General features: G+C 43.4%; 7 protein-coding genes across 12 annotated transcripts; 2 read left to right on the top strand and 5 right to left on the bottom strand.

Moving 5' to 3' along the window:
• Window positions 1-731: 731 nt before the first annotated feature.
• Window positions 732-27,732, bottom strand: FAM83F (family with sequence similarity 83 member F). Its single transcript, XM_033161960.1, is given in 6 exon segments — window positions 732-7,526; window positions 12,971-13,633; window positions 13,636-13,676; window positions 14,233-14,354; window positions 16,764-16,931; window positions 27,080-27,732. Coding segments are annotated over 6 exon segments (1,605 nt in total). The 5' UTR covers window positions 27,626-27,732; the 3' UTR covers window positions 732-7,461.
• A 22,678-nt stretch (window positions 27,733-50,410) lies between these two features.
• Window positions 50,411-79,436, bottom strand: GRAP2 (GRB2 related adaptor protein 2). Of its 2 annotated transcripts, XM_033163026.1 has the most exons (8): window positions 79,361-79,436; window positions 68,025-68,110; window positions 63,567-63,658; window positions 62,094-62,213; window positions 57,910-58,081; window positions 53,920-54,051; window positions 51,245-51,361; window positions 50,411-50,656 (listed from the first exon to the last, which is right to left on the bottom strand). In XM_033163026.1, the coding sequence occupies exons 2-8, from the start codon at window positions 68,100-68,102 to the stop codon at window positions 50,477-50,479; spliced, it is 891 nt and encodes a 296-aa protein (XP_033018917.1). In that variant the 5' UTR covers window positions 68,103-68,110; window positions 79,361-79,436; the 3' UTR covers window positions 50,411-50,476. The 2 variants fall into 2 exon arrangements, with proteins under 2 accessions (XP_033018917.1, XP_033018916.1); XM_033163025.1 differs by lacking the exon at window positions 79,361-79,436 and having other exon boundaries at window positions 68,025-68,178.
• A 21,913-nt stretch (window positions 79,437-101,349) lies between these two features.
• On the top strand, window positions 101,350-134,599 carry ENTHD1 (ENTH domain containing 1). Of its 2 annotated transcripts, none has more exons than XM_033162967.1 (8): window positions 101,350-101,431; window positions 104,973-105,057; window positions 106,561-107,020; window positions 109,520-109,729; window positions 112,237-112,338; window positions 125,730-125,858; window positions 130,240-130,680; window positions 133,784-134,599. In XM_033162967.1, the coding sequence occupies exons 3-8, from the start codon at window positions 106,672-106,674 to the stop codon at window positions 134,374-134,376; spliced, it is 1,824 nt and encodes a 607-aa protein (XP_033018858.1). In that variant the 5' UTR covers window positions 101,350-101,431; window positions 104,973-105,057; window positions 106,561-106,671; the 3' UTR covers window positions 134,377-134,599. The 2 variants fall into 2 exon arrangements, with proteins under 2 accessions (XP_033018858.1, XP_033018857.1); XM_033162966.1 differs by having other exon boundaries at window positions 112,237-112,352; window positions 125,732-125,858.
• Window positions 134,600-166,677: 32,078 nt separating this feature from the next.
• Window positions 166,678-429,118, bottom strand: CACNA1I (calcium voltage-gated channel subunit alpha1 I). 4 transcript variants are annotated; one of them, XM_033162213.1, is made up of 36 exons: window positions 428,812-429,118; window positions 309,369-309,480; window positions 308,668-308,801; window positions 280,093-280,190; window positions 253,063-253,222; window positions 249,809-250,124; window positions 247,850-247,942; window positions 241,366-241,672; window positions 237,713-238,119; window positions 226,006-226,157; window positions 224,364-224,549; window positions 222,717-222,834; window positions 222,100-222,255; window positions 221,164-221,272; window positions 218,777-218,949; window positions 217,438-217,857; window positions 215,623-215,723; window positions 214,101-214,224; window positions 211,126-211,194; window positions 209,692-209,876; window positions 208,993-209,119; window positions 206,821-206,946; window positions 203,399-203,488; window positions 197,187-197,379; window positions 195,996-196,147; window positions 191,356-191,465; window positions 190,340-190,473; window positions 188,038-188,108; window positions 182,273-182,351; window positions 181,038-181,159; window positions 179,092-179,412; window positions 178,377-178,523; window positions 172,983-173,102; window positions 172,018-172,183; window positions 170,312-170,508; window positions 166,678-167,532 (listed from the first exon to the last, which is right to left on the bottom strand). In XM_033162213.1, the coding sequence occupies exons 1-36, from the start codon at window positions 429,099-429,101 to the stop codon at window positions 166,822-166,824; spliced, it is 6,576 nt and encodes a 2,191-aa protein (XP_033018104.1). In that variant the 5' UTR covers window positions 429,102-429,118; the 3' UTR covers window positions 166,678-166,821. The 4 variants fall into 4 exon arrangements, with proteins under 4 accessions (XP_033018104.1, XP_033018105.1, XP_033018107.1 ...); XM_033162214.1 differs by having other exon boundaries at window positions 221,164-221,245; XM_033162216.1 differs by lacking the exon at window positions 428,812-429,118 and adding an exon at window positions 387,394-387,471 and having other exon boundaries at window positions 309,369-309,477.
• Window positions 429,119-538,698: 109,580 nt separating this feature from the next.
• Window positions 538,699-542,303, top strand: RPS19BP1 (ribosomal protein S19 binding protein 1). The gene is made up of 4 exons (XM_033163023.1): window positions 538,699-538,808; window positions 538,900-539,040; window positions 540,692-540,789; window positions 541,707-542,303. The coding sequence occupies exons 1-4, from the start codon at window positions 538,757-538,759 to the stop codon at window positions 541,845-541,847; spliced, it is 432 nt and encodes a 143-aa protein (XP_033018914.1). The 5' UTR covers window positions 538,699-538,756; the 3' UTR covers window positions 541,848-542,303.
• Window positions 542,304-544,787: 2,484 nt separating this feature from the next.
• ATF4 (activating transcription factor 4) lies at window positions 544,788-547,826 on the bottom strand. Its single transcript, XM_033161810.1, has 3 exons — window positions 547,666-547,826; window positions 545,972-546,286; window positions 544,788-545,728 (listed from the first exon to the last, which is right to left on the bottom strand). Exons 2-3 carry the CDS (start codon window positions 546,186-546,188, stop codon window positions 544,878-544,880), a joined length of 1,068 nt encoding a protein of 355 aa, XP_033017701.1. The 5' UTR covers window positions 546,189-546,286; window positions 547,666-547,826; the 3' UTR covers window positions 544,788-544,877.
• An 11,264-nt stretch (window positions 547,827-559,090) lies between these two features.
• Window positions 559,091-565,781, bottom strand: MIEF1 (mitochondrial elongation factor 1). Its single transcript, XM_033161571.1, has 5 exons — window positions 565,629-565,781; window positions 564,755-564,903; window positions 563,921-564,101; window positions 562,955-563,217; window positions 559,091-561,618 (listed from the first exon to the last, which is right to left on the bottom strand). Exons 2-5 carry the CDS (start codon window positions 564,896-564,898, stop codon window positions 560,809-560,811), a joined length of 1,398 nt encoding a protein of 465 aa, XP_033017462.1. The 5' UTR covers window positions 564,899-564,903; window positions 565,629-565,781; the 3' UTR covers window positions 559,091-560,808.
• Window positions 565,782-567,186: the final 1,405 nt, after the last annotated feature.

The raw sequence follows: 567,186 nt of genomic DNA, 5'->3' as shown, positions 1-567,186 counted from the left end.
AATATTTTTTGAAGACTGGGCAATTTTCTTGTCAAACATAGTATATATTCCCTCCATGAAGATAAAAATCTCTTATTCATGTAGAAAGCCTCAAATAAGTCCTGTCCCCCCAAAAAAGCTTGCCTATCCTTTTTGATGGTAGCCCTAGGGCAATTTCAGGCAGGTCTCCGTGCTATAAAAATTGTTGTATTTTGCCTGGAGATCTTTGGGTAAGAAGTAAATAGGTCTAAATACTAATACTAATAATGAATGCCTTTGGGCGTGTGCAGATTACTTCCCTAGAGAGGGTGGTGGTCTTCAATGGCCATTTCTTTTATTTTAAATAACCTCTATGTTGCACTCTCGTTTTACATCTTCTCTGAAAAGCAGAAAGATAAAACAGCGCTAAAAATTATCCTGCCAATTAAGGCAGGCTAAACAAATAGTAAGGGCACCTTACTTCCTTAGTACAGTAATTTGAAATCCCCTTTATTAGCTCCCCCTGTATCTTAGATAGTTTGTTTTCCTTGTGATTAAAGGTTGATTGTAAAAAATAAAAGTCAATGCAGAGCACCTTACTGTTCTCCACAATGGCAGTCATATGGGGTGTGGTGCATGAGGGCCCACAATCTTGAGGCCACTTCCCAAACTCAAAAATCAAGTTATAATATACAATAATTCTGACATATGTGGTAGTTATATAATTATTTGGTTTTGGTTTTTTTTTATAGAAACGTGCCGTGTCAATTAGTATTATGTACAATGAAGTATGGATACTTAGCTTTAGTCAGTTTAATCAGTTGCTAATCCCTGGCCACTGCCTGGCCTCTCTAGAGCTTCTCTCGAGGGCTGATGCCCTTCCTTGATTTCTTTGTAAGCAGAGCTGTGTATTGCTCACCAAAATACCTATCTTTCAGGAGGTGCCAAACATGTTCGGCCGTAATCCATTACAAAATTAGAAAGAGAGAATTGGTCACATTCAGTCAGATGACCCATGCCAATAAACACAAGGCTACTTAAAATAGTTTTGAATTTATTTGTTATAAAAATGCATTTGTTATGACAGTAAGGCACATGTACACACCAAACAAGTATGTTTATGCGCAACAATATGGCATATTGTCAAAAGGCTGCCCACCAAACCCGGGTCTGCTGTTGCCAGCAACAGCCAGTGTAGACTATTCTAGTCTGTATATCTACAAGGCATGATCAACTCGGGCACTGTGAGCCCAATAAAGGGAAAGAGGTTAAAGAACTACAGATCCCTTCCTTAGCCCATGGAAAGTCAACAACATTGCTGCTTTGCAATGTGCTCAGTCTATTCCACCAAGGAAGGAGATAAGAAGATGGAGAGGGGGGATTGTTATCCAATGGCACTTCAAATAAAGTTTCCCTGAGCAAAAGCCACAACTCAAGGAATTAATGCTGGGAATGCAACATGCTGCATCATGGTGGGCTTCTTTTGAGGAGTTATGTACATCAGACCTTCACATATATCAAAGTTTCAAGCCTGGAATGTTCCTCTACCACCACATACACACTTATTTGCACTGCAGAAAAGTGCTTCCAGAGCCAGCAGAGGATGTGAAGTTGTCACGATCTGACCTATGGTGCAGGCTGAGGGCTTGCCTGTGCCATACCATGCTTGTTTTTCATGCCTCCAACCTGGTGCTACAGTCCCACAGCAAGAAGTGTCGCAAGTGTTCTGTGCAGATCTGATGTACCCTGAGGCTTACGTTTTCCTTTCGCGTACTTTGCTAGCAAGGGAGATGCCCCATACATCCATTGCCACATTATTTCTCAAGTGCTAACGCATGATAAATGGCACTGGCCAAGATAAATCATAATTATTTCCATCACCGCCACCGTTGCCCATCCCTGGTCTCACGGAAGCTGCCAGCACCATTTTAATGTGTCAATAAATTTCTACACGCTCCAAAGACCTGAACTTTACACTAGAAAGTCAAAGGTAAATCCAAGCTTTCAACACGAGCAAAAAAAGTTTCAGCTGATACTGTCAAAGCAGAAAATTGGTATTAAAGACTACTAGAGCATAAGAAAGCAAGTGTCGTGAAAGTTAAACAAAATCCATAAAGTGTAGAAAGGAATGTTAAAAAGCTAAACACTGTGTAATAAGATCTGAGATTAAATGCAGTAGCTTAGGCACAGAGAAACCAATTTCAAGATCCACTAAAGAGCCATTCTAGGAAGAAGTTAAAGATTAAGGCACTCAAGAGCAGATTTTTGAAGTCGGGGGAGAGGACTAGGTAAAGCATATTTTCATGTTAAATCTGCACAGTTGGAATTGCTCTAGTGTACAGTCCTCTTTCCACAAGACATTTTTCCTTCATGTAGATAATCTCAGTGTAAGAAAAAGGTAAACCTAGACTGCAACACAACTATTTTACTGAGGCTTGTAACCAATGTGTGCTTGATTGTGCATTCATAACAGACCACACTGCATCTCAGAAATTAACCTACAATCTGCTTTATACCATCAAACTATTGATCTGCCTATGTCTATATCCAATTAATTAGAAGTGTCCCTCCATAGGTATTGGGCTGCACTAGTATCCCCCCCTCCCTATAGAAAGGCAGCTGATAATCCATATTTTTTTTCATGTTGTATATGAAGTGGACCAAGAGGTTTTATAATCAGGGAAGCACTCAGTTATTTTATATGTGAGCACAGGGTTAAATTAAATAGCTGAAAGTCAGCTGAAAGATTTCCTTTTAAGCCTAGCCTTAATGGGAAATATGCAGCAAATAATTTCTGGATAACTAGGAAGTATTGAAGACCTTTAAAAAATATTGATGAAAATTACTCAGAAGATGGGTATACAATAAGTCGGCAGGCTATGATATGAATCTTCTAATAAACTCCTGAGATCAGTTTTTAATCAAAATCTGTTCATCATGGAGAAACAGAAAGTTTCAAGGGACTGAAGGGAAGTGGTGAATTTTCAAAGACATTATTTTAGAATTATGACCAGATCCACTTATCTTCAATCCTGTGCAATGTAATGAAATAAATTCCAAATACACACAACACTTTTAGCATAAGCTACAGAAGTAGTATATTGCACAAATAAAATCACTAAACATCATTTACATAACATTCACATGGGTGAGTTAGGACAGTTCAATTCCACTATGCTACCAGATTTCAAGGAGAGACTAGAACAAATGGTTCCTAAAATGTTTATAAGATGATCATCAATTAATTGCAAACTCAGACTGAAATCTTGATCGCTTTTATGCCCTCTTAAATCACACCAGCTTAAATGGAATTAGGTGTGTATTATTACGTGTAGATTTATAACCTGCATATATCAAAGCCTCAGCAATGACAAGGTCTGCTTGCTAGCATAATATAGATCAGCTTCAGACGTCATTAAAAACTTCAGTAAGTAGATGCTCTGTGCTCTCTCCAAGTCAGCCAGACCCTCCTTTCCTCTCTCTCACACAGAGGAAATTGCTGCCTGAAGTCACACTATTTGTTCCTCTAGCCATGTACTATCCACTCTGACAGCACATCCACAATTTCTCAGGCAGAGGTCTATCTCATCACTTGCTACCGAAGATCCTTTTAACTGGTGATGCCAGGGAATGAAACTGAGACCTTCTGGGTGCAAAGCCCAACACCATGCCACAATCCCTTCCTAAAAGTTCATGGTGGGTGTTATGACTCGGGCAGAGTGACCCAACTAAACCACCCTAGAATAGAATACCTGATGACAGGCTACTTTGTTCACCCCAGGCATAGTTTAGTTGACTTAGTGTTAAAAAGAACTTTGCTACACATCTCTAGTAGAATGTGTTCTGAAATGGTTATCTGCACAGATCCCAAAGAGCAATTTGTGTAGCACTGGTTTTTTTGTGTGCAATATGTGCTTGTACATCTTCCTCATGGAAGTTCTGTTCCCAATACCGCTGTCAGTGTGCAAACCCCTTGTGTAGATCTGATTGTTGGAGAATTTAATTGCAGCTGAAGCTGCCCATAAAGAAGGGTGTGCACATATGAACATAATTTGAGTGGTAAACCCATCATCAAAACACACTCATGTTTTTATTAAAATATACTAACTTATCTTCTGGATCAAGTTCAGGGGAAACCATTAGCATTTGCCGCAAAAGCACAGTACTAACTGGCCCTAAACAGGTGTCATCACTAACTCGGCTCCCCCCCCCCGAAACAATTTGTCAATGTTTACATACACATTGCTCATGGGGTGAATGAATGTACACATGCTTATGTACATGCAGCAATTTCAAAGTTTAATAATGTACATTTCAAAATGGTGCACATGGGAACCAAGATCTGACTATTGAAGCGGTAGCTATACCATCCAGATGGTTTATTCGATTTATATACCACCCTTCATCATAGGATCTCAGGGCGGTTCACAGTTGATGTTGGATTCCAACTCCCACCAGCTCCAGCCAACATGTCTAATCATCAGTGATGCTGGGAGGGGAATCCAACATTTGAAGGACACTGGGTTGACTAACACTGGACTATTAGACCAGAAATTGATTTGCTGACTGATACATCTATCAAATAGGGGGAACTGGGCTTCAACAGTCAAATAGAAACAATTCAGGCCTTGTATGCATGCACATCTGTATGCACCTAAGCATATTTTGAATTGCACTGCAATGCAATGGGTATTACCATCATTCTAAAGTACAATTCCAGTACCACATCAATTCTAATTTCATCTGGGTGTTAAAACATTCAGACACATCAATCAGTCCCTTGAAATTATCTGTGCCTGTAGAAAAACATGATGTTCAAGATTTAGTTTCATTTCATTTTGTGGTTTCTGCATTTCAACAACAACAAAAGTATCATCACATTTAAAAATACATATCCACAATCATGAAACACTTTTGAAATCAAGTGGCTTTTTAAGATCATGAACAAATACAAGAGCCACAAAAAGTATCTGGGGATAGATGGGAACAATTCATGGGGACCCTCCCCCCCTTGCTACTTGTTCTAAAAACAAAAGCAAAACCTAATTGGATTTATAGTTTTTGGAATGCATGATTGAGTCCTGTAAAAACTTGCAAGTGCACATGGAATTAAAATATAGAATTAGTTTTTAAAAATAAATTACCTTTTAAATATAAATTTGTCCGGATTTTTTAATATGTACATATTTTTCAATTGGAGCTACTCCAAATCAAAATAGACTACCTTTTTCAAGGGATTCAAGGCAGTTTTGACACAAGTGAACAGCTTGTGTTCAGCAGAGTGAAGACAGAGGCTGTGACTATTACAACAATGGTCGCATGGATATATTTTTGAAGTACAATCATCCCACTTGGAAGTTAAGTGTAGTGCATATACCACGTCTGGTTGAAAGTTGGCCATCTGAATATAGATGGAGAAGTGGGTGAATACCATTGCGGTTTTAATACACCGTTCATCTCCATGGAATCCAGTTTAACTAGCCATGTGTACAGAGGAAGGGAAATCGCTGTAATGAACAGCTTCCAGGCAGAGTACAGCATGTGCCCCGCATACCATTAAATCAATGTTAAATAGCACTAATAAATAGATGGTTGGCTAGGCACGGGCTCCCCCACCCGCAACCCCTCAGCCATCCAAACATAATCCAATTTCTAGAAGACCCCTTGCTATAGAAGCTGACACAGCAGGCAATTCGAAAGCACAGTGTGTGTGACATTTTCTCTTGGACGTATTTCTTACTGAACATTCTCAAACAGAGCTAGCATATGTGTTAAACAAGGCAAACTCTGCACCCCACTCTCTGCTGATTAGTATTCTGTAACAGACAGGCTGGATACAAAAAGGCAGACAGCCTCTGGTAGGCCTTGAAAGCTACTGTTTAAGGCAGCATAAAGTCATAGACTGACTATAGGACAGCTGTCTGGAAAACAAATGTCCTTATATTGAATTAATCCACTGGAGTGTGACCCTGCACTGACAACCTTGACTTTTTAAGTGCTGGAATAAGGAACTAAATTAGGCACTTTTAATCATTTGTCATTATAAATCTGGACAAAATTAACGAGACGCAAGGGAAGATTAAATGATTTCATTTATACCAATCTTGCATTGTTTTGCCACCTGCTATTCTTATTAGTGCAGCTTTCAAGTTGTGTTTTTTTTAATAGAGACTATGTAGAATCTCACCTGCACACCTTCATAAGCATCACCTGGCATTATGACCCATGCTTTCATCCAAATAACCATTATAGGGCATAAAATTTGCTTAAATGCCAAGCTCTATATGGAATGAAGAGGAATTGGATATCAATTTCACTGACTCTTTCTTCATTGCCTAGAGCAATCTTAATAGATTTCTGAAGAGGAGCAACGAACACGTACAGAAATCCTTAGGTCATTCCGCCCCCAAATGGAAATCAGGAGTCATCAGGGGAAGTGGGGGTGGGCAGCACATATAATTTAGTGCATTTTTATAAGTGGGCAAGTCCCATTCGATTAGTGATGGGCAGGGGGCCACGTTACCTTCTGGGCAACTTTCCAGAGGCCACATGTCACTGGTGGGCTCAGCAACAAATGTTAATTTTATGTTTGTTACAGTGGGCTTCAAGGACACATCATTCCAACCAGACAAAAACACTCAAGGAGGGTGCAAGGGGTGTGGCTGGTGAAGGGGTCTGGCCCAGATGGAGAGGCCTGAAGGGCTGCATATGGCCCATGAACCTGAGGTTCTGAACTAGTGCCACTGTACAATATACATGCAACTCCCGTGTCCTTAGCATAACTGTTGTAGTCCAGGTAGGGAGTTGTGCAGCTCAGCAGAAGGAAGCAGGAGCATAGGCCCAACTCTGTGACATAGCCGGGAACATGAGCCCACCAGACCTTCTCTAGCAATTCCACAGCCCCTTCTTGTCTTTGTCACTGCCAGCACCCGTGCCACATGTTGGCTATCCATACATTAGGATTACAGAAAAGGTTATGGGAGGTGCAGAAGATCTAGTAAATGTTAAAGGTGTGTAATGACTGGAGATGTTAGGATGTTTGAGAAATGCTGCCTCAGACATACAAAATCTCCAGCTTTGACCATCTTCTCTGGATTCTACCTTTTAACTGATTTGTGTTTCTGGCTCAAAATCAACAGCAGTACGGTACAATTATCAACAATATAACCGTGTTCTTCTTAAGTCTGTAACCAAATTTAAGAAGCAACACATAGAAATAGAAAGCCCTACATGTATGTCAGCACAGATTTAAACTCCAAACTCCACTTATCACTGTTAATTCATGCTGCTACCTCTCCACATAGGAATCTTCCATGTCATGTGTTTTATTCTGCATGTGCACTTTAGCTGGATGTACCAGCTCCGTCCTTGACAGTAGAGTGTTGATACAGACCATTGTGAAGTACTTGGGACTGTAGGTTTGAAATCAGCCCACAGCTGTATATTCCACAGCCACACTTGTCTCTTTGGGTTCGCAGATTTCCCGCAGCTGTTTTCCTCAGATCATGACACCACACAGTTGGACTGTTTGGATCTGTCCCCTGAAGGGGAGCTTGGTCTCATTCTTTCTGTATCAGAAAAATAAAATGAACCAAATGTTTCTAATTAAAATATTCCAAGCGTGCTTTTTAAAAAGAAAATTAACACATTCAGACATACCTTCTCACTTTTCCCTTTTCCTTCTGCAACTCATGATCCCCACCCACAACCACAGGAAACATATTCCAGAAATGTTTCCATAGTGAAAGCGCTTTTCAAACTATTTCAATTGTTTATTCCCAATTAATTTACAAATTTCGTTATGGCACAAAATATGGCCTCTTCAGCTTATTAGCAGAGGTGCAGATACCATCAAGGCACCATGTTTAATTACTAATACTTTTATAGACCTGTGTGCATTTGAACAGTTCTTGTAAATAAAGCAGAACTTCAGTATTTAAGCATCATATTATATACAGTTATCAAATGAAGGCCATTGAGGAGGCCAATTCCTTTTTTCAGGATTATTAGAGCAACATTAACAACATTTTTTAAATGCATCTCTTTCAAAGTAAAATTATTTAGATAATTGCAAACTACATTAAGGGTAGTTAAGAAGAATGAGGTAATCACCTCAGGCAGCAGATGCTAAGGGTGTAAGTAGCTTCTCTTGGCTTTCCCACCTAGCTTCCCCCTGCCGTTTCATCCTCTTTAGCTGGTGCCCTGGAAAAGCAGTCCCCAGTCCCCCCCTCTCCCTCTGTGTGCCACAGACAACACCAGTGAGAATCCCCTAACTGGGTGAGTAGGCAGAAAGGCAACCAGTCCAGGAAGTGCTCTCCACCAGGCATTGCATGCGCACACATGCACCACTTTGTTCATGTGACATATTTAGACATTATTTACTTGAATAGTCCACTGTAAAATTACTAGTTGATAGGTACCAGGACACTGGTCCACGTTCAAAACTTAAGCTTTAGATTCTGCCCTGGTCCTTCATACACACTATATCAACCTGCCCATTTGGCACCTGAGTTGAGCTGTTTTTTTGTGTGTGCTAATTGCTAGAGTCTAAAACTTTTTTCACTGCATACACAGAATGAAAGTTTTCAACATACAAAATTCTTTAATAACCTTCACTTTGGATTATATATCTATACGGGCCTCTTGTTATTTTCTAGTTTTATCACTAGGGGTTGCTGCATGCCCTCTGGTCAACTTTAATAAAATGTTACAAATGAAAATGATTTCCCCCCTCTGCTGTGAATTAAAACGCAATGTTTGAATCTGTGCGTGTCTTGTGTTATGCAGATTTCAACGCGAAAGAAACAGACTGCCCATCTCCAAGAAGGGTCTCAAAATGTATAAGCTGAAATGTAAATAAACTTTCAGTGTTACAATTCATACTCCAGTTTAAAAAGGGGGGGGGGAGGTGTTCTGACCATCGCTTCCATGCTAAAGTGGCAGAAACCTCAAGTATCCAACCAGAGTTTCCTCATCTTCCTATTTCCTTTCTTCAACAGCGGGAACCTCCCCATGTATATTCCAATAGGGGAAACACTAGTTACATGATGTGTTGTGAGTGATAACCATTCAATGTTAAAAAACAGTACCTGTATACCTAGAAATATTAGCACAGCTTATGCCCTGTTACCCAATTTCCCATCTTCTCAAATACCACCCAGGTCTGGTGGCCAGCTTAATGTTTTATACATGACATGTGGCTGGCTTCTCACTATAGCTTGCTATATGCCATAGGTCTCTCAGGCTGCCATACATTACTTCATTGGCAGTGAAGCACAAAGTGCTTTCTTGCACTGGCTGCAAGTAAAAACATTTATGCAAAGGCAAGTGGAGCAAATTCTGAACTGTAGTGATTAGTAGTTTCGACAGCCTTAGGTGGGTTCCTTCCTACTGAAGTATCTGAAATTGTTCGGCTTAGTGTATATTGTATTTTGAGACAACTTCAGATACTGTATCACTTCTGGGATTCCAATTATTGAATTGTATTGCTCTGATGAATTTGTTGTTTGCTTTATTTATATACTGCTGTGTTAGTGATTGAAATACTTGTTTTTTAAATGCTACTGTGATTATTGTGAGCTGCTTTGAGATCAATATTTGTTGTTGGAAAAGCAGAATACAAATATTAAACCAAAGTCTCTAATCCAGGGTAGGAAAGCTCAGACCTGGAGGGCAAGTGTGGCTGCAATGGGTACTTGAACTGTGACTGTGCCTCTTGTTTGCCTGAAAAGATTGTGAGATGTATGAGCATGTGGAGGGGGGGTGTATAGAAACTTCTGAATATTGCACAGCTCTCCCCTCTCCCACAGTTTGTGCTGGTTCTGCAGCTCCTTCTATTTCATCCTACACGGTCACTGTTAGAGGATAGGCTAGACAGTGAACAGATTTAACTTCAGAGCAGGGGTAGCTAATCTTTTTCGGACTGAGGGCCACACTGACCCATGGTCAACCCTAAGGGTCAAAACAGGCATGGCAAGAAGTGCCTTCCCAAGCACTTTACCATCAGCCATTCCACATTATTTGAAATCATTTCATCACCATTCATTGTTTTATATTAAATTCGGTTAAAAAAATTTTTACTCGACAAAGCAGCACCCATGAGACTATATGGAAGCAGGCAGTAAATCTTTTATTTAATTTTAAAAGACTATTATTTAATTTTAATGGAAATTTCAGGGGGATAAGGTGGCCCCACAAAAAAAAAAAACCTTCTGTCATCATGCCATCACAGCAGGAGACCCCCTGGAGTCAACAATAAATTTTAACTTGTTTTTTAAAAAAAACAATGACTCATTGGAAGTGTCATGATTAAAATGCATCTTGAAACATGGTTTTAGTAACTTGGCAAACCCTAACAAGCAGAAGCACTAGGGCCAACTTGTGTAATTGGTAACCTAGGAAGTTAATGCTGGCTAGAGACATTTATGCTCATGATATATTCGTTCTTTATTACATATAATGCTTTTTTAAAATGTGCAAAACCTCTCAAATTCTATGCTATCCTTTCATTATTAGCAAGCTGTGTTTGTAACCTAGTTTGAAGCTTAGCTTTTGTAAGATATTCAGCCTTGAAGCTGTAGTTACTTCTCAAGAACAATAGAAAAGCTTCAGTAGTTGCTTGGAAACCACAGGCATGCATGGTTTGTGTGTGAATGGGTTTTGCTAACAGGAAGCATGAAGACCATCAAGTAGGGCCTGTGATGCAAGGTGGCAAAGCAGACTTTTGCTATTTTACTATGATAAATTTTTGTACCTACGCAAATGGAGGATGTTCCCATGCATGTGGAGAGAACATTACTGAGACAATTCATACCTGAATCTTCACAAGCCAATCAAATTTCTGGATTCTATGGGACAGAACTTTTGCTTCTCGAGATATAAGACTACGGAACAGCTCACTTTTAGGGCTTTATCCACACTTACTTTTCCTATGCACTTTCCAAGCATGGTGCGCATTTTAAAGCTCCATGTCTCAGCACTCTTTTTTATTGCTCCAGAGTCTTCCCTGCAAAAAATAATTCTTCAAAGCTAAATTGGAGCAAAAGGCAATCTGCAGAAAACCCAAATTGTGGGGACGGCTCCAGGGTGGGGAAAAAGGGGGGTCCTGGGACACAGAACTTTAAAGTGCAGACATGTGCCTGGAAAGAGCAGGGCAAAAGGTAAGTGTGGATAAGGCCCCAATGCCAAGGCAGAGATTAACCAATTCACAAAAGGATTACAAACTGGGAAAGTATTGTATAGCAGAGATTTCAAAAGACAACATGTGATGGTGGCATTTTGTTCTCCTACCTTTCCTGGTGTTTTTCCTATTTTTGAGGCTCCCTAGCCAGGATCTTCTTTTTGTGTATGTATTTTTCTCCTCCTTTGTGTATTAAAGTAGGGTAATTCATTCACTTCAGTCTCTAGTCCTCCACTTCCCAGACATTTTCTTCACAGGGGAAGAAATGTCCCAAGCTGCGAAATACTGATTTTAGGCAATAAAAGCTTTTTTGGGGGGGAGGAATTGTCTGCTTATTCGTTTTTATATTCCCTTGCAATATGTGTTCAACTGGGTATCCTTGCATTCCTTGTGCAAAAAAATTCCCAAACTGAGTGTCTCAGGTCAGGCCTGATCAACTTGACACACACAGCAAGGCTGTTGTTTAAACTTCACTAACCAGTTCCACCCCCAAACTGGTATGTGATGGGGAAGGGGGCAGTTGAAGACTCACAAAAACGTTTTGAGGGACAGATGCTGCCCATGGATTAGCCATGTCTGCTTTAGAGAAAGTAGTTAATAGCTACAGAACTTCGGTCATTAAAAGCTACAAAACTGACCATCAGTCAAATTGTTGCACTGCAACTTCCACCATCCCTGACCATTGGGGCCTTATTGGTTGGAGCGGATGGAAACTGGAGTCCATCAACATCTGAAGGGCCACAGGTTAGTTCCCTCCCCCCAAAGTTAAGAAGACTAAACAACTGCAAGCCATACTGTAGCCAGTAATTACAAACAAGAAAGGGAATTCCAAAAGGCCTCATATAAAGATTCCACAAATGCTGGCTTAGCTTATTACAAGAGACCCTTTTAATGGTTGCTGGTAGCATTTCCCCCTCTAGAATGCACAGCGGGCTTAGGGGACAGGCAGGATACTGCCTCGTATATGCTAAGTAAGTTATGAAAAATGGAGAAAAAAACACCACCTGGAGTCTCTTTTTAACACTTGTTTCCTTCTCCAAACCACACCGCAAATGAGAGCTCCAGGGAAGGGAAGTATGTTCTGCTGGGCTTCTGTTCATCAGAGGAGAGGGGCACATGTGTATGTATGTACACACACACACACACACACACACACACACGGTAGATGCTGAGTGGATCTGTCTGCTCTGACATGTCTCATTCCTAACCCCATAATAAAATATTTTGCTATTAACAAAACAAAGACGTCAGAATTTCACCTTTCACCCTTGCAGAGTGCAAGAAAGCAGATTAAATGCATCAAGGTGTCTTATGAAAGAGTCAAACAACATAAGAGGAGTCTATTTAAGCCTCAGCTGGTGCACCCAGGGATACATTTTGAATACAAATACTTTCCATGATTGTCACAGCAACTCTCTTCCAAGTCATATAAAGGTAAGTGGCATGAGGCATCTCAGTTTTGCTAATAAACCTACATTACACTCACGCAACACAGAATGACAATCTGCTTCCTTCTTGGAATCAAAATACCTGATTCCTGAACCTAATTTATGAAAGAGAGAAATGTGAATTTGTCCCATTAGTCCCCTAAATTAAACTCATCTAGAAACAAAGCTATCAGATGAGGTTAGTGTCAGACTTCAGGATTATACTAAACTTGATATAGCCCTCCTTTCACTCTTTCCATACATTGACTGGTCTATCACCCAGTATGGAAGTTTGGGGATCTGAAAGCAGAATAGAGAAGGGCAAGCTTTTCTGAAAAGAAATCCTGAAAGAGTAACTATTTTGTTGGTAAAAAAAAAAAATAGAGTCTTCCCCAGGATTATTTACCTGAATTAGTCCCACTACTACGGACGCTGACAGGGCGAGGGTTAGCCTGGCTTTCCTTTCCTGTCTTCACAATCACAAAGTCTTCAGCAATATCACTGGCAATGGAACTGGCATCGGCATTGAAGGGTGGTGGCCGCTTGGCCCGTCTGAAAAATCCACTGCCAAACCTCTTGACTGGTTTGGAACCAGCTTCCCCATTGGCAACATCATCCTTCCTGAGGTCACGGATGGACTCCCTGGATTTGGATTTGGATTTTAATAGGGAAAGTAGTTTCTGAGGACTCCGGTTTCCTCTGTTCAGGTCCTCAAGTGGAGGCTCAATATCGGGCAGCACTTGCTCCACCGTGATAAGGTCATTCAGAAAAGATTGTAGTCGCCTATTGGACTCACTTTCTTCTTCCTGTCCTTCTTGAGTCCCTTGTGACTCATGCCTCTGGCGGGAGGCCCAGCGCATCATTTCTCCTGGGGGAACCGCCACTACCAGTCCATACTTTGGGCTGATGGCCTTCCGGGCCACTGTAGAGGAGGAAAATCCCATTCTCCCAACACCTTGGCGGAAAGGGCATGGAAGGTTCAGCTCCTTGTAGAGGTTGACCTCCTCCGAAATAGCATAGAGTTCACGAAATTCGATATCAAACATCTCCACATGCTGCCCGGTCAATACAATACCATGTTTCTGTCTATATGGGATGAGGTCCATGTGAAACTATTAAACAAGAGATATTGTTGTTAAAGCACTGCAATCGGAAACAGTTACCCTCTCACATCTAAGCTCATACCATCTAGGAAAACATGCCGTAGTAATCAGGAAGCATATTTATTATCCAAGTACATTTGTTAATTTGTAGACACACATAGCAGAGAAATTATTGTGAAGATAGACAGTTGACAGTCAAACATTTTTGTCATTTCTGTGTATAACTTTTCTCTTATATCCCTTCTTCCCCTCTTAATCCTGCTTCATATTGCTCACATACTTCTCTTCCTTTCTGCCTTTGTTCTGTGTTTCTTACTCCTTCTACATCCCCCTTTGCCCTCATTCTTCCTAATCTTGTGCATTTTTACTTAGAAGCATAGGCAACGTGAGAACAATTCTGGGCTAGATGGACCAAAGGTCTGACTTCACATGTGAAACTAGGAACAAATGATTAAGCTAAGTTGCGAAAGGATCAGGACATGTTTCGTGTTCCAGTTAGCAGAGGGAAAGTTACATGTGTAGCTATATATGTAAAAGGAACGCCCACCCTGAGTTGGCAACTGACCTGTACGATCCAGTAAGAACTTTTTCACCATCCACCATCAGGAAGCGTGTAGCCAAGTTGCCTTGGATCTTCCCTGATGGCATGTAGAACCCAACTCCAGTCACACAACGCACACGGATATTCTGACAGAAAGAAAAAGCACAGTATTTTTTATTATTATTATTTAGTGCCCTTCATCTGAAGATCACAGAGCAGTTCACAACATACAAATACAAAATGAGAACCCAAAATACATAAAAAATTAAATACATAATAAAATTAAAATAAACCCACAAACACATGTAAAAGGTCATAGAATGTTAATCAGCCAAAGGCCTGGTTACGGATAAATATTTTTGCCTGGAGCCTAAAGATGTGTTATGAAGGCACATTCCAGTGAGAGCCAGTGTGGTGTAGTGGTTAAGAGTGGTGGACTTGTAATCTGGGGAACTGGGTTCATGTCTCCGCTCCTCCACATGCAGCTGCTGGGTGACCTTGGGCTAGTCACACTTCTCTGAAGTCTCTCAGCCCCACTCAACTCACAGAGTGTTTGTTGTGGGGGAGGAAAGGAAAGGAGAATGTTAGCCGCTTTGAGACTCCTTTGGGTAGTGATAAAGCGGGATATCAAATCCAAACAAGGGAGCCACTGCAGAAAAAGCCTGTTCATGTGTTGCCACTCTCTGGACCCTTTGTGGAGGAGCCACACAAAGAAGGGCTTCAGATGATGATTTCAGGTCTGGGTAGGTTCATAATGCGAAGAGTTGGCCCTTGGAGTGTTTTGGTCCTGAGCCCTTTAAGGTTTTATAGATCAAAACCAGCACTTTGAATTGGGCCCAGAAACTAATTGGCAGCCAATGCAATTGGGCCGGATCAGTATAATACGCTCAAACCATCTTGCCAACAGTGAACAACCTGGCTGCCAAATTCTGCACCAGCTGAAGTTTCTGAACCATCTTCAGAAAGAAAGAAAGAAAGAAAGAAAGAAAGAAAGAAAGAAAGAAAGAAAGGCGAACTTGTTTGAGCCTGGAAAAGTAGTTGTCTGGTGAAGAATGAGAACCTTCGTGATTAGGAACACCCTAATTTAGGGAAGGTTCTTTGTACATGAAAAAAGTGGTGGTACAATAATAATTTCCATAGTATGCTGAATATAAAAAGTGCTTGACAGTTCTTACTTATTCCTCTGAACAGCTCTGCAAAAGTAGACAATGGACATTCAAATGTAACAGTTGGGGGGAACAGAGGATCAGAGACCATGCATTGCAAAAGGCTGACCAGATCTATAAAGGTGAAAGTCAGTGAACAAAGATGCTATTCAGTCTTAGAAGAAAGCAAGAGCACCTCTTCATGCAATAAAACGTGTGGGAATCTACAGAGAATGTTTAAACTGATGAAAGAAAGAATCTGCACACCTTTTTTTGCAGAGAGAATGAAGCAAATACCAGAGCATTACAGAGCACTGCAGCTAAGGCTGCAATGCTGAGGACAATTATTCAGCAGCAAGGGCCACTGAAACCAGTGATAATAAATCCTGATGCATATATGGACCTCCATCTTTCTTTTCATACAAAATTGCTGGAAACCACACTCTGCCATCATCTAGCAATGTTCCCAGTGCCATTGTAAAACAATTTTAGAAGCAACTGGCAGCTGCTGTTGAGAATAGAAGCTTGCCTTTCTTTCATGTTGAAAAGGAAAGGAAAAGATGGAAAGGCTGCCTCATAAAGTGGTAGGGGAATTTTTTTTCCTTCCAGTAGCACCTTAGAGACCAACTAAGTTTGTTCTTGGTATGAGCTATCATAAAGTGTTACTCCACTATCTGAAAATGTTGCAACCTTTGCTCGAGTCCCATTAAGATTCTAGCAATTCTCCCTGCGTCTTCACTGGAGGACAAAGGTTCCAGCGAAGGTGGAGAAGTGACTTGTGCTCAACCCTGCTTACAATATAAGTCATGTAACAATTCTGTGATAATTTTCATGGGTCTGTGACCATACAATAAATCACTGACTGATTCCATAATAAATAAATAATAATTCATGAACAACAAGATGTGCATAAAGTTATGAAATGTGAAATAACCACACAAAAAGACTGCTCATTAATAGTTCCTCATCATCCTGGAAAAGTGACAAGTGGGGAAGTGCAGGCTTCTGTCCTGGGCCCGTTGTTATTGGGCCCGTTGTTATTGATGAGGGAATTGAAGGGATGCTCATCCAATTTGCCAATGACACCAAAGTAGGAGGGATGGCTAATGCCACAGAAGGCAGAACTGGGATTCAATATGACAGTAACAGATTGGAGAACTGGCCAAAACTAATAATGAATCACAATAGGGACAATGCAAGGTTTTACACTTAGACAGTAAGAACCAACTGCACAACAGAAGATGGAGGGGGACACCTGCTAGGTGATCAGTGGCAATAGAAGGTGAAGAAAGAATCAAGTCCTCTATCAAGACAATAATTCTTCAATCTACTCAAAATTTATATTAAAATGGTGCTTTGATACCTCTCAGCTATGATTCTCATTAATCACAGTGCACATCATCAGCTCACCCGGATATAGAAATCACTCAGCTCCATGCCTTTGCACATTTCCAGGAAAAATTTAGAGCCTTCTTCATCCAAGATGATATAAACGGGGATTCGACGCTTGTATGATGCATCTACAATATCCCGGAAGATGTCCCTGTCAGTGAACTGGTCCATGACTACTGCAATGATCTGGCCATGAACAGAAAGAGAACAGTATTTATTTTAAAAAGCAATACTGTAATAAGGCAGAAATTTCTGTCCTTATGCCATCAGGGCTTATCACATACACCCATGATACGCTACACACCTATGAATAGCATATGCTTCAACATATTCAGGGAGTACATTATTTGACAGCGTGGTTTTTACTGCTTGAACAGACAAGAAAGCTTGTTAGTTCTTGTTCAGAGCCACCCTAGGGTTTTCATTGAGTGTTCCATGTTGAGTAGTGTCTGAAAAACACTGTATTTGCTCTCATCTAAACTGCACGACCTGACTTCTCACAATGATTTGACCCGTTTTCTGGACCCACCCACTCCCAACAACCCAATCTAGTATTCATCCACCTAATAGGAATCATAGTCAACACCTACTGCAGGATTAATCAAAATATCCCCCCTTTTAACAGTCCTCACCCTCTCAATGAGGTGGAATGTTACAATCGACCATTTAGCAGTTAATAGTAATAATGAGCTCCACCAATGCAGATGTCCATACTGAGTGGTACAGCACATACTTGGCATGTAGAAGATCGCAGGTTCAATTCCTAGCGAAAGGATTAGGTAGCATGTAATGCAAAAGAACTTGGACTGAGAGCCACTATTTATCAATGCAAACAATATTGGCTAGATGGACAGATAGTCTGAACTGAAGTGACTTCCTGTGGAGGCCTAAAAAATGAATACAGCTGTTTCCATACTGCAGTGGAATGAGATTTTAAAGTATGCCCCCCAAAAAAGTGTTTTTAAATTGCTTCTTTCCTATCTTGGGTAGTGATACGTAACATTAAGAGGATTTTTTATAGAAGTTCTATATACATGTGCGCATAGGTCCCGTGGAATTCAATGTGACTTATACCCAAGTGTAGTGCACACGAGCTCACTTGTTTTTCAGATAAACCACACTATTTTTGGATTAGTAATAATGATTTGAATGAACATCTATTTTGCTGTGTTGGCCCATCCTTAATACTTAAAATACATTGTACGAGTTTGTGTTACAAAAACTGTTTGAACTCAAATACTAGCAACACAACTTATTAGTCCTGCTTTGGGGCAGATTGCCATTAGCTGTGTTCTCCTTCTAAATTAGAGGAATTTTCTTTGGATGTCTTGCCTGTGTCAAGTCTTGCAGGGCTGCCAATCCTGATGGAGGTCAACTGGGTTTCAGAAAGGTTGGAACTTGTTAAATACTCCTCTTAATGAAGACAGGAACATACAAGCAGAATAGAGGGCTAGCAAGAACAAGTGAGAAACGGAGTTGCTCTACAGACCTAGAGGCCAATCTGGACTGCTACATACATTACCTATTGAGGAAATGCATTACCTTGGAACTTGGAAGCGCCATAGAGTCCAGACACTGCTTATTAAATAGGATCCCTCTTTCTTTGCTCTGGGGAGTTTGATGTACCCTGCATCACTGGATTCTTGCAACAAAGGCAATAATCTCTTTTTATGTATTTGGGCATAGGACTGAGAAACAATGTACTATTCTGTAAGGTATCCCTAGCTAAATTACTTAGCCTTTCTAGACTATGTACAACTCTAACGAGAGCTTGGCGGTGGAACAGCACACATTTTGTAACGGTGATACCTCTCATAAGAGGTATAATAGAATCAGAATGTTTGACAGGATGGCAGAGTAATAATTCATCTGGAAAATAAATCAGCAAAAGCAAATGGAGGAAGACAAATTTCAAATGAAAATAATTCAGCACTCCCTCTCTCAGCTTCCTCTTCACTGCAGAACTGTACTCTTCTGCAGCATGTTAGCATTATATCAGAGGGAGAGGAATCCCAATTCTCAAAAACATTACTTTGAAGATTATCTGAATGGAAGTCTCTGTCTCACCTGCCTGTTTGTGGTGAGTTTATGGCAGCAGGTAAAAACAAGGCTCTCCTTTAGGATATTCAGATGTTATGGTATTCCATAACATACCCCAATTCCCAAAAATAGCTCAGATTAAAAATTATTTGCATATGTCTATATGTGTAGAAAACACAAAACGACCAAGTTATTTTATCTCCACAAACTCTGTGATGTAACATTTGTACTTAAGATAATCATAGGATTGTTTTCCAACAATGCAAAACAGATTACTGTCCTATCCTCTCCAACCCCTCCCTGCTTCCTCAAAATCAGCTCAGGAAAGTTGATGGACTCTCTAGAGCAGATTGGGGGAGAGGCATGGGAGGAGATGAAACGGAAGTCACATTGCATGAGTAAAACTCCATATGCTCTTGCACAGAACTGGCTACAACCCATTGAGGTAGAAGAGATTCACAAGTTATCTAGCATAACCTCCTGCCAATGAAGGAATTCAATGCTACATCTTCTGCTTAAAATTCCCTAATGAGGGACAGTACACCTCTCTCTATGGCAATCTGTTCCACTAAAGGGCAGCTCAAACTGTTAAGGAAGTTCTTCCTAATGTTGAGTTAAAATTCCCTTGTAATATGAACCTGCTGGCTCCTAACCCTCTGGAGCAACAGAAAATGAATTTGAAGAAGGCTACCATATCACCTCTTAATCATCTCTTCTCCGGCTAAACACACCCAACTCCTCCAAACTTTCCCTCACAGGACTCGCATTTTAACACAGATAATGGCAGCGAACATCTCAACACTTCTATAGGAGTAAAGAAGAGCCTTAGGATGTGGTAACATGAGCAGTTATTACAAAACCTGATTGCTCTCTTAAACGCTGGGAGGAGCACAGAAAGAAGAAATGTCATAGTACTCCTGCATCAGCACAACTGGACGCCTTCATCTGCCCCAGCTGTAACAAAACACGTCTCTTCTGTATTAGTCTCTACAGCCAGAGCAAGTGCTATAACTCTCCAACAGCTTGACTTCACTTCCGAAGGCACACTCTTCCATTGTCTTATGAGTCAGACAGATGCCAACCTATTAAGAAAGCTGATTACTCTCTTAAATGCAACCACCTTCAGACTCTGCTGGGTGGAGAATTTCCAATTTTTAAAAAACAAAATAAAGAATAACAAATTCCTTCCAGTAGCACCTTAGAGACCAACTAAGTTTGTTCTTCGTATGAGCTTTCGTATGCATGCACACTTCTTCAGATACACTGAAACAGAAGTATCTGAAGAAGTGTGCATGCACACGAAAGCTCATACCAAGAACAAACTTAGTCGGTCTCTAAGGTGCTACTGGGAGGAATTTTTTATTTTTTATTTTGTTTTGACTACGGCAGACCAACACGGCTACCTACCATTTTTTAAAGTCAGCGAAATATTGAAATTATTAAATTGAACGCACTGTAAACCAGTGTATCAGTGGCTGAAATATACAGTCTTGCAAAGCATTGCTATGGCTCAAGCAAGAATGATTACTCCAGTGGTAGATATTATATAGCACTGGGAGAGCAGGGGGCAGGAAGAGACAAAAACAATATGGGGATGGAAAGAGGGCTTGGTTTTCAAATTACAGGGTATGTTCAGAGGAAAATATTAAGCCCCATTTCCAACAGAAGGCAAACTGAGAAGAGTTGGAAAAATTATAGAGTTGAAGGAAGGATGCAAATGGGTGAAGGCATTGCAACCTTTCCTGGTATCCAAGTTGACTCTAGGCAATTTCCCAATGCTTTGCAAGTACGGTACTTCACTAAGACTGTAATCTACAAACCATCCATTCTTAAAGCCATGAAAAATTTAGCTGCATCTGACATTCATGTAACATGAAATCCTCTATACTTTTTGCCACTGGTCTGCTTCCCAGGAGACTTGTGTAGCTAAAAGGTCATGCATCAGATGAGCAGACCTGAGAATGAAAAATCTGAAGAGGAAACCTTTTGAGTATACTGAGTGTTAATGTGTTCCAATTTAAAATTCCATAGCATCTTTATAAAAATTCTTACTAAAGCTAAAAATAAAACAGCATTCACAGAAGGTGGAAATAGATACCAGTGATCGCAGGTGGGGATTACTTATGATAACATATGAGTCTTTAAGGCCTCCCCAAAAGCCTGAAGTATAGCTGCCCACGGCAGCTCTACTGAAAGGGAGTCCCAAAGGCATGCAGCCAGTGCAGAAAAGGCAGAGCCAGCTCAAGACATTTTGGCACCTGAAGCAAATCACAAAATGGTGCCTCCTCCCAGTCAGGGAAGAAGGCGTGAGTGAAGATGTACACCAGGAACAAGGATGGAAGGAGACCAGCAGCACCTCCTATTGACCAACAGGCCACTGCAGAGGCAGCATGGGAGGGGGGGCTGCTGAACAGATGACAAATCCAACCTCCAAGAAGCATGGTGCAGCTGTTGCTGCCACAGCAACAGCAGCAGCAGCAGGAGGAATGGGCAATGCACTCCTTGGAGGCTGGACCTGCTGCCCCTGTGGATGCAGCTGCCTGAGGTGGTCACCTCATATTGCCTCATGGGTGGGCCAGCCCTGAAAAAAAGGCCATCTCTCTTGTGAATGTGCACCTCACAGACCTAGAAAGCAGACACACCAAGAAATCCTCTGATTAAGATCTCAATGTGCAGGTAGGAACCTATGTACTGTATATATGTATCTATGGGTACGAAGCAGATTTTTAAGATTCAATGGCACAGTTCAATGAAGGGAAATATTGGTAAAGTACATGATTTGCATGTATGATGTCCCACCTTCAACTCCTGGCACCTCTGGTTGGGGAGGGAAAGTTTCTGGTCTCAAACTCTGGAAAGCTACTACCAATCAGTGCAGGGGAAACTGAGCCAGATAGACCACTTACGTGACATGGTAAGGCATATTCCTCTATTCCTCCTATCAATACAATGCTCTGCCCAGGATGTAAATGCATACTCGAGTTTATTTTGATTACTAATGAAGTGGCAAGAGGTACACAGAGGCTTCACTGAGCACCAGTTTAATAACACTAAACTTCATCAGTGCAGAGTTAATGGAAAAGAACTCATTCCATGAACTTTACTTTGCATTTACTGGCTTCTTAAAATTTCTGAGGCATGCTGTTTATTTTGCATTAGCTGCAATAAATGAATTTTCATTCAGAGCGGAACTCTAGCCTCCTGTCTCAATTATAAGATCAGAGAAGGCCCCTGCAGCATGCAGTGTCCTAGGGAAAGGCAAAGTAACTCCACTCTCCTGGCCAACACAAGCATGAGAAACCAAAGTATGTCTGCCACAGCCTACACTGACCCCAGTCCAATGTACAGTATAGACCCAGCAAAGACAAGCAAGAGTTAAAGCACCTCACTTGTCTAAACAAGTATGAAACAATATTCTCAGGTCCTAACAATGAAAGCTCTCTGGAAATGCCTCCAACGACACTTGAGAAGGAAGCCAGGAAATCTTAACAAGGATCAAAATAATCAGGAGGCAGAGAGAAAGGTACTGAGAATTCCCAGCCCTGCTCTCCTTGTCATGTTCCAAGAGTGAGGAGGGGGCAGGGCTAAGCCAGCTTTGGGTTTGTTGGATCCTGAGACTGTCTTACTGCTGCCACACAATGGCATCAAGCCTCATCACACACCAGCCAGGAGCTGGTGCAGCAATTGGGCCCTGACCCCACCCTCTGCCATGGCCACAATGAGTAGCATGGCTGCAGATGCAATGGTGGTCCCACCACTTTGCCTTAGTTAATTAGTTAATAACACACTGTAGTCATGAGATGGTTGGACAGTGTTCTCAAAGCTACTAACATGAGTTTGGCCAAACTGCGAGAGGCAGTGAAGGATAGGCGTGCCTGGCTGGTTTGGATTAAATGGGCAATAGTATTAATTAGCACCAGGCTTGTCCTTGCTTAAACCACTACAGTATCACCCAGTCTTTAGGAACAAAGGGGTATCTTAGGATATTGTGTCATGGAAATCCTGTGAACTATGTTGCTTAATGAGTTATTATACAGAAACAGTTGCCTTTCTATAGCTGATATGAAACCATAGAGGTGATAAAACCTTTCCCTGGCTACTGGGCTGTCAACTGAGGTCCTTTCAGTCCCACTACAAAAAGAGATGACACTAGGTAATGAACTCCTTTTGAACTATAAGTTAAAGACATGACACAGGCAATGGTCTCTATATTGTACTTATAAAATTCCTTATTAATGTCTCTTTTGGGGCCCAGAGTCAAATGTTATGGTGGGAATCCAGTTGGGAAATACAGAAGTTTGTAATCTCAAACTCAATAGCTCTCTTTCAAGTTGTTACATGGTTGGTACCTTACAGCTCTCCTTTGTGCACCCAGGTACATATTCACTGTGTTGTGTTGGAGGGGCTGCCGTACAGTTGGCACTTATAAGCACATGTGGGCTGGCTGATTTTTGGAATAAGGTGTTTGCTGAGATCTCTTTGATAACTAAACAAATTATTGCTCCATCTTTCCACCTGGAACTTTTGAACCTGTGTATGGAAACAACAGGATTTGAAAAGCAAACAACTTACCTCGTAAGCCTGGGGCTACACTGCCAAATACTGTAAGATCTCCAGTCTTAACCATTTGGATTGCTGGTACTCTAGGGTTTGGCAAATTGCCCCTCCTGACATCAGCTAAAAGTATCTAAAGGCTGGAGGTCGAATGACTGCAAAAGTATAGCTCATCTAAGACTTTATAAAACCTTTACTCTCAATAATGATGGAGCTCACAGGTGAATAATACTTTCATTTGAACATATTTGTAAAGGGAATCTTTTCTCCTATTTGAAGATGGGAACAAACTTTGCCTGCCTCCAGTCTGCAGGGACCTTACCAATTCTCCAAGAATTCTCAAAGACAGAAGCTCTGAGATTACATCTGCAAGCTCCTTTAGTACCTTTGGGTGCAGGCCCTGGAGATTTGAATTCCTTTAAAGTACCGTACTTCCCTTACCACCTCTTTTCCCATCTTGGGCTGTAACTCTCTCCTTGCATTGCTTATTCTGTTACGGACTTAATCAATGGAATGAAATTAGATTAAATTGAGTCCATTAATTTCAGTGGGTCTACTCTGAATATGGCTTGGCTGCCAACCAATTAAAACAAGATTACACATCCAAGGGTGGATACAATAGTAATTTTCAGGTGCTGTACATACAATTGCGTATTGGATCACACCTTTAAATTCATATGAATTAATTAATCTAGAACTCTATACTAACAATTGTGTAATTAGAATACTTACTATACAATCCTGACAGTCTCCAGGAAAAGGATGTCTGAGGTGTTATTACTCTGTCTTATGTGAAGCCGAGTAAGCAGTGCATGCTCAGTATTTAGGCCTAAGACTGCTTTCCACAAAACACATACACCAGAGTACTCATACTTTTATGGAATACAATTTAATTTTAACTATATGAGTAGCACAAACTACTGTAGTGGTTAGAATATTGGGTTAGCTCAGTGGTAGACCTCTGCCTGGCATACAAAAGATTCCAGGTTCAATCTCTGCCATCTCCAGGTAGGGTTGGGAGGACTTCTGCCTGAAACCTTGGCAGAGGAGCTGCCAGTGAGTGTAGACAATACAGGTTTGAAGCCCCAATGGTTCTGACTTGGTACAGTGGTGCCTCGCAAGACGAAATTAATTCGTTCCGCAAGTCTTTTCGTCTTGCGAAGCAAGGTTTCCCATAGGAATGCATTGAAATTTAATTAATGCGTTCCTATGGGGGGGAAAACCAGTCGGGGCCTGTTGCCGGCAGCAGCAGGGGGGGGGGATTGGGCCTGGCTGGGCCAGGGGTGTCGGAGTGCGATCGGGTGAGGGCGGAGGGCAAGCGGGAGGAAGCTGGGGGTGTCGGAGCGTGATCGGGAGAGGGCGGAGGGCAGGACGGGAGGAAGCCGTGTGTCAGAGCGCAATCGGGGAGAGGGGGGAGGGCAAGACGGGAGGAAGCCAGGCATGGGGAGTGCGAGCGGGGAGAGCGGTTAGTGAGCGGCGAGCGGCGAGGGCGAGCGGCGAGCTGGGAGGGCGAGTGGGGAGGGTTCTTCTTACAGTGGTACCACGCAAGACGAATGCCTCGTCTTGCGAAGCACGGCCATTGAGAAATTCGTCTTGCGGGCCAACTAAAAAATCGCAAACCCCTTTCGTCTTGCGAGTTTTTCGTTGTGTGAGGCATTCGTCCTGCGGGGTACAACTGTATAAGGCAGCTTCGTATGTTCCTGGTATGAAGGTGGTCAGGATTTGAATGCCTGCTCAGACCCATGAATGTCAATGGGTGATCCTAGGCCAGTGCAATCACTCTGTGTTTAGAATAATAGAATTTTAATAAATAGAAGCGACCTTGGAGATCAGAAAGTTCAATTCCCTGCTTAATGAAGTATCTCTGACAGAATGCAGTTGTCTCTACTCAGGTGTCTCTAGGGAAGGAAGTACAGCGGTACCTCTGGTTACGTACTTAATTCGTTCCGGAGGTCTGTTCTTAACCTGAAACTATTCTTAACCTGAAGCACCACTTTAGCTAATGAGACCTCCTGCTGCCGCTACACCGCCAGAGCACAATTTCTGTTCTTATCCTGAAGCAAAGTTCTTAATCTGAAGCGTTATTTCTGGGTTAGTGGAGTATGTAACCTGAAGTGTCTGTAACCCAAAGTACCACTGTATGCGTTACTGTATTCAACAGCATCTACTGAAGTGTGCACAGGTTGCAGACTTATTCTCTCAGTCTAGTGGAGTTCATGGGATTCTTGTGAGAGTATGAAAGGTGGTGGGGAGAACCACATATGACACTTTGAACTGAGGAAAGAGCACGCTACAAATGTAGTAGAAATAATAAGTTCATTTGTAGTATTTTAATGCCATACAAGTCAACACAGAATCTAGAGCCTTAAAATGAGGTCATAATGATTAAAAGTGGCTCCTCTAGATACCAGTTATTATAATTTTAGGAAGTTCTTAAACACACTATAAGCAAATTGTCTAGGAATATTTACTTCCCAGTAATTTGCAGGGTGCCCTTAAAGTTGTGAGTTGCCCTCTATCAAAGGGGGCATTCCAGCAAGTTTTCCTGTCTAGAACCTATTTTTATATTCACACTTCCTCAGACTGTGTTTTACTTCAGTGCTCTGCAAAACTTCCAGGATTTCCCCCACAAAAAAGGCTTTCATGACCAATGTCTTATGACTTAGCCTGCTCATGGCTAAGCATATTTACACGAAAATAAAGTCCACTAAACTCAGTGTATTTAAGTGTGTCTAAGACTGTGGCCCAATAGAAGACTAACAAATAAGGATACACCACAATCCTAAAACACAGAGAAAGCAGTGGAGATGTGTGTGAGTAACTGCTGGATTTTATATATTTTTTCACCCAATATTTGTTTCTTTATCCCAGCAGTCCTTGGTGTATCAGCTGGAGAGTGTTTTTAATATAAGGTGAGGATGGGAGGACCGAGGAGACCTAATATTAAGTCTCTATGCAGTCAGGTTCACTAAATAATCTTCAGCCACTCGCCACTTCTAGGCCCATCCTAACTGTGAGGTATTAAGGAAATGGGGAAAACCCATTAGAGGAAGTAAGGGATAAAAGTACCATAAAACAAAGTGAGCAGGAAGGGCACAACAATGACTGGTTAGTACTTGTACACCTGAAATACATTTCAATGTGACCTGAAGAGGAGAGCACAACAGATTGTAGATTTATGGTTATATCAAGGGCCCTTCCTCTGAAGAGGGCATGTGATTGCAGCATATATTCTGCGGGAGAAATCCAAGTGGCATAATGAAGGAACTTCTTGGATGAAAAACTCAAAATACAGGACACTACAAAAATCATGTTGGGACTTGTCCTGTGGAGTTGGGTTGTTCCATAAAATAAGGCATATCTATGAGGTCCCTTGGGCTGCGTTGCCTTGCAGGGGGTTGGACCAGAAGACCCACAGGGTTCCTTCCAACTCTAAGATTCTATGAGAAAGGCAACCCTTTAAAATAGGCTAAAAAGTTGCCTGTTAGCAGAAGAAAGGCGCAAGTGTTTGTTTATTGCGGAAGAATTGGCCTTTGGTCCTGAGTGGCTGAAAATGAAGGTTGCCCTAAGTAAGAAGTTTCCTCTTGATGCCTCAGTCCCCTTTCACCTAAAAACACTCAGAAGTGACGCGGCCCCCTTAATCCGCGCTTCTAAGGCACGAAGCAGGCGGCTGTCGAGGCCTCCGAAGAGGCGCGCCTTCCCCTCGCGGCCTCCGAGGGTCTCCCAGGCGAGATACCCACCTTCTGCGCCTGCTGGATCATTTCGCGCGCCACTTGCTTGACGTGAGGCGCGTTGTCTTCCTTGCGCGGGTGCGTATACAGCCCGAGGCGGCTGACTCCCCGGTAGAAAGTGTTGGTCCAGCCCATGTCCAGCGGTGGGATCTCGGTGTCGGATCTCTCGGGCCAGTAAGCCAAGGACAGGGGCTTCCCCGAAGGGCCGGCGACCGGCTTGCCCCCCTCGAGGTGGGCATCGTAAGCGCGCCAACCGCCCCGCAAGGCCTGCAGCTCCCGGCTGGAGAGGAAGTCTCGTAGCTGGTCCTTCTTCAGGCGCTCCTTGTACGCCTTCTCCCCCTTGGCCAGCAGGACTTCCAGCGCCCTCCGCTGCTCCTCGCTGTAGTAGTAGCGCGGGTGGTGCTCGCTGACCCTCTCGTTCACGTGAGCGTCGTCCAGGCACAGCAGCTGAGAGTCCGCCATTCTCCCGCCCCGCCGCCGCCACGGCTCCTTCAACTGCCGAGCGGGAGCTGCCAACGACACCTGGGGCCCGGCGAGGAGGGGAGGAGCCGGCATGTCCCGCCTTGCCTCACCTGGGCCGGCGCTCGCCTCGAGCAACGCGCTGCGCGGGAGCTGCGAAGTCAGCAAAGGGCCGCGGGTTGAGGCGCGCGTCTCCTTCTCCGCGTGGGAAGACCGAAAAAGGGAAGGAGAAGCCAAGCGCCCCCCGCTGCGCTCCAGGGCTTTTTTTAGCCTGACTTCGGCCCTTCTGACTTCTTATTTTGGCCAAGGCTAGAGGGACGCTGACATCCACACACCACCGGTTGAAAATTTAATTCATATATATAAATTATTATATGGCCTGTTACTTTTACTGCTCTCTTAAAGGATTTTCTTGTGATGTGAAGTTGTACTTTATATTTGTACGTGTTCTGTGTTAAGGCAACTTAGGAGAGCTCTGTCCTAAGAGGTGGGGGGTGTATGTGTGTTGTGCATGAAAGCAGTTCATATTTTATTATTTACTTGTCGACCTGAGAGTGTTTTTAACCTGCTTTCCAGCCAAAAAGGCACCCAGAGCAACTTGCATAAAGGTAAAGGGACCCCCTGACCATTAGGTCCAGTCGTGTCCGACTCTGGGGTTGCAGTGCTCATCTCGCTTTACTGGCCGAGGGAGCCGGCGTACAGCTTCCGGGTCATGTGGCCAGCATGACAAAGCCGCTTCCAGCGAACCAGAGCAGCGCACGGAAACGCTGTTTACCTTCCCGCCGGAGTGGTACCTATTTATCTACTTGCACTTTTGACGTGCTTTTGAACTGCTAGGTTGGCAGGAGCTGGGACTGAGCAATGGGAGCTCACCCCATCACAGGGATTCGAACCGCCAACCTTCTGATCAGCAAGCCCTAGTGCCACCCGCGTTAAATCCATTAAAACAAAGACAGTCCTTGCCTGCAGGCTTAGTGCAGTCAAAAGGACACAGTGCCAAAGGAAAAAAGGATGTGGGAGGGAGAAAAGCAAATCCAGGGGTCAAGTTAAATCCACAACTTAAAATCAACCCAAGTTAAATTCTTTTTGCCGGTTATATTCTGATGTTTGCTTTAGTCTGCAATCCTGCACCCACCTACCCAAGAGTAAGTCCCAGTCATTTGGAGTAACTTGTGAGTAGACGTGTAGAAGTGTTATCTTTATTTTATTTTATTTATTTATTTATTTATTTATTTATTACATTTCTATACAGTACTGCCCTTCATCCGAAGATCACAGGATGGTTTACAATATAAAAAAAATAAAAATACATACCATAACAACAAACAAAAACGATAATGCCTCCTAAATAATTACTATTTCTTACATTTTTCTTGTTTATGTTTCCATCCTTTCATGAATTCTTTAAAGAAATGCATAACAGCAGAAACTACTATTAAAAGTACTCCAGTCCAATGGATCAATGTCTGCCGTTATTTTTATAGGATTCTCTATGTAAGACTCAGTGCAGTTACAAGGGAACAATCTGGTCACTTATGTCAATAGTACCGCCTGGTACAGCAGTGCCATGCATGAATTGCTGTGTGGGAGAGCTCAGTTCCTGATAGATTGCACTCTATCCCCCCTAAGTGCTCTGTGATTTTTAATGGCACTACAGTTCCTAGAAGCGGGAGGCATTGCCTTCTATGGGTGGATAAAAGGTATTCCATCTTTATCTTACAGTGTAAAATGCTCTGATGGGGTAGTATCATGTCAAACTGGAGTCTGAGCTGAACTGCTCATTGCATGTGTTGGACAAGTAATATTTCTTGGGAGAAGATGATGAAAAATTGAGAGAGGAAAATAGCAAACATTTTGGCTTGCAGGATTTACTTGTTTTATTTTTAACAACCTAGATGGCTGGGCTGTCTGACAGGCTGCTCAGTAGAGAGGGAAAATCGAGAGGTAGATGAATTACATGGCAAAGGTTGGTAAGGCGTCAAATGTGCTGGATAAATCAATTTATAGTGCAGATTTGTACTTTGTCAAATATGTTTGCTATGGCACTGGTGCATCAGTGTGTGCTTATTTGCAGTGTGCATTCATTGTACACTTAGGGCCTCTCATAACAGTCCACTTTCATGGCAAGATCGCTAGAGAGCATCACTTTGCATATGCGCCTTTCAGAAAGAAAATAGATGTGACTGTACCAATGCAAAAGGGAAATTCCAAATTTAACCATGCTGGATTGGACCTACAGGATTGGGGGGGGGCATGCATTTAAACAGCTTTTGCTTCTACTAAAGCCAGTGAGATCAATACCTTGATCCTTACTTTTGTGCCCCAGGCCTTTAAAACTGCTGCTTTTAACTGTTCTTATGGTTCTATTTTCTTTTATACTGTCCAATAAACAAACAAACATTTGTGTTGTCATCTGCTTGAAATATAATGTATTGTGATGTTGTATGGGGTGTTAGGGGAGGGGTGGTACCTCTGGTGGGTGACACACTGTGCTCCTGGGGTAGTTTGTCCACCTTTGTCCATCCTACACTGACTCAGCTCTCACCTGTGGCTCCTAGAAGCTGTCCAAATGTGACAGTGGCTACACCCCAGGAAACAGCTTTGACTTTCCAGCTAAACCAAGCGAGGGTAGCCAATGGGTCTTCAAACCCTCAGTGACTTAGGGGATTCCATACAGCAGAAATCTAATCTTTCCAGTAATTAACCCAAGGCAGACTCATCGTTTAACTCATTGTTAAAACGCATTTCCCCCTTTCTCATTTGTGATGGAAATATATTTTGTTTGGATTGTGAATACATTGTGGAATGTAGTTGCACAAGTATCAGGTCACTGGTTGGCTGATGCCTGCTCTGTCACTAGTGATGAACTATGCAACTCTTCCTGTCTCCAAGTCTAATGGCATTTTGTGAGTTATATAGCCTATTTCCTATGTTTTCCTGTTAAATTTTAGAGGATGACTGCTGTACCATTGCCTAAACCAGAGAAGCCGCACTTCAGTACACCATGATTTCCCCGTGCTTTGTTTCATAGGCCTTTTCCTCCTCCCCTTTTCTAGCATTTCAACACTGTGCTTCTTGCTTCCTACATTGCACCTCACCCTGTAATATAGGTTTCCTGGACTGTCTATAAAGGCTAAGATGCCACAGAAGTATGTTTCAAATGAGTCATCTGTTTAAGCCGTAATAATTTAAAACAAAAATAAATGGAGATGAACCAAAATGGCACCCTTCTGATTGAGTAATAATACTAATTTAAATTTTTTTTGTTTGAAGTTCACAGAAACCTTGGGCTTCCGTCTTCCATACAGGTGTGCTTCACCTTCTGCACGTAATTAGACCCAGTGACTTAAGAGGGATTGTTCACATAAATTAATTGTATGCAAATAATGAGACAGATGGCCAAAACCTGACCTGTTCCCACTTCTTGTAAAAGTAGTCCCATTAAGCTTCAGATGTGTGACAGCTTGAACATAGACAGCAGTACTGAACAAGACAGAAGTACTTGAACAAGAAGTACTTGAACAAGACAGAAGTACTGTTTTTGGGGGACAGGGGGCAGGTGGGTGTTGGAGACTCCCTGGTCCTGAATGGGGTAACTGCCCCTGAAGGACCAGGTGCGCAGCCTGGGAGTCATTTTGGACTCACAGCTGTCCATGGAGGCGCAGGTTAATTCTGTGTCCAGGGCAACTGTCTACCAGCTCCATCTGGTACACTGGCTGAGACCCTACCTGCCTGCAGACTGTCTCGCCAGAGTGGTGCATGCTCTAGTTATCTCCTGCTTGGACTACTACAATGCGCTCTATGTGGGGCTACCTTTGAAGGTGACCCGGAAACTGCAATTCAGAATGCAGCAGCTAGACTGGTGACTGGGAGTGGCCACCAGGGCCACATAACACCGGTCCTGAGAGATCTACATTGGCTTCCAGTACGTTTCCGAGCACAATTCAAAGTGTTGGTGCTGACCTTTAAAGCCCTAAATGGCCTCGGTCCTGTATACCTGAAGGAGCGTCTCCACCCCCATCATTCAGCCCGGATACTGAGATCCAGCGCCGAGGGCATTCCAGCGGTTCCCTCACTGCGAGAAGCAAAGCTACAGGGAACCAGGTAGAGGGCCTTCTCAGTAGTGGCGCCCGCTCTGTGGAATGCCCTCCCATCAGAGGTCAAGGAAATAAACAACTACCTGACATTCAGAAAACACCTGAAGGCAGCCCTGTTTAGGGAAGTTTTAAATCTGTAATATTTTAATGTATTTTAATATTTGTTGGAAGCTGCCCAGAGTGGGGTACAAATATATTATTATTATTATTATTATTATTATTATTATTATTATTATTATTATTATTAAGCTGCATTGTACTGAGTCAAGCCCTTGGTCTGTGTAGTCCAGTATTATCTTGTCTGGTTTGAGACAGGTGTTTTTCCCTGCCTTGGTACTCCAACTAGAGTTGCCCGGGATTGAAATGGAAACCACTGGCATGTGCAGCATGTGCTTCCCTACTGAGCCTGCCTCCAATCCCCAATTTCCCCATGAGCCACATTGTATAGGACTACAGTCTCAAAGAGGCTTACAAGGGAAAAAAAATATAGGGCACACAAAATTTGCAACGTCGCTCAAAACATCAGAAAATAAAAATATTAAACCAACATTCATAGTGCCAAAGCCTCTTGAAATAAAACTGTTTTAACCAGGCACGCAAAACCACAGCGCCTGCCTGATTTCTAATGGGAGACAGTCCCATAGAGTTGGACCCACTATAATCAAGGCATGATTCCTCATTGACATGAGTTGTGCTTCTGGTCCGTGGGAGAACCACTAATAGTGAGCCCCTATATGGTCTCAGTAATCAGTCTGGGACTTATGGGGTAAGGCAGCTTCTTTCATGAATGAAACTTGCCAAGTCCCACCAAACAACCCTGTGGCAAGAAGAAGAATGGGAAGAGCACAATCTACCAAGGAATGTCTTTTTACGCAGGAGACTTCAACATTTTTTTGCCTAAATCAGTTTGTAATCTGAATGTAAATCATACATGAAAAATAATGCACATGTAAGTTATAAATGTCTCTTCTGCTCTCCATTCCACGTTAACATAAATAAAAGCTGCACATAAGTAGTGAGAGAGAGGCTCCAAAGTGGCCATTTAAGTCTTATGGGCAAAAATGCTTCTAATTCTGCTTTACCCTCCGTTCAGTGGAAGGCTCTACCCATCTGTTCTGAGTTATCTAATACAGTACAGCGATGGAGATAAACCTTATTTTTTCAGCAGGCAATAAACCTGAAGATGCGAAAAGTGCAAAATAATGTATTCTGTTCCCTCCTGCTACATTTTTAATTGGATCCATTTCTTTACATGCCATCTACTTTTTATCACATTGGGTTTAACAGGAATGGGATCAGGAGATGTATGGAGTAAATAATAGAAAAGAAGGCCTATTCCATGCCTTTATATATGCTGGTTTTCTCTCAGGCAAATCTTATTGGCTGTATGCTTATGTTCCTGGCCTGGTTCCAGATAATTCCCAAAGCTACTAAAATGTCCTTTCAAGAAATATGGCCTCTCATTGAAATCTTCTCATTACTTAGCTTTGAACCTTCCTCTGCCAAATGCCTCCCACGTATATTCTGGTTACTTGGCCCTAATTACTTCACTTTACAGCGGCTTGCAGGTTGTGTACTACTAGATAAAAGATGTGACACCTTATATTTAACATTTAATTGTAGCTGTGTTTGTCTTTAGCGTATGTGTCCCTTGCCAGTCTCTCCTGTGTAATTTTAGTCCCTAAATAGCCTGCCTCATGATATACTGTATTCTTAGTTAAATTCCCTAGTGGTGCTTTTCTTTTCCTCCTTGTAGCAATTTCCGTCACAAACTCTTGCTATAAAACTTTTGATACCCAGTTCTTCAAATGCAAAATCCTCATTTGCTGCCTTTTCACTTTAACAGCTAGCTCCCAGCTCCACTTCAAATGCACCAATAAACAGTTTCCATGCTAAAAACAACTAGTGCAATATGCCAAATAAAAGCGAGCTTTGAGAAGGAAAGTGAATAGAGACTATTAGGATGAGATACAAATCTCTGGCAGACCTTGAAGAACAGTGAGGTTCATACTTTTGGTCTCATGCTTAACCCATAAGTTTATGGTCAGATGTTTGGTTGTGGTTAAGAACATAAGAGCCCTGCTTTTTGTGAGTATCACAGTATTGCCCTTGAGGTCTTGTGATATCATCTCTTTGAAGCTGGAGAATTACTAAGAATTCCAAATAGTGGCATATTTCACCAGAGGCATTTGAACATTGTTATCATCATTTATATATATATAAAATAATGGTTTGCTGTGTGGTTGAGAACAAACACTTTTAAAAAACTGTTATTACCCTCCAGTACCAATAATTATTATTCTTCCCACAGACTGTGAATGCAATCAACAACCTCAGTGTGTAGCTCCTTTTTCTTTGTATGTTTAATTGTCATTTCATTTCATTTCAAAAATGTTATTTTAAAAAATATTTATTTTCTTTATTCCCTTTTAATTTTGGAAGAAAAGCATGTGTATATGATAAATATATAGAGAGTGACCCAAACAATTGTCACAATAAGTATTTCGAATACATCTGATAACAACAGGGGTATCCACTGAGCTAACAGAGGCAAGGATAAGAAGGACGGGCAAAAGTGGCCAGATAAACTCATACTTTGATGGAATGAAAATCCAAAATGGTTGTTTGTTCATATGTGAAATAAACTTACACCAAATTGTTGCAAAATCCTCTGGGGGTGCCTGGCCTCTGAGAGTCTTTAAATGATGGGCTAGCTTCTCCAAAATGGCAATAACCATGCCTTTGAATTCCCTCTATTCAAAGTAACTTATGAGGAATCTTTCCAGCTCTGTGAAATGACCAATTGAGCTGCAACAGTTAAATTACTAGCTCTTTCTCCACAATATACATTCTTCCCATCAAACATTATTTGGGGATCAATATCAACTTTCCCCCGATTTCTTTCCCAAAGGGTCTAGACAAGTCCACCAGAGTTGCCAATAAGTCCCTGTCTCATTTAAGCTCTATCAACGCACATCATTGCTTGACCCCTACAAGCAACAACAGAGTATTGTTACCTGCCATCCCCAGTCTCCAAGTGGTTTGAGATTCCAGGGAGTTCATGGTGCGCCTTACCCATCAGGGTCTGCTTCCTTTGGAAAATGAGGCACAGCGAAGACTGTGGTGTCTTTATGATATATGGTTTATTCACACATATAAACAACCTGAGCCTATAATTGTGGGGTCCACAGCATTCATACCCCAAGAGGTTCCGCCTTCTCCCATAACCACAGCATCCTTGAACCTAAACAGACCCCACACACTGCCCTCAAACATTAATCTCACCTCCTGCAAGTGAGACAGACTCACAAGTAAGACAGACCACTTTGTGCATTATGACATTCAAAGTGCACTTGTCAGGCACTTAAAAATGATGGATAAAAGGGGAGAGAGATGACAGGAGAAAGAGAGGGTGTTATAGTTTACTAGTACATTAACCCCATTAAATTAACAGGCGCTAGAACATATGTGGTCAAACTGTTGGCCTAGCAACGTCGAGGACATGCGCAGAGCTGACTGAGCGGCTCTCGCTTATCTCGTTTTTTTTCCTAACAACGCGAGAGCCGCATGACGTAGCCAGCTCTGCCTATTAGCGTCCCTGTTGCCCTAGCAACATCGGGAACACATGCAGAGCATCTCTGCGCTCCAAGTCCCAACGGCTGTCCGTGGGGCATATGCGCAGTAGTGCAATCCCACGGACACAGGGACTGGACGCAGAGACACTTACACTTTATTATAGGTGATTGTGCCAAACTGGGAACAACAAAGGAAAGGGTTTGTCATTTTCTTCCATGTTCTCTGGGTGGATGGGAGGAAATAGGCCATGAAGGAGCTATTAGTTGATTCACTGCTGCCAACCCTATACAAGTTTTAATTTGACCTTGAGAGACCATAAAAAGAATCTGCCCTGCTTGAAAGGCATCAACATGTAGTTGTAAAAAGAGGGACACCCATCCCACAGACTGAGATTTAGTGTCAAGAAGTTATTGTGATTACCGGTATTTGGGGGAAGCCTGTATAATATTGCATCATGTTTCCCCACAACTGCCAACCACAAGAACCAGCTCCCCAAAATCAGATGTCAGAATGTTCAGTTTAGGCACCAAAGAATTGCAGAAAGCCTGGGGAGTTTTTGGCAGTTTAGCTCCCTTTCATTTTGCATGTTGATTAAAGAATGCATGTCAGCACACTAGTGCAATTTTGTACATTTTGTTTATACTAATTAAGAGGGGTGGGAAATTGATAGCTCACTCTGCAATGTGGGAGCTGCCAGTATAATGGCAAAGCTTAAACCTATGTTATACAGACTAATTATGTTAATATACAACCAACCCTATGTCAGGAATGTAAAATACACATAGCTATTATATTGCTTTGCTTCTATGTTCCCTTGTTCTAGTATACGGATAGATTTAAAAATGTGTGTCTTGGGAACCAAAGGTACCAGTATTTTCCTCATGATACTCACTTTTCTCCCGTTCCCTACATTTTCAATTTAATTGCACAAGCTGAAAACTAAGAGCATCGGATGTCTGTTGCCTGGTTGGTCCTAGGAAAACTCCATTTTATTACTGTCTGGCAGGTGTTTGCGGGTCTAATTTTTGGATCAGGCATGCAATTACCAATAAGTGGAGACATTACTGTGTCTTAGTTGGTATTCCTATTACAGCATGAAGCCTTTGATCTGCTAAATGGTCAACAGAGACTGAAGTGCTTAGCTATGTCCAAAAGTAAAAAGATGCTTATATATTAAACTGGTTGTATGGCAGCTGCCTCTTAAGAAGATTTTCCATATGCAAGAGCTGAACAGTCAGCACATTTACAGCAGTATTTAGTGAAGTTTCACAGCTGTTTACACAATAGCCTGCAGTGTTTTAAAAGCAAATCCCTCAATGAAACGAGAGAACTTGTATATAATCATCAATAGATGAAATTGTCCTTTAACATCCCATTCCAAATGTGTCTTCGGCTATGTCCAAAGCAAGAGGGAGAACCAGCAAGGGGTAGGTGGAGAAGTCGGGGAAATGCTATTGGGTGACACAGAGAAGGTGCAACTACTCAACACCTACTTTGCCTTCACCCAAAAGGAAAGTGATGCCCAACCTGGTAATAACAGAATAAATGATGTAAGGAGGGAGCTGCAACCCAAGACAGGAAAAGAGGCACACCTAGCTACTTTAAATGAATTTAAATCTCCAGGGCCTGATGAGCTGCATCCGAGGGTACTAAAGGAGCTTGCGGATGTAATCTCAGAGCCCTTGTCTATTATCTTTGAGAATTATTAAAGAACAAGTGATGTCCCTGCAGACTGGAGGTGGGCAAAGGTAGTCCCCATCTTCAAAAAGGGCTGTGTGTGCCATAATCAGTAACAATGTTAAAAAAAGAAAAAACAGCTGTGAAATGCTGGTCCCATCTGGCATAATTTGTATAGTGAAGGAAAAGTGCTACTCTGCCGCCAGCATCCCCAAGATGTTCTGCCCCAAAGTCACACTCTCTTGTGTGCAATGCTCCAAGGGGCACATGCCAGTGGTGAGCAGGGCATGAGGCATCAACTGGCAGGGACCAGAGATGGAAAATGGGTGGAGCAAGGGATGTGACTTTCCTTTGTACAACCACCCATGCAAAAGTTGGAGGCTTCTACACAAATACACATAGTCTTCTATCCTTCATCCAGTCAAGTAAGAGGCATAAAAACATCCCAGCCAGACAATAGCCCTCCAGGAGGATGTGCAGGAGGTGTGGCCCAGGGAGGGGGCATGGCTAGGAGAGTCCCTAAGGCAGATAGAGTGGTTTGGAGGGCCATATTCAGTCCTCACAAAGCCTGAGGTTCCACCACACCAGCTTTGGGTCTAATCTAAACAAAAAGGGGAGGGGATATAGTTATGTGGCAAGATAGCTAGAGGCTGACAGGTTCTTAACTGAAGGAAGAAAAAGTGTCAGATGTTTTTCTACCTGTCTTGCTGCTCAGCCTCTGGCAGAAAAAAGCAAACTGCTGATTTGGAAAATTGCTCTAGTTGAGTCACACTGTATTCACATGACCTCTCTCTTTCGGTCTGTGACCCAGGAGAACCAGGCTTTTCATCCATTTCTTCACCTTCTGTTCCTGTGCAAAGGGGTGAGTTGTGGATCTGACTGGGAAGTCCTCTAATGGGAACAAGAAAGAACAAAAAAGGCTTTCAAGCCAAATTTTTCTTGGAGGTTCTTAAATTGGAGATAGCGCCCACAGGGAATAAGTCTGAATGTATTTGGTCTTTTGCTTGTTCTTCACTTCTAGCGCTTTCAGTGTAGGTAATTAAGGTAAGAACTTTTTTCCCCTAGGCATCAGTTACTTTATGACACTAACAAATAAATTCACATTTGTTTTTCATTTATTTCCCAGAGTCTTCATTATTTCCCTCATGGCTGTGTTTCAGTTGTTGTTAAACTGTGATATATATCAGCTGTTGGCATTTGGGAATGTTTCCTAACATGCCTGTAGTGCCTTGGGCTAATTGGATTTGTAATCCAAAACATCAGGAGGGCACCTGGTTGGAGAAGGGCACTATACAGTTTAGAAATGCTGGCAGGGACCCCATGTGTGCTATACATTTAGAGCAGTATCACACAACTTTAAATAATAATGGCTTCCTCCAAAGAATCCTGGGAACTGTAGTTTGTTAAGAGGGCTGAAAATTGTTAGGAGACCTCTATTGCCCTCCCAGATTTACAACTCCCCTAGCGGTTTAACAGTCAATCTCTCTGAGAATTGTTGCTCCATGAGCTGAAGAGGAGTTTCCTAATAACTCTTGGAACTCTTAAACTACAGTTCCAAGAATTATTTGAGGGACGCCGTGACTCTTTAAAGTGGTATGATACTGCTTTAAATGTATAGTACAGATGGTGCCATTGTCCCTTAGGGGCAAAGCAGTTATTTTACTTTTGTAGATTATAGCTGCTAGTTATGTCTCAACCCTGTAGGTCTTGTTGTTGATGGAATTATTATAGTAGAGATATCTGATTTCCTCCTCCTCCTCCTCCTCCCCAATCTCCATAGCAATTAAAGTTCAGTATCTTATACCTGGAAAATCCAATTCTTCACCCATATAATGCATTCATGGCCATTTTAATTGCTGTAATCAATTAAATTTAAATTAATTTGCCCCAATTTATCAGAAACCTCAATATGGGTACTTTTCTACGATACTGAATGAAGAATGAGGTTGATTTACAATTTTGTAAGGGAAAGCTACCACTCACTGACAGAGGAAACGCACATTAATTAATATTTCCTTTCTTGTTTTCTATTGCTCTAACTTCCCACAACCAAAATAACATAAACTCTCAGCAACACTGATTAAAGTCTGCTCCTCTAATCAGCTGGATACAGCATATCTTTAACTGTACAATCCCAACACAGTACATATTCTACATCAGGAACAAGGTGGTGGTGGTGGTGGTGGTGGTGGGGGAATAAAGATAAACACTGGGATCACCTTGCCCCCTGGGTGGCCTGGCCCTGCTGGACCAGGGTTTCATGCAGGGTTCAACTTCAGGAAGTCATGTGGCATGCCTTGCCCTCTTCTCCTAAGCTCTTTATTTGTTGGGGAACTAAATAGGCCACATGGCTTTTATTTGACCTCAATCGGAATTGCTTACATAGCAAATTACATTTGTGCAACAGGCAAATTGAAACAAATAGCACCAGTACCTGAATGAGTCAGCATTTTTATTAAGGAATAAACCACAGAACAAATATAGCATGATGATTAAACTAGGAATGTGTCACACATAGTAGTACACAGTGGTGTTTTTCTTTCTTTCATAATTAGTGGATGCTATTTCAGCGATCCAGAGCATAAGGCTTTTGCTTGTTTTGTTTAAACATGCTAGCCGCATTGTATGCATGTGGAAGGAGGAGCATTTATAGGATTGAAATGTGCTATTGAAGCCCTCCAGTAGAAAACAACACCAACATGTTTTAATCTGGTTTTTAGTTTATTGTGGATTTAAATTATGTTTTGAATACTTTATTGTTTTTAAACTTTCTGTTGATAATTTTATTGTTTAGTGGTTTTCATTGTAAGCAACTTTGAGATTTCATTGCCATCAACTGGTACATAAATTTTGTGAAATAAATAAATGTCAGCTAGCCTCCCTGCAAACAAATCACAATGAATGCTCAATAAACAAGTTGTCTGGCAGCTTCCATGAAAAGCACTTACACCCATTCAAATTTGCAGACTCCACCCAAAAGGTACACACAACCTCCTCTTGCACACAGCACCTATTTGCACTCGTTGCCTGCAGAGGGAAATTCCACCACTGTCATCTACATTCCTTTCACTTTTAGTTTGTAGGAGGAAAAAGCCTCACCCTAAAAACAGGCCATTGTCAACTAAAAGCTAAGGAAAAATACCACCTGCCACTCCACCAGCTTGTCAGTCATTCTGAGAACAACTCTCTCTGTTGCATGTGTGTGCCTGGAATGGAAACACCATTCCTGCCTCATACTCTCCATAGGGTTTCCTTCCACTCCTGTGTCTCTCTTCAGCCTCCACAAGTTAGTTTTGCTAGCAGACCTGTTTTGGCGTTGCAGTTGGTACCTGCATCTTGATTCACTGCTCCATTGCTTGAGCTAAGCTAGTGACTAAACAACTTTTTTTATTTATTTCGGACGAAGCCTATAAGTTTGCACCATGCATCAAGTAGCAATCAACCTCTGCAGCCTGGCCATGTGCCAGATATTTAACTGAAAAAAAAATGCATACCTTACATTTGCCCTCTTTCCCCAATTTATGCTGCAGTCTCCCTTTTTTCTTTTTCAACTTATTGGCAGCCTAAGGTCATCCTGTGGAACAACCCTTCTCCATCTGAAAAGCTGCCTTGTTAGCTGTTTAATTGCTGTTTCGTTGTATTTTTCTCAATAAAAGACAATTTTTTTCTAGGAAAGACCTGATCTCATATACTTCCCATCTGTTATTTGTTCCTGCCTGGTCTGCCAAGGCATAGGCTTCCTCTATGATTTTGACTCATTCATTGTCAGTCTAGCTTCAAATGTGTTTTGTTTACATATTCATATAATAAACCATGTATTTGAGGACTCTATATTCCGATTTGTTGACCTAGTTTACACAAGATACTGAGCCAAATGGTGGAAATACAAAGGCTTCTGGAAAAGATCCACTTTGATCTTCCCTGATGTTTTGTGCTACACTGCACTGGACTAACCCAGTATTTTGATTAGCATGTTGTCTAGGGCTGTCATACATTGTCGGTATTTCAAAGGCGGAACTGGTGTCTGGGGGGGATTTTCAGAAGGCAGCAGTTTGTCCTGGATCATATCATTTTTCGTAAAAAAAGCTCAACAATTTTGGGGTGTCCTGATTTTTACTTTTTGAAATATGGCAACCCCAAGTCTGAACAATAACTTTAAAAAAATAATTTTAATTAATTTCCCACAAACAAATAGGTACATATATTTGTGTGTGTGTGTGTAGAGAAAGAGGGGAAAACACAAAAGAACAATCAATGACTACCCTGTCTGGAAAACAATATGCATTTGTGGTTATGCTCTCTCCTTACTAACCATGAGCTGTAACCAAACCAAAAGCTTAGACTTGGCATGCCATCCAAACTCTAGGCGACTTTCCTGTTGTTAATCCTTCCCCCAGGAAATACCACTTCTTACTGTGGCGTACCATGACCTAAACTAACAATGCAAATGGTGCTGCTTAGGTGTACATGTGGAACAACTGGGTATTTATTTTCTGAATCACTTCCCATGAAACATCCCAAAGCAAATTACAGTGGTACCTCGGGTTAAGAACTTAATTCGTTCTCGAGGTCTGTTCTTAACCTGAAACAGTTCTTAACCTGAGGTACCACTTTAGCTAATGGGGCCTCCCGCTGCCACCGCACTGCCACTGCACAATTTCTGTTCTCATCCTGAAGCAAAGTTCTTAACCCGAGGTACTATTTCTGGGTTAGCGGAGTCTGTAACCTGAAGCATCTGTAACCCGAGGTACCACTGTATCAACAAAAGCATCAGCAACAGAACATACAGTATAGGTTGCCACAGGCCCCATACACTAAACTTTCTTTAAAAAATAAAAATAAACAAATCCTCTAGCCCACCTAGAAAAAAGTTATTAAGCAAAATGTGCACGTACCCTTCTTAGCAATGTTTGTGAAATGAGGCAGTCACAATGCACCCCTGTGTGACCACTGCACTCCAAATGGTTTTAAAACACACGAGTGCTCATTTTAGGTGTTCGGGATTGGTCTGCATGTGGTTTGGTGCATGTGGTTGATGGCATAACCATAACAGGTTCTTGTCAGTTGACACATCTGAAGTGTTTGACCCATATTGAGATTATGGCTCATCACCTGCAGTAGTGTGGCATCTTTTGTCCTTTGTCTACATGTCCTTTGGAACACCCTCTCACTGCATATCAGATGGGTGCAATCTCTATTATCTTCTCAGCACCTGTTGGAGAACTTACTCTTCCAACAAGCAGATATTCCCTCGCCCTCGGTCTTTGTCTCTCTCAAGAGTCACTAGCCCTTTTGGACAAGTGGCTACATTTCAAATGTTGAGAGAGTGAAATCAAGACAACTTTCCCACCACAATATTTACACAGTATTATACAGAATCTTCTTCATCTGCAAATCATTAATTTGCCCGCGTAACATCCCTGCAAGGAAGGTAATTTAGTATCATAATCCCACTTTTTTTAAACAGATGTGGAATGTACAAGGCACAACTGAATAATTCTTTGAACACACCCACTTCCCTATTTGCACTCACAATTAAATTAATACTATATAATCAACAATAGAAATGCAAGAACATAAATAAAATCAGTTTATGCTACAAAATGCTTTTGCACAATGCTCAAGTGCCTACTTCCTAGACCAGCAGTTACTTGGTTTCATCAAATTAATTCCCTCCGCCTCTTTTTTTCTAGTTCAAGTACAAAGTGTTTACTTCTTGTCCCATAAGAGCCAATGAAGCCTTCTATCTTGTGAATTCAATGGTTTATCTAAACAGAAAGCAGCCATTGCTGACAACTTGTTTTTTGTGGCCTCATATCAGAAGTGATAGTGAAACGTTCATAGTCAGCATTAGAACATTGTTGTAACAATGCTTTTAGAATAATGAAAACTATGCAGATTCCAGATGATAGGCTCAGGCTATAATTCTGCTCATGCTATGTTCAAGACTTTGATGTGTAAGCATTGGAAGGTTTAACCGACTGATCAGCAGGAGAGATAGCTGCTGCACCCAACCCAAAAGGGTATCAACAACAAGTCTTTCTGGTTGAACTAGTTTGGAGCACAATCAGAAAATCTTAATGAGCATTTGTTAATTCCCTCTCCCACCCCCAAACAAGCAACCTTTTGGGCAGACTGAATTTGGAGGGTATGGAGATGCAGAAGCTATACATTTTAGATTCCAAGTGCAATCATATTTTATGTAATGAAAGGACTTCCATTGATTTTCTGTTTTAAATAGGGTGCAAGCTTTAACTGGGTTGATCCAGGGGTCCAGCCCTGTAATAAGCTTTCTTTGTTATGTGGGGCAGCCACATTTCTAGGTGGGGCATTTTGCAGGTGGAGGGGAGGCCCATAGCACCGACCAATCCCGCTCCCCTGTTCACTGGTGGAGAGAATGTGTAGGCCAGGGGAAGGGGAAGGCAGGGATCTTCCTCCTCCATGCAGAGAGTGTGTTACCTTACATAATGGGCTATGTAAAGGTCAAGTTAACAGAAAAATAATATGAACACGTTAAGGGTAAAGGTAAAGGGACGCCTGACCATTAGGTCCAGTCGCGGACGACTCTGGGGTTGTGGCGCTCATCTCGCTTTACTGGCTTTACTGGCCGAGGGAGCCGGCGTACAGCTTCCAGGTCATGTGGCCAGCATGACTAAGCCACTTCTGGGGAACCAGAGCAGCGCACGGAAATGTTGCTTACCTTCCCGCCGGAGTGGTACCTATTTATCTACTTGCACTTTGACGTGCTTTCGAACTGCTAGGTTGGCAGGAGCAGGGACCGAGCAATGGGAGGTCACCCCATCGCCAAATAATTATAGAGCTGCAATTCCCAGCACCTTTAACAAACTACAGTTCACAGGATTCTTTGGGAGATGTCATGTGCTTTTGAAGTATGGTGTGAGTGAAGCTTGCAGCGCCACCAGAAGGGCCTCTGCTGCTGAATGCAGTGCTTGGACAGTTGGGAGAGAGGCACTCTTGCAGGTAGGACTAGACCTCTTCTGGTCAGACCAGGACAAGACCTCACCCCATAGGACAAACATGACACTGGAATCAAGGGTGTGTGTTTTTTAGTGCCATTAGTGCCACCTCATTTTAAACCAACACCACAGAAGCTAATTGTGTTAAATTGTTCTCACTTAACTCTTCCTTTGTCTTTCCCCACTTTTTGTGCCGCCTCCTCTTCATGCAAGGTTCCTTCCACCTCCTTTTCTTACTAAAAATAATTGATGACATTTCCTGCTAAAAATAATTAATGATATTCTAATTTTGTGCTACTTTTGCTACTGCTTAGTTAAATGCTATAATTGTTACATGAGATATGTGATACATGGATAAATGTCTTTGTAAACAACTGTGCGAAAGACGCCTCCCTACAATATGAAAGAAAGGCCACAGGTTCAGTTGACATTCTAGCAGAACCCCAACCCACCTAGTGCTAATGCCCCCCAAACATTATCCCCATAACACCCAGGGCTGTAGCTAGGGGGTGGTGATGTGGGACCCCGCCAGGGGTGCAGGAAATGCCCCCCTGCAAATCAGCTAAAAATGTGTCCATAAATATAAATTATCAATCATTGCCTCATTAGAAATGGTTTTTAATGGTGAATTGAATGGGGGGTGGGGGTGGAGGAGAGGTGGAAAGAAGAGCTAATTTGTCCATGGCTAGGGGGTGCAATCTGCCATGGGCGCAAGATCACCTAGCTATGGCTCTGATAACATCTCTCCCACACAGGGCTGTCTTAAGTATATGAGGCGCCCTGGCACAGCTGGCGGACTAGCGCTCCTGCGCTCCGCCGGGCAGCTGGAGGGCGCAGTGCGGCCGGCCAGCTTGCGCTCCCCCAGGCAGCCAGAGGGCGTAGCCGGCCAACTTGCGCTCCCGCGCTCCGCCGGGCATCCGGGGAGCGCGGCATGGCCGGCCAACTCGCGCTCCGCCGGGCAGCCGGAGGGTGCTGCCAGCGGGTGCTGCCGGCGGGGCTGGAGGGCGAAGGCGCCCTCCAGGCTATTGCACCCTGGCGCCTTGCCCCAGTAGGCTCAATGGTTAAGACGGCCCTGCTCCCACACCACCATACACCTTCATTTCCTGATGGTTCCTTCTAAATTCTGCTAACTGCATGATCATGGGATTAGTCCAAACTAATTCCAGCTTGTCAGCATCCAATCATCATCGCTGACATTCAGTTTATTATCTTTACTGCAACAGTAAGCGCAATATTTCACACAGATTTGTCAGAACAATGGCTTCACACATGTATGCACACAGAGCATAGCAATTGTCAAACTGTGGAGCAGCACCCTCCTACTTTGTGGCATGCATGCAGGGCACGTGAAGGTTGGGGGGGAGTTTAAGGGAAGGGTAAGATCCTCAGACAGATGGTGTCAACCTTCCTCCAACAACTAGGCCTTAAACACTGGATTTGTAGTACCCCAATCCACAAATCCTTGCATATGGCACGGCAGGTCTTTCTGTGTACAGTGGCTCATGAGAATCTTCTCAAAATCATCCGTTGGTCTTGGGTTGGAAGGAAGCAACAGGTAGAACAAATTCAGAAGAGTCTGCTCAGTGTTTAAAAAACACTGGTATATCTGGATCAGAGCGCCTATTCCTTTCACTTCTTTTGTCTCATACTGGCAAAATTCCACCTTTCTTTTAGATGGGCACCATAGAAGGTTTACTAGGCAGAGAGTTGTCATGACTTGTCTTCTGAAATACTTTGTGCGTCTTTTCTAGTACATTCTTTGTCAGGTTTGTGGCTTTGATTTCTCACTAATACATACAATGTGCTTTGAACATTTCCTTTGCAATCACGAGTTATTGCTTCAGTTGTCTATTTCCCACAGACTAGTAGCTGACAGCTACATATACAGCCCTTTCCGGTTGTCAGTTCTATTTCTGTAAATGGCATCTTTCATGTTTCATGCAAATTAACCCACTTCACAAAAATGTCACATTAAAGACTCCTCTGAAAGCGAAAGTAGCTGGCAGTGCTCTGCCACTCTGACAAATAATGTATAACATGGTGATACCCTGCCTGTTTCCTTTTGCAAAAATCTGGAGGGCCACAGGTGAAACACACAACATCTGTGCAAAATGAATTATAGGCCTCACAACAGGTGGAAGGATTCAGGCAATACAGAGCAAACGCACTGTTTCTGGCACAACAAATGTGTATTTGTAATAAATAATCAAGCATGCTATTGTGTGCTGGTTCCAAGTTGGATGGGGGAGGGGCCTTGGTTAAGATGGTCACCACCTGCTCTGAGTGAGATATCCTCACCAACACTGTTGCCATTGCCATTTCACTTAATTCTTCCTCTGGGGCACCAACTTCCAGACAGATAGGACAAGTTATGTTATAGTTACTGCTCCTGTAAATTTATCTCATGGTTTAGTTACTCAGAGCAAGTAAGCAAGCAGCGGCGGCACTGAGGGGGAACGGGAAGGACCCAGAGGTTCTTTCACAGAGGTGTGGGGAGAACTGCTGGCCTATAGGACAGATGAGGCCCATGGAGGGATTCCCACGTGGCACACAAGATCCTCTCACTAGCCCAGATGTTCCTCCTTAGCCTCATCCCCAAGTGAGCCGGTGTGTGTGTGAGGGGGGTGGGGTAGCAGAACAAGAAAGAGTGGGGCTGTATGAGAAAGATGTGAAACCATCCATGTTTAGCTCCAACCCTGCCCACCATAATCTCTGCCCCCCTGAGGTAATGACGTCCTTCACATTGAAAAAGCTCCCAGAATGAAGAGACAACTGGCATACCCTAGGCCCCATCTGTACTACACATTTAAAGCAGCACTACCCCATTCTAAACAGTCATGGCTTCTTCCCCCAAAGAATCTTGGGAACTCTAGTTTGTTAAGGGTGCTCAGAGTTGTTAGGGGACCCCTATTTCCCCTCACAGAGTTTCCATTCTCAGAGTTCTTTACAACCAATCCCTCTCCCCAGGGAACTGTAGCTCCATAAGGGGTTATGGGGGCCTTCTAATAACCCTCAGCACCAGGATTCTTTGGGAGAAGCCATACCTATTTAAAGTGGCATGATACTGCTTTAAATATATAGTGCACACAGGGCCCACATTTGTGGCATGGGAGACAACTCCTAGGGCTGAGGTCCCCTCACCGCCCCCATAAAGTATTTGAGGGGGCCTGCTGCCCCTCCCCCAAAGTTGATGGTAATTACTATTCAACTGGTGTATGTGTGCACTGTGTCTTGTAATTGTTTATACAGGACAGGACATACCTACCTCCAGTGCTTTTTTCTGGGGGGTACGCATACCCCTAAACATTTTGTGAATCTTTGTACTTTTGTCCATTTACTGTATTTATTTCCCCCTATTTGAATTATAGAATGGTGATTTTCTTGAGTCAAAATGAGAGTACCTCTAAACATTTTTAAAGAAAAAAAGCACTGCCTACCCCTCCCCCAATATTTTATATTTAAGTTGGCATTCCTGCATTGTGGCTCTGTAGCAGCGCAAGCAAGCTGCAGAAGGACTCCATTTCCCCCCTGTGCCCGACTGTGAGAGAAGTATTACTCTACTGGCAGCACACAATAGCGTTGGAGTCTCCTTTAACATTAAAGCTTTCATTTAATTCCTTTTTATTAACCACAGGGACCCTGTAAATGAAAGTATGGATTTCTGTCATTCCAAGGGCAAAAAGGTAGTCTCAAGAACAACCCAGCTGAGAGCAATACTTAACAACCTGTGCTTTAACCAAACCTTCACTTACTATTAAAAGAATTAGCACTTTCTTACTAGCTTTTGTCATCTCGTTCCTGTGAGGAAAATTCCCTTTCATTCCCATGTACTCCCTCAGCTCTTATATGTTGTGTGTCACTGGTCTTCAACTGGTGGGTTGTAACTCACTATTGAGTCTGGCTTGAGCCAAGGTGGGTTGCAACCATGTAAATACAGTGCTAGTACCTCAGCTTACAGAAGCTTCAGGTTACAGTTGCTTCAGGTTACAGACTCCGCTAACCCAGTAATAATGCTTCAGGTTAAGAACTTTGCTTCAGGATAAGAACAGAAATCGTGCTCTGGCGGCACAGCAGCGGTGGGTGGTCCCATTGGCTAAAGTGGTGCTTCAGGTGAAGAACAGTTTCAGGTTAAGAATGGACCTGCAGAACGAATTAAGTTCTTAACCTGAGGTACCACTGTATATAGTAAAAGATGGAGAAATATGTCTCAAAATGAATGTTTAGGTTTAAATTGGGTCTTGGGTCCCGTGGATGATGAGTTTGAAGATATCTACTTTATATTACTCACATATGTCATTGCTGTTGGAGGAAAGTTCTCTAAACCAAACATTTCTTTCATGTTTGCTGCTGAAGGGTATGCAACATTACAAATCTGATCACAGCAGTATGCATATAAGCTTTAGTTGTGAGTGCTGGGAGTGGGGCGGGAATCACCTGATTTTACTTCTGTTTGCTTAGACTGACAATGGGTATGCCAATTTCATTAGGAACTAGCATGGTTTTGCTAGCTGATTTTTTTAATTTCAAATGAAATAATAGCTTAACACTTGATTATTACTTCCTGAATTGCTGAATGATATGATTGGGTGAACACAATTAGCTAAATTTCAGCTAAGATGCACAATTACTGCACTTCATGTTTTAGGATTTTTAAACTTCTTTTTTTTGTACTTATGACAACCCCAGTTGCCCTTTGGTTGTATATTTGCCGCTTTGTTTCAATACTGCTAAATAACCATCTTGATTCAAAGTAATAGAAACTCAATATATATTTTTAATGAGTATAACTTCATACATTCTCAGGATTACGGAGTAGCCCCTTCTGGGGCACTCCAACAGATAGAAATAATATAGCACTAAAATCTTTTTTGACAGCAAGTACATAGTTTGTCTTCACACAAAAAAGTCAGGGCTATGGATGCTGGGATGTAGTTGGATTATTGTCACCTAAGTAGGGTTGCCATGTGTCCTGTTTTTCCAGGACACACCCTCTTTTTCAGGGGTAAAATTCAAGATAAGTTGCATTCATTTGCTTTGAATGGCTGTCATAGCGTCCTCTTTTTTGCTCCTCAAAATACGGCAACCCTACCTATCAGGCAACAGGTAAAGACAACGGCCTTGCTTGTATATCATGCTAAGACAAACAGCCATGGGCATGAGTCCTCCCAGAAAAGAAAAACCTTTGTCAGAACTCATGATTAGTCTGGAGAGAACTAAACTACAAACATGGGTTTGGACAACATGCAAAACCAAGCTGTGGTTTAGCTCAGCATAGCAGTAGAACGACTGGGGAAGAGCAAAGCAACCACAATATCATGTCCCATAGCCCTTATGCTTGCATTAAACCATGGTTTGGCTTAGCATGACAAATGAACCAAGAGAAGCCCTAATGGATCAAGCCACCACCAACTGGTAGGAAAGCAATACATGTTTGCTGTATTGATTGGCCCTGTGTCTTTATGTGGATCCACATGGTTATTGAGACTAGATACACACAACAGTGATGGCACATCAAATGGCCCTAAACCAAATGGCAGCAATGCAAATTGCTCTACAGAAATGGGGCTCCTGCTGCTGACTACTGCAGAAGAGCTCTGTGAAGAAGAGCTTTTTTTTGTTCTCTAGCAAGTACTAGGGAAGCCCAAGCCCAATCCAAATTAAACACAAAACAGCAACAGCAGATCACAAGTCCAGTCCAAGACAACAGAATTGCAATGTTCTCAGATGATGAATTGCTGAACAAAGTAAGCATGCACATACACCTTTGCAACAGTCTTGAAAGGGCAACCAAACTAGAGAACAACAATGCAAAAATTTCTTACTTGGGGATTCTATAATCTTACAATAAAAGGGAATCAGGGTATGTAAATACATACCCAGAACAAAACAAAAACAGGAGTTGCACTGCATTTCCCCCCACTGGGAGTACTTTTCCCCGAGTTTGAAATGCAAATGACAGGTGTACTGATCTGTGAACTGAACACCGATTCAGTCTTTTGCCTGGCCTCTCCCTGTGTTTCAGGTGAGCAGTCTGAAGTTTAAAAATTAAATAAAATTCAAGAGCTGTATGTACACTTATAAAGTTAAACATACCTTCATCCACTTTTTAAAAATTAAAAGCAAACAATAAATTATAAAATAATTGAAAAGCTGTTCGAAGGAGGATACAATCAGAGTTGTACATTGAAACACAGGACTGACTGGTCTCTGAACTCAAGATGGTGACATAAAAAGCTCAAATTATGTACATCTGTATGCATTCTTAGAAGACGGAACTGCACCCAATTGACATGAAGTTTCATAGTTCACCTGTAGCAGTCAAACAGCTATGAAGCTGGGATGGCGCAGAGGGTACTTAAGGTGAAACCAAAACTTCCTCTGAAGAATTGCCTAAGAAATAGCCACTGAAAGCAAGATGCATGTTAACTTAGATCTGTGAAATGAGACACAGTGCATAGGAAGTTAAGTGAACTCTTTTAGACAACCTAAGGCTTTTGCTACCATTAAGAGCAAAAAATTAAATTTATTAAATTTAATTTAATATTGAGTGATGAATAGCTGGTGCTATGATTGCCCATGAAAGCTATTGATAAGATGGCGCAGTCACAAACCATGTAGATTTACCAGGACATTGGCCCTACATAGTTGGCAGGAAAGAGACCCAATTTTCCATGTAAAGAGCCTTTCCACCAGAATGCATCAGAGTTGTCCAGGACTTCAATGACGTCTCCAGCGTAGAAACCTAGCTCATCATGCTCCACTGCCTCAAAGTCATACAAGGCACGGACCCATCGTGTTCGCTAATAACAGAGGAAGACAAAGGAAAGTGTCAGCTGTAAGATAACATGCCCCCACCAAATCACGGATGGCCTTTCTAACTAGCTATATTTGCACAATAAGTACAGGAGTGGTTGAGTCTCGTTTGTTGAACAGAGTGCACTTCCTCCTTCAAGGCTGCACGTCTGTTGCATAGACATACCCAACAAATGAAATATTTTGTTTTGGGGAAAATAAGATGCTTGTCCTAGATAGCCATCAGTTCCCCAATACCTTTGTATTCTTTATGGTTTCCCCCTTTTTTCTTGGTTGACCATGGACTCAGGCTGTCTTTTTACAAAAAATATATATGTAAGGAGCTTTGTATATTGTAAACTATTTAAAATGTCACAGCTTTATCTAAAAAATAAAGTGATGTTACTACTCCTTTCCCACAATGGATCTAACAAGAGAACCAAGTTCCTAAACTTGGATAAAAGTTTAGCATAACTTTTATTTTGAAGTGGCATATGCAAAATAATACATGTAGTGTTGCTCTTTGAATAGGAATGTGCCTCACATTCACCTAGACCTAGATTCTGCCTCTCAAGAAAGACAGGTACCTGCCATACCTGTGGTTGCTGTGCTGGATCGGTGTGTCTCCGGAACATAGATGGTCCACTCCCTTCTCCATGGTGTCTTTGGCTCTGAGATGTATCTTGAATGTCCAGACTCCTGCCACGTCGGTCCTAGAATGCGAAGAGAATAAGATAATGATGAATCTGTTCTATTGGGGATCTGATACTTTCTTTTTCTTAAATAATTTTTATTAAATTTTACATCCATTCTTTTATACATCCATTCTTATTCATCTCTTATACATATTTTTGACTTCCCTCAACCGCTTCTCAGGATTTTCAAATTTTCTAATTTCTTACTGTATTTCCAACTTCACTATTATTTTTTGTCACAACAGTTAATTACTACCACCCAAAATTATTTCCATAATATTTCCTAAATTTAACCTTACAAAACTTCTTGTAGGCCTATTAGCGTGATTTGTTGTTTACAATTGTCTTTCAAATATTTCTCAAACTTAGTCCAATCCTTCAGGAATTCCTGTTCCCTCCGGTTTCGAACTCTTCCTGTCATCTTATCTAAGTCTGCATGGTCCATTAATTTTGTCTGCCATTCTTCCATTGTCGGTAATTCTTCTTGCTTCCAGGGGATCTGATACTTTCATAGTTACCTGCTGTACAGGAAAGACTTCGGCTATGTACACACTGGTGGCTTAAAACACAGTGAGATTGTTTCCTCCTGCTGTTTTTCAAGTCTTATTAGCACTTTTCTGCACACATCAGAGAGAGGAAAAGGAAGTCCTCAGCCAATGTGCATTACCTGTTTGGTTCCCCTGCATCTGCAACTCCCTGCCTCCGCCATGTACTCCTTTTGTGAAGCTTTCATCTGCACATGTGCCATGGCTGTATCAAATGTACACACCTCAGCTTAATTTCAAAGTGAATGTGTCTTATGTTTTCAAATTGGATGGAAGCAGGAGAATTTCTCAAGAAACTGTAGTGTACGTATGAATTGTGGCCAATGTCATGTGTACTCAGCTTCTAACACCAGCAGTGGGACTGGGCACTGGAGCCAGAGTAACCAGTGATGTGTACACAGCATTTATTACAATTTCTGTCACACAATGGAACATTTATGTAGTGAATGGCATTGAGTTTTTGTGCCTGGTTATTTATTTATGTTTTAAACTGGACAACCCGGAAATCCCGTTCCCATTTTTCTTTGAGGCTGCAAACACTTCCATCTCTGTGCAAAATGCTTGTCTACACTGCAGGGGTCACTGCAGTTTGCTTTTGCTTTAGGCAGAAAAATGTCCTGGGCCAGCACTGAGCAGTGTCTTACATCAGCTTTATCAAATGCCACTTATTAGATGCCTGTACTATTGCACTGTGTGGGAAGCAATCAGAGGTGTGGCACATTCCATCACTGTGTCAAATATATTGCCCAATTTGGAGTAAAGCTTTTGTCAGGAAGGTTTGTTGTTTACACCTATCCACTGAAACAGCTTTTACCAACCCAGCACCTTCCAGATGTTTTTGACTGTAACTCCCATCAGCCCCAGCCAGCACAACTATGCTGGGCTGTGGCTGATGGGAGTTGAAGCCCAGACTGGGGGGCGCCAGGCTGATGAAAGATGTACTGAAGGCAGGCAGGCTCTATTGTCCATAAAATAACTACTGCCCTTTAGAACTGCTAAGATTATTGTTTGTAGCACTGGAAGTATTTTCCAATTTCCTCTCAGTAAATGTAACATTTCAAACTGCCCCTGAAGGTGTCTTACCTGCCTTTCAGCCAGCACAAAAGGTCAATGCGACTCAGTGCAGATATGTATGTCAATTGTTCCTCACTAGAGATGTTAAGAGTGAGTCAAAATCAGTTTGACTTTAAACCAGGTGTGCGTGTAGTTCACGTTTCTGCTTGATGTCAGACATATGACTCATACATAGTTAGCATGGTTGTTTTTGATGAGATATAGCCTCCATCCTTTAATAGAGGCCAATCTTGAATTGTGTACACATAGCGTAGTTTAGGGCATGTTTACTCTATTATAAGAACACCCTTTCCTTGGTGGAACATTCTAAGTTGCAGTATTTCCAGCTTTAGGTGGGAGCCGCCAGCTCTTTCTCCAGTATGTGACTCCCCCCCTCCCCCCCGATCAGATAGGATTCTCAGATATTTCTTTTACATGCATCCTTCTGATTGCTGCTGCCACATGGACAACCTGGAGAAGAGCCAGGGGGGAAACACACTATTTAATATATTTTGTATGTTCTGAGCTGCACAGTTATGCCTAAAAGATTGGCAAGAAATTTATTTTGAGGCTAGGTGTATCAATTCCCACCACAGCTCAGCATGACCGAGTGTAATCTCAAGATCATTCAGGAAGACATGCAATAAAAAAAGAAGAACCTGTTGGGTCAGACCAAAGGTCTAGCTTAGTCTAGCATCTTGTTTTCAGGCTATGTAAACACTATAGCTTTAAAGGACTTAAGAAGTGCATTTCCCCTCCAAAAAAAGAATAATGGGAGCTGTCATTTGTTAAACGGTGCTGGGAGTTGTAGTTCTGTGGTGGGTAAACTGCAGTTCCCAGGTTAGTTTGTGAAGTAGGGATATGTTTTGAATGTTCTTTAAAGTTACGGTGCATATGCAGCCTTGGAGTGCCTAGCCAGATGTCTATGGGAAGTCTGCAAGCAGGACAGAGCAACTCAGGTCCAGCTCTTTCTGTTACCTGCTTATGCTGCCAAGATGCTGATTGATCCACATCTTTGTTATGCCCTGATGCTCCTGCTTCTTTCCCATGTCCTCCATTCAGGTGAAGCACTTCCTGTGTCCTTTTAGCCAGGTTCCATACAGCGGCTTCCTGGAAAGAAAGAGGTTTATCCTGTTATGTTTTGTTCTTCCTTCTAGGTATTCTTTCCCAGAGTGCTTCCAGATAAGGGCTTCATATCACAAAGGGATAACTCAGAACCATTCCCACCTCCCACCCCCTTTGTGCATGATTGGCACCTTAGCTTCCACACATTCCATTTTCTTAAGGCATGGATATTCATCGCTATTCTGACAGTTACTATTGACACCACTGGGCAGAACTCAATGGAATTTATTCAATCTGCTGTTGTTGTTTTTGTCCCTCACCTCATTTATTGTCATGTCTAAAGCATGAGATAGTGTCCAAAAACATTCGTAGCTGCAGCTTATCTGAGACCTTGTGCTGAGAAATCTGACATGTTCAGACCCTTTACTGCCCCCTTGATACTAGAAACAATAGGTAATACAGTACTGCTTTACTAAAGCTAAGGAGGTGCAGACCTGATCAGCAACTTGGATGGAGAACCCCAGTAATCTACACACATACAATGAACGTGTGTGTGTGTGTGTGTGTGTGTGTGTATAAACTTAATATTTTACATGATAGGCAGTTTATGTAATAAACATGTGCGAAGGAGACTCATTTCTTTAAAGACATGGCACAGATTCACCACAAAGCCATGGTCAATTGTTAGATTTAATTTTTTAATAATAGTTTTTGCGCTCAACTTTTTTTTTGCAAGTTGTGGCATATTTAACTCTTTGGAAAACTCCGGCATTTTTCATAGGGTTTAATCACAAAGAGACAGCTTCAGAAATGTCTAATCTTAATCATTAGTGATTTGAACTGTGTTTCAAAATTAAGCTTTTTAGGCTTAATTTGTCTTTGCAACTGGATCTGCCAATATTTCTACAGATCCTGCAATCCTAACAAGCATATACAACAGTGGAGTCAGAAAGAAAGTCCTTTAATTTATGTATATGTTGGTTGTGTCAGCTGTCAGCTTTGCTTCCTGGTGTTTTCACACTTGAGGTTTAAATCACCTTTGAGCCTCTCTTGTTCTGCTTATGCTAGCCAGGGATCCTTGCCAATGCAGCAGAAGAGATAGCGGATAAAGATGCTTTTGTAATGCAAATTGGCAGTTCAGATTCACATAGGCTTTTTATTTGCAATACAAAATGAAGGAAGCAAAAATGGTTTAAGGCAAATACAGAGAGGGGTTGCCAGGTACTAAAAGGAATTGAGGCACAGAGATCCTCTGTTCTAATGTGGATAGTAAGCTTCCTGTGTTGTCCATATGACATTCTCTCCCAAATCACTGTCTTCCTACAATTTTCCCTCCCTCAGTCAAGATTTTTTTCATATCCTTTCCTTTTTAGAATATTCTTGGTATGAAAAAATCCTTCAGCCCCAACACTGTCTCTTACTGGCTATACAGTATGTAGAGCTGGGTAAGCAAGGGCCACATTCCTTTCTGGCTAATCTGAGGGCCACATGCCAGTGCTGAGAAGAGCAATGGATGTTTGTTTTATACACTATTTATTTATAAGCTGTCCATTTGGCTGGGTTCCCCCAGCCATTCTGTGCAGCTCCCAACAGAATATTAAAAACACAATAAAACATCAAACATTAAAAACTTCTTTAAACAGGGTTGCCTTCAGATGTCTTCTAAATGTCAGATAATTGTTTATTTCCTTGACATCTGGTGGGAGGGCATTCCACAGGGCAGGCACCACTACCGAGAAGGCCTTCTGCCTGGTTCCCTGTAACCTCACTTCTCGAAGTGAGGGAACCACCAGAAGGCCCTCAGAGCTGGACCTCAGTGTCTGTGCCGAATGATGGGGGTGGAGACGCTCCTTCAGGTATACTGAGCTGAGGCTGTTTAGGGCTTTAAAGGTCAGCACCAACACTTTGAATTGTGCTCGGAAACGTCCTGGGAGCCAATGTAGGTCTTTCAGAATTGGTGTTATATGGTCTCGGCGGCCATATACCCAGTCACCAGTCTAGCAACCGCATTCTGAATTAATTGTAGTTTCCTGGTCACCTTCAAAGGTAGCCCCATGTAGAGCATGTTGCAGTAGTCCAAGCAGGAGATAACCAGAGCATGCACCACTCTGGCAAGACAGTCTGCTGGCAGGTAGGGTCTCAGCCTGCGTACCAGATGGAGCTGGTAGACAGTTGTCCTGGACAAAGAATTGACCTGCGCCTCCATGGACAGCTGTGAGTCCAAAATGACTCCCAGGCTGTGCACCTGGTCCTTCAGGGGCACAGTTACCCCATTCAGGAACATGGAGTCCTCCACATCTGCCTGCCCCCTATCCCGCAAAAACAGGACTTCTGCCTTGTCAGGATTCAACCTCACTCTGTTCGCCGCCATCCATCCTCCAACTGCCTCCAGACACTCATACAGGACTTTCACCGCCTTCACTGGTTCTTATTTAAAAGAGAGGTAGAGCTAGGATTGTACACCAGGATTTTTTCCACTCACACACCCCTTGCTGTCCTCCTGGCAAATAAGAAGCATTCTCAAAGTTCAACGATTCTAGGCAAGCAAAGACACTTGAGGAGACTGCAAAGCAGGGCAGGTGCCGGGTGTGGTTTGGGGTGAGTCCTGACACTCGAACTCAGGATGCAAGGGAGAAACATGCTAAAAGGAAGGCACGCTTTGCAAATCCACACCGTGATCAACTCCCGCCTGGAAACCAATGTCCCCACTGTGGAAGGATGTGTGGATTCAGAATTGACTTATGGACTCATTGTTAAAACCGTGTTTATGGAAGACAATCTGACGAGTGATCGCCAAAGAAGATCCTTGACTTAAGACAGTCAGATGCTTTCATGCTTCTTTTCTAATTGAATAATCCCTGATGCAAATACTTGATGCTATTTACCCGTCTTTTCACACAAATGTACTTCTTTACTTTCTAAGAAAGTGTTTTTAAAAAATGGATATAACTGGCTGGAAAGAGGTCAGCGACATGATCCTCTCTGCCAGGTGTGTCATTGCTTCTCTTTGAAGCAGATAAGGAAGTGCTCGTCCTCCCTGCACAATGTGGGTTACAAAACTTCCTTGCTATTGTGGGCACAATCTATTTTCTGCTTTGCCTCAGCATTCACATCCTGGTAATTTAATATCAGAGTCCACATCCTGGTTAAGCAGGGCTCTCTGGTTACTGTAGTTACCGTACCTCCTCCTTCTCAGTACTGCGCTGTGAGTAATGGTTTACAACCTGCGGTCTGTTGTTTCTTTGTTCTTCTGGCACAGACTGAAACAAGCTGCCAGCAACGTGGGATCTTCCTACATCCCAGGGTTACCTTTTGTGCTCTGGTCACACCCACACACCATACATTTTAAGCACACTTAGCAAACTGAGGTTTCTAGGATTCTCCTTGATTATTAAGGTGGTATAAGAGTGATTCAATGTGCGGTGTGGATGTGACATTTCTCTCCTCTTTTCAGTGCTCCATTCATTCTGGGTTGTTTTTTTAATCACTATGCTTAAACCATGCCTCTTGTCTCCGACCTCAATGCCTCCTTTGCATTTTGTGTTGATTGCTGCTGTAAGGAGTAAAATAAATCAAAACAGAAGATGACAGTGAAATGAGATTTTCAGCTTCAACAAAAAGCGTATCCTTTCAATGAACCAGCATGAATGCTCTTCCCATAGTTCCACCACAGTCCCCACCTTCTATTCCATTGAAGACCTTTATTTTTAGGCAAGCCTTCCGGGGGGGGGGGGGGCAATTCCCAGGCATGCACATTGTCAAATTTCATGAATTTTACTACATTGCTTGGTCTGGAAAGGCCACTTCCTGGTTCACTTATAAATGTCTTCATAAACATCAATTGATTCATATGTACTACTCATTCACCCTGGTTCTGTAAAAACAGAGCTGCTTGAGATTTACCTGCTGTTCTTTCTGGGTCTCATCCCGCAGGAAGATCTGTGCGTGTCTGGAGATGGAAGAAGTCTTGTAGAATTCCACAAGTTTATTTAGTGACGGGAACTTTTCGCTCCACAAAAAGTAGTTGCCCTTTGGGTCCCTCATCACTTTAAAGTGCTGCACGTTCTCTTCATGCCTGGGTACCAAAGGGAGAAAACAAAACATTTGACAACAGTCCGGGATTCCCACTCATTTAATTTGTAAATGGTTTTGTTTTGCTTTGTATCCTACGTTAATGACATTCAGAAAGGAAACATTTTGGATGAAAAGCTGTTTTTGGAGCAGTTGTGAAAATGCTTCCAGCGCTGGCAGAAACCAGCATGGGATATAAGAGCACTAAAGCTATGCTTAAAATCCTTAGCATTTAGAGGCCTTTGAAAGGCCTTTATGAAGAGCAATGGTGCTGTATTAATGAAAATGGTCAGTCAGGCCCTCTTACTAAATATTTAATCACACAAATCATCAAGGCAATTTTGAATTAACATCCATCACCAGAGGAGACATGACAGGGCAGTAACTTCCTAGGCATCTGTTGTTCTAATAAAGCTAAACCAATGTAATACAAGTCTATTTAAACCAATGGCCAATATGAAGCCCACTAACACAAGCATCAGTGCTCCCATGAATAGCATGTATTGTGGCCTTGAGGCGGGAGGAGCTTCCCTGCCCCTGTTATAAAAGGTAGGGCAGAAGGAAACTATCTTCATGGTTTCTGCATTGCCAAATACAGGAAGGAAAGTCCTTGCTCTTACATTGGTTAGGTCATATTTGAGAATAAGCTGGGTCACTTGGAGGAACCATAGATCAGTGGCAGAGCACATGCAGGTTAGGCCAAACCCAGCTTGAAAGTGCCTGGGGCAGGACCATCCATTGGCTACCCATACTTTGCTGTTAGTGGGACGCCATTCTGGCCTCCTCCGTGTTTTAAGCTTCTCTCAATGCCTTCTCTCAATGCAAATAGAAGGGGAAGAAATTGAGGCAGTGAGAGATTTTACTTTCTTGGGTTCCATGATCACAGCAGACGGTGACAGCAGTCACGAAATTAGAAGACACCTGCTTCTTGGGAGAAAAGCAATAACAAACCTAGACAGCATCTTCAAAAGAAGAGACATCACCTTGCCGACAAAGGTCCGTATAGTTAAAGCTATGGTTTTCCCAGTAGTGATGTATGGAAGCGAGAGCTGGACCATAAAGAAGGCTGATCGCTGAAGAATTAATGCTTTTGAATTATGGTGCTGGAGGAGACTCTTGAGAGTCCCATGGACTGCAAGAAGATCAAACCTATCCATTCTTAAGGAAATCAGCCCTGAGTGCTCATTGGAAGGACAGATCCTGAAGCTGAGGCTCCAATACTTTGGCCACCTCATGAGAAGAGAAGACTCCCTGTAAAAGACCCTGATGTTGGGAAAGATGGAGGGCACAAGGAGAAGGGGGCGACAGAGGATGAGATGGTTAGACAGTGTTCTTGAAGCTACCAACATGAGTTTGACCAAACTGTGGGAGGCAGTGGAAGACAGGAGTGCCTGGCGTGCTCTGGTCCATGGGGTCACGAAGAGTCGGACACGACTAAACGACTAAACAACAACAACAACAACTTTGCTGTTAGTGGGACACCACTCTGGGCTCCTCCCTGTTTTAAGCTTCTCTCAATGCCTGTTGCTAAAGCAGCTGAAGGAGTAGCCTAAGAGCGAGTGGAGCAACTGAACTGCTCCCTATCATTTGAATTGCTGCCAGTTTTGTCTTGTGCTTGTTTACCTGCCTTCAGCAACTCAGCAGGCAAAGTCAGGTTCCCACCCACATCAGTTTCTTCCTGTTTTAAGTTGCTGCCTGACAGTGTCTGAGCCTGTATGGTTAAGAGTGCTAGACTAGGATCTCAGAGGCCAGGGTTTAAAACTCCTCTAAGCCATGAAGCTTTGTGGATGACCTTGGGTCAGTCACTATCTCTCAACCTAATCACAGAAATATCATAGATGGGATCCTGAGGACCATCTAGTCCAACCCCCTGCAATGCAGGAATATGCAGCTGTCCCATCCAGGGATCAAACCTGCAACCTTTGGCGTTATCAGCACCATGCTCTAACAAACTGAGCTATCCAGGCTCTACTTCATACAGGCTGCTGTGAAGATCATATGGAGGAGTATGATGCCTCAAGCTCCTTGAACAAATGAATAAATGTAGTAAATCAATAACTAAAATAATTTGTCCAAAGGCAACGGCTATGGGAGTCTTCTTGTTCAGGGTGATCATTTGATACAGTGAACAGTATTTCTCAAAATCTACAGGTGGCTTGGGGCTAGTGTCACATGCCTCAGCTTCAAACACTGGCAGTGGGAGCACAGTGGAGCCAAAATAAATGGTAATGTGTACATACCCCAACAATGTCCGGAGGGACTCAAGGTTCCCACCTCTGATTTAATGGGGTGGTTCTGCTCCATGTCTCAGCTTATTATATATTTGTATGTTGTACAGGCTGAAATAACATTACGTTTATTTCAGCCTGTATGTCGTTAGCTTGATTGATTGGCTGTTATTTCAAAGAGGGCTTCGTGCTGCTACTGTAGAGATGGTTGCTATTTACCTGTTATTGTTTTATGTTTCATTTCGCTTTGGTTTTATTGTTGGAAGTCATGTTGTGTGCTTTGGCAAAGAGGCAACTCATAAACATTTGAAAAGATGGAATAATGGTCTACCTGGGAAAGAGGAAGCATCACACAGCCACTTTTGAGAGATGCTGTGCTCTGTTTTCAATTACAAAAGGATGGCTGTGGTGGAGTGGGGAGGGAGGGAGGCTGAGAGGGGGAAAAAAACCCATTTCAGCATGCAAGACAGGACTATAAGGTCCATACTGGGCAAGAAGGCTGCTGATCTTTTTTGATTTATCATTTATTTATATATTGCTTTGTAGGCGAATCTTGCAAAGCAGTTTATGTAGAACAGGTAAAACAGTAAGCATCACTCAAAGCTATATAAACAGCCAAGGCAAGGTTTCTTGGGGAGCTGCGGTGGGGTGGGGGGCTTTTTAGAAAAAAAACAAAATCTCTCTCTCTCCCAGGGCAAGATGGTTCCTTGGGCAGCTTTGCGGTGATGCCTGTGAGAGGGAGAGGCCACCTCAGGTAAACTACTGAGAGCTAGATGGTGGAGAGCTCTCTAGGCTGTTGTAGCTTCTCTCCCTCTCAGGGCAAGATGGCCTTGCATTGGGGGTTCTTTGTTTTTTGTTTTATTATGTATTCTGTGCTCTCGTTTTGTGTTTTTATGCTGCGAACTGCCCTATGATCTTCAGGTGAAGGGTGGTATACAAGTTTACTAAATAACAGTAAAAATAAGGATAAATTTCCCCCGGCTGAGCTGCAATTCCCACCATCCTTAGCAAACTACAGATGACCTGCAGCCAGCATGAGAGCCTCCTTCTCCAACTAAGTTCTCTCAGAAATATAGGATACTTCCCCATCAAGTCATAATATTGCAAATAGTTAATTTCTGCAAACATTAGCAGCAGGACTTTTAATTTACTGGATTTCCCCTTCAAAGCACAAATCTGTATTAATGGGGGTGGGGAATACAGGCTGCTGTTTTGATATTGATGACATTGTGTGAACATAAAAGTAAGAACAGCTACAATAATAGGAGGGGAAATAAGGTGTGGGTCTGGTATAGGTTGAGCTCTGCTCGAACACTAGAGCTACAGTGGGCAGCTGCATGTCAGGGTTCAGTCCTCAGGTCTGGAAACAGGGCTACCTTGGAAGAAGAGGAGGAAGAGGAGAAGCAGGACCCCCCAACAGAAGACCATACTGCCAGTGACCCCGATTCACCTTTGGACCAAGACATTTCAGTCACAGGACTGGAGGTCTCCGTCCAGACCAGTCGCCTGGGTCCCCGGTTGGCTCTCTGAATATGTAATACATACTAAAGTATAGGATTGCACTGTTTATATGTTTTTATTGGCTGATGTTTTTATATTGTAAGCTATTCTGTCAGGCCTCGTTGGAAGCAGATAGCAGGATAACAGATTAGTAATTAAACAGATCTTCTTCATATAGAGAAACTGAAAGCAGGCCTGTTTAAAGATGTCAGCTGGAGGGAGACCTTCTCAGTCCCAAACATCAGTCTTTCCTAAAAGGTAGGTAAGAAGGCTACAAAGCACAAGTACCTGACAGAGATGGAGAAGTCGCCTGGACGGTTCTGAGTAGCTCGGACGATGAAGGAGCCCACTTTGTTCCCCTTGAGCATATTCTCTGCCTTGTGGCGGGATACTTCTTCATGGAACCAGCTGAAAAGTGCAACAGATTGCATTCATGGAGATGAATGTAGGTGGTGAAGAGAGAGAGAGAGAGAGATTTTTTTTTTTTTTACAGTGAGCCAGGTAAAGAAAGGAGGGTACAATGGCAGAAAATGCCACATGACCCATTCTGAAATAGAACAACCCAGCTATTTGCTAAAGGAAAAACTGAGTAAAAATAAGTAAATGCACCCCTCTTTTGGAAACCCCAAACTCCAGCATGTGCTGCTTTCACAAAAATCAAGAAAGCCTCTTTCAAGTGGCGATGATACCAGGGCAGGACATGGGGGCAGAAGTCCAGGGCCCCACTCACCAGAATGAGCAGGTGGGCCCCTGCATGTTGTGGGGCTGGCATATGCTATACACAGGGCCATCCAAAAGAGGGGGGGGGAAGGGGGAGGCCATTAATTCAAGGGTTTCAACATTCACAGTGTTTTAAAGCTCAGAAAATGGAAGTATGCCATTCCTATTGTTAAATGTCATGACTATATGTAGTATGTCCCTGTATATCATCCTTAGATCCATGTGTAGAGACTCACAGTTCAGAAGGCTCATAAAACTGAGCTTATATCACCCTAACATACAACCCAAGGCACAGGTAATTGCAAGAGAAAAATGGATGAATCTTGTTTAAAAATGAAATGAAATATAGGCCTGCATTTTGTTTTTTGAGTTCTCACCCTTCAGCTGCCAGCAGATGAAACGGCTCTATACAAAAAGGTCCTTTTGGTTCCATCCAGCAGGGGCCAGTGGTGCAACACATACAAGCCAACGGCAATCCCCCAGATCCTACAAACATTGTACCTAGCACACCTGCTCCAGGTTAATAATATGCCAATAATTATTTAGAAGTCTGCACTGCCACGCATGTAGTCTACTGAAGTCAAGCCACCAGGTTTACTCTCTGCTACAACACAGTACTTTTTACATAAAAAGGATGCAAAGTAGTTTGATTGTCGCTGTTGTCTTTAATAAACTTGCATATGGTATACCACAGCATATGAGCACAAGAGGCTGAGAAGTTTATGCCTGGGCACTGTGAACCTGGTTTAATTAGCAGCTTTGGTGCAAACCATAATTTACTTAAGGACTGCTAAAGTAGGATCCTGCACTTAACAAATGACTGAGGTGTCCCTCTCTGCCTCATGCACACAATAAATCCTCTTTTTACAATGGAGCAGATGCACAGGGCTGAAGATCAAAATAAGCATCACTTTAATTGCGTTTCTAGCAGGAGATTTCAAAATGTTAATTCTAGGAACACCCTTACCCCTGACTTTCACCAGGACCGCAGTGTACAAGGAAACATTCAAGTTAAACAGCTAGAAGAGTTGACATACTTACCTGGGACTGTGAAAATCTATGAAATTCTTTGGGACATATCCTTCATAACTATTCAGCTCAGCCTTGTACCACTCTTCCTTAGAGCTTAAAATCTGTGCACCAAAAGGAGAGTCAGTATTAGTTTAAAAGACATATAGGTCTTATGCTACCCAGGTTTTAAATGTCCCATGTCCCCCTCCTGGCACACTCCCCACTGTTAGGCATTTGTCAACTTGTCTGCAGGGTTCTGAACCAAGCTTCAGCAGTTCTCTGGGAAAAAACCTCAATTCTCTCTCCTTAGAGCAAGTGTAGGAAAACTGGCCCTCCAGGTGCCGCTGAACTACAACTCCCACCATCCATGGCTATGCTTGCTGGGGCTAATGGAAGTTGTAGTTCAGCAGCACCCAAAAGGCCGAAGGTTCCCCATACCTGCTTTGTAGAAATGGAATGGCACAGCCACTGTGCCTGAGAGCCCATTTCATGCAGTTTGCATGTGAAGGGTGCTCTACCCAGTCAAGGGACAGTGGAGATGCGCTATTGTCCCTGTTGCAGAGGATGCATGACATCTTCCCATCCCCAGTGTTTACACATTCGGTGTGAATGTCTGCAGGTGAAAAGCCCATGCACTTAGATCTCTACATGCCTGGGCTTCCCTAGTAGAACCCTGACTGCACAGGATTCCGGCTCCTGTGGGAACCTACCCATGTAGAGGTATAAATGCTCAGGCTCTCCTCCTGCAGATGTTCATGCCTAATGTGTGGATGGTGGCGCTGGCAATGGTGTAACCCTGCTGCCCCTTTTATAACGCAATAAAATGTATGAAGGGTGCTGAAGTGTTCACAAGATACAAGGAAGCAACTCCAGTAATAGAAGCAAGGTTCCCAAAATAAAGGCAGAGTGGGGGTGTTGAGGACATGTCCTCAAAACATGTCCTAACTGGAACCTATCCAGATTAGGAAACAGGCTTCGAAACATTTCCCAGACACTGATTGGTTAACTGCTGAAAAAATGGTTCAAGGGGCGATAACCCCTCTCCTTAAAGTGGTATGTATAGGGCAGGGGTCAGCAAATTTTTTCAGCAGGGGGCCGGTCCACTGTCCCTCAGACCTTGTGGGGAGCCAGACTATATTTTGGAAAGAAAAAAAAGTGAACGAATTCCTATGCCCCACAAATAACCCAGAGATGCATTTTAAATGAAAGCACACATTCTACTCATGTAAAAACACTAGGCAGGCCCCACAAATAACCCAGAGACGCATTTTAAATAAAAGGACACATTCTACTCATGTAAAAACATGCTGATTCCCGGACCGTCCGCCGGCTGGACTTTCAGTTTATGCTTCATTTGATGCCTTAACAATGCTTTGCCTTGACAGAATATAGACATCTTCAGGAGTCAAACACACAAACATATACAGACACTTGGCCAGTGTGGAAGACTTCTGCAAGACTCATCAGCTGCACTGGACTTTGCTGAGTGGCAGTGTATAGACTATCTCAGTAAATTGGTTTCCTTGTTTAACAGTTGCTGCTGTTTGTTAGTGACTAATTACAGTGCTACTTCAGTCCTGCCGGATAACGCAGCTTTTTCAGCCTGCACACAGATATGGTCACTCAGCCACAGAGACAACAGACCCCCTCCTCTGTCCTGAAGTGGTAATCTCACATTACAGTACAACAGACATTATTTTCTGATCCGCAAGTGGTGCAGGCCCAGGGATTTTAAGGCTGCCACGGGGGGCAGGGGGGGACAACTACTCCCTAGTCGCTGCCTGCTGTCTGCAGGGAAGCATAATGACCGCTCACCACATCAAATGGGGGGGGTGTGACTTTTACGTGGTCGCACGCAGCTCCCTTAGGTCCCATTGCTGCTCCTGGTAGTTCGGACTGGCCTCTTCCTCCCCAGGCTGGATACCTGGAGGTCTCCGCCTACCTCCGCCAATTGCCCTAACCCCTCCTGGGGAGGCGTTGCCAGGGGGCTGGCAACCCTGCCCACACTACAGAAGGTGAATCTTACCTGCGAAGCGGCAGTCGGCTCCAGAGCTTCTCCCACCCTCCACTCCCTCAATTAAGTCTTTTTGGCAGGTTAACCTCTTCTCCACAGGTACGCAGGCGCTGCTATGTCAAGGCCACTGTTGAAGGGTCGGAAAGGAATTTTCCTGCATTGGCAGGTTTCGCCTTTCCTGTAGCAATACGTCACAACTTTGGCGGTTTCAGGCCTTGGGCGGAATCCTTTAGTCTATCTTCATAAATGGGGGGGGGGGGCATGAGGCGGTGACCCACGCCCCCCTTTGCAGCGGTGATACCAGGGTTCCCCGTTAAAGGGGTCTTGGGGGGAGGCATTGACCATACGCCGAGAGGTTGTCATTGCCATCCCCCTCCAGTGGCCGCGAACGGGGGGGGGGGGCTCTCTGCTTGAACATATGTTCTCCAGAGCCAGCCCAATCCCCACACATTCTGGATAACCCTGAAGTCTCCCAGATCCCCGGCTGGGGACTGGGAAGGATAAACGCCCAATGCCTGAGCTAAGGTCTCCCTACACCTGAATCTTAATAAAGTTGTGGCCAATTTTAATCCCACAGCACGTTGTCTTGTGTCATTATTCCGCTCAGGGGTCGCATGGGGTTTGGGGGACTCCGCCTGTCCACGCAAAAAAGAGAGAGGGGGAGCAGCATAGGTTCATTTCCCACACTGCAAAACCACTTTGCAAAGGTGCCCACTTGGCAAGTAGTATCCTGCTCTGCAATGTAGTTAGCATAATAATTAATCCATCCCTGTAGCAAATGAACCAGACTTCAAAGGTAGGCAATGCAGTCACAAGAAAAAAGGAAACAAAGCAAGTAATTTGAAAGGACAATCATAGACCGTATAGGTATCAAGCGCTCTTGCAGAAAAGCAGCCACTGTGGGAGCAAAACATGCATTCTGAAGAAGTAAAACTACGAGGAGGACACAGAGGTATTAGAGGAAATGCTCGTTAGTTTTGCCCAAATTCCTGCAGACTTGTTCGGATGGTGGAGGGATCTGGATGTGTCTGTGATGAAAGATTTCTGCTTTGAAGCTCTTACAGGGGGCTTAAGGAACTGTGAGAGAGTTTTTTTAATGGGCTGCTTTGCTTTTAGTGGTCTGCACCAGGAAAATACAAACCCTTACATTTAAATAACAGGGTGGATAACAGCCAAAAAAAGCCCCCCTGATTCATAGAGCAATGCCTGCATTAGATCCTATAGATCAGGCATGTCCAACAGGCAGATCATGATCTACCGGTAGATCACTGGACATCTGCAGTAGATCACTGGTAGATCATTGGCTCCCCCCAAAGAAGCTGAACAACTGTGGCTCCCCTAAAAAAAAAGCTCAACATTTTACCTCCTCCCTGAAAAACTCAACAACTTTGACCCGAACCCCCCCCCCAAATAGGCCTTCCTCCTTACTAAAAAAAACGCTCAGCAACTTTGACCTGAACCCCCCAAAAGGGGGTAGATCACTGCCAGTTTTTAACTCTGTAAATGAATACGGTATATTCATCATAGAAATTCTCACTTTATTTTTTCTCTTCACAGAAATAACTGCAACGTAATCATCTGGTGAACCTTAGCGATGGCACCTCATGCCAAACTACCAAAAATATGTGTGGCTAGGAACCAGCCAGATTAGCTATGCCAGTGGCTGAACTAAATATCACTTAAAATAAATGCAGCTGTTTGTCTTCCCATGGGCCAATGCTCAAATGGTAAAAATACTAAAGGCGACCTCTGTCTAATGCTTACTTTCCTGGAAAGAGGTATCTGGAGCAATCAATTTCTCTGGTGCATGGCTTCTGATCATTTTTCTAAAGAAGGGGTTGCAGTGTGAGGAGATAGGTTTCCTCCTGTCAGTGGGCCTCACACTTCCTGCCTCTTTCATCTTCTCCACATCAGGGCTGTGACCCATTATCACTTTTCAAAAACAGCCTGATACTTGGTATGTACATTTTGTGTGAAATAGAGATATTTCACAGTTAGGTTACTGTTCCAGAGGACAGCCTTCCCACAACCTGGTTGGATTATATATCCCATTAGCCCCAGCCAACATTGCCAAGGGTCAGAGGGGATGGGAGTTGTAGTACAAAACATTTGGAGGGCATCAGGTTGGGGGAGGCAGTCATAGGATTTGAAGAACATTGGTAAACAAGACCCCCCCCCACCCATATTGTCCCAAATGATCTTCCATTGTTTGTGACTGCTTAATGTCCTTGTAGGTGCTACTTTGAGTCTTTGTTCTTCTTCATCATCTTTGAAATGCAGATTTAAATTTTGGACTAAGGAGGATTTTCTTTTTACTATGCAACCTGGGAATTATCAGTGAACCACTAATCTACCAGTGCCAGTTGTGGGTTTGCTGATTTATGGGATGGATGGTTAATACAAGCACATAAGCATTGAGCAGAACTTACAGTGTTGAGAGAAAACATTTGGGTGAAACCTTGGTTTGCACTTACCTTCAGAACATCCCCAGCCCGGAAACTCAGTTCATCCTCTCCTGTTGCATTGAAGTCAAATTTTGCAGTAGCTTCCATATTGTCTCCTGTGAAGGGATCGATGGTAAAGCTTAGTATAGTATTAATATCTGTTTTGTGGAACTGTACTGAACACAGGAAAGCTTGTTACGGCCCCTTTCCTCAGGGGATCTTTGGATGAGCTTGCTCTATAAGTATTTCCCCACTTGGACAGGTTTCCCTAGACCAGGGGTCGGCAAACTTACCCGGCCTTGGGCTGGTTCCTCTGGCGCTGATAACGCGGTGGGGCGGGGCAGCGCGCACCCATACGCACGTGCACTTGCTTTTTCTGGCACACTTCTGGGTCGGCACAGCACGCACAAGCTATTTCCAGTGCTCCGCCGACCCAGAAGTGCACCGGAAATAGCTTGTGCTCATGCACACGGGCCTCCGCAGACCCGGAAGTGCACCAGAAATTATGCTTGCGCATGCGCAAAAGCTATTTCCGGTGCCGCGCCGACCCGGAGATGGGCAGCCGCACTGCGCCACACTGGTAAGAGTGGGCGTCGTGCATTGTTGCGGGCCGCATAATTGGTTCACACGGGCTGCATACAGCCCACGGACCTTAGTTTGGGGACCTCTGCCCTAGACAAAGACACATGAGAACAGAAGCAGCAAAGCAGGCTGGGAAGTGCTGGGACTGCACAATCATTCGGGCCTACTAAAGTTATTCAGGCCTAACTGCTAACTGCTGAGTCACTCTGACGTGTGACTCATTCTCCTTAAAAGTAGTAACCATTTTCACTCTGTGTCAGTAAGTTCTCAGTAAGATTTCTGTTAAATAGTGGGGAAGATGGATGAAGACACAGCTCTTAAAATTACCAGCTCTTTATTTCAGCTCTGAGTCCTGGACTGAACAACAGCTTAGCCGACTTGCTTATATTTTACTAAGTAATTTGCAACAGTAACAAACTCCCTCTAGCTACCCAATCCGTGAGCGGCACTCTCAATCCTTCATTTGCATGTTGTACAGCAGAGTGAGAACTGCAGCCACGGTGGCCAGAATGAGTACTGCAGTCAAACTTAATACATAACAATTTCAGTCAGAGTCTGTCTGCCTCAGTTGTGAGCAGAGTCACTATGTAATCTCAGTCAAACTGTTTGGAACCATGTTGCTTATGAACTTTAGTTTAACTCAGTAAAGCTTTTATTCTTTCACTGAAAAACTCTGCGTTATTAATTTACGCTGCGCGACATGTTATGCCACTATGGACACCAGCATAATCGAGTCACAATCCTAAACTCAACTCAACCTGTAACAGGGTCAATAGTGCAATTAGCCAAAGTCAGAAAAGCTAAGCATCGTCACACTGAAATACATTCCCACAGCCTTCCCCATCATCAAATCAATCATTATCTTGGGCAGCAGCAGTATCCCTGCAGGAAAGGCACTATCAGTCAACATGCACCAGATGATTCCATTTATGTCTTCCAGCCTAATATACAAATACACACACCCTCTGCAAAATGCACAAACAAGTGGCCAGAAAGAGACACCAGTGCTTCCTTATGTACATAGTGTTGCATATGGAGAAACCATATGCTTCTCAAAAGGCCTGTACATGCTTAAAACACTTGTCTCCAAGAGAAGGATCAGCTGGGGTTTCAGCTGAACCAGAAAGAGGCAGCCCAGACCACAGTGTGAAAATGGCTTTGATATCCTCTGAGATTAAAAACAATTGTTGAGAAATATAAAGACAAGGGGCAGGTTATCAATTCTCAAAAATGTCAGAATCAGAGATGGAAAAGCCTGTGACCCTGCAGATGATGTTGTACTACAACTCCCACCCTCCACAGCCAGCATGGCCAATGGTCAGGAATGATAATTCAGCGACTTCTGGAGAATCACAGGTTTCCCATCCCTGCTGCAATGATGTCAAAATACCTGCAGGTGCACATGAGTTCTACAAGAACTCCATTTTGGCATCAAATAGATATATTTACATAGTGGAGCAGTGCTGAACCTGTGGACCTCCAGATGTTGCTGGACTCCAGCTCCCATCAGCTCTGATCATTGACCATGCTGGTTGGGAAAAATGGAAGTTGGAGTCTAACAATATTTGGCTGGTCAGAGGTCCCCCAGTTTCCACTGTGGAAGACGACACCAATATGAATACTGTACAGTGGTACCTTGGTTCTCAAACTTAATCCGTTCCGTAAGTCTGTTCCAAAACCAAAGCATTCCAAAACCAAGGCATGCTCTCCCATAGAAAGTAATGCAAAATGGATTAATCCATTCCAGACGTTTAAAAACAACACCTAAATCAGCAACCTGGCATGAATTTTACTACCTAACAAGACCATTGATTCATAAAATGAAAGCAATAAACAATGTACCGCAGTTACACAATCAATCCATCAGTAGCTGAACTGGGTTCCACACAGTCACAAAAACAAAAAGAGCCTCAAAAACAAAAATGCTAAATAAAGTGCAAAAACAGACAGACCTCAGCGTAAAACAGAAGCGTGGCACTCAAATCATCAGCTTAACACTCAAAATGGAGCACGTTCAGCTTCCAAAAAAAGTTTGCAAACCGGAACACTTCCGGGTTTGCAGTGTTTGGGTTCCAAGTTGCTTGAATACCAAGGCACTTGAGAACCAATGTACCACTGTACACTATTGTGTATCTGCATTCAGATGGATCAAATATACAGAACTTGAACATACCTCAGCTGAATGCACTAGGGTCTGATTGTGCTGCAGACAAAAAGGCTTGTTTTTACATTTGCAACTGATGATGCTAGGATAAAGGACAGGAAAGCTCCCCTTACCATTTCCTGCTAGCAGGGTTGTGATATGATCTGAAAAGACTATCGATGTGACAGTCCCTTTACCTCAATCTGCTGCTCTTCCCTGCTCAAGCTGCCAAGAGCAAGGCAGGAAGTGGCTCACTTTATAGTGCATGTGAGAGGCTGTACCATGAACAAAAACTGAGAAATAGATAACATGGCCCTTGCAAAAATCTACAGAATGTGCTTCATTACCCATAATTCTTTGTTATCACATTGTGCTCATACTTTTTCTTTTTTTAAAATAGAACTTCATGAAACAAACACATAAAAACTAAACCAAACGAAACCAAACCAAGGTTGGCGTGGTATGTTACATTCACAAGAAGAAATAATAATGCTGGGTTTCCAGATATTTTTTATGATGATACAGATACGCAAGTAGAGAGTACTGTCAGAAGAAATGAGAGAACACATGACTGGCGTATTGTGTTCATTCTCCAAATGTTGTTGGATTACAACTCTGAACAGCCCAAGTCAGAATGGCCAATGTTTGGGGGTAATATATATTTTCCAAAAACCATATTCCAAAAACACAATATAATCGGAGTCTGGAAATCATTCATGGATTCATTTGTTCATTTTCTGCCATCTGACTCCTCTATGCAACCCCCATGTGTAGGTTCTAAACATGATAGAGCATGGGAAATTTACATACAGATGAACCAACTTGCCTTGGGATACATGACTCATACCTAAATATGGGAACACTAGAAGGGGTCAACAGCCATTTATAATGTGCTGTAAATTATAAGAACCAACATGCGGGAGACAAAACACCATAGCAGGCTTGTGAGGTGAGGTGAGGTGCATGTGTAATGAGGCATGACAATTTTGAAGAAGTTTGGTGCTCATTTTTGTGATTTATAATGGAAGAATGGAAAATACTGGGCCTTCAAGACATCCATTCTGGAGAGATTTACTAAAATTAAAACAGAACACTCGCCTAGGATGAGAGCACCATACAGGAACCTCTCTCTTTGTTCTGTTGTGGGTTGATGAATATTTATTATGCAATTTACTGGAAACTTCAATAAAATGACATTTGCAAAAACAAAAGAAAAACACCTTTAAGGCTGCAGTCCTATATATGCTTACCTGGAGTGAGTCCCATTGAACTCAGTGAATCTTACTTCTGAGTACACATGGAGAGAACTGCATTAGTATTAGCTGCTTTTTTTTTCTTTCTTTCTTCGGGTTACATTGTTTTTATCTTTCTGCTCTGCTCCCATCTTGCTGGTTGTTGCTTAAAATTTGCTTTTTACTTATTTCACCGTTTTTACCAGTGTAAGCTGCCTTGAGGTTTCGTTTTTACAGTAAAGAAACCTCAAGGAGCGCCCCCCCCCTCCAACTGCTGCTAAATTACATGAACACCATAAACCCAACTCACGAGATCTATCTGCTGAGAAGAAAGGGTGTTGGTGGGTGGGACTCGTCTATGTAGACGTCAAAGCATATTAAAGTTGCTTTGTGTGAATTTGTGTGTGTGTGCACTGACACATACCCATGCATGAGTCAGAGGCTTACTCCTGTGCTCTACCACATGTAGAAGCTACATGTCAAGGCCATTTATGAACCAGCCCAAAGTCCCCTAGCAAGGAGCAAGGGCATAGCTGGGGGGGGGGCAGCTGCACCCCCTAAGTAAATAAATAAAGAGACTTAACTAAAAGTAGAAATAATCAGAATATTTGAAACTGAAATGCTCGCTTGGGTGATGTTGTGGTGCATTCTAGCGACGCAACCTGATTGAGCGATAGGCATGGCTTCCGCAAACTGACCTATCACGTCGCAGGTTCTGGAACAGGACAGGTAGGTGTCCTGCCTCCCGCCCACCACTAAAATAAATCCTGGCTACTCCCATGGCAACACGTTCCATCACTGCCTCTCACAGCCGAAGTAAAATATGCTAGTGAGGAAGGCACAAGCGTTATGTGAAGGGGAGGGGGGGGGAGGAACCTCATCACTTTTAAAGTAATGGTCCACTGGAGACACATCACTGAGAGTTATCACCTGTCATTCCTAAACAGAAAAAGGATCTTCTTCACACACTTCCTCCTGGGTGTCTTTTGGCACTTTCTGTTTCCTTGTTGCTTATTTTAGATGAATTTGAATTCATGTGACTGAACACGAGACAGGCAGAATGGAGGCCAGGTGTCTGGCAGCCAACACCCAGATTAGCTGGCACAATGTGACCTTGTTGTCCAGCATTCTGTTTAGGCTGCAGTTCCTGGGACGTACATGCCGTGTTGCTGTACAGCCTTATAGCTTGATCTGCCTGAGTGGCAGTAGCTCCTGCAGCCTCTTAAGAATTTGCCAGTAAGGCAGATCCAGAGGGTTGGGGAGGTCATTTAGCTCAATCCAGTGCTTCATCTGTCACTGTCGGTTTCCTCGCTCCCTCCCCGATTAGCCCATGAAATCCAACGCTGCCAACAAAGAGTGCAGACTGGAGAGAGCCTTCGAAAGCTAAGAGCTATGTAGAATAAAGAAGTTACAGATGTTGATTTACGATCAGTCAAATAAAAGTAGTACTGTACACAGAAGTGGCAACAAGCTTGGAGGGGTGGGAGTTTTAAAACTTTATATCCGCAAAATGGAGATTTATTAAATTCTGTCAATGATTAGAATCATACCATGCATAGGACTTGTTTTTATATCATTCTGGAAACTTTTATATCATGGATACAAGTACACTTACTCATTTTGTACAGAAAATGTAAACATAGCTTACAATTGGCAATGATGTATCTTACCACAATCCACTATTAAGAGTTTTCTCCATTAAATAACGATTTCCAGAAGAGTAGCTGTGTTAATCTGGTGTAGCAAATATGGCTTGCAGCACCATGAAAACAGTAATATATAGCTGCATAGTTGAACTTCCTGATAAATTATAATCCCTCAATTTCATGTTGGACACTACAGTATTAACGGAGCAATTCAACCCTGCTTTTGCATCCTTCACCCAGCCCCTCCTAGTCTCCCTAAAACCCTGCTGGTCCCCACCTGCAGAGGGATGCAGCTTCACTCCATTGGCACAGAATTCCCTTCTGCCCACCACACGTGCAGGTAGGTGCAGGTCTGAGCTGGCCTGGGACACACTGGATCCCAAGCTGACCCTGATGTGATCACATGACCGCATCAGGAACAATCCAAGCTCAATCACTGTGCCAGCTCCAGTTTGGCATCAATTTGCCAGCAGGCCCACAGATATGGTGGTGGCACTGCCTGCTCTATAAAGACCCATTGGGCTATGGGGGATTGGATGGCTCCCTAAACAGCTAACTGCCCTTATGTTACATCTGTAATAGGTATGGACTATCCTGGTTTCTGATAGCCCCAAAATCCTGGTCTTAAATTCCCTGCTGGGTTGAATAAATAAAATGCTAGGGAATCTTCACATAAGCGCGTAACATTCCTAATGAGAGAGAAAGCATATTGGAAATTTACAGCTTTATGAGAAATCTTTTTGCATGGATGTATCTTAAATGAAACGAATAATGTATGAATATAAATCTACATTTCCCGCCTGCTTCTTGCTGCAACTGCACTTTTTGTGTACCAATACTAATTTTCTGTGCCTAATTACAAACCAGTAGCTCATGCACATGTGCTTGTATATATGGTTATGTTATTGGTCCCTGCAAACTGCACTGCAGAGAAGTTTATCCCTGCACGGTTACAGCCTCTGTCCACCTATCTGCATACCCTCCAACATTTCTCAGATGAAAATAGGGACATCCTAAGGAAAAGTGGGACATTCCGGGATCAAATCAGAAACCGGGATGGCTTGTCTAAATCAGGGATGTCCCTGGAAAATAGGGACACTTGGAGGCTCTGTATTTGCACCGCAGGTACAGGAGATGGTAGGGGCATGTATGGGTCACAGACCGATATGCTTGAAGCAACAACCTTGTCTGGCATTCCCATGTCACACCATTCATTATCCATCAAGAAGCTTGTATACCAAGATAGCCTTCCCTATCCTGGGGGCCTCTGATTGCATTGGACTGCAACACCTGGTGGGAGTTATAGTCCAAATCATCTGGAGGGCCCTGGTTAAGGAAAGTTGTGCTAAGGCATCAAAACAAGCACATGGGAAACTCACATGAAGATATGTGTCAGTAATAATTCTCTGGTCATTTATCCTTCCTCTTCATCTCTTGCCTGTAAAACGGCGCAAAGGCTTATAGTTTAAGACAATTACGCAGTCAGAAAGAAAGGATTTTTATTACATCTTGAGGAGCTGGCTATACTGTATATTCAAAAACTCTTCGCAGGCTAAAAGAGCTATCATAAACTTGTTGAAAAGGCTGTTCTCAGGATAGGAGTGCATTGGCTTGCTGGCTGATGAATGAGTCAAGAACACCATTGTCTAGTGATTTCTTTGATCACTACTGGCTCTTCGGGTGCACTGGGACACTCGGTATGCGTGCGTGTATGTGAGTGTATGAAATCATGTGCAGCGTTCTCCGAGTGATCAAGGGGAAGATGAGGAGCATGGATGAGTTGTTTGCTTTAAAGGTGGCCATTGTGGCAGAGACAGTAACATTGCAAAAGTACTGATGACTGGCTTTAACTAAAACTATGAATGCATCAACATTCCTTCCCGTTCCAGTGTGTGCTCCCACTAAGCTGGTTGAAGCCCTGCTAATATGATATTAGCCAATGGATCTTTCTTCAAAGCAATTTCCATTTGATCTGAAAACATACGCCGCTGTTAAGCTGAGGTGTGTACATTTGAGATAGCCATTGCACATGCACAGATTACAGCTTCATGAATACAGGTTTGTGGGACAGGGGGAGGGGGTTTAGAGGTGCAGAGAAACTGAACAGATAATGTGCATTAGGTGAAGGCTTCCCCACCCACTCTCTGGTGTGTACAACAACTGCAGATGGGACTTGAAACACAGTGGGGAAGAGCGGTGGCCCTCCTGCATTTTAAGCCATTACATGCAACATTAGCCACAATCCCCATCTTTCCTGTAATTTCTTACGAATTAATGTGTTTTTATGTGCTTTCCTCCAAACCAGCTTAAACTGGTACTGAGAACAAGAATGACCTAGCTGTCATTAATGTGAACAGCGTGAGACTCTCAATCTCAGGGTCACGGGTTCCAGCCCCACTTTGGGTGAAAGATTCCTGTGTTGCAGGGGGTTGGACTAGATGACCCTTGTTTGTCCCTTCCAACTCTACAATTCTACGAAAACACAGCCTTAGCATAAGTAGAATCTTTTATTTGAGGAGCCTAGTGGCAGTATAACTAACCTTTCTTGAATAAAAATAAGTTTGAAAAATAACTCCCTGTAGGGATTACAGGTTTTAAAGATGCATTTTGGAAAGAAAGGGGAGTGAGAGATGGTGAGAGAGAGAGAGAGAGAGAGAGATCTTGTGGAGGGCGGGATACAAATAAAAGTTGTTTATTATTATTATTATTTCAACCTCCAAAAAGATATGATAGTTGAGGTGGGATCCCTTAAAAGGAGCAGCATTTAGGAAGCGTAAAAGGACGACTCTTGCTTGTTTTCATTTTCACCGATTCCAACTTCAGTGAGAGACTGAGACAGAGCCCTCCTGAAACAACCGAACAGATGGATTAAATGTGGTTGCTGTTATTTTTTATTGCCATGGGCTGGATTTACAAGTGGCTGAAATATCATTTATGCTATTCAGCTTGGCCTGAAATATTGTGCTAATACCAGCACCTAAAGCTCTTCTTCAGCTTACTTCACTGCTCCTGACTAGTAATTTTGCCCCCTAAATATTTCCTTGTGGATCTCAAAGAGCAGTACTGGATTCTTCTTGATTGCCCCCCCCCCAATGGTTTGTTCTTCTCTATGCATATGCAACAGAGTTCCACCCTGACATTTGTGAGGTTTCCTTTCCTCTTGCTTTCGTCTTTACTTACGTTCCTCAAGGACCTTTTATCCACCCAAGATTATATCAAAGGCCCTTTCACACTGTGAATGAAATCCTGCCTTTTCCTATGCTGAGTCTCACATACATTTCTGCAACCTATCAAAGTTAACTGTTTGATTCTATGCAACATATAGCTCTGTAAAGGAAGCTTCTGTTGTTGTTATTATACACACCCAGCCATCATTTACAATAGTCAATTACCTATCTCCCCGCTGAGTCCTGTGGGGAAAGCCTTTGCCTGTGCAGTTCTCAACAGATTACAGTCACTTGCTGACAGTGTATCCCGAGTCACAATGAGGCTTTAGAGCTCAGAGATCAACAGTTGACATGATTTTCCTCACTGCGTCAGCTGCAGGAGAAATGCTGATATGCCCCTTGTACATTCCCTTCACAGACCTGACAAAGGCCTTTGACCTTGTCAGCCAAAAAGGATTATTCTCAATAAAATAGGATGCCCACCTCAGCTCTACAATATAGTGTCCTTCCATGAGAACATGCCTAGCGCTGTCCAGTATGACAGGTCATCCTTGGATGGCTTCCCTATAAAGAGTGGTGTGAAACAGGGCTATGTTCACACCCCAATTCCCCTTGGCATATTCTCCTCCCTGTTGCTCTCCTATGCCTTCAGCTCAACTGAAGAGTGTCTTCCAAGGAGTGATCGGGTTCTGTTCAATCTAGCCATCTCCATGCCTGTACAAAAGTGTGGTGGGTCCTTATCTGAGAGATGTTTGCAGATGATGCAGCCTTGACACCACACTCCAAGGAGTTGGTTCTTACCATCAACCTGATGAAGACCAACATCCTTGGTCAGGACATCACCAGTACTCCGTGCATCAGCATTGGTGACCACACGCCTGAGGTACTAGGCAATTTGTCTACCTGGGCTCTACCAAAACCAGCAAACTTCTCCATCAAGACTGAGCTGAACAAGCGTATTGGCAAGGAGCATAAAGGTATGGGAGAATGTGATACTAATGACCAATATCAAGATAAAGGTCTACTGATGAAGCAATTGTTGCTCCCCTCCCACAAAGCAGTAGCTTTACACCAGCTGAGGGAGCAACCATGTTTTGCATGGCTGAGTCCAACCTTTCCCAAAATTCTAGATGTTGCAACCAAACAAATTCCAAGTTTCATTAAAAGGAGAAGAGTCTTAAAGGTCAATTGAGAGACAGCACCGCCAAATACTGTACTTGCATATCTGGTTAATTGAGGTCCATGCCAGCCAGTCTATTGCACAGAGCAAAAGGCCATGTCAGGGGTTGTTCTATGCATCATTAAAAGCATCAGCGTTTTGCCAGGTCAGTTTGATACATGTTCTCAATGTATTATCAGTCTGAAGCTACATTAATTTTCATGACCTGGGAATTACCTGGAATAGAGCACCTCCTACCAGACCCAAACGAGCTCTTTTCTGTTTGGTACCAGTGATTGGATCTATTGCCTATTGAGCATCCCAATGAGAGTTACTGTGAACTGCTCATTAGCCCAGCCACCTGGCAATGTAATAAGCTGGATAATTTCCTATACAGCTGCAAACACCATCTCATGACAAAGCCCCCTTTATTCAATCCATGAAGCAAAATTGATTTCTGTTTCATATATACAAAGGAAAACAACCAGTAATGCATTGTGGGCAAACACCCACTATTTTTTTAATTGATTATTTTTAAGTTCACCTTTCATATAGTTTTGTGCAGTTGTACAAAACTGGTTTTATACCACACCTGCAACTATATTACAGGCTCGCTACACTTTATGGTGGCACAATGTGTCAGTATCTAGGTTGTGTTGAAATTCTATAACCTAAGGGTGGGAGGGTTTGAAAGCAAATATGCAACAGGCAGGAGCTGCTTTCCATACCAGTACTTTCCCTCCCAAACTACCTCCCCCCAAGTCTACTTTCTCTTAGATTACTAGTCTCAAAAACCCACTGGGGAAAAAAAAAACCTGTGGAGGAGAGATTTCAAAGAGAAAGTGAGGGCAGAGAAAGAATTCTGTGCCCTCTTTCTTCCAGCATTAAGTATTAACACCCTTCCGATTTTATAGAAATTCACCAGCAACCTGCCTCCTAATACAGGATATGCCACCATCACATCCAGTTAGTGCCTGAGCTACTTTCGTTTAACAATGGGAGCAAATTTACACTTATGCGATTGAGAACAAGGGATAGCCATACACTTTTGAATTTAAGAGTGGATTACTTATAAGATTAACTTCAACAAACAAGATCGAACAATTAAACCAGTAGATGTAAATGAGTATTTACAAGGCCTTTCATTTTGTGATAATACTTTAAAAAACAAACCGACCCAAAGATGTTTGGAGATGAGATCCAGACCTTTATCAGAGGACTTACACAGATGATTGTTACCAATACAGCAACGCTGGCTCAGATCCCCAGAAATCAGAACTTCAACACACACACACCATCCTGTGGTACCTGGCAGCAAGACCCACTGGAGTGCACAGTTCTATAGCAGATGGTAGCACACAGTCCGGCAGACCAACAGGCCCAAAGCCCCAGCAGGCCAAGTTCCCACCTCTGCAACTGATCCAAAGATCAGGGTACCTGGAGGTCAGTCCTGCACACACACAGCCCCAAACAGCTCTCTGGAACATCCAAGCCATGATCCAATCAACCTGGGCAGTTGAGCAAGCACAGCCCCTCAGTTCAGCTTCCCTTTTGTACTTTGCCTGCTGATTGCAGCATCTGGACTTGACGATGCAGGGGACCCTCACCTGTTCTGAGCCTACTTCAGATGAAGAATCACATACCTCCACCCAAAGCTAATAAGCCCCACCTGGCTAGCTAGGGAACTGGGGTCGAGGCCCTTGCCTGCCTCAGCTTCCTAGAACACCCCTCCCGCTGCTCCCTATGCCTCAGAACCCACCATGTTTGTGGAGACATGGGCCCCTTTGGCTCTGGGTCCTGCTGCTCTGGTTCCTGTGCATTGACCCCCATCCCCTCACCACCCTCTGTCACCCTATGAGCACTTCCTACACCAACCTCTCCTCCCCCATCCTCAGCTTGCCCCAGTATGTCCCAGTCCCAGCTACACCCTTTAGTAGGATTTCTCTTCCTCCTCCCTGCCATCCTGTCAGTTCATCACACACGTCATTTTGAAATGGTTGAGACTCCTGTTACACAACTGAGTTTCTTTCTTTTTTTAAAGAATATTTTATATACAAAACAGGAATAGAAATATCTCACAAAGGCAGCACTTTCTGAGTAACGATTCTACCGTCTTTGATTTCTTGACAAATTCTTTGTGTCAGGAAGGAAAGTCATTTGTGTGTTTGTGTATCTTTTTAACCCTTTTGGTTTTCTGTCTTGAAATGTAAAATAGCTATTAAAAAAATTAAAGTGAATTTTGAGAGGAACAAGAGTGTAAGTTTCCCCCAGCTCAGGTTGCTTTAGTTAACATTTGAGGTTAATTGGAATTTGGCCCTCAAGCTCTCTTTTTAACATCTAAACTGGTCCATTCCCTTCTTAATTAGTTTGGCTCAGGAAAGTAATACTGTCAAGAAGTGAGGAGGCAAAGCCTAAGAAGGTGCGATCTTGGAACTGGGAGGATTTTCAGTTGTCATGTTTTGTAGTGAGAAACAATTCATCAGCCAATGGATAAAAGAGTGTCGGACTGCAAATTCACAACTAGTGGAGGGTTATGAATGGGAGCTGTCCAGCTTTTCTTCATCTTCCATCTATTCCTGTCCTACACTCAGATATGTCCCACATACAGCAATTCATCCTCTTCCTTGTAGCATCTCTGACTAAAGACAGCTGGTTTAGGATGTGTGTAATGGCAAGTCATTAATGGGCAGTTATTGCTTCAGAGAAGGATCAAGTACACAGGGCAGGCATGTGTGTCTGTGCAGAGCGTTGCCAATATATCTTTGTCAAGGCCGGCTACAATGCCTGCTTTCTGGATTCTGCCCTCAAATCTCAGAATGTGATGATTCGGCTGCCCTACTCACATCTGGTCTAATGGATTCATTTGTGCCAGTCACTTCATTGCAAACCTGTAAGCACATTCTACCACGGGCTGCTTCTTATTAACCCTAGCCCACCCCACTCCAAATACAGACTGCTAATTTAATTGCTGGCTCATGCACTTCAATTTCTCCTCTGTAAAATTCAAAGAATAATGACCTTAACCCCATAGAAATATTGGAATCATTTAGGGAGGTGGTGGGGAAGTCCTCCCGTATATAAATAATGGAATTATTATTACAGGTAGGTAGCCGTGTTGGTCTGCCATAGTTGAAACAAAATAAAAAAAATTCCTTGCAGTAGCACCTGAAAGGAATTATCATCATCATCATCATCATCCCTGTATAAGGAAGTTTTTAATGTTTGATGTTTTGTTGTGTTTTTATATTTTGCTGGAAGCTGCCCAGAGTGGCTGAGGAAACCTAGTCAGATGGGCAGCATGTTGTTGTTGTTCAGTCGTTCAGTCGTGTCCGACTCTTCGTGACCCCATGGACCAGAGCACACCAGGCACCCCTATCCTCCACTGCATCCCGGAGTTTGGCCAAACTCATGCCAGTTCCAGTTGCTTCGAGAACACTGTCCAACCATCTCATCCTCTGTCGTCCCCTTCTCCTTGTGCCCTCCATCTTTCCCCTGGGCAGCATATAAATAATAAAATTGTTGTTGTTGTTGCTGCTACAGATCATAGGTGATTGTTACTCAGGAGGAACACGTAGCTTTCTCTGAGTGACTGTATATTAAAATCATTAAATGGGATTAAAGGTAAAGGTAAAGGGACCCCTGACCATTAGGCCCAGTCGTGGACGACTCTGGGGTTGCAGTGCTCATCTCGCTTTACTGGCTGAGGGAGATGGCATACAGCTTCCGGATCATGTGGCCAGCATGACTAAGCCACTTCCGGCGAACCAGAGCAGCGCATGGAAATGCCATTTACCTTCCCGCCGGAGCAGTACCTATTTATCTACTTGCACTGCATGCTTTATGGGTTGATAATATTACTATGGTTATTATGGGGTTTAGAAAGTCATCAATCCAAGTCTTTATTAAGGGTTTATTTAGAACTATGGCCTGTATGCTGGTTTTCATGTACTTCAGGGAAGCCCACAAGCTGGGCATGAAGACAAAGACCTTTTCTTCCATTTGCCCACCCCTGCACCCCAGCAACTTCTGGATCAAGCCAGTAGCCCCTTTAGTATAGCATCCTGTTTCCCATGTGGGAAACCCTCAAGCAGAACCTGAGCACAAGAATATTCTCTCCTCCTGTAGTTTCCAGCAATTGGTATTCTGAAGCACTACTGCCTCCCGCTGTGGAGCCAAAGCACAGCCATCATGGCTAGTAGCCATTTCCATGAATTCGTCTCATCCAAGTTGGTGGCCATCACTAGTGGTAATCACCGAGTTATATTGCCTTGAGCATGGAGGCATCATTTAACTATTGTGGCTTATAGCTGCTGACAGACTGATCTTTCATGAATTTATATATGGATTGTACGATGGCTTTAGTAAGGATTGCACATAAAATTCCAAATTCCAGTAGTGGATGGATGGTAGAGAAGGACTGTAACACAACTGGCCACCCGTCAGTCACGCAACACTGTCTTTGCAGGACAGAGTGGAGGAAAATGTTCACAAACAGGAAAATCTTAGATTCAGCTGCAAGGTGAGGAGGAAATCAATGCTTGCAGATGATAATAATCATGACATTCCTATCACTGGCAGGTCCATAGACCTGAGCAACAATGATAATGGTTGATCCTGCCTTCTCAGTATTCCCTGATAACAGTTTGAGCTGTTGTTAAACTGAGCAGGGGTAGAATAGCCACCAGAACAAAATTAAAATGTGCTGCATGGGTGGCTGATTTTCTTTTCTGTTAGTCGGCAGGAGAGAGAGGGAGAGAGAGAGACTTTTCTCTACTGCTCTGCAATTCTAGCCTGATTCACTCAACCAAACATTCATTTCCAGAAGGTAAATTATCCCTCTGATGAGTGGTCTGTGACTGTGGTGTCTGCTAAGCCTTCATCTTTGTACCAGAAAAGGATGATATTCCTTTTCCCTCCCCACCTGCTGATCTCTGTCTCTCATGTGGCTTTAATCATGATAAATCTATTCTAATGTTCTTCATAAGACAAACAATACACCACTAATCTACCATGATCTGGGTTCTGGCATCGCTGACATTAACCTTTTATCTATTATGTGGAGTGCAAAGTTAATATGCTCCCTCCCATTAACTATTTGTTATGTAGTGGACCCCACTCTGCTTCTCACTTGCTACTTAAAAGCTAGCAACGGGAAAATGCAACATTTGAAATAGGAAATGTGCTTTAAATGTCTTTCTTTTCTTCCTCTAAACTCAGCTGACATCTTTATTGCATACCCCTCAACTGCTCTGATTCTGCCAAGACAGTCCCCGAACTGATAAAGCCACCACAGTTTCTGATCTGAAAGTGGGGAGTTCCGATTTCGAGGTTTTGTCCACCCCCCAGCGCCACCTTGGCTGTGGATCCTGCCTCTCTGCTCTGTGTGACATGGTGGCCAGCTCCAAACTTGGTGGCACAGCTTGATGATGTCATTTGCCAGGGCACTGCTGGGAGCATAGGCATAAAAGGGCAGTGGTGCAGCTGGCAGTGGCAGTGGGTGAGCCTTGAGTGGCTAGCAGGATGGAGGAGTGGGAGAGGGGAAAGGGAAGTAGGGCTGGTGCTCAGCGCTAGGGTCCCGCCCAGTAATGTGTGAGGTGTACAGGTTGTATTTTTCCTCAGAATTCTATTGAATGATTCAGTTACCACAGAAAGCCTACAATTTGACCCTCTTTGGGGACTTCTTCTTTACCTGAATGAACTCTAGTGCCAAAACAAATTAAACTAGCTTAGTAAAAGTAGCTGCTGGGCAGAGGAGATTTAATATCTCCCAACTAAGCAATTTTATCAATATTAAATTGTTTCTGGAGCAGAAGTACTGTAATGGTTTCTGGGCCTTAAATCTAGATGAGCAAAGCAGGGAAGTAAGTATAGGAACTGCAAAAGCTATCCAGTGATACAGGACGAAAACAGGCTTTGCAGGAGTTTAGCTCCATTGTTTGGTTTCATCTCATGAAATCTTATTGCTATGCACTTCGATTCCAACTGACTCTGTTCAGAAATACATCCAGTCATCTGGTTAGCTACTTCTGTTTCTTATGCCTGTCATTGAGAGTATCTTCTTTCCTTTTCCTTTAACTGCACCACAGCTTTTAATCTATAGCTAGGTAATGGACCAGCCGTACGAACAGTGGTGGGCTTCTCTCCAGGTCACCCACTATTAGGGTTGCCTTGTTTCAAAAAGTAAAAATGAGGACACCCTGAAAATTGTTGAGCTTTTCTAAAAGAAGACCCCAACAACGCCAAAAAACACATGATTTTTTGCTGAAAACGTCTCATGTAACTGCTGCCTAAAAGCCTGTAATTCTGTATGATTATTCCAGTTAGGTTTTGCAGAGTGGCTGCTCCATGTACGTGTGGACGTAGCGCTGCTTATCTCAGCACGGTTGACAGTGAAGCACAATGCATCCTGGTGGGAACCCTCAAGGAACAGAGGGCACCATTTTCAATTGAAGGGAGTTAGGCAGTAAGGGGGACCAGGCGCGCCCACCGCCCCACCACCGGGGAACAAGCGCGGGCTTGTTTTCTGTTCTGGCCAAGTTCTTCCATCCTCAGAGATCTCTTCAGGGCGAGGTTGGAATTGGTTTCTAGTTGCAGAAAGGTGAATGAGACCAAAAGTGCAGTGTGATTTTTTTTTGTTTACTTGCCAAAGATCCAGGACAAACCGCTGCCTTCCAGAAATTCCCCCTTCTGCCTTTGAAATCCCGGTAATGTCCGGGAAATCCGGACGTATGGCAGCCCTACCCACTAGCTTATGACATGTTGTGGCCATAGCCACAAAATCAACGAATTATCCAGTTTCTTGTTAGCCAAGAAGATAAGCATAGATGCCCTTTTCTTAGTATTCATGGCATGTTTTTCATTCCCATGACAACTGTGAAGACAATGATGTTGCAGCCTGTTCACTAGCTTAGGTTAGCTGCAGCCTCACTGTGCAGCCGAGGCACATGTTGCAAAAGTAATCAGCAATCTACCACTTCTCTGAGATCTTATCTGACGAGGATCTGCAGCAGGGAACCACAAGGTCTTCAAGCCTCTTTGTTAGAATGTGTGTGGCAAAAATTGGAACTTTGTGCAAAGTGCATGATGAGTCATCTGACATTTTCAGCTTGACTGAAGACAGCGGTTACCTTTCATTCTAATCTCAATACAATATCCACACTTATACTTTCAGCTGGTAGGAAGAAATTATTCTGCATGCTGCATAGATGCAAAAATTCAAGGAGATGCTAGTTAAAGCATGATGCTATGCACATATGGGAGCAAGTGCTTGCAAGCATAGAGGACAAGCTCTAGACCTTGAACTGGACTGGGTGAGGATTTGTCTCTACATATCTTCCCTTCCTCCCCTGTGACTGTGCCTTTTTTATAATTTTATTTATTTACTGTTAGTTTATATTACAAGGTAAGTTTTGTACATTTATGCAATTCTTCATAATATATCACATTTACACAATTTTCCATATACTACATAACCTTATACATATACTCTGTGCCCTTCCTATTGTCTCACCATCCCACCTTGGACCAGCCACTGCCATTACTGCTGTCACTTCAGCCCCGGGACCAAAGAAGGGGAGGGTTAAGTAACAACCCTCCCCTTGAAATGTTACTAGTTACATAGATGTTAGGAGAAGTTGTAGTAGTAGTAGTAGCAGCAGCAGCAGCAGCACAAAGGTATAAGAAGCAGAATTTTACGCAGCTAGCTTTCAAGTGCTACTGCAGAGTTATAATAGATTGCTAAGAAGCATGTGAAGGACAACCAAAAGTGCCCCCTCCATGGCTGATACCAAGGACAGATGCTCAGTTTGTTCAATGTGTGGGCCAGCCCTGCATGCATGTATTTTGAGTGAGGGTGTCAAAATTAACCAGGTCATGTGTCTGCAGCAGTAAGAATGAGCATACAGATGCTTGGTCCTTTTCATTCATTCATTTATTTGCTTTTACATCCCACTTTTCCTCCAAGGAACTCAAGGTAGTGCCCATGGCTGTCCTGCTCTCCCTGTTATCCACACAACAACAACCCTGTGACGTATGTTAGGCTGAGAGACAGTGACTTAGCTTCTTGGCTGAGCAGGGATTTAAACCCTGGAGTAAGATTTGACTCCAACACCCTAACCACTATGCCACACTGGCTTCATGTTGCCTATGACAACCTTTGCCAACCTGGAACCTTCCAGATGTTTTGGACTACAACTCCCATAAACCCCAGCCAGCATAGCTGTGCTGCTGGGAATGCTGGGAGATGTAACCCAAAGCTTATGAGGGCACCAGGTTGCAAACATAGTGTATGAACCTAGCTATATACCAGTTAATTGCCTGCCATTTTTGTAATTTGTGGGAGTGTACACAGGTGCAGTACAGGGTAGGTGTGCCTAAAGCATTCACAATGGTTACCAGGCATATTCACAATGCAAACCTATCCACGTCTACTTAGTTCAACAGGGCTTACTCTCAGATAAGTGTGCATAGCATGGCAGTGTCAGTTTGCACAAGGATGTCCTTGCGCTTCTGCACCCCACATAGAATGGCCGAAAATCTTAGATGGCCCTAATTGTTTTGGCTGAGAATGGACAGATCCTTCTTTTACAGATTTCATATGGAACACCTGACACCTGCCCTTGCTGAACTTGCTAGAACATATAAGAGACTAACTACCGTGTATTGGCTGGATTATTAGGGGTGTGCACATGAGAAGCCAGGCTTCAGATTCTGTCACAGCTATGAAGGCCACTAGGTGTCTATGGTCAGATTACTGTCTCTCAGTCTGCCTTAATATGGTGTTTGGGATGTCCTTGGAGAAAGAGAAGTAAAATAAGATCATGAATGGTGTAATGAAAGTGAACACACACCAGGGAACCATTCTGACATATAAAAAGCTAAGAACAAGGCTTTACACACACTATGGATGACACTGGACATTGTCCCCAAATTAAACTATTCATGTGGAAATATGAATGGCAAAATCCTATTTTAAAATGCTGAATTCTGAATTGTATTACAAATATGTGTACATGGTGGATGGATGCATTAGCACTGTGATTTATTTTTATTTTTTTGGTAATCTTTTCCAGCCAACTTTGTAGTACTCCCTAATACCGTTCATTCCCTGCTCTTATTTCATTAATGTCGTTGTGCACTGAGCTGACATTTTCAGTGAACAATTTATAATGAGGCCTACAGTTTCTTGCTTGATGGTAACAGCAAACTGAGGACTCAGCATTTTATATGTATGGTTACTTTTTTTCTAATGTAAATTACTTTACACTCATCAACACTGAATTTCATCATTTTATTGCCCGCTCACCTAGTTTTGCAAAACCCTCTAGTAATTCATGATACTCTGCTTCTGGCTTGACTATTTGATTAATTTTGCAAACCCTACAAGTGTTACTGGCTTGCAGTCCACCTTCCTGCTCACATTGCTCATCAATGCATTAAATAATGGCAGTCCCCATACAGAATCTTGGAACACACACTCCCTACACCCACCCACACCCACCCCTACACACACCTAGTTACATTTTCTGCTTTGCTACATACCTAGTACTAATTAGAAAGGACCCGGCTGCGTGGCGTACCATGAAAATTACTTTTATTAATGCAATAGGAAATGCTTTGGAATAATAGGTAAAAGTTTAACTACTGTACATCAACATCATTTTAAAACAGATGACCACTTACTATTTTCAGATGCAGCATAATGTAAAACAGCTTCTTGATCAGCAGTAATAAGATATGAAAGCAGGACTCTTTAAGGAAATGGTGGTGGGTGGATGTGCATGATTTGTCCCTGTATTTGCACCAGGGGGGCTGGTGAAACAACTGAGATCAGTAAAAAGTAAGTACCCTTTGCCTTCAGTGCTTCTTATGTCTGCTCCCAGGAGCCAGGAGCTGCAGCCCACTGAAGGACTAACAGAGTCATTGGCAACCTGGCACCTTCCAGATGTTTTGGTCTTCAACTCCCATCAGCCCCAGTCAGCACAATTGTCTAAAATATCTGGAGGGAGCCAAGCTGGCAAAGGCTGGGCTAACGTCTGACTGGTCTGGCAGCCATTTCCAGGCTGAAATAATTTATTGTGAGACCAACTGTGGCCCATGTTCAGCAGCAGCAGAGGGGCAATTATTTTTTTAAACCACAAGGACAGTATCTTACAACAGGTAGGTACAACATCCTACAAACACTTTCTGTCCAGGAAAGTCTCATTAGCACCTTGCCAGTCGACACTGTAAGGCTAGTGCTGCGACTGCACGTCATCTAGATTTTCTGCTAAAACTGAGGGGGGCAGAAGGAATACCAGTTCCAGAATAAACTGCTGGAGTTTTCCACCAGCACTTTTCATTCTTTGCCTGGAAGATGACAATTTCCTTTCTGCATGTTGGCATTCCCAGTCATTGGGTGAATGGAATCAAGGGTGATCTGATTTTCTGAAAGGGTCCGATACATGGTGGATTTCATAACCCCCGTGCACTGAATGAAGAAGCTAGATTTTCGCATAGGTGTGTGCAATAAAAGCTTATGAGGAATGTGCTGCCTTATACAATACAAAAGGCTGTAATGTCAGCCCAGGCTTCTATTCTGCAGAATAATTATGCTTCCTGGAAAAGCATAGTCCTTAATAGGACACAGAGAGAATAATGATACAGAAGATTAGGCACTGAACTTGGACAAGGTTCATATTCAGTTTCCATCTGATGGCATCTCTTTCTTCAGGCTTTTCATATCAGAAAATGGAAAATTGGGGAGACTTCTGCTCTCCTTCCTTTTGGCTGACTTGGAAGTCCAATATCTAAAATGCAAGTCATTTTCCACATCCAATTATGGAGAGACTTGCCCTCTCAGGAACTAATGACCTGGATGAACTTTGCCTTCTCTTCAACATTCTGAAAAATTTTATATTATTACCTACAAGCTTCATCTAATAAGGTGTAGCTGCTTCATTGGTCTCCTAGCTATTCTCAACCCACTGTCATTTTTTCGAGCCTTTATCATTCTGTTTCTCTTGTACTTTGGGGGAAAGATGAATCCCTTCTGACTTTCTTTGTCAGCTGAGATATTTTTGGGAAGGCAGGCCTTTTATGATACAAAAGTGGGCCAAGCTTTCAAAAGGACCACCACACCTGACACACACACACACACACACACACACACACACACACTCACACCACAGTAACTTTCTATGTTGTAATCAAAACAAGCACTAATTTCTAAGATAATTTATGCATTAGCCATATTTGACAGAGGAATGTGAAAGCTGCAGGTGCTGCTGCAAAACATTAAGCAATGTGCTCTTCATCCGGGCCAATAAATTAATGAATCCATAAAATTACTTGATGTAATGATGTCAACAATATATAAAACCTCCATGCTCACATAATGCTCACACATAATAAGGTACAGAAATTGCCTGGGTACTGAATTCATTTTTTAAAGGTGTGTGTGTGTGGAAATAGTAGAAAAATCTCACAAGGGTATATAACTATACTAAAGAAAAGACAGAAAAACTTAAAATGAAACTGGACAACATTGCAAAATAAAGCAAAATAAACATATTGTAAGTATCCAATCAACCCTTCATGCCAAGCAGCAGTATAATAAACAGCAGAACAATTGCAACCTCAGATCAATGCTGTCGCTGGCAGCTAGGATGTGGTGGCAGTCTCCTTCTGGCATGCTTGGCCACGCTCTGCAGAAATCCCTACTCTGCCTGCTGAAAGTGCAGTGGGGGGGCACACTACTGGTGCTAATGAACAATTATAAGACCCCAAAATGGGGTTAATGATGCAGACTTTGAATCCAAAGCTGGCTCCTTTCTCAGAAAGGGGCCCAATGTGAGCCCCTGAACTGCACGAGCCTGAAAAATGCAGAGAATATTGGTGGGAATACTGTTCTCTCACCTTCTGCCCTGAACTTCAGCAGCTGGCAGGGCTGCAGCTGTGGGGGAGAACCCACCACTCCCCCCCCCCGGTGCCCTACTCTGCTATTCAGTCTTGGGGGAAAGTTAAACAACTACAATGCTCAAAGTTTTGCATGGGCAGCATATTGAATCCTCTGAAAGATGAACACATTCAATAGTGCTTAAAATGGCGCTTTGCAATGCCCTACTGTTAGAGTGCTAGGTACCCTCCACCACACAGTGGCATTCAGCAGGGGATGATGGCAACCCTCCAGAGAACTGCCTCAGAGAATAAGTCATAGAGGAGGATTGTGGGGATTCTTTGCTGACGCCTCCCGTGTGCAAGACGGAGTTGGCCTCACACGGGGCGCCAGTTACGGGGATAGGCAGCATGCGGACGGGACAGCCGGTAATTCCGGAGCCTGCTCACACCGCGCCGTGGACGAAGAGAACCGCTGGCTGCAATCTGAAGGTTTCGAGTTCTGTGAGTTCGTAAGGATTGCCTCGTAGATGGTTGCAAGCATCTGTCTGGTCCAAAAACTCCGAAAAGGAAAATAAGGCTAAAGGTGGCCAAAACTGAACGGCCAAATAAAAGACTTTAAAAACAAAAATGAAAATAAAACTACGAAGACTGCAGTCTGGAGGGAAACGGCTTTAGCTGCCCTGCGTGGATGGTTTCACTTTCACTTTGCCTAGGCTTGCCACGCAACGTTCTTCTCACTGGGCTTTTCCGCGCGTTCTCCACACCACAAGCAGGGAGCGGCAGCTTTTTATTGAATGAACAACCAACGTCACAAAGGATACATAAACCAATCACAACTCTGTTGCTGCCCTAAATTGGGTGGGAAGCAGATTAACTGACCGTTGACTACTTTAAAGTTTGGAGCCACTAAAACCCCGTGGAGGGATCCCAGCAGTAAATCGCCTGCCGGATCCTGTTATTACCTTACCTTCCAGGTGGAAGGATACAGTAAAATCAAGCATAATTAAACACAAATAAACACAAATAACCACAGGTGCGAGCGCACCTGAAAGGTATATTCCCACAGAGGATAAAGCAAGATACAGCGGTACCTCTGGTTATGTACTTAATTCGTTCTGGAGGTCCGTTCTTAACCTGAAACTGTTCTAAACCTGAAGCATCACTTTAGCTAATGGGGCCTCCCGCTGCCGCTGCGCCGCCAGAGCACGATTTCTGTTCTTATCCTGAAGCAAAGTTCTTAACCTGAAGCGTTATTTCTGGGTTAGCGGAGTATGTAACCTGAAGCGTATGTAACCCGAGGTACCACTGTACCTTGCCACACCCTTCCCTAACTTGGCACATGATTCCTCCACAGTACGGTCAGCACACAGTGTAAAGTTTAAGCTAAGCAGAACTTTAGGCTCAAGCTCTTAAAAATACATGGCTGGATGTGGATTTGAGTAAAGACCAACCTGGTGGCCTTCCTCCTCCATTGCTAAGTACTTGTGGCTTACCTGGTAACATTGACAGGAAGTGCTAGGAAGGAAATGTAGCCTTCTGAGCAGTGCAAATCTGCCAAGTCTAGCCACCAGGGCATTTAGGGAAATCAAAATAGTGGGTGGGAGCTGGACATGCTGTTTTAAAGGTGATCTCAGGGAAAGTATTAGTGCTAGACTGTGCCATAGACCTGGGCCTGGCAGCTGTGCTAGAATGCCAAGTGCTCATGCTGGCCTTAATAAAAATGCAACAAATCACACCACCAGAGCAGCAGCACCAAAGTATGAGGGAAACCCAAAACACAGAAGTTCAAGCGCAAAGGACACATTTGTTAATATCAAGGGTAGTTACCACAGTACGAGTAATTAGCACAGTGGCACTTTTGTGGCAAGTCATTTAAGATACTACTACCAACACTACTACTACCGTGTTTCTCCTAAAATAAGACACCGTCTTATATTTTTTTTCGCTCAACAAAACACAGTATGGCTTATTTTCAGGGAATGTCTTATTTTAACCGCATCGCATCGGTACGCTGCATAGCCACGCCTCTCCAGGCTGTTTTAATGGGAGGTACCACGTCACTATGGCTTATTTTCGGGGTATGGCTTATTTTTGGGGAACGGCTTATATTTCGCAAATGCATAGAAATCCTGCTATGGCTTATTTTATGGCTATGTCTTATTTTAGGAGAAACAGGGTACTAATAGTAATAATAATAATAATAATAATAATATACTGCTTAATACCAAGATAGACACCTAAGCTGTTTGCAGATATAATTTTGAATAGCTAGAGGGTATTTGTGAGTTTTGTTTCGACATTTAGCTTTTCTTTTCTTTTCTTTTCTTGAAGCCTAATACCAGTTGATAGTTCCACAGGAAAACAATTGCATACTGATTTTTCTGGAAATCTCTCTCTGTTTAGTATATTCATCACGGTGGTCCGGAGGAAATATAGATGAGTAAAAATCATGAAGATGGCCTCAGTTTGAAGGATTGAGTTTAAGAAAAAAAGTGTTTACAAGTACAGTATAAAACCATTGGATTCCCCTGATGAAGAGCGATTTGCTCAAAGTATGTTAGGATTTATACAGGCAGCATTAACAAATTTGTCTCCTGCTGCACCTGTTAAACTTCTGCTTTTTCTGTTTGAAAATTACGGGAAGAACACTTTGCTACAATGGTATATTTGAAAACAAAGACAAGTTGCTTGTGTGTCTTATTTTAAATGAAGCTGTGGCGGTAAATACATTTAGACAACTGTGAAACAAGAGCAGGAAAGGCGGGAAAATAGGTGGCATCCAGCTATTAGTCTTACTATTAGGTGTTAGCATTTCTGCAATGTTAAAAGTTATTTGCAAATAATGTGTGCTTGTCGCCAAGAGAATAAATGATGTTTCCCTGTTCAACCCCCCAATGTTAGCTTTGGAATTGAGGCAGGCTGCTAACGTTCTCTCTCTTTTCTTATTTCTGCATAGCTGACCTGTGATCTCAGAGGCATAATAATGTATATTTCTCAACAAGCCTCTGAAGTTAAATCTCTTCTGCTGTTATATTTAAATGGCTCTGAAAAGGCCTGCCTAATCTGATGATAACAATTACATTTTCAAAGAGGGCTCAAATGCAAAGGCAATTGCTTCCTTAGAGATTTGACTTTTTTTTTTTTGCAGGAGAACAGTATTCCACTGACTCTAGCTTTGATGATAATGATCATTTTCCCATGACAAGGACAAAACCATGGCTGCTTTAATTAGCAGGCTCCATGTAGCTCATCTAGCCAGAAGTCAGTGCTGGAAGCATTTGAATAAGACCACACAGTCACTATAACATCCTTCCTATACTGCAGGGATAATATCCTGAAGGCTGAAAGCAATTAACCACTATTATTATTATTATTATTATTATTATTATTATTATTATTATTATTAATACCCCGCCCATCTGGCTGGGTTTCCCCAGCCACTCTGGGTGGCTTCCAACAAAATATTAAAATACAATGGTCTGTTAAACATTAAAAGCTTCCCTAAACAGGCCTTCCTTCAGATGTCTTCTATAAGTCTGATAGTTGTTTATCTCTCTGACCCCTGATGGGAGGGCTTTCCACAGGGCGGATGCCACTACTGAGAAGGCCCTCTGCCTGGTTCCCTGTAGCTTTGCTTCTCGCAGTGAGGGAACTGCCAGAAGGCCCTCGGCGCTGGACCTCAGTGTCCGGGCAGAACGATGGGGGTGGAGACGCTCCTTCAGGTATACTGGATCGAGGCCGTTTAGGGCTTTAAAGGTCAGCACCAACACTTTAAATTGTGCTTGGAAACATACTAGGAGCCAATGTAGATCTTTCAAGACTGCTGTTATGTGGTCTCGGTGGCCGCTCCCAGTAACCAGTCTAACTGACTCATTCTGGATTAGTTGTAGTTTCCAGGACACCTTCAAAGATAGCCATAGGGTGCATTGCAGTAATCCAAGCAAGAGATAACTGGAGCATGCACCACTGTGGCGAGACAGTCCACAAGCAGATAGGGTCTCAGCCTGCATACCAGATGGAGCTGGAAAACAGCTGCCCTGGACACAGTATTGACCTGTGCCTGCATGGACAGCTTTGAGTCCAAAATGACTCTCAGGCTGTGCACCTGATCCTTCAGGGGCACAGTTACCCCATTCAGGATCAGGGAGTCCTCCATACCAGCCCGCCCCGGTCCCCCAAGAACAGTACTTCTGTCTTGTCAAGATTCAACCTCAATCTGTTAGCCGCCATCCATCCTCCAACCACCTCCAGACACTCAGACAGAACCTTCACCACCTGATGGGTGTGGTGGGGCAAAAGAGAAAGGGCAAAGGAGAAGGACGCCTCCTTGTTATCAGAGGAACCAGTCATGGCTAGGGTGTGGAAGATGGGAGAGCAGATTAAAAGGGCAGGGCATGCAAAGTGAGAGCAGGATCCCAGGGTGAAGAAGCCACCCAAGCAAGGCTGGGAGCAGTCTCCTGGTCAGCACCACTCCCCCAATGACCTGATTCAAGAGGCCAAAGTTTCCAAGTTGGCTGGCTCCCCTCCCCATCCCTTGTCAAGCCAGAAGGTCATATAATATCAGATTGGTTTTGAAAGATGCCAACATGTGTAGCACATGTATAAACAGCAACAGCAGCACTATCTGGCAATTTGAAATCGATTGGAATTTATGCTCAAGGCTTTTTGCTGAACGACGGTGTTTCTCAAAGGGTGTGGCAGGAGAGGATGACAAGTGTGACAGGAAGATTTAAGGACAACCAAAGAAATATTTAAACATTTCACTGTTGTGTTGTATAGTATAGTATAGTATAGTATAGTATAGTATAGTATAGTATAGTATAGTATAGTATAGTATAGTATAGTATGGAACGATATCTGATCTTCATCAACCAATGACCACAACAGCTAGAAGTCAATTGCAGCCCAGTTTAAGCATGTAGTGACTATACTCATTTTGGATATACAACCAGAAACAGTATCCATGCCTCTCTTCAAGAGTACTGGCTGCTTCTACAGTTCTTAATGACATATTGTTGTGAACAGGGATTTTCAAGACCAGAAAAGAGAAAGGCTTCTTTGTGTTATTGAGGAGATGAATTTTTCTCAGATCAGACCTGATATAAAGGAAATTACCCGGCAAAGGAAGCTCACACCTCTCATTCAGTTTGTATAACACTTAAAGTACATATAGTATGTAAAAGGCTTGTTTATAATTATATTTTGGAAATGATTCATGTTCTTATGTAGCTGCATTGTTTTATACTTTCTGGATGTCCCCTGATCATATTATAAAGTAGTTGTGTTCTATGTTATAAATCAAGCATTGCCAGGAGTTGTTTCTTTTTGTTTTCCAATGTATTTATCAATAAAAAAATTAGGTGTTGAGCAAGCAAATTTTTATTTTGGAAGTGTGGCTCAAAGAAAAACATTTGGAAACCATTGCTGTACGACTCTGTCATATCACTTCTTAATAATGCCTCAACATGCACACCTGAAGAATAAGAACATTCAGCTTATTTATTCAGTCTAATCCACCCAGGCTAATGGATCATGATAATGAGAATGCAAGTTTACAGGACTCATGGGCAATTAAAGCAGAAGTAATAAAGCCTCCCTTCTTCCCCTCACTGGAATTACATGAACTATTACTAGGGAAGAGAAGACCAAGCCAAGGAACTCTTGAAAAATACACCAAATCACAAGGAATGATTTAAAAATTGTTTCTTTATTGTTTTGATTTTGTATCATATTTTTTTTAGTAATTTAAATTCTATATGGCTTTGGGAAAATGCTAAATGAAAATGCTAAATAAAGGTATGTGTGTGTGTGTTGGTGAGTGACTGGAAGAGGCAGGTTTATTTATTTATTTATTTTTATTAAAGATGTGGCATCTGTGTCCATTATATATTTTGTGGTTTTATATTTTGATTTTGTTCTGTGAACCTCCAAGTAAATTCAAACAACAACAACAACAACAACAACAGTGCCCTTAGGCACCCCCCTTAGCACCTGCCCATCCCATTTTTAAAATTAAATAGGGTTGTTGTTTTATATTTGATGGGTGTGCCTATTTTGGGGGATGTTGTCTGCTTTTGTCTGTGTTTTATTTGTTGGAGCCAATAGCTGTTTTGTCTGTTTCTTTGGTGGGTGTGCGTGTATTCTGAATATTGCTTGATTTTCTTCTGCAAAACAGGTATTTCACCATTCCCTCAACCAATTTCCAAATGTCCCTGGCAGGCCCCAAAAGGTTGGGGACTCCTGATTTAAAGCCATCTGTGAGCTCATTTGTTGGCATCTTGTCAGGTGAATTGAGAAACATTGACCTGCATTGAGAATCAAAGTTGGGTTACGACAAGGGGGGTGGCATTTTAAACTCCAAGAGAGCCCAGAAGGAGGAAGGTGAGAAGTAGCAATAATCACAACAGGTGTAACAACTTGGTACCCTGCAGATTTGATGGGAGCTAATAATAGTGAGCAGCCAAAGCTCTTGGCATTATCAAGGCCATCTTTCCGCAATTACCTACACCGGAGATTGCATTTTTGAAGGCAGTAAGAGAAAATTAATGCCTGAATGGGAATCTCATGCAGTTGACACTGCGTCAGACCTTTTTATTCCAGGTGGATCATGGGGCTTTGGCTACAGCTTCCTGTGTTTGATGGTACTCTGCTGCCTCTTAAGTCAGCAAGCTAATTTCTGGGATGGCCCCATTGCCACAAGGAGAAAATGGTCTGAATGGGAGAGGATTAAATTTACTCTGTCAAAAAAAATAGCAACAACAGAACTGTAAATTAAACCAATTGAAGATAATGGAGATCAGGAAAAAAAAAAGATGGAACACAAGTAACAAAGTGATCCACCGGGTGATTCAAAAAGTTACATTAGAAGAGCAGCAAAAATAAAAATACATAGGAAAATAAAATCACACTCCCCCCAATATTTTTTTCTTTTTAAAAAAATAAAGAGTGGAAAAAATAAAGAGTGGAGAGAATGTAGGCAGGAAGGTGGGCCATTTGAAGGAGCTCTAAATCCACCACAAACTGTTATTTCCACTCCAATAATGCATAATATTGGGAATATCACACAAGTGTAAAAATGACATTGTGTGTGTGTGTGGCATCTTTCATCTCAGTTAGAATCATAGAACAGTAAAGGTGGAAGGCACCCCAAGGGGAATCTAGTCCAACTCCATGCAATGCAGGAATCATTCCAGCCAATTCAACAAGTTGAAAAAAGCCGTTCAAAGTACAACAACAAGCAGGGATGAACTATAAACAGCTGAAAACCTTTCCAGGGCTAAAGGTTACTTTGCGCTGGTTTGAAGCTGGATTCTCTTCTACATTGCCTAACTTTGTTCTGTGTATTTTCCTGCCCATGGCTTGAAATAATTCTGCCTATACTCTAAGGGTTGAACCAGTAGCTTGCCCTTGTGCTGCTGTCTTGCTTTATTTTATTTTATTTAACAAAACAACAGAACAAGGACAAGCTGCTGGTTTAGCTTTTAGGTTCAGCTGGCAGTAGTGGTGGGTGTCAGATTGAGACTGTGCGGGGAGTGGGGTTTTAACCCTTGCACCACCATAGTCTCGGTCTGAATCAGGAGCCTTTGCACCTGTCATATGCAACAAGTGGAAGCTGTCATTTGCAGCATAGCAGCTGCTGGGGGGTGGGGAGAGAATTCTAATTAGGACTGTGGTAGTGGCAAAGTTACACCCCCCCCCATCTCTCAACTCATTGTCCTGATCTGGGTCATGGTATACACACACACACACACACACACACAACCCTCACCCTGCCCTAACACCAGCTATTTGTTAAATAAAAGCTAACTTTGCATCGGTAAGCTATGTGACAAGTATCACATCTGCTTCGACCCCAACAGTGCGCTCAGATGTGGAATTATGAGAGGAATGTAGCCAAAATGAACACAATAGGCAGCTATCAACATGCAAACCCCAAGGTTTGCAGAAGTGGGGGCAGGAATTGTTTGGAAATGTAAACCCAGGGGGACTCCCCTCTCCCCCCAAAAAAACATCCCAGTGAGGAGAGAGCATGTTCAACACCCAGAGAATGCGGGGGGGGGGGAGAAAGAAATAGAAAACTTTAGTGGGAGGGGCAGAATGGAATGGAATGTCCTGAAATAAAACATGGCTGGCTAGTAGAGATGGACAAATATGTCAATTTCTATATCTATAAGATTGTCCAGTCTTAAATTCAATTCTCCACATTTCCACATCAGTTTGTAATTTTTTTTAAAAAGACCTCATGAAAATGCACAAGCATTTTAACATGAATGTAGCCTAAGTTCCACATTTGTATGCAATTTTGCATTACATACACATTTTTGCATGGCAATTCTCTGTATTATATTGCATTTTTGTATGTTATTTTCACCAATATATTCCTTTTTTATGCACACTTTACCCTAGTATATGCATTTTGTACATGTTGCTTGACAGGAGAACTGCAGTGCAAAATTCAGAAAAGTGTAAATTTTGAAGGATGTTTTGGTCCACATATTATTTTGGAAAGTGTGGACTTTGTAGGTTATGCTAACTATTTCGAATCTCTCCCCCATTCCCACTGGCTAGAGCACTCGGCAGGATCACTATGTATTGCAGCCCTTTATTGTAGGTCTTACCCATTCTGCCTAATGTTCATTAATCATAAGCAAACATTAACCACATACCTCTGATAGCAGATTGGGCTGGACAAGATAGGTGACTTGCTCCTCTTTACTAGATCTTGTCCTTGCAGAATTTACGAAGTAAAACTATGATGGAGTTCCATGACACATGACCAGCCCCACTCTCTCCTTCAGACTAGACTCTTGCAAAGTATAGAATTCAAAGCCATTCACTGTCACACTAGGCTTTCACCACTTACGACACCCCCCTCCTTTACCCACTCTCAAGGAGGTTCAGCCAATCACACAATTAAGAAGGAAACCACAATCACAAGCCATGGAGGAACTCAGATGTGACAACTCGGAAAGCTGGGTGTTGGCTAAGAGCTAGCTAACTGCTGTGGTTCTCATTATTTTTTCTCACTGTCAAGTGATGTATGGCTTTACAGTTCCGTGAAGCTGAGAAATTTCCCTCTGCATGGGATTGCCACATCTCTGGTATATTTGGATTTCCTCTTATTTTATAACGTCACAGAGCATGGGAAATAATCAGTGGCATAATGAGGAAATTTGGGCAGGGGTGTGGAAACAGAGGGGCAAAGTATCTTTCTAGATGGGTGAAGAAGAACAGCATATATTCATGACAAGAGTTCAGAAATTTGGGGGGGGGGAGTGGTGGGTGAGCTCCTTGCTTGGAGGGAACCCTAATATTAAGAAACACATTGCCTTTGAAAACAGAAGTTCCATTTAGCTATCATGGCTAAAAGCTCTTGAAAAATCTATCCGACGTGAATATATATGATCTCTGTCTAAGCCAGGGACCCACCAGCTGCTGTCACATCACAATTCCCATTAGCCCCAGCCAGCATGCCAACGGTCAGGGTCATGGGAACAGTAGTCCAATACCATTTGGAAGGCCATTTGTTCCAAATCGAAGCCACTGGTTGTTACTGCTGGCAATCACCAGTGCTGGGAAACTATTTGTGCATCTCCTGTGTAATACCTAGTTTGTTCTATAGGGACTGAAGAATGCTATTTGCTACATTGAACTGGCAATAGCATTGCATTTCCCTCCTATGAATATAGCCACTTCAGTGGAAAGGATGGGATGAGGGATGATTTTCATTGGGATTTAAACATGTGAGGAAAGGGTTAGGCCTCCCAAAGGGTCAAAACCTAGAAACATTAATTGCATTAATGCAATATAGTGTCTTGTTTAATTTGGCAACCCACACATAAATGATAGAATTTGCTACTATGAGTTTTAGTAATGACCACCAACCTTGTTTAGGAACGTAAGTGAGGAGAGTTCTGTAGCGCTCACACCCTGCTTGTGGGCTTCCTATGGGCCACTGTGCACAGAATATTATACTAGATGGACCATCAGTTTGATCCACCAGGGATCTTCTTATGTTCTTAATAATAATAATAATAATAATAATAATAATAATAATAATTTTATTAATTATTCTCCACCCAACTGGCTGGGTTTCCCCAGCCACTCTGGGCAGCTTACAACATATCTAAAAGCGTGAAATCAAAGTGTTTGTGAACCCAAATTTCTGCTGAATTGTGGCTTCAAGATTTATTTTCTGAGCTATATACTGGATGCTTAAAATTAAGGCTGCATCCACACACACTGGTAATTTGACAGATTTTATTATTATAGGCTTGCCTATACATTTGGGATAACATTGCCTTAAAAATCACCATAGATTTCATACTTTTGAAAGAATATCTCTGTTTACATGTTTGTCAATGTGATACGTGTTTCATAGCAAACAATCCCACCTTCTGGTGGGAGCATGGCAAGAAAGTCAACCTACATGTGGAAAAGCAGATAGTATGAGGTGGAGCTGTCAGAATCCCGAAGGAATGTCTCTCTAGGTTGTGATTTGACGTTCTGATTAATAAATCACAGTACTGCTGGGAAAGTTGTGTACACATATTTATCAGTGCAAACAATGGACAATGTCAAGGCAGATGCATGATTGTATCTGGTTGCTAGTTATGCAGCTTCTCAGCTACTCCTATTTCTTTATTTTAAATCTGTCTTTCAACTAAGATTGAAGTTATATATATTATATAACAACACACTAAAATTATTTAAAAAACACTCTACAAAGGCTAATCAGCAGCAGCATTAATCCTAGTAGAGTCAATCATATCAGCATAATCTTTGTAGCATCAATATTAATCATTTCAGAAGCAACAAGGTGAAGCTAATCAGGAGATTTCCATCACAGGGCTGACTTTGCCTAGTATCTAAAAGCATATAAGGAATCCTAGATAGGGTGTTTCACATACTAGATATGCATGTTCTCATGTTTCTAGTAACTGACATGTGGTTAGATTCATATTTGTTATGTCATGTACAGATCTAACACCTGGCCCAAACTTGGCCAGCTGTGACCATCCAGGTGAATAAAGGCAAACAGCATTACAGTTTCAATTCCCAAATGACAGAATCAAAACCAAATCTTTATCCAGTACTGCATAAATCAATTTCCCATCCTAAAAATTTAGATGCAGTTTAATCTTTGTTAGTAGGAGATACTCATGCAAATACATTTGTCAGTTCACACCAAATCTCAAACCAGAGGAGTGAACTAGACACCTAGTTCTGGCTTAGGTCTTTCAAACAATCTTTCATTTTAAAAATCAGCACAGTACACTTGTTATAAAGGCTAGCCAGTGATTATCAGGCTGCACAACTGTGCACACAAGGTGTTCCTTATTTTCTGCTTGGGAAGGAAACTGCTCAGTACATGCCAAACTGGGTGACTGTTTGCTGCTGGAAATGCTAGCTGTCAGCCATTGGGAATTGTAGAAGGTAGGGCCTAGGACAAGTGACAGAAGCTGTGGACCAACCAATCTCTAAATGGCAAACAAGGAAATGGGAGGGACTTTAGAATCAACGTTCTGATTGGAAGGTGGGTAGGAGTGGGTGGGCTCTGCAAATGACTGATGGCAGTTTCAAATACATGGGGAAAATGTCTTAACTGTCACAGCTGAGTTGTTCTGCCAGGTAGGACAAAATTTGTGGAGGAAAAATACTCTGTATGGGGCTGTGATTGGTAGTTTGGAGAAAGCTCAGTGGAGGGTGGAATATTTTCCTTTGGGAACCCAATTTGTACTCTCTCTCTCTTTTTTTGGTGTGTCCCTATATATTTTGTCTGTGTGGCCTACTAAAAACGAACTGTCTTATTTATGTTGGATTTATAGCATTTTTACTCCACCCAGCTGAAACAAAAATCAGTAATAAGACTAATATAATATCTAATATAAGTAGCATAAGATAATCCATGTGATAATATAACAAATATGTTTTTATATACTGAGGATTGAAACTATAAAACCATTCTGTGTGTACTAGGTTTTATCTTTTGTCATGTGAAAAAATGTACCCAGGAGTGTGGGATGTTGAAAGGGTTGCCATCTCCTGTTTTCTAATATGTTGACACCTTGAGTAGTGTGCCTCAGAGCATGCGTAGAGGGCCTTTCTACAAAGTGAACCAGTTTATGAAGCTTTGTTTCTAGAGAGGTTGAGCTCAGTTAAGACTATAAATGTGCTGGCAAGTATTTGGGGGAAAGGTAAAATTTCCCCCAGATAATTTCTTGTGGAATTGCAACTGCTATTTATACTTCTTTTTATTTTTAACTGATTTTATTGTTGTGTATTGGTTGAATTTTGCTGCCTCCTGGAATGCTGCTGCCAAACAACTGTGTTACAATATTATGCTATATATTGACTTACGTTTGTTGGTCAGGAGAGCACTGTAAAAACAAATTATAGAAGTAGTCTCATAAAAAAATCAAAACAGGCTGGGATTGACTCACAAAAGGGTCAACTGTTCCTTTGTAGCAAGTTATGATTCCAACAGAGTTATCTTTAGCTTGTGAAAAAACAGATCAATATTTGCTGCTGGATAACCAATGTCACAGTGCATCTCTGCCTGAAAGGATAGAGTGGCACATACAAACCAAAGAACAAATCCTTTGATTGAAATTTTTAATAGATTCATTGAAACACATTATAAAATGAAAATTTTCTCTGCATGAGCAATACAGATAAAATCGGCTGCATTTGAAGTGCAAACAAGGAAAAATGGCAAGTGGTACAATGTATAGGTAAAGGTAAAGGGACCCCTGACCATTAGGTCCAGTCGTGTCCGACTCTGGGGTTGCGGCGCTCATCTCGCTTTACTGGCCGAGGGAGCCGGCATACAGCTTCCGGGTCATGTGGCCAGCATGACTAAGCCGCTTCTGGCGAATCAGAGCAGCGCATGGAAACCCGTTTACCTTCCCGCCGGAGCGGTACTTATTTATCTACTTGCACTTTGACGTGCTTTCGAACTGCTAGGTGGGCAGGAGCTAGGATCGAGCAATGGGAGCTCACCCCGTTGCGGGGATTTGAACCGCCGACCTTCTGATCAGCAAGCCCTAGGCTATGGTTTAACCCACGTCACCACCTGCGTCCCTGGTAGAATGTATAGTACCCATCTAATAAAGATTCCTTTCTCTCCTGTGTCTTAGCATCTTTGTTTTTTGTTTCCAACAAATCTTAATTAAAACACTACATTTTCCATCTAACTTACTTGAGGTTGTGTATACTTCAAATTCCTACTTAGCCTTGGATTTAAAACACACTTCATTGAAACTTATACTGTAATAGTGGTCAGAAAGGACAACACTGTTAGGATACACTAGTATGTGAGATGAAAAACAAACAACACATTTGTATTGAATTTTAATATTTTGCCATTTGCGCATGTAAAATGTGATTATAGATTGTATCTCTGGCTGAGGCTGGGCACATGTCAGAGCATGAAATCAATTTGATACATGTTTGTGACAATATTTTCTGGTGACTCAGTCAGGAATTGCACAGAGACCTACCCACCCTGATGTCAACTAATGAAAAGAAGGGAAGGGAGATGGAGGAACATTTCATAAAAGCTGTGAATTAGCAATTCACAAGGATTTATACTCTTTGGAGGCTGCATACTCTTTTTATGCCATCACTGCAGCTACTTAAATGCACTCCTAGTTGCTAGTGCCAGCTGTGAAACCCAACAGAGTCAAGCTAATCAGTACACAGAAACACTGTTCCAGTTTAGCAAAGGCAATGGGCTTTGGCTTTCCTTTTTTCATTTCCTCTTAATTTTAGAGCCACTCAGGATGTTAGATGACAATAAATGCTTAGTTCATACATCTGCAGATGCAAAAAAGGTCCTACATTTCTGCTTTGGTGATGTGAGATCAGGATCAACAGAACGCCTAGCAGGCATGGCCAAACTTGACCCTCCAGATGTTTTGGGATTACAATTCCCATCATCCCTGATCATCACTGGTCCTGTTAGCCAATGTTGATGGTAGTTGTAGTCCCAAAACATCTGGAGGGCCAAGTTTGGCCATGCCCTAGATCTTAAATGTGTTCTCTCTCTCTCTCTCTCTCTCTCTCTCTCTCTCTCTCTCTCTCTCTCTTGCTTACATGAAGCCAGAGCAGCCCCCATGAATTATTCTGATGCAGCAGAACCTACTGTGCAGATTAATAATTTGCCTAACATAGAGCAGAGTTGTTTGCACTGTCTTGTTTTATTTCTGACATGATTATTCTGATCTGCCAAACCATTGAGAATGTGCTGCAAAGTTGCATGCTCCCTCCTCCCACGAAACAAAACACCTTAACTGTCAAAGTCCAGGGTAAAGAGATCTGTCTTTAGTATATGATGAAAGCTGCACAATGAATATGCTTGATGTACCTTTCCTGTTTTCTTTGGTGTCAGAATCCTCATCTGTGGGTGAGCGTTAATCATGAATTGTCTCCAAAACCATGATTTGAAATAGGTTTGCAAACCAGTATTTGGAGCCGATCCTGCCTAGTGCTAACCTATATTTTGGTCATTGTGGCAAAGTGTGGTTGCACAAACTGGGAAAAGGAGGAGCACGTCTATGAGAAAGAGGGGAGGAAGGAGCATGTCCACAATCCCGTGGTTTGTAGGATCAGGAAAACAAAGTTTTAATGGAGCCTTTCTGTTTTGGGTGCTCTCTTATCCAAACTAAATAATACAAGCTGCAATAATATTTTAAATTTGCACAACTTTAGTTCACACAGTTCTTTGCTCAGAAGGTAAGCATTTATTATTAACATACAGGTGGGGACAATAAACAACATAAAGGTTTTGTTCTGATAGACCAAGATTATTAAATTAATGTTAAGGAATCCTAGTTGGAACTAGAATTAGCATCATCCCAGCCAGATGGGTGGGGTATGTATGTATGTATGTATAAATAAATAAATAAATAAATAATTACAGATTACTAAAGATATTCATTATTGTTTTCCTCAAGTTTTCAAATATAATCACAGTATTGGTGATTTCTGATTACTGAGAAATGATATAATTACTTTGTATTATCTATTCTATCAACCTCATCTACAGTAAGTAGCCTAGTCTGTATTAGCACTTTTTTCTTGAGAGATGCTATTTGTCTTTTACTGCTGCACAGTAGACAAAATAATCCACAGGCTGCTTTCTCCACCTATATTTCTGTCTGTCTTTCAGGTCCAAGGGTTAGCCCTACTGTAAGGGAGGCTGAAGCAGCTGCCTCGGATAGCTGATTTAGAATGTCACAAAAGAGCAAAAAATGGTTAGCTATTTACTTTACTGTTGTTGTATTTTTACTGTTAGGGTGGGGGAAAGGCACTTGTGGAATTTTCTGCCTTGGGTGGCAGCATAAGCTGACCAGCTTTCAATATTATGCACCACAACTGGGAGCACAGCCTGAGTGTCATTTGCTGCTACACCTCAATCCAGATAAGACTGAGGCACTGTTAGTGGGTGGTTCCCTAGACTGGATGGGTGGGAGATCGCCTGCTGTAGGTGGGGTTACCCTTCCTCTGAAGGAGCAGGTTCACAGTTTGGGGGTTCTCTTGGATCCTTTGCTCTTGCTCGAGGCTGAAGTGGCCTCAGTGGCCCTGAGTGCCTTCCATCAGCTTCGGCTGGTGGTCCAACTACATCCTTATCTGGATGGGGATAGCCAAACTACTGTTGTCTATGCTCTGGTAACCTCAAGGTTAGATTACTGAAATGCGTTATACATAGGGCTGCCTCTGAAGACAGTTCGGAAACTTCAGCTAGTGCAGAATTTGGTGGCAAGGCTGCTCACCGGAGCAAGACGGTTTGAGCATATTACACTGATCCTGGTCCGACTGCACTAGTTATCAGTTAGTTTGTGGGCCCTATTCAAAATGCTGGTTTTGACCTATAAAGCCTTAAACGGCTCAGGACTGCAATACCTCAAGGACCGCCTCTTTCCATATGAACCTACCTGGACCCTGAGATCATCTTCTGGGCAGCGGCAGAGCTTGCCACTTGGGCACCTGGAGTGGTACACATGCTGTGCACCCGGGGGGGGGGGGTGATCTGCCCAGGGGGGGCGATCGGTGTGGCGGCGATCCGCCTGGGGAGATTTTGTCACCCCCCTCTTGGATGACACCCGAGACGGACTGCCCCCACCACCCCCTTCCTACGTCCCTGCTTCTGGGGCCCTTTTTCATGTGCCTCCTCCTGGAGTGGCCCGCAGGGTGGCAACATGAGAATGGGCCTTCTCTGCTGTGGCTCCCTGTCTGTGGAATGGTCTCCCCAGGGAAGTTCGCCTGATGCCTTCATTATACACCTTTAGGCCATAGCTGTCAACTTTTTCCTTTTTTTAAAGGGAAATTCCCTTATTCCGAATAGGATTCCTCACAAGAAAAGGGAAAAGTTGACAGCTATGCTTTAGACACCAGGCAAAAATGTTCCTTTTTAACCAGGCCTTTGGTTGATTTGATTGACATCCTATGCCCTTTTAAAATGTTTTTTTGTTGTTGTTTGGGGGGGGGGTTATTGGGTTGTTTTTATTTTGATTATGTATTTTGTAGTTTTATATTTTGATTTTATTCTGTGAACCACCCTGAGACTTCTGGGTATAGGGTGGTATATAAATAACAACAACAACAACAACAACAATCAGCAGCAAAATATTCTGGGTCAGCTATGGGAGAGTGTCTCTTTAAGGAATTGGCAGCTCTGAGTTCTTTGTACCTACTCCTTTTCTCTCAAAACACTTGCATGTTCTCATACAATCTCCTTCCTGTTCTTCTGTTTTCAGAATCATAGTAGTTTACTGCATAGGAGAATGGAGAAAGAGAGTGACATCACAGGAAAAAACTCCCAGCATTTCTCATCCTTTTTTTAAACCAAGGAACCATTTGTCGCATTCATGGCACTCAGGAGGCATGTAAAGAACTTTGTGAAGAATTATTCTGAAGCCGAGGTAAAAGTCAGAGAAGCAACATCTAATGACCCCTGGGGCCCCTCCAGTTCTCTGATGTTAGAGATAAGTGACTTGACTTTTAATGCAGTCTCTCTTTCTGAGATTATGAGCATGATATGGCATAGGTTGAACGACCATGGAAAGAACTGGAGACATGTGTATAAGTCTCTCACACTTTTGGATTATCTCCTCAAGAATGGATCAAAGAAAGTCATTCAGAATTGTCAAGAGGCCTTCTTTAATATCCAGGTGTTGAAGGACTTCCATCATTTAGATGAAGCAGGAAAGGATCAAGGTAAAACTACCCAAGTACTTTCAGAACTCCCTTAAAATAAAGTTGTGGTCTGTGTGTATGTGTGTGTGTTGGCGGTTGGGAACATAGAAGGTACTATTATGTTTTATTATGACCTTATGTGTCACCTTGTATTTGAAGGTCTCCAAGTGATTTACATATTCATCAAATTGCTATGACGCTTTAGACATGGGCAGAGGCCATAGCTCAGTACCAGCACACATTGCTGATTCAGATTCACTCATCTCCATTTGAAGCACAGGGTAATAAGAGATCGGAAATGCCACTGCATATTACGCAGTAAAATCTGCTTGAACATTACCAAAAATTGCAATAGGAGATCAAAACAGATTTACGGAGGAGCAAGTGGCTGATAATCCCATACACTGGAAAGAGCTGAGATCCTAGATGATATGAGTCAAATAAGGATTATGAGGCCCTTTGTACAAAATGTGATATAAAGATAAATATTATTGAAGCATCTATTGCTTGAAAAAGAATAGAGATGCTAACATATTTTTTTTGCCAGGCATCATGCAGGATGGATTAAATAGGTGACATGTTACATTAAAAGAAAATTATGTAAATTCATATATGAATCCAGTAATGCTAGAAAAACTGTTAGTGCCATGAATAATTAAAGTATTGCACTAGTAAATGTATTAAATTATTAACAGCACTTGCTGAGAATATCAGCAGCTGGCAGATGAAGCAAACAGTCCATCAACTCTGAGTCTTTCTATGAATATCTGCTGTCAAATGAATTACAACCCTATATGATGCATGTAAACAAATTCCAACTGTGACAAACCTAATTTGTGCTTTAATGATTTAGATGTGCCAATTATTTTTATTTATGTGTTCTCCAGGATGAGAAAATCGTATATTGAAGGAGAATTGCAGCGTGGCTTTTGAAATACTGAAGCAAAGTTATTGTATTGTTTCATCACCTATTTACATGAGTGACAGAGCAACTTGATAATAAATAATTTCATTATTTTGCAAGACACAATGGCTGTTTGGCTTCAGCTTGATAACACTTGGAACTGATACATAAATCACGATGTCAGTGATACCTAGCAAATAGCTATTTCAACTGAAAAACAATCTTTCTTTGCAGCAGAGTTTAAATTATATAAATCTATGCAGTAGGTCAAGTCACAAACTATGGTAAAGTTTATCCACAAATTGGCTAAAATATAATTTGCAATATTGGGACAGCTGTACAATAGATGCAATATATAGGCTATCATGTGTCAAGTTTGCATCCCCTCTGGACTGCAAGCACCATGCCAAGTCAGCAGAAGCAGGTCTGCTTGAGCTGTAATGGCATCTGTCGTGAGCCCTGCAGCAGTCAAGATTTGGCTTGGATTGCCAGACACAGACTCAGGAAGAGGAATTAAGGGTGGGTGGGGGGCTGAATATTGGGAAGCTGGGTTCAAGGAGGGGGAATTTCCCCTCTCCACTCTGACTTCTGCATTGGATGGCGGAGCTGGGATGCAGAGGGCTTGGAGGTGGAATTAGAGGCAGCGCTTACTGAACAGGAAGGTTCAGTCTTGTTGTCTAGAACCAGGCACTACCTTTGCAAACGGGAGCACACCCAACCTGAAGGAGCATGCATTTACAATCCAGAAGTTACTGCAAGAAGAGCAAGTCTTATGAACAAGCATGTTACACCTCATCTTTAAAAGCTTGGGCAGGGCGTGAAAACTTGTTGGCAACTATTTGTTGCTTCCATCTAATTCTGAACTTTTTGCCCTGTTCTTGAACTCCTGAACAATGACTTCTGAGTCTTATGTTTGCTGATGAGCCTTTACCGTTATTTGCCTGAATAAATAACTCTTTCTTACAAGTAATGTCCTCCGCTTGCATGTTTTCGGATGGGAGCCAGGATAGCATCAAACTTTTTCTCCCACATGGGGCACTGAAGATGAAAACATAGGGCAGTATTCAACTAAATTTTACTCAGAATAGACAGTCGTGCTCATTCATTTCAATGGACCTACTCTGAGGAAAACTTAGTTAGATACCACCCCTATATCTACTTGCATGGGACTAAATTCCATTCAACGAAATGGGACGTCCTTATGATTAGATGTACCCAGGGTTGTACTGTAAAGTGACTTTGCATTTGTGTTTTGGTATTTATTTCCACATGCATGGTCAATTAAAAATAATAGATGGTTAAAAATAAATAAACAGATATTAAAACATTTGTTTCATTGAAAATATATTTATATTTTTTTCTGAATGAGGACAAGGGCTCTGATATGATTATGAATAATGTCTTAGTTTAAACAATACTTACAATATATAGACATATGTACCAATGTATACCAACTGTTGAATATTTGTCCAGCTCATTATCCTAGGTATCAAGAGCTTCATGCCACCATTACACATTTCAGCATCTTCTGTATCGATAGAGTTCTACAACAGAGCTAGTCAGTATTACACTAAACTGTACATTAAAAAAATCATTTATTTAATCTTTTTCAACAGGTTATCATGTGAGGGAGAAGGCTAAGCAAGTCCTTGTTTTATTAAAAGATGATCAACTGTTGTGCAATGAACGTGAAATCGCACGTCGGACTAGGCGGCGCACTTCCTATGCGATGCTTTCCCCCACAACGGCTACTGAAAAATCTTACTTTCCATCAATGCCTATCTCAGATCCTGTGTCAGAATTCCCTCCTTCAGAGAACATCCAACGTAAGCAGCACTACTTTAAATTGCAAAGCAAGTATTTGCATTTCAGAGCTTTAGTGACTGAAATTCCAGCATGACCTCAGAGCCACTTGGTATTCTTGGTTAAATCCCTGTCTCCTAGCCTCAGTTAGCATCTTTCACAAACCAACCAACCAACAACTGGGTGATTTAGCAAGGAGGCATCTGCTTGGCATGGGAAACAGAATGCTGAGGTAGCTGGATATTTGGTTTGAACCCACAGGGCTCTTTTATATTATTACCGTAATTTATTGTGTCTTATTATTATTATTATTATTATTATTATTATTATTATTATTACTACTACTACTACTACCACATTCAATAAAATGCTGTACAAAGCCAATAATAGCCCTTTCCATGCTAGAGCCCTTTATCACTGCAGAAACATTGCTCTTCTACAGTCAGCTGGTAATGTAATTATAATTATGATTCTACACGGCACTTAATATTCCCCTATATGCTCATTAACATCCCACAGTACCTGTCCCTATACCATGGTAATGGTAACCTAAGATTGTAGTCTCACTGCAGAGATGCTGTGACCAGAGATGCCTCAATTATTCTGAACAAAGATGTGCAGAAGCACTTGCTGGATGAGGTAACGATTGCCACAGATCAAGAGCAAGGGGAGTTCCTGTGGTGCCCAAATGATGGGAGGCTTCTTGCTGCTTCCATCAAATTCCAGTCATTTTTGTGGCTTATCAAGCACAGGCAGGCACAGTCCAGAGGAACCTTAGAGCAGATGTGTAGCTGGTTTGGAAGCCAAGGGCACTGCAGTGGGAACCTACTAAGCGATTGCTAAGCCACCAGCACATAGCTCCCCGCCTTCACTGTGAGCTCCCTGATTCCTATAAACTCGTTCACCATCAAAGCTGACATTACCTCTGTCCTTGCAACTCAGCCCATCAAACCTGACCTCTCTGACCTGCCAGAGTCTCTTTCTGCCCTCTTTGCAGCCAGAGCAGTTGCACATTATTTGTAATTCGTAGGGTTTCCCCCCAACCACAATTGCAGAACTAAAATTGTGCTAATAAAAAATAAAATAAAAATAAAAATAAAAAGAATGAGCAGTTTCTGGTTCAAAGTGGAAAGTGGGAATTAAACCCCCTAGCAAAGAACCAGGGGCTGTCTAATGATGGATGAGTTCAGGTATGTCTTGACCCATGAGGAAACAGAAAGCAATTAATTAAAGAAAAACCACCAGACAGTTTTAATTAAAGGGGCAATATTTCTTTAAAAGCTTTAGTGGTGTTTTGCTAGTTCACACTAGATAGGAAATGTAATTACACTATGGCCAAGAATTAAAAATCACCACAAACCAGGTCTAAAAAAAAATAAGGGAATACAACCCAGAAAATACTGAAATGCAGCAATATGGCAACATCATCAGGATTCTGTGTAAAAATGGATTGAACAAGAAATGGCAACTCTGCCTAAAACACATGGCTTGGAAGGAGCTGACTCTTTACTGTGTGAGTCAATGCTGTTTGCATATTGTCGTTAATGAACGTACAGATGAAGTCAGTCAGCCAAACAAACACCATAACTGATCCTGAGAAGTGAGCTTCTCTATGTTGCTGAGCCAGGTTTGAAGACATCTTTTTACTTACTGCTGCTTCACATTACTTTCTAACAATGTGCACAGGCGTATGAGTCACATCTTTGTACAAAGATGGAAGCAAAACAGAGCAATGCAAGAACAACAGTAGATAAAAACAACAGTAGATATATCTCTGAGGGAGATGTGAGCTGAGCTGTAACATGCAAATGGCCTTCTGTAGTACAGTAATTTCTAGGGACCTGCAGCATTAGGCAAGCAGATAAATGTATCATATTAAACAATTCTTTGTTAACCATTAAAAGATGTAGAGTACAAGAGAACTCTTAAATGTGAAACAGCAGTTAATGCAGAAACTGCAGCATCAATTCATTTATTGCTATGTATTTTCATTTGTTTCCACATAAAATATCCCTGCTGTAGGATTGCAGCCTTTAAACTTTTCCATTATCTTTCAAATGGTCTCTAAATTCCTTTCTAGCTGCTCATAATGTGAAACACGTGCTTGCCATACTGCAGTAATAATGCTCCTTTTAAATACTAATTGGAATATTTGGTGGGAGAGAGGGATGATACTGCCCCTAATTTTCTAGTTTCTTCCATATAATTTTCACATAAACAACCAGAACAGTTTGTTCTTTATGTTAATTTGTCCCTCTTGAAGAAAACGAGACTTGTTTCACGCACTGAGGATCTAAACAGAGTTAGCAGGTAAACAGGATTCTGTCTGGGTTTGTTGCTTATCACAGAAAATTATGAAAGCTTTTAGCATTCCGATCCAACCACTGGCAGGCAGCGTTGTAGCTAATGGACTGAACAAGACTTGAGAGGCTTTTTTTTTTTTTGCCCAATTAACTCTGGGAAATTTAACATCTGCCTATTTTTTTCTTTTTACCAAAATATGTTTTAAAACAGTACTTTTCTTTGACAGATGTTCCCCCTAAGGCATCTGCAGGAGCACTATGCCAGGCAGTTCAGGCATCAGGCAAAGCAGAGATAGTCCAGGATACAACAGCACTTAATGCTGTTGCCAAGAAATCGTCAGAGGTAAATCATGCAGTGCATTTGAAGGGAAGGCATAGTTGAATATGGCATTTAATCAAATGTGCCTATGATGCATTTCACTCCTGTTGCAATTCACAGAGCAATCCTATGCATGTTAACTAAGAGCCAAGTCCAATTGCAACATTCAGTTGGGCTTACTCCTATGTGTATAGAATTGCTACATTAGGTGGTAATTCTATATAATGTAACTTGGGAGGGAAGTCAGCAACCCCAAGGTTGTCCATTTTTGCAGGCACTTATCCGTATAGACTAAGTTCCTATATCAACCCCCCTCCCTCCACTGTTCTGTGCAGTCCCAGGTCAATTAATACTTGCAACCAGCCACTTGTGAACTTCTAACAAACATTACTGTTTAAATATAAGATTTATGAGTTGTGGCCCTGTTAAAAAAGAACATATTGTAGTGACATATTAACATTACAAACATATAATCTAAAACAACAGTTTGTTGTTGTTGGCATCCATCTGTCTTGGGAGACAATGCAGGAGTGTGCCTTTGGGGATAAAGTCAAACTGTTGGAAGGTTTCAGCGCATGCTGTGGCTGTAGAGACAGACTGACATGGGAGAGACATGTTTTGTAGCAGCTGGGGCAGATGAAGATGTCCGGTTGTGCTGCTGCAGATGCACCATGAAGTTTTTTCTCTCTGCGTTCCTCCCGGTAGTCCTCTGATCACTGCTATGGGTACGTGACCCGACTCTCGGTCTCCACGCACTGTGGTCATCTGCAAGGGGTTCCCACATGGCGGAGTTGATGTTGGCAGCCTTCATGTCATGTTTGCAGACATCTTTGTAATGCAGAGTTGATCTGCCAATTGCCCTAAAGCCAATAGGGCTTACTGCCAGGTAAATGGGGTTCAGATTGAAGTCAAAAGCAGTCATTTAACTGAAAATGCATTACCTGCTGCTGGTGGTAATGTTGACTCTGGCCACAATTGTGAGACGTATAGTATATTGCTCAGGAATTTGTGCCTGTGTGTCAGGTCTGCATAAAGAAAAAACGGGATTGGGGAGTGCTGGGGCATCTTTCCATGGTAGATTTTCATAGACACAAGTTACTACTTGTGAATTTAGATAACGTGCACTGGCATTGAGCAGTTCTAAATTTACAGATATAATTTAGAAATCATAGCACAATCTAGATCAACATGTGGCCTTGTACTACTGAATTGGGAGTCAATCAAACCAGTGTAAGAAATGAATATTAAAGCTTTGGGTAGCGTGAAGTTAATAGTTCAGTCATATTTGAACAGACTAGAATGGGCAGCTAAGCCATTCAGTTTCGATTCAGAAACAGGACAGGATAGGCAAATGTGAAGTCCTTAATTACAGATGGATGATGAAGTGGCTATGGACTTTCCCTCATATGCAAAACTATTTCAGCCCAGTACGGAACCATTCTTTAGTCTAGTAAAGGTAAAGGTAAAGGGACCCCTGACCATCAGGTCCAGTCGTGTTCGACTCTGGGGTTGTGGCGCTCATCTTGCTCTATAGGCCGAGGGAGCCGGCGTTTGTCCGCAGACAGCTTCCGGGTCATGTGGCCAGCATGACAAAGCCACTTCTGGCGAACCAGAGCAGCGCACGGAAACACCGATTACCTTCCCGCTGGAGCGGCCCCTATTGATCTACTTGCACTTTGACATGCTTTCGAACTGCTAGGTGGGCAGGAGCTGGGACCAAGCAACGGGAGCTCACCCCGTGGCAGGGATTCAAACCGCCGACCTTCTGATCAGCAAGCCCTAGACTCTGTGGTTTAACCCACAGCGCCACCTGGGTCCCTATTCTTTAGTCTACTATGGCTCAAAATCCTAATAAGAAAGTCCAATAAATATTTAATTCTTAACACCTGTGTATAGTACACAGGTAATCTGTGGATTTGCACCTGTGTGAAAAAGTCTGGTGTTTTCATAAGCATAGATAGTTGTAGCCTAACTGAAACAGCAAGAGTTTTGTTTAATAATATTATTCCTTCATTAATTTTATTACAAAATAAGTTTAGAGAATGCAAATTACAATATCACAAGTTCCAGCATTTTGGGATCCTGATTGTAGTTGGTAATTGCCAAGCTCCTTAGTAATTATTCCAGAATCTAATTACCTTTGCCTGTTTCTTATTTAAATTATTAATATCTACAGCTCAGTCTCTTGAATGGCTAATATTTAGTTAGTTAGTTGGCTGATTGATTGAAATTATAGACTGCCTCATAACTGAAGCTCTTGAAGTGACTACTATAATAGTATTTATTATTTCTTCCGTGCTTAAAAACACCTGCAAAGCTCCGTACCATATAAAAGTAATTAAAAGGCAACAAATCCCTGAGTGCAGCCTTACAGTCTGTGAATGATAACTTAATGTAGGGGTGGGGAACCTGTGGCCCTCCAGATTCTGTTGGACTCCAACCCCCATCAGCCTCAGTCAGAATGGCTAATGGTTAGAGGTGATAGAGTCAAACAGCATCTGGAGGACCCGGGGCAGAGCGAGCCAATCTGCCACCCGGGGTGGCAAACATCAAGGCACCCCTCCCCGCGTGTGTGTCATGACGTCGTGACGCATGCACAGCCTCCTGGGTGGACTGTCCACCCAAGATGGCGGGCGCGATCGGCCGGCGCCCCTTCCGACTGGCACCGCGCCGTGCCGCGTTTTAAGGCTGCAGCGAGCGAACAGCAGCGCTGCTGTTCACCCGCTGCAGCCTTAAAACGCGGTGCCGGTCGGAAGGCGTGCCGACCAATCGCGGCCGCCATCTTGGGTGGACTGCACATGTCCACCCAAGATGGCGGGCACGATCGGCCGGCACCCCTTCCGTGCGGTGCGGCAACCTTTAAGGCTGCAGCGCGTGAACAGCAGCACAGACGCTGTGCTGCTTTTCGCGCGTTGCAGCCTTTTAAAAGTTGCTGCGCCGTCGATCGCAGGGGTGGGGCCTGCCCCCAGAGTGTCACCCTCCCCAGGGCGGTACCCGGGGTGGACCGCCCCTTGCTCCGCCCCTGGGAGGACCACAGGTCAATGGGTTGATTTACTGGATTCTATGAAACAACCTGTGGCTCTTTTCTTAATATAGACCCACAGCAAGTTTTTATTACAGTTTAAAACATTGTGATTGCTTTGAAGAGAGTGAGGAGTCCGTCCCGTCCCCCGTCCCCCCAATGTCATAATGCAACAACTCAGGATCAGCCAATAAAATTGCAAATAATTCAGAACAGTCTAAAGGTAGTACTTGTTCACACAGAGAAAAATTAACATGAAATTTGCTGCCACGGGATGTTTGGAAGGCCAGCAGCACAGATGGCTTTAAATGAGGGGTTAGGAAATGTTGTGGAGGGATAGGTTTGTTAGTGGCAGTTAGCCATGGTAGCTAACTTCAGTTGATGCAGAATTTGGTGGCAAGTCTGCTCACCAGGGCAAGACTGTTTCAGCGTATTACACTGATCCAATTAGTTTCCAGGCCCAATTCAAAGTGCTGGCTTTGACCTATAAAGCCTTAAACAGCTCAGGACTGTAACACCTCAAAGACTGCCTCTACCCATATGAACCAACCTGAACAATGCAACTTCCCCATCTCTCTTCTGCAACTGCCTACACACCCTCAAAATCTGCTCCTGAGAGTTGGGGAACTTTCTAGAGCAGAGAAGATTTTGGGAGCACACAGGGAAAGGAATGGTGCATGTGTTGTGTTGCATGCAACTCTGTCTTCCAACCACCAAATTTGTTTATTTGAATTAATAATTAATATACTACTGAAAGTTGGAATGTATGAGGTGTTAGAGAAGGGGTGGTACCTCTGGTGGTGGACATGCCATGACATGCCATGCCATGCTCCTTCAGGGGTAGTTTGTCCACCTCTGGTCTCCACCCTGCATTCAGCTCTTCCCTGTGGCTCCTAGAAGCTGTCACTATATGACAGCAGCCAAACCCCAGAAAATGGCTTCAACTGGCTGGCTAAACCAATGAGTCTCAAACCCATGGTGGGTTAGGGACTTGCCCTGCATGCAAAGGCAAGCTCTGGTGGATTGAGCAGAGGAAACGGTTAATAAGGCAGGTCCTGCATGCGCTTTAGAGGGAAATGAGGGGCAGATGGGGCTCTTCAACTTGTGAAGGTAGCCCATCTAAGATCAGGAAACTCTGATTCTAAATCTCCGTTGCCTTGTGGGACATCTTCAGGAGAATAAACGGCTAAGGAGTAAACCCTACACAAATTTGGAGTGGAGTCCCTACGACGCTTGGATGGCACCTGGTACACTTCACTCCAGGGAGGTCACAGTGGTTTGATTTCACCCCCAGAGGTGCACTCCATTGTATCTTGAGACAGACAGATGCCAACACCCCAATGTCAAGATAGGCTTTTAAGTAGTTTACAAAGTATAAAAAACAGTTACACAAATATTAAAATATAAAACATCCATAATGAAACAATCCCATTAAAGCACTAGTACACATGGCTGCTGTATAATACTTTCTCATCTTACACTTTTTATTGTAAATGGTGACTGCTTTGGAAAGAGACTTGGATATGTAACAATAGGTTCCTTTGAAAAGCATCCTATTATACTAGCTTTGCCCCTTTCCACTGTGCAGCTTTTCCTTTTTATTAATATCAGTAGTACTTGCCACAGTCTGTTCAGAAGGAGCTCCATATGATACGACTTAATGCTACCATGCATACTGCCTTGGTCTGGTGTGAGATCTTCAGCAAAGAAAATAATAGCACCCCAGTGGGGAGTTGAAAAGATATCATCTCTATGTTGCAAAAATTGGCATAGGCAAAGCCTGCCAAAATTATAATTTGAAAAACTAGAGATAAACAAATTGAATTCATTTTGTTTTCCATGCACATAATAGAGATTTCATTTCTGAGCAGTATGCTCTTTCCTCCCTTTTCAATGTTCATAATTAATCATACTTCTTACTTGTATGAAGTGCCTCACAGTTTCAAGTCACTGCTGCTGACTAATTAAGGATCACTTCAATCACCATTTATGTCAATATTGACCCAGATATTATACTGTGTCATGATGCTTGAGAAAATGCATTTATTTCCTGTTTGAAAAATAAGGAATTAAGACAGTGGTCTGGTCTGGACGTAATAAAAAAATGGGTTACTGCTACATGCACAAGTCTTGGACTACTGTACTGCTTTAACTGTCCTCCTCCTCTTGTGTGGTTTTAATGAGGGTGAAAGAGGAGAGCGCAAAATATGGTCTGAAGCTCAACATAAAAAAACTAAGATCATGGCCACTGGTCCCATCACCTCCTGGCAAATAGAAGGGGAAGAAATGGAGGCAGGGAGAGATTTCACTTTCTTGGGTTCCATGATCACTGCAGATGGTGACAGCAGCCACGAAATTAGAAGACGCCTGCTTCTTGGGAGAAAAGCAATGACAAACCTAGACAGCATCTTAAAAAGCAAAGACATCACCTTGCCGCCAAAGGTCCGTATAGTTAAAGCTATGGTTTTCCCAGTAGTAATGTACGGAAGTGAGAGCTGGACCATCAAGAAGGCTGACCGCCGAAGAATTGATGCTTTTGAATTATGGTGATGGAGGAGACTCCTGAGAGTCCCATGGACTGCAAGAAGATCAAACCTATCCATTCTCAAAGAAATCAGCCCTGAGTGCTCACTAGAAGGACAGATCCTGAAGTTGAGGCTCCAGTACTTTGGCCACCTCATGAGAAGAGAAGACTCCCTAGAAAAGACCCTGATGTTGGGAAAGATGGAGGGCACAAGGAGAAGGGGACGACAGAGGATGAGATGGTTGGACAGTGTTCTCAAAGCTACTAACATGAGTTTGGCCAAACTGCGAGAGGCAGTGAAGGATAGGCGTGCCTGGCGTGCTCTGGTCCATGGGGTCACGAAGTGTCGGACACGACTGAACGACTGAACAACAACAATGTTGCATCCAAAATTTTGGTTAATCTTAACTACATAAGTAGAAACAAGCACTGGAAAATCTACCGAACATTCTTACATCAGTCTTATCCAGCTTTACTCATCATCCCTGGTGGCAGAGAGAACAAAGACCCAATTTGGATTTTAAAAAGGAGAACTGGGACTCTCTATCTGCCTAACTGCACGCACTTGCTTCGTAGATGTCTTCCTTGGTGTGCTGCAGCGTAAAAATGGTCACGAACAGTTTTCATTGAGTAGAAATTTCCCCCTTGATAAAGAGCCTCCTCAAAACATGTTGGTAACCAAATCCAGTTGGGTAGCTAGCTACCTTTTCTGTCTTTGATTCCTCCCCCCATGGCTGTAATTAATTCTCTTTGTTTTGTGGGAACAGTTCAAACCCTAATAGAAGCTTCAGTGAGAAAATTAGGAAATCATATATCGTGAAGGAATTTATCCTTCTATTAAAGGTCATTGGCAGCGCAATCCTGCACATGTCTACTCAAAACTAAGTCCCATTGAGTTCAGTTGGGCCTGTTCTCAGGTAAAGTGGATGTAGTATTGCAGCCTTAATTTCTTACCTATATGCAAAAGTATATTTTATTGAGGAATTATTCAGTAATAGGTTTTAGGAATAATTTCTGGCATCATGATGCATAAATAACATAGTCATGCTGGTAGGAAGAAAATTGCTTTTCTTATTCCATCTGCTGTGAAATACCAAACATACTTCTCTCAGTCTAGTGAATCTATCACTGTTAATCCTTGTTTTCCCTTAAATCTAATAAGATGGTCCTCCAAAAACTCTAGCCCTCTAAGTCAAATTTCACAGTGTTGATCTTCCAATCTCCATACTAATACCTAGAAACTTTAATATTCTGTCAAAAAATGAATTTCCCCTTGTAAATATATTCCTGCTACTTCTAACCTAATGAGAAAGTAACTATACTTATTATTCTCAAATTTTATTGTATTTTGTTCAAGTGTGAAATGTGTTATTGCTAGAGTTAACTGTGATTCGTTTCTTAACCTTTCTTTCCAATCACTACTAATCTAGGACTACTTGCATTTTAAAGGTGCTGTTCAAATGTAATGGGAAATCTTAGTTTTACACCCTGTGACTGAGCCCTAGCAAGCATTGGGATCATATGTGCTCCCTCCTCTCTCTTTCTCTTTTGTGCTTGCATGGAGGCAAACCAAGGCTTTCCTTTCCAAATTTAAACAAACCATAGTTTCCTGTGATTTCTGAACTTGGGGAACTGTGGTTGGTTTGTTCAAAAGGTGATTTCACAACAAAGCAGGCTTTGTTACCATCTTTTGACCCTGACTTGCTCTCACTAACCATAGTTTAAACCATGGATTGGCAGTGTGGCACCCGTGGGCATACAGGCACTTTCAGAAGGCTTCATGAGCACTTACAGGGCCGGGATGGCTCATCCTGTGTTGCCAACTAAGGCAAAAGGGGAATGTGTCCCCCACCCCCACTTTCTCCAAACTTGGCGAGGGGAGGAGTGTTCCCCAAGGCAGCAAAAGTGGAGGGGCTTCCACCACCTGAGGCGGGTGCTTCACCCCACCTTATAAGCTGTTTTCAAGCTTAACTGCGGTGTGGGGTTATGGAGTGGGTTTACAAACTGGGAGGAAATAATCAACCTCCCTTTACTCAACTGTGATTCCCTCCTGTGATACAATTAGGCTTCCAAGAATCCCTCTAATGGCTATAATAGGTTTCTTTCCAGCCCAATTTTTTGGGGGGTGGGGGAGTGATTTTGGGGGAGGATTACTCCTTTCTTCCCCAGCTGTGGCCTCCTTCCCAAATATGCTGCAGTTGGGCTTCAGGAGAAGTCTTATTTCAAACCTTTCTTTGAGGGAGTGGGGCTTCCTGGAGACTGCAGATGGGAAAGGAAGGTTAACAGTTGCCTCCCCAGCTGCACTCAGTCTTCAGGAAGATTCCCTCCTATCCCAAAATAATTAGGTTTGTGTGTGTGTGTGCATGTGGTTGCGATGTTTGTGAGGCTGTGGTTGTCATACCCATATGTGTGCATGGTTGCATTGTGCATATGCTGCCCCAAACAGTTTTTCCGCTTTGCAATTGCATTCACAGACCCCAAAGGCTCTGTGACCTAAGCAAGCCATGCTTCTCCAAGTTCAGACAGTATGGAAAACTCTGTTAGTTTAAAAGTGGAACAAGAAGTTTCCAATCTTCTCCCCTCTGGTAACTGAATAGAGAAGTGGAGTGGAGAAGGGGAAGCCTAAGACTCTGAGGCTCACCAGGGCTCATTTATGTATCAGGAAACCCTGGTTTCCCATCATTTTGAATGGGGACACAAACTTTTTGTGTAGAGACTGATAGACTTGATTCACAGAAGTGAAGAGTGACTTGTAAGCTTGGGGTTCACAAACATATAACAGGGAAGATATATAATTGTTCCAAATCTCTGTATCTATATTTTCTTCATGCTAGAAGAAGATGATAAAAACTCCAAAAGATAAGGAAGAGGGTCAAAGCAGGAGACTAATGTAGTGGTATAAAACAGAAAGGAATACATCTTGTACAATAACAACTCAGCACTACTCTCTATTACAACACTTACTACTGTTCCCTAGTCATTTCACAAGGCTTCCACAGAACTGTTGAAAAGAAAGCTGATATCACTGTAAGATGCATTTTATAAACTTTAGTCTCCTTTTTATTGCTCATTATACTGTATTTCCTGTCAATATTATACCTACTCTGCTGCAGTATTAACATTTGATAAAAGAAGCTATTGAAGTTATGGTTGCATTAAAATTTAATGCTGCATGAATCTAAGCAAGGCTCCATGGAATAGAATTCCAGAACATGCAGTACAAATGTAACTTAGAACTATATAATTATGCAAGCAAGACTTCTTGGCAAGTGAGGCCCCAATTCAATTGCTGTTCAAAGGAAACTTAATTTATCAGCTCATTTCGAAATGGTTAGTTTCCTTATTGATGACACCATAATATAATTTACCTTCCATGTTTTTTAAACCTAGGCATCATCACATTGGCTAATTAATTTTTCTTAGGCTGGTTTGAGCCAATTCTGCTGAAAAGTTTTAACAAATACTTGCCCTAACCCTCTGTGGGCAGCGAGGAGGTTCAGGCAGGGGGAAGCCAGGATTTATGAGGCAAAAATCCTGGCAATGTTCCCCGTGGTGTCTGGGGAGCTCACTACATCCCGCTGTGCTGCTCAAGCCCGTGTCTGCCAAGTTGAAAGGCGGAGCAGGTGCGACTTGGGAGTGTGTCCCTGCCATGGGTCTCCGTCTCTAGCATGAGTCTCCATCTCTGGCATGATTTGTCCTTGGTTCCTCCATAATTTGGACAATTGGTATTAATCAAGAGGTGCCCCTGGACTGACATATGCTAAAGGGCTGCATCAGGCAGCTGCTGAAAGGACTGGGCTTGGCTCTTTGAAGGTACCTGAATGGTTTTTTTGAAGCTTGAGAATCCTTACAACAGCCGGGGAAGGAAGGGGGAAGACAAGGTGCATTGTGCTTTCATATAGTTTTCAAATGGTCTCCTTCTTGTCCTCCCCTGCAAAATGAAAGAGATGTGGGTAGCCACTGTTGTTATTCTGTTTATTACCTTGGAAAAGAGGGGGGAGGCTTTTGGTTTACGCTCAACAAGAAATTTATCAAGGTTTTACTATGCCCTCCCACCTCGACCGATGTTGAATGGACTTTCTTTAAAATTATTCCTGGACTGGACTAGGAGTGCTGTTGGTGTGCAGTGATAAAAGAATGAACGGCTGCTGAACAGATCTGGCAAAGAGGCTGAAATTGAGAAAATATCTTGTTTTCAACTGTGTGCCAAGGAAGGATTCCAGAGTGGAATTTTAGAGATGGAGACTAGGTATGCACTCTGCGAGTTAGCTCGTATGCTAGTTGGTAAACAGCGGAAGGAATGGATTGTGACCTTTTACCATCCAGATAAACACTGCAAAGAACTGAACAATGGAAGATAATAATTAACTCTCCCAGCACACCAAGTCTGGAATAGCAATGTATATGAAGGACTACACACGTGAAACAGATTACTTATTTATAAGATGTAACGGAGGTGCTGGAAGAATGTTTGATGGCAAGTGAAGAATGTCAACTGCGGCAATGTTGTGGGAATACACTTCGTGGATCCGTTAAGATCCGCGGTTATTTGTTTATATTAATGGTTATTATGCACTACTTTTCGTATCCTTCCGTTTGGAGTGGGGATGTAAGAAAGAGTCAGTGGGCACTTTGCCACTGACTCTTGCTTTTACTTTCACTTTTAAGCAGAGGCACTTTGCCACTGGGATTACTCCGCCTAAAATTGTAGTTCCAGAGGTTTTCAAAGTTATCAATGGTCGTTTAATCTGCTTCCCGCCTTTTTGGAGGGCAGCAACAGCGTTCCTATTGGTAAATATATTGGTTATGATGTCACACTTGGTTATCAATAAAAGGCTGAGGCTCCCCGCTTAGGCATCTCAGTTCGATCTCAGTTCGTTCTTTTGCTTTTGGGTTTAGTTCAGTCAAGTTTAGTTTAAGGGTTTTTTGGGCTGAGGGTTGGCTGGGTTGGACGGGTTGGAAGCGCGTGCAGGTGGTAGTCAGGGCATAGATCGCGGAAGACTTGGCGGTAAAGGTTAGATAGCCTTTAGACTTAGCATAGGTTTAGATCGCGGAAGATTTGGCGGTGTAGTTTTATTTAGCCTAGCATTGCAGAAGATTTGGCGGTGTAGGGACTGAAAGTTTAGGGAAAGCTTAGCATAGGGCTAGGAACAGCAAAGTGTAAGAGCCTATGCGGGTCAGCCAAAGCCATAAAAGAAACATCGGTGTCTGTCTTTATTGGGGAAAAGGTTTTTATTTAATTTTGAAAAACGTCAGGGTTTTCTCTTAATGCTTTAACTTTGCCCTTGGTTTAATTTCCTTTATTTAAGTAATAGTGCAGGAGGTCACAAGTGGTTTCAAGTTCAGTTTCGAGGCATCCATTCATTTTCGAGGCATCCATTCATTTTCGAGGCATCCATTTACTCACGCACCTTCAGAATCATTTCCGACTTACTCACGAACCTTCAGATATTGAGGCTTGGCCAGCGCCCGTGCCAATACGCACGTGGAACACTGGCCGCTTTTCCCCGGCAACTGGTATCCCATGTGTGGGTGGCCTAGACTCACACATGGGAAGCTCCAGCACCGAATCCCCGCACAATGTGAGGCAATGATGATGATCATATGTTCAGAACAGGAGCGGAAACCTGATTTTAAGAAATTGTATTAATTTTATTTAATTTGGCTTGATTTGTAATAATTTAGAAAATTAATAAAAATAATTTGAAAAAATAACGAAACACGTTCTGTCACAATCATAGCAGAGTTGCATGGTCTGATATAAAATATTGGATGTACCTTTTGGTAAAGGTTGGAACTTAATACATATGTGAAGGAGACTTATGTGAATGCTGTACGATGGGTATAATAAAATATGTCAGCATGTCCTAAGAAGAGTTTTGAAATGTTCCTCTAAGAGGAGTTAGTTACACATGTTTTTGGTTTCTATGGCTTTCAGCTCTTAACTTCCATTCGCTTTCTCTTGTGAAATGCCGTCCTACTTCCTTGTGTCCAAATTAATCACCTTCAAACACGCCCTGGAAGATAATATACTTGTATTTCATTTTGACTCAATAGCGACATCAGTATGTCAAATCAAAATTATACCTGCATCAAAAGTGATGCCAATCTCCTGTGCATTATTTTACACAACAAAAGTAGCAGGGCTACTTTAAAAATGCAAGCTTCAATTTAAGTGACAATACTTGAATTAAATACCTTTAAAAAAAAAACAAAAAAATCACCATTGGCAACAGGTTACTGTAATTTAACTGCAAGCAAAAACAAAAATAGGCAATGCTTAGGATTGCTTCAAAAGCTGTGGTTTAAACAGTGCTGAATAGAGTTAGCTACACCTGTGGTTACAGTGTTTTCTGTACCAGTTTTAGCACTTCACTTGACACCTGCTTAGTTGTTTTTCTATTGTAGAAAAGGTTGAGTTCGCTTCCAGCATTATATTCATTAATCTTCCGTGGTTTTAAAGCTTTCCTACCAATATTAGAAAGTATCTCAGATAAGGCCAACCCCAAATAAAAAGATAATCATCTCTAAATTTTAGCACTTGTGTGTGAGAGACCTCATCAGAAACACAGCAAATATTGTAATACGACACAGTTTAGGACTAAGAGACAGGGCTTTTTAAACCCAGAATTTTAATTCAACCATGTGATTACCAATGCATAGACAGCTGTATTCAAGCTGTCCTGATCCAGGAATGGCCATATCTGTCTTACCAACCAAAGCTGGTATGGATGAGCCTATGGTCATAATGTAATTGGGCACGTATACCTTCAAGTAATGTAAATAAATGAAATTATTGACAGCCTTGGGATGTATAGTCTCCTCACATTTACTGGTACTTCCAGCAGCCAAACTGCTGAGAGAATTAGAGGCAGCAAAATAAAGATCAAACTAGATGCAGATGGTATAATGATTAGCTGTCAAAACCCTGTGAAATCATTGAGGGAACTGTCTGAGGTTATTCAGCAATTTGGTGCAGTATCTGGATATAAAATTAATAGAAACAAATTAGAATTAATTGGTCTGCACTTTGGTGGAATAGCCAAGCTGGATTTTTTTTTTAAAAAAAGCTAAACATAGGTTAAAATGTTCCGAAAAGCAGTTAAGTGTCTCATAATATATTTATCAGAGGACCTGAAGTTATTGTTTGTGAATTATTATGAACTGGTTATAAAGAATACATAAAGGAGGCTACAGATAATTGGAAACTATTCAAATGATCATGGTTTGGCATGATTGTCTCAATTAAAGTGAACCTAATTCCATAATGGTTATTTTTATTTAAAATAATTCTATTTTTTAATGTAATCTGTTTTTCAGTAGCTGATATATATTTATAAATGTTTTTATTTCAGAGGAGAGAAAATTAAAACAAAAACATAAATGTCAATAATATATAAAACCATAAAAATCAAATCCTATATAATTACAAAAACTCACTGAAACCCCCCCCCCCCCCAAGTTAAATGACTGGTGTATAAATTGAGAAGCCCAGACCACATGAGTTATGTAAAAGGCCTGGGTGATCAGAAAACCTCACTGAAGCTGGGGGAGGGACGCAGTAGCAGAGCTTCATGCTCCAGCACAGGGGGCCAGAGAGCAGGTAGGGCGGGGCTGGCCTGGGGGTGTGGCATCCAGCGTGGGCGGGGGGCAGCTGCGATGGCACCCACTAGGATCGTACTGCCGGGGGCGGTGCGCTCCCCCCACAGTCCTCTTCCTCCGCCAGTGGAGGGACGATGGTGGATTGATCGCCTGTCATTGGCTGCCTGCGATGTTAAATGCCACATAATATTTTCTTAATGTAGCTTATAATTAACTGTTTCTGCTTGATTGCTTTGTGTTTTTCTTGTGTATCAGGACTTGATAATCTTTAGTGACGATGAGTCCTCAACTACTGATGTGCAACCAACATTTCCAACTAAGGTCCCTGTAGAGGAATTGGCAACAGATACAAAGATAACAGCCGGGAACTCCTGGAATGCGAGTAAGTAGAAAACAATAAGTAGAAGGCAGTTAGTTTAAAAGCAAAGGCAGAATTTGCATTCAATTGCACCTTCAGACATAAGTAGCAACTGGGAGGAAAGGCAGCTTTCATCAGGAAGATGGTGTAGGAGTGGAAAGGGATTAAAAAAACCACACACCCTCCAATCCAGATTGGGGGCTCCTGCAGTTGCTTCTTCTAAAGAAAGAGATGTGACCAGTTTAAAATGTGTTAGTTTAAAAATAGTCTTAATTCTAGTCACAAAAATTCTTAAACTATTGTAGACTTCTTTCCAGGGCTGGCCCAATACATTCTGGCACCTGAGACAAACCACAAAATGGTGTCTCCACCCTCTCCCACAAGGGAAGAAGGAGTGAGAGAAGATCTACATTAGGAACAAAGGGGGGGGGAATCAAATCAACCTTACCCAATGGTTGAAGTGGGAATCAAAGGCTGGTGGGGGGGGAGGCCCCTTATCTGATCATAGCTGTCAACCCTCCTTGCTGTTTCCGAATGCTATAATAAGGGAATTTCCCCCAAAAAGGGAAAGGTTGACAGCTATGTATCTGATTCATGCTAGATGGATGCAGAGCCCAGGAGATCCCAGAGGGTGGCCCTCACTATTTCCTCCCTGGGGTAGAAGACCAGCAGCACCTCCTATTCACCAAAAGCCACTGTAGGGGTGGCATGTGGGAGGGCTACCAAGCAGGTGGCAGATTTGGGCTCCAAGCATGGGTGTAGCCAAGGGGCAGGGGCAGCTGCCCCACCCGATCACGTAAAACAATAGAAATACTTAACTAACCAATCACGTCGGTTCTTCCCCCCTAACAAAAGTCCTCCCCCCTAACAAAAATCCTGGCTACACCCATGACTGCAAGGAGCACATTGCTACAACTATGGCAGCAGCAATTGCATTCTTGGGAGGTGAGATCTGCTGCCCCTGTGAATCCTGCTTCCTGAGGCTGTCACATCCCTTTGCCTCACAGCCCAGTACTAGAACTTCAGATGAACTAAGTACATGGGTTGGCAGCTGGTTCATGATTGGCAAAATAAAGTATTTTACAGAACACAAATTAACAATAGAATTTACTGCCATGACATGTTGTGACTAAGTAACACGGTTTAGCACATTCTCTATAACCTCACAAACCGTTGCCATAGAGACAAACAATGACATACAAGAACACAGAAAGGGTCTCAGGTGCTAGATATTATTGATAGAAAAGTAAGCAGTAGGAGCTTGTGGACTCAAGAAACCAGGATTCTATTTTCATGCTGGGCCTTGTCTCCTTGGTGGGGTGCGGACTTTGCTATGGAAGATCTCACAGATTAGAAGCTGAAATTATTTTCATTATTGTGTTCCATAACATTCCTATTTCTGCTTTTAAAATTATGTAGGTGGGGGAATGCACACGCCCCCCCACAGTGTCAAAGTATCCTACAGTAACAATGAATAAATGAAGTGTTTTAAGTGTTTCTTTTTCTGTATTTTGCCAGAAAATAATAATCCCTTGCCATTTTGCAGTCTGAAATAAAGTTGGGATATTTGGAGGAATAGAGCCACTCAAAATTAAGTTAATTTCAATTTAAGAATTAATTCTTTAAAAAATAATAATAGTGAAATATTCCATTTTCACCAAAGCTAATTTAGGAGTAGGGATTCACTTTGAAGAATAGACTCCCTAAAGACAAATGTCAGCGTAACCCCTAATGATAACAAATTGAACCTGGGTTACATCCAAATCTGTCAAATCTCAATTAATTTGTTTTGCAGAGAACGTACTCTTGCCTTCTCTTAATGCTAGTGGTACAGCTTTATATTCTTAAAATATCTTGGATTTAATCTAAAGTACTTCCCTGGCTTTTCATTCCTTGCGTGGCTTCTTTCCACAAAGAATGTGCACAAGTCAGATAATACTCATAGTTTATGATCTATGACATTTGAGTTTTCCAAAGAGGGTCATCAGCTTTCTCTCTAGAGACTTTCAGATTCATTATGTTTCAAACTGTGAAAACATCCTTGATTCTGTCAGCAGGAATATCTTTTTGAAAGGTTAAGTAGACGGACAAAGATAGTAGAACAGAGGAATAAAGAGTATCAAGTGCAGATTGTAGTAAACACAAACCACAATCCATCTGCTGATTTTTTTAAACAATGAAATGAACAACATTTTATTCTCATGCCAGTCTGAAGCCCTTGCAACTAGTAATTTCCATGAAGTTGCGTATTTATTGCAAGAGTACAAATAGGGTGGGGGTGGGTGGGAATTGTAGTCTAACAACATCTGGGGAGTTAAGTTTGAGTTTTATTTTTAGAAAGAAAAGACCCAGACTGCATGGCTTACGCAAGCCATCTTTGTGTTTCTATACAAATAATTTAGAAACATTTACTACTCTGGAACACTGTCTGTGTGTTCTTACTGCTGTATGGAAAAGCACATGAATTTTACCTTTGAAGAATTTGTAAGTAAAACATGTGGTTTACCTTTGAAGAATTTGTAAGTAAAACATGTGGTTTCTCTTTTTATGCTAAGGGAAGAGGAAAACTTTGGAAGCAATTTAGAAGGGAATGCTAAAGCCTATATTTCCACATTTTACTTTGCTGCATATTTTGTGATTTTAAATCTTTGCTAGGGTTCTCTCACCAAAGAGTACTTGCCACATAGGGAAATAGGGATGCCCATAATTCTATAAACTAAGGAGTGACTCAACAGCTAATCTGTGCAGTTAAGGGGGGTGGATTAGGACAGCAGAGAATTCCAGCAAGTTACACAGACACAATAATTCTTGACTCTTTCTCCTTTCCTCCCCCACTCAAAAAATTAGCTTTTCATTTTGCACACATAAAATTAGCATAGTGTCTTTACTTTCACCTGGGAGTCTTCAGGAAAGTCAGAGGAGCTGATGAGTGTAGATTTCAGTACTGAACACAGAGAAAGGGGAAAGCTTTACAAGCTCTGCAAACTCTCCACTGCTTGTCATGTTGAGGCAGAATGCCTCAGTGAAGACTGAATATGAGTTTTCACTGAAAGGTATAGAAGCCAACTCCTAGCCCCCCCCCCCCATAAAATATATGAGGGGGCCAGGCTCCCCCCAAAGTTGATGGGCATTGCTATTCAAATGGTGTACATGCATTTTTCTCCTTACCTCGAGTCATGAATCTGGTGGGGAATGACCAAGTTTCCTTTTGACCCAAGTCTTTTCCTGGCTGCCTTGTTTCCCCCTAAATGAAATGCTTGGCTTGAAGCATTCTCCTGAACTTGATGTTCAGGTGGGAGGTCAGGTTTATGGATCTTTAATGTCAGACACTTCCAGCGCTTGGTCCTCCCCTCCCTGCTGTGCTTGCATATAGCCTAGTTCCTTATCACTCTTGATCATTCATTTGCCTTACTGAAATTTGTACAGTATAATAGGCAGTTGAATAAAACTGGTATGGCGATTCCTAGGAAGAAAACCACTTCTAGATGATTAGCATTTAAATAGGACACATAGTCACTAAATCAGCATTCAGCTTGAACAAGACAAATTTGAATACAATATTATTATAGCTCATAATTACAGATATTTAAGTGCAGTAACATAGATTAGATACATGAAACCAGGCTTGAAAGAACAAGATTTTATCAGGTCATATTCAAGTCATAGTATAGTTTTATGGCCGATATTTGAAATAGGGATGGACATTTCCTTATTTGAAATAGGGATGAACATTTGAAATAGGGATGGACATTTCCAGAGGGTGATGCTTGGGGAGTGTTTTTTGGCCCCATGGAGCCTTCAATGTGGGGTTCCTTAGGGTTCAGTTGTATCCCCTATGCTGTTTAACATCTACATGAACCCACTGAGTCAGATTATCCAGAGGTTTGGAGTATGTTGTCAGCAATATGCTGATGACACACAGCTCTACTTCTTTACATGGCAGTGGATGTGCTGTTATGTATTTTGTGGGGCTTTTTAATTTTTTTTTTTTTGATATTTTAATGTTGCGAACTGTCCTGAGATCTATGGATGGAGGGTGGTATACAAATTTAATAAAGAATAATAAAGAAAAATAGCACACTATCTAGGCATTATACTCCCCCCCTTACATTCCCTCTATATATTTAATGTACTTGCCCTATTAGGAGTTTTAACAGTACTGGATACCCTGCTGTTTTATTGATGTTTTATCTGGATTTGATCTGCTGGTCTTACTGCTTTTATCTGCTGTTTATATGATCTTTTATACTGTAGTTTTCTGTTGTTATATTTCTGCTTTTTAGCTGTGTTCACCTTGAGACCACTTGGCAATAATGTAATATATAATATACTAATGAAACTACTGTATATACTTCCATTCAAAAAAATAATGTTTTTTTGTGACATAACTTTTGTTACCTTGCAGGTACTTATTTGAATCCCTCAGAAAGAAATCCTTTAACTTTTCCAAAATGGGATGCAGGCAGGAAATCAAAGAGTTCTATTATTTCCAAAGCTATGCTTAAATCTCCTCCGAAGACACAATCCAGTGTATACAGCCACAAAGTTGCAGAAACTTTGCTTGATCTTTGGTCATTGGGCCCAGAAGAGTTTATCACTACCAACAGGCATAACACCAAACCAGATTTTGTTTCCTGTCAGACTGAAGCCTCTGTTGAAACCCTCTACCAATCTCCAACTTTTCAAACATTTGATTCTTTGGGAAACAGCATAACGAAAACTACAACTCCAGCTTCTTCTCAGCAACTATTTGAGCCTAGTGAATCTAGCCTGAAAAAATTCTGCTTCTTGATGCCAAGTACAGTACAGCCAGCCAGCTTAGGCAGTCAACCAACCCCAAGGCCAGGTGAGCTTGTGCCTCCATGTCCATCATAGAAACATGCCTATTGCTTCACCATCCAAATTCTTTCTCTATAGCTTTTGCAAAACTGTAATACTTTTGTGAATAATACCCAGGAGTTTGGGTTCCATTGATTCTAGATGTTAAGACAATGTTAGTGACAGTCTATGATGCTAGTAATTGCTTTTATAGCATTCTCTTTACACAGCAGATAAAACTCTTATTACATTTAAAAGGGACATCAAGTGGACATTATTTTGAAGTGGTCATTACTGCATACATATTACTGTCTAATCCAGGTCCAGTGCACTACCATGAAGGCCAGCCCAATACATTTTGGCACCTGAGGTGCACCACAAAATTGCACTCTCTGCCCCCCGCCGGGAAGAAGGGATGAGTGAAGATTTACATCGAGAACAACAGGGGGATAAATACCTACATTGGGAGCAAGAGGAGGTGGGGAATCAAACCAACCTTACCTGATGGTTGAAGTGTGAATCAAAGGATGTCACAATAGAAGGGGGAAGGGGCCCACTGTGAATCAAGCCAGGTGGGTGCAGAGCTCGAGAAACCCCAGAGGGCAGACCCTACCAATTTCTCCCTAGGGCTGGGAGGAGACCAGCAAGTCCTCCTGTTTGCTAAGAGGCCACTGTAGAGGTGAGTGCTCTGGTCTCCTCTACATGATTTCTCCAAGGATTACACCGCAGGATTCCACTTCTTGGAGGCCAGATCTGCTGCCCCTGTGGATCCTGCCTCACTTTGCCTTGTGGGTGAGCCAACCCTGACTACCACCAGTGGTGTCTGAAGCTGAATACACATGCCATTAGCCACAATCTATATGTAGCCTTTAGTTTCTTGAGAAATTCGGCTGTTTGATGCCTTTGTTGAGTACAACAGCACCCCCTCTTTGCTGTGTACAGCATTGTAAAAATGAGACTTGAAACGTAGTGGAGAAAACGACCTTGCTGCATTTCAAGCTGCTAATGTGTACAAAGCCTTAGTGCCACCTTTCTGAAGTTTTATAGTAAATATTAAATAACAGAAGCCAAGGTAAAACTTAATGAGTTTAGTGCTGTTGTAAGAACTTGTATAACTAGTCCATTCCTGCATACTGAATTCAAACAGTTCAAGGATAGCTTGCTTGCAAGATGATGGACAAATTTTGGGCCAAGCCAGACAATACATGAAATGTGCATATTCATTTAACATGTCTTGTTTTTTTTACTTTGAAAACAGCAGGGGCAGGGTACCCTGTCAAGAATGAGGATGCAGCAAAGGGGGAACAGGACAACATTTTCTACTTGCACTGCAATTTGGGTGAAAATCACCCCCTAAAGCTACCATATTGTCTGATCTGGCCCAACAACTTTCACAGTGATCATGATAAGGGGAGAGGCTTTAACACCCCTCCCTCGCTATGTGGTCTTGATTTCTCCCTTCCATTATTTTTATATAAAAACAAGGCATGTTAACTGCATGCACAATCATGCCGAAACTATTATTTATTTGAAACTAGTGGTCATCTTTTGCAATACCCATATCAATTTTCCCAGTCTTTTAACATTCTGACTTTTATACCATACAATTTTAAAAATTGTGACACATGAGCAGATTATATCCATTTATTTTCTTTGCACATGAGTAAAATTCTATACAGAAAATGCTACATGTCAATAATAGTCTGTTCAGATATGTGAGAGTTACTGAATATCCCAAAATGAAGAGTCAGAACTAAGGAATTAAAGTTTTCCAGCATTCCCCTGCCACCCTCACTCACTGAAACATTTGGGAGTTCCAGGTGTCAAGCCATGAAAAAAGCTGAATTGTTATGCACAAAGCATTTTGTGTTCATGGGCAGAGCTGGCACTACCATTGGGAAGACTGGGGTGGTCGCCTTAGGTGGCAATTTTGGGGGTGGGTGAGTAGCAGAGGCAAGGTATTGGATGACAGAATTGTGTGTGTCACATGACCTGCTCTGTTGCCCTCAGATACAGTGGAGTACACTGTCCCATCATCACCAGTGGCTGCGTACACACCATACATTTCAAGTACTCCCCATGAATCCTGGGAATTGTAGTTCACCTCTCACAGAGCTACAATTCCTGACATTCTTACAAAGTACAGTTTTCAGTGTTCTTGGGGTGGGTGGAGGGAATGTGCTTTTAAAGTACAGTGTGTATGCAGTCAAGTTTCACCTGCTATCCCTCTTAGCTTCTTTATATGGAACAGGAAGGGGAGGCATCTTGTCCTTCACCTCAGGCAGCAATTTGTATTGGACCAGCCCTGTTCATGAGTCTTGAAAATAAAACATAAAATTGACTTCTTTAGTGTGAGGAAAAGGAGATTAAAGGGTATGAGGAAGAAAGGAATGCTGAGGTTATGGGGAGAAATGAGAAGGGATTGGGGCGGGGGGAGAGAGAGGCAGGGGAACAAAGGAGGCGGCCAGAGCATACCCAATGCTGTCTCAACAGACCTCTCTACAAACTTCACTGCATTACTGAATCCAGTCTTTCTTTTGCAAATGATCTGGCTTCCCACATCAGTCACATGGAACACCTCTTGTGTCAGTTGCCATAAGTTCCACACTATTGAGCCGGCCCTCGCACTGGACACAGTGCAAATGCAGTCTGGCTGTGTGGAGTGTTGCCATTCAGGAGCAGCTTTGGGTGGCTGTAATATTGCCTGAGGCGAAGGAATAAATGCCCTTCTCTCATTCCATATATTGATTAGACAGGGATACAAGGCCTGATCACTTTAAGGCATATCCATTGCCAGCATTCTGCTGTTTCAGGGGAAGTTCCTAAGACCTGTTCCTTGAACTTGCATATCCAATAATGTAAATGGACAAGCCCCATCTGGATGAACAGCTGATCCAGGTAATTAACAAATGAATCTCACTATCTTAAGCTCCAGATTCCATTGTGTATTGAATGCCATGTTTTGCTTTCAATTTGTTTGTTGTTTCTTTAAACATGGCACATTGTAAGTTAAGATACTTCCATTTATTTTCACTAAGATTCTAGCACGGTCCAGGGGGTCTTAAAAATGAATATCTACTTTTGGCAAATAATGTATAACATGACGTACTTTTCTTTCATGTACGTTTCAGACTCTGCCGGCTCAATGGGAACAACATCCTCCTTTTCCACTTTCTCAATGTCATCCCCTGAGTCAGCCGTTCCAAACAACACCCCACAGCCTCATTGTTTTCCTTCCCGTGGACCTTCTTATTTGCTCACACCACCACGTGGACTGCCTTCTCTTTTCTTTAATGATCTCAAAGAAAGGATTGCAAATTCCTTTTCTCCCTGCCAAGTGCCTGATGTATTTGACAATGCTAACATCTTAAGTCTTCTTCCAGATAATTCAAAATGTCTGGTCAAAAACATTGATAGTTGTAGGCGTAGAACTTGCCGAGCTTATGCCGAGAGTTGGGAAGACAATGTGGTGCATGATACACCTCCTGTGGCCACCCCAATTGAGTCTCCTGCTGCTGATCTGCCCGGTACGCACTTCCTTTGTACGAACACTGAACAAAAAGCCATGACCCTTTTGGAAGAGATTAAAAACGCCGTTTGTGGACTTAGAGGGGACTTCTGCAGTATGGCACAGGAGCTGCATACTATCGGTAGTGAGTTGACAAATATGGTGGCTTCCATGCAAAATATGAGCAAAATCTTGGCAGCTCCCCCAGACTGCTGAAGACGACCCTGGCACTCACAATGGCAACTTAATTAAGGAACATTGGATCTGTTATGTATCTTGCCTTACTCATCAGCTTTACATAATTCGCTAGATCTTATAGTTTAGAGCTGAAGTAATGTTTTAATTTAAAGAGATGTTTTTATATATGTGCACACACAAATGTGTATCTGTTATTCTTGTTATGAAAAATAAATTGCTGTTTACATCTTTGTATTTTAAATGTGGTTCATATTTTCATTATTTAAAATTGCAGCTTGATTTATTGAATATTTGAAACTAATGCATCTGAGTTAAGCACTAAAAACAAAGCATTAGCCCTAGAAATAAAGAGCAGTTAGGTAACTATCAGAAAATGCTGACCATATTTCCTTTTATTCCTCAGTGCCTCTGCAGACCTAAAATTCCATGCCACCCATGAAACAACATGAAAATGGAGGTCACCAGTATTTGCAATAAGTACTCAATAGATCAGTGCACACAGGACCCCTTTGGGCCAAACACAAGTTCATTAAAACTACCTGGTGGCTCTTAAGTGCCACAGGAAGAAAATACACAAAATGTAATCCATGTTCATTGATTTGAAAGTTCCTGCAACGGGAAACAGCAATGGAAATGCCAATAAGAAAGCCAAACCACCTGATTACAATGAATAGTGTATATGCCATCTGATAAATACCTTATGGGACAATAAGAGACAAGTGACATTTTCCCAGAAGAGATCATGTGGTGTCATAAAGTGAGCATGATACTGTTGTGAAGGGTTTGGGGTGGGGTGGTGGGGTGGGGTGGTAGGCACTAATGTCTGAGTCCCTTCCAATTCCTGGATCCAGAAGTGATTCACATTGCTGGAACAGCCAGGCAAGTTTCTTGATAATGGCCTCTGAAGTATGGACCATTAAGGTAACAAAGGAAGTGGCTCTGTGCTTGTTAGTTAGAAAGACAAAGGCCAGAGTTAGAAGTTGTATATGTGCGTGATCTAGGAATGAGAAGCTCAAGAGCAACAGATGGAGCAGCTTGAGCAAATGATCCAGCAGCAACTCCATCAAAAGAAGCAGGCAGCAACTGGCTGATTTCTGCTGGGGTCCAAGGCTGTGGCTATGTGAGAAGCAAGACACACTTGAGGTGTTAATGCTGTGAGCACCTCCATCATAGGCTCAGGTTGTTCTTGTTGTTTAGTCTTTTAGTCGTGTCTGACTCTTCATAACGCCATGGATCAGAACACGCCAGGCACTCCTGTCTTCCACTGCCTCCCGCAGTTTGGTCAGACTCATGTTGGTAGCTTCAAGAACACTGATCGACCATCTTGTCCTCTGTCATCCCCTTCTTGTGCCCTCAATCTTTCCCAACAACAGGGTCTTTTCCAGGGAGTCTTCTCTTCTCATGAAGTGGCCAAAGTATTGGAGCCTCAGCTTCAGGATCTGGCCTTCCAGTGATCACTCAGGCCAGATTCCCTTAAGAATGGATAGGTTTGATCTTCTTGCAGTCCATGGGACTCTCAAGAGTCTCCTCCAGCACCATAATTCAAAAGCATTAATTCTTCGGCGATCAGCCTTCTTTATGGTCCAGCTCTCACTTCCATACATCACTACTGGGAAAACCAAAGCTTTAACTATATGGACCTTTGTTGGCAAGGTGATGTCTCTGCTTTTTAAGATGCTGTCTAAGTTTGTCATTGCTTTTCTCCCAAGAAGCGTGCGTCTTTTAATTTCGTGACTGCTGTCACCATCTGCAGTGATCACGGAACCCAAGAAAGTAAAATCTCTCACTGCCTCCATTTCTTCCCCTTCTATTTGCCAGGAGGTGATGGGACCAGTGGCCATGATCTTAGTTTTTTTTATGTTGAGCTTCAGACCATATTTTGCGCTCTCCTCTTTCATCCTCATTAAAAGGTTCTTTAATTCCTCCTCACTTTCTGCCATCAAGGTTGTGTCATCAGCATATCTGAGGTTGTTGATATTTCTTCCGGCAATCTTAATTCCGGTTTGGGATTCATCCAGTCCAGCCTTTGATGGATTATATGCATGATGAATTCTGCATATAAGTTAAATAAGCAGGGAGACATTATACAGCCTTGTCGTACTCCTTTCCCAATTTTGAACCAATCAGTTGTTCCATATCCAGTTCTAACTGTAGCTTCTTGTCCCACATACAGATTTCTCAGGAGACAGATGAGGTGATCAGGCACTCCCATTTCTTTAAGAACTTGTCATAGTTTGCTGTGGTCGACACAGTCAAATGCTTTTGCGTAGTCAATGAAGCAGAAGTAGATGTTTATATATGTGTAAATAAACCATGTATCCTAAAGACACCACTCAGAGATTGGGATGGTGTGCAACAGTGCCTTTGACCCTTCAGATGTTACTGAACTACAACTCCCATCAGCCCCAGAAAACATGACCAATAACAAGGAATGATTGGAGTTGTAGTTCAGCAACATCTGGCGGGCCAAGGTTCTCCATGCCTGCCCTACTAGAAAACACAGTCAGGGCTAATCACAACCTATCCACTGGAGAGAGGTTGGAGAGAAGACCAGGAACAGGGTGTTACTGCAATTTGAATTACACTCCACCCCACCCACCCCCATATGTGTTATTCCCTCTGTTGGCCTTCCAGTTGACATTTCCTTGATTTTTATTGTGCTGCGTTTTAATAGTTATTTCAACTGCTGCTTCTATTTTTAATGTTGCTTTATTAGTTTACTGTTATTTTAATCACTTGATTTTTTAAAGCATATTTATTATGTTGTAAATTATTGGAGTGGGCAGATCCCCTGAAAGGTAGGTAACCCCTCCCCCTATTCAATTATTTTGCCTAGCGCCATTCAAAAACTTCTGCTGAGAATCTGAAACCCTGCCAGAGCACAGCATTTAAAAACTTTTCATTTAGCATTTTTCTGATGGCAACGCTATTGCTATTATTATTTACGACAATGTTAGAACTGTTCTGTCTCCTATTAAACTTCAAGATGCTAGTCTGAGCTCCCAGCTCTTGGATTTATATTCTATAGTACAGATTTAAAATTGCAGAAGCACCAAAACGTGTTTTTACAAGAAAGCTGCTCCAACATTAAACATGGTATAAAAGCATGCCATTTTTCATTGAGACTTAAAAGCCCAACTCCATTGACAAAATGCTCTCCAAGAAGCAATGCCACATCAGACCCCACCCCACCTGATCATCAATGGAGGATGGTGCTGCCCCGCCAAGCCTGGTCTGAGAGGCGCCTTACAACCAGACCAATGGCTCTCTTGTTTTCTCTTTCCTCATCTCCATGTTGCCCTTATAGAACAACTCAGCAGAACTATAGGTTTTTCCCGTGTGGAATCATAAAGACCAATGCATTGATTGTGATGTATGCTTTTGCAGGCAAGAGCCAACTTGATAAGATGAAAGAAATAACTTTCATCATTAAGTTGAAATAAATTGTGTATCTGTGCGTCTGTTTCTCCCAAGAGCTTAAGAAAACAGGTCAGGACTACAATAATTGACTATGGCAGACCAACACGGCTACCCACCTGTAACAATAATTCTTGAGCACTTGTAGATATACTGCATATGGGGACAAATTATGCACTTATTGTACTAAAAAAAAAATGCCTGCAAAGTTTTGAATGTAACTTTAGGTTTGAAAAAGGATATCCTAAGAAAGAGAACTCCTGAGACAGCAGATCTGCCTCCAGCGTGTACAACATGGCTTCTCATTAATGTTTTAGAGGCAGTACAAAGTGTGTGATGAATTGTACTAGTAATTGGAAGATGTTTGACAATTGCTTGCATGTGTGGCTAATTTACTGACAGAAAGTGAGAAAAGCCCAAGCTACCCTCTCCCCACATGCTCTAAAAGTGTTTATTCGGTGATCTACTTTTGGACTAAGGAGAACAGAAAGCACACAAAGTGGAGCTTTTCCTGGTGCCACAGGGATAATAGAATCCTAGAGTTGGAAGAGACCCCAAGGGTCATCTAGTTCAACCCTCTGCAATGCAGGAATCTCAGCTAAAGCATCCATGACAGATGGCCATCCAACCTCTGTTTAAAAGCAGAGCTCCTTTAGTACCCTTGGATGCAGCTCATCAGACCCTGGAGATTTGAATTAATTTAAAGTATTAAAATAAAGAATTCATTCCCTTGCGACCTCTTTTCCTATCTTGGGCTGTAGCTCCCTCCTTACATCATTTATTCTGTTATCACCAGGTTGGGCATCGCTTTTCTTTTGGGTGAAGGCAGAGGCAAAGTAGGTGTTGAGTAGTTCTGCCTTTTCTCTGTCACCCAATAGCATTTCTCCATGTTCCCCACGCAGAGGACCTACCACTTGATTGTTCTTCCTTTTACTTCGGACATGAAAAGGAGAAGATTATTTGTGTGTGTGTGTGTGTGTGTGTGTGTGTGTGTAATATATATATTGAACTCACTTGAGCATGCATGTCAAACAACTACCACTTATGACTTGAGGCAAACAGCTAGACTAACTGAGCTTTGAAAACAGCTTCCTAATGGTGGTTGTCAGAAGCGACCCTGGAAGTGGAGAGAATCCATCGAGAATGCTCAGCAGTTTCCCTGTAAAGGTAAAGCCATTACAGTATAGAAGGGGACATGTGCAGACTGTGTTATGAAGCAGAATTGTTTGCTCTACTCAATGCAGAGAAAGTAGGCTAAAGGGACAAGAGAGACTACATCCATTTCTACTTCAAAATGGCATCAGTAAACATCTCATTTTTCTAGAAGCAGGTTGCAGGAATTACCGGTATCTCTCTGTATTTATTTCAGTTATTCCTTAAATACAGAATGGCTGATAAATTCTCAAGTTGAATAAATAAAAATTGTCAAGGTTATTAGCATTCAGTGCTCACATCCGCAGACTTGTTTTGCATTGCATAATATAGTGCAAGATTTGGCTTCTTGGGAACCTGATCTTAACTTCATCCACACTGCAAGCTGGTAGACACCCAAAGGTCTAAGGAAATGTTCCAAAAGATGTTCAGGATTAATTTATATTATCACAGTGCAATGGCCATGTGTGTTGCTGGGGAAGTAGCTGTATGTCACATGTAAAGTGGTAATTTGATTGTTCCACCACACACCCTGATTGCTACTCCTCACATTGCTGCACATCTCCCAAAACCACATGGCTGCTTGGTGCATCATCATCTTGTCATTGGATTAAGATGGGGCAGTTAAACTACCAATTCATGAAGAACCAACACTCAACACTAGCCCACTTGTTCCCAGCCAGAAAATAAGTTCACTTCCATTTAGTGAACTGAACCAAAGCAAGTATGGATTCTTCTTGCCATGGGTCTGGTTGGTCACCGGCAGACTCAAATATTTAATCAGCATTGCTTGCCTATATTAGAATCAGCCAGGCAACACTGTTTGATTCTGACCCCAAAATGATGACAAGGGCCTTGGACACATCTAGTGATCAACCTTCCTTCACTGCTTTGTTGAACGCCTTGAAGATACAGTTTTGACAGTGAATGATTTATTCCTCCACAACCACAACTTACTCTTTTTAAAAATTTGATAAATATGCCAAACAGCTGGCTTTGGCATGGGCTGGGTTGTGAGTCACTTCTGCTTCAAAACCTTTCCCCTCATGTTTCATCCTTAGACTGTGGAGATAAAATGGCAGTCAGAAGCACCCAGGTTGATGACCAAAGGCAACTTGTAATCTTATAACTGATCTGGTCTTTGACAGAGTATATTCTCATGGTTTTGAAATGCAATTTGTGAGTATCTGGCAGCAGATGATCAAAAAGAATGGCAAAACATTGTGCTGCCCAGACATGGCCCAAGCACAACACAGCCATCCTCAGAGAGGGAAATATGAGGAATCCTATGGCCCTTGGGGCACTCTCTTAAGAAGCATAGAATTGCAGCCTTAACTACCTTTTTTTTGGAACCTCTAAATTTAAAAAAGTGAAAAATCATCCCCATGAAGCCATCAAGTATGTTTCTGATTCTGAGTCTGAGTCTCTGAAGTGCTGTGAAGTATATTCAAAATGTTTCTTTGCAAATGAAAAAAATTCTTCACTTTTAAATCACACAAACATGCACCTACAAACCCCTTGAGTCATGTCAACAGTAAAGTGTGCGATGGAACGTGGCCAAATGTTTTGTTGGGTTTTTGTTGAGTTACAAATTCAGTTCTTTGACCTTTAGCTTAATATGTTTCCTTGCCTCTGGCATCTGAGATGTGCAACATTCCAAAAGGGAGAAATAAAATATAAAATGCAATTAACACAGAAAAGCCAAACTGTTTGAATCTGTGTTCTAAATGCCTGATTCAAGCAGGTGTTGAGACATAAATAAAGTCACCAGGCTGCTGTTAAATAGCATTTGAAAATGATCAAGAATTCAGTGAGGGGGAGACAATACTTTCTGCGACAACTGCCCTATGTTTCTAGAGGACATTTAATCCATGACATGTGAAAACAGACAACTGAAATAATTACTCATATGCTAGAGAAGCTTGCTCGAAGATAACCTCTTTTCAAAATAATCTTAAAGCTGTGCACTTTTTGATGAAATTTATGTACCATGTGGGCATAATTTTGAATGTCACTGCTCCCTAACCACTCACACAATAATGAGTCCTGGTTGAAATGACACACCTTTCCTCCTGCTATTTTTAGTAGCCTTTTTTCCACTGCCTTTTTTACACACACACACACACACACACACACACACACACAAACCGGTATATGGCATCTTATAAAGCTATAAAATACATTATACACCCACACCCTTACTGCTACTCACACACATTATTTCTCATTTTGTGTTTTTGCACCAGGTTTTTGCTTTCTTTCTTTCTTTCTTTCTTAAATATAGTCCAGTATTTCCACATTTGCTATGATTTAACCCAGAGCAGATAATGTTGGCTTGAATTCACTTTTACAGAATAAATAAGGAAAGTTTAAAGCTGTTAGAATCAAAGCAACTGGGATCAAAGACTACAAATCCCCAGTCATTGCTTTGCGGAGCTGATCTAGAGATAATAGGTCCTTGCCAATTAAAGGAAGGGAAAGGGTATTAAGCAGGCCCTTTCTATCTCAAATGATCTGAACAAAAGGCTTTGCTTTTTTACAAAGAAAAAAAGAAAAGAAAAAGAAAAATGGTGGAGTCACTGCAGCCTGTTTACCAAGGTTTAGTTTAGTCTCTCCTGCTGCTGAAAAATCAGAGGACGACACAGCTGGAGGATGCATCACAGATCACAACTAGACTGACCCTTGTACTTCTGACTCGGTCCTGTAAAGCAAACAGGCAAGCTCACATTGCTATGAGGACTGTACAGGTTATATGGATTTGTAAAGAGTTCCACACACAGTATGGGAATGGCTACCAAAAAGAGGAAACGCACCACCGAAAGAGAACACAGATTTGCATAAAATGTGCACATGCAAATTTGGAAACAATCACTATAATTTGAATGGAAATACATCCCACCATATTGAGAAAGACTGGGAGCAGGTGACCTGATGAAGAACCTGTAGCTCACAAGATTTCCGCATTTTGAATGACTGGTGTATAGTTTCATACATGTTATGCTTCCCCTATAAACCAAACTTGATCCAGCGGGCCTAGAGATGCACAAGCAATTAATGGATCTTTCTCTGTTGTTTTTTGGGAATGCTGTGGAGCATACTAGTAGCTTGCACCATTGCACTTAGGATTCTCGGAGGAAGCACCCAAACACTAGCGGTTAGCAAGCCCTGCTGCCTCAGAGATTAAAAAACAACAACAACAACAACCCCACCCCACCCCCACGGCCTCTACCCCCTGCTGTTTTCTATGTTTCCAGTACTCAGAACAGGGGGGCAGACAAATGAGCAAGCAGGAGTTCCCAGTTTGAACATGACAGGCCCTGTTTATCCTGTCAGCAGCTTATTCTTCTGGAACAGGAAAGTCTTAAATTGTGCCATGGATCAATCGACCTTCCGTTTCACTTAATCTTCCCATGGATGTGACTGACAATGTTAGATAGGAAAGGAGGAAAACAGCAAGGAGCATGTAAACAGCAAGATTTGGCTTTGAATTTGGAAAACAAAGCCGAGGGAAGAGGTCATGTGAGGTATCAGCTGAGCATTCCACACTCTTTGGCTGAAGCTGCGATTCTACAGGGTTTGATCATCAGGCCGTCAGAACGTTAGTTTCCACTACACGTGCCTTAGAGCAGTGGGTCCTTCCATCCCATAGTACCATGGAATTAAAGGTGTGGATTACTTGATTTCAGAATATGCTGTGGCTGGTAAAGGGAACTGGTTGCAAATGTGCTGCAATGTACCATTAAAGGGTTGGGCTAGGCCATGGGAGACTGCGATTCAAATCCCTACGCAACCATGATGGTGACTAGGTGACCTAGGGCTATTCATGATCTCTTAGCCTAATTTCATCAAACAGGGAGGAAGAAAAGCATGTAAGCTATCTTGGAGGAAAGACAGGATATAAATATATGAAATAAAAAGAAAATGCTGGCAGAGTCTGTCTTGTATAATTCCAGGAGGCTTTGCTACAGAAATCCCTCTGTAGCATTTGTTTCCAGATTATATACCACGTGTGGAAATGTGTGGAAACACATTTGTTTCCAGATTATGCCATGCCCACCTTCATAGGCACTCTCCCTCCAGCAAAGTCTGAGGGTATTAACAGAGGCAGTAGCACATAGCAAATAAAAATAACAACATGCAATTTAAGGGACTGTTCTTTCACTGCTCTAGCTCCACGTCCTACAACCTTCCTCATCTCTCCTTCTCCCTTATAGTGATTTCCAGGGCTGGCTGAGAGCATGCTGGCTTGTGCCTCTTGCCTTGCACACCATCATAGATCCATAGAGATGGAAGGGGAGCAGTAGGATATCTGTTCTTGTCTTAGTTTCGTCAGACAATAAGACCTCAAGGCCCCAGGAAAGATGTCTGTCCTTTTTCTTGTTCGCAACCTGCAAGGCAGATGATTCCGTGACTCCTGTCGGCGTACAGCCAAATGAGGGTCAAAGAAGAGATGCATTCAAAGTAAATAGCAGCCCCCGCTGCAATCTGGATGACGACTTGCTCTTGACTAAACCATGCAGAGTATTTCTAAACATCTTTTTTTTTTTTTTTTTGAAATTCATGATTAAAAAGAGCAGTGCTATATACTTATGTGCCTGTAGCTATGCTACTGTAAATGCATTAACCTGCTGTTAAAATGAGGCAAGTCCACATGCAGCTCCTTGGAGGAAAGGCAGGATACAAACGAGATGATAGACAGCAAGGGCAAACATCCCTTTCCAAAATATGGGCAAACATCACATACATACAATAGCACTTTTGCTGCTGCATAGCTTTCGCCGTATGCTGAACACAAGATTATTGACCCTGGCCGTGGACAGCAAAGGTATTTGTGTGGGAGTCAGCTACTTCAGTGTTGTTTAACCTACAGTATACTGTGCTGCATTTGTCTGGAATTGCTTTACTTGTTTCTAGCATTGAATTAATATATTGTTGCAACCTGCCCTGGGACCTTATGGTGGGTAAGAAGTGTAACAAATATAATCCATGATTCCCATTGCTTACTATTAAACATTATAACATTCTCTGGACTCTGAGCATGGAGAGGACCCAACTGCAGGGTCCACCGCTAAGAAAATGGGAAACTGGTGGTGGGTTGGGAAAATGCCCTCCTGTTTGGAAGAGAGAAGGGCCCTGGAGAAATAGGGCTGATTCCGCTGTAGCTTGTGGGGTTGCTATACATTTGATCTGACAGTACAACAATGGCATTAGCCATTAGCCCTCCCTGCCACTGAGCATTATTATGTCTTATTTAGACTGAGTTGTAAGCTCCTTCCCGTGCATGCTCCAGTTTCCATAAGACAATGGGATGGAATGTGATTTAAGATTGTCCCCAGCTCTGAATTAACCAACCAGCCAGGTGTACCTGAGGGCACACATGCATTCAAATGATCTGTTAATGTCAAACATAGGCTGATAAGGCTTAGCTTGTCCCCCCCCCCCCCCCACATCACAAAATCTAATTGGCAGCAGAGTCAGTGTAGGCATATTCCCACTGCAGACTTGCCTTGCTGTTTTAAGTTGCCCATTAGGGGTCACTAGAACCCAATCACAGAAGAAGCAAAACTTTTCCTGGAAATGGATCATAATTTCCTTTCTTCCTTTTGCAGCGAGAGATTTTATTTAGAAGAGAAAACTTTCTCCCAAACGTTTAAACATGAGTAGAGGTTATTCTTTATCCTGACCCTGCTTTCAAGTGTGAAAAAGAGGGTATGAAAGGCACAGAACACTTGGCAAAAAACATTAGTTCCTCACGTTGTTGACAATATTTGGTGTGAGCACACTGAGCATTCTGGGGAAAGAAGGTGTGTGTGCGCGCGCACACACACACACACACACAGAGTTTGATAAGCAGTATTTCATATAGCCAAGCAATGTTTCATATAGCCAAGCAATGTTCAATCAGAAAATCCTCATCAGCTGAATACATTGTAAATCTCAAATGCCAGTTCAACTGGCTGCTAGTCACTATTTAGAAATTAAATGAAAGCAGCACACAGAAAGGCCAGTCATGGTGCAGTAGGCTACATCCTCTTTGCTTTTCATTAGCATTGCAACTGGGGCTTGCCGCTTCCATTAGTGCAGCATCACCCACAGACCTAAAGATCTGAGGCACATTGTGATCCAGTCATAAACTGACTCTGGATAATGCCTATGAGCAAGTGACAATCCCTACGTATGCACTCCTTCAAAGGCCACTCTCAATTTTGGGAGCTGGGGCAGGGGTGGACTTTGGTAATAGAGCACCCTGGCCGATGACAAAATGTGGTGTCCCCCCAAATATTTATTATTTTCACAATAATTCCTTTTGGTACAGTTGCACTTTTATGGATCTTATCAGTAGGTATCCTTACAAATATAGGTTGGTGGTGATGACGTTATTTTGTGCCCCCTCAGCACAGCACCCTGTGTGGTGGAACTGCCCTAAATCCAGTGCTGTGTAATGAACATGCAGGACAACAGGAAGAAAAGGATCCCAGCGAGGGGTGTGGCCAGGACTGAGACACATCGGGGCAAGCAGGGGATGGGGAAGGAAGTACTCACAGGCTGACGGAGGATGGCAAGAGGATTGAGGTCAGTTCACAGGAACCACCAGAGCAGCAGGAACCATCACCAGAGAAGCCCCTCTCTTCATGAACACGGAGGGCTCTGAGGTGTAGGGAGCAGCAGGCTGGGCACTCCAGGAGGCTGAGGCAAGCAAGTGCCCACAGCCCATCTCCCTAGCTGGCCAGGTGCATCTTGCTAGCTCTGGGAAGAGGTGTGTGATTCCTCAGCTGGAGGAGGCTTGGAGCAGGTGAGGGTCACCTGCCTCGTCAAGCCCAGATGCTGCAATCAGCAGGCAAAGTACAAAAGGGAAGCAGAGCTGAGGGGCTGTGTTGGCTGAACTGCTCATGTTGGTGGACTGTGGCTTGGGTGTTCTTCTACCTCTAAGGGACTGTGCTGCTTTGGGTTTGACTCTGGAATGGGTTTCCTGGACTTTGGATGTGTGGATTGACTCCTGGTCTTTGAACTTTGGACCTGACACCCTGACTTGTGGCAAGGTAGGCCAGGGGTTCAGAACATGCTGGCTGGGTCACTGTATGTCATCCAATACTCCAGGCTTCCTCAGACTCAGCCCTCCAGATGTTTTTGGCCTACAACTCCCATGATCCCTAGCTAGCAGGACCAGTGGTCAGGGATGATGGGAATTGTTGTCTCAAAACATCTGGAGGGCCGAGGTCGAGGAAGCCTGCAATACTCCCTAGCCCTGGTGTGTGGGGTGTCCCAGAACATGCTTAGGCCTATTATCTATTGATGTAACTTGAGACTAATGCAAATGTCACACCATGCAAGACTGGCCGTAAGGGGGTAGGGAGGGTGGATGGCAATACCTGCAGGACCCCTAAAAAAGGGGGGGGGACAACATGCCTTCTATAATTGTTATTAGCATTATTCATTTCATTTCTATGCTGCTTTATATTCTTAAGAAAAATTCTCAAAGCAGTTTACAGCATATTAAAACATAAAATAAAACAATCCAGAATAAAACATTGCTGTAGAAAGTCAAGTACATATTCAAAACAACAGAATTAACAGGAAACTAAAATATTATCTTAAAATTTTTGTAATGAAACATTACAAATGAAGTCAACAGAATGCACATTTAATGCAGCAAATTTAATAATATAATAATAATAATTCATAAGCAAACAACAATAACATTTTTAATTTATACCCTGCCCATCTGGCTGGGTTGCAAAAAAACTTAAACATTTCAAATGAAAATGTTACTAAAGGCAGTCAAATATAAAAGGCACATTTAGAGCAGGATGATTAACAAGAGAACAAACTATTATCATAATGTCAACTTTTTCACTTGGTGTGCGTTGGATTTGTAGGTAGTAGTGGAGTATATCCTGGAATCAGGGCTGGCTGAATATCTTGTACTGTCAGCTGGGTTATTTTGTTAAAAGGTTGGGTAGGAATGCTAGAAAGAAACAAAACCAAAGAAGCCAAACATGCAAGCATGAATTCCTGTGGCACTGTGTGGCATCAGTAGGATTGCACACTATTGTATTATTGATGTCCCTAATAATATTGGTCTTTCAGCTAACCTCTTACATTCTCTGTTCAATTGGACCAGCTCTGCCTCACACTATTTGGCTTGTAGAATAACAACTTTCTTGCCTTGGTACCAGATCTAGCAAGTTTTGTAGGACTTTGAAGGCTGAGTAAACTAGCATTGTACATTTAAATTTTCTTTGGTACTAAAAAATATACAGCTTTGTCCAATCAAGTTGTGGTACAGAAATGTGCTTCTTCAGAATTTAAGACGGGGACAACATGATTTATTATTAGTATTCCATAATTAAGTCCGAGTCATTGAGATTATAGGAAACATGGACTCATACTTTCTTTTTTATATTGTTCTTGAAGAGGAAATGTTGTTCTTCAGCGTGTGTGTTTTTAAATTGGTTAGCTACATTTGTGCAGTGTTTATTTTCCACTTCATGCAGAGCGTATGTATACTTTGAGTTGCTGTAAACCTCTTTGTTCACATAAGATCATTACACTTCTAGCCACTTAAGGAAAACGTTTTATTTTTTAAAAAATAGAGCCCCCCCCCCCAGTTCAATAAAATTGTAAGTTTCAGCCACCAGAAGAGACTGCTTTATCTGACAAATTTCAAAGGACCTGTATTTGTCTCTGTCTGGCATTTTTTCAATGCACTACGCCAGTCTTTGTCAACCCAGTGTTCTCCAGCTCTTTTGGGTTTCAACTCCCCTTAGCCTCAGTCAGCAGAGCTGGAGGGCGCCAGGTTGGTGATGGCAGTCTTATGCCTTTACACAGCTCCCTGGTTCATTTTCAATTACGATCACAGTTACGCATCCCTGCGGTGCTGCTCCAATGCGCCTGTGCTCACCCAGCACTATTTAAAGAGCGGCTCATCTAGCTCTGGTTCAAATGGCAGCAAAACCGCATACAACGGGTTTCAAGAAAGGTTCTCTCTCCCAGCCTTACCTAGAGTCTTTGGGGATTGAACACAGGGCCTTCTGCATGCATAGCAGATTCTTTCCTGCTGAAATACAAGCCTTCCCCAAAAGATATCACACTGGTGCTGGATTAGTTAGGGCACATTTCTGTACTGCTAAGGACTGAATCAGATCAAATATATGGAAAGACCTTTGGGATTAATGTTAGCATGAGCATGCCAAGCTGATAGCAGAAGGAAGAGCGGTATAATTGCACATACAAAACACAAATGAAAATGACAGACCTGAATTAATAGTCTGGGCACCAGCATGACCTTCTGCTTAGTTGCTTCTAGTGCAAACAAACAAACAAAAAAATCAAATCCAGATACCATGTTACTTTCTCAGTGCATATTTCTTGTTGATGATGCCCCCCGTGGCAACTTGTATCCTTTCATTGTGAAGGGAAGGAACAAATTGGGTTTCCAAAACAAATTGCCCTTTCCTTGGCCGTTTGTCTCCAGAGCTGCAATTGGGAGGGCCGAAGAAAGCACAGTTCACTTGGGAAACCTGAACTCTCGCTATTGCTCCTGTGATAAAGGATGAGCACAGCCAAGGGCATGTTTTCCTCACAATCCAGCAAGAAATCTTCTGCAAGAAGATGTCAATTGTGATGATAACACAATTTTCAGACTCCCTCCTTCCCGAGACAGGGCCAAACAAGGCAGGATAGGAGGAGCAGCACTGGTGGCTCAAGTTGATATATAGTGTGGGCGGTGAGGGGATTAATTTTACAGCAAAAGTTACCTATCGACAAGGGTAAAGGAATCCTCCTGTCTCCAAAGGTGCCAACTCGAATAAAATATTGGGGGGAGGGGGCAGGCAGAGGTCAGGGCAGCCCTGCGGACAAAGAAAAGGGGGAGTAGAGTGGAGCGCAAGGAATATTTATTTATTTAATTTTAATTTGTTGTTGTTTTTTGTTTATAAAACGGTTTGTGCACCTGCGTCCAATCTTGCCCCATTTTAAAATTTATTAATTGGCGTGGTGTGTTCTTCTTTTTGTAAATCTACCAAAGAATAAAATGAAATAAAATCAGGATTAAGGGGTTTCCTCAGGACAGTGGAGGCCATGTATGCTGTGTCCCATTGGTGTGGTAGTGGTGACACTCACCTTTCTTCTGATAGGAATTGCTCTGAGGGGGGGGACACCAAAAATGGGGGGGTTGAGGAGGGTCAGTTTTGAGGGGAGTGAGCAATGTCTCTATTTTAATCTGAAGAATGTTGAAGGGTATGAGTTGGATGAGCCAGAATGGCTGGAGATGTTCTTCTTGTGTCAGTGGTGGCAGCTAAATTGCTCTCTTTCCTCAGTAAGGAACAGGAGATGGGGAGGCATTCAGTAAGGCTGAGAGCAGCAAACAGCCTGCGGCCTACCTCTGTTATGGATCCTTTGGGATAGAGTCCAGACAGTAATGATCCAGATGATATTCTTGCCTAGTGTTTCTCTCTCTCTCTCTCTCTCTCTCTCTCTCTCTCTCTCTCTCTCTCTCTCTCTCCCTTATAAAAAACAGGGTTAAGCAATTGTCAAATATTCATTCTTCACCTGAGCCAAAAGGATTTAAACCTTTGTGGCAGTGTGTGGAAAAAAACCACACCTCCTGAAATAAAAAACACTGTTTAGAAATCTAAACAAACAAATGAAAAACCTCAAGAGGAAGCATCCTTTTGGGTGTAATGGGCATGAAGGAGGTGTGGGCAAAATTAATCAAAGAGAAAATGTGGCTGGAGATAGATCAGGAAGCATTTGCTAATGTGACAGAATAGTCCTCAAGGGGAATTAGGGCAATCCACAAAGCTCAGACTCCGTAGGCTGTTCAAAGTTCTGGAGAATATAATTGGGGAAAGGGCTCTGCAGGAACCGGAGGGCTGGGGGTGGATGGGAGGATCAAACTGGGCTGCTTTCTGTCTCACCCTTCTATTATATTCATAATCTATAAAGGAAAGACGGAATAGTTAGTGGATGAGCAGGTGAGGCAGGCAGTTTGATAGCCAGGCACGAGCTTCTGCCCTTAACAGGGAATTATCTCCCAGGATTTGCTTTCTTCAATTACCGGTAGCTGGTGGCAGCGATTCTGTAAGTGCCATTCCAGAAAGCATATAGCCTTTTTGTGTAATCCATCTGCTCTGCCATTTTAATGCAATTTCATAACTGGCTTTAACCCCCAGCCCAGCCCATTACGCTACTATACCAACCACCAGTTTGTTAATTCTTCTCTTGGATCAAAAACCATGTAGAGAGCATCCATCTATGACTCATAGAACTGTCCCATTTTGAGGGTCAATTTTTCATTTATGGGTGGTTTTCTCAGAAAGAAATGCCAATAGAACTGCAGGAAGCTGGCATTTAACTTGGCCAGCTCAGTCCTTTGTTCTTGTTCTCTCTCTCTCTCTCTCTCTCTCTCTCTCTCTCTCTCTCTCTCTCTCTCTATTTCCTGACCAGTTTTATCTGAATAGTTTCTCTGTTCATGTGGTGCATGATGAAGACAAACAAATCCCAGAGAATTGCATATAGGCCTACAGGACAGCAGGGAGATGATAGAAACAATCACACTCGCACACATAGGTGCCGACTCATAGGCTGCAGGCTCCAAGGGGGGAGTCCAGCATGGAAAATGTTTGGAGTCTTCAAATGCTCCTCCCACAAGTTGGTTTTGGCTCCTGTGAGGAGAAAGACAAATAATTTGTTCTGTGAATAAATCAAAGTTACGTTCCCATACAGAAGCAGGTTGTGAGTGTGGATTCTTTCAGTCCTGGAAAGTGGAGGTTGGTATTGTTTGCTAATAGGCAGAGGAGAGAGAACTGCACCAGGGAATCATGATAGGCAGCCAACACCTACCCACTCCCTTTGATCCACATGCATGCTCATACTTACCTTTAGCTTCTTCCTCCTTAACAGTCCTATTGCCATAGCAACAGAAATCTTAGGTCATGAGTCGTTATATATATATATATATATATATATATATATATATATATATATATATATAAAACCCCACAACAAATATGCCATCACTGATTATAGCAAGGGCAATGGAATCTAATTTTTGTCAGAGACATAACAGTGGCTTTGCATAATTGTATATTAATACTCAACATGACAATATTTGGTTAAAATTCATGAATTCTGTTCTAAAAGGAGGGATAACGACCGGAGGCTTATTTCTTCTCCTTTTAAAAACATGTTTAAGGCTTGAATTCATATTTGAGCAGACTCCTTTTAATAATATTAATGAGAAGAGGGTGCAAAACACACACGCAATGTGAGGTTTCTAACTCCACAAAAAGAAAGAAAGGCTAGATCATATTTATTAAGTGTAAGCAACAGTAAAGTACAAATTACTCGAGCTGAGTAGGTAGAAATGTCCTGATTTTCGTCAAGAGTAAAGTTGGAGGGTGTGGAAGCTGAATTTTGAAAGACAGAAGGAAGCAGGCCTCTGTATACCAGATGCTGAGGAGCACAAGGGGGGGGGAGGAAGCTGTTGCACTCAGTTATGGCTTGTAGGCTTCCCATAAGCATCTGGTGGGCTGCTGAGAGGACAGGATGCTGGACTAGATGGGCCCGATGCTTATGCTCTTCTTTACAAAGTGCATAGGTAGTTAGTAAAGCTATAGAATACACTACTACAAGGTGTGATGATTGCCACCAACGTAGATGGCCTTAAGAGAGGGATGGAAGAACAGGCTACCAGTGGCCAGGTCTGATGACTATATGCTACCTCCAGCTTCTGGAGTACAACAGCAGGAGCAGGGACAGACTTTGGTAATATGAGAAAATGGAGGTGGGGGTCAAATTTTCTCAAATATTTCTTATTTTCAAAATAATTGCTTTGGGTATGGTTGATTTTGTGTATGTGTGTGCACGCACCATCATCAGCAGGAGCAATCCTGCTGACTCTGCCGCCTCCTCCTCCTCTTAGTCCCCTCCCTCTGTCAGGCGAAGCTGGCCAGGTGGGGAAGCGAAGCCTCGCCTCTCTGACCGCAGCAAAGCTTCTTCCCCGCCCCCTGGCTCCACAGCGCCCCTCGCATCCCGCTGTCCCCTGCCGCTGCCAGGAGCAGCCCTAGACGTGTCTTCTTTGGTGCTGTATGAGCTGAGGGGATGTGCCAGGCACTGTGGCACAAAGGCGACTAGAAATGGTGTTCCAGCACCCCACAAACCAGGTTCCAGGCGCTACGTAGTGCCTTGCTTTTCTTTTCCCGGTTTCCAGACACTGGCTGGCGGGAGATGACTACTGTGCTCGTGTTCTTCCTGTTTGTGGGCTTCCCAGAGGCATCTGGTTGGCCATTGCGGAGAACAGGATAGTGGACTGAATAGGCCTCTGGCCTGAACTGGAGGGGCTCTTCTTATGTTTTTCTTTGCCTGGTGTCTTGTTACCCTCATTTTCACATGCTGTGCCTGATGGTTTATCTTCCAGATGATGAGAACGAGACCTAGAAGGTCTTGCATACTCGTACAATGTGTAGGAGGATTCCAGGGCTATGCAAGGTTAATTTATTTAGGCAGGAGTTTTAGGGTGCTTCAATTTAGATATCCTGCTCTTGATTACTGTTTGCTGGAGCTGTTTGGGGTGTCTTGTGGGTTGTGCTTCTAGTCGTGCTCTAGCTAGTTCATTGTTAACTGACTTTAAGTCAGAAAGAAAGGTGGGGTAACTCCCACTTTTATAAATGATGCTGTTGTAGATGGATGGGTCAGACATAGATATAACTACGCTAGGCTCGGCTACTGATGTGAGAGAGTAATGGACACTAATAGGCATTTAAAGGCTGTCCCTGTTTCTGCACCCTTGGCATTCATCTAAATTATTTTTTACCCCTCTGCAGCCCCCAAAGGCTCCCAGATTAGTGTACAATATCAGTAACTTGATATAATAATAATTAATAACTGAGGTGCTCAGTATGTACACTTGTAAATAAACATTGTTATATAGGCACAAAGCCTCAAAACCATGGGAAGATGGGGAGGAAATTAACCCTTTCCCTGCCCACTTCCCACCAAAAATGCCTTCTCTTAAGCTTCCATTTGCATTTCATGGAAAGCCTCCATTTTGTGGGAGCGAATTCCAGAGTTCAACTACATAATTATTGGCATCTCCTTTCTGGGATTTCAGACAGGGTCTCTTCCCAGACCTACCTGGAGATGCCAGAGTTTGAACCTGGGACCTTCTGCATGCAAAGCCACAGCCCTTCCAAATTCAGTGAAATCTCCCTCACCTGCACCAATTTCTCTGCCTACAAACAGAGTGTAGAATTTGGAGATGCCATTTGTGCGCATCTCTGATTATTGGTGTTTAAAAAGGCTGTGTGACCATATAAAGCTGTGACTATGCTCATCAGTTCTGAAAGGCTCAGAAAGAAGAGGATATCCCAAGAAGATGGTGTTTAATAACCACACAAATGCAAGGCAAAGTTAAGCCTGAAATAATAATTTTTAGAAATGCATTTGACAAGCACCTTGATTCCGTGAGATAAAAGGACAGAGAGGGCCTACTAGAGAGAAGTTAAAAACAAATCGCAGTGTAGAGTAATGGATGAATCAGGTGAATCCATTGCCTTTGGTTCCTAAACTGTTGTGAACAACAACAACAAAAAACCCCTGTCTCAACACCCATTGTGTGTCAAGTGTGTCTCCTGCTTCTGGCCCTTAAGTTCTGCAACAGGAGGGGGAGGGAGAAGGGAAGGAAGGGCTATTGCTCCTCCCTCTATATCCCCTTTGTGCCGCATCACTTTTTGCTTCAGGGAGACATGTTTGATGAGTCTTGGCTGCCACTGCAGTGGAGCATCATTGTCAGCCCTGGAGTCCCTTAAGGGAGTGCGTGACAGGCAGGGAGAGTTATAACTGTTGGGAGCGAGAGAAGAGAATGCTCCAAGCAGGCTCTTCCATGCAAATTGAGGCCTTAAGTTGCACAGAGATAAATCACAGCAGTGAGGATTTGAGTGACTCCCATTTAGGAGGGGCATTTAAGCCTGCTGGATATTCACAAGGGATCAGGCACTGTATCATGCAGAGCAAGCAGGTGTGCCATTTAGGAATCAGACGTATAACTGGCTTTGGTCATGCATAGGATTGGACTGTATCCTGAGCCCTCCCACATAGATAATCCTAGCACATCGGACTTGTTGTTCAGTCGTTCAGTCGTGTCCGACTCTTCGTGACCCCATGGACCAGAGCACGCCAGGCACGCCTATCCTTCACTGCCTCCTGCAGTTTGGCCAAACTCATGTTAGTAGCTTCGAGAACACTGTCCAACCATCTCATCCTCTGTCGTCCCCTTCTTCTTGTGCCCTCCATCTTTCCCAACGTCAGGGTCTTTTCCAGGGAGTCTTCTCATGAGGTGGCCAAAGTACTGGAGCCTCAACTTCAGGATCTGTCCTTCTAGTGAGCACTCAGGGCCGATTTCCTTGAGAATGGATACGTTTGATCTTCTTGCAGTCCATGGGACTCTCAAGAGTCTCCTCCAGCACCATAATTCAAAGCACATCGGACTACTACTGCATATAGGCCCATAGAAGTAGATATCCACCCTTCTTAATCAACATCAGAGAGACAGGGGTGTAAGTGTGCCCCTACATTGTAGTGGTTAAGAGTGGTAGACCCGTAATCTGGGGAACCGGGTTTGCGTCTCCACTCCCCCACGTGCAGCTGCTGGGTGACCTTGGGCTAGTCACACTTCTCTGAAGTCTCTCAGCCCCACTCACCTCACAGAGTGTCTGTTGTGGGGGAGGAAGGGAAAGGAGAATGTTAGCCGCTTTGAGACTCCTTCGGGTAGTGAAAAGCGAGATATCAAATCCAAACTCCTCCTCCTCTTCTTCTTCTTCTTCTTCTTCTTCTTCTTCTTCTACCAGACCCCCTATGAGTCTCTCCCACCACCCATGTAGTTACTATCATCTTGGTAAATGGTTACTGCCTGCCCAGTGTATGTTTAAGGGCAGCCCTTTAAAAGTGGTGGTCAAATTGGTCTGGTGGCAGATCATGAGATTCTGCACAGGAATAAAGTACAGGTGGGCATCCCAGTTTACTGCTTTCCTTGTGAAGAATGTCTGTATATTTCTTAATATGTCCTCCGGTGCCTGCGTTTATTTTCACATAAGCATTGCCCATCACTGCTGAGACTGATTTGCGAACCCACATTTCGCACACACAAAGGCTGATACATGTCACAGATGCACGTGCTCTGATGCAGGCCCTTTAATGCCAAAGACTAGTCCTTTAACTGCTGAGATGAGTGTTATAAATGCAAGAGACTCTGAAGTCAGCAAACCATAAAATTAGCATTAGTGTGAAAATGACACCATTGCATCATGTTGAATGCAAAACACACACAAAGCAAGAGGCAGCCGCATCCAGTTCCCTCCTCCTCCCTGCCTGTGCCCTCTCAAATATGTGAGCTGTAATGATTTATAACAGCCCGCAAGGTACAGCAAGAATTTGCAATAATCCCCAAATCCACACTGCTTCCAGTTTAGCAGTATTCTTCCATTGGTGTGTTTAGGAATCCTGTGATGGATTGGACATAAGGAGCCCATCAAATGCTAATGGAAAATCCATTTCATAAAATGTTCAGGAAAGGTCTGTTAGCAGCAGCCTGCAGAAATGTCACACCCTGTACATAGATTTTGTTTTCCTCTTCCTTGCAAAATGCAACATAATTTTCTATCCTGACATAACATAATCCAGGTGTGATTCTGTACTTCAAACTTTCCAATGCTGCTTAACATTTAAAAATGAGAAGCAACAGGGTTCGGAATTGGAGAGGCAGGGAATCTGAAATGGAAGCTCTGCACAAGACATGTTGGCATGAGGGATGAAAGTACTCTCCGTTTCTCATTTTTTCCAGTCTTCAATTCAGTTCTCCACATTTCACAGGAAATATATATATATACCTAATGAAAATTCATCAGCATTAGAGTGTGAATTTCTCCCAGTTAAGCGCATTGTTATATGCAGTTTTGGCTTATGTTTTTGAAAGCAATTTTCCCTAATATAATGCGTCTTGTGTGTTATTTCCCCCAATATATTCATTTTGTGTATACTTTGCCCTAATTCATTTGTAGTTTTGTAAACATCATTTGGTTGGTGAACTGAATAGCAAAATTCAGCTGAGTGCAAATTTCAAGTGATAGCTGTGTTTCAGTGCACATATTGTTTCAGAAAGTGCAAATTTGATAGATCTGGCTTCAAATGAGCCCTGAATCGAATTTCTCTCCCATCTCTAGTGGGGTCTGACTGTGATGACTTCAGGGAAGGAAGGGCATTTATTTTTTTATTTATTTTGCATCACTCCCCCCTCCAATCACCCCACAAGAATAATGGAAAAGCTTTCAGCTAATGACAGTATGGGAGGTATATGCTCTAACACTGGTTACCTTTCTTTCTTTCTTTCTACACCTGGACCAACTATAACAGCAGATACAAATACTGGTGACATAAAGCTTCCTCAAGTACTACAAATTGAGCATTTAAGTGGAGGTCCATTGTTAAAAATGTGTCTGTGCTCATGAATGTGTGCTGTTGGGTCAATGTGTGGTGAGAGAAATTGATTTTTTTTCTCCAGACAGTGGTCCAGGAATTGCACATGCATTTTGCTATACAACCTAGAAAATTCTTCTATTTTGTTTCGACTATGGCAGACCAACACGGCTACCCACCTGTAACTGAAGCTATACAACCTGATATTCTTGTGAGTGGTCAGACTCTGCAATAAGACAGCACCACCATAGTTAAAAAGCCTCTGTGCTTCAGCGTGGCTATCAAATTGCAGACAAAGCTGAACAAATCTCATTGCTTCCATACTACTTTTGCAAACAAATTTTGCTTTCTCCAGTGCAAAACGACAGGTAAAATATTTAAATAATATAATAAACATCCGTTTGAATTAGATCAACGCTTCTGTATTCAGTTCTCACAGTGGCCAACCAGATGCCTATGGGAAGCCTGCAAGCAGGACCTGAAGACAATGGCCTTCAACCGCCTTACCACTGGAGGCCAAATAAAAATGGGTTCCGAGTTTCAATTTGGCTCTGCTGTAACAAATGTGATCAGAATGACCACGTGCTTGAGAAGTTCTGCTTGGCCCAGTGATATCTGGGGGATAGAAACTGCTGTCTCCCTAGAGATATTAGCTGCTTTCCCATATTTTCCGTAGCCGGAAGATTCTTGTTGTGGGAAATCCAAGATCCCGAAGTATATGCAGTTCAAATTCTGGCTTCTGGCAGAATCAGGCAGAGTCTTATGTTCCACTCCCTCTAAAGTACTTTCACAATGGCAAACAGAGTTTCATAATCCTCATCAGAATCCAATTTTTAACACCCACCCCACCTCATTGAGGGAGGAAACAAAGCTGTCTGTCAGATTGGAAGTGAAGTGAAGCAAATGGGACAAGCTTACTGCATCTGGCAACTGGGCTTAAAACAGGCAGTTGATTGACTCTAAAATGACACCTGCTTATTCCACCAGTCTGCTTTCTGGGTGTAATGAGATGAAGCTGCTGACTTTGGAGATATATATATATATATATCCAATCTCCAATTATATAAAAGGGACCTGGGTGGTGCTGTGGGTTAAACCACAGAACCTAGGGCTTGCTGATCAGAAGGTCGGTGGTTTGAATCCCCACGACAGGGTGAGCTCCCGTTGCTCGGTCCCAGCTCCTGCCAACCTAGCAGTTCGAAAGCACGTCAAAGTGCAAGTAGATAAATAGGTACCACTCCGGCGGGAAGGTAAACGGCATTTCCGTGCGCTGCTCGGGTTTGCCAGAAGCGGCTTAGTCATGCTGGCCACATGACCCAGAAGCTGTATGCCGGCTCCCTCGGCCAGTAAAGCGAGATGAGCGCCACAACCCCAGAGTCGTCCGCAACTGGACCTAACAGTCAGGGGTCCCTTTACCTTTATATATTTAGAATAATAATATAATGACGGATTTGCATTCCTCACATCATGGCCCTCAACCAGCTTTTAAAAGTAGCAGGAATCTGCTGTACAAGGCCTGGTGAAAGTTTTAAATGAATTTGTATCATATGAGGGATAAACACCATAGTATTCCTGCATCAGCACAGCTGGGCGCCTTTATCTGCCCCAGCCACACAAAACATGTCTCTCCCATATTGGTTTCTACAGCCACAGCAGGTGCTGTGGCTCTCCAACAGCTTGACTTCACTTCCAAAGGCTCGCTCTTCTATTATTGTGTCATTTATCGCCATGTTCCATGAATGAATCCTCCAGGAACTGAGGCAGAGCAAGATTTAAGTAAACAGGTCTGACATTGCTATGTTTAGCTTTGCCCCTACAATAGAATCCTTTGCATATTTACTCAGAAGAAAGTTCCACTTTGTTTAATACTCCATATTACGTATGTTTCAGATTACCGATTTTAAGGCTGGTCTTTCCCTTCTTCTGGATCCCTTTCTACTATCCTACTGAGGCTGTCCAGATTCCTGAGGTGAGTCTCAATAGGATTATAAGAAATAATTGTTGGGGAGTAACTTCCATATCTTCTTGCTGACCTTGTAAGGAAGTATTTCCATAGTAGAACCACACATGGTATTCCAGTATGGAAATAAAGCCACATCCTTGGCTTAATCAGCAAATGCTTAAAATGCCTGCTGCATTTCAAACTGCATTAGCATGTTGTTGCAAACACCAGAGAGGAGGTGGGGAATGTCTTCACCTGAAATGCATTGCCTGTTGGTTTCCCCACACCTGCTTTACCCTGAATTCCTATTAAGGAAGCTCTTATCTGCACATGCATTATTATCAAATGTGCACACCAAGAAAATACTGGATACATATTAATTTTGGCTAACATAATTGGCAGGAGTGCATATTAATTTTGGCTAACATCATTGGTGGGAGTGCACTGGAGCCAGAAGTGGCATTCTGTGCTTATTTTACATAAGTGCAACAGACCAATAGGGAATGCCTTTCATTCCCCAGAAAGAGATCCATACTGGTTCAGAGAAATACTCTCAAGGCAGCATAAGGCATGTGTGCTGAGCTTTCCCATCTTATGCTGATGGTTGGAGCACAAAAGATAGGTGGATCGTTCTATTTCTGGTCCATGTAAATTGCACATGTGCTTATTCTTAATACCGTTTTGTCCTGTTTTCACATTCATTGCCATTTTACACACACACAAACGTTTAAATGTAATTTTACATATGTATTGTATTACAAAACATGGATTTAAATATTTTATCCCATTGTATGCATTTATATGTATATTCTCTTTCAAAATACACATTTTAACTTGTGTTGCTAATAAGTTTTTTTTTTAGCTAAGAAGTTAATTGCAAATTTTGAAAAATGCAAAATCTGAAGGATAATTACATTTCAGTCTATGGGAAATGTGAATTAGGTTAGTTTGCTTAAAAATGCAGACCAAATAAATTTTTCCATTCCTTCACAAATGTGGTTCATGCAAGCACTAGTGTGTTTGCAAAATGAAATATTTAGTTTGAGTAACACTTAAAAGTTCCCAATTTGAAGGCATTGATGTGAACTTGTGCCTAAAAGCCTTTTCATGGGTGAGAACTGAAGATATCTGCGCAAGGTGCTAAGTATTTCTTCCCACTGTGCAGAACATCTTCAGTACTCATTGACCTGAACGGAATGTAAGGAGATATAGCACCGCAAAACTATAGAGAACAGTTTGAATATTCAAGCTGCTAGTTTATGCAGGGTCCCAATAAAACTGCCTGTCCCCAATTTCTGAGTATGTGCACTTCTGTTCCCCCATGATTCAAAATGCAGCCCACAATTTTGTGACATTTTCTGGTGGGAAAACCATGAAAAACGCAACACTCAGCCATACTTCTGTTTGGTGCATATTTTATTCTGCTTGTCCCGTGTTTTCAAGGCACATATTTGAGAGGTTTGTTTTTTTTCTGCTGCTTTCCCTGGGAAAACCTGCTGTTTACCGCTGAATTGGAACAAATGTAAATCTACAGAAAAGTCGATTGAAGTTTGTTATGATTCAGAGGCAAACAGTGGGTTTTCCTGGCGAAAGTGGCAGGGCAAACGAAAAACCTCTTGGACATGTGCCTAGAAATCATTGGAGAAGCTGCAGTGTGGACAAGCCCTTGCAATGTAAAACTCCCACAATATTTCTGGATTCCCCCCCCCCCCCGGAGACATTTAACACAGAAACGAGCATTAAGCTTCTGCTAGATTCCACAAGATTTCCATAAGTGGATTTTACGTTGTCTAAAAGATCACATAAAATGCAGAAACCGGCAGGTAATAAAACATTGGGAAGGTGGAATAATGTGGGTGCAGCCTATGGAACTTTTATAATCAGTTCCTAGTCTTGATAATCAGCTGCAAAGAGTGGGCAACCGCCTCCTTTCACTCCACTTGGCATTGAAGTGGAGCAGTTGTTTTAAAAACATTTATTCTTGCTACCACACTGCAGAAACAACCTTTTGTGGGGAGAGCAGGAGAAATAACACCACACCACAGTCATTCTTGTCAAAAGGCAATACTTTAATGTTCAAAACTTTCTACACAAAGTGCATTTGTCTCCTGTCTTTTGTTTTGTTTCCTTCACTGGGGAGACTTTCCAATGAGACTTCCTTTCCTCCCTGTGCAGTTTCTGAGATTGACAAAATTCCTGCAGGCACAAGGGACCTGTGTCTTCCTGTGACTCCCCACTAAAGGGACTGGACAAGAGAGCCCCAGTGGAAAAGAGACCAACCAGGTATAAACAGACCTTCTCACATATAGAGCAGAACCTTCACTCTAAGCCAGCATACAGAAGTAACCTATTTTGTTGCATTTTATAACAACCCACTCTCTGGGAAGAATAGATGTGTCTTCTTCTTTTTCAAAACCATTAGTAAATAATTAAAAGGGAGAGGCAAAATATTCTCTAAAGATAAACTAGTCCTTGGTTGCCATGGTAACACATTTCCTAGGCCAAAAGCCTTTTCCTTTACTTGTAGAGAGAAATGAAAAGGCGAGCGAGGAATCTGTTTTTGGGAAGGAAGGATGGGATTTTGTTGATAAGGTGTAGATGTCTGTGCTGTTATAAATTCAAGTTAAACACCAGAGCGTTACATAACAAAAGCTGGCTGGGATTTCTATAGACACAAATTGGTGGCAGTACCTTCAAATAACTGAGGCATTGAATATTTCATAAAATGAAGGCCAACCGAGATTGTGGATTCATAGCTGGGCTAACAGATTATAGTTTTTCCAACAGCATAGATTTCGTCTATATCCAAATAATTCATCCAAATTAGTTGCCAGGTACACATACTAAATGGCTGAGTCTGTGCATACTTTAGGGTGACTGTGTCATTTGAAGGGATATCGGAGAACACTGCTCTATTTGTCCTCTGTTTGAAGGACTGTGTAGTCAAGGTCTACTTTAAAGATAAAGAACTATGAGAAAGAGCAGGGCTTTTGAAGTTACCCATCAATAGTTAAAGCCGGAAGAGCAGACCGAAGAGGCACACACGTCACCTGGTCACAGTCTGCCTCTAGATTTGTATCTAAACATATAAATTGCCATATGCAAATTTCATGCAACTTTTTTTGGTGATGCATTAGGGGCCACCTGAGGACATTTATTTAGGAGGAAGGGACAACTGCTTTTATCCTCAAATTAAACCTCCTAGGAAGGTGGGTCACCTTAGAAGGTTTGGGAAAGCACCTTCTCTGGTTCATTGACTTCCCTCAGAATTTCCAGGCTAAGCCAGAAGCCCCCCAACAAAGACTCTCCTATTGTAAGGTTATGAAAAATGTGCAAACAAAAATCAAGCCCCTGAAATGTAAGGGCTCACAAGACAGAAACGGTTATCAAAATAACTGAAATGTATGAAGCAGAAAACACACACATAGAGGACAGAAATCCATTCTCAGGATTCACTCAAGCTACATTAGCCTATAGCTCAGAAAACAAACTACACATGTCAGGAATGATATATGATGACTGAAGCCTTATTGATGTTGGGTGGATGGACTGCCCTATCCTGATGCTCCTGGGGAAAGGGTCCCCGCACCCCAATATTGTGGCCCAGAATGCTCAGGTAACACCACCCTGATATACCAGCATGCCCGATTCCTTTAGGTCCACATGAACCTCTGGCAAGATCTGATTGATTTGACCCCTGAACTTCCCTCACTTTTCCACTGACAGGAATACTCTGCTTTCTTTCGTGTTGATGATCAGATGCTTCAGGATGAGAACTTTCTTGTTTAATTTACAAGAAAACTATGGATTTGGAGGCAATGGATTGTAGCCTTTAATAGACGTTTCCAGACATGGAAACACTACTGCCCCTTAAAGGCAACAAGGCGGCTATTTGAACTACCAGAACCTTTGTGAATATTCATGGGACAGATGAGATGCTAAATTACAGGCCCAATGCAGGATAGGTGAAGCGGAGGAACTTCCTGTGAGAGGTGTAGTGGTTAGAATATCGGACTAGGACCTCTGAGACCAGGGTTCATATCCCCACTTGGCCATCAAGCTAACTGACCTTCGGTCAGTCATTTTTGAGCCAGGGGGGTAAATGAGGAAAGAGGAGACACTGAGCTTCTTAAAGAAAAGGGTGGTATATAAATGCCATAATTAAATGAATAAGTGAATGTATGTATGAATGTAGAGAGTTGTATGGAGAGGAACATGAAAAGTCAAATGAAATTAGGAAGTCATTGCCTCTAAAAAAGCAAAAACAGAAACAAAACAACCCACTTCTCAAGTAGGTGAATACTCAGCCCAGACCCACTCTGGGGTTATAACCTAACTCATGCCTCCCAGACTAATATGCAGATCAGACTACAATTATCCTTCAGATCTCAGAAATTTGTGGTACATTCCTCAGCTCAAAAATGTACTAAAAAGCATTATAATTTAGTATTTTAGGATGAAAGGTATTTAGAGATGTTTAATTGAGTTAAACGCATATTTTATCACAAAATAATAATTTATGTCCTTACTGAAGTCCCTTGCCCCAGAAAAAATTGCCAAGGTGTGCAAATTGCTGGGTCCTGAACCGAATCTGCATGGTGATTAAGGCCAGTCTGGGAACACAAGGAGGCACCACCACTTGATATCTGTAAAGGCAAACCTGCTTGTGAACAGGAGATGGTGCTTTCTCAAACATGACAACCAGAGACCCAGCCTAGCACCACTGGAGAGTGCGAATTACTTCTAATTAAACATGCATAGAATCAGGCTCTAATCAATGCTACTCTACTCTTTGATGGCAACCATTCTCAGGGCAGAACAACACTTTACAGTACAAACACAAGCAGGCCCAACAGCAACACAGAGACAAACGGGTGGGCAAAGGAAGGGTTTTAAGCACCCCTTCTGAATTCCTCAGACTTTGCAGCCACTCTGAATACAAGGAAATTAAATTCCCAGCTGCTTTTCATGCGCACCTCTCCACTATTTAAGGCTACATTTGAAATAACTGCAGACAACATTATACACTGCATATTTTGTCTTTGTGTGTAAGTGGGCTTTGTCTCTCTCTCTCTCTCTCTCTCTCTCTCTCTCTCTCTCTCTCTCTCTCTCTCTCCACTTTTCAAGCATATCTAGGTACAATTTCATATATTCAGTTCACACCATGACGTTTTGGAATGATATTGTGAGTGTGCAGATGTGCATTGGGCTCCCCATTGAGTTTTGCAAGGATTTTCATAGGCAACATCCAATAGGATGTTGGTAAAATCCCTATCTACTATTTTGGCAGGCAGTGTGAGGTCTACTGTGCCTCTGTTGGTGTTTGGTACGGGAGCTGATGTCATCTGAGAGCTGTCCAAAAGCAAAAATGGCTGGAGATTCCCTGATGAACAGAGTGAACTGCGCCCTGCACGATTTCAGCATGGGGTGGGGATCATGAAGTTGATCCATTTCAGTCTCATTAAAATGTTTTGGTAGGGACTGCTTCCTTGTCCCTTGCAGGGGAGTGTGTGTGATTTAAAGAGTGGACTGCCTTTTCTCTCCCCATGACAGTTTTATGCTTGAAAAAGAAAATAGGTGGGAAACATGCCACAAAATTCAGCACAAAATAAACATTTAAAATCAACACTGCTGTTATTGCTTTATTAACGCAGACCAGTGGCTTATCTGAAGAGGTGGGGATTTCTGATTTCTTAGGGAATCCCAGAGCATTAGACACACTGCTCAGTTCAGCTAAGGAACATGTATTACTTTCAGAGATGTGATGTCATTGTAATTCCATCTCCTGTCCATCAACACATTTGGTATTTACTGTCTCATCAAATATAAAGAACAAAACAGCTGTTTTGACATACAGACCAGCAGTGCCCTTGCTTCTTAGTTACAGGGGGCTACAATCATGGCTCTTTAAAGGGCCTTGACCCTTGGCGCAAGCCCCAAAATTGCAGAAGGGGTCCACAGAGGTAGGTGTGGTCCACTCTATGCAACTCTCCCCCTCCACCCTGATGGCATGTGCCTTTCAGCAAAGAGAAACATGTTAGCAGGAAAGGGGATCGTTTCCTACTGTTGTTTTTCCAAAGCCCTTTAAGTTGGCTGCCAACTTTTCTACCAGTACCTGTAGATGTGCCATGAAACAGTGCTTCGATCTGCAGCAATAAGCAAGAGAGAGATTTCATCTCCCTGATGGGAAAAGCTTCACCTGCTGATTTCTGTGGATCATGTTTCTGCCAAAACCCAAGGAGCCTGCCAGGTTGCTCCCACCCCTGGGTCAGTTGGCAACACTAAGTTGCATCACTGAATGTCCTACCCCTGCCCTAAAACTGAAAATAAATAATATATGCTTTCCAGAAATCAGCCTTCCTAGCAGAGGGCTTGGCTAGTGGTAGAAAAAGCAAGACTGGATACAAAGGCACCCTGAAAGGGGGATTGAATCACTGGGAATGAGTTACATGATAAAGAAACGGACCTCTGCTCAGTCATAGGGATTGTTCTTAAAAAAACAGATTTCGTCTAACCAGCCACTATATCTAACCAGCAACGGGCCACCACCCTGGTGATCAATCCACCCTGTTTGCAAAGCACAGAAAAGGCGAGCAACAATCCTTTCAAACATTCACTGGTGAATAAATAACCCACTGTATTGCATATACACATACATTTACACACATGTACACACACACACACTCACTCAAGGCCAAACTACATGTGACATTATACATGCAGTTTGGTGTTGTGTGTAACTTTTAAAGACCATAAATAGCTGATGTGGGGCCAAATCACGATGGCTGACACTGTAGCATCTGGGGAAGCAGTTTAACTCTTTCCTCCTACACCCCTCAAGTTGCTATTTGGCACCAGAGGGAAGTGCTCATTGGAGCCAGTGGGGGGGGGGGTTTCCTTCCTGTGTCAAAAAGCAGCTTGAGGGGGGCTGTCAGGATTGTGAAACAAGGGGAAAGGGTTAAAGGTGCCCTGCATGCATCATGGTCCCAATCCATCCTGCTTCCTGCCTTTCAGCAGCAGCAGCTATTTAAAGTTTTAAAAAGATACATGCAATGCCAACCACAGCTGCAGTTTGGCCCTCTCCATCAACTTCTGCTGCCGGGGCCCAAAAAAGTGCAGACTGTTTTGAATTCTTATATCATCTGACACAATCCAAGAGCCACCACACTGAATTAGCATAGAAGGCCATAAAAAAGCATTAGGGAGGAACAAGTCTCACCCATCTTCCCTAGGATTATTCAGCAATAAATTCCCGTGTGTCAAAGTTATGAGCCCCAAACTGGAGACAGAGAGCTAATGGCGCTTTACACTTGAGGTTCGGCCTGCTACTCTTTCTCATTCTCTCGCGTTTCATTTTTATGCTTTCAATATATTTGTAAAAAATAACATACCTTTCTCTAGAGATGGTTTTTGCACCTTTGGGCTTCTAAAATAGACTCTTCAAAAGTACTGAATGATAAAGAAAATAAACTCTACACCCCAAACCCCTTAACAGTACAGAGTAGTTCCCCCCAAGCAGCTTTCTTTCTTAGATTTTTTTTTTTTGCAAAAAGAAAAAAATAGATCAATGAGAATTGGAGCATCCAGTAGTTGCCCTGTGACTTCTCGTTGTCTAACACACACCCCTTTAAAAAAAAGCAAACCTGAATAGCCTCCAGTGCTCCATGGCCCAACAGTCAGAGCTGCAAGACCCTCAGAGTTCACATTTAAGAAATGGAGCCTTCATTGTCCTTGCCTGAGGAGCTCAGCTACACTGAGAGGGCACAACCCCAGCTGAAGATTTAATGGTTAAGTATCTCCATGGAGCATTTTCACGTAGTGAGCTGTCCTTTGCTGCCCTCCCCGCCCCATACAGCTGGACAATAGCTTTTGCGCTATTACTATTTCCCAAATAGAAACATAGAGCAATATGATTTTCCTCAAAAGAGATTCCCAAACCTTTAAAACACAGCTTGGTTGCTGATTTCAGTCTGAAATAACACCCCCCCCCAAAGACCCTGCCCTTTTCACGCTTAGCACTTTTCTGGAAGTCCTAAGCTCTCTGTAAAAAAAATAAATAAATCATTCTATATATCTGTACATATATATTTGTCTATGTAGAGGAGTAAACGGCTGCCCCCCAGGCTACTCCTCGGGCCAGAGGCTCTTCAGCCTCATCACCCAGAATTCTCTGGATTCCTATGCCCCACTGTCATCTTTGCAGAGGTGGTGGTCCCGTGCATGGGTGGGTGGGTGGGTGGGGGGTCCACATATTGCTTTCGCTCTCTCGTGTCTCTGAGGTATGATACAAAAGTCTTTGTTTTCCACACATACGCACGCGCACGCACGCACACACACACGCACACACACATATTTATATTTTGCGTGTCTGCTTGTTTCCTTCTCCACAGCTCCTGCATTTGGAACTGTTTCAGAAATGACAGCCAGCACACGCTCCCTTGTTCACACGATGCTCTTCCTCCCTGTCTTAGGGAGCTGCCTCATCTATTCCTCTTGCTGACTCCACTCCCCAGCTGCAACTCGGAAGGAATCGGGGAGCTGTGGCCTGCAGTCTCAATTCTGTCTGAGCCCTCTGGTACGTTGCCCTCCCGCGGAGAGGGGCTGTTCTTGCAGAAGTCCGTCACCCACGAGGGCATGGATAAAAAACCCCTGGGGTCAACAGAGTAGAACTGCTTGCCTTCGGTTGCTGCAGAGCCCCGGGAGGAAGGGTTGGCATGGAGACTGCTGGTGCTGTTGCACTTCTTCACAAGCGCCAGACCTTGGGGCGGAGGGGGCGGCGAGAAGAGGGACGTCAGAGAGAGACTGCTGAGGGTCTCTGACTGCTCGCTGTTGTTGCCTCCGCCTCTCAGGCTGCTCCCTGCGCCCTCCTCGTCTGAAGGGTCCATGGAGTCATGGTAAGTGCAGCCGGGGCTCGTGCTCCCCCCGCTGCTGTGGCTCCGCTGGTGCCGGCTGATGTTCCGGAGAGTGAAGATCCCACGGCCCCTCAAGCTCTGCCTCCGGGAGGCAGGGGAAAGAGGTGCCACCAAGGCTTTTTTGGTGGCTGTGGCTGGCACTGGGCACAGTGCAACTGGGAGGTCCAGGGTGCACTGGGGCGAGTCACTGAGGTTTAAGCTGTCCTCCAGTGTAGTCTGCAAGCTGCCTTCCGAACTGTTGCTCCTGCAGTCTTCCAGGGAGGTGTCGCTCTCTGTGGTCTGCAGGGTCAATAATCAACAACAGAAACAAAGTGGTTGATTAGCAGTGATTCCTGCATTGCAGGGGGTTGGACTGGTTAACCCTCTGGGTTCCTTCCAACTCTACTGTCCTATGATTTCTCCGTTGTCATGATATTGGGTGAGGGAGGGACTGGGGCATCAGCTGCAACTGGGGAATCAGTGGGAAGGTTAACATTAAAGCAGTTCAATGCTGCCTGCCCCCAATTCACCTCTCACCACCCTGCAGAAGGCACAGTGGACACTGTTCCAGTTCTTAACTGCCAATCAGCAGTATCTCCTGAAAACAGCAATGTGCAGCACCATCACAAGGACCACTGTTGGCCAAACATTACTTTGCCATTATATGTATGTATGTGTGTGTGTATATATATATATATATATATATATATATATATATATATATATATGTATGTATATATATCAATGATGGATCAGACCAAATGCCATTAATGTCAGCACCCTAATTAAGCTATGTTTAATTAGAGCAGACCCACTGAAATTAATGAACGTGACCAAGTTAGATCCATTAATTGCAATGGGTCTCCTCTGAGTAGAATGTAGTTGAGTGGCACCCACTGTCTCTAGCAGTAGACAACTACACGACAGGTGTTTTCTTGCTTGTTTCCAGAACCTGAGAGAGGGACACTACTTCTGAACACGGATGTCTTTGTCTTTTCAGTCCTACCTAGAAGACATTTGATGAATCTTTCTCCAGTAAATTAGCCTTTCATTTGGAAAAAGCTATCAGAGATGGTGGCCAGCATCACAAGTTGTGGTAATGAATGGCATTAATTCTGTGCTTTGTGAAGACATATTTCATTTTGACTCTCCTTATCTAGTGTCAATCAATATCATTAGACGCCCTGCAGTTCTATTATTATGTAAGAGAGAGAAAATTTTATTTCCATGCTCTCTCTCAATTCTCCCCACAGTGCTTTTAATTTTACATATCTCTTTCAGGCCACCCCCTTTTAATTATTGTTGTTTAGCTGGTCTGCCAACATGTCAATGCTATGTAAAAAGGGACTCTGGAGTGCTCTTGGCACATGCGTCCTTCATGTGCTCAAGACCAAAATTGTACATCCTTCAGCAATCGATTTCCATCTTAGAATGTGGGCTGCAACCAAGCAGCTGTAAAATAGCAGGACCTGGAAGAGAGGAGCCATGTCTGGGAGCAGGTCTCTCTTCCCCGCTTCACACAACCCTTCATTCCAAAGCATATGAAGTGACTCCAATGTACATTAATTGTCCACAGCATTAGAATCAGGACAACAACAAGGCAGCTATGGGTTTAGTAGCAAAGTAATGGAAGTACACTTAATCTTGGGGAATTATTTATGTCACTCAAGCACCTAGATAACTGGGGTCCATGCCAGGCATAGAAGTGATGCCGAGTGGGCACATCAATGTGCCCAATCACTGCTGATCAAGAAAGACTCTTCCCGGCTAAAAAGAAAGGTACCCTGCCTCTCCCCAGGCCTCTTGCGCATAGGGAATTTATACTCTTTGTGGGAGTAGCTTACATCTGAGAGCCTGGAGGGGAATAGGCCCCTGGTTAAAACTATGTGAGATGTAGAAATGTCCTCCCTTGATTGGTAATGGACACATATCCTGTTCCCCAACAGTACCTATAGTAAAGAAGGAGGAGGACTCAGAAGATACAGTATGTGAGGTGTGCATGTGAGGTGGTTGGATCTTGGCATAAATATAGGGGGAAATGGGGAAGAGCATAGATGCTGCTGGATCCAGCCTAGTTCTCGCAGTGGCCAACCATATGCTCATGGGAAGCTCACAAGCAGAACCTGAGTGCAAGGCCACTCTCCCCACCTGTGACTTCCAGCAACTTGCACTCAGGGCCTCTGATAGTGGTGGCTGAAAATTGCTATCATGGCTAGTAGCTCTTATAGTAGCCTTATCCTCCACAAAACTGCAAAATGGAAATTTTCCCTGATTGGGACAGGAGAGAACTATTATCCAATCTGGGGCTGCAAAGTAAGTTTGAAATTCCACATTCCACACAAATTCTGTGTCTTCAAAGTCAGGGCCAAGAGTCCAGTCCAGTTTGCAGCATTAAAGCTTTGGGCCTTGAGAACAGCCTGGAAAGTCACAATCTTGGTCAAAAGGCAAGGTATAAATTAAGTAAACAAAAAATCTTTTTTCCTTATCCACCTGCAGCTTTCCTCTGCTCATCTTTCCCCCCAGACTTGTTGTTCTTTCACAGGTGTGTGCCAAAGGAAGTTAGAGAGAAAAACACCTGAAACAAGGTGTGGCTAAGCTAGGGAAAAGCACTTATACTAGGTTTATCTAATATTCAACCCCAATAATGTATATCTAGTTCTGAGGATCTCATACCTGCGTGGATACCTAGTTTTATTAACCCCCCCCCCCAAGGTAAAGACAATTCACAATACGGTGTGCAATTGTGACTATACCAACAAAGCACAGTCCTTGCGTCTGTGATGGAGCTGACACTAACTTCAAACATGAGCTCATTTTCCTTGAAGCTTTGCTGTATGTCACTGATGAGATGCTAAAACAAGCAAATGGAAGAAGCCCGTCTTCCAGCAAATTCCTACAGAACAAAGTTGTTTGTGCGGAACATACCCCCCCCCCAACCTCCAGGTCAGAGTGCAAAATTTAAATGTGGCAGTCACCTCTTTTCCCACGCAACATGTAATCCTCTCTACCCTAAGTCTATCAGAGGCTAAAATGTCTGGCAATGGACAGATGGAGGAATGGTGGTTGTAGGAGTCCTTACCTGGTGGATAAGTGAGCAGTGGACACCTGGAGACTGCAGAGACGCCCAGGAAGCTTGCAAAGAGATTTTTGGGAGGCTCTCTGGGCAGGAAGCTTTCTCCTGACTTGGTGGATTGGCAGAAAGAGCTGGGATGAAAAACTCTGATCGCAATGGTAACAGGGGATTGGATGCATCTGGAGAGAAGGGGGTGGGAGGACCTGACAGAGTCAAGGAGGAAAAAATCAGCACCGTTCAAATCCATTTCTACCCATGTCAGAAATCTGCAGGGTACATCCACATGTCACTACTTTAATGAGGAAACACAGGCAATCAAATTTGATTTTTTTCTTGTAATGCTTCCTTCCACCTTGCCATCTATTCTCTCTTTCTTGCTGGGTAGCCAATACTGGAAGTACTCACCCTGCACTTCACCCTCAGCCAGTACTTCCAGCAAGGACAGTAGCTAGCAGCCCTTACGGATGGGTGAATATGTCACTTTCATTTTGTCTCATTTTTCCAGTCTTTTCCAAAGTTCAGTTCTCCACATTTCTACATCAATTTGAGATTTTCTTTTAAAAAGTCCTCATGAAAATTCATGAGCTTCTTGTGTAAACTTCTCCTAATACACACGCTTTTATATACAATCTTGCCAAATACACACACTTTTGCAAGGCAATTCCCCCTAATATACTGCATTTTTCTATTTTTTTTAATAAAACTAATATATGCATTTATATGAACACTTTATCCTAGTGTATACATTTTTGCACACATTACTTGGTTGGAGGACTGTACTGCAGAATCTGGAGGAGCACAAATTTTGAAGGCTTGAGTTTCAGCTCATGTATGGTTTCTGAAAATTGTGAATTAGATATGTTCGCTTTTAAATGCAAACTGAATTGAATTTATTCTCTACTTCTAGCGGTACCTCTATTCCAGCCATGTTTCTTCTCCGACTGCCCAATCTTCCCTGAGTAATCCATCAAGGGCAGATCAGGCAACACCAAGAAAGAACAGAGTTGGTGATGTGAACAAGGCCTAATTCAGTACCCACTGGTGTGTCAGCATGAGAAACTGTGGCAATGGTCCAGGACTGATCTTTACTTACAGCTTGGCTTTACTTTGAAATCTTTTTGGCTTTAAAGGAGCGAGAAAGCCAGAGGCAATTCTAGGATGACTAATCTCTGCTTTGCTATAAAGCTCACTGAGTGACCTTGTAGGAGTCACTCTCTCTCACCCTAAACTATTGCATAGATCTGTTGGGAAATACATACTACGTATGGTGCCCTGAGGTCATTGGAGGAAGAGTGGAACATAGAAATGAAATAATGAATTAAAAAACAAATAGTATTGCCAAGGCCAGGAGGCTGAATTTGCAAACTGAAGTTAAAAGATGTGCAGCTCACAGATGATGTAGGGAAGAAACAGTTTATACGCTTAGATTTATGCAGCCAATCTTGTGATATATTTTGTCCTTGACAACTGATGAAGTGGATTACATTGGCATTTCCCCCCTTGGAAATGGATGGAATGGGAGAAAGGATGGGGAAAATCAGTTAATTTATTCCCAAGTATGCAATTTGGAATTGATGAAACTGTGCATGTATTTGTAGTCAGCTTTCTGTAACCGAGTACAATATGTATCTTAAAAAGTGGCCCTCAGAAGAACAAGGTATCTCTGCCTGGCACCATGGGATTGTCCAAAGGAGCACTAGGGTATTGCCCACCTGGGTTGCTCTCGTTCTTCAGCCAAGACTGGACTGGACTGAAAGAGATTTTCTCCACTTCACACAAGTAGCTTTCTGGAGTTGGAGAAGCTTCCATATTTGTTAAAGGGAAGAGACATTCCTCCAAACCCACAATCCCTGTGGAGTTAGGACTGTCTTCACCATCCTAGACAAAAGAAAGACATTTGCCTTATAAAATTTCAAATTTATCCAAAAAAGAGAAGAAGAATAAAACCATGGTCAAATCCATTATTTGATTAATAAGAACATTTACAGCTATATTCAGTTACCTGCAGAATATGCCTGGGACACTAGAGCCCAGTTGCAAGAGGCATTTGCCACTGAGTTTGTGGGTAGCAAAAGGGATAATAATTATTTCCTATTCTAATCAAACAATTCATCTCCTTATGTTACCTTGCCCTTGGGAATTTGCCTCCCCTTAACATCTCTAGTGGATTGACACTTATCCTACAATGATCACTAACTGGTAACAATCAATCAATCACATCCATATCCCATTATGATATGCATCATCTGCATCCGGATAAGTTATAGCTAGCAGAAAAAGAAATGTATGAACATTGGCAATATCCTCTCTATACCTATTTCCTCTTAGAAACCCACACCACTTGCCCTAGTCACACAAACACAGCTTACTAGCTTGATTTTCTGTCACACATATGCCATTCCCTTCTATTGCTCTAGGAGCTCATATGCCAGACCCCAGGAAGACACTTCAGTTTAAGGAAGGGTTGTATAAGTCCCTGTAGACCTTAGTTACTATGAGAAGGTGGAGGGAGTGGAGGTCTCCCATCCAACTAAGTTTGTTGGCCATCACAGCCTCCTGCAAGTTTCCTAGTTTAATTACGTGTTGTATGAAGAAGTACTTTCTCTTATCTGGCCTGAAGCCCAGTGATTGTTTCAAAGGGGGATATATATCCACACAAACTCTTGGAAAGCTTTACCTTGGCCTCCTCCTCCTTAGGGCTTGGCTGATCGACACTGTTGTTGTCTCCATCGTCCCCAAGCAGGATGGAAGACTTATCAGAGTTGAGTGATAAGGCTTCCATTTCGGCCAGCTGAACCTGCAGTCAGAGGGGGTGGGGGAAAGCTATCACACATCACAGATAGATTCTATGGCTCAACCAGTCACATTGCTTTAAGAAATGGTTTGATGACAAGGAGGAAGACCACACATGAGGTTTATGGAGTCCTAACCCAATTCTGCATACAATGAAATAAATTGTTTCTGGAGAGAAAAGAACAGAAAAAGAGAGAACAAAGCAGTCACTGGCATTTCTCATGGACCATTTCAGCTGCAGTACATCCACTATCAACATCTTCTTGGGTTGGAATGCAGAGCGAAGGTGTTTTGTTCAGCCCTAATGATTTTGGCTCCATGATTCTGGATGCAACTGATTCCATACCAGTGGAGGAAAGACAGGGGGATTCTCCAGACAGAGCCTATCCCAGAGACCAGTTGAGGAAAGGACACCCTTGTTTGAGAATAGAAGAACCTGTCCCAGTCAAACAGGATGATAATAGGGACACCTTCATTCCAGCAACAGTAACCATGTTTCATGCAATCCATATCAATATCATGCAGTTGAGCAACTCCTCTAGCTATTTCCTTCTGGATTCCCTGCTTATTTTTCTTCTTTTCATTTTTCTAATTCCAGCATACTAAGATGGAACTAAAAATAATAATCCTACACTCTGCTCTCATTCTACTTCCCTCTCCTGTTTTCCCACTTGTTGCTTTTATTTAACTTTATAAGGGAATCTTCCTTGTTTTCAAGTCTTTGCTCCTATGTCTTTATCTCTTGTTTCTTTCCACCACAACTTTACACCTTGACATCTTCTCCCCATCTTCTCCCATTTCATTCATTGGATTAGTTTTTCCTCGTTATTTTCCCTCTGATTCAGCCAACGTAGCTATCTTCACTTTCAAAAGGCAGCACTGGCCTCTAGAGAACTTCTACTAATCTAGTATGGCATTTGATCTTTTCTGGTTGTGTATCATCTCTGTGATCTTGACCTAGTTTGCAGGGCTCCTCGGGCAAGGTCTTTGCTTTCCTGTGTTTGTGTAGAACTGTGTGTGCATGTTCTGTTTGTAAATAGTGACGAAAGATGATATGGAGAGCTGATGGCTTTGGACAGGAAGTATAGCAGAATCAGTGGCAGTGCCATGTTAGGACTCCTTCAGACCAATACCTCATTGGGAATGAATGGAAGATATGCCTGAAGTAGATTTCCAAAAAGGTAATCCACCATCATGATGTAATCCAGCAAAAGGACACAATGACAACAATCTTTGTAGCACTAATACAACGGTACTTCCATGGAAGCTATCTACTGAACTACTCAGGTTAGAGCATTGTGGGCACAATCCAGTGCATCATCTTGCGTGCTTAAATCCTGCAGTGTCAATGGGATTTATGCATTGCGTGCTGGATTGTGCCCAATGCTATGCAAAATGTAAATTTTTACCAAGTATAACCACCACCAATGATCCAAACATTGAGAAAAGAAAAGAAAGGAAAGGAAAACCACAATTACACCACGTCAACACACAACACAACTATCTACACACAATATCTACACACAAAAAGGAAACATAGCCTTTGTTTGAACTGTTCATCTAATGAGTTTCATCAACTATCACACACATAACTGAAGTTCATATCAAAACACCCTCAACTCTGCACCTCTGGGAACATTGATATATTATATCTGCAAAAGACTCTAAAAGTAACCCTTCCTGATTTGTGACTTTCAAAAATACCCTGGGATTACGAATGCTAGAACAGTTAATATTTGCTGTACTGCTGCTTTGCAAGAAGTGACAATCTTTTCCATTGAAATCCATCACAAAAAGAAGCACCTAACAAATTCATAAAGAGAAAAAACATTCTGCTCAGAGCTTCAATTCTCCATTATGTGTTGACAGATCATGTGATGCCAATTAAATACTCAATGAGTCTATGATTCTATGAGCCACCAGTACAAATTGCTAGATATATGCAAACCTCATAAAGACAGATAATGAAATTAGACTAATGTCATGAAAGGAGCAATGATGTTAGTATGGTGAGAAAATGTCTTACATTTTAAAATTCTAGCCTAGACTACAGAATACTTACATATTATTTTAAAAAGAAAAGAGTTACTGCAATATCCCCATATGTTTTTCTATCTTTTTTTTTTAATGGTGTGGGAATAAAAATATTGTTTCTATTTATTTACAATGCGAGTTTCTGAAATACATAATTTCAATACTGCAATTTATACACATTACAGTTGTTGGGAGAAATGTATTTAAAACTAGAATTAGGATTTTCATGCTATACTCTCAAATGTTTATATGTTTTGACAATAAAAATTACTTAGTGCTTTGAGAATTAAAGTATCAGTTTGATTTGAAGGTGGAGAAATCCTGCAACAATTTCTGTTATTTCTCTCTCTATATATTATCTTTTATCATCTTAAAAACGTATTGGACTAAAGCAACATAATTTGAGTATGATTCTATGAAAAGGAAACATCATAATTGAAATATGCTATTGTAAACAGGGCTTCTTAAAATAAACTAGGGTTTCATGCATCAGTCCTACAAGATGCCCAGTCTTTTGACCACAGCAAATGAAAAATGCAGTGGCCACCATCATCCATGTACCTCATTTAGCTGGCAAAGTCTAGTGGCTTATGGAACATAAAGGGGAGATTTGGGCACAATCCATTCAGCCAGTAACTCTGAAACAAATGGAAGTGACACAAGAGCGCTACTTTGCTCTTATGGAATTCTGAGTCATTTCAAATTTGTGTCTTGCCCAGGAGAGCTTCCCAGTCTATTTTGCCCTTGATCAGGATCCCATCCAACTTTGCTTAGAGCCATTCCTGACATCACACTTGTATAATGTTTTGAAAATGCTTGCAGGGGAATGGCTGGAGCAATATGCATCTCTAATATGGAAGTGCTCAGATGCAGGTTTAAAATGTATGAATAGCCAAGCAGGTCCCAGGAATATTGCCAGGTATATCTCAGATTTACATCTAACTATTTCCAGAGCATAAAACGTCACTTTCCTGGTAATTTTCATGCCGTTTTCCTCTATGCATAGTTAAAATACATGTAAGGAATGGGTTGTGCATTTGTGGAAGCAATCCACAGACTTCCCTAGTTCAGTTACTTGTTTTCAGATGGTGCCCCAGAGCAACAGAAAATCTAATCCACGGTTTCTGGGACTATGTCAAGCTCCTTACTAGGGTCAAATAACCTAATGGATGTGGTTCATTAATTGTAAGCTTCTGGGTCATTCTGAAGCATCCACTGGACTAAACATTGTAGCTGAGAGTTAAAGGGATACTTATGAACTTTGCTAGGTCGGCATCACTACTTATAGCACAATCCTAAACACGTCTAGGTCAAGACATGCCTTACAAATCCTATTAAAATTCAATTTGGCTTACAGATACCTGGATGTTTTAGGAGGTTTTTGGGTTCTCACATGGTTCACCATTTAAAAAATATTACTACCCGAGGCAACTGCTGGTTTGTTTGTGCAACTCAGGCCAGCACTTGATTTCAGATATTTATGACTGGAAATATATGGGAATAAGCCAGGTAATGTTAGGCATAGTTAAGGGGTGCCCCTTATGCTTCACTTTTCTTACATGAAGATGATCTCCATGGAGGAAATATGGGTCTGAAATGTGGTGCACATTATCATTACTATTGGCCACAAGTACACACACACTTCCCTTCATAGAGATTAGCAGGAAACAAATAATGTAAAAAAAAGAAAAAGACACTGAGTTATACAGAATTCAAACTAAATGCACAGTTAAACATTTTATTACTACGGGAGTTGAGAGTGCAGAGTTTTCTCTGGCTTGCGTGCTATTCTGTAATTATTATCAATGTCTTGAATAGGCACATTAAAGTTTGTATGTATGTATATGATTTCCCCTTTCCCCTTTTTACTCCAGCACCAGTGCACTAACAAATAGTGCACCACCCTTCTGAGTAATACCCCTCCCCACTCCCCCACTATATTTAAGGATCTGGTGACTTCTGTTTCAGTGTATCTGAAGAAGTGTGCATGCACACGAAAGCTCATACCAGGAACAAACTCAGTTGGTCTCTAAGGTGCTACTAGAAAGAATTTTCGATTTTGTTTTAACAAATAGAAGGTGATGAATCACTGGAGCTAAAATTAAAGGATGCGTATTTTTTGTTTGCAGTCTCAGGGGCTCACTGAATCCAGATCTATGATACTGAGTTCTATAATTCTCTGTAAACTTGATTATTTACTTTATGGTGTTTTTACAACTTTTGAAACTCCTTTCGTAATGTACTTTTTAATATAAAACAAAAGTTTCAGCTGCTAATGATCAAGAAGATACAAGTGTAGTGTGTTGTTAATATATGTATAAAATCTAGTACTCTCACATGGAGCCAATCTGACTTCTTAGATATGATAGTAAACTACTACTGATAATCTTTGTTCACAGGTCAAAGACTTCTTAAACTCTTTGAAATCAATGCAACTAAGACATTTAAATTAAATGGAGAGAAATGACAGTGAATGGTTATGTTACCTGTAAGAATGACATGAGTTTCTTGACATTTCCCTGACCATTTCTGTAGCAGCTACCTACAACAGTTGCTAACACCTAGAGCCAAAATCTGATTTCTCCCATTGTAGCCTCTTTCTATGTCTTCCAGTAGCAATTTTAATCATACACCAAAGGGTCCACAATAAGCCATTTGCCAACAAGATGAACAGACAAAGTGAGGATTAACCAATATCTTTAAACTCATGTTTTAAAAATGGATTTTACTTACGAACTACACTTTCATTAGAAATTTTGCTCTGCAGATAGCTGCAAATATTTAATACTGAACAACATGCCTAAGTCTCATCAGCTGAAATGGAAAACTGAAGAGAAGAACTGGGCTTAAAACTGATCAGGCAATGCCTTGTTGAACTGATAGCTGAACCTTGAAAACAGTGAGACAATACAACGTCTTTCTCCCACAAACCTATTTTCTCCTAGTGAAAAATTGAACTCTGCCTCCATGATTTCTCCTTGCTCTGTCTATCTACCTATTCTTTTCTGCCAGCCTCGTTGGTCCAGCTGTCTGTTCATTCAGCCTTCTGCTGATACAAATATGCATTTCCTCCTGACAAGGACTTCACTTCAAGAACACACCAGTAACAAAACTCAAAGCTTCAAGTCTAAGTCACCTATCACCAGGAGACCATCCCAGGGAGATCTCAAAGGCCTCAGAGTGTGCGGGTGTGTTCTCGCACATGTGGGGGGGTCCCCCTCCCATATCCTCGCACGCAGGTTACCTCTTGCTTGTCATGGTTACACTTCTCGCACATGGCCGGCGAGGAGTAATGATGGAAGACGGAGCCCGATAGGTTATCGATGATCATTAACTCCCCGTCGAAGGAGTCCTTAATAATTAAAGAGACACTGTCCAGCCATAAGTTCTCCTAGGGGACAAGAAAGGGGGAGGATGGGAGAAATAATTTTAAGAATTCCAAGTTTTTGTTTGTTTCAGTGTTCTTCTGCGTGAATTTATCCAGAAGGCTAAAAGAGGTTGTATGGTCTTACAAAAAGCAAGTAAAGTAGGCAGAATGTGGCCCTGCTTGATGATGTGAAAGAGAGGGACTAATTTGACTAACTGACCATGTGTAGAGAGGCACCACAGAAGCTTCCTGTCCAATGTTGCAAGTGTTCCTCAACCTTGCCCTGCAGTAGCCCCTGTGCTTTGCTAACACACTTCCACTCACTCACTTAAATCCCTTCTCATTCCACAAAGAACTCTGGTCTCAGTTCTATAGAACACCCTTTGCTGTTCCAAGTTCTGGCTCCATGTGACTGCCAATTCGTCCAAACACCCATCCAAGAACTGAATGCCAGCCGGCCATATGGTTATAGACGCACCTTTTTTCCACCATCAGGTTCTGCAACCACCTAAGCTGCCCTTCTCCTACCCACATCAATGTGCCAAAGTCTTGCAATTAAGCAACACAACAACCACCAAACACCGCCACCTACCTGTGCAGGAGAGTAGCATGCCATGCACAGCTGTCCTCCAGGATCCAATCTCCCACCTCCTCCATCGTGTCCAGCACTCGGTGAACCACAGTTACGGGGACAGAGCCCATGGGCCATCTCCAGCTCTATCTCAGCATCCATTTCTGCATCCTCTTGTGCTTCCTTGTTGCTGTCGTCCAGGTGTTTCATAAGCACAGCTACTACTACATTGATGAGGACAAACTGGGCGGTGAGCACGAAGCTGACAAAGTAGAGTGGCGAGATGAACTGCAGGTTGCTGAGACAGCTCCGGTCGTCATGAGTGCATTCACGCAGTGTGTCCTTGAGGAACACGTTAGGCCACAAATGAGGAAGAAAACACCCTCAAAGAAAACCAAACAGAAACCCCACAACACATATACATAGAGAGAAAGAAGAGAGAAAAGGCCGAAGTAATGAATGCAAATGTGGTTTCTCTCTCAGACAAAGTATACAGACAAAGATGCAAGATGGCACCTTTAAGAGGTAAAGCTTCTGGACACAGAACTCTCCTCTCTTCTCTAATTCCAAAGTTTCCTGGAATCACAGGAAATTGGTCGAGTTGGCTGGCCTTTTCCAGCATGCCAATGGAATGTCAGTTCCAGTTTACTCCTAATGGGCTCTCCGTCTGTCTATCTACTTACATGATTTCTATGCCACCCAATGACACAGTTTTCTAGACTGCTTATGATAAAACATTAAATGGCAATGACATCCATCAGTCATCAATAAAACAACAACTAAAGTCAATGGCAGCAAGTAAAACACCAGAAGGTGTAAAGCATCACTAAAAGCAGATCTAAGATTCAGTGGATTAAAAGTACAAAGATATAAAAAAACCAGGAAGATAAGGATGTCTTCACCTGGCACTGAAAAGAATATAAGCAAGGCACCAGGCGAACATCTCTGGAGTGGCAATTTCATAACCAGGGTTCCACCACTGAAAAGGCCCTTTCCACAGTAGTCAACAACTGCAGCTCAATTGGGAGGGGGGGCAGCTGGGAAAGGGCTTATTTATTTCAGTACATATAAACAGGAACACTGCTGTCAGGCCTATGCAGAGGGTTGGGGGCAGCCAGGTACACTTGCCCCGGGAGGCCCTGCCAGGGACCAGCTGCCTTTTTGTTTGAGTTTATAACTTTATTCCAACAAGACTCTCGCCCCAGGCATCAGGCAAGCTCTGCACAAGTCTAACTGGTGTTAATATGTTTGCTCTTGCAAAATAAAATTCATAGAGTTAGGGATTTGGCATCAAATGGTATTTGTTTAATTGACTAGAAACTATGTGCAGGGTTACAAAGGTAAGGGGGATTCTTGCCCTGCTTGCTCTGGAGAGTTCACTCGTGGGCCTTACTGCCGCAGTTCTGGTTTACCAGTATCTTTGTCAAGGCAGAAGGATATGGGTCAAAACTAGGGCAGGCATATGGTGGAGTATCTTTCATAGGGCCTTATCTGATTTCATATTTATACATTACTCTAAAACCAGCTTTTTACATTTTTTAGCTTTTACATCTTAATGAAACAACCCCATTCCACGTGAGAAGAGGTTGCATTGCTACAGACAATTTTTTTTATAAAATACTAGAGAATGACAATTTGTGTAATATGGTGAGAAGGACTTGTGCCAATTTCTCAGTTCTCTTTCCTTTCAACTCAGATTCTACACAAGCTCTGATAATACTATGAAAATTCACCACCTGCCCTGAGATGAACTCTATGTGCCAAGTTAGGATCTCTTCAGGTTCCTCCCTCCCATGAAGCACCAACACTTCTATACCCAGCCACAGATTAGATGTCTGCAACATTATTCAATCTTACTCTTTTCTCTACCCTCACACACACAACTTCTAATAAGTGCTGGTCTGTTTCCATTTCAGGATGTAATTCATTGGGAACAAAGACATATTTCCAACAATGGCCCAAGTTACCTTCATGATTCCATTCCAGTTATCACCAGTGGAGACCTGGAAAAGTGTGAGGAAGGCCATCCCAAAGTTCTCAAAGGTGGCATGACGGCTCATACCCTCACAGGGGTTCTCATCGTTGCAAACTGGAAAGAAGTGATTTATAGGAGAAAAAGTGAACCATTGGCTATATTCCAGTGAAAGGCAAGAGATGAAAAAGCAGTTCTTTGTAATATTAATTGTAGCTTTATATCCAAGTCCACATAAATATAGCTTTTGCATACTGTTACTGGCCAACAAGCTGGAATGGCCAAAATGACAAAAATCTGATGAGTTCCCATATTTATCAGGGCGCACATATGCATACACACACAAATCTTGTTCTTGCAATATTTTATGTCAAGCTACTTTCCAAATGTCTGTCTTCCATTATTGCATTTGGAAGATCCAAACTATATTCCTACATTACTTCTGGATGCTACTGTGCAAAAATGCTGTGTTTGCATTGCTCATTAAAACTGATGGCCTATTAGGATGTATAAGCTTCAGTCAGCAAATGTATCGGAGCCAGATGTTAGAGCCAGTGAGAGTGACAAAGTAAATGACTGAATTTCTAATTCACTTAGTGATAACAGCTACAACTTCATCTAATGATTGTTCAAGTGTTACATCCTCAAGACCTTAAATTTTGAGGAACTCCATGCTTCAGCCCAATAATTCCAAAAGGATTGGTCACAGTATATGGCAAGTGCATAAATATATAAATAATAATTATCAATCCATCATTTTGGGATCAGAAGTCATGTCTCCTAGATTTCCTGTGTGTACAGGAATCATCTATAATTTCTTCTTAAATAATATAATAACGTATACAAGCTCATTTTCTGTACATGAAAGTAGGGCTGTGCCCTGGATTCAGCCAAAGCCCAAATCCTAAAACAGATTGGGTCAATTTGGGCACAGCTAGGCTTCAGTCGAGTTGGGCTGAGATAGTCCTTGATTGCCCCAAGTGGGCGTACCCAGAGGTACTATTTTTAAAAACAATTCACTGGGGTAACTACGGAAAGCAAAGGCCACCCATCCTTGAAATAGACTAACTGTGGGCAACAAACCATGCAAGAGGTATTCCCTGTCATGATAGATTCTTGGAGATACTCAGAAATTCTGTTAATTGCTAGTTAATGTGGAAAAAATGACCCTAATCCATGATGGGAATCTTCCATGCATCTTGTTACCCACCTCTGTGCTAGAAAACTTACTGAGTTTCCCAAAGAGCTCCACTCCTAAAGCAGCATAGATGAAAAAAAGGAGCATGAAGAGCAGTCCAAGATTCCCCACCTAAGAACAAATCAAACATATAAACCAAAGTCAAGCCAAACTAATGCGTATGATACGTCACCAAGCTGAGACCTATGGGAATACAGAGTTGCTTGACAGTTCAGTAAGTGCAAACGTTGCAATTTTGGGTGATCACCACTCAATCCCCATTAGAGTAGCATGGGAGAAATCATACACATATACACACCTCTGCCATTTGTGCTTCTTACAAATGATTCAGATAATCTATTCTGTTTATTGGAGGGATGATGGCAGCCCCATGTAGAGTGTGTTACAGTAGTCCAACTGGGATGTAACTAAGGCATGTATTATTACGGCCAGATCTGATATCTAATAGTAGAACCCCAAGGTGGCTTAACAAATACACAGCAACAAATTAGGGAGTCTGAAAAATGCTACCAGATTCAACATAAGGGGGCAGTTTGATTGTGGAGTATACTAAAAATACTTTGGAAATGAGCAGTCTGAACCAGAAGTGGACAGTCTGAACTGGAAGTTGAAATGTCAACAGAGAGCATCAAGAAAGCACACCCATCTTCTACTTGTTCTCCCCAAACTGAACTTGACTCAGAAGGTGTGACTGAAGGCAGGATTCCTGGGTGCCTCCAAACAAGGTATGATGCAGGGAGCAGAGAGCACCACAGTTGCATACCCAGGCGCATGATGCCAGTGGCCTAGAGAGGGGCCAACCATCAAAATAACAAACAGGACATTGATATTGGGTTGAAATAGGTTGCAACTTTTATTGATTACTGATGCAAGTATGCTTATGCCAAGGCATTGGGTATGTATCTGGTATCAAGCAGCTGGTCTGGTGGTTGTTAATTGTGGTGGACCCTAACTAGGGAGTCATCCCCTGATATGCACCAGGTGTTACAATCCTGCCATGGCCACTACTAGGAAGGGTGTTATTCTCCATTAACCCCCATGTGGACTCTTGGACAAAAACATCCCTTCCCGGACCCCTTTAATGGAGTACCTGAACAGCTAAGGATGCAACCTGGTGAGGTGCTGAGCATTTCCCCATGTCCACACGGGGAGGGGGGGGGATGAGATCACATCTTGGCCAGGCTGGGCAGCAAATGCCCAATCAGTGGAGACTCCCTATCTGCCCACCCCTTCCTCAGCCAAAATCAGGCACTTCAATTCCACACTTCTGTAGTACACCTGGCTCACAGCATGGAAGGCTGACTACTACATTGTTTGCTAAGATTGTGTCTGAAAAACAAGAGGAGGAAAAAGGAAAGACATAAGACATAAAGCAAAAGGTTATCAGGATGGAAAGGGTTTAATTTTGAAGTACTTGTTCTGCCAGAGTTCATAGATCTTTGAGAATAATAATGTTATGGATAATTTGGTTGTCCCCTGAAGTCAGTGTGCAAAATATGGAAACTCAACCCAATCACTTACCGGTAAGTGCTGAAAATTTTATTACTGCCTTGAGTGAAACCCCCCATGCACTATGGCTTAAACTATGGCTTAATCTTTGCAGCCTCCATCATGCAACATTATTAAATGAAGCTGCCTTCTAAAGAAAGAATAAAGTATTGTGCTTTCTAGGCTTTGCCGGTGCTTGAAGAACAATGCAGCACAAATTCTACAGATAGGGAAACATGCCTTCAGATGTGGATAACCTGAAGACACTGTTTTGCAATGAAGGCAGGTGCAGAGGGTCGCCTTGGGTTGGTGCTACTCCCTGGGCCTGGAATGCTGTAAGGTGCCACCTTGTCCCCAATGCTTTTAAACATCTATATGCAGCCACAGGCAGAGAACATTCATCATTCTGGAGTGCAGTGTCACTAATGTGCTGATGGCCCCTGGCTAACACCAAACCTAATGCCAGCAGTTAAGAGTCCTAACTTGGATGCTGTTGTTATCTGGATGCAGATTAACAAACTGAAGTTAAATCCTGAAAAGAAAGGACGATGATGGTAGGCAGTGCAAGGGACCCACACCCAGGGAGTATGTGTGCCTGTTCTGGATAGTGTTGCACTCACCTGGAAAAAGTAAATGTACTGCCTGGTGATGCTCATGGATGCCCAAGTGGTGGCAGTGGTTAGGAATGCCTTTAACTGATTAACTGATTAAGCTGGTTGCATCCCCTCCTTGATGACAGAGACTTGGTCATCTATGTCCTAATAATTTCAATGATAAATGTTATATATAGTAAAAAATAAATATATCTGATTTTGAACCCCCCACCTCGTGATGTGGTATTTTTGGTATTTTTATGAAGAGCAATAGTTTCACACAAGTGGGGTTTAAAACACCACTGATGAGCCCTTTCCTCCTGATGGCTGTACTCTTTGGGGTGGGGGAGAATCTGTCAGCAGCTGCATGCAAGAAGTGGGTGGAGTCCAGAGCCACACCCCTTCTATCTCTCTCACTCAAACACTTCTCCTTCTTCTAAGCAATTGAAGCATTTTCCCACCCCAGGAACAATGTGACGCTGCCCTCTGAACATCTAAAATGTGGGACTCATAGCCTCTGTACCATAGCTCCCTCTTTTGTAAATGATAAAAAGTGGGGATATGTTCTCAGTGTAAGAAAACAAGGGATTCTGGTTTGCACAGACAGAGCAGCAAACAGAAGGCAAGGATTCCACAGAATTGTAGAGTTGTAATCCAGAGTACAATTAAAAGTGTTACAAGTTGCATCAGATAGCAGTGCACTGGAGGCAAGAATGTGATATCACGCACATGTCTCATGTGTAACAATTCGAGATAAAGTTTCAGGCTCACCTCATTCACACAAAGAGATAATCAAATAACCAACCAACAGAAAAACACATGTTCATTTTTTTTTAAATAGACAAGATAGAAGATAACTGCTTCGGTAAGACCTCTTGGATGCCATTATTCATTCTTTAGCAATTATCTCCTAAGAACCAAAGTGTATGTGTAATCCCCATTTCCCAAGCCACTCGTCCATCAAGTGGAATTCTGTCACTTTGCTCCTGGCTTGATACCCATGGGAATTGAGTTGTGGGCAGTGGGAACATCAATGCTGAGTATTTCTCATGAGCAGCTGCCTTTTGCAAGTCATGCAAATCCCCCTATCCAGCTGCTGCCTTTCAGGTGACATTTCACTACATGCAAAGATGGAGCAGGCATTATTTCTCATGGGGCAGGAGTCTTGATAAATGAACAGGCATTCGACAGGAGAATGGAAAATGGAGAAGGAAGATAGAGAGACAGAGTTAGTCAGGCCCATTTTTAGTCTTTCTTTTTCTTTTCTTTTAAAAAAAAACCAAGCACATTATTTTTATTTGGTGCTCCCACTTTACAGTTACATGAAAATAATTAAAAGAGAAATGAGAAAGGAACAATTTACATTATTATTATTTTTTAAAAATGGAACGGCTGCTCATAGTGTTTAAACATTCTTAACATCCTCTGGCACTTGAGTTCAAAGAGGAGGGGAGGTTTTGTGCTTTTTGTAAATTAAGAACATGAGAATGTAAGAAGAGCCTGCTGGATCAGGCCCATGGCCCATCTAGTCCAACATCCTGTTCTTGCAGTGGCCAACCAGATGCCTGTGGAAAACCCATAAGCAGGACCTGAGCACAACAGCACTTGGCCTTCCTGTGGTTTCTTGCAACTGGTATATTCAGAAACATTGCTGCCTCTAACCATGGAGGCAGAGTATAGCCATCATGGCTAGTAGCCATCAACAACCTTCTCTCTCTCTCTCTCATGCATTTAAGTTGGTGGCAGATGCTGCCTCCTATAGGAGCAAGGTCTATAGTCTAGCCATGTGAGACGCATAGTTGGCAATCTGGGGAACCATTCTAGCTCCCCAGCAGATTCCTAGCTGGCCTTCAAAACAGTCACAGATCCCATCCACACTTGATGACTATTTATTTATTACATGTTATATATTGCCTTTTCCCATCATGAAACTCAAGGCAGGGTGCATGAGGTTCGAAAGTGGCCTCCCATACAGGGACCACTGAGCAGACTTAGACCTTCTCACTCCATACATGAGCTAAAGCAAATGGAAGTAAAGAACTGAAGTGTCCCTTGCCCCCAATCTGAGAGTGTGTTGTACCACACTTAAACTCCCATGGCAGGGATGAGAAGGAAGCAGCCTGAAGCATCTTTCTGAGGTAGGAAAAGGGCTAAGACCTCCTTGCCTTGCCAGTTCTTTCAATCTTGTTTGCCTCTCTGAATATTGGACATGGCCTTCCCTATTTCAAATGGGTCGTCCAGGTGATATAACATGAAGGGTCTGTTTTGGCCCCAAAAACCTCATTTTTCAAAAGCTGGTTTTCAGCCCTTATGGTTAGAGGAATATGTCTGACAATGTAGTGGTAGATATTGCCAAAGGTCCTGAAAACAAAAATGGTCATATGCAGTGTCTTTTGACACACCAGTCACTGCCAAAATATTTCCAGTTCTGAGAACAGTGAAATCAGAATGAATGATGCCAAATTAAATACGATTCTGCATTTTTGCATTATTTACTTTGAGCACCAAAAGCATGCATTGTTAGTATAGAGTACATCCAGCCAAGGGCATAGTGAGATAAACAAAAAAAGAAAGAAAAGAAAGAAAGAAAGAAAGAAAGAAAGAAAGAAAGAAAGAAAGAAAGAAAGGAGTAAGATCATTTAACACTGTGTAAAAGCACTGTGTTCAATGAGGCTAAAAGGGATAAAAGTATCTAAGGGGATAAAGAGCTAATTACCTGAATATTGTTTCTTTTCCTGAAGTGTGAAATGAAAGTGAGTGGAGCTAATGGACGGAAGCATAGCTGAGGAATTGTAGTGTTTTGGCAAGTGGCAAGCCTACTGAATCAGTGTGATTGAAACTTACAATCTACACAGTGCTGAAGCAGATCGCTGCTGATCCAAGTGTTCTCTGCTGTCATTGGTATTTGGAGTTACCATCATTATTTTTACACAATTGTTGCTGTCTCCTTCCTGCCTCCTGTAGTGATTTAGTGAGAGTATCTGGACTAATGGTAATGACCACAGCTGACCAATGGGTGTGAGAGTTGCAGACATGTCCGTCTCCCACAAAAGCACTATGATTTGCCAGAGAAAGCTGACAGGTGGAAGTGTACATAAGATACAAAATGGAGAATATGATATCAGACCCCATTTGAGCTCTAGGAAAGTTTGCAAACGTACTGTTTTAGAATCTTTTGAATCTTAAGTCTTATTATTTTTGGTTAGTAAACTTACAAACTTCCATATTCATATATACCAACCAAGTTGGCCAGTAGAAAATATCACTTCATCAGTCTTGGAGTTCTAACCTTCCTTTTTAAAATAAGTATGGGATATCTCGTTTGTAGAAAAGAATGTGGGAGTGGCGATACCAACCCCCCATCCAAAAGGCAGAAGATAAAATAACTGTGCTTTCAATATTTCAGAATTTGTAACATGTACAATGCAGTTGTGCCCAGTGGAGCTTACTCCTCAGTAAGTATCTTTGAGAGTTCAGCCTTGGGCTGTACAATTCTACACTCCCATACTTGAGAGCAAGTCCTCTTGAATGCAATGGAATTTATTTCTGAATAAATAAGCCTAGGGCTGGAATGTTAGGGCTGTTGGCAGCTGAGGCCTACTTTCATTTCCCCTCAGGAATGGCAGCCTCAGCCCATCTCATAATTAAACATTTTGCACTCTTAAATGAAAAAAACTAGTGCAAAATCCTCTGTAAAAAGAAATGGCTTCATTTACCTGTGGCAGTGCTTGCACAACTGTGTCCAGTAATGCTCGCATCCCAGTCGCCATCTTCAGGAGCTTCAAAACTGTCATGGGGGGAAAAAAAGCAAAGTTGGGTGGCTTTTCACACAGGATCAGCACACCAAGCAATGGTCCTGTTGCTGGTTTTTCTCCCTAATGTGTCTGATTAGAGAACACTCCTGCCAACATCTCATATTTTTCTCCCTACCACCCAGTCTTTTTTCTTCAGCCACCCGCCTAACCCCTTCTGTTTCCTCTGTGCCTGACATCTTCCACATCTCTCACTTGACTTCCTTTACAAGTAGCTCTTTCTCTGTGCCCACAATGCTCTAGTAATCTACCCTGCTGCTATTTTCCACCTTCCCCTGGGAAATAATAGTTCTCAGTAATTATGGTGCCCCCGCCACTATACAGATGAGCATGCTCTCTTGGGTATCAGAATTCAGAGGATTCTTACCAAGGACCAAAATTGTAACACCAGTGCCCTTGGCATTCTAATTATTAATTATTATTATTATTATTATTATTATTATTATTATTATTATTATTATTATTATTTATACCCTGCCCATCTGGGTGGCTTCCAACAAAATATTAAAATACAGTAGTCCATCAAACATTAAAAGTTTCCCTAAACAGGGCTGTCTTCAGATGTCTTCTACAAGTCTGGTAGTTGTTGTTCTTTTTGACATCCGGTGGGAGAGCGTTCCACAGGGCAGGTGCCACTACTGAGAAGGCCCTCTGCTTGGTTCCCTGTAACTTGGCTTCTCGCAGTAAGGGAACCACCAGAAGGCCCTCGGCATTGGACCTCAGTGTCCGGGTAGAATGATGGGGTTGGAGATGCTCCTTCAGGTATACTGGACCGAGGCCATTTAGGGCTTCAAAGGTCAGCACCAACACTTTGAATTGTGCTTGGAAACGTACTAGAGTGCATTGCAGTAGTCCAAGCGAGAGATAACCAGAGCATGCACCACTCTGGCGAGACAGTTCGTGGGCAGATAGGGTCTCAGCCTGCGTACAAGATGGAGCTGGTAAACAGCTGCCCTGGACACAGAATTGACCTGCGCTTCCATGGACAGCTGCGAGTCCAAAATGACTCCAAGGCTGCACACCTGGTCCTTCAGAGGCACAGTTACCCCATTCAGGACCAGGGAATCCTCCACACCTGCCGACCTCCTGTCCCCCAAAAACAGGACTTCTGTCTTGTCAGGGTTCAACCTCACTGCCTTCACTGGTTCTGATTTGAAAGAGAGATAGAGCTGGGTATCATCCACATATTGATGAACACCCAGCCCAACCCCCCTGATCATCTCTCCCAGCGGCTGCATGTAGATGTTGAAAAGCATGGGGGAAGAGGACAGAACCCTGAGGCACCCCACAAGTGAGAGCCCAGGGGTCTGAACACTCATCCTCCCCACCACTTTCTGAACACAGCCCAGGAGGAAGGAGCGGAACCACTGTATAACAGTGCCCCCAGCTCCCAACCCCTCTAGATGATCCAGGAGGATGTTATGGTTGATGGTGTCAAAAGCAGCCGTACTTCTCACTAATTTGAGTGTCACCAGGTAAATGTCAGGGGGAATAGGCCCCCACACTAATTACTATAGGGGCCTGGGTTCTGGAGATGTTTGGCTCAAGTCGTATTTAGCTCATACATGGCTAACTGGAGAAGTTCATGCTCTAAACATTCCCAGTTCTGAACTCTGGTGGCATCACTTGCACAGATACATGTGAATGTCTGGCAGTATGTCTGGCAAAGTCCCAGTTAGTTGGGTGTTACTCAGTTGTCATCACGTGAGAAAGCAGCTCTGCTCAAGTTCATAGTTCTGTGGAAAATTCAGAACACTGGAAACCTTCACGGTGCTAAGAAGAGCCCTGCTACACATGCTGAAGAATCACATTGGATAAGTATGGTAGGAGAAAGATGCCAGAATGGCTGCATCTGTGTGGCTCTTGCACGCACACAGAAGATGACAAATTTCACAAGCATCAGGGGCATGTGAGGCCCAAAATGTGATTTAGCACAGAGACTCCAAGTTGCTTAGTCTTCCCCAGTCTATTCTCCTACATTAGGAACATAGGAATATAGGAAGACCATTGGTACATCTAGCTCAATACTGTCTACTGACTGGACAGGGTTTCAGGCAAGGAGTCCTTCTCGACCTTGTTGGGGTGTGTGCCAAGGATAGAAACTGGGGCCTTCGGCATGCAAAGCATATGCTCTACCACTGAGACACAGACCTTCCTCGTCCTTCTCGAAACATGCCTATTGGTCAGTCTATGCTCTGTAGCTCACCTCGGGCAATACGCAGCACTCTCATGATACGGATGATGGTGGGGTTGATGGGAAGGGCAGCATTTATTTCAATCTCCTCAAGTGTGATGCCCATGACTGAGAGCAGAACAATGGCCAGGTCCAGTTGGTTCCACCTTTAAGAGATTGGAATCAATTTATTCCTTTGACAATTTTCATAAATGACACACTTTCAAACTAGGCACAATTTATCAACAAGTTATTTGTAATGCTGTACTTATCAAAGGTTCAGTTTTTTTTAAAAAAATGGAACAAAACATACAAATCTGTGTTTGCTAATTAAATAAATGAGCATGCCAATTAAGTAAACGGACATCCTTTAATTTGGCTGTTCTGTTTGCTTGGATGAGAATTTATTTTTGCATGCTATTTGATTATTATTTGGCGTGTGGGGAGGCACATTTTTAAAATATGATACATCAAAATGCTTTATACTGATTCAATATTGTTCACTTTGATTGGCAGCAGCATTCCCCGCCCCCAAATCTTAGATTCTTTAACTGGACTGAATTTGGGACATTGTAGTGTGTCACTGACAAATGGTGACTAGGGAAGGAGCTAAGAGATAAATAGAAGACAAATACTTTATAAAGGCAAAGTGGTGGCCAAGGTGATGGGAAATGACTGGAGAGTTCCACTGAGTGAAGGAATGCCTTGATATCCATGTCATCTGTATTTCCTTCTAAGGAAAGAGGCTTCCTTCTAAGCCAACCTACTCCAACCTGGCACCCTCCAGCTGCTCCCATCAGCCCCAACCAACATGACCAATGGTCAAGGATGATGGGAGGTAGAAACTAAAACTCCCAGAGGGTACCAGGTGAGGAAGGGTGCCCTAAGCATTACTTTGTAAAAATGTCCATGGTCAGAGTCCCCTCTCCCCAAATTCATGCTAATTCAAATAAAGTAGTTCAGGTAGTGAATGGTATTCCAAACACAGAATGTGTCACCTCTGATCTTCTGTGTGTCACAGGGTATGACTCACATTCTTTCCGGCTCACCTGTCTTTGAAGAAGCGTCTCAGCCCAAAGGCTACAAGCTTCAAAACCGCTTCCAGGACAAACACAGTGGTGAACATGTAGTTGCAGTACTTGAGGGCAGTCTCCAGAGACTAGTAATTGAAAGAAAAGGGAACATTAATGTCATCAAGTTCCCTGACTGGTCTGTGAGAATCAAAAGGAGGAAGGTGTGGAAGCACACTTACTGATTTTGAGCACATGCACAATCTCCTCTCCTAGACTGAGTTCAGGAAAGCTGTTTGCAGCAAACCCATCAGTTTGTAGCAAATGCTAATGCATCCAAGCACTGATTGACTGACTAGTCCTTGTGTCAGTGATAACTCCCCTTTCCTCAGAGCAATTTTTCAAAAGTAACCTCTCCCACTTTAAAACACAAAACGCTGAACAAATGACTATCCCAAGATACAATGGAAATCACATTTGGGGTAGAAAACTACTCCATAAAAAGGGCTCAACAGACACCATTTGCCCTCTGAGAAAGAAAAAGAGAGTGATGGAGGCAGGCAAAGACAACATCTGGCTGGGAAACCACCACCACCACCACCACAACAACATCAGGGCTTGCTGAGTCTGACTGTCTCCTCCACTGCAGTGCTGACTTTACATTTATATAATTTGTTTGCTTTAATATTTTAAAATTGTAAACCATTTTGTGTGCCTTGGCAGAAAGGTGGTATATAAATGCAACAAATAAACAAATAGTAAGCATCCAATAACATAACATGCATTTAAAACGTGTTCCCCATCCCAAAGATTCCTGAGAACTGAAGTTTGTTAAGGATGCTGAGAATCATAGCTCTGTGGGGGCTAAACTACAATTTCCAGGATTCCAGTGGGGGGGGGAGTCATGTGTTTTAAGTGCATTTTGTGTGTGCAGCCAAAGTGGACATCCCACCTGGTTCATGGGGTGACAAGGAAGACCCAGCCAGAATTTAGTTTGGGAGCTGAACATATGTGAGGTCTAGTGAAGGCAGGAGAAAGCAGTGCTCCTTGTAGGAGAAAAACCCACCTCTGCTCCTCTTTACAAATATATCTGCATATTTCTAGGATCCTTGAATACTGAGCTATCAAAAGACTATGTCTGCAGTGGTATACCTCAAGTATCTTAACATTTAGTTCCTTTCTGTATTGTTCCTTGCTGAGAAGATTTGCATGTTTCAACCTTGTTTCCAGTTCATACACGATTCATTCTTCCATGATGACTGGCGAGTCTTTATTGTTTCTGTAGCAGCCTTCCATGGCTTAAAAAACCCCAAACAACAAATGCCAAATTTGTGCATAGCGATGTAAATGCCTCTTACCTACATTGCTGCTAAGTGAAAAAACCCTTTTTTTGTAAGTGAGAGAGGAATCTTTGAGGACATGTCTTTTGAAGGGGCTGCAAAACAAATGGTCTGTACAATATCTCCCCATATCTGAAGAGGAAGCCCTAGCAACTACCATGGCTCCTGATGTGGTGACCTAGGAAAGGATCTGTGGTGGCCTTCTTGGTTATAAAGTTCCCTCCCTGTGGAAATGATGTGATCCTCTTAATGGATGACTTTTTGCCAACACCTCTCTTTAGGCAGGTTGTCAGGGAACTGTCCCTGGCGCAGCGCAAGGTGGTGGAAGGGCTCTCGGGATGTTACAGAGAGCCCCGGCCCCACCTGACCAGCAGCACCTCCTCTGGCAGCGGAGGGAGCAGCGAGGCTTCCAGCAGGGAGGGGCATGGGTCTCAGGGGACGGATGGTCAAGGCTCTGAGGATGCCGGAGAGACCCTGCACTCCCCTAGCCCAAGGAGCGATGAAGGAGGCACGCAAGTTCCGTCGCCCGAAAGGCGTCGAGGGGTGAAACGAAAGGATGGAAGGCGGGGTTTCCGTATACCGAAACTCTTTTGTTGGGGTCAGAACTGGAAGGGGCCATTCCCAGATTCTGCCAACGCGTGATACAGACATGAACTTATCAGCTCTGCACTGTACATAGTTTGCACAATAAAACTATTAGAGGAAAACTCGGAGTTTTGCCTGCTTACTCATGAGCAACTAACCGAGGACCTTACACAGGCATTCAGGAGAAGAGTGTTAAAGCTCACTTAATGCACCTGGCTTTCCCCAAAGAATCCTGGGGAAACTAATTCACACCTCGCCATGCTACATTTCCTAGCACACTTAACAAACTACAGTTCCCTGGATTTTCTGATGGAAGCTATGGGCTTTTAATGTATGGTGTGGATGAACTGTTAAGAGAGTTGATTTGCTATACATGTACTTGGTTTAATGCTTTTGCTTATTGGCTCGATGTATCTGTGATGTGTTTATTTCATTGTTGTCTACTGCTCTGTGATCTTGCAGGGTGAAAGCTGGGTTAGAAGTATTAGTGATGGTGATGATGATGATTATTTCAGGGGGGAAACAGCAGTACTGAAAACAACACTGGAGATGGGGGCTCAGAGGCACTGGAGAGAAGAAATAGGTTGGCCGGGGCAGTGGCCGTAGCTCTAAGGGCTTGCTCTAAGGGATGCTGTGGCAAGACTGCACCCTTGTTTCTGAAGTATTTATCTCATCACAAATATGTTGTAGTAGAGTTTAAACCAGGACAGGCCTTGGTATTAGATGCAGGCTTATGAGTCATACTGCATTCCATGGAAATGAGTCACGTTGCATTCTGTGCCACAGGGCTATCAAGCTATGCTTCTGCTCTGAACAATCTCTGTTCATCTGAATGATTGTATCGTTGGAAGGTGGGTGGTATGAAAGGGATCCAAACATTATTACACGTCACTCCTGGCATCAGTGCAGTGGGACAGCTTTCACAAATTAACTGATCAGTAAATAAATGAGGGGTCTCCAAAGAGAACAATCTATGGGCAACAGCTCTTGCATCTTTTTTTGAGGAAGCGGGAAACTAAGTTTTCTGAAGAAGTTAGCAGACTTTTTCAAAACTGTATGAAGCTCCTGCAACTCACTAGAAAGGGTTCGGATAATTATGTCTGGCATATCTGGAGTTCCATATGCTTGAGCCACCGTAAAGCATTTTATAGGCCATCCATTATGCCAGCATAATTAACAGGTTGGGAAAGTGACATACAAGGAGGCGAAAAGAGATGTCTCCTACTTGAAGATTTGACGGGTGTAATAAGGAGGGAGGGAGGGGATAGGATAATGAGCTTAGAAGCAAAACCCAAAAGAAACTGGGATGCAGGAGGAGATACAAGGTATAAACCATAGGAATCCTGACGAAAATTGTTCTTGAAGTCTAACAGAAAGAGAAGGTGAGTTAATGACTGCAGTTCTGGCCACTTCAGATCTTAGAAATTAAAGACCCTGCCTCTTGAAAACAGCAGGCTCTGGAGGCAGAGGTTTCCTGGCATGCGTGAATACAGAACTGAGCAGGATGTACTTACCCAGAGGGGAAAGACCTTTTAATCTTATATCATATATATTTGATTCTGAGAGCCAAGAATTCATTTCTTCAACTAAGCCACACTAATATTGTGTGGGTTTTGGTAACAGCATCATTCTGGTTTAGGGGAAATAGACAGGAAGGATTCCCTCTCCAGGATCATGCCATCCCCCACCCCACCAGATGACAAACTCCTTTGGACATGAAGCGAAATGGGAAACAAGGAGTAGCAAACAGGCTGGATTAAGAAATATATAACTCATGCAGCAAACTGCACTTTGAAAGAGGGGAAAAAATAAGGGTTGCATGCCACCCCAATCTCCATGTGTAGTGCAAAAGTCCTGGGGCTGCAGACGTGCTTAACAGGGTCTGTGTTCCCTTTTGAGACACAACAGAGACTGTGGTGCCCACTAGCACCCAGAAAAGAAGGGGCCCCACTCCCTTGCCAAAGCTACTAACATGAGTTTGGCCAAACTGCGGGAGGCAGTGAAGGATAGGCGTGCTCCGGTTCATGGGGTCACGAAGAGTCGGACACGACTGAACGACTGAACAACAACAACAACAACACTTCTTTGCCTGGCAGTCTTGCCCTCTGATGATTTCCTGGATGGGCCATTACTGGCCTTTGACCTCTGCTAATGGCCCATCCAGCTAGCTCTGCAAAGCTGGCTTGGCTCGTTAACATAATTAAATTTGGGGTTTTTCCATGTTTGGCAAAGTTTAATCGAACATTGATTAATTCTAACTTTTACTGAATCCAGAAATTATGGGGCGTATCTGGCATGCAAGAATTTAGGGGAATCTGCCCCCCCCCCCACCTATAACATCAGACATGAGCTCCCCCCCCCCATTAGTTTGTACCTATTTGCTGTAATTATCCTGTTAGTTCTGGCTCAATTTATGGACAATTTTGCACAGTGATATTCATCATAGAACTTTTCAACTGGCAAGGCGGACGATCATATGGCACATGGCTCTAGTGAAACTATATAGTGACCAGACACATGCCCTAGTAAAGCAAGTTTTGTAATAAAGGGGACCTGCTGTTCTTTGCTTTGTGAGTGGTTCTCTCTGTAGCCTGTTCCCAACTCATCTTCTATGGCCTGCCATGTTTTATTCCTAATTGCTAGACATCTATTTTGTACTTTATGTAAAAAGCAGCTCTTTTGTGAAAAGGGGAGGAGAACAAGGAAGGAGGAGGAAGGCATAAAGGTGGGATTTAGTCCCTTGAACTCACTCACCATTGGCTGGTTGTAGTGCTCCAGGGACATAGTGACAACGTTGAGGCAAATTATGAAAGTGATGAAGATGTCCAAGTAGTGGCTGGTGCAGACCGAATGGATGAGGAGGCGGACAGAGCAGTAGGTGGCATAATACGGCAAGCGCTGTGCTTCTGCCATGGGAGTGGCAAGGGGAGCAATCCAGGGAGGGAGGGAGGGAGGAGGAAGAACAGAGAAGAGGCAAGTAAAGGAAAGGAAAGAATGGAAACAGAGGAAGGGGAGCAAGGTGAAAGGAAAGGGGGAAAAATATAATAAAAGGGAACCAGAAGAAGGGGAAGAAAACAGAAATGCAAGTGAGTAAGTGAAGGGGAAGAGGGGAGGAGAGGGGAGAGGAGAGGGACAGAAAGAATCTGTTAGTCCTGTGTTTGTAGAAATGATACTAAACCAGCATTTCATGCTCCAACAAATTGAGTTTTCAAATGAGCAGAGGAAGCAAGCATCTCCAGAAAAGGAAAATCTGAAGTAAGGAGAAGTTACAGGGACTTCCATGGTTTTGGGACAGAGGTGCATTCAAAGGGGCTTAAGGAGGGGAGAGGAAAGGCTGGACTAATTCACATCCAGGTGCATTTGGGGTATGTGTTTTTTTTCTTCATTAAATCAAATACACACAAAACTACACACACAAATTAGAGGCACATTGAAACGGGATTCTCTTGGTTCCAAGGCTGTCTTAGAATAAGATGACTGAAACAATGATAGATATAGATAGATAGATATAGATGATATAGATATAGCCATGGGCCCCATCCACCCAAAGAACAGGTGATGTTAACAGGGTTTTGGGGGGGAATGATGCTCAATGACATTTGACCAAGCAGCAAATAGCTCTCACAGTTTTGCCACCCACATACACATTAAGAACATAAGCGTCTGCTGGGTCAGGCCAATGGCCCATCTAGTCCGGCACCCTGTTCTCACAGTGGCCTGTGAGAAGCCCAAGAGCAGGCCCTGGGTGCAACAGCTCTCTCTTTTTTCCCATGGTTTCCAGCAACTGGTATTCAGAAGCATTATTGCCTCTGACTGTGAAGGAAAAATGCAGTCACCTGGGTTAGCGATGTTGTATTCGTTGTTGTTTTTTAAAATTAAAATAAGTACGTTTTTCTCAGAAAACTTCAGCCTACGAACCAACAAAACACTTAGGTTGTTCCTTACTCCTACGCTTCTTCTCCAGGCGCCTCAGGCGCTTCTCTTCCCGCCGCCGGGCCTCTTCTGCCTCTTGGTGTTGCCGACATTTGTGGAAGTTCTCCACCACCACCCCTACAAACATGTTGAGGACGAAGAAGCTGACGATGAGCAAGAAAGAAATGAAGTAAAGGAGCATCCAAGGGTTGTTGTTGGTCACTGGCTGAAATTAAAAAGACAGACAAACAAACAAACAAACATACACAGAGAGGCTGTGGTTAGCATGTTATGAGAGGAAAGACCAATCTCTGAAGGAAATCAGAGATTTCTGGAAAGCAAGGAAGACGGCAAGAATTTATGATTTATATAACTAATGGGAGACCCAAACTTCATGGAAATGTGGTGCAGGGCACATCCTCCCTCCCCTCAAGCACTGGAGAGTTTACAGGCAATCCTTCCTTGACTGCCTGTTCTTTTCTTTCCTGCTACTGGGAAAGGCATGGTGCACATATATGTATGAACAAAAGTACTGTCATTGCAGTGACATTCATCCATTCTGTCCGTCATGAGGATGGTTTTAATTAATAGGGCAGCAATAAAAAAACTAGAGCAGTGTCATGTTGAAGAGAATGAATATTGTGCTCGGAAGTTCCTGCTTCACTGAGTGGTCAGGTCAAGCCACTGTATTTCATCCTCAGTCCTACCCTTGTAATCTACAATAAAGGGATAATAATAGTGGCATATCTTGCAGGTTTGTTGCATGGAATATCCATAATTTATATGAAGCACAGAGGAAAAGCAAAACAATAAGTCCAACTAATTTTTAACCTCTCCCACTCAATTAAAAAGTGCTTTAAATTATTTTTTAAAAGCTCTCAGATTTATTGGGCATATGATGATCTTGATCAAATTCCAAAACAGTATCATTTTTTCCTGCACTCTAAACTTTTTTTTGGGGGGGGGGGAACAAACCAGGAGTTCAGTGTTAAGAGCTTATTGAAACAGTGTCCCAAAAGGATTTGACATGCGTGTCTTTGTGTGTGGGGGTGGCATTAGTATTTAGATTAATAATATTGGTAGCTGGAATTCAAGAATAATAATTACAGTATCAGAGAAGAAGACTAGGATAATTACAATAATTCTCTGAAGAACTCGTTTAGCAATGTATACACAAATTATAAATGTTCGATCACTATTATCAAGCCATTAAATATCAGAAATTAGTACAGGCACAACAGCATTTTTCAGAGAAGTAATTTTGCAGCCTTGTGTGTATATTTGCTGCCTGAGATGCCAAAGAGAATTTCCAGATGGGTAATGAAGCTAATCTAGAGAAATGGAACTGCCAAATCATATGCATGTCTACTCTGAATAAGTAAGTCCCATTAAATTCAGTGGGGCTAAGTTTCAGGTAAGTGGGTCGAGGTTCACAGTCTAAGGATTTCCCCGATTATTTTAAAAACAAATCCCTGATTTTTTTAAAAAAGTGTTTTACTCATTTTAGAACAAATCCAGCATGAAATTTAATTTTATGTACTGGAAAGGGGGAGAAACCTTGTTTGTTGTGGGAGTCATTCTGTATATGTAACAGGAGAGTGAAGAACTCTCACAAGAATTAACAAGGAGAAGACGGTGTCACTGATAAGTAATTTATGTCACAGACACTGTCCAATAGGCAAAATCCACACTAAAATGCTGATGAAATTTTATATGGATCCTTAATAGAAAACTGATGAATTGCTGCACAGGTGTGGAGAACTGAAATTCAGTTTGGAAAAATGCAAAACAGAGAGAAGAAAAGTTGACAGATTTGTCTGTCCTTATTCCCATGAAGGTAAAAACAGTTTTGTACGCATATTTTGGCTGCCCTAGAACTGTTGTGAGGTTGTGCTAGAAATGGTTCTCTCCAAACAAGACCAGCTGAAAACCATTCTGCTATACTGAGAAATCAAGTTGCATTCACAGTGTGGGTGTAATATATCATCGTCACTGTTTAGGTCCTGTGCAACTGCCATCTGCATTAGGGAAGTGATCTTGCATTATTAAAGTGAACAGGAACAGCAGCAGATTTTAGCTGCCAGCCGTGAAAAGCCCTGCCTAGGGTGGGAATTGCCGCAAGTTATCAGCAATCCGAAGAGTCTGCCATCATGCCCCGAAGGACACATGATACTACTGCAAAGCCATTAAGAGACAAAGAAGAAGACAGTGATTGGCAGAGGTTTATGCAAAAAGAATAAACGTGGGAGCATTAAAACAATTTTCTTCATGCTAGTTACCTGAAAGATATGCCATGTCTGCACACACAAAATACAAGAGCTACACCCACTACAAATTAGATGAGGACAAAATGCAGTAAAAATGGAATGGCCCAGCATAAAAATAGTACCAATCAATCTGACAAATCTCTGAGGGAAGCAACGTGCTTTCAAGGCAAGGTGTATATACAACCCTAGTACAGTTAAATAAGGAACTTACACTCTAAGGGCGCCTCCAGACTGTGGCAATTTGTGGAAGGGATTCGAGCATATACTTGAATTGTTACTTTGTGCAATCAAAGTGGATTAAAGCACTCTGTTGCCCTAGAGCGGGGGTTGGGAACCCGCGGCTCCGGAGCCGCATGCGGCTCCCCGGGACCTCTGCTGCGGCTCCCCGCGGTCGCAAAATGGTGACTCCCCGGCGAGGCTGAGAAAGGAGGGGATGGAGCCAGGAGGCGGCGACGCGGGAGGGCGATGGGCTTTGACCTGCCTCCGGCCAGGATGGGACAAAGGACAGAGGCCGGGGGCGGGGTCAAGGCCCAGGTAAAAGCGGCAGAGCCGCCAGATTTTCCCCCTTTTCGTTTCTCTCCCGCAGGTTCAGGAACGTCCAGGATCCAGGAGCTCCACATTGCAGGTATGTAGTCCTGGATCGGGCCTGATGGCACAGGGAGAGCCCCGGGATCAGGCTGCTTGGCGGCCGAAGCGTCGCTGGCGGCACGGGAGGGCACAGGGCACTGCTCCCCTCCCCCGCCGCTTGCCTTGGGGGGGCCTCCCGCTGATCGGGCCGTTATGGTTGTGCTTAGGGGGCTGCCTGCTGTGCCTAGAGCGCTGAGGGAGCCCCCGGGTTCGGGCCGCGTGGCGGCCAATTGTTTGCCGTCGGCGCGGGAGGGCGATGGGCCCTGCCGCCGCTGACACTTTCGTTGGGGGCTTCCCGCTGGGCCTGGCTGCCGGCGGGAACCCCCCGGGGATCGGGCCGCGTGGCGGCCGAAGGGATGGCGGCGGGCGCGATGTGCTGCCGCCGCTGCTGCTGCTGGGGGGCTTCCCGCTGGGCCTGGTTGCCGGCGGGAGCCCCCGCGGATCGGGCCGCATGGCGGCCGAAAGGAGGGCGGCGGGCGCGATGCGCAGCCACCGCTGCTGTTGCTGGGGGGCTTCCCGCTGGGCCTGGCTGCCGGCGGGAGCCCCCGCGGATCGGGCCGCATGGCGGCCGAAAGGAGGGCGGCGGGCGCGATGCGCAGCCGCCGCTGCTGTTGCTGGGGGGCTTCCCGCTGGGCCTGGCTGCCGGCGGGAGCCCCTGGGGATCGGGCCTCATGGCGGCCGAAGGGAGGGCGGCGGGCGCGATGCGCTGCCGCCGCTGCTGGGGGGCTTCCCGCTGGGCCTGGCAGGCTGCGGGAGCCCCCGGGGATCGGGCCGCTTGGTGGCCGAAGGGATGGCGGCGGGGCGCCACCCCCGTGGAAAGGGAGACCCCGACCCCCCCTACTTTATTTCTTTTCTTTTTTTAAAAAAACTATTTTTAAAATATTTTTTATTACTAATTCCCCCCCAATATCTTTTCTTTTTTTCCTTCCCCCCCAAACCTGTTTTTTGCTTTGTGGCTTTTTGCCTTGCTCTCCCACATCCCCCCCTCTCTTTTTCTTCCTCCCCTCCTTTTTTAATCCAAGGGGGGAAATCCCATTTTTGAAACAAACAAACAAACAAACGAAAAACAAACAAATACCCCCCACAGCTGCTGCAGCCACTCTATTTGAATTTTTATTATTACCCTTTTCTCCCTCTATCCCCCCTTTTTCTTTTCTCTTCCCCTTTTGTTTTTGTTTTCAAAAAAAGGAAAAAGAAGAAAAAGATTTCCCCCCTTTATTTTTATTTTTTAAACTACTACATATTTTTAATAGATATTCTCCCCACTCCACCCCCAATTTATATTTTTTCCACCCCACTTTTCCATTCTCACCCCCATCTGTTTTCTACCCCGTCTCTTCCTTTCTCTCTTTCCCTTTGTGTCCCTCCCTCTCCCTTTCTAAACCAAATTCCCCCCCTTTTTCTTTCTTTCTTAGTTCGCTTGTCAACCTATCTTAGAGGGGGAAGCCCTCTCTCCCACCCCACCCCCCAAAACAACTTTGAGTTGAACCCAAAAAAACGGGGGTAGATCACTGCTGAAAGTAGATCACAGTTTCTTGGGAGTTGGCCACCCCTGGTATAAGACATGTAACTAGAATAAAAATTTTAAAAAACCAAGCAAATAATTGTAATAAAGCACTGCTATAATTATATATAATTTCCCTAAAATTTTGGTTTCATTCGCCTTTCCGTGCTGAAATGTCACAACCTGAACGACCATGGCTTGCGCCCCCCCCCCAGTTTTGATCCTGGGTACGCCCCTGAGTCAATGCAAAAAAGTAAGAACTTATTCTTGTTGTTTTTACTGATTATACTTTGCATTGGCTCCTATACGTTATTTATTATTATTGCATTAAGGTAAGAAACAATATATGCAGCGTTATATTTGTTTTAAATGTCGCAATGGTTTTGCGGCTCCCAGTTGTTGTTTTTTCCTTTGGAAACGGGTCCAAGTGGCTCTTTTCGTCTCAAAGGTTGCAGACCCCTGCCCTAGAGCAACAAATTTGCTTTTAAAAATGCAAATGAATGATTAACAGAAAGATGCACAAACATCTCACAAGCAACTCAGGATGAATCCTCGGTGTATAACTGTTGCATTAAAAAGTCAGAATAAATGCTCAATGAAGACTGGAATTAGTCTAACCCGTGTAAGCTCTGTGCAAGCAAATCAATATGCATTCTCAACGAAGAGTTTGTTTGGAGGGGGCCAAAAACAGGAGAGAAACAGCAGTGAGAGGGAGTGATAGAGAACAGAAGGAGAGAGGACTGTGGGCAAATGTCTTGACGTGCATTTAAAGCCTATTTACACTTGGGAATGAAGATGAAGAGTATAGACTAAAGGCCATGGGGGAAATGCAAGTTTTGAGGAGAGAATAGAGAACTGGAGAAAGAGAGAGATTTGGCATTGCACATGTATTAAGAAAGGCAGTTCAATGCATATAGCAAGAGGACATATTAGAAGGGTCACTTGAGAAATCTATTATTCCCAAATGCTGCTACAAACTGACCTGATCTGTAATACTAAAATGCAGGTCAGAAACTGGTAATCTTTTGGAATTTGCACTTCTAATTTTGCAATGCAGCTCCTGTACTAAAAAAAAAGTACTAAAATGCATCTAGAAATGCAAATTTTCATGATGACATACTGTATATACTTCAGTATGAGTCAACTTTTTCAGCACATTTTTTTATGCTGAAAAAGCCACCCTTGGCTTATAATCGAGTGAGGAGGGCGGCGGAGGGACGAGCGGCCCAAAATGGCTTCTTTCAGGCTGCTCGTTCCTCCTTCTCCGCCTTTGCCACTGTTGGCGGAGGAGGAACGAGCAGCCTGAAAGCAGCCCTTTTGGGCTGCTCCTTCCTCCTCCGCTGGTTTGTGGTGTGGTGAACTGGCTTATACTCATGTCAATAAGTTTTCCCAGTTTTTTGCTCACAAAATTAAGTGTCTCGGCTTATATTCGGGTCGGTTTATACTTGAGTATATGCGGTAAATTTAGAAAAATGCACTTTGCGAGAAAATACCATTAGGAAAGTATGTTCAAACATACCTCTTTTAAATTGCAAGGTCTTTTTTTAAATGCAGAAACAGGGAGGATTTGCTTTATTAATGAACACATGCAAAATAGACATTGACCAGAAAAAGAGTGATCTGTCTATATGCTCACTCAGTGTCTTTTGTCAATAGAGAAATCATGAAAAATGGCTTGCAGCACTATGTTATCCAGAAGAAACTTAACCACTCCCCCTATAACTTCCTAGTACTTGGGGAGGAACATAGCAAAACAATTAGGAGTCATCAAAGATGGATCATCCAGCCTATTTAACAACCCAGCTGAAAGCAACATGAATGATCATTTTGTAAAGCAAGTTCCATACCTGCTGATCAACAGCCACAGCATCCAGTCCATTGTACATAATGTTGACCCAGCCATCTTTGGAAGCCAGCACAAAGAGTGACATCAAAGCCTGCAACGCATGAAAGTGAGTCAGCTTTTGACTGGTACAGGGGTTGACTATTTGATGCACACAAATGAATAGCAAAAAAACACAACAGAGGTTCTTTCCTTCCTTCTTCCTCCACCACCTTGCCAAAGTTCTCCAGGAAGAGGGAAAAGAATTTGCCTGTGAAAAGGGGGAAGAGAGAGAAGAAAGTGCTGCCAGACAGCTGTCCTCTGAGAAATTCGTCCCTAGAGAAACACCAGATCAGCTCAGTCACACTGTTGGTTTAGAAAACAACTCATCACGATACACTCCATTCCTTGCTAAAATGTCACAAATCTATCAAATCCAAGGGGTTGCAAAAAAGGGAAACATGAAAAGTATCAGGAAGGACTGTGACATGCATCTGATTTTTTTTTTTAAAGAACCCACTTATCTCCCTTTATAACTGGCTCTGAACTTTTCCCTGCCACGTCACACTCCCCCATGGAAAATTTGCACTCCATTCAAAAGTTAACCCTTCAAAAAAGATTCCAAGACACTTTAGGAGGCCTCCCTCCGATTATGGGAGGAGTATGGAGCATCCATTAAGAAAACATACAGATTAGACAGTGAATTTCAACTGGATGCAAACAGGGAAATAATCTAGAATATTTTAATCAGAAATGTAAAGCATCCTCCATAAACACTCGCTCTGTTTCCTCCCTTAAGAGCCTCCAGAGGCTGAGACTCGACAGTTTCCCTAGGCAACCATTTTCATTTCCCCAACAGTTCTTTTTGCAAGGAGATCTTTTCTAATGTCTGGTCTGAATATGTTTTACTGCAACCTAAACACACTATATTTGTAGTCCTTCTTTCTTTGTCCCTGGTAAACACTTGCCCTCCCCGGTTTGGTTTGATTTCTTTGCATTTAAAACTTGCCACCAGGTCTCTTAAGGTAGCATACAACGTAAAACCATGAAAATGATATCCCTGTTCATGCAACTAAACAGAGCATACGCTGCTGCAAGGCAGGATTGTGGTGGCAGGCCCCATCTCCACCCTCCATACAGTCATTGGCTCTTCTGCGCAGGGTCCCTAGACCAGTGTTTTTCAACCTTTTTTGGGCAAAGGCACACTTGTTCCATGAAAAAAATCACGAGGCACACCACCATTAGAAAATGTTAAAAAATTTAACTCTGTGCCTATATTGACTATATATAAAGTAATTTTTCAATTTTTCCCACGGCATACCAGGCAACATCTCGTGGCACACTAGTGTGCCGCGGAACAGTGGTTGAAAAACACTGCCCTAGACACTGTTCGGAAGAGTTGATGAATGCACAGAGTCAAAAGTAGGATCCTGCTTTCCTGCCCTACATGCCCAGTAAATCTTGATTAGCACCACCAACAGCGTTGGAATTAAGAGTTAAAATTCTGACTTTTGAAAATATATTTGAAAATATTTTCAATTAATTATTACAATTTAATCCCTCATAATGCATAGCTCTTTATCCTTTCCACACAAATCATGTGCACATGTCATATAGTGGGAAGGGCCACAGCTCAATAGTGGGGTGTCTGCTTTGCATCTAGAAGGCTCAGTTCCTGTCTGGAGAGCCACTTCTAAGTGCAGGCAATGCTGAGCTAGATGAACTGATGGTCTTGTGTTACCATCAAACTTCTGACACAGTGTGTTGTCTTCAGCTGTTTATCTAGAAACTTACTATAAGCCAAGTTAATGAACTTTATTATTGTTACATAAAGTAGTAACAAACTTCTTCAGTCAGGCCACTTCTCTGAGTCAGCTCTGCAGCAGCTGGCCTCCTGGGCTATGCCTGTTTCTCTTAAAGGGGCCATGTGCCAGTTACTTAACTCACAATTCATACATTACAGGTGTGACTTGATAGAAGGCAGCTTTCTATGTTCCTACATGTTCCAGAACCTCAACATGCAATTTCTGGTTCTTTTTTCTTTTAGGTCTCAGAGGTCTTCAGCTTTCTCTGACCTCTGAGACCACTTGAAAGATTCCTGGATACTGTAATTGAGATATGCTGCTTTTATTGATTTTTTTTAAAGCAGCTCCTGAATTGCTGCTTTGCATTAATCATTTATTGTACAGTACGCCAACTTGATATTATTCCAATGAGATGAGGTATATCAGTATTTTCAACCAACCAAACCAAACCAAACCTAACCTTGAGGCATTATCTGAACCAAAGTTAAGCACTTTGTATCCCACTGAAATTAGTAATGGAGTAAAGGCTACAGATTTATGTCCATTTATCCTTTGGCGTAGGGTTTGGCCTGTTTGTCCAATATAGAGAGCTGAAGGGCACTGTTGGCATTTTATTGCATACACAATGTTGGAAGATGAGCAATTAAATAGTCCTGAGATGGTATGTTTGATGTTGTTGGGGCCAGTAATGGTGTTGTCCGGGTTTATGTGGCAGCAAAGTTGGCATCTGGGTTTATTGCAGGCCACATGCCAACTTTGCTGCCACAACAGTGCTCTTCAGCTCTCTATATTGGACAAACAGGCCAAACCCTACGCCAAAGGATAAATGGACATAAATCTGATATCAGGAATCACAAGACAGAGAAACCAGTAGGAGAACACTTCAATCTCCCAGGACAGTCTATAAAAGATCTCAAAGTAGCTGTCTTAATACAAAGAAATTTCAGAAATAGACTGGAAAGAGAAGTGGCTGAATTGCAACTAATCACCAAACTTGAAACCATGGAGAAACCTGGTCTGAACAAAGACATTGGATTCTTATCTCATTATACATGACAAAGCTATCTTTAGCCATCTCACCCCTTGCCTTTCCCTGCAAGACTAATTGCAGCCGTTAAGAGTCGTCAACAGGTTTTCCACACCTATCAGTCAATCACCCATTCCCACCACCCTTCTGTGTAATACCCCTCCCCACTCCCTCACTATATTTAAGGATCTGGTGACTTCTGTTTCAGTGTATCTGAAGAAGTGTGCATGCACACAAAAGCTCATACCAAGAACAAACTTAGTTGGTCTCTAAGGTGCTACTGGAAAGAAATTTATATTTTGTTATTAAAATGTGGTTGGTTTAGTTTAGTTTCATTGTACTGATTTTATTGCTGAAACCAAGGAGACTTAGAAGCACTTAATGTTGAATGGACTGTGCCATTTGCAATTCTGATTCTTAATGTATATCTATCTTATAATTTGGTAATGAAAAACTGGATACGCTTCTGAAGATGAAGGCTCTCAACAGCAGTACTACAACCTCCCATCCTTCAATGTGAGGATCTATGTCTGAAGTCACAGTCCTTCCTTTTGGGTTGAAGACACCAGGGAGACTAAAGTGAGTCTAAGGAAACTTGGAGGGTTCCACATTTACCTGGCCCAGATTGTCGAAGTTGTATTTGTGATGGACCCACTTGTAATTGGCAGCCATGCAGTCAGACCTATTGGTGATGTTTCGGGTGTCCACGCCCAGGCAGTGGTAGAACTTCCCCTTGAACAGCTGCAAGAAGAAACCACTTTGTCAGAGACTTTGCTGTTAGGAATGGAGGGTGGTGGTCCTGGGTTTAGTTACGAGACAAGGCAACTTGCTCCTCTCAGTCACTGACTGCCACCTGGTTTAAGACCCGTTGTGAACTGAGAGTCATTAACCCCCTGACATCCATTTGGAAGTAAGTAAATGAGAAAGTAGCTGAATGGGAACTAGCAGAAGCAAAATGCCCCCAATTCTATTCCCCAGGCCAGTCTAGAGTTATTCTGTTCCAAATTGTTACTGGGTTTGCTGAATGTGAGCATATTGCTCCCATGAATTAAATACTCAGAAAATATCCCCTACTTCTCAGACACATCAACATAAATTTACTTGGTGGTGACTTAAAAAAAAATCTGTTGCCCCAGTTCCCTTTCCCATATGGCAGGGATTGGATTGTGCATTTGGAAAATCTCAGGGTGACTTCACACGTTACAGGAAGCTCATCTGCTTTCTAGCACTTCCCGTACATTATGAAACTGCCATCCCTACATACAGATTAAGTATAGCACATTCTTCCAAATGATAGAAGCACTACCCACTCCAGCAGACCTCTGCAATAGGAGCCTAAAATAAAAGAAAACGTCACTGCTTTCTTTTTCAAATAATCGTGGGTGGATGATGGATCCAGTGCTTGGAATGTGGGGGAAAGTCAGGAATTAATGGAAATCACTTCTTTGTAATAAAACAGCAAGCATCTCAGTTTGGACCAGCAGCCAACATGCCAATTCAGCATTGGGTCCTGAGGTCCAGCTGAATCTTACTGTAGCCGTGAACACCAGCCTTGCACTCTTATTATTTTGAAATGCATCCCTTCCAGCTACCACATTAGAACTGGACCAAAGAGGGACTGTGAAACAGTGAATATGACCCCTCCTCTATTTTTTTTATTAAATCTCCAAAAATATTCCAAAATATTTATAGTCATAAACAGAATTTTTTCCCCTAACATAAATACCTTCTTGACTTCCCACCCCTCCTTTCCTGATGTATCTTTTTTTTTACTTCTTTTTATTGGTGAATATGACATCTCAAGCTCATCCAAATAGGTTCTTGCTTTCTCTGTGCCTGCATTCTCAGGGATGAGCTGGAAGCCTGCATAACATTCCTCTTCTTCCAGACCTTTGGCTAATTAAACAATCTATGGCCTTTTAAACTGTGTGGGATATTATTTGTTTGTTTGTTATTATGGTATGCATTTTTGTGTTTTTATATTGTAAACTGCCCTGTGATCTTTCAGATGAAGGGCGGTATAGGAATTTAAGAGGTAAGAATTAGAATCGATGCATTCCTAGGCAAATGCTATGGGGACAGCACTTTGTATGCCATCATTTCTGAAGCCTGCTTGCAAGTGGTTTGCATTCAGACTGCTTGCAAATGGACTTTGAAGTGATGCCTCTCAGCGTCCACCAGCTGATCAGTGCTGAGAACCACCCCCTTGGAAACCCAAGCGGTTTGAATACAATATCAGGTGACTGACAAATAGGCGGTTCCACCTGCTTGTCAAAGTTGGCCTGCAGTGAGGGGTGGGGGAGGGAAGGGAGGATCCAGCCCACCAACCAGATCCAGTGCCCCACCCTGCCTCATCAGGAGACAAAAAGCCACACATCTCTCGACAAATTTCCTATCCACCTCTTTACCATGGTCTATAGTATAATGGGAAAGCAGGCCTGGCTTTAAGTAAACAGAAGTAAATTCTCAACTGCTTTCATGTTAGGACAAAAAGATGCAGCAGATGGGACGTGGTGTAGTGGTTGCAGTGTTGGACTAGGTCCTAGGACCTAGGTGACCAGGGTTAAAATCCCCATTTAGCTGTAAAACTCAATTGGGTGACCTTGGGCCAGTTACAGTCTCTCAGCCTGGCCTACCTCACAGGGTTGCTGTGAGGGTAAAATGGGGAGGAAGAGAACCACGTACACCACCACGAGCTCCTTAGAGGAAAGGTGGGCTATAAATGCAATAAAATTAAAAATAATTAAAAATAATACGTTTTCTCATAGACGTTATTAACAGCAGTACCTGCACCCCAAGAATGCCGAAGATGATGAAGAAAGCACAGCAAATGAGGACGATGTTTCCAATGGGCTTGAGTGATGAAATGAGTGTCTCGACCACAAGCTTCAGGCCCGGTGCACGACTTATAACCCTGAAAAAGAAGCACTGTGAGGAGCAACAATAAGGAAGACATAGCACAGAGATGCTTTTCTCAATGTTTTACGAAGGGCTGCTCTAAAAAGAATCACGACACAGCTGCTTGCCCCGTAAAGCAACATGGCAAATTTCCAGCAAGGGCATCATTTCATCCCCATATATGTATTTTTGCACACATTACATAGCTGGACAATTGCATTACATAATTAAGAGCAATGCAAATTTTGAAGAACAGCTGTGCTTTGGTTTGCATATTGCTTTTGAAAGTGCAAATTAGGTACCTAAATGCAAACTCAGTCTAAATTCTCCCCCATCGCTACTGTAAAAACCGACTTTGGATACATACACCTCCCCTCCCTGCCTCTATGCTTGTTCTTTCCTATTTCGATTGGCCTTGTCATCACATACTGTATCTAAGTGCCCTGAGCTCTTGACCCTTCTTATTGCCCTTTCCAAAGCCTTTATCATGGCAAAACATCTGGGAGTCCACACAAGCTTTCTCTGGGTGTTCAGAAGCAGGGTCCTTACAAAAGAGAGGAGGAGGGAGACTAGCCTTTTGGATCTCACCTAAGGGGGCGTAAAGTACGCAGCAGCCGGAGGACTCGCAGCACCCCCAGAATTTTGGCTCCACCAGCAGAGGCTACCGACACCACAATATCAATGATGGATACGAACACCAAGAAGCCATCCAGGATATTCCAGCTACTGCGGAGATAGGCCTGCTCCCCAAAATATAGGCCAAGGGAGACTACCTAGGGGAGATGAGAGAATGCATGAGTGTGGAGAATGTGACAGTCAAGCAGTAGTGCTGAGCTACACTGAGCTACACTCCTAGAACTACTACACAGTGCAGATACTTGAGGGTTTCACCTGGGCACAGAATTATTGATGGGAACAGGCAAGGGGTCAATGGAAAGCTGATCACTGACACTGATATGATGCTTTTCTCTCTTCTCAACCCCCCCCCCCCCCACCAACTCTCGGGAATAAAAGATGGACAGGAGGGCCTGATTTCACCTCTAACAAATATCTTTTTTTTTAAAGCTGCTAATAGCCACCAAGGCCCTGATGATCTCCTTGCTGCTGCTGCTTATACTATATACAAATCCCTTCATCGCCACAGAGATAATTTCAAGTTTTGGAGTTCTGAGATTTGGAAATGAAAGGGTTTTAATCAGTGCTTTTTCTGGGGGGGGGAATGGGACTCAGGGGTACGCATACCCCTAAACATTTTGTGAATCTTTGTACTGTCCGTTTACTGTATTCATTTCCCCCCCGATTTGAACTATAAAATGGTGATTTTCTTGAATCAAAATGAGAGTACCCCTAAACATATTTTATTTTATTAGAAAAAAGCACTGGTTTTAATTCTCAGTACTCCCTATCATGCCAGCCTGTGGGAAGCAACTGTACAAATATAACCAGCAAGAAATACAGCCACACTGAATATTTACCCCTTTTGGGGGGAGGGGTGTTGAATGTACTGGGTCCTTTCTTTGGAGGAGGGAAGAAATGTTTATTTGAAGGGGGGGAAAACCCACAACCCCTGAAATCACTTTCAAAGTGCTGCCATTATTTGCCCCACCGTCTGTTTCTTGGGTGCTGTTCTCATTGCTCCCCACCCTGGGTTTTCTCTCTTTTCTAAAGTTATCCTAGCCAGCCAGGGGTCATGCAGTGACCTTGATGCTGAAACGCTTCCCAGCTCATCAGATTCAGCTAAGTGCTGATATCATCATGAGCAAACAAAACCTATTTGGGAGGTGCTCTGAATAGACAAAGAATTGCTGCCCTATTTGCAGCAATATATGTACATTCACCAAAAGGGCGTCTCCCCTCTTTCAACTCTGATGAATATATTTGTGAAAATGGCACCCCTTTGTACCTTGCCTGTCACCCCCCCCTCCCAAAAAATGGTATGTCTGCCTCCCTGACAGACTTGGAAGGGGCTAGTTGGGCCAGTGAAATGGGGACGTCTTGCTTAGCTGTCAATGGGCGACTTACTTTCAGTGTCATCTCAGCAACGAAGATCGCTGTGAAGATGTAATTGGATACCGTAAGGAAGATTCTCTCCTGGAATAATCAAAGGCAGCCTCAGAACATACCTAGCAAGAGCTCTGCAGTTTGAGTCATTGCAATGAGCTTGGCAAACCCTACTTGGTTGCTAAGAGCCGGGTGGATCTAAAAGTCTAGGGTACTTTAAGGCCAGCTGCCAAAAGCAGCACCCTACCCAACATTATAATATGCTGTCGTCCTTCCAAGTCTACCGTTGTGGCCCAATCAGTTCCTAGTGGATGTGGTAGAAATAAAAAAATGAATGTGAACAGGCCAGCGACTGAGGTTTTCTTTTCATTTACCTAAAAAAAGATACAAGCACAACTAAGGGCATGGTCACATTGCCAGTTACTCTGCATCCAGTGCACTCTCACTGCTAGTTTTAGAAGTCACATTCCCATGACACGAGCCACAATCCATGCTGACCCTGTACTTTGTTGACAAATACTGCTATTTGATGCGTTCCCCCCTCAAATCAGCTTCAGTTTGACTAGAAAACTAGATGCAGAGTTAGCAGTCATGTGACCATGTCCCAATAGCCATTGTGCATGCACAGATGACAGCTTCATAAATGGGAGTTCTGGGGGGAGGGGGGTTTGCAGGGGTGAGGAAACAAAACAGGTAATGTGCATCGGGTGAAGTAATCGCCATCCCGTCTCTGATGTGAACTGTGCAAATGCAGCTTAAAACGCAGTAGGGGGGAAATGAACTTGCTGCATTTTGAGCCACAGCTGTGAACATGCCCCCTATTTGTGAACTGTTACACCATTGAATAGAATCCTCAGGTAGATGGTGCTCAATCAAGTCAAGTATGTGGCTCTTCTGTGGTTGAGGCAAACTATTCACAGAACATAGGAAACTGTCTTATAACAGCAACATATATAGATGTTCATTTGGCCCAGCAGCAGCTTTCCCAGGTCTCAAGCAGAGGACCTTCTCATCACTTGCCAGGTGGGCCTTTTAACTAGAGATGTCAGGGACTGAATTTGGGGCCTTCTGCATTCAAAGTGTGTCCTCTGTCACTAAGCTATGGTTCCCCCCCACTACCGGGCACAACACTGGACTGTTATCTTGTCACTGCAAACCCACCTAAACCCACATGTGCAGAAGGGAGGCTTGTTCACACAGTTTGCCATGAGCTGGAAAGTGCTGCCTGCTATGTGCCCAAGGTTCATATGTGGAATTTCGCAAGCCTCATCTCAGGAATGTGAAAACACTCTTCAGTGTGGTATGTTCTCCTGATTATGCATTTAAAAGCTAATCCCCAAAGCACACAGGTAAACCATCTTATCTAACTTTCATCTTCAGTGTTGTCGTGTACACAATGAGTTTCCCTCTAATTGGCAGGTGTATAGATTTCCAATACATGAGAAAGATATGTGTTTTGCTCATTTTTCACTATCATTGGCTGCTGTTGTAGTAATGTAAGGGAGTACCATTCTGAAGTTTTAGATAGGAAGCGTTTTCTTCACATAGAATATATTGTCAAGGATTTCATCTGAATGGCTAAAGTATTTTACAAGCATATGCTCTTTTATGTCACACACATTTATCTAAAATAAATATTCTGACAATTACCGGTACTAACACAGATAATAAATATCATCACTCTAACTCAGTACAGGGGGCCCTTTTCAGGCAGAGTGCCAAATTACCTTGGTAAAAAGGTGTTTAGGGCTGCATACTAGTAGTGGTAGGCCCAAGCTCACACACAGAGACTCACACAGAGACACATACATGCAATCACACATATACAAAGCTGCTTCCAATGGAAACAGAGACGTACATTTAATTCTGAGTAAAAACTACTCAAGTTTCACTTTCCATTTTCTCCATAGACTTGTTTTACCAAGTTTGTAAAAAAAGAAAGAAAAGCTCTCCAACATCCTTTCTATGTCCTAATTGTGCAAAAGGTAAAAAGAACTCTGCAATCCCACAAGAATGCAAATAAAGTCAACGCAGAGCTGAACTGCCAGCCCTGCCTTAACAGCTGTTCAAAGCTTCAAACTTGCTGCACCCTGAAAGTTGTATGCATGCAATTGCAAAATGCATGAATGACTTTTTGCACATTTGCAAGGAACACCAGTCTACCTCTCTGCTGATACTCTTTCTCCTCTGCTTTGAGCTTCTTCCAAAGGAAAGAGCTGCAAACGCACATTTTGCACGCCATCAGATCTCTTTTTCCTTTTTGGCTCCTCCTCACTGAATGGAAGGCAGGTGGAACTCCAAGGGCCAGGTGGAATTTGGCTGCTGCGCACCTGGCTTATGGACCAAGGGTTCCCCACACCTGCTCTAAACCATAGGTGTGTTCTCAAGATACTTTGCAGAAGGTCTGCTAGTTAATCTGCAACTACTGTAATACTATATGCACTCTTGTCAAACAAGCCATGTGCTGTATAAGCAAAGAGAGTTGATACCCCCAAGTCTTTCAAATCCATATTTTGTCTTAAGGGTGGACTTTGGGTCTTTCAAATTTCAGTAGTGCCCTGTGTGAGGTCAAAATTCAGTGCCTCCACTGCCTCTCACTTTCCGCTCTGTGTGCACACTATGTCATAGTGGTGACATCCTGCGGCGCCCCCTCGGCTTGGTGTCCAGTGCAGGGGAACCAGGCATGATGCCCTAAATCTGCCTCTATTTATATGCAGATTCTCACAACTGTACATGAACACAAATGAAAACAATCCTCTGCCCCTTAAACGCTGCTTTTGAAAAATGGAAAGTCCACAATTTTTACCAACATAAAAAATGCTTTTGGAAGTTTCCATTCACAGTAAATACGATCATTTTAGTGAAAGACTTAAAGAAAGACAATCAGCTTTTCTTCACACCTGCATCAAGATTCACTGTTGAATGCATTTGTATAGCTGCCCCAAAAAAGCTCCCCAAAGATTCTATGGTCCATCTGAACAGGTTAGAGTACTCACTGTGCTTCTCTGTTCAATCTGTGGTCTCTCCAGGGCAATAGTGATGCAGTTCAGGAAAATGAAGGCCAGGACAATGTAATCAAACAGCTTATGGGCGATGATGGTTTGACAGAGGATACGAAATCTGAAAGACAGTTCATTTGTTTGTGAAGTGCATATGTTTCTAAGGGATGATAGGGGTAGTGAGAAGGTTTGGGGGAAGTGGAAGATGATAAAATTACTCCCTGAAACTTTAGCTGTTAAACCTCCCGTTCAAAATTCTTTGGGTTCCACTTGAAGACTGTGCAACTGATTTAATTAGTATTGGCTCATGGCAAACTTTTAGAAACTCCCATTTTATTAATAATAAATAGTAGTAAATTTGAGAGCTGGAATAATTTCCTCTGCTGCTATAAGCTTTGCAAAATAACGCAGAATGTATTGTGAAAAGAAGATACAGAAGTGCAACATTGCTATAAAAAAATACATCATGGTGTATGTCTGATAATGTAATTCAGGGGTCAGCAAACTTTTTCAGACCTTGTGGGGGGCCGGACTATATTTTTTTTTTGGGGGGGGGATGAACAAATTCCTATGTTGTTGTTGTTGTTGTTCAGTCGTTCAGTCGTGTCCGACTCTTCGTGACCCCATGGACCAGAGCACGCCAGGCACGCCTATCCTTCACTGCCTCTCGCAGTTTGGCCAAACTCATGTTAGTAGCTTCGAGAACACTGTCCAACCACCTCATCCTCTGTCGTCCCCTTCTCCTTGTGCCCTCCATCTTTCCCAACATCAGGGTCTTTTCTAGGGAGTCTTCTCTTCTCATGAGGGGGCCAAAGTACTGGAGCCTCAACTTCAGGATCTGTCCTTCTAGTGAGCACTCAGGGCTGATTTCTTTGAGAATGGATAGGTTTGATCTTCTTGCAGTCCATGGGACTCTCAAGAGTCTCCTCCAGCACCATAATTCAAAAGCATCAATTCTTCGGCGATCAGCCTTCTTGATGGTCCAGCTCTCACTTCCGTACATTACTACTGGGAAAACCATAGCTTTAACTATACGGACCTTTGTCGGCAAGGTGATGTCTTTGCTTTTTAAGATGCTGTCTAGGTTTGTCATTGCTTTTCTCCCAAGAAGCAGGCGTCTTCTAATTTCGTGACTGCTGTCACCATCTGCAGTGATCATGGAACCCAAGAAAGTGAAATCTCTCACTGCCTCCATTTCTTCCCCTTCTATTTGCCAGGAGGTGATGGACAATAAACCCAGAGATGCATTTTAAATAAAAGCACACATTCTACTCATGTAAAAACACGCTGATTCCCGGACTGTCCACGGGCCGGATTCAGAAGGCGATTGGGCAACATCCGGACCCCGGGCCTTAATTTGCCTACCCATGATGTAATGCATAAACCAACCATGTGCTCTAAAAGGTGTGCAGGTGTGATTGAAGATAAATACAAAACAAATTCAAGGCAGCATGGTAGCATCCCACCCCAACTTGCCCACCCCCCCCCACAAACATAAGCAAAAGTAAAGGACACATACCTGTTTTGTGGTGAGAAAAGGTAGATGGACCAGTCTTCACGCAACTCACACCAGTCTGGCTTGTACGCCTCTATCATCTTTTTGATACGGAAACACAGGCTCTGTGAAAAGCGAGGCAGAACATCAGAAGTTGCCGCCTTCTTCACTTTCCCCACATCAGCAAGACTCGTTTAACACCTTGCATACCAAAAACTGAGAAACCTCCCAATTACAGGTTCTTCATCTATATGGATCATTCACTACCCACCATGCCCCATGCAGGGTAAGAAAATGACTTGAAATCACAGCTGTGGGAGACGATGATGGCATGGAAAGAGCGTTCAAAAGTTTCTCTCTGATCTGACATAAAACTGAAGGGCTGAAAAGAGAACTTCAAGGTCATCAGAGCCAACTGCAAGCAGGATTAATGAACTAATTTGCCTCCTAGAAAGTAGAGAATCAGCACTGTCATTCTGACTTAGACTGAAAGCTTTGCTGATTGGGCAACACTTAAAATTACTAATAAACCAGAGAGCCTAGGGCTTGCTGATCAGAAGGTCAGCGGTTCGAATCCTCGCGGCAGGGTGAGCTCCCATTGCTCAGTCCCAGCTCCTGCCCACCTAGCAGTTCAAAAGCACATCAAAAAGTGCAAGTAGATAAATAGGTACCTCTCCGGCGGGAAGGTAAATGGTGTTTCCGTGCGCTGCTCTGGTTCGCCAGAAGCGGCTTAGTCATGCTGGCCACATGACCCGGAAGCTGAACGCCGGCTCCCTCAGCCAGTAACGCGAGATGAGCACCACAACCCCCAAGTCATCCATGATTGGACCTAATGGTCAGGGGTCCCTTTACCTTTATGGGCTACTGAAACAGCTCAGAACATTGCCCTCTACCAAGAAAACCCCCAAATGTCCCTTATTGATACTGACATTTAACACCTGGTGAAATCCAACAATTCCCTCAGAGAGAGAATTTTATGTAGCTGAGACTGAATCCTGAGCACCCTTACTTGGGTGTTGGGAATAAGTCTCAGGGAATCAGACTTAATTTGAAGTACGGTAGCCTAACATTGCACAAAGTTCACAGTAATTTTTCAAACATTGGCTACATCAGAGGTTTGTGCATTCTTGCTAATATTGACTATTCCATAAGTAATAGAGAGACACAGTTAGAGGCATGCAGGTATCCATGGGGATGTTCCTCATGTCAAAAATATAAAGGAGAGTCTGAGATGCAGTATAAGAGGAAATATTCTACTAACACATCTGGAATTTCAGACAAGACTCAGGCTAAGGACAGGGCTTCAGAGAGATACACGTAAAGCCTAATCACTGCTGATCTTTAAAAGACAAGAAAACCTATGAAGTTTGATAGGATTCTGCTGTACTTGTGGGTGGGATTTTTAGCTGTTCGTTGTGTATGAGAAAGATTGAATTTTCATGTCTTGTAAGCTGCCTTGCGTGGGCAGTGTGCCCTGAAAGGTGGTAGAAGCACTCTGAAACTAATTAAATAATGCCCGAGTCTATGGCTTGGGAAATCTGGGGAACCATAGAGTTCTATAGAGTTCTTCAAAAGCTGATCACTCTTCAATGAGAAGATCAGAATGGGCAAATCTTCCTGGAAGATACAGTAGCTCACTCACCACTAGGGAAAGGCAAATGTCCCAATTTTTGAAGAAGTTTTGGAAAGGGTCCTGTTAGAGCTTCACTGTGATCTCTCTTTGCACAGTACAGCCAGGAAGTTCTGGGCTGACCCAGCTCACCCTCTTATCTGCTATGATGGTTCTCCTCAACTTTACAAAGTCCTAATGCCCCTTTAGCGGAGGAAGCAACTACTTACATAGTCTATCTCCTCCTCGTCTTCTCCATGGCCTTTGCGGTTGTTCATTTCTGGGAACATATCCTTAGCAATGTTGGGCATTTTGCCATTGCAGTTCTGGTGCTCACTGGGCCCTGTGGTCACACCCATTTTCCGCAAAGGCCTGTGATTGGATAGGACCGTGGGTGCCAACTCCACCAGTTCAGAGGAGCCTTTGGTGTCCAAGGAGAGGGTTCGCCGATGGTGGTGAACTCTTACTAGCCCTTCCTGTTCACCCTCTGGTGCCCTGTGTCGTTCCCCGGATAAGAGGGACTCATGCTCAGCTGAAGGAGGCTTGTGCTTGAGGCTGTGTCCCCGGGCGAGGCTGTTCCAGCTGGAGCGGCGGCTCCCCCAGCCCCCAGTCCGGCTCCAGGCACCGTAATGAGAACTACGAGAGCTAGACTGTAATAAATCCAAGAGAGGGTTCAGCACCCCTACCCAAATAGGAAAGTGGCACAAGTCAACATCCTCAGCCTTTTATTTATATGGAATTTTTAAAGACCATCTTTCATTAGGAAAATCACATGAGGCAGTTCAGAATCAACACAGATCATTAAAATCACAAGGGAACAATAACTTACTTCAAACTAGTTGCTTTTACTTCAAGCTCTTTTAACTGCAAATTAGAGGTATGTGGTTTTGGCTTGGTCATCATAATAACTAAATCACAGCATACATTGGCTATCACCCCCCAGGAGCGCTGCTTTCCTTCATCAACACCCAACCACCCAGCACAACTCTTTACCATTTCCATAGTACTGGAAGGGAAATGGATCTTGCACATTCTAACAGTGGGGACAACGAGTTCTGGAAAACCATGGGGGATGTGGAGCAGAAATTCATGGAAGATACAGCTTTCAATGGCTACTAGTCAGGATGGCTATAGATTATCTACAGGACCAGATGCAACATGTCTCTGGATGCCAGTCACTAGGGAACAGCAGGAGAATAGGGCTATCACTCCCTCAATCTGCTTATGGGCTTCTCATAGACATCTGACTGGCCTCTGAGGGTAACAGGATGCTTTTGGTCTGATCCACCAGTGCTCTTCTTACATTTGAATTGAAGCTGGAGTTTGGATTAAGGGAGATGTTGCTTAAGCTATAGTACATATGAGTTGAGGAGTGTTGGAAGATGTAGCCAATGGCAAGTTTGAGAGGAAGCAATAGCTCAGTACCAGAGCACATGCTCTGAATGTAGAATAACTTATTCTCTGGTACCATAAAGTAAAGCATCTTATTCTCAGCTGTTAGGGCTGGAAATCATTGTGGTATGTTGGCTTCAGGCAACATGTGCCACACCTAGATTTAAATTCACCCACCAGAGACATCACACTGCTTTTCCTGGATTCGAGGGCCATGAGGACTTGGTCTGGCTGCAGAGTATTTCGGGAAGGGTTGGGAATTCCAGCAGCTGCTCCAGGCTGGTTGAGACACGGAAGGTTGGGGTCAAGATGTCCATTTGGGGTCATGTGAATTGCACAAAGCTTTGGATCTGAGCAGAAAAACGCAAAGGAAAGAGAGCAAAGGACATTCCTTTTTCCACCCAGAGACCCCTTCGATAAATGCATTCATGTGCTTTCAGATATATAGTGAACTCGAAGGAACTGTGCTCATACATAAATTCCACATATATGGATTCAGACTTTGGCATCATCTCCATAGTAATGCCTCTAGGAAATAGGGAGAACAATATGGGAGAACTAAAAGTATCCTTCTCCTCCATCACCCAATAGCTTCTGCTTTGACAGTGCTTCATACTTCTCCCATTAAAGCCTGGAAACGTTCTCCTTGGGAGAAAGTAAAGCTTATTCTTTATTGCCCAAATGCTTAGCAAAGAAGATTCTTGCACTAGGCACTCACTACAGCAGCAGGAGAACTGATGCAGTAGCAATAGCTATCCTTAGTGTGAGCAGCTTAATATTCACATACATGGAAAGAAGCAAAACTGCAGCGACTGATGATACCCCCCTCCCCGCTTTCAAATCGAAGGCAGCTGTGGCTTTGTTCCTGCAGCACGCACACATTACAAAAGGAGAATATTGTAAAAATGAGAGAACCAATCCATGACAAGCTGTTTTGTATCCTATGTTTCAGAGCCACCTCTGTGTCCCCAGACCAACACCAACAAGTCTCTTTTCATTTGTATCTGGGAATCTATCTACTACCAGACATGTCCTGACCTCCCTGGAAGCAGAGCGCCTATTGAGCCATTTGGCCTTGGAAACCCATCAGCAATATTAGGGGCTTTGAGGTTCTGAAGCAAGCAGACAACCAGTGAAGTTCCCTCCAGGTTGGGCACCCTACAAACCAGCAGCGAATAAAAACTTAAGTCCAGAAGGAGAGGCAGAGATGTATATTTAGAATAGTACACACTAATGGGTGCTGGCAAAGATCATTGCTCACAACACAAAGGTAAAATGCAATTTCTGACTCAAAGGGAAACTCGATCTATGCTTTATGTTCTCTCTTCAAGTACCACTCCAGTGTAGTAAGGGTGCCTGATTGGGGTGCCTTTCCACGGTAAGTTGCCCCCCATCACTTTCTTTAAACCCCAAACTCCCAGCAAACTTTCCTCTCTTCATTGTGGTCCTTAATAAGAATATACAGGCTTGTAACTGGCATTTACAGCTGTTTGTGTTAAGGGGCAATTTGCAGTATTCTCAAAGAAGTGCAGAGGGTATTGCTTTGGCTACCACACAAACAAAATTCTGCCATCCTGTCTTTTGGCTGATTTTACTGATGTTTGAATCCAACCTTTTGTCAAGTCAAATCAGTAGCCACAGGGTATTTTACACAGATTTTTTTTAAATTTCTGTCTGATGTGCTTTGTGTGATTTGAACACTAGGGGTTTGATTGAAACTCAGTGTGGGAGCCCTGTTCCATCAGCAGCTTGAACATCTTCATCATTGTTATCCTAGTTCCTATGAGGTCGAGTAGAAAAGCCAAGTATCCTGATTTTTCCAAGCCTGTCTAGGACATCACTGTTGCCTTTCAAAGAGAAGTGACAGGATCTGGGCCACAGTGTGTCCCAAAGGCACCAAAATCCTTTAGTAAAACATTGCAATAGCTTTGCCTTTTACAATTAGAAATGCAAATGCATTCGAAGTGTCCATTGCTGTGGACTCAGAGCACATTTGGGGAAGAGGAAGAGGAAAAGGGAAAGCTGTAGCTCAGTGGTAGAGAAACTGCTTTGCATGCAGAAGGTCCCAGTTTGATCCCCAGTGAATCCAGATACGGCTAAGACAGGTTTCCTGCCTGCAACTCTGGAGAGCCACTGTCAATCAGTGTAGACATTACTGAACTAAATGGACCAATGGTCTCACTCAGTATAAGGCAGCTTCCTAAGGAGGGAACTTCCCAAGATGTTATGTTTTCACATATAAAAGCAGAGACCAACACAACTGTAAGTAGGATCCAAGATTATTCTGCTCTTACAAGGCAATCAAAAGTAAGACCTACTGAGATCAATGGGGATTACTCCTAGGTAAGTCACTACAATTGCAGCCTAATTCAAAGTTGCAAGGTAGTTATGCTAATAAGCCAGAACTGCAGCCAATCTTGAGAAATAGGGGAAATGGGCAATATTAAGTAATAGACTTTATTTCGCTACTCTCATGAAAACCGATATATTCACAAATTAGATTTCATGCAGCGGTTCTCACTGCAGTTATAGTCATGCAGAATTCCTATACCACCTTCTCTTACCCGAGCCATCTTGGAATTTGTCAAACTCCTCATTGTTTGATGAACTCTGATCGTCATCTGAATATGACCGGTTAGCATCACCCTGCATTGGGAAAATAAATGCAAAGACCTGGGAATTGTGAGCATCCTGAGAGCAAAGGAGGTGCTTCCCTGTGATTCCAGCATTTTGTGGCTTCAGCTCGTGTCAGGGAACTGTCCCCGGCTCAGCGCAGGGTGGTGGAAGGGCTCTCGGGATGTTACAGAGAGCTCCGGCCCCACCTAACCAGCAGCACATCCTCTTCCAGCAGAGGAAACAGTGAGGTGTCCAGTGGGGAGGGGCAGGCAGCTCCAGGTCTTGAGAGCAGAGGCTCTGGGGATGTTGGAGAGACCCTGCACTCCCCTCGCTCAGCGGGCGATGAGGGAGACACGCCATTTCCATCGCCCCAAGTACGCAGAGGGGTGAAACGCAAGGAGGGGAGGCGGAGATTTGGGATGCCGAAGCTCTTATGTTGGGGTCACAGCCGGAAGGGGCCACTCCCGGATTCTGCGAGTGACTGATACAGACATGAACTTGTAGCTCTGCACTGTAAATAGCACGCACAATAAACCTCTTAAAAGACGGTTTGGAATCTTGCCTGGTTACTCATGAGCAACCACCCTACGGACCTTACAGCTCGGTAGGGAATTTCCAAGGCGAGGCAAACTACTTTATGGAAATCATTAGCTGACATGCCACTGTACAAAAGAGACGATACCTTAGTGTCCAGGCCATGTAATGTCACATGTCCTTGCTTTTCTTGCAGTTGCTTTGAAAACCACCCTCCACAAACACGATCCTGGGAAGATCACTGGACATAGGATGCCTTGCCACCCTTTCTAAGCCCTTCAGGCTATATCCCCAACCAGCTATAGGTGTGTGGCGTACCCTCCCTGGAAGCAGCTACTGTAGCAACTCACCTCGGCCTGGAATCCCTCCACCAAGATGGCCACCAGCAGATTGAACAGAACATAATTGCCAAATGTCATGAGAGCCACAAAGTAAAGAGATGCCCATGGTGAAGTTGAGGCCATGCCATTGTAGAGCACAACATTCCAGTCCTCCTGAGTCAAGATCTGTAACACAGAACCCAAGCTTGCAAAGTCAAATCAAGAACAAAGAAGGCAGGCTGAAAAAATATGTTAACTGGCAGGTAAAAAGTATCTAATTAGTTTTATCTTTTTCAGCCCGCTCATATGCATGAACTTTTTTCTTTTTGGGTCATGATATTCCCCCCCCAGGAGACGCATTGGCTGCATTGTGCTGTTCCGATGCCACAAGCACTCTCTGAAATGCAGTGGGTTGTCATTCACAGTTCACTGTAGAGCAGCAGAAACAATGTGTCTCTCTTACCAGTGGGCTGAGCTGAGCTCACGATCATTAGTGCGTTGCAACTGATGGCATGGTATTAAGCATAGCAGCATGCCCACAAGCCTGATGGTTCAAATCCTATCCTTTCCTTTAATCACTCCTTGTTTCTGGGAAGACATGCCTCCTTCTCATCCCCTTATTCCCCTTTCCTATTTCTTGGTCTCACCTGGAACACTGTGACAATAGCCCAAAGTAAGGAGTCAAAATTCTTCCGGTCAGGGACTGTGTCTCCTGTGTCAGTCCTGAGGCTGAATTTACACCCAAAGATGTGCATTCCCAGGATGCTGTTGGAAAGAACAGTTTTTTATTTTTAAATCAACACATTTCTGTTGTAATTTTCATCATTGAAATGTTCGTATTTATTTACCACATATGTACCCTATCCTTCTACCAAAGAAACTGGGGCAATTCATATATGGCTTGTCACAGGACCCAGAGGTCTGCCTCCTCATCCCCAGAAGAAGTGGTCGCGGATATAGGGAACACCTTGGACTCAGAGGAGGACTTTCCCTCAGAACCAGCCTTTGGTGTTCCTACCTCATTGGGAATTCTAGCACCAGGAGAACCTGTCATGCCAGTGCCTCTCTGGCTGGAAGAGGCTGCCTTGCCTTCCTCAGACTCCAGTTTGGAGGCTGCAGCAGAACCCCAGACTCCACCATATTGCTGGGTCATGGGTCACTCATTTGGGACTTAGATTACTAGTCCTAATCCCATTTATCCCAGGCTCGTTCACCATGAATTTGTTTTCCTTATTATTCAGGAAAAAAATGCTCTGTCTGTTGTTAACCCTGGGTAACTGTCAGCAAAACCCATACTTAAAGGGTTTGAACGTCTGTTCCTCTACCTGCACATTTATTCCAAAGGATAAATGGACATAAATCTGATATCAGGAAACACAAAACAGAGAAACCAGTAGGAGAACACGTCAGTCTCCCAGGACATTCTATACAAGATCTCAAAGTAGCTGTCTTACTACAAAGGAATTTCAGAAATAGACTGGAAAGAGAAGTTGCTGAATTGCAACTCATTACCAAACTTAGTAATACCCCTCCCCACTCTCTCACTATATATAAGGGTCTGGTGACTTCTGTTTCAGTGTATCTGAAGAAGTGTGCATGCACACGAAAGCTCATACCAAGAACAAACTTGGTTGGTCTCTACGGTGCTACTGGAAGGAATTTTTTTATTTTTTATTTTGACTATGGCAGACCAACACGGCTACCTACCTGTAACTGCACATTTCTGTTAGCACAGCAGTTCAGGGTTTCCTGACTAGTTACTTTGCATTTATCTTGATTTTGTGAACTGTCGTTTTAATTGGTGATTTCCTGAATTGTTCAGATCCTGGCATTATTGCACATTGCTTCCCATTAAGGGCACAGAAACAGTGTTTAATTGCACATGAGTCCGGAATGGAAGGCACAGAGAGCAGAGAGCTACTGAACCCACTAAATTGCTCACAACAATTTTGTCCCTTTAAATATAGCCTCGACTTGGTGCTTTTGGTTGTGATGTTGGTTGCCAAGGGCGCCTTTTATCAATTTAGGTTAGTTTGGCAGCTGTGGCCCTAGCTAGAGAAAGCTGACCTAGCCACAGCAATGCATGGCTTTCTTACAACCAGGTTATATTACTGTAATGAACTGTGTGGGGCTGCCCTTGAAGACTGTTTGGAAAATGCTGCTGGAACAGAATGTGGCTGCTAAGACATCCAGATCCTATTACACCTATGCTGCATCAGTCACATCGGCTATTTTTTCATTTCCAGGCCCAATTCAAGGTGTTTGTTCCTGCACCCTGGAATCCCTCTTCTCACCTGAATATAAAGATAAACAGCATGAGGAGCATGCAAAAGGTAGCCACATTATCCATGGTCTTCATGAGCACCACCAGCTGACGCCGCAAGGCAGGCATGAACCTCACCAGCTTCAACACCCTCAGTAGCCGGAATGTCCTCAACACGGACAGGCCACCATCAGCCTGGCCTATGATCTCCCAGATGCTACAAAACAGGGACAAGAGACAAGGGAGGGGGAGGGAGGGCCAGAGTGAGACCTTGAGAAAGGTAATAGAAAGGAATCCCAAAGGATAATGAATGGCAGTGTGAAGATTACAAATAGAAGCAACTTTTATTCGAGTTATCTTTAACTGAGATCCAGGTAGGCTGTGTTTGCCAGAGAGCAGGAAGGAGGGAGATAATTTCTGTTGTCAATTGCACTGGTGTGTATAAACCAAGTACTGTATCCCTATGTGTAAGAAACACAAAGTTTGTCTGAATTAATTTTGCGTGAACAAAATACACTTGCTTATAACTCCCCCCCCTCACACACACACACCTTCTGGCTACCAGTACCAAGCTCCCCTTGTGGTGCACTGCACCCTGGCAAGTAGGAAGTGGGGAGGTCCTGGTGGCCAATCTCTTTCCCTGCTGCCAAAAGCTCTTGCAGAACTAGCAGCTTTTAGAGTGCTAAGAATGAAGTAGGAAGTTGCAGCTGCCCACCTGCATGATCAGGGCCTGTTATGACCCCAGAGTCCAGCAGTGAGGGAGCCAGAGCAGATTCCTGGGTCTGAGTCTGAAGCTGGTGATCAGGGGACCACCAAACTGGAAACTGGCAGGGAGGAGCCGACTGAAGCAGATGCCACAGCACCAGGGTTCTTAAAACTAGAGCCAGGAACTTCCTGAATAATTTCCTCTAGATGTGAGGAAGCAAATCCTTGCGCCCCTGGAGAGTTGCCATAAGTCAGAGTAGATTCATCTGAGCTAAATGAAGCCATGGTCTGACCTGATAGAAGGCAGCTTCCTCTGTTCCTGTATAAACGGTACTCTAAACACGGTGGGTGTTAAGAAACTGATGGACAGTTGCAGTGAATGGCAAATCTAGGCATAAGGTTCTCCTACAGTTATAAGGACGCATGTGGAGCTATATGATTGGACAGTGGGTGGTATTCAACACCAGTCCTACTCAGGGAATGTCCATTGAAGTTAATGGACCTGAATAACTTTGGTTCATTAGTTTCAGTGGGTCTCTTCTGAGTAGGACACAGCTGAATATTAACCTCCCCCCATGTTTAACAGATTTATGCAGGCAGAACCATGATACTCTTGGTCTTATATATAACAAAATGGATCACAGTTGCAAAGTTAATAGGAATTGTCCTGAATCCAAAGGAAAGCTGGTGGAAAGGCTGAGAATAGAATCCAGAATGGCAGGTTCCTTGGTCCTGTGCACTACCATTTTGAGTGGCTCTTACATTTTATTGATTAAAATGTTTAATATAAAGCAGTGGTGTCACCAAAGTCTAGAATGGCTTGAGATGTGCTGTCCCAACACAACATTTCTCAGAACACTGCTTGGAATGAGTTTCATTTATTTCTTGGGTAGCCCCAAAACTGACCCTCACCCATCTTTCTTACACTACTTCTCATACATTGGTGCATGGGCTTTGATTATCATTACCTGATGATGACGATGATGCTGTCATAGATGTTGTAAGGATTGCGAAGATAATCAAAGAGGCCAAAGGCAGCAAGTTTCAAGATCATCTCTAGGGCAAACATGCTGGTAAACACAACATTGCAGATCTCCAAAATATTAGTCAGCTCTTCTGGCTGCAGGAGAAAGAAATAAAATAAAATAAAATAAAATCAGAAGCCATTTAGGAAACTTTCTATCACATAATGTTCTGCCCAGTGTGCAAGAGAAGAGACTCTTGCAACTTTTCCATTTTATTTTTTATTTTTTAAATTGCATGATAAATGTAAAACCACCATCTCCCAGTGATGTTCCAATATTTCATGACGTTTCACTTGTTATCCCCAAGTTTTTACCTTAACTCCTTTACGTTCTGTTTTGGTTCTATCTCCAGGACTGCAGGTTGTTGTTGTTTTTTTTAAAAAAAATTGTAGCTGTTTTAGGGTGAAGAACAGCTTCACCCTATGAAATGAAGAAATGAGGTTGCAGGAAGCTTAATGTGCCAATTTGGTGTTCCAAAGAAGATTGAGGATTACTGTGATGCTCCACAGAAATTTACAATATACCATGTATATTGTACTGAATGCTGGTTCCTTATGAATAAGGATACGTGAGACAGATTATGGAGCAGCATACCAATTGGGAACTTGAAATTGTTTTGAAGAACTTCAGGGCATTTGCACTGAGGCCGTTATATGCATGTTGAAAAACCTTATCTGTAAAATTTGCATCTCAGTACAGAGAAAGATGGAAGTTATTTCTGCAAGTTTCATGTTCTCATTTGAATGCATGTATATCTGGGACTTAATAGTACTAGTGCCCTCCTCTGCCTCCTATAGAATTACACTACTATGTTACTAATGTTGATCGTAGACTATAAAAATTTAAACTGGATTCACTGCTGGATTGCCAAACATAGCTCTATTTTGGACTTGGTTGTATTCAAACAACAAATTCATTTTGTGGCCTTTCACTGACTATTTCTATTGCCAGAGCCGCTAATTCTGCTCAACGTCTCTCAGATTCCCACCACCCGCCGCACCTCCGCCGGCGGCTCCGCGGTCATTCTTCTGTTTCACGCTGGCTTCTGTACTCATTGCAGCACCCTTTTATTCCTGCTCATGAGCACCGCAGTGACTCCCGGATTGCTGTAAGGTTCGCGTGAGGGTGCCACATGAGTAATGGAGCAGGAGCCCAAACAGTTTTTTGCAGTTTTATTGTGCAAACTATTTACAGTGCAGAGCTACAAAAAGCATGTATGTCTCAGTCGCTGGCAGAATCCGGGAGTGGCCCCTTCTGACTTCTCCCCCAGCATAAGAACTTCGGCACCCCAAGTCTCCTCCTACCCTCCTTGCGTTTCATCCCTCTGCGCAACTGGGGTGCTGGAAATGGCATGCCTCCCTCCTGACCAGACGGGCGAGGTGAGTCTCAGCAACATCCCCAAGCCCTCTCCCCGCCAGGCTCCCTGTTTGTGGCTCCTGGCTAGAAGAGGCGCTGGGGCTCTCAGTGGCATCCCTAAGCCCTCTCGCCGCCAGGATGGTTCCTTCCCTCTCCTCCCCACTGGAGGTGTGGCGGCTTTCCCTGCTGGAAGAGTTGCTGCTGCTCAATTGGCGTTGGGGCTCTCTGTATGCTAACGGACCCTCCGTTCCCCTCAGTGGGCCAGGTGGCAGTCCCCTGGCAATGATAATTGGATATATATATTTTCTCCTGCTTAATTGGCACAAACTATTTCAATCCCTTGCTTTTCTTTTTTCTTATTGTTTTTTAAAACCATCAACAAGGTATGCTTATCACTTCCACCATCCATGGCACGTGTTGTAGCACTAGCACCAGACTATGATAATATACTAGAGCTGTTTTCTAAAATGAATTAGCACATTTCTTTTAAAAATTGCATTGTATTAAACCTTCACGTTTCCCTTAATGCAAAAGTCAATCAATCAATCAATCAATCAATTTTTGAAACGAAAAATAACACCCACCCAGTTATTTTGAGACTTTCTCTCCGTTTGCAATAATGCAGATTTTTGGACAAAACTTTCTCTATCCTTCCTTCCTTCCTTCCTTCCTTCCTTCCTTCCTTCCTTCCTTCCTTCTTTTCTCATGTTCTCAGCTTCCCACCCCAGTCCCTTTTTATACCCCTATTCATCTCGTAGCAGCTTGCTAGGCCTTGTTCTGCTAATCTTCTCTCATAACTCTCTTTCTCTCTTGGCTGCTGTCTCATTAATTACCCAATGGAATATGTATATATCTTGGAATGTATTTTATCGAAGAGAAGCTTGTTGTGCTTTGCGCTCAAGCACACACTTGGGCTATAACACAATTTCATAAATAGAGTATGCAGCTAATCATGTCACTTCTATCTTGTATATGTTGCATACAGAACAAGCGTGTCAAGAAAACTGGTGGCATGATGCTATTACCCCCTGGGATGTTTGTGGTGAGAAAAAGGCTTGAATCAAATAATTCAGCCTTGGATGTAAGCGGTATCAGGGTTTCACTCAGGTCCTTTGTGGTCTTCTTGGAACTTGCAAATAATATCCACTCACTAAGCCAGAAAAATACAGTTCTGCTTAGTTCGTCTGTGTGTGTGTGTGTGTGTGTGTGTACCACAAATAAGTGATTGAATGAATAGACTTCAAACACCTGCCCTCAGATGCTTTCTCCTGAGTTCCCATTCCAGTTCCTGAGCGCTTTGTCCCACATAATCATCTGTTAACTTGCACCAAGTGGTTTTGACAACTGCTGTCCCAAAAAATCCCCTCCCTCCTGTATTCTGAAAAAGCAAAACCCTTCTCTCTCCACAGCCTACTAATTCATCCCCACACTTTCTCGGGATCAGTGACTTCACGCTAATTTCAACACAATGAGAAGGGGGAAACAACAACAACAACAACTGCACACCTTTCCCATGCCAGATGATTCTTTATTAAAGCTGCCAGTTTCCCTAAGTGAAAAAGTAAAGACAGAATGGGAGAAACAAGGGCTCAATTTCCACCCATAATTATGTTTGACTAATAATGCAAGTGCTAAAAGGCAAAAGATGGAATGTAAAAACTAACAAGAGTGACCTTGTGCATCTTCACACAGAAGGAAGAGTAAGTGTTTGTAGGATAAGACTATGCACACTGGAGTAAGCCCCAGGGAAGCAGAATTTACTTTGGAGTCAATCTGCATAGGATTAACTTCTAAGGGTGTTCCCTCATAACTAAAAAACCTGTATTGTAGGGTGAAGAAAAGACAAGACGGTAATTTCAGAAGGGAGTGGAAATCCCTCCCCTTATTTATCTCTACTTTTCATTTCCTGAGCTGAAGAATTGGGCAGAACAAGAACATTTTGGATCATTCATGCAAGCTGGTATGGAGGATAGCGGCTTTTTCCAATATGTGTCCTGAGGGGAGTTGAAAATAGGATGCTGTCCTAAAATTTGTACGTTTATCTTGGACATGGAAGAACGCCAATTGTAATTTCAGCCTATCACTCTCCAAGGCAGATATCACATTAGAATATACAGGTATTTTGCATTTTACTACCACTACCCACTTCTGAAAATGTTGAGTTGTGTGTGGGGGGGGGGGGAGAGACGCTAGAAGAAAATACGAGTGAGGACTGAGCAGGTCAGAAACTTGTTTTGTAAAAATAGACATAACCTGCCTCACTGTGAACTCTTTAATTTCTAAATCACATTGTGGTGTGTTTTACATTTTCCCTTGCCTTTCTGAGAAGAGGTGCATGGGGGTTGCATTTTCCTTCCCCCTTCATCTAAAACAGATAAGAGATGTGAATACCTGAGGCACAGAATTGTGCCCTGAATATGACTAGCACATTTCATTCTGATCTCAATGTTCAAATGGAGCATCTCACAAACAAACAGAATGCTGAGTGAGTGGGAGAGTGAAACTAAAGACCTCACCTTATTTCACAAAAAGTAGTGGTTTTTGACATGGCAGGGCAGTGGTGGGGAGAGGTGGGGACTAGCTTTCCTAATATCCACCCACTTCATTCCTACACATGCTACTAGAGTTGCGCATGGTGGAATTCCTGCATACAGTCACTCAATAAACACACCCCAGTGTTCACACAATGACACTAATCATGTCAAAGATATCACACAGAACCATTCCGACAAGTCTCCCAAATAGCAATCACATTGGAGGTGCTGTATAGGGAACTTATTGCAAGCACAAAATATCGCACACAGACAAAGTGTGGGAAATGCAGTCTCCACCCCACAGAAGGGGTATCGAGGGGAGAAGTGTGGCTTGCATAAGACAAATACCGATATGTAACATTAACAAGCGCATATTTACTTTGCTGAAAATGTATTCCGCAGAAAGGTTATAGGGGGAAACTTCTATTTGTGGTCTAATGCTCATTTCCATGAAGCTCCCCACCACAGAGATGAGCACACATCCAAGTGGATTAAAGATACGCCTATTTTTGGCAAGGCATTTTGAGATACCACGCCTGTCCTATTTAGATGTGTGCTTGTCTGTATGGGGGCAAGCACAACCGTGATGAAAATAAGCTCAGAGCTGCACAAGCAAATCTGCACGAAGAGTCTTTGGCAGAAACTAGAAAAAGCAAATATACCAATTCCATCCCAAACTGAACAGATTATGTCAGTGATAATGAGAAATGTAATGTAGCATCGTGATATAATGGTGAATTGCCTTCCTTGCTCCTGCTGATGTGTCCTCTCTCTCGCTCCTGTGCCTTCGTGAGGAACTGATGTTTTAAAAGTCATCCTTGTCTGTCTCTTACCGAAAAGGTCACCTGTTCCTGCTCACTCTCCTTTCCTCCTTGACATCTGTTTCACTAGTCAAGTGCACATCTGCTAATCTTTTTCTAATGGGCCATCACTCACCCCAGGGAATGGTTCTACCTAGGGAGTTGGGTAAGAAAAGAAGAGCGTAGGAGAGGGAGACAGGAGAGGAAGGGCTGGGGAAAGGCAAAACTTCTAACAATTCCACATTCCTGAGCGGAAGGGGAAAAAACAAAACAGAACACAGAGAGCCAGAGACACAATGAAAAAGCAATGCAAAGAGGAAGCCAGAAGCAAATTATTAGGATGGGAAAATAATGAGGGGAGGGGAGGCTGCAGACATGCAATACAACTAAAGCACATGACTTCCCTCAAAGAACCCTGGCATACAAAACAAACAACAATGAGGGTGATATATGAAGCCCAAACTAGATGCCTGGTTGGGGATGTTTAACAAAGTTGCCGGAGTGGGAGGAATAATGGTCAGCACACACTTGGCTGTGTCACACCTGCTGTTGGACCAACCTATCTCACAAGGTTTCTATGAGGGAAGGGAATGGGGTGGTGGTGAGGAAGGTTCAGTTTTCCCGCTCAACCACGGACCACACTTACAGTGCAATCAGGGGCTAGCTCAACTGAGTTCAGTAGAATTGACTCCCTTTGGATCTTGAGCCAGCTGTCAGCCTAACCAATCCCACAAGGTTGCTGTGAGATTAGAAACGGACAAGGGGCGAACCATGTACAATGGAACCATGTACAATGGCATAACATGTAAGCAATATTCAGAGGCATACTTAGCTGTTATGAAGTTAATTCATTGATAGACCTATGCTCCATAAATTTGTCCTAAAGAAAGTGGCCATCACTATTCCCGTTGACAAGGAGGTTGACAAACCTATTATGTATTGGATAAAGAAGTACTTTCTTTTGGCTATTGTGATGGGGCAGGCTGATCTAAGACAGGAGTGGGGAACCTGCGGTTCTGAAGAAGTTGTTAGATTCTGACTCCCATCAACCACAGTAAGCATGACCAATGGTCAGGGATGATGGGAGTTGGAGTCCAACAACATATGGAAGGCCACAAGTTCCTCACATCTGACCTAAAAAGAGAGTAAAGTCATATCTACATTACACTAGCTCATCTTTATTATTACTTCATACTTTCTAAGGCTGAGTCACGGCACTGATTTTAAAAACGTTCTGAGGTTAAGCTGTGGCAATACTGGCTCAAATTAAACCCTTCCCAGAGGTCTTAGCACATACTGTTGTTATGTTCTGATAGTTATTCTATAAATAGTCCTAAACAGTACATTAACTTATGCAAAATTTAAATGAAGTAACTCACGCCTAAATCTCCCTTTAGCTACATGGCTCTTGGATAACCTCTCCATCACGTAAGTCATGTGTTTATAACATTTGAATACTAGTAGATGATTATACTGATTGTTCTTTGCCCTTAGTCGTTGCCAATCAAAGTGATAACTACTCAGCTTCTTTAATTTTTCTTTTATGTCAGATCTTTCTTTTTAAAAAATGATTTATGTTTTTATACAGGCCTCCTCTGAGCTGGGCATCATTATTTTTAAGAATGAGGTGGCTACATTAGTGCTTATTATACAAAGCAGAGGTTCTAATCAACCAGGGCCCTCTTAAAAGGCTATGCCCACACTGTCTGATTCACAGCCAATTCTGTGCTATGAATATTCCATAAACAGAAAGCAAGACTGTGGGCAGGTTAGTCAGCAAATGTGGGTTATCATCATACATATTGCAAAGAAAGGGGGGTGGCATTTTCCACACTCAACTGCTATCCTGTCAAGCTTTCACAGAAAAACAATGAAGCTAAGGATGGTTTGGATTGCCCTTTGATGCTTGTTGTGTATAGTTTTGTTTTGTATTTGTTTTGTTTTTAAAACTAATACAGCATTTTTTAAAAGAAAAAAAGAAACTAAGGATGAAAGATAAATTTGATTCACATTGCATTTAAAAGTCAAACTACCTAATTCGCAAATTCTGAAACATTTTGTGAACCAAAACACAACCATCCTTTGAAAATTGCATTCCTCTGAATTTTGCAATGCAGTTCTCCAGCCAAGTAATTTGTACAAAAATGCATATACTAGGATAAAGTGTGCATAACATAACACAGTGAAAATAATACACCAAAAATTCATTACCAAAAACTTCTTTGCAAAACTGTGTATCTGTGTATTCAAACATTTGTATATAGCCCACTTACACAGGGGTTATGTGTATGCATAACTGGAACCACATAAACTGGGGAGCACCATCTAAAAGGCCTCCAAACACCCATTTTTTTCTGCTCTCCAGCTCTCTCTCCCACTCTCTCCCCAATCCAGACCAAAATATCTGTAGTTGAAGCTATGGGCCTGCCTGAAGAATGTGCAAGAAAGTTGCTGCTGCTGCGCTACCCTGCATGTCAGCTGTTAGGTGGGAAGGCTGAGCAGCCAAAACAAAGCCTCACTGCACCTCAGATCTCTTTGGGTCTTCCTCCGCCCTCACTGATGTCCTCTTTGGGCTTTGGGAGGGTCTCCCTGCGAGCTACAAGGACTCTCCAGCGGTCTCCCACCATTTCCGGATTTGAAAAAAAATACTTATTTATTTTCCTGGAGTCACACATATATGCATAGCTGTCAACTTTCCCTTTTTTGCGGGAAATTCCCTTATTCCAGCGCTGTTTCCCACTGCAAAAAAAGGGAAGGTTGACAGCTATGGCCGTTTCCCAATGCAAGAAAAAGGAAGGTTGACAGCTATGCATATATGCGGTTGCACACGAGTCAATCATGTGTAAGTGGGAGGGTGCCTGTATTTGGAGAAATGTCCTGATAAATTCTCAGAAGGACTGTCTTGGCAGGGGGGAGGGGGCAGAATCTGCAAACTGATGCAGAAATGTGAGACCTGAATTTAAGATCGGAAAAATGAGAAACTGAGAGAAACCAATATTGACAGATTCATCTATTGTTAAGAAGAAGCTAGGGGGCTATTTTTTTTAACTGTATGGATGTACAGAAAGATGTTGTATGCACGACCTGGTAACAGTCTTTGTTATCCTGGATTTAACTTGGCCTCCACTAAGCAGTAGGTGCCAAGTTCCCCGACAGGCCTTGGTAAGAGGAAACAGACCCCGTCAGGTTTGTTTCCCGCTGCTCACATCAGGTTGCCTCACTTGTCAAACATGGAGATGGCAACTTCCTCCTGTCCTTTGACCTCACCCTCATTTTACACCCACCCAGGCAGTACTCCATCTGCCCACATGTACTGCCTTCTGCTCTCTCTTTCACTGTCCACAGAACTGCTCACAGCAAAGCTCCAGCTTCACTGAGGCAGATCACAGAATCTCAACAGTACCATCAGTCTGCAATTACATTGCCAGTTCCTTCCTCTTCTGACTACACTGAAACACATATTTCACAAGCACTTTACATCAACCAACATTCCAGAGGTATGTTACATGGCAATCCTAACTACATCTACTCAGAAGTCCCATTGAATTCAGTGGGGTTTACTTTCAGGTAAATGGGGCTAGGATTCTCACCTATGTTAGGAATGCTGAGCAAGGGCTGGTCACCTCTCACTATCTTGATACAATGTGCTGTCCACAAAGCACACCAACATGTACCAACAAATACAGATCACCCGAGTTTGGTGAAAAACTGTTTTTATGCGGAAGAGGCTGCGTTGTGTGAAGGCGACCATGCCTTCTGATGAGCAACTGGACATTCATAATGCAGATTCTCTGCATCAGGAAACGCAGTTCCAAACACAGAAATATAATTATTTTCCACAAAGCTATAATGTATCATGTTCATTTAAAATGCCACATTATTAACTTTCTACAGACATCAGGGTGCGGCTACTGAGGGAATATTTCATGCGGAGGAACAAAACTAATTTGCATGAATTAATTGCCTGTAATTAACATAAGTTGCAAATTGTTTTCATGAACTTAGCTGAGGCCAAAACTACAATGTGTTCTCTATGTGATGTGAAAACGTGGCATCAGCCCTTGGGGAAAAATGGAAGAAAAATCCTGAGAGATTAAAAATAACAACAATAGATTAGGAAATCATTTTACTGGCTTCACAGTTCAGAGTGTAAGCTTGTGGGTAGCATTTGTTCTTTTAATTCAATTGTTGTGCTGCACCGAGTGCCGAAGCACTTTCCAAATAAGAACAGCTACAGCAATCACTACCCTAATAATTCCTGTACTTTGCAAGCCCTCTTTGAAAACCCCTTAGGTTTTCAATTTTTGAAACAAAATCTTTACAACATCAAGGCCTGAAAATGTCCTGTTACAAACAGAATGACCCCTGGAATTGTCACGATTCTAAAACAAATATCTGAGTTTCCTTGTATGTGCCTTGAAAGCTGGATCCTCTGCCATTCCTACTGTATACATCAGTAGCAGCAGGTGGGAGGGGGTGCCATTGTACACCTGGCCTCCCACCAGCTGCTTACTGGAAGGGACAAGGTTGGATTGGCTCTGGTGATGCAACTGACCTCCTCGCTGCCTCACCCTCCTTCCCCAAACCTTACAACAGAAGCAGTTCCACTGAAAGAAAGCTGGTGTTGCACCTCCACCCAACAGGGTGAACCACTTTGGCTATACAAGATGCTATACAAAAGACCATCAAGAAGGCTGATCGCCGAAGAATTGATGCTTTTGAATTATGGTGCTGGAGGAGACTCTTGAGAGTCCCATGGACTGCAAGAAGATCAAACCTATCCATTCTCAAAGAAATCAGCCCTGAGTGCTCACTAGAAGGACAGATCCTGAAGTTGAGGCTCCAGTACTTTGGCCACCTCATGAGAAGAGAAGACTCCCTAGAAAAGACCCTGATGTTGGGAAAGATGGAGGGCACAAGGAGAAGGGGACGACAGAGGATGAGATGGTTGGACAGTGTTCTCGAAGCTACTAACATGAGTTTGGCCAAACTGCGAGAGGCAGTGAAGGATAGGCGTGCCTGGCGTGCTCTGGTCCATGGGGTCACGAAGAGTCGGACACGACTGAACGACTGAACAACAACAATACAAAAGACAAGACTGCCACATGACAGCAGTGGTACATGCAGGCTTTGAGCTGCAGGTTGTCGGTACAAACATCTAAGGTCTGGCACAGCTGCCTTTTAGGTTATAACCCTGCTCAATATTATGTGTAGCTGATTCCTCTATGACAGTTCAGAGAGCCTCATTTGTGCCCAGACAGTTGCCTTTTCTATTTTGATCTATTCTTTAGCACAGTTTCAGATTAAAAGGAGAGTTCCTGCCCCTGCTGCCCCTTGAGAGAGTTCCTTGAGCTCCATCCGTACAGGGCTCACCGGATTCCCTTGTACCTCTGTATAAACGGGCTGTGCTTGTGTGTCTCTTAATTAAGCTGGAAAGACTGGCAAACGGATGGATTTGATTTGAGCGGTGGGTGAAGTGCCTGCGCTGTCCCCAGAGGCTGTATTAAACTAAACCAAATAGACTAAGGATTCAGTTAGCTAATGAGGGGAGAAATGAGACTGAAAGAGAAGAAGATGGTGGGAGGGGAAGGTTGGCAAAAACAGGAACACACACACACACAGAGAGAGAGAGAGAGAGAGAGAGAGAGAGAGAGAGAGGTCAGCTGAATGGAGCATAAATGGAGGAGGACAAGGAAAGGGACAAAAATAGAAGGGAGAAAAAGGTAGGAAGCTGTGTTGGTTCATCTAGATCAGTATTGTTACTAGCAGCGCTTCTCCACATTTTCAGATAGGGAATCTCTCCCAGCCCTACAAGGAGATGCCAGGAATTGAACTTGGAACTTTCCGCATGCAAAGTAGTTGCTCTACCACTAAGCTACACCCCTTCCCCAAAAGAGAGAGCAGGAACTGAAAGGGAGATATAGAACAAGGAAATGACTGTGTGTGGAAGCAGGAAGAGATGGAATGCACTTCAGATTGTTACTTCACCTATTAAACCCCCTCCCCATTCTTTCATTTAGTGAACACAGACACTTGTTGCCTGGTGGGCTTACCAGCTATTTCTGCCCCCAAACCACAGTGAGGTAACACCTTTATTAGGAACCAACCCAAATGTCACAGAGTTGTTTCCAGGACTGAGAACGAATTGATTAATTGCTTTATTTCATTTTTGTTTAAATGGGGCTATATCTATTATTTCTTCTTGATCCCAGCAGTTCTTGGTACAACCTGTAATCTGCAAAACACTTACCAGAGGCTAATACGCAATTACTCCATCTTAAAAGACTGTTGCAAACTGCAGAATCTGGGGATTTAGCATCATGAACTATTTTTTTCTACACTCACCCAACAAATAATTTTCTAAACATCCAGTCTGAAGATGTCTGGAGGAACTCAAAAGCTTGCTCATGTCTTTGTGACATCTTGGTTTGGCCTAACAAATGTAGCATTCTAGTATGGCTTTAGCATCTCCACTGCCCTGCAACTAGCCAACAGGGCTACTTATGTTTTTTATAGGCTACATCTTCCTCAGTCAACCTAGAGCAAATGTCTCCCATTCCATTTGAATAGGTACCAGATTTGTTTGGTCTTCAGACCCTGGCCTCCGTTCACAGGACCACTATTGCTACTGCAAAGCCTTGAATTGTGTTTTCCTTCCGTACTTTCTTGTGGGGTGGGGAAGATGTGCAAGCTAGTATAGAGTTGTGCACAAGATATAATCATAGAAGCTCTAAAGGAACATGACAAATACAGGTGCCTTGTCCAGGTGCTGCTTGATTATATACATAGGTCCTTAAATGCATGAACTACCTACCAGCTCCTAGCCCCCCCCCCAAATCCCCTCAGAAAGAGTAAATCCATTTGAACATTGTTGTGTTGATGCCCCAACAACAACATTCTAGATAACAGCCATACTTTTCAAGGTACACAGTATCACCTCAGACTGCTAAGTCTAGCTACCTGTTCATGGTGCTCAATGCCCATGCTGATGGTGTTCACAAGAATGGCGATCATGATCCCACGGTTGAAGTATTTGCTCTCCACAATTCCCCTCAGTTTAACCCTGACTTCTTGCCACATGTCACTCCAGAGAGCCAGCTGTCCACCTTCTTCTCCATCCTCCTCCTCTTTCTCCAGGTCTGTAGTCCCGGTGCTATCTTTTCTTCCATCTCCCTCCTCTTCACTGGCTCCTCTTCCCTCTTCCTGATCTGAATCAGCGCTCTCAAGCACGGAGAGTCTCCGGGCTGCTTCCCGCTGGGCCTTGTGACATCTTGGGCAGTTGCTGGGATCAGACGTCAAAGTCATGGCAACTGGCTGGCCAAGGCCTTGTGGCACGTAATCGACACAGTTGTGCTTTCGGCAACGTCCTGGGGAATAATAAATACAGGGATCGAATTTAAGGGGAAAGCAGTCATTTTTCAGGACAGTGATACATTTCCGCATCTCAGTTAAGCAAAACAGGTCCTAAACTGTATTGCTAGCCATTTTAAGCATGAAGGAAATTAAGCTCTGGAACCGTCTGCAAAGGGAAGTGTTAGGCTCATCATCACCAAGAGACTTTAATGGAGATTGCTTGTCTCTCAGAGATATGCTCTACTTCAGTTACAATAGATTACACTCAATTGTATTCAGCTCTGTAGTAGGGGTAGGATAATTCTCCAGACTGCAGAAATCACTAAATAAGAGGCCATGGCGTGTGTTATCTCAGGGGTGAAAAAAATATAAAAAATCAAAGCTTCTTCTAGTTATCACTTAAATAAATAGTTTCACTTGCAGAACATATTGCTGAAAAGGTCCTTGCCTGTGTTCATCAAAACTGCTGAGTTTCTACTTAATGTCAGTGTTACCTGTTATATCTGCAGAAAGAACAACAACATGAAGAGAAAGTATAAAACAGTCCAATGTTGCAAACTTGCTCAAAACGTTGTGCTGATTTCAATCTAGAAGCACAGACTTGTTTGCCCCTCTGTTCCTCACTGCGTGAAAATCTAGCAGAAACAGGCAAGAAGGCACAACTTCATGCTCCTTTCTGGCACTACAGGTCATGCCACACTTTTTTTTTTCAAAAAAGATGTAAAGCTAAGATACTTTATACCTGAATATGCAAAGTGTGAAGGCGACCAGTTCATCAGAAGCACAAGTAAGTGAACTAAGCTTGACTGGAACTCCCTGCTGAGTGTGCAGGTTCACCCTGGCAAAAAGGAGCAAAACTGGACAAGCTGATCTGATTTGACAAGCTGAGGAAACCTCTTTAGCTTGCATTGGCAATTGGGCTGTTCTTATAACCAAAGTAATTGTGTGAGATCCAGAGAGGGGTCAAAGTTGAGTTTCAGAGCACATGCTTTGCATGTAAATATCCCCCGGCACCTCTCAATAATAGGTAATACTGAGCTAGATGGATCAATGGCATGACTCTGGGCCAAACTAGATGAGACATAAAATGCATTTGTTAAAAATACAGTTTGCTCTTTTGAAGCTGCCCATATGCATTGATACTGGCAACAACATGGGATTTCCCCACAGTACACATATCAGCTTCAGAGGTGGGTTTGGGGTTTGCTTTTTGTTTTTTTAAACTCGGGACCACAGTAGGGGAGGAAAGAATTAAATTTCCCCTTCCTGTGTTCTGCAATCCCAATAAATATCAGCTACTATTAAAAAATACATGTATATTACTGTAAATAATTATTTAACATTGCATTCAGTTTGGCCCTCAGTATAAGGTAGCTTCCTATGATCAGGCTGTAACTTAGAGGACCCCCCCCCCATTTATTTATCAAATCCAACAGTCTTTATATATTCAGCTACAGGGAGTGGGGTTGAAAGACAGCTGCAGTTATTTGAGAAATGTGCCTTTAGTTTTCAGTAGTGATTGGTGAGCTCCTTATAGCTTGATTTGGAAAAGGTTTGGGGTAAAACGTTCTCCTCATGTCAGAAGAGTCCTTCCCCCCACTCCAAGCCCATTCCAAAGTTTCGGCTTAATCACACGGATGATGGTGTCATCAGAAACATAATTGGGTTTGAAGGCTTCAACCTCCAAATAAACACCCCCCCCCCATGTTCCCTTCTTTTCTCCACAAACTTATAAATGAGTCTCAAGATGGCACCACTCCATTGCTGCCTCAGTTGGCACCATGGAATTTGGGTTGGAAAGGGAAGTGGGCAGCTGTGGTGGTTTGTGGAGAGGGTTGGTACCAGGATGAGCTCATTAAAACCAGGCCCAAAATTTGGTTAGGGTTTGATGTTTGAGTTTGATTCACAAAGGGCTTATGAAGCCAAAACCAGAGTTTGCTATTCTGAACTCACTCCCTTATGAATCTCAGCACTATTATTATTCCTAACATACCACCGTAAAAGTGTGCAAGTTTTCTTTTAGAATGAGGACAGAACATCAGAGCAGGAGTGGTCATGCAGAAAGAAATCATCACCTCTAGGTGATAAAATGCTCTCTCATCATTAGAAAGCCAGAGATTGCAGGTCTGGAAGAAAAAGCGATTTCTTTGCTTTATCCTTTTCCCTGCTAAATTCACCTTGATGGAAAGTTAAGCACTAAAATGTATCTTTGAATGTTGCTGTTCTCAGGCTAGAAATGCATGTTCAAGTACAGCATTTACCTACAGCCTGAGTTCCTTTACTGTTAGGTGCTCCTGGGTCCACAGATGGGCTTGCTGCTGTGGCAGAGGCATTCCTTTTGCAATGCCATCTTGGAATGGATCCTTCAGGAAGCGCAGAGGTGTGATGCCATAGACAAGAAAGGACCAGGCCAACAGGAAAGGGAGCTCAGCAATGGCAGGAAAGATGGGTATATAAGAATCCCAGTAAAGGGTGGTTCATTAGTTGGCATGGTTGGAGAGCTGTATTTCTGGAGCTAGATAAGGTCCAGGACAGCCCAAGAATTCAAGTAACATCTGAGTGACATGGCATCATTTTAAAATATTAAACTATGTTTTAAAATCTCTGAGACTCAACTGTGCTGAAGCCACTGAAGCTATCAGTAGAAAGAACTGTTGGTAATTGCAAACTTTTGGATGCCCTCCAGGATAATTTTACAGGACCATGGCTTGCTTTCCATGCCACAAATGATTTAAAATGTATTTTTTATATTCAACAAATAAGCCGTTCAAAACGTCCTCCTGCGTAGATTTTGCCACTGAGCTTTACTGCAGGCCTGTCTTCCTTAAAAATGCTAGATTACCTCAGTTTTAATGGTCAGTAAAGTCTAATCCTCTTTATTGTAAAATCAGTTTCTGGAAATGTGTTTCCATTTGCCTGCCTCATATTATCTTAAAGCAATTTTTTCCTGACCTACAAAAGGGGCTATTTTTCTCAACCTGAAGATCTGATGCATCCTAGATTAAATCAATGAACAAATCTCTCGCCAACAGATTCTACTCGGAGTTTGTCCAGTGTACGTGCCTTCTCCTCTATGGCCACGACGTAAGAGTTTTCCATTAGCATTGCCATCTCTGTACCTACCACACAGTGTTTTGTATTAGCATAGTGGGTCATGTGTTTTAAGTACTCTGATTCATACGGGTAGTCTTATCAATCGCTTATTTCCTCTCTCTTCCCCCACCACCATCATTCTGCTGGCTTGCCCTCACAAATCTTACTGTATTGCCTCTGGCCTTTCCCATTCATGCTCCTCTTGGCAGCGCTCGGCTCCGTTCGGCCCAGGCGCCGATCCTGCAGGCTGTTGTAGAAGCCAAGGGTGCGGCGCTTGGCCTTGCGTACAATATGGCAGACATATTGGAAGATTTCTTCATAGCAGTCTCCTGGTTCCATGTAGCTGGCCACGGTGCTGGAGGACAGGTACCGTGCTCGCTGCTCCTGCATCAGTTGGTGCTCTCGCTGCTTGGTCTCCGAAAACTGTGTAGCAATGACCACTAGGCATAGGTTGATCATGAAGAATGAGCCCACCTAGGAAACAGAGGAGAAGAGAGGCATAAAGCATGAATTTAGAAGGAGGCAGGGAAACAAAAATCTGGAAGGGAAAAAGGTACAGATACAGTTGAAATGCTGCCTCCTGGAGAAGTATATTTTTTACTTTTATGGAATACTTACATCCTGCTTTTCTGCTTGACAAAAGACCTTCCAAAGATGCATTAGGTTGGCAGGCAACAGAAACAGGCCTTTTTGGGTTGTGGTCCCATATTATGGAACTTGCTCCCAATTTTTAAATAGGCCTTGAAGATGTTCCTATTTCAAGCTGGTTTTAACTAATATTCAGAACGCTCTAGATTGTTTTCAACTATTGCTGTTCTAATGTTCCATTTTAAGCTGCTTTTAATTAACATATGTACTGCTGCAGTTCAATTGCTTCTATGCTGGTGTTTGTAATATTTTAGCACTGATTGTGATTTAAATGTTAGGTTATGATTGTACAAGGAATAGGAATTTTATAGGATTATTTAGTTTTTTAGTATGATTTGAGCTGCCTTGGGATGGTTAGCCCTGTAAGGCAGCATACAAATGATGAAATACATACATACATACATACATACATACATACATTTTAAAGGCAGTGGAAACTCTAGGAGGATGGAAGGAAAAGAGAATGATGATTGGAAATGTCCATGCCTAAGATCCCACTGCTGCTGCTGCTGCTGCTGCTGTGGCTGTAGGAACAACCTTAATTTGGGGCAGGTCCTTATTGAGAAGATTTCCGGCTGCATTCCATGATGGGAAAATAGCAGGTTTACTATTTTTGACTTCACCATTATGCAGACATGGGTAAAGGGCTTTGGCAGGGGGCGTGACTGGAGGGGATGTGATGTCCACTTTGGTTTTGTTCCCTTGATTGCTCTTTACTTGGACTTCCAGTCTCCCCTGTGCATAGTTAAACTATGGAACTTGCTCCAGCAGAAGGCAGTGATGGCCAGCAACTTGGATGGCTTTAAAAGATGACTGGACAAATTTGTGGAAGATAAGATTAACAATGCTATGCTCTGCCTCCAAAGTTGGAGGCAGCAATGCTTCTGAATACTAGTTGCTGGAAACTGCAGGAGGGGAGAGGGCTCTTGTGCTTGGGTCCTGCTTGCAGCTTTCTCATAGGCATCCAGTTGGCCACTGTGAAAACAGGATGCTGGACTAGGTGGGCCACTGGCCTGATACAGCATGCTCATCTTATGTTATTAAGTTCTTAAAGAAGAATCCTAAAATATATCTGTTTCCACGTGTCTTTTTCAACTAATTGAGGTGTTTTAATTCAGTGTATCTCATCTTTCATCTCTCCTTTCCCTTGTGTGTCTATTCGTTTAGGGCAGTGTTTTTCAACCACTGTTCCGCGGCACACTAGTGTGCCGCAAGATGTTGCCTGGTGTGCCGTGGGAAAAATTGTGTTTATTTGATTCCTATTCAAGAGAATTACTTTATATATAGTCAATATAGGCACAGAGTTAAATTTTTTAACATTTTCTAATGGTGGTGTGCCTCGTGATTTTTTTCATAAAACAAGTGTGCCCTTGCCCAAAAAAGGTTGAAAAACACTGGTTTAGGGTGTGAGTCTGCGAAAATGACTCTGCCTTGCCTTTTGTGCTTAAAAATATTATTCTGATTTTAACAGCTCAGGAAAACCAATTTCATTGGTAGCTCTGATATTGGGCCAGGAGCATCTTCATTCCTAATCCTGAATATTAATTTAAATGGTGAGATATCTCTTACAAAGATGGCTCTCAGAAATGCTGGTTTGGTTATTGGTGTGTCCATAAAACTATAGCAGTCAAGGTGCAATTCTGCCTTCATTATAATTAAGGCCTTTTCATTGACTTTGCCTTCTCAGTTCCCACTACAAAAGCCCTTCTTCTTCTTTGGCGATAACTCATAGCTGGGTAAGATTGTCTTCCATAAACACAGTTTTAACAATGAGTCCGTAAGTGACTGTGGAGGCTAATTCTGGATCCACACATCCTTCTACAGTGGGGGACATTGGTTTCCGGGCGTTAGTTGATCACGGTGTGGATTTGCCAAGTGTGCCTTCCTCTTAGCACATTTCTCCCTTGCATCCTGAGTCTGAGTGTCTTCAAAGCCCATGACACCTTTGGTAAAGGCTGTTCTCCAACTGGAGCGCTCACAGGCTAGTGTTCTCAATTATCAGTGTTTATACTACATTTTTTAAGATTTGCCTTGAGACAGTCTTTAAACCTCTTTTGTTGACCAACAGCATTACGCTTTCCATTTCTAAGTTCAGAATAGAGTAGTTGCTTTGGAAGACGGTAATCAGGCATCCGCACAACATGACCAGTCCAGTGAAGTTGATGTTGAAGAATCATTGCTACAAAAACCCATTCCACAACTCATACATTATAAACCAATACAAAAGGGCTATTTACCTCATCGCACACAAGCTAACCCAGGATAACACATGAAAATAAGGGGAAACATCTTTCCAAATGCACTCCGAAGGTCATCTGCCTCACAATCTGTTGGGTAAGGCATACCACACCGAAGAGAACTGACCCAAGAATAAGCATAAAGAGCCAATTCTGCCACCTACTCAAGTCATAAGAAGGGGGTGGGGGAGTGACTGTTTCTCAAACATAATTCCCCAAGTGATGCCTCTGCACTCCTGGCACTCAGCTCACATAGGCAAAGGTGCTCAAAGGCTCCATCAGAACATTCAGTCCAGGAGCTCTTTCAGCATTTCAAAGGGGGCACATTACTGCTAGCACTTGAATAAGCTTTGAAGAACTGAAACGTTCCTGGCCAGCTTCAGTGTTAGGACAATATGCTGTTTCAAAATAATATAGAGAGGATTTTTATTTATTGAAAAAATGGCCTTCAAAGCTGTTCTAAAGCTGTTTTGCCTTTAACCATCTGGTCCTCCTCCACTTCAGCCTGTCCACTCTTCACAATACTGAACAGGGTGTTGGAGGGAAAAAGAAAAGAGGGAGAAAACGCTGTTTGGTTTAAAATAATCCCCTCTGACCTGTAAGGATTTTGCAAAATGCTCTCTGCTTTTCTTGGTTGAAATTGCGACGGTTGTGAGTCCTTTCCTCTTCTAAATGCATTCCCTCACACATTCCTGTCCTCACACATTCCTGTCCTCACCATTTTGACTGAACAGAAATGGTGAAAGTATTTTATGAGTCTTCTGAGAGTAGAGCCTTCCCCAACCTGGTGCCTTTCAGATGTTTGGGACTCCAACTCCCATCAGCCCCAGCCCACACATTGGGGAAAAGCTGTATGGGAATGTACACCAGGACTGGGGAAGCTGTAGCCTGCTAGATCTTGCTGGACTCCAAGTCTCATTGTTTCTATTTATTGTTCATGCTGGCTGGGGCTGATGGGAGTTGGAGTCCAACAACATTTGCAGAGTTACAGCTTCTCCAGCCCCAGTGTAGAATTCCCCACCCCCCACCCCCCGCCTGCAAGTTGGTGGGTGAATGGAAAGAGAAGATGGAATCCAACCTTTGGAATAGTTCAGTGTCACAAACTGCAGCAAGAGCAGAATGCAACCTCATTCATAAAGAGGGAGAAAATGAAATGTTATATGGGCATTTAGTTTAGCTGGTGTAGACTAGCCTCCCAAAGGGGGGTACAGGAAAAAGGAGACATGAGTTTTGCAAGAGACTAGAATCTTCGATTCTCTACAGAAAATGTATAGAGGCATCCAGCACCCTTATCCATAGTAAAAAGGGCACAACAGAACTGAAGCTGATATGGGCAGGAAGAAGGGGGGAAATATATATATACAGGGAAAAATATATATAGGGAACCAGACAGAGGGCCTTCTCGGTAGTAGCACCCACCCTGTGGAATGCCCTCCCACCAGATGTCAAAGAGAATAACAACTACCAGACTTTTAGAAGACATCTTAAGGCAGCCCTGTTTAGGGAAGCTTTTAATGTTTGATGGACTGTTGTATTTTAATATTGTGTTGGAAGCCGCCCAGAGTGGCTTGGGAGGCCCAGCCAGATGGGCAGGGTATAAATAATTTTATTATTATTATTATTATTATTATTATTATTATTATTATTATTATTATTATATTCAGGTTATACTGAGAGGTTGAGGAGGATTTTGGTCTGAGGGTGCTGGAACATTTGCTCTGGACTACAGAAGAAGAGGTTAAAAGTCACACTCTTCACAAGAATGAATGGCTGTGCTCCTTATTATACCACTATTGGTGATGGAAGACGTGTGTTGGAGTATATCAAGATTTTGCTGGCAGAAAAAGTAAAGTAAAGTAAATGTAGTTCTTGTAGGGAAGGGGTGAGAGAAAATTGGTTCAATTTATATTTTAAAACAAACCTATCTAGTGAGTGATTCCTGAGACAATATGCAAACAGAAACAGTTATCCTTTGAATGACACACCTACACAATTTGCAACAGTTTTCCAAGAAAAAAGTGTACGAAAATGCATATATCAGGGGAAAGGATACATAATAATGCATACGTGTACACTAAAATGCTGACAATTTTTTGGAAGGACTTCTTAATTTTTTTAACAACGGATGGGTGAATTTGGAGAACTGAATTTAGGATTGATAAAAAGGGGAAACTGAGAGAAACCAAAACTGATGTGAGAATTGTTTCTAAAAACATGTTTTTTCAAAATGTATATTTTTAGCAAATGGGGGTATTTTGTCTCTTTCCTTTTTGCCAGATCTGTTGTCCAAGTTTTGTGGATGTGGGAGAATTCTGACAAAAAGGGAAACGGGAGCAGAAATTGCTGATATTTGCATATTTGTCCCATGTCCAGATGGAGATCAATCCATTGCAAATGATTAGTATTCTCTGTCGTTGTTGCTTTCAGTCAGCAAAAATATGTATGTCACTCACCCCCCGGTCATTTTGCATTGAGATTCCTTTGCATTGAAAAGAATGGGGTGGAATAAATGACAACACAATTACATAAGTTATGTAAGATTTGTAATTTTGCCACAGTGGACAATGAGACAAATAATATAGTTTTTTATGGAAGATGAGCTGCAGCAGAATAGAAGCAGTGCTGCAAGCAATTACAGGGTAGAATGGAAAACAGTGTCTTCTTACATCCCAACTTCCTATAGGCAGGCAAGTTAACAGCTGTTACAGGGGTTCTTGGAGACCCCATCCAACTGGCTCCTCCAATGATGTGCCCAGGCCTTCGTGTTCTATTTATCAATTCCACGAAGCCAGCATGGACTGTGAACTGTCAGGTAGCATGGCCTTCTCCAGGAGCCACAAAGGTCTGGGTTTTTGAATTGGTTTTCTTTAAAAATGAGGTATGGAGAACATATAAGAAAAACAAGCAGCTCAGGAAAAGGAAACTTGTTTCAGCTGTCACCCTTAATGAAGCTTTTCAATCCCAGTTTAAAATACTCTCTGCTTTCCCTTTTTCATTAGCTTTTATTGCTTCTTTTTAATCACCTACTTAACTCATGCCTGTGGACAGTAGCTTGGAAACATTGCAAGTCTAAGTGACTACATCTCCTTTAGATGAATGTGACAGAATGAAGAAAGAAAGAAAGAAAGAGAAAGAAAGAAAGACTGCAACATAGGTTCAGATCATCAGTGATTCATCAACATCTTATTTGCTCATTTTATCTCAAATTAATTGAAACAAAAAGAAGGCAACCCCCCCAAACCCCAATTCATCTTATTTCTCTTACCATTACTACCGCTTTTTTCTTCTGCCTTTCACTGTGATCCATGTTTCTGAGGTTTTGCCTTAGGCCAGCCTAGTGCCCTTCAGATATTTTGAACTACAACTCCCATCAGCTCCAGCTAGCAGGACCAAAGGCTGCCTAAGGCTGGCAATGGTTGCCATAGACTATAAATTCACTGGACTATGGACTGTAAGTACTTAGCAATTATAAATTACCATTTAAGTGAGGAGAACAGGAGAACAAAATGTCATAAATGTCTCGAGTGAACTCTATAGCTTCTCATTCTAAAAAGGCAATGCTAAATTTGATCCTTGAATTTCCTGGAATGATTTTGCTACTTGGAAAAAGAAAAAAAAGCCAGAACTGGAATTCTTTGCATTTTGGAATGACCTACAATTAACACATTTTGCTTTCTTCAGCTATGTTTGCTACAATGTATGTTTCAGGCTCCTAGATTAATTGACAGGATCCTATCAACTCTGGTGAAAGGACAATTGTACTTACAATGATCAGCAAGATGAAGTAGATGAAGTTGTAGAATGAATGAGCATCCATCACATAGTACATAATCTCCACCCACCCTTCCAGTGTAATCACCTATAGAAAAAGAAAACAAGAACAAAAAATGTAAATAACTACAGAAAGACAGTAATGTAAAGCAGTCAAATCCATTCCAATGAGTTGACTGCTCAAGTCCACGCATTTTGTGTTATTTTGCTAGACTTTCAGTGTTAGGAACCCTCCACTTGCTGCAAAAAAAGCAGAACCCACAAATCCTATAAATCTCTGCAGTCCACTAAAGTAGCACTAATTTGATCTGGGCCAGCAGTGCAGTACTGTATCTTTTCACTATGACATGAATGGAGAGATGGGAGTTTTGCTCCTGTGGACTCTCTGAATCCAGTTGGGCTCTCTGAATCTGACACATTTAGCTGAATGAGAGCCAACCAAAGTTTAGCACTTCTAAGTGAGTGCTGTTCATTTCAATAACGTTTAAGTGTGTCCTTAACTTCTCCAGTGGAATCAATTGGCAGAATATTCAATGTTAGTCTAATCATACTCTTAGATCGCTTCAGAAATTAAAGGAAATAATTGTAAGATTTAGGTGCATTCCCATGTTAGTCCCACCATGTATTGAAGGCCTACGGGCTAGGTGTTATCTAGACATGTAGACCGAGTAAAGCTGTAAACAGAAGTAGTTCTCTCTAACACATTTCAGATGCTTTAATACCAGTTATACGTGCACTTTTAAACATCAAAAGAGAACGGGAATGTCAGGAGTTATACACTAATATCTTTATATTTGGAAACAAGTAGTGAGTTCACGGTTTAAGTGGTAGTTGAGCAGATGAAACATATGGATGATAATCATGGTGGTTCGTATTCTCTGACAGGCTTATTGCAACCCACTGCTGCGCTGAGTAAATACTCAAGGAGCTAAGACATAACAATTCATGACGACTGATTGTCATCCACATTATCAAGCTATTGCTGCAGGTGAATGGAATTTTAAGTTCACCCTATTCCAAAGGCCTACTGAGTAAGAGGAAGTTTTTTTAAAAAAAATTAAAATCAGGTAAAACAGTTGCAACAAGAAAGATATTAAGTTTGACATCCTTATCGGCTTATCCTTATGAAGCAAAGCTTTTTAATCATCATCATCATCATCATCATCATCATCTTGCTGTGCTACCAAATGGTGGTATGTTGATGTAAAGGCACTGGAGGACTTCAACCAAGGACTATTGCAACAGCATACAGGTGAATTATTCCCTGCCCCACCAGGACAGCTCTTAAAGAACTGAGGGAATTTCCAGCCTAATCTTTGTTATGCTGCAGCTCTACATGCCAGAGTTCAATCTGCTGTTGCTCTGGCCCTGACACCTGCCTGGCGCTATATGACTTTCCAGTTCAAGTTGAGCTCCTCAGTCTGAGCAACTCATAAGATGGAGGGACAGCACTACATCTGGTACCTACCTAACTTATATGTGTGTTCCTGACTCTGGCTATTTGGTTCGTTTCTGCCCAACCCCGTGTCCCACCACCAGCCCATCTTTTGACTACATCTCTGGTTCTCATCCTTGTTCCTTGTTTGTCTGAACCAGTGGCTGACCTCTAGCCTGAACCTGACCACATCCTTCTGCCTCTAGCCCAGGGATAGGGAAGCTGTGGCTCTTCTGATGTTTTTGGACTCCAACTCCCATAACCCTGACTATTGGCCATAATGGCTGGAGCTGATGGAAGCTGGAGTCCAAGAACATCTGGAGGACTACAAGTTCCTCATCTTTGATCCAACCCATATAATATTTCCATCACAAAAGTGCTATCACAACATGAATAATACAACATCTGCTGAGACCCACACTACTGTTTCAGTAAAGGACTGTAAATCACTTATGAGAAGAAGTGTAGGTCACATTTATAGACTTAGGACTGGTTCCTGGACATCTCAGTTCAGATTACCTGAAATATAACAATCCATGCATAGCCAATATTATCAAAGTTGATAGCCCCTTTGTGTGGGTTGGCATTGCCCGTGCGGCACTCATTGTAATACTGGTTCCAGTTGACACACATGCCGCTGACGTTGAACTCCTGTCTTACAGAGGTGTAGTAGTAATAGTCATCCTTGTCCAAACAGCAAACGTGGCCTCGCTCCTTCAGTGGGGGGATCTCGTGACAGCCCATGATTCCATTATCTCCTGACAGTGAACAGATGAAGGGCTTTTCATCGTCCTCCTCAGGTTGATAATAGAGAGGAAGGGTGATGTTACCTTGTCTGAGGGGACACAAAAGGCACACTAATTAATTTGTTATTGCAAACACTAGAGTTAATAATAGTCCTGGGGATGGGCAGTACCATGATCACAATAACCTTCCAACCATCTATTACAGGGATGTAGCTTATTAAGGATCCTGAAGTGTCACAGAAAATGAGCTGCTGGTTTCCCATTTAACACTAGCCACAGTTTGCTGTGATGTCTGACTTAGCAAACTATGGCTAGCATTCATCCCTCCAAACGAGAATGATAAAACAGGAAGTTTCTAATTCTAGGGAAACAGAAATTACACAGGGAAAGGAAACAGTGAGAGACAGCAGGAAGGATGGGGAGTGAATGAGTCTGTGGCTCATTCAGGGTGACCCAAACAGTGGTCTAGAGAATCAGCTGAATTGAGCTACAGCCCCTAGCAAAAATCAATTTCTATACATTGGGGAGGTATTAAGAAAGGCCACAGTAAGAGTGCAAGTTTTTATTCATTTTTCTTCCCCAAGTGGCATATTTTCCACATAGTTAGAACTAAAATAGATAGCAGATGTATCCCTCATGCAGCAAATGGGTAATCTGGTGCTGTGCCAGTGTATGGAAGCATTTAACATACATATTTCCTAACATCTGACAGCAATACTTCCCATAATATTGAATCCAAACTTAAAACTGTAGAATCCCACAGAATTCGAGATTTGTAGAAAACTAAAAAGACTATGAATAATCTTAAAATATTACAGCAGAGTCTGGAATGGCAGGATCAGCTGCTGTAGCCATGGACTGCTTCGCCCATTATTTTTCGGAGGTATGCCAAAGATGTTTTAAGTGCAGACCTGAAAATGTAATATGAATGCACCAGACATGTTGCTTTAAAAAAATGTATCATAAAGGTGCATACATTAGGGAGTCAGGATTGGCTGCATCTCCTGCTGTGGAATGTGAGAGATGGCCTGGAGGCTGAGCTACAACTTCCAAATGACACATCTCTAGCATTACAAATCCACAGGGCCTGAGCACTTGGGTCAGGGGCAACAGCCAGGTGATCTAGGCAGCCAACCAGAGATCGTGACCCTGCCTTCCCTGGGTTGTCAGCCAGGTTGTCAGGAAACCTTTTCTAAACAGCAGGGGAGCAACTTAGGGAAGCATGTGTGAGGTTGCTAAGCAACATCTGAAACTGAATATGGTAGAGGAGAAAGCATAGGGGCCTAATAGGCATTTACTGGGTAATTCCAATCAAATGGCCATTTTGTTAGTGATTATCATTCAGATTAAAAAGAGAAGGTTTTGCATGAATCATATGAATCATGCTGACAGGTTTTTTGTTTTTTTAAAAAGACTGTTTTGGAGATAAAAACACATTCTAGCATCTCTTAGCCAATGGCAACCAAGCCTTTCTCAGATGTAAATATTGTGGGAGTCAGGAGGGGCAGAGAGGAGTTGTGGGTGGCGTAGGAGGGGCAGGACTGGGGATAGGAAAGAATTTTATTCTGTTTGCATTTAAAGCCAGATTTTTCTAATTTAAGCTTTCTGAAACACAGCCATCCTTCAAAATTTGCACATAACTGAATTTTGTGATGGAGTTTTCAAACCAAACAATGTGTACAAAAATGGATATATTGGGGGGATGTGCATAAAAATGAATAAACTAGTGAAAGAACATGCAAAAGTGCATTAAATTAGGAAATTGCTTGCAAAAATGTGTACGTGAGTTAAAACTGCATACAAATGTGTGTTAATTGGGGGAAATGCACTAAAATGGTGAATAATTTTCATGAGGATTCGATTTATTGCAAATTGCTGCAGATATTTAATTTCCAGTTTTAAATTTAAGATTGGAAAAATAAAAAACGAAAGACATAAAACAACAAATTATTTGATTCCTAGGCAGGACCACAAGTTTCACTCAGTAGGGGACCCCAGATTCTGGCCACAGGTCAGTCTTTTTGTGGACTGGCAGTCTCTACTTGATGGGACTGCTTCCTTTATCATTTGTGCAATATACAGTATATAAAGCTGTATATAAAGCTAGCAGCACACAGGATGAAGTTGGCTGTTGGTAGCAGCAGCCAATATCAGAGCCATTTTGCCTTTGATAGGAACAGAGCACATTGTGTCATTCTTTAAGCCTGTAATGAAGACATAATGCAAATGCAGCCTTGCAAAAATTCATAAAGCAACATGAATTAGCTACATATATGAAAAATATATTGTTGATCTGGTTCAAGGGTCTTGGTAGGGCTTTAAGAACGGCTTGCTAGGGCTGGTGCTTGAGTTTTTTTTTAAAAAAATAAATCTCTGATTTGGCTATAAGGATGTTTTAAATTGCTGGTTTGTATGTCATAACTATTTATCTGTGTCCGTGTTGTTGTAGTGGGCTGGAGTTTGGCATTCTTTGTTAGATTCTTAGTATATTTTAAAGTGGAAAAGCGAAAAAGAAATAATAAAAATAAAAATAAAATGCACACTCAGAAATGCACACTCAGGTTAGGCCCAGGCTATGTGAAGGACCATATTCTCCCATATGTGCCTGCCTGGGCTCTGAGATCTTTGGGGGAAGCCCTTTTCTTGGTTCTGCTACCCTAACAGACACAGTTGGTGGGGACGCAAGAGAGGGCCTTCTCAGTGGCTGCTCCCAGACTTTGCATCTTTTTAGTAAAAGGAAGACTGCAAAGCTGCTTGCCAGGCTGTCTGATGTGGTTATTCCCCTCTGCCCCCCCAAAAAGCCATGGACCCCTATATATGTTCTGGGTCCCCCCCCCAAAAAAAAACCTCTGGACCTGATTTGGGGAGGGTACAAGGGTGTACAAATGGAAATCCTTTGCTGTAGTGGATATGTTTAGTTTGATCTTTCCCTAAGGTTGTGAATTAGCTCAGCAACAAAGGAAGTTAAGAAGGGGTAAAGATAAGAGAGGATTGCTTCACAGACAGTTTCATCTCCCCGTCACTCACATTGTCAAGTTCTCTTCCATGAAACAGCGGTTTCTCAGCAGACCAGCCCATAGCTGCACCCCAATGATGCCAAAGATGAAGAAGACGAAGAAGCAGAGAAGCAGAACATTCCCCAGCATAGGCAGGGTGTCCAAAAGCAAATTCACCAGGATTCGCATGCCTGCAAGAGGGACCAGGGCCAGGAAAGGAGAGAGGGATAGATCACGGCATAGGAGGAAGGAAGGTAATTGAGAAAAAGAAAGGGAAAGGAGATATAAAACAGAATGGGGAAAGAAAGAAGACATTATGTGGGGGAAATCCTGGATCAAAACAAGGTGGAGGCAGCTAGAGAACTCTATAAAGGAGGTGTGGGGAACTTTTGGCCTTGCAGATGTTGCTGAACTACAACTCCCATCATCACCTCTGGCTTTTGGCCTTGCTTGCTTGGGTTGCTGGGAGTTGTAGTTCAGCAACATCTGCAAGGCGAAAAGTTCCCCATTCCTGTGCAGCAGTTTTGCAGCTCTGAATTAAGTACAGTAGCACGTTTAGCCAAATGGTGAATCCAGGCCTATCTACGCATGTCATATCTGTTCTTATTTGAACATATTACTTATGCAATGTTTCCAAATATATGAGGTGCTTTCAAAAAAATCAGGATGCAAGGGACTAAGCCTCTGGGGCTGCTGACATGATACATGTCTTACAATGTCAGAATGCAAAATGCAAAAAAAAAGGAAGAAAAGGTAATGTGTGAAACTTCAATTTGTTGACAAACCCTACCATGTTTGAGCTAAAATGCATTCTTCACATAGCTGTCAACCTTTTCCTTTTTTGCGGGAAATTCCCTTATTATAGCATTGGGGAAACAGCAGGGAGGGTTGACAGCTATGATTTCTTCATCAGGGAATGTTTACTTCAACGAAAGCTTCTGCTCAGAGAGCCAATAAGAAGGAGCTCCTCAATTATATCCAAGAATGAACTACCGGTAAGTATCACTTAATGAAGAGAGCATTTTAGTTCACAATGCAGTGGCTTTTGCCATGCACTTTTTCTTCTTCTTCATTTCCTTTGGATCTTGATTAATCGCTACCCTATTCTTGTGCATAGAATCTGCAGCATCTTCAGACTACAAAAGCTGAATAAACTTTGGGCTTGTTTCTCTCCTTGATCCCTTTACTCTGCTAAGATAATGGACTAGCCCCTTGGATAGGATAGATTGCACCCGTTTACTAAATTAATTACATTCTCTGTGTTCCCTGTGGTCACTTGAGTTCTGCAAATCCTTCCAAGCATCAATCACATTCCTAATCCCCCCAACCTGCTTCCCTCTCCACAGCTGAGACTCCCTACTGCAGGGGTCCAGGGAATTTCACATTACAAGATGCTGCATGTAGGCCAGCATATAATTAACTAATTAGCTATTTATAACTAGTTCATTACTTCAAATGGCTGGGGAAGGGAGAGGGAAAGATAAGATTAGGATTCAGCGACAATCCCTAGAGGCACCAGTTAATCCCCTTTTTATGCCCACTGTCAAGTAATTAGCCACATCAAGTTGCGCTTTACACTTTGTCTCATTTTCCTGTTTTATTCTGTTCCTGCGCCTGGGAATAAGGGACTCTGAGCTCAAGGAGAGCACCTGGAATTGGGTACAATGAAGGCTTGGGGCATTCATAGATATAGGGGCAATTTGCACAGGTACAGATATTAATTCCCATGAGGGAAAAAAATCCTAAGGTTTTCAATGAACAATTTGTGTCCTGAAACCTCTTTTATTTAAAACCTCTTTTCTTTGAAATCCAAGTGAGAGAAGAAATGAACAGATGTCCAAAACTGTTCACATAACACCACAGGCAAATTGAACAGCACTTACATACAGAATTGCCACTGGTATTAAAATTTAACTCCAGGGGCTTTGATTTTAATCAATGGGGCGACACCGTTTTATAGCCATCTTACCACTGCATGTCTTGTGGAGTTAAAAGTCCCCAGATTGACACCCTTCCCAGCAAAATCGCAAATAACATTGAAATATACTGTCAGTGTTTTCTCTCATTGGCATGGGATTAGACAAATGCATGGACGATAAGGCATCAAGGCTGTATTTCTACCTCCAGAATGAGAGGCGCAATGCTTCAAAATGGCAGTCACTAGGATTCAACAGCAGAAGAGGGCTGTTGACCGCATGCCTTTCTTGAGGGCTTCCCAGAAGCATCTGGTGTGGGAAACTGAATGCTGGACTAGACAGGTCGTTGGTCTGATCCGGCAGGGCTCTTCTTACGACCATATTTGACCATATATATCCAGCATCTTAGAAGGGCAGATGGGGTTGGGGTACTGCGTCACTTCAAGTAGCATAAATGACTGAGGAGAGAAGTGTGGATGTTGAGTCCCAGTTGTGGAAGAGGCCTCTGGCAAGAGTGAGTGGGAAAGGATGAGTACATCTAATGAACCTGCAAGAAGTTCCACATGGGACAAATTTGCAGGGCAATTGAGACTTAGTGAAACTACACTGTTGTAACCCCTCTAGGACGACTCCTTATATAATGTTTCATGCCTAGTGTCATGTCTTTCAGAAGTTATTTCATGAACAAATTTTCAGGGGAAAGTGACACCAAAATAGTCCACCTACTGAATGTTTCTCAGTTAAAAATCGCATCCAACAAATCTAGAATGCTTGCTCATGAAATCACTTCCAATAAAGGTCCCTATAGTTAACATATTTCAAAATAAATTTTCCACTTGTAAATAACCTGGGAACATTTCAGGTCCTCACTGCCTGAACACCACATATCATGCCATAAGTGTCCTTCAAAAGAATGTAAGAATGTGTCAGGCCAGAAGGCAACACACCTCTTCCCTCCTGCAGTTACCAGCAACTGACATTCAGAAGCATTCAGCCTCCAACAGTGGAAGTATTAATCATATTTATATATCACAAGTAAATAAGAATGTGGTGGGAGAGAACCAGGGACAGCAAAATGAACATGGGTAAAAGCAGGGGTCAGCAAACATTTTCAGCAGGGGGCCGGTCCACTGTCCCTCAGACCTTGTGGGGGGCCAGACTATATTTTTTTTGGGGGGGGGAAGAAGAATGAATTTCTATGCCCCACAAATAACCCAGAGATGCATTTTAAATAAAAGCACACATTCTACTCATGTAAAAACACGCTGGTTCCCGGACCATCCGTGGGCCGGATTTAAAGGCGATTGAGCCGGATCCAGCCTCCAGGCCTTAGTTTGCTTACCCATGGGTAAAAGCATTTAGGACCTGCCTTTGTAATCAGTATGGTCTTCAAATGACTGGTTTTAACCCATGATGTTTCTCTTCCTTTCTTCACTGACTTAGGTTGTAATAACCAGCCATATACCCAATCTGGCAAAGCTCCATTAAAAAAAAGAAAAGAAAAAGATTTACTTGTGTTCATACTGGGAGCAATTTCAATTTTCAGTATTAGCAGAAATCCAAAGGCAAATGTTTTCAAAAGAGGAATGATCAAATAAATAGTCATCCCAGCACCTGGGGTTAGTTCAAAACTTTAGCCTCCAAACACCAGCTGTAGCCTTGTTTCTGGGGCACCAAATTATACAGTATTAGTGAGAGTGTAATTGTGAATGAGCTCAGAGGAGATATGATCAGATAGGCACTTAAACACAACATATAGGCTTTGGCCTCCATCCCCTGACTATCAGGATATAGTATCAGGAAACAGTTGCTTGGCTTCTGGAGCATCAATTATTCACCCAAAGAGAGTCTGAACATCTTGCCTGGGGAATATTGCACATACCATTACCAGCTCCTAAGGTTCTGATATGTGCCAATAAAAAGAACAATGGTTAAGTGGGACTCTGCTAGTTTCTCAGATTTCCTCCTCCTCCTCCTCTTGAACAAGCACAGCTGAGGCACAGCATCCCCACCTCACACATGTGTCAAATGGAAATAGGGACGCTTTTTACCTGATGCGAAAAGTCAGCTCCTCACAGTGAGGCAGAGAGAAGCAGCAGCAGGAGCAAAACATGGGCTCCGAGAGTTGACAAGCCCTGCTAAGTAAGTGTGGTGAAAATAGCTTCACATCATGCATTTTCCACTTTCACATAGACAACACCATATCCCTATCTTTTTCTTCCTTCCACCATGAAAATCCATATCCCATAATATTCAGAATGTCAGAATTCATTATATACTAGAAAAACCTGCAATACCTGGCACCATAGACAAGATGGATGCTATTCTGTCAGTCAAAGGAGTCCATTAGGACGATAGGCCTCATCATTCACATTATTATTAATAGTAGTAATTTATTATGTATGCATAAAGTCCCAGCAATGAGGGATAAGCGTAATGAGAAAGCAGGCATTGTGCCCCTATTTAACAGTTACAGCTGGGGAATATGCGTATATAACTGCCGACATTTGTACTACCTCAAGTAGTGGCTTTGCTTACCTGAAGATTACATGCCATCTAGCAGGTGCTTTAGTGAAATCTGGAAAATTTGTATCAAAATTCTGGAAATCTTAGCTTGCATTTTTAGGCTCTCACTGTTAGTCTAAAAAGTGTGTCTTAAATCATTCAGAAAGTACACTGTGCATAGTAGCGCCTCCATCAATGTGACAAAGGGCAAAACCACACCATTTTCTCATCCCGGTAGGCTGGAAAATCCTGTTGCCACAGGGTGACGTGTGAATGGGAGAAACGAACTCTGAGAATAATAATAACTATTCCCCGAAACTGTCTTCTGCTTTTGGCAGTGCATATATTTGTAAAATAATATTCCCATTGCTAAGTCTTAAATGTAAACTGAGATCATAATTAACTGATAGTTATCTCCCCAAATACCCCTTCGCTATTAGCTCAACAGCTGGATTACTCGAATGCAGCATTTGCCAACCTGGTGCCCTCTAGATGTTTTGGAACACAACTCCCATTGTATGAAGTGTGTGAAGGCTACGCTACGTGTACTTTTCGTTTTACAGTGGACATCGCTGGTGGAACCTGGCTGATGTATAGACAAATCTGGGTCAAGCTGGGAAGCTGCATAACACAGAAAGTGCAGCATCTTCACAGCAGACCTAACTATGGTTTGCTGGCCTCCACTTTATTTACATAGATTCCAAGCAATCTATATTTGCTACATCCCTGGGGACTGCATTCACACTGAAACAATCTGGAGGAGACATCTAGACCGGCACTGTCATCTCCAATCCCGAAGCAGACCTTCTCATAAGCATGGCCCTCCAATGACAGCAACTATGCCTGAGGACTTTAATTGTAAAAGCTGCAAGTGGTCATCCAGTTAACCTTCAGAAAGCCAGGTAAGAATGCCCTGAGTGACAGGAAAAGTCAAATTCCTCCTTGCTTCTCTCCACTCTGCCGGGCCAAAGCAAATCCACCCACCTGCAGCAGCAGCAAATGTGGAACAATTTGTGCAACGGCTATAGCACAAGGACACGAACCTATGGTGCAGGGCCTCGGCAGCATGCACAGAGGACCACTGGGAATATCCAAGCATTCTGTAATTACTCCACTGGTAATTCAGGAGGCGATTTTGATTAACACTGTTAGAGTGCGGCACTGTGCACATAGCAGTGTCATTTATAGAGACACAGAACCAAGGTCCTGACTCCTGATCAGTCGGTGCTCATTAAAAAGAGCCAGTGGAACAATCCAAACATCACAGGTAGTCTAAGGTTTCAGCCAAATGTCAAGGCTGCATCATTAATTTTGCCTGATGTACCTCCGAAAATTCTATAATTTGTTTCGGTACGTCATTTTCTTCATTTCCTTTCTTGCCGAAGTATATTGCTGTGCAACAAGTGACAAGCTGTGCAGCAAGCAAAGGAAAATGTGGCTCCGGCGTCTTAAATCTGCACAGTTGGTTAATAAAAGTTGCTATGTGCTTTGGGGTTCATATGGACAAATGGTGTAGTACAAACACAAGATCAGTTTAAATGTAAGTCAACGCCAAGCCTTTTTGGCCAAGGTGATGCTGCTGCTGCCAGTCTGGATAAGAATGGCTGAGATCAGAGCAGCATTTGAAGACAGCTGTAGTGCAGTGGTGGAGTGCAGAGTGCACTCTTCACATGCAGATGGGATTCTGAGTTTAATGGCTGGTGTACAGGACCGGCGCTAGGGCTTCTTGCACCCTAGGCGAACCACCTTCTGGCGCCCCCCCTGCCAAAGCCTGCTTTAGCGGGAGGTGGGAGTGGTGGAAAGGAAAGCAGCAGTTTCTCTGCTGTAGCGGAGAAGCTGCTGCTCGCCTGTCCCGCCCCCCGCCAAAGCCTGCTTTAGAGGAGCCAGGGTGGTGGTGTAGGGGGCAAGCAGCACCTCTCCTGCTAGCCCCAGGGCCGTCTCAGGCACATCTGCCGCCATGGCGCGGTGATCCTTCCGGCGCCCCCATGCATCCAGGGCGTCCAGGGGAGAGCGCGGGCGGCGCAAGCACCCGGCTGCCCGTGGGGGCGGGGGGAGGCCGCCGGCGGGGCCGCGCGGCTCCTCCCGCTCGCTGCGCTGGAAGATGGGGCTGGGCGGCCGGCTCGCAGCCCGCCCGGGAGCAGCATGGGCGGCAGTGGCTGTGCCGCCGCTGTGTGAGCGCCCGCCTGCCCACCCGCCTGTGGGGGGCGGGTTGGAGGGGGCGCCCGGTATGCTGGCGGGCTCGCAGGGGCACCCCTAGGGGGGCCGGCGCCCTGGCGTGCCGTGCCACCAGCCCCAATGGACGAGACGGGGCTGGCTAGCCTGCCCCGCCCAAGCCTGGCCAGCGCCCCCTCCATTTTGGCGCCCTAGGCAATTGCCTAGTTCGCCTAAATGGGCGCGCTGGCCCTGCTGGTGTATTGAGTCCCTTGTGTGAAACTCTAGTGAGCCCCTGCCAAGCAATTTCAGGAAGCGATATTGAGCTAGATTGACAAATGGCCTGACTCAGGTTCTAATGTTCCTGTTTGCCGTTAAGAAGGTTTGGGCAGGAGGAACATGCGTAACCCTTCCCATGCTGGCTGCCATTTTCCTCATGTAACCCTGCCTACCAACTACTTTATAAGAACAGAAAAAGAGCCTGCCGAATCAGGTCAATGGCCTGTCTAATCTAACATCCTGTTCTTACAGTGGCCAACCAGGTGCCTGTGGGAAACCCACAAACAGGATTCAGACACAAGGCCACTCTCTGCTCTTGTGGTTTCCAGCAATTCGTATTAAGAAGCCTTGCTGCCTCCAACCATGAAGGCACAGCGCAGCCATCATGGCTAGTAGCCATCACTAGCCCTCTCCTCCATGAATTTGTCTAATCCTCTTTTAAAGTCGATGTCTTTGTCTAGTCCTCTTCCTGCCCAGTCCAGATCCATGTTTCCAATGCAATATGGATCTATAACTGGGGCTGGGCAAAAGTCCCAGATGTCAGGAGGGTAGTGCAATTAGGATTTTCAGAGGAGCGATGTGCAGTTGTGATGCTGAACTGCTCCCAGACCCCCATAGCATACATACATGTGCACATTAGTTTAGGGGAGAATCAATGTTGCTGGACCACAACTCCCGTAATCTCTGACCATGGGCTATGGTGTTCAGGACTGATGGGAATTGGAGCCCAACAACACCTACAGGGCAGCACATTGGCAGGTTTAGGGGGAAAGATTGCTCACTAATTTATACACTTCTAGTGAATGCTACAATAACATTGGTGCCACTCCCTTCCTTTCTTATGATTGAAAGTCCTTTGGGGGGGGGGTCAGTGTTACAACACCCTCCTTCTGTGGGCTCCTTGCTCTCTCCCAGATGCCTCAGAGCAGATGCACATGCCAGTGGCGGAGTAAGGCTCCGCGGTACCCGGGGCGGCAAAGGAAACGCCCCGGGGGCGGGGCGTCGTGACATCACATTGTGACGTCATGACGCTCCGCCCCCAGGGCGTTTCCGGGGGTGCCGGCGCCGCTTCTGCAGCCCTCTTTTAAGCCGAAGAGCTCGCTTTTAAGCTCTCCGGCTCAAAAGGAGGCTGTGGAAGCGGCGATCCGATGACAGAGTGCGCCTGCGCGCGCAGGCACACTCCATCGTCGGGCCGTGCGCTGCCGCTCCCAGGGTGACGGAGGGAGCGGCAGCGCGTGGGAATGGTGGGAGGGGCTGTCTCTTGCCCCCCCACGTGCCGCCGTTCGCTCCGTTGCCCCAGGAGCAGCAGCACCGCACACACCGTGCGCTGCTGCTCCCGGGGGGGGGACGGAGCCAGCGGCAGCGCGTGGGGCTGACAAGCGCCGGCCCCTCCTGCCACTCCCCAGGCAACGCCGGTCACCCTGGGAGCAGCAGCGCTGCACGGACGGGGTGCTCCCTCGGCCGTGCGCTGTTGCTCCTGGGGTGACGGAGGGAGCGGCAGCGCTTGGGAATGGCGGGAGGGGCTGCCGCTTGTCACCCCCATGCGCCGCCGCTCGCTCCGGTCGCCCCAGGAGCAACAGCGCACGGCCGAGGGAGCACCCCATCCATGCAGCGCTGCTGCTCCCGGGGTGACCGGCGTTGCCTGGGGAGTGGCGGGAGGGGCGCCGCTTGTCGCCCCCACCCGCCGCTTGTCGCCCCCACCCGCCGCTTGTCGCCCCCACCCGCCGCTTGTGGCCCCTGTCGCCCGGGGGCGTACCGCCCCCAGCGCCCCCCCCTAGCGACGCCCCTGGCACATGCTATCCTTATAAGAAGGCAATTCTCGCATTTGCCTCCTATATCAATTCTGGTCTGGAGTGTGAGAGAAACTCTGCAAGATTCAGAAGTGAACTAGTTAGCTTGGAGCCCAACAGGTGCCTCTTCAACAATGGTTTCTGAAATGTCTTGGGAAACTTTTTATTTGCTGTCTTCTTCTCCTGCTGCTTTCATTTCGTGTGTGTGTGTGTGTGTGTGTGTGTGTGTGTGTTTTTCCCTGTCAGCCTCTCTCTCTATTTTCTTTTTTTATTCTTAACATCCTCTCAGTGTGCCTGTTTCTCTTGCTGTTCTCTTCTGACTCTCCGTCCTTATAAGCTGTTGTCTGGAGGGCTCTGTCCTCCCCTCCTCCCTGTTTATCCTTTTCTATTGCCAGAGCAGAAGCCACACTGGCTCACAGCGAGGAGCAGCCAATATGAAAGGGACAATGACCTTTTCTCAGGCAGTCTGGGGTTGGGGATTGGGGAAGCAGCCATTCCACAAGAAAAGAAGAGGAGGGCCTGGACTATCGAAAGGGAAGGGAGGAGAGCAGCAATGGAACAATATTTGGCAAGCAAAGCAGGCCTTCTAGGGCATCAGCTATGAAAAGATTTGATCTTTGCAGCGAAATGTGCAAAGAATGAAATATGCATGAACCCCAGGTGTGTGTTCTGGAGAGAGAGAAAGTTGCAGCCTCCTCACCGTCCTTGTGGGCAGATTTGCAGGGATGAGGCTGTGTCTGTCAAGGGGACCCGGTGGAGGAAGTTTCTAGCTGGCAAATTTTCCCCAGAAGGCAAAGCTTGTGAAATATACTTTTAAATGTAACACTCTGTCACAGTTGGTGTGGGTGTGTAGAGAGAGGATGGCTGGCTCAGGGAAGAGCCTTGTTCTCTAGCGTCACACTAAGACTGAGTTGGTGCAAATGTCTTGCTCACACACACAGCCCCACACAAGGCATCCCATGCTGTGAGCAGCGGACAGGGAGGTTAGGAAAAGCAACTCTTCAAATACCACCCAAACTGAATGATACAGTGGTTTTTTTGGGGGGAGGGGGGGTCTCCCTTTTGGAGCTGGACAGAGTGAATCGACTGCCTGACTCTGGAGGTGCCTCAGGGCCCTTGCTGACAAGCTTCTGTCGACTTCATAGAGTCCATGACTCCCTCCAGACAGCGCCTGTCAACCCCTATTAGCTTGGCTGCCACAGCTGAAGCCATCTTGAGTGAAGCAACCAGCATGTGCCAACCCTCGGGAAAGGGGAAGTGTAGCAAGCAATTTAGAAAGAGGAGAGCGGAGGTTGGGGGCTGCATGTAATATGTACAGGCAGGTCTTGCAATTATATCCCTACTATTTAAAAAATGCTTTCTTCTTTGCTTCTTTTCCAAAGCAGGCAGCCTTCCTGTGGCCATCGATTTCCACTGCACAGATGGTCCCAAAGACAAATGGCACATTGGACAAGTGGGGAGTAGTCTACTCCTAGTCAAAAACCATCCTTGTAGCACCCAAGAGTCTTGATGTAAAATATTAAGAAATGCAGCAGCATAATAAAAGCAGACATGAGGGTCTATTATTACTGTTTTAACTCCCACTTTACACAAGCATGACTCCTAAGGCATGACTAGGTACACAAAGGGAGGGAGGTTGAACATATGGACACAACTGTGGAGATTCCTGTGAATGTAGCAGGTGGGGAAAAATGCTGCAGTGATCATAGAAATCTTTACCAAACACCTCCATGCCCAGCTTGGGCCACACTTTGGTATTCTCATAAGCTGCTGTGAGTATACACAGAGAGCTACTTATACATTGAGAAACTATGAATCAAAGTTTTCAGGGTTCATTGTCACCAACCAAGTATGATGAAAGAGAATGCATTGCACCAGACAACAGCAATTACACCTTGGATTGAAACCGAACTACCGGTATCTGTTTTGCTGAGGGCAAAATCAAACATCTTCCTACCTCCGTTTGCAACTCTGTTCTACAAGGGAAGGGGGGATGTCTCAATTTTTCCTTTCCTCCTCCTTTGTTCCTACAAGTACATAATGTTTTCAAGTGTCTCCCATAGTCTGAATTTGTCCCAAGCAGTTCCTCTTTCTCTTTCCATAGCGTACCTTGCAAAGTACAAACACATAATTGAGCTGGACAGCCTTAGGAATCAAAGATTACGCAGAAACACAGATACGATATTGTGCAATAAGAGAAAATTACTTACACCTTACACACTGTTCTCTGTCTGAAATACTCTCCATCGCTTTGAAGCAATGCCCAGGCAGGTTGCTCTCTCTCTCACTTCATGCCTTTTTGCAGAACTCCTTTCATGGAGTATCGCTGTTCCAATTCTTCCCCTCTTGGGCCCAATTTTAAAAGCTCAACATATTTTTTAAAGTTGAATATATAACAATCAGGCATGAGATGATGCTACACTGTTGAATTTCTGATATGCAGTTGCCTTCTCTTGCCATGTTAAATTTAAATGAAGTTCTGATCTTACAAAGAGTTTCTCATGCCAGAAGCTCAGCTTCAGTGGGACTATTTGCGCATGTAAAGATAAATAATGTACCACATGTCATTCCAAACCTTAGCAAAAGACTGTTGAAGCCTTTCAAGTGATTTCAGTGTAATTTGGATCAAGCTAAATGTTTGAAAGTGTTCCCTTGTCCAAAAATTTGCAACTGAAAATAACTGTTTTTCCTAGTTTATTTAAAACAATTGATAGAGCATTTTCTTACAAATGCTGTGGAGATGAGTGGTAGAAAATTCTTATCTCTATCTCATAATACTAGAATTTGTGGTCATCTAGTGATGCTTTTTGGCTGATATATCAGGACAGACAAAAATTAAACAAACAAGAGCTTCTTCACACAAACCATTAAACAACTTAGGAAATTCACTAACTCAAGTCATGGCAAAAAGAACTAGACAAATTAATGAAGGCTAAGTCTATTTCCCATAACCACTGAGTATAACCCCTATGCTATACTCATGGTCTGGGGGCCATATCTAGCACCCCAGAAGCTATTCTGTGGCTTCTGAAGATGCCCCCCTCCATTTTGTCAGTAGTGGTGATAGCTGCATTGCTTGGGTGCTCTGTGTGTGTTTTGGAGTTCTGCCCCCTAAAACTTGTTGCAGGTTTTTTCTTGGTAATGGGCATTATGCAGCACCCAATCCTTCATCTCAGGCACTTCCTGTAGCTTCACATCAATGCCTGTCAAAGAGATAACAATCTTTAATGATCGTTCTCAAGAGCAGCCGAAGTGCGAAGTCACAGATTGTATCTTTTTGTCAAGAGATCGTATCCCTTCATAAGGCATCAGCATGAAGCTATGGTTGTCAAAGGTATCCTTTGAAAATGAACCACCAAGCAGATTTCCTTCCATCTAACTGTTCAACCCCCATCACAGCACAGATTCTTGCTATGAATGCTTTTTGCCTCAGTTTGCTCCAATTATTCTTAATGTGCAAATTATGTCTAAATAGATACATAAATTGTTTTGTAATGTACTCTGTGTACATATTCATTGATAAATAATTGCTGCTGTCCTGACAGGTTCCTCGTTGCTTTTTTCTGAATTGTAGTTTGCTGACTTGGTGTAAGTTAATTGTTGTTACAATCAGCCAATATACACAAAGACAAATAATATTTTATCAGATGTAAGCCCCACTAGATTCAATGTGGCTTATGCCCAGGTTAAATTGGGTTAGGATATTAGCCGTAAGCCTCTGCCTACTGTGAATTAAAAGATTTTTTTTTAACCTGTAGACTCCTCTATACACTCCTCAGTTAAAATCCAAACTGCTTTGTCCAAGTGGGGACGACCAGCTGGATTTGACTGCTTGGGCTTGACCATCAATTCACCCCTTAAATCTTTGTATTAAAATATTTGTTTTCCAAGTGTCCTTGTCTCACTTTCAGCTCAATCCCAAATGCTTTGCTGTCCCCTGAAGTTTGGTTGGTTTATAACTTGTTCCCCCCCCCCCACCCAGTCCTGTATGTGCTGTGAATTAAAAAAAACAAATGGAACACATAATGTATTATTGTTCTTTTTCACATGGCAGGAATGCATTGGCACATAAAGGATTTAAAGCTGTCAAACACAACAGCATATTTACTACAAGCATTTCAAAGATTAATTGGCTTGAGAGGTATGTTTCAGCAGACACACACACACACACACACAACCATTTTCTAATCAAAATCCACATTTATGAAATAAAATGTTGCAACAAAAATGACTTATATGTGGTTAATTTGCATTACAATGACTGAAGGAGCCATTCATACAATTCAGGACACAATGAACTAAAAATCAGCAGGGAGCTAAACTGACCTTCACTAATGCCAGAACGAGGAAAGCAGGACGAGATGACACGTTTACTGTGAAATCAAGCTAGTGACACAAGCTGTAATCCTATTCCCATTTACCTGGAAGTAAGCCCCATTGAATTCACTTTTGATTGTACAGTTACTTCTGATTGTGGGTGGTTAGAATTACAGTCATAGATTAGCCACTTCAGTAACTTTTATTTAAGGTACCACAAAACTCTTTGGTCTTTTTGCTGCAGAAGACTAACAGGGTTACTTCTCTGGAAGGTCATTAACTTTGAAAGGGAACACGCAGAGAAGGCACCTGTTTTGTAAATATCTGTACATGGCTGAAATATGCATGGCTATTGCACACTACAACATAAAAAACACACACACTTATATTTCAGCAGCAGACGACGACAAAACGGAAGAAAGGGCTGTGCAAAATAAACCAATTGCAGTGGAGTGGAAAATACCAGTTGGAAGTATGAATGAACGTACTTTTAACTATCCTTACATGAAGGTACTTTTGACTGAGGTACTTCTGACTATGCTTACATGAAAATACCGGAGGTGCATGAGACAAAGGTAGACATGACTGGCAGGCACTGGAACCAGCAACAGATAAGAGGAGGAAAAGCAGAACAGAGAGTATAATAGGGTGAAACTAATTCGGAATGGCAAGCAAGCATCAGTGAAGCCTGATTTGGACAATGGGAAAGGGGAATGGTGGAGAACTGCAGCTGATGTCTCTGCTTATCCTCAAGTCATTGAATTCTACACACAATATGACCTTAATAGATTTTATCTATTTCAGTATCCACAGGATGACGGTGGGCTGTGCTGTTCAATTTATGTGATCTTCTTCTATCAGTAGCTCCACCATGTAGTCTACAAGCTGGGATTCGGCAGTGGGGAGGAGATAAAAAGATTGCAAAATATTGATTTCACAACTTAAAAATTATGTAGAGGGGGAAAAATATAGGCCAGAAAAAGGTCTTAGAAACTCCTTTTTCTTTCCACATTTGCCTCTCCTTTCATAATCTCTATAGACACCTTTGCACAATTTACTTGAAAAGTATTGTTCCACAGCGGTCTGGTGGCTACTGGAACTGGTAGGGTGGAAGGTAAGGAGACCAACAGTAGGTGGAGCCAGAGCCAATGACTGTCAGAGCCAAGTAATATCTAGTTTTGTCCACTTCCCCCACAAAGCTATATTCCATGAGGCACAAGAGTGAGTCTAAAAAGGAGGAAGCTGGCAGGCACTGGTTGTAAGAAGGCAAGAAGGTGTGGGTTGACAGAAGGCAGACGGAGGTTGCTGGTGCAGTGACCCATTTGCTGTAATGAACCAGTCTCTGTTGCTCCCCACCTCTTTTCTATCAGGGCTTTTGGAAAGCCTACTGCAGCAGAATGAGGCCATACAAGCATCAGTTTTGTAGAAAAACTTCTACTGCTTTGATCACTGCCTTAAAAGTGTTTGATTCCATAGCCAAATACATCTGTCCATCAGAATTTTATATTCACTCTCTAGCACGATGCAGCTCTCAAAAGCCATGAGAAACTTCACCTGCTTCCTTCTGCATTGGACATTCCCTTTCAAGGGATTTTTTTTTGTTGGCATCAAGCAATGTACTCTATGCAGGAGTAGAATACAGATCGAAGATTGGCAAGTAAAATGCTGAATATCGCTTTTGCTCACGACTAACCTGCAGTCTAGCTGTTTTACAGCAGTTTCATTGTATTACTTCAGTTTAGTGAGTTGACAACAGGGCTGTGCATCAGGAGAGGGTGATTCTATTTCTGATGCTGTGACTCACTGGATTTTGGTCACACACACACACAAGACTAATAATAGTAAGACATACCTTTCTGGAGTTTGCAGACATTTGCAGGTGAATCTTAGCATGGCTGATGGATTTTATGGATGAGTTACAATTATAACATTAATCAACAATAATGTAGCATGCTCATATTTATAATATTGGCTACACTTGGAACACTGCAAGATCCAGCAGGGCTGCACTTACAATAAAAAAGCCCAAGTTGTTACATTTACTTTATCTATACATTTTTTTTTCATCTACATGATATATATTTTTACTCAATGGTGCTAAGTTGCAGATATCTGCTAAAGGCATGGGCCCAGTAAAGGTTTTCTGCACTGTATATACCTGTTGCTCTCCTGACCCTCAATTCAATGGCTACTAGCATGTATTCATTACTGAGAAACCATCCTACAAGATCACAGATTTGGTGCATGCCGAGTAATATTATTATTTTGAGAGGCACCTCCGAGCCATAGGACACCAGCTCCTATGATGCTCTGCCCTCTAACAACAGATTCTTGCCACATTTCAGCAAGACAAGTGTTACCCCTTCCCTCCCTATCCCCATCCATGGTATAGTTCCCTAAATTGAGGGTGGAGCAGGTGCAACTGAGCAGTAGTTCCTGTCACAACAGCCAGAATTGGGAGTTTCCAGTTGACTGCTCAATCCAATCTCAGCCGGCATTGGTCAACGTGTGCCTTGCATACCAAAGGTTCCAGGTTCAGTCCCTGCTAGCATCTTCAGGAGAGAAACTCTAGTCTGGAATCCTGGAGAGCTGCTATATAAAATGATGATGATGATGATGATGATGATGATGATAATTCATTTATACCCCACCTATCTGGCTGGGTTTCCCCAGCCACTCTGGGCGGCTTCCAAAAAAATATATTAAAATACAACAGTCCATCAAACATTAAAAGCTTCCCTAAACAGGGCTGCCTTCAGATGTCTTCTAAAAGTCTGGTAGTTGTTTTTCTCTTTGACATCTGGTGGGAGGGCGTTCCACAGGGTGGGTGCCACTACCAAGAAGGCCCTCCCTGTAACTTGGCTTCTCGCAGTGAGGGAACTACCAGAAGGCCCTCGGCACTGGACCTCATCAATGTACCAAGCAGGGCTGAGGAATTGGATCCAGTCAGTGGGTTGGATCCTTAAATCTCTTCCTCTACTTCCAACAGGCCAACTTCATTATAACATCAGGTGGGAAGTTCTAAGTATCTTGCTACAATGGCTGATTACCTCATTGGTGGTTACAATAATCCCCTTAGAAGTACAGGTATGGTAGGGATTGAAATCAAACTTGCAAATGGACCAAGCACTCAAAGGAGACCCCCCTAGTGCAACCAATCCAAGTGGGGCTGTCAGTGAGCCCTGCATGTAGAGGAACCATCAAGAACTCACTTCCAAGCTCCTGGTTGTTTCTTTAGTGCACCACACTTGATGTAGGGGAGGTGGGCACGGTTTGGGGAAAATGCTGCCTTCTTCCCTATGGACCCTCTTGGATGCCAAGATTGGCAGAGGGAGGTCTCTTGCTTGTTCGACCCCCCTCCTGCTACTGCAGGAGAGGGCATTATTTGTGGTAGCCCCTAAGATGTGGAATTCCCTCCCCACAGAGGTACATATGGCATTTTCATTATAGAACTTTCAGCAAATGCTCCTTACACTTTTGATACCTGAGATGTGTATATTTTTAGGACCCACCTTATTTCTGTGATCATTACATACATTGCTTTAGACTGTTTTTAACACCATATATTAATTCCTGTAACCTGCTGGTGAAGGGTGGGTAAATAACAGCCACCACAACTACCACCACCACCACACCAGTGGCTAGGTAGCACTGTACATTCTTGGCAGCCAATTCTTCAGCAAATCCTTACCTTCACAGGATTTGCCTTGTAACTTAGCAGACAGAACTTTAGCCAAGTCAGTTGCTGTAAAGTACTAGTTGTAAGCAACACACATTCAAAACACAGTACAAAATGAGACAGAATTGACAGTCACAGCTAACACGGTAACAGCAACAGCAACAGCAGCAACAGCAGCGAGAAGAGGCATTTTCTTCCACCCGTGTCAAAATCATGACAGTATGAGAGGAAGATATGATTAAAGACTTGCCACTCAAGAGGGATGAAGTGAGATTGTGCACAACTTCAGAAAGAAGTGAGAGGTGGCATAGAGGTAGAAAGGTGCCACTGGAGAGGCCATAATAAGAACTGGCTGGAGTGACATGCAGCCAAGCCTTTCTAGAGAGACCTGGGGCTGCTTCTGACAAAGACCTAAGGGGATCTCTCTCTGTCTCCCTGTCTCCCTCTCTCTCTCTTGAGCTGTGTTCAAGGTGCAACACATAAGGCTTCGGTTAAGAAGAATATGAAAAAGGGTGAATGTTAATAGAAGGATGCAGATGGAGAGGGAGAAAGAGTATATATGGGCCACACAGAGAACTGACTAGCTGGTTATAAATTTTAAAATTGCAAAATAACTGACTAGCTGGTTATAAATTTTAAAATTGCAAAAACAGACCTTCTATCATTTAGAAAAGTGAAGTCTAAGAGCTGCCAAGAGTTACCGAGTCTCACTCTTGCAACAATAGGTTTTGTGGCTGTTGTTTTGTTTGCAAGAACTCATCATACATGAGTTTGTTCTTGGTATGAGCTTTCGTGTGCATGCACACTTCTTCAGATACCTTCAGGTATCTGATACCTTCATGTATCTGATACCTTCAGGTATCTGAAGAAGTGTGCATGCACACAAAAGCTCATACCAAGAACAAACTCAGTTGGTCTCTAAGGTGCTACTGGAAAGAATTTTCTATTTTGTTTCGACTATGGCAGACCAACACGGCTACCCACCTGTAACTACCCATCATACAGAATGAGATGTTAGAATTATGGACTACGGCTACATCTATACCAGCACTATGATACTATTTTAATAGTCGTGGCTCCCCTGAAGCATCATGGGAGCTGTAGTTTGTTAAAGGTGAACTGTAGTTTGTTAGAGGCCCCCTATTCCATTCACAGAGCTACAATTGCCAGAGTGGTTTAACAACCAATCCCTCTTTCCAGTGAACTCAGGGCGCCTGCCTGCCCTGGGCACTGAAGTCGCCATTACGCCGCTGGTCATAAGTATTTGGGTGCCTTTATCACAGCAAAATTGCTCTAGTTAATGTCTTTTAAAAATTGTGGCCAACAGGAGACTCTACACCCTGGTCACATGATAATCCTTCTGGACAACCCATTCCATTCTGAATTAAGGACATTAAAATAGGAATCAATAAAACATTTTGACAATATTTCATCTCATCCCTTGAACATTTTGTCCACTGTCTCAGCCTATGCATGCCTTCAATTTGCTTATTTTAAAGTACTTATATTCCACTGTTTCTGAACAAACAAATAATTCAAAAATCTTTGGTGCATTTACATTTACATAGGTGGAGCCTTTTCTGACTTCAGTCCATGTTCATTTCTGTCCACTTTCCCCTCGCTCCTTTTACATCCCTTCATATTATTCTTTCCCCCTTTGCTAATATCCATGACTCTTCCAATTTTAGCATCATCTATGAATGTCATTAACAAGTATGACTCCTCCATGAAGATTATTAATGAAGACATTAAATAAGGTTTGTGGGAAGGACCCAAATGTTCTTTCACTAATCTGTGCCATGTCTAGCTAGACACCTGCTACCAACTCAGACCATTTCCAATTTTTCATTATTTTTTCAAACACAATCCCCTTGCCATTTTTTCGGTTATTGCTGCTTAGCACTTATAAAGCATTTTCTGAGGACTGCATTAAAAGATAAGACAGTCCCTGCTTACAGACTCAGAATCTAATAAACATGATACAGAAGGAAAAGGGAATGAGGAGGGGAGAGGAAAGCAAGCACTGGAGCACTTGATGTGACAACGTTTCTATGCAAATGAAAAAAACCAGAAGTTTTCTCCCTCATATTACTAACAAAAGTGCCTCTTTGATCAGAAGTACTGAAGATGTGGCTAGAAATCCCTGCATTTATAATAACTGGGGAAAAAGAAATACATTAAAGTAAAATTAATCCCAGAACAGTGCTGGTGCTACAGAGATATTGAAGTGGTTAAGAGAACTGAATATTAAAAAAATAAATGCTTTATTTATATGTCTGATTTTTATTCGTGCTTTAACAGGTTATAGTTTGGTGTAACAGTAGGGAATTGGTACATGTTAGACTATTTAGAAACAATAATAAAATATGTATACAACTAATAATAATGATATACTGGGGGAAATGAGGCTTTTAGTTTGGCTCCCTTATGTCCTGCACCCACTGGACTGAAAAAGATTGCTCAGGAACCAGCACCAACATTTCCATGCCAGCTCCTGTGTAGACCTGAAAATAATATTTCAGGTTTGCCGATGCCACCGGTATCAAATTATTAGGTGTCTGAATTTGTCAAGGCCTGAATGCCTATTTCAGAATGAGGATGCGCAAGCTCTAAGAAATGTGTCTGGAAGCTTGCCCAACATGTCTAAAAGTCCCCCCCAGACACATTTATTACCTTTCCAATATTACCTTTTCTCACATCTTTAGGCATGGACTCCCAAGACTGCACTTCTGTGTTTAAAATAACGTGAAAAGCAACCCCGAGGAAGCAAACCCTACCACAAATCTTTATGTATTGTCAGAAAGAGCGGTGATGAATGGCTGAAAGTGTCTCACAAAACCTTACGTGGAAATTGCTTTTGTGTATCTGAAACACTGCGGGAGGCAGTGAAAGATAGGCGTGCCTGGCGTGCTCTGGTCCAAGGGGTCATGAAGAGTCGGACACGACTGAACGACTGAGCAACAACAACATCTGAAACAGGTAAGCAATCCCACAGAAGCTCCACAAATTGTTCTTAGCGCAATGTAGCAATTCTCTAACTACGGAAACCTGTTCCAAACACAAACACTTTCTAGCATCACTGGAAGGAAATCTAACCCAGAGCATGGATACGCAGGTGAATAGGTAAGTCTATGCAGATAGCATTTGGTTTTCAGCTCTCAATAGGTCACATTTAGTAAATACTGCTTTATTCCTAAAACTCCTCCCAACTCTTCTTACCCCTAAGGAATGTGAGACCCGCATGTTAAAAACTGGAGTAAAAGGGTGTGGTGGGAGAGGGAGTTTCAGGTTAAAAGTGACTAGCAGGCAAAGGTTTCAACACTCCCTCTGTTCCTGACCTTTTCAGGTGCAAAGCATCCCCTCTCTATCCTAGAAAACCCACCCAATTGCTGAGGTCACAGAGGCGCCAACCTGAGCAGAAGATTGGGAGGGCGATGACACGCACATGACATGCGTGTAACACAGGGAGGAGCCAGGGGTGGTGCCAAACGCGGCAGCAGCAGCACGGCTTCTATAGCTGATGGCTCCTCCTCTCTAGTGGTTCCTCTTCCTACCACTATCACTGGCTGGGGGCTGCTTCCCCCCCCCTCCTTCACCTCCACGGCAGGAGAAGGAGTCACAAGCCACTGAAGCCATGCAGTGCTGCTCTTGGCTCTGCAACTGATCGGTCTCAACGTTGGGGTTGTCCTGTCCCCCCCCCCCCAGAAATATTTTATTGGGGGGACTGAAGAGACCTGGGCCCCTTAAAGTTGATGCCTACGTAAGGTCAACATGGGAGGTCCCACCTGCTCTGTGGCTCACTCTTTTAGGAGGTGAGAATGAGAGAAAGATACCTTTTGGTAGTCTGCATTTACCACTCGAATCCAAACCTCCCAGACTAATTGCACAGAGAAGAACATATACCGTATTTTCCCAGCTATTGAGGCATCTGATCTAAAAGCCTGCATTTAAAAATGGGCTTAAAGATATATTTGCAAATGTCTGTGTGTTTCATTATCACTTAAACCAGGCTACACTATAAGACGCCCCCATGTATAAGACACCCTCTATTTTGGGGGACTCAGATTTAAGAAAATGGGGGGAGATGGCCCTGTGTATAAGACACCCCCTATTTTTTTACATTATTTTTTAGGGGGGAAACCTAGACTTATACAAGGAAAACTGTGGTACTTTGAATTTTGCACTTCTCCGAGCTTTGCGATACTGTTCTCAGCTCAAAAACATAACAAAAATACATAAAATTATGTGTTTTAGGATAAAAATATTTAGAAATGGCATATATTGAGCCAAAATTATCTATTTAAATATATATTTTGTGGTACATAGTGCATTGTATCAAATACTCAAACTCTCTACAACGATATAACCAAAGTAAAAACAAACAAGCCCATGTATGTGCCATAGTGAGACTGGTGATATTTTAATTGCCCACCCCAAATAATGAACTTCTCAGGCTAAAGTGAAAAACAGGAATGAAGAAAAAGCACGTGGCAGGAGCTGGGGCTTACTAAGGGCTTCTCTTTTTTTTTTTTTTTGCAGGGGTGGGGTGAGGCAAACTTTGTACAAGGCCAGAGCCACAAGCCTCTGTACTCACTTGTACTCTCTTGGGAGTACAGATGGAAGGATCTGTTAATTTCACTTAGCTTGGTTTCTCATTTCCCCAATAACAAATTCAGTTCACTTTTGCAGCAATTTGTGATTCTTTTCTTTTTATAAAAACCCTTATGAAAATTCTTCAGCATTTTAGTGTAAATTTGCTCCTCACAAACATATTTTGTATGCAGCGCTGATCATAGAATCACAGAATCATAGAATCATAGAGTTGGAAGAGACCACAAGGGCCATCCAGTCCAACCCCCTGCCAAGCAGGAAACACCATCAAAGCATTCCTGACAGATGGCTGTCAAGCCTCTGCTTAAAGACCTCCAAAGAAGGAGACTCCACCACACTCCTTGGTAGCAAATTCCACTGCCGAACAGCTCTCACTGTCAGGAAGTTCTTCCTAATGTTTAGGTGGAATCTTCTTTCTTGTAGTTTGAATCCATTGCTCCGTGTCTACTTCTCTGGAGCAGCAGAAAACAACCTTTCACCCTCCTCTATATGACATACTTTTATATATTTGAACATGGCTCAATGTACACAGTTCTGCAAGCAATTTATTGTAATATAATGCATCTTTGTTACGTTATTTTCACCAATGTGTCCATTTTTTAAATGCGCACTGTCTCCTAATGCAAACCATGTTTGGCTGGAGAACTGAATACCAAAATTTGGGCCAGGAGTAAATTTTAAAGGATGGATATATTCCAGTTCTCATATTGCTTTTGAAGGCGTGGATTTGTTAAGTTCAGCTTATCAAATGCAAACTGAATCTTATTTTTCTGCCATCCCAACTCAGTGGGACTCAGTTGCAGTTCAGGAAACACGCATAGGAATGAACAGAACACTGTCTGAGCCATTGTGTTAGATGGCCTACTCTCTAGTGTCCTAGAGTGTGGTGTGAAGCAGGAGTCACCCTAATGCTTCAGCAGAAAGGCAGGATAAAAATATAAAACAAGGAAAACATACAGGTGAAACTCGAAAAATTAGAACATCGTGGAAAAGTTCATTTATGTAAGCAATTGTTTTCATTAGCTACTGGAGTTTAATATATGAGATACTCATGACATGCAAAGCGAGATATGTCAAGCCTTTATTTGTTATAATTGTGATGATTTTGGCATTCAGATGATGAAAACCCCAAAGTTGAGATTGTTAATTTGGGTTCTCATCAGCTGTACGCCAGAATCATCACAATTATAACAAATAAAGGCTTGACATATCTCGCTTTGCATGCCATGAGTCTATCTCATATATTAGTTTCACCTTTTAAGTTGAATTACTGAAAGAAATGAACTTTTCCACGATATTCTAATTTTTCGAGTCTCACCTGTAAATACATAAAGATTTCATCCATTGACCAAAGCAACGAAAGGAGGTTCCTTATACAGTGTGATGTGCAAACCCTCACTTTGCCCTTCATCAGGCAAAGGAACCCTGTCCTTTTTTTTGATGACCCTGCACAGAAATAGTTATTAATAATTACTAATTCATTACCAGCCACTGTGTGATGCCTAGTTGGGCAAACACTGCTGGCATTATTTGATCGGAGTTGATAAACACAGTGGAATACCAGCCGTGCTGCAGCCTTGGCTCTGCATTACCCTCAGGAGGGAGGTGATATTTTAAAGCAGCAAGAAGAACACAATTCCTGCTTCTATTCTATTGTGCTCTCGCACTTTCCCTCCCTAGTTAACTATTCTACTAAAATGCGTCTGTTTCTCTGGCCTGAAACCTGACATGTTGGGGAGGGGGGACCGTAAAACTACCGGTATACTGTGTGTGTATACAGAGCAACTGCATCCCGGTTCACACCGTCGCCTAGCAGACTCTGATGGTTCAGCTCCCGGTGGAGCCTGACTCATATTTATATATCATGCACACAGAGCTGCAGAGGAGGAAGCAGGGACAAAAGTAGAAGCAAGACGAACATTGGGGGGGGGGGAGAATGCCCATTATCTCACTTCCCTCCATGTAGCATAGGTCTTAAGAGTATTTTTAGATTACAAGGGGAGTCATGCAGGAGGCAGTAAATGCCGTGCTCCTTGTTCCTAACTTGCGGAGCAATGGCACTGTTTTAGGATTGCTTTACACCAGGTTGCTTCATTGCATAGATATCACTCCCAAGTTGGGAAAAGGAGGCACACCATGCACACATCACCGTATGATTGGTTACATCAAGAATCACAAGCCCTTGTCAGCTCGAGAGCTGCGTTCCCTTCTGGGTAACTTTCCAGAGGCAGGCAGCAAAAGCAGGCAGAGCAATGAATGCAGATTTTGCGTTTGCACAGTAGACATGCCCCTCTCTGTTCCTCATCCAGGGAAGCAAGAGGCATATCAGAGTTCAAGGAAACCTTCCAGGCTGTCAAGAACACTCAAAGACAGTGTGAAGCAGGGCCAGTGAGGGATGTGGCTTCGGCAGAGTCCTAAGGCCCAGACAAGGAGACTTGGATGGCCATGTTTGGCCCTGGGCCTGAGGTTCCCAACCCCGGGTTAAATGTTGGAACATGTATTCATTCATCTGTGTTCTTATGCTTCAGCAAACCCAGACATAGCTAAGGCTCCATCTGCACCGTACATTTAAATCAGCAGCAAACTGCTTTAAACAGTGATGGCTTCACCCAAAGAATATTTTGAACTATAGTTTGTTAATGAGGGTGCAGAGTGTTTTTAGGAGACGCCTATTCCCCTCACACTGCTGCAATTCCCAGTGTGTGGTTTAACAATTCTTTTTCCTGGGGGGGGGGGACACAGAGAACTGCAGAACAAGAAAGGAGATTCTGACTAAACGTTAGGAAGAATTTTCTGATGGTAAGAGCTGTTCTGCAGTGTAACTAACTTCCTTGAAAGGTCAAAACAAAATAATAAATAATAAAAATTCATTCCAGTAGCACCTTAGAGACCAACTAAGTTTGTTCTTGGTATGAGCTTTCATGTGCATGCACACTTCTTCAGATACATGCACACAAAAGCTCATACCAAGAACAAACTTAGTTGGTCTCTAAGGTGCTACTGGAAGGAATTTTTTTATTTTTTATTTTGTTTTGACTATGGCAGACCAACACGGCTACCTACCTGTTCCTTGAAAGGTGGTGGACTCTTCTTCACTAGAGGTTTTTTAACATAAGATGGATGGTTATCTGTCAGGGGTTCTTTAGCTATGATTCCTACATTGCAGGGGGTTGGACTAGATGACCCTTGGGGTCCCTTCCAACTCTACAATTTTGTGATTCAAAGTATCCAGGGAAGAAAGGTCACTTAATAATCTACTGAGCAAAGCTTCCTAAATCAAAGCACATTTATAACAGGGAATCAAACCAATAAAATGTCTGTAGCTTCTCCAAATGCTACCAGCACAGTCCAAGAAAACAGGGTATGGGCTGGAAATTCTCTGTTCTTTGCTTAAGGCTCTAATTTGCTGCTGCAAAGCCATTATCCATACACATTATCCACACACATACCAAATGCTTGTAAATTAGATTTCCAGTGAGAATGTTTACATTTGGCATCTGACTACGCCTGGGGCTTTGCTACAGGCTCCTCCATAGGCTCCTGATGTTACCTGGACTAGCTGAAGGAATATAAATCATATTATTCCTGTGCTTTAAAAAAGCTCTTTTCAAAAAGTACTGGAGTACTGAAAGCAGCTTAATACAGAGACCAAGATTTCAAAGCAGGCCTGTGACATGGGGCCTTAGTAGCAAAACATTAGGGATTGGGGGAGAAAGGGGAGTGTAGGGGACATTGCCAAGTTAAAAATTCCACACCTAACATCTTAGCTTCAAGGAAAATGGAAAAATAATCACACATTTCCCACATGACCAATAAACACTAGCGCCCCAAGGAGCAACCTTCTGGTGAAATCCCAAAACTACTTCCAGAAATGGTCCCTAGGGTTGTCTGAGCATCACACTTATGCAAGATACAATCCGTGGTCCTTGTTGCTTTGCCACCTATATTAGGAACACAGAAATCTGCCGCTGCTCCACTTAGCTCAATACTGTCTATGATGATTAGCAGTGGTTCTCTGTGGGGTTTTTAGTCTTTTCTAGCCTTAACTGGAGATGCCAGGGATTTAAATGGAGACCTTCTGCTTGCAAAGCATGTCATCTGAGCCACACCCACCAAAACCCCACACACATGATGCACTGTATGCTTTCCTCATCTCTGCTTCTCTTGGATAGGCTGCTACAAACAAAGGAAGCTGCCTTATACTGAATCAGAAGATTGGCCCATCTAGCTCCATGTTGTCTATATTGATTGGCAGTGTCTCTCTAGGATTTCAGGTGGGATCTCTCACAACTGCATCTGAAGATGTTAGAAGCTGAACCCAATACCTTTTGCATGCAAGGCAAAGGCTCTGCCCCATAGTCACGGGTCTGGGGCTTAGCATAGCCATGGCAAGCATTGCAATGGTGTGAGAAAGTTGTGGAAGAGTAGAGGGAGCAGCAACAAAAGCAGCCCTCTGTGTCCCAACTCTCCTTAATGATGCCCTAGCCGTTGGGTCTAATAACGAGTCCCTTACAAAGAAGTTATCGATAAATGTAGGACAAGCCCAGGTGGAGCACAGTAAGCCTAACTTCCTTCTCTACAGCAGGCAGATCTCCCAAAGACTCCAGTTTCATAAAAGGAAGAGCAGGACAGGTTTGAAGCATCCATAATCGAAGCTGTTTACTCCTGTCTCTCAAATTCCCCCTATCGCTGACACAACCATTTGACGAAACCCCCCACTCTCTAATACAGGGGTCAGCAAACTTTTTCAGCAGGGGGCCGGTCCACTGTCCCTCAGACCTTGTGGGGGGCCGGACTATATTTTGGAAAGAAAAAAATGAACGAATTCCTATGCCCCACAAATAACCCAGAGATGCATTTTAAATAAAAGCACACATTCTACTCATGTAAAAACACACTGATTCCTGGACCGTCCGTGGGCCCGATTTAGAAGGCGATTGGGACACATCTGGCCACCGGGCCTTAGTTTGGGGACCCCTGCTCTAAGAGGACCACAAATATAAGAGACTTTTTTCTCTAAAAATGGTGTTCAGCACTTAGACCATGACCCACAACAGGATAATGTCCTAACCTGAAGTGGGTCAACCATTGGCACCACAACCTTTCCAAAATGAAGCATTCTGAATAAACAGCCGACCTGTTTATTCAGCATTCATCCTGATTTGTTTGCACAAAGCTTGTGCCATGGTTAGACTATGTCTGGGCTTTATTGAGCATTTATTCCAATCTGTTTACGGGGTGGTCGTGTGACAATGATAATTCATTCTGATTTGCTTGTGTGGGGTTCACACATTCTCTGATTAATTCTTCACTCATTCCACACCTTTCAATGCATTTCACCATCACTTTCCTAACAGCAAAATGTTATTTGACAGGGGAATCCTGCCCATATCATCTACCAGATTCCCCCTTACCCATCTGCCTGATGATGCTTCCAACAAACCCCAAAATGCTGGTAAGATGGAACTTCCTTTTGCAGAAGCTAAGCATTTCTAAGTATTTGCTAAGTATTTCTTAGTAAGGCGTGTTCTAAAGTCCCTTTAATCCCACTTTAGTGTTTTAGCTCAGAATTTCTGTTGTGAATGTTGCCTTTTCTCTTAAGAGGATTTTGCTGTCCGTGCACAGCTCATGAATTCCCTAGACAGCAGTTCAGGAGGGTGGGAGAGATCAGCAGGGACTGAATGCAGGTGCCATGTGGCTAGTAAGTTCTGAATGTGCTGGATGAGTATGTGTGCTCTCAACCCCAACCCCCCCCCCTAAGAAAACAGTGTGTGTGAGAGAGAGATTGAAAGAAGAAAGGCAGATAGACTTACTAGGCACACGGTTGATGGCTTTGAGGGGCCTCAGGACACGCACAGTGCGGATTGCAGACAGGTTGATATTCTGGAGATCCAGAGAATATTCCACCATCCTGCAAAACAAGGATAGAGGAAAGATAATGGAAAGTGAGAGACATGCTTGAAACTGGCAGGGGAGACGAGCAAGGCAGGAGCCGAAGCTGTTCACACAGGCAGGATGGCACAAAATCCCTTCAGTGTGTCATTTCTTCCTCATCAGACTATCCTGAGACTTTGCTGGTAGAGAAGTATTAGAAATGAAGCGCTGCTCCACGCATGCTAATCACATGTGAGTGTGCCTCCTGCCCGCTCGCCAAGGCTGGAGATACCAAGCAAATGACTGACATTCAGGGGGCATATCTCACACTGCATGTCAATGAAGGGGTGTTGGTGACAGTATTGAGACAATGATCAGAGCATGGATCCCCTCTGGGAGACCCTTAGAGTTGAGCATGAGCACCTGGTGCTTCACGGAAGCAGGCGCCAAAATCCCACGGTGGAAAATCGAGCTGCCATAATCCATGCCCTTTGGAATAGAGATGAGCTGAAAGAGCAGCTCTGATAAGCTGTCAGGAACTCCTAGCCCAGAGACTCTGCTGAGCCTTCTTCCTGGCATTTACCTGCTTTGTTTGTTGCAAGGGATAAGGGGCTTTGCTGTAGCAAAATAACCAGTGGTTATAGAACACTGCACCCCTCCCCCATTGCCCTGGAGGCGGGAGAGAAAAGATCAGCAAAGGGGCCACCAAGCAAAAAAAACATTGGAAGTGAGCTCCTGAACCACAGAGGCTTGATGGGGGTGGGGGTGGGAGGGAGAAAGGTTAGCCTGACACTGAGCACAGTGGCATCAAACAGACTTCCTGACCCAGATGGTGGCACTTGTGTATGCAATACATATTTTCTAGGAGTTTCCTTGGATGTAAGAAAGCAGGTACTGCTGTTTAGAGATGAGAAACTGGTGGTGGGAGAGATGACGATGACAAAATCTGACTCCCAAAGACCTCCCTCCTTGCATCCGGTCCTCTGAACCCACAGGCCTCTCCCTTTCTGTATCATGCAACTGCCTTTCAAAAGCCTTTGGAAACTTCAGTTCATAATGCAGAAGGTTTCTCTGGAAAGAGACACTCATATCACTTCCACTCCCCAGCGCTATTCCAGCTTCACTGGTGGTTACCAATTTGTTTCCAAGCCAAATTCAAAGTGCTGGTTGTAACCCTTATGCAGAGGCGGAGCTAGCTGCTTTGGCACCCAGAGTGGCGCACATGCTATGCACCTGGGGGTGGAGCTAGACGCCTGCAGGGGTGAGGTTAGTGTCCCAGGGGGGTGCTGCCCATGGCAAGCGTCCCAGGGGTGGGGCGGCAATGTCACCCTCCTTCAAGGATGACACACGGGGCGGACCGCACCCACCAATCCCCCTTCCTCCACCAGTGCCCTTAAGACCTTCAGAAATCTGGGACTAGGACATCTGAAAGACCTTCCTGATTTTTTGGGGTGTGTGTGTGTGTCTGGTTTTGTTTTCATGTTGGTTGTGTTTTATATATCATTGTTTTAAACTGCTTTGTTACAATAGTTTTATTAATGAAATGTCATGAGCTGCCTTGGTGGGCTGGTCTGATAGCATGGCTGGGTAGAAAGGTCAACTAATTAAGCAAGTAAATACACAGAGCTGTCCCAAGCATGGTGTAAAAGTGATGCTGAGTGTGTTTAACTCCCTGTTCCCAACTTCCCAAGTCTATGTTTCATTGAACTGGCTTTATGTATAAATAAAATTACATTACTAGTCCAATCAGCATTAGCAAGCCAGGGACCCATGGCCTAGGTTTTGGAGATGTAACTTGCACAAACCTCATTTTATAGAATCATAGAAATGGAAGGGACCCAAAGCATCATCTTGTCCTACCCCTTGCAAAGCAGGAATCACAGCTAAAGAACCCCTGGCAAATGGCCACCGAGTCTCTTTTTAAAAACCTCCAATGAAAGAGAGTCCAGCGTTTAATGGAAAGAGAGCTGTATTTGAATAGGTAATTTTTTTATTGTGCACATGGCATTATGCCTCACATCAACAGCAACTGAGATGCTGGAAAATTATTTTTAAAACAATTCCCTTCTTGCTGTGAACAGCAGCAGGAGTTTTGACCATGTCCTGTTTTCCATATGAACCTGCCTTAACCTTGACTGACCCTGAGTGGCACTGAGAGGGAGGAACACAGCCGAGACTGAAAGACCAGCAGCGTAAAGCTGCATTGATGCCTAAACCATCTCCACCCAGACAGGGTCCAACACTGAGCCTGAACTAAAGCCTATCAGCCAAGAGCGCTGTGAATCAGAACTTTCAATTCAGGACCCCCAAGAGAGCACTCCTGAGTCAGATTCCCATGAGGAACCTTTCCTCTTTACAATAGGAGCCTCATCCTCCCCACCCCCATGCCTGTTTGGCAACAAGGGAAAGCAACACCCAAGGTGGGAGATGTATGGTAAGTAACTGAGTGGCAAGCTCTGGGCCGGAAGAATGTTCCTTTAATGTTCTGCTGGTCAGGAAGGGAGCAGAGCCTTGGAGGGGTGATCTAGCCCAGGGAAGATAAAGGATCTCAGTTGAGGTCCAGAGCTCATACAAAGCAAGATGTTCACTTGCAGCTATCCAAGGTCCTGAAATTCCAGCCTGCCACTACAATCTCCCTAACTATGTGAATTGACAATTGACCAGGTGAGCTGCCGTCAGACAACTTTCATGTGCCCTGTGGGCTCATTGTCAGAACAGGAAAGGAGAAGATCTGAACTATTTAGTTCTGTTCTCTGTTTTAGATCATGCACAGAACTGAACAGCTAATGAACGAAAGGAGAGGTGGAGCATCTGTTGCTGTTCCCTCTTGGGGGGGGGGGTGGCTGATGGAGCACTTCTCTTGCATCTTAGCTTCCTAATAGTGCTGACTCTTCAGCCCTTGCTCAAATGGATCTATGCCCCCTGCTAAAAATTGGCTTACCAGAACAACTGCCAGAATAATACACTCACATGACATTTCAGCCCACTGTAAAATAATGATGTCATCCTTGTTCATAGCCCACCCCTACCTTCTGTGATGGTTCTTTCCTGCTCACTCATTCCATACATATCCAAATTCCAACTTTTTTCTTTGCTAAGGGCATACATGGCACCCTGAACTGTTTGGGGGAGATAAACTACAGTGGGTTCTTTCCACCCTGCTGCCTTTCATCTTTGAGAAGGCACATTTGCCCTATTCCTAGTGGGCTGGACTGACTGGCATTGGGAGCCTAAACCATCTCCACCTAGCATCAATCAAAGCTGAGCAAGTCCTGTGCTCTGAATGAACCTTGCACATAGGATGATTTATTCTTACTTCAACCAATTTGGCTCCAATAACATTCTAGGAAGAACTGGTATGCCAGAAGGCAAATAACGGAGGTACATGAGGGGAATAGAAACTGAATGCATGTAGGCAGTAGTGTCTGGATCTGCCTCTCAGGGCTTATTAAAAGTTGATTTTCTCACCATCAGGCTATTCCCAAGGAAGGCTAAGCAGACTTCTCTCAGCTGACTATGCTAGAGGAAATAAGTGCAGGAAGGAGATGTGAGCTGGGATGAGGGATTCAAGAGGAGACCTCGGATGGTCACCTTGAAACCTTCAAGGAAAACTAATTGAAACACCAGAAGCACGGGGGTATAAGGCCTGAAGAATGAGACATTTCCCACAGAGCCTTCATAAGTCACCATTAACTTTTTAAAAAAGTCTTAAGTTGATTATGTGTTTTCATTTATTGCTAGCCTCCTTTAAAGGTGGGGTTTAAATATATTAGGTAGGGGGAGTGGGGAGGATAGAGAATCAAGCTGGAGGAACCCAAGTCAGAGAGAGGGGTTGGGTTTGGAGCTAAGGTGGTGGCCAAGAACAGAGCTTTCTGGTATTGCATAAGGAAAGGGTATAGCAGGAGCTGAGGTGTCTTATGTGGAAAGAGAAACATGTGGTTACACAGGTCTAATCCTGAGTGGAACAGAGGCTCATGAAGCCTTACTAGCCTATGGTCTCATTCCATCTTAGTCCCAGGTACTTATAGAGTATTTTTGGACATGTAACTTAAGTGCTCCTTGTATGCTATTTATGAGCATGTCTGGTGCTTGTTAAGGCAGAAGGGAGAGTGGAAGAGAGGCATCTATGTAATGCAAATGTGCATTCTGATAAACGACTGGATGGGGAAGGAGAGTGGGCATTCACAGCACAAACTGAAAGAGGAAAGAGTCACTTTAAGCACCCTGTGTGAAAATGCCCCAACAGGCCAATCCTATGTGCTCAGATATAAGTCTGTGAGCTCAAGCAAATGTGTGCATAGGATTGCAGCCTTAGAGTGACTTTGGATTTTATGAATCTTCCCTGGAGGAGATTTGTGCCAAGTGCCCTCGCTGGAAGTCAATAACAAAATCTCTGCTGGCTTCGATGAGGTGAAAGTCTTGTTTCAGGTATGGCTGCATCTCTATTGCAGGCTTGACCTGCTGCACCCCAATTAAGGGAAACACAGACAAATAGAGTATCTGGGCTTTCACAAAACCTTGCAGCCTACGCAGCAGGATTTTTTCCTGAATAACCTTTTAAAGCAGAGCAGTTTCAAGAAGCAGCAGGGTGCACAATGCTGACTGTGGTGTGGGGGAGGCTGAGGGCCAGCTCAGACAGTGATGATGACCTAGCATAGACCCCTCAACCTGAGAGCTGTTAAAAAGGAAATATTTTGTTTCTTTTCTTTTTAAAAAATTCATTAAGGGGTGAAGAGGAGTGACTCTTCCATTCTTCGGGGCACTGTCACTTCAAAATGCTCCCATTTAGATGTACTATTCCATTGCAATAAAGGTCACTTAATACAAAACCAATGCATTTTAAGGCCAGAAAGGGGAAACAATTTTTTAATCTGAAATGAGGGTGTGGAGGGAAAGCCTCAAAGTCAACCTGAAATGGAAACAACCTATTTACAACTAGATGAACGTGCCACTTAAAGTTAATAATGAACCATATTAATTTAAAACAAATTAGGCTCCTGGGTGCCTGTCAGTCACCACAATGCCTTATACTAATTGGCCTGACTGCTATAAGAGGGGGGGGGGCAAGTCTGCATCTTACAGAGCAATGGCTTATAACATGGTTTCTTTTACTTTAGTTTGCATCTAGAAAGAAAGAACCTGTAAAAATGTTTGGAGGCTGTATGTCATGGAACGTCAGGTGCCCAGGGCTGGCCTCAGACATTTTGCTGCCTGGGATGAATGACAAGATGGTTCTGCCCCCCGCTTCCTTGGGGAAGGGCTGTAGCTCACCTACTTCATAGGTGGGGTCCAACCCACAGCATTTCCAGGAAGAGTTAAGTATGATCCCTATCTAAAATCCTGGAGAGCTGGTGCTAGTTTCCCATCAACATCTGGTTGGCCACCATGAGAAAAGGATGCTGGATTAGATGGGCCATTGGCCTGATCCAGCAGGCTGTTCTTACGTTAATCAACGAAAACAATATTGAGGTAGATGGGCCAATGGTTTGACATAGTATAAGGCAATTGCCTCTATTCCTATGTGCAGAAGCTGATAGGACTGGCAGCTGAATCTTGCTCCAGCAACAGGACAGCGCACCTGAGGGCAGAAGGCTACCTTAGGGGATGCTGGGTAGACAGACAGTACAGCATATGCAGGTACTGCTTCCTGCTACTCAAGATCTGCAGCCTGAGGTGGCTGCTTCCTCCCTCTGTCTAATGGTGGGTCTGGCCCAGAAAACACTGTGGGGAGGGCTGGCTGATGCCTTCCATGGCCTACTTGTGAGCTGCTTTGGAAGCATCTAGTTTGCCACTGAGGGGAACCAAATGAACATCTGGTCTATTCCAGCAGGCCCCTCCATATGTTCTTAAATCCCTCTTTATGGCGGGCACGGCAGCTATCGCCAGCTCCTCTTTAGAGAAGCAAGGAATGAGGCTGAGTGTCACAGGAAAGGGGATCAAAAGGAGAACCCAAATCTCTGAAGCCTTGCTCCTGAACGCTCAGATCAAAAGGGATTAGAGCTGATAGAATTAATTGGTATAATTAATCAATTAATTCATGAATCATGTTAAAATTCAGTGCAGTCCCCTGTGGAAGAATTTGCAGGGCTGATGGCACTGTCATAAACAATTTATGTTCTTTTTCCCAAACAGGTGAGACACTTTCCAAACAATAAATGGTTTGTCTGTGAGAGTTTGACAACAGAGCCTTTTCTCCTTCATTAAATTGCATCAAAATGCCACATGCACTGAAATACTGTCATAGGTATTTTAACCAGTTAATGAACTGGCTCCACTGAAATATGGTTTTGTTCTGCTCTTTCATGGTGCACGCTGGAGTCCACCTACACAAAGCCCTTTTTCCTTGGCACGCTGTAAGAAATAGTTCAACTGTAATACTTCATTGATGAATATTTGTGTGCCCATTCATTGAGTGGTGGCGGAAATACTTGGTCTTGCCTGGGCCCTTGAAGAAAGAGTGACAGGGCATTCCACAGCCCAGGGGTGTGTGAATTAGTATCCATGAAATGCACCTCTCAAATACCCACTAAGAGAAGAGGGATACACCTAGACTTTTCCCAATGATGCTTCTACATTCTCAGAACAACTCTAGCAACAACTCTAATCCTGAAAGTTATCCAGGCCAACAATAAGTGCGTTAAAGTTGGCAAATGACTAACTGATGAGTTTGAGAACCAAACCCTATTTGAGAAGGGGGCCATCACTCAGTGATGAAGCACGTACTTTGGGTGTAGAAAGCCTCCATTTTGCCCCCAACCACCCAGGTCTTACAACTAAAATGAGCATGTATGCCAGTGGACTCACTTCAAGCACGAGCATGTCAAACAAGTGCTGCTATGCTCTGAGAGTGCTTTTTGTAAGTGCATCAATCTATTCAACTGGAAGACAGCAATGGATCTCCTGCCTTGCATCTTGAGAAGCCTCAGGTCTGGTTCACTCATGCATGCACTTCATTTGATGTATTGTAATGCATTTTCAGCGCTGTTGTGTACAAGGCATTGGGTGGGAGAACACACAATGCCCCAGACAGAAGAACTGTCAACTCAGAATTGTCCAATCACACATGGAAGTCAATGTTTGATGCTGCATTCATCAAGCAGTCAACGTGTATGTGCAAATCATTCCTCTGCATTTGCAGGTATGCTTGCATACCATCTCCTGCCTCATTCCTCTCTCACACCATCAGGGCAGAGGGCAGAATTCTCCTGATGGTTGCCATGTGTACCCACAAGGAATTAGAGAACCCACCATAGTCTCCTCATTACCCGAAGCCATTGTAATTTAAGCAAAGATACTTATTCTTAGGAGGAAGATGTTACAAGAAAGTCTATTCACCCGTGTCCTTATTCCAAGATAACAGCACAGGGAAAATGTGGGAGATTTATGAAGCCAAACAAAATTGTGCATAATTGCCAGTAAGAAAGGCATTAAAAAACACAGAGTCAGATTGGTTATGACCCCTCACCTTTGGGGAGGAAGGAAAAAAGGCTTGTTTCCTATTCCTTTCTCTCTCTTCTTTTTGAGCCACGTAAGCTGAGCACATGTCCGAGGCTGGTGCTTCAGAATCAGACTACATATTTGAGACCAAGTTCTCTTTTTTGTTTGTGTTGTTTCTGCTGTAGCACTGAACAACACATGAGTGAGACCTGTGCTTACTATAACTACAGCATTTAAACTTACTAAATGTTGTTGTCTATTCACTCCGAGAGGGGTAGAGCCAGGTGAGAATTGTAAGTGCTCAATAGTGGGACATTTAAAGTTTGGCTAAAGATTAAGTTCAAAGCCCCTCCTGCTATTCCCCAGTTACCGGTATTTCCCAACAGGAAATGCTCCAGTCCTCATGCCTATTGCATTTACAGGCCAGGGGCCATTTTCTTCTCAGCAAGGAGATCCACCTAAGAACAATCAACTACACACCTTCTAATCTAACACATTATATGCTGTCATCTGCCAGCAGTGCCCTTTTGCTGTTTGCATAGGCTGACTAGCCAGGTCTTTACATAAAGGGATACATGGAAACAAATCAGATATTAATAAACTTAAAAAACAAACAAACCTCAAACAGAGTCCACCAATGTGAAGCTGCCAAACTGGAATGCCTTAGCAAATTTGACACTTTGGGATTCAGCCTCAACAAATGCAAGGTATGGCTAGCTCATTACAAGAAGAAATTGTCTTGGCTCGTGTTATTGATCATTCTGTGCCTAGTCATCAGACTGGATTCTGTATTAATGTGTGCTTTGAATACTACTATAGCATAGCAATAGCTATCTCTTGTATTGACGTTTCCCTCTCACCTTGTAAAAAGAAAAAGGGGGGAAAGCAGATTTTTTTCCTTTCCTCCCCTAGTATGTATGTATGTATGTATGTATATATATATATATATATATATATATATATATATATATATATATATATATATCAAGCATCTAACAAAGCAGGCTCAGGCCCACAAATGTTTACTTTGCAAGAAATGCACCAGCTGATTCTGTGTTGGCTTCACTGCAATTGACCAACATAGCTAATTTTTCTGGTATTTGTTACGAAAGGAGGGGAAGATAAATGGGGCAACAGAACGTTTCTGCATTCTAGTGTGTTCGATTCTAAGAAACAGAAGTTCAAATCCCAGCTTCAAACAGCCCGGCGTTCACTGAGGCCAATTGCTCATCTCTCAGCTTCAGCTTCCTGTCTGTAAAATGGGTGAACTATTTCATGGGGTTACGGCAAAGATGGAGCTTATCAAACGCTCTGCAGATCAAAAGTGCTACATGAATGCTTAATTATAATGTGCTCCGACTCTTTTCCAAAAATAAGACATTTTGTAAGTTCAACAGTACATAATTACATAGCAAAGGCTCCGAGCTTGAGAGCTGTCAGCACCTAATTCACTTCATGCATTATTAACTATCAAAGTTTGCTCTGCTTGCTGAATCAGCTCTTCTTGCCCAGCGCCAGACCCTGGCCTTGTCCTCCCGTGCATCTAACCCAAAGGCTGCCTGCTCCCTGTGATCTGTCACTCAGCTCTGCTCCCAGCCCAAAGGATAAAGAGAGCATGTGTCAAAACCTTTCACAAAGGGACTTATCGGAGGGACAAATGTTCCAACGCAACCAGGTAAACCTGTTGATGTGTTGTGATTGTTTTCTCCTTCCCTCTCCGCACTCCCTTTCCATCTCTTGCCCCCCTCCAGCTTCTGCCACCACATCTATCCATTTTCTTGTTTGCTCACATTTGGAGTAATAGAGTGAAATGAGTCGTTTCCTGAAATGCAGTGGCATAGATGCAGCCCCCCACCCACCCCGGAGCTCACAGAGAGAGGCAGATGGGATTTTGCGCAGCCAATAAAAAATATTCAAGCTCCTGTTAAACAAAAATAACTCAGAGAGACATGGAAGGCTCATTAAAAGGAAGAGAAAACCTGAGCAGAGGCTGATCATGTAAACAGAAAAGGGGACGGGGGAATATAGAAGATTGTAGCCAACTATTTTTTACTCAGAGTAGACCCACTGAAATTAATGAACCTTAGTTAATTAAATCCATTCACTTAAGTGTGTCTATTCTGAGTGTGATCAATGCTGGCTGGATAAATAACTGCACATTCACACCCACACCCAAACCCACCCCAAGCATATACAGAAGACTCAATTCACATGTAAAAGCATAGATTCATATGCAAACAAAAATAGGGAAAATAACTGACTGCTCAATAAAACCGCCAACTTAGAGCAGCAGATTTTTTAAATCAGTTACACTGTTCCAGCTAAAATTGATGTCCCTTAAAAATATATTTTAGTTAAATTATTGACATGTAAATGAAGACAAACATGCACATTTTTCAGTGAGAACTGTGGAGATCTTTTACTGAGATCCATCATGCAAAATTTGGTTGCAATGCCTTAGGAAGTGCCCAGATGCAAAGTGAACAGACGAAAAAACAACTTTCCAAAATATATAGTAATAAAGTGTAGCAACTAAACCCATGCTTTTCTAAATACTGACTATATTTTAAGGTGCTTTTAGCAGTACGATATGAAGCACATGCATTTTAAGATTTACTAGGAAAAAAATATCTATATCTATAAATGCACAAGCCAGAATCACAGAGAAATAATCTGAGGGAGTTGGAACTTGTAGGACGGACAAGCTATGCAGCCTGTCACACTTTTAAAATATAGCTTCTACCTCCTTCGTGCAGCTTGACAGTAGGAAATACCGCCCCACCACATTTTAAATGGGAGGTAAAATTCTGCTTGCGACCTCAAGGAATGCCTTCATTTATAGTCAGACACATTACATTTACTGAACATGAGAAACAAACTTTTTTGTGCTTGCACTGAACAACTGTCCCCAGGGAGTTAAGGGCATCGAAGTTGGGATGAATCCAGAACTTATTACTCTCTCATCCCATTGTCCTTATCTGCATCAGGAAGCCAACACCATCTCTCCGTATACAGAAGGCAGCTCACTGGCGGTTAATAAACTATTTAAGCAAATATATACACGAACGGATTAGGAAGCTTAACCACTTTTAAAGTGGAGGGGAAAGTCCTCTGCAAAAGGATCTGAGCACAGAGCCTGTAAGGTAATTTAACGCATGCAGCATTCCTCTACCACTTTCCTTTTGGATCATGGCATCAATCTCTTGGCACAATCCTGACTCCTCCGTGGGGACGAGGATTTGCTTTCAACCTGACAAGTTAACTCCAAAACAAAATTGTTCAAAAAGCAATCTGGCAATTTCCTTCACTACATTCTGCTAGTCTCAAGTAGTTACGTGCTTGCACCCAAAAAGCTCATTCAGCAGCAGGCTTGGGAACTGAGGTCCCCACCAAATAACTGCAAAGAGGGAGGTTGAGGTGTGTCATTTGTAGTGGGCAGGAGAGGGATCCAGATTTGAGCCTGCTCTTACCATTTATCTAGTTTCTGACTTGGAACCCAATTGGCAGGTTGAATTCCAATCTATTACTGGGCCAAGTTCAAGGTGTTGGTGCTAAAAGTCCCTTGACAGCCCAGGACCTGGTTACTTGAGAGACCACCTGTATCCCTCATACAGTTTGTAGATTGCTGCAGTCTGCAGGAGCGTTTCTCCTGCAAGTTCCAAAGATCTCAGAAGCTTGCTCCACAGTAACTCAGAGTAGGGCTTTTAGTGTGGCCAGTGGCGGAACTTCATGCTCTGGCACCAGGAGGCAGAGAGCAGGCAGAGGAGTGGCTGGCGCGAGTCCAATGGGTGTGGTGTGTGTCCTGGGGGCATGGCGCCCAGCGCGGGCGGAGGGGCAGCCACAATGGCACCCCACCGGGATCGCGCTGCTGGGGCAGTACGCTCCCTCCCCCCACTCCTCTTCCTCTGCCAGTGAGTGTGGCTTTCCCCAATCTGTGAAATAGCATTCCCGTCAAAATATGACCAGCGTCCACTATCTGCACTTTCTAGAAACAATTGAAAACATTTTTGTTCCAACGTATTTTCCCAGCTGGGTAAATGGGTCTTTACCACGAGTGTCCATGTGTTAGGGTTTTGTTTTTGTTTTAAATGTACTTGTGTTTTTAACTGTTTTGAATTATATGTAGATTGCCTTAAGACGGTGTTATAGAAGGCGATTAATAAATCAATAATAATAAGCATTTTAACTAGTTAACTAGTTCAATTAACTAGTCATTAATCAGGAGAAATACTGGTTTTTTAAAACCCTGATTTTGCTGGAAAACGTAAGAAGCAAGAAGTGTACTTTTTCCAGTAGGAACAGACATTTCACATAAAGGAGTTGCTGCAGAAATAAGGAATGATGGCAAGAAGTGAGAAATGAAAGCATTTGATGGTAATTAATGATGAAATGCAGAGGTGCTGGGAAGCCAGCCTGTTTGGAAGCCAGACTTGGATTTGAAAGTCCTGCTCTCAAATCCCAAGTATTTGAGATGAGCAGGTTCTATCAGCAGTGGAAACAATGAAGAGTCCTGCAATACCTTAAAGACTAACACAATTGTGATGGCACAAGCTTTCATGGACTAGATTCCACTTCATCAGATGCTACAAAAGCTATGCAATCAAAAATTTAGGATGCTACAGTCTCTGGTTTCCTCTCACTGTAATAGGCTAAAATGCAACTCCTCTGGAAGTTTTTTACTCAGATGTCTTGAATATGCACTATGTGGGTGTCCAGAAGCACCTTTGTTTATTACTTCTATACATTTACATACAGGTGAAACTCGAAAAATTAGAATATCATGGAAAGGTTCATTTCTTTCAGTAATTCAACTTAAAAGGTGAAACTAATATATGAGATAGACTCATGACATGCAAAGCGAGATATGTCAAGCCTTTGTTATAATTGTGATGATTATGGAGTACAGCTGATGAGAACCCCAAATTAACAATTTCAACTTTGGGGTTTTCATCAGCTGCATGCCATAATCATCACAATTATAACAAACAAAGGCTTGACATATCTCACTTTGCATGTCTTGAGTCTATCTCATATATTAAACTCCAGTAGCTAATGAAAACAATTGCTTACATAAATGGACTTTTCCACAATATTCTAATTTTTTGAGTTTCACCTGTATATAATTTGCACCTGTGTCCTGGAGATCTGCAGCTGCAACAGAGTTCCTTACTGTAGATAGAGTAAGACTGAAAATCCCATAGGAAGAAGACTCTTTGCCCTCTTTCCCACCCCATTTGCTGAGGTCAGCTTTTAGCTTGCAACCCACAGAACAGTTGACACAACCTATCAGTCACGCAGCATTAATCATTGGGGCCTTGGCACAGCATATGAAGAATCCACAGTGACATCTCTCAGGCAGGGCCAGAGGCTCTCGTCAAAGAAAGTTACTTCAGTTTTGCCTGTGCTCTAAAGAACAGGCCGGTTAGTCATTTTGAGACGCACAAAAGGGGCAATGAAGAGTGAAAAACGGCAGAAATGAAGAGGTGGGGAACACAGTTTGCCAGGCTTGTTTGGTATTTTTTTTACCATATGTGTTGTCAACTGTCAAAATCAATAAAGCATTTGCTCCAGAAAATTCTGACATTAACATTCATCTCCAGTTTCTGACATTATCTTCTTCTAAGTTTCCAGAGGGGTTACATCTGATGAAGTGAACTGTAGTCAACAGATGCTTAGGCATTAAGAAATCTGCTATTCTTTATAAGTGCCACAAAACTCTTTGTTGTTTTATCTCCCCTGCATGCTCTGTATTCAAATCCTACCTTATATCAAATTTCTTTTCACATTTCCATCCTCATCACTGTCTGGCCTTTAAAATGATTTTAAAAGTCTGCCCTTTCCTGAAAGCTTTATAAACATACAAGCATGGATCCTGAGTCAGTAGCACAATACCCTGTCCCTGTGGATGGAAAAGAGATGGAGAGAGAGAGAGAGAGAGAGAGCTCTTTTTCTGCTCCCTGCTTAGAAGAAAGAGGAAAATTGTGTGCTCCACTACTGGAGATGAGGATTTACAACTTTAAAACAAAAGTATTTTATCAAAAGAAGAGGTCCACAAAATAGCAGGACATTGCTGGTGTGGGCGGGTGGGGAGAGCTGCTGGCTAGTCGTTGCTGACAATACTATGCTAGATGGTATGAACTGTCATAAGCATCTTTCCCTGTGAAAAGAGGACACTTGCACCAAACACATGCATCTGGAAAGACCCATAGGTAGAATAATAAAATTGCAAAGAGGGAAAGGTCCCAAAGGGTCATTGCTCCATCCCCCTGCAATGCAGGAATCACAGCTAGGAACGTACAACTGCAAAACAGCCTTCAATTCCTGGGTTCAATTCCTCCTATCTCCTCTTGACAATAAACAAAAACACTCACATAACAGAAGTGGAATTAAAACAAATCCTCTGGCTGAACCCTTGGAGGGCTGCTTGCCAATCAGGATACTGGGGTAGATAGCTTCATGTGCCTTTTTTGTTTTTATTGCTTTTATTTATTACATCAACGAATCCACATAAAGATAAAAGATTTCAAAACTTATTGCAAACCATTGTACATCCATACATTTTCTTTATATATCCCCATACTCTGCTGAGTATTGTGACTTCCCTCCCTTCCATCACTGGTTTTCACTCTTCTCATCATTCTCTCGCTTTAATTATTGTTCATTTACCTTTAACATATTAATTCTTATTTTGTTCTTGTCTAAATCTATTATCTAATATTCTTACATTGCAAGTATTTTGTCAAATCCTGTTGGTGTTGTCATTTTATTACCATACTTTTTTAAATACTCAATAAATTTACTCCAATCTAATATAACCTTTTGATCTCTCTGGTTTCTTAACCTTCCTATCAGTCTAGCCAATTCCAAATATTCTAATAATTTAGTCCGCCAATCTTCATGTGCCTTTTCATTGCAAGCCCAAGGATTGCTCTATGGGTGCTCACTTGGCGCTAGCGTGACTATAAGCACAGCTGCTGTGTCTGTTGACCTTGGGCATCACCCTGCTCCCTCTTCTTTCCTGCTGTGCTCCTTTTTGTTTTCTAGCATATGCTTCACCTGCCCTCTAGCATCTAAGGACATAAGAAACAACAACAACAGCCATATGTATCTGCAATTTTAGCAACTATTATTTTTCTTCATTCTCATCGCTCAGGGAAATCTTTACCCGAGGAAAGAAAACAACCATCCTAGGCCCAAGCCCTGCGAACTTATCTGATGGCCGCTCCAATAATAAAAGGGGGGGGGGGGAGGAACGTAGAAGCAGCTTAAACTTCCCAGCCTGCCATCTCCTTAAGAGTCCATTACTGTCTGGTTAGTGTGCCCTATTAGTGCTAATGGCAATGACACGGCGGAGCAAGAGAAGGGCGGGCAAGAGAGCAAACAAGCGGCTAAATTGCTTAAGTGGGTGGTGAGTGTCACACAAGACACACGCCATCAGACCTCGTTATGAAAAGTGTGCACCACGGCTCATCTGCAAAGCAAAGACGGCAAAGAGCCCTGGAAGTAACAGCCAGAGACTGATCCAGCGCCTCACAAACCAGTTCCAGGCTCCAGATTGCGAACAACATCTACTCAAATCGCGCCTAAGCTTGACACCACAAATGCAGCAGAACACAGCTTCCCTGCCTCTCAAATAGATAAGGCTCTCACATGATTGCCTGTGTTAATCATGTTGGCCATTTCACAGTGTTAATCATGTTGACCTCTCACAAGCAGGCAAAGGAATGTGGCTGATCTGTGCTAGCATGCCCACTGGCTGTTGTTCTTTTTCTGAGCATGATTTAAAGTGCAACTTATCCTATATATTTTGGAAAGTTTTATGTTTCCTATATACTGTATTTGGACACCTCTTAAAATAGAACCAAAACTTGTGTGATGGTTCCCGAAACCAAGCAGCAGATTTCCATCTACGTTTGGACACAACTGGACACAATTTTGAATCAAGATGGCAGACTAAACATTTCAAAGCTGCACCGATTTAACCACTGATTTCAAACTGATTTGGGGGTTTCTTAGGATTATTGAGCAATGTCAGGCATGAGACGGCTAATGACTTATAAATTGGCTTGGGCTTCCATTTGGAGAGATCACAGCTGGCACATGTGATCTTCAGTCCTTCCTAAATTTATCCTGACCAACACATTTCTGCAACTCTCCCCCTCTCCCCCAGCCCATTTCCTCTCCCAATTCAGCTGCCCCATCTGTCTAGCTCTGCTCTCATTACCACTCTCTTCTGAAGCCAAGAAGTTGCAGAAGCACCCTTGGTGGAGTGCTCTAATCACAGGGTTGGCAGCAGCCCTCATTAAGGTCCCTGCTACCCTCATTCCCAAGCTCCTGATCTGAATATAGCTTTCTGAAGACATCAGAGCCAGGAGACAGGGTGTAATTTCGGCCCTTCCAGCATTCTTTCTTACCAAGTGGGTGTTCTCCCCCCCACTTTCCCCCCTTTACTCTGTTTCTTCTCCTAGCACTGAATAAGACATATCTTCTGGGAGTGAAAAATTAATTACTAATTACACAGTTACTTTAGTGTGCAGTCCTGAAGCTGAGAAGCTCAACACCCCAAGTAGTGAATAGCTTAATTGAGTAAGTAGGTTTTTTTTTTTTAATCAGGGATTTGTTTATTTCTTGACACCCATCCCTCGATGCCCAGAACTTGGTTATTTCACACCCCTGTTCTGTTCAGATTTCTCCCAAAACATAGAAGGGAAACGCCAGACGCCATTAAGAGTGGCAGCGATGCTTTGAAGCTAATGTGCGGAGGCATAAGCAGTCACTCCAAGTGCCAACTAACTCAGTGTGGATTGCACAGCTCTCAGGTGTGGAGTGGGGTGGCCACTCCGGTTTTTGAGTTGAGACGGATTTCTAAAAGGGGAAAAACACACACACCAAAAACAAAAGAACTCTGGCAACCCAGACAGTTGTTTGAAAGATAAAAGAGGTCAGGTGCCTAAATGCTGCCTTGGTTTTCCGAAAATTGATCCTGGCATCCTGCAAAGCCCAGTTTTAAAAAATAATGGGTTGCAATCCTTATTGAACACTTATTTGAGAGTAAGACCTACTGAACTCAGGTCTGTGGCTCAGTGGTAGTCTGTTTTGCCCAAAGGTCCCATGTTCAATCCTTGGCATCTCCAGGTAGGGCTGGGAATTTGCCCTATCTGAAATCCTGTTAAGCTACTGCTAGTCAGTACTGACCAGGTATCTTCAACTTTTTCAAACTCAGGATCTGCTCTGAAACGCCATGCATTTGAGGAACCACTTCTTAATCTTTTACCATATATTTGCATGATGGTTATGCTCCTGTCGCAAGCCACCTTGAATCAGGTAGCGGCCCACTAGAGGGTCCTGACCCACCAGCTGAAGACCAGAGCTGTAGACAATAAATACCGTGGGAGCCGGACCAGTGGTTTGACTCATATAAGGCAGCTTCCTCTGTTCCTAACTTACTTCCAACTGAACATGCACAGAATTCAGATGAGAGTCATCCTATAGGAAACTCCCAAGCAGGATTTCAGCACAAGAGCACTCTCCCCTCCCACAGCTTCCAGCAACTGGTGTTCAAATATTCCAAGTGGTATTAAGTGACTGGCAGAGTGCAATCCTACACTTAATCTCAGGTCAGAGGGTATAGCATGGCAGCCTGAAAGTGTGAGGCTGAAAGCGTTGGGCGCATTTGGTGCCTGGTTTGTGTCCCTCCTAAGCATCTGAGCACTCCATGCCAACGTGTGACTTTTAATTTATTGTTGTGAAACTATACTTAAGTGTTCTGTGCTGAAAAACATGACATCAGTGATTCTTTATAACTGTCAATCTTTGACTATCCCCTATTGCTCTATTCTTGCAAACCTCTGTCAAAGAAATGATACCATGGGCATTTTCCAAACAGACTTCTTTTAGATTGTGGGTGTATGCCTTTTACATTTCATTAATTAAGGACAATGAGACAAATTACATTAAATGTACGTTTCACATTAACAGAAGGGTGAGTTTTGTTTTGTCAGTAATTAATTTAACAAACATGTCAAATTCTTAGGAAATTTGGCCTTCCTTCTTTCACTCCAGTGTTTTGACATCACAGCATTGGCCGTATAATTTCCTTTCCCAATGACAGAATAGGCAATTCTCTTCTGTGCTTTGTAGAACGTGCTCTTGCAGCGATAACCATATATGAAATTAATCCATGCAGAGTTATTCGTATGTCATGTCTGTATGTTAACAAAAAATATTAAGGGGTCAAGACACAATTGTTTGAGATATTCTTGATATGTTGATTCTATTCTAGAATTCCACAGCTGCTAAACAAGCCCAACGTATTGGGAAGCTATTCTTATTTATCTTATGAACTAAAATAAACAAAATTAGAGCAATATACCAATGTGATGTTAATCTGGAACAATTTTCCCTTAAACTACAGAATGGTGGATAGATAATGATAATGATTATTATTATTATTATTATCATTATTATTTATACTCCGCCCATGTGGCTGGGTTTCCCCAGCCACTCTGGGTGGCTCCCAACAAATTATTAAAATACAATAGTCTGTTAAACATTAAAAGCCTCCCTAAACAGGACTGCCTTCAGATGTCTTCTCAAAGTCTGGTAGATGTTTTTCTCCTTGACATCTGAAGGGAGGGAGTTCCACAGGGCGGGCGCCACTACCGAGAAGGCCCTCTGCCTGGTTCCCTGTAACTTGGCTTCTCGAAGCCAGAAGGCCCTCAGCGCTGGACCTCAGTGTCCGGGCAGAATGATGGGGGTGGAGACGCTCCTTCAGGTATACTGAGCCGAGGCCGTTTAGGGCTTTAAAGATCAGCACCAACACTTTGAATTGTGCTCGGAAATGTACTGGGAGCTAATGTAGGTCTTTCAAGACTGGTGTTATGTGGTCTCGGCAGCCGCTCCCAGTCACCAGTCTAGCTGGTGGAAAAACCCTGAGTGAAAGGGAACTGATCTCCAAGGATGAGAGACTTGGAGAGGAAAGGAAATCTCCCAGGGGAGAGCATGGACAGGGGTCCTGTCAGGGTTTTTTTTGGGGGGGGGGATTAAGAGCTCCTTTTGGCCAGGGAGACTATTCTGTATTTGTGCACTATTTTTGTACTTTAGATACGCTGCTGTCAAAAGTGCCAAAAGGCCAGACTGGAAAATGCTCACATCCCAGTCTAGCCCACTGCATGGATTACTTTGTTCATCACTCAGAGGTCCTGTTATTTAGGGCAGATAAACTGAATGAATGGCATTCGAGCACGAGTACACTGGCACTCCGATCGTAACTCCATTGGCCCTGGTGAGCCACATGGGGACAGCATATCAAAATATGATATACATGCTGATAACCTTTTTTGTGCAGCAACTAATAAATAAGATGAAATATAATATAATATGCATAGGTCAAAACTTCATGACTGATCTCCTGGGGGGCAGGATTAGAAAGCCACCACAAAATTTTGGCCTGAGTGCATTGGATCCCAAATACAGGATGCATTTGAACATGCTATCCCTACAGGGAGTGCTGAGATGGAGAGGGCAGGCATGCTCATGCTCCCATCCATGCAATATGCTGGATCAGTGGGGATTTTTTTTTATCCAATCTGGCCCCAAATGGAACAGACAGGTTTACCAAGATCTTTCCCACTGTTTGTCATGACTTCTCCTGATTCATTCTAGAATGAAGGCTCAAAAGCATGTTGTAGATTAGACACATTTTTTTGTTAATCAGATCCACCCCCCCCCCCCCCCGAAAGCACTTAATTGCTGGCCTTGATCTAGTAGTTTCTTAATATACAAATTTAGTTGCAAAATAAATCAAACCATAGATGTGAATTATTGTTTGGTTGAAATTAAATCAGGCTAGATTTAAGTACTTTTAAGTCTCATTGATTGCAATGGAGGAGACTGAAGAACGAGGACTTGCAGGGCTTAATTTTGGCTAGATCATTGCCTATATTAGTATTGTTTTATTGTACTTGCTCTCACCTTCATCTTCCTATTGTACCTTTAATTAACACATTTTAAAGTTTTAAATAACACAGATCACTGATAAAAGCTTGCAATTGAAAAAGTAGACAAAGGGGAAAGCAACAAGACAAAAGGGCAGGGTTGATAAAGACTATGGTTAACACACGTATGCGGTTGGATGCAATTAAGTACAAACTTAAATAAATTACAGCCTATGATCACCAAAATTATAGTGTATCGCAAGTAGAGAGCAAGAAGGGCTAGGGCAGACCAGTGTCAGAGGTGCCTGTTCACTGACAGTAAGGGGTTCTGTAACATGTACTCAGATGACTCAAGGAACTAGGGCACAACACCACAAGTTATATGAGAAACATGAGTGCTTCCTAACCCCAGTTATAGTGAACAACAGGAAGTGGGTTATCAAACTTATCAGCTGTAGTTCAGCAGTCCCTATGAAGCCTAACATTGGAAGGAGTTGGTATTCAGAAGGCTGTGAATATGAAATATTAATTCTCTAACAGCATTGTTTACATTACAGTCCTGAAAAGCCAGCTTGTGGTTTACACTATCAATGACTACTAGTCACAATGGCTATGTTTTACCTCCACAGTGAGTTGCTGGGAATTGCAGGTGAGCAAAGTACTCTTGTTCTCATGTCCTGCTTGCAGGCTTCCCACAGGCACCTGGTTGGCCGCTATGAGAGCAGGATGCTGGACTAAGATGGGACATTCACCTGATCCAGCAGGCTCTTCTTATGTTCTGTCACAGAGTGGTCCAACATGCAAACCAAGAGCCACATGTGGCCCTTGTATTTTTTGGCAGCCCTCAGCAACATTTGAAGGCCCCTGCATGCCTCAAACTGCCTTCCCAAAGCTGGGTAAGGGAGGCACTGGGCTTTGGGGAGGAGGCATGAGGGCTCTGACTGGGTCCTAGAGTCCTCCCTCCTCATTCCCAAAGCCTTGTTAGGACTTTCCCAGCTTTGGAAAGGAGGTGGGAAGGCTCTAGGACCTGGTCAGAGCCTCACTCTTCCTTCTCAAACCTGGTGCCTCGCATTGCCAGCTTTGGTAAGGTAGCATAAGGGTTGGGGGGGCCCCTCAAATTTTGGCCTTGTCCCGCACCCCCGCACCCAATAAGGTAGTGTGCAGCCTGCGGGTTCCATGCTGAAATACATTTGCGGCCCATTTGTTATGAAAAGCTGGGCTGCCCTATTCTGCCAGCAAGCAAGACAAAGGAAGCATAGATTAGAACTGATGGAATATAATAATGTTTCAGTCTACAGTTTAGCTGTAAAACCAGGCAAAAATAATGCAACCTGAGTGCTCTTGACTTTAGCGGGCACAGAGGACTATGATTAGAATGCATGCAGACATTAAAGCACTTGCCCACTGATCTTAACTGTTAATGTGTGTGAAGTAGTGGGGACAATGAGTACAGCAGAGGTCTTCAAGGTCAGAAAGAAGGGTTTCCTGGGTTTTCAAAAAAACTGGCATATAAGACACAGACACCAGAACAGGTAACAAATAATTATTCGTTCTGGTCTGGAAAATGTCTTCTCGGCAGAGATTATACAATATCTTATATAGTCAGTGATGGCACCCCCATCGAGACAGGCAAAGTAAACATCTTAACCTGACACATGGGTAAGTTTCACCTGAAATAAGATTAGGCACCCTGACAGTTCAGCTAGCTGGTGACTCAGTGTGGGTAGCATGAATCATGCATTCCACATTAGCAGAGATACATTAATTTCTAATACCAAATGCCAAGACAGGCATCCCAAAGGGAGAACAAATTCTTATGTTTGCAAGCAGCAAAAACCAAATGAAGCCAAATGGAGGGTAAAATGTAACCTGTACATTTGGAGATGCTCTTCCTAGGTTTGGAATCGGTCTCTCTCCTGAACTGGTGATCAGTGATGTAGTGAGGAGGGGATGCATGAGGAGTGCAGCTCCAGGACTTCTTTCTGAGCAAGAGCAATGACATCATCTGCCAAGGTGCTTTGATAACTGACAGTCCTTCCTTGTGCTGGCAAGTGAATGATGTGATAATGAAGCTTTCATGTTTGTTTGTGGCATGTTAACATAGAGCAGGCTTCCTCAACCTTGGCTCTCCAGATGTTTTGAGACTACAATTCCCATCATCCCTGACCGCTGGGTCCTGCTAGCTAGGGATCATGGGAGTCAAACAAGGAAGAAAATAACCAAGCAGAGGCTGGGTACCTTTTTCCTTTTCTTTGATGGGGTTCCTCCTTTGTGCTAGCACTTCTTTGCAAGATTGTCAGCAGTTCCGATTTACAGCTAAATGTAATTCGAAAAATGGACTGGCTGAAGGTCTTTTGTTAAAGCTCGGTGTATTTTACCTGTTGAACCTATGCCGTCAAAAGCAAGCACCACTGAATTCACTGGAAACTATACCTAGGACTGAAGTCCCAATAATCCAACCAAGAGGTTATCATGGTGGGCATGTACCATCAATCGCAGGTCATTCCTTGAAAAAAAAACCCAGTCATTGCAGGAGATCATGTCACAAACAGGTGGAAGAGCGAACAGCCTCATGTTTGGGCAACAGCTGTCAAAGACTGGCCACGTTCGACACCAGGGAACCTGCAGCTTAATCCTACCAAACAACTGGAGAGAGGCTCCAAATTCCAGACTTATCATTTCTTTCTGCAGTTGCATGTTTTATTTAACCCAACGTGTGCACGCACGCACAAATGCTTTCATTTTGGGAGCTGTCTGATTTCTTAAGGGAAATGGCAAAGAAGGAAAATATTGATTTAGGGCCTTTTATTTTAAAATTCAAGCCATAAGCCAGGAAGGGGAGGGGGGAGAGAGATAATAAACTTCTAGTGATGTCAATTCTCTTTGCCATGGCAACTGTACATTTTTAGTGACAGCGGAGTCTTCCTCCTGAAGCTGCTAAACTGCATGGGGAGTTGGGGCGACAAGGGCAAGGAACAGACAGTGGGATTTATTTAGGTAAAATTGCAACTCTTGAAATTTGCAGGAGGGAGAAGACAAGGAAGATAGCTGAGTAAACAAAATAGGCATATCTGCTCTTATGTATGTAGCCAGGAGGGTTGTTTTATATATTTTAGTTTAGATTTATAGCTTGACCTAACTTAAGACGTTAGAGCATGTTGCAATGGAGCAATATCCACAAATGACTGGTTTTGTTGTTATGCCTCACATGCTGCCTCTTTTTTCAGTCCCACCCACCCAAAGTAAACTTGGGGATTCAAAGGTAATGATTGAAACTTTGGAGTTTGACTTTTGAAATGCCAAGGTAATTTCACACCAAACATTTCCCTTTCCGTCTCTCTTTTCTGAGAATGCTACAGAGACAGTCATAGATTTCTAAAGTTGGAAGGGACCACAAGGGCCATTTTGTCCAACCCTCTGCAATGCAGGAATCTTTTTGCCCAACGTGGGGCTTGAACCCACAACTCTGACATTAAGAGTCTTGTGCTCTACTAACTGAGATATCCTGCATGTGGGGGTGGGGTGGGGGTGTTTTAGGCTGATTGCTTCCGAGGAGTGTTTTGCAGCATGGATCCTAAAAGTCAGGTTGTCAGCATTTCCTTCCACTCCAATATTTGTTTCTCATTTGCTCCTTACGTTTACATACCACCTTTCTGATGAGGCACCAGAGGTGGCTTACATTTTTAAATGTTAATGGAAAACGTATGGCACAAAATATTATTGGGCTGATGGAACAAGATCTTGCTGGTATCTTCTTGTATATGTGATCCGTGGCTGTGGAAGTCATTTACCCAGACTGCTGCTGTTTGCATGTGACTGATGCAAACGCATCAGCAGGGCCAATTGTGTGGCTCTTTCCCTCATGAACAGCACCCACCCTTTCAATCACATAGGAAAGAGCAACATTCGTGGACCCCATCAGCAACATAGCACCCTATAGCCCCGTGGGAGTGCTCCATGAGGAAATAGCTCCCACCAGTCACAGAATCATAGAATTGTAGAGTTGGAAAGGATCACAAGGGTCATCTGGTCCAACCACCCTGCAATGCAGGAATCCTTTGCCCAATGTGGGGCTCCAATGAATAACTCTGACATTAAGAGTCTCATACTTTACCAGCTGAGTTATCCTTACTTGAATTGTAAGGGAAATGACTATCGTTCTTTGGTAGACTTTTGAAAACAGTATCTAATGGGGCATGTCACAAAAGGAACGGGCCCACATCTCCTCTGGCCTCTTGTAATTCAAGCACTAGCACAGACTATTGTAGCTACATGTGAAGGAGGCCTGCCTTATCAGGAGTGTGGTGGAAAGGGAAATTGGTATGAGCTGTTTGCTAGGAAGCAGGAAATGAGCCAGGATGCAATTAAAGAGATGGAGAAAGATTAGAGTCCCAAGTAAGGGATCTTTAGGACAAGTTCACTGAGACAGTCATTCTAGATGTGGGGTAAAGTTAGCTTGAATTTGACTACATGAGATCTAATTCAGGCTTCATGACATTAAGGTTGCGCAGCAGGTTTTAACATATGTTTTGTGAAATACAAGCCACATTTTTACCATTAATCTCTGGTATATATCTATAAAGATAGCTGCATTAAAGGTGGCCTTCCACTTTGGGATTTGAAACTGAGTCACAACTAGCATGGCAGACTCACTTGGAGCTGGTTCAAATATGAGGATCCAGTTTGAGTTACCTTCCGGTGTTTGTATCTGATGTAGGTTAAAGACATAGGATTGCAGCCCCCCCCCCCAAACAAACAAACACACACACACACACACACACACTCCAATGGAAATTTATGCATAGGATCTGTTGGGTCTGCTCATTAGTGCATCCCAAGTCAATGTGGGTCAGTGCAGTCACGCTACTGGAACCAACCTTGGCTTCCACCTCCCACACTTCCCCACCTCTGGAGTTAATCCTGCCTTCACTGTAATTAAGGGGAATATCAGCATCAATATTAACGGCAGTTTGCGCAATCCTAGGTCCAATTAATCCAGGATACATTACCCTCCAATGTGATAAGATTCAGACTGTTCTGAGTTAACTTTTGTTTATTATAAAGGGTTATCAGTTTATTGGCAGAATCATGAGCAACAGAAGACAGTTCCAAGGTACCATTCAGAAGCAATGGCTTTTGGAGTCATTTTGGTAGGTGCACATGTCATGTGGATTTCCTTCCATCTGCTCATTAGACCCCCACCATGGCACAGGCTCTTGCTGTGAACAATTTTTGCCTCAACAGCAAAAGCGGTTATTTTAAACAAAAAAACAAAAAAATGCACCCATACATATATTACTTTGCAATGTATGTTATTTAAATATTCATTCATATATAATTGGTGCTGTCCCAAGAGATGCCTCATTGCTTTTCTGTTTTCTGAAGTGCTGTTTGTTGATTTTGAGTAAGTTGTTTGCTGCTAGACACAGACTAAGTGCACAAAAGCTGCAATCCTAGCCATGTTTACTCAGAAGAAAGTGCCACCGAATTCAATGAGCCTTACTCTGAGGTAAAATGGGTTAGGAATGCTTCTTACTGTGAATATTAAAAACCAATGGAATGCATCATTCATTATTGCTCTTTTCAGATGGAAATTAGCTTGGGCCATTATATTTCAGCAGACACACGGACATACGCACACATGGCTATTTTCTGAATAGAATACGTGTTTATGAAATAAAGTGCTGCATTTTTTTAAAAAAAAAGGATTTATATGCAATTAAGTGGCAGGAGTAATTCATACAATACAGGACACAATGAGCAAATATCAGCAGGGTGCTAAATGGCCCTGCCTGATGCCAGAGTGAGGGAAACAAGACAGGATGAGAGTTTATACTGAAATGTGAACCTAAGTTAGTGAGATAGTTTGCAATCCTAACCCCATTTACCTGGCAATAAGCCCCACTGAATTCAATGACACTTACTTCTAAGTAGACATGGTGAGAATTGCAGCTATAGGTGACTTTGTGATGAGCCATTAACCACTTTATTAACTTTGTCTTTATGGTATCACAGGACTCTTAGTTGTTTTTGCTCCGGAAGACTAACAGCGCGACCCCTCTTGAAAGTCATTAACTTTGAAAGAAAACACACAGGGAAGGTAAATGAATTGTTGGTGGCTGAGCTATGCGCGTCTGCTGCATGCCACAATGTATATTAACAAATGTAAAGTTTCACATCGGTGGCCTTTTAAATGGGGGAAAGACTCTTGCAAAATAAGCAAATTGCTGTGATATGGAGAAGGCCAAATGGAAATGCGAATGAATGTTGGAACATTATTTTCCTAATGTTCACTGAATATTTTCATGTATGCACAGGAATACTAAATGCTGTGTCAACATGGACTGAGAAATAACAGAATGGATGCTGACGGAAGGAAGGAAGGAAAGAAAGAAAAGAAAGATATGCAGTGGAGGAATATGGGATTTCTCCCAACACACCTGTGTGGCTTGCTTCTAGTGCTTGAACATAGGAGCTTTCATAGTGGTGTAGCCATACAACTGCTAGCACATTTGCAAAGTTAAGCAGGGTCCAGTATGCTTTCAAATTGGATGGGGGATCATGTGTTGAGATTCCTGTGTTGCGCAGGGGGTTGGACTGGGTCTCTTCCAATTCTACAATTCTTCCTCCCTTCATAATCATTTTTGGTCAGACATTTTTAAATATCACCACGAAATGAATGAAATGCATTCTGAAGCTTTTGTTTTAGTCCATATGGTCACGTCAATGCAATGTCTAGCATCAGTGTTGGCTGCCGTGTCTGCTCAGGAAGTTGTGTGCCGGCCCTTGATTGTGCAGCATAACCTTTCCCAGCATATGTTCTCCTATCGCTGGGATGGCATAACAATATGCAAGCTGACCAGGGCACATGTGCACACCAAGCCCATTGTACAGTTGCAGGCTCATCTGCATAGATTTCATTCGGATGAAGTTGAGGGCCTTTGGATGTTGAACTGCGTGTTGGAACAAGGCTGCTTAACTACTCACAGGCTGTGAGATAGTGCCTGACTGAATATGTTGAGCAGGCAGGCGCTGTTGGGGAAAACGAACTCCTAACAACAGATGGTATTTATATCAAAAGTCTTTCTGGAGCTGGCATAAGAGGGTGAAATGCATTTTGGGGTACAGCAAGATTTAGCTGCTCCTTGCCTTTTGGGATTCATTGACTTCAGACTGAGCCAACTGCTTGCCTTGATGTCCCCCCTTCCATGGATTTCCTGTAGATTATTTGGCAGGTATTAAGGATCCAGAAATCAATTCCGAAGACTTCAAGAGAGTACGAGTTTTAAACGGAAATATACATTTTGTGTTTTGTGTGTGGGTCTTTTCTTCTTCTTCTTCTTCTTCTTCTTCTTCTTCTTCTTCTTCTTCTTCTTCTTCTTCTTCTTCTGCATTACTTGCTTCAAGAGCAAAAGATGGCCATAGATATAAGCTGTGTTTCCTTATGTGGGGGTTGGGGTTGGGGTCAAGAATAGACATGGACCATAAGAGCCCTGCTGGATCAGACCAAAGGTCACCTAAGTCCAGAGTTGTCTTTCCCACAGTGGCAAATCAGAAGTCTCCAGGAAGCCTGCAGGCAGGACAGGAAGGTGATGGCCCTTTCCTATTTTCATCCTCTAGCAGCTGGGACTCAGTAGCACACATCCTTTGCAGCTGGAGGCTATGTATTGCCATCATTATCAGTAGTCAAACTCCTCCTCTATGTACTCACCTAATGATCCCTTTTTTAAATTCATCTTTCAAAGTCCCAGACTTTCAATTGCAAGGAGGTTATAACCCAGATGTTTGCTCACTCTTGGTTCAGTATGTTGGGGAATATTATCTGCTCACATGCAGAAATGGCCAGCCTTGGGCTTAGGACTGGTGAGTCTCTCAGAGGAGAAAACAATTTCTCATTTGCACATGCCACTTAATTTGACTGTATGACATTTGAAATTGGCCAGCGCTGAACATTGCGGCTGGACTAAACGGCGAGGACAACAGAAGCTGCTAGACGGCAATAAAGCATCAAGGCTGATATAAAATAAGCCAGGTGGCTGGCAATGCTGTGCTGACTCACTAGGCTGAATACAAGCAAATAAATGCTGCAACCATTCATGCAAGGGGCTTGCTGTCTGCTTAGGCTTGAACCCACTGCCAGTTCAGCCAGTGAGTTGCGGATAAAAGTGATAGATGATTATCCTCATTGGTGAGGGGGGGAAAGTGTTTCTATGCATGCTTACAGGATGGAGAGGGAAGTCTGGTCCTCGGAGCAACAATGCTCTCCCCTTCATATAGCCCATTTTATAAAGGAAACCATTCTGCAAAGCTGTGCCCACCAGATCAGGCAGTGAATTCTTGCCAACCATTTGACTAGCAAATCCTTACGGGCCCCTTGCTCAGGGTGGAATGAGACACGTGAAGTGGAAACTGGCACTTTAGTATAGCAACTTGGCTGTTAAAAACACTCAAATGTCAACATGTCCCTGAGGTGTGCTTAGGTGGGCCAATAGGATGCAAAGGCAGAAGCACAATGTTTGGGGTGGTTTTTTTTTTTAAATGAAGATGCTCTGAATGCCAACACTCTGCAAAAGAAAACCACACTGATTTGATCAAGGAGATTCTTCTCTTTTCCCACCTGCCTTACTTCTGTGCCTTATATTTTCCAGCAAGTGCCCATAATTATGCCCAGAGGGGAGCCATATATTGCAGGGATCTCTGTGGGAAGGACATGTGTTTCTGTCTCTTCTATAAGCACAGACTTATTGCATTTCCCCCCACAACACATATCCATCTTTTTACAGAGAGCTGGCCATATGGTATCAGGGCGGGACAGAATTGAGTGAACCTACCAACCAGCTCCAGGAAGGAGGAAATCACATGGAGTAAAGCAAAGTCCTGTATAAATGCAAATCTGAATGCAATATTCAACGTGAAAAAACGCAAACATCAATTTTTAAGCGTCTGATAAATTCTCCTGGATGCAGCCTATTTACATAGAACTCAAGAGGAGCAATGAGACCACAGACTGAAGTATATGAGATTCAAATACTTGGCTTGGCCCTGCACTGTGTTCAAAACACGCTGATAGATAGTGACCAGTTCCCATATTGGCGGCTTTTATCCAGTGGTTATCAGAATTTCAAAAAGGCAGGAACTTACCCAGCCATAACAATGAAGAAATCCAGGCGGTTCCAAGTGTCTCCGAGGTAGCATTTCTTGCCAAAGATCCCCAAGGCCACCATTTTAAAAACCATCTCCATAGCAAAGAAGATGAAGATGAAATCATCAAAAACCTGAAAGACCCATAAGAATAAGTGAGGTGGGGTTCAACTTGTCTCCACGGCTATTTTCCCTCGACCTTATACTTCACAACGTATTGAGCAAGAATTAATTTCAATACTCAGAACAAACATACACTGACATAACACTCTTCTGCACTGTATTTGGGGTGTTACATTGCCGTAAATGACAGCAGTTGCTTCTTGTAGCAGCAATGCGGTCTAGTCTTGCATTGGAAAGCACAAAAGCAGATGTGCTGGTTCAGACAGACAAGCCAGAGATATTGCCAAAGCAGGCAAAGAAGAGGGTGGCTCTTTCCTCCCCTCCTTCTGTTGTAGGAGGGAAGCGAAGGAACAGCAGTGATGCCTGTGTCAATTGTGTACAGGGCAAAGGAAGGGAGATGGTAGAAGCCCACAGGAAGGTCCTGTGATAAACCAGGCTCCTGAGTTTTGAGAACAAAGGGCTCACCAGTCTACTCTGAAGCAAGAGTGGCTTGGCAGTCTGAGAAACCCCAAGCGGGTGGGTTAGAGGGGGCAACATGGTGGTTCACCTACTGCCATTATGGAGAAGGAGTTACCTACCTGCAAAATTTTACATCTGTTGGAGAGGCAGTCCATATCATCACAAGGCTGGTACATCCCAAGGGTCACACAATTCAGTAGGATCACCATCATACTGACAAATTCAAACCAAGTGGGAGGAAGAAATGAAGTCAAGGAAAAACATTCAGCCACAAAGAATGCAACCAAGTCCAAGTTCTGGCAGAATAAAAGCATTTAAAACACACACACAAATCCCATACACAACAAAAACAAATCCCTCAAACACCTTACTTCAGACTATGCAGCAGGGACACCACCGGACCAAAGGGACTTCATACAAATTATACATCAGGTGGTAAATCTGTTCCTGAGTAAAACCACTTCAGGTTGCCAGTGGAGGAAGGAGGAAATCACATGGAGTAAAGCAAAGTCCTGTATAAATGCAAATCTGAATGCAATATTCAACATGAAAAAACGCAAACATCAATTTTTAAGCATCTGATAAATCCTTTAAAAACCAGATATAATAAACATATTTTTTATGACATTCTGCATGCATAGGCTGGAAAGAACACCAGAATAGTAGATTTATATGAGTAGGATTCTTTCCCCACTTTTTGTAGCATCAATTTATTTTCTTTCCATATCGCCCAGTAAGAAAACTCAATAAACAACCTTCCCCCCTGCCCCACAAATGACAAAATATATTATAACTTACAGTTACAGTTCTCCTCACATTTATGTTGGTTCACTTAGCATCAAACAACATCAAGCAAAGCAGTATCATTCAATGCACTTGGTACGAACATATAAACCCTCTTCATTCATTGGCAGACAAGCGGGGTTTTGTGTTAACACCTCATGCCAACCACTTCCATGGGTTGAGGCCACGTCTGCAGCTAAGGAGTCTGCCAAATATATGTAGGTTTCAGCTCATGGGAACAGCCTATGTGAATTTGGCAGGTTGTCCTGCAGCTGACATGCCTTCAACTCGTGAGCAGCCTTGGAGAGGGTCAGGGCAAAAGTGCATAGTGCTGCTCTCCTCCCTTGAGTGATCATTGCGATGAGTTTGACAGCGCATGAAGAGGGCCAAGTTCAGAGGTTCTGCTTCCAAACATTATTATTATTAATTGCCTTCCACATACATACAAGGCGAAGTACAAAATATAATAAAAACAGCTAAAAACCGGTTTAAAACAGCATGCAAAATAACAGCAGATTAATGTTAAAAACAATACAAAGTAGACACCCATGGCGGTGGCACATTCATTCAATTGGGAAAGCTTGTTGGAAACAAATATGTTTCTGGAAAGTGCAGATACCGGGCATCTGTTGTATCTCAACAGAAATGCTATTCCACAGGAAAGGGACAGCCACACTAAAAGCCCTGCTCTGAGTTACTGCACTGGCCATGAGGCTTCCATAAAACAATTGGATTTCTGCCTCCTGTGCTGACTTCTAATTTGGTAAATTAATTCATCCATTATCAATACATCCCAATGTTTTGAGCCCTGTCCCCTTCTATTGGCGTTTCCATTTTTGTGTAATCTTTCATTTCTTAAGAACTGCTGGATCGGAGCAAAGGCTTATCTAATCAAGCATCATGTTTTCCACAGTAGCCAACCAGGTATCTCTGGGAAGTCTACAAGCAGGGCATGAGTGCAATAGCTCTCTCTCCTGCTGTTGCTCCCCAGCAAACGGTCTTCAGAGGCATACTGCTTCTGATCCTGGAGGTCATCCTGACTAGTGGTCATAGATAGCCTTAACCTGAATTTGAATAATTCTCTTTTAAAGCTGTCCAAGTTGGAAACAACCATTACCACATATTGTGGTAGCAAGTTCCACAGTTTAACTATGTGCTGCTTAAAAACACATATTTTTTTTCTATCCTGAATCTCCCATGATTCAGCTTCACAGGATGCCCCTGGGTTTCTGTATGATGATGATGATGATGATGATGATGATAATAATAATAATAATAATAATAATAATAATAATAATAATAATGAACAATTACTTGCCTTTCTCCCCAAAACTCTTTTCCCATAGGGGAGACCCTTCAGACCCTTAGGCATTTTGGTTGCCCCTTTCTGCATCCAAAATTCTGCAAATCATTTCTCAACAGCAAATGAGGAAGATGTGCCTGCTTGAGGTGTTACGTCCACGTTGAAGCAACAGATTGGAGAAATTAGAGAGGAAAGATTGATTTGGGGGAATTGCTCTATCCTACAGTGGGAGCCAATGAAAACTAGATGGCTTCCAAATGATTCTTCTCTTCCTCTCTTTCACAGGAAATTAGGGATACTAATTTCGTCCAATTGCCATACTGGAAGGAACAGATCACTGGTTCATCTAAACCGTTATTTTGCTCCCAACAGTGACGAAAGCTGGATGTAACTTCCATGATGGGCTTAATTGTGCTACACTTTAACTAGGGGGGGAAATATGTTTCTTTACCCCAGCTGGCAATCAGTAAATATCCTAAAGCATGAGGATTGATAGCCCTTGTAATTGTTTTCCTAGCTGCTGCATGTTGCGCCTGGAAATGCTTATCAGACTAAATGGCAAAACCTTCATTTCTGGAGGCTCATACCAAGATAATGCCTGATAATCAATAGCCAGAGACTTGTCGTTTTCTGATAGTCCCCCCCTGCCCAAAATGACTTTGCAGATTTCACTAAATGCCACTTCTCTTTGCATATTATGAAGCACTGGAAACACACAAAAGCATGGATTATTATTTACACTCCTATTTATTCCATATAATCCTGCACTGATTTTCCCCCTTCCCAGACTGAACTATCCTAAATCCAGATTTACATTTCTGCTAAAAGTTTTCTAAATTGCTGTTGCACTGGCAAGCAGCCCTAAATTCAATGAAAGTGCTTTAATGCCCTTTGTTTTGTAGCTTATACATTTAAATTTCATCTAAATGAGAATAAAGCCCCTATTATTCCTCCTTGTAAAGAGCTACCAAAACCCATGAATATTACAATCAACATCTATACAGATAAAAGGAGACTGGGTTTTACTAGAATGCACAGTTTTGAGGAAGATTTAAGATACACTGGAGTCTGTTGCTCAGCGGGAATAGCAAATAGGCTGAGCAAGATATAAGGAGAAGCAAGTAGAGGAATGGAACTTGATAGTTCATTCCTGAATGCATTTACCTACCTGCTTCCTTCCAAACAGATGTGCTTGCAGTCTTACATCCTAATCCTAAAGTGGTAAAGGATGCACATGCTATTGAATCTAATGGGACTAAATTTCATGTAACTGCCCTGATTCACTTTAAGAGCATGAACGTGTATAAAAAGGTAAAGGATCCCTGGACAGTTAAGCCCAGTCAACGGTGACTATGGGATGTGGCGCTCATTTTGCTTCGGGCTGAGGGAGCCAGCGTTTGTCCACAGACAGCTTTCCGAGTCATGTGGCCAGCATGACTAAACTGTGACCACCATTTACCTTCCCACCACAGCAGTACCCATTTATCTACTTGCACTGGTGTGCTTTTGAACTGCTAGGTTGGCAGAAGTTGGGACAGAGCAACAGGAGCTCACCCCGTCGCACAGATTCAAAACGTCGACCTTCCGATCAACAAGCCCAAGAGGCTCAGTGGTTTAGACCAGAGCGTCAGCCGCTCCTGCCTGTGTATTCAGTCTCCTACCCCAGTGATGTCCACAAGCACACCCCATTTCTTTTGCCCATTTAAGTGATTGCTCTATTCAACACTATGGAGAAAGGAAAGGGCACACACTTAGGGATGTTACCATGGCAGGGCAAAACCTGACCCCTTAACTCTGGACATTGTGGGCAGGAGAGGAAATCCCATGGATGAGTGCAATTAAGATGCATCTGTGAGAAGAAGGCTCACTGAGAGAGACTCTCCATAAGCTTTTGAAATATACAGCTCCCTGCCCTTTGCTTCATTTTTCCAATCTATATAAAGAAAATTGGGGACTTGCAGCATATGTACGGAGTTCCAGAAAGTTCTACATTTCTCATATAAGGTCTATACATAATTTACAGTGTACCCTCTTAAGTCCTAAATTAAGCAAACATAAAATGAGGAACTCCTTTCAACATAACTGTCCCGACATCTTGAATTCCTACTGGCGTTGCAAAACAGGAACAGTTCCAGTTTCCATCCACCAAAAGCTTGGAACAGACATATGTACGTTCCCTCAGGGAAGAGAAGCTGGTAGCGGAACCTGATCTGCCTTGGCTTCGGTTTTTGTCCAGGAATATTTCAGCAGCCAAACTCAGCGGTCCTCTGCCCTGCATTTTGCTCAGGAGAGGCAGCAATACACTGTGTGCACAGTTCTCCTTTCTGTGTTAAATTGTTTGAAGATTGTAAAAAAAGCATTCCAGACTATCATTTGGCAGTCTAATGATGCAGAATGGATACTTCAATGGTGAAATGCACACAGATGACTAGGATAACAGCGCTGTAACTTTATTTTAATTTTTATACCAAATATATATATTTATACCTCAGGACAGATACGTAACTACAAAATGAGTAATATAGGTTGGTCAGATCAGTAGGATCTTCTCAGCAGTGACTTAAGCAGCAGACACCATCTAACTTTGACAGTCACATGGAAGCATGAAGCCTTTTCAACAGTGCAATCCTGTGCATGTCTACTCAGAAGTAAGCTCCATTGATTTCAACGAGACTTTCTCTTTAAAAAAATAGTGAGTAAACGGGTTGGAAACTAATAGATTTTTTCAAGTCGTATATATATTATTTTTTTACAATTCCTTTTAAATGCTTCATCTGAGATGGAGAGAGCAGGAAGAGGCTATTCTCCTGCTTGTGGACTTCCAGGGCCACTTGGCTGGCCACTGTGAGAAACAAGATGCTAGACTAGATAGGCCATTGGTCTGCTCCAGCAAATCTCTTTTTATATGCTAAACCTCCACTTGCACAATACCTGTACTTTTAAAGCATTATCATGCCACATGAAACAGTCCTGGCTTCCATCAAAGAATCCTGGGAACTGTCGTTTGTTATGGGTCCTGGGAGTTGTTAGGAGACCCCTATTCCCCTCACAGAGATACAGTTTTAAATATTTTAACAATCAATCCCTCTTCTCAAGTAACTTTGGGCATCACTTTCTGTTCCACCCTGTGGTCGACACACACAGCTCTGTTTCCATTCTGCTGCTGTTGGGTTTCTGCCAAAACTATGTTATTCATCTTGCTGTTTGCTGTGGTGAAATTACATAAATTACGTAATGAATTACAGTCATTACGTAAGTTACATTGCCATTACATTATTCCACCCTATTCATTTCAGAGGAAACACAATGGGAATTTGGGCACGGAGACATAATCAATTATGTATCATTTGCAGACAGTGAATACCAATTGTATTTGATGGATCAATCTTTGTTCTGGACAATTTCCACTCCTGTTTTTGTAAGAATCCTCTGCTGTCCCTATGGGGCAGTGGGTGACTTTCGCACACACCCTTCAGCCTGTGGCACCACAGGCAAAATTTAGCATAAATTGAGTGAAAAGCCGTATCAATCATGGAGGGGCTTAAATATTTAGATGACCAATTCCAGCATGTCCAAAAGGAATGACAAGAGATAAAAGAAGTCAAGTGAGAAAAATAGAACTTTGTAAATCTCTCTCCATGTCCCATCCACCTACACTCCCCCCCCCGAATCAAGAGCATTCAGAAAGGGTTAATTATAACTATCTGCTTCCTTCAATGTGTCTCACCACTGTCAGCCACAGGGACTATCTCTAGTCACCACGGCAACAAACTTGAACCAGGTTTATAAGCCTGCTTTTTGCTGTATCTCATTCTCCACCGCTTTCTATTTCTCTTCCCCCTCGCCACCCCCAAACCCTCTCCTGTATCTAAGCGTGTAATTAATTTCAACTTCTGACAAAGCCAGTATTCAAAAACCACATCATTCAGTCAGAAGTTTCATTACTAATTAACTTTCCTCAGTTCAAGTTTTCTAATTAGCAATGAACTTTCCTTTTCTCGCTCCCATCATACTGGCCGCCTAAGTTCCTGCCGTTAATCTTTTTCTCTGTCCTGCTAAATCCCTCCCTCCCTTCTTTTCCTCCTCCTCCTCCTCTCATTATCAGTTTGTATTTCGGAACCCAGAGGCATACATAAGTCGGTGGCCTTATGAGACAAAGCTGGTCTCCATAGGTGGGCAGTATTTAAAATAAATAAATAATCAAAGCCAAGAACACAGGAATTGTCACACTGGATTAGACTGTCTGTCTGTTGGACCAGTATCCTCTTTCTGGTGATGCCATGCATGCTCCAGATGGTTCACAGGAACTTGCAAGAAACCCTATTGTGATCGATTATGGAATCACTCACCCTGAGGGGAAGTTTCTTCCTAAAACACCATCCGTTTGTAGGTAGTTCATGTCCTTAAGGAAACAAAGGTTTATGTCTTATTTTATAATAACTTGTGACTGGAAGATGGACTACTCCAATTAAACCATAATTTACACACTCCATTTAAAACCCTTCTGCAGTTCTTCTTTCTGGATCAAACACCTCCCCTCCTACTTTTCTCTTAGTCCTCTACTTCCTGCTGCATTGGTTCTGCTCCAGTAGCTCAGCACCTTATTCCCACATAATATAAATGAATAAATAAAATGATGGTCCGGAAAGGAAGACCATTAATTTTAATTTCTCGGCGAAAAGTCACTGCAGTTGGTTCCATCTGAAAGAACATGTATGAACCAGATTCATAATTCCCTTTCCATTTTGGTGACAATTACTGCCAATCGCCTCTTGCTTCTCCCCTCAGCTAGTGATTGGCTAGGATCCAGCTGTGTGACTCTTAATAAGGCCATCATTTCTATTCTGAAATATATGTTGTAGAGCTTGGGACTGTCAACTGCTAAAAGCCGTAACATCTGAGACACTTAAAGAGTCCCAGGAACATTACAGGTCATAAATGGGGAATGAACATAAAACAGTGATAATGCATACGTGCATCAGCATAAAATTCTGTAACATATGCCTGAGCTAACCCCTCCTCAATCTACTTAAAAAAAAAACTTTTCATCGTTTCCTAGTAGTTTGTTTCATGGATGTGAACATTGTGATCCAGTACAATGAATGCTATACTTAGACCTGGAAAAGCTGGGTTCATATCCTCACTTAGACTCACGCCAACTTCAAAGAATCCTTTTTTGTGTTAAAAAAAAATACTTAAATAATGCAGACGGAATCCAGATAGAAAAGAAATCCTGATAACACTTAGCTAACACAGAGCTGAAGCAGTATATCAATTGAAGAGAAACATGTTTTTTAAAATACTTTTTTTAACTTCAGACTTTGTATATAACAGAAAGACATTCAACCAAACAGACAGAGGAAAAGCTCCTCCAGAACAACACATACACCCCTAGGGTAGCTAACACTCGGAACAGAACTAACCCTTAAATTACACACTGAATGTAGCCACAAACATCCAGCATTTTGCACTCCACCGGATCTCCCCGGCTAAAAAATCATTTGACCTTTCTATGCATGTATTTTTGTAGGTGCTTTTCTCTTTAAAATACATGCCAGTGCTAATCTGGCCCCCATATGTGTATTTTAATGAGACAAACATCTACAAAAACACACACAAACAGAACAAATCATACGAGACCCACAGCACAATTAATTCATATCTGAGGTTTATTCACAAGTACTTAAGTATTGTTAGGAACAGCCGTCACACAAAGCACTGGATCTCAATCCAAATTCTGCTACCTGCAATATAAAGTGACTAATGATCTCCATGATTGGATTATTGGACCAGAGAGGAGCAACAGATGGGCAGAAACTAGCCCACCAAGGCCTTTCTTCTAGAAAAGCTTTCATCGCAGGTCTAGCACAAAGCATCTACACGCACAGCAAAATTATATATGTCTTAATTCACAAAACCCCACATAGTGTTTTAAGGACCACCTGATTCCTTATGCTACACTTCAGCCATGGAGATCCTCTGATGGGGCACTGCTGGGGTTTGCTCAGCCTTTACTAAGACCAAACTTTTCATGTGACAGGCCCTGCCCTGTGGAACTCCCTGCCAGTAGAGGCTCAGCAAGAATAATCCCTGCCTACATCTCCTGAAAACTGACTAACAAAGGCCTCTGAAATGTGGATTTCTTTTTCCCAACCAGTTTTCAAAATAAAGTACAGCATAGCATCCTTGGTAGCTTATTGGCCCTCTATTGTCTCTCCACATATAAAAACCTAGACAAGGAACAGGATGCCTTGAGTTTACTGCAGGACAGTTAATATTTCATTTAGAGCAGAAGTAATGGCTTGTGGTGTGAATGTTAAATCATCAGACAATGCTAGGCAGTAAAGGTCTCTGCCACATCTCCCGTGGCTACCTTCCCACCATTTTACTCACTTTCTACTCGTCCCGTTGTCCTCTCTCTTTCTCTCCCTCTCTCTCTTATCCTGGTCAGTTTTCTATACAATACAGGTGACAGCATGACAAATCCTCCATCACCAGCACAGTCTGAATCTGTCAGTCTGGGTGAATAGGAATGTCTAATTTATTTTCCTTCTCAAATACCCTTCTCTTGCAGACAAAGGCTTTCTTTGCCTATGCGCTTGGGGCAGTGGTGGGGGGGGGGAGTAGGCTTTCAGTAGACATCAGGTCTCCTCGCTCCTCTGCAACTGGGTGGGGAGTGGAGACCAAGACAAAACATTTTTCAACCTCTGTGGTTTGAGCAAACACATTGTCAAAGTCACTTACCTCATTTATACCTCTGGGCTGACTCTGACATGGGCCCCATCTGCACTCTACATTTAAAGTAGTCCCATACCCCTTTAAACAGTCAGGGGCTGGGAGCAGCAGGGAGCCATGTTCGCTGTTTGACCCGCCCTAAGCTCGCCAGCTGCTCCAGGTCAGTGTTGAAGTAAGATGCAGCAGCTAGTCCAGTAGGCTTTTGTAAATGGAATGGGTAGAGAGAAAGAGACACCATTCCATCCTTTGCCTGGGTTGCACTTTACCAATGTACATGTGTGCCCTTGCTTAGCCTTCTGAACCTGTCAAGGTCTTTCAATTCCATCAACCACGATATCCTTTCAAAACAAAACAAAAAACAAAAAAAATCCTTCCGGTGGCACCTTAGAGACCAACTAAGAAGCTCATACCAAGAACAAACTTAGTTGGTCTCTAAGGTGCTACTGGAAGGAATTTTTTTTATTTTTTATTTTGTTTTGACTATGGCAGACCAACACGGCTACCTACCTATAACTGGAACTATGGAAGATATCCTTTCAGATCAACTGGCTGAATTGGAAATAGATGGAGTTGCTCTGCAGTGTTTCTGTAGGTTTCAGAAGAACATAGGACGCTGCCTTATATTTGGTCAGAGTGTTGGTTATCTAGTCCACTGCTGCCCACTCAAGCTGGCAGTATCTTCTCCAGAGTCTCAGGCCTTGGTCTTTCATGCCACCTGCTACCTGATTCTTTTAACTGTAGATGCCAGCAGGGACTGGATGTGGGGTTTTCTGCATGCAAAACATGTGCTCTAAAAATGAGAAATGTCCTTTTCCTACTGCGAAATGGCCCTAAAGTGTTGTTGGGGGAACTCCTGTTCTACGCTTTGGGAATTGCCCTGTGGTTCTGTCTTCTTCCATACGCTTTTAAACATTTAGATTAAACCACTGTTGGAGGTTATTAGGGAATTTGGAGTTTAGTGTCATCAGTATGCTGATGACTCCTCGTAATAGTTCTCATTTTTCTCAAATACCAATGAGGCAGTGGAATCCCTAAGCCGTTGTCCGGAATTAGTAATGTGCTGGATGAGGGCCAATAAAAGAAAACTTGGCACAGATCAGGCTGAGGTGATGACAGTTAGTGGGACTTTAGATGATGGAACTGGTGAATGGTGTACTCCTGATGAGAGTTTCATACCTTCTATCAGAGCACAGGAACTTAGGAAGCTGCCTCAATAGTCAGACCGTGAATAATACCCAAAAAACCAAGGTCACGTACAACAATATGCAAAATACACAACAAACATAACCGGCTGATACTATATTGAATATACATAGGTTTCAGTAGAATGTTTGCATCTATGTATATTGGTTTCTAGTTCTACATTATACCGTTTATATGTAAAATGATGCTATACTGAGACTAATTTATCAGCCGGTTACATTTGTTATGTGTTTTTCAATAGTCAGACCAGCTCAGCATTACCCATGCCCGCCACACCCTCTCAAGAGCTCTCTTCTGTAATCAAGGCCTTGCCTTGGATTGCCTTATAAGCAACACCTCCATCTTGTATACAAAGTGTTTCCTTTTCATACAGCACTCTCATAGGATGTAATTATGGCCACCAACGTGGATGGCTTTAAAACAGAATTAGACAAAGTTATTGGAGGATAAGACTATCAATGGCTATCAATGCCACAATGGCTACCTTTTCCCTCCACTGTTGAGAGCAGCATGCCTCTGAAAAACAGTTGCTGGGGTATCACAAGTGGAGAGGGCACTGTTGCAATCAGGCCCTCCTTTTTAGGCTTTCCATAGGCAACTGATTGGCTAGGATGAGAAACGGATGCTGGATTAGATAGGCTTTTGGACAGATCCAGCAGGGTTCTTCTTGTAAAGGAAGTCCTGTTCCCTTTTGCATGTGGCCACCTTAGCTGGTGTCAGTCTTCAGGATTTACAATGCATGTTTACTTGGAAGTCAAGTCTCAGTATGTTCAACGGGGCAAGCATGAATAATGATCTGCTGATCTATCCTATGGAGCAAAATGTATTGGCTGGCCATGAATTGCCAGTCTAGCCCTGGCCCAGTACCAAAGTAGTTGTGTGTGTGTGTGTGTGTGTGTGTGTAAGCTGGGATTTATAAAATAAGTCTGCTTTCTTTCTTTCAACACCTGTGGCTGGGAAATAATCCAGTTGGCAGACCCATACAATGAGGCTGAGCCCAATTCAAATTCGGTTGTTACGCAGCCTTCCTTTGTGAGATCAGCACAGCAGCAAAAGCACCTTTACCTGAGGGCATCACCCAGAGAACAATAACCACTGAAATAGGTATTTCTGTATACATTCTGTTTGGTGAGGAGAAGAACTAAGAGCTAGGAAGTGTCTTAGCTTTGCTGATATATCATTATCATATTTGACTGCCTGCCTGCTTTACAGCCTAACAGGTAACTTCATTTTCTATTAAAAGATTACTATTTGTCCTAATATCTTTAGCTATTTGTTCAGCAGATGCCTTTTTGAGCATCCTAAAATCCCTCAGACTATTCAGCTGGCAAAGTTAGTCTCTTCCATTAGGCACACTTCTTGAATTTTTCATGTGTAAAGGATATTTCTTTTGGCCTGGATAAATTCATGTGCATGCTCACATAATCGCTGAAGGGGATTCCCCGTGCTTTGCTTGTTTTGTTTCTGACAGCCTCCTTTAACAGTGATGCAACTCTGTGTTGACTCCAGCAAAGTTTGACAGAAATGGGCCTCTAATTAGATCTTCAGCTGCCTCCTTGCTGACTCTGTGCATTTTAAAGTTCCCAGTTTTCCTCCTCCAGGCCATTCCCTGCCTCCTCATCCCTCCAAAGTTTAGCGCTGGTATGAAGAGTGATATTTCTCTTCCCATTTTTCTGGATTTCTTCCACAGTTTGCTCTTTCTCTCCCTAGCTACCCTTTCTAAAGTTGCAGGTGTGGGACTTCCTATCCATTTTATCCCTTCACTTTATTTTTAGTGCTCTTTCTTCCTCCCTCTTGAATTCATTCACATCAACAGCCAAGTCGCTTAGGAACAGATGAAAGTTGCCTTATGCAGGAGGATTACCAACTTTTGCTTTTATTAGCATTTATTTATTGCATCTATATCCCATATTTCTTCCAAGGTGCTCAGTGGCTCCCCCCACTTTTTATCTGAATAACAACCCTTCCAGGTAGGTTAGACTTAGTGATTGTTACTGATCCAAGCTCACTGTCGGGGTGGGTTTCAAGAGCAGGTCAGCAATAGCTCACAAACTATCAGTGAAGTTAACTTTTTATTCAAAGAAACAAAACAGCACAGGCCTAGTGAGTACAGCAACTCATCCCAGTAGATCTTGCCCCGATGAGTCAGTTGCAAGGACTGAAGGTCCTTGCCCTCCCACAGCTGCCTAAGTCTCCTTTTCCTCTGGGTCCTTCCCAAGCAATCTGAAACTCCGACGGCTTGTCTGTCTATGCTGCATCCTCTTCATACCCCTACGGGTTCTGGGAGACCAGAGGGGAGGGGAGCTGGTTGCAGCAGGAGAGGGAGACCCCCTGGCTTCTTCAGCAGCCTGCCTCATATCTGTCTTTCAACTCCCCTCCTTTCCAGCCTTTGCTTCTGCCTCTGATTCCAGCTGCTCTATGCCAGACTCGTTCTGTTCACTAAACCCTATTACCTCTTCAGCTTCCAACACCTCCTCCTCCCAGTCCAACTCCTCCACCTCCCTCTGACCACTCATCATCATCCCACCACCAATCCCCTGGCACTGAGCTTTCTTCCCTTGGGGTTTCCATGGGGGTTTCCCAGCTGGTGCCTCCCACCACTTCTCTGCATCCAGCCTATCTATTACAGTCACACAGTGAACTTCATGGCTGAGTGGGGATCTGAAGCTGGGTATTCCTGATCCTAGTCTAGCACTCTTAAGCAATGCACTGCAATGGGCCACTCCACTGCTTTTAATAGCAGCATAACCACCAGACACCAACAGGTAATAACACTCAGCTCCAGAGGCAGTAGAACAGGCCAGACCATTTTTTAAATAGTAGTCTGGCAACTTTTGCCTTGTATTATTGAAAATCATGTTTAAAAAAATGTGCTGCTGGTTTTAGCTTGGGAACTGTTATAAACAAATGAATGGAAAAAGCATACTGGAGGAGAAGGAAAGCTTTCACACATTGAAAACCTAGAGGACTCCAAGGGCCAGTTACACAGTTTACAGTTTGTAAATTCAAATGCTTGTTTTCACTGTATACTGAACAGGTTGCATTTCTGCTATTTCTTTTCTTTCTTTCTTTCTTTTTTACTGGATATGCTAGTTCAGAAACATTTCCACCCTGAGAATGTGCTTGGGCAAACTTGTTCTTGCAGTGCAGTGGAAATTCGCACCCACATCTGCAGACTTGATGTTGCTGCTACAAAAGGAAATAACCCAGCTTCTTGAATTAGATGGCAAGGAATTCTATTCTCAGGATTAGTTACTAGCTTAATGTGATTATAGCTTTACTGTATGCAGATTTTCAGCCTGTTGACTGTTGTTAGCCATCAGCCAGCACTCCATTGGTGACCACATGCTTGAGGCAGTAGATAATTTCGTCTTCCTGGCTTCTAGCATAACAAGCAACCTCCTCATTAATGCTGAGCTGGACGACTACAGTAATGGCTCATCTCTCCAAGAGGGTATGGAAGAATACCAAGGTGAAGGTCTACCAGGTCTTCATGTTGAGCATGCTGCTTTGTGGAACTGTATTGTGGGCAACTTACAACCATCAGGTGCAGAGCCTCGACACCTTCTACAAGGGTACCACATGGCAGGACAAAATTTCTAACAAATGTACTCCCCCAAGCCCACATTCCAAACATGTTTGAACTCCTGCCTCAGCGACATCTATGATGGCTTGGTCATGTCCACAGAAGGAAAGAGGGCAGGATTTCCAAGGACGTGCTCTATGGGGAGATGGCTTCAGGAACCAAGCCCATTGGCAGACCAACTCCATGTTACAAAGATGCCTGCAAATGTGACATGAAGGCTGGCAACATCAACTCTGCCATGTGGGAATCCCCTGCAGACGATCACAGTGTCTGGAGACAGGCAGTCAGGGCATGTTTCCATAGCAGTGAGCAGGCGCTGCAACCTCCAATAGTTTGACTTCACCCCTCAAGGTGCACTTCTCTATTTTCTCCCAAGACAGACTGACATCAACAACAACTATTGCTATATCTGTGCATCATCAAAAGATAATCATGAATTTTATTTAAAATATTTACATCCTGTAATATCTTTATAGGATATTTTAGGTGATGATAAAAGCAATTAAAAATAGACATTAAAGTTGGAAGCTTAAATTCTACACAGGATTTAATATATCTTATATTCCCCATAATAATCCCGCAATGCCCATCTCCACAGGCAAGGACATAACTACTTTTACTTAAAAGTAAGTTCCATTGTGCTCCAGAACACTTGCTTAGATTGCAGCCTTCAATCAATAAAGGTTCTCCTAATTTGTAGTGTGTGAAGCAGCTCCTATTTTTTCCTGGCATTATTGAAATGGCTCTTTAATAAGTCATTTCCTGTTCCCTCCTGGGCCACAGCCATTACTGAAATTGGCCCATTAATCAATCATTTCCTGATCTCTCCTGGCAAACTAGCCCTGTAATTAATTGTTTTCTCTTTGCAGCCAAAGCGATCACACCAGTTGCTTTTTATTTCTTTTTTATTTTATTTTTTATTAGTGCAATTGCAATTTAGCAGGAAAAAATGAAATAAAAATGAGATTTTTAAAAGAGTCATAATTCCAGCTTTTGGAGAAGAGACTACACAGCAGGATATATAATGCAGTGCAGTCAGGAAATGGAAGGCAAGCAATGGAGAAAGGTAGGTTTTCACCAGTCATGTCATCAACTGCCTCATAAACCAATCTTTCCACCAGACAAGGTGGCACTGTAACAAGTTAGAAAGGCTTCCAGAAACAAAGTCCTTAATGAGAGATGAAAACACAGAAACACTAAAATAGAGCTGTTCAGCAGTGACATAATTTGCCTTTGCTATGGCAGCCTTACCCAATTAGGTGTCCTCTAGATCAGGCATCCCTAACCTGCGGCCCTCCAGATGTTTTGGCCTACAACTCCCATGGTCCCTAGCTAACAGGACCAGTGGTCAGGGATGATGGGAATTGTAGACCAAAACATCTGGAGCAGTGTTTTTCAACCTTTTTGGGGCAAAGGCACACTTATTTCATGAAAAAAATCACGAGGCACACCACCATTAGAAAATGTTAAATAATTTAACTCTGTGCCTATATTGACTATATATCAAGTAATTCTCTTGAATAGGAATCAAATAAACACAAAGAAAGTATTTTATAATTCTTGGACTTAAGAGCAGGGGTCCCCAAACTAAGACCCGGGGGTCGGATGTGGCCCAATCACCTTCTAAATGCTGCCCGCGGATGGTCCAGGAATCAGCGTGTTTTTACAGAATTGGAACCTGTCCTTTTATTTAAAATGCATCTCTGGGTTATTTGTGGGACATAGGAATTTGTTCATATTTTTTCAAAATATAGTCCAGCCCCAAGTAAGGTCTGAGGGACTCTAGTCTTGTACCTGAGTGACTTTTTGTGACAAAGACATGAGTGGAGAAGCTCCTGAACATCCTGACATGATATAATTAACTGCCATGCCACACTTGAGAGCCCAGCCAATGTGGTGTTTCCCTTTTTTGTGATGATCTTGTGCTTTGGGAAGTTCAAAGAGGTTGAACCAGCAAGTGCAAAATAAATGCAAAAGGAAACCTACACATCCTAATTATTCATCATTTATTAGCAAAGTGCTCTCACCCAGCTGAAAGGAGCCAGGCTTGTTATTTCCTCCAAACAGCAAAAGAATTCTTAATTTATGTAGGTTGGAGATGACTACTCTTTGGGAAACATTTCCCTTGAGAGGTTATAGATGCGGTTTTGCATCCGATTTGGTACTCTATCTCTCCCCCCCCCCGGCCTCCGCCTCGCGTGCGCCATTTCCAAGCCCCCACCCACGCCCACCGCCGGCTCCCTCCTCCTCATCTCCGGCCCGCTCTTTCCACCCCCTCCCACTTCTAAGATGCGCGCACCTACATTGGCCTCGGAACCCCACTCGCGACAAGGGGCGCGCGGCGCGCAGCGCGCAGGACCCCTTCAGGGCCACGCCAACAGCCGAGGAGGCGGGGAACTCCGGCAGGCCGGAGGGCGCTGACGATTGGCCGGCGGGAGGGCGAAGGAGGGAGGGAGGCGCTTTTGAGGCGGCCGGCCCGGCTGCCGCGTCCAGGGCCGTGCAATGCAGTGCAGTGTAGCCTCGGCGCTGCTGGGGCAAGGCGGGCGTCTCTTTTCGGCTCTCTGTACAAACGCGCGGGCTGACCCTGATTGGCTGAAGGAAGGCAACAACAACGGCCGGGACGTTTTTCCCACGGCACACCAGGCAACATCTCGCGGCACACTAGTGTGCCGCGGAACAGTGGTTGAAAAACACTGATCTGGAGGGCCGAAGGTTGGGGATGCCTGCTCTAGATGTTTAGAACTCCAATTCCCATCAGCAACAGCCAGAAGGTTCAGTTGTCAAGGAAGCTGGGAATTGTAGGAGGCACCAGGTTGGAGAAGGTAACAGGGTGAGCCCATGCAGTAAGTTCTACAAAAAGGTTGTGAGCTATGAAATGCATTTGAGGCCTAAACTGTTGACTGTCTTCCCACTTACAAAAGCTTCCCTGCTTAGTTGTCTCCAGGCAATTCTCACTTACCACAAGTGCCAAGTGGCTGTTTGCAAGCCTGCACTAATATCAGGCATCCTGAAACTACAGTCTGATTAGAAGTTTCTAGGATCTCCTAAAGCAGTGTTTTTCAACCACTGTTCCGCGGCACACTATTGTGCTGCGAGATGTTGCCTGGTGTGCCGTGGGAAAAATTGAAAAATTACTTTATATATAGTCAATATAGGCACAGAGTTAAATTTTTTAACATGTTCTAATGGTGGTGTGCCTCGTGATTTTTTTCATGAAACAAGTGTGCCTTTGCCCAAAAAAGGTTGAAAAACACTGTCCTAAAGGCAGGCAAAGATTGGCCAAAGTTATATCTCAGCAGGCAGAATATATTAAAGGAATGAGACAATGACTATGAAATTATAATTGAAAATTCTCAAATGAGTCTAGCTAGCGGAGGACCTTGTTTTCTTCACTGCTACTGAGAATCTCCCAGTTTCTCTGAAAACTCTGTTTTGATTCTTAGCAAGTTAGGACAATCTACAATTCCTGAAGCACATCTGCTTGTAGTGGTTTAGAAAAAGGATGTCTACAGACAATGGTTTAGTGAAGAGAATAGCTTGAAAATTGGAAACAGTTCTTTTGAACTGAGGAAACCAAGGCTTCCCACTATTCGGCTGTATATAGAATGGCAATTGTTTGTTTATGCCATTACTTAACAAGCCACAAGTTAATGACAACTTGTCCCAAAGATGATCACTTAAATCATAGCTAGTTTCTCCAAAGCTTGGTTTATTTCCCAGCTACTCTTGCCTCAGGCCTTTGTAGTCAGATGAGTGTCTGGGGTGCATGGTCAAACACACTATGGTTAGAAAAGGGTGTTGGGTTAAAGCAAACCAAAGTTTCTCAGCCAACAAGAAACCATTGCTTCATATATTGTGGTTTGTTGGGAAACAAACCAGTTAACCTGATAAACTGGCTTCATATACAACACTATTGGTTGTAGCCAATGCTAATCATACTCAAAGTAGTCCCACTGACGTTAAAGGCCATCAGTAATGTAGGTCCATTAATTTTAATGAGTCTGCTCTGAGTAATACTTAGTTGAATACAACCACATGTTACAATTTAAATAAAACATAGTTTAATAAAGCGGATCCTCCATAAAAGAGGGCACGTGTTGCGGTGCAACCGGCTACCCGACCCAGTGTTGTGGGTGGTTAATTTGAAGATAGCCACAACCCCCGATAGGTTGGTCCCGTGTTGCTGGGGTGCAATCTGGCCAATGGGGTGCTCCAAAGAAAGCAACCCAGGACCTATTTAAGTCCATGCGAGGCTACTGAGCTTCCTCTTTGGGGCTTTCGCATTGGAACACCTCCCCACCTCTCTCTATATTTAGGGCTTGTGCTTGACCTTGCTATGCCGTCATGTGTCATCTGCCGTTGGGGCAGGGGCATGGCAGGAATTTTCCTCATTTGGCTGATTGGCTGGTGCCACTTGGGTTTTGCCTGCCGCGTAGCAAATCGTCACAACTTGTAAGTTGCGGGTAGGCTCTGGTTCAGGTGATAGGCATGGCACGTGATGTGGCCACACCTATGCAAATGCAGGATATTCCAGTAAAGGAATCCAGGGACTCATTGGTTTGGCGTTCTCTGAATGGGGTCCTGCCTGCACCCGAGTCCAGGGGACATCAGGGCGGCTGATTGGTACTCCTCCCAGCAGCTGTCCCTGGTGTTCATCCTTGGCTGTCCTACGAATGAGGCTCTGGGACAGGTCTGCCTGCAACGGTGCAGGGAGCTAGTGGAACCAGAACCTATGCAACCACTCACTTGATTGTAATCAATAAAGTTGTGGCCTAAATTCTGCCAAAAACCAAACCAAATATCTGTTTCCCATCTGAATTGATTTGGGGAGGGTAAAAGGTCTAAACACGCAAACCATGGTTTAGCATTATGTGCAAACCAAGTCAGTATAAGCAAATGCCGCTGGACTGACACTCAGGCAAAGGCACTTCTTGTGAGAACGACCTCTTCCATGTGGGGGCCATTCATGTGACTGAGGCAATTTGTGTATTCATAGTAGCTCAGAACAAGGACCACCACAACTGCACAAAACATTGTGGCTAAGCAGACAGCCATAGTGCAGAGGAGCCAATTATCGCAATTAGTACATCTGCTGCCACAGTTCTACAAGGGCAGCATCACATGTTATCATGTTCTCTCTATGTGGGGGACACCTTCAGTTTGAACTGGGGCTATGGATTCAACTTGTCTGTATAACAGGAACAACAACAAGACATAATCATGTATAGTTAATGGAGCTGTCAAATATCTTGGCAGCAGCCGGGGTCCAGATGACCCAGATAAAAGCTTGACCTAGTGACCATAAGAAGAGGAATCAAGATGCTGCTCAGAATTGTTTGGCTTGCTGCAAATTTGAAAACAATCTAGCTCAGCCAGGGCCAAGGAGACAAACAGACTGACAACTAAAAAACTACAAACCCCACTCTTCCCCCACAATCGGGCTACAACTCAGATCAGCTGGACATGTGAAAATATTACATCTTATTCACCTGTAACACATTTATGAAAATCCTAATTCACCTTGGGAATGTGCTACTGTTGCTCTTATTTTCAAGAAAATGAACTGTTACACAAGGAGATTTACAGCATATAATGGGCACTCAAGCAACTCATTTGGGTAACTGAAGTCTCCTATTATTCATACGAGCAAGTACTTTAGGCTTGCTTATTCATTTTATTTTTATTTATTTATTTTCACATTCTGCACTCACCATCCTGGTCCTCATTTCAGAGTCTGTGTAATTTGCCAACTTGATTTATAAGCTTCTTATCTGAAATTTGCATTCATAGTGCACATTTTTTCTTCATAGTCATCTGCAGGGAAAAGGGGCCTTGAAACTACCACCCAAATCATGTTCCTCTTTCCTTATTTTGCTTCTCCTCCTCACAAGCCCCCTCTAGCCCCTGTTGCCTCCTCGGCCTTTGCCCCATTTCAAATGACCAACTAGGGATTACCATGTCTAAGAGGCATGTGAAAAGTCTCATTAATGATACAATCCTTTGCATGTCTATGTAAGTCCTCTTTAATTGTATATAAAATATTTATAGACAGCTATGAAGTCTAAAGCCCTCTCAAAAGGTGGCACACAGAAGAAAAAGCAACAGAAAATAACTACAATTAATTAATAAAAGCCAGGAACAATTTAAAAGCCACAAATATTAAAAGCCAAAATACAGCTAAATCCATCAGCCACAAAATAAAATGGTCATCAAGAGAAAGCCAAGGAAATAAAGTGGTTATTTAGGGTTCTCCAATGGATCCCAGATAGAAGCACATTCAAAATTTGTGGGGTTACTAAGTTCAATGGGTCTTCCTCCCAGGTAAGCGCAATAGGGTTGCAGGCTACAGAGAGTTCCCTAGGATATGAAATCATATTCTATCTCTGTGAGCAGATAATGCTTTGAGATGCTCTATTCAGATTTCAACCAAGAAGGTGGGCAAAGAAAAGGTACTGTATATGGGAAAAGAGAGACTGTCATGCATTAGACAGGCACACTTATGAGATGTCCAGTATGTTGTGTGACTGCGGGCCACTGACCAGTTTAAAATTGGCAAAAAGGTCCACAGGCCAGCAAAGAACTTTGGTTCCAGTTTAAGTGTAATCCCAATTACCCTTATTCCCCAATTCTGTCACCAGAGGCAGAATATTATTTAGCTTAACCTTCAAATGCATACACGTTAGCCTTTATAATTTACCATCATTAATTAGGGCTGCAGTTCAATATACCTCTCTGCTAAGTTTCTAAAAGCATATATTTCATCTCAGTGCTACGCATTTTAACCCAAATCTACCACTTATTGATCTACAACATTTTTCCAGGAAACTGGCAATCCTGGGTGTTGGGTGGGGAGAGCAGCGAGGAAAGTTCCTAAACATGTATGTAGAAAAGCCCTAATAATAATGCTAAGCAGAAATGCTTCCAGAATAATTCAGTACAGTTGTCAAGTTTTTTTTTAATACAAAGTAGAATGAAGGTGTTGGGTAAAATTTTAATGTAAGGATCAATTGAAGTTTGCATTTCCTGGATTTGGTAGCATTTAAATTGCAAATTCCTTCACCTCAACTCTGAGCTGGATCTAGGTAGCGAGCATAAGAATTCCTTACTGTACTGGATTTCAACTTATTTTTTGTATGTGCTATTGTTGTTTTATACTGTTTTAATCATGGTGAAGGGATGCAGGTGGCGCTGTGGGTTAAACCACAGAGCCTAGGGCTTGCCGATCAGAAGGTCAGCAGTTCGAATCCCCGCAGTGGGGTGAGCTCCCGTTGCTTGGTCCCTGCTCCTGCCAAACTAGCAGTTCAAAAGGACGTCAAAGTGCAAGTAGATAAATAGGTACCGCTCCGGCGGGAAGGTAAACGGTGTTTCCGTGTGCTGCTCTGGTTCGCCAGAAGCAGCTTAGTCATGCTGGCCACATGACCTGGAAGCTGTACGCCAGCTCCCTTGGCCAATAAAGCGAGATGAGTGCCCTGTTGTTATATATATATATATATATATATATATATATATATATATATATTCAATCGTGTAAGCTTTTTTGATATGTGGGGTGTGTGTGTGTGTGTGTGTTACCGGTATATTGTAAATCACTTTGGGATGCCTCAGTTCACCTCACTTGCTATGTTATTCCTCCTCTTCTTCTTCTTTTATTAACATATAAAACACATACATTTACATTTACACAATACACATACACAACACACTACCTTATTTTCGTAACATAAAAAATACCTACATTACTCTATATAATACCTACCTATACTATACGTATCAACAAGGTATGTTATTCCTCTTTGATTGCTTTTCCCAACTTTGATTGGCTTGCCAGACTGGAAAGAAATGACCTTCCCATCGACATCCTAGTGTAACTGTGCCAATGTATTCTGCGCATGTAGGACTGACTTTGAAAAATTATCAGAAACTTCAGCTGGTTCAGAATATGAACTAATGGGAGTAATTATTGTTATGCAATAATATATAATAACTCCCATCAGTAAACAGACTAATTAGTAACATTAGTAATCTGACTAATTGCCTTGACTATGAAATGTTTTTTTTTTCAAGGAAGATCCACTCGGTGTCTGCTTTGCTACCTTTCAGGAACCAGGTGAAGATTGTTCTGTTTATTCCAGCTGTTTCTTAATAGGTTCTGAATTAGGAATATTTTTAATGGAGTTTGTTTGTGCTTAATGTTGCTGCTGTTTCTACTTTGCTTTGCTTTTGCTGGTTAGGGATGTGGTTTAATTTTATTCACTGCTGTAACATTTTTTTTTTACTGCTGTAATATGTTTTTATTTTCTTGAGAGCCACTTCAAAAGCCACTTGTGTCAGAAAGGTGGCATAAAAATATTTAATATAAATAAATAGTGTGGGAAGGAGAGTAATTTTATGCTTGTTAGTTACAATGAATTAGTATGATGAACTAGTATGATTAAGAGGCAGGATACAAATATTTTAAATGAAAAAAAAATGTTAGAATATTCCTTATGAATAGGAACTCATCTTTCAGGAATTCCTGGGGTTCCCATTTTAGAAGGTGAATATGCTTTGTGAATAGGGAGTCCCTTTTCAAGAAGCCCAGCAGCTCCTTTTTAAATCCCTACCGGTACTTCTCTTTAGCATCTTTCAGCGCATTCACTCAGCCTCTAATTCATTTTATCCAGATGGTTCAATATATAGAACTGGCAATATTTCAAAACAAAATGCTATTTTTAATTTTAGAGGCTATATCTGTAAGGCTGGCCCCCGAATAATTTAACTAGAACAGTTACTGGTAAGTAGTAGCCACTTTCTTTAACAACAACGACAAATACCAAAGACAATTTGGCAATTTGGATAACAGCCTGCCTTCATTTGAGGCACTTCATGAACTTGGAGCCCATTCAAGGGTCCTTTTTCACTCTGCCAAATCACTTTTGGTTTTTTTTTTTAAAAAAATGGCTGTAACTTTTTTATTTTGACAGAAGAGTATGAAATTTGCAGGCATGCTACCCCCTACAGAGTGTATAAATCCTGTCAAATTACAGACACATAGGTCCAGGGGGCGAGGGTTGTGCTGAGCCCCTTTAAAGGCTGATTTTATTTTTAAAAAACTTTTGAAGTTTGGGGCAAAATTGGATGAAATTTGCAGTTAAGTTTACCCCTTCCAAGGACATGAATTCTGCTACATTTCAGAAGGATAACTGCAGGTGTTTGCCCCAAAGGGAGGTTGGTGCAACTGTAGAGAGGGGTAGATAACGAATCACTGAGGCTATTCTTGTGTTCTGTGGGCAATTGGTCTGAAAACTACAGAATGAGAAAGGTGCAAGACAGCTACCAAATTGCAAACTATAGATTCAGGAGATTTTGTGTTACGTGCCTTTAAAGTTGGTTTTGGGTGGGAAGACCTAAAACGCGCTTGTTTTTCAGATGAAATTATTTCCTCTGATTATAAACTTGACCTGTTAGTGACAATGCAACTTTCCCTCTGACATTTCTCTGCTTGATCTTAAACCTCCCCTCCCCCCTCCCTGACATTATGGTGTTGTTGTAAGTTAGGAGGCATAACTTTCACTTTCAGTAGGTAAGTATCTGCAGCATCCCCCCCCCCAATGTGTGGATCACTGAGATACTACAAAATGCTTCAAAAGCCAGAAGAAAGGGGGGGGGGTACCACAGTTCACCTCAAAATCCATCCAAACCCAATACTACTAAAAATACCCTCATTACTAGAGAACCAGATCACTGTTTTTCAAAAGGGGTTGGTGGAGGGAATCAAGGAAACTATGGACACTATAGCCCAACCACTGTCCAAGATAAATAATTGGGAGACCTAAAGTACTATTTATATGTGTTGTGATTTGTCAGGCTTTGTTGGTTCAAGAAAGCCTTCCTCAGGTTTATTAATTTCAATGGGCCTACTCCAGGCAGGACTTAGTTGAATGAAACATTATTATTATTATTATTATTATTATTAAATTACATTTTTCAGGCACTTTATGATATAAAAAGTCTCAAAGCAACTTGACAAGGTAAAAAGCAACATATAATAGCAATTTAAGACCCAATAAAATGTAAAACCATTAATACTACAAAAGAGATAAAATACTCGCACTGCAATGCATTAATAAGGACAAGTACTACCTATAGAGAATGTTTTGCCTTTTTTTAAAAAAAAAAAAAGGTGATCCTTAGGAGTTCTGAACTATGACATTCTTTTGGATCAGGCATCTCAAAATGGAGACTGGTGTTGACAAGAAAGAGTGAAGCAAAACCGGGTTATGTGCCTTGCAGAATGCTTTCCCGCAAAGTGGCTAAGGGTGGCCAGCTAATATATCTATATCATCATGGTGCAGGCAAAGATGCAGCTAATAAAACCACATCCCATAAATTGTTAGACAGAAAGTACACGCACACACAAAAAAGCCCTATTGCCAAGTCTTTTCCGGAAAGAGCAGCCCATCCTCCGAGCCACCTGAGAGTCTGAACACTGTAGGCCATCATGGAATGTGACAAATCACCAGTCAGAGGCCCAAAGTTCCTTCTACCTCAGGAACTGATAAAAGTGTTGCCAAGGCGACAGCTGCCTGCTTGGCTGACAGCTGCAAGTCAGGCCAGTTTGCTGGGTGGCCGGTGCCAGGGGTACATTCAAAACCCAACACTCTGTGCAAGGCTGATAAGCCATTCCTCCTCCTCTACACCCTCCCTTTCCCACCTGTGTGACATCAGGTATTTCAGAATAGGTAACCAGGGAGGGGGGTCGAAAACGTTTGCTAATTTGCATGTGTCGTTAGGGTGCCTTTCCATATTGTTTTTTAAATTATCAAAACCAAGTTCTGTTTCCTTTGTCTGATTGGTCCTGTTCTATTGCTGTGCAGTAATTATCACGTGGGCTGTGCTGTCATTTATAAAGCTCCCGTCTTCATAGGATTTAAGAGCATTTTCAGTGAGGTCCCCTCTTTGCCAAGGTACTTCCTCCATTGGCAGTCACACGTATCTTGAACATGTCTTCTTTTTTTGTTACTTCCTGACTGCTGCCTTTCAGAGGTTTCTTTGAATGTGCATAAAAAGAAATGATGCACTGTATATCTGTCAGAATAGACCGAAATTTGCTGCATACGCACTTGGCTTTCAAAGAGAGAGACACATGTACCCCACCACACAGCATCAGCAATTATGCGATATATTGTACAACCAGATGGGATTAGTGACTTTGCATATATTCAGGAATGTTAGTTTCTTTTGGAAGTGCGTAAGAATTGTGATTTGGGGTCAAGAGTAACAAATGACTAAGTGAATGTTTTCTTAGCGCACATTTCTTATGTGGTAGAAGTCTCTTCTGAGTACTGAGCCTGTCTTCAAGACACGAAAGCTATACTGTACGGCTTAAGATTCAATTCTCACAAATTAATATTCAAGGTGGAAGAAAAAATCCACAGGTCATAGAAGTTCCAATAATCATGAGTTGCATCCCTACAAGGTTGGTTGGTTGGTTGGTTTGTTAAAAAGTTATAGTATGCCAATAAAACAAACTTATTTTAACATAAAGTGCTTTAACAGAGTGCTGTCATGCCATGGTAGTGGCAAATGCTTTTGATATCAAGGGACCACAGAAGGCAGGAAACTTTGACATCCGAATTACCATTGCCCTAGAGAATGTGTGTTGCTCTCATAGCACTCTGAGGCAGCTGGTTTCCCAAAGGTGATTTAATTTAAAATGCACCAAGATGGGGGTAAAAAAACCTTTGCCTGTTCAGATGTTGTTGGACTACCACTCCCATCATTTTTGACCATTGGCTATGCTGGCTGGACCTGATGGGAGTTGGGAGTTCAACAAAAACTGGAGGGCCACAGGTTAGCCACCCCAGCTTTTAAGGATCCACTAGTTACACTGCTTAAATTAATTTCTGTGAACACAGGAGCTATACCTATCAAACTTTGCTCTATTTGTAGCACCTCAGCTGATTTGCGTATCCACCCTTCGACCAAACACTTCACAGTAGCTGGTCAGAGTCAGACCCATAATGTTTTGGTTTTGCTTAGGTTGAAAGGCCTGTTTCAGATGTCATGGTCACATACTGAGCTGTTCCTCCAGTCCATACACTTTTGCCTCACTTCATGCACTTCAGTTCCCTCTTTTATTTTCTTGAACATGATAGCTATAGTTTGCTGTGACATCCCAACTGACCAAACTATGGTCACATAAGCTATACTTTCCTTCCAAATCAGAACTTTAGGCCACATGTGAACTAAGTTTCTATTTCTGGTTTGGAGGCAAACTATGGTTTGCAGTAACCATAGTTTGCCTGATTTGGTCATCACAGTAAACAACTGTTACTGCAAACACGGAAGTTAGGGAGGAAGTACATGAAGGGAGGATAAGGAAGTGTGCAAGTCCAATACATGATTCTCAGATGACTGATCTGGGCTGCCATGTCATGTCCAAGGCAACCCAGGAAATGCCACTCTTGATTGCAGATATGAATTTAGCTTTCACAGATCTAACTCAATGCTGCAACTAGGCACTACATCACACTGGTTCTCTTTAGCTGAATGCGTTGTAGATATCTAATTGCCAAATCTCTGCTCCATGAGTAGATCACACATGCAAAAACATGCATACCTTTGCAAACCCATCTTCCAAACATCTGTGGTAGCATACCTTTTTGACTTCATTTTATGTTTTCAAAATACTCTGGAGAATGTACTTCTAAAGGAAGCGATGGAATTCACATTAAATAAGCCTGTGTCCCTCACAGCTGAAGTTGGCCTGCTGTTACTTTGCCTGCCTCATAATAGCAGCAATGCCTACCAATAGTTACATAATTTATGCCACTGTATCTTTCTTTCTTTCTTTTTCTCTTTAAAGACCTGGCGATTGTTAGTGCTAATGCTGGATAACCCTCTCTCTGCAAGTGCTTCTTTATTAACTGGCAGAGATTGCAAAAGGATCTATGAGCAGCAAGCAAGTCAGGATAATTCCTTAGTCACCTCCAGCGCTGGCCAGCCATAAAAGTGAAGCATAAGTACCCAGAAAAAGGTAATTATCATCAGCCTTTTCAGCAGTGGCCAAAGGACAAATTGCTCTCCAAATCCATCCTTTTCCGCACTTTGCCCCAGCTTCCCATAACAGGCAGGGTTTCTTGCCTGAGCATAAAAAGCATTGGATGAAATATCAGGGGACAGCAATGGAGACAGATACACAGTCTAGAGAGCTATCAGCTTGCATTGCCACAATACATTTCTGATCCTACACTCCCCTGCCCCCAAAGGACTCTATATTCCCCTCGCTTCCTCAGCTGGGCCCTTCTTCAGAAGCCCTGCATTTCCATTTTATATGGGAGCCTCGCAAGAGCAGCTTCTATTCCTAGAATTCCTATTTCACCATAAAGGAGTTCCAGAAGTCAGACTGACTTGTTTTCTTTCAAATTGGCCCTTTAAATACGATCCTGTTTATGTTAGAAAACATGCTAAGTCTGACTGAAATGGAACACAATATGTTTTCTTTTGCTTTTCAGACAGGGAGAATTCAGAGACTGCTCCTTCTGCAATGAATCTGGTTTATTTGCAGCATGGAGGCACAGCCTGAGTACTCTCTGATATATGAAGCATCCCTTGATTGTGCAAATGCATCCTGATGGTGTCTTTGTGTTCCTGTCACTCCTGATTTATTGGGCCTTTTCCACACAGAAAAGGAATTTGCATTTCAATTTCCATTACTAGTCTCCCCCTCCCCTGCAGTGTTCCACATCTGGAAAATATGCATGCTTTACTTTCTCCCACAGACTTTTCTCCAGTCTGGAGAGTTCTTTAGCAGCTGGCAGGGAATGGGTTTATGGGGGGTGCTTGCTACCCATAGCTGCCTCTGCCCTGGTTTCTCCTTTGCCCCTCCTGAATTCTCTTTTCCTTGGCTTCCAAAATGGAGTGGAAGGGTCAAAGAGCTCCTCTTCCTGCTCATACTTGTCTCCCAGCAGCAGAGCTAAAGGCCTGAGCTCTGTTCTCCTCAACCATCCTGCCACATCTGTTGTCTGAGGGGCATGAGAGGGCCTTCTCTGTGATGGCCCCCAGCTTGTGGAATAACATCCACTCCAGGGTGCTGTCTTGTGCCATCACTGTACACCTTTTGATGCACTTTTAACCCAAATCTTTGGCTGAGAGGATGTTTTCTCTCCTGCACCGTTGTTCGGTGCGGCTATTTTGCTACCTGGCTCATTTTGGGGCTTTGTTCTACGATTTTAATGAAAATTGTACCTGTTTTAATATTGTTTTGTTCTTGTAGCCTACCTTGGGACCATTTGGTAAAGAGTGGACTATAAGATCAGTCAGTCAGATTTATAGCACTGCAACCATCACAGTCTTATTGTTACGCCTGTATGCCTTGACCCAATAAGACCAGACGAAAATATTTCAGGCAGCAAAGTTTTCAGAAAAAAAGTCTCTTTATTGCAATAAGGTGCATTCAGTAAGCAAAAGGCAAATGCACACCCCACCTCCTGTGGGGCAAGCTTAAGTACTCTCTATGACATAGTAAAGCTCCTCCTAAATCCCTCCTCCTGGCCTATCAGAACTAATATTATAATACTGCGTTAGCAAATCAGAACATTTCCTTTGTCCGGCTGCCTTTGTCTGTTTCAAGCTGCTTTAGCCGCCAGGAGGTGCTATATGCTATTATTTCAGTGCCTAAATGCCTAGCCGTTGACCCCCAACTGCACCTGGGACCTTATTTTGGCTTCTGCTGATGTTCACAGGAAATGGCTTGGTCACAGGATGAGTTGTGGTTAGCTACCCAGACAGAGTCTTAAAAAAGAGGAAGTCTGTGGTCGGCCGTTTACTGGCATTCTGCTGATTTGCTAAGTTTATCTAAGAAGCTGCAATGTAAGGATTTTAGCTGGCAAAGTTGAAGCAAAGTTCAAGCAAAGTTGAATCTCTAAAATGGAGTGGGGGCATCTCCGAAATGGGGTTCAGGGGCTCGTATCTTGGTGCCTCATTTCCCCCCTTTCAATCGAGAGGAGCAGCTTGTTCTGCTTCCTCTTCAGATTGACCTACTGAGATTTCCTCTATAACTTGATCCATCCAGTGTTCAAACACCCCTATAGGGTCTTCAAAATGTTCATCAGGTTCCCATGTATCATCATCTGGTGAATAACCTTTCCATCGTACTTTGTATAGTATTTTACTATCTGTGGTTTTCATGTCCAGGATCTTCTCCACTTCAAAGACATCCGTATCATATTCATTGATACCTCTGCCGCTTTCCACTATCCCTTCTCCTCCTGCAGCCACCTTCTCCTCAGCCCCACTCACAACCGTTGCCATGTATGAGGCGAACGTTGTAATGGTGTCCTTCTCCAGTCAGTCCCTTGGACTGTAAGCAGTTGCGTGGCAACCACAGGTATATTTGGTAAGCCTGCGGTTCCTGTACATAAAAGGACTTCCCACCCCCCTTTGGTGACTCTGGGTGGCGTGTCCCCTGGTGTGAAAGCTTCAAATTTCCTTGTGACTACACTGGAGAAAGTCGAATAAGAGCCAGTGCCTCACCCCAAGTTCATTCCTCGAGGACTAAATTCTGGTTTACTGTTACAGCTGAATATGGCCCATATTTCTTATGGAGGGTGATGACATTTACTGGAGGACTGGAAGGGACTAATGAAATTAGTGTGAGAAGAATAGGATCAGTGAATATTTTACCTATTCTGACTTCTTGAGAGCAGTTGCAATGTAGCAAATAGTCAGGAATAACTTTCTAACAGTAAGAACTGTTTGGCTGTAGAATGGACTCCCTATTCTCTTTTCCAGTGAAAATACACCCATAGGTATAAAAGACTAGGCCCTCCCCCTCTGGTTCCCAACTATATACACGCAAGGGAATAGAAAGAGATATTGTTACTTTGACAAAGTCAATTTCAAGGGGGCAACAGGATTTTCCCTTCCAATTTCCCGTCCAATCCCAACAGCCTAGACCAACATTGTTCACATCTCTAACACTCCCAATCTATAGAGTTATGCCCTGTCTAACAACTGGTCGACAAACCACTAATAACAATGTCCTTCCGACCAATTTTTCTGATGTGGTTCTGCTGGAGATGGTCTCCGTTGCATAAACTGGAGGTTTCTGGTGGCCCGTGCGTCGAGTGACAGCGTCCAGTGTGTCACAGCAGGGGCTACTTCAATTCGGTCTCCCGTGCGCTGGGCGTCCTTGCCGGTCAGACGCAGCAGGGGAGACTGGTGCACCGTGCGTTGAGTACCTACTCCTGGCTAGGCACAGCAGGGTGTCGACTCCAGGGGGTCACCTCCGCCTTTCACCGCCGTTGGGGTGGATAGGAGAACCGTGTATGGACCGTGTAAGAAGGTTGCGCTTCCACTCCTTTACCCACAAGCTATAGCCAGGCTGGAACTGATGGACTGGCTCAGCAAAGCTGCACGGTGTTTGCTCGAGGGCCCACCTGCTGAGGGAACAACAACTCACAGACACAGAGAGACAGACAGACAGATAGAGAGATTATTTGTTTGTGGAAGGTGATATGCTCTTCCACCTGTCCAGTCCAGCTGGTTTTTCACGAACAAATGGAGGTGGCCTCCCATACAGGAGCTCAAATGGTGACAGTTCAAGTCTCTTGGTGGGGGCGCTTCGAATTCGGAACAGAGCTATAGGGAGGACATCTGTCCACTTCAGTCCGGTCTCTTGGGTTAATTTGGCCAATTGGATTTTCAAAGTCCGGTTCATCCTTTCAGTTTTTTCCCGAACTCTGTGGCCTATAGGCAGAGTGCAGTCTCTTCTTTATCTGAAGTTTCTTGCACACTTCCTGCACTACCTAATCGATAAAGGCTGGTCCATTATCACTCCCTATACTCCTGGGCAGTCCGAACCTGGGTATTAGTTCGGTTAGAAGTTTCTTAGTTACTTCCCTGGCTTTTTCAGTCCGTGTTGGGAACGCCTCTACCCATCCGGTCAGCGTACAAACAAACACTAGCAGATATTTGCAAGTCCTTGCAGGTGGCAACTCAGTAAAATCCACAATCAGATTCTCCATAGGGCTGTATCCCACATGCTGTACACCCGGTGGGGGTTGCATTCCTTGCTTGGGGTTGTTTTTGGCACAAAGGATACACCTCTGGGAGATAGCAGCAGTTAATTGTGAGAGGTTAGGCACATACAATTTTCTCCCGAGATGTTCCCTAGCAGCAGTGCCACCCAAGTGTGTGGACTCATGATAGTTTCTCACAATTTTGCTGGCCAAGTGTTGGGGCACGAACACTCGGTTGTCTGGGAGGAGTAGCCATCCATCTTGCAGTCGGGCTCCCTCCTGTTGTGCCCATTCTTGCTCTTCAGGAGAATATTGAGGTTCCAAGTCTTCAGTGGTTATTTCTGGGATGAGTGCAGCCATGGTTGGAGGTGGTGATTGCATAGCTGCTTCTCGGGCAGCCTTGTCTGCCTTATGGTTGCCTCTGGTGACCAAATCCTTGCCTCGCCCATGTCCTTTGCAATGCATTACAGCAATCCTCTCAGAGGCCCACACCGCCTCTAATAGACTTTCCACTTCTTGTCCATACTTCAAGGCTTTTCCATGGGCTCCCATCAAACCTCTTTCCTTCCATAGAGCTCCATGCGCATGCAGGGTTAAGAAGGCATACTTTGAATCTGTATATATATATATATTCGCCTTACATCCAGCTGCCAATTGCAGGGCTCTAGTGAGTGCAATTATTTCGGCCTTCTGGGCAGAGGTTCCCGGTTGCAGAGCTTCTGCCTCTACAATCTCATCGTTGGTCACCACAGCATACCCAGCCCTCCTAACGCCATTGGATACAAAGCTGCTCCCATCTGTGTAATATACAACATCAGGCTCTTTCAGGGGTTCATCTTTCAAGTCTGGTCTGCTAGAATAGACTTCGTCCATCACCTGGAGACAATCATGGTGTTCTATTTCCTCGTCGTCTGGTAGGGGCATCAGGGTGGCGGGGTTAAGGGTATTCACCACTCTTAGGTGCACTCTTGGGTTTTCACACAGCAGGCCCTGGTATTGGGCCATTCGGGGGTTTGTCAGCCAGTAACTCCCTTTGTACTCCATGAGGGTGAGAACAGCATGGGGTACATTTACATACATTTCTTGGCCAAAGGTGAATTTATCTGCTTCTGTCACCAAGACTGCAGTGGCTGCCACTGATCTCAGACAGGGTGGCCATCCTTTAGCCGTTGGGTCCAGTTGCTTTGAAAGATAAGCTACTGGCCGATTCCAGCTTCCTAGCTTTTGAGTCAAAACTCCAGCTGCCACGCCATTCTGCTCATGTACATACAGTTGGAAGGGCTTCTCTGGGTTTGGCAGCCTCAAGGCCGGAGCCTCCATTAGGCATTTCTTAATAGTCTCAAAAGCCTCTTGCTGCTCTGGTCCCCACACAAAGGGTCTTCCTTCACTCCTCCTGTACTATCATTCAGGGATTCTGGTAAAACACTGAAGCCAGGTATTTAGCACCACCCTGCATTTCCCTAGGAAGTCCCACAACTGCTTCCTAGTGGTGGGCTCTCTTATGAGACATATGGCTTCTTTCCTCTGTGATGTGATATATTGAAGCCTAAATACTTGATTTCCTTCAGATACAATTTATGCCTTTCTCTGAGAGGCTTTGTATCCTGTCTCCCATAACAAGTATAACAGTTCTTCTGTAACTTCTTTTCCTTTTCTTCCAAGTTTTGGCCATCTTTACCAAATTTTTTTTAAAATCCTTGTGGCCAGAATCAAAGGGGTTTGAGTAAGCCAAGATTCAATAATCAGTTCAAGTGTTTCTGGGCTCCTTCTGCCGCCCATCGTGGCAGGAAAGTGAGAGTAGTGTTTTACTGAGGCTGGCATTGCCTAGGACCTTACATTAAGAATTATATGCAGGATATTTTTGGCCAACTCTGGGGATTATCTTCAGCCCACACCCCTGGTGGAGCTTGGAGAGTTTCAGGTATTTATTCTGTCACTTTTCCCAAGAGTAAATGGATGGGATTTTGTGATCAGGGCTGCCAAAAGTTCCTAAGAGTATTCTCTAGGCGCCATTAGTGACAATATGCTGGTCACTCGTGGAAATAGCTGCATTTCTGGTCCTTTGGGGACAAAATAATTTGTGCCTGTACCTTGAGGGGACGTCTCTTTCCAGTGAGGGCACTGGGTATTTGGGCATATACAGGAACTGATGGGTGAGGTGGCATCCTTCAATTTGACATTCCAAATGCCTCCCTGAACAAATCACTTGTGGCTCCCACAATGTTCACTGATTCTAGGCTTTTGGATTGTACAGGCGTGGTTATAACAGAATACTGGGCTCCCAGCGAAATATCTCTGGTTGGTCCCTCTGGGGTATCTTCCTCCAAGCCCTCTTCCTCTTTGTCCTCTTCCTCTTCCTTCTCCTCTATTCTGGGGCCATTCTCACTTCCAGTGTGTCTCCCTTTTCTACATATGACACACTGCTTCCTTCCTAGCAACTGACCTTTTCACCGGCCTCTTCCTCGGGTCAGACCCCTCTGGCCTTACCCGGGTCACCAGTCCTAGGACGCATGTTGCTTGGCCTTTCATCCTTACATACTCCTTCAATGCCTCTTCTACTGCTTTCTTCCAAGCGGCTGACCTCTTCACCGGCCTCTATCTCGGGCCTCTGGGCCCCTCTGGCCCTCCCGAGTCGCCGGTCCTCCTTGGGCCAAAGCTGCCGCCATAACTGCCGCCTTCTCCTTCATCCACTTCCTCTTTTCCTTCTTCTCCTCCTCCCCTCTATAGTCATACACTCGCTGGGCAATTGCCATCAATTCACTCCGGGACTTTCCTTGAAACCCATCCTGCTTTTGTATCTTTGTCCTTATATCTTTAGTGGATTGTGCGATAAATGAGCTATTGACCATCGCCGCATACTCGGGGAGGTCGGGGTCAAATGGAGTCCAGATTCTATAGGCTTCCATTAACCGTTCCAGAAAATCTCCAGGGCTCTCATCTGCCTTCTGGGTCACAGCCGAGACCTTGGACAGGTCTGTTGGCTTCCTAGCTGCCCTTCGAATACCTTGTAGGAGAGTTTCCCTATATGCTTTTAGGGCGTTTCGGTCTCCATCATTGTTTGCGTTCCATTTGGGATTAGACGATGGATATCGAGTGGGCCAATCTGTTTCTAACACTCTCTGTTCCTTCAAGTGTTCTAATGCTTGTTGATCTATCCTCCTTCTTTCCTCTGTGGTAAAAAGGGTATTCAGCAACTGCTGGCAATCTGGCCAGGTTGGTTCGTGGGCAGCGAAGATAGATGCCATTAAATCCACCATAGCTTTAGGTTTTTCACTAAAGGGTGGTGTGTGTACCTTCCAATTCATCAAATCTGTGGTGGTAAAGGGAACATACTGCATGGTGTACGTCCGAGGTGGGGGTCCACCATCGACTAAAGGTGCATCAGGTGGGGGTGGATTGTCCCATACCACCCGAAGGGGGGCAATTAGGTCTTCTGGTGGTGTTTCCTTGCACCTTTTTGCATAGTCTTTCAGTGCCTGATTACGGGCCCTGCTGTAGGCTGCCGCTGCACTTTTATGCTTAGGATTGGAGGACCTATACCGGCTTATCCTTTCCCTTAATTCTCTGAGGTCTGGGTATATTTCTTCCAGGGTTTGGATGTTAGGGACCTTCACCCTATTCCCCTGTCCCCCTTCTGCCCCAGCCGGTGGGTCTGCGTTCTGAGGCTGTTGTACTAGGGGCGCATAAGGGGGTGGCCGCGGAACCATAAGCTCCTCTTCTTGACTGTCCAGTACTGGCGGGTGTTTTGCTAACTTCTGTATACTGCAGATCTTTGCCCTTGGTGGCGTTTTTCTGCATCTTTGCAACCACGGGGGGTTATCATCTACAGCCGCCTTCCAGGTGGAGATGTATGGGATCTGGTCTGGATGATTGTCAATTATAGTCCGCCATAAGGGATTAATGAGATTCTCATCAAAGCTTCCCTCGGAGGGCCAGCCTGTACCCTGTGTTGGCCAGTCTACTTCACACAGGGATCGTAGGCGTTCTTTCCTCAACGGGAATCCCCAATCGTCGCCCTCTGTGGCTTCCTTCCAATGGTCCAGAAAACACTGGAGGGGAGTCCCTTTGCTGGACCCTCCTCCCATCCTGGGCTGCTGAGGTACTCCGCTCCTACCAGGGTACAATCACACACCTTTCTCCACACGTCGCTTGGCTAGTGGCACTAACGCCCCGGCCTCTCATGCATACACACAATCACTGGAGTACCTTATTCACACACCACACACATATACCTCCCAAAGTTTTCCCCTTTTTGTCCTTTCTTGCCTACCTACACATATCTATGTATCTACCTGCCCTACCTGTCCTACCTGCCCTACCTGCCCTACCTGCCCTACCTCTGCGTATATGGGTTCGCCAGAGGACCGCTTACCTGCTGGCTAATACCATACGCTGGGGAGAGATCAAGTCCCCCTTCCTCTAATTAATATAGAGGGTCAGTACTCACCAAAAGCCGGCTGTCTTCCCTGTCTCCCCGGTTCTTTGTCCGTTGCCACTCCTTGCAGGGCGGAGGGGGGTCAAGATGCCTTCTGATCCCTTCCAACTCTGAAGACTGAGGTGGTGCGCGCAAGGTCACAGGGCTATTGACCAACACCTGTCGCCCTACCTGGAGGCAAGGGGGCTGCCTCTGGTCGAGGGCTTAAGGCCCGATCCGAGTCCTTGACGGCACCAGAAATGTTACGCCTGTATGCCTTGACCCAATAAGACCAGACGAAAATATTTCAGGCAGCAAAGTTTTCAGAAAAAAAGTCTCTTTATTGCAATAAGGTGCATTCAGTAAGCAAAAGGCAAATGCACACCCCACCTCCTGTGGGGCAAGCTTAAGTACTCTCTATGACATAGTAAAGCTCCTCCTAAATCCCTCCTCCTGGCCTATCAGAACTAATATTATAATACTGCGTTAGCAAATCAGAACATTTCCTTTGTCCGGCTGCCTTTGTCTGTTTCAAGCTGCTTTAGCCGCCAGGAGGTGCTATATGCTATTATTTCAGTGCCTAAATGCCTAGCCGTTGACCCCCAACTGCACCTGGGACCTTATTTTGGCTTCTGCTGATGTTCACAGGAAATGGCTTGGTCACAGGATGAGTTGTGGTTAGCTACCCAGACAGAGTCTTAAAAAAGAGGAAGTCTGTGGTCGGCCGTTTACTGGCATTCTGCTGATTTGCTAAGTTTATCTAAGAAGCTGCAATGTAAGGATTTTAGCTGGCAAAGTTGAAGCAAAGTTCAAGCAAAGTTGAATCTCTAAAATGGAGTGGGGGCATCTCCGAAATGGGGTTCAGGGGCTCGTATCTTGGTGCCTCATTATGAGAGTTCCCTGGCAATTTGGAAGACTTCCTGTAGGTGGAGTTTGAATCTCCACCACCATGGCCACAGAACTACAAGGACACCCTCTCTCACACCTGTGGCTCCAGAGCACTGTGCCGCTTCTGTGCCCATACACCTTCCTCACCAAGGACATTTTCATTCTCCCACTGTCCAAAACAGAGGGAGGATGGGGTGGGGGAGTGGCACTCAGATTGACAGCACACGGGAAGAAGTAGAGGCACAATCCTGAACAAGTGGTGCCAGGATACTATAAGAAGAAGTTCACTGCATCGGCATGCCAGGTGGCCTGTCATCCTTCTTACACCAACTTACATGGATATTTTGACCAGCTTTTTGCATGGGTACACATCCCTACTAATCATTCTGTGCAGGCAAAACATCGTGTTAGAACTGGCCTGTTACTGATGAAACTCTATGCTTTGAGCCTGAAATGCCTTGAGAGCAAGAACATTTTATTATAAGGTTCAGGACAGACAAAAGAAAGTTCTCCTTCCCAGAGAGCATACTTAAACTATGAAATTCACTCCCAAAAGAGGCAGTGATGGCCTCCAACTGGGATGGTTTTAAAATAGGATTCGACAAATTCACGGAAGATATGGCTGTCAGTGGCTACTAGCTATGATGGCTGTGCTCTGCCTGTATTATCAGAGGCAAGAAGCTTCTTTCTGAATACCACTTGCTAGAAATCGCAGGAGGGGAGAGTACTGTTGCACTCAGGTGCTGCTTTCAGGCCTCCCATAGGCATCTGGTTGTCAACTGTGATTACAGGATGCTGGACTAGATGGGCCAGTGGCCTGATCCAGCAGGCTTTTCTTATGTTCTCACATCACACTTGCCGAAGAATCCTGTTTCTCGGGTTCTAAAGAAATAACACCATTGCTAGAAACCTGCACCGGATGCACTGTGATATTAGCAATATTCATTATCATTGTACCCTCCTCCCTTTTGGAGAGGAGGAATATTAATAATGTTACAGTGCGTGCAAAATGTAGTAAGCCATGTTGTCTTCAAATGAAAGCTCCCTGGAGGCCTCACACCTGGAAAGCAGCAAGTATTTCTGAGACCACGTTTCAACCGTGCAGGGAGAAGAGCGTGAGCAGTTGGGTCAGGCGGAATTGGCACTGGCTCTTTCCTCACTCTGTTTTTGGCTGCATTTTTTTTGCTGTCACAAGTAGTAAATTCCAATAGACGAGATTACAGTGCTGTGTAGGTAAAACTCAGGAATACAAATTGTTCTCTCACAAGGCTACTTGAAAGTAGAGATCAGAAAGAATTTTTCAGATTCTAGACGAGTAGTTTTCAACCAGTATGCCGTGGCACCCTGAGGCAGTGGCATAGGAAGCCGCTCGGGCATTCGGAGCGGCAAACATGATGTGCACCTGGGGGCGGGGCGTCGCTACATAGCGGGTTGCCGCCGGCGGCACTCCAGCACCGTACGGACAGTGCCGGGATCCTCTGCTCGTGGCTGCAGTCGCGAACGGAGGATCCTCTACATGCGGTGCTGGAGCAGCGGCCCTGGCAACCCGCTATGTACAGCGCATGTGTGGCGTCTGGTAGTTGTTGTTCTCTTGTCTAACGCAGGCAATTTTTGCAGGTAATTTTGCTGAACACAATGCATTTTTGCAGGTTATTTTCACAAATATATGAATTTCATGCATATTTCCCCTTAAACGTACACATTTTTGAACAGTTCACAAAATTAGGACAATCATGAATTTTCAACGAAAGCTGTGTTTCAGTTTGCATATTGTTTCAGGAATTGTGAATTAGGCAGATCTGCATTAAAATGTGAAGCAAAGAGAATTTCTCCTCCATCTCTAGTTAAGATACAGCCTTTTGTGCAAGGGGATTGGGAGAAGGGTATTAGATATGATCATATTGAAAGTGAGGAAAGTTTTCTTCTCGTAAAGTTTATCACTGTGTGCCTTCCTCTAACAGCTGCTTTCTTGCTTCACAGCACCCTCTTAGGTTGTTTTTGGAGACAGTGGCACTGTGTTTGTGCCAAAGCAATCCAGCTCTCTAGGGCTGAAACAACATTTCTTCCAGCAGAATAGTGTATTGGCTCATCTAGTCTTGTTTAAATGTCACTAGCAAAGGGACATCCACAGAGGCACCGTTCCAATGGTGGGGGAAGAAGGCGGGTAAAGAAATCTCAATAGAGGAAGGAAGATGCACAGTCCTATTTAGAGCTGCTGTTCTTTGCTGCGCTCAAGATTAAATCGCAAAAAGGCAGCATACATTCAGAACATTTTTATTACTATATTTTAATGGATGATATCTAGCATTAGTCATACTCAAAGTAGACCCCTTGGAATCAGTGGGCATTTTAATGGTCTCCTTTAGGTATGGCTCATCATCCTATGATTATTATAATACTCTCAGGTAAGGTAAAGGACCCCTGGACAGTTGAGTTGTCAAAGGTGACTATAGGGTGTGGTGCTCATCTCGCTTCAGGCTGAGGGAACCAGAGTTTGTCCACAGACAGCTTTCCAGGTCATGTGGCCAGCATGTCTAAACCACTTCTGGCACAACGGAACACCATGATGGAAGCCAGAGTGCACGGAAACGCCATTGACCTTCCCACCGCAGCAGTACCTATTTATTTACTTGCACTGGTGTGCTTTTGAACTGCTAGGTTGGCAGAAGCTAGGTTGGCAGAGCAATAGGAACCCACCCTGTCATGCGGATTTGAACTGCTGACCTTCCGATCATCAACACATATTCAGACCAAGCACTCATGCACACACACTATTTAACCCAAAGGAGTTAAATTTGCATAGCTTTGCATATAACACTAAATCATATTTAGAAGCAAACAATGGCTTATAGTGAATTAGCAGCGTTTGTTCTTGGTTTCTGCCTGCGGTTTCTTTGCACAGAAACAAAACACAAGTGCTGGTCTGCACATAACACTAAGTGGACACTGTAGTTTGTTTCCTCCTTACTCAGCAAAGCTGTACTGTACAAGCTCACCAGTCACTCATGAAAGACATGATTTGTTTATGGCCTTTCAACACTTACTATTTATAGCTAGGGATTAGGGATTTTTTAGTATGCTGCCACACAACAACATCATCATCATTATTTAGCTAGTATTCAAGAATAATGTGCTCAAATAACACTTTTTCTCCTACTGTTAAAAACAACAACAAAAATCCTTACTTTAATATCCAAAATGGATCCTCAACATTTTCTTTTATGCAGCATGTGTACAATCATTATCCTGGTTTCTGTGTGGAGGGGTTGGAGAGTCGGTGGGCATAGTCTGGAGACATCCGTTTTGTGCTGCTTCCCTCTGACCGGTGTGAGCTATCAGTTTGTGAGCTCAGTTCATAGGAAAGATACGGCAGATCAAGATGATGGCACTCAAAGGACCGCCCATAACAGCAATCATCAGCTGCAGACAAAATCAGAATTCCAGAATACTAGGCATCAGTTTCTTTTTTTAAGCCATGAAAGGGCTATTGCCATGTGCCTGCTTATAACGCCAACATTTAGTACCTGGAGGAGCATGTAAGGGGTGTGACTACAACCATGGAACTTTTCTCAATTTGGGCACAACTCACTATTAGCATGAAAATGGCAACTCAGTAATAACAGCCACATGCAGCCAAAGGTGTGGACAATCAGCTACTAATTCACTCTTAAAAAACATTGGATGAATAGCAACTATGCCACTGTAAACAGTGCAATGTGCAAACCAGGCCGAACGATAAGTGCTCCTCAGAAATAATCATGTGTGGTCTGAAACACAGGAGAAGTGGAACACAAATCGTGCCCCTGGATATAAGAAGATACTGTACATCTTCAACTGAATGTTCACTCAGATATTTAAATTTTACTATTTTTACCTCATATCACCATCTCGATATAAAAATATGCATCTTTTAAATATTGTGTCAATCATTCCTCTTCCTCCTCAGCACTTAAGTCTTTGAAACAATGTAGGTTCTTCTTATTATATCCCTTGTACCTATTTCCTGCTTTTACACAGCAAGCCTACCCATGACGTATGCTCTGTGTTCCTCTGCACCCATGGCACTCATCCATGCATCACCAAGGCAAGCGGGTGAAAGTGAGCAGAGCAGAGGAATCAATAAGCAAAGTCTAGTCTAGTGCCTCGGCTCACCTGGAATGTGAAACGTCATGCCTGCAAAAGTGAAGGTGGAAGGTAAGAAACACCTGTTGCAATCAATTGACTGCACTCTCACATCTTCTTAGTATATCCTCACAGCCACAACAGACGATGCAATTCTGGCCAACTCTGCAGCAAATCATAGCATATTACTAGGAGGATAAAGACAAAACTAAGGACCACACAGAACACATATATTAAAGGGAAGCCACACAGGGCTATATCACTTTGTCCTCACTTTCATCAAACAAAGTCATGGAGGATAAAGCTATCAGTGGCTACCAACCATGTTGGCTATATGTTCTACCTCCACTGTCAGAGGCAGTGTGTCTCCACGTGCCTATTGCTGGGAATTACAAGTGGGGAGAGTGCTGTTGCACTCAGGCTGGCTGCTATGAAGAAAAAAAATGGTAAAATTAAAGGGCCTCAGGTCTGATGCAGCAGGGGTCTTCTTATGTTCTTGTGAACTGAACACACAAGTGGGAACTTGGCGGTGCAGACAATGTCGAAAGGAAACTTTGCAAAAACACCAAGATCCACAACAAAGTGGTTTGACTTCTCAGAACCCTTAGAGGTGCCCTGCCTCAAAATCCCAGACACAAATACTTATGAGGAACCCCTAACTCGTTTCCCCATCTTTTAAAGGAACAATATTGCACTGCAGAAAAGAAAAATCGCATTAGAGATGTAAGATGTTATATTTGCTCTAAGCAATCACCAGTACATTTGAAGGGCTGCCTGTTCACATCTAAACGTGCCTGTTCCCAAAGATCTTCATTAGTGGTCCCACTTTGACAGTTTAGGCAGGTGACAACTGAAGATAGGGTGCCATCACTGAGAAAGCCCTGACAGGAATATTCTCCCTAGGGATGCTCATCTGGTGCCCACTTTAGTAGCTTTTAGGCACCGGATGAAGAAAAGTTTTTTCTCCCAATTTCTTAGTGGATAATATTTTAATGCAGCTTATGCTGCTAACTGATGGTTTTGTTGTCGGTTTACTTTTATTGCAGTTAATCACTGCATATGTATATTGCCATTTATCTTCAACTTTTGTATTTGCCACCCCAGGAATTAGTTTTTCAATGAAAGGAAGAGGACGGGAAAAGTAATGATGAATAAACAGTAACTTTGTAGGAGACAGAAGTTTGCGAAATATTTTTATCTATTTGCTCTATTGTTTAATTTAAAACATTTCATAGCTGCTCTTAATCGCAAATGCAATTCCAGAATGGGTTATAGTTGAAATACACGTCCATGTACACAGTGCAATCAGCTAAGCAAACAAAGCAGAGAAATGACAAACAAGCCGTAAAAAATTTGCATCCATCCTGGCACTGAACTCTAACAAAGGCCTGGACAAATAGCCAAGCCTTCTGCTGGCCTTGAAAACTCAAAAGGGTTGGTGCTACTCAAATCCTAAAGGGGTGTGTGTCTTCCTAAATGGGTGCCACCACCTATCCATTATAACACCACATAGTGAGCCTCAGCTAGAGGGGGCACATCCAAAAGAACCTATTCGATGGTGATCCCTAAAATACTAAATAAAAGATAGAATCTTTATTAACTCTGTGGCTGCATTCAGACATGATGCCAAACCATGGTTTGGTGTTATGTCTGAACCTACACTAGCTTACAAACTAAGGGGCTACCAAACCATGGTTTGAGGGGCTACCAAACCATGGTTTAAATTTAGTTTGTAAACCAATTTGTGCTGCCTGTAGTTTGCTGTTAAATTTGAGTTTACAACCACAGACAAACCATAGTTAGGGTGATTACTCCATCTCAAGAGACTGCTGCACCAAAGAGAAAGGAGTGAATTTATGAGGAAGAGCCATAGCTAAGTGTTTGAGCATGCACTTTACATGCAAATGTCCCATGTTCAAATCCTAACATCACTAGCCGGGGCAGAGGAATATGTCTGCCTGACACCCTCTAGAGCAGGCATAGGCAAACTCGGCCATCCAGATGTTTTGGGACTACAACTCCCATCATCCCTAGCTAACAGGACCAGTGGTCAGGGTTGATGGGAGTTGTAGTCCCAAAACATCTGGAGGGCCGAGTTTGCCTATGCCTGCTCTAGAGTCTCTGTTGGTCAGTGTAGTGTCCACCCTAGACAGTATTGAGCTAGAAGGACCAATGGTCAGATGCAGTATAAGGCAACTGCTTACGTTCCTAATTTCTGAAGTTGAGTGCTGAGCAGATGGAAAATGAACAAAGACAAGCAGCTCCAAACCACAGCATGCCTGCTGTATATCTAGAAATACAAATCATGTTTTGAGTCCTTAATTATGGTCAGCACAAAGTATGTCTTGAAGAAGTATTTAAACTGAGTCTATACCTTCCATTTTATAGGACTACAGTCAGTAGTAAAACACAACTGATCAGATAAAATGGCCATATTTAGGATTACACAAATTAAGACTCAGATAGTACTATGATCACTAGTACAGCTGGATGGGTTGGTAAATGTGACATATAAAAAACAGACTAGGTCTTGCCATTAACAACCCAAGAGGCTGTGATCTCACTTATTTGTCTGCAGGAAAAACAGAAGCACAGGAGCAAAAGGAGGAGTTCAGACAGAAACTATTCGATTGGCATGGTTTTGTGATCACAGTGTGTGTGGTGCTCCAAAGCAAAACTCCCACAGGGTACCCTGTAGACTTGGTGGACTGTGGGCACTGAAGCAGCTTGCTCCATACTGTCATAGGCAGAATTTTATGCCACAGAAGAAACAGAACAGATGTGGAAAGCCAAAAACATTCCCCATTTCTTTATTGTCCCCGTCTACAGAAACCGCCTGCAGCTCTTGCGGCCCTCCGCATTTCTTTTGAGTTGGTAATTTCTTTACTTTCACTTCTGAAATTTCTGTAAGATGAACCGATGCAAAAAAAGTAAGCTGTACTGCAGTTACCAGATTTGAATAAAGCAAGGTTTGGTGGGGTTGTTAAAGCTTGTGCTTTTGTTAATTAAAGATGGATGAACCTGGAATGGAAGGGGGTGGGGGCGTATGATTGGGGCAAATTAAGCAGTGTCACAGGATGTTTCAGAACAACAGCTTTAGCAAGCTCCATGTTCTGTGTATTATTTTTTAAAAGTTCAGTGCTCAGATGACGGGTGGAGGTGGGGCTTGGTCCTATCTTGTGTTTTTAGGACTTTAATCACTTTATTTCAGGGGTCCAGGTGTGAGATGATGATGGGCAGGACTAATTTGGCCAGTTAGCCCTGGTGATGTTACAATTATGTTGTATTTTATGTTGTTTTAAGCTGTTTTTAAGTCATTTTAATCAATGTTGTATTTTGGTTGTTAGCCGCCCTGAGCCCGGTTTCTAAACCGGGAAGGGCGGGATATAAATTAAAAAAAATATTATTATTTATTAATCCATGCAGAGAAAGTCCTGATGGGACCCTTTCCAAGACTGCACTGCAACACTGCACACATACTATTGAACTCAGTGGGAATTGCGTCCAAGCCAGCTTGTGTTGGAGAAAAAAAGAATGAAAACGAATTGATAATATCCCTTACAGCAGGGGGATGGGACATCTGTCCCTCCAGTTGTTGCTGACCTACAACTCCCAGCATCCTGGGGCCTTTGGCCATGCATTCTGGGGCTGATGGGAGTAGTTCAGCAACATATGGAGGGTCAAATGTTCTCCCCAACCTTTACCTTACATGTTACATCTTTAGTACTTAGAACACAAAGGAAAAGGTTCAGCCACCAGCATTTTGCTTTTACATAACAGTTTAAGACTGCATCTCCAGTGTTGATACATTGTGTGGCCAATATTTGATATATCCTGCTTCAGCTCTCTATAAAATTCCCAATGCTTTCTTTATTAGATGCATACATTTAATTTGACTGAATTTGGCTTGAAATGCCACAAACTTCCAAGTACCGGTATGTGAACCAGGAAGCTGGAAATCCCTGCCACCTTGGGAACAGCAAATCTGGGTTTGCTGTGGAAATGGGTTTGGGTAGATTGACGGGTGGCGCTTTTATTAATTCACTTGTTTATTTGCCATATTTATATTCTGCCCTTTACTCATAGGTCTCAAAGCAGAAATACATTAAAATCAGAACAAATCTAAAAGATATACAGTATAGCAGACATGAATTCCATACAAATTAAACCAGCAGTAGGAATGAAAATCCAGCCCAGTGTATCTTCAAAAGCCTGGGCAAAGAGGTACATCTTCACCTGACACAACAGCAACAGCCATGTTGGGTTAAGATGCACCTCAGAAGGTTAGCTGTTTATATTTATTTCACTGGGTGGTGATTAGTTTGCTGATGACAGACCACTTCATAGGTGGGTCAAAAATGAGAGGGCAAAGGTACTCTGCTACAGAGAGGGGGGGAATGGTTGTGGGGATGGCCTTTGGTAATCTTTGGTAATATGGTGCCCTGAGTGAGCCCAAAATCCATCGCTCCCAAATGGATCTTCTCATTTATGGATCTTCTCAAATTTGCGCCCCCTCAGTTTGGCACCCTTGTACGGGGGAACCACCAGCGCCATAATAAATCTGGCGCTGAATGTTGGGCTCACCCAGTTGTCCCACATCTGATCCTGGGCAGCTTGAGACCATGAAGAAGGCTCAAGGAGACCAAGAGAAGCATCTTGCTTCACATCCACCTCCTTCACAAACCCAGTTGCCTCTTGCCACCTCGGCCTTCATAGAGCACAATGCAATACAGGCTGGGGAAGGGATTTGGAAGAGGAACGGAAGCTGTTAAGTGAGAGGAGGCAATGCTCTCCTGAGTAGTTTCAGGCAGAGCACTAAATTGGAAGCAGAACAAACAATCTCTCGAAAGCAAACCCTTTGGATTTATTTATTTGTTTGTTTGTTTGTTTATTTATTTATTTCATCTGATGCTGGCAAGGGACGGTAGTTTTTGTTCTGTTTTTCCTAACAGTCAAAGCTAATTTTGGCAGAGGATTCACTTCTCATGGGGTTTGCACTCAACTTATAGTCCACCTCTAGTCAATAAGGTTTTGTAGAGTTTCAAAAGCCTACAAAACCTGCTTGGCCAATGTTTGTACATCATTGTTGTGTCCTCTAAGCACATTCATTTCTTTTAAAACCCGATAGTCCCCCTATAGTCAGCCGAAATGTGTGACACTTAATAGTTGTAATCCATGGCATGCTCTGGCTTTCCGCTACTACAACCTGCAGTATGAGGAAGGAGAAACAGATGCAGGATGAAATGCCAGGAGCATGCAGGCTGCAAGAAGGTTAAGTGCATTCCCCCCCCCCAATGTCATCTCTAGATGGAATGGGAAGGAGCAGCTGCAATCCTGAACTAAAGCACTGCATGCTGCAACATTTTGCTGCAGGGTCCACTTTGTCTGTTTAATTCTAGACCCCAATAGTTTAAAATTCCAACTTTGCAGCAAGATAAAAGCTGGCTGTGACTGACAGAAATCCTCTTTTTTGTCCTTTCCACTATGAAGGCGCTTTCTTCTTAATACTTGTCACTGCCCCCATTATTCTTGGATTTCCCCATTACCCAATTATGGCTCTTGCAAGGCTCTCAGCGTTACATGTCATGTAATGGATTTTGCCACACGTGCCTCAATGGGGGTCCTGAGAGTGCCAGATAAATCATCTGGTCTCAATACATAATTAAGAAGTTTGCGTCTATCACATAGTACAGAAGGGCTTGTCTTTGATGTTGCAAAACACTAGGCCTACTACAGGCATAACAAGCCCCCCCATTGGGCTGACACATATACTGCATAGTTTTAGCAGCTCTTGCCTCCAGGAGCTTTTCAAACAGGATTACTCTTCAATTCCTGGGAGTCGAATCAGGACACTGCAAATGCCCTATCCCTTCCATTCCTGAGCATCACACAGATTTGTTTCATGTGCACCGTCGCAGCTTTCCTTTATTCTTCCACAGAAATCTGTCATCCTAGACTCTTCCCAAGGGTTGCTCATCATTACTCCCGTATAACCCAAGATTCAAATTAATTACTACTTAGTTGAGCAAGTAATGGACAGTCCCCATTGGCTTCCCTTACAGTGTTCCTCTTACGGCAGATCGGCTATGCTACTTTCCAATTAGTTTCTCCTACAATGCATCCGTCATTATCAGAGCTGGCTCTACAATGAGCCCAACTAAAGGGGATGCTTCAGCAGATGATTGGGGGGGGGGGGCGGCAGATCGAGGTCCTACCCCACCTCCTGCCATCCTGACTGGTACCTAACATAGCAGGCACACACTGTCGGGGAAAGAAAGTCAAAGGGTGGCGGCAGGAGGAGGCAGTGGTGGAAGGAAGCAAATGGTGGGGGAGGCTGTAAAACAGACCAGAGCATCACTAGGTAAGTTCAAGCTGCAAATCCCTCTGAACTCAGTAGTGCTTGCAGCTATGTAAGCTTTCATAGGATTTGGGCTGTAAGTCCCATTGAACTCTGTAACGGTGCTGTTAAAACCAACAAGATTGATTTGACAGAAGTGAATTGGGATCAGTGGATCTGCATCCTCAAAAGGGATTCTCATCTCTCTTTTGACAGACTGGAAGTGGGATAAAGTAAATGGATATGCCTGGAAGTTCCATTCAGAAGATTTTTTTATTTTTATTTTATTCCATTCTCCTCTGCTGTCCCCAGAGCTTCTTTCCAAAATACCAGTCTGCAACTAAACATTTTTCTATCCCTTCAAGTGTGTCCTCAAACACACAATTTCAGTAATACCCCATATCCACTCACATCCCTTATCTCTTGTGTTTGCTCACCCTTCCCCCATTGTAAAACTTATAGGGCTGGGGGTGAGGGAAGAGAGAGATGACTTTGATATCAATTGAACCATTTCAACTCCCAATAATTTCAATGGAATAATTAAGCTTGCCAATCTTTCGCTAGAAAGTTCAATACATTCTCCTGCATATGTTGACTCAGTGGTAAGCTCCATCACCCTGAATTGGACTTACCGGTACTCAAATGCTAAGCGTGCCAAGGATCACAGACTTGGAGGTGCTTGAGTGGCTTCTGATTTCAGACTGCAATCCTGTAAACCTAATCCTGCAGTTAGCTTAGTTTTGTATTTTTAATATTATCAAACCCACTGTCGGCGTCCATCCGTCCATCCATCCGTCCGTCCCCCCCGCCAGACTAAAGGTTAGGTTTGGTAGGGTGGGGTTGGAGGTGGGGGGTTTTTAAACCACCCACAAACAAACAAATCTATGCACATTTTCACAGGAGTAAGCACCCCAAACATAACGGAACTTTTTCCACCCAAGTAAATATCCTCACTATTACAAGCTCCTTAAACTGTACTGTTAAATTGCAAAGATCTGGGGCTTTTCCTCTGAATAGAATCACATTTTAGGGTTGGAACAGACTTTGGAGGTCATCGAGCCCAATCTACTGCTCAATGTGTGCTCAACAACACAAAACAAGTACATTTAAAATGATTAAGAGGGGATGTCATAGGTGGTGGTTGTGATCACCTGGTAACTGTCAGGTTGCGTGGCAGATGTGTGTGTCATTTTCTGGTTTGCCTCAGGCAGAAAAATGTTTTGGGCTAGCCCTGCACAGGTGTCCTTGTGTCTGCCAGAATATCCTATAGCACCCACAGAAGGTGTCAGTAAATATTTCCTCAGAAAGCCACAATGCATGCATCCTCAGTTCCCGTTTGCACTGGCTAGTCAACTCCTACACTCCCGACTGCAGCCATTTTGTTTAATGCCACACTCCCACTGCAGCCATTTTGTGACAGGCACCCACTACACTTTCCTCAACATTTGAAATGTGTCCGTTGGCTCAGAAAACACCACTGCAAGTCTCCACTCTTTCAATGGAAATTAGTCAAGCAAAACCAATTCTGAACTTCCTTCCACTTGGGGAAGGGAGAATAAAATTAAATAAAAATCTAATATGTATGAGCTGAGAATTTCCAGCTGGATCTGCTGCTCTAAAATGAAGTTCTCATAATTTAGTTGCAAATAGGTGGGCGCTGGCCAGAGAAATGTCTGGGGGCTCAGGGATATTTAGCTCATCAGAGACCATGCAGCAAATGAGAAGCAGACAAATAAAAACATAACTGGTTCTATCTGTTCTCTAATGCCCAAATAAGGCTGAGAATAAATAAATCAAATAAAAGCCATTATGTTAGCAATCCTGGATAGTAACTTGCAAAGAACATCAGTTAAAAATAATTTCTCCAGTTTCAGTGTTATTACCTAGAGGTCTCTGTTATTATTTTGATGTTTGTTAAACATGCACAGAATGTTCAGCCTTTTCAAAGTGCATGAAGTTCTGGCCAAAATTTACAAATATTGCATCAATTTTTTCTTTTTCTTTTTCTTTTGCCAATAATAGTTAATGAGAAGTGGCTTACAACAGACCAGAAAGTTGGCTCAAGTGGCTGAGATGTTTATGAAGTCCAGACCATGACATGGTTCATCTGCTTCCACTCCTCTTAAATGGTTTAGTGAGAAGAGGGGAGTCCTTAACTGAAAAGAGCAAGTTTGGAGGAGTTTCTATCACAACAATGTGGGACCTAATTCACAGTTCCTCAAAAGTAAGTGACTAGTAGCTCAATGAGGAAGAACTCTGTTATGTATTGAAGTTCTCACCCTAGGCCACTAGGGGTGTGTGTATATAGTTCATTCTGCTGCAGTTTTCACTCAGGTCCGCATATGCAAATGAAGGATTGTAAACTGACGTTCAGGGATTGGGTAACTACAGAAAGTTGTTACTGTTGCTTTGTAGCTGAGTTCTATATAAGCAGGTTGCTGAGCCTTCAGCTCACTTCTGTTCCAGCCTGAGAATAAACAAGAGCTGTTTGGAAATCACTGTGTCGTCTGCTGTGTCCACCCACAACTTAACAAACTCCAAAAGGAATGTGGAATTAGCAGACTCAATTTAAGGACCTTATAGGCTCCAGTTGTCCCAGTTTTTGCCTTTAGGGGCTGCCTTACTGGAGTTGTGAGTTGTTACTACACTTGTAATTTTTCCAGGTTCAGCTCGGTGTCTTTAGACATGAAATCTCCCAGTGGAGGGTGGATGCATCTTGGCTTTAATGCACATGCATGTAAATGGAAGATATGAATATGCTAATGAAGCTCATTTTGAGCTCTTGATAAACTGATCACAAGATAACTGTACCCCCCCCCCACACACACCTTATCTTTAATCTACCAGTGCAGGAGGTAAATGAGCACAGCATATAGCAGAGAGAATCGAGCCTTCCGTAATGTTTAATGGGATACCTCAAGCAGTCATCCCTGCTCATAGCAGACAGATTCCACTAGACAGGTGAAAAAGTAGATGGTACAAGCAGAGCAATCATGTGCATTGACTGTGAGTTAAAAGGAAAATGTGTGAAATGCCTGTCAGAGCTGAAAGGATGCAAAGTCTGGAAACAGGATCTTCCCACTTCTCTTCTTATCAGGGTGAAACAGTCCTTGCCTGCTGCCCGCAAAACCTGCAGTAAGGTATATTTTCGGCCCTTCAGGCACATATCTAGCATTGGTGTGGGGGAAATTGGATAGGCCTCTCTCATAATACTAGAATCCAGCGCCATCCAATGAACCTGAATGTTAGGAAGATTCAAGGAAGACAAAATGAAGTACATCTTCACACAGGGCATAGCTAAACTATGGCATTGGCTCTCACAAGATGTACCGTGTTTCTCATAAAATAAGACACCGTCTTATATTTTTTTCCCCTCAACAAAACACAGTATGGCTTATTTTCAGGGGATGTGTTATTTTAACCGCATTGCATCAGTATGCTGCATAGCCACGCCTCTCCAGGCTGTTTTAATGGGAGGTGCCGCGTCACTATGGCTTATTTTCGGGGTATGGCTTATTTTCGGGGAACGGCTTATATTTCGCAAATGCATAGAAATCCTGCTATGGCTTATTTTATGGCCATGTCTTATTTTAGGAGAAACACGGTAGTGGTGAGCATCAACTTGGGTGGTTCTGAAAATTGGAGGATAAGGCTGCTAGTCACAATGACTATGTTCTAACTTCATTGTCAGAGACAGCATGCCTCTGTATACTAGTTGCTAGGACTGGAATCCAAAGTAGGGGGAGTGCTGTTGCACTCAGGTCCTGCTTGCAGGCTCCCCTTAGGGATATGGTTGGCTATGGGGAAAACAAGGTGCTGCACTAGATGGGCATTCGGCTTAATTCTTATGGTCTTCCTTGCTCTCTTTATTGAAAGTCCCATCACCTCCAACATTTTACAAGTGGATATAGAGACACACTTGTAACACCTATGTGCACCATGAGCAGAACCACAAATCTTCTCCATGTGGATTAAGAGGCAGTGAGGAAAAACCAAATGTTTTAGTCTACTCTTTCTTTTTGTGGATATAATTCAATCACCTATCAGCAGATTCACGTAGTGCAACCAAAGTGGGTCGGATAGTACAGAGTAACAGTTGCATAAGGCAGTGCATTATAACCTCCCTGCAAACAAATCATAATTAATGCTCAATAATCAGCTGTTGTTGTGTAACCTCCCCACAAATTTTTGTGGAAACAAATCAGGATGAATGCTGAATAAATAGGTCATCTGGAAGTAACCTCTTTTTTCTATCCTTCCTTTTGGGAGCCATTTTCCTCTGTTCAATTTAAGTTAAGTTCCACAGACATCCTTATTAGGGATTCAGTGTCCCCTTTCCATGTTAGCTTTAACCTTAATCCCCAAAGTGTAATGATCCCTATGAGAAGGCACTTTTTACTGATAATGAGCGTATAGGGGGCTTAATAATATTAACTAATGTGAATTCATTAACCTGTGTGTAGATAAATCCTCCTCCTCCTCAAAAAATAAAATAAAAAATCTTCCCCCTTTGTTAGCCTTCCCATTAAATTGATTATTTGGCTCCAGCTGTGCCCACATTGAACTGGGTGTATTCCAGACATATTTAAAGGCATGATATTTGCCCTCTCCCTTTCACCCGCAAGTTTCTAATCTGAGAATCATGATATCTGTCCCCCCTCCCCACTTGCATTCTCCCTTTCCCCCTCAGATATCCTCCTTGTCGTTCTCTCTTTCTCTCTTTTAGTTTTTCTAGGGCAGGATAATTATAATATAGCCACAAGGTAAAGGCCAGCAGGCTTACTAAAGAACTTATTTTGCAAGAATGTGTGAAATTCAGGTTAATTTGATGCAACGGGGTTAAAAAATTAGTTAATCTTTGTGTGGGTGTCTGCGTGTGCAAGGAGTTGTGATTATGATGGACCTGGGAGGGAGAGAAGGGGGAAGGTGTTAGCCGTGGTCCAGGCTTATCTACCCCAGCCTCTCCTGTGCACTAAAATATACTCAGTGTTTTTGGCAAAATGATGCACAGTTGCTGAAAGCGAGCCAAGAAATGGCGTGAGGTTGCTCCTCTGCAGAGCAGCTTCTCTCTTGGCCTAGCAGGAAGCCATTCTTGCCAAATTCTGGAAGAGAAACGGCAGTGACAGGGCGTCAATCTCGCAAATGAGAATAAGAGCATCCTATACTCAAACGGAGGCTGGGGGCCCAGGGAGGGGGTGACAAGTGAGGCCTGCGTGAAGAACGAGGAGAAGAAAAATGTCCTGCAGTTGCTTTATTGATCCTCTGTAATTAAGGAATACATTTAAATTTCTGCAAAGCCATGAAAGTTATTCAATTACTGAGATGCCTTTTGGTGCAAAATGCCCAGCTCCATTCGAATGGATAAGGAGGGTTAAAATGTGAAGGAAGGAAGGAAATTTGTTCCCCGGTTTGTAAGGCAAATGAGCACTGAGCTGGCTGGAAAATGTATGAAACACTTGATTGCACTCTTATCTCTACCTGGAATATAGTGCTAAGTGATTGGGGTTGGTCTGAATGATCTCTGGGGTGGTCTCTAAGTCAGTAGTTCTCCTTTCTTAGATTTATGGTTTGAGCCCAGGACATCATTTGGCGTGGCATATACTATTATTACAGTATATGATGAGCTGTCCAGGACCCTCCTGCTGTTAAGACGATTAGCTTTATTTAACCAAGGCTAAGGAGGGATGAGCAACCTGGGTGCTCCAGATATTGTTGGAGTCCAATGTCCATCAACTCCAGCCAGAATAGCCAATGGTCAGAGGCAATGGGAGTTGTGGGCTCAAATTTATAACTGAGTAAAGGGTGGAAACTTCAGTCCTTGTAATGGAAGTATGCATTCTTGACTACAAAAAGTTAGATGTTTTACAGCTTGAAATCGGGAAGGCTAATACTTGGGTTTTTGTGTTTGCTTGTTTTTCAGTCACAAGGTAACTAAAAGGAAATAAGTGCAGAAATTTGTTCAAGGCTCCTGAGAATTGCAAAGATGAACAAACACTGTTGTTCTGTTAGTCAGGCACCAGGGGATCTAGATATATGAATAACTGTGGTCATGCTGCATAGCATGTAATCTGGCTGTTTAAAGAGAATATGCAAATATTGGAGAATCACAGCTTTTGGGTACAAGAGAGTGAGTTTCTGGCACTTATGGGAAAAGGCTAAGCAGCCTGAGAGCAATATTGGTTAAAAGACCTGAAAGGAGAAGTCCAGGGCACTTTCAGGCAGGATGGAAATTCTACCATCCATGTTGACAGTACTGAGGGAGGTGGACCAACGGTCTGGTTTTTATCAGACAGCTTCCTATGTTCCTATGCTCCCCTTTCAAACAGTTCCCAAACACTCACTGTCCCCTTCTGATCTGGTGCCCATAAGATCTCTTTTGCAACCACCGCAGCTTTTTACAAATAAATCCAGATTCTGCTCAAATACAGCATTCATACATTTAGTCAAGTAGGAAGATTAAGCAATGGTAGCCGCATTCTTTGCAATTCTTTCTGACAGCAGAATTTGTGGTATTTGATTTTGGAACTGAGTGTGTAAAATTCTGAAATCTAGATCCATGCTCTAAAAATATATATATAATGATAGTAGGTGGCAAAGTATTTTCTTGTCGCTATATGATTGGGGGGGGGGGGAGCAAAACAAATCTTAAAGGCATATCAAGTAAACTCATTCCTGATGAAGAATTGTTTATATTTCTATCCCACCCATCTTCCATCGTGGAACCCACGGCAATGCGGTTCCCTGGTAGCAACTTCGTGTGTCTTTAGTCCATGCCTTGGTTGTGATAAGGGAATGCTTATGATTAAAATATATAGCACAGATTATCCAAGAAGTCAATGTGATTACATGGTTTTAATAGCTATAAAATGGTCCATTATAGCCAATCAGAAAGAGAAAATGTTGCAATGGGAGTGTGACATTTAGGAGCTTTCCACTTCTGTAGTTTTGAACTAGGAATTCTAACATTGTGGGAAAAGCTCCTTTAAACGGGGAATTGAATTGTAAGTTTGAGATATTGGCTCTGCAGAACAATTACGCTTGAAGCACATGAAAATACCATCCTTGGAAACACTATCAGGTTACACAATTTGTGACAATGATTTTCTTAAATCCGCCCTTTCCTTGCCACCATGAGGACTGGAATCCTGGGCTTTGTATGCTCTCCAATCAGAAAGCATGCAAGCCTGCAGAAAGCCAGCTGAGGTCGGTAGGGTGATGCCCCCCCCCATGTGCCCTCCCGAACCAGCCACCAACACAAAAGTGCTTACAATAGGTGAATATATGTGTGCAAGCCGCTTATCACTGCTGACTTAAAATATGCATAATATATAGCACCAAGCAAATCATTTCATATGCGGTAACTTATCTAAGATGCTCAGTTCACACTGATATTTGTGTGAGATTTCTGCGAAGTCCTGTCATTTCAAACTTCCAAAACATCACAAAACCATGGTTAATATTGGGTGACCACCCATATTCCTTCCTATACTCAATAAAGGGTGTCTAGTTTATTGCACATGTATCTTGTTGTTGTCTTCTTTCTTTAAATCTTATAGTTGGTTCACATGACAAGCTAAGCCAAACCCTGACTTAGTGAGCTGATGTGAGCATACGGACTCCTAGGGAGGAGCTCATGGCTGCTCTGCTCCCACCTTGTCCTTTTTGCTGCTACAGTGGTACCTCGGGTTAAGAACTTAATTCGTTCTGGAGGTCCGTTCTTAACCTGAAACTGTTCTTAACCTGAAGCACCACTTTAGCTAATGGGACCCCCTGCTGCCGCTGCGCCGCCAGAGCACAATTTCTGTTCTTATCCTGAAGCAAAGTTCTTAACCTGAAGCATTATTTCTGAGTTAGTGGAGTCTGTAACCTGAGGTACCACTGTATTCTGTGCTGGCTATGCCAAAGATTTGTTTAGTGTATTGTCCAAACCAAGACTCATAGACAAACTCTATCCACACTAACCATCAGCTGTAACCAAGGAAAAAAAGTACTGCTGACATCCTGCACCTCTTTCAAGTAATTTTGCCACTGAGATGCTAATGTAAAGTCTTTACTGTTCTATTGTGTTGTGTAAATGTATGAACCCACTCACAATATGAAGGAGGAGGAGGCAGGCCCAACGCAAAAATATACCAAAGAACAATGAAATGGAAATAAATCCACTTGAGTAGCAAAGAATATGGGACAATTTTATTTCTAGAGAGAATATTTTTGAAGTCAGGAACCCAGCCCTTTCACCCCCACTGCACACCCAACACTGCTCTATTCTGGATTTTAATTATAGAGTTTACAGAGAAGGAGGAAAGAAGCAGTAGCTAACCTATTGTGGAACACATTTCTCTTCATTCTTCTCCTTGTTTCCTTGTGCAAAGTTTTTGTTTATGGTGTTTTTTTAAGCAATTCCTTTGTTTCTTGTGTTATAAAAAAAACACCGAGGCCCTGCTTTATTTCTTAACCTTATTTTGCTCATTGCCTCACTATCAACTGCCAACCCTGCCAATTAGGGGACAGCAGGTATCTCAGATTATAATCCTATACACACAGCCTTCCTTTAAATTTCGCATTTCTCTGAATTTGGCAACGCAGTTCTGCAGCCAAGCAAAGTGTGGGTATAAATGTATATATTAGTGAAAATAACATACAGGCATGCCTTATATTGTGGGGAATTTATTTGCAAATATGTGTGTACAGTATTAGGCAAAATTGAATACAAATGCTTTATCTGCTACAGCTTGTCTAGTTTTAGCCTCCCTACTGTGTTCTGTAGACCATGAACATTTTTTGTTGTTTAGACTAAAGAGAAAGCAACTTCTTTGTAACAATGAAATGTTAGGATACAGAAAAGTCTGGTTTTGCCCTCAATGTTGAATTTTTAACTTGCCCAGATTAGAGGCATGCCTGCTCTTCATTGTTTTCCTATTCTTTCCTTCTATTGAGATAATAACAATTATTCCCTCCTGTGAATGGATATTTGATGTCTAATAGCTTCACTCATAAAGAAGGCTGATCGCCGAAGAATGGATGCTTTTGAATTATGGTGCTAGAGGAGACTCTTGAGAGTCCCATGGACTGCAAGAAGATCAAACCTATCCATTCTTAAGGAAATCAGCCCTGAGTGCTCCCTGGAAGGACAGATCCTGAAGCTGAGGCTCCAATACTTTGGCCGCCTCATGAGAAGAAAAGACTACTTGGAAAAGACCCTGATGCTGGGAAAGATTGAGGGCACAAGGAGAAGGGGACGACAGAGGACAAGATGGTTGGACAGTGTTCTTGAAGCTACCAACATGAGTCTGACCAAACTGCGGGAGGCAGTGGAAGACAGGAGTGCCTGGCGTGCTCTGGTCCATGGGGTCACGAAGAGTCGGACACGACTAAACAACTAAACAACAACAACAAGCTTCACTCAGCCCACCAACTCAACTCTGTGATTGGATCATGGTATTTCTGTGCTGCCTGAGCGGAGCAACCTGCTCTGGTACCCGGAGCGGCGCTCGTCCCAGGGGGCATGGCTTGCATCCCGGGGGCGTGTCACACATTCTGGGGGGTGCACGGCAAACAGCGCACACCTCAGGAGGTGCCGCCGATCGGGGGTCAACATTTTGTGTTTCCCCCCCCCCCCTTTGTAATGGAACCTGGAGTGAGCCACCCCCCCCATCTTGCAACGGCCCTGTGTGCTGCTTGACACTACTGTATCCATTCAAAGAAATTGAGAATGAACTGTTATAAAGGTGGGGTCTGTATATCATTAACTAGAAGTCACAGTAGCGCAGAGACTGTTGAGAGCTGAAATAATTTAAAATGGGAGCTTTTCTTCTAATGCAAATAGCAGCTTCAGAGGAATAGTATCATCAGGACTGCAGGTGGGCAAGAAAGGGTCAAATTATCCCTGCCTGCTGAGATCCTGCCTGTGAGCTGCTGCCCTGGGAGGCAGCATTAAAAATAATGAACCAATCAAACAAACAAACAAATAATGCATATGTTTGAATGCAAAGACAGATCCCACATCTAGTTTGGTCCTTGGGCATTATAGATTTCTAGTAATCAAGGATTTCTTTCTACTGGAGGATAGAAGCCAGAGTAGACAGCTAGTAGAATGGCCTGGAAGGAAGTCGGAGGACTGTGTGAAACAAATGGGGTGTGTGTGTATATTTGCTGTGCAATCAACTGATCTCACAGAAATGCCTGCAGGCTTAGGGGTCTTTTGCAGGTAGAAGGTGTTTTTTACATGGCAGGAAGAAAAAGATAAAGAGGATTAGGGAGAGATTGCAGATAAATTTTGAAAGCAACATGCAACCTCAAGGAAAGGAGAAAAGGAACTAAGGAGAGGCATTTGTTTGTTATATACCTGTATAGTGAAGAGGAACAAAAACAAAAACACAAAAAACACAACCCTGAAAACCCCAGCGGATATATGTGTCTGACTTTAATGCTTAAGAACATGGAATTTCAAATCTGTTAAATAAAAGATTAATTGTAAATGGAAGAAAAATGATTGAGCAAGTCATAGACTACCATGGGAAGGTGATTTAACCTTTACCTGAGCTATGAATATCTATTTTTCATTTGGAATGCAGACACAGGCACTAAGTGACCTGATGCTGAATGCTCAGAGTGTGATTTTATTTTATTTTAATTCTCCAGAGAGGCAACATCAGATACGAATGAAACTGGAACAACAATAAAATCACCAATAAAATCTCCATCTGACAAGCATCTGATCCAACTCCCAGCAAAGTCGATGGATAAATGCTCCCAATGGAAGCTAGACAGAGCTTCAAATCACTAGACAGAGTTGAGAACGCGATCCAAAAATAATCCCTGTGTGGTGTTTAATCAATTATGCCATAAATGCAAAAGAATAAGGAAATATGTCCAAATTGTGCTGTGCTTAAAGTGCTCTCCCATCACTAAGAAAAAAGCAACAATATGGATATCTTTAGTGGCACAGAAGAAGTGTTCTCCAACATTCAGCTTCATTGCATGTCCACAAGTCCTGGCATCACAAAAGAGGGAGGGGGGAAATTCTCCAGGCACTGTCTCCATGCCTTGCATTATTTTCTACATTTCTATCATGTCACCTCTTACTCGCCTTTTCTATGAACTAAAAAGCCCAATAAAAAGTAGATTAGGCTGAAGGGATGATTGGCCCAGGATTTGACCCTGGGTCTTCCTAATGCTACTGCAATGCTCTAACCACATGGGCTCTCAGCAAAGCATAAAATACAGTTTCTATCTCTTCCTTCCACCCACTCTCAGTGACAGAGAAGTGCAAAAGTCTGGTCAGGAGGAATGATTACATGATCTTCATTGTACATTGAATCCATGATGGAGCTGGGGGAAAGTAGGTCATTACCACATCTGAAGTCCTATACCAAGGGATTATAGAAAACACACATCCTCAATATCTTAGATATAGTTATGCTGCAAAACTATAATATACAAGCTCCTCCTGACAATAGGCGGAGGTGATAAAATGTAGTTTCAGGGTGCCCAGAGCCAAAATGGAGGGAGGAAAGTGAGGAAGTGTAGGGAGTAGGATGAGCAGAAGGTACTTGAGGAAAGGATGCCTGGAGCATCAGGAGCCTGAGACAGCAAGAAGAGAACTGTGAAAAGGAAGGGCCAGGGAGAACGAGGAATGTCAGAGCCTAGGAACAGAAGGCCTTGCTTTTGGGGGTTCCCATAGGCATCTGGTTGGCCACTGTGAGAACCAAGTGCTGGACTAGATGGGCCTTTGGCCTGATCCAGTAGGGCTCTTGTTATGTTCTTTCCTGTTGACAGAGAAGGCCTGGGTAAGCTTTGGTGCCAGGACTGGGAAAATGAGAAGCTGCTTTATCTTGAGTCAGACCACTGGTCCGCTTAGCTCTATATTGTCTACAACAACTGGCAGTGGCTCTCCAGAATTCAATTACATGTCTCTAGATAGTTATGCTGAAGTATATAAGTAACATGGATAAGCTTTCGTCTCCTTTTTATTGTGATAAATAGACCAGGTTATTTTTTGTTGTTGTTTTAAAATGTTATTAAGATGTACCGGTATTTTGCCTGGTCAAAGACCAGACATAGACTTCCCTCGGCTCCATAATAGCCTCATATAATTGTTACAACAGGAAGTGGCTCAAAGATCAACCCAAATACTTTAAATAATTTAGCTACATCACAGATATCATAGTGTGGAGCAAGCAAATACCAGGGAGCAACACAAGTGCTGTCTGGAAGGTACAGCATATGTTTGCTAATCCAAACAATCTCATATGCTACAAAAGGGCACACATTATGTGGCTTAATCTGGGGGCTGAAGTTTGCAATGGCCAAGCAGGCCTTACCCACAGCATCCCTAGGTGACTGTTCAAGGCAAGCGCATTTTGGTTACACTGGTAAAAGAAATCAGTCCAACAATAATGGGACCAGTAAGCATATGAATCAATATGGCTAACCTGACCCAACAACCTGCACCCCCCCCCACACACACACATACAGACTAGCCACACTGCAACCAACCAACTGAACGCAACCAACCAAGCTCTGGACCCCTTAACCTCTCGCAGTGTCTAATATACGACCTAGCCACGTGATGCTGGCACAACCCCTACACTAGGCAACTGAATGATAGCACAACACACACCCCATCTCTCACCCTCTGTCCCTCTCTCCCCTCTCTTGCCCACCCAATTGTACTTTTCTCCACTTATTTGTCTGTTTTGTAACACAAGAAAATCTTTAATAAAAAATATTTTTTTAATGAAGAAGAATGGGACCAATATGCTTTTGTTACTTCAGAACAGTAGCAGGTAAGGGAAGGGCACAGATGCTAGAGGGTGTCAAGGAAGAGGGCCTGACACCAGAGAAGGCAAGGTATGATCAAGAACATGTCAGGACGGAACAAGGCACAAGGAAACAACTGAATGGGCAGCATATGAAATCTGGGAACCATGTCAGTGAGTGACCATGTTAGGAGCTCATATTATTAGATGCATTGTTTTTTGGGTTCTTGTATTTTTAAGTGTTATATAATTATGAATTAGTGGTGGGTTGTTTAATTTAATTGTATATTTGTTAATGATTTTTTTATTAATTGTTGTTTACCTGACTATTTAAATTTTGTTGTTGGTGAATCATAGAACTGTAGAGTTGGAAGGGATCCTGAGGATCATCCTAGGCCAACCCCCTGCAATGCAGGAATATGCAGCTGCCCCATACAGGAATCGAACTTGCAACCCTGGCATTATCAGCAACACACTGTAACCAACTGTAATCCAGGTTAACAATGTTATGTAAGACTTTCTGATGTTGTGAGCCATCTTCAGCATAGTTTACGATAGAAAGGCGGCATATAAACAAACAATGGCTGTGTATACACAGAAAAGTAAATTTGAACAACATTATTGTCCCCAAATAATTCTGTGCACTGTAGTTTACTGATCACAGTTATAATTCTCACCAGCCCTTAACAAACTAGTTCCCAGAATTCCTTGAGTAAAAGAGTATGCTTCAAATGTGATTTAAGGGTATATAGTGTGTACACAACCAATGACAATGATATATGACATCTAAGCTACAGACTTCCTTGTGGGTAGCCAACAAAGTTCCAGGAATGAACAGCACACTACAAACAAAAAGGGTGAGAAGCACTGAGAGATGGGCAGGTGATTTATAATCTCTCTCTTAAGGTTTCAAATACCCCAAGGCAACTCCTGCCTTAACAATAATGCTGATGAGCATTTGCCATTTGCTTCCAAGAGATGAAACAGAACATTGTAACACCGAAAAAAGATACAAGGGTTTTTTATTTTGTTTTTAAATAGAATAGCAAATTACAATTCTGTGGTTATAAACTGACAGGTCAAAAAACCATGAATGTGCCTTGCACCACCAAAGTAGCATGAAATTAATTAATTATGACCATGAACTAATGAAATCTGTGAAACAGCTAAATTCTCAGAGTTGGCTTGTTCCCTCTCCCACCCTGAATAATGGCATTTTAATCCCAGGGCTAGCGACTTTCCTCCTGTAGCGACTTTCCTCCTGTAGCCTACATGCTACAATTACTGCTGTTTCCCTCTACCTCTCCATTTCCCCAAAGTTCATGCTCAAAATGTCCTTTGCCCCATTTATGTTTATAGTCTGCTCCAGTGGTGGCTTCTGCCTTAAAGAGGAAGCAGGTGCCCAATCCAACCTGATGCTTCCAAGGCCAAGCCCTCTAGAAGATGGAGTGCAGAAGGCTGGACAAACAAAAAATATACGCATCCTTCCAGATTTTAGTTTTGTTTCACAAACTCATTCAGATTAATTCTGAAGGAGCCGTTGAATGTATCACATTACAGGTGCTTTGGGTCAAACACTTATTCTGATCTGTTTGTTTGTTTTATAGTTTTGCTCTGCTTCGGGTTCACCAGACTTTCAGAGGATGTTTGAGGTTCTGTTCCATCCAGCTCAGGAAAAACTAGAGCTGTTCCAGTTTTTGGTTCAGGCAAAGATTTGGTTCAATTCAACCAAACAGAACATAAAATCCTGTTTTCCTCTTTATACTTTGATTAGTATATAGATGCATGTCTGTGACTTCAAAAATTGAATCAACCACATTTGTGTGTATCTATTTAAGTGGATCAGTCAACACCTCTTACTTTATCATAATTATTCCCTCTTGGTATGCCAGTAGCAATGGCTATGACTCATCAGTGTGCTTCTCTGAGACCTCAGAGCACTAATGGAGCTTCGTTTCAGTGCTGTTATTTGGTTGTCAGTGTGAGTCTTTTCAGTGTGATCCTTGGCAATTTACTCAAAAGTATGTTATTCTGAGTTCAATGAGACTTCTATTACCTCCTAGTAAGTGTGATTCAATTGCAATGCTATGCATACTTACACTGTACTAATAAAGAATAAGCCCCATTGGACACAATAGAACTTCCTTCTAAATAAAGGTACCTAGAATAAAGGTGCATGGGATGCAGGTGGCACTGTGGTCTAAGCCACGGAGCCTCTTGGGCTTGCCGATAAGAAGCTTGGTGTTTCTGCAAACCTAGCAGTTTGGAAGCACGCCAGTGCAAGTAGATAAATAGGTACCGCTGCAGGTAAACAGCATTTCCATGCACTCTGGCTTCCATCACAGTGTTCCATTGCACCAGAAGTGGTTTAGCCATGCTGGCCACATGACCTGGAAAGCTGTCTGTGAACAAACGCCGGCTCCCTCGGCCTGTAAAGCGAGATGAGTGCCGCATCCCATTGTCGCCTTTGACTGGACTTAACCATCCAGGGGTCATTTACCTACCTTTACATAGGATCTAGCTCAGGGCAGCCCAACTTTTTATACCAAGTGGGCCACAAGAGTACTTCAACACGGAATCCATGGGCCACACACTGCCTTCCCAAAATCTGACACACGCACACACACCGCTGCCCTTGGGCTGCTTTCCCAAAGCTGCGTAAGCAAGGCTCCAGGCGTTGGGAAGAAGGTGTGAGGCTCTGGCACAGTCCTAGGGCCCTCCCACTTCCTTCCCAAACCTGGGAAAGCACTAACTAGGCTTTGTGAAGGAGGAAAGAGGACTCTTAAGACCCTCACACTGCCTTCCCAAAGTCCAGCGTCTTGCTTACCTGGCTTTGGGAAAACAGCAGGTGTGTTTGTCAAATGTTGCCGAGAGCTGCCCAAAAAAGCTTTGGGCTGCACGTTAGACTACCCAGATCTAGATGTTAATTCGTTTGTCCTACAAGCCATTGGAATCTTTCTCTGATTTACTTTTTTTGCAATAAATTAACATTCATAACACTTCCATGTGCAGCACTCAACACTTAAACAGCTACATATAGAATCTGCTGTGCCTTTTGCAAATCAATCCAGCACATATTACTGTTGTTATTAATTTCATATGCACTTTTCAAAATCTTTTTCAGAAAATTGCATACAATCTGTCATTCTGGTTAGATGCATCGCTAAGTGGCAGGGCATATTTAAAATCCATAACACATTTGACAATAAGCCCATCTATTTCCTTATGTAAATGAAAGTGACTGAATGACTAGCCATATTTATCAAAATAAACAACCGTATATATTGGTTAAAAATGAAAATAAATCACCTCCTAGAGTGCATTTATGTGCATATATCTAGATTAAAATACCTGTATCATATAACTGTCACCAAAAGCAACAAAAATCACAGCTGCACCTTAAGCAATATCTGCTTATGGGCATGGGTTTTCTTCTTCATTTTTCCAGATGATACAGTAGACTTTAACAATCTACACCAGCCTTGCAAGCAAGTGTAAAGGTAAAGGTAAAGGGACCCCTGACCATCAGGTCCAGTCGTGTCCGACTCGTGTCCGACTCTGGGGTTGCGGCGCTCATCTCGCTCTATAGGCCAAGGGAGCCGGCGTTTGTCCACAGACAGCTTCCGGGTCATGTGGCCAGCATGACAAAGCCGCTTCTGGCGAACCAGAGCAGCGCACAGAAACACCGTTTACCTTCCCGCTGGAGCGGTCCCTATTTATCTACTTGCACTTTAATGTGCTTTCGAACTGCTAGGTGGGCAGGAGCTGGGACCGAGCAACGGGAGCTCACCCTGTGGCAGGGATTCGAACCGCCGACCTTCTGATCAGCAAGCCCTAGACTCTGTGGTTTAACCCACAGCGCCACCTGGGTCCCTTATGCAAGCAAGTGTACTAGCCCACATTTCCCATGTGTGTGTACACAGTCCTGTAAGCATCCAGCCATCTCACTGAGCAATGTTCTCACAATTCAAAAAACTGCTTTCTCCTCTGAATCACACAAAAACTATTTTTTTTCATTTCTCTTACCAGTTTCATATCCAATTTCACACACTCGGTAACAAACTTAACCTGGAGCAGACTTAACAGTTGCTTGTTAAGTATACTACTACACAGTAGTGTCCACATCATAATCCCACACTGTGCCTATGCTACCTTGATATTCTATGCTGTATTACTTGGTTATTCTAAATTGCAGGGGGCCAAAGCAGATGTGACCTGAGGTTATTCAAACCTTTCCCCTGCACCATTTCCAAGATGAAGTACCGGTATATCATCCAATGCTAGCACCAGTCACACTGCAAAGAGGTGGGCATTCCACAGATGGACAAGGTTGTGGTGACAAGGAAGGCCCTCTCCCAGATCACCACATAATGGACATTCCCTAATGAGGGGATGCTGAGGAGGGCCAGATAACAAATTAGATTCAGCTCACATTTTAACACAGTGCTGCCTAATTTGCACTTCCTAGAACAATATGTGGACAGAAATGCAGCTATCTACACTTCTCTGAAAATTGTAATGCAGTTCTCTATACCCCCCCCATGTGTATATTAGGGGAATATATCCATAAAATGCATACATAAGTGAAATTATATTATACCTGCACATTGTATGGCGGGAATTTGCTTGCAAAAATGTGTATATTAGGCAAAATTGCATGCAAAACCTTGCATATCAGGAGACATGCACACTAAAATGTGAATTTTTATGCAGACTTTTAGAAAGAAAAATTCTCAAACCGATGCAAAAATATGGCAAAGTGAAGTTAAGGCTTGAAAACAGAGAAACTGAGAGATACCAAAATGGCCAGATTCTTCCACCCCTACTCTTGCCACTATGCTCCATCAACTCTCCCAGTGTATGATATTGGGTCAATTTCTGGGCTTGCATTTCATGCAGCTGCAGCGTATCAGCCAACCTGCCCCATAATCAGAGTATTCTAGGAGGTACCCAAAGCATCTCCTAGTTCCATGATGTGAAGTGTGGGGTAGCCAGGGTGTTACTGGCTATTACAGATGAGGAAATTGGTGAGTGACTAGAAAAATTATGAGAAATGGATCCAGGTAGACCATGCTTATTGAAGCAATCGTTCAGGTTACACAGTCTCTCTTCACTGTGTGACAAACTCTACAGAAATCAACTCCATCCACATTCTCACAACAGTCATGTAATAATGCGAATCAGCACATCCTTACGAGTATCCCAAATGAATTAAGCAGTTGAAGCATTACAGCCTAGCTTTTTATTAACAGAAAATGGATAAATTGGAAATTCCAATAATTACAGCATTCATTGCTTAAAGAAAAAGGAAGTATTAACTGCAAGAGCTGGTTCTCTTATTACCTTTTAAAGGAAAAATGTTTCACAGGGGTTATATGCTATGCTCCTGATCCCGATTTCCCATCTTTTGAAGCTGCTAGTTACATAACAAAAATCAAACACAATAAATGCATTCATGCATTTAACATCTCACCTAGCTTGGCTGTGAGAAACAGCTCTGACAATACAAAATGAGTGGAGCTGGCAACTCTACACAAAGCTCCCTTCAAGGATTTTAAAATGAAGATCCCTTCCAAGGTGAGTTTCCATGGGTGACTATTTTCCCCATGAACTCCTTAACATTCCCTAGTGCTATTCAGTTGGCACAGCCTGTAATAATTGGTACATTTAAAGGAGCAAAAGCGTTCAAAATATGAATAAGAGCAAGCCATACGAGCCTGCCATTGTCCTGTATAAGGCTGGGACTTGAAAGGAAGAATCTTAGAAAAAATATCGCCTTTGGTCTAGTTAACTGGGTAGTTCAAAGCTGCAGCTTTGATAAAACATGATAGGTAAGACAGCAAGCACAATCAAAATTTTCAGGACCAGGGACATGGTACTAATCAGAGTTAGCTTGTCACCATAAAGCCTTAGGTGGTGCTCCTGCAAGGTCAGCTGTTTAGGTTAGGTTAGAGGACTTTAGAAAGCAAGTGCAGGGTTCTGTACCTCTTGTTTGTCTTGTACAGCTAACGCAGTGGAGGTAACCATGTACAAGGGAGACCCCAAGGGCAAAATGGAGGAGCTTACCCTTCACTCACTTGCTGGTTCTACCTTGCTATCCAGGACTCTTTTAACCCTTTTTCTTCTGTCAGGCTCTGACACCAGAAGTACCAGTAAGCTTGATTAAGTAGGAAACGGAGAAGGATTGACAGGCACAGGAAGGGTTCTACAGAGATTCTCCTGTAGAAAGGCCCCTTCTCCTGAGTTCCTATTGTCTCAGCAAACACAGATCTGGGAATATGGATTTACCAAGGTGACATGTGGTTCTGCACTTTGGTTCCAAATCAAATCAGTACAGTGGTACCTCAGGTTAAGAACTTAATTCGTCCTGGAGGTCCGTTCTTAACCTGAAACTGTTCTTAACCCGAGGTACCACTTTAGCTAATGGGACCTCCCACTGCTGCTGCGCCGCTGCCACACGATTTCTCATCCTGAAGCAAAGTTCTTAACCCGAGGTACTATTTCTGGGTTAGCAGAGTCTGCAACCTGAAGCGTCTGTGACCTGAAGCGTCTGTAACCCAAGGTACCACTGTAATGAGAAGCTTCCACAGGCCACATTTTCTTCCTCAGCATAGACTGTGGCAGCCATCTCCAGGAATTCTGAACAATTAACTCCAAAATATGTATTCCCCCTCCAACTCTGAATGTATATATTTCATTTATATAGTCCATTTCTACTAGCACAGCACATCTTATTCCCAAAATGTTCAGAATTTCAAACATTCAACACAAATTAATAAGGCTGTTCTCAAAATAAGCAAGACCTTTTTGTACCAGCCAGTAGGTACACAGTTGGCAGACCTACTCCAGTATAATTCTGCACATACCTCCGACCTGTTAACTTAATGAGAAAATAGGTACTGCTCCTCTAAAACCAGATACATGGTGCATTTTAGTTATGGGAAGCTCTGTTTTCATTTTCGCAAGAAAGGATTAAATTTATCCTCTCTAGCCTTCCACCAGTCTACCCTGTGCTTCTTTGGGTAGACAAGGTCTTACGTTGAGAAGTAAAAAGATGTTTAATTAATGATCAGTGTAAAAGAGAAGAACAATGAAATGAAAGAGATACGGTAGCTGAAATATCAGAGCCGCAGTTCAGAACAGATCTACCAAGATTTGTGAGGATGATAAATTACTCTGAGAAATTCATTCCAAATTTATCTATAGTTAATAAGCCCTTAAGGAAACTGCAGGAAAACGACTCTGCCTTCATGTTGGTAAGGGAGACATCAAGAGGCACACGAGCAGCTAAAACATGCTGATCAACAGTCCATCCGTTTTAAAAGTATAATTTCCCCCTAAGCCAGTTGCACCGTCAGCAGATGTATATTCCAAAAGATGTACAGAAGGAGCTTTTTGCTAATGCAAGATAAGCAGCCAGATGCATTTGCAATGAGATCCTGCTACAAAGCCAGGAGAGAAAGATGGCAGAAAATATTGGCACCTGTGTATTAGCTGTGTTACATTCCAGCAGTGTATTCAGGGGAGAGAGAAACAGATTTAGTCAAGTACAAGGTACTTAAAATGATTGGGGAGGGGACCCAAATCTCTGCCTTCAGGTTTATTAACATTTCGCTTCCACTATAGATCAGCAATAAGCAGACGCTGAATGCTACAGTAATAATAAGTAGCGGGGGGGGGGGGCAGTCAAAGCCAAATATAAAAGTGCCAGTTCATACACAGTGCAGTGTTTGCCACCAACTGAGCTAAAAGAATGATTAACATTTTAGGCAATGCCAGGAGGAATTGTGCTTCACGGGTTTTGCGCCGAACAATTTACATTTGCACATTATTAACTCTGGATATCCCGGCTTTGCAGACACGCAATGGTTGATATAACAGGTGTCACCTTTCACCAAAAAAAAACCAGCCCTATGCTTACCTGCATATGGGAGGGTATATTATTTGCACATATGGGGATCAGGCAAAATATAAAGCAGAGATCTAGAGCACACACCCCTTTTGCCATTACCACTTTTGGAGCACCAATGGCTGGGTGACAAAAGGCTGCAGAAGTTTCTGCACCTGCAGCTGGGGAAGCTTGTACAGTCAGACCTCCTCTGCCCAGTCTTTTCCCTCTGCAGATGGAATGGGGGCTTCACTCTGTCCTATAGCTCCTGGGAGGCCCTTTTAGGGAACCATAGGATTCCCTATGAAGAAGAATCATATAAGTCCACCCTTCCTCTAAGTAGCTCAGGGGAGCATGCTAGTGTTACCCTGCTCAATCCTCACAACACCCCTGTAATGTTGTCTCAGATGCACCAGTGAAGACAGATACCAGATTTCTTCCATATAATGTTTTTTTTTTTTAATTCTACACCCAGAGGGTAGTTTTAATATTAATCATGGTCCTGTTCTATGCTAACTACCTCACACACAGCTGCCACTCGCAGGCTGCCTCTGGCTCAGCCGTCACCCTGCTGCACAAACCTCCCAGAGGCCTTCCCTCCAAAACATAACAAACCTGTTAAAAGGGTATCACCACAATTCCTAAACAATAGGTTAGGCTGCACTATTATACAGCACGCTGGAATCTTTTGATGAAGAGTGGCTGAGAAACATTGAGAATAAATAAATATTACATTTACGACTGACCCAATATCACCCTTTTCCATATCCATGGTTTATGCATTAACTATGACACTGGCTCCCCAGTTTATATGATAAGACAGCAGAAGTGGAATCTATGCAAATATATGCCAATAGACTTGGTTGCTGTTACACACTTTATGTGGGGCTGCCCTTGTATGTATGTGATCCAGAAGCTAGAGCAGAATACAGCAACCCAAATGCTCAGCTGCACTGATTGCCAATCAGCTACCAGACTAGATTAAATTTTCTTGTGTCAATTCACAAAACCCTGTATTTGCATTTGTTAAGCACCTCCTGATTCCTTATTTTCAACCTGCTGGGGCATTTATTGTGGTTCCCATGATACTGGGGTCCAGTTGGCCTTTACTAGGAACCAAGCTTTTAGTGTGGTGGGCCCTGTCCTGTGGAACTCCCATGGGGTGGAGGAAGGGGGTGTGGTGGGGGCGGTCTGCCCCAGATGTCACCACTGAGGGGGGTGACAAAATGCCAGGCGGCACTCACCGCAGGGCCCCAAATGGTCTGCCCACCACCTCCCCCTTAGCTGTAGGGCGGCTGAGTGGGAGGAGGCAGGTAGACTCCTCGGAGGCCCTGCGGAGCATCCTGCCCCGGCTGGCCCCGCCCCTGGGCGCAGGGCATGCACGCCACCCCAGGCACCCAATTGGTTTGCTCCACCATTGGAACTCCCCGCCACTGGAGGTTCAGCAGGAACCATCCCTGCCCATTTATTGAAAATGGTTATTCAGACAGCTCTTTGACACATGATTTCCTCCCTTCTTCCCAACCAGATTTTATTAATGCTTTCTTATGCTTTGACGGTTCTCATCAGGGTTACTGCAATTTTTATGAAAAGTACGGTCTATAATGTTTAAATAAGCAAAATAATGAGTAAACTACCAGACAGTCTAGTATAACCCTTCAAGATTTCTTAACTGAAAAACAAATGGAGCAACAACCTGGAATTTTACAGTGAAGATGGAGGCATTCTGGCCAATGCATTCCACATCAAGCATAATTCCATATCTAATAAACCACATGTCTGTATATATGCTCCAGAGAAAGACACCGTTTTCCCCAGGAATATGCAGAGGGGGAGAATATTCACTAAAATACGCAGCAGTCATCAAGTTGCTAGGAAATAGAGATAAAGAGGGCGATATATTTTGTTCTTGCTGTGGAAGGAGCACACTGATAACAGACATGATAGCTCACTGCAGAAAGTCTGATTGCTGACAAGGGAGTCCAATTCTCAGTTACGGATTTTAAGACCCAACTAATGTGAGCATTTTATTTCATCACTAAGATACTCAAAGTTAGCAGGATGTCTATAAAAATCTATCAGGTCTATGGGGGGTGCAACTCCCCCCCCCTTGAAAAGCTATGCCTTCAGTACCAGTCCATCTCTACCATTACTAAAGGAACAGAAACAGAAGCATTGATTTCCCCAAGCACGGATGATAACAAACAGGCAAACAGACTTTTCTTCCCACAAGACACTAGTTATCAAAACTCAAGTAAATACCAAGCTTACAAGTACAGCTGGAAGACAGACAAAATAAACTACATTTTGGGGGGGGGGGTTACTATGGCAAATACAGACCCATCGTTCCAAATGACAGTCAGGCAACACGCATGCCAAGGAACAAACAATAACAGCTGGAGGCCGAAAAGAGTTGTTAGCCCCCAAACACCACTACAATCATATAACAGGGAGGCAAGTGTTTGGGGCGATGAGAAAAATCATCAATATTTTTTTCTCAGCTGCTGACAACACACGAGGAACCTGTTCCTACAAAAGAATGAGGCAAAGGCTGGCCTCCTAAGGGAACATGGAAGAGAATAAAAGAAATTACCTCCATGCCAGTAGAGTCATTACAGGAATCAGCATTGGCCAAGATATAAATTACTTGAGGCCCAGCTGAGTCCTGGTTTCTACATGCAGTTGAGTGAAGTGAGAATGAAGCAGCAGAGGCTGGAGGTGGTAGAACTGGACTGGATCAATTCAGACTGAGGTGGAAAACCCTGCTTTGGGGCACTCCCCTAACATGGGGTGGACAGGAACTCCCTGCATGTAGAAAATGAACATAGTTGCTGAGAATGGTATACAGTTCTCTCTGACACCTCAGGATTCTATCACCTCATTCTACTTGTTATGTCCTGCCCATCTTGAACTGAAGACAAATTCCTCTGCATTTTTATGAAGTGCCCTGATGGATCACTCCAGCAGTTCCCCTAGCCTGGCCACTTTGGGGAACAAAGGTTTGGCTTAGCGTGTTGTCTGAACTGGGGACTCGGCTACATTTGTAAAGAAAACACGCTTTATATGCGTCATAGCACTGTGACACCAGATGGCGCTTCAGAGTCCCGTTTTTTTGCCAACGGGATTTCTCTGCATGAAGTTTACAACGCATTTAACCGAATCACTTCTTTGATGTGTCTAGATCCAGCCTGGGGCTTGTGGTTAAGCTCCACCCTCTGCCACAGAGAAACCAAGAGCAGACTTTGGCTACAGCAGAGATAGCTTGCCAAGCCCCAGTTCGGATGGCATACTAAGTCAAATCTTGGCTCAGCTCAGCATGAGGTAGCAGTAGAAGGGACCAGGGAGTAGCAGAGTTATCTGTATGCCCCTCTAGCAGTCCACAGTTTGCACAGTCCTGCTAAGCCATAGACAATCTTACTCAGCTACAAGTGGTTGCAAAAAAAGAAGATACCGAGTAGTTTGAATGACAACATATTATCCCTTTGATAAGCAAGAAGTCCTCAGATACACTTGTTTACATTTTGTTTTCATTCTCTCTATATATATAACAATAGTGTGTGCATCTCTCTGTGTGAGAAAGAAACACACCCAGTATATTATCAAATACAAAAAATAATAATCATTTTTTTCTTTTTTTTTCTTAAAAACACTTTTTACAGCACCTTTGAGTGTGATTCCTCTGGATGGTGGAATTTTAAAAAGCTGTCACCACATGCTGAAGAGACAATCCACCTTCATGTGCTGAAGCTTTCCAATTCAATTGTTAGCGTTCGGATTTTAAAATGTTGTGCGTCTTTTGCTGCTCAAGGTAGCTATAGTGCAAACCTCACAGAGCCCTCTGGTTTTGTGCATGGGTCTCTTCCATAGTTTGACAGGATCACAATCGCAGAGGGCAAATGCAACCGCTGAGTTTTCATTGGGAAGCCTTTTCAAGCTTGATGTGTGAATGAATAAAATGTAGCATGCCACAAAGACTGCGGTTCCAAAACCAACAAAATACTGTGCTAGACTAGCCTGATTGTAAGCAGATCTTCCCAGCCCCACCTAGATCGTGGGTGTGAGGTGTCCTCTTTCAGTGTGCCATAAACAAAAAAGTGCTACTGTTACTGCATGAAGCCACCATTTGGAAGCACCCCAAAAAGAAGCTATGGAATTATCACATATAATTTGTGACAACATCAACCCTGTCAATTCTGCATCGTTGGGTGAGAGACTACCGCTATTGAGTGGTATTACGGTGAACCTGCAGGACAGCTAGTTCCTGGAGCTAAATAAAAACATATGAAGAGGAAGGTGCCATTGTGTTTGTTGGGGGCGGGGAGCAACCACTATGCTTGGATAAGAAACAGAGTTTTAATATAACAGGATACAATGAATATAGCATCCTCAGTTGCAAGAGGAAATCGTGACAAAAACATTGAAGTGTTTCCAATTTCCCTCACAGTTTTCCTTGTCACATCTAAGGACAGAAAGGAATGAAAGGGAAAGGACGACAGAAGGAATTGAGCCTTCCTCTCACACCCATGTCTGAAGATGATGGCAAACACAATTCCACATACCTTCCACTCCCATTCTCTTCGCAGAGAATCTTTCCCTGGAAATAAAGTGTCCCGATCTTTGGCAACTGGATAACACAGATAACATCCTTGGTCGGCTGCCTAGCCTGGATGGGGTCACACTCCCGCTGAAGGAGCAGGTTCGCACTCTGGGGGTGCTTCTGGATCCAGCTCTGTCACCAGAGACCTGGGTAATCGAAGCGGCTAAATGCACCTTTTATGAATTGTGGCTAGTGCAATAGCTATGGCCATTCCTGGGCCAAGAGGACTTGACCACAGTAGTTCAGGCATTAGTGACTTTCAGATTGGATTACTGCAATCCATTCTGCATGAGGCTTTCCTTGCACTTGACCTGGAAGCTGCAGTAAGTGCAGGACGCTGTAAAACAGTTGCTGACAGGAATGTCAGCATATAAAACTTCTGTTCAGAGATCTGTAGTGGTTGCCCATTTGCTATTGGGTCAAGCTCAAGGCAGTACTGTTAGTATATAAAGCCCTTAACAGTTTGGAGCCAGTTTACTTGTGTGATCACCTTCCCCCACATATAACCACTTGACAGCTTTGATCTTTAGAACTGCCACTGTTACAGGTGTGACATAATACTCATTCCACACTCATTAGCACCTACACATTGGAACCCACAGCCTATTGACAACAGGCAGAAGACACCTTCGCTGTACTCTTTTTTGTGCCTGCTTAAAACATTTTTCTTTAGGCAAGTCAAAACAGACATGCATAAGTTTCATGTGTTTTATTTCTTTTTAGCAATTGTTGATTTTACTCATATTCTAACTATTTCCATTCAAGGGTTGCTGAATATCAGAATTCAATCCAGATAAATGGTTCTTTGCCTTGGAAGTAACAAGAAATGCAGCCTCAATGTGTATTGCTGCGTTCTTCAGCATTGTTTATGTTTCACAAAGCATTTTGCCCAAACAATTTGTGTGTGTGTGTGTGTGTGTGTGTGTGCAGATATGAACTAATAAATTTACTCAGAAGTGCACAGCAGCATGCACCTCTGTTCTTTCTGTATCACTACAACCTGTAGCCCAGTTTTCTCAAGGCACAGACCCTGTAATATATGCACGAGCTGCAGTCTAAAAATATTCCTTTCAGTATGAAGTAACTGATTAGGCAAGATGGGTGTCCACAACGAACAAAAAGCAACACATATCTGTGCCCTCACACTGCAGCAGGAGTTAATCATCTCCCTAACAAACCCAATTCCCATCAAGAACTGTAAGAGAGCTATTTGCATGATCATTTGATGACAGGTATCTCTAACACTTTCTTTATTGCATACTGCCATTAATTCCATGGTAGCCAATCAACAAGCATCCTGTGGTTTTCCTCCTTGACAGAGAAGATTAGGATCTTAGCAGGTCATAGAGAAACTTTTTATAAACTTCTTGGATGTCATTAAAAATCATCCCTTTCCCACTTAAGGAGCTAGGGAGTGGAGGCTGCAGCCATACCTACATTCTGTTACTACCTTCCTCTTCTGTTGACTACTCTTTGGATACAACCCAAACTCTATGTTTGGAGAAGCAGTATAGTTTAGTGGTTAAAGCGATGAGCTAGGGCCTGAGAGACCAGGGTTCAAATCCCCACTCCACCAGAAAGCTGCCTCTCAGCCTAAGCTGCCTCACAGAGTTGTTGTGACAATGAAAATGTGAGGGAGGAACCATGGACACCCCCTTGAGCTCCTTGGGGGAAACGTGGGATAGAAATATGATAGACAGATAGAAAAATAAATAAATGAACTATACACAACTCTCAAAACTTCAACAACGCGGTTGTCATTGCTCCACATTTTCCTAGTGAAAAGAATATTCAAGTATTTTGGCAAAATGTGATTTCCACGTCCCCTCCCCCAATACAGATGCTCTTTCCGGAACAAAATAATAATCTAGATGAGCCATTACCAAGGAACTGTGTGTCTTAAATCCCAGGGAGGCAGTGGTTTAAAACATGCACCACAGACACCAAGCAGAGAAGTCATTGTGCTAAGTTGTGAAGTGAATTCTGAGTTTCCGTTGGTTTATACTACCAGCTGTAGTTTATACCATGAAGCCGGTTGTGCACTGGGATGTGGAAGATAATACAGAGCTATGAAGAATTGATGCTTTTGAATTATGGTGCTGGAGGAGACTCTTGAGAGTCCCCCATGGACTGCAAGAAGATCAAACCTATCCATTCTCAAAGAAATCAGCCCTGAGTGCTCACTAGAAGGACAGATCCTGAAGTTGAGGCTCCAGTACTTTGGCCACCTCATGAGAAGAGAAGACTCCCTAGAAAAGACCCTGATGTTGGGAAAGATGGAGGGCACAAGGAGAAGGGGACGACAGAGGATGAGATGGTTGGACAGTGTTCTCGAAGCTACTAACATGAGTTTGGCCAAACTGCGAGAGGCAGTGAAGGATAGGCGTGCCTGGCGTGCTCTGGTCCATGGGGTCACGAAGAGTCGGACACGACTGAACAACAACAAATGTGCAAAAGCACTGCTTCCCAAAGCACCTCCTTACTTGCTTTCGTTTCCCCCATGATAATGATTTACTTTAAAATGGTGAAAAACAGTTGACATGTTTGATGATCAAATCAGTGAGAATGTAATTATTATGATAATATTTAAAACATAGCCTTTTTAGTTTTGATGACATTTTCAAATGCCTAACAATAGAGACTATGAACATATTTATTGTAGTCTAATTATGAAAAACATGGAACACACACACAGACTCAGAGACACAACAATTAAGAACGTTGGTAACAGTTGCTACCATCCATTGTTGTCAGGCTTTGACATGCTCAGTCACTGGGTGATGGGGAAGGAGGGAGAGGTGAACAAGAACGCTATAAAATGCAAGCACTCCATGGGGTGGAATCTTGTGTTTATGTATAATTTCTTCACGTTTAATTACACAACGAATCCAAGCTAAGTCAGTAACATTCTGCCCATATTAGGGTCAGGGAGGGAAGGAGGCAGAAACGCCTAAAGAAATGTGGAACTTGTGATTCTCCAGATGTTCCTAGACTCTGCCACCATCCTTGACCATTGGCCATGCTGGCTGGTGCTGATGGGACTTGTGTGGGACATTTATTGCAGCTGAACCAACAATTCATGTTTTGCTAGATAGGCACATGCAGGTGCTAAGGCTCACAAAGCTTTTCTGTAAACTTGCTAGAGATAACTCTGAGATCATTTCCCCCTGGTGCCTTGACAGGAAGAGATGAAACTATATATGCTCCTACCTGGTTGGGCACATTCTCCTCTTTCCAGCAACATGAGAGCATCTGTAATCTGAGCTCCAGTTCAGATTCCATTTTTAAGCTAGACTTTAGTATGCGTCAGTAACTTAGCTAGCATTTTAAGCCTGCCTACATCAAGCTGCTGTATCTGTTATTCCCGAAGATGTAGACTGACTGAGTAAATGCTATTTTTACCTTTTCTCAAAAAGTGTGTGTGATTATTATTTTGAGGGGGAGAAAAGCAGGTAATACCAGGAAAATTCAGTCTGCTTTAAAGCACCCTGGATTACTAATACTAAAAGGCTAAAACCAGCCTATCCAAGCTTTCCTTTAAGCTGCAAAGGGATAGCACTCTGCTGAAGAAAGAAGGATAATATCTAATAAATATATCCTCTCCTAGCATCTAATCAATCCAACAAGTTGGAGTCTGGCAGCATCTGGAAGGCTGCAAATTTTTCAACCCTGCTGAAAGTCATCAAGACTTGAGCTGAACCCAGATTTGAACAAATGGACTTTCATCTTATTGTGCTTCATCCTTCTATAGAACAAGAAGTTTGAGGATGTGTTGCCATACATAGGATCACCAGAGGATAGGTGGAATCCTTAGCGGGGACCGATATGACCTAAACTCTTTAGGTTGCCTGACTAGGCCTTGTCCTATTTTACAGTCAGGCCTAAGTGTGTTATGAACACAACTGTTTTCACGATCTGCAACAAGAGAAGTGTTTTTTCTCCTGCATTCTCCCCACCCCCACCCCAACAGAAGAAACAAAGTTATATACTCTTTTTTTTTTTTTTTTGCAAAACTTTATATTGTATTGCCAAGCAATTTACTTTTCCTTGTCATATAATTTGGATATTTTAATCCATCTAAAGAGATCTGGTATAAACATGCAAATTGAAAGATACTCGGAGTCGAGTGTGAATTTCATGCTCTTTATTCAGCTCATAGTAGTGAGGAATGTAGTTCCCCCAAAACGTTTGCTTTATATACACTATTTACACAATGGGCCCCACGTGATTGGCTAATTCCGGGATACTCCTGTATGCCAATCAGAGTGCAGATTCACTTCCACCTAGAGCTGGATTGGGTGGCTCCTGCGGACCAATCAGACTGCTGCAATCTCAATCCTATTGTTCTGGGACCAATCAGACTGCTGCAATCTCAATCCTATTGTTCTGGGACCAGTCAGACTGCTGCAATCTCAATCCTATTGTTCTAGGACCAATCAGCCTGCTGCAGTTTGGATCCTATTCAACTCAGTACATAACACAAATATTAATAATAACTATTATTATTACTATTATGGGTTTGTTTAGCTCTTATGCTACTCTCAACTCTAGCAACTGTGTACTGATTCCAAAAAAGGAAGGAAAGAACACAAACCATGCACCTTTGATATATGGATGATATAAAATTATTTGCTGAATCCAAGTACACTTAACAACCTCATAGCCACGAAAAAAAATATCAGCAAAGGTATAAAAGTGTCATTTGGTCTTGAAAAATGTGCAACTCTCCGCACGATTAAATGAAAATGTGAAGATCTTCCGTAAGAAGAACACCAGGTAAACACTTACATACAGACTGCACTTGGTAATAATTCCTTCATAGTAATTCTTGCAAGTACCTGAGGATCATTCAGAACAACCAGACATCTCATTCAAGTTTAAAATCCTCCTACTGGCTTCTCTATAGACAGAGGGTCCTTAAAATACAGAAAAGTGAATTTGCAGCTGAGAATAAAATAAACACAAATTAACACCAGGACAGTTCCATGTGAGTATAATGAAGTAGCCTGGTATGGATTTGAAGAGTAATCCTAGCCTCAGGTTCTTCCTGTTAGACAGTATAGACTTGCTTCTAAACATCTTTACAGTTAGCAAAGTCACAAAAACAATGCAGATGGGGGAACAGAGAGAAAGGAAACCAGATAACTGCACAGAGGGAGTCCCACTTCCCTGGTGCAATGTGGGAACAACCCACCAGCACAAGAGATATTTTGAGTTGTAGAAAGAGGAGCCCTTCTGGCATCAAACCCCCAAATATAGGTAAGATCCCATCATGCACCAGTGCTGCCATCTTTGGCGGGAAACACTAGACACTGCATTCCTACTGTTGACACTTCAACTGTCAGTACCTCATCTGAACAATGCAAGCCCATTGAGGGTTTTCTTTACAATCAAGCGGTATATAAATGTTATGAAATAAAAGTACATTGTTACTGCGGGTCCCTATCTTAAGCGGCTGTTACTTCCACATCTTACCCTTGTAGTGCCAGTCACCCCAGATCTCCTTATGCCATCACTCCCGCTGATGGGGAGACTCCCCGGGGGGGTGGGGGTGGAGAGAAGGTGTTGCATGTGCCAGCAAGAAAATGCAGGGTCAAAGGGAGGAGGGAAGCACAGAATAAAAGACAGAGAGAAAGATGTAGATGGGGACAGTGGAGCAGAAAACATCCTTCAAGAGGGAAGAGAAAGATTGCAGCGATAAAAGAGATAGGCCTAATGGCCCGAGATATCCAGACAGCATAAAATATAGATAAGAATGAAGGGGAAGGTGCCTAGGGAGATAAAATGTATGGAAAGATTGCTTTTGAAGGATAACAAACCACCAGAGATCTAGAGAAAAACTGCCACGCAGCCCCATGACCTTTCTCGCTGGGGTGCTGCACTCCCTTTTTAAAACAACAAGGACCCCTCTCAATCAGTAAATCAAAGCACTGGCAAATCAGATTTTACTGTCACTGTGGGAAACCTGTTGCTTTAGTAATACAGTGGTACCTCAGGTCAAGAACTTAATTCGTTCTGGAGGTCCGTTCTTAACCTGAAACTGTTCTTAACCTGAAGCACCACTTTAGCTAATGGGGCCTCCCGCTGTTGCTGCACCGCCAGAGCACAATTTCTGTTCTTATCCTGAAGCAAAGTTCTTAAACTGAAGCATTATTTCTGCGTTAGCGAAGCATGTAACCTGAAGCGTCTGTAACCCGAGGTACCACTGTAGATGCTGTGGTGTTTTAAGGAGGATAGATTCGTGCACTTTGCAGAAGGCTGTTTATATACCTTTCTTACTGAATAACAAACAAACCATTCTCATTCTACCTCATTCATACTGAAGTGCCAGCCATGCCTATCCATGGATGCAATTTGACTCTAGTCTGTCTCAGTATTACTCCTGGTGCCCCCAGAGTACTCATCCCAAAATGGCACATGGTCTTGGCATATAGTCAGGACTCTGGAAAAATGATTCAAAGTAATTCTAGTTACGGCCAGTTTTGTTCCTCAAAATTTGAACTTTTAAAAAAATATCAACTCACCTAGTTCTCTTCTAATCCAGTTTATCATCCTTTGGTTTCAGCTCCTCGCCCTTACACACCTGAATGCAGTAGTCAGGACTGCATTAGACCCAGCAAGGGTGCTAATCTGGCCCTTAAGATTGTTTCTCCAAACCACACTCACATCCTATGTGGCATCAGGTGTGGGGCAGATCATATCACAGCTGTAAAGGAACTACCAGGAGCCTTAAAGTGACCTCCTACTTGTTCCTTGACAACTGAGGCTTGCTCACAGTGCTGATTGGTGCTGACAGCAAGCCTTGCAGGGATTGGCTGTGCTATCTACTTCCTGATCAGGCACTCCTTAGGGCAGCTGATTCCTGCTTTCAGCAGGGTTTTCCTTAGTGTGTGCTCCCAATTCTCCCCTTTGAGATCCTACTGACACCAGATGATTGATGGGCAGGCAGACTTGCCCACCTGTCAAAATGCTCTGCAGAGGTGCTCAGAATCTGGCCAAACCACTGAATCTGTTCCCCACCCCTTCCCTAATAAGACCAGTGCCTTTCCTCTCCCCACTCTCCAAGCGTAGATCATGCATGCTTGATGAAAAGTTGGGGGAGAGCAATTGCCCCTCTACTGACTTTGGAGGATATATCTGCACTTTGTGAATAAGTATACAGTGGCCAATGACTTTATTTTACTAGTAGATAATCTATTATCACTAGTAGGTATATAATGGCAATAAAACTGGCAGACTGTGACATGGAATGTAGAAGGTTTCTACTATATTCCTCAATGGACTGTTTCGCCCCCAACATTTAATTAGTTTATTTAAAAATTCTAGACCCTATTTCAGGAACTCCCCAGGCAATGCACCACTCTAAAATTAAGCGTAACAACATATAAAATCATCCATTTCAAAACACATATACTACTTAAAATGAACAGCGCGAGTTAATTCAAAACACAGCAGTTAACAAAATGCAGACTGAAATAAAACCCAATTTTGATATCAGAATTAAGCTTTTGCTCAGGCAATTTCCCTGCTTTCCTTCCTGGATCAATCTTGTCTCTACCTCCTCCTTCTTTGATAAGTACAGCCTGAAGGGTGGCCACCATGCTCTCTCATCAGAGAGCATTTAAGCAAGCTTGAGGTAATTCCAGTTTTGTAATCTTTCCTTGAATCAATCTAGCCTGTCCTATTCATTATTCTGATTCCCCTCCTGTCAATTCTTTCCAATGATAGTTGCATTGTCCTACAATGCACTTGGCATGCACAGTGTGACTCCTATTGTGATTTCACAAACAGACCTTTCTGTCATTTATTTTGTATCATTTCCCCCCTGTATAGGGAAGTTAATAAATATTTGATGTTTTACTATTTTTGATGTTTTAATTTGTTGGAAGCTGCCCAGAGTGGATGGAGCAGCCCAGTCAGATGGGCGGCATATACATAATGAATTATTATTATTATTATTATTATTATTATTATTATTATTATTGAATTTCCTACATCCAATAATGTCAGCAGAGTTGATAAGGCATACTCTTAAGCTAGCTAGCTACTTTTCTCATTTTCGTATTTGTATACAAGATTGACAAATAGTTTTGGTTAGAAGTGTCAAGATACTTCCCACACTGGTGGCAGTCTATTCCTCCCAATTCCCACCTGGTTTGTGCTAGTCTCTCCCCCCCCCTCCAGCTCTTTTCATGCATGTCAGCAACACCAGGCCATGGAAGCCTATGCATAGTATATAGTGAAGTCTTAGTTCATCTCAGTCACGTCTTCGTAACTTGCTCTTCCAATGCGGGCACAAATCTCCTGGGCATTGCAAACCTCTAAATGCAACTTCAGTGTTATCAAAGCATCTCAAGTATAAAATGACACTTTAGACTTAGATCTGGAAAATAACTTTCAGCATTGTGTGAATTTCACCATGCAATTTCCTCTCTTTCTCTCTCTCAAAATTGTGAAAACAATTTGGAACTGATAATACGAATCCTGGGATGATCTTCTGTAGGCTCAGACTCAAAGATAAAATATATTCTTTACCATCTTAGCTTAGTTGTAATTAACCATGCGATTCTGTTTCCTGCTGAGCAGAGATAGGAGCACTTCTGAGTCCATGAGTTAGTGGAGGTCAAAGACAAGCCAGTGTAAGGAATGTCCCCTGGCACCAGTGGGACCAGCAATCACCAGAATCCTTATGCTGGTGGAACAGTACCAGTGCAAGGGGGAAATGGGGCAGAATTTGAAGGGTGGGTGGATGGGTGGTAGATGAGTGGGATTTGGTAAGAATTCTATACTCAGGAGGGGGGTGGTCTTTGCTCCAGCCACGCTGTTTTATTGTAGGCAAAACATTACTGCTGCATGGACTCTTACGAATTTCATGCTGTAGCCTTGTGGAAACCAATTCAGGGGAAGCCTTCTTCCCAAGCCCACATGCAAAGTATTGGAGGACACCCTCATTCCTGCACCACTGAATTTTATTAACATATACAAGAAATGCAGCCTGTTTGGAATCAGAGACCCCTTGCAAGTTTGAGCTGCTTCAAACTGCTTCAACTCCAGGGGCCAAATTACATTATAACAGCTTTCTCTGGAACCAGACTCCAGTAAACCTGGTTTAGTTTTTTCCATGAATGATGCAAGCTAGTAATTTCCTATTATTATGTGTTTGCTATTACTGTACTACACATTGACAACAGAGTAATTAATCTTTGTAGTTTGACAGTGATTTGCACTTCGCTTCCTTGCTGTTACCATCTGCTCTCTTCATGGCAGGGCAACAAATAAGGAAAAAGAACCTGCTAGTGAACACTTGTCACAGAAGAACACAGGGAGGGGGATCCTGCAACCTTGTAGACGTTGTTGGACGCCAACTCCCATCAGCCCCAACCAGCATGGCCCAAGATCAGGAATGATGGGAGCTGTGATTCAGTAACATATGGAGGGCTACAGGTTCCCTATGCTGCTGCATTTGTCCAGAGAAACAACAATGCATTCAGGCAGCACTTTATTCCGTTTTCCTGGCATTTCCTTGCCTGATAATTTCTACATTTTATGTGATGGTTCACATGACATAAAAGCCACTTCCGGAAGGCTAGTGCTCATTTCCGTGTTAATTGTTTCCATTAAAAAATCTGTTTGCAACCCTGTTAACAGTTTTGCACTGTAATTTCACAATACAAAATTTGGTGCAGTATCCTGTCATACAGTTCTTTTCCACCATTTAAAATTTAGCATGGCATGGTGATATATTGATCACAAGGCCACAGTTCCAGGCACTGCAATGTAAAAGGAACATTAGAAATTGGGGAAAAAGCACTGGGATTATAACAGTGGTAGACTTTGGGCTCTCAGATTTCAGCGGCAACCTGTGTGGCACTAAAATTCGGCACCCGCCTGCCTCTGGCATTCCGTTCTACAGCATTCTTGTGGCGCTCCCTGCAGTATGGCGCCATGTGCGGCTGAACCAGTCATGCTACCCTAAAGACGCTTATGATTATAACCAGTAAATCTAACACAACAAACCCCACATCTGAACACAGCCAAAGTGTGTTACAGAAGTTAGACAGACTAAGGGCATTTCCAAATAATGATTGGCTTATAGTTCAACAAATACATGTGAGGCAAAAGAATAAAAACCAGCACAAGGCCTAAAAAGGGACTGTGGATTCATCTCAAATTATAAAACCTAGTCCCCCACCACCACCCCACAAAACACCCCATTATGTGTGGACTGGATATCATACTATTACCTTTAATAGTATGACAGGGCACACTTTGAACTGATCACTTAGAAAAAGTCTGTGGGGGTGGGATATACAAAAGGAAGTAAATATAATTTAACAGTGTCCAAGAAGAAAGACTAGATAAGTATAAATGCATCTGCTAGACTATCAGGGATCAGCAGGGGCAATCAAGATAGATAAGAAGACTGCAGACAAACTAATAGATTTATTAAAGCAACTTTAACTATGGAGAATAAAAATCCTTTAACATCCTTTGATAGCGGTTCATTTGACAGGTTTTGAATTCTTACATTATTACTGCATAAGAAAAAAGAAAGGTTGCAGTCACCATAACCTCCAAGTGAAATTCTGTATTACTGAAAAACATGGCCAAGTGCACCAATTTGCCTTAATGGTCTCAGATGCCAGCTAGGAAACGTGTAGGAGAAAAGTTCCTAAATCCCACTGGAAGCTCAGCTGTGTATAAATCTCTAAGGCCTCTTTGGACATTCCAGCCTAAATTATGACAACTACCTACCAGCCCAGGGGAAAACATTCAGTTCTGAGTTCCTTATTTCTTTACACAGTTAACATTTGCCATCCTGTCTTACTCATGGGAGTAGTCAGGATTTTTGTTAGGGGGGGGGGCAGAACCTCAGATTTGTATTGATTTTTACTGATTGGCAGGCAGCTGCCCCCTGCCCCCCTGGCTACGCCCATGGTCTTACTCCCTTTGCCTGGAATTTCCCTCCCCATTTCATTTAGAGCAATACTTCCACCCTCCCGCCCGCAAGTGTATGGTGTGTTTTGAACTTCATTCATACTTGTAGCTGGGATGACTGAGATATGATAGTCACCTTCAAATATTTCAAGGGCTGTCACATGGAAGACAGAGCAAACTTGTTTTCTCCTGCTCCAGAGGGTAGGACTCAAAGCAATGGATTCAAGTTACAAGAAAGGAGATTCTGACCAAACATCAGGAAGAACTTTCTGACCATAGGAGCTGTTTGACAGTGGAATAGACTCTCTCAGAAGGTGGTGGACTCTCCTTCATTGGAAGTCTTTAAGCAGAGGTTAGATGGCCATCAGTCATGGATGCTTTAGTTGAGATTCTTGCATTGCAGGGAGTAGGACTAGATGACCCCGGGGTTCCTTCCAACTCTACAATTCTATGAACTTGGCAGCCATGCTTCAGTTTCCCCATCATGCCAATGCATAAAATGATTAAGTCCTGGTGGAGTTTCCAAACAGTTCTGTTAATCATTTCTGTTGTTTCACCCTATGAATCTTCCTTTCCCCACCAGAACATGGCACTGGTGTACCAGTACAAAATCTTCCTAGGCTTATGCCACATTCACACCATACATTTAGTAAAGCATTGTGATACCTCTTCAAACAGTTTGGTTTCTCCCAAAGAATTCTGGAAGCTGTAGTTTGTGAAGGGTGCTGAGAGTTGTTAGGAGGCCCCTATTCCCCTCCCAGAGCTACAATTCCCAGCGTTCTCCGTAAAGAGGGATTGGTTGTTAAACTGCTGTGGTGACCCTGCTGAACCCTTCTTAGCAGCATCTAGCCAAGAGCTGAATTCCAAGGTCAAGTTCAGAAGAGCAGGGCTATTGCTGACAGCCAAACGAGGAGGCAAAACCAAAATGGAGTGTGTACAGTGGTCAGTGGATGGGAAGACTAATGTAATTCATAGGAAAGAAAGCAGAAAGTAGAGAACATCACAAGACTGAGAGGATAGGTGTTTCGGCAAAGCAGAGTTCAGACAGGTGGTGGTGGGACATCAAACCATAAGCAGTAACTACGGGAGCTTCCATTTGGATCCAAGGAAAATTGAAACATCGGGAGGCTGCCATCCAAATAGCTGGCCAAAGAAAGCTCTCCCTTGCATTTGGCAAAATTGGATTATTCCCCAAATGTGCCTTCCCTGCCAGCAGCGCAAGCAAAGTGGTAGGAAGCAAACAAAAGACAAGAAAAAAAGAGAAGGAAAGAGGAAGCTGGGGATTAGAGCCCTGTGTGTGTGTGTTTTGTAACCTTCCCATTAGATGTCAAAATATTGTTTCTCTTTTTCCTTTTCATCCTGCGTCTCGCTGCTGCTGCTGCTGTGAGATATTGCTTTTCGTTTTTATTTTATGGAACAATGTAAATGCTTTACATAGCCTATTGCCTACTTTGGCCCCCTTACTCTTTCCCTCCTGCAGCTCTTCTGCTTTCTTTCCCAACACTGCCAGGGCGCCCTTGGTCCTTTCCTGAGGAAAGCACTGTGCTCCCCCTGGGCCTGCTAGACACACACACACAAGGCAGACAAAGCCATTTCCCCTGCTTCACTCACCAGGTTGGGCTATATACACACATTGAGAGTGCCGAGAAACTGCCAGCAGATTTCCAGTTCTGGAGAGAAACAGTGCATTGTAAGGGTGTTCAGGGTGCAAAGGACACAAATGGGCTAGAGGCTGGTGTGGGTTTGGAGTTTATGGCCTGAAAACAACAACAGGCGCGCGCACACACACACCATGTTCCTCTCATGTGGGAATGGCAGCGCGTCCTACTTTGCCACTTGTAATGGCATATGTGAATGACACCACTTAGAGCTCTGCAAGGCTGTTGACAGCTTGCAATACGTATAAAGGTTTTTGCTGACAGAAAGGTGGGGAGACCCTGTTAATACTGCACTGGGCAGGAATCCATCTGGGCTGGTTTCTCATCAGTGTCTTTTGACTGAAATGCCTCCCCCTCAACTCTGTGCAACCGTGCCAGCCTTTACTTTATCATGTTATCTCTTGCGTGTGGTTTTCTGATTACCCCACCCAACCCCACCCCGTGAAGTCTCCCTCTCCCTTTCTTCAGGTCACGGCTCAGCCTGTGCAAAGCAGAAGCAATGCAGCAGCAGCAGCAGAAAAACGATTTCTCTCTTTCCTTCTCTCGAGGCTCTGTTGGTCTGTTGGTTCTTTATCCTGCCCTCGCCATGAGGCTCACCTGTTACCTTCTCTTCCCCTTCTCCCCACATCCAAAACATTGCTCCTTCCTCTCTTATCTACCTCCCCACTCTCTTCGTAATACACATTTGCCGATCCTTTCCCCTCCATCTTGTTAGAAGGAAATGGATTTTTATGTCTGGATTAATGTTCCTCAAGGGACGCAGTTGGCACTGTGGTCTAAACCACTAAACCTCTTGGGCTTGCCGATCAAAAGATTGGCGGTTCGAATCCCCACTATAGGGCGAGCTCCTGTTGCTCAGTTCCAGCTCCTGCCAACCTAGCAGTTTGAAAGCACGCCCAAAAAAGTGCAGGTAGGTAAATAGGTACCGCTCCGGCGGGAAGGTAAATGGCATTTCTGTGCGCTGCTCTGGTTTTGGTGTTCCGTTGCGGCAGAAGTGGCTTAGTCATGCTGGCTACATGACCCAGAAAAACTGTTTGCGGACAAACGCCGGCTCCCTCAGCCTGTAAAGCAAGATGAGCGCCACAACCCCAGAGTCGTCTGCGACTGGACTTAACTGTCAGGGGTCATTTACCTTTACCTTTAATGTTCCTCAGCTTTGTCACCTGCTGGAACTGAGGGTGGGTACACACCACCAGCTGAAAACAGAGCTAGGTCGTTCTTTTTCTCTATTCAGACTGAAGCTGTCTGGGGGTGGGGGACATATCAAGATGCAGTGTTCCATAGCAACAGGGTAGATACAAGGTACACTGTAGATGTGGACTGGGGCTAATGCTGTTGTGTGGACGCCGCTTCCCAAACCAGCTGCGGGAGTGTATTGGATGCAGAGTAGAAGTGAGTATATTCACAGCCTCTTTGGGGGCTAGCAGTGGTGTCCAAACTTTTTTCAAAGAGGGCGAGATTTGTTGAAGTGAAGGGCCGACCAAAATTGTTGACCTTTTTTTTAAGGGTTGGAGTTGTTCAGCTTTTTATGATTTTACCACAAAGTTGTTGAGCTTTTTTTTTTAGGGGATTAAACCTACTGAATTAGGCCCCCAAAACAAACTTTGGACATGCCTGGTGCAGTGAAAGGGATGGAAGTTAGGGAGGAGAGGAAGCCGAGCAAACAGTTCCAGTGGCCTGGGAGATATGAGTAGGAAGCAATGGCAGAGTTATATAGGATTGTTAGGAGGGGTTTTGAGGCCAAGGCAGAAAGGCACTTGCAGAGTCAAAGGACAGGTGAAGGTCAGGCAATATGCAATTGCCGAAACCTCCCAGTTGAAAAACAAGTGGATTCATTTACATAATCCCTCAGATAGAGGTGAATTAGAGGTTACTCTTTTTCCTTTGGTTAATCCCCCTATTCAAATCACTGGTGGTTTTTCCATTGAGCACATTAGAAGCTGAACTAATACCTTGGACAAAGGACCGTGTTTGTGTTTGTGTGTATGATTTTTGTTGCAATGAAAAAGTTTTTATAATCAGATGGAGATCAGCTGGTCAGTGCAGTGCAGCAAGTGGGACAAAGCTGGTCTGGTCTAATTTTCATTCTCACAATATGTTTAAAGCACTTGGCTTCTCCCAAAGAATCCTGGGAACCATAGTTTGTTAAGGGTGCTGAGAATTGTATCTCTGTGAAGGGCAAACTACAATTCCAAGGATTCTTTGGAGGAAGCCCTGTACTTCGCATGAGCTTTGGAACGTATGGCATGAAGGTGACCTTGTGGTGTCCACGGAGTACAGTGAATTGGTGAAACAATAGGAGCCACTTCAGAATCAGACACTTAAGGCAGTGAAGATGGCAAAATGGGGTGGGAAATTCTTTTTCTTTATTTAAACAGCACCATCAAAGTACATAGCAGCTCACATAATAACATAAGCAAAGAAGGCCAATCTTTATAAGGAAGGGTTTACTGATGAATTTTTGGCAATGTGAGTGGAAAGCTGTGCAAATGCAGTTGAATGCACTTAGGCTTCATTTCAATTAAGGATTGTATCTAGAGGGTTCACAGAAGAGGTGGCGTTTGACAAAAAGCCATGGTTGGTGAGAAAGAAAGATATGAGAAAGATTACAATTGAGTTGAATTCCATCTCACAATTCTATGCTTTGCATGGCCTCATGCAAACTTCCATTTTATGGTTTTTAACCTCTGGTTAATGAATCAAAATATTAAATAAATCCAGGCTCCAACTACAGTGCTGCTCTGAGCCAGATCATAGTGCCAATTTGGCTCATTCAAAACCACATGAGAAGAATCAGCCGCGTTTTCTCTTCAAAGAAACATCTCTTCTCCTTTGCACCTTCATTTGCTACAGAAAAGTTCCGGTGAGGAGGAGGAGGAGGAGGAGAAAAAGAAGAAGAAGAAGAAGAAGAAGAAGAAGAAGAAGAAGAAGAAGAAGAGGAAGAAGAGTTTCCTCTCTGATGCTAGAATCATACCTAAGCCCACTCAATTGCTGGCCTTGGTCCTGAATTCCAAATCCACACTATTCCAAGCCCAGAAACTGGACTTTAGCACCAAATTTCAGAGGAGGAGGAGGAGGAGGAGGAGGAAGAGTTTGGATTTGATATCCCGCTTTATCACTACCCGAAGGAGTCTCAAAGCGGCTAACATTCTCCTTTCCCTTCCTCCCCCACAACAAACACTCTGTGAGGTGAGTGAGGCTGAGAGACTTCAAAGAAGTGTGACTAGCCCAAGGTCACCCAGCAGCTGCATGTAGAGGAGTGGAGACATGAACCCGGTTCCCCAGATTACAAGTCTACCACTCTTAACAACTACACCACACTGGCTCTCAGTTAATCTGCTTTCTACCAAAAGCAAATTATTGGTCTAACTACCCAATAGTGGCATTCCAGGCTACGAATGTAGGAAGCTGCCTTATACTAAGGCTGACCATTGGTCCACCTGGCTCAGTATTTTCTACACTGCCTGACAGTGATTCTTCAGGGTTTCAGAGAGAGTTCTCTCCCAGCCCTACTTGGAGATGCCAGGAATTGAACTTGGGACGTGCTGCATGCAAATCTAGATGCTCTCCCGTTGAGCAACGCCCTTTCCCTAAAGATCTTTCAGGCAAAAGTCTCTCCCAGTCCTACAACCAGAAACCCTTGTTAATGGGAGATGCTGGGAATAGAACCTGGGTCCTTTCGCATGTAAAGGAACCTGCAGCTATGCAGATGCTGTTGAACCTCATAACTCCTGTCACCCCGACTATTAACCGTACTGGATGGGACTGATGGGAGCTGTAATGCAGCAACATGTGGAAGTTCACAGGGCTAACCACACACACACACCCGCCCAGGCCTGTCCTCTGAACACCCACACATTGGGGATGCAGACGAGAAAGACACTACTGCTGCCCAGCTTGCAGAGGCTGAAGGAATGAGTCACGCACAGCATTTTTGCTCACACAGAAGGGGTGGGAGTGCTGGCTGAGTAGCGAGAGAAAGTCATGTGGGAAACAGAGAGGCTTCATTTAATGTTTTCATCTACCTTCCAACTCCATTTCCAGAGCACCATTAACAAGGCAGGGGGGTTTTTCAGCCGGAACTTCCCGGAACTCTATTCCAGCACCTCTCAGGTAGGTACCATTGCCATTCTAAGAGAACAAGGGAGGTGTTCATGGTGAGCTACAGCACCTCTTTTTCTAGAAAAATAGCACTGATTAGAGATACAATGCAAGGAGCTCACTGCCCAACACACTCAATAGCAACATGCCGGATTTTAAAAGTCAAACCAACTCAGAGACATGTGAATTGTCTGTCTCCTTTCATTTCCAGTCCTCTTCTCCCTTCATTTCCCCCCTTCCTTCCAGGAACCACCGTCTCCTCTAGCAAACGTGCCTTAATAACATATGATTCTATTGTCGATAGAGGGTGCGTGTACATGCTCAGTTTGTGTTAGGGTCTGCCACATCCACCTGCCATCTTCAGCAGCGTGAGCATGCAACAACTACCACTCTGCCTACCCAAGCAAAACATTGAGTTCAGTATTACTGTTACTCTTATCGTCTAACACGTGTTTTCACACCAACCATCTGCAAAGAGTCGTGCTCCTCTCCGCAGCCAGATGGCCCTTTTCTGCTCATTTTTTGGAGGTTTGTGCAACAGTGCGCTGTGCTCAATTGCGATCGGCGCACACAGTGGAGGTCTCATATGACTACTGCGGGGAAAATGTGGCTACAACATAATGCAAGCTGAAAAGAATAAGCAACCCTGATCAAGAGGGAAAAATAGGGTGTTGGATGCACAGCAGAAGAATGCCAGTTTGAACTTCACTGCAGGGAGAATCAAGGTGCTTCTCGTCACTATTCTTTGACTGAAACTAGAACTCAACATCATATACTGGGTGCCTTCAACAGTGTTTCTGATGCAAAGGAGACCTATCTCAGGGTGTGTCAGCAGGACTCTACCCCAGGGGAAACTGAAGAGTACTCTGTGGGTTACCCAGAGACAAGATTTGATACCTGATTGGTAGCTTTACAGCTGAGACCCTGGGATCCACATCTCCATTTATTCAAGTTGCCCCCCCCCCCGCCAATGTAAGAAGGTATGGCTGGAAACCACCCAGTAACACCAGAATGCTGCCCATTTACATCTTTGCTAATAGTGCACCTAGGAGTAGGACTTGGGTCAATGGTATGGGCTCCCAAGGTGCTTAGACACCTTTGTCAAAGCAAACACTAGTTTTTACTTAAAGCTGTCTCATGCCCCATCTTGAGTAGTTCAGCCCTATGGCACCTCCTATTTCGCAAGAGGGATTCAAGCTGGGAAATGTAGGTTTGCACAACTGAAGAGTGGATTAAAGCAGTCTGTGTCACCATGCCAGAAACCCTCTTCAAAAAAGAAACTGATTTTTGTGCGTAGCAAAGGGATGAGGAAGTCCAATGAAAAGTTTGGAGTGAACAAATGACTAACTGCAAGATTTGCAAACACCCTGCAAGCAAACCAGGGTAAATGTTCCTTGTTGCATAACCCACATCCATCTCCAAAACCCAATCTGAATGAATAGCTGATAATTTTTTATGTCATCCATCTGACTCGAAAGAAGAGAATGGAGAGCGCCTCTGGGGGCAAAGTCAAGCTAAGGAGTAAACACTACACAAATCTGGAGTGGAGTCCTAAGACTCATTGAAGACCCGATGTACTATAATTAAACCTCCACCTAAGTTTTGAACAAGCAGATCAGGATGAATGCTTAACAAACAGGACATCTGTGTGGGCCCTTAGCTGCCTGGAAACCTACTAAGATCACAGCTCAGTCTCCACTACGTCTTGGTCATTACACACAATCTCTTAATGTCTGAATCAGAGGGGTTTTTTATTATTGGGGGTGACTGTTTCCATCTCTTTCTCTGCTAGTTAACATGGTTTTTGTGCTGCTATGTATTTGTTCTTAGTTCTGATATTTAAATACTGTTCTTCATTCTTTTATTTCTTGTGAACAGTCCAGAGCATGCGTTATCAGACCGCCTGTATAAATACAGTAATTAACAGCATGCTGCTAACCATGTCTACTCAGAAGTAAATCCAGTAGGGTTTTCTCTCAAATAACTGGGATTAGAATTGCCACATAAATTTTAAACACACACACCACGCAGACTGAAAGCTTTGCTAGAAACAGGAAGGTGGCAGGAGTCCTTTAAGGACTAAGGGCTCGGTTCATATCTTGGGCAGATTAGTCTTTCTCACTGACAGTCGAGACTGCAGGCTTTGCATGTCAAAGATCTTGTATTCAATCTCTGGCATCTCCAGTTAATAAGCTCTCAGGTAGCCAAGCTAGAAATTACCTGTGCCTGAGATCTTGACTGAACAAAAATGTGGAATTGCATATGACGCACAGCATAGCAGTGGCACTGGAAACAGCACCCCCATATTAAGCCCATCTCCTCAACCCCATATTGGGACGTTATCATATCCCACCACTACTGGCTTCTTATTTGTTTCCAGGCCCAAGTCCAAATGCTGGCTTTAACCTATGAAGCCCTACATGGGCTGGGCCCCTGGTACCAAATGGTACCTCTCTTCCAACAAATATCTTTCCCTGCCCTAAGATCATCTGTGGAGGCCCTCCTCTGGATGCCCCCTAATTCTAAGGCACAGAGGCCAGTAATGAGAGAGGCCTTTTTGGAGGTGTTTCCCCCACCTAATCTGTAGAACTTTCTCCCTAAAGAGGTTCACCTGGTGTCTTCCATAATGGTCTTTCAGTGCCAGGCAAAGACTTTTCCTTTTCCTTTGACTTTTAAATGTCTAACATTTTAAAAGCATTGGACTGCAACTAGTTTTTGCTTGCATGGATTGAGCTTTTTGGAAGTTTTTTGTTTTTGTATGGTTGTTATATGACTGACTTACAAGTATCCAATGGATGCCAGCTAATTGTAATAAGATTCTGTGGAATGTCCTTTGGGAATAGTGGTTCTTCCCTCAGAATTGTAGGCTATCATTTAATCTCTGCACTGGGCAATATTCTCTTTCCTGTTTAAACAGTTAAATTAGGTTAGCCTGTTTGTGCTGTTTTATTACAAGGGTTGGTTTTTTGTATTTATTTTGCTTATTTTTTATTGTTAATATACTTTTTGAATTGTTATATTATTGTTCATTTGATACGTTATGAGCCACTTTGAGCAGAATTTAGCGGGAAAGTGGCATTCAAATAAACAGATGATCTGATATTCGTTTCCTGTTGCAGTTGACTTGTTTTAAGATGAACTGTTTATATTTTGCTATGCTTTAATTTTTTTAAATTTTTATTGCATGTTGTCTAGAGGCTTTTCCCAATGCAACTGGCATCATCATCATTACCACATGTGTTTCCCATGCCACCCTCTATACCAACAGTTGCTGAACTGCAATTCCCATCAGCCCAAGTAAAAAATGGCCAATAGCCAGAAACGATGGGAACAGTAGTTTAGCAGCATGTTGAGGGCCAAAGCTTCCCCAGATCTGCTCTATGCCATTGGCTGGTGCAACAGAATGTGATGGCATGATACAGAACAAGTGATCCTACAACTTAACATGGTAATGCTCTCTTTGGCAGCAATCTAAGACGGCACACGCCCCATACATCTAAAGCAATTTTAAAGCACATTGAAAGCACATGCCCGAAACAAAAGAATCCTGCGAACTGCATTTTGACCAGGGTGCTGGGAGTTGTAGCTTTGTGATGAGTAAACTACAGTTCCCAGGATTCTGGGTGTGTGTGCTTTAAATGTATGGTGTGTACACAGCCTGAGTTGTTTTCAGTCCGAACCTGGGTATCCACATGTGGCAGGCAGGTGTGACTGAGGCATGACAGCCCTGTTGCTACAATTTCTTTGGACCCCATTGCAGTTTCCAAATATAAGGCAGAATTTGTGTATCTTCCAAGGCACACCAATGCAGCACAACAGCAATGCAGGCAAGTAGCAGAAACCCCTATAAATAAACTAAGCACACCAGAGCTGCTGTTTGGTCTTCAGATTTGTCGAGCTGCCCGAGTTGCTCCTTTTCCATGACTTTAGAACTGCACCAGCCACAAACACAACCTCTATAATGTTGATGCTTTGCTTGACTTCTGCTTAATTATATTTGTGTATTTTCATCCTTGCTCTCAGTTATCTCCAAGCATCCCAATTCATGAGCGTAGTGACTGTATCATCCTTATCTAGAGCTGAAATAATAGAGACTCTCTGCCATAAATTACCATGCAGCCCTAAAGACATCTAAATTCTATGACACTAATCTGCTTAATCCTACTTGAGAGCCATCCAAATGGATTTTAAGCATCCAGGGGAAATCTGCGAGGTGCATCCCCAGCTCAATTAAAGGCTACCACACAGTAGTCAACTTCAAGGACTACAAAAAACCTGCAACTGGTTACACATGACTGACCTTGTTTGTCTGAAATGCCCCTTCCTGCTTAATAATAAATTGCATTTGAAGGTGGATCCTCTTATCCACACACTTTCTCCAGAATACCAGTTTCACAGAAGACACACCTTACATGTCTTGGCCTTTATTGCCACTCAGAAAACAGTACAATCGGGAGGTTTGTTAATCTAGAAACAACACAGCCCTCTCTCACTGTGATCACAGTTGCTGATGATAACACAACTTCTCAAGCAATCTGAATGTATAGATAATATCCCTGGTGCCACAATTAAGAGAGACAGGCTGGGGAACCCTATGTCTCCATCAGCCAAGAAAAGCTGTGCATCCACATATTGGATGGGTCCATAAAATATCTCAGCCAAGCTTCCAGGTGCTCATTTGCCCCTCTTATATCCCATGGGTTTCATGTGGCTGTTCTGGCATAAGACAGAGATGGGGAACCTGCATTGTAGGACTACAGCTCCCATCATCCCAGGCCATGCTGATGGGAGTTGTAGTTCAAAACCTCTAGAGAGCACCAAGTTGGGGGAATCTGAACTAGAGTATTTTAGAATTACCAACATTTGGGTTTGGAAGTTAACACTGGACAGGAAGAAAGATTGTGGAGCAGCACACAGCAGCCCGTACTGTCTATGGAAAATACTAAAAGTTACTGTGGTAGCCATTCAACTGGTAAAAATAACCTCATAAGGCATGGATGGGGACCCTGTGGCCTTGCATATACTGCTGTACTGGAACTCTCATTGTCCCTGACCACAGACCATACTGGCCAGGACTGGTGGGGGGTTGGAGTCCAACACTTCAGGGGCTACAGGTTCCCCATCCCTTTGTCAGGAAGTTTATTGGTTAGACCAGGGGTCTGCAACCTTTAAGACAAAAAGAGCCACTTGGACCCGTTTCCGAAGAGAAAAAAACAACTGGGAGCCGCAAAACCATTGCGGCCCACAAAAATATAAACACCCAAAAGCTCATAGCACAATTTAGACAGGTAATGAAGAGCAGGTAATGAAGGCAAAATGGCAAAATATCACGAAACGCTCCCCCCCCAGCCAAACAACAAGCACTGTATTAAAGGAACCGTCCGAACGCCTGACGCTGCAGGGGCAAATCTAGAAGGGGAAATCCAACCCCCCAGAATACTTCCGCCCCATGAACAGCACAAATGCAACCCTAAAAGTTTAGCAAACTTATGCAAAAGCACACAGCATGCACACTGCCCCAATCACTATTGGCCAGCAGAGGGGCTGGGCAAGGCAGCTGAGAGGGGCTGAAGCAGGGGGCTGATCACGTCCCCCCTGCAGGCGTGGGAAAACATTCCTTCAGAATGGATAAAACCCTTCTTTCAGTCCATGGGACTCCCGCTTCTAGGGGGGCAGGGGGCTTCTTGGGGGGCTGCTGCCCCCTCCTGCCCCCCCCCGTCGGTACGCCCATGCTCGGGCCCCTTTCGCCATGCTGCTTAAGGGAAGTCTCCTGTGCACCCCCGAAACAGAGCCCGGGACCGGTCGTCCCCTGAGCTTTTTCCCGCGCCCATCTCATCCCGTTGGGCTGCCCTTAGCTGAACAGCCGGCTTCCTTTTCCTTCTCAGACTGCCACGTGTCCTGGAGCCGGGCCCTTCCACTTTTTTAAAAGAGGGCTTCCCCCTCGCCCGCTGCCCCTGGCCCAGCCCGCAGCTGCCTCCTTACCTCGTCGAATCGCACCTCGTCGAATCGCAGCAGCCAGCAGCTCCACCAGCAGCAGCCAAACACAAGCGCCGGGACAGGCACCAAGAAGCTGCTGCGGTCTGCTGCTGCGCCTGCGCTGGCACGAAACGAGGCACGCATGAGCAGCACAGCCGCCGGCAAGGTAGAGAAGTGGGTGGGCGCAGGCGGGCCAGCAGCGCGGCGCCCCCTACATTTCGGCGCTAAACGCACTGGCCCTGCCCGGAGCCGCGGCAAAGTTGCAAAAGAGCCGCATGCGGCTCCGGAGCCGCGGGTTGCAGACCCCCGGGTTAGACCATTATTTCAGCAATTTAAGGGGATGTGTCCTGCTAGGTTAAAACTGATTCTGTGACCTCCTCCTCACCCCTGCTTTGTGTTTCTAAGAGCCACCACAAGCCCTTTGGGCAGAGACTTCTGTCTACGGTTTATTGCTATCCATTTTATCTGGCAGCAGAAGGGTCACATTGCACAATGCCAACTGCTTCGACTCTTTTTCCATCACAGTTATAGGAAATTGAAAGTGGTCTCTGACCATTTTAAAGGTGCCGTCTTTTACGTCTCCATGGCTGGCAAATTCAATCAGAAAGTGTCTCGGCACTTATATTTCACATTTATTGTCTACATGCATGCACTCCTCTTTGTTTCTGGACAGAGATTTTGGCCTCCAATTTTCAGCCACCAGTTTGTGATCACCAATTGCATTTGGTGACAATCTGTCCTAGTTTAAGAACAAGACAGTCTGCTATTGACAAATGCCCTGCTAATGAAAGAGCTCAGTGCATTAGCCTAGCATGCAATTTTCAGATCTGCTCCTATGTTTTAATTTTTTCCCCTAGGGAACCATATATTTTGAGGAGAAAGTGGGTGGAGTGTGTGCCTGGAGTAGACCCAACACAGTTACTTAATTAGGGACAGTGCTGGCTTTTTTCTTTTTTTCTTTTTGTTTCTTTTCTTTACAAACACACATGCTTCACACCAGCTAGTTATAATTATGGCTAGTGGTAAGAAAAGATTAGTTTTTCCAAGAAGAATAAGTTTCATTATCTAATGCATGCTTCTTGATAAAAGGTTTTCCATTGAGGATTGAAGGAAGTGAGCTTGTGCCAGACAGAATGAACTGCAATGTCTTGTCACCAGGGACTTGGGTTGATTTTAAAATACCAATATCAAATAGCTACAAGTTTCCAGTACTGAATTTCAGCTGTCAAGTGGCAAATATATATGATAAATAGCAAGCTGTATTTTATATAGAGTACAGCTAGAGGACTCTATGGGGATGTGAGTCTTCCATAGCTGCCCTTCTCCCCAGGCCCCCCTCTTTACTGGCCCACTCTCTCTGCCCTCCTTGGTTGTGTATTTTTTTAATGGTTTATTTATGGTTTATGGCTACATTTGCTATGTTGTAGTTACGTATTTTTTCATGTTGTAAGCCACTTTGAGCAGGATTTGAACTGTAGAAATGCAGCAGACTAATAAAATTTTGCATATATACATTTATGCAGGGCCGTCTTAAGCCTATCTGGTGCCGTGGTTCAGGGATCTCTCCGGTGCCCCCACACACCCCCATCCTTTGGCAAACAGCGCCCGCTCGGGACCCCTCGGGTTCCTTCCCACCGCCCCGCACCCTACTCCAGTCCTGTGCAGCGGCAGGCTGGAGAAGCGCTCAAAGGAGCGGCGGCTGCTGGGGATCATCGTGCCTAGCCCGGGACCCCTCAGGCTCCTTCCCGGCTGCCCCGCGCCCTACTCCAGTCCTGCGCAGCGGCAGGCTGGAGAAGCACCCCGACGGCCAATTGTGGTGCTGAGAGGAGGGGCGGCCGCCGGGGATCATGCCCGCCTCCCAGGCACACACCAGCCGAAGAGGGGTGGACAGAGGGAGGGAGGGCTGATCACTGCATGCCCGGCTCGCCGCCACCGATCGCCTCCTCCTGCCTTCAGCCTTCTCCCTGGTGGCGGGCGAGCGGGGGATAAGGGGCGTGGTGCTGGAGCAGCGTGGGGCTCTGCGCGCCCTTCCAGTGCTCCCAGGACGGGAGGCGAGGGCAGCCAGCTCGCAGCCCACCCAGGAGTGGCATGGGCGGCAGAGGCTGTGCTGCCGGCACGCGAGCACCCGCCCGCCAGCCCGCCCGTGGGGGTGGGGGCGGGTTGGGGAGGGGGGCGCCTGGTATGCCGACGGGCTCGTGGGGGCACCCCTGGGGGGCCTGGCACCCTGGCACGCCACGCCACTAGTCCCTATGGGTGAGACGGCCCTGCATTTATGTATGTTTGTATCTGTGAAAATAAACTGCTCCCTGTGTGCTCCCCAGGGCAGAAAGAAATTGCAATAAACTAACATTTCTCCTTTTGCTTCCCTTTAATTATGTCCAAAATCTGCCACATCACCATACCTAATAACAGGGCCGTGCCTGGAAAAATAATCATAATCCTGCGTTGATGGACTCTTTGAGTTTGTATTAAGTAATTGGAACACTCTTACCAACATTTTTGTAGACTGCACACGCATTTTAAAAATGGAAGAAAAATGAACCCTTTTACCAGGCTTTTAACCACAGTGTACTAGGAACAACAGAACATTTAATGTCTGTTAAAGATTAATTAATCCATTTTAAGTGCTGCTCTTGAGAATGTCTGCCAATGCAACCTTGTGAATCTTAAAAGCTTATTGTTTGCTTTTAATTACCATGGCATACTGAAAGAGTGGTATACACACATTCACTGCCATACTTCTGGAGGGGGGGGGGAAGACGATGACATAATAAACTAGCCTTTAATTTAGAGCCTGGAAGGACATGTGTACAGCAGTACACAATCATTTACTATGTTAACAATGGTAGGTGGGAAGAATATTCAACAAAAGTGCTGTGCGGGGAAATGACTACCTAGTTGGAGACCTAAGAGAATTCTTCCACCTGAGGAATTTGAGAAGAAGGCAGTGTCAAGACTGATGTTGGGAATGACTAGCCTCCAAAATACTCTGTCTACTATAGACTTGCCCAATCTGGTGTCCTCCAGATGTTGTTTGTCTCTAGAATAACACAGTAAGAACCTGCTGGATGAGGCCAATGGTCCATCAAATCCAGCATCCTTTTCTCACAGTGGCCAGCCAGTTGCCCCATGGGAAGCCTGCAAGCAGGACTTGAGCACAAGAGCACTCTGCAGTTCCCAACAACTGGTATTCAAAGGCAGCATGCCTCCGATAGCAGAGGGTAGAACAGAGCCATTGTGGGTGGTAGCCGTTTATAGTCTCGTCCTCCATGAATTTCTCTAATCTCTGCTGGTGGTCATGAATGCCTCCTGTGGGAACGAGTTCCACAGTTCAACTATGTGCTGTGTGAAAAAGTGTTTTCCTTTATCTGCCCTGAACCTTCCAACATTCAGCTTCATTGAATGTCCAGGAGATCTATTGTTAGAGAAAAGCTTCTCTCATCCTCTCATATCAACTGTCTCCATGCCATGCGTACTTTTATACACTCCTGTCATGTCACCTCTTGCTCACCTTTTCTCTAAACTAAAAACTCCCAAATGCTGTAACCGTTCCGCATAGGGGAATAAGTCCATCCCCTTGATCGTTCTGGTTGCCCTTTTCTAAACCTTTCCAACTCTACAATATCCTCTTAGAGGCGAGATGATCAGAACCGTACACAGCATTTCCAATGTGGTTGCACCATCAGACCCAGCCAGCATTGCCAATGGTCACGGATTACTGTTATTAGGCTGGGTCTCAACCATTTGGATGGAGTGGGTCCCAAAAATATACATCTCAAGAGTCAAAGGCCGGGGTAAAGAGTTGCATATTCAGCATTTGCTGGAAACTGGTGCCAGATGCACTCTATGGGGAAGGAATTCCACAATTTAGGAGCTTCCACAAAGAATGACCTCTGCCAGGCCACTCCTGAGCTTCTGAAGATAGTGGAGCTACCAAGGAGAGCCCTCTGCTGAACCTAAAACTCAAGGGGATCTATAGGGAAGGAGGCTGTCTTTCAGATATTTGAAAGTCACTTAGGGCATAATACTAATGTGAGCTCCTTGAATCGGATTCAAAACAAACTCTCATCCAGTGCAGCTGGACCCATGTTCTAAAAGCTCTAAAAGTTCTTTTAAAAGTTCTAAAAGCAACTCCAGTTCTAAAACTTCTAAAAGGAACCTCAGACAGTAATCTGGCTGCTGCATTTTGCACTGGTTGAAGCTTTCAAGTCACCTTCAAGGAGAGCCCCAGGTAGAGCTTCCAGTCTGGAACTGATCAGGAGCATGGAGTACAGCAGCCAAGTCATTTCCATCCAAAAACGGCTGTAGCTGGTGAACCAGCCATAGGTGGGAAAGGGCACTCAGAGCCCCTGAGTCCCTGGGGACAGTGTCGCATCCACAAGCACCCCAAGCTACAGACCTGCTCCTGCAACTCCATCCAGGACAGGCCATCTCAACCACCCCACATTTATCGGCCCATCATCGTGTCCCAAAACTGGCCTAAATGGTGGGAGTTGTAATCCAACAACATCTAGAGGGCACCAGATTGTGGGAGGCTGGCAAAGATCATGAGCTGTATTTGGCTGGGTGGGTCTGACCTACTCCACATCAAAGGGCTTCTTTGCTTAATTAAGAAGTAGATTTTCGTAACAAGCTACAGTTCAGCTAGCTGCTGAAGTGCTGTCTCCATGGACACTTGCAACAGATGCCTAGCTGAGGAAGAAAGAGGTTGCTTTCTACAGCTGCAATTCCAGAAGCTACTTGGCAGGACTTACTTTACACTAAATGCTTATAGGAATAGTGTGAAAAATATTTTATATAATCTGGACATCTGATAACATTGAAAATGGAAGCTTGCTTATTAAATATTGTAATCTAAGTCATGCCATTATCTATTTCGTATATGTGCCTGCATTGCTGTTCTATTGCCCTTAGGTGATTTCATGGGGCCCAGCTCTATCATTAGGCAGAGTGAAGCAAATGCCTCAGGCAGTTGATTTTCAGTTTCATGAAAAGGCAGCAAATCGTTACTTTTTTATTTCTTAGTATTATTTTTTTATGCCAAGCAATAGGCACTTGTGGGAATTTCTCTCTGCATGATCAAAATAAGCAGTAGTTCAGTGCTCAAAAGGGCTCCTCTCTGATGCTAGAATCATACCTAAGCCCACTCAGTTGCTGGCCTTGGTCCTGAATTCCAAATCCACACTATTCCAAGCCCAGAAACTGGACTTTAGCACCAAATTTCAGAGGAGGAGGAGGAGGAGGAGGAGGAAGAAGAGTTTGGATTTGATATCCCGCTTTATCACTACCCGAAGGAGTCTCAAAGCGGCTAACATTCTCCTTTCCTTTCCTCCCCCACAACAAACACTCTGTGAGGTGAGTGGGGCTGAGAGACTTCAGAGAAGTGTGACTAGCCCAAGCTCACCCAGCAGCTGCATGTGGAGGAGCAGAGACACAAACCCAGTTCACCAGATTATGAGTCTACCGCTCTTAACCACTATACCACACTTGCTATCTTCAGAACATTTGATAATGCACACTACATCTCTCCACCAAAAGCTACCTGGCAAGCAAGAAGACCTGAAAAGAGAAATATCACTAGAAGAAAATTATCCCCTCAATAGCATTAACAGCAATTTGCTGTGTAGACAACTGCAATCAATGTAATTGCCAGGAGGTAAAATAAGATATTTCATTACGAAATATTGGCAATATACTCAGCTTCAAGCAGTTTATGATATCACCACAACTCCTTCTATTTGTAAATCCAATGCATATACATGTGTGTGTGTGTGTGTATACACACACACACACACACACACACATGTATATGTCGGTACATTTTGCTGTTCTTTCCCAAAAATGCCTATAGTGCTTGTAAATGCTGCTGTCAGAGCTGTAGAGCTTCTTCATCTAAATCCCAGCAACGAAACTTGAATGGAAATGTGGCTAAGCTTTCAAAAGTCCTTGCAAGGCAATTACGTTTCTCTTGTACTCTTATGCTGTAGTGTAGATGGTACAAGGGAACAATTTTTTCCACCATCAAACACCTTCAGAACATTACAGTACATCCATGTAATCTTACTTTTCTCTGCAAAGAGATACCCAGCATTAATGTGCCACTGTAAGGTAGGCAGTGACTGTGAAAAACCTTAACTACAATTCTTGTAAGCTCACAACCTTGCTTCCTCTCATGTTGCTATGCAATCTCTCTCTCCCCTCCCCATCCCCCACAAATTCATTTTGCAAATTAGTAGCAAGTGAACAAAGACAATAACATTAAAAAGTGGGGCTCGTGCACCAACAGATGTACTTTGTTCATTTATTTAGCATGCACATTTTGGCTTCAATTATTGATGCCAATGCTCCCTCGCTTCAGTATTCTTTGCAAAAATAATGAAATCATTCTCAGATGAAACATCACCATGCCATTCAGGTATAGATTCTTGAGAAGAGGGCAAATTATGAGTTATGGGGGTAAAAAAATTTTCTTGCAAAGTATAAGTTAACTGATTTTCAAGTGCATTTCCAAAAAATGAAGGGTAATGTGGGAGCTCTGACCCATCGGATACATTTTATGTTGTGTGTGTGTGTGTTTATAGAATGATTTCTTCCCACTTTGGCATACTGAACCCCCTTGCTTCTTCCAAACCCAGCCAGTGAACAGCTGCTGTTTGTTATGAGCTACCAGCCTGTTTAAATAAGGATGTTAATATTTTACAGGGCAGGGGTATGTGTGCTCTGCTTAGTTTCCCCCTCTGCTTTGCACAGGGGACCAAATTCATTCCTGACATAGCTACATAGCTATTCAGTAGGCTTATATCAGCAACTTGTTGCTCTTATGCCCAGAACTTCTAGAAATTTCTCCTGGATTGATGTATTTCATGCATTTGACTATTGTGTTGACTTATACTTCTGAGTGCAACCAGGAAGACTATGGGCTACGAAAACCCAGCTGTCCTAAAATGATTCTACTGAGGTTCACATTTTGGCTCTAGAGGGGACAGGAGGTTTGCGGAGATTCATAGAATCATTTAAACCCTCTTCCCAAGTGCATTTCACTAACTTCCTAGTAATCCTTACTGCATTATTCACACACACACTCCATCCCATGTGAGGGAGAGCAGGAATGTGTGCACAGTCCCCAGTTCCCAGCTCACCAGGAGTGATCTTTGTATGCTACAAGAGCAGCAAGAATTTGAATAGCACAAAATTGGAAGACCGGAGAAGTACCATCAAAAGAACAATGGCAAGAAAAGCTGATGAATTATGCAGAGTTAGCAAAGTTAACGGACAAACTGCGTGAAAATGACAATAGTGATTTTGAAAAAGAATGGGAACCTTTCACAATATATCTGCAGAAACAAAACAAAACAAAAAAATATGGACTCGCTGGCAGGATTTAAATAAACATTTGCAATTTTGTTTACAGAAAACAAGAAGTATAACAATGTGATAACACAGTATTATATACAAACAGCAGAATATATCATTTGATGTAATAAACCAGAAATGGAAGATGAGGGAAGTCAACAGGGAGGGTGGAAATTGAAAAATGAATGTTTAGTAATGATATTGGATATTTGTTATGAGAAAAGAAAATCAATAAAAAATATTTTTTTAAAAAAAAGGGGGGGGTGATTTTTGTAGCCTAACCCAGCTGGTGGGGGTGGGACTTTGGCCTCCTTCAGCATGGCTTTCAATGCTTTACATGCACTCTTTAAGGGATCTTGGAGGTTGCTGCTTTTTAACCAGAAGCCCAGTTGGAGGTTGATGGAACATTGAAACGATTGTGAAAACGGGCCCTTACTCAGTTCTGATATGACAACTGTAGGTCAAGTTCCCAGTTGGGAGAGTGGCATGCAGAAGCAGCCATGTGAAGAAAGTACATGCTCTGTCTAACCCAAACCTTGTAGCCTTTCAGAACGTGGGTCGTATTGGGACTCCAGTATAACAACGCAAAACATGGCTGCATTATTCTGTTGCATGGATGTTGTAACCAGCCTCTAAATCCTGAAAAATTATCTCCCTCCCCCAAATCCAAGATGTATGAAGAATTTGATATGCTGTATCAGCTATGTGCAAAGATGTCAGCTGGAACAGTGCAGAGGGGCTTCCATGAAAAAACACCAGGATAAGGAAAGGAGTACAAGTGTGCCAAACTGAGTTTGTTAAACTGAGGGTGTATCATAACTATAAGTCCCTGTCTAATCTTGCTTTGAAACTGCTTTGGGCCTCCTTTTCTCATTTCAAAGATCACTAGCTGTAAATGCTGTAAATAGTCAAAAAAATTGAGATTGACTTCCGGCGGCGACGCCATCGCCGGGTGGTCGAAGGCTGCTTCGGGTCTGAAGCGCCTTGTCCATCCCGGGGGTTAGGAGCCGCGCTACCGCAGCGCGCGGCTCCGGTTGGGGTGCGGGAAGAGCGTCCCGCACCCTGGGCTCCCCGGCTGCGCCCGCGGAGGCTCCGAACCCTTCCCCTGCCCCCCTGTAAAGGGGGAGTGGGGGTGAAGGGACAACGGAGCCGGGCTTACGGGGATATGCCCCAACCGGGATGCAAATGCGGCGGCAAAGCCCGCGGTGAGCGTCCAAGTTCTACCTGTGAAGAATGGAGCTAAAGGAACCCGGTGGTCGTGAGTAAATAATCTTGGCAGAAATCGTGTTTTTGGAACGATCCGGGGGGAAGGAGAAAGGCAGCCTGCCTCCCTCCCTTCGAGCCTAAGAAATTAACCAATTTGAGGGATTGCTGCCACAGAACTGGTTATAAAGTATCTAAAATCGATACATGAGACTGGCAAACTTTTTTCTTGGGAAGCTAACTAGCGGAAAATATCTCTATTTAAAGTTGCGGTGTTTGCGCTCCAGCTTAGGAAAATGGCGACGAACAAAGAGACAGGAGAAGAAATATGATACCCACTTCCTCCTCCTCTGCCAGTATGCTGGGTTTCGTCCTTGAACTGGTATTGAACTCTGGACTAACAGATGAACAAAGGCTCACTGCCTTGAAGGTGGAACTAATTTACAGAAAAGTCAAAGTCTTGTGTGGGGGTCTGAAATGGAACCAACTGCCCACAGAGGAGGCTAACAAAACTTTTGACACTTTGGAAGAAAATCTTGTCAAAGAGCTGAGAGGATGGATGGAAAGATGGGAAGAAATGAATGAGCTACTTCGGAGAGGAAATTCGCTTGTTGGGGGTGGCAGCCCCAAGGCGATGTCAAGATTTGCTATATCCAGTCCCCGAGGTGTGAGCTCGGGGGCCAGGGACAGAGAATTAAGGTATTTACAAGAAGAAAAGGAATGCTACAAAGAACCGGAGAAGCTGAGAGAGGGAGAGTTGGATACCTCGGAGCTCGTGGCAAGGAGAGCTTTGGACTGTGCCTGGATCTGTGGACGTTGGGAGAGGGAAGTTGCATGGAAGTTCAGTGCTGATGCCATCAGGAGAAGAAGAATGGACAGAGGGGGTGTGGGGTGAAGTATTAAGTAAAATCTAAAGCAATCTGTTATGGTATTTTGAAATCGGAGGGTGAACACTGTCAACAATAGTTTGTTTTATTATTTGTTTGAATATGAAAAGAGATATTTCAAGTTTCTATGTTATTAGCAGCAGTTCAAAGGATAGAAGAGATAGATTTGTTGAGGATGATTTGTGAGGATTTATGAGGATGTAGTATAAATGAAGTCATTTTAAGTGGTTTAAGTTTATAGATTAAGATGATTAAGATTAAGATGAAGATTAAGATGAATGTTTTACTTTATATATATAATTAAGTTTAATTTCTTTAAATGAAGAGGTTAAAAAGTAGATTATGGATATAAACTCGAAGGTGAAAAGGCAGGGGAAGTCAACTGTCAAGATTGGAAAAAGAATTTTTTTTTTGAGATGTCTAATTAAGAAGAAAAATCATGGCAATTTTTGTATTAGATGTGTAATTGTATTTGTTTTGTATGTGTATAAATGTAGGTGTGGTTAAGGTTGTATGTTGTTATAAGTAAAAATGTCAATAAATTCTTATAAAAAAAAAAAATTGAGATTGTTAGTTGTTTTAAACCAGGCATCCCCAACCTGCGGCCCTCCAAATGTTTTGGCCTGCAACTCCCATGATCCCTAGCTAAAAGAACCAGTGGTCAGGGATGATGGGAATTGTAGTCCAAAACATCTGGAGGACTGAAGGTTGGGGGTGCCTGTTTTAAACAGTTTTTTATGTTGTGTTGTAAATGGTTGTAACACACCCTGAAACTTTAGCGTGAAGGATGGGTCATATATTAAAACAACAGCCACAATCTTGCTTCTTGACTACCTTTTGCAAAGGTAAATTCTCTGGAATAACTGCATTTGGAACAAAACATTATTGCATTTCCCTCCCACCCTCAGTTTCTGGCTCCATTAGTCAATGATGGCAACATATAAGGTCAAGGGTGCATGCTGATTCTTTTTAGATCTATTCGCTGCCTCTGATAACATCAATCAAAAGGATTTGTTGACATGGCTGGGGACTCTCAGCATGGATTTACAATCAGCTCTGTTCTTTTTCACAGCCAGAAGGAAATTCTACAAAAAAATATTTTCTTGATTCTCTGTAACTTAAAGCATCCTCCTCAAACATCATCTTTTTATCTCCGATCTGTATATAATCACCCACCTTTCATCCACAGCGTTTGGGGACAACTTGGCCCTCTCATTAAACTCCTTTGTTTTTCCCCCTTCTTGATGGGGGGGGGGTGTCTTCTTCTCTACTTCTCCATTTTCCACCTCCATTTTCCACCTACTATTCATACCTCCCCCTCAAGTGACCCATCCTATTTCCTGACCAAGTGATTCCCAAATGATAAGTAGAAATTCAGTGGATTTCAAGAGTTGTCACATGTGATCACTGCGTGTTGCAGATGCTGTGTGATACACAAGTGTATATAAAGATGGATCTGCAAGTGTGTCTACAACAAAACCAAAAATATGGTTCCCCACTAAAGTAGAAGCACTATTCTAGTCAATAGTCCTTCTGTCTTCCCACTGTGAGGAACATTCAGTTGGCACTTAATGAATATGCTAGGGGAAATGTAAATTGAATGGTTAATGCTCACAACACCTGGCCTTTGTGCACATTCACCAGGCCTCATGGAGAATGTGTTCATTATCCATCCATGATGACAGATGTGTCCATAATCTGTCCTGATCAATATGCATAATCTCCATCATGCCAGAGAATGTACAATTTGTACAAAATTCAATATATGTGTATTCTTCAAGACCCATAATATATCTAGTAGATGATGCGATTTATGTCTTTCCAGTTCACAAGAGGGAATTGGGCCCCTGTTGGGAGCAACTGGGAGATCCTATTGATTCTTAGGAATAATCAGACCGCTAAGCACTTCCTGATTTCTCACAAATCTGGGAGGTTCCAACACAAATCTCAGTAGATACACTATAATTCCTGTAACAGCCTCTCTCCATTTTAAGCCCTGCACTTGAAGAGCAAACAGAAATTGCTATTTGAAAACATCGTGTGCTGCTCTGTACTTGTTCTGCCTTTGAGTAATCTCCTGGCTGTTACCGAAAGGGTAGGCTTTGACTTAGAAAGAGTTGAATTTGTGAAGGTCATGAAGGTCAGTCCCTTCAGGAAGCCATCAAGTCTAATCAAGTCAAGTTTATTTGTATCAGCCATAGGCCATGACAAAAAGAAGGAATGAAAGTATCACCTCTCCACATCCCAGAATCACAGTCCTGCAGTCAGTTACATACATGAGTGTGTTGGGGGGGGGGATAAAGTTCAGAGATGCAGAAATGCAAATCCACCTCATGTTATTAAATGTTAAAACTAAAAAGAAACCAATAAAATCACACCAATAAAGGAAGCAAAACATATTATCTCACATCTCTGATACTCTAATTCACCCTTTCCCTAACCTGGTGCCCTCCAGATGTTGTGGACTAAGTGCCCATCAGCCCCACCCAACACAGGCTTTAGGTGATGGGGTCTATAGTCCAAGATACCTGGAAGGCACCAGGTTGGAGAAGGCTTCAGTAATTAATATTTTTTTGTTACAAATAATAATTAGTATTACAGCAGCAGCAACAACTGTATAGTACCATCATGGGGCATGGTTCTTTACAGAATATAAGACCAGTCCTTTCCCAAGAGACTTCCAATTTAATACAGAGGAGGCAAGCAAAGAGAGGGAGGCAGAGGTGAACAGAGAAATAGGATCATAGAATGGTAGAGCTGGAAGGGACCCTGAGGATCATCTAGTCCAACCCCCTTCAATGCAGGATTATGCAGCTATCCCATACAGGGATCTGAAGAAGTGTGCATGCACACGAAAGCTCATACCAAGAACAAACTTAGTTGGTCTCTATGGTGCTACTGGAAGGAATTTTTTTATTTTTTATTTTGTTTTGACTAGGGATCAAACCTGCAACCTTGGCATTATCAGCACCACACTCTAACCAACTGAGCTATCTTGTTATGCACACTTAAACGCTATTAGAGTATGACATATAGATCACCCATATACCAGATGCTGCTGCTTCTTCTTCTTCTTCTTCTTATTATTATTATTATTATTATTATTATTATTATTATCCTGCCATTCCTTCCAAAGGAGCCCTTTAATTATAAAATGTTACATAAATATATCAGACAATTGGAAGAATGGGGTGTATGGAGTGTTAGGAGAGGGGGCCAGGGAATATGAACTTCAGCATATGAACTCTATCCAGGCTAGGACAAGGCTGCTCTCAGCTGAAGCAGTGGGCACGAGTTGGGCTACTGTGAGGAGCAGTGGAACCTCATTTGAAAAGTGAACAACTTGTGGAGTCACTGCTGCACAGTGCCAGCTGCAAAGATGATTTGCCAGGAGAGGAGAAGTTAAGCTGGAGCCTCATGGGAAGCTGCACTGGCAACCTGCTCTTGGCTCACACTGCGGACCGGACTGCAGCCTTAAGTCACCAGCAAGCCTCTGGAGCACGATTCCTTCTGGATCTTCAAATATCAAAATCACAGCAGAGCTGTGCAAGCCATTTTATTCACAGCCCCCTGCTGTACAGGCTGCCATTAAAAAAAATAAATCAGAAATGTTAAAGGAACTGGGTGGTTGGAGCAGGGTGATAAATACAGATGAAACCTCAAGAAATTTTGGAACAAATAGAATTATCATTTGTAACCTGTAAGGAAATAGCATTTCACAGAACAATGAGGATTGTGCAGTACCCTATAATGTTTATAGCACTTTAAAACTGTATTTCGGTTGAATCAGTACACGCTGTATTCCAATAGCATAAGGAAAATCTTGAAAATACAAAGGAAAGGGGTTTATTTTTCTCCAGAGAGAGTGTTTTTCACAGACTCTCTCATATCTCGGGATGGCTGTCCCAGTGTTGCTCTCATCATAGCTTTCTGTTGGAGCTATAATCACTACAGGTGTTCACATAAATAGCCCCTAATAATGCAGAAGGTCTCAGGAGGGGTGTCAGAATATTTTCAGTGAAGTGCCAACAGAGCCCGCATTTTTGACAGAATGAACATTCATCACCTTGGACACATTTAGAAAAAACATGGCAGAAAAAAGTCTGCTTTTTGAAACCCTTTAATAAGAGACTTTGCAAATTGGATTGATGTGCTGTTTAATTCACATTCTTCCTATTGTTCTTGTGCCTTCCATTTGGAAAAATCAAATCAGTTTATTTTAAATCTTAAAAATAGCTCAGCTATCTTTAGATTCCCCTGGGAGTTCTCTTGCCTCACTTGAACACAACTTATCCTCATATAAGGCTTTCCTTGAGCCACAAGATCAGACCCTGTTTTATGCATTTGATTCTCCTAAATTCTTGTTTTAATGTGCTTTTATGCAGCTACTTTGCTGGTTTTGCGTAGCATTTCTTTTTAACAATGCTGCTTCCTTTTATATTGTATACCGCTTAGAGACCTGCAAAATATTAAGTTTAACAGTTTATCAATACTTTTAAATAAATGAACAAACAAATATTTGCAAAGAGGTTAAGAAAATGATGTGTCCTTTTACACACACACACACACACACACATATATATATATAACCTGCCTGATGCACATCAAATGTCTTTCTTCTCTTCTAGCAAAATTATGTTCCAGTGAGTGCTCACAATATGCTCCAGATGGGGTTTTAGTGTTCATTTTGTGACAAGAGTTTAATCTTTTAATGGATAGGGAGGGGACCCTACTTCTAAACCCTCACTACCCTTCCAGACAGGAAGAAGTCAGTCGTCGTCTTCTTATCCCTGGGGACTTTACTATACATTTCCTCCATCCATCCACAAAAAATCACCTTTACATTTGTTCTTTGAACTGACATTACCACCAATCTATCCACTGGCTTATACTGTACAGTATATGACACAGAAGAGACTCTATTCTCCACAGATGGCCTGAAGCACAGAGGCTATACTCAGTGCAAGACTTACCCTAGTAAGCAGGCAATTCTACTGAATTCAACAAAGCTAATTCTAATTTGCTCCAGTTGAGACATTTGACATTCACCCTCCCCTTTCATCCCTCCCAAGACCAATCACAGATACTCCAAGACCTGAATATATATATTTTTTCCAGTTTAGAATGAAATACTTCATTGTTGCTCGCTCTGTCTTCCAGTTGGCCAGGAGCCCTGCATAAAAACTATTCAGGCCCCAACTTCCTTGTACTGATCTGCCTACCCTATCTTCCCCCTTTCAGTTTTGTGACCTGAGAAGAAGGGGTCTGAAGACCCAGAGGGTGGCGAAGACTTGGGTGCAGAAACCATTTTCAGAAATAGTCCCATCAGCACTAGGGGAACTTGGTAGTCAGAGATTGCTTAAGTCACAAGGCCTGAGGAAGTTGCCATGGCCCCTTCTCCATGGACTCCTCTTCAGAACCCTCGTCTGTGCAAGGTGGGGTACCTCTTGCTTATCGTATCATCTTCAGGGGTAGAATGGTAGGGGAGCATATTGCTGGATCCAGCTGTCAATGAATAGAGTGCAGCAGGTGGCACTGTGGGTTAAACCACAGAGCCTAGGGCTTGCTGATCAGAAGGTCGGCGGTTCGAATCCCCGCGACGGGGTGAGCTTCTGTTGCTCGGTCCCAGCTCCTGCCAACCTAGCAGTTTGAAAGCACGTCAAAGTGCAAGTAGATAAATAGGTACCACTCCGTCGGGAAGGTAAACAGTGTTTCCGTGCGCTGCTCTGGTTCGCCAGAAGCAGCTTAGTCATGCTTGGCCAATAAAGCGAGATGAGTGCTGCAACCCCAGAGTCGGACACGACTGGACCTAATGGTCAGGGGTCCCTTTACCTTTTACCTTTAAGCTCCAATTTCTCCAAAGCTAGAATAGCTCAGTCTGTAGAGCATTAGACTCAATCTCAGGACTCTGGGTTTGAGCCCCATGTTGGGCAAAAGATTCCTGCATTGCAGGGGGTTGAACCAGAGGCATTTCTAGCCCCTTGGCTGCCCAGGGCGGGAAGCCAAGAGGCACCCCTGGGGGCGGGGTATCGGGGCGTGTGCTTGCGTCATGATTTCATGACACACACGCACAGCATGACACCCCGCCCCCAGGGATGCTGGGTGGCAGCTTCGGGAGTCTCTGCAGGCTGCCTGCAGCCATGCCGCGGCTGCGAAGGGGGACCGGGTGGCGGCTTCGGGAGTCTCTGCAGCCCGCAGAGACTCCCAAAGCCGCTGACCGGGCTCCCTCGGCAGAGTGCAAGTTGGGGCAGGGGAGAGGGGTGGGCCAGCGAGGAGGGGTGTCACCCACTCCTCGCTGGCCCGCCCCTCTCCATGCCCCAGCTCTGCAAGCCAGCCAGAGCATGGCATAGAGGCAAGGGGCGGGCCAGCAAGGAGGGGGTGGCCGCCGCCCCCTTGCTACACCCCTGGGTTGAACTAGATGACCCCCATGGCCCCTTCCAACTCTGTGATTCTGTAGAAGCATAAACCTGGCAGAGGAACTATTTTTAAAGACCTTATTTGGCTTCAGATAGCAACTCTACACAGTTCCATAGGTAGCTGACCAAGGTCCTGAACTGAGCTTCACTCCACTTGGGCCTCAGGCTGGAACAGAAGCTGACTCAAATGCTCCCTCTTCCTTATGTAGTAAGACATCAACAGCAGGATGTCACTGCCAAAAGCCAGGCATTTCCCTGATGGTGCTAGTGATTACACAGCAAATGTGATCTAGTCTCACAACTGCAGGCCAAGCATTCCCAATGCCAAGCTATGGAAGAAAAATGAAACTGCTTCCTATATCCAAGTAGCCCCATTTGCCCCAGTTAGCAATACAAACTCTGTCTTCACACAAGCCTCTGCATTATGACAAACTCCTGGACTGCCAAACTCCCAAGAATCAGAGGCCCTTTGGAAAACACGGGTGCCATTTCCCATCGTATAGAGTACAGACCGAAACCTGCCCCCCAAAAGTTTAGTAACTTTTTAAAAATATACAGTACTGAATTATGCTAGCTACTTAACTTGATATATAAAATGTATTGTAAAAAATTATAGACACAAAAGTAAAACCAAGCAATGTATCACATATAGGCAACCAATGAACTCACATAGGAGTAATCTTGATTAAAATAAGTCAAAGAGGGTAAAGTGCCAACCCAATTTCCTACTGATGGCAAATGTGTGGTAAAATTCTCCACATCCCTTAGTGAGATATAACAGGGAACCAGTATTCACTCATAGCTGCTGGAGAAAAGATATCCCAAAAAAAGGCTTCAGTGACATATTAGCTCCATAAAAACCATACATTTGAAGCACAAGGCTTCCCACAAAGGATATCGGGAACTGCAGTTTGTTAATGGTACTAGGAATTGTAGTTCTGTGGAAGGTAAACTATGGTTCCCAGAATTCTTTGGGGGAAGCCATGTGCTTTAAATTCATAATGTGGGTGTAGCCACTGAGAGAAGCCCCTGCTGCTTATATGTCAGTAGTATGAGTTAAAATAGTTGCTTATCCTCTGCGTACTTTGCATGTTCCTTGTCCCAGTGAGGCAGACGAACTATCACAACATGAACAAAAAATATAGATCAGCAAAATGGCAAATATGAACAAATAAGAGAAACTTCTGGAATCTTACAGGAACCTGCTGCTCTGGATCATGGTAAAGGCAGAATCTCTAAGTAGCCACCACTGTCTTCCCATTAGGAGAACAGACCCATTGTCATCCATCAGGAGAGCAAAGAAATTTAATTCACTCAAATAACTGCTGTGCCTGGAGAGCTTATTGGCACCAAGGCAAACAATTTGCTTCTTCTACTCCAGCTTCAACATCAAAAGTTGAGATTCTGGGGGGTGGGGATCAGTGTTTACCATTTGTTTCCACAGCAACAATCTGCAAATTCTAAAACTATGTTACCGGTGAGCTCATAAAATAGCAAGCTGAAGATCTGAAAGCAAGATGGTATAATCACCATGCTTCAGAGTCCCTTCCCTGGGAATACAACAACACTAATATGTCTAGCTTCTCACACAGATATATACACACTCCACAGAAAATATCTTGCAGCGAACAAGCATGATAACTCCCTTCAAATATGTGGGGCCTCACTCTCTTGTGTGCTATCACAGGATTTCAGCTTGCCCTCTTAGTTGCAGAAAAAATCTCCTGCTGTAAACTGTCCTGTACATGAGCTCAAACACAAAAATGCAACATTCATTTTCCTCTCTGGAGTCACTCAGAACACATCCTGTGAGCACCGCAGGATGTGCTTTCATGTAATGCTTGCGTCTATGCCTTTCAATGGAACAAAATGGCTGCAAAATCCACATTTTAGCATATTCCAAAGTGCAGCAGAAATATCTCCAGCTTCCGTGTGTCAAAAAATACTATTTTGTATTGCCAGAATGTCTTCTTTTATGGGGCAATTAACAGGCTTTCTACAAAGACAACTTTCTTTCCCCCGTATAAGGCTTCTTAGTTAAGACTGTGTGACCCTTCTGGTTCCCCTATAGCAAGTGTAAACCAAGGGGTTCAGTTTCTAAAATATGCTGTTGGTGAAACTGCTTTATTTGCATTGCAGATGATTTGCAGCTATCACCTCTGGTAACGACTATTGTTGTGATGGGGTCTAAACAAAATAAAATAAATAAAAAATCATTTATACCCCAAAGTATGGGCTGGGATTTCACTGAAAACTCTGGTGGGAATTTTATGCAGACAGAACAAGGGAACTGAAAGTGAAATTTTACCAGGCAAATGGAATAACCACCTGTTCCAAGGAGAAATGTCACCATTAATTCTTAATGTTCACAGACTGGAGACAGTCTTTTGCAGGCTGCTGCACTGGAAGACTTGTCCAGAGCTTACAGCAGCACAGCAACTATATATTTACAGGTGATGCAACAAGATCCAGGGTGTGTGTGTGTGTGTGTGTGTGTGTGTGTGAAGTCATTTCATTCAAACCCCCTCTGGACTGCTGCCCTGTCGTTTTTTGCAGGTGTGATCTTTAACATGCAATTGACACAATATTAGTGCATTGGTGGTGGATTGAGATTGGACTGTCCACACATCATTTCACTTTTTTACTTCTCCTGTGAAGCTTCCCCAATGTTATCACATTACTGCCATCTGGAGGGGCACTCTTGTGCTAGTGTACAATAAAAGTAGGCTAAAAGCAACAACAACAACAACAACCCCAGAACATTTGTGGTATAAAAAAATTACAGGACTTCAGCAGTGAAACTACAGGATATATGCTGACAGAAAATGAAGCCAAATGGCCTCTCCAATTTTTTTTTGCAGGTGCAAGCTGTATTGAAAACAGGCCATCACATATAATCACTCCAATACAGTCATGAGCACAAATCACCAGGAATGCACAATCAAAGTACATCAGGAGGGGCACTCAGTGATGACTCGGAAAGCTGCCTTTTCAACAAGATGGAACTTTTTTGTTGAAAACATGGGCAACTTATGCAAACACACACACACTAGCTTCTGAGACTGTTTTATGGAAACCAGATCATTAAAGCTCCCAGGCAAACTCCAAGGAAACGCACTCAGAAACAATCAATTGACTTCATACCTAAGCCTTCAAAAATTAAAGTAAACCATTTCAAGAGGTATGTCAAACATTGGCAAAAAAAAAAAAAAAAGACAGAGCTTATGTTCACCCGATGCAAAGCTGAAATTGTGTGACTGGTTACAGCCCAGCTCTTTATTTCAAGTATGTAACATGCTATTTTGCTTTCCTGGACCATGAATGCTGTGTTCAAGACTCATGGAATTAAATGGCGATTTATCAGTGACAACAGCTGCAGAAGGAGCAGCCATCTCCTCTATGAGCAAAAAAGGATGTGTCCAGGATGCAACAAAAGCCAAGCAACTGAGCCAGTGAACTGCATAATATGCCTTGTTATTTCCCTGTTTCTTAGATTGATCTTTTTTAATGGCACGCTCATTCTTGCTTTCATGCTCCCATCTGAAATATTGACCTCCCATTGGGGAAGGAGGGAGAGTGCGGGTTTATAGGCCTGTTGAAGAGATTCCATTTGCACAGAACTTTAAAACGGCAAAGTAAAGATGTAACTCAAAAAATCCACATTTAGATCCATGCAGTGTCCTGCCGAGGACAGAGCAGACTCTGTGTTACTGAACAAGTCCCGCTACAGATGCTTTCAGACTCTGATCTGGGGTCAGCAAATGCCGTATGTCAGTTGAGATGCTTATGCAGTATAACCACAGTCCCGCTATCCTTTTACATGCTCGACAAACTGTGCATGGGTGCTCCGACCTTTATTTTGACCACACTTCTTATTTCTGGTCCTAATTTCCATGGGTAAAATGGGGTGGCACTGGGGCTGTACAAGGCAATTGGCCATGACATCTCCACAAAGTAAAGGTGATTATTTGAAAGCAGACTATGTCATTCTGATTGTGAATTTAAACTAGAGTTTATAAAGGGCACCAAGATCCTTGTGGGTAAAAGCTTCTATGTAACAATACAAAACCACTCAGCAAGTACGCATGCAACTAGAAAGCCTGTAGCACATTGCCTTAGATGAGAGAAAACCAACCTGGTGCCCCCTCCAGATGTTGCTTGGCTCCAACTCCCATCAACCCCAGCCAGCTTGGTCAATTACTAGGTATGATGGGAGTTGTAGGCCTACAATATCTGGAGGGAATCACACTGGCTACCTCTGCTCTTGGTGAAGTGGTTTAGAACAGAGGGGGCTAATTTATACGTGCTCAGACAATTGGCCTCTCTAGCCCAGTATTGTCTACACTGACAAGTAGCTTGTGTCCAGGGCCTAAGGCAAAAAGATTTCTCAACTCACCATGTCTTTATAACTGGAGAGTTGCCCAAAACTGAACCTGGGTCTTCTGTGTACAAAGCATTGGCTTAATCACTGAACTATGTTGCTAATTGGCTTCCAAATTTGGATTGCAAAATTTGCAAAAGGCACCATATCCACCAAGCAGTTTGCAGATGTGGGCTTGCATCTAGACCAGCAAGTCAACAGAGGCCCACTGTGACCTCACAGCAGATCAGCCAATGGTTATCAAGTGAAGTGGAGCAGCAGCAGCAACAACAAGAAGAAAATGAAGATTCTCAGAAGGGAGATTCATTGACAGTTACAGGCAGCTACACTGCATGTCCCTTTGCTAGAGAAACAATTTACTACCTCAACGTCTTTATGTCTTTCCAAAGGGACAGGTGTGTTCATCTGCTGTAGCATAATCAAGAAAGAGTCTTGAGCACTTTAAAGACTAACACATTTTCTTTATCTCTCCAAGCTTTGATAAAACTGTAAAGAAATGCTTTGCATTTTCTCATTTCCAATCTAAATTTTGATCTTTCACAAATAACCTGGGCACTGCAAAAACACAATGCCTTCAGAACTGAAATTTCAGGATTGTTTTAAAAAACGATCTAACAGAAACAGACATCTGCCAATAAATATTTTCTGCTAATAAATATAAATATCTGCACAGTAACTGTGATTCAGCCCTTTCAAACTTGCATTACTAAATGCAAATGAAAAATTGAGAAAACCTAAGATGCTAGCTTGTCTAGATCCTTTATTAAAATTCTGAGCAGTGAAAGTAGGGAAAGCTTTCCCTCTCCTTAATGTTAATGACGCCCAGTGATATTTCTCATCATTATCTGAGTCAGATAAGGTGATGCTTGGAAACAGGAATGGACTGGATGAAGTCCACTACAGTGAGGCTGAATCCTGACAAACTGAGGTCTTGAAAGTGGGTGGTTCTCAAGTCAGAATTTGGTAAATTGTTGGGTCATATGTGATTACATTGCTTGTATAATGAACAAGTAGTGCATTGCAACCCATTAGTGCGAAGAGGTCCAAGGCAACAAATGAACTAGTTTATCTATGCCAGATTTGCATGAGAGATTCAATACCTAAAGGACTACATCTACACATGGCCAGTAGGGAGACATGTGAATCCTTAATTTCATACCACTGTTATGGTCTTCAGCGTTAAATAATGGAAGCTAAGAAACAGCAGTGGCATTGTTCGAATTGGTTCTGTTTTGGAATTTATAAAATAAATAGTTAGACTGAAAACCCCCATAAAGAAGCTGGACCCTTTCAAATACTAGCAAAGTTACCCATCCTTTCTCACATGGCCAACCAGTTCATGCTCCTCTCAGCAGAGGCTGAGCTCATCAGCAACAAGACCAAGAAAGCTGTCAGTCTCCCCACACCCTCTTGCCTCGACCTACCACTGTTGTACAGTCCATTATCTGTCTTGGACAATAGTACACTCAACCACAAAGCATTCTACTAGGGTGAGAAACAGATTAGTAAATATGTGTACATTAATGCAGACCTCTCCTCACTCTACAGTTTCAGTGTCTTTACCACTGGTACCTGGTACCCAGTGTCCATTGGGACTGGTAGGGCAGAAAGCAGGAAGCCAAAGTCAATGACAGGCAGAGCCACCTCCTTATTGGTTGTAAGTAAGATGGCAGTCAGGTAGGGGTTGTCATGGTGCCCCATTTTCCCTAATGGTCCTCTGCTGGTCCCTAAATTAAAACAAGCATAGAAAACACAATACTAAACCTTCCTGAGCTTCCCTCTTAAACTGTTGCAATCCTGTGAGAATCTGTGGCAGAGCCCAAATATTGATTGTGAACTCGATCTCAAAACCTGGCTCCCTATTCCTCACCACCAGAACTACATTCAATTTTTGGTTTGTAACGAAACCAAGCCGTGCAAATAAGCCCACAGAAGACAGTAGTCCATATTGGGGTCCATGACCCATCAGTCATTTGTCTGTTGAGCCCTTTGTCTGGTGATCCATCCATGAGTGGGTGATGCACAAGGATGGATTGTGCCCTAAGACTACTGGCTTGAATTGGTAGATTTAGAGTTCAAGTTTATTGTGTACTGATTTTAACCAATGAAGATTAATTTGAATTAGTGGGCGGGTGTATTAAAGGCACACTTCTTCATATTTGTAGGCTATTTTGATGGTACTGGCATGTTACCACAGTAAGAAATGAAATACATATTACTGAGTTGGATGCAATCTAGCATTAGTGCAAGAAGCAGGAGAGTTTGAGGCATTGCTCAAGTCGCAGCAGAAGCAGTGTAACAGTACAACACATAGGTTAATGACCTGCAACTCTTCCGCCAACCCAAGCTGGCAACTGCACTACCCTAACAACAGGGCTCCCACTAGCAGAATGGCTGCTGTGCTAGTGAAGTTGCCACAGATGGATCAATACATCCCTTTACTTCTTACAATGAGTGGCCTTTGGGGTTTCTTAAATAAGTTCTCTTACTTCAGTGTTTCAAGCAGTCACTTTTAGGGGGGTTATGGCAATACACAAGTCTTCTGAAGACTAGTTCAAAAGACAGAAGCTCCATCAAAATCATTTAATCCTAATGCAAACACTTTGTAAATAAGCCCAGTGTCAATGACTTGTAATCAACTTTCAGATTATCCCCCGACAAATACCTTTGCCTCTCAGAAGAAAATGAAGTGGGGTTCCCCTCCCATCCAGTCAGCTGTTGCAAGCAAGCTCGTGCTGAAAAGTCAGGGAGAGGCCACAACTCCTATAGAGTTTTCAGCTCTCCAGAGACTTGTGGCTGGCACAAGTGCGACACCCATTAAATGTCAAAACAAAATAAAAAATAAAAGAATCCCTTCCAGTAGCACCTTAGAGATCAACTAAGTTTGTTCTTGGTATGAGCTTTCGTGTATCTGAAGAAGTGTGCATGCACATGAAAGCTCATACCAAGAACAAACTTAGTTGGTCTCTAAGGTGCTACTGGAAGGAATTCTTTTTATTATTTATTTTGTTTTGACTATGACAGACCAACACAGCTACCTACCTGTAACTGGACCCATTAAATGTGGCTGCAAAGAGGACATGTGCAAGATGGATGCTTTCCTGTTATATGCTATGTATACAAAAACAGCCAAGGGAAATGAACTGCTCCTCCACAACATAGCCTTCTCAGGGAGTTCATGTAAGTTAGCTGCAGACAGCTGTCACTGCTGCAATCAGCTGATAGTCTCTGCTCATTGCACCCCAGGAGTCATTTCAATAACTATGAAATCCCACCACCTTAGCTGCTAATAGGACAATAGTGAGACACATGACAGGCAGACCACAAGTCCATGGAAGCACTGTTTAGATTTACAAGTATAGGGAGAACGGAATGAACTTCGGAGTCTCCAAAAGATGTTATTGTTATAGTCACGATGCAAAGACCGAGGCTGAATAGACTTACAGCAGCTTCAGAGCTAATCTCTATGATTCAGTAGGGAAATGCATGATAAAAGGAGCAGCTGATCATGGTCACAATCCATAAGGTGTTGCTGCAAAACAAAAGGCTCTTCATGGGAGCAATACTTGGTGGATTGTGATGAATTATCCACACTACTATTCTTGCCCAAAGCCCTGCCTCCAGGATGCGTTTAGCCCAGGATTTTAAAAAGTTGGAGTGGTTTCCCAGGGTTATTGTGTTTTGAGGGAGGACATAGATCGAATACTTCTAGGCCTAGGGCAATAAACTAAGCAGTTGGTGAATTCAGTAAGTATACAAAAGCAATAATCTCTGTATTATGTCAGACAGACTCATTAGGCAAAGTGAAGCAGCTGCTTCAGGTGGCAGTTCTGGGGCAAGTGGCGGGAAGGGAAGGCAACAGATACAAGGAGTTGGACAGAACTGTGTGTGTGCCCCATACAGCCTGCTATGTCCCCACTAATCTGTCCTGTTGTCCTCAGATGCAGGAGAATAAGATGTTTTGTCAGTTCTATTGAATTAAGATTAAACTGCCCATCCTGGAAAGAGGAACGGGTGCATCTTGGCTAAAGTTGCAGGCAGAAAACTGTACTGGGCTGGCCCTCAGACTCCTGTTTCACCCAGTCCAGTATCTTTTTGCTGGCATGTGGAATAATGTGGCCAGACAAGATCCTCTCCATAAACCCTATTTTAGTTATTTATCAGTGTTAGCGCTAAAATTTCTGGGCCATCCATAATAATTCCAGCTGTCAAGCAGTTATGAACTGCAACTGCAACCTGTTGCAAAATTTAATTATCAATCAAGCAATCAATCCTATTACCAAGGCTGGCCCTACCATTAGGTTGAGCAAGGTGGTTGCCTGAGGAGGCAGATGATGACGGGTGGAGAACAGGCAGAGTTGTGTGTGCCACACAGGTTACCTTGTGCCTTCTAAGCTGCCCTACTGCCCTCCAGATGCAGTGAAGGATGCTGTCCCTTTACCAGTGCTGAAAAAAGATCAGACTCCTAGATCCCTTGCAAGCGTTTGTGCACAGAATGGGGTGGGGATCTTGTCCTTTGCCTCAGAACAGCAATAAGCCTTGGGGTGGCCATGTTTATAGCTACCAGATAGCTTACTGTATATCAGAGAAGACTACAAAATAAATGCCTGCCACCACATCAAGTTCTCCTAGAAACAAGTTAGCACTACTATAACCTATGCTCTGTAGCTTTCAAAGAGTCATACCGTGACGCCTTTGGCAGCGCAGGGAAGTAAAGAGATGAAGGGGGGAAATACGTTTTAAAATGCTTGCCCCCTCTCTTCTCCCTGCCCCTCATCTCTGTTCTTCTGGTTCTAACTGACAGTTGCTCCCTCTGAAGTCTCCCGTTTCGCAAGCAGCTCCTTTTGCTTGCATATTGCAGCAGCCAAGGCACTGTTTAAATGCAAGCAGGGAACAAAGTGACGCATTAAATATGCAAGAAACGTCATCTCTTACCTGTCAGGTGCTCTGCAAGGGCAGGAGAACAAAGGGAGGGCAGAGAGGAAGGAGAAAAGGCTAGAAAGGGCAGGTTGTGGTTTTGAAAGGATATGGATTGCACACCATCTTGATGCACCAACTGCGAGGGCTGGTGGTCTGTTTCAAGCAGAAGAAAACCACGGGGGCCAAATCAGGATAGGGCACATCTGGGTCCGGCGGGGGCTCCAAGTCACCATCATCATCTTCGTCACCCAGGTCTGGGGATGGTGGTGGTTGCTCCAGCAGAGGTGGTTGCTCACTCATTCCCGGATCCAGATGTTCCAGGGAGCACAGAGTGGGATTGCGAGTGGGTGGGTTCCCTGATTGCCGGGCAGAGGAGGGGTGGGAGCCATGTTCGGCCATGTTGGCATGAAATGTGAATCCCTGGAAAGAGACAGAAGTGACACAGTTGACGAACAGTTCACCACCAAATGCACAGCACAACTGTCCTTTGCTTTAATAGAACCAATCCAAAATGTTAGATGAACTTGCTTACTTGCTTGCTTACTAATGTCCTTCTCATTCCAGGCCATACTGAGCAGTTTTCATAACTCCTCCTCACTCTGGCTCAATAAACACATTCGTGATGAAAAGGCAATAATATTATGGCCCTCGGCACAGACCCCACTGGCAGAAGCAGCACAATCTGTCAGTGTGTGTGTGTGTGTGTGTGTGTATGTATGTGTATTACACACTGCTGACGAGGCCAGGAAACTTCATGGTAGACCTCCATCTACGGCTAATTATACCCAACAAAACTTGGCATATTGAGGATGTGGGTTGACAGGATCCATGCCAGATTTGGTTGGCAACTCAACCCACATGTAACAGGCCCCTGCAAAGTTGCCTATAGTTGGTCGAGTATTGGAACGATTAACATGAATCGTGCCATGCTCTATGCAGGCAGTGATGCAATCACCCAACTGTTTCAACACATGCTGCCTGGACACTCCACTCCACTCACATTCAACGTCCCACTTTGGTTGTGTCATTTAAAAATGAGAGTCTCATCCCATCTATTCCCTCTTCATCCACTAAAATCCATTCAGAAACTTGTTGCCAAAGTCATCTTTCCTGCTACTTACCGGTAATCAAACCACATCACTCTCTAATCCATTATACAGTGTGAGCCACTTGACTGGTCCTACATATTCCATGAACACAACACTGCATATAAACCATTTTCTGTCTTTTCAAGGCCCTTCAGGATTCTAGCTTGAATCCTGCAACAAAGTTCGACATGATGCCTTGAAACTCAGAGAGTACATTTAGAAAAAGTATAAAATTTGTATGGTTTTCATTATCATATAACATCTCACTCTCAAATACTATTTTTCCCTGGGACTTAAAATTGAGCTGAACCTACTTGAGACCAAGGAAGCCTGGTAAGTTAGGGATGGTTCAGACTAGGGCTAAAGGATCATATTTATCCAATTTTGTTCTGAAGAGAATATTTTTTTTGTTTCAGCAGGTTTGGGACATTGCATTTATATGTAATGTTTACATGGGGGTAGCTCAAATAGGGGAAGAGTGGCAGAAGCAAAGGGGCAGAAGCAAAGTGGCCAGGTAGCCAGGTGGTTGGGACGTGGCCATCAAACCTGCCTTTCACCATAAGGTCCCTAGGCAGGTTAGAACAATATAATGTACCATTATAAATGGAACACAACAGTGTAAATTCAACAAAAGAGATGGGCCCCAGTGAAAGGTGTACAGTGAAGCCCATTTGTACAGGCAGGAGTTCCACAATTTAGGGGCTGCTGCAGAGAAAGCCCTCTCCTGGGTAACAATTCCCTGTACTTCTGAACTCCCAAGGGTGCCCACAGAAGGTCAGCAGGAATAGAGGCAGTCTTTCAGATATCTGGCACCTAAGTCATTGAGGACTCTCAGTACTAGTGTGAGCAGCTTTAACTGAGCCCGGAAATGAAATAGCAACCAACTGAGTCTGAAAGGTAACCTCTGGTACCAGGTACACAGCAGCGCACTCTGGAAACAAACAAATAACAATCAGCAAAAAATTAATGTGGCAGCTATTAAATAGGTGCAGGTGGGAGGGGATGGTGTTGTGCAGCTCCAGTTCTCACTTGAAGCAAGGCTCTACTCCACAAAGTGAACAGCTATGGAATACTGTGGCTTTTTAGGAAGATTAATCAAAAGGTGAGAAAAGGTTACTGAGAAGCATAGGACATAAGGCTTCACCGCAGCAGCCCTGAAGCACTGCTGGTTCTGGCATAGTGCCCTACCAAACAGCTGCTTAAGTCATTCAGAAACACATAATGACTACTGGCTGAATTAGAAAAGCATGCACATGTACTTCATGTAACAGAACACAAAAAAGGAGGGAGGGTCAGCATTTCAACTGGGTTTACTTGAGGAGAACCTCTAGGCTCCCAGGGGAGGCACAATTACGCAAAAGCTCATGGATGTGAGAGCAGGCTGGTGCCCATGAAGTCCATACCCTCCAAGATGTTGAGTCCCAAAACTGGGACATGCCTCTTCCCATCTGTTCTCATGCGGGTCACATGACTCATGTGGAAGATTACAGAGTCCAAAATATGTGCTTGGGGGAAGCGTGTTCTCATGGTGCCCCAAAATGTGCTTTTGGGGGCACCATGTGAGATCACAGCTCCCCACCCTGCATTTTTTCAAGGAGAGATATCAGCACAAAATCATGCAAGATCTTTTTTTTTTTTTGCAAGTATATTTTTATTTTTCAATAAGCAAAATACAGACATATGCAAGATCATGGCCTCCCAAATGGCTTCTATGCTGTTGCAGGGGAAAACAGGATGTCCCAGTTTTTCTGGGATACTTGGGAAGTATAGAAGTCCTCAGTTGCAACTGCCTGCAAAAACCCTTAGTGCAGTCACTGCCTCTTAGCCTAGGCTAAGGGCTGTTGTTGGGATTAAATGAGGGGAGGGAGAACCATATATGCCACCTTGAGCTCCTTGGAGAAAAAAAGGTGATATATAAATGTGATAAGTAAGTAAGAGTCCCAGACCAACTTTAATTATGCAACATGAACTGGCTGGTGTGCAATGGAATCTCCCCTCTCAAAAAAAAAGAATAGTTACAGGCTGGAAGCACCCTGACCCCCACACCCATTCTGAAAACCACCTGCGCTTCTTCATGGAGATCCAGTGTTGGCTTCCATCTAGTGTTTATTTGGTTTGGAAAAGTTTTTTTCTTTTTTTAAAAAAAAATGTAGATTTGAATGCATTAACTTCTATGTAAAGTGTCTGACACCAATTGCAGAGGGGGCACTGCATAAACATTTATGATGCCCCTGTTGTTTCCCCCCCTTCATTTGAAGAGCCCTAGCAGGGAACAGCACTTGCTTCCCCCCCCCCCTGAAAGACATAAAAACAGCTTAGATGCCAGAGCCACAAGGAGGAAGTGCAATTATTGACAGAAGACTGCATTGTGCCCCCTCCTGGCGCCTCGTGCGATGGCGTTCTGGTCTGCTGTGTGATGGAATGCGTCTCCCCTCATTTTGTTATTACAAAGAGGGCAGCACAGAACAGCGTGTCACACTGGGGCGGCTTATGTAGCAATGCGAAAGCATTTAAAAACATCAATTTCCAGTAAAATCCAATTGCCAACAGTAGAGGATTTATCAGTGACAAAGATCCAAAACACAGAGCTTATCTGCTCATAATCCTGTCTCCACTCTAAAAGCGGAACATTATCTTCCCTGTGTTTCCCAGATCTTTCTGCCCATGAGCTTGCCTTTGTTGTGCTGTTGCTATACAGCCCATGTTCAATCAATGTTGCTTGGTCTAGACGTGCAGCACCTCCTGCTGTTTATCTGCAAACCCTTGTTCTCCGTGCAGATCTGCTTCTAGGCATTCCAGTCACGCCTGGACACAGTGGGGCCAACACCTTGCTCTCTAATCTGTGGGCAGTCTTTATACCTGCTTCTGGTTTGTTTTAATAAATTGTATCTCAAGTTCTTTCCATCAAGGCTAGTTTACCACTGGGCACTAGGGATGCATCTATAAATTCACAGCTTGTTTAGAACTGCAGCAAGAACACAGGAAAACGAGTACATTATGTTGGAAATGTGCAAATGCAAATATTTTATGCCCAAGAAAAGTGAGGAAATCTTCCTAAATGAAATGGCAGTTTGCATATTAGCAGAACGGTCTATTAAAGGGGTGAGTAATCTGCAACTCTCCAGATAGATGTCAGGAGTAGGAGTCTCTGACCACTGGTCACACTTGTTGCGGCTGATGGAAGTGGGAGGATCACAGGTGAGGTTACCCCCGAGTCTATTATTATTTCCTTGTATATTTCAGGATGGCATGATGTGGATAGCAGATTTGGGAAGTGTGAGATCTGGTAATGATGTCTAAATCAAAAACTTATGTTTGAGTTACAGAATGCTTACTCTGAAAGAACATCTGAAGCTAGCTAAAATTATTAGAATCTATTTTAAGAGAAATTTTAGTACAAATAAATTCTCCTTATAACGAAGTAAAACAATTATAAGGAAAAATCTCTTCGCATTCTCACGACCCTGCGGATAATACATTAAGATCTGAAATTGTTTGCATAAATTACATTTTAAATTAAAATGTTAGCATGCGTTGCCAGTATTCTGTGATATTTTACTAATATTCTGCAGCTGCAGTTCTACGCCACTTACCTGACAGTAATTCCCACTGAATACAGTGGGACTTACATCAGAGTAAACTTGCATAGGATTGCGATATAAGGTGTGTTCTCTTCTGGCAGGGACACATGGCTTGTTTTATCTGCTTATAGTTCACCCAGAGTCTCGTTTATAAGACATTGGGTTGCATCCATCACCACAGCTCTACTCGCACAACAAACTTGCATGCTTCCAATGGAGCTTCCTCCTCTCCTGTCCCCCAAGGCCCCACGTGCCCTCAAAATCAGCTCTGGAGGGTTGTTGGACCTTCTGGAACAGACTGGGGTGTGTGTGGAGGAAACAGAAGTCCTATTGCAAGAGCAAAGCTCTGCTCATGCAGTGGTGGACACAAGCTGTTATTATTTTAGTGTGAGGGTGGATTAGGATACTTGGGCAAATCTATCCCAAATGGGCATGGACAGATTCACTAAATGGCTACACTATTTATTTATTTATTTATTTATTTATTTAGAAAATTTATAAACTGATTGATCCAAAAAAATCATAGATAAAGCATGCTTAAAGTACACAAACCAATTATTAAACAAATAAACATCAATCCATCAGCATTATAAACAAATAAAAAAAACTTTTAAAACAAATATAAGCAATTAGATCTTATGCGTCTGGTTCTCAAAATGATTACACACATGGCCACAGAATTTGCATTATACTACAGGTGTGGCCCCAGCACCATCATGACAGATACAGGTCAGTGGAGCAATCCAGTGTCTTGGTGGCACCATCAAAAATGCTGGCCATTGTGACCATACCAGCAAAAGCCCTTTTTGAGCCCATTCATTCATTCTCATTTTCCAGCCATTAAAAAAAACACAGATCTGCCTCCAGTGAATCCAAGCACAAGGATGTTCTTACAGCACACCACAAAAATCCCAAAATACCCAACTCCTTTTTCCTCAAAACTATTTGCTTTTTGCACCTTTGGTGATACGTTTCTTCCAGATAACCGGGCAGTGACTTCCGAGACACATCACACATAGAAGCAGATCCCTTCTCCCTTTCACAACTTGAGCAGGATTTTTCCTACAGCCTCCCAGCATGCTGTTGTTGAGTCCACCTTCTGTTCCATCAAGGCCACAGAGGTGAAAGGTTAGTTGAAGACTACTGGGAGAAAAGCCTTGCTTGTTGTGATGCTCCAAAAGACTAGAAGGCTGGCAATGCCAAGCTATGCTTCACACAGGCTTCATAATTAACAATACAATGCAACAAAGCTATGGAAAGCAACCTCATTAGCATTTCCCAGTTTCCGCTCACAGTTTTATTTTCAGGATTTCTTTTGCAATCCTGCTGCCAGGCATCCGCCATAGTGAAGAGCACAACTCTCTCCCTCTGGCACTGAAACACACAGTTTATGCAGTTCACCAGGGATATCTTTTTTGGGAAGGAAGGAAGGAAGGAAGGAAGAAGGAAGGAAGGAAGGAATTGCTGCATCAGACAGATTATCTACTCCAATTTGCTGCAGCCTAAACAATTCATTACAGGCTGCATGAATGCAGAAGCAGATTAACCAGTATGGGTACTGTGAAGCTAAGAGCACCCTCTTGACAGAGTATAGCCCCCGCCCCATCCAGCTGAAATAAAATCCTTCAATCAATCCAGTTCAGATGTTAGCAGGATCATGCTTAGTTACTTCCCAAGGAGGCAGCGTACTGTAATTCGGGGAGCAGGATGGGAGCGGATATAGACCCTTTGGTCCTTAGGGCTGATTCATGCCATTTACCCTGTTTTGAGATCACCCTTGTGGGGAAGGGTCATAGCTCATTGATAGAGCATTTGCTTTGAATGCAGAAGGTCTCAAGTTCAATACCCGATATCTCCAGGCAGGGTTGGGAGAGACGCCTTCCTGAGATTCTGGAGACCAGTGCCAACCAGTGCAGCCTATATATACTGAGCTAAATGAATGAATGGTCTGGTGGTATAAGCTTCCTATGTTCCCTCGTAGGACACAGTGTAAAAGGACCTTAGCTAGGACCATGCAGAAAGCCCCGGGTTCAATCCCTGGCACCTCCATTCAACAGAGGATAAGGCAGCAGATGATGGGAAAGGCGTCTGCCTGAGAACCTGAAGAACAAGTGCCAATCAGAGTAGTCAATGCTGGTCTAGGGCAAGAAGTAGTTGATCTGGTATATGGCAGATTCATTGGCTCCTGATATTTCTTTTGGGTTTATAACCCAGCAGCACGGAACATTTCCACCACCCCACATCCCAGGGCAGTGGTGAACAAAGGAGATATCATGTGTAATTTATTCATTATTAGTATATTTTCAGCTGAATAACCTCTCAAATCAACTTGTTTAAAAAATGCATGCATTATAATTATGCTAATTAATGTAAATTAACAATGATATCTTCAGTAGCCTTGGGCAGAATGGCTGGCTCTTACACTCAGCTCTTTCTCCACTCCTTCTGACTGCTTTTTACAAAAAAAAAAAAAAAACACTTAAGAACTGAGAGATCAAATCAAGGAGCTCCAGCATCTCATCCAGTTTGGTCCAGTGGTTAAGGCATCAGTAGAAAGTGTCCTTTTCCTGTCTCCCAGCTCACTAGGAGAGAGTCAGTGAGCTGAGCCAGTGTTGATGCCCTTCAGCTGTTGCTTATCAATCAAAATATGGCTCTAAAAAAATAGTTGCAAACTAGCAACATATCTGGGGTGTGTGTTGCATTTAAGTGTATGCAAAGTAAGGAGCTTGTTGATTTTCTTGGTTGTCACTAATTAGCAGATAAATTATTATGATTTCTCAGTGCAAATAATAGCCCAGGATAAAATAATTTCTCTAACAAAATGTACACCACTTAATCAACCCGAATTCGTCATCTGAATTGAGAAGGGTACCTCAGCTGACAATAAGGAACTTGAAAAAAAATACTGGGACCTTGAAGAGACTGGCACTCCTGTCCACCGCCATTTCCTCTTGCTCTGCTGAGGCTGCAATCTCAAACCTACTTGCCTGAGAATAAACCCCACTGAATAGGACTCACTTCTCAGTAGATATGGGGTGCATACAGACCTTTGCAATTTTCAGGTGGGATTCCGTCACATTATCAGCAAATTTTAGGTTGGGCCTTTTGCAATAAGGAAAGTAACAGGAAAATGCATTGGGAAGTGTGGGATAACATTTAATTGATGCAACACCACATCTAACCTCCCTGCAAACAAATCAAAATGAATGCTCAGTAAATACTAGCCGAGGTCACCTAACCTCCCTGTGAATTTTGTGCAAACAATCACAATGAATGCTCAATACACAGTTTGCCTGGAAACAACCATGGGTAGGATTACACTGTGAGGTTACTGTACATCCACGTTGCACATTTAAAGCACTCTTATCCCAATTTAACAAGCATGGCTTCACCCAAGGAATCCAGGGAGCTATAGTTTGTTAAGGTTCTCCTAACAACTTTCAGCACCCTTTTCAAACTACAGTTCCCATGATTCTTTGGGGAAAGCCATACATGTTAGAAGTTCCATAAGAGTGCTTTAAATGCATGGTGTGGGTGTGACCTAAGTTGCTAAGCAGCTAGGCTACTTCAGTTGCATAGCTCTTTCTTCCCAGGAAAGGCTGGATACTGCAGCACTATGCCTTCCCTGGTTACCAAGATGCATGTGTATGCAACCACCATATTGCTGGAATCCAGTTTTCTTTACTAGAAATAGAAGCAGAGAGCCATACTTTCCCTGCTCTGTGTCCTTACTTTGAAAAGCCAAGGTGCAGTAACACAGCTCCGGTGGGAGCCCTGAAACTGGTGGCTGTGGACCCCTAGGAGAGGCAGGATCACAGGAAAAATAACCTGCCTCTTCCATGCCCACTGCTGACATCACTGCCATCATAGAGACCCAGCAATATCTAATGAAACAATCCACAGCAATTAAATATGCAGCAATTTCAGCCATGATGTATCTTAAAAATAATCACACGTTAAAAACCCACTGTCAGTCTGGAGAATTTCAACTAACAGCACAAGCTTAACCGTGTACAGGTATGCAGAGAAAACCAACGTGTCACAAAATAAACTGAGCCAATCTCGATGCAACGAAATCGAAACCTTGTGCATGAGAGTTGCTGGCACTTTTTTTTTTGCTAATGCGTGATTACATCATTCAAAAGGAGCCACGTTTCAGTGACTGAGAAGGACAATTAGCCATTCATATGCCAAGGCTGCAACGGACACCTAGAGAGCAGCCTTTCCAAGCAATATCCCTCTGGTTGAAAATCCATTACAACCCAAAGGGATTGTTACCTCACTTCCTGGCCACAGTCCCCTACCCCCCCTGGCTTATGCAAATAACCAATAAGACCAAACAAATTGGCCTAAACCCAGAATATCTTCTTAACGGAATTTTAAATAAGGCAAAAATTACTATTACTCAGAGACTTCATGATGTCGAATTACAACAAGAAACTGCCTTACTCCCGGAGAAGTATAGATGTTTAAAATCTTGGCCTAACTTTGCAGCGGCCCCTTATTTAACTAATATCACTAATGAAGCCTATAGATAGGCCTTCTCTAGAGCCCGTTTCGAGACAATGCCTTCAGCAGTGCTGTATGGCAAATTTATGAAGGTTCCAATGCATGCGCGTCTCTGCCCCTGCATGTCTAACAAGGTAGAATCCGTTACTCACATCCTTTTATTTTGCAAATTCTATAGTGAAGAACGTGCTCGATATATTTTACCCCTTATAACAAAGTTTACACCCTTACAACACTATTTGGAATCCTCCCCCGAAATTTTACGAAAATATCTTCTGGAGGATTCTTCAAGTCTAGTATCATATGATGTGGCTAAATTCTGCACTTTAGCTATTGAGAAGCGTAAATCTCTTTTATTGAATAACACATTGTAAATTTCCTTTGTGTAATTGTTTTATCTCTGGTGATGTTGCCGATTTTTCTCTGTTTGGATTTATGATTTTCTGTACTACTGGCTTTTGCCGTAATAAAACTGACTGACTGAGAGCAGCCTTTCCTAATATAGTGTCCTCAAATGTTTTGGACTACAGCTCCCATCAATACCAACCAAAGACAACCAACCACACCCTAAGCCACCCCCCAACCTATCTCACCACCAGGGAAATACAACAAGTGAATAGTAAGAGAACCCATACAAGTGATGCTGACACAAAACCCCACATATACACAAAGAAGAGGAGGAGGAGGAGGAGGAGTTTGGATTTGATATCCCGCTTTATCACTACCCTAAGGAGTCTCAAAGCGGCTCACATTCTCCTTTCCCTTCCTCCCCCACAACAAACACTCTGTGAGGTGAGTGGGGCTGAGAGACTTCAGAGAAGTGTGACTAGCCCAAGGTCACCCAGCAGCTGCATGTGGAGGAATGGGGAAGCAAACCCAGTTCCCCAGATTACAAGTCCACCCCATCCCACTCACAATTCCCCCTCCCTCTTTCCCCCTCTTTTCTTCCTAACCTAACACTGTATGCAGCACTAATGTCTCACAACAAATGAAACTAATCTGTAGAAATAAAACAACTTGAAAAAAGAGACAATGCAAATATTTTTGTAAACTTAGAAATCTTTAATTTAAAAAAATAAAAAAATTAATTGTCTAAAACAGGCATCCCCAAACTCGGCCCTCCAGATGTTTTGGGACTACAATTCCCACCATCCCTGACCACTGGTCCTGTTAGCTAGGGATGATGCGAGTTGTAGTCCCAAAACATCTGGAGGGCCAAGTTTGGGGGTGCCTGGTCTAAAACATCTGGAGGGCACCAAGTTGAGAAAGTCTTGTTCAGAGGCAGAATAATAAGTCAGTGAGATAAAAGAGTATTTAATGAACACAACTATTTACCTCTATCTTAGTTCAACAGCTGTTATGCTAGAAGAGAGCATTCTGAATGGAGAGGGGGGAAATAAAAAAATGAATGCTTTTAGCTGAATGTTCTAATCAGGGAGGGTCAAAATCTTTCAAGGGTGGTTGAGAAGTGATGGTTTTTGTGCACACATCCCAAGCACCCTAAAGTTTAGATGCAGATATGCAAACATAATTGGGTGTAGGTAGCAGAAAATTCCATGCCCAGGAAAAGTTCCATAACTGCAAAGGATGGGTGCACCCACACCACCAACTTAAACCTTGGGGATTGGAGCCTGTAAAGCTCTCTCTACAAACACCATGATGCCCAAGGTTCTTTAAGTGAAAGCCCAAACAGCTGAAGTGGTTTACAAGTGTTTTAAGTCTGTGATGTGGGTGCAACTGATGTAGTTGGCCAACATCTGCAATGACCTGACATCACATGTTATGTTTGAAATGGCAAGGGCCCATTCAGTGATGGTTGGGACAACTCACATGGGCAAGAAATGTAACATCTGAACCTCCATCAGACTAGAAAACCTGTTGATGTTGCTGCTCTCTATCTCCTAACATTTCCTTACCCAAATGGCCTCGGGGTACATAGCCCCTCTCTTATCCTTGCACACTGTTCTGGGAGATCTCCCAACCCCCACCTAGAACTGAACTGGGGGAGAGGGGAAAATACGACTGCACTAGCAGGACTTGCTGCTCTGGCTCCCTCTCACACAGCTAGCTGAATCAAGCCCATTATGAGCACCTGAACAGGTCACTGTGGGCATCTGCAGTAAAGAGCACCATGAGTCATGAAGACAATCTGCTGCCCTAGAATAGAAGAGCAGCGATTATCTTATTTTTGAAGTCAGTATTTCTCACTTCTGCTTCCCCTTCTTGGAAACTGGCACAGGTAGATCAACTGATACTGGGGGGGGGGGGGAATCATGTACGCCTTATGTAAAAAGCCAATTTCAGGTAAAATTTACATGGAGAGATGCCATGATTTCCGACGAAAGAAATAGGACAGGTCTGCACGATCCATATGGGTCAAGGGTCACCCTGTTACTGTCGGTTATCTATGTACTATGTAAATATGCATTCTCAATTGATTTAAACAGGGGAGTGCCTCCCTGTCTTGGGCCGCTGGTTTTAAATATGCCCAACTGAAACTTTCACTAGATGCTGCAGTCGTGCAGCTTGCCCAGCTAACTATTACCTAGTGATGAAACAGGTCATACATTCACAGGAGAAATGAGTAGGAGCCTTCTGAATCACTGCCCATGCTCATCACTTATCTCTGTCAGGGAGGGACAACTTTATCCGTATCTATGGAACAAGGGTGTGCTGCTTTCGTAGTGAAAAGGAAGACACTCCCAAGTGGAAACCAGAACAGATTAATTGTGTGATAAGAGTTTCACTGAGAAAGGAATACTCCAAGATGTATTCAAGGTAAATTTCCATCCCGTGGATTTGGACAGAAAACAATCAAAGAACTGCATAGGTTATAGAAAAGGGAAGTCAATTCATGTGGGTCTTTGTGCAAATCTAGCCTTATTTAATAAGGAAAAAATGCAATATTCAGGAGCAGCAATGCTAACAAATGTGCCCTTTCTCAAGAAAAATTAAAAGCTGCCCGAGAAAGAGCCTCGGGGAACATGACAATCCAACAAAATTTCTCTCACTCTCTTTCTTCTTCCTTGCATCTACCCAAAATGTTACTGGCATTTGAGGTCTCAGAAATGGACATTCTCTGCTCCATCCTCCCTTAAAAACCACTATACAGTACCTGTAGTTATTTTACATCCCTGCCCTGAAAATTGCTCCCTAGTTTCATGAATCTTGCATCTCCCTCTGTCTTGAACATGCACTAATACGACGAAAGCTTGCTCATTTGGCCATCACAGGTAGTTAATGGCCTTTAGTTTGCCCCTTTCTGGCTTCAGAAGTAGCTGGCTTTGCAACCAGAAGGTTGGAGGGTGTATTTTGATTCTTCTGGAAGCAGCTGGTCTCAAATTCTGAGCTTCCTAATGAGGAGAAAAAGGTATCTGGTGTTGAAGGCACAAGAGAGGTGCTTCAGAGGGTGGTAGGCAAAGGGCCTCCTCTGTCAAAACAGTTTGTACCAACTTAAAATATGCCTGGTTCTGCAGCCTCCAGTGAAGCATTTTATCATGCAGAATTGTGTGACAACTGATGAGAGGGTAGGAGTGAGAGCTCAGGTTTTAAGGAAGCAAGTGATCGCATCTCTCTCTGTGTACTGAAAACAGAATTGTTATTTAACATTTCTATGCCACTCTTTGAACAAGATTTTGCAATATATTTCTATCCCAGAGTATGAATTTATGTGAATAAATACACTGGGTGATATGACCAGGTGCACTTCATGTGATCAAAATGGCTGTTTCTTTGAGCCAGCCAACATGATCACACGAATCACACACAGAGGTTCCTTCATATAGTCACTATTTTGCAAGAGGCATTCAAGCACATACTGAAACATTAAGTTGTACAAGTGAATTGGATTAAAGCAGGCTGCCACCCTAGTGCAACAAATCAATTTTTAAAGGACTTATTGTTGTTAGGAAAGTGATAGGGAAGTAAACAAACGAAGGTGTGTAAACACCTCACAAGCAACTCGGGATGGATCCTGATTGTTGTATAACTGCCACACACAAAACCCCCCCGAATGAATGCTTACTGAAGATTAGATATAATCTAACCACTGCATAAACTGTGTGCAAGAAAATTAGGATGAGTGCTGAATCAACAGGTTGTTTAGAGCAGTGTTTTTCAACCTTTTTTGGGCAAAGGCACACTTGTTTCATGAAAAAAATCACGAGGCACACCACCATTAGAAAATGTTAAAAAATTTAACTCTGTGCCTATATTGACTATATATAAAATAATTTTTCAATTTTTCCCACGGCACACCAGGCAACATCTCACGGCACACTAGTGTGCCGCGGAACAGTGTTTGAAAAACACTGGTTTAGAGGACTCAAAAGTTTGTCCTCACAGATTATGTGCCTGAGAACAATCAAGACAGTTCATGTAAACAGAACATGCCCTGCACGAACCACTCATCAGGACCTAAAGTGCTTTACATTATCATCCTCATCTCTGCTCTGTTTTATTAAGAGAAACTGATGCCTAATGACTCAAGTGAAAATTGGGGCCAGGGAAGACCCAGGTTCAATTCTTTGCTCTCCAACATGCAATCTATGAAGCTGTGGTTTAATTACTGGCTCAAACTTAATGTTAGCGGCTTGCTGAGTCACACAAAGGTTTTGGCACAAAGGGGGGGGGGCAGGAAAGAGTGCACATGGTGAACAGTTGCCAACGTGCTTCACCCACAAAACACAGATTGGGATACATGACTCAGTTATCACATTTAGTGGCATCCCATAACCACAGCATTACACAATGATTTTTCATACTAGAAGTTCACCACATGCCTTCCCCTTGTCATTCTCTGCAACAGAGAAGATGGATGTGGAAGGTGAAAGCTCTGGCCTGTCTATTCTCCAGCTTCATCAGCAATGGCCCCCTTCCTTTGCTGTCTTTCCAACGTTTCAGCAGCAGCAGCAGCAACATCTGCAACCTGAGGTGAGTGCTTCACTCTGTCTAATGTTAGGGCTGGCCCCATCCATAGGTCAGACTGGTCTCTGCTCCTTCTTAATGGCTACCAAAACCTGCCACCTGGCCTTTCCTCATGGTAAGGCCACTTTTGGAAGGGAAGCAGAACTCTGCCAAAAAATCCTGTAAAATCTTCATGCTCTGACTCTTGTTTGCTTTAGAGGATGAAGCTTGGACCTTAGTAATGGTTGTGGACAACTCTAAGTTGGAGCTATGATAGACCTCACTAACACTTTTCAGGCACAGCACCTGCTATACATTTGATACTGTTGTTTGAAATAGGTTCAGCTTGGCAAGTGGATAATGAAGAAAGGAACATGATGGGAATTACCATGGAAGTTTGCACCGTGCCGCATCTCCATCCACAGGATTTATAGTTGCCGCATATTTGTAGATTCCTATCATGTCCTTTCACTTTACCAACCTATACATATTTAATTCTTAATCCTTCCTGATAAATTAATCTTCCAAGCCCCCTGGTCAACTGTGTCCTCCTTCATTAAATCCCTCTAATTTTCCAGCATCTTACAGTCAGTAAAATGCCAACAATTAAGAACTGTATTCAGAGAGGTCACAGGCAGAAACAGAAAATGGGTGCATTCGTGTGGAGGTGGCACCTCAAATGAACATGCTGATTTCATCCCCAGCCTTTACCCCCTCCTTTCAAGGGGCAAGTTCATACCCAGATTTTTTGCTGATTTCTCTCATACCTTAAACTTCAGCATGCGTGTGTGTGTGTTCAGTCATGTCTGACTCTTCATAAAGGACCCCTGACAGTTAAGTCCAGTCGCGAACGACTCTGGGGTTGTGGCATTCATCTCGCTTTACTGGCCGAGGGAGCCTACGTTTGTCCGCAGACAGTTTTTCTGGGTCATGTGACCAGCATGACTAAGCCTCTTCTGGCGAAACCAGAGCAGCACACAGAAACGCCATTTACCTTCCCGCCGAAGCGGTAACTATTTATCTACTTGCACTTTGACATGCTTTCGAACTGCTAGGTTGGCAGGAGCTGGGACCGAGCAATGGGAGCTCACCCCGTCGCAGGGATTCAAACTGCCAACCTTCCAATCGGCAAGCTCAGTGGTTTAAACCACAGCGCCACCCACGTCCCTAAACTTCAGCATGTCTACTCTGATATTGTAACCTTTGAGCACCACCTGCTTAAGATTTACAATTACTTTCTGCCCCCCACCCTCCCGCATCCCAGAGACATGAGCATGCTGAGTCTCATTGGTAGAGCGTTGACTTTGCCTGCAGAAAGATCTATGCTTCAATCTCTGGCATCTCCTGAGAGGGTTGGGGAAAGACCCCTTGCCTGAAAATCTGCTCCATTTACCTGTGGGGAGGAGTTGCGGTGGACCGCGTGGTCACCCTCTCACTTCCGGGTGGGCGGGGGACTTTGTCCCTCGCTGCCCGGAGGATTCCCGGCCACGTCAGCAAACAGCTGGCCAACTGGCCGGCTGGGGGGGCGTGGACGGGACTCCCCTTTAAAGACAGAAGTGTGAGCCGAAGGGCTTCCTTTTTGGCTCGCTTCCTCAATCTCCCACCCTCCCTCCCTATTTGCAGGTTTTTCTTCAATGGCCTTGCTCTGGACTTCGGTTGGTCGCCTGCCCTTGCCAGGGGACTGGTAGGAATTTTTCCACTTGGCAGATTGGCTTGGCCATGTGGTTTTCGCCTACCGCTTAGCAACTGTCACAACTTTGTAAGGTGTTGCGGTTAGGCATTGGGTGACCTTATGATGGGGGAGGGGAGGCCTGGCCATCGCCTGCCCCTCCAAGCTTAAGGATATTCCGTTAAAGGAATCCGGGGGTGCGGATCTTGTCCGAAGCCCGGGGCGGGGCTAGGGCCATGCCGCGACCCCTTGAGAACCCAGGGGGAGCTCGAGTTGGTCTGAATCGACGGAGCTCCCCCTACCAGTGGTTTACCCTTACTTGACTTCCTGCTCTGCAGGCAGGAGTCAGATATAGCCAGGTCCACTCAGTGCCTAAGCCAATACCGCTCACATTCTGTAACCAATAAAGTTGTGGCCAAATTTTGCCCAATAACATTAACCTTATATCCTGTGTCCTTGTGCTTTATTTCATCCCTGAGGGGGCGGCCACGGGGTCTCGACACACAACCCTGGAGAGATGCTGCCAGTCAGTGTAGATAATAATAAGTTAGATGGCCCAACAGTCTGACTCTGGAGAAGGCAGCTTCCAATGTTCCTTTGGCTTCTTTGTTTCTTAAAGCGGAATCTCATTATCTCTTTCTTCCCCCCCCCCCCCCGATCCACACTTCTAATCTCTCTGGTTCTCATTGTATCATTTCTATATCCTCAGTGGTATTTAAAAAAAAAAAAAAACCCTTCTAATTTATTATCATCTGTAAATTTCATTAACATGCTGTTTACTCCTTCCAGATAGCTAATGAAGATGTTAAGGACGATGGGACCTGAGAAGGAGGCAGAGAAGAGCCTGGAAGCTCCCAGGAGAAAAGGGATTTGAGCTGTCCTGACTGCTAGATGCCTCAGGCCAGGATGTTTAGTGTTGGCGGCAGGAGAGTGGAAGCTGCATAAAAAGCTCTTTGCCTCTTGCCTAATATTCCTTATCTTATAACTACCTGTTCAGTGTATGAGGAGGTCTTTGTTTCTCCAGGGTATTTGATTAAGGTCAGAATATTTATCTGCACAACAAACACACAGACAATCCTCATTTTCTTACAGAGTTCCGGCCTCCAGCTGTACAGCAGTCACTGAAAGTAAAGTCTTTTGCGCATTTGTTAACCTATGGACCTCACAGGTGGCAGTGATGGCCACCAACAAATTCATGGAGAGTAAAGTTATCAATTGCCACTACCCCAATGGGCTATGCTCTGCCTCCATGGTCGGAGGCGGTAATGGTTCTGAATAACAGTTGCTGGAAACTGCAGGAAGGGAGAGGGCTCTTGTGCTCAGGTTCTGCTTTCAGCTTTCTTACAGGCATCTGGTTGGCCAATGTGAGAACAGGATGCTGGACTAGATGGGCCATTGGCCTGATCCAATCGCCTCATCTTACGTTCTTACTGTCTATACTGGAGAATGCGCTTGCACTTTCTGGGGATTCAGGTCTCTCAAGCAGAGGACTAAACTAACCTTAATGCAGAGTGTTCTACAGAATAGGGTCTTGGACATGAAACCATTACCCAAGAGCGAAAAGGAGGGGTTTTGTGCTGGATTTCTTTTGAACTCCTCAGCATTTCCACTATGATGGCTGATCCGCCATTACCAGACATGGGAAACAGCGGTCATGCTCCCAACTGGAGGAAAGTTTGAAATACACATAAGCTGGTCGGTGAGGTGTGCAGAATACCAAATTCCCTGCCGGGATAATTTCAAGGATAGAACAGCGTGTGAGTGAGGAAAGCTGCATATGCGTGCAAGAGAGAAAATACGCACTGGTGTACCTTCCAAGAGAAGAGAACAGCCTAGAAATATGCCTCACTACGTTTCAGCCAGGTCTAGAAATATGAACTACTCCAAGACCCACCCAGCCTTCACTGATCACAATATACCTTACATTTGACCTGCTTCTGGCTCAACAATATATGGAAATCACAAAAGAGTCAGATCACAAAGCAGAGTCTGCATCACTGGAAGGAGCATGAATGTACATTGTTGCTTCCGCCAACATCACCCTTATTCAAGCCATGATGATTTCCTGTGCTCCTGTTTTATTTCCCAAAAAATTGTAGAGGTCAGGGGTGCCAACTTGAATAAAATATTGGGGGGCAGGTAAGCCCTGCCCCACACAATTGATCACAAAATATGGCACATGCACACTATTTGAATGGCAATGTCCATCAAATTTGGGGGCTCCTGCTCCCTCAAATATTATATTGGGGGCAGCCTGGAGGTGTGTTGTGCTCTGGACAAACCAGACACCTAGTGTTCTTGCCACTTTCACCAAGTGAGGGAGCGGGATGCACACAGTATAGTATCCTATGTTTAATTCTTAGGCCAACCTTCTGTCTAGCGATGGCTCCACTACAACCAATCCAAATAGCTAGCAGATTGGAAACACACCTACAGGGGAAATAAAAATCAAGGAGATTCGCAATAAACAAATGTTAGTTGCTAAGAGTTAGAGGTGGCTCTTCTATGGCTCTCCACATGTTTCCAGGTGACAACTCCCATCATCCCTGCTCACTGGCCATGGTAGGTGAGGCTAATGGGACTTGGGACTTCAACAATATAAGGAGGGACCACAGGGTTAGCCTTTCCTGAGTTAAAAGCTGCTTCCAGGTGACCCATTTCATGAACACTCAGCCAGATTTGTTTGTTGCCTGAGTAGATGTTATATCTACCAAGTGTCATCCCACACTTTCCTTATCGGGAAAAGGCCTGACCTTTAGGGGAAGTGGGTTTGTTTTGCAAGAGATGTGACCGAATCCCACCAGAAAATAGTGACAGTATGGAAGTACACAGAATCACACCAATGGAGACCTCAACAAGCCCATCAATAAAAGTCAAAGGTGCAGACAGTAAAACCACCTTCACATCTACATGCCAGATTTGTTCATCTTAACCATTATTCACCCAAATATCAAGCATACAAAACCATCAACTACTGCTACAAATACATTTATACATTAATTCAGATAAATTTACAGCAAATGATGCTTCAGCCTACAATGGTTAAAGTGGGAGGTATTTTCCAGTCTTCCAAAACACACGAACAATTCCACTTTAGGGATTGTGTGAGTACACTCCAGGTTAATTAACCCTGGATAGAAGATATGGGTGTATTCAAGGTTGTGAGGACGCTTTCCTAAATAGTCACTGAAACAGCAGCAGAGCCTGACTCTTTACCAGCCTGATTGTGCAAATAAAAGGATACTGAGTTCATAAACCAATCCTGAGAATGCATGCAAAAGAGATATTCTAATCCAACAGAGTGATTAAAATGCCAGAACCAGAGAGTGGAGCATACCCCACATCAGCTCATTTGCGCTGAAAAAAAACAAAACCCTGTACTGTACTTACATGAACATCAAGGACAAGATGGATGTGGGGGTGGGGGGGGGGAATACACAAACCTTGCTATGATCACAACTGAGACACACCTTAAGAAATGAAGTAAAGTTATCATTCCCTCAGGTACAGCTCCTGGGGGCCACATAGCAGCAGTGAGTGGCGTCAGAGGAAAATAGCCCTTTGTACAATAGGCTACCTTCTGACTAAGGCAAAACCATGACTTCGGATCTATGCCTCTCCATCCTCTACCCAGGCAAAGAAGAGGCATCATCACATAATGGGCCAGTGAAGCAAAAGTGCTTTACTGGGGTGCAGAGCAAGGCCAGTGAGGACAGGTGTGGCCTAGGAAAAGAGGAAATAGTTCCAAGGGCCGGAAAAGAGAGGCCTAGAGGGCCATATGTACATCTGAGGTTTCCCACTCCTGCTCTAAGGTTCCTAGTTCAAGGCTCAAGAATCCCTGAAACTGTGCCTCACAATTCTTACTTTTTGAGCTACCTTGAAAACCCTCCTCCCCACTGTCTTCTGTTGTTCAAGCACAGCAGACATGGCTACCTGAAGACAAGGTTGCAACATTATGATCCACATGTGGATCTACCACAAGGCCACTTAAAACTAAGTGAAGGAGGCACTACTGATTTATTACATGATGCTCCATCTGCACTGGGTCCAGTTCAGGGCAGATCCAGAGGTGTTGCTCTCAATAAATTAAAACTTGGGTGGTTGTGGGCCTACCTATCTGAAAGGTCAGTTTTCATCTACAGATCCCGCTCTGAAGACATGGATTACAATTCTCAATGCTTAAATGGAGAGAATGATTTCCAAAAGTAGTCCCGGTTTAGGCCTCTTTTACTTATTCAAAAGAGCCTGAAGTGCTCTTCTAAAAGTTATTATTAATATGCTTTTACTGTACGGTGTACATAGCAAATGTTCTTTCATTTGTCCTCAAAACAATTCTGACATAAGCTACTATTCTCCTTTTACAGATGGAGGATGAAGGCTTAAGAAAGTGATGTTTCTAAGGTACAGGAAGAGTGGTCATTTTGAACCCAAGGCTCATGGATCCAAGCCTACAACACTATCCATAGGTCTACGTGGTTTTTGGTAAATGATGCATGGCTCATTTCTCTGCCCACAAGCTCATGTCAACAACTTTAAACTAGGTCAAGCACTACATTTAGAACTGGACTGGTTCACTTTCTGCAAAAGGGATGAGAATTCCAAGAGACCACCAGTGTGATCCCATGAGTAACTTGTGGGATATGAAGAACTGGGTTTGTGTCCTAGCTTAGCAATGAACTCACTGGCTAGCTTTGAGGAAGTCCCACACTATCAGTCACCACCTATGCATCTGCAGAGGCAAGATTCAAACCAGGAGCCTTATGGCTCAGGCACCAGCTCCCTGCAGCATCAAAGCACTGGGAGGTGAGAATGGGCAGGTCAAGCCAGCTAGGAGTTTGCTATAGCAGTCCATATTCCTCAGGGCCTGGGGAAACCAGGTGGTGCTTGGAGAGGAAAGGAAGCTGCCGGCGATTGATGCTCACCCTCTGAGTTATGGCCCTTCTGATGCTACTACAGGATATCAAGACCTGCTAACCTCATTGTGGATAACTTGTCCCTAGAGGAGGCCACTATGTCCTCCCACTGCATGTCCAGACTTCTTATACCCAACCTGCTTTCTTCCACATTATCTGTCACTGACCTGTCCTCTGCCGCCTCCATTCAGTCTGCCTGCCCAAAACCTCAGCACATGCGCACTCTCTTCTCCTGCCTCTGTTCCAAAGTTGCACAATGGTTATGGGAGTCATGACAAATTGATGTGTGGGAGGGGGGACAGACAGACGGCGGAGCTGATAATTGAAAGGCACACTTTACAAAACAGCTTCTTCAGATAATGAACAACACTGGGCCCTTTCAAGTGCAATTGAGCACAATAAGTCCATTGTGGCTTTCTCTAACTGTACAATACCAAATAACAAATGTACACCAAAATGAAAGGCATACTGAGTTTCATCCAATGCCCTCAAAGCACCTTGCCTATAGAAGCCAAGAGCCATTAGGGTCATTTTATGGGCAGGGAAGTGAAGACAAGTTTACACATGCACATTCATAATGCAACAAGTGCCACATCAAAGGGAGACCGGCATGTGTGGAACAGCCATCAGATAAACAGTTAAATTATCACAGACAGAGCTTTGAAGTCACTGCAGACGCAATGCTTTTCAACACAGGTGATTCACATGTTCAGCTGTGAGACTTTAAGCAACAAATCATTGGGTGAGGAGGCAGCTAGAATGCCCACGATTCTGTCAGTTGGTTTTAAAGCAGAGAGACCCTGTGGCCTTAATCCTAAAATACAACGGGTCAGCTCACGCAAAGGACCATTGACTCAAACATAGCCCACCGGCAGGTATAAAGACTCAGAGGCAGGCCCTAGGCTGCTGGACCAGTTTTTTTAGAAATATACAGCTTTCAGCAAATCAGTGCCTGGTTATTTTAATGAATTCTGCTGCATTCACACAGTTATGAGTCCAATGGGATTGGATTTGTTTTTTAATTGTTGTTTCTCTTTTGCAACAAGAAATAAACAGGAATAAAACCCACCCACATTTCTGCATTTCAAATCAAAGAAGATGCATCAAATGACTTCTGTGTGTCATTATGTGCAGTGGCTGAGATTCTAGTCTTTCCCTTCCCCATCCACAAGTGATACAAATTTATCCTCTCCTCTCCTACTCTGAAGATCTGCAATATTTGGGCATTTCTTTATTGACGCACAAGGCTGCTGTAATAAAGTGAGTTGCACCAGGCAGAGCTTTATGGAGTTTCCCAATCTGGATTCACCTGGGAGATGTTGCAACCGTCACGACTGAAATGCAGAAGTGGACCTGGGGCTGGAAGCAGCAAGGAGAACAGGAATGTCAGAGCAAGCAGAAAGGACAGTCGGGTATGGAAGTGCATTGAATAAACCAGAGGGAGATGAGCTGGAGAACAGCAGGGGTTTGCACAGCAACACACACATACTGACAGATTGATACACAGCCTTACAGACTTTTCACGTCTCAAAATTCCCCTTTCTCCCCACAACTCCTTATCCTTCTCACTATATGAAGTGCACCTAGCTATTTTTTGCAAACCACAGAAACTACTCACTGCTGCCTTTGTGTGTCCAGGGCTGTGTGTCCGGATTGCGGATTGCTGCCTGCTTCTCCAGATGCACAATTTCACACTCAGCAGAAGTGTGGAAAGATGTGCTGGAGAAAAGAATCATAGGACTGCCTGAGATTTTAAGGAACGCAGTTCCTTTGAGCTGTGTCACCTGAGTTGACTCTGCAAATCATCACACTATGCCCTTTAAACTAAAGGCAAAGAGACTGACACAGGCCTCCATGGCTGCAAGCATGCCCAGCAGCTGTTAAATCTTTCAAATGGAAGCACCCCAGCCTTTCCGCACACAGCTGCTGTACCAATAATATTTACCTCTCACTCTCAGTAGTTCTGAGCCAATGTTGGCAGGGGCACTTGCTGGACTTGACTGCTTCACCTGGCTTTTGGGGAGCATTGTCAAACCAGAAGAAAGTGGAGTCATTAGAATTTGCCATGCATTTATCCTGTTTTACATGTATCTGTTTCACATATATTTGTGGTGGTAAGTCATTGTTATGCACCTGAAGCAATGAAACAGGAAAGAACTCTCAAGGAATGAAATATATAGAAATAATTCAGCAGTGGTGAGAAATCCCCTACTAAGGGATAAACTTAGTATCACGGAGATGGAGGATCTGCGGCCCTCAGATGTTGCTAGACTACAATTCCCACCATGCATTGCTCATTGTTGATACTAACTGGAGCATATGGGAGCTGGGGAGTCCAGCAACAACTGGAGGACCACAGGCCCCCATCCCTGCATGGGGTTCATGGTGGCACATGCGGCAATGTTCAGAGTGCTGAACTAAGGAGACCCAAGTTCAGATCCCAGACTAATCTGCTTAAAAAACAGGATAACCCCCATGTATTTCACCCAGAGTTCCTTGAAGAAAGTGTAGGGATGAAAGAAAGCTGTGGCAGCACTGGAGTGGATTTCTACATATATAAGCTTTTCCTTTTTACATCTTGGCTGGATTGAGTGGAAAACATAAAATGTTTATGCCCCAGTTCAGTCTCCTGTATCCATCAACTCAGATAAGCATAATATGGGGAGAGCCAGCAACTCCCACAGGATAAACATGGGTGCATGGGAAGCTGCCTTAGCCCAAGTCAGACCACTGGACCATCTAGCTCAGGGTTCCCACATGGACTGGCATTGACTCTCCAGGATTTCAGACAGGGTATCTTTCTCAGCTCTACCTGGAGATGCTGGGGAATGAACACAGGGCCTTCTGCATGCTCTGACACTGAGCTCTGGCCCTTTCCCACAAACCCACAGCATATGCAGCATCCTCTAGTGCTCTTGCCACCTTCACCACAGTGAAGTTGCAACTAAAGTCGTGAAGGTTGAAATAAAAATTATATAGAAAAGCAAGGGAGGTCACTCCTAAGCACTTCCAGACATACAGTATTCACCCTTCTCCCACAGGATTAGCCATCAACGCCCCATCCCACTGTTGCACATAGAGGTTGTGCTTCTGAACCATACGGAGAGGCAGGCTCTGCATATTGAGCTTGCAAGTGCCCAGACACATGCTTTCTAGTGAGATGCCTGGGAAACCTGCTTTCCCCATTCTTTCCAGCAACAACAGGACACACTCACAAATGCCAGCCACAGCTGGATAACTACTGCCCCCTTTGTAAAGCAGGGTAATGTGACATTTCTTCCAAAGCTAGTCAGGCGCACAAGGATGCGTGTCCATGTGTCACTGGTATGAGGGTGCACCTGCACCCTCCCCTGCAAGAAGATGGTGACCTTCTAGAAGGCTTGTCTAGACTGAAAGGGAATATCTCCCTTGCAGCCCACCCACCCCCCATTTCGGTCAATAGAGAATTATATGCCATTAATACCGTGATATTTTGCGGCTTCACAACCCACTTTAGCTTGTTGGAATGGGTGCAGAGAATCTATCAAGGCAGAGATCCATCCAAGATCCCCCACACATCTGAAATGACTTATAAGGCTAAGGCTTCTCCCACCACCTCCAACCACCCCATGGGTAAGCAATTTTGAAAAAGTTGCTTCGGGAGAATTAGAAGCATCGCATCCAAAACAAGATGAGAGGGGAGGAAGTCAAGAGTTTGGTGAACCCTCCCTTCTCAATTGCTAATAATAAAAAAACCATTAATTACCATGCCGGGTTTTGGAGAGATCAGCAAGCTTGCTATATGAAACAGGGGAACTAATACCAACTATCACTGCTAAGGCTGGAGAGAGAAAACCAAAGCCCTAAACAGAACCAGACAACACCTCTCTCTCATCAATCTTTTTCCGCCTGGAAGGAAAACCAGTGTGAGCTGGGGGTTCCTTTTTGTTGTTTTTCATTTTCTAGGCAATGACTGTTATTGAAATCATCCCCCTTCCCTGCCATCCCCCAAACCTCCAGCTACTTCTCATCCGACTGTTGCCTGTGTCCATGAAACAAACTGAATTCACTTGAGTGTTGCAAAACGATACAAAAGCAAGGAGGTGGGGGGAGAGAAGAGAGGTGGGAGGAAGAGACTGCTAAACATTTGCCAGTATACATAACTCCCCCCCCCCATTTTTTTATAAGCTCTCCCTCTTGGAAACAGCTTTCCCACATGCTCCAAATAATGAGAATAATTAATCATTTGTTGCATTATAAAGTGTTTTCCAACTGCTATCCTCTCCAGAGCACTTTGGGCTACTGCACAGACAATTGCCAGGAAATAACAACCACTGTAGGATTACTCCCCCCCCCCAAAAAAAAACAAATTAAACAACAACATTGTGAAGAGATCCCACGGCTTTTAAGCACAGAGTCAAATTAAGGGAAAGGAGGAGGAGGAGCAGAGCCAAGCATATTTTGCTATGAGACGGTTTAGCCAAAAGTTAAATAGAAAGAGGAAAGCCTGGTCCAGGAAGGGGGAATTTCTGAGCCCTCCCCATTCCTTTCCACCCCCACAGAACAACAAGGCACTCATGTCAGATATCATATGTCCTTCATACCTGCTATGCCATATCTAGAGACATACGAGAACACACATAAAGGGAACATGTTATTGGTCCTACGCACACAGATCTTTTCCTGGAACAATTTTGCAGATATATCACTAGTTACATGCCCTGCACACTCGATCACCACCCCACCTTCCCCATAGAAATGATGATCACTTATGGGATAAACAGAAGCAGCGGGAGCCCCACAGAGAGAGGCTTGGTCTGTTTTTTAAAGGTTATTATTTCAACAGTTCGAGAAGGAAACAGGTGCTGAAGTGAAACGCTTATGGAGAGAGGATTCCAAAGGGTCGCCTCCAACATTAGATCCTCTGAAATGAATGGGCATGCCTAACTTGGGTCCTTTCATTGCATTTCGATGGGTCTACTCTAAGTACAACTTAGTTGGCCATAACCCCCAAGTTCCCTGTTTTTGTTTAATTAAAAAGAAAACCAAACCAAACCAAACAAACAAACAAAAGCCATCCAGGCAATAGGTTAGCCAGGTGTGTTCTCGTCACCTACCTTTGCATGGAAGAGAAATATCCAAAGAGGAAGGGGTGGGGGGAGTCCAGGTTCAGAGAAGTTTGAAAAAGAAGGTAGTTTGACAAAATTCCCAGCCGGGGGGAGGAAAGAAAAAAGACACCCCACACGCGCGCGCACATCTACAACGGGGCTCCCCCCCAAAAAAAGAAGACGATGAGGATCAGCTGAGCGCCGGGGAGTGGAGAGTATGCAGTTGCGTTGGATCCATAGCTGGAAGCGGCGGCGAGGGCTGGGAGGCAGGAGAAGGTTTAAAGGGGAAATACATGGTAAAAAAAACGTGCCTCCGATTCAGGCTGGAGTCCGAAGGGTTGGGATCCTGAGCTGGAACTCTTGGCGCGCGCGCCCTTGCGCGTCAGGGTGGGAAAGGGGGCTGGAAGGAGGGGGGGAGAGCGAGCGAGCGAGCTTCCCAGGGAAGAGCCAGGTGAGCGAGAGGAGGAGGGAAGGAGGGAGGAGAGGTGGAAGATGGCAGGGGAGAAGTTTGGTAGGGAAGCCTGGAAGAGGAAGAGGAGAGGGTCGCCTGCCGTTGCTTTCTCTTTCTCCCGCGCTGTGCCTTATGCTATGCTCGGCTCAGGCTTCGCAGAGTGGATGCACCGGGAAAGCAACCGAATCGCTGAACAGACAGAGAAAAATGCTGTCCTTACAGTGACACCAAATGTCTTTAGGGGAAACCTACAATTACTGGAAGGCAATTTTAGGGGAGAAAGGAAGGGGTGAAGCTCGCTCGCTCGCTCTCCCCATCCCCAACATACACACACAATTCTGCCCCAGCTCTCCGCTGTTGGGCTCAAGATGACTGGTTAACAGGCACAAACACAATGCGTCTTCATTTCCAGTTTTCCATCTGAGAAGGACTTCAGGTTTCTCCCTATAGGTTGGGAGGAGATTGTGAATTTAACCCCTTTTCAGAGAGCTGGAAGGTACTTCCAGAGGGGAACTTGGTGCTATAAATGCGAGGGCTGCCAAATGGGTCACTGATTGGCAACAGGTTTTTGTTGTTGTTAATTGGATTTTCCCTGGATATAATCTGGATTAAATTTGGAGGAAATGTGAGCTGGTGTTTGGACGATAATGACGTGTGGGTGCTGCAAAACAAACAAACAAAAACCACTTGTATCCGTGTTGAGCACCGATCCCACAATAAAACATGTCTGGAGGCGCCTAGAATAAAACTGCTGCCTCTTGGATTGCCAACAAGTCACTTCCAAGCAAGGATCAGACTGAAAACGATTCACCAAAAATATGTTGTAATGTGGGTATGGAGGGCAGGCAACATGTTTGGTTACAGGAAGTTTGGGACTACACTCCTAAATCTGGATTATGGCACATTACAGATGGGCAAATACACCAATTTTTGTTTTCCTCAGTTTCTCAATTTCCAAACGTAAATTCAGTTTTCCACAGTTCCACATCAGTTTGCAATTTAAAAAAAAAAAAAAAAACACATGAAAATTAATCAGCATTTTTGTATGAATTTCTAACATACACACATTTGGATGTGACTCTGCCTAACATATGCACTTTTGCAAAGCAACTTTCCCTAATAGAGTTCATTTAATATGCTATTTTCACTAATATGCACATTTTAATGCTCTCTGTGTACCCCAGTATATGCATCTGTGTACACATTACTTGGCTGGAGAACAGAATTGCAAAATTAAGACAAGTGCACATTTTGAACGATGGCTGTGTCTCAGTTCACATATTGTTTCAGAAAGTTTGAACTGGGTAGTTTTGGTTTTAACTTTGAACAGAATCAAGTTTCTACCCCATGTCTCTGAACGCTGGCACTTAACAAGTCATTCCATCAGAACAGGCTTCCTCAAACTTGGCCCTCTAGATGTTTTTAGCCTACAACTCCCATGATCCCTAGCTAGCAGGACCAGTGTTTAGGGATGATGGGAATTGTAGTCTCAAAACATCTGGAGGGCTGAGTTTGAGGAAGCCTGCATCAGAACCTTCCAAAGGGAATTGGATGGAGACACTACTTCATAAACTGGTAGAAAAACCTGCTCTGACTTCTTCCATACTTATCTAAGCAGTTTGAAAAGGTGCATAAGCCCTACTGATGTGTTCAGAGTAAATGTATGTGGTCTTAAAGTGGGGAGGGGGGCTACTGCCCTGGCTACATTCAAATTTATTTCATATAGGTGTCAATCTCATGTGGGTAGCCATTTGGACATCTAGAGGACTTACACTAAAATTATTATTATCTGTTGGGCTTTTGTTTTAACTGGAAAAGCCTCAAAACCAGTTTAGCACTTGGAGTGGTGTCCAGCTACGCTTCCTTCTGCATTTCCCTGCTTCTCCAGTGCTTTAGCAGAGTTGTTCAAACTTCAAACTTCTTACTTCTTCTTGCGCAACGGTATGTGTGCCTTGTGCCAGCAATAAATTCCACAGTCTGGCTTGATTAAAGCAAGTACGCTTTATTTACAAGCATATAAATCACGGACACTCTCCCAGAGATTCGGACGACATCTCCGCTCCGGTCAGAACCGAAAGTAAGACTGACCAGGAAATAAACGGTGCGTCACATAAATCACAAAGACATTGCATACAGCAGATACCCGGATGTTGTGACACATCCTCCCTGTGGGAGGGGCGTACTGTTGAGCTTATTTAACCCTGAAAGCTCCAAACCTCACATTATCATTATCATTATTTTATTATTTATACCCGGCCATCTAGCTGGGTTTTCCCAGTCACTCTGGGCAGCTCCCAGCAGAATAGTAAAAACACGTAAACTAAATATATAAGATCCATGTGCTGATAGTCACTGTATTCACAATATGAAATGATGGTGAGTTGCTATTATTAGCATATAATATTTTTTCTCTTTATTCCCCCCACTTATTTTTACATTCTCTTTTTTCTTTTCCTCATAAAAGAAAAGAAAATTTGCTTTAAAATAATATTTTTTTATATATAAAAAAGTGGGGAGCTGCAGGCATGCCAGCCCCACCACCAACATCCCTGTATGCACTTCAGACTGGCTCATGTGCAGCGTGAAGATCTGAAGAGGGATTCTAAGCACATTTAGGTGAAGTTTGGGCACATCCAGGTGTGAGTTTATTGTAAAATTGGTGTTGTAGAGTTTATTACATTTATTTACACCATTTCGATACCACTTAATATATAAAACTATATCAAAGCGGTGTAACAACAGACAGCTTAAATAACAAATATTACAAAAATACATACTTAACACTCTTCATACCTGTTCCAGGCACAATAGGTTTGGTGAGTTTCCCAGGAGGCCCCAAGGATGGAAAAAAGGAAACTCCTCTACTCATAGTCCTTTTCCCAGTCTCTCTTCCTCTTCTTCTCCAGCTGCTTCACAAACCACTTTATGGTAGAATGGGCATCCACACCACACTATCAAAATGAAAGTCCACACTCTTTATGCATGTAATCAGGACTTAACATGGACTACACAAAAAATATTCATTGCTAGTGTAGAAGTTCCTTAGCACATTTGGGGGGGGGGCGACAATTTGTCAAATGTGGTGACATTTGGGTGCCTCGTTTCTTCAATCACATCCCCTGCTTCTGTTTGCTTTTCACCTGAACACAGTCTAGCTACATAGAAAGATGAATAGTTTTCCCAATTAGGCTGCACCACAGATTTGGATAAAGGCATCTTTCCTAATAATCCCTAGCCTTGGGCTGGATACCCATCATTCTCTGTCCACTCACGCAAAGTCTCTTGCACTAAAGGATGGGCGAGTTTTAATGTTGTGCAAAAAAAGGAATCCAAAGCAACAGTTTGTGCTAGTGGAAACTAATTGCGCAAAACAGATCACACAATTTTATCTCTGACAAAGGTACTTTTGGCAGGCAACGGAAGATTTTCTGTTTCCATGTGTACCATGTGGCATGATTCATTTTCTTGAGTCTTGCTTAGCTTATCTGCAACCAAGTTGGCATGTTGAGAATGTGGATTGAGTGGATCCATGCAGAGCTTGGCACATGGCACGGTGGTGGTGGTGCTTCGCTGTGCTCTCAGTTTGCAGCTCAATCCAGATTTGTCGCATCACCATTGACCTACTTTTTGCTAGGTTTGCAGCATGGAGCATGTGACATAACTCACTTTTTTGAGCTTTACTACTCTTAGCAACCAATTTGGCATGTTGGGAATGTGGGTTGAGAGGATCCATGCAGAGCTTGGCACATCATACAGTGGTTCAACTTCATTGTGCTCCCAGTTTGCAGCTTATTCCGCATTTACTGCACCTCTGTTGACCTACATTCAATAGATTTGTGCTAACGCACTATTCTTGTAAGTTTAGATGAGCATATAAATGAAGCAGATTCTCGGTATGCCAAATGTGAGTATGTGAAGGGGCTCTTATTCCTTCACCTGAAAGTATCTCCAGCATGCTGCATCTTTCATGCTCTGGTTTTCTGTTTATATATGAATGATGTAGGCTGTGTACACACTAAGCTTTTCGTGGCACAAAAAATGTAGCTTTCTCGGTCTGGAGCTGTTCGTGCTCATCCTCAGCATGCTGATTGCAACTAGATTGAATCTAGATCCTGTCATCCACAAGGGTGAGCATGGCAACTTGATACATGGTTAAAAACCCTCCCCTTGATTAGGTTATCCATGCCTTTTCCTCTCTGCACATGTCCCAGATGAAGGAGGAAGTGGTGCTTGAAACACTGGTATATGTCTGCTCACAAAATCATTGGGCAGGTGTGGACACACCCACTCATTGCCAGGACCACCCACATCTATTTTCATCTGTAAGTGCGATCACTCTGCAATGAGCTTTTATTTTTAAAATGAAAACCGGTTTCTCAAGAAGCACTTTTCAGGGGCAAAATGTATGCAATAGATTGAAATTATGTGTGAACTACATGGGGAGGCAGGGTGGTGGTGGAAAGTATTCGAGTCTCCATTGATTCTAAAACAAAACATTTTGTGGATGCAGTCACAGTCTGTTGGGGTGTGTTGACTGTGTACCCAGTCCAGTAAATACCGGACTAAGCAGTCTTCACCTTCCTCCCAGCTCTGCAGCAAGTCTAATGGGAGTTCTACTGTCCCTCCATCAAAATCATCGGGCCAATGACTTCCTACTAGGTTCAAATCATTGCTACTCTATTAAAGTAAATTGACCAGAACCACAACTAGTCAAAAATCATTTTAGTTCTAATGCAGTCAACATGCCCTTGAGAACTACAGAGTCAATTATCTCTACCAAAAAGCAAGCAGTTTTGCCCCCTTTTCAAACCAAATGTTCAGAACAGTGCAGGAGGAAATCAATGCCCTTTTTTTCTGCCATAAAATATCTTGCTATATAGAGTTATTTCAGGCTTCCTCAACCTTGGCCCTCCACATGTTTTGAGACTACAATTCCCATCATCCCTGACCACTGGTCCTGCTAGCTAGGGATCATGGGAGTTGTAGGCCAAAAACATCTGGAGGGCCGAGGTTGAGGAAGCCCAAGTTATTTTCTTCTTTCAAAGATTTTGTGGAGGCAGATAGATTAGGCAATGTGTAACATGGAACGGCATTAACTATTTTCCATTCAAGCACACACCAAATTGGGTCTGACTTTAAGCTTCTCCACTGTCAGGCATCTTTTTAGTGGCTACAGATATGACCACCATCAGTTAGAATGATGCATGCAGATGAAGCCCTTTCTCTCCTTCCCTCCCAGTTATCTTTCCCTGGTGATTTAGAATGATGTGGAGATCGAGAGACAGACACCCAGTTGCAAGGTAACCCCAGCTCTCTGGTTTTCCGTAACAGTTTGCAATACCTCAGGGGGCATATTAAGTCCATAATATTTTCCCTGTGATCCAGTTTGTCCTTGCAACTGTTTCTGATTCCACCTCACATCAGGTTCCCAGTGGTGCATCCTGTGATGTTGATCAAGGGTAGGTGTAGTAGCCTCTGAAATGCATTTTAAACAATGCTTTAAAATATGAGATTTGAGCATGGCAGTGCAAGAGAGAATAGAGATCAATGATCTCAATCAATTGTAGAACTGGGCAGTTCATGCAAGGAGAAATGTAAAATATGAAATGTATAAAATGTAAAGTATTACACACAGAAAGGAAGTGTCAAATATAGTGTAAGATTGAGAGTTCTTAGTTTACAAGTTAGTAGCATCAGTTGCAGTAAAATATTCTGGGGTTGTAATAGATAATAGGCTAAGCCAGGGGTCAGCAACCTTTTTCAGCCGTGGGCCAGTCCACCATCCCTCAGACTATGTGGTGGGCTGGACTATAATTTTTTTTTGGGGGGGGGGTGAACGAATTCCTATGCCCCACAAATAACCCAGAGATGCATTTTAAATAAAAGGACACATTCTACTCATTTAAAAACACGCTGATTCCTGGACCATCCATGGGCCAGATTGAGAAGGTGATTGGGCCGCATCCGGCCCATGAGCCTTAGGTTGCCTACCCCTGGGCTAAGCACTTGCCTGTGTGGTGGAGTGACACAGACAATGTGGAGTTAGACGTGATCAGTGAGGTGGCCAAGTGCACTGATGGCACCAAACTGACCTGGGTGAGAAGAATAAAATGGGATTGTGAGGAGCTCCAAAAGGATCTCTCCAAACTGAGTGAGTGGGCATTAAAATGCACAAACGTGATTCAATGGTTTGGTTTGCACAAAACAAACCATAGCTTGCAGTTGGATGTCTTCCTACATTAAACCCTTTCCACCCTCATTTAGGCATATCAATTGTTGTTTTATAACAAATTTATTGGTATATGTCATCTGCTCAAAGCAGCGTACAATAATATAAACAACAAATTAGTTTTTAAAACTTAAAAATATTTATCAAATCCAAAAACAGATTACTTCCCCACATGAAACTTCGAGGTGGGAGAGTCTCCACTGGAGGACTGTCCCATCTCACGATGCATATTTGAACTGGCTTTTCTTGTTCCTCTTTACTGAGTTTGTATGCCTCTCTCAATATCCTCCCCTCTCGCCAGTGAACTCTTGATCTGGAGTGCAAGGTTCATAGTGAAAGGCTTGCAGTTGACCATCTCCCTAAAGGAAACACTTAAGAAGAGCCTATTGGATCAGACCAATGGCCCATCTAGTCCAGAATCCTCTTCTCACAGTGGTCAACCAGATGTCTATGGGAAGTCCAAAAGCAGGACCTGAGTGCAACAGCATCTCCTTGCTTGTAATTCCCAGCAACTGGTATATAGAGGTGCTTCTGAAAATGGTGGTAGAACATAGCAATCATGGTTGACATCCATTGATATCCGTATCCTCCATGAATTTGTCTATTCCTCTTTTAAAGTCATCCAAGTTTGTGGATGTCACTACCTCTTGTGAGAGCAAATGCCATAATTTAACTATGTGTGAGGAAATAAAAAAAAATTCTTTCCAGTAGCACCTTAGAGACCAACTAAGTTTGTTCCTGGTATGAGCTTTCGTGTGCATGCACACTTCTTCAGATACACTGAAACAGAAGTCACCAGACCCTTATATATAGTGAGAGGGTGGGGAGGGGTATTAATCAGAAGGGTGGTGGGAATGAGTGATTGACTGATAGGTGTGGAAAACCTGTTGACAACTGTTAACGGCTGCAATTGGTCTTACAGGTCTTACAGTCGTCAACAGGTTTTCCACACCTATCAGTCAATCACCCACTCCCACCACCCTCTCACTATATATAAGGGTCTGGTGACTTTTGTTTCAGTGTATCTGAAGAAGTGTGCATGCACACGAAAGCTCATACCAAGAACAAACTTAGTTGGTCTCGAAGGTGCTACTGGAAAGAATATTTTTATTTTTTATTTTGTTTTGACTATGGCAGACCAACACGGCTACCTACCTGTATGTGTGAGGAAGTATGTCCTTTGGTCTGTCCTTGAAGCATCCAACATTCAGCTTCATTAATAACCCCTGGCAGGGCCGGCGCGTCCATTTAGACAAACTAGGCAATTGCATAGGGCGCCAAAATGGAGGGGGCGCTGGCCAGGCTTGGGCGGGATGGGCTAGCCAGCCCCGTCTCGTCCATTGGGGCTGGCGGCGCGGCGCACCAGGGCACCGGCCTCCCCAGGGGCACCCCCACGAGCCCACCGGCATACTGGGCGCCCCCTCCACAACACGCCCCCATGGGCGGGTGGGCGTTCGCATGCCGGCGGCACACCGCTGCCGCCCATTGCTGCTCCCAGGCAGGCTGCGAGCCAGCTGCCCAGCCCCGTCTTTGAGCGCAGTGAGTGGGGGGAGCCGCGCCCCCCGCCCCCACGGGTGGCCAGGTGCTTGCGCCGCCCACACTCTCCCCCGGATGCCCCAGATGCATGGGGGTGCCAGAAGGATCGCCGTGCCACGGCAGCAGATGTGCCTGAGACAGCCCTGGGGCTAGCAGCAGCTTCTTCGATGTAACGGAGAGGTGCTAATTGCCCCCTACACCACCATCCAGGCTCCCACTAAAGCAGGCTTTGGTGGGGGGCGGGGGGGAGCAGCAGCTTCTCCGCTACAGCGTAGAAACTGCTGCTTGCCTCTCCACCACCCCCACCTCCCGCTAAAGCAGGCTTTGAAGGGGGGGCGCGCCAGAAGGTGGTTCGCCTAGGGCACAAGAAGCCCTAGCGCCGGTCCTGACCCCTGGTTCTAGTATTATGAGAGAAACTTCTCCCAATCCACTTTCTCCACACAATGCACAATTTTATACACCTCTATCATGTCCTGCTTTACTCACACACACACCCCAAAAAACCTGAAGGTGGTAAGGTCCCTCTGAAAAGACTATCACTACATCTGAACTGGTCCTCTGTATTCCTTGTTACCGAGCTGCACAGCTCTATCCCCACCTCCCACCCCTTGCTGTCTTTTTCCCCCTCAGAGAGGACAGGCTGAGAAAGAAGGATTTCAATGCTATTGCACATATGATAAATCAGAGCATTATGATTTCAAATGTCTACAGTACACCAACAAGCCTTTTCGGGGTGGAGGGGAGAGAGAAATGCAATTGAATTTATTCATGCATGAATATCAATGCGAGGAGGAGAAAGAGGGCAGTGAAGAGACTGAAATGTTGGGGACAGAAAGAGAGGTGGGGAGAGAAAATGGGCGAGCTGAGGGAAGGAATGTTAATAATAAAATGCTATAAGTAGAAAGAGGAACAAAAAGGTCCAACTGCATCTTCAAGGCATCTTCTATTGATCCAGACTGCCTGGCATTGTTTTGAACTTAGACTCACAAACTCTTCATACCAACACAGGGAGAAATCTATGAGCGAGGGCTGCAGAGGACAGCCCAGCAGGCGAGAGAGAATGTCTTGATTCATTTTTCATACAGATGCTCATTTGTGAAACGTATTTTTAAAAAGTGGAACTCTTCTGAACTTGCTCAGATGGAAACTTGGTGTATAAGCCACATGGATTTCAAAGAGATTAGATAGATGATAGATGATAGATATCCACACCATACATTTAAAGCAGATGCCTTCCCTCAAAGAATCCTGCAAACTATAGTTTGCTCATGTGCATTAAATGCCCTTTAAATATATGAGGTGTGTGTGAACTGAGAGACCCTAAAAACACTCACTATTTAACTATTCACACAGGACTGATACAAAGCACTTTGCTGTCTGAGGTAAAAAGAAGATGGCCTCCATCAGCGCCGCTGCCCCCCCCCCCAGTCCATATAGTGAATGAAACCAGACTGGCAGCTGAACCTTATCCCATTGTTCTAGGCACATTTTGTAACAGGGAATTTCATTAATGTGAGCAGTTTCCGAGCTCTGGGCACAGTACTGCGCCTAAAATTTCAGGTTAAAATTGCCATTGTTAATCAGAAGTAAATCCCAACCAAGTTCAATGGGGCTTCCTCCCAAGTAAAGCGTACATGGATTGGGGACCTGAAAACTTTTAAACCCAACATGTTTTGTTTATGTTGCCTTGTTTAATGTACTTTAATGTATAATGTGCTTTTAATCTGAAATATACTAGCCACTTAGTTATCATGGTTTAAGGAGTGCATGTTAAAGTGTTATCTACCTCAGATTCTCACAGTGATGCTTAAAATCAAAACAAATTTTGGAGTGGGATCATTGAAGGACCCTTAAGTCTTAGTCAAAACAAAATAAAATTAAAAAAATTCCTTCCAGTAGCACCTTAGAGACCAACTAAGTTTGTTCTTGGTGTGAGCTTTCGTGTGCATGCACACTTCTTCAGTCTTAGGTTTGTGAACTGGACACTCAAGGTGGGTGTCTCTGCCATCAGTTGTATAGGCCTTTAATATGTGTTAATTGTGGTGCCAAAAAGATATATTTATATGAAGGAAAGAGGGTATGGGAATACCCAGGGCTTTTCTGCAGAGTGGAAGGAAAGGAGGACCTTTTTCTGCCTTCCCACTTCCAGCCACTCTCTGAAGACTGGAGAAGCGACCCTCATGAGAATATTAGGGGGACGGGCAAGGGAACAATGGCTTTGTTTTTTGCAGTCTTCAGATGAGGACAAGACCATGTGGAAAATGAAAATAAGATTTCAGCTGCAGTTCATTCATTTTCAGCTTTGTATTCGTTATAAAAATGTGCACCTGGACATTCTGTTGTTGCACCTATAACCTAGGTTTAAGGTGCCATTTAGCTCCTAGCTTTCATATCTCAGTTTCTAACACTGACCTTATTTCAAAACTGGCGACAGGAGAATATTCCCCACGACCCCTGAGGGCAGCAGGCTACCTTTGGGGACACAGAGCAGGCTGAGGGTGTGCACTTTGCCACCACTCCACCCCCACAAGTGTCTGCCGCCTGAAGCAGCCCCACTCACTTTGCCTCACATCAGTCGTCCCCAGTTGGGTGCCCTCCCTGTGTTGCTCAGCTACGCCTCCCATCATCCCTGACCATTGGCCATGCTGGCTGGGGATGATGGATGTTGGAGCCCACAGCATCAAGAGGCTGGGGAAGGGGCTGCTCTATGGCTTCTGAAAGAAATAAAGAAAGTGCCTTCCTTTTCATCGCCTGAATCGATGATGCTCAGTGGTAAAGAAGGGAAAGCGGTACATTTTCAGTTCTAAAGAGCATTGGAGCCCTCCAGGAAAAGGACTTCAATGAGAGCGATTGGTTTTATTTAGAGGGGGCGAACTACTATTCATTGTGACTTGGCTGCAAACAGCTTCAGAGAAAGGGGATGCCAGTAGGGGACAGGGAGAGAAAGAAGATTCTCACAGACAAGAAGCAGCTTTGGGTCAATGGCTGTCCCCAGGGCAAGTGGATGGGCAGGCCGGATGACGTCCTCTCTTCTTCTCCCACGCCTCTGCCCAATCTGCTTTGCAGCATTTAAAATGCATGAGCACCCACATCCCAAGGGGAAAGGCAGGCTTCCTCGTTTCCAGCTGTTCCGCCACAGCCAATGTTTGAATTTAAAGCGTCTGTCTTACAAAAACTTGACCTGTTCACACCTCGCCTTCATCCCTACAGCCATACCACAACCAGTGATTACCAAGGATAATTCCATTTTGATGCTATTGGTATGCATCGTGATAAACACCAACAAGTATTTTGGCACGTTTTCCTCTGCTGTTGCGCCCAGAGGCAGTGAACTTGTAAAAGCCTCCCAACAGATGCTTTTGCTCAGCTCTTCCTTGAAAACTACTACCATCATCATAATCAATAAGAACATTTATATACTGCTTAATATGCAAAATTCCTAGGCGGTTTACATAAAGCACAGTAAAATGATCTTTTTTAAAAAAGCAAGAAAGAAAAATGTACATAGAACATTGAAACCCAAAAATACAAAGGAATGCATCAGTAAAAAGAGCGATGAGGGATTCTGACACATAAATAAGTCTTTATGCAGCTAGACATAAAACTATAAAGGCATGAGCATGTAAACAATACTGTTCCATTCCACAATCACTTGATCCAGCATCAGCCACTAGTTGTGGCTTGTTTATATAATCAGCTGATTAGAAATATAATATAATAAATATAATAGAATATGCCATCAGAACCAATATATGTTTCTTAATATTCATGAAAATTTTAAACTTTAATATGGCAAAATTCATATAGTTAAGAAAACAAACAAACAAACAAACAAAAAAGCATGTCTTTTACCAAGGTCTCTTATTTGCTTGCTTCCACTGCCTGGGGAATTTACTCTCTGCCTCAAACCTTTTCCCCAAGCTCAGACCTTCTGCTTGCAGTTGGGTTAAGGACAGGGGGAATTCCTCATTTTTTTATTGACAGATTGACAGATCCTTCCATCCCTAGGTTGGGCTCTACATGTTCTTTAACCAAATCCTCTCTCAGCTTCTTCTATGCTTTACCATGAGAAGATGCCCCATCCGCAACTTATCCTCTGCAACAGGATGGGCTGGGGAGGGTGATAAGGAGCAAGAGGACCAAATGTCATCACCACCACAAGTCCTACCACATGGCTGGTGCTTCAGTACCACCTGCAGGACAACAGCTGGCAAATCACTTGGGCTGGGAGCTCCTGCCAGTCTTGGAAGGGTGGGGGGAGTCCTTGCATTTCACAGAGCTTTGTGTTGAACGTGGATGTGTAATAGCAGGACTGAAGGATAAGCGCCACAAATCCTCTGCTGACTTGCTCTCTAAACAGAGGGAGCCAATGAGAGCCGGCATGTGTTTCTCAGCTTCCCACTACAAAAAGGGTATTAGGAAAGGCAGAGCTGGAGAGAGAGAGAGAGAGAGAGAGAAACTGAGTGCATGAAGAGAGAGTGGGATCCAACGCAGATGGAAGTTGCCACAGCAGAAGAGAAGAACTTCTCAATCTGTATATTTAGCTCAGTGAGATATATATACAGAAATCTACAGCCAACTCAGCCACTTCAACCCCCTCCCCGGTGGAGTGAGTCATCAGCTCTGAGATCTAAAGTTAGGCTCATGTCACAGCTTTATATTTTCGTGTTCTCTCTTCTCTCTTTTATTCTCTTGCTATTTTCAAGGGTGTGGGGCCTCGAGCCTGAATTTCTGGAAGGAAATAAATAAATAAAGAGCGTACTGCCAGTCATGAGTGGGTGGTAATGGCTGCATCACCTTCTTCCTCCTCTTGCTGGGTTTTGCACACAAGACAGGCTCCTCACATATCAAGACAGGATACACCCTGACCTTCAACAGCTCCTCATCTGATGTTCATGCCAGCCGTGGCATGCACAATAGTGGTGACTCATAGGAGTTCGTGCTGGTGTGCGTAACTATGGCATTTATCGGAGGCCCGGATGGCTTCATCAGCGGGACTGATGAGACACAGCAGGTATCAAATCACCTGTTTGGGTTTCATGACAGCTCCCATGCAAGATGCAGGGCTAAAAAGTATCATTTCTGCCGCCCCCACCCCTGCTGCCACTGTACCCCTGGGAGAACCAACATAAGCCAATTGTTTAGAATGGCACAGGGAGGCAGTGACATGGCAAGGAGCTGAGGTTCAGCTTAAAGGGGGTGTCATTATGGGGGAAGATAGTTCCGGTGCCTGGCACAGTGCCCATTTGGAAAGTGTGTCCTGCTCTGGGTGGTGTAGCGATGGTCATACATCTGAGAGAATTCAGAGGAGGCTTTTGAGAAGTTGAAGCTCATTTTGCAGGGAGATGGATGCACATTCATGTCCAACCTTTGTTCACAAGGATTGCCTCCAACCGATCTTCCTGCCTTAGCTGTACCTGTATTGACTGCATCCAACACCATCCTGCCTGGTCCTGTCACTCTGTACTGCAAGCGTTAGCCATTGTGGAACCAGTGCAGCCAGGCCCATGGGCATAGCCAGGATTTGGGGAGGGCAGGCCTTTTCTTAGGGGGGGGGGCAGAACATGAGTTAGCTATGTCCCGGTATTCTTATTGATATTTATTGATTGGGGGGGGGGGCAGCTGCCCTTCCCTGCCCCCCCTTGGCTACGGCATCTCCAAAGCAGGAGTCAGAGAAGAAGCATTCCAAAAATAAAGTACGTGCAACCTCCTTTTCCCCACGCAGAAACAGAAAAGCAAACCACAGAACTACATTTTGCTTCCTTCATTTCTGGTGTACAGCTCATGCCAAACCAAGATGTCTGTGATCTGGATGTGCTCTTGGAATGAAAAGACCAGGCAAAGCAGAGATGTTGTTGGACTACAGTTTCCATCATCCCTGGCCATTCTCCATGCTGGCTAGGGCTAATAGGAGTTGGTGTTTGGCAACTATCGGAGGGTCACAAGTTACCCAGCCCTGAGCTAGGAGATGGAAGCAGAGGAAAGAGTATCTGAGGCACTGGTCAGTCCCACTGAGAAATACAGAAGGTGTGCACAAGTAAGTGAGATCTCTGGAACCGTGTTACCATCACTGGCACAATGGAAATGGGAGGGGCTTCAAGGCAAGCCATGCTGCCCTCTGATCATTAGCTGCTTATCTGCTCCTTGAACATTAGATGGGAGACAGCAGGGGGACCAGAATCTGGAAGAGTGGTGGTGAGCTTGTGGCCCTCTGGATGTTATAAGACCACCACTCCCATAAGCAAACTCCTCTCTTCTTGTTCAGATGGAAACTCAGTGTGTAATCCACATGGATTTGGGAAGGGGTGGGTGGGCGGAAGGGAGGGAGATATCCACACATTTAAAGCACATTACTTCTTCCAAAGAATCATGAGATCTGTAGTTTCCTAAGGGCACTGGAAACTGTAGTTCCATGAGGGGTAAACTACAGTTCCCAAGATTCTTTGCCACCACTCCACATATATCAGTGGCTGCCACCTGAAGCAGCCGCAGTCACACTGCCTAATGGTAGGGAATGTACCAGCCCTCCCCTATTCAATGCCCTCAACTACACCTCCCATAATCCCTGCTTGGTGGCCATATTGCTGGGGCTCATGAGAGCTGAAGGCCCCCAAACATCTGGAGGGTCACATTTGCTCTAGGGAAATCTCCAGATGCACCTGTGCCTCTGTGTGTGTGTCAGAATCCAAATGATTAAGAGTTGAAACCAACCACCCTTCTTGGGAAAGAAAGGAAAGAAAGAAAGAAAGAAAGAAAGAAAGAAAGAAAGAAAGAAAGAAAGAAAGAAAGGTGGGTTGGCAAGGGAGGCCATGAAGGAAGCAAGAGACAGAGATACATAGCTCTCATGTGAAGAGATAAAAACTATTTACAGAAATATAAGCCTTAGAAGACAGAAACAACAAAGCAAGCATGAAGCGGAGAAGGGAAGAGTAATGAGTGTGATAGTGTTCCAGTGGTAGGAATCGTCCAAGAGTGGAATTCAATTTAGCTCCTCAGTTCACTCTGCCAAGGCAGGCTGGCATGGAGGCGGGGGAAACTAGATTTCAAAAGTTTATCTAAAAATGGGGGCAAGATGAGTTACTAGAACACACTGGTACAGTTTACTTTCAAAGTGAGCCTGTGATGCAATGCTGGAGTGGGGGCTTGATTGTTTGTCTCACAGTTCAGCAGTCTCAAAGCTATTGCATCTCCTTTCCGATTCCTCAAATGACTATTTCAAGGAAGCAAAACCCCAGCCACTGAGTCTCTGCTTCCTTGGCAACTTGGCCAAGATCCTTGATTACCACCGTCCTCATTTCCCATACTCTATCGTGTTTCACCAGGGCTATCCTGGGGGTTGGGAACCAAACTGGGGTGACCACTCTGGATGCTGAGCTTTTGGGCGACATTCCTGACACTGGTGGCCACAGCTGACAGCCCTACCCAACCCTCTGCCCCACACTCTCTACAATACTTACAGCAGTGTTTCAAAATTAAAAGCAGTAAGGAGAAACTACAAAGATGGAAAAGAAACTACGTGTGTACACACACACACACACACACACACACACACACACACACACACACGGCTCTACTTCAATCTGGTATTCACTCCCAAATAGTTTATAAAGAAGACTCTCCCTTAGGCACATGGAACGATTCCTGCTCCAGCAGAAAGGAAAAGCTATAACAAGATGTCAGAACATATTGACAGAAGGATGGGTGTTTGGAGAAGCTTCTCTGGTTTCTGCAGCCAAAACAAGGAATTGTATTTGACTCTTAACACCTTGGCCAAACTTATCATGCCAGGGATTTGATTCAATTTCAGGCTAACAAGTCCACTGTTATCGAAAAGGTTGCACTCAAAAACTCTAGAGTGATGTGGATTCTGTCCAAGTGCAGCTTTTGAGAACAAAGAATCTATGACTCTGCCAGCTGCTAACTGAAACATCCTTCAGTGTATTTAATTTATTCAACTTCTGAAGATTCTTCTATTGCAAGAAATATTCTTTTCTATTTTTCATTCATATAGGTAGATCTTTCTAAAGTGCAAACTGCAATTAGATATCTCGCTTTCAGTGAGCGGTGCAGCTTGAGAGCCTTAACAAAATATATTCAGTCATGGCCAGATCACAGAAAGAAAGAAAAAATAGCCTATATCCTTGCACTTCTTAAGTAGGATAGTTGGAGGCTCTGTTCACCCTTTGAACAGAAATATCTAGGCCTGTGCTTCCATTCCCTCCTCAGAGATTATTTATTTGCTCATGATAGGCCCACAATGGCCCCCTTGGAAGTGGTGGTTTTTTGCAAGTGTGTTCCACAATATGTCCTTTATACAATAATAGTGGTGGATTTACAGTGGACCATCCACACATCATTCTGCTTTATTAGTTATTCTGCCATGCTTCCTCAATATTATCATATCATTGTCCTCAGAACAATTCTGGTATGGGAAGTTAGAGGATTTCTGCAGGAAACAAAGCGGTATATCTACCCTGAAACTTTTGCAAGCACAAACAGTATTGAAAGTGGGATCACATCCGCCTGGATAGCTCCGATGCATAGTGTGTGATGCTAGTAATGCCAAGGTTGCAGGTTTGATCCCCGTATGGGACAATTGCATTTTCCCACATGGCAGGGATTGGACTAGATGATCCTCCAGGTCCCTTCCAACTCTACAATTCTATAACTGCAGTGATACCATCAGAAGTACAAATCCTCACGAATGCATAACAGAAAAAAAGGATGTCTGGAGGATCCGAAAATGTCACAGGCGTGGGTGTGTACAGAGGCTGGGGAAAGGCCGTAGCAGCAGCAACTTCTATTGCCGATTCTTACTCCAGCTTAATACAAGAAGCTTCTAAAGCAGAAGCAGCTGGACATTAGAGCTACTGAATGAATGGGGAGCAAGGCTAAGTTCAGAGAACCAGACCAGCCTGGAACAAACTATGCATTGCATTAAATGCATAATTGCATTTAATGTATCTGGGTGTGTGTTTTCAAAACAGGAGACAGGAGCAAAGAGGGTTGCAGCTGTGCGGCAAAAGGAGGGGAATTAACCCTTTCCTTCTGTATTCATTTAAATCCAAGTGAAAATCATTCCCTGGTAGCCATCATTTCCCCTGTGAGGGAGGCTGCTATTTGCACCAATAACAAGTTTCCCAACCAGGAATTAGCAGCAACATTCTGGGTGGGGCAGGGGAGTGGAGAGTTGCTAATTTTCACAGCACAGTTGGAACGGATTATCTCTCTAAACCACAGTTTCCATTCAGAATTGAGTCCACCCAGTGACCACTATTTAAAAGCAGACATTCCATGCAATCACGTGGCTTCTAATCTGTAACATGTCATTTGGCCCTCAGTTGCCCAGCAGCAAGAGTCATGGAGGAGGTTTGTGTTCCATCATTGGCCACGTTCGGTCAACAACACCACTCCAAGCAGAAAACAGCTGGGAGCGAGGGAAGGTAGCCTCACTAGCTATTATCAAAGCAGCCCAATGTACTTTGCCCAATGGTTGTTTAAAAGGTCATCTTCAAGGGTTAAATTGAAAAAGCAGCCTGCAGAGATCTCTGTTACACATGTCTCCTATTCATAGTAGTCAAAGTCCTGAGACACGTTCACTTTTTGGTTTGGGGTTCATTTAGGATGCTCTCCGGTTTTTGCATTTATTGTTCACTAACTATTGTGCAGCTTAGTGGAAAGGGCAATGCCATGTAAACATTTCTCAAGCTGTTTCATGTCAATATTAATTGTAGCCCTCTTCTTCTTGGCCACCCCTTTCTTTTTCATCCATCTCTTGAATCTCTCCTTCCCCTGCCTTACCCCTTACTTCTTCTTTTTTGCAAACCTGATTTAGTACCAAGGTAGTAGAGATGCTGTCGTCTGCATATCTTATTGCTGGCAGAGCTACAAGTTTTGCTGTTGTTCAGTCGTGTCCGACTCTTTGTGACACCATGGACCAGAGCACGCCAGGCGCGCCTATCCTCCACTGCCTCCCGCAGTTTGGCCAAACTCATGCCAGTCGCTTCGAGAACACTGTCCAACCATCTCATCCTCTGTCATCCCCTCCATCTTTCCCAACATCAGGGTCTTTTCCAGGGAGTCTTCTCTTCTCATGAGGTGGCCAAAGCTACAAGTTTAGTACACCATAAAATATGGTCTTCTAGTGATGCTCTTGGTAAACACAGTGCAGAGTCTATTATGAAGCCCTCAGGCCAGAACTTCAGAACTTCTACAATTCGATTCAAACAACAAGTTTGGGAGAAAATCGGGCAGGGATAGCCTAGCGTCTGTCAACTATACTCTTGGTAACCTCTAGGTTAAATTACTGCAACACATTATACCTGCCTCTGAAGAGGGTTTGGAAACTTCAACCAGTGCAGAATTCAGTAGCCAGGTTGCTCACCAGGGCAAGACAGTATGAGCATATAATGCTAATCCTGGCCTGACTGCACTGACTGCCAATTAGTTTCTGGGCCCAATTTAATGTTGTTGTTTTTTAACCTAGAATGCCTTAAACAGCTCATGACTGCTATACCTCAAGGACCACCTCTCCCCATATGAACCAACCCGGACCCTGTGATCATCATCCGAGGCCCTTCACGTGCTTCCTCCGCAAGAGGTCCGGAGGGCAGCAACACGAGAAGGAGCCTTTTCTGCAGTGGCTCCCCCAGGGAATGCTCTCCTCAGGCACTTTCGTTATATATTTTTAGGCAAAACCATTCCTTTCCTCACAGGATTTGGGCTAATTAAACAATCTATGGCCTTTCAAACTGTCACTGGGGAATTGTTTTCGTTTGTTATTATGGTATATATTTTTGTGTTGTAAACTGCCCTGTGGTATTCAGGTGATGGGTGGTATAAAAATTTAAATAATAATAAATATCATCACCATCTGTGTGAATAAGCCTTGAAACTGGTTTGTCTGAACAGGTCCAACAGGCTATCATAGAATCCATGTAATTTCCTGTGCTCCTTAAAGCAAGGGTGGTAAACCCATGCACATCCAGATGTTGCTGGACCACAGCTCCCATGACCTCTGACCCTGGGCTGAGGCTGATGGGAGCTGGAATCCAACACATCTGGAGAGCGAAGAGTTCTCCACCTCCACCTTAAATCAACATAGTTCTGCTTAATTCCTTTCACCTGATCACCATGAAAGCCACTGGTCATAATTGGGGAAAGGTGACTGTGTGAACATATCTGATTGCAAAAACAACCCCATTTATCTTACTAGATTCTTTCACTGTCATAATATCCACACAACCCTTTCCTTTGGCTGGAAGTAACCAGCCTAATTATGCACTGTAAAAACCCATTCAATACCACATTTCAGGGTGTAACATGGTCACTGTGTGAACCACCTCTAGCAATGCACTATTAGATGGCTGAAATGTGTTGCGTGTTGTTTTTTGTAATTTTATTTTATTCCTCTTCTCTGCCAGGGGAGAAGATTCTGGGCTGGCTTGACTGATCCAGTTTGGCAGACCCTTTGTTTCTAAATCCTCTTGTGTCCCACAATCCCCTTGGGTGGGCTTTCCACATAAGAAGAGAAAGGAGAAGAGACAGGAGGATATAAATATCTGAGACAATGCTTGAGTTCCAGCAGCCTAAGGGAGAATTTTAAAACCACAGTTTATAAAAACACAAGGTTAAATAAAGGAGACTCTTTTTATTGTTATTAAAGGGCATTTTACATTCCACTCCCCCTCAATGAAAATAATATTTTCAGAACTGGAACTTGTTTCCCTCCACTCCACCTCTCCAATTTCTTCTCCTCTTCCTTCCCCATCACTCAATTCTTTCTGCTCTGTCACTCCATGTCAGTCTACAGATTTGATGCAAAATGTCTCTGCCTCATGCCAGTTTGCACTGATACCCCAGACAACCTTGACAAGTAAACACTGACCACCACCTCTTAGATGAGATTAGCCCAGTGTGGATCCTGAACAAACCGGGTTTGCTGACAGGGAGGACCATATCCTATTGAGGAGGGTGAGAGAGAACAAGAAAATAGAAAATTCTCACCAGATCAACAGAAGCAAAAAAGGGAGGGAATAAATCTCTGCTCAGTCAAATGAAGGAAGGATGAAAGGAAAACATTGTTTATCATTTCAGCTACTCCTGGTTTACTCTTTGAAACAGTAATGGAGTTGGAGCTGGAGGAGTTGCCTAACTGCAAACATTGCTACATTTCCGTTGTTTTTCCATGGCTCCTGAATGGCTTGAAATTCACATTCCAAACAATCGCTCTTGGAAAGGACAAATGAATTGCAATTGAATCAACAAAGCCTCTCCAAATCACCTCCTCACAGCATCCAGGTTATTTATTTAGCGAAGGCAGTCCGGTTATGGCAAGCCACAGCATCCCTCATCTGCAGTGCTCAACACTCAAAATACACCGTTTGAGTGTGTGTATAGCAAAGGGGCAGTCATCAACAAGATGCCACTATCATTAACTCAGAGACAATGAAATTAAAAAAGGAAAATCACCTGCATGTCATCTGTCAACAGGAGACTTGTGTGTGCATTTGTCATACAATGCATTTTATAAACCTGCTCCAAGAGTCCTGATTCCATTTTATTATTTTGCCGTTTTATAATGCAGATCTAAGCATTTGTGCTGAACAGCAAGTCCCACTGATTTCAGTGAAATTTACACCCTAGTAAGATGCATCAGATTTCAATATGTCTGATTCTGGAGAGTGCTGTTGAGCTCAGGTCCTATTTGCAGGCTTCTCATAGGCACCTGGTTCACCACTGTTATGAAAACAGAGTGTTGGGCTGGACAGAACTTTGGTCTGATTGAGCAGGGCTCTTAAGTTCTTAGATCCAACCCAGATTTGAGTTTCATGTCCTTGTGTGCAGTCAAGTCACTGTCCCATTGTTGGTGTCAAAGTAAGATTCAACTGCCTAGCCAGCTGGCTTCTGTATGTGGGTTAGACTCTTGTGGGATAGTTAAGCCAAGGGGCTTGGTTACCTCTGGGAATGCCATACTTTGTACGCTCCTGCCCAGTTGCTTTGATCCTCAGGAGAGACACTCTTAGTTGCCCTGCTGGATTTGCCTTATGCCCACTAACTGCAGGGCCTTCAGTGTACTGGCATCTTTGGAACGCGCTCCCAACTAATGTCAGGCAGCCACCTGCAGCACTGGCATTTAGGCACTTGCTTAAAATTCACCTGTTCACCCATACTCTCCCTGAGGGGAGAACCAGTTATATTGATGTTAAGCTAATCTATTAATTTGTAATGTATTTTACACTTGTTTTATGAATGTAACTTCATTGTAGACTTTATGCAATTCACTACCAGGGTATTTCTTCTTAAATGTTGGCATGACAAACAATGACAAACAAAAAATTGCAATGAGGGGGGGAGTCCTTTTGCAGCAAAACATATTTGGGGCGGCACTAACAACTGCTAATGGTCAAAAGCCTCTCAGAAATGGCAAAAACAAAAATCCATTTTGACCGTGCGTCTTTCCATAATCCAAAAACCTACAACAGCTGAGCAGAATCCAGAATGTACATGTCACTTCAAATGCAAAAGCAAGCATCAAGAAAGCAGCTGTCTCCACTGAGGATCCTCTGTGCCTCGCAAAGCACAGTCAGCCTCTGCAGCGAGTCTTGCTAAGAGCTGTGTAAACTCAATGGCATTCCAGAGGCAAAATTAACGGCGCGCCTTGCCCTCTGATTAAAACCCTGCACCCACTAATGAAAAATGATATGCAAATGAAGCACAGCCCTCAGGCTTGCCACAGGAGTCTGGAGTGCCTCAAAGGTGACTCTGCAGTGGAGCGTAAGCGGTGACAGTGCTTGAGAAGACACCAAGATAGTAATTTTTGGAGAGGTGGGAAATGGCGGAAGGTATTTTTCCACAATCAGTAACATGCCACTCTAGGCAATGTCAATAATAATAGTAATGGAAGGAGCAGGGGGAGGGCAGCGAAGTGTAAAGTGCTGCTGCTGACTGAAATCTGAAATATGTACAGTCATTTTTATGGCAAATGAAACAAAGAACTGCTGGAAGGGTGGAGCGAAAGATTCCAGGTCATCAGATGCCACAGAACACTTGGTACAATGTACTATGCATCTTGAATAACTTTCTTGAGTCACTGAACTGGTTTAGATTTTTGGACGTGAAAGAGAGAGGGAGAGGGGAGCTGGCAAGCAGTGAAGGTCCCAGAAGGAAGAGGGAGAGGCAGTGATGTCTCAAAGCTGAAGGAATACAGAAACAAAACATTCTAGCCCTGATTCAGCACTGGTAGCCTGATTCTTTGACAAATGTCATGGAGGTGGGGGACAGGAGTGAGAGTGAGAAGCCTCACAATGGATGAAAAACAGAAATGGCCTCTATTTTCCTAGTTACTAATTGAAGCTGCTTCCTCTGGCTCCATATCAGGGTAACTCGTTGTGTAATTTTGCTTATCGGTAGTTTTCACTGAGTTTGGCAGCAAGCCGTTTGCTCCACTTTTCCTTAGTAAGTCCAAGTAAATTAAATTAAAATAAATAAATGAGCAAGCCGATGGAGTGCTGAAATTGATTAGACCAGATTGAAAACTACTTCGGACTAATCAATTGCGCTTCTAAGTGAAACTTTAAAAACACAAAAAACTATTCTGCACTATTGAGCAGAGAACTAGCCTCCTTGCACTGTTGTGCTTATAAATTTTCCTGTAAAAGGAATCCATTAGAATCTATCCAATACAATTGATAAGCACTCGACCATTATCTTCTAAGTACAGAAATACGAGACACAAAATTAGAAGAAATCCAAAAAAATATATGTGGGGCAGAGACAGTTTTTACACATGATCAGTGATCTTATGTGCACAATACAATAGGTGTTTGAAACAGTAATGCATGCACCCAGTCACAGAAATACTGATAGCACCAGCAGTGTAGAAAATTGGATTTAGCCATCAACCATAGTTTGCAGCTTGACTGCTAACAAACACAGTATTTCCAGTGACAGAGGTTCAGCTTAGGGGGGAAAGTGTCTGTATCTATCCTCAGAGACCAAAGCGTTAAGGAGGCATGCTGATTTGTTTCGGAAAGCATGACATTTTCACACAGCTTCTGATATGCTGCAACTTCCTGCTGCAGATTGGCTCCCCCTAATATATACTGCCAAACCCTTTCAGTCAAGCGTGCATCCATACACACATAGAACAATGGATACTAGTTCTCCCTTCACCATCAGAGGCAGTATGCCTCTGAATATTGGTTGCTGGGAAATACAGGTGGGCAGCATGCTGTTCCGCTCATGTCCTGCTCCCAGGCTTCCCAGAGGCATCTGGTCTGCCAGGCCACTGGACTGATTCAGCAGGCTGTTCTGTTCTTAACACTTTATATGCAACTGTGAGGTGCAGTTGCTGGATCGCAAACAAGCACAGAGATCTAACCTACACATTATGCAGACCACAATAAATGGATCCAGGGTACTCGACACCAGGGGTCACCTTGCCTTTTAAAACAAGCAGGGAGTCCTAGCCAACCTACTCACTGATTAATCCCCTCTCCCTACTTCACTCCCAAATCTATTCAAAAACCCATTGAAAACTAATCAGGCTTGTACAATTGTTTTGGCACACTTCAGCTTCAGCGCGGTTTATTCAGTTGCCTTCACATATGGCTCCATCCAAAAAGTGCCTAGGGAGACCTGTCACACAAAAATAGAGGGTAGGATTACCTGCTAGAAAAGAACTAGCTGGTAACTCTTGATACGTATAGAAATTTTTTAAAGGAGGGTTCGAGATGATGCTATATTCACAAGAGCAAAATTCCCCCCAATGTAGAGAGAGACAAATAAGACATCTCACATAAAATTTGCTGGGCCTTGAAAATCTTCCCCAGAATAGAAAGGCCTTGAATCACCAGGTAAGACTAAATGTCCTAATTGGCTGCTACCACACTAGGACCCTTTAGTGTTGCTAAGACACTGCATTTTCACAATCAACCTAGCTCTATAAAATCCAACAATGCCCTTCCCTGTAGCCAAGTTCCTTTAGTAATGTTTTACTCAGAAGTCTCATTCAGTAAATACTTATATACTTGAGTATAAGCCTAGTTTTTCAGCACATTTTTTGTGCTGAAAAAGCTGCCCTCGGCTTATACTCGAGTGAGGCAGGCGGTGGGGGGCGGCGAGAAAGCTCACCCCAGTCAACCATTCCTTAAGAAGCGTACAAGAACGGCGGTTCTTTACTCTCCCCAGGCAGCTTGTTCCATTCCTGAACTGCTCACATAAATGCAAACTTTAGACCCCAGAAGACAGAAAGCCTATCAGTTAAGGAAGTATTAAAACACCACAGGTGCTCACTTTCCCTGGCTCCTGCTTAAACAGGACAGGATCCCAGCCTTCTCTGTATAACACAAGGGAACATTGCACTGTGGGTTAAACCACAGAGCCCTAGGGCTTGCCGATCAGAAAAATGGCGGTTCAAATCCCCGCGACAGGGTGAGCTCCACAGCAACAAAGGAGGAAGAGGAAGGACCAGCCCGAAGGGCTGCTTGTTCCTCCTCCTCCACAGCAGCAAAGGTGAACCGGCTTATACTCGAGTCAATAAGCTTTCCCAGGTTTTTGTAGGAAAATTAGGTGCCTCGGCTTATATTCGGGTTGGCTTATACTCGAGTATATACGGGTATCTGCTACAACTTAAAACCATTTTTTTTTCTTTAGTTGCAAAATAGTATAGTTTCAGGATGAGTGGGAAAACAACTTCCCTTCCTCTCAGAGGAAAAGAAATGGACAAATTAAGAAGCATTTCATCACTAACATGCCCTGCTGTACAGGAAGCAAACAGGAGCAGCAGCTGCAAAGATGAAGCTTCTAATTAAAGGTACAGTAGCCCTGAATGACCTCAATAGAGCTTTGTCAGTTAACACTGGATAAACTAGTGGGGCAACTGCATTTTAAGGGGTCTGCGGGAATAACCACAATAGTCTGAAAAGCAATGGCGTGAGAAGAGATGAAACACTAGAATGCAACCATTTGGAAATAACATTGTCTGAATTTTCTGTCAAAAGTGAATGAAGGGTAACAGTTCCACACTAAATGGATACTTGACCCTTTCCCATAGGTGTGTGCTTTGCAGCCTTGTAGTTTTGGCTCACTTTTCTTATAGCACATCTGCCTTATGTCATCTATACCTGGGATGGCCTGTATAAAGTGGGAGGGCACAATTAACAAAGTTCCCCTACACACAATCTTTAAAAACAAGTCTCACTGATTTCAAAGGGACCAGAGGAGATTTTACCAGTGGATTAGGATCCAAATGGTTAGCAAATAAATAAATAAAATAAAATATGTTCCTTTCTCCATGTCAACAGTGCTAAGTTCTGTGGACTATCATTTGGCTACGTAAGTAAGATATGAAGCTGTCTTGAGCTAGAAAGTGACAGTGTCCTTGCCTAAAGATTTTACATAATTACCAAGACAGGGATCAGAAAGATGTTAAAGAAAGAGAGGAGTCAAGCCATTGACCATGGAGCTACTAAGTGGTTCAGGAAAGGGTTTGTCGGAGAAGCAGTTCTGGAGGACTACCTTAAGAGAGAGTGAGGCTGTTATAGGCACTGAGAGCAGGCTGGCTGAAGTGGGGGAAACAAACAAAGTCAGTCTTATATATATTTCAGGGATTTGCTGTACCACAAGTTATTAGAATAGGTAGAGGTGCTGATTTCTTTTTTAATGGGCTAGCTAGTGAATTGGACTTATTTACACGGCAGACAGTCTAAGAACATCAATTCCCAAACGCTTGAAGCAGAGCTCAGATGCGTGTGAAAAAAGCCTCTGTTCAGCCACAAGGAGCATGGACCAGGCCCTGTATTCAGCACGCTGCAACACACCTGGGCAAATGCTTGGCCTCCTGGTGAGTGAGCAGAAGAGACAGCTGAAAGTAAACTGCCAATTCGCATGAGTCCAGTACTAATCAGGCTGGCAAGGCTGTGCAGAGCGCAAAATCGGGCGGCAGGAAGACTCAGGCAGGGAGCCAGCAGTAATTACCATGATACTGTAACCAGAACACACACACACAGGGCCAAACTATTTACCATACTAATTACTATTTATCCCTGTTTATGGCTCTGGACGGCTGTGGGATGGACTGATTGACTGACTTTCAGAGTAAACTCTTTAAGGGGCTGACTGCGGGAAGAAAGGACTCTGCTGCGGCTGCAAAAGTTCTCTTGCACAGGGTTGAGTTAATATACACAAACAAGGCTGTCAGTCCCTGGGGAAAGATTGAAGAAGCTCACGATATAAATCCCAGGAGACTGCTAAAAAAGAAATATACAAGCATTTCCTGTTAGAGACACAGTTCACTGACTGTTTTCATAACCATCAGAGCCTTATCTGTATTCAGTGAGTTCCTAAACCATCATTCTTCACCCTATAGGAACAATGAAGAAACAATTTAAGGTATTTCTTCCTAGGGAGGCATTTAATGGTATTTTATAACGGCTACATTTGGTCTTTGCTGAGCTGGGTTGTTTTGTGTATTAAATATTTTGATATAGTTTAATTAATATATTTATGGTTGTGAATTATTTTATGATATTTTATTGATTTGATATATCAATTGTTATGGCAGCTAGCTTAGAGTGTTGCAGAAAGTGATGTAGAATTTTATACATAGATTTTTTTAAAAAAATGTGTGCTATTATTTTTTCCTCCCTCCTAAGCAGCATCTATTACCATTAACTGCCTTCCATTAAACAGTTTACATTTTTCAAAGCTGTTTGCAAATATTAATACAGAGCTTGCTTGGAAAGAAAGAACAAATGACCCGCATTATAGAGGAGGAAACAGGTACCACCTGGTGAAGCTGATCTAGCTTAAGTCATCAAAAAGCAGGGCTGAGCTTGGGACCGCTTCATGCATTATATTTCACGGTAACCAAATAATGGGAAGCATTCAGTGCTAGTCCTACTCAGAGTAGGCTCACTGTTTTTGTCCTCCTAGTGGTGGATCATTAAAACTGCTAGCACATTTACAAAGCAAAGCAGGGTCCGGTATGGTTTCAAATTGGGATCATGTGTTGAGATTCCTGCATTGCAGTGGTTTGGACTAATGACCCTCAGGGTCCCATCCAACTCTGTGATTCTATGAAGTTAATAAGCATAACTAGCGTTGCTTCTTTATTATAAACGAGTCTACTCTGGGTAGGACCAGCCTTGAATGCCATCCAGCAGATTTACGAGAGGCGGTGGCTTCCCAGCATGTTCATTTATGGTGTGCATACAATTTTTTAAAATGATATGCGTCCACCAGAAATATAGATTTAATGGGTCCCCAAGAAGGGTCCATGTACCTGCTAAAAATGTATCTACACTAGCTAGTTTTCTGTTGATTCATGCTAATAGACAGTGCTGTGTACACAAGTGTAGATTTGCATTCTCACCAAAAGGTATCATCCTTAGTGTGATATCTCATAGGGCCAGTTTACCAGAAGTTATGAATATCTCAGCCCTATATGGGGACTGTAGTGTGTGCATGAGAACACAAGCTCTGACCTTCATCTCTATCGTGTTCAAGGAGAGTGTTAAAGAGAGGAGGCCTCCTGTATGTACTCATTAAGACAATGCTTATTTTCCTACAACTAATCCTGTGGAGAAAATGAACATTGTTCTGCAACTCCTTTCCTACCTGTAGCAGGGTTTTTAGTCTGACATATCCACCTAATCACTAAACTTTGCCATCTGTTTATCCCTTGGCATTGTATATGCCTACATATCATGCAACCTTTTACAGAGATGTTTTTTTCCGAGTCCATTGTGCCTGCCCCACCACCACACAGAGACATTTCGCTCATCCTAACAAACAAATCAATGCATTAAAAGGACCCATTCCACAAATGGAAAAAACAACAACAGCCCAGTTAACAAAGATGTTGGAAACGAGGAATAACATGAGACCCTTCACACAAATGATTGTGCTTGGTCATCACAATGAAATGTGTTATGGGATGGCAAAGGAGAGCTCCAGTATGGACACAAGCTTGTTAGCCTCTCATCCTCAAAGGTCCCTCCTAAAGTCCATGAGCCATCAGATGGCCACAGAATATTACTTTTGTTCCTCATTGAGCAGTCAGCTCACACAGCATTAGCTTTTCCTATTTCCTGATGCTAAACTTCATTAAGAACATTTTTTTATGAAAGGGATTCCCTCAGATAAGCAAAGGTTGGACTGAGGGGAAGCCTCTGTAATATTTCTACCGATGAGAAACTGATTTCAGGCATTCCCTGTATTATTAAAGTACCAATCCTTGTGGCAAGAAAAAGAAAAAAAACATTCCTTTCTCAGCCATTATTCCTCTCAAAGATGTCTCCACAGGAGCCTGTGGGGCTGTGTTATCTCTCTTTCGCTATCTGACCTAAATTGGCTCACTGTTTAACTTCTTTCATAATATTATAGATAATCTGGGTTAACCATGCATGTAATCTGCCCTTTCCATTTCCACCCACTCTGGAGGAAATTTTTATTTGCCCACTGCATCACAACCCCAACAGTGTCAATCTTTTCATTCTACCTGTCCTTCAAAAACCTTGACTGTCACTAAGTACCTCTAAATCTACAAACTACAAGGTACATAGATTAGGGGCAAACCAAGGAAAACTATGAGAAATGGGAACTTTATTCAAGAAACAGAGGAGACTAGCCTGCTCTGGCAAACCCACTCCTTGAGCCAAGCCTCTACATAGGAAGCTGCCTTCTGCTTATTCAGACCATTGTTCCATCTAGTTCAGTAATGCCTGCACTGGCTGGTGGCAGCAACTCTCCAGGATTTCTGACAGGGTTCTCTCCCAGCCCTACCAGGAGATGGCAAGGACTGAACCTGGGACCCTCCACATGCAAAGGAGATGCTCTACCACTGAGCGGTGGCTCTTCCTTATGATGGATGTATTTGATCCTTCACCACGGGGGGAGGGGATCAACCAATGGGGAAATGGTACACATATATGCAGAAAGTACAGTTGAACAGACTAGGGATATCATCTCTACATTTCTAGATAAATATATCTAATAAAAGGGGGGGAATACTTCTCATTTGATTGGTAGGTTTTACACACAACTGTGCTGTTGAAAATGGAATAGTTCATTGCCTAAGGTTGTTTTGTTTTTTGTTTTTTTAGAAATGGAAAAGAGATTTGGGGTATAAGATACCAGTTATAGAACAGGAATGGACGGGGGTAATATAACTTCTAAATAAATCTCTGATAATTTAAAAAGCTGCTATAAGTGGTATCTGACAACACAAATTAAGTTGTATTTGTACTTTTCTGTAGGTCACAGGTTGCTGTTGTGAAGCAGAATGAGGTAGAGCTTGCAAGATTAAAACATACATTCTGGATATGTTCCCTTACACATAGTTTTGAGAGGGTAATTGCTTAATGAGATGCTAGAGGATTTGATAGCCTATGATCCCAAGTCTTATTATGTTTTCTCAAAGAAATTGTTGACAGCATTGTTATAGAGTTACAAATAAGTCTACGCACAAATGCTAAAATGTGTATGGCAGCTCATTGTGGAGGAAAGCAAGAGATACCATCTGTATCAAAGTGCTATGTGGTTCACAACTCTCATATCAAAATAAACTTACGATTGGATGAACCATGCGGAATTGCAAAATAATGAATTCATTGAAAAGTGGATAGTGTTTATTATGCTCTGGAACAATAGGCTCCAAGATAAAATTCATCCTCATGCATTTTTTCTGTTCAGTAAAATTGTTTTCCCCTTGTGTGTCTGTGTAGATGTTTTCTCTTTGTTAATAATAATAATAATATTTATTACTATTTGTTGTTGTTTATGAAATTTCTATCCTGGAGCAGCAAACATTAAAAAAAACCTAAAACCACACAATTTAAGACAAAAACATATTTAAAACCATCCAAAAATATTTGGAGCAGGATGGTCCAATGCAGCACCTGAGGGCCAAATGCGACCCTCAATGCCTTATTTGATAGTCCTCAGCAACATTTGACACACACCCTCCAGCCCTTGCACTGCCTTCCCAATGCCAGTGAAACGAGGCACCAAGTTTTAGGAAGGAGTTAGGAGGGCTCTGACAGGGTCCCAGAGTCCTCCCACCTCCTTCCTAAAGCCTAGTTAGCGCTTTCCCAGCTTCGGGAAGGAGACAGGAGGGTTCTAGGACCCTGCCAGAGCATTGTGCCTCCTTCCCAAAGCCTGGAGCCTTGCTGGCTTAGGGAAGGCAGCGTGAGGGCAGGGGGGCATCAAATTTTTGCCTCGCTCCCCTGCACCATGCAACATAGCAGTGTGTGACCTGCAGGTTCCATACCAAAGTACTCTTGTGGCCCACTTGGAATGAAAAGTTGGGCTGCCTTGATTTAGAGCATCTAAGAAACATTATAAAAACAATCACATACCCTCATGGTTGCTCATTCCAAGGTTGCAATGGGCAGTATCTTTTAGCCATCAATTGCCTGGGTAAACAGTGTTATGTATTAAGTATTATTGAGACACCAACAAAAAAGTAAATTTTCTCTGCTACTCACTTTCAGCTGATCAGCGTCCCTATCCAGCCTCTCACTTCTCTGTTGGATGCTCCCATTACATGAGTGTCAGGCTTGTGGCTTGGGGTGCCTAATGGATTCCCAATATAATTTTTGGCCATAATCCCTCCTCCCAAATTCAGCACTGTAGTGGTTTCATGACTACTGCAGATCTGGCCTTAGTGTTAACAAACTGAGGCCTGGGCCACCCAGTTGCTAAGCAACCTTTTCTGAATTAGCCACATAAAATGCACACCACCAGATTGCCAGTTAGAGTTTGGGATTTTTAACCAAGCAAGTAGGCAAGGAGAGTAAAGAGGAGATTTTTATGCAGCCTGCTAATGTCACAAAGCACTGAAGATTCACACTAAAAAAAAAAAAAAAACCTTGTAGTTTTCTCTCCTGGAGATCCCAGGGGTGAATGGCCCTTTCCTCTAAGTCAGGCATAGGCAAACTCAGCCCTCCAGATGTTTTGGGACTACGACTCCCTTCATCCCTGACCACTGGTCCTGTTAGCTAGGGATGATGGGAGTTGTAGTCCCAAAACAGCTGGAGGGCCAAGTTTGCCTATGCCTGCTCTAAGTCAACTGTTAACAAGTTTCCAAATTCACCCTGTTACTCTCGACTTTTTCCAGCTGCACATCTCCTATTTGCTCTACGGTCTTTTGCTACTCAGTATCTTTCACTACTATCCAAGGGACACACATCCATCACCTTGCCCACTGAAAGTTCCATGGCACCACTGTTTTAGGGTCAGGTCACCCATATCAAGAATGTGGTATGTTATGAAATTTTAAGGGGAGCTGGAATCTATCCACTCTGTAGGGAGGAAGAGGAAATCCTATTCAGTCACTCCATCACAACTGTCAAAAAAAGCATTTTAATTGTGGGTTTTTTGCCTTTTATCTTCAGTTATTAATGAGGACAATTAGCGTCCTCCAAGAGACAAAGAGCAACTCCCAAAGTCAAAGGAGTCATGCTGCTTTGAGAGAACCAAACTGTTGAGCAATTTCACCTCTGGGTGGAACCAACTAAGTCCTCAGTTTGGCTGACCAGATGGCACAGATCTCCCCATCCACCCTGTTGCCAATGCCTTGTTGTGCTGTTGTGACAGACTAAAAATAACCAAACATTAATAGTCAATCAGGGAGAGTGACAGACAAGCAAACTGCACCCCCTTCTTTGGATGCATCCTGCATACATAAACCAGCTCACTTGGACACAAAGGAAAGAAAGCATGCATGACAAATAGGGGCAAAGATGGAGCACAACATATGCAATGCAAATCAGCGCTGTGCCAGGTTGAAGGAGCGCAAGTCTTAATTCTTTTGTTGCTCAGACCAGAGGGGAAGCCCAACTCAGGTTTTACAAGGTCCAGGAGTTCCCGCATATCTAGCTAGTCATCTTGCAGTTACTTCCTGTGCTTGGAGCATCAAAATGGACAGTTTTTTGGCTTGTTTGTTTATTTAAAATATTTTTATACTACCCTTCGTCATATATTTCAGCACGGTGAACAAAAATTAAAATAGGCTTGATCGGTTGTGCAGCCTGTCATTCTCTACCCTGTCACTCTGTTGTGGATGTCGCTACAGCCGCCTGGGCTAGGCACTCAATTTCCATGAATTATACTCTCCCAGCTTATGGCCATCGCAACAACTCACTGTGTACACTGGCCTCATTTCTGTTTTCCACCATTTGGCCTAGTGTTGAGACAGGTTCACCTCCACAATTAGAAAGCGCAGGTTGCAAAGTGTATTACAGAAGGAGTGTATCACACCAAATTCCAGGGTAGTCTTCAATAGTATGGATAGATCTGTGGATCTGTCCATGTCCTTGGTGCTGAAACAGAAACAGACCAGAGTCCTTGCCTGCAGCGTGATATGCAAAGCATCTTTTTCCTTTCCTTTTGTATAAGGCAAAAGCATATGCTTGACATTTCACCAGCTGTTGGCAATCACCCAGCACTGGCCTTAGACATTTCAGCACCCAAAGCAAAAATGCAAAATGGTGACCCTCACCTCTGTATCTAGCCATGCTTTTGTAATGACACAAAAAGATGAAGGAGAAAATGCCCCCCCCCCCCCGCCGCCGCCGCCACCACAGTTGATTCCTGGCAAGGCTGGCTCTCCAGTCACCAAAATCCATGCTCAGCAATTTTCAATGCACAGGATTCTCTTAAAAATAAATGTAATAGACTTACAGCTTCTTAAACTTTGATTTGCTTACTTCACTTCTGTTACAGAATTTGGAGTTTCTGGTAAGCACAAAAGGGAGGGGGGCAGAAATCAAACAGCACACCAGCCTCCCAAAGGAGAAACTTGTTCTCAAAAGCACTGGCAAAGAGGATTTATTTTAGCACAACACATTTCAAACCAAAGTTCCTTCGTCAGGAGTGATCCTAAATATTCAAATTCTATACCCTCACCATTGCAGTTTGTTGGAGTACTGTTGCCTACCTGGCAACTTATCCTTTTACTTGACACTTTCAGGAACAAGGTTCTCCTTTTTGCATTCTTTCAGGTTTTGAGTGAACCATGCATCTGCCACTGAAGGACAATCACACTTCAATTTTTTAGCCTGGGAAGGGCAATGACCTGAGCTATGGTATACATTTAAAACAGTACCATACCACTTTAAAGAGTTGTGGCTTTCCCCAAGGAATCTTAGAAGATGTCGTTTGTGAAGGGTGCTGGGAGTTGTTAGGCGGTCCCTATTGCCCTCACAGAACTACAGTTCCCAGAGTGGTTTAATAGTCAATCTTCCTTCCCAGGGAACTCTGGGAATTGTAGCTCTGCAAAGGGATTAGGGGTCCCTTAACAAACTACAGTGCCCAGGACTCTTTGGAGGAAGCCATGACTCTTTAAAGTGATATGATTCTGCTTTAAATGTATAATGCAGGTGGGGATAGCCCTCTGCTATTATACTCCAGACTGCATGAGCAGGATGCAACCTCCCCCTTCATTTGTGACCTCAAGAAACATGGCCACCCTCTCCTGCATCAGGACGAAGCAACCTGCTTTAGGAGGCACCCTCATGGGAAGAATAGACAGATGCCTGAATTGAATGTCTGCTTGGTTTAGCAACATTTTTGTCAAGCATTTGGACACGGATGGGATTTGGGTTCCATTCTAAGCAGCAAAATGGATCTGCCCTGCCAGAAAGTATATATGCGGGGAGGTACAATTCATACCTAGCCAGTCAAAATTTCGGCTTAAAAGAACATAAGAAAAGCCTAATGCATCAGGCCAAAGGCCCACCTAGTCTAGCACTCTGTTCTCAAAGCGGCCAAACAGATGCAAGCAGAACCTGAGAACAGCAGCACTTTCCCCGATCTCCAGTTCCCACCAACTGCTATGCAGAGGCATACTGCTTCCGACAGTAGAGCTGGAACATAGCCATCATGGGAGAGCCCTGCTGGATCAGGCCAATGGATCATCTAGCCCAGCATCCTGTCCTCACAGTGGCTGGTTGGATGCCTATGGGAAGCACAGAAGCAGGAGCTGAGCAACAGCACTCCATTCACTTGCCATTCCCAGCAACTGGCTTTCAGAGGCACACTGCCTCCCACAGTGAAGGAAGAAGGTAGCCGGTGTGTCGCCCCAACAAATGAACCACTATAGTTCATTCACATCTCCCAATCTCCAACTCCAGGGCAGCTTGAAAAGAACTCCTTTGCCTGCTGGCGATGCAGCAAAGGAGAGAGAAAGGAAGGGGGGAATAAATATATACGTGCGGAAGGAACATAAAATTACCAGGCAGTGCAGTATCTGAATTGCCTGTGACAATTTAGAGGCAGGCTTATTCTCCCTAGCTTCCTACAGAGACAATGAGTCCTGACTGCCTGTCAGAATCTGCCCAAAATATGTCACTGGCAGAGAGCGGGGCCTCAGGTGTTTCAGCCCCGTGCAGCTGACACAGGTATGATTGGCTGAGGTCAGGAGTGGCATTTCCCAGAGACAGGCACTGAGGCACTGTTATAAAAGCCAAGTGACTAAGTTGCCAGGATTACTATTGTTTAATGGAACACAAAGATGGATTATTTGCCTGGATGGCTGAGGCTTGCTAGTTGGAGGGGAAAGCGAGGAACAGGTGTCTGGGTCTTTTATACCGTCTGGCTGACACACATGTTTCCTGTTAAGACTTTAGACATCAGCAAAATAGCTGCTGCTCTCTTGCCTGTTTGGATAGTTTCCTCCCCATTTTTGTTCTCCCATAATAATGTGGGAATGCACTGACAACACTCAGCAATAAGCTGCAGCCCAGGTAGGTGGTTTCTTTTTACAATTCTCCTACAATCCCAGGTGTGCTGGGGTTGTGTGTTGAGTTCTGCATGCAATTATAAACAGTCCTGCAATGGATGCAGCTTAACACTGAATTAGCTTAAAACACTGACCATGACACCTCTCAGTCCTCTTTCAGCAACTGTGTCATGGGTATCAAATGTGCCAACATGCTGTCCTCCAGGTGTTGGGCTACAATCAGCCCCATCCAAGGCAGTTCATGCTGCACTAAAGCAACCACAGAACTATTTTAACATGTGACAAATTCTGCACAGAGCCGCTCCACCCACAGTAAACTGGAGGGCGGTTTCCTGCCACAGGGTCTACTCTAACACCCAACATCTGTAAATGCCATGGCATTACTGGATCCTCTCCTCCTCTTTGTACACCTTCCAAGGAAGGGCAGGTGCCAATCACATCATGTTATTTTCAGTCTCAAGGAACTGTGTATCCGAGCATCAGAGCTTTTTAGAAGTGGAAGGGATCTTGGGGGTCATCTAGTCCAACCCTCTGCTTCAGCACATGACCATGCAGGATGCAACTACAGCACCCTGGCACAGATGGCTGTTCAGCCTCTGTTTAAGCACATCCAGTGAAGGAGAGGCTGTCACCAACCTGCCTTGAATATTACAGAAACATGGATAGCCCAGTTGGTAGAGCATGAGACTCTTAGTCTCAGGGTCATAGGTTGGCCAAATATATTCCTGCATTGCATGGATTGGACTAGATGACCCTTGTGGTCCCTTCCAACTCTATGATTCTATGATTCCCTGCCTGCATCTAGACAGCAGAGGTCAGCCAGCACTAAACTAGCTCACAGAATGTTTCCCATGGACTTGTGTAGCTGTAAACACGTAAAATAATTGCTGCCAATTAAGCAGCGCTGATTTGAAAAATAATTGAAATTTCATTTATACTTATTGCTTTGCACAGAAGGCTCTGCATGATGACAAGCCGGCATCAATCAAGCGTCAGGTTTTTTAAAAAACCTTCAAATGATGCATGGGAGAGATTGTGGTAGCATAACTCCTTTCCAAATGTCAGGCAAGACAATCTTCATACTGTCCGCAGCACAGAGCCCTAAGCCAAGAGCAGCCAACACAGTGTCCTCTATATGTTTTTGAACTACAATTCCCATCAGCCTCAGTCAAGATGGACAATAGTCAGTGTGCTAGCCCCAGGGGTTTGTCCGTGAAGCGAGGTCCAAGTCCAGTCCTGGGTCTAGGGGTCCAAAGGAGGTCAGTCCGGCGGGGAGCAAGGCAGAGAGCAGGTCAAGGTCCAAGGCAGGTGCAGGCACGAGGTTGCAGGTTGAGCATACGCTTGCAACTAAGTTGCTCACGCAACTTGGGCTGGGGCTGGCTGGCTTTTATCTGGCCCTATGCTTAGGGCGGCCCCGATCCTCCGGAGACTCGCCTCTCCTCCGGGCCTGGAGGCGAGCACTCCTCCTGAAAGCACTTAGCTCTCTTCGCCTCTCTGCCCTGAGCCTCTGTAGCTCAGGAGAGGCTGGTGGGTTACTGGACCCAGGGGCTGCCTCAGCTTCCTCTGAAGAGGCTGGGAGTGGAGCACCTGCAGGCAATGGGTCCTCCCTCCCATCAGGAGCCAGAGCAGACTCTGCTGATGCCTGCACCTGGGGATCCAGCACAGGTGGGGATCCTTCAGGCTCAAGCCCTGGCCCCGGCTCAGCTGGTTCTGGAGGCGGGGAATCCTGTGCAGGCTGGGATCCCTCAGGTTCAGCATCAGAGTCTGACTCCCAAGCCATCACAGTCAGGGATATTGGGAGTTGTAGTCCAACAATGTCAAAAGGTCACCATGTTGGCTATCTCTGCTTTAGCCCCATTTCCCCATTACCTGTCCCCCTCCAGGGTGATGCCTCCATAAAATATGCCAATTATTCAACTCCGCAAAGGAAATATAAGTGCAATTCATTAACTCTCAGGAGCTGGGCCTACAAAGACTCTAGACATTTTCAACAAGGGCACGGAGTCACTAGGGACCAGTTACTAAGTGGAAGGGCTGGAGCTCAGTGGCAGAGCATCACCTTTGTATTCAGAAGGACCTGAGCTCCATCCCTGGAGTGACCTGGAGAGTCAGTGTCAATCAGTGTAGGGAGTACTGAGTGAGATGGACCAATGGTCTGACTCAGTTAAAGGGAGCTTCTTATTGTCATAAGGAGGGAGAGGAGTCACTAGGGATGGGCAAGAACTTGTGCAAAGCAAAAACACACCACCTTGTCAAGGAGGGCAAAGAGGCAACACTATTGAGGACTTGGTGCATCTTCTCACTCTGTAGACTCTGCCAAGGGTACAGTCCCTTCCCCTGCTCTAGCTTATTATAGGAATTAAAGGCACTTTTTATTCAGGCAATTTATATACCACCCATCAACTCTGGCCTTCTAGGCAGTTCACAAAAGTTTAAAAATTAATAAAATAAAACACAAGACACAATTAAAAGGCCAAAAGCAACCAATGGAATAACAATTCCATCACAAAGATCAACATAAAAACATCACACTGTGGCATAAAATCAATATGAAACGCAGCAGATAAGACAGAACGAGTAAAACAACAAAAACAAAATAAAACTTAAATTCAAAGGCAATGAATATGAGACCTGTGCAGACATGCCTTTGAGCAGCAATGACCAAACTTAGGCTGTATTCAGAAGGACCTGAGCTCCATCCCTGGAGTGACCTGGAGAGTCAGTGTCAATCAGTGTAGGGAGTACTGAGTGAGATGGACCAATGTCCCTTGGAGACAGAAGTGTTCACGTTTTGAAAAAACTGCTGACAAGGTCCATGGGACACAATGGAATATAAATCTAATCAACCAACTTTGGCTTTGTGAGCTAGATCCTCTGATAGCATGAAAAGAACCCTGCTGGGTCAGGCCAAAGGCCCATCTGGTGCAGCATTCTTTGAGCTTAAGGCTCACAGAGGAAGTGGCCAGTCTGAGTCAAGTCCAAGCACAGGGAAGGCAAGAACATGACCTCCAAAGGTGACCTACTGGCATCTTCCTCCTGAAACAATTAAAGAAGATGCATCTCAGCAAGGAGATAGAGCCCACCCAAGACCTGGAGTGTGGTAGGCCCTGCTTCTCTGGCTAGCTGGTAAAAGTGTCCTCGCCTCGCTTTGTAGTGACTGTGTAGTCTTTGACTTCTGCAAGGCTTGAGAGAAAGGGGTCATATTCTGAGTCAGAGGGTGATGGGAGGACTTTCTTCTGTCTGGGAGGACCTTGGATATGATAGTGATGGTTGCCCATGCTCCCAACAAAGAAGGCCTGAAACTTGTTCTCACCAGAGCACTCCATTGTGGGTCAGGACACTCTCCAGCCACCAACCCCAGGAGAAGAACCTCTCTGGCAGTAATGCTGCTGCAGTTCCCATACAACTTGCAACATGGCTATAAGTGAGAGCATAAGCCAAAAGCAATTGGAAGATGCTACCCACAGACTTCCAATTAGCTTTTGCTGACTTCCCATACCTCCCTGAAGGCACACATCAAGCATGCGTCAAAATTTCTGGTCTTTGTAAACCACCCAAGAAGACTTTTCCAGCAGAGGAGCAGGGTAAAAATCTTTAGATGAATTGATTAATGCTCATATAGTTACCATTTATCTTTCTTTCTGCACCTTTTCTTTGCAAAATGCTTTGTAATTTGAATGGCATCTACAACAATCTTAAAAGGGAAAGGAAGCTTGTTAGAGACAGGTGACTTGCTCAAAGCCGTAAGAGTCCATGTCAGAAACTGATCCCAGGCTTTCTGGATCCAAGTCAAACACAGCTGACCAGACAACACTGGTTCTTAGCAAATCAATGCCGTATTCTCCATGCTCCCAAACCAATGATAAAAGAACACAAAAGGTGCCACTAATGCTGCTCATTCTTGATTAATTTGACAAAGATGCTAGAGCAAGGGAACAATTGCATCACTTTGTGTTAACAACAGGAAACTTTAGGTGAAGAATGTACTGGGAATGGGTTTGCCTTACTGCACACAGAACAAATAGCTGGGGAATGAATAGTAAATTTAAGCCCTAAAATATCCTCCTCTGCTCCAGCATATAGCCAAGAGGCACCAGGTCTAAGATGCCTTTAAATGGAGGCGAACAATTACAATAAAGTTTACTCCTTAGATTGCAAAGCCTTATTTGGCAGACAGGCAGTTAAAATAAAACTCCTTCTCTCCCTGAAACTCTGAGCCAGCTAAGAAATGGAATCCCTGCAACTCCCTGGTGTGATGCAGAGAAAATAATATGTCACAAATGATATCACTTAAAGAGTGGGATGGAGAGCCAACGCACACTAGGAATCATGAGCAATAATGCCAGGCAGAAGCTCTGTGCTGGAGCAGAGACACCTAACTCGTCACTAAGGGAAATGGATGTCACTGGAGTAATGCATGAGAAATTAAGAAATCTCCCCTCGCTGACCAGGGTCTTCAGTGGGATTAGAGAAGGTTACACCAACAATGTGTTTCTTTCCTTTCTCCTCTATATCCTCTCCCAACTTCTCCTTTCTGTTTCACCCTTGAGCTAAAGCCTAAACCTATATTTTGTTTCCTGATGCAGCATCATTGATTGCCTCTCAGACTTATAGCTACTGCTTCTGCCTCTTCCCTCCATGACCCAAGTAAGCTTCGTTAAACAAGTATTCTGGACATTTCAAAATGGGCTGTTCCTTTTTAATGTCTTTAAACTAAACATTGCAGTCACCGAGAAATAATAACATTAGAGCACACTCCCCTGCCCTCCGGCTCACCGTGCAATTGGCGCCAGAGGAACCGGCCCGAGGCCAAGTAAGTTTGGGGACCCCTGCCTTAGCCTATTGCTTCAGACTATGGAAGGGAATTTGCTGGGCTTTCCCCTGTGAGCCTGGAGCAATCACAAAACACAGTGCTCCCTCCCACCTTGAGAACTCCAGCAACTGCCGGAAACTTCTGAAGACCCTGCATGTGCAGTGAGACCTTGAACTCCTCATTCTGTCTCCAGCCATCTCTTTCAAACATTATGGCACTTGTCTGTCCTCTCTCTACTAACCTTATCCCAGTTCCTTTCCCTCCCACTTCTCCTTCCTTCCCTTCTCGTATTCTCATTGGAACTATCACTCCCTTGCCCTCCCTGGTCTTTAACCCCTTGTCAGAAGAAAGCCAATGTATGTGCAACTGAAATAACAACACAGTCTCCCCCTGCCTACTGCTGACTCCCTCCCTCCATTTAGTTATTTCCCAGTGTTTAGAGTAGAGACCTATTTTTCATAGAGCTGGACAAAAGTCAGGTGTGTGTGCGTGCTTGGTACAATGAACTCCTGACTGTCAGGGGGCAAATCTGTTCCCTTCAGGCCTTGCTGGCAGGCCTAGAGAAGCAGAGAAAGGCTGAAAGATTTGTAGGCAAGTCCTTCAGTACCTGATTGCAACATCTCACTCTCAGAGCAACAGCTATTGCTCAGGGACATCAAGAGATAGACTGGAAATAAAACTACCAATTTTGTAATGCCTTTATGCCAAGAGTGGGGGACCTTTTTCAGTCTGAGGGTGACATTCCCACATATGCAGCCTTCTAGGAAGTGCATCCCAGTAGTGGGTGTGACAATGGACATGGTTCTTCCATTCTAGAGTCAAACATACAAACACATCTCTCCATTCTGACAAGCAAGAAGCATTATCACAGTTCAAGGACCCAGTCAAAGCCAGGCAAAAATATTAAAATGGGGCAGGGTGAAGGTGCACAGCAGGAACTATGCAAGGTATTGCCTAGGGAGAGTGTATTGCATGGGAGAACCCCAAGGACCTAATGGAGAGATATGGAGGACCACATTTGGCCTCAGGCCTGAGGTTCCTCACACCTGCTATATATGAAACTATGGGCCAACCATACTTGGAATGGAATACAGTTCAGGTTGCTCCATCTCAAATTAGGATACTATAGAACTGGAAAAGGTGCAGACAGGGGCAATCAAAATGACTGGAAGACTTTCGGGGGGGGGAATATTACAATGTTTTTGGGCTTTCTAGTTCAGTAAAAAGAATAAGAAATAAGGTTCCCCCCCTCTCTCATAATGCTAAAACCAGGGGTCATTGTTCTGACAAGGGGCAGGTGTTCTGTTTGGATTCCCAACACAATGAACACACAAATGGGATGAAGGCTAAAAATTACATTTTGCAGCTAAAAGAGCTACAGAACATAGCAATTAACTTACATCCTTTCTCTGTTTGGTTGCTGGGAACCCCATCAGCAACCAATGTGACTCCTGAAGCTGGAGTGGTGGTCAGTAAACATCATGTTCCGGATGTGGCCTGTATTGAAGTTCTGATTAACAAAGCTGTTCTCTGGACTTATATACTCTTGGTGTTCCATAAGTCACATCTGGTATTTGTGTGCTAGATCAGTAGCCCTGGCAATGTTTATGCATTCTTGCCTGAGTGAAGGACCACTTAGTATATGTCAAGCAGCCAACAGAGATAGCTCTAAAACTAGTGAATCCCCCATACCAGCTGCCCCCTCATGGGATCCTGTTAAGGGCTTACCTAGAGATTATACTTCCCACGCAGTGCCATCTCAGCATATAACTAACTCAGAGAAGCTAACATTTCACAAAATAACAAGAGGGAAAGAATTAACCACTTAAACCCCCAGTTTCAAAGGTTCTCCAGGAAGGAGTCTCAAAGGTTCTCCAGGAAGGAAAGGAGTCAATTGTTGTACTTCACCAAAATGCCTCAAAAAGAACAATGGTCTTTCTTAATATTCCACTAGTCACCAAAGTAAGCTGAATGGTGAGAAATGTAGGACACACAAAATGAATTTCTTCACACAGCACCCAGTTAATTTTCAGAATGTGCCTTCTCAAGATGGGTGATGGCCACCAACTTAAGACAGCTTTAAAGAGGGATACAACAAATTCATGGACAATAGGACAACCAGTGGCAATTAGTAATGGTAGTTATATGCTACCTCCAGGATGGATTTGGCATACCAGCTGCTGGGGAACAACAGTGGCAGGATACTAGGCCCTACATCTGCACCAACTGGAGGTTTCTAGTTGGCCTTTGTAAGAAACAGGAAACTGAACTAAGTCGGGCCTTTGGTCTCATCTAGCAGGACTCTTGGTGTTATGTTCTTTAAAAGATGATGTTCCAACACTACACCTAGGTAGCCCAATAATAAATAAATGACTCATTTGTTCATCATGTCCTGTGGTATATGATCTTCATTTCACCTCTATATAAAAAGTCCCCCATAATATTATTGCAAGGAAGCTTGTAAAATGTGGGCTGGATGAGGTAACTGTTGTTTTTAATAAATATTTTTATTGATTTTCCAATATCGTTCCAATAACATTTCCAATTTAATCCAATTAATCCAATTATTAAAACCAATTATTAATATACCAAATTATACAATTTAGCTAAAGTGGCCTCCTCACATCCTAGATTTGATGACTCCCTCTGTTTTATTTTCTGCATTCCAAAATCTTAATAATTTCAATTACATTCCCTTCAAATTAATAATCCCTTATGCAACAGCTACAATCTTATGGTTTCAATTTGTGTTAATACTGTATATTAAGTAATTTATAAAGTTTCAAGTGAGGTACTCGGAATGATGTAACCTAGGTGAATTTGTAGCCAGTTGACTGACCAAAGAGTGCTCACTAATGGTTCCCCATTATCCTGGATGGAAGTGGCAGGTGGAATGCCACAGGGTTCTGTCCTGTGCTTGTTGTTGTTCAACATAAATGACTTAGATGAAGGAATTGAGGGGATGTTCATCAAGTTTGCAGTTGACACCAAACTGGAAGGGGCAGCCAATGCCACTAAAAGGCAGAATCAGGATTCAAGATGACCTTAACAGATTGGAGAACTGGGCCCAAACTAACAAAAGGAATTTCAATAGGGACAAATGTAAGGTTCTACATTTACACAGGAAGAACCAGCTGCACAAATTTAAGATGGATGACACCTGGACTGCCAGTAGTACATGGCAGTAGACCACAAGCTTAACATGAGTCAGCAGTGTGATGCTGCAGCAAATAAAGCTAATGCTATTCTAGGCTGCATCAACAAAGTATAGTGTACAGCTCAAGGGAATTAATAGTACCATTCTATTTTGCCTTGAACAGGTACTGTGTCCAGTTTGGGGCGCCACAATTTAAGAAGGAAATTGACAAGCTGGAATGTGTGCAGAGGAGGGCAATCAAGATGATCTGGAAACCAAGCCTTATGAGGAACAGTTGAGGGACTTGGGTATGTTTAGCCTGGAAAAGAGAGGAGATATGATAGCCATCTTCTAAAGGGCTGTCACATGTAAGATGGAGCCAGATTGTTTCCTCCTATTCCAGAGGGTAGGACCTGTACCAATGGATTCAAGTTACAAGGTGATTCCAACAAAACATCAAGAAGAACTTTGACAGTAAGAGCTGTTTGACAGTGGAATGGACTCCCTCGGAAGGTGGTGGACGCTCCTTCCTTGGAGGTTTTTAAGCAGAGGTTGGATGGTGATCTGTCATGGATGCTTTAGTTCAGATTCCAGCATTGCAGGGGATTGGACTAGATGGCCCTTGTGGTCCCTTCCAATTCTACAATTCTATGATAATGTTGAGGGTTGCTGTTTTTTTTTCATTCCACAATATCTGGTCTTTCTTTTTTTAAGGTTAGCAATTCAGCAAAAGGTTGTGCATCTTTTTTCCTTCCAATATCTAGCATTTTTGTGCTGAAACAATTTTCCACACTTTCTACCTAAACCCTTTATCATCGCTGTTGCACACCACTGGATTCTCTTTTTTCTTGGTATTGCCTTTCTAACCCTAGAGATTATACTGAGGCCTAATCAGCGGCAAACAGAACAGTTCCATTACCTTGTACATACAATGACTTTCCTAACTTACACGAGGTCTGATTTGCTTCATATGGTGGCCACAAGCGAATAATTTACTGAACCGTGCAATCCCCGTGGCCAGTCTCTCATTTCATTGCACGTACTGCGTGAGCCAGTCCATACATGTGTAACATTAGCACACTGGTGATCTGCAACCTCAGAGGAAAAGCTGTTGGTGTACCAAACCTACACATCTCGGAAATGTAGCATATAGTAAGCACTACTGAGATGGGGGCCACTGCAAAAACGTCCCCAGGATCCACATCGCATCAAAAACACAAGAACATCCTAAGGCATGTGGTCTGGCATAAGAAGGGGCTGTTCTGCAGGTTGTGGGTTTGTAGAGAACACTGCATAGCTTTTTAAAATGAAACTAGCGATCAACATCAAGGGTCATTTCTCTGCCTGTAGGAGGGATGGAGAATCTTTGGGGGCCCCCAAATGTTACTGGACTCAAGCTCCCATCAGCCCCAGCTGGCATGGCCAATGGTCAAGGATGATGGGACTTGTAGTCCAGCAACATCTGGAGGGCCACAGGGTCTTCCTTCCTTGCCTACAGGGCAACAACCTCTTTTCCCTTACCATATTATGAAATATTAAATACAGTAGTACTATTATTAAAATAAAGACACCACTGGCACACAGTGGGGCTAGTATAGTGCTTAGAATACAGCTTTTTTCTCCCCTGTCAAACTGAGAGGCCCCAGGAACTCATTTTAACATACCAGGGATATCTGGGGAGCAAAATGAGCACACAAAGGCTTTTAACTGCAGCAAACCTCACTTCTTGACCTAAATCAAAGGTCTCCCCGTGCTAAGCCACAAAGCCTTGAGGGGATTTCACCACCAACACTCCATAAATTCAATGGGCACTAAGTGCCAACCTCATTACAGCCAATGAAACTAGAAACTTGGTTCCTGCATTCATTGCATACACACAAGCAAATGTTTTAGGTGCCACCAGCAGAAACAGTTATTTTATCCTGATATGGGCTGGTGGAAAAGACTTAAGTTTTTTGAAAAGCGAGAGAAAAAAGCTGGCTGGGAAAGACACAGCATCAGTGGCTACAGCAGCAAAGATGATGTGCAAATCTTCATGCTTTATTGTGCAGCACAGTTATTAGATTTTCAGTCAACAATCAAACCAGAGACGCACAATTTCTCCTTGAAAGTGAAATAATTTACTCCAATCTCATTTCTCTCCACACTCCTTTCTCCACTGCTCAGTGAGATCCCTCAGCAAACAAAAACTATATTAGGAATGTTCCTACGCTGACTGGGGGGTGGAGAGAGAATGGTGGAAACATTCCCATTGCTCCCACCATTTGACCCTATTGCAACCTGCAAGACTCCTGCAGCATCATGGCTTGTGATAATAAACTAGGACCCCCTTTGAAGCAATTCTGGACTTACTTTTGGCAAAGTACTGCTTACCTGTGGGACTCTGAAGCAGGTGATCGTTGAGTGGAGAATCTATTGGAAAGCACACAGATGTAACAGACCATTCAACAATTGCCAGCCATCTTTTCTTGTTTCCCTCTCTGGCAGACATGCTGAAAGATTCAGGGTATTCACTAGCAGTGGCTAACATGTGACCCTCCAGATGTTGTTGGACTACAGCCTCTATCAGGGTCAACCAGCATGGCCAATGATCCGGTGTCCTGAACCCCTGGCCCACCTGACAACAAGTCACTAGGCCAAGTCCAAAGTTCAGAGTCCGAGGACCAATCTACACAAGCAAAGTCCAAAGGTCGGGAAACACATTCCAGAGTCAATCCAAGTAGTCAAGTCTGAAGTCCAGCGGTCAGGATACAGTCCAGAGTCAAACCCAAAGCACAGTCCCATAGAGCTACAAGAACACCCAAGCCACAGTCCACCAACATAAGCAGTTCAGCAAACACAGCCCCTCAGCTCTGCTTCCCTTTTGTACTCTGCCTGCTGATTGCAGCATCTGGGCTTGATGAGGCAGGTGACCTTCACCTGTTCTGAGCCTACTCCAGCTGAGGAATCACACACCTCTTCTTAGGGCTAGCAAGTCCCACCTGGTTTCTGGGTTGTGGGCCCTTGCCTGCCTCGGCCTCCTACAGCATACCCTACACCTCAGAGCCTGCCATGTTCATGGAGACAGGGGCCCTTCTGGCTCTAGTGATGGGTCCTGCTGCTCTGGTTCCTGTGCACTGACACCCATCTCCTCGCTATCCTCCGTCACCCTGTGAGTACTTCCTTCCCCATCCCTTGCTTGCCCTGGTGTGTCCCAGTCCCAGCTGCACCCATCACAGGGATCCTCCTCCTCCTCCTCTTCTTCTTCCTCTTCCTCCTCCCCATCGTCCTGTCAGTTCATGACATCAGGTCAGTAGTGGGAGCTGTAGTCCAGCAACATCTGGAGGTCTGTAGGTGTTGTGAGTCCTGAAGAGACATCAAGGAGTGGCTGTTCCAATCAGGACAGGGGGAATCAGAGGAGCCACTTGTTGATGACCCTGGGAATGGGCTGTTTCAGGACCTTGAGAGGGGGGAGGAGTTACAGGTAAGGAGTCAGATTCCAGGGAGAGTCTCAGCAGCATAGCCTCCCAGTGCTCCACTTCACCCTCTCCTACATTCTCCAGGCATGCTGCACCCACTGCACCCTCAGCTTCTGTGCCCATTTGGCCTCCCATCCTGGCACCACATCCAGCAGCACAGAAGCCCATTCCCAGCCCAACCTCTCAGGAGGAGTCAGGTGCTCAGTCTGGTTTGGAGCAGCAGCTGGCACCTCCTCCATCGCCCAGGTCACAGAGACACCAATGCAAGTAAAAACAGACAACTCAGGTCCAGCCCATCAAAAGTTCATAGAGTCATAGAATTGCACAGTTGGAAGAAATCCCAAGGGCCATCTAATCCAACCCTCTGCAACACAGGAATCACACCTAAAGAATCCCTGGCATCCAAGCTCTGTTTAAAAATCTCCAGTGAAGAAGAGTCGACCACCTTCCATGTTCATTCCACTGTTGAACAGCTCTTGCCATTGGAAAGTTCTTGCTAATGTTTAGTTGGAATCTCCTTAATTGTAATTTACAAGCTTACTCCATCTTCCATGTGACATGACAGCCCTTCAGATATCATATCACCTCTCAGTCTCCAGGCTAATCATTTCCAACTCACTCAACCATTTCTCATCAGACCCTGTTGTTTGCCCATTTCCCGTTTTGAAATTGTGCCCACCCCATTCCCATATAGCGGGACTCAAGAGGGTGTGTTGCTTCTTGGATCAGCATTTTGCTTGCTTAGCCACGTGCAGCACCTGATGCGCCTTTGACCTGTATGTTGCCCTGGCATTGCATTCATCTGAACATTAAAGATCTTGGCAGAAACTGTACTCAGAGTTCAATGTCTTCATCCAGTTAGAGCCAGGACAACAGGTTAGCCACCACAGATATAAATTGGCTATATTTAAAGACCTCATACCAACATTCAGTTTCATAGAACAGCTAGTAGAATGAAATGATGGGCTTCCTCCTGAAGAATCCACTGCTAGTTCTTGATGGTTGTAGCCAACAAAACAAGATCAGTCAAAGGAGTGTCCTGCAACGGCACTGGGAGTAACCCTCTGCTTCCCAGCAAGTATTGATTTGGGCTGGGCCTCCTGTATTTTATTTTATTTCATTTTATTTCAAAGTACTGGGGCTTTCAAGGAGTTGTTCTGCAGAGATTCTGTGAAAAGATGCACCAGGCCCACCTCTTCCAATTCCCCACCCTCAAACCCCTGTTGCCATGGCAACATTACTGACGATTTCAAGCCATAAACCAAAATTTGCATTTTAATGGGACACAATTAGAATGTTGAGACAAATGCTTCCTCCTCTCTAAGAGGTAATAAACACACATGCACGCCCCATGGCACGTAACACAATGATGCTGTGCAACATAGTACAGACAGACAGAGAGAGAAAGAGAAGGAATTTGGAAAAGGTTATACTATAGGAAGGGTCTGTGTGGGTTTACAACAGAATTTCAAGCAAAAGGCACAGCCTTTGCTACTTGTCCCAGCTTGGTCTCTGTGTGCAGCTCCATCAGTAAGCAATGGAAGCATTGGTTCTGTCAGGGCATGTCCGATATATGACTCATGGGGAATGGATGCACTAAATCAGTGAGTTCCAAACTGTGCACCAGAGAACCAATGGGTTTGAGGTGGGGTTTTTTAGGGGTTTCTTGCTGCCAAGAACAGTAATAGCAGAAAAGCATCCCTAAAAGACAGCTTGTACACGGGGCACATCCAGACAACTGGTTTATTGAGCGTTCATCTTGATTTATTTGCAGGCAAATCAGGCAACATTGGCTATTTATTGAGCGTTCATTCTGATCTGTTTGCGGGGAGATTGGAAAATAATAACATAAGAAGATCACTGCTGGATCAGGCCACTCTAGTCCAGAATCCTGTTCTCACAGTGGCCAACCAGACATTGTGGGAAACCCCTAAGCTGAACTTGAGCACAAGAGCAATATCTGCCACCCCCGCCACCCCCTGGTGGTTTCCAGCAACTATGAAGTGCTACTGCCTCTGACTGTGGTGGCAGAGTACAGCCATTGTGGCTAGTAGCCTTTTTGTAAAGCCATCCAAGTTGGAGGCCATCACTGCCTCCTGTGGGAGTGATTTCCATAGCTTCACACAAGTGCTGTGTGAAGAAGTACTTCCTTGTATCTGTCCTGAATCTTCCAACAGATTAGATGGCGTTAGGTCCAGCTCCGAGGGACTTCTGGGGGTTCTGCGAGAAGTGAAGTTACAGGGAACCAGGCAGAGGGGATTTTTGGGAGTGGCTCCCTCCCTGTGGAATGCCCTCCCATCAGATGTTAAGGAGATAAACAACTATACGACATTTAAAAGGCAGCCCCGTATTGGGAAGCCTTTAATGTTTGATGTTTTATTATGCTTTTATATATACTGTTAACCACCATCTGGGGCAATCCAGCCAGCTGGGCGGGGTATAAATAATAAAAGCATCATCATCATCATCATCATCATCATCTGCTATCCCACACTTTCCAATGCAATTTCCTATCAATTTCCTCATCAAAAAAAAAGTCTGAGCTTTTGGAGAAGTGGTTTGTTGTGCAAGACCTCCCAGTCAGCTATAATTCTGCAACTTTTGACTAAATCCCACCCAAAGGAAGCACCCACCATCACCAAAATGTGTATTGGCTGCTTAGTGATCTGTTTTCATAGTTCACACCAAGCAACAGGGAAGCCCCACAGATCTGGCCGCCATCTTTGTGTGGACGGCACAAATAATCCTATCCTGGCAATTTTGAGCTGGTGAAGCTCACACATTTCCAAAAGAAATAAATAACCTGTAAGATTCTCAGTTAGTTGCTCATGAGTAAGCAGCCAGAACTATGTACAGTGCAGAGCTAAAAAGTTCATGTCTGTATCAAGCGGTGTCAGAATCCGGGAATGGCCCCTTCCGGTTCTGACCCCAACAAAAGAGTTTCGGAATACGAAAACCCCGCCTTCCATCCTTTCTTTTCACCCCACGATGTCTGTGGGGCGATGGAAATTGCGTTCCCCCTGTATTGCCCTCAGGACTGTGGGAGTGTTGGGACTCTCTTGCATTCCCAGAGCCCCTACTCCCTTTCCCCTGTGAACTCTCCCCCTCCTCGCTGGACGTCTCGCCGCTCCTCTCGCTACCAGAGGAGGAGCTGCAGGCAAAGTGGGGCTGGGACTCTCTGTAACATCTGGAGAGCCCTTCCACCACCTTGCTCTGCATCGGGGACAGTTCCCTGACATAACCCATTGGAACATTTAGCTCCATTGAAAGCCAGTGTGGTGCAGCAGTTAGAGTGTCGGACTAGGGCCTGGGAGACCAGGGTTCAAATCTCCACTGGGCCAGGAAGCCCACTGGGAGACCTTGGGCCAGTCACTACCCAACCTTCCTCAAAGGGTTGCTGCGAGGATAAAATGAGGAGGGGAGAACTTTAGAGGCCACCTTGAGCTCCCTGAAGAAAAATCTGAGATATAAATGCAATAAATAAATAAACACGTCCTATTATCTGTTGCAAATGGAGAGGGTTCCTCAGCAAGCAAATTCATGCAGAGTAGCTTACCTGGAATTGAACATCCTATAAACCTCTGTGCTATAGCAATGCTTCAGAGCAACCAAGGGTGGGAAACAACATGTCCCATGGACCTCAGCCAAGTGTACTCTGAAAGAAATATTCACAAAGGAGATATGTGTTGGGCATCTCTGACAGTGGGGCAGGAATATGGGGCAAATGTCAGGGGCTCCACCTGGCCAACTGAGCAGTGGGGTTCCCAAAGGCAGCAGGGATCTTAATACACATTATAATCCAAAATGGGACCTCCTATAAAACCATTTGAAGTAAGTGAAATAACAGATTATTATCTAAATGGGGAGTGCACCCATTAGACCATCAAGTCCTGAGTCTAAAATTACTGTACGACACCACTGATCTCTGGTAATTAAGTATAAACTTCCAGAGAATTCTCCTGTCTCCCCTCCCCTTCCTAGGCATTATCTAATATCTAATTCACAGCAAATGGGTAATTATTTCCCCTTCAGTTTCTTAGATCAGAGAGACATGTTGTTGAATAACTGTCACACATTTTCAGCAGATGGGCAGATATTTAGAAAGGGCAAAAGAGGTAACATTTTAAATAAAAAAAACTTCTAAGACATCTTCATTTGATCCTGCATCTATTCCAGCACCGCCACCCCTCAAATCCACTCTGTATAAATAAATAAATAAAAAATTTTGAAAGGCAGAAAATGACTTTCTCCTGCCCTCGGTGCAAACCAAATTCAAAGCAGGCAGCTGGTAAGAGTGAATAGGAAGAGAGAGGGTGTGGAGGGAGAGAGAAATAAATTAAAAATAAAAAGGGGAGAAAAGCAAACAAGTGAATCATAAAAGCTGCAAACCGCCTGGAAATTTCATATGGCTTTTCAATTTGAAAGTGACATGACGCCTGAGCAGGAAAGCAGGAGGGGGAGAGGGAGAAAGAGACCAAGAAGGAGGGGGGAACCTTCCAAGCTAGAGGGGGAATGGCCCAAAAAGTCATGTTGGTTGGAGCCCATCCAAGGCTTTGACTGGGCTAAAATGCAGCCCAGCGTGAAACCTCCCCATCTTATGAGTAAGGGGTCCCAAGAAGCAAAAGGGAGGGGTGGTTCCTGAATGCAGGGGGTTGGCTGCACCTTGATGGGAAGCCTGTGAAAAGCCCACATTAATAGGGAAGTGATAATGAACTGCTTAACCCTTGAGAGGTAAGAACCAGAGGCTGGCAGTGTTTGAAAAGAAGCAGGCAGTGTTTAATGGGCACATGGAAACAGCAGATTAGGAGCCAGGGAAAGGGGGAGGGAAGGATTTAAAGGGAAAAGTACATGGTAGCCCATCATCAGATAATCTGGTAGCTTCTCTCATGGAACACAGTCATGCAGAATATGGGAGCAGTGACCATAGTGCTATTCAGTGTTTTTTTCTGGGGGGATGCAGGTGTACGCATACCCCTAAACATTTTGGGAATCTTTGTTGTTGTTGTTCAGTCGTTCAGTCGTGTCCGACTCTTCGTGACCCCATGGACCAGAGCACGCCAGGAACGCCTATCCTTCACTGCCTCTCGCAGTTTGGCCAAACTCATGTTAGTAGCTTCGAGAACACTGTCCAACCATCTCATCCTCTGTCGTCCCCTTCTCCTTGTGCCCTCCATCTTTCCCAACATCAGGGTCTTTTCTAGGGAGTCTTCTCTTCTCATGAGGTGGCCAAAGTACTGGAGCCTCAACTTCAGGATCTGTCCTTCTAGTGAGCACTCAGGGCTGATTTCTTTAAGAATGGATAGGTTTGATCTTCTTGCAGTCCATGGGACTCTCAAGAGTCTCCTCCAGCACCATAATTCAAAAGCATCAATTCTTCGGCGATCAGCCTTCTTGATGGTCCAGCTCTCACTTCCGTACATTACTACTGGGAAAACCATAGCTTTAACTATACGGACCTTTGTCGGCAAGGTGATGTCTTTGCTTTTTAAGATGCTGTCTAGGTTTGTCATTGCTTTTCTCCCAAGAAGCAGGCGTCTTCTAATTTCGTGGCTGCTGTCACCATCTGCAGTGATCATGGAACCCAAGAAAGTGAAATCTCTCACTGCCTCCATTTCTTCCCCTTCTATTTGCCAGGAGGTGATGGGACCAGTGGCCATGATCTTAGTTTTTTTGATGTTGAGCTTCAGACCATATTTTGCGCTCTCCTCTTTCACCCTCATTAAAAGGTTCTTTAATTCCTCCTCACTTTCTGCCATCAAGGTAGTATCATCAGCATATCTGAGGTTGTTGATATTTTTTCCGGCAATCTTAATTCCGGTTTGGGATTCATCCAGTCCAGCCTTTCGCATGATGAATTCTGCATATAAGTTAAATAAGCAGGGAGACAATATACAGCCTTGTCGTACTCCTTTCCCAATTTTGAACCAATCAGTTGTTCCATATCCAGTTCTAACTGTAGCTTCTTGTCCCACATAGAGATTTCTCAGGAGACAAATGAGGTGATCCGGCACTCGCATACCCCTAAACATTTTGGGAATCTTTGTACTTTTGTCCATTTACTGTATTTATTTTTCCCAATTTGAACTATAAAATGGTGATTTTCTTGAGTCAAAATGAGAGTACCCCTAAACGTGTTTTTGCTTCTGTTTTTGTTTTAGAAAAAAGCACTGGTGCTATTAAATTAAATGTGCAGGTAAATGGCCAATTTCCAAGAAAATCCAACATGGTCACATTGGACTTCAGAAGAGGAAACGTCATTAACAGATCAATGTTAATATATATAATGAAAAAGGAAACTTCCCCACTGCAAAAAATAAGGGTTTTTGTTAAAAAGGAAGTTGGAAGCCTCCAAAGTCAGGTGGGTCAAATCACCCCAAGTGCACGGGAGTTGTTTAAAAGCGGAATATTTGAAGCTGAGTAGTATATAACTCAGATCAGGAAAGGCATCAGCAGGGCCAAGAGATTGCCAGTGTGGTTAGCTAGCGGAGTCAAAGAAGCTACTACCAGCAAGAAGGCATCCTTCAAAATATGACAGTCCCGTCCAAATGAGGAGAACGAAAAGGAATACAAATATTGGCAAAAGAAATGCAAGTGGGCAGTAAGGGATGCTAAAAAGAATTTGAGGAGCATATTGCTAAAAACAACATTATTTAAATACCGGTACATTAGTAACTCCTGCCAGTTCGAAAGCACATCAAAGTGCAAGTAGTTAAATGGGTACCGCTGTGGCGGAAAGGTAAACGGCATTTCCGTGCGCTGCTCTGGTTCGCCAGAAGCGGCTTAGTCATGCTGGCCACATGACTCGGAAGCTGTATGCCGGCTCCCTCGGCCAGTAAAGCGAGATGAGCGCCGCAAGCCCAGAGTCGTCTGTGACTGGACCTAATGGTCAGGGGTCCCTTTACCTTTACCTTTACATTAGTAACAGGAGACAGGCAGGGCTAGTGCCAAGGCTGCACACCTGTGAGGGGCACAGGACTGTCTTCTGAGGGACATAGTTTTATACAGATTGGTTTTGGTTATATCTTTTAAATTTCTGGCAATATTTTACTTTTATATTTTGAAGTATTTTATCATTTTTTAAGTAATTCATACATTAGAATGGTTTTTAATATGAAATGGGCATATTGTAGAGTTGGAGATTATGTGTATATCACTTAATTTTAAATCTTATCTTCATATCTTAATCTTATTTAGAAAATGTATTCATTTTTCTAGTGAGCTATGACTGATTAAAAAAAAAGACCTTCAGTAGCTCAATACAGTACCGCAAACGAAAAGGAGAAAAAGCTAAGGAGCAAGCAAAGCAAAGAGAGGTTTTTCCTGAAACACCTTTGTACACAGAAAGCAATTGGAGAACAAGAACATGACTATGACTATACTCTTGTTGAAACCAGCACTAAGGGAGCTGAATGTGGTGCTTCTACTACAAAGGATATAAACTCCAAGACACAGGTTTCACAAATTACAGATATTTTTGGAAAACACACAGTGGAAAAATAGGATGTTAAGAAAAGTGAGAGTGCTGCAAAATCTGCAAGGAGATGGTATTGTGCCTAACTTCAATTACAGTGATCCTGCTAATTGGCCTAAATATTGCCGTGATAATTTGAGAAAACTTATATACGACATGCAGGTTGTATCACATGATTTTCCCAAAGACAAAAAACTGAAAATTTTCTTCTGTACACTACAAGAGGAGAGCAAATGATGAAGAAGTGTGCCATCCATGGTTGATATATTCAATCCCAAAAGATGTGATTTTTTGTTTTTGCTGCCACAAAGCAAACTCTTTATACTACAACATAAACTCCTGGATAAAGTGCCTAATGTTTCTGTTGCTCTAAGGATCCTTCTGATACTTCCTGTGTCAGTGGCAAGTGGTGAATGTGGTTTCTCAAAGCTCAAACTTATTAAAAAAAAACTTTCATAAACTGAACCATGTTGCAGAAGAGACTAGTTGGCTCAGGAACTTTATTAATTGAACATGCCCAAGTATCAGCACTTGACCTGAAGGTACTGGTGAAAAAATATTTACAAAGAAAATGGCATGCAAAGTGAGATTTTGATGTGCCCGAAACTGAAACTTTTAAGAGACTTAAATTTCAACATCACTATTCACAAAATTATTCAAAATAATTTATGTGTTAAAACATCTTCCTCTGCATTTGAGAAAGGTAATCAAAGATTGTTGTATCCAGTTGGTTAGAGTGTGATGCTGATAATGCCAAGGTTGCAGGTTCGATCCCTGGAAGCTGCATTGCAGGGGGTTACAGTAGATGACCCTCAGAGTCCCTTCCAATTCCTATGATTCTATGATGCTATTACTTATTTGTGCTATTTAAAATGAATTTAACAGTTTTTGTGCTTTTCATTTTTTCAACAAGACACCTGTTTTTGAAGTTAGCAAATTTTTAGGCGGGGTGTGGGATGTAGTTACCCTTGCATAGGAAGCAAAATAGCCTGGCACCGGTGCTGAAGACAGGCTGGTATCTATGGGAAAATTCTGCAGGTACATAATTCTGCATGCTTGTATTTATGGTCTGTATTACTCTGAAGGCCTAGGTCTCAACAGGAGGCAGGGATCTGAGGGCAAAGGCTATAAGGGTGCACACTGCCTAATGAAAGCTCTTTCAGCATAGAGTGCGGCAGAAAGAATTCATCAGCAGATCAATGTTTGCATGCAGAGGAGCATCTGCTGATGTGATGAGAAAGGGGGGGAGGTGGAAATCACTTAACCATGGATGACATTAGCAAGAACATGATCAGGAAGGGAAGGCCTGAAAAGAACCATCTATGAGGAAGTGGAGCAAGGACTCAGCTGCAAATATAATATTTAAAACAAAATAAAAAATAAAAAAAATTCCTTCCAGTAGCACCTTAGAGACCAACTAAGTTTGTTCTTGGTATGTGCTTTCGTGTGCATGCACCAGGCCCGTCTTAGAGGGATCTGCCGCCCTGGCGCAGCGATCCCTCAGTGCCCCCAGCCTGCCGCCTCTCCGCCCGCCTCCCTCCCGCGCTGGCCGCCCCTCGGGAGGGGGGTGGGCGAGCGGGGGATGAGAGGCGTGGCGTTGGAGCGGGCGCCCGCGCTCCGGCGGGCGGAGGATGAGGGGCGGGCGGGCGGGCGCTCGCGCACCGGTGGGAGGGCGGGCTGCAAGCCGGTGGGGGGGCGGGCTGCAAGCCGGTCGCCCTCGCCTCCCAGAGCCCCAGCTGGAGTGCTGGAAGGTCGTGCAAAGCCCCGCGCCGCTTCAGCGCTCCAGCTGGGGCTCCGGGAGGCGAGGGCGGGCGGCTTACAGCCCGCCCGCCCGCCGGCACGCGAGTGCCTGCCTGCCCATGGGGGCGGGGGCGGGTTGGGGAGGGGGAGCCCGGTATGCCGGCGGGCTCACGGGGGCGCCCCTGGGGTGCCCTGCGCCCTGGCGCACCGCGCCACCGGCCTCTATGGATGAGACGGCTCTGGCATGCACACTTCTTCAGATACCATTGGTATTTTTTTGGAATTTTTTAATTTTTTATTTATTTTTGACTATGGCAGACCAACACGGCTACCTACCTATAATATTTAAAGTGCATTTTAATTGTGTTATACAACTGTGACCCTAGATGACGATGGTGAGCTTACGGCAAATTCAACATATTTTTCAAAACTTTTTTTAAAAAAAGCATTTTCACAGCGTTTTTTTGTATGTGTCTAGATTCCACCCAATGAATTACTAACAGGTGGGGTAGAAGGGCCATAAGATATTACTTAAGTCCTAAATATGGTCATAGTCGCAGAACGTATATTAAATAGGATCCATACATTATTCTTCTGTACTTGGTATATTACCGGTAGTTTGCTGGTGTCGGTACGGCAGGTTAGCACAGGAATTAACTTGCATCTCTGCATACTGGCTTTGCTGGAAATGGCACAAAAGCAAGCAGAGGGACACCCCTAAGTGAGAAATAAGAAAATTAGCTCCACCTGCGATGACTAAGACTGGAGTGGGGTTTAGGAACTGTCATTTTACTGCATGTGTTTTCTGACAGGCATATGGAAAAGCACATGAACTTGACCTTTGGAGAGTTTGTAAGTAAACCACTTTTTAACTTACCAAATGTGTGGCCTTTTTCTATGCTAGGGGAAGAGGGGAGCTTTGGAAGGAAGTTAGAAGGGCATGTTTTAAAGGTCTAACAACCTATATTTCCATGCTCTGCTGCATATTTTGTGATTTAAAATCTCTCCTGGGGTTCTCCCACCATCGACTACTTGCCCCAAACCTGGATCTTGGCATCCAGGAATTCTCCTTTCCATATACCTTTTCCCCCTGCCAACCAACATTGGGAACTTGTGGCTCTCAGATGCTGCTGGACTACAACTCCTGCCAAACAAATACAGAACCTAAATACCTGAATATGGAACCAAGTAGGAACTAAGAGGTGCTTAGTTTTAGGAAAGAAGCTTCCAATTGGGAGTTCAACAACATCTGGAGGGCCACAGGCTCCCCCCCCAAAAAAATTAATAATATTGAGATTAGATCAGACTTCTACCTCTGCATGCGGAATTTGAGCTCTCTCTCTCAGGGGGCAACAAGGAACGGCTTGCATTTTATGCTGAACAGATCCACAGTCTCAACAGATGGGAGAGGGTTTTTTTCCCCATCTGGATCTGCACCATCCCCATCTCCCCCTTCTGCCTATATAAATTATTCCAAGAAGCTTTTCAGCTGTGGTTCTACTAGTAGCAGCTTGTTGCTGTCAGTGTCTCCCCACCACACTCCAGCTTCTTGCTAAGTAGCAGCACTGCTCTGGCCCTCCCACCCATACTGCTGGATTAGTGGAGCCTGAGTATACAAAGTAAAGACTTCACTTATATTCTCATATTTTAGCTGTGGCGTTGCAGTTCTCAGACATGGGGTCCTCTCAGGCATATTCACCCATACAATCAGGAGTGGCTACATAGCCACCTAGTATGGAGATTTCATCTCCATTTGTTTGCACAAATGATGGGGGAGATTAGATGGTGTTGGCAGTTTATTGAGCACAGGGGCGTTCTTAGCCCCTTGGCTGCTGGGGGCGGGAAGCCAAGAGGCACCCCTGGGGGGCGGGACATTGCGGTGCGTGCGTCATGACGTCATGACGCACGTGACGCCCCGCCCCCGGGGGTGCCGGGCGGCGGATTCGGGAGACTCCCGAAGCCTCCGCCCGGCGGCGGCACCCCTTCGTGCCGCGGCTGCTCGTGCCTGTGTGAGCAGCTGCGGCACGAAGGGGTGCTGGGAGGCGGATTCGGGAGTCTTTGCGGGCTGCAAAGACTCCCGAATCCGCCGCCCGGGCTCCCTTGGCGGAGCGCAAGTCGGGGCAGGGAGAGGGACGGCCCCTCTCCTTGCCCTGGCTCCGCAAGCCAGCCAGCAGCGGAGCTCGGCAAAGTGGCAAGGGGCGGGCCAGCCAGGAGGGGGTGGCACCCCACCTGGCTGGCCCGCCCCTTGCCTCCATGCCGAGCTGCGCCGCTGGAAGGGGGGGCTATTTTCGGCGCTGCTGGGGCGGAGCCGCAGGGGCGGCCAGTGAAGAGGGGTGACACCCCTCCTCACTGGCCGCCCCTGCGGCTCCACCCCGGCAGTGCCGAAAATAGCCTTTAAAAAGTAAAAAATAGCCTTAAAAAAGGGGGGGGGGAAGGGAAAAAAATTCAAAAAAAGCCCAGTGGGCGGGGCCGCCCCTGGTGTGTCACCCCAGCAGGGGCGCTGCCCGGGGGCCCCCCGCCCCCACCACCCCTCCCCTGCGACGCCCCTGATTGAGCATCCATTCTGATTTGCTTGTGGGGAGCTTATACAATGTTACTCAACTGTTATAGCCCACACATCCCAATGCATTTGACCATCACTTTTCTTATTGCAAAAAAGGTCTGATTTTGAGGGAGGGAGGGAGGGAGGGAGAAGTGGTATGTTACACAATGACACCACCCAACTTTTGATTGTGCAACCTGAATTTGTCGGTTTGTGACTGAATCCTACCCAGAAATAGAAAATGATGCTTATCATGCTCCAGAACCTAGAATGAGATAGAAAGCAAGCCCAGTGCAAGAGGTCACAGGGACAGATGTTTGGTTAGTATTACCCAACATTGGGACAGCAGCCAGCAAGAAAAGCTATTTGCAACCAGTGATGTTCAGTTGCATATCTGACCATCATGGCTCCCTGGGGAATTCCTTCATCATTTCCCATTCAAGGGAAAGCAGCATTAGGGTGGAAACCCTGTCTCACAATATACCTTATTTCTTCAAGGTTTTCTTCCTGCACTTCTGATTTCTCAAGGAAGTACCCAGCAATAAGCATGAGAAACTCATCTGCAAGCATCCCTTCCCATTCACTCCATTTAGGGCAGTTGCAGCAATCCTGCTTATGGTGGAATTCAGGGAAGATCAGGATAAGGGGACTTCTCAGTGGTGGCTCCAGATTGTGGAACATTAATGAAGGAGGCCACTAAAGTGGAGCCAATGGAGTTTTAGGAGGAAATGCAAATCTGACTCGTGGCTGCATTGCACAAAGCTGCAATGTTCAAAAAAGGTGGCATCTGCTAAAGATGCCCAAGGGTTTTAAGGGTCAGAAAGTATTGTGGTGGTTATTATTTATTAAATTTGTATACCGCCCTATACTCATAGATTTCAGGACAGTTCTCTGTATAATTTCTTTTCCCTATTCACAGTATCCTTTTCTCATGTTGGTGCCACCATCACCCACATTGCCCATTCACTCCCAGGCACTGGAGAGCAACAGTTAACACTGGGGAAAATTGAGAATCTCTGGACAATATGGGCAAATCATCTGAAACTAGCAGAGCTTGCTCTGGTGCTGTAATGTGGCATTGCAAAATATGGATTGTAAAAAACAAGAAAGTCCTTTGTGCTGTTATAGTAACTTAGCCCCACAGATGTCCAGTCCCCACTACACTTCCATCAGTAACAGATCATGTAGACCATTTAGGGCCGTTTCCATAGCAGCACTGATTATTTAGAGGGGGAGAGCTTTAGGTAGTTGGGAGTTCCCTTTTGGTTAAGTGTTTGCACTCTCAGTTGGGCCTCCTCGGGAAAGAACCCCTTCCTCCATTCCACGCAGCTGACCCCATTTAACTCCTCTGCCCTCCTTCATTTGCCAGCATCAAATATTAATTGCACAGCCCTGTGACGGAGGGGAGGTTAATGCACCTTGGCGTTTCATCAAATGCAGCCATAGCCAGACCCTCCCCCCCCCACGTACCGCCCCCTTTGCCTGGCAAAGCAGAAATGATAGCCACAGTCCTGGAATGTGGAGAGAGCAGATTTCTTTGAGGACACCTTCCCCTTTTGGAATGGGTGGCAGTTGCAGAAGCTTATGCCTGAGAAATCCCCACGTTAGAGTCCCCAGAGAAGGCTGAGTTGCCTTCCATCTGTCGGTTCTGCCTTCCTGTCTACTGTTCCTACAGTTTGAGATGGGGCTCAACCAAAGAGTGGAATATCAGTGTATTTTTGATGTAGCCATTTGTATTATAGAAGCCCTTGATAGAGATCCCCTTCCCCCCCTAACCCCCTCATCTGCCCCTTCCATTTATAAGAAATAAGGAGAGAAATCTGCCTTTCCTGGGATGTCAGGAAACAGCAAGAGTGGGGAAACATTAATGGGAGTTGTTGTCTCCCATTGCCAAATAGGTTTTGCACGCTAACTAGGATCTTTGATGGGGAATTTAAAGGAGGCAATAGGGTTGGTGTGAATGACAGATAAGGAGAAACTACTCTAGACCAGGCATAGGCGAACTCCGGCCCTCCAGATGTTTGGGACTACAGTTCCCATCATCCCTGACCACTGGTCTTGTTAGCTAGGAATGATGTGAATTGTAGTCCCAAAATCTGGAGGGCCGGAGTTTGCCTGTGCCTGTTCTAGACAGTAGCATGGCACATGCCTACAGGCAAAAGCTCAAAGAGAAAATAATGTTTTGCCAGACCTACTGTTCTGTGAATCAAGGTTTGGGAAATTTTAATCTTTACCACTTCCCCACCCCGCCCTTTATGTAGAAAGCCTTTGAGGCTGAGAGGCTGGGCTTCAGTATGATCACATATATCCAAGTATAGCTGTCAACCCTCCCTGCTGTTCCCCACTGCTATAAAAAGGGAATTTCCCGCAAAAGAAGGGAAAGGTTGACAGCTATGTATCCAAGTGGCCTAGTAAATTTCCAGTCCCCTAGCAAAATTAAAACACAGAGCCCTTTGCACTTTGTTGCACTGACTTGGAGCTACATCAGGAGGGACAACGGACCTATAGAACAGATACCACAGAGTTCACCCAGTGGAGGTTGTGCTTGCAGACTGCACATTCACAAAGGCTTGCCCACATAAGTTGTGCAAGTTTCCTGAGTTTTGGTGCCTTCGCTTTGGGTCCAAGTGAGGCAGGGAGAGATGCTGCCAAGCTGCCGTCTGTGAGAGAAAAAGCAGTTCTGTAGGAGTGAGACGTACCGGTATATTGTCTGCCCCCACACAGCTGGACCCATAACTGGCATTTTTGTCCATTTAATTGGACAGCTGCCCTTCTGTGCTTGTGTGTGAGATGGAATACAAATGGGTGCATGGGCCTGTGTGCTTGATCCCTCTAATCGCACACTGTTTGTTTGCTAATAGAGACAGAGAGTGTCACGCTTACTGCTTGGCTCTCGTTTCAGCGATGCAGCAGGGCAGCCACAGGCAAACATGGAGCACACTGCCAAGCATGAGCACAGCAACCTGGGAGATGCTGTGCTCCTCCTTCACACACACACCCAAGTTAGAGCAGAAACCACAACAGAGAGGAATCAGGGCCTTCTTGAGTCCTGGAGCTGCTCACGTTCTCCTGATCCGGCTGACAACAGCACCTGCGCTTCCCCTCTGCGGTGCGGCACAATTTGTTTTCCTAGACGTCTGATCAGATGAGACATATCTGATTTTCCAGCATTACAAGGTTGCCCCACTTGTACGACTGCCAAAGAAAAGCTTTCTCGTGCTGCTCTGTGGATTCTGGCAGAGCTAATGGCACTGCCCACTATTCGTTATTCATGGTTATACAGGCCATACCCCCAGCACCTCCGACCACCTGGTGCCACTGTAAGCATCAGCATCAGGTTAAGAGAGAACTATTTTGCATGCAGGGAAGGTAAAAGTTGTGCTTGCAGCCAGGTGAGCAAACCAGCGTCTGCGACTGCAGAGTGCGGTTGTGGGGATGCACAGCAGTTTGTGCACATCATGGCACACCTCCAGATCAAATACGTCCCTCAAAGAAAGATCAGATTCATATTTTGCATAGGTGAGAAAATTTGAAGAATGTTCTTTTTTTTTTTAATACGAGTGCCCTGATTCCCCCCGCCTCTGGCTTCTTCTTTTTTTTTTTAAAGGCTTGCTACCACTTGAAGGTGATGCAGGCATGTCCCTCAGACAGACTCCCCCTGGGAACAGGACGCTACATCTCATGAGACAGCCAGCCTCAGTCCCAGGAGCACCCTGCCCCAGAAAGGCAGGCAGATCAGCAGAGCCACTGCTTCAAGTAGCGGCAAGACTGGTCATTTTAAAAGAGAGACAGAAATCCCTTCGCTGTCTTGTATATAAGGTAAGCCCAAACATACTTCAAATCCCGCCCCCATCCCCGAAAATCATGAAACAGGCCACCCATCTGGCAAAGGTGGGGTGGAATATTCAGCCCAGCACTAAAATGAACAGTTGTTTGGTCCCTGCAAACATAATGGTTTTTTTAAACAACAACATGTTTCTTTTCCTGTTCTTCATAGAGTCATAGAATTGTAGAGCTGGAAGGGACTCTGAGGATCATCAAGTCCAACCCCCTGAAATGCAGGAATATGCAGCTGTCCCATACGGGGATTGAACCTGCAAACATAGCATTGTCAGCACCAAAAAGAGTTCTCAGAATAGCTTTAAAATGTTCGTAGACAGTCCTTGCCTTTGGTCTTACATTCTAAAAGACACAACACAACAGAAAAGGGTATTGGGAAAGAGGGCGGGGGAGCAAGCTTAGGCACTATTTTTTACTTTACAAGAATTCTTGCAATGGCCAACTGCGACTGAAGGAGTTCAAGGAGAGGAAGCCCCCCAAAGCTGTTGGTCTTTCAGCAGAGTAGGTGGAGAGGCCTTGCAGTCCCATCCGTCTCCCTTGCCTACGGCCTGGTGGAACTGGGCGTCACACCCACACCATACACTTAAAGCACATGGTTCTTCCAAAGAATCCTGGAGATCTTGTTATGGGTGCTGGGAATTGTAGCTCTGCAAGTGCTCTGCAACTACTGTTCCCAGGAGTCTTTCGGGGAAGCAAATATGCTTTTCTGTGGTGTGGACGTGCTGCAATATTGAGTGCTCCTCTTCAGCATTCCAGCTAGCCAGCCATCCATCCTTCTTTCAAGGTTCACCATTCCAGTCCTCTCATATTGACTTCTGGTCTCCACCCCAGAAACTCACCGTCCTGTAGCCACTAAGCATGATCAATCCCTATTGGGCTGGGTTTTTTTGGGGGGGGGTGGAATCCTCCTTACAGGTTTCTCCCATCGTCTTCTGTAACTCTGCAAACCTCCCTCTTCTGTGTGTGGATCCTGCCATCTTGGATATGAACCAACACTTGCGAGAGCATGTTTGCTATGAGTGTACAGGCTTAATGAATGTGCAGAAGCAAAAAAGGTAAAATAAAACATTATCAGTGAAGTGAGCCTTATTCCATTTATGACTGGGGTTCATTCATAGTTGAAATCGGAGGGTGAGAGGGACCATGTTAGCAGAGGTGCCCATGTAGCAAGATAATAATAATAATAATAATAATAATAATAATAATAATAATAATAATAATAATAATAATAATTTATTTATATCCTTCCCATCTGGCTGGGTTTCCCCAGCCACTCTGGGCAGCTTCCAACAAAATATTAAAATACAGTAGTCCATCAAACATTAAAAGCTTCCCTAAACAGGGCTGCCTTCAGATGCCTTCTAAACGTCTGGTAGTTGTTTTTCTCTTTGACATCTGGTGGGAGAGAGTTCCACAGGGCGGGTGCCACTACTGAGAAGGCCCTCTGCCTGGTTTCCTGTAACTTGGCTTCTCGCAGTGAGAGAACCACCAGAAGGCCCTCGGCACTGGACCTCAGTGTCCGGGTAGAACGATGGGGGTGGAGACGCTCCTTCAGATGAAGAACACAATTGCATATGGTGGGATTTCAAACTCTACATCTCAACCAACAACCTACAAGGCTCCCTACCTATACCGAAACAAAGAAAGAAATGTGGCCTTCCTGAGGCACATGGCATCTCAACAATTTAGACAAGAATATACTTATATGACATGGACATTTCAACAGAGACTTTCTGCATTTGAATGTGGTTGGGGTAGGGTTCTTTTGTAGTTTGTTTTTGTTTGTAAAATATAAAAAGTGATAATACTCATTTTGCAAAACCCAATTTTTTTAAAAAAAAAACCCATTACTGGAGGTGGAGGGGGGAAGTATCACAAGAGCTCATTCAATTGATCATGCAGAAAAGCCCTTAGACGGCAGCTGAAATGGCAAAAAAAGCATGTGAGCGCATCATGTCAGACTGACCCATATGTCAGTAAGGGGAAGGAGTACAATCTGCAAGCAACAACTAATGACTCTGCTAGGACTGACATAATGGTCATTACAGAAGGATCATTGCTTTGAAAAGGTCTGTGCAAGATGCCTTACAAACTGGGACAAAGGTAGGTTTGGAGGAACATGAGAGGCTCCCACTCAGTATTCTGTGGCATTTACAGAAGCGTTATTGATCAAAAACACAGTTTGATAAAGTGCAAAGGAGAAGACAGCTTCTTTACTTTGAGACTTGTGTGCAAGAATAAATTTCAGCAGGTGTACTTCTCACTCACAAGTTGCACACTTTGAAATCCCCCCACCCCCGTGCAAGTCTTAAAAGATACAAGGGGCAAATCTTCAATTGAGCTTAGTTTATTTGTAATATTCAGTTGTGTTTTTCTTATCTGGTTTTTAAGGTGATTTTATTGAAAGTTGTGTGAATTTTTTATTATTTTGTTAAAAATACATTGTTAGTGCGGTGTTAGAAACTGAGATATGAAAGCTAGGAGCTGAATGGCACCTTAAACCTAGCTGAAAATGAATGAACTGCAGCTAAAATCTTATATTCATTTTTTCACATGGTCTAGTCCTCCTCTGAAGACTGCAAAAAAAAACCAAAGCCATGCTTCCTCTGCCCGCCCCCCTAATATTTTTATGAGAGTCCCTTCTCCAGCCTTCAGAGAGTGGCTGGAAGTGGGGAGGCAGAAAAAGGCCCCCCTTTTCTTTCAGCAGTGGCAGTTTTAATCTGAAATTTTAGGTGCAGTAGGCTACTGTGCCCAGAGCTCAGAAACTGCTTGCATTAATGAAATTCCCTGTCGCAAAATGCGCCTAGAACAATAGGAGTTTTGAATGCTGTGTTAGTGTATTTTTAAACCGTTTAAAAGATCTTTATCATATTAAGCGGTATACATTTTTATGAATGAATGAATGAATGAATTTAATTCTAGTCACCCTAACAACAAGCAGGAAGAGCCATTCTGGATATAACGTTGGGTCAACAAGATCTGAGCCAACCATCACTTGTATTTTTGGTTGTAGACACTTCACACACTCCCAGCCACAGTTATCTATTTGTAAAAGGGGAACATTAGTGACCAACCTTACAATGCTATTGCATGAATATATATATATATATATATATATATATATATATATATATATACACACACACACACATATATATATACATACATACAATTATACCTTTGCATATGTGTTATGCTATGATACTAACTGTATTCAGCATGGTTTATTGTATGAACATTTTTTCCTTTTTTATTATTTAAATGCACTTCACATGTTGTTAAAAGAAAAAGGTCATCGCCCTCATCAACAAGCCAGACAAAGGCATTACCACCAACAGACACTCTGGCACACACACACACTGCGGGTCAGTGCTGGCCTTCCTCCTTCAGCAGCCTCCTCCATTGCCTTCCAAGAGGCTAGCTGCAAAACATTCAGTCTGTCTGTCATGGAATGGCGACACCTTGTGATGAAAGGAAGCAATTGCCACAAGGACCAAAGTAATTCTAGTTACAGGTAGGTAGCCGTGTTGGTCTGCCATAGTCAAAACAAAAAATACAAAATACAAAATACAAAATACTTCTAGTGTGCATGCACACGAAAGCTCATACCAAGAACAAACTTAGTTGGTCTCTAAGGTGCTACTGGAAGGATTTTTTGTTTGTTTGTTTGTTTTTTGTTTCAAAGTAATTCTGTGCATCCTCTGATGGGCCCAACACCACCTGACATGTAAGTACACTTCTGAAAATGCCACTTTGCTGTGACTGGTGAGGAGAAGTGAACAAACAGAAAACTCCCTTCTCCTGTGCTGCAGAAGATGATGGAAAAGAGCAGGGAAGGAGTGACACTGCCCCCCAACCAGGAAGCTCCTCCAACCTCCCCACCCCCAATCCTCTGGCATCGCCTCCTGTGAGCACCACTATTTGGGCCACAGTGTGTGTGTGTGTGTGTGTGAAATAAGTGGAAGCAAAAGAAGCCAGCAGCTGGTTTTCACAAATTGCCATGTACTCTGACTGAGCTTTAAAAGAGCAGGTTTTCACAGGGAAAGCTCCGGGGCAAAACAACAACAACAACAAAAAACCCTATGCTTGGACACAGAGCTTTTAAGCCGAGACAGTGCCTGGTAAGCACGGAGGATAGGCAAGTGTGCATAATCCTTCTGATGTGCGCTCTTTTACTGTTCTTATAATGAACTGTAGAATTGTAGAGTTGAAAGGGACACCGAGAATTATCTAGTCCAACCCCCTGCAATGCAGGAATCTTTTGCCCAACGTGAAGCTCAAACCCATGAGCCTGAAATTAAGACTCTCCCGCTCTACCAACTGAGCTATCCCATAAATCATTGTTCTCATATTAAAACCAAAGTATGTGGGGGGGGGAGCAATATATTTTAAGCACCATAAACTTAACAGCGGGAGAATTTCATTGCAGCTGATAGGCTTCCAAAAATTCCCTTCCACTCCTCCTGCATTCTGTTCTCTCTGGCTGCTGTGATGGTTTTCTAGGGCTGCATACACACTTTCCCTTAAAAGGACATTCGAAATGCATTCTTTATCTCAAGTAATTCTAGCCACAAGTGGAGGTTGGTCCACTAGGACTAAGGGGACACTGCTCAACCAACCTTAGCCAGTCCCCCACCTGCCTACCTTTTCACAACCAGTCAATAGGGATGGCACAGCTTGTCAGCTACCTCATCCCCTGTCTCAGGCTATTGATTCCATGGGCACAATGAATGTTGAAAACGCCCTGTGTTTTATCATTTATATTATGACCGGGATAGGGAATTTCTAGCCTGTTGGGCCAAAAGTGTGTCTCTTTTCTGGCCATGCCAGAACAGCTCTTACTGTCAGAAAGTTCTTCCTAATGTTTAGCCTGTCCGGGTTAATGGTGCTTCTAAGACTAATTTGAATCAATTAGTTCAGCTCCTGCCCTCTTGAGCAGCAGAAAACAAGCTTGCTCCATCTTCCATGCCCTTCAGATATTTGAAGCTGCCTACCCTGTCCCCTCTCAGTCTAAACATACCCAACTGCCGCAATAGTTTCTCCTGCATGCAGGTTTTTGCAGCACCCACGCAATCTTGTTCTCATCAAAATGCCACCCCACATTTCTCACTACCCCTCCCCATTTAATCTGAACTGGTTGTTTCTTTGGTTGTTGTTTTTTACTTATTAGTGGAAAAGGCAAATCTGGATTAAAACAAGGAGGGATATGGGATGGTATTTTGATAAGGATGTCGTTGTGTGAAGACTGTGTAAATGCACAAAACTTGCATGCATGAGCAGCAACCGATTCCAAAATAAACTGCTTAGTGGAAGCGCCCAGAGTTAAGATTCCCCCCACTACCATTTTAATCCATTAAACAAGTCCTCATTAGCAAGGTTTTAAAAAACTAATTTGCATTTACCTTTTTAAAATACAAATTGAACTCATTAGTTCCTTAGTTCCTCTCACAGAGGTCCTATGTAGCCTGAATACAAAATGTGATTTACTGTTGAATCTGTACTGTTCCATTAGTTACAGTATTATACATTTCCACTGGAATAGCACTGCATTATGTGTCAACATCCAGCTCCATCGTTCTTCATATTTATCTGTATTTGCCAACCCGAGGCAATTTACTCGGCAGTCGCTTTACCTACAAAGAGATATGGATCACTGGCTGGCTGTTCTGCAGGCGTGTGGTGTAAACACTTTTGGCTTTTAACTGGTGACACCGCTTTGAAAAATGATGTTTTCCTCCCTTGCCTTTATGGCTGACTGAACGCAAGCAAATGGAAGGCAGTTCCTTAAATTTCGGTCTTCAATGCATTGAGCATGTAGTTATTTCTGACTGTCAAGGTGAGGGAAGAACCCAAACCCTTACTGCTCTTATTTCCAATATTTGGTTCATCTCTCCCTTGTAAATTTTTTATCTCTTCTCCTCTTGGTTTATAAATAATGAATACCCCATCAAGACATACAGTAAGATGATAAACAGGCGAACAACCTGGATCTCTAATCCAGCTCTTAGAGGTCATTCTTGGGAGGTAATAACAACTTTAAGGCTGTGTACAAACTCCTGTACAAACTTTAAGGCCTGTGCACAAACAAGGCGTGCTCCTTCAGTGCGCTTCCACCACTGGTTTGGGAAGCAGTGTGCACACAATGTTAGCCACAATCCATATTGATCCTGTACCTATCATGTCACTTCTTAGGAAATGCTGCATTTTCATGCATTCCCCCGCAAACAAGCTTCAATCGAAATTGAGAAAAAGAACATCACTGTGTTTTAAGCTGGTAATGTGTACATAGCCTTGGCCTCAGTCCTGTTCTCCTCTTTCAGTTCTGTGAACAAAACTGAATCCACAATAAACTGCTGTGCAAAAGGTGCTCTTCAGTTCTACAAATGCCATATCATTGTCTGTCCTGCATTTGCAAGGGATCGATCCTTCAGTGTGGCAGCACCCACTACTCTTTAGAAATATCTGCCTATTATTATTAGACAAGCCCATTCACTATACTGCATTGTTTTCGGCATGTGCCGTTTTTGTTTAGGCGCACCTGCTACCCATACATACAGCTTTAAAACACAATTTTAGCATATAGTTTTATTATGTGACTGTTTTATACCTGCTGGTTTTGTTTATGTTTTGATAAATTTGATGCCAAGTTGTTTTTAATGTTTGATTTTACTGCATCTTTGACATTGTTTTAAGTAAACCTATTGCAGGGAGGGGAGTTGTCAATTAAGCTGTATATAAATTTGTCAGATTAAATGTCAATAATGTCAATAAATTTGGCACAGAATTTCAAAGGGAAAGGAATGGATATATTGAAGGAGACTTCTCAAAGAGCTTCCAGAGCCTACAATGTGAAAGGAAAATAAAATAGAAATGCCAGCGCTGTTTGTGTGCCCATGCAGTTCCCAAGGATTTCAATGGGGCATGTGCAGAAGTTAATCAGAGAGATCTGCAAGCACTTCTGGGTATTATGGGGTCCTCTTGGAAGCCCCCGTAAAGCTCTGCAAATGTTCACAGCTGCTTCCACCTATAGCCCCGCTGACTTTCAGTGCCACATCATTGGCCGAAGTCAAACTCCTACTCACAAGCCTGCAATCCAGGATCACACAAACGGTTATTTGTCCTTCATCTTTCAAGCCTTCCTCAAAACCCATTGTTATGATTTCCCTCCTAGCCTTTTCTGCATCTGGTGCTTACCATCCTTATCTCACTCATCCTAAGAAACAATCCTGTCTGCAGTCTCTCTCGGGTATTCTTCACTGTCTCAGAACCAAACAAGACACAATTGTCACATAGGCTGGGCTGCACAGACTCCATATCCGGTGAGCTTTCACCGCTGGCACTTGAAGCTGAGTATGTGTGACGTTAGCCACAGTCCCTTAACTGTCCTGTAGTTTATTGAGAAATGCTGCTGTTTGATGTGCTTTCCCGCAAACCAAATTCCATCTGATTTGAAAATGTAAACTACAGTTGAGCCGAGGCATCTGTTGAGCATGCACAGATGGCAGCAGCACATGTGCAGGTGACACCTTCATTCAATAGGATTTGGGGGTGTTGCAGGCACAGGGAAACAAATCAGATAATGTGCATCAGGTGAAGACACCCCCCACCTCCTCTCCAGTGTGCGCAGCAACATAAAAATGTGACTTGAAAAGCAGTGGGGAGTTGACTTACTGCATTTTAAGCTGCTAATGAGCACTTAGGCATAGTTTCCTCTGACTTCTTTTCTTTTCTAATAGCCAGCATGGCAAAGCAGGAGGCAAGGAAAAGAGGCATGTTGAATAGGGACCATGTAAAAAAAAATATCAAGCATGCCAGGAAAAACACACCAAGTATGCCAGCAAAAGTGACCTATAGTTCAGCCCTTAGAAAGGCCATCCAGCACATGGAATTTGAATCAAGGTGTTCTGGGTACAAAGCTAACAAGTTTCTGGTCTAAACTGGACTTCCCTCACTTTCACCAAAATGCCATTGTGAACATCAGCCTGGCAAGGAAGATACCTTGTTACTCTTCACTTATTCCTTTATCGATCTCTATCCTCTCTTTCAGTATTCATCTTGGCCAGGGGTCTGCAACCCGCAGCTCTGGAGCCGCACGCGGCTCTTTTACACCTTTGCCGCGGCTCCGGGGCGGATCTGCCCGTCCACTTCTCCAGCTGGCCAGTGGCAGCGGCCGCCCTCCAGCTGGCCGGCGGCCCGCCCTCCGGAGGCTGAGGGCGCTGCTACTGTGCTGCACTGCTCATGCGTCGTGCCTCGTTTCTGCCAGTGCAGGCGCAGCAGCAGACAGCAGCAGTTTTCCTCCGGAGGTGTGGCTGCTGCTGCTGGCGTGGAGCTGCTGCTGGCTGCTGCATCGAGGCGAGGTAGGCAGCTGCGGGCTAGGCCAGGGACGGCGGGTGGCGGGCGAGGGCGAGGGGGGAAGCCCTCTTTTTAAAAATGGTCGAGGAAGCGGCGCCTGTTTCCCTGCCGCTGCCTCCTTCGCTCCTGGTTCTGCTCGCAGCCTCAGACCGCGCTCTCGCGGGCGCGCGTCTCTCTCCGCCCCGGAGCAAGGCCGGGACACCCCAAAAGGTTGCAGTTTTTCCTCTGTCCTGAGTGTGTGTTAGGGGAGCCTTGACAAAGCACCTTTTGGCGTGGAAGAGAGGAGTCCTAACTTGGATCTGTGTTCATGTGCAAAATCTATCGCCATTGTCATTAAGGGGGCAGGGAACTCCCCTAAAAAGGTTTGAACACTATGAACTACTACAGCCACCTGTATGCAAGTCAGCACAAACATCACAGGCTTCTCTGGTGCAATTCTGTGCTTTATTTAGCAAGAGAGGAGGTTGGAAGAGGTGAGCATAGCCTCTGGTCTGGAATATTAAGGGTAAAAGACACTAAGATTATTGTAAAAGTCAGCAGTCTTCAATTAGACATGGGACAAACATTTAACACAAGTGTGCAGTTGAGGACTCATTTTTTTTAAAAAAAAAAAACAGCAAATCAAATATTTGTATGCTGTTGCAACCCACCTTGGATCAGGCTGTGACCTGGTAGTGGTCCCCAGGGTGGATAAAAATGAATGATTTAAAAAATAAAATTAAAAAATGGATTTTTTTATTTAAATCAGATTTTTTTTATTTAAATCGGATTTTTAAAATTTTAAATTGGATTTTTAAAAATAAAATGCAGTGTTATATTTGTTTTAAATGTCGCAATGGTTTTGCGGCTCCCAGGTTTTTTTTTTCCCTTCGGAAACGGGTCTAAGTGGCTCTTTTTGTCTTAAAGGTTGCAGACCCCTGATCTTGGCCATCTAATGCGGACTGTCTTTAAATTAATTAATTAATTTGCTGCATTTATATCCCACATTTTCCTCCAATTTCAATTCATATATATATATATATATATATATATATATATATATATATATATATATACTTTACTTATCTGTATTATTTATTTCATTTATGAATTGCTTCCCTTGAAACACCCAAAGCAACTGACAGTAAAATCAAGAATCAAAATCGGAAAGGTCTCAGTGGGCTGGGTAATTCAACTCCCTGTGAAATACATCAGAACAAAAGAAATGATGCCAGAAAGTTTTGCACTGTTCCTAAATCAGCTTAAAGGGCCTAATGGACAGATAGGCACTGTATACATTTTTGAAACAGACATCACACAGAGGTGGTCGAGACTCATGTTTAACAGCTCATCGGGCCGCCATTGGTGAGAAGGAATCCTATGCAGGTGATTGAGCAAGATGGCAGATCTGCCCTCTGCCAGCCCACTTGGTTTCTGACTTGGCTGCGGAGGAAGGGGCCTCCTCTCATCTGCAGCCAGCATGCAAGTTGTTAAATACAAACCTATGCATGATGATTTATTTAAAACGCTGAGAACTGGGATAGCTCAGTTGGTAGAGCACAAGACTCTTAATCTCAAGATGGTGGGTTCAAGCTCCACGTGGGCAAAAGGATTCCTGCATTGCAGAGAATTGGACTAGATGACCCTTGTGGTCCCTTCTAACTCTACAATTCTATAATTTTATTATTTATATCCCACCTTTCCATACAGTGGGGTAGAAGTGGAGTAGGTTTGGGCATCTCATCATGTGATTGATTCACTATGTGCACAAATCTTAATTTTTCCACTGCAGGTGGCACTTTGAAAAGTCACTATGAAAGCCTCTAAGATACTGGTACATGAAGAAGTCAGCTTACTCTGAAAACAATGGTATCTCCATCACATAAAGAGATCCCGTGGCAGTTTCATTGCACACCCAACTCCAAACATAACACACTTCAGTTCAGCCCATATCAATCCTTCTTTCAGGGTCAAGTGAATCAATCCTTATTGTACACTTCATTTAAGGGTAATAAATCTTGAATGGAGAGATTTAAGAGGATATAATGAAGCCTCAAACCGCTTGCACAGAACACAGGAGGAAGACTTTAAAGCGAAAAAGCAGAGAGAAGCCTTTCCAAGAGCTCAGCTACTGAAACTAATTTGAGCAGTGGTATTTTCTTAAACTGCTGATTCAGATAAAACAACACAACAGCTGAAAAGCACACTGCTCAGTATAAAATACACCCTCGCTAGTATTTAAAGGAATAATAAAATATCTAGCAAGATTAATTCAAAGCCTTTGGTCAATAAACCCTTTAAAGAACTGGCACAAAACGATATTGTCTGGCACGGGCAAGGCCGAGATAAATCTGATTCCTTGAGGAACAGAAAATGTAATGAGAAAATCTCTTAATAGTGCCAGCATTAGCATTACAAGGACAAGGGCTACCAAAGTCACCAATTTGTTGCAAGTGCTACGCTGTGCTGCACATGCCAAGTAGGCTGTGAGATCAGAATAGAAAAAGAGGAGCAGAAACCGAAAGGAGGGGGTGTCAGCTATCCTTGTCCAAGAAATGCTGCCCAGTTGCAACTTGGATGCAATAAATTACAGTATCATTGATCCCTGCCTGGTAAGTTATTTCCAGCAAAGTTCTGTCATGCTTTTCCAGGATTGATTTTTTTTTTAGTCTATGAAAAAGTGAAGATCAAGAGCTACGCTGAAACAGTAATAATACATGCCTGTTTCCCATTTATAGATTTTCAAAGGATATTTCATGTGGCCAAATATGCAACAGAAGTAGTGTTGCGCCCATGACTATTATTGACCAAAAGGAAAGATTCCAAGCAGCTTTTCAGATAAAAGATTCCTTTTATTGTTTTTGTCATGACAAAAGCAATGATGCAGGTGGCTATTGCCCAAAAATCTGCATACCCCACAAACACATGCTGGGGTATTTTATACTCTTTACAAACTGCTAATAACCCAACCCCTAGCATTCCTTCTGGCCAATCAGGGTGGGGGATACACCTATCTGGCCGTCTTACATGTTTCAAGCTGCTTTAGCCATCAGGAGGTGCTATATACTTATTCTAGCATTTAACTGCCTAGCCGTTGACCTTTGCCTGCACCTGCATCCTTATAATAGCTAAGGCTATTGCTGACGTCGGTCATGGGGTCAGTTCTGCGGTTAACTAGTCTACCGAAACTAGACAGAGGAAGTTTTGTGGTTAGCTACTTACTGGAATCTTGCTGAACTGCTGAACTGCTGAAACTGCTGATATGTCTTAAGAAGCTGCAATGTAAGGATGTTGGCTAGGGCAAAGTTAAATCGGTCAAAAGGGAATCTGAGCGAAGCTGTATCTAAAATGGGGTTTCTTTCTGGCTATCTCTTTATAGACCTGAGACCATGCCTTTCTGGTTATCCCCTTTATCCATTCTGTCCATACATATCTTGGTGCCTCATTTTCCCCCCTTTCAAGCTAGAGGACCAGATTCACCTGCGTCCTCTATAGCTTGACCTAACTAGTGTTTAAACACCTAAACCAAAAAGTAACTAGTCAGGAAGAGATAACCAGAGACGGAAAAGCTGACCATGACAGATCACTGTCTCCTCGAAATACAAAAATCTTCCGCAATGATTACCCCATACACTCCACCCCCCGATCTCACACGGTCTGCTTCTCGGCCCAGGCAATAATTTGGTTAACCTTCCCACTCTGAGTAATAAAAACCCTGAACGTATAACCCTAGCATACAGAATACAGAAATATAAGCAAATGCACATGCACAATGCCGAATACTTTGAGCCATTTCCAATTTATAATAATATCCAGGATAATATGTCTCCAACTGCCAGTATCTTCAGCACTCCAAACTTGAATCTCATGTTCCAATCTCAGTAGATTACCTGTGATTAAACAAATATTGAAAGGTAACATTCCAATTTCTGACCAATTTAGCATAAAATTCTGCTGATGCCAGGGAATAGGGAAATAAAATCTTCTCAAATAGGATTCATCCCAGTTATATTCATACACTTGTCCTGCACTCTCCCCATCAGTCTTGGGAGCCACTGTTTTTGAGACAGAACTTCCTATTCACATAGAGACTGGATTGTCGTGTTGTGTTCGTCAACAGCTGGTTGGCAGGGCATCCATAACACCATCATCTGCAGTAACAATAACATCAGCATGTTTCCCCCTTCCTTAGGCTGACATGAGACAGAACAGACAAAAGATATGTTATATCAAATCCAATAGCAATATCATAGATTAGTTCCTTTCCTTTGTAATTTGCCTGAATCCAAACAGTCTGTGTCAGCTATTAATCCCCAGTACCTGGTTCTCTACTCACCACCTCACCAGACCTGTCATGATGGCGTGTATAAAGGAACAAAACCCTTTTGTCCAGTAATTAACTTACAGTCTGAGGACATAAAACCTCTGTTGCCTCTTGAATAACAGGTATACCCAGTTGTTCACAAATCAACTGGACTATGTAGCGGCTGTCATGCACTAGCACCTTTATTTCACCATGGAAATCAGCATCTATGGCCCCTCCTAACACCTGAATACCTTTCAGGCCCAGGCTGGATCATGGTACAATCCGCCTATATGTGCAATGAGGAACTGCAACTCCCACACCCAGAGGTCTTGTCACCCGCCCTTCAGCAGGCAGCAACACCTCCTCTGGTGCTAAGGGGTCAGCTTCTGCCTGTTCGGTGTTGCCTGGAGGGATATTTTACCATATGGCTGAGCTTTCCATACCTTAAGGTTTCAGGTGCTTTCATTCCTGTTGTACGTTACAAAGGTGTTAACCTTCAACAGGTGGGACACATTGGCACCTTCCAAACTGAGACAGAGGACTCACATAGTCTATCTGCCATACTTTCCCAGGTCCTGTTCCTGTGTACAGTTGCCCATGGGATTCTTAGATAGGGGCAAATGCTTGGGCTGCTAGCACAAGTCACAGTTGGCAACCACTGTTGGTACCTCCTGCCCCCACAGAGGGCGGTTGTATACAAAAGTCATTTCAGTTCCATTGGGAAAGCCACACCACCAAACCCTTACGCACTGCCTGAGAATCAGTGTATGTGTTCAATAAACCATTAATGCTGCTGTTAGCTTGCATACTAGCTAGACTTATCCTTTCTAGCTCGAGTCAGAGTCTTTGGATTGGTGGCTACTGCCTGCCACACCCTTTCATTCCTTTGGTATCGGGCAGCCCCATCAGTGAATCAAAATTGCAGAGGCACTCTTTTCCCTGCTTTTTCCTGTTGCCACAAACTCCAAACAGCCATCTTCTCATTTGCAGACACTTATAACTCAAAAGGCTGTGCAGCTACAACAGATTTAGCCTCAGATAACACTTTCCGTTGCTGCTTCCCATTATTCCTTTGTTCACAAATCCCATTTTAGGGGTATATGTATAAATGAGGTAAACCTGTGCCCTGGATTCAAGAGCTAAACATTTTGCATCAAAGGAATGCCAAATTAATGTAATCAGTGGCCATTATTGGGTATCCTAATGTACAGAAAAGAAGCAATACACCCACATTCTTGCTGTACTAAACCACTCATTCAATGATGAATTGGTACTGGGAGACAGTCTCCCTTTCTGACCCCATTTTTCATTTAAGGAGAACAGAATCTGCCAGCAAAAACAATATTGCGATTTTTGGTGTGCCGGAAGAAGAAGAAAAATGGGTGATCAGCATTAAATTCATCTTTGTATTGCTGGATCCGGTACCCTGGTACGTCTAGGGACTCTGCCCCTTCTTCAACGACTTCCAGAGAGACTTTGTGGATGACCTGAGACAAAACTACCCCTTTGGTCTCTGACATTTCAGAGAAATCCGACGCACTCTCATCAAACATGTTGGTCATGCCAAGACTTTCTAAAATTGGCTTGAAATCATATTCCCCATCCACTTTGAATTTGGAAGAAACACATTGACTTTCGTGTTTGCCATCATACTTGGATTTGTCCATTGTATTAGCTTCTCGGGGGTGAGTTCCTTCTCAAGTTAAAGACATAAGGCAAGAAAGTAAGTGAATTAGAGTGTCAGTGGTCACAGTGCTCTGTTAGCCAGCTAGCCCATTAGTTGCCACAATAAACTGCAACAGAGCTGTCTAATATCTTACAGATACATAGCTGAAACCATGTGCAGCAATGCTACAGCAGTTGCTTATGCAAGAGTACAAACATAAATCCTTCTTGCAATGCTGTCCACCCAGCACAACCCGCTTATGACACCATGTTGCACCCACCATCCTCAACTCAAAGTGCCATACAGCAAGGCATATCTATTTTCAGATTCTACAGAGATTAAAATAATCTCAGTCCAGAGGATCTTTACCCAATTCTCCCTTTTTCTTTGATGCTGCTTTGTTAGCAAACTGGCAATGAATGACAGCTATGGCCTATTGGAGGGAAAAGCAAAAACCAACCAACCAACAATAAGACAATGCAGGCCTAAGCATTTTTTGATAAAACAAAGTGACATTAAACCAATAAAATTCCAATTAAAACCAATTATAAAATGAAACCAGCAAATTTAATGCAGTCACTTACCAGCTTGCTTGAAAGTCACAACACCCTTTCCCCAGCTGGGTGGTGAGCCCAAGAGCCTGACACAGTTCTAGCTCTTTCCCCCCTTTCCAAGGTAGAGAAAGGGGAAAGGCTGCTGCGAAGGAAATTTCTGTGCTCTTTAAAATGAGGCTTTCTTTCTGTTCCCCCGCTCCCCCTCCCTTTCCTCCATTTTCTTCCACTTCCCCTTTTTCTCTGCTTCCAGCAAGCTTTTGTTAGAGACCTTAAAAAAAAGAAAAAGGAACAAGGGGGGGGGGTTTCTCTCATATCCATAACAAATATCAATTAAGATACAAACAATTAATGTATTGCCGGAACCAAGTCAGTTAATTTGTGGCTTCATCCTAACTAACAAGAAACAGAGCAACCCAAAAGATTTCTGAAACCCTTTCACCAATCTCCCCAGCACATATCAAAAGGCAAGCATTTCTAATTACAGAAGTTATTATTGTTTAGTCCCTTCCAACTCCTCGCGATACCATGGACCAGGACACGCCAGGCACTCATGACCTTCATCAGCCTAATCAAACCCATGCCAACATCTCACCCTCTGTCGTCCTCTTCTCCTTGTGCCCTCAATCTTTCCCAACATCAGGGTCTCCTCCAGGGAGTCCTCTCCTCTCATGAGGTAGCCAAAGCACTGGAGCCTCAGCCTCAGGATCTGTCCTTCCAGTGATCAATCCAAGGCTTACCTCCCCCAGAATGGACAGGCTTGATCTTCTTGCAGTCCATAGGACTCTCGAGAGTCCTCTCCAGCACCATAATTCAATTACTTAGCAATAATTACCTGTAACCCACACCCTTTTACAACGTACCTTAACTCTCAGGATAGCAGGATTGCCTTTCAATGCAAATGCCTGGACTCGGGGCTACATTTGCTTTGTCCTTTGCCCCCCTTTTGCCAGGCTGAGAAGCATGAAATGCAAAATCTCTAAATCACTCACTTTCAAAGGCTAGGAGGATTACTTATTGGAGGGAAACAGAATAAAAGTCTGAAGACCACAGATGACAAAGTTAGGCAAAGAAGGGGAAGAAAAAGTTGTGGTTTCCCACAGCCCCCTCCAATCCAGTTGGAGAAAACACAAGCCTCGATGCAACACACTAAAAAGCGACCGTTTGCAAAAACACCCACACAGCCCTCTTTCTCTCAGCCTTTTTGCTAAAGAGGGAGAGAGAGGTTCACCCCTTAATCCATTGAATTTCAACACCAATTCCTCCAGAGAGAGCTACATAGGTAAAAAAGGAGAGTATAGGACTGTGCAGCTATATCTTCAAAAAAACCATGACTCTAAAGGACCCTAAAGGTCTTACGTTCTCTAAAACCCCTGTCTCTTCGCATAAATAAATAAATAAAACCAGAAAAGATGCAGTAACAAATAAGGAAGTACAAGGGAGTTGCCCCGCTGTGGTGCAACGACCAGAAATGAGAAAGGAACCAGCATAAAACAACAAGAAGGTGGGGGGAGGTTGCTACCCTGCAACCCTCACCATTACACACACAAAGATTGCTTCTGTCGATCCCAGCAATATTCAAAGCTTGAAACAAAAGAAACAAAGTCCCCCCTCTCCTTTCCTCAGGAGAAATCAACTGAAGAAGGATAGCTGGGGAAAACTTAACAAAATAAAGATTCTCTCCCCTGTCCCAGCCCTCTGGAACCCAGAGCCCTGGCCTTGACACATAACACAATTACACAGTTGTGTTAAAGCAGAGAGAAAACACAAAGAGATCCACACAATATCACATACACCTATATTTGGCCTGTGCTTCTGGATAACACAGCACTCTGCAACAACTCAAAAGATAACCTCAGCCATTATTTTGGAACCTATTTCCAATAGTACCGGTACCTTCAAATGGAGTATTTGCTGTAGAGCAATCCCAAACCCATTATGTCCCATGTAGTGCTTTTCACCAACCCTTTTTTTTTTTAGTGTTCTTTAGTCATCCACATTCATCACACAGCACTTCATTAATCACACACCACTTCATCACACAACTAAATTTCCCAATCATTCAGTCCTTTCACACCAAACCAAACGCTACCTACCTTTTTCCTTTTCCTCCTACCTATGCGCTGTTTTCATCAGTGGACCTCTTACCACTGATTACTGACACCGCAACCTATGCGTGTGGGTTCCCCAACGAACCTCTTATCATTGGGTACTGGCACCACGCTGGAGAGTGATCAGCTCTCCCATCTTCTCCCAATAGAGAAGGCTATTCCTTACCCTGCCGGCTCCTGTCTCCCTCTGTTCCTCTGTTCCTCGGTCCGTTGCCGTCTTCGTACAGGTCAAAGGGGGGGCCAAGGACACGTCCCAGTCTCCTCTGGCAAATCTGCCAGGCGGCCGCAGGAGAAGAAGGGCGGCTCCCAGGAACCCCCCCCCCTCTGTACGATAGGGCAAGGGGGCTGCCTCTGGTCAAAGAAGGCTAACCCTTCATCCGAGTCACGCTTGCACCAGGAAATGTTGCGCCCATGACTATTATTGACCAAAAGGAAAGATTCCAAGCAGCTTTTCAGATAAAAGATTCCTTTTATTGTTTTTGTCATGACAAAAGCAATGATGCAGGTGGCTATTGCCCAAAAATCTGCATACCCCACAAACACATGCTGGGGTATTTTATACTCTTTACAAACTGCTAATAACCCAACCCCTAGCATTCCTTCTGGCCAATCAGGGTGGGGGATACACCTATCTGGCCGTCTTACATGTTTCAAGCTGCTTTAGCCATCAGGAGGTGCTATATACTTATTCTAGCATTTAACTGCCTAGCCGTTGACCTTTGCCTGCACCTGCATCCTTATAATAGCTAAGGCTATTGCTGACGTCGGTCATGGGGTCAGTTCTGCGGTTAACTAGTCTACCGAAACTAGACAGAGGAAGTTTTGTGGTTAGCTACTTACTGGAATCTTGCTGAACTGCTGAACTGCTGAAACTGCTGATATGTCTTAAGAAGCTGCAATGTAAGGATGTTGGCTAGGGCAAAGTTAAATCGGTCAAAAGGGAATCTGAGCGAAGCTGTATCTAAAATGGGGTTTCTTTCTGGCTATCTCTTTATAGACCTGAGACCATGCCTTTCTGGTTATCCCCTTTATCCATTCTGTCCATACATATCTTGGTGCCTCAGTAGCACACACACACACACACACACTTATATATACATACTATAAATCCCAGTCATGAACACACAATAAATGAAGTGTTGGGTGAGGGGGGAATCGTGACTAGTATCATGTAAGAAAGAGGCTACTGGTGAAGGCACTAGACTAGAACACCATTTTTAGTCATCTCTTTTCCAGACCAAATCACAGACTACTCCCCACTTTTTTCCACTGATGCAGAGGGAGAAGGAAAAAACCTCAGAAGCCTCTGCCAGTCAAATTAGCCCCCCCCCCCCCCCGTGAGGCTGCATAAAAACCATACATTTGAGCAAGGGTAGTCAAACTAAGGCCCCGGGGCCAATCACCTTCTAAGTCCGGCCTGTGGACGGTCCGGGAATCAGCATGTTTTTACATGAGTAGAATGTGTCCTTTTATTTAAAATGCATCTCTGAGTTATTTGTGGGCCATAGGAATTCGTTCTTCTTCTTTTTTCAAAATATAGTTCCGGCCCCCACAAGGTCTGAGGGACAGTGGACCCCTGATTTAGAGCACATTCCCCCTCCCAAGAATCCTGAGAACTGTACTTTGCCCTTCACAGAGCTACAAATGCCAGAACCCTCAACAAACTATAGTTCCCATTATTCTTGTGAGGGCAGAAATGTGCTTTAAATATATGGTGCATTGCCAGTTCAACCTGTATCCATCCACATCCATTAGACTGCTCAGCAAACTGCATACAGTAATACATGTTCACATTCAGTAAAGGGAGGGCAGTGAGAGGAAGAGTTGGGAGACAACTAACCACTCCAGCTGACGGAGTGGAGTTTGGTATTTGTGTCTAGAATCCCAAGGCCTGTTAGGGTTCTAAACAAAAAAATATTGGTAATGTTATCAAGCTGCCTGAGGAGAAACAGGAATGTGCCTCTCCCTGCACCCCAGTCCCCCCATCCCGCCCTTCTGCTGCATGCCAGAACCACCACCACCCCGCTGACCTCAGCAAGAGGGAGGGTGTTTCACAAGGCTTGGGCAATTATCTTCTCCGCCCCAGGAGTAGGGAAGATGAGTGGCAATGCCGTGTGCCAGAAGATGAGTGGCAATGCCGTGCGCCAGAATGCTCTTGCACTTCCACCGCCTGAGGCAGCCGCTTCCCTGTCTCATGGATGGGCTGGCTCTGTTCTCAGGTTATCTGTACTATACGACTATGTGCTCCCTTTTTATGTAAAACGTTCTTCCTCCCTGTAAGCTTGCATACACTGTACCTTTAAAACGCATTCAGAGCACTTTATTTACCCTCAAAGAATTCTGAGCACCATCGTCTACACCTCACAGAGTTTGTTCCCCCTTGTGCATGCAGTGCTGTCCTCCAACTACTGCAGTTCCACAGGCTTTCCTCCCTAAATCCGGAGATTCTCTGTACTTTCAAAATCGAGCTAGGAGAATTACATTGATTGCATAGGGAATCTCCAGGTGTAGGGAGGAGAACGCGTGTGACAATGGTAGGTGGAAAACAATGCTGTATGGATGAGGGGGAATTAAAGGAGAGGCAAGGGGCTCATAATCCATACTAAGATGAGTTGTGGATGGGGCCCAAATCTTCAGTAGAAGATTGGGCCCTAAAACCCATTTGATTAATCACAGATCTCTGAAAAACCATACAGCAGAAGCTGACAGACACTACTTTTGCAGGGCCTACTTTGCTTTTTTTTTTTTTAACTAAAATGCTAACTACGTACAAGCCAAGGCCTGGGGTAAAATAATGACTTGAGTTAGCAGGTGGTGGTGGTGGAATACTTTTAGAATTAAAGAACAGAGAGCGCCTTCCCATACTCAAGCTAGGAATTTGTTTTAATTATCATAAATGAGCTCACAGTTCTGTCACACCTACATGCCATTCCTGGTTTTCCCTCAAGTCTCTTTAGCTCAGCAGCATAGTTTAGAAAGGGATAGGGGAGAGCCTTTTGTTGTTGCAATTGTTAAACAGCTGGGAGTTGTTGATCAACTGCAAATTAACCTGAGATCTAGAACAGATCCCAATCCACCTTCTTCTGCACACGCATGCCACAGAGCATTGTTCTTATAGGGTTTTGAGTTGAGATGAAGCTTTGGAACAGCAGCATGGATGCAAAAGTGTCCTCTCAACAGCATGGAGGGATCCTGCCTTCTCAGTATAGCCATTTGGAAACCCTAAACTCCACATGGTGTTTCCTATTAGGATCTCTTTGTTATTTCATATAATTTTTCATTTCATAAAATTTATATACTGCTTGATTGTGAAAAACAACAACCAACAACCTCAAAGCAGCTTGTCTCTTAAAATAATTTCTGAAAATAAGCAGATTTGAGATCAGTTATTCATGCAGAACTCCACTGACTTAAGGACCATCTATAAAGCATATCACACTTGTTAAAACCTTTTGATAATAATAATAATAATAATAATAATAATAATAATAATAATAATAATAATGTGACAGGCACCCATTATCTGTGCTTTCCAGAATGCATGCTTTTTTTTGACAAGCTTTCTGAGATGGAGAAGGTCTCTGCTATGGTTGTCTACTTTGACAATTTTAAATTTATCTGTTGTTATTTTGTGTTGCTTTTAGTTGTGTTGTATTTTCTATATCACCCTGAGACATAAGTGGAGTGCAATAAAGAAATGAAATAAATGCTGTCCCACAGTTAACACACTTTGTCCCATTTTAACCAATAGTAAATCCCTCCTTATAAGCCTTTTGCAATCTCCTCCTACCCAATACACAACATAAAAGGTAAAGGTAAAGGATCCCTGACCATTAGGTCCACTCGCGGACGATTCTGGGATTGCGGTGCTCATCTCGCGTTACTGGCCAAGGGAGCCGGCATACAGCTTCCGAGTCATGTGGCCAGCATGACAAAGCCGCTTCTGGTGAACCAGAGCAGCGCACGGAAACGCTGTTTACCTTCCTGCTGGAGCAGTACCTATTTATCTACTTGCACTTTGACGTGCTATCAAACTGGTAGGTGGGCACAACATACTTTATGGATAATCCCTTAGCCCAGTGCTTCTCAAACTGTAGATCCATTATGTTTTTGAATGGGTCTCACAATAGTGGACTATTTTTTTCTCATTACCAGGAGCACTTTTTGTACTTCTTTTCATTGGGCCAAGAAGCTCCCTCACTCACTCCATGCCACACCTAAAGTTCTAGGCAAACATATAATGCCTACATATAACTATGTTAACATTATAAAGAAAATCTAAATATCTTCAGTGTTGACTAGGAATGTGAAATTCTTTCATTTTCTATCGTAGAGCAGGAAAATAGAATCCAGTAGGTGGGGTTACAGGTAGGTAGCTGTGTTGGTCTGCCATAGTCAAAACAAAATAAAAAATTCCTTCCAGTAGCACCTAGAGACCAACTAAGTTTGTTCTTGGTATGAGCTTTCGTGTGCATGCACACTTCTTCAGATACACTGAAACAGAAGCCACCAGACCCTTATATATAGTGAGATGGTGGTGGGAATGGGTGATTGGCTGATAGGTGTGGGAAACCTGTTGACAGCTGTTAACGACTGCAATTGGTCTGCAATTACAGGAAAAAGCAAGGGGTGAGATGGCTAAAGATAGCTTTATTATGTATAATGAGATAAGAATCCAATGTCTTTATTCAGACCAGGTCTCTCCATGGTTGCTTCAATTCAGCAACTTCTTTTTCCAGTCAATTTCTGAAATTCCTTTGCAGTAAGACAGCTACTTTGAGATCTTGTATAGAATGTCCTGGGAGACTGAAGTGTTCTCCTACTTGGTTTCTCTGTCTTGTGATTCCTGATATCAGATTTATGTCCATTTATCCTTAGGCGTAGGGTTTGGCCTGTTTGTCCAATATAGAGAGCTGAAGGGCACTGTTGGCATTTGATAGCATACACAATGTTAGAAGATGAGCAATTAAATAGTCCTGATGTTGCCCTAGAAATTGGGAATACTTCAGCCACTCAGGGTTCAATACTTTACTCTCTTATCTGGGAGTAAGCCCACTGAACTCAATAGGACTTAGTTCCGAGCAGACACGTAAAGGTCTGCACGGCCACCCTCAGCGTTCCCGCCTAAAAATTAAAGTGGCCACTACTTCCCTCACCCGCTTCCTAAGTATCCGATTTCATTGCCTTCCCCTCTGCACAACCGCCAGCAAAACCTGAGCAGGTGCAGCATAAAACTACCGGAAGTGTGGCAGAAACCAGAACGGCACACCAGGAAGTGAGGCTGGACGAAACACGGAAGTGCGTTCATCATAGACAGTAGTACCATAGAGGTGAGACAGGAAGAAGGGCATTTCACGTGGGAGAAGCGGGGCAACATGTCAGCCTCCTTGCTGAGGAAGGGTCTGGAGTTGCTGGAGACGGCGGGAGGTAGCGTAAGGCAGCGGGGGACTAAGGGAAAGGGACGAAAGCCGTTCGTTCTTTACTCTAATAGGCTTTCTCTCTCTCTTCCTCTGGATAGCGTCCGCTCCCCGGTCCAAGAGGGCAGCCACCACCAGCCCACCCAACAAGCAATCGCTGGCGAGGGCGAGGAAAAAGAAGTTATCTCGGCCCCAAAAGGAGAAGGCGACGGTCAAGGGCAAAGTCATCAAGTCTGCGTTAGGTGAGCGTCGAGGAGCCATTATATTCGAATCCACCCATAGGTTTTTTAATAATCAAAGCAAAACCCTTCAGGCAAGCTTGCTCTGAATCCCAGGAGGATGCAGTTAATCACCGAAACTTTATATTTATTACGATGACGAACAGCAGAGATGCTAAAGTTTTAAAGCGAACCGCTTTGACTTCCGCCTTCTTCAGCTGTTCTTATGTGTATCAGATGCTGCAGCCGAGGTGGCAGTTTCAGAACACGAGGGAGTATTTGGAAGTGTGGCTGTTGTTGAGTGATGCCTGTTATTATCCTCCAGGTTGGGGCTTTTTGAGAGAAGGGGAATAATAGGAGATATGCATCCAGGTGCATTAAACTATGCTTGGTGTGGGGAAGGTGGATAGAAAAAAGGTTTTTCTCCCTCATGATACTAGCACCTGGGTGCAATCCAACAAAGCTGAATGCTGGAAAATTCAGGAGAAACAAAAGAATGTATAAACGACAAAATTCATTCCTACAAAAGGTGGTGATGTCTACCAATTTGAGTGGCGCTAAAAGAAGACGAATTCATGGAGCATAAGGCTATCAGTAGCTACTAGCCATGATGGTTATGTTTCCCTCCTCTGTGGGAGACAGTATGCTTTTGAATACCAGTTGCTGGGGAGAGTGCTATTCTGCTCATATCCTGTTTACTAACTTCATGTAAGCATCTAGTTAGCAACTGTGAGAACAGGATGCTGGACTAGATGGGCCATTGGCATGTTCTCTGTGTTTCTTCAATGAGGTCCTGTATCAAGTACTGTATATAGATATATCTCCAAGAATATATATTCAGGCATTTTGAGTTTTTTTCTAGAGCAAATGACATTTCTGTTGCAATTATTGATCAACCAAAGAGGCTTTAATTATCTGAATATTACCTCATCTACAGTACCCTCTGTTCACATCAAAAGAACCAAGGAATATGGAAACCAAAATGTTTTACTTAAATATATCTGTTTTGTAAATCACTGGTGATGAGTGCAGGGTCTATGTCGGATCATATGGGGAAAGGCAGTCCTTGAAGTCCTCTGATGGTTTGCAGATAAGGAATTCTAAAAGGAAGCTGAAAAGACAACTGGAGCTGCTTAAAAAACTATGTGCACGTGAGCAATTGTGAATGACATGCAGGAACATTCTGCAAGATTGTAATAATACATGCCCACGCATCTGTCCTTGTTTTGTATCCATTAGTTACATTAGTTGCTTACTGATCTGAATTGTGTATTTGTATAGACATGAATCTCTCTACTACCATCACTTCCCCACTTCCTTGGGCCTCTCAATGTACTATATTATAATTAAGATCTGGAAGGTTTTGTGATTGGCCTATTATCTATGTGAAGTGACTGCGGTATTCACTTTAGTAAATAATTTTGCTCTCCATATTGGGAATTAACACATGCCCCATGCATGGTCCTAGTTGATCCAACGAAAGACCACCTTACTGGTTTTATCTGTAGTTTTAAATCTATAACCTATATGATGGGCAATTTAAAAATATATAATCTGGGCCGCAGTGGCATTGTCCATGCCATACATGAAAGAAAGTATCAGTCATAGCAGAATGTTATATCTCGCCGTATCTGTTGAACAATCTTACTAACAATTATTTTCTTAACTTTCCCAGAGGAGTATACGAAACATCAAGCTGTTGACCATTTTCAGGAGAATGTGAAGTACATGACGAGTAGCCATTTCATGACAGACAGCACCATCACTCAGAAGGTGAGCCTTCTACTCTGTTCATTAGATCCCATAGTTTACTTGGAGGCAGGGGTGAGGAATGTTGCCGTTGCTAGTTTGTTTTTCCTACCTTGTGCCTTGTCACACCCCCTAACGATAGGGTTTCTTTAATAGAAATTGAGTTGAGAAAGCTTGCCTGAAATATGGATTCTATGTGTCATATGTTGTGTAAGAAAAACTAACAAGTTTCTATACCTGTAAAGTATCAGTTGAAATGATGTCTCAAAAGGAAGAGCTGTAGCTCAGTTGCAGAGCATCTGTTTTGCATGCAAAAAGTCCCAGATTCAATCTCCAGATGGGACTGGGGATATTCCTGGCCAGAAACTACCAGTCAGTGTGGACAGTATTGAGCTAAATGGACCAATGGTCTGACTCTGTATAAGCCAGCTTTCTGTGTTCCTAAGGTCAGGGCATCTTGAGAAAGAACTTGCATTTTTCCACTTACCTTCTAATTCCTATTGCTTCTTGCTCTACCATTCTTACCAAATGGTAAATATTTATCTTGATACATTAAAAAATATTTTTTAACAGTCTGGGGAATTCCTAAAATGATTTCTACTAGACTGTAAATCAGACTTTTTGACTGAAGTTTTTTTTTTAAATTCTCACCTTGCAGGGTCCTTTTCTTCCCAAAAGGAAGAGGCAGTTGCTTTTGAAATTGAACCATGATTGAATTTTAGTATTGGTATGCAGCAATGCAGAGTGTAGCCTTGTTGGACTGAATTTCCTTAAATTATTTTGAACAGAGCCTAGACTTGGCTCTGTTTGAACAGTGTGTCAGCAGTCTGTGCTCAGATGGTTGTTTGAGCTGGAAGATAAATCGAGATTTGGGAACCGTAAGTAGTTGTGCAATAATAGAAAGCTGTAACTTCTCATTTCCCTTTGTTTTGTGTCTGAAGGTTTTGGCCCAAAATAGAGGCAGGAAAGCCAGAGACCGCCGTCAAGAGGAGGAGAAAAAGAAGCCCGAAGGCACTGTTTTCACCGAGGAAGACTTCCAGAGATTTGAGAGAGAATATTTTGGGGGAACTGGAACAATCTGACAAAAATGGCACTGTCTCCTGGTTAGGGAGAAAACATCAAAGATTAGGATACTTCATTTTTATAAGCAATTGGGAGCAGAACTTTACTATAGGGAGCTGAAGCACCTCTAAATATACTGTAACTTGTTCAGTCCTCTCATGCAGGATGTCTGCTCTCTCTTACCAAGAAAACATTGTTCCTAGGAATTACCTACTTCGGGACTTCGAGTTCTACCTCTCCAATACTTTTTGCAGCAGTATGAGAAAATGCTGGCTTGAACCAATTATCCCCCACCCCAAAATAGTTAAGAGGCCTGTGGAGACTTAAACTGCTACTTCATATAGGGCATGTTTGAGAGACAAATTGAATGCAAATGTTTGGGGCAAGGGGAATTCGCTAGAAGTGTGGGAATTAAATGCACTTCCTTTTGCAGGAATGCCGCTAGGAAAACTCCATAAATGTGTATTTTATTGTTACACTTGCATTTTTCGTCCTTCTTCCAAAGAAATTACAGCAGCTTATATACAGTTGTGCTTCGTACCCCCAAGTGATCATCTCTCTAAAGCATCTTAGGTTTGTTTTCAGTGTGAGGCTATAGTAACACTGCTTCTGTCAGTAAGTGAAAAAGGGTCTCTAGTTGACCGGTCGTTTCTGAAAATCATTCTTGAGGCTTACAACGTAAGTAGGGATTGTATTTATGGTATAGCATAACTTGTGCTGTTACAGTAGCTTGAGGAAAAGTAGTTTGGGGGCACTTCTGGATCTTTTGCTGTCGCTTGATGCCCAAGTGGTCTCAGTTGAGCGAAGTTCCTTCCATCAGCTTCGGCAGGTGACCCAGTTACGCCCCTATCTGGACAGAGATAGCCTAACTTCTGCCATCTGTGCTCTGGTAACCTCTAGGGTGGTAGTAGTAGTAGTAGTAGTAGTAGTAGTAGTAACATTTCTTATACGCAGCTCATCCAACTGGTTTGCCCCACTCTGGGCGATTACTGCAGTGTGTTATACATAGGGCTGCCTTTGTAGACAGTTAAGAAACTCCAGCTGGTGCAGAATTCAGTGGCCAGGTTGCTAACCAGGACAAGAGGGGTTGAGCATATTACACCAATCCTACATTGCCTGTCAATGAGTTTCCAGGCTCTATTCAAAGTGGGGGTTTTTTTTTTACCTATTAAGCTTTGAACTGCTGAGGACCGCCCATCACCTTATGAACTGACCCAGACCCATGACCATCTGAGGCCCTTCTTTGTGTGCCTCAAGAGGTCTGGGTGGTGGCAACACAAGAGTGACCCATTTCTGCTGTGGCTCTGTTTGTGGAATGCTCTCCTCGGGGAGGTTTGGCTAGCACCTTTATTGCACACCTTTGGAGCCCAGGCAGAAATGATCCTCTTTAACCAGGCCTGACTGATTTAACATCCTATATAACCTTTTAAATGTGTCTATGGGAGTGGGGTTATTTGTTTGTTTTGCTTTCGTATGTAATTTATTTTCTTTTTGTATTTTTGTTGTGAGACACCATGATCTTCGGGGAAAGGACAGTATACAAATTTAATAAATAATACAATACTCATTTTAAGCAAGTGCTCAGTATACTTGGACCAAGTTGGGCTGGGAGCCGATAAGTGTTGGGAGGGTAGCTGATGGTGTAAATGTTCAGCAGCTTGTGAACTATTTAAATATTTCTTAATTTTGCAGTTACTGTATCAAAACCCTAGCATGTTACTGTCCCCCAAAAATGAGTTGGGAATGGCACTGCTCCCCAGCTGTTGTTTGAAACTTCCATAATCCCAGAGCATTGGCCATGCTCCCTATGGCTGATGGTGTAAGGACCACAGCTCTCCCTTAGTGAGCCAATTGTTCAGTTACTGTGCAAATCTACTGTAAGAGTTGCTATCTGCACCTAGCAGTCTTGGGCAGCTGCCAAGCCCCCATTCTGACCCATGAAAAAAAAACCTGACATCTCTATTCAACTTTTCACAGTGCATCACTCTAATGTACTGCAGCAAAATTTAAATGGCAAGACTTGGCCAGTCTAATTTCAAAGACTGAACTCATGCGAGGTAAGCCAAAGACATAGTCAAAGATGTCTTACTAGTGGAAATACCCCTCTGCCCCAATTATGTGAAAATATTTTAAATATTTTCTCCACCTCATCTTAATCAATTTGGGTTTAAATTACTTGGCGAAATCTGCTGGATGACGCAGTAACTTTACCAAAATGTGGCAACAGCACTCTGCCAGTAAATCTACTGTGGTTGTCAAAAGCTATGGGTGCATAGCTTTTGCTACTGATTGCTGTACTGGTAGGCTGTTGAAAGCTTCTTCAGAGTACAGGTATTAAGGAAAAAAGCACCTCCACCAATGTAGGAGGCAGATGAAGCTGTCTTTCTGCAAGTGTGTTCTACAATGTGGGTATTATTAACTTCCTTTTCTTCCCCCCAGCCCAGGCTATAGTCACACTGAACAAAAATGCTATTTCAGTTCCCTTTATGCATTTTTTTTGTTGCAATATGGTGTTTCAAAACATTGTCTGCAAGCAGACCTAGAAGTCTGACAAATTTCCATAACCAAATTTTAAAAAACCCTCATAGAACTAGTTCTTGCTCCCTTCATGCACTTTTGTTAACTGTATATAACCAAATGACCCGCAAGTACATAGCAGAGTAAAACTGCAATTAAGGTTGCTTTTGAGAATGAAGGCCTTTGGATCATTAAACTTACTATTTATTGGTTGTACCAATAATTAATATATGAAAATATCCAGACAGATAACTAGCTTGAAGATGAATACTGCCAGAAGTGCCGTATCCCATTTTTAAAGCCTTATCAAATGGAGTTCCCAGGTTCCCCCCTCACCACCATAATCCAGACCTCTGTATTTTTATTCCTTTTGAGTTTTATTAAAATCTGCCGACCAAGCCTGCTGTAAGTAAAACCTCCATTTGCAAGACACAAGACAAATGTGTACTAGAAAATAATTTATTAAGCAACAAAACACAGCTCATTGTACTAAGCTCTTATATACATGCATGTAACATATACCCTTGACTACCCTATTCTGGAACTTTAACTTTTTTATTCTTGGCCTTCCGGACCTCTTCAATTAGATCTTTCAAATACTGAATTTCTTTGCTCAGGGAATCAGCCTTTTCCCTCAGTGTTTCATTTTTCTGCTCTAGTTCTCTACATTCCCCTGATAAGGCCTCCTGCTCTAACCTTTTCTTCTGTCGATAGCGTGTAGCTGCAGTCTTGTTTTGCTCCATCTTCTTCAGTTTCTTATCTACTCTCTTTTCTCCTTTCATTTTCACTGACACTACCTTATCTGCAGGATGATCATAAGGTTTGGACCTCACAGGGCTATCATGCAGGACTGTGACTGATTGGCCATCACTGAGGGAAGTAACAGAAGTGGTGGGGCTTTGCTGGGGAGACCCCAGGTAAGATTCTGGACTCATGCATATTCCACTATCATTGTCTGAGTGAGCTTCATCCTCTTTTTCACACTTTGGAATCACCACTACTAAGATATGGGCTTCAGTTTTCTTGTCTCCTTCAAGAACATCTACTTCACTGCCTAATTCTAAACTGAAAGAATGGTCTGTAGTGGAAATCACTGGCTCTGGAGTGATGGGAAATGGTAACAATGGGGTCAGCGGGGCCACCTGGTCTGCCCCAAAGGGAGACTTAGGAGAATGAATAATTAATTCTGTTATCAGTGGAGTTTCTTTGTTGGGAATTTCTTGGACAGGAGGGTCAAATAGATCACACGTGTCCTCCAACGTGGCCATGAGCTCATCTGGGGAGACGGTGGCTTCCAGATCATCGATACCTAACAGTGCATCGAAGTCAAATTCCTTCAAATCCATCTTCTCCACCATCCAATCCATGCCAGAGAAGGCATCCTCTGTTAAAGAAATTACAATTTTTTAAAAAAAACACACCACTAACTTTAGAAGAAATTAGGCTTTTTAAAAAGTATTTTTCCCTCCTTTCCTGTGCTCATTTAACATATTTAGATGATGTTGCTAAGCACTCATATCAGCTCAGCTCTTTAATCTTTCTAAGAATGTCACATATTTACTACATTGAACTATAATTCAGCAAGGCCACCCAACTTTTTCAGAATATGTTTTAGTCTGTGTCTTACCCTGGCTGTTGTCTGTGGCACTGTTCAAACTATCCACAGCCAGCCATTCGGAGGAGCCCACTTTAGCCTTGTCGCTGGAGAACCCATGCGAAGTGAGGTTCTTGGCCACCTCCAGGTAGTCATCTAGGAGGCCCAGGCCCTCCTCAGCCACCAAACACGGCTGGTTGAAGGGGGACAGAAAATCCCCCAACAACATCTCTGTGTTTGAGAAGCTCATTTTGGTCAGATTTTAGTACTTTGTCGTCAAAAAGTGTGGACAAATAGATGGTGTCTTTGTCAAATACAGCAAAGCTGCTGTCTGATGGCTTGAAAAACCTGAAAGACACAAGCAATTTTTGTTGTTATTATCAAGATGTCCATTGATGTTGAATTCAGGTTATCCCTTGAGGGAAAAGACAAAAAAGGACATTACTGCAACAGCAGCACCCCATGATTCCAGTTTAGGATTTTTCAGAGTACCGACACTGTATCTGGATCCTATCCAAGAGAGTTCTAATGAATAGCAACAAGGCACTATTGTACAATAGCGCCAACTAGGATTTGTGGGAAATGTTCTCACTTCTGCAAGACAGCCTGCTTGGGTTTCCTCCCAACCATATATGGTCACAGCCACAGCTTCAGCTCCACCCACCACTTTCCTGGTCTGATTCATGCATTCACAAGCGTCAAAGGCAACAGCTGCAGCCATTTCATGATCTGCCTGCTGTGCATGTCCCCACCCTATAAATAGGGAGCCATTTTGTGTCCTGCCACGTTTCCATGAAGGTTTGATTACTCCTGGCATCCTGGCATTATTCTAATCAGGGCTGAGCAGCAGCAATATAAGGGGGTGCAAAGTAGTTTTGATTTCACATTCAGTGATCAAAAAAGGGTAACATTTTCCACCAATAGATATACACAAAACTTATTTCAAGGTGACAGGGAGCCATCTGAAATCCCCACCCTTTCTTGGAAAGCTCAATATGGCACCAATCCAAAACAGTCAGATCTGAAGCTAGGGAAAGCCAGCATTTTTCTCCTTTTAAGTGTCTTGGGCCCAGCAAAATTAAACAAAAATTGGAGATGCTCCTTTTGCCTATCACTTTATGTTGAGAAAAGCTTAACCAGTTGCCTGGCAAGTAAGTACTAATAAACCACAGCTGTTCCGCTCATGAAAGCGCAGCAAATTCACATTAAATGCAATCTTTGGTCTATATAGGACCGACAGCACAGATCTGGCAATAGTTCAGATCTCATGAACATTTGCTTAGCTATGAAGGGAAATCACTTTAATTGCCCTGGGAAGCCCAGAGGCTCATTAGATCATCCTCCACTTTGGACAAATAGACCTCTCCCATCCTTTTTCTCCAAGGGAAGCCTCGCCCCACCCTCTGATCTCCTTTCCACTTCCAAGGTTGATCTTTATTTTGGGAGGACGAACTGTTTCAGAATGTCACATTATCCCCACTTTATGCCCCGCCCACAAAAGCAGATGTCAAAGCGCGACCCTTTCCAGTGGGGGAAGCGGAGCGTAAAAAGCTGCTAATTACACCCCCGGGCTTTTAATCCCGTGAGATGAGTCTATGAGCTCAACGCCGTCGTCGCCACCGCCCACTACTGCTTTATGTTTAAATATGGTTCTCGTCCCCCCCCCTTCCTTCGGAAGAATGAGGCGATCCTCCCGCGCAGTCCTTTTGTCCCTCCTCAGTACTCACGCCATGGTTGCAGATGCCTGGAGATGCCGAGGCCGCGGCCGATGCTGCTGCGCCTCTGCAATGGCCGATGCCGCCGCTTGCACTGCCGCACCTACCATGCCATGGTGGCGGCGGCGGAAGCAGAAATCACCCCTCGCTTCGACGCGACGCGTCTGAGCTGCGCCCCAGACAACGACACACAGCAGCCAACTATACTCTTAATTCTACAGGCAGACAATGAGGCTGCGCCGCCCGCGCTTTCCGTATTTATATGCAACAAGATCCGGCAGGACGCGCCCCTCGAAGATCGATCACTCCAACAGGATCCTTCCACCAACCGTTTCCAGAGTTAAAATAACTTCGTTCAAAGAACTGGATTTTCTCAGAGGGCACTCTGCAGGACTCTAGGGGCGAAATGTACAGTTTGCGGGGCTTGGCAACTGGATCTGCCTGACACTGCTCAAAAGTCAGCGGAAGGTTTTCAGGTACTACACTGTGCTATTTTACCCTAATGCCGCTCTCCAGGCTCTCAATTAAGGTCAGACCGCGTGACGCAGAAACGGCTGGCTGGCTTCCTATTGGCTTCCTTGGAGCAGTGGGAAGGCGACTGGCTGGAGCAGATGGTCTCCCGAACTCGAGATAGCACGTGAACATAGAAACACCCGATTGGCTGACAGCGCCTGTCCACGTGTACTGTAAACCGTCATTGGCTTAGAGCGGGAAGGGCGTCAATAGGTTCCGAACGGCAGTTGAGGGGTGGGAGGGAAGCAGAATTATTTTCTGTGTCGCACGCGCGCATTAAGAATTCAACCGCCTCAGGTTGGAGGACGGCGCTAACGTCCTTTCGTTGTCCCCCTCCTGCGTGTTTCTTAATGCGCTGCTGCTTGCCTCTCCCTTCTTTTGGAATGTGAATATAGGAAAGAAAAGGAACCTTGTTCCATCTTCTTTGCCATCCTTTTATTTCCCCCTATTCCAGAGCAGCTGCCATGTTGGGTCGGTGTGGCAAGTGACTAAAAATGGCTGCTCCCCTGGAACCGGCCTGCACTATGAAAGAGATAAGAATTGAGTGTAACGCAGCTGCTTTTCCCTCAAAATGCCCAAGCTGCCCACAGAGAAGGCGCAAGTGGGCATAAAGCCTTCTGCGGGGGGGGGGGAGATGAGCCTTCAGGCAGCAGCAACCGCCCATGCTGACTCCTCGCACTTGCCTGCCTGCCTGTTTCTCAGGGCAGCATGGTGGGGAGTATATGGTGCTCTGGACTGGATCCGCGCCTATGAGCTCTCGGGAGGGTAAAAGGATGAGATCGCTATGCTGTGGTCGCAGCTCGCACGTTTTTCTAGTCAGCACCGTCGGCCAAATCCTCTTCTCTGCACCCAGGGACGATAAGCGAGAGAGGGGAAGGTGTAAGGAGCTGTTCATTGCCCTTGCCATGCACGTTTCTGCCCTCCCCAAAACGAGAGAGCGTAAAAGAGATGGTGCTGGGATGTATGTGTTCTGGGGCGCTTTCTAATTTGGGGAACCCCCCCATCCTTTCCAGCATCTGATGCAGATGGCATAAATTGTTTGGTCACCTTTTCCTTCCCTCTCCATTTGGCTTCTTTTCCTGCAGAATAACGTCGTCAGTGCTAAGCATACGGTATGGTTTTTAATTAAAAATAACATAACATGTAGCTTGACCCCTTTCGTGTTGGGTAATCCACTTCCTTTCTTCTGCCAGTATCTCTGAGTGATTCACAAATTTTTCTTCCTCCTTCCCTCATGATGGGAATCAACATGAAAGTTCATGTTGTATGGTCTGGTAGCCCTGAATCAATAACACCACGAAAAGCGAGGGAAAGGGAGGTCTTTGGGATTTTCTTTTTTGCGAAATGAAAAAACTACACTTATCTGTGTACTAAGGCATTCACAATAGAAGGATTAATCATGATTTGTAGTATAAAGTATACAGCTCTGTGACCTCTTCCACTACTGCTGCATTTTCTTATTGATCTCATTTGTATTCTGCCTTTTCTCTCTTGAAGAGACTGAAGGCAACATAAGTGGAGTCATCCCATACCATTTTATCTACTCAACGTCCCTGTGAGGCAGGCTAGCTTCAAGGTCATATAGTGAGTGTCATAATTGTGCGGATTAAGTTTTGGTCCAACAAATCTTTATCTCAATTCCACGGTGGCATCCGTTTTTTTCTCAAAAATAAAACAATGCTGTAGCTACCAAGCGAGCACTGGACTCAGCTGCGCAGCAATAATGGTTAGCTAAGGAAAGACATACCGGTAGTCACAGAATACTTGCAGTAGTTGCTGATTTCTGCTAAATATGATACTGTAGTTACTGTCGGACTAACAAAGTATCTTTGAAGATGTATGAATGGAAAACTCTTTACTTGAACTGGCTGTTGTTACTGTTGCAATTCCATCCATATGAATTTACAGATTGCTGATGCCTTATGTTGGGTGCAGTGCTTTGAAGGCCTGGTAATTTTTGTAACTTTGTTGTACTGTTAATACAATACACTACTTGTCTCAAAGCTATGTAGCTCCTAAAAACTTTAGTGTTTCAAATTTAACAAGTTCACAAATGAAGAATGTTCACAATTGGACTTTTTAGCCTGTCCAGTGCTACTTAAACCTGTGTGTTGCTTGGGAATATGAAGCCCATGGTTACATTGCTAGTTAAAAATAAACCAGTTCTAACACATACACTGTATTTTCTCCTTCTTCAAGATAAGCCTTGTTCAGCTTCTGTTTCCTCTTTTCAAAATAAAATCTTCAACAGGATATAGTAAAAAGGAACTTCATTTCGCAAGACTGATGAGGGGGAAAATAATCACTAGGTGGACACGTCAGCACCAGTGTTTTCCATTGACAGAGTAGCAGTTCTCCTGTTTGCTTAAAAGGTCGTACAATATTTTATTGACTGATGCAGGACAATTGTTACTGTATTTAAAAAAGCAACAACCATGCCCCTCAGGGTCACAAGTGATTAAGTTTTTTTAAAAAATTGATTTAGCACTGCATTGCACCAAATATGTGCTTTTGGCAAATACATTAGATTTTCTCCTTTTTTCTTTTTTTTTACAAATTTAGTTTGGTTAGTTGACGATAGATTACATGAAGGTTATTTTTACATATGTGCAAACATAGATTTCACTAGGCCAAAACACTCATTTTTACAACCAGCCCCCAGTCACATTGATTTTGATGGTGCAAGCGTATCTGTGTTTGTTCAGCCCCATGGCCTTAACTAGTTTGTGTGTGTGCAGCTGTTCTGTGAAAGGGGTGGGGAATGCAAACTTAGCTGAAGAATCCACTGGTGCACATTAGCAATACAGTACTTGGCTTTTTTTACTTCTGCTGGTTTTGAAAAATGACAGCAACAGAACCTATTAGGCTTTAACAACCATTGGCGTAAATATGTGCAGTTCTTCAGATAGGAAAATACCTGTGCAGAAAGCATGTGAGATATTTTAACATTCAGGGTGCTAAAACCACAAAATCCTACTTTAGTTTTGTCCTTTGCTCTGTTCCAAAGAAGAATCCCCAAAAGCACTTCAGTACTGCAGAAATCTAGGAAACTCTGCTTTCAGTTCATAAAGGAGGATGCATCTGCTGCATGTCTGATTGGCTGGGCAAATGGGTGGACATCATCACAGGGTGATGATTGGCTGCTGTAAACGATCTCATATCATTCCCCTCCTTACTTTAGTGAATGCCTTTTCAAGTTAAAATGAAAATGTCATTCTAATCATAGTTAAATCAATGGGAATTAAATGTATACCTCATTGTGGAGCTGAACAAAAGACACAAGTTAAAAAAAAGAACTGGCTTGCCCTAGCATTACAAAGGAAATAAATCCTTAGCTTTTGTGGTGATGAAAGATTCCAGAAAGAAATTCCCGGTCCCTGAGCCAAAAATAAATTAATTCAAAACTTCTTGTTTTGATACTTTAGAATTGTCTTCTATTTAGGCATTAAATATCATTACTTTCAGAATTCTGCAGAGAAACTAATGTACCTAACCTCGGTGGGTAACAACATTTTTCCAGCCTTACAGCAAATTTGTAGGATTATTATAATTAGTCTTACGGACAAAGACTTGTCCCTGGCAATTGGAGGGAATTGAACACAGCATCCCAAAATCTATACCCAGCATTACAAACACACAAATTAACAATTTATTTCTCTCTAATGTAAGATACAGAAAAACTGAATGTCATGTCAACACGTCAACACATATCATTTCACGGCAAACAAACAAACAAACAAACCACCAGCTCTAGTTGCTGGAAATTTTCCCCAGAGCATTCAATAATCCATTGAATTTCCTATGTCCCCAGGGGTATATAATCCTGCATGGGGTGTTTTGCCACTTACCAGGAAATGATTTAACAATGACAACAGGTTTATGAGCACTCCTGTTTCCAGACCATCCCTCCCACAGAATACCAAACTGAGGGCATGCCCTGCTCCATGTGCTGAGCTGACAAGAAACTGAAATAACCCTATGGTTACCATGGAGGCCATGAAGTCCCACACTAGCTCACTAAGAGGGACTTTGGTGTGGACACCAAAGTCCCCCAGAATAATAATCCTGGAGTTCTCCAATACCATGCTCCAGACCACCTTTACCAGCTCAGTCAAGGAGACTGTTGGGCAGCAGGAATCAGTATAATTCAGTTCAGGGATGGGAAACCTCTGGTCCAGGGGCTGGACTCTCCCCAGGCCACATCACTTCCTGGCCTTGCTTCATAACCTAAGCATTTTCCCAGGATGGGATGTGCCCTTGAACTCTGATTATGCTTCTTGCTTGCCTGGATGGAGGCTAGAGAAGGATGTGTGAGTATGTATAGAAGCTAGCCTACTATAAAAAGGCAAAACTCACTTTCATTGCTCCATGTACTTTGGACTCTGGCCCCACCCACCACTGGTATGTGGCCTCCGGACAGTTGCCCAAAACAGAATGTGGCCCTTGGCCTGAAAAAAGGTTCCCCAGCACTGGTGTATTTGTTCCCTCCATCTGCAGTTTATAACAATCTGGAGTTGGAATATAAGAGAAGTTTGCAGACATACTTGAATTAGCCTTACAAGGTGGAAGACCAAGGCATTCACAACATGCATTTAAAGCACTATCATGCCACTGTGATTTTTACTATGATTGTAGTTAAGGGTGCTACAATTTACTGACTCAAAGATCCAGGGATCTTCTGCATGCACAACAGATGTTCTCCTACTGTCAGGAACCAGACTGAAGGGTATTGCTCTGAGGAAGAATGGTGAGAGCCCCCCTCTCCCTCTGCTCAAGGGCCTGATCCTGAAGTTCCTCTGGAGCAGGAGGATAGTATCACTAGAGCAATGGTTTGCGGAAGGACACAGTTCGAGAACTGACAGTTGGGCTGAGCTGGGAGAAGAGTAACCAAGGGGAGAGGAACAGGAAGAGAGGGAGCTGGTTGGATCTCCCTCACTAGAAAGTGTGCAGCCCATGAGCCCTAGAGCCAGGCGTCTGGATACGGTAACCTCCCAGAAAGTTCAGTGGTGGAGGGATCACGTGGTGAGGAGACGGAAGTAACTAGAGGGAAGTGGAAGGAACTCAATTGGGAACACCTACACGGTAAGAATGGATGCTGAATGTTTGTGCTGTGTTCAATAATCCTCTCTGTTGCTGCAAAAGACTGCTTTCACTTCGTGCTATTATCTATAGAGAGGGGGAAGTTAAGCCTTGCCTGGCAGCCTGATACCTACTGAACGACAGCAACTTCCAATTGAATAAATGGAATTTAGGCATCTGTAGACATTACTGCTTGTCATAGTTCATACCAAATGGCAGCAGCCTGGGTTTGAACCTGTAACATTATGTAAAGCAGATACTCAGTCACTGAACTATGACCCTTCCCTCCACTTGGGTGGGGGCCGCAGGACAGAGTTGTGTAAAACTCTGATGACCATCTACTCTATGGCTACAGTCCACATTTGGCCATTGGGCAGGAATGGAGTATTGCTACATTCAAGAAAATGCAAGAAGTGCTCAGAATTGTTCCCCTCAATCTACAGAGAGGGAAATTCTATGGAAAGCCCAGTTATAGCCGGTTAACACAAATAACATACTCCTGTTTTGCATCTTGTTCTTTAGAAGCTGATACGCTTCATTTCATTCCCTTGAAGCATAACCAGTAATACAGCAAAAGGTCAAAACTGCAAATGAGTATTGGAATGTAATGGGCAGATAGGGTTACAATTTTGTTACTTAAAATACAGTAAGGCAAGGGTAGGCAACCTAAGGCCCGTGGGCCGGATATGTCCCAATCGCCTTCTCAATCCGGCTCGCGGATGGTCCGGGAATCAGCGTGTTTTTACATGAGTAGAATGTGTGCTTTTATTTCAAATGCATCTCTGGGTTATTACTGGTACATGGTCTGAGGGATGGTGGACCGGCCCATGGCTGGAAAAGGTTGCTGACGCCTGCAATAAGGGATCAGGTAAGGATGCAATTGTTGTCGTACTGGGTTGCAATGGGATCCCTTGGCTAGTTTACTCCACTCTCAGACACATAGTTCAGTACATTTCTACACTAGTTCAGAGCAACCATATTATCACGCGATTCTTGGAATTATACAATGTTCCTTTCCCCCTCTTTCATGTTTCATTTTTCTTCACTGAATCACCATGAAAATATTATAATTACAACCGTAAGAAGAGTCTTGTGCTGCAGTGAGCTCACTGGGCCCAAAGGCACCAATACTTTGCTATTACTCCACTGCTAGATGGTTAACACAGCAGCCCACATACAGCATAGAAAAAATGTTTATTATTTAATTTAATGCCCCTATTTGTTTTAATCCACCTTTCTCCCAATGCAGGACCCATGGCATAATAAATTATAACAAATACAACTAAAAAAACACAATATAAATATCAAAGCAAAAAAATTATAGAAGTAACCTTGTTTTTTTAAAAAACACTGTTTTCCTTTATTTATTATGGAGATTTTAGGGTGGTGGAAGGAAGCCATTTGTCCCAGTTGCCACTCAACAAATTTAGTTATTACTCAAATTATGGCAAAAGGAACCATCAATGCAGATGGTGATACTTGGGAAAATGGGGTGGGGTTAAAAGCTGAACACACAGACACAGATGTTTGATAGTGATACAGTAACTTAAGGGATATCAAAAAATGAAAGATAAATTATGCATTCAAAACATATATTCCATACCTGGTGGCCAGTCTGTCCCTCACTAGGCCAGGTAAATTGATTAGCTTATAGATCGGGTGTAAGGAATCCTTTTTTTCCTGTTCAGGGCTGCTTTCCATAGGGGTGGATGTAAAAAGGAAAAGGACCACTGACAGTTAAGTCTAGTCGCAGACGACTCTGGGGTTGCAGTGCTCATCTCGCCTTACTGGCCGAGGGAGCCGGCGTTTGTCCGCAGAGTTTTTCTGGGACATGTGGCCAGCATGACTAAGCCGCTTCTGGAAACCAGAAAAGCACACGGAAACGCCATTTAGCCTTCCCACCATAGCAGTACCTATTTATCTACTTGCACTTTTTGGCGTGCTTTCAAACTGCTAGGTTGGCAGGAGCTAGGACTGAGCAATGGGAGCTCACCCCATTGCGGGGATTTGAACCGCCGACCTTCTGTTCGGCAAGCCCAAGGGGCTCAGTGGTTTAAACCACAGCGCCACCCGCGTCCCCTTTGGGGTGGATGAGTATGGGCTTATTTGAAGAGGAGGCTTTCAGGCCATAATTGAATAATGCAGCTTATTTTTCAGTGCCTACACACTGTATATGCCTGCTGTTTGGGTGCCTAACATACCATACAACATTGGGGATGCGATTATGAAGGCTAGAGTCCTAAGATGCCTTGGCTCTTCTGTTCCCACCCTGCCCCCTCAAATAACATTAGGAAGAATAGTTCTAGCAGGTTCCCAACTTGTGTTGCCTTACAGGGAGCAAGGCATTATAGAGGAATGGTGACTGCCTGTTAAGGCTGCAACATTCCTCTCTCTGCTTTCCACAGTGACAGTAAAGACTAAGAGCTGCAAGCTTGCTTAAGGCTGCAATTCAATGCACACTTACCTGCAAGCAAGTCCCATTGAACTAAATGAGTCTTGCTTCCAAAAAGTATAGGATGATAGTTAAAAACAAAACCTGAGGTTTTCAGGGAGTTTAACTCCATGATGTACAATGCAGTCAGTGGCAGAGTTACAGAACTCACCTCACAAATGTTTATCATAAATTCAGGTCATGGTGTATAGCAGCAGTGTACAGCTCAAATCACAGTGAGCCATTTTCACTTCTCCCCAATGAAAGGGTTCCATATCACTATCTTAAGTGGGGAGAGATGAGGGAAATCTTCCATGCCAACTGTGCTCTCTTTTTTAACCATTTCCCAATAACTCAATTTCTCAATAGTAATGCTAACTTAGAAGGGACACAGCATTCTAATGAATTCCATAGCCAAAGAACTCCAAATTACATGTCAAGAAATCACCAATTCTATATTAAGAGTTAGTAATGTGTATAATTACTAACTCTTATATGATAATTATTATTATCATATGGTTATCAGACGTCCCTGTTTCCTGGGGACAGTCCCCAGATTTACAAATCTGTCCCCGGAAAAAATCCTTCCCCAGAATGTCCCTGGATTTCATTTAATGTCCCCAGATTTATATTTTAAGTGTTGTAATTTATTAGTAGGGAATGAATGTTGTGTGATTGGTTCAACGGCACAAGACATATCATATAGGGACTTCCGGCGAGGCAAAATGGCGGGCGCCACTGCCGAGGGGGAACCAGGGATGCCCGGCGTGTCAACTGGGGGAACCGCTGACACACACACCCCACAACCCAAATCGAGTCGGGAGCGAGAGCACCCAGCCACCATGCTGACTGCCCAGCTGTGCTCCGGGGCCATGAAAACACCAGAGCCAACGCAGGGGCAAGGAGGAGAGAAGGAGGAGAGGAGAGAAAGAGGAAGGAGAAAAAAGAGGGGAGCCCCGACCTTGCTGCGCTGCTGCTGACGAGAGGTAGGAGGGCACTAGGAGGGCAAGGACACGTGGCAGAGCCCAGACCCGACCTGCGCCTACTCCATGGTGGCTAGTGCTCCAGAGGAAGGCCGTGCGACAGAGGAGATCACAGAAGAGAAGATATTCTTAAATTTTTTAAAAATAACTTTTTTAAAATAACCTTTTCTCCCTCTTTTTTTTAAAAAAGTGTCCCTGGATTCTTTGGGGGGGAAATCTGGTAACCTTTTATTATCCTATTTGGTGGGTAAAGCCAAAACAGGAAGAGGGCACAGAAGATGGAAGCAGGAGGTACCACCCTAGGCTCCTTTGAGAGGAAGAGTGGGATAGAAATTTAATAAATAAAAAGCAGGGATCTTAAGGACAGGAGGACAAGCATCCATGCTAGGCAGAAAAGCCAAGATCTCCAAGTTCTCTGCTCAACTCCTCCTTATAAACACAGACCTTGACTTCTAATTTGCTAAGGAATTGCACCTTTAAAAAACAAAATTGAACACTGAGTTGTGTGAGAAGCCAACTCTTGCAACCTCTGCACCAAGGAGTAATATTTTACAGCTATCCTTTGTGGCATTTCCAAGTGACTTCCACGAGGCATATGGTAAAATGTTGATGCAAAGCTATAGCACGACCTTATTTGAATTTTTAAAAGCACACGAGGCAGCATGTTCTGCAGAAAAGTCTATAATTTTTTGCTCACTCCTTGCCAAATTTTGCTCACAAACCACCAAGTGCTATTTGAAAGCTGTATGCAGTTGTAGATGGATTATTGCATGGCTTAAGCACATTTCTCCCCATGGGCATTACAAGCTGATGGTTTAAAGATTTTATCAATCTAACTAGCACACAAGGAATTTTCCTGTCCCCCAGCATACAGAATGTGAAAAAAGCTATGCATTTTATGTCGTAGAGACTTTCAAAAACAGCCACACGATTGTGGAAAAGTTGTTTTATTTCATAATTTCCACACAGTCACAGACCATGCACTAGACCTTGTTCTTCCAACTCCCTTACACAGCATTAGGGCTTGAGAGAGGCTGAAGTATCTCATTCCTTTCTCTTCAATATCTTGGACACACTGACACTGGAAGAAGTCTACAATTTACATAATTAAGTTGTCATATTAAGAATTTTAACTGGTTTGGAAGATCAGTAGTGGAGTTTGACAACAATGAAAACCTTCAAGTTGAGATAGATGGTCCCCACCCTGCAGCTTAGGGGCAAATCACATTAGCTGGTGTGACCTAAACATCAAGATAGTACGTCGATGCTTTCCCAAGGTTCAAGAATGCAGCAGCAGACTTTGACTTCTGGGTCTATGACAATCATTTATTTTATGTCAAAGCCTCCCCATTCCCCATGATATGAGAAAGCAGCTAGACACTACTGGCATCTACAATTTGTTCTGACATTTCACATAAGGAGTCCACAAATGCTTAAGACCAAACCCTCCTAAATATACCAATACACACGCATTTTTACTGAATACTGGTGGCGGTGTAAACATTCTTCAGAATGAATCATCTAATCACATAGCAGAATTGGTGCAATATTGTTATAGCTGTCCCGCATAGCCCAGTGCCCAAACGCTGAACAAGATGCATCCCCTTCCACAGAAATGAGGAATAGCCCAGACATGCTTCTCCCAACCATTGCCACTTTAAACTTTGTGTTGACTGTCAATAGCATGGTCTCTTATTTCCTACTTGTGGAATTATGAGCACCTACCATACTAAGAAATAGGCTCAAATCCCTCATCCTTTTTTAGGTGCCTCAAAGAAAGAATTCATTACTTTTGAGAAAGGAACAGCTAAAGCGATTAAAGTGAATAATACAAGTGTGTCTTGCTGGCCTAAGCCTACATTCAATACGCATTCAGCTTCATGGCAACATGTCTTGGTCAAGGCTTCTATTAATTATGTTCCTAGTCAGTAATAAAGCATTCATTTTCTTAATTGAGCATGTAATGATATGCATTTGAGAAGTGGAAAAGCAGGAGAAACTAGATCCCTCCTACTCTCCTTGCAGGATCGCCCTGCTACCATGCTGCAACTTTGAAACAAGCAACAGAATGGTGGCAAAGAGGAAACTGGATTAACACAGAAGAGGTCAATGTGGGGTTTCGTACAACTCTTAAAATATCTATTCGTGTTCAAATAGCAAGGTCTCCATCCCCTAAAATCCGCATGCATCCATATCTGCATGGGTGGCAGGAAGACTCGTACTGGAAGGATGGCTGAGAGATGAGTGAAAAACCTGGTGTTTTTCCAGGCTATGTATTACCAGACACCCACACACAACCTTTCAAGTCTTTGGCTGTAAATCTGGTGAGGCTTAAATAACCGCAACACTGTTTCTCTGCTGAGCAACAAATACCATCTAGCAGACAAAACTGAAAAGACAAACTGTTTGGGGGGGGGGGGTGTTACCCGGGTTAAGTTGGTATATAGATTAAAGCCTCCACTCTGGAACCACACCAAAGGCGTAACTTATTAACATAAGCACCACCTTAAAAAAAAAAGGAACAGGAAAGGGCACTTGTTCCTTATACCTACAAATTATCTCATTATTTATGCTGCCTTTTCAGCAGCAAGGGTGAGCATTTCAGATGTGAAAACAGCGGAGCCATGCCTGCAAAATTACACACAACCATAGCAGTGCTTGTAACGCGGACGCGACACACAAGAATCTCACCACTTAGGGTGCCCCCTGTTACTTTTCTTTCTTTTTTGGTGATGGCAGCAATAACAGAACCAAACATTCCTGAGAGATAAGACATTCACAGTCAATGCCCATTTCATGTCTGCAGAGCGGGAGACATAGCTAGAGTGAGTGGCCACTCCCTGAGCTGTGCCATTATCTCATGGAGCAGCCAGAGATGCAGAGCAGCACTGTGTAAATTAAAGCTGATGACTCCTTAAAAGCAGTAGGGGCAAGGTGATTAAGCGTGAAATGTGCCACCTTCTTAAAAAGCGTATTAAAAGCACAATTTTACTTTTTATTCAAGCTTTCTTTTGCCTTCCTGTAGAACCTTCGTCTCTTGTTTCCAGTGACTAGTCATTTTATGGCTCTAAAGTTTGGCAGGTACAAGGTAGTGACCATCAATTCTAGCAATTGGGTGATGAAGGTCTGAACCTCAACTACTCATAGCACACTCCAGCCATAGTGCTTTCAGCAAGAATTTGATTGTTCAAAAAGGAAATATTTGAAAATATGGCACCTTACTTCCAGAGCTACTTGTTCTATGTCAAATAAAAGCTAAATAATGTGTTTTCCCTAGCAGTTTGCATTTTCTTGGGCAGTTACCACTTGTAGTAGGAAGTGTTCTTGATAGCCACATACAGGAAACTGCTCTCCCTACATTCTTCTAGACACGTTAAGGGTCTAGCGCCAGTTTTGCAAACATGCATGCAATAAAAGAACCAAATTTGTGTACATTGAAGGGCATCAAATTGGCTGGAGAGTTTATCCCTAGTTTCCCAAAAATGGGCATACATTGGTGAGAACCTATGCAAATGTGCAAACTCTCTCTGGACACACACACCCCCCCCCACGGCAAATATAAATACAATCAATGCACAGAGCTCACACAAATACATTCTCCACTATAAATATTTCTATTGAAACTTTTCATCCAGACTGCCATGCACTTTGGGGTGTGAGAGGAACAAAACCAGACTCCCACACACAAACCAACAATAGGGCACTGAATCCCTTGGGGGAAGAGGGCACAGAATCACCATATTTAGATGTTTCCAAAAATTGGCAGTAGGTTACTGGCCCAATTCCACACTTTCCTAGGTGGGAGTGAGTTTTCAGTGCAACAAGTCATAGCATATTACTGGGGCAGCGGGTTGCACAGGGTTGGGACAGGCAGCTGGAACCACAGCAAGGACTTTCTAATAGACCAAGCAGCCAATCCACATAATTTCTTGCCCCATGAGACAATGACTATGCGGGCAATGGAACTGGACTAATAGCACCAAGAAATTTAATGTACCTTCCTGCTCTCACGGTATGATAAAAACGGAAAGAAAAACAGGAGGAACTTGTGAAAAGAATGGGGCAGGGTATGCATATCTCACTCAGGATGTGTCAGAGAGAACCTGTTGTGGACAGGAAGCTCCAACACTGTTCTCACGCATAAGGCAGCTATTCTGTCTGCAGTAGGACCTCTGGTTCCGAAAGGGAACAGTACAGAGTGTAACCCAACTCATCCACCTCTTCAGGAGTAAGCTCTGAAAACAAGTTCACCTTGGGATTCAAAGCATTGGGAAGGACCCCTGCTTCTAAATAGCCAATGAGCCCTTTCAAGGCCTGCAAAAAACGGTCAGCGAGCATGTCTTGTGACCAGTCAGTCTCCTCCTGTGTCAGGTGCAGTATGACGTTGGTAAGCTGGCTGGCAGAAAGGTGACTCAACGCCGGGTTCAGCTTGCATATGGCCTTGAGGATCTTGAGGCACAAGGAACGGCAGCCAGAATCAGCCTGGTCTAAGGCCCGCAGGCGAGCTGTCTCTGCCGGCCGAAGACTGAGCCGCCACAGATTATCATACTGGGCCAGTCGGTGTGGTTTGGCTACCAAGACAGTGTCACCTAGCGTCACAGATGGCAAGAAGTCTATGAAAAGACGCCGATCTCTTTCATACTGGACCTCCAACGTCAGAGATTCCAAGGGTGCTGCTGGACGGATCACATAGTCTAGGAGGGTCCCAATAGCTGGCCAGTTGATGGAGCCTGCCACAACTTTCTCAAAGGTGCTGGACACAGCCCTGGGTGAAAGGTAGCCCCCCACCACACAGCGGTCCCAGTAACTGCTACCACGAGGGAAGTATTCTGGGTTTTCCCGACGTACCAGGCAGAAGCCAGGGATGTTCATAATGGTGTCTTCACCTGGAATGCAGGACCACAGGTTCTGTTCCAACACCAGAGGAACCATGAGCTGGATGTGATCAGCAGTCACAACCTGCCAGGGGGGAGAAAAAGAAGAGGTTTTCTAAGGCCCTTAAAAGGCCACACTATTTGGCTAAGGGAAGGCTGGAATGCAAAGGAACGTTGAGCTGGGATCTCTGTGATGCTCGGTGCCGTGCTAGAACATGCTGATGTATCAGAGGCAGCATTAGAAATCGTTCCTCATAAATTAAACAGTAAGAAGGAAATAAAAGCAGAGTTTATGCTTGAAGGAAACTACCACCTTACTGACTATGCCATTCACATGCTCACAGTGATGATTTGCAGATAGGAATTCCCTGGATACAGACCAGAGAGACAGATGGAGGAGTTGCCTAAGTTTTAGTGAATAGGAATAAGTTTGCATGTAGGTGAAGCTTACCTGATGTTTTTAATTCTTGTAGAGGTTGTGTGATTTTTTTCTTGAGATGTTTTGGGTATTTAGTCATATATAGATTTAAATGTGTTGCAACCTATCCTAAGCCCCTCAAGTGGAGTGCATTTACATTAACTAAAGCCCGAGAAGAATGCTAAGAATGTAAGAAACGAAGAAATGAAATGGAACTGCTCACATTTATGGTGAATGCAATAAAAGAGCCAAGGGCATATAATAGAAAACAGGGAGCCATTCACTGAGTCAGACCATTGTTCTATCTAGCTCACAATTGTTTATTCATCAACTGGCAAAATATATCCAGGGTTTTTCACACAGGAGTCTTTCTCAGACCTACCTGGAGTGGCAGGGACTGAACCTGGGATATTGCTGCTTCTAAGTTTTTATTGTCTAAAGCCAAAAGTTTGAGTTGACTGAGTTTGTTGAAACATAATACAACGTTTCTCCAAGGAAATCACCATCACCATTAGGTGTAAATTTAAGTTTTATCTAATACAAAATACTACACATAGAAGTCTTGATGCAGTGTTGAATCAAGTACGTCCATTCAGAATTGCTCACTTAAAGGCTATATGTTCATCAGGGTAGCATGCAGGAATGGCTCCCATGCCCATTATATATTGAAAAGAACAGAAGAGACTAAATAATGTAGAAGGACCATGCACAGGCAGGAACAGATGTGGGAGAGAAAAGATAGAGAAAGATTTGACTCTTGCTCAGTCGGAAAGAGGGCATTAAAATTGCAAAAAGGAGGGAAAGTGCTTTACAGTCTTGGGGAGAACGAATTATTTCCTATGCAAGATCAAATCACAAAAAAGCCAAGAAATATGACCACAGACAATTCTAGACACAAGAACATGATGCCGAGACAAACACCGGCAACAATGAAGTTTGACTGTTCTCTGTCTCTATCACGCCTATTGAAGAATATGTAAACCTTCTCACCCATCCAAATTACCTGCAAATCATCATAGAGGCTACCACTCAGGTACATTTCACGGAGAGGCATGTCTGGCAGCTTGGCACGGAGGAAACCACGCAGTTCTGCACATATATCTACAGCAGCCTGCTTGGCTTTGGCCTGCTCTTCTGTTGGGATGGCCACCTTCCTCCGGTAATACGCAAACAGCTTCTCTTGCAAGGACATTCGGAGGCGGGACTTCTTCAGCTCCACCTGGCTTTTCTTGATGGATGATTTCTGCTTTGTGGATTTGATCAAATCTGCCAGGATAGGTTGGAGAGAGAACAGCAGGCCTCAATATTTCACCACACAGGACTCATTAGGTACAAATTGCCTGTACTGAATTGGACCTGTATTGAATTTGGAAACACTGGGGATTAAACTATGTGAGACAAAAAATCATTGACCACACTTTTAACCTTTCTTTAAAAGTAATGGCAATGTGCATCTTGAAACAGACTGCAACACCACCCTTTAATTCATGTCATTTTCCTGACAAAAACAGTCGCACCTCCCAGCTTCAATCTTCCTTATGAGGACAAACTGAAAAGTACCCATGTGCTTTTCCTGCACATTGTTAGTGTTATGATGTAGTGATATAATTTCTCTTATATATATGATTATTGTAATGATTTGGACAGTCTGTTTTCTGTAAACTGCTTTGAGCACAAATATCTTTGTTAAAAGTACAGTGTAAAATAAACTGACTGATTTGAAAAAGATGCTCTTATTCCCTGGAGATTTTCACATAAGGCACTAGAACCGTACTTGTCAGGAATACATTGGGTCAGCAGTATTCAGCCTCAGAAGAATGTGCTGGACTTACTGATCAATAGGCTCTCTTCCAAAACTAAGATCCTTTCTTAACTACCGGTAACTGTTTTTAGACACCAGAACACGTAAAGGTGAAAGGTTTACCAACTTATGCAAGAAGTTGCATAAGAATTACAGGATGTCCCTCACCTATATCAAAATCTGAAGAATCAGTGGGAAGGGTCTGCAGAGAGCGGCTAATATTAGTCTTCATATCTTGGTTCAATAACCGAGATGATGATCCAAGCCAACTTGGTTCTTCCCAGCTTCTCTTTCCTGACTGACTCATGCGAGTGGGGCTGGCTGGAGCACTGATTGCCCGGTCATACATCTGAAGCAATAAAGTGGGGAGACGATAAATTAAGTGTATGATCCAATCAAAGGATTTCATTTCCACAGCCTCCCTGTGTAGAACCCAATGGTGAAACCGTCCTGGAAGGCCTGTAAATTCCATCTTGGTAGTCAAGCAAACATGGGACTAATCAATGTGAGCTGTAAAATGAGCTTATCTGCTTGCTTTGAAGCCTTGGCTGCTGGCTTGGCTAGTTGGGAAAACCTGTCAGCTACCCACTTATCTGAGAGATGGATGTGAGTGGGGAACAGGCCCCTAAGACAGTGTGATTAATTGGATTTCTGCCAGTTTATATAGCTTGTTTTCTGTATAAGTAACACATAAGCTACTAGCCCCTCAGAGACGAAGCATGGTAGTGCTTGTTGCTTCAGCGTCCATCCTGGGGTGTAGTGGCAAGGAATTCTATGTTGCCTTGTATGTCTCTTATATATATCCTTATAATAAAACATTAGAACTGATTACTCTGGTATTTTGTGCATCTTTCTTTGGAATCCCTGCAACTGGGTCCTTCAGAGCACCAGTCAATCCTTCACTTTGGTCTGTATTTCAACCCACGGGACAGAAAACTCCCATTGCATCTTTATCATACCCCAAAGTCTAGGCACCCTTTCACTCACAATGTTCACTCTTACCCGCTTAACAGCCAAGGTGGCAATCCCCAGCATGGCAGCACCTCCCACACCCAGGACAAGTCGAGCATTGGACAATACAAAATCAATGGCTGTGCCAATGCCATTGTCATCCTTCTTTCCTTTGCGCTCTCCAGCGCCTGCCATTGCTCCTTTATGGGAAGAGAAAAACCAAACACAACTGTTAACATATTTCATTTTGTCCATTTGTCACTCAGTGCTTCCTAATTAAAGCTGGAATCTCACTCTGTCCCATAGGTGGTTACAAAGAACCTAATTATCCATTCTACCAAACTTATCATGGGATAACACGCTTCACAATTCTTAAGTCATTTGTATGCACAACTCTGACACAGCTTAGGCTGAGATTTGCCCAAGTCCTTTCAGTGAACTTCATGGCTGAATAAGGAATTGAATGCAGCTCAACAACCAAACCCAAGTCTCTATCTTTTACTGCTAAATAAAACTAAGTTCCTAAGGCAAATGAGAATATATGAAAAATGGTATGCTCTTTAAAAATGAACTTAAGACAAAATTATCTCAAGTTTTCATAAAATGATTTCCAGATCAAAAAATAGTTGTAATAAGACCTTACAATATTGTACAGAAATAGATATTTTCACTATGAAAAACCATCAAAAGCTAGATGGGAGTTTCCCCAACCTCTGCAGTTATGCATTTCTCTTGTTCTTACCACCAAATGTATAGGTCACTCCTTGCAGTATGATCTGCAAGCTTTCTGGAACTACTCTGGCTCCCATATATCCTAGTCATGTTACATTTAGACATTCAAAGTTGTGCTTTAGGACAGATCTACAATCATTTATAAAGATTCTGAATAAGTGAGAGAGCACTTTCTGCCTGGAAAACAACCTACCTGAGGTTTACTGCATCTGTGAAAAATGGGGGATACTCCTAGGCAAGACACTTTTGGGATTCCTCTTTCAAGTTTGTACCACACAGCCAATATTGACCATCTAGCCCAGATGGTCAAAAGGGTTGATGAAAAGGAAAGTGGTGAGAAAACAGGTGTGTGTGTGTGTGGGGGGGGAAGGGAAGTCTCTAAACCAACCCCCCGAGTTTGGAGTGCAAGAAAGCCTGGCCCTTCTCCAGCTGTCTCTCCTTATCTTTGAGCTGCTCAAGCTGTTGGTTCTTGCGGAATTCACGTCGAATTGTGTCGAAGTAGAAATCACGGTCAGTATAGCGCAGGCCACGTCCCTGACGCAGCAGAGCACGATAAAGGTTCAGCACTGCTTCACGGGTCCACGCTGCCATGGAGGATGAGTGGAAGGCGGGCAAACTGAAGGCACACAGAATAAACAGAGACAATGGAACAATCCGGTATTTTTGCAAATTATAATATTTAGCCAAGTTGTCAATTGTGTTTTATCCAAGAGGACATGAATAATATCAACAAATACGGTAAGAGAAATACATCTATTTGAAGCTCTATCCATTACAACCTCCTGCAAAGTTATCCTTTATTTAATTTCTAAGCAAAAGATAGAGAAGACTCCACTCGACATAAAGGAAATGCCAAAAAAAAGTTCCAAAAGGTGAGGAAAAGGCTTAAAAAAATAAATACAACCTATATTCATGTCCCACAAAACTAGGTATGAAATCTCAAAGGGAGATGCAATCAAGCAGCCTGTGGCAGCGTTGCCTCTTTCTAGGCCCCGCAACTTAATCGGAAAGTTGGGTTATGGGGAAGCATCATATATGTATTTCAAAAGAAATTATTGTGAAATCAGATTTATTAAAAATTATTGTGACAATGTCAATCTCCTGGCAGACTTAGAATGAATCTTGAAATATAGAGAAAGTATATAGCAAAATGTTCTTGATAATAAATGGGAAAGCAAAATAATAATAACAAAATGTGTACAGACTAACAAAATGTAAAATAGCACAATGAGAAGAATCAGAAGTTAGTGTTTATGGTGTGTATATGTTGTAGTGTGTGTAGTGTGAACTGTATGTACTAAGTTAACTGTTATAAGTTATATGTAAATTGATGTTAATTGATGTACAACAAATATTATTATTATTATTATTATTATTATTATGAAGAAGACAACGACAGTATACAGCACCGGAATCCGGTAGATTTCGGAGATGGCGGTGACGGCGACTGGCAGATTTCCCCGCTCCCTCCAGCCTACCACAAAACGAATAATATATATATGCCAGTCGCCGTCACCGCCATCTCCGAAATATATATATATATATTGAGTGCACGATGAGGAAAATGAAAGGCCCTCAGAGGAAACTGGAACTCAAGGGATCAAGGAAGCCTTTCTCCCCTCCCCTCCGAGCCGAGGGTCCGAAGGAAGAGCCCCGCCAGTCCCACCGAGTTTGGGGCGCCCCTATGGCTCCGGGCGTCTCCCCCGGAGGGAAGGGGGGGACTAAGGGCGGGCACTTGTTCTCGGTACCTT

This window comes from Lacerta agilis, chromosome 10, assembly GCF_009819535.1.
Source record: "Lacerta agilis isolate rLacAgi1 chromosome 10, rLacAgi1.pri, whole genome shotgun sequence".
In the NCBI taxonomy this organism is placed as follows: domain Eukaryota; kingdom Metazoa; phylum Chordata; class Lepidosauria; order Squamata; family Lacertidae; genus Lacerta; species Lacerta agilis.
Note: the sequence above shows the minus strand (reverse complement) of the source record. Positions and strands in the feature narration are given on the sequence as shown.

Coding starts and splice junctions, on each gene's coding strand:
- ENTHD1 (XM_033162966.1), top strand. CDS start 106,672: ATGGCACTCAGGAGGCATGTAAAGAACTTTGTGAAGAATTATTCTGAA. Junction 112,353..125,731: donor TTGCCAAGAAATCGTCAGAG/GTAAATCATGCA, acceptor CTTGTGTATCAG/GACTTGATAATCTTTAGTGA. Junction 130,681..133,783: donor TCAACCAACCCCAAGGCCAG/GTGAGCTTGTGC, acceptor TGTACGTTTCAG/ACTCTGCCGGCTCAATGGGA.
- MIEF1 (XM_033161571.1), bottom strand. CDS start 564,898: ATGGCAGGCGCTGGAGAGCGCAAAGGAAAGAAGGATGACAATGGCATT. Junction 564,102..564,754: donor CCACCTTGGCTGTTAAGCGG/GTAAGAGTGAAC, acceptor TTATTGCTTCAG/ATGTATGACCGGGCAATCAG. Junction 563,218..563,920: donor TTCTTCAGATTTTGATATAG/GTGAGGGACATC, acceptor CTATCCTGGCAG/ATTTGATCAAATCCACAAAG.
- GRAP2 (XM_033163026.1), bottom strand. CDS start 68,102: ATGGAAGCTACTGCAAAATTTGACTTCAATGCAACAGGAGAGGATGAA. Junction 62,214..63,566: donor ATAGATTTTCACAGTCCCAG/GTAAGTATGTCA, acceptor TGCACTTTTCAG/CTGGTTCCATGAAGAAGTAT. Junction 50,657..51,244: donor ATCCAGCACAGCAACCACAG/GTATGGCAGGTA, acceptor CTCTGTTATTAG/CGAACACGATGGGTCCGTGC.
- RPS19BP1 (XM_033163023.1), top strand. CDS start 538,757: ATGTCAGCCTCCTTGCTGAGGAAGGGTCTGGAGTTGCTGGAGACGGCG. Junction 539,041..540,691: donor AGTCATCAAGTCTGCGTTAG/GTGAGCGTCGAG, acceptor TAACTTTCCCAG/AGGAGTATACGAAACATCAA. Junction 540,790..541,706: donor ACAGCACCATCACTCAGAAG/GTGAGCCTTCTA, acceptor TTGTGTCTGAAG/GTTTTGGCCCAAAATAGAGG.
- ATF4 (XM_033161810.1), bottom strand. CDS start 546,188: ATGAGCTTCTCAAACACAGAGATGTTGTTGGGGGATTTTCTGTCCCCC. Junction 545,729..545,971: donor TGCCACAGACAACAGCCAGG/GTAAGACACAGA, acceptor TTTCTTTAACAG/AGGATGCCTTCTCTGGCATG.
- CACNA1I (XM_033162213.1), bottom strand. CDS start 429,101: ATGGCCGAACATGGCTCCCACCCCTCCTCTGCCCGGCAATCAGGGAAC. Junction 218,950..221,163: donor CAAATTCCAAGATGGCTCGG/GTAAGAGAAGGT, acceptor TTTTCTGCTCAG/ATCCAAAGCTTTGTGCAATT. Junction 217,858..218,776: donor AAAGCAGTGTGATGTCTCTG/GTGGGTGAATTT, acceptor GATTTATTACAG/TCTAGCTCTCGTAGTTCTCA.